This window comes from Cebidichthys violaceus, unplaced genomic scaffold (assembly GCF_023349555.1).
Source record: "Cebidichthys violaceus isolate CVI_PGR_0920_01 unplaced genomic scaffold, fCebVio1.0.p SCAF_16, whole genome shotgun sequence".
NCBI classification, from domain to species: domain Eukaryota; kingdom Metazoa; phylum Chordata; class Actinopteri; order Perciformes; family Stichaeidae; genus Cebidichthys; species Cebidichthys violaceus.
The window spans coordinates 9576141-10058640 of record NW_027176329.1 but is presented as its reverse complement, the minus strand read 5'-3'; the positions used below and the strand labels follow the sequence as shown (position 1 = coordinate 10058640).

The 482500-nt window shown below is 39.9% G+C and overlaps 28 protein-coding genes and 1 long non-coding RNA gene across 51 annotated transcripts; 20 read left to right on the top strand and 9 right to left on the bottom strand.

Moving 5' to 3' along the window:
• Positions 1 to 1595: 1595 nt before the first annotated feature.
• LOC137872399 (oocyte zinc finger protein XlCOF22-like) lies at positions 1596 to 4847 on the top strand. 2 transcript variants are annotated; one of them, XM_068710608.1, is made up of 5 exons: positions 1596 to 1659; positions 2161 to 2295; positions 2452 to 2567; positions 3426 to 3569; positions 3654 to 4847. In XM_068710608.1, exons 2-5 carry the CDS (start codon positions 2196 to 2198, stop codon positions 4326 to 4328), a joined length of 1035 nt encoding a protein of 344 aa, XP_068566709.1. In that variant the 5' UTR covers positions 1596 to 1659; positions 2161 to 2195; the 3' UTR covers positions 4329 to 4847. The 2 variants fall into 2 exon arrangements, with proteins under 2 accessions (XP_068566709.1, XP_068566710.1); XM_068710609.1 differs by lacking the exon at positions 1596 to 1659 and adding an exon at positions 1696 to 1762.
• A 2557-nt stretch (positions 4848 to 7404) lies between these two features.
• On the top strand, positions 7405 to 35837 carry kmt2ba (lysine (K)-specific methyltransferase 2Ba). 3 transcript variants are annotated; one of them, XM_068711140.1, is made up of 36 exons: positions 7405 to 7730; positions 10327 to 11785; positions 12261 to 12421; positions 13428 to 13511; positions 14515 to 14671; positions 16709 to 16991; positions 17666 to 17727; positions 17889 to 18140; positions 18776 to 18870; positions 21509 to 22345; positions 22596 to 22709; positions 22845 to 22991; positions 23454 to 23546; positions 23653 to 23770; positions 24044 to 24157; positions 24448 to 24638; positions 24864 to 24965; positions 25196 to 25306; positions 25514 to 25590; positions 25810 to 25991; positions 26653 to 26738; positions 26953 to 27087; positions 27248 to 27406; positions 27583 to 27700; positions 27804 to 27882; positions 27959 to 28119; positions 28350 to 28511; positions 28639 to 30985; positions 31336 to 31464; positions 31884 to 31996; positions 32209 to 32334; positions 32513 to 32765; positions 32913 to 33023; positions 33173 to 33256; positions 33368 to 33497; positions 33968 to 35837. In XM_068711140.1, the coding sequence occupies exons 1-36, from the start codon at positions 7428 to 7430 to the stop codon at positions 34241 to 34243; spliced, it is 9411 nt and encodes a 3136-aa protein (XP_068567241.1). In that variant the 5' UTR covers positions 7405 to 7427; the 3' UTR covers positions 34244 to 35837. The 3 variants fall into 3 exon arrangements, with proteins under 3 accessions (XP_068567241.1, XP_068567242.1, XP_068567240.1); XM_068711141.1 differs by having other exon boundaries at positions 18761 to 18870; positions 22250 to 22345; XM_068711139.1 differs by having other exon boundaries at positions 18761 to 18870.
• Positions 35838 to 36745: 908 nt separating this feature from the next.
• Positions 36746 to 40305, top strand: LOC137872741 (trypsin-like). Its single transcript, XM_068711142.1, has 5 exons — positions 36746 to 36831; positions 37043 to 37196; positions 38267 to 38520; positions 39292 to 39428; positions 39971 to 40305. The coding sequence occupies exons 1-5, from the start codon at positions 36792 to 36794 to the stop codon at positions 40118 to 40120; spliced, it is 735 nt and encodes a 244-aa protein (XP_068567243.1). The 5' UTR covers positions 36746 to 36791; the 3' UTR covers positions 40121 to 40305.
• A 9449-nt stretch (positions 40306 to 49754) lies between these two features.
• On the top strand, positions 49755 to 62304 carry LOC137872739 (uncharacterized). 2 transcript variants are annotated; one of them, XR_011102887.1, is made up of 3 exons: positions 49755 to 50482; positions 53562 to 53609; positions 61512 to 62304. It is a non-coding gene; the product is annotated as an uncharacterized lncRNA (long non-coding RNA). The 2 variants fall into 2 exon arrangements; XR_011102886.1 differs by lacking the exon at positions 49755 to 50482 and adding an exon at positions 51711 to 51886.
• A 13591-nt stretch (positions 62305 to 75895) lies between these two features.
• On the top strand, positions 75896 to 79404 carry LOC137872738 (chromosomal protein D1-like). Its single transcript, XM_068711137.1, has 2 exons — positions 75896 to 76031; positions 77614 to 79404. Exon 2 carries the CDS (start codon positions 77655 to 77657, stop codon positions 78981 to 78983), a length of 1329 nt encoding a protein of 442 aa, XP_068567238.1. The 5' UTR covers positions 75896 to 76031; positions 77614 to 77654; the 3' UTR covers positions 78984 to 79404.
• A 4265-nt stretch (positions 79405 to 83669) lies between these two features.
• LOC137872737 (high mobility group protein hmg-12-like) lies at positions 83670 to 88427 on the top strand. Its single transcript, XM_068711136.1, has 2 exons — positions 83670 to 83793; positions 85376 to 88427. Exon 2 carries the CDS (start codon positions 85417 to 85419, stop codon positions 86701 to 86703), a length of 1287 nt encoding a protein of 428 aa, XP_068567237.1. The 5' UTR covers positions 83670 to 83793; positions 85376 to 85416; the 3' UTR covers positions 86704 to 88427.
• Positions 88428 to 89293: 866 nt separating this feature from the next.
• Positions 89294 to 96322, top strand: tmem79a (transmembrane protein 79a). The gene is made up of 5 exons (XM_068711135.1): positions 89294 to 89442; positions 91418 to 92238; positions 93881 to 94075; positions 94215 to 94437; positions 95816 to 96322. The coding sequence occupies exons 2-5, from the start codon at positions 91527 to 91529 to the stop codon at positions 96006 to 96008; spliced, it is 1323 nt and encodes a 440-aa protein (XP_068567236.1). The 5' UTR covers positions 89294 to 89442; positions 91418 to 91526; the 3' UTR covers positions 96009 to 96322.
• A 7767-nt stretch (positions 96323 to 104089) lies between these two features.
• Positions 104090 to 131019, bottom strand: LOC137872733 (myocyte-specific enhancer factor 2D-like). 6 transcript variants are annotated; one of them, XM_068711129.1, is made up of 13 exons: positions 130833 to 131019; positions 125122 to 125496; positions 123404 to 123607; positions 120034 to 120171; positions 117978 to 118194; positions 117245 to 117301; positions 115848 to 116029; positions 114748 to 114777; positions 112180 to 112309; positions 111818 to 112013; positions 110187 to 110255; positions 109150 to 109200; positions 104090 to 108559 (listed from the first exon to the last, which is right to left on the bottom strand). In XM_068711129.1, the coding sequence occupies exons 2-13, from the start codon at positions 125173 to 125175 to the stop codon at positions 108091 to 108093; spliced, it is 1797 nt and encodes a 598-aa protein (XP_068567230.1). In that variant the 5' UTR covers positions 125176 to 125496; positions 130833 to 131019; the 3' UTR covers positions 104090 to 108090. The 6 variants fall into 6 exon arrangements, with proteins under 6 accessions (XP_068567230.1, XP_068567232.1, XP_068567231.1 ...); XM_068711131.1 differs by lacking the exon at positions 109150 to 109200; XM_068711130.1 differs by lacking the exon at positions 114748 to 114777.
• Positions 131020 to 170662: 39643 nt separating this feature from the next.
• LOC137872732 (brevican core protein-like) lies at positions 170663 to 189393 on the bottom strand. Its single transcript, XM_068711128.1, has 14 exons — positions 189227 to 189393; positions 183043 to 183122; positions 182531 to 182890; positions 182083 to 182257; positions 181749 to 181876; positions 181316 to 181609; positions 180225 to 181082; positions 177580 to 179457; positions 173624 to 173731; positions 173369 to 173527; positions 173201 to 173283; positions 172405 to 172549; positions 172090 to 172272; positions 170663 to 171460 (listed from the first exon to the last, which is right to left on the bottom strand). The coding sequence occupies exons 1-14, from the start codon at positions 189244 to 189246 to the stop codon at positions 171339 to 171341; spliced, it is 4593 nt and encodes a 1530-aa protein (XP_068567229.1). The 5' UTR covers positions 189247 to 189393; the 3' UTR covers positions 170663 to 171338.
• Positions 189394 to 193864: 4471 nt separating this feature from the next.
• On the bottom strand, positions 193865 to 196767 carry mrpl24 (mitochondrial ribosomal protein L24). Its single transcript, XM_068710607.1, has 6 exons — positions 196711 to 196767; positions 196276 to 196462; positions 195626 to 195721; positions 195163 to 195266; positions 194772 to 194902; positions 193865 to 194354 (listed from the first exon to the last, which is right to left on the bottom strand). Exons 2-6 carry the CDS (start codon positions 196456 to 196458, stop codon positions 194218 to 194220), a joined length of 651 nt encoding a protein of 216 aa, XP_068566708.1. The 5' UTR covers positions 196459 to 196462; positions 196711 to 196767; the 3' UTR covers positions 193865 to 194217.
• Positions 196768 to 198401: 1634 nt separating this feature from the next.
• Positions 198402 to 204219, bottom strand: LOC137872731 (hepatoma-derived growth factor-like). The gene is made up of 6 exons (XM_068711127.1): positions 203755 to 204219; positions 202048 to 202124; positions 201462 to 201600; positions 200663 to 200821; positions 200371 to 200559; positions 198402 to 200151 (listed from the first exon to the last, which is right to left on the bottom strand). Exons 1-6 carry the CDS (start codon positions 203839 to 203841, stop codon positions 200131 to 200133), a joined length of 672 nt encoding a protein of 223 aa, XP_068567228.1. The 5' UTR covers positions 203842 to 204219; the 3' UTR covers positions 198402 to 200130.
• Positions 204220 to 205556: 1337 nt separating this feature from the next.
• Positions 205557 to 211136, top strand: prcc (proline rich mitotic checkpoint control factor). Its single transcript, XM_068711124.1, has 7 exons — positions 205557 to 206389; positions 206486 to 206536; positions 206936 to 207484; positions 207667 to 207759; positions 207900 to 208046; positions 208425 to 208490; positions 209119 to 211136. The coding sequence occupies exons 1-7, from the start codon at positions 206072 to 206074 to the stop codon at positions 209203 to 209205; spliced, it is 1311 nt and encodes a 436-aa protein (XP_068567225.1). The 5' UTR covers positions 205557 to 206071; the 3' UTR covers positions 209206 to 211136.
• A 132-nt stretch (positions 211137 to 211268) lies between these two features.
• Positions 211269 to 217178, bottom strand: mrpl9 (mitochondrial ribosomal protein L9). Its single transcript, XM_068711125.1, has 7 exons — positions 216929 to 217178; positions 216180 to 216339; positions 215958 to 216082; positions 215817 to 215870; positions 212534 to 212635; positions 212339 to 212422; positions 211269 to 211893 (listed from the first exon to the last, which is right to left on the bottom strand). The coding sequence occupies exons 1-7, from the start codon at positions 217007 to 217009 to the stop codon at positions 211387 to 211389; spliced, it is 1113 nt and encodes a 370-aa protein (XP_068567226.1). The 5' UTR covers positions 217010 to 217178; the 3' UTR covers positions 211269 to 211386.
• Positions 217179 to 217778: 600 nt separating this feature from the next.
• Positions 217779 to 219899, bottom strand: LOC137872397 (transmembrane protein 272-like). Its single transcript, XM_068710605.1, has 5 exons — positions 219780 to 219899; positions 219634 to 219696; positions 219495 to 219545; positions 219162 to 219353; positions 217779 to 218582 (listed from the first exon to the last, which is right to left on the bottom strand). Exons 2-5 carry the CDS (start codon positions 219692 to 219694, stop codon positions 218320 to 218322), a joined length of 567 nt encoding a protein of 188 aa, XP_068566706.1. The 5' UTR covers positions 219695 to 219696; positions 219780 to 219899; the 3' UTR covers positions 217779 to 218319.
• Positions 219900 to 221001: 1102 nt separating this feature from the next.
• Positions 221002 to 224811, bottom strand: si:dkey-266f7.9 (uncharacterized protein LOC100006223 homolog). Of its 2 annotated transcripts, none has more exons than XM_068711123.1 (4): positions 224639 to 224811; positions 224064 to 224147; positions 221922 to 222492; positions 221002 to 221579 (listed from the first exon to the last, which is right to left on the bottom strand). In XM_068711123.1, the coding sequence occupies exons 2-4, from the start codon at positions 224132 to 224134 to the stop codon at positions 221196 to 221198; spliced, it is 1026 nt and encodes a 341-aa protein (XP_068567224.1). In that variant the 5' UTR covers positions 224135 to 224147; positions 224639 to 224811; the 3' UTR covers positions 221002 to 221195. The 2 variants fall into 2 exon arrangements, with proteins under 2 accessions (XP_068567224.1, XP_068567223.1); XM_068711122.1 differs by having other exon boundaries at positions 224684 to 224811.
• Positions 224812 to 228349: 3538 nt separating this feature from the next.
• Positions 228350 to 230732, top strand: LOC137872725 (protein rapunzel-like). The gene is made up of 2 exons (XM_068711120.1): positions 228350 to 228436; positions 229464 to 230732. The coding sequence occupies exon 2, from the start codon at positions 229508 to 229510 to the stop codon at positions 230192 to 230194; it is 687 nt and encodes a 228-aa protein (XP_068567221.1). The 5' UTR covers positions 228350 to 228436; positions 229464 to 229507; the 3' UTR covers positions 230195 to 230732.
• An 821-nt stretch (positions 230733 to 231553) lies between these two features.
• Positions 231554 to 263531, top strand: LOC137872724 (protein rapunzel-like). Its single transcript, XM_068711119.1, has 4 exons — positions 231554 to 231723; positions 232537 to 232706; positions 232988 to 233144; positions 262271 to 263531. The coding sequence occupies exons 2-4, from the start codon at positions 232605 to 232607 to the stop codon at positions 262993 to 262995; spliced, it is 984 nt and encodes a 327-aa protein (XP_068567220.1). The 5' UTR covers positions 231554 to 231723; positions 232537 to 232604; the 3' UTR covers positions 262996 to 263531.
• An 821-nt stretch (positions 263532 to 264352) lies between these two features.
• Positions 264353 to 286106, top strand: LOC137872723 (protein rapunzel-like). Of its 3 annotated transcripts, none has more exons than XM_068711117.1 (4): positions 264353 to 264522; positions 265335 to 265504; positions 265786 to 265942; positions 273534 to 274794. In XM_068711117.1, exons 2-4 carry the CDS (start codon positions 265403 to 265405, stop codon positions 274256 to 274258), a joined length of 984 nt encoding a protein of 327 aa, XP_068567218.1. In that variant the 5' UTR covers positions 264353 to 264522; positions 265335 to 265402; the 3' UTR covers positions 274259 to 274794. The 3 variants fall into 3 exon arrangements, with proteins under 3 accessions (XP_068567218.1, XP_068567219.1, XP_068567217.1); XM_068711118.1 differs by lacking the exons at positions 264353 to 264522; positions 265335 to 265504; positions 273534 to 274794 and adding exons at positions 276598 to 276767; positions 277049 to 277205; positions 284846 to 286106 and having other exon boundaries at positions 265853 to 265942; XM_068711116.1 differs by lacking the exons at positions 264353 to 264522; positions 265335 to 265504; positions 265786 to 265942; positions 273534 to 274794 and adding exons at positions 275616 to 275785; positions 276598 to 276767; positions 277049 to 277205; positions 284846 to 286106.
• Positions 286107 to 288427: 2321 nt separating this feature from the next.
• On the top strand, positions 288428 to 305682 carry krit1 (KRIT1 ankyrin repeat containing). Of its 2 annotated transcripts, XM_068711114.1 has the most exons (18): positions 288434 to 288517; positions 298629 to 298798; positions 299611 to 299780; positions 300062 to 300218; positions 300407 to 300493; positions 300575 to 300704; positions 300791 to 301034; positions 301266 to 301381; positions 301550 to 301693; positions 301818 to 301974; positions 302391 to 302498; positions 303020 to 303176; positions 303431 to 303582; positions 303668 to 303834; positions 303957 to 304044; positions 304145 to 304351; positions 305073 to 305189; positions 305351 to 305682. In XM_068711114.1, the coding sequence occupies exons 3-18, from the start codon at positions 299679 to 299681 to the stop codon at positions 305438 to 305440; spliced, it is 2223 nt and encodes a 740-aa protein (XP_068567215.1). In that variant the 5' UTR covers positions 288434 to 288517; positions 298629 to 298798; positions 299611 to 299678; the 3' UTR covers positions 305441 to 305682. The 2 variants fall into 2 exon arrangements, with proteins under 2 accessions (XP_068567216.1, XP_068567215.1); XM_068711115.1 differs by lacking the exon at positions 298629 to 298798 and having other exon boundaries at positions 288428 to 288517.
• LOC137872726 (protein rapunzel-like) lies at positions 294986 to 297809 on the top strand. Its single transcript, XM_068711121.1, has 2 exons — positions 294986 to 295094; positions 296549 to 297809. Exon 2 carries the CDS (start codon positions 296593 to 296595, stop codon positions 297271 to 297273), a length of 681 nt encoding a protein of 226 aa, XP_068567222.1. The 5' UTR covers positions 294986 to 295094; positions 296549 to 296592; the 3' UTR covers positions 297274 to 297809.
• A 1587-nt stretch (positions 305683 to 307269) lies between the features above and the next one.
• On the top strand, positions 307270 to 312171 carry cyp51 (cytochrome P450, family 51). The gene is made up of 10 exons (XM_068711112.1): positions 307270 to 307527; positions 307617 to 307715; positions 308238 to 308414; positions 308567 to 308693; positions 308907 to 309081; positions 309324 to 309443; positions 309769 to 309961; positions 310455 to 310550; positions 310689 to 310857; positions 311110 to 312171. The coding sequence occupies exons 1-10, from the start codon at positions 307366 to 307368 to the stop codon at positions 311286 to 311288; spliced, it is 1497 nt and encodes a 498-aa protein (XP_068567213.1). The 5' UTR covers positions 307270 to 307365; the 3' UTR covers positions 311289 to 312171.
• A 193-nt stretch (positions 312172 to 312364) lies between these two features.
• Positions 312365 to 372070, bottom strand: akap9 (A kinase (PRKA) anchor protein 9). Of its 9 annotated transcripts, XM_068711110.1 has the most exons (56): positions 371801 to 372070; positions 363195 to 363467; positions 359152 to 359196; positions 358450 to 358512; positions 357205 to 357345; positions 356675 to 356830; positions 356395 to 356529; positions 356221 to 356281; positions 353411 to 356112; positions 352081 to 352155; positions 350417 to 350564; positions 350133 to 350203; positions 349901 to 350021; positions 349533 to 349630; positions 349035 to 349140; positions 348361 to 348595; positions 346628 to 346679; positions 345409 to 345744; positions 344612 to 344893; positions 342406 to 342542; positions 342024 to 342220; positions 340405 to 340637; positions 336080 to 336242; positions 333820 to 333914; positions 332173 to 332290; positions 331174 to 331212; positions 330013 to 330245; positions 328615 to 328734; positions 325444 to 325620; positions 324715 to 324819; positions 324283 to 324435; positions 323544 to 323630; positions 322093 to 323115; positions 321134 to 321274; positions 321006 to 321050; positions 320783 to 320923; positions 320410 to 320451; positions 319480 to 320283; positions 318999 to 319056; positions 318721 to 318842; positions 318404 to 318592; positions 318087 to 318254; positions 317687 to 317792; positions 317376 to 317565; positions 316928 to 317078; positions 316395 to 316739; positions 315967 to 316266; positions 315632 to 315864; positions 315241 to 315346; positions 314783 to 314983; positions 314341 to 314544; positions 313984 to 314216; positions 313674 to 313768; positions 313441 to 313582; positions 313083 to 313213; positions 312365 to 312891 (listed from the first exon to the last, which is right to left on the bottom strand). In XM_068711110.1, exons 1-56 carry the CDS (start codon positions 371846 to 371848, stop codon positions 312848 to 312850), a joined length of 12219 nt encoding a protein of 4072 aa, XP_068567211.1. In that variant the 5' UTR covers positions 371849 to 372070; the 3' UTR covers positions 312365 to 312847. The 9 variants fall into 9 exon arrangements, with proteins under 9 accessions (XP_068567211.1, XP_068567204.1, XP_068567205.1 ...); XM_068711103.1 differs by having other exon boundaries at positions 353411 to 356281; XM_068711104.1 differs by having other exon boundaries at positions 314783 to 314980; positions 353411 to 356281.
• A 3884-nt stretch (positions 372071 to 375954) lies between these two features.
• LOC137872396 (transcription termination factor 1, mitochondrial) lies at positions 375955 to 377894 on the top strand. Its single transcript, XM_068710604.1, has 2 exons — positions 375955 to 376033; positions 376587 to 377894. Exon 2 carries the CDS (start codon positions 376617 to 376619, stop codon positions 377775 to 377777), a length of 1161 nt encoding a protein of 386 aa, XP_068566705.1. The 5' UTR covers positions 375955 to 376033; positions 376587 to 376616; the 3' UTR covers positions 377778 to 377894.
• Positions 377895 to 378629: 735 nt separating this feature from the next.
• dus3l (dihydrouridine synthase 3-like (S. cerevisiae)) lies at positions 378630 to 384909 on the top strand. The gene is made up of 16 exons (XM_068711102.1): positions 378630 to 378885; positions 379123 to 379233; positions 380118 to 380388; positions 380478 to 380829; positions 381094 to 381170; positions 381279 to 381374; positions 381455 to 381496; positions 381652 to 381804; positions 381938 to 382054; positions 382296 to 382361; positions 382529 to 382639; positions 383092 to 383188; positions 383350 to 383425; positions 384088 to 384276; positions 384389 to 384517; positions 384628 to 384909. Coding segments are annotated over exons 1-16 (1962 nt in total). The 5' UTR covers positions 378630 to 378883; the 3' UTR covers positions 384701 to 384909.
• A 1619-nt stretch (positions 384910 to 386528) lies between these two features.
• On the top strand, positions 386529 to 394246 carry cndp2 (carnosine dipeptidase 2). Of its 2 annotated transcripts, none has more exons than XM_068711101.1 (12): positions 386529 to 386658; positions 387205 to 387282; positions 387510 to 387653; positions 387745 to 387907; positions 388985 to 389073; positions 391275 to 391475; positions 391653 to 391737; positions 391840 to 392000; positions 392098 to 392262; positions 393075 to 393216; positions 393468 to 393615; positions 394046 to 394246. In XM_068711101.1, exons 2-12 carry the CDS (start codon positions 387223 to 387225, stop codon positions 394110 to 394112), a joined length of 1425 nt encoding a protein of 474 aa, XP_068567202.1. In that variant the 5' UTR covers positions 386529 to 386658; positions 387205 to 387222; the 3' UTR covers positions 394113 to 394246. The 2 variants fall into 2 exon arrangements, with proteins under 2 accessions (XP_068567202.1, XP_068567201.1); XM_068711100.1 differs by having other exon boundaries at positions 386529 to 386706.
• Positions 394247 to 395718: 1472 nt separating this feature from the next.
• Positions 395719 to 408533, top strand: recql4 (RecQ helicase-like 4). Its single transcript, XM_068711098.1, has 28 exons — positions 395719 to 395960; positions 396191 to 396224; positions 396342 to 396457; positions 396547 to 396693; positions 396825 to 396979; positions 397683 to 398793; positions 398871 to 398953; positions 399029 to 399128; positions 399480 to 399645; positions 399871 to 399981; positions 400346 to 400513; positions 400622 to 400714; positions 400803 to 400939; positions 401132 to 401215; positions 401457 to 401645; positions 403250 to 403432; positions 403585 to 403789; positions 403923 to 404116; positions 404587 to 404670; positions 404943 to 405080; positions 405176 to 405301; positions 405449 to 405719; positions 405839 to 405968; positions 406159 to 406319; positions 406666 to 406843; positions 407006 to 407153; positions 407262 to 407370; positions 408250 to 408533. The coding sequence occupies exons 1-28, from the start codon at positions 395877 to 395879 to the stop codon at positions 408369 to 408371; spliced, it is 4827 nt and encodes a 1608-aa protein (XP_068567199.1). The 5' UTR covers positions 395719 to 395876; the 3' UTR covers positions 408372 to 408533.
• A 4283-nt stretch (positions 408534 to 412816) lies between these two features.
• On the bottom strand, positions 412817 to 420733 carry slc39a4 (solute carrier family 39 member 4). The gene is made up of 12 exons (XM_068710603.1): positions 420435 to 420733; positions 418637 to 419002; positions 417089 to 417290; positions 416703 to 416845; positions 416379 to 416562; positions 415894 to 416066; positions 415513 to 415710; positions 415195 to 415299; positions 414579 to 414633; positions 414312 to 414464; positions 414045 to 414232; positions 412817 to 413951 (listed from the first exon to the last, which is right to left on the bottom strand). The coding sequence occupies exons 1-12, from the start codon at positions 420633 to 420635 to the stop codon at positions 413823 to 413825; spliced, it is 2097 nt and encodes a 698-aa protein (XP_068566704.1). The 5' UTR covers positions 420636 to 420733; the 3' UTR covers positions 412817 to 413822.
• Positions 420734 to 432901: 12168 nt separating this feature from the next.
• On the top strand, positions 432902 to 435291 carry LOC137872715 (CD59 glycoprotein-like). The gene is made up of 4 exons (XM_068711097.1): positions 432902 to 432966; positions 433244 to 433329; positions 434096 to 434203; positions 434870 to 435291. The coding sequence occupies exons 2-4, from the start codon at positions 433272 to 433274 to the stop codon at positions 435028 to 435030; spliced, it is 327 nt and encodes a 108-aa protein (XP_068567198.1). The 5' UTR covers positions 432902 to 432966; positions 433244 to 433271; the 3' UTR covers positions 435031 to 435291.
• A 33034-nt stretch (positions 435292 to 468325) lies between these two features.
• LOC137872714 (transcriptional repressor scratch 1-like) lies at positions 468326 to 478813 on the top strand. Its single transcript, XM_068711096.1, has 2 exons — positions 468326 to 469419; positions 474840 to 478813. Exons 1-2 carry the CDS (start codon positions 469296 to 469298, stop codon positions 475604 to 475606), a joined length of 891 nt encoding a protein of 296 aa, XP_068567197.1. The 5' UTR covers positions 468326 to 469295; the 3' UTR covers positions 475607 to 478813.
• Positions 478814 to 482500: the final 3687 nt, after the last annotated feature.

Here is a 482500-nt window from a genome sequence, read left to right as displayed (position 1 = left end):
CAGTGCCAGGAGCCTATGAGATTATCCAGAGCTGTGACGTCTCTCCAACGTCAGTCTGGTTCAGGGTGGTGGGGAAGTTGGAGATGTGCACTCCTGGTGTCAACACAATTACAGCTGTATATGTGTTCTTCAATGAAGGGGTGATCACAGTCAACAGGAAACATGACGTCTGGGTAAGTGTCTGGATAAAGATGTGACATTAATCTTACTTTAAAAAAATGAATGTTACTATAAAGTGTTCAATCTGTGTTTACAGATAAATGGAAGAGCGTTGACTCAAACCACTTTCTCCCAGAACGGTGTGAAAGTGGTGGTCTCTGACAATACAGTGATAATTAACACTTCCAGCCTTCAGGTGTCTTTTAGTTCAACTAATGAACTCACTATTACTGGCAGTGACGAAGTAGCTGACGTGGTATGTGGGGTATGTGGAACCATCAGGCCTGCTCAACTACTCAGGCCGAGTGCTGCCTCTGCGTCACTGAACTTTGGGCAGTGGATGGCTCCGGATTTCCCCCAATGGTAAGCAACATAAATGATGCCACTGATACTAAGAAGACCTCAATAGCAATTTCCCCAGGAATTGTTCTTCTAAAACAAAATCTTACAAAAAAATCTTAGTTCTGTGGTCAGACGAAACAAAAATCGAGCTGTTTGGCCACAATGCCCAGCAATATGTTTGGAGGAGAAAAGGTGAGGCCTTTAACCCCAAGAACACCATGCCTACCGTCAAGCACGGTGGTGGTAGTATTATGCTGTGGGGCTGTTTTGCTGCCAATGGAACTGGTGCTTTACAGAGAGTAAATGGGATAATGAAGAAGGAGGATTACCTTCAAATTCTTCAAGATAACCTAAAATCATCAGCCCGAAGGTTGGGTCTTGGGCGCAGTTGGGTGTTCCAACAGGACAATGACCCCAAACACGCATCAAAAGTGATAATGGAATGGCTAAATCAGGCTAGAATTAGGGTTTTAGAATGGCCTTCCCAAAGTCCTGACTTAAATCCCATTGAGAACATGTCGACAATGCTGAAGAAACAAGTCCATGTCAGAAAGCCATCAAATTTAACTGAACTGCACCAATTCTGTCAAGAGGAGTGGTCAAAGATTCAATGAGAAGCTTGCCAGAAGCTTGTGGATGGCTACCAAAAGCGCCTAATTGAAGTGAAAATGGCCAAGGGACATGTAACCAAATATTAGCACTGCTGTATGTATATTTTTGACCCAGCAGATTTGATCACTTTTTCTGTTAACCCATAATAAAGTCATGAAAGAACCAAACTTCATGAATGTTTTTTGTGACAAAGAAGTATCTGTTCCAATCACTCTATCAGAGTTGTAGAAATAATGGGGAAACTCAAGGTGTGTGTGTGTGTGTGTGTGTGTGTGTGTGTGTGTGTCCAGTTCACACTTGTTTTGGTTTTGTAACAAAAAAAAAATCATGCGCCTCAATTCATATAGTTATCAAATGATATAAAGCATGGTGTTACCTTTTAAAACGGTGTACCCTGAGAGACAGTAATGTCGTTCATAAACCACTGCTGTGACAAAACCGCAGTTCCATAATCTCGCGATATCTCAATGGTCGGCAGCCCTTCTCATATCACGTGATGTGGGCAGAATACTCACTGCGGCTTCATTTCGGCGGACGTTTCGTACGGTAAGAAATGGATCCCTTTTTGAATTGTTTACAAAGACTTAAGTCTAAATGTATCACGATTTATCATGTGTGCAGATTTGAAGTACAAAGGCATAACACGGAAGTAAGCACGAGGCAACAGGATTTAAAATGTTCAAACACATAGGCACAATCCTCTCGCTTTCAGTTGTCGCTGTGCTAGATCATCTGTGCCCGTTTTGCTGTCAACTAACTAGCTCAGGCCTAACGACATGTGTTGTGTTTTGTCTTTATTTCATGACTAGTGTGCCCAACGTTAAAAGACAATCAGCCTCTCATCGGGGATTTATTTATTAGAGATATTTTACATTCCCAACCTCCAATATCTGAATATTTGTCCGAAACATCCCGATGCCTCTTACGCGGGTTAATTTAATGCTAGACTCACGTCTGCCACTGCAGTCATCTTGTTGTCGCTTTATTTTTGCCCGCAAACAAAACATTGAAGATGCATGAATTGTACATTGTGTTTCAACGTTGCAGCTCCATGTGGCTGATTAGAGTCTGAAAGCATCAGCATGGAAATGATGAAGATCGAGCAAGTCATTGTTGGGAATGAGAGGAGATCCACCTCGGCGGAGATCAAGTCTGAGCCCGTGGTCGCCCCTCTACAGTCCTGTAAGCTAACGTCTATTATTGCATAGTTCATGCACGATGTGATGATAATCTAATTATTTTCTCATTTGACAGCTATTGCAGTATAGCATGCAGTTGTATATTTCTATTCCCGCTGTAACTGATCATAAAACAACGTGTCATCTCCTTGTGATGCAGATCAGCATGAGAGTCTGCAATGTTTTCAGTGCTTCATCACTTTCTGTAACTCCAAAGCAAAGGAGAGACACATGAGGAAAAGTCATCGGGACCAGTATAAACAGCACCTGCAGCAGGTAGGAAAAAGCAGACTGAAAATAAAAATGCAAGGTCAGGATTCAAGTAGTGATGCAAATTCAAGCAATTCATGTGTAATACGGTTTAATGTTATTGCCGTCATTGTTATCATTATCGATTAATCTGCAACTTGTTTTGTCCATAAATTGTTTGATCTATAAAGTATGAGAGAACAGTGAGAATGCTCTTTACTATTTTCCATAAAGCAGTTTGACGTATTCAATAGCTTGTTTTGTCCAACCAACAGTCTGAAAATCCAAATACATTTTTTAGTATAGTCTCATAGAAAACATACAAACAGCAAATTGTTAATTTTCTGTTGATCAACTAATCAAATTCTTTAAGCTCAAGTGATTTCTATGAATTGCAACTGCGGTACGAAGTGGGATTCTGTATATATAATAGTTGACCGGTTTGGTATTTTTGTGGCTGATATCAATATACGAGCCGATATTTGTCATTAACATAAAACATTTTGTATAATTTCGGAATGGTTATTATAGAAGTATTACCGTGGTATATACAGTATGGGACATTTTACAAGTGAAACATTTGTCAGTACTCCCTAACACAAATCTTCTGTGTTGCAATTTCTTCTGTATTGCTGATATCGACCACTATTGGCTGGGCTGATGTATCAGTCAGGCTCAGATATAGACGCAGATTTTCTGCAAAATGTAGTCTTTTTATACAATATATCATTCCAGATGAAAGTGAACATGTAATTGAACTTCAAGAAAGATTGTATTCAGTTGATTATTGTAAATGTCTTTCATCATTCTTTCAACAATCTGTGAATAATGCCTTTAGTTAGGATTTCATATTTTTAACCAATTTTCTGCCCCTCATTCTTGCAGACTGATACAGTCTTCACTTGCTATAAGTGTGACAAGAGCTTCTCCTACTCTGAGGAGCTAAGCCAGCACCAGGCCACCCACAGCACAGAGGAGAAGCCCTTCCTTTGTGCTTACTGCCAGAAAAACTTCTTTACCTTCACTGAGGTGAGTGCGCAGCAAGCTACATGTTTTATTGTGCTTGGGAACTGATTAAATAATTGTGTATGATGAATGTTTAATGTCTTGCAGCTGAACAAACACAGACGACATGAGTGCATAGAACGACGGTGTCCCTGCAGGGACTGTGGCGCCTTGTTCCCCAGCCCTTCGCGTCTTCGCAACCATCGTATTTCAGTGCACCCCCAGCACCCCATAGTGGATGATGACATCAACACCTTCCAATGCTGCAAATGTAGTCACAGTTTCAAGACGGAAGAAGAGCTTCTGCAGCACCAGGAGAAATTTGCCAATGATATAAACTGTGGCGTTAAGCCGCAAGGCAAAAAACGTGGTCGTAAACCCAAGAACGCAGCTCAAGGAGGGATGGTTGAGAGCAAGAAGATCAAACAAGAAGATGAAGCAGGATACAATAACTCTACAACAGAGGGTTGCACCTCCAATGAGCTGCAACCCGAGCTCAAGATCCCTTGTTCCGAAGCAAAATGTGACCTCATATTCCCTTCTGTTGCAGCACTGCGGGCACACAAAAAGGAGGCACATGGGCCTCCCCCTCGCAATGCTCATACATGTACAGAGTGTGATGAGAGCTACGCTTGGCCTGAGCAGCTCAAAGCACACATGGCCAGCGATCACCACTCTGGATACACCTGCCCCATCTGTGAAAAGAGCTTTGCACAAGAGAGCACCCTGAAGATCCACCAGAACACCCATGCTGAAGGAGAGGTGGCAACAGAAAAAAGATAATATATGGGGAAAAGACTGTAACTTTATCATTCACATAAATGATTATCTGCGTGTTTTGTACCATAATCTGTCTAGTGTAGGTAGAAGATTTTTATGTGAATATTTTAGGGTGAGAGTTTTGGAAGCAAGGTTATGCAACACATGACTTATGGAGGTTGTTTCTGGAATGCCATTTTTCAATTGCTTTTAGAAAGACATCTGACGCTTGTCAATAAAACTCTGTACAGATCTATACATAATTATGATTCATGTCCACTATAAGCTCATGTCAGAAGGCCCTTGCTGTCCATATTACCTCTATTGTACCTGGAATGTTTTTTATTCCTGTAGACTAGCTAGCTAATTCTCCCTCAAATATGGGAATGTTTTGTATTTTCAGGATGTACACATAAGGGTGTCAATTACACAGAGAATGTAAGTCCTAAACATCATAGAACCCAAAAATCTGAAAAATGACCTGTGTATAGGATGCTGTAATGATGGACTTCAACAAGTTGCATTAAACAACACTTATGTTTCTGGGGTGTCTTTGGCTGTCAATTTGTGTGAATGGTTTAATGAAATATAGTAATGGTGAAGGTTGACAGTCACTTCTCCCTGCATCTCATGTAATTCCTTTGTGGAAGATTATGCTCTAAATAATAACAATACTAGACTCAATATTTATTTTTTAATGAACAAAAGTTACCCTAAATTGAAATTAATTTGTTGGCTATGACTTTGGTATAGTGTGTGAGTGATATATATATATATATATATATATATATCAAAATATATATATATATATATATATATCAAAATATATATATATATATATTGATTTTCGTTGTATTGCATGTATTAAAAAGAAAATAATGATGTACAGTGCTGTGAAAAAGTATTTGCCCCCTTCCTGGGGTCTTATTGTTTTGCATATTTGTCACACTTAAATGTTTCAGATCATCACATTTTTTTTAATATTGGACAAAGATGACTCGAGTAAATACAAAATGCAGTTTTTTTAAATGATTTCATTTATTAAGGGAGAAAAGCTATCCAAACCTACTTGGCCCTATGTGAAAAAGTAATTGCCCCCCCTTGATAAATCATGAATCAACTGTGATTTTTTGGAAAGCTGAGTTCAATTTTACTGGCCACACCCAGGCCTGATTACTGCTAGACCTGTTGAATCAAGAAGTCACTTAAATAGAACCTGTCTGACAAAGTGAAGTAGGCTGTAAGATCTCAAAAAGTAACACATCATGCCTCCATCTAAAGAAATTCAAGAACAGATGAGAGACAAAGTAATTGCCATGTATCAGTCTGGAAAGACCCCAGAAGAACATCTAAAGAACTGCAGGCCTCACTCGCCTCAGTTAAGGTCAGTGTTCATGATTCAACAATAAGAAAGAGACTGGGCAAAAATAGCCTCCATGGGAGACTTCCAAGGCGAAAGCCACTGCTGAGCAAAAAAAACACAAAGGCTCATCTCACATTTGCCAAAAAACATCTTGATGATCCCTGAGACTTTTGGGCAAATATTCTGTGGACTGACGAGACAAAAGTTGAACTTTTTGTAAGGTGTGCGTCACGTTACATCTGGCGTAAAACTGACACAGCACTTCATAAAAACAACATCATACCAATAGTCAAACATTGTGGTGGTGGTAGTGTGATGGTCTGGGGCTGCTTTGCAGCTGCAGGACCTGGACAACTTGCCATAATTTATGGAACCACGAATTCTGCTCTCTACCAGAAAATCCTGAAGGAGAATGTCCGTCCGGCCATCAGTTCATGACCTCAAACTCAAGCGCACTTGGGTTATGCAGCAGGACAATGATACGAAACACACCAGCAAGTCCACCTCTGAATGGCTCAAAAAAAGCAAAATGAAGGTTTTGGAGTGGCCTAGTCAAAGTCCAGACTTAAATCTGATTGAGATTCTGTGGCGTGAGCTTAAACAAGCTGTTTATGCTCAAAAACCAATCCAATGTGGCTGAATTAAAACAATTATGCAAAGAAGAGTGGGCCAAAATTCCTCCACAGCGATGTGAAAGACTCATTGCCAGTTATCGCAAACGCTTGATTGCAATTGTTGCCGTCAAGGGTGACAAAACCAGTTATTAGGTTTAGGGGGCAATTACTTTTTCACAAAGGGCCAAGTAGGTTTGGATAGTTTTTCTCCCTTAATAAATAAAATCATCATTTAAAAAATGCATTTTGTATTTACTCGGGTTATCTTTGTCTAATATCAAAATTTGTTTAATGATCTGAAACATTTAAGTGTGACAAATATGCAAACAATAAGAAACCAGGAAGGGGGCAAATACTTTTCCACAGCACTGTATGTGATAGCCTGTACTACCCAGTGGTGTAAAGTAACAGTATATTTACAAAGCTACTGTACTTAAGTACAATTTTGAGGTACTGCTTTATTTGAGCATTTCCATTATGTGCAGCTTTATATTGTATGTTTTACTCCACTACATTTATTGTCGTTACTAGTTACTTTGCTATTTAAGATTCACATACAAAACATACATCTGTTCATATTATTTAACATTAGCTGCTTCTTTGCTTTTACATGCAGGACTAGTAATGTAGTAGATATTGCTACTTTTACGAGTGACCTCAATACATATTACACCACTGGTACTATAATAATTCAGCAATTCATACACAAAAGTCAACGTTTAACAATTAACAATTTAACAATCTGATTAAAAAAACTAAAACTGGTCTTTACAGGCGAAGTCTCCCAGTTTGCCGAACAGGCGTCGTCCAGAGGCCTTAACAAATCCTGATCCTGCTATGGCGAAGGAAATGCCTGCCTTACTATGCCTCTGATTGGCTAGTACTCGTTGGTTGGATTGGTTAGATTTAGGCATTATGGGTGAGATTGGTTATGGTGATGGTAAGAATATCGGTGTAAGCCAATCAGATGCAGAGTAGGGCGGGTTATGTCAAATATCGCGTCATGAGGGGGAGAAGTTCGTTTTCCCATGATGCACTTGTGAATCCTTTCTATCTCGCGCCTTTGCATCGGCGCAGTCCATCTTGCCTCACATATAGTTGCTGTCACACTCTGCCAGCTCCCCGTCCGTGTTGTTGTAGTAAATAATGGCGGCATCGGGAGGCGGATTATCATCTCCCGCTACTGCTGCGGGCTTGAGCATCCAAGCGCCGGCTCGGGCTCGCTTCCCGGGTCGGCCGTGCACGGCTCGCAGCAGGTTGCGGTCGGAGAAACGTACCAAACGCGGAAGATTGGGCTCGGACGACGGGGAACTACCTGCGGAAGGGCCGAGGCCCGTAAACATCGGCCTGGCGTTGAGCGAGGACCCGTCCCTGCTGCGTCTGCTCGGTGTGGCGGAGAAGCACAGGAGGCAGAGAGATGCGGGCTTCGACTCCAGTAACAGTGAGGAGGTGAACGAGCTAACTGTACTATGTCAGCTAGATGGGTAACAATACGTCTAATGGGACACATATGTCCGTTTTTTTCTTTCAAAAGAACGACATTTAAATTAATTTGTCTGTTACTTTCTGAAAGTATTGAAGCTAACGTAGAGCTAGTTAGCGGTAACTTAGCTAGTGAACACTAACCCCCAAATAAGCATTGTAGCTAGCCGCCTGCCTGGTTAAAGTTATGTTTCAGATTGGTTAATCGGTGAATTTTTCTTCGCATTTACAATTAAGTTATTAATTGTTAATTTTCTGTTTTGAAGTTGCAAACAGAGATCAGCGTCGGTCCAGCAGAGTTATTTTTGCATGAAAAGAACATTAGCCGGAAAGTTTGGCGGTATGATAACAATCGTGAATGCGTTTTGTTGTGGAAACCAGTAGATGTCTTTGTTTATTCATCCCCTGACACGTTTTGTTGAGTTGAACTTCCCACACTGCGCTGACATACACTCGTTGATAATCTTGTCGTGGTGAAAACGTTGCTGCTGCTATCGTGGGGATCACTTTCTCCATGTTGGAGCGGTCAGCTGATTGCTCGGTGTTTTGAACGTGTGATGCGAGGGAGAGGCAAACAGAAACGTTACCTTCACGTTATAATGGAAAAGTCAAATTTGAATCATACACTGAAAGATGTTGCAGTATTATTGAGAATGTTGTACAGGTGAAGTAAACGAGGAATCAAAGCTTTCCCAACTTTTTACTTTTACTTTTATACGGTCAGTTTATTTTAAAGAGAGAGCAGGGTTCTCCCCTGATGGCCATGATGCTCTAACGAGCACATTTGTGATGCTTGCATAGGCTTTGTCACAAATGATGAGTTATTGCAAAGTGCCATTCCACCTGCTGAAATCAAGTTTTCCGTGGATGAAAGACAATCATGTCTGCAATCATCTAGCTAAGAGACAGACACAGTATGTGTCTGACACAGACACAGTATGTGTATTTTGTTTTACTACAACTGATCTTTTTTCTCTGTATCTGCTCTAAAATGCAGACAAAAACTTAAAATGGTATTGTGTTGGCCCACTTTATTTATTCTTTCCCATTTATTGTGAGAGGTTTGCTAGATCAAAGGTTAGATGCTCTGAGCACAGTCTTGCTTCCCAACTGGTAAGAGCTGGAGTAATTCATAATGAGACCTAACTACTGTATTTTATGCAAACTGATGATAGCGGACTTGAATCTACCACACTATGTTCTTATTTTCAGCATTTCTTCATAGAAGACAGAGTGTTAGATTCCCTTCCAAGGTGGTCTTATTGTAGCTCCATCCAGACGTGATGGTGATGATGATATATTACCAAATCTAATCCAATCCTATTATTTAATCTCCAGAGCAGGGGCTTTAGTCTCTGACATCAGTTGGACTTCACTGACGCAATCCCTTTAGAGTGGACTGTAACAGAGTCACATGGCTCAAAGCTTGTGGGTGCCGATCAACTGGAGTACCACACGTCACATAGTGCCACACTCAAGAGCTCTGCAGTTATTTGGGAAAGATATCAAATAGGGGGGTTTCATCTATGTAGTTGTTTTGCGCATGAAGATGGATGTGAGTAATTGGAAGTCAAGTTGCAGTATGCTTTTGATTTGCTGTAGCGTGCAATCTTTGCATCTGAGGGGATGCTGGAGGCGGACTGTGCTCCATAGGATCTATTTAAACCTTTTTATTAATTGTCTTTAAATGTATTTCTAGTACTCTGCGTTTAGGGGAGAATTGGGCTAATATGCACTTGTTTTTTTATTCCACTATGGCTTGAGTGCTACACTCTTGATTTATTTAAGAGAAAATATCGTTGCATATCTCACTCGCAGTGAGACACGTGCTGAGGTGGTGCACAGTTAGAGAATTTGGCACGTTATTTCTTGCAGTTGACTCACAAATTGAAACCACAATCTGCTTAATTTGGTGCCTCAGCACTGTTGTGATACAACTCTGGAGTAAGGGTTTAGAGCCGTGCTGAACTGTATTGCCAGAAGGGCTAATGCCTGATAAACAAGGTATGACTCAGAAGTGGATGAGAAAGTACGAAAGCATCATTCCATCAGAAATCAATTATTGTCTGACCCCAGCCCTTTCGATTTTAACTTTTTTTCATACATGTTAACCTATATAAGACAGTGTTAGAACGTGGTATAATTAACCAGAATGACCAATCATTCAGGATTCAGGGGCTCTCAAAGTCGGCTCGTATTGGACGACCACCCCACCTAAAAGAGATGGATACCTTTTTAAAAAGTAAACACAACACTATGGTTCTGTAAATATTGCAAAGCTAACAAACAAGGTTATAAATATTTTCAGTACTTTTGGCCCCAATAAATAAATAAAGATGCATATTAGGTGATATATTATTTTTTTTGTCCTTAAATATTTATTTGCAAAAAACACGTAAACTCTAGATTTATTTTTACATTTTTTATTATGTGATTGGGTAGACAATACATTACATTCAGTTGAGCAACAGTGGGTCTCTCTTGTGCAGCACACCTGTCCTGTCTTCAAAATTCTCAAATGTGTTTTTGCCAATCAAAGGTTGTACTTTGTGTTTTTCTCCAGGAGGAAGTTTTTGCTGGATTTGGGACCTCAACAGTTGGTCCTCAGAAAGCTCCTCAGGCTTCGTTACTCATCCAAGCAAAGCCTCCCCAAGCTTCAGGCCGTTCTCTGGCAGCAAACCCTCTCATTGGAAATATTATACCCAAGACCCCAAAACCATCTCTTATTGGGAAAATTGTACCACGGTTCTTTAAAGAAGACCAGGGTGTCCAAGAGAGCCCACCAAAAGACAAAGAAGTACCCAAGGTGGTAATTAAACTGCACGGCAAGCAGGTAGTTCTCACTGCAAAAGCCAAACATTCAGGCGAGCAGGCCTCAGGGGGACAGAGCAGTACAAGATCAGCTGACTTTCTCAGGAAAACAGGAAAATCAGCACACTTAGGCGGTAGGCAAAACCAAACAGCCACTACCTCAGCTGGTGGTACCAAGCAAGCTACTAAGGTCAGAGAACGAGGCGAGGTGTCGGAGGACTCAGACACAGACCAACCCCAGCCACAGAGATCTGTGGGAGGCATGAGGGGGTTTCGAATTAGGCACACCAGACGCACATCTCAAGCAGTCGCTCTATCGTTTACGTCCTTTCACAAACGGCAGAGGAAGAGAATAGCTAAGGGTGCCTCTCCAGAGGCTGGAGCTGAGGCCGGTGCCCAGAGTGGAGAGGAGGCAGCAATGCCCCTTGAGTGCAAAGCCACAGATTCCTCTGAAAGAAGAAAACACAGAAGACGCAGGTCTGTGTTTGGTCACAAGCGAAAGCAACTAAAAAATGCCCCAGAATTAAGACGTCCAAAAATGGTTCGTAATCGCATAAGGCGTGTTTTTTACACTTATGTGCCAGAGCCCATTCCAACGCTGGACGAGAACGAGCAGCAGCAGCAGCAAAGGCAGAATATCACTTCATCTGAGGGTGAGTTGAGCTTGTTTCCTAAACAAGTCCAGAAAAACTCATCCACTCCTGTAATGAGCGCACGGTCCTCACGCGTTATTAAAACTCCAAAGAGGTTCTTGGACGAGGGAATTATTTCCTTTCCAAAGGGGCCTCTGTCAACATGGTTGAAAAGTCAACAGAGAGAGGACGGAAAACCAAGTCCATCACGTCACGAGTCAAGCTATGATACCAACTTGCTGCAGTCGGACAGTGAATTAATATCCATGGCTGAGAGCCCATCTGCAGTGACAAAGTTCTCATCAAAGCCCAAGCCAGGAACGAGCCACCTAGAGATCTACAACAACCTCAAAAAACTAACCTTGAAACTGGCAGAGAAGAAGAAAGGCCACTCCAACACAGAGGGGGATCATACACATCATGGCGACGCTTTGACCTCTCATGTCAGGAAGAGACGGCGGTCAAAGATCACGATGGAGGAGATGGACTCTCCTGGTGTTGTGAGGAAACTAGCTGTGTCAGTGAACGCTGATGTGAAAGCACTCTCACATTTGCCATTGGGAGAGACAGGCAACAATAGTAAGAATTGTTTCTTCTTTTTGTGTTATTATTTATGAAGATCTTGTTTTTACAGATGCTTTAAAATGTTCTTCCTGGAATTGAAAATTAACCAAATTTCTCTTAGATTAGTGAGATGTTTTTAATATCAATGGGGCTACACAGTTGAATTCATGTTCAATTGAGAAAAAATAGTCAGCAGAGACATAAGCCTGTGGTTGATTGTTTTATTTTTGCAATTTTTACGATGTTGCTTTATTAGACAGGTCAAATTAGAAAAAAGACAAGAAAGACTTACTAGAGAATGCAACAAATCTCTAGGCTAAAGAACTCCATTAAAATGTTGAATGTCTTGGAAATTGCAAAGAGATAATCAAACAAACTGAAGTGGTTATTTCACTGTTTAGTGTATAGGTGTGTTTTCAATAGATGGTTTAGCGTTTGTTTGTACATCACAGTATTCACACATTATTCACACTGTGTAATACAAATGAAGCAGGAGGTGTGGCTGCAGACTGTCATGAGGCATTAGAAGTCAGCGGGCCCAGCCATCGAATTGGTCTCACTGGAGCTAATAAGACGATGCTCCACCTGCTGAAGAAAGCCAAAGTCCAGCTCATCAAGATTGACCAGCAGAAGCAGCTCAAGTTGTCACAGGTAAGAATCCAATCTGTGCAGAAGTTTAAAAGATTTTTTTTAAAAGAAAGATTAAATAATTGTTCCTCAGACAGGTACATATGACTACACATAAATAGTCACTATACACTCTATGACGGAAATGACATTTGCCGTTTCCAGGCTCTCAAAATGAGAATTTGTTGCCGCTCTCTGTTTTATATAATTGTGAGCTGAATATGTTTTGTTTTGGAGTGTTGATCAAACAAAACAAGTCATTTACGGATGTCTCCCGGACTCTGGGAAAATAATCCTAATCGAGGGCACCACCCGGTTTACCAACCAATATACCAGATATATGCTGGTAATTGGGGATGCACCAATCTAACTTTTTCATTGGCGATACCGATATGTGGGTTTTGGGTATCGGCTGATACCAATGTTCAATTAATAAGCTCTATGCCTCACTGTGGGGAAGTGACTATATTTTATGTGAATGGCAACATCAGGCTTGACTTAAACATTGCTTTCTCAACTTTGAAAACAAAATATAACAAATAAATACAAAGACAGAAATTAACTGAATTGTTATTTTTAGAATAATAAATCATACACCAACAACTTGGTTAAAAATCTTAAATGAACAGGAACTACAATTCTAGTGTAAAGCTTTTAAAAATGCAGACAAACTGATCTGAACTTAAACAGGGTTTCAAATTTCAATATATAATTTATTAAGTTTCGAAAACAACAAATTTAATTATATAGATTGGCCCCATTTTCACAAATACCCGATCCAGCTATTTGAGTCCTTACCGGCCCCTATCAGCATCAGTGAATCCCTGCTGGTAATGACTCACCACATCCACAGAGCAAATGAAAGGAGAATTATACACATAACATTTGTTTAGCCATCTTATTTTAGTCTGAACTTTACAAGTCAGATTGTAAGTAACATGGCTTTTTATTACAGAAGGTGCAATACCAAAATGATGTTGTAGCATCCTTTACATCAAATCTTGTTTTTCTTTCTTGTCTGGTCCAATAGTTGGGCTCCAGAGAATCACGAGTGCCAGTGAGCGGAAGGAGGAGGAGGAGAGTTGGTGTATCTCCCAAAGATATCAGTCCTCAGGTAATACTTTCAACAAAAAAAGTAATTTTTATGTTTTCTTTTCTGTGTTTGAAGCAGCATCAGTCCACTGAAGTTGTAGTCACCCGTGGTTTGGATCTTGATCATTTATTACGTGCAGAGGAGGATCCCCTCCAACACTCTGCCTGTTTTGTTTGTGTTTGTGTGCAGATGGTCATGAAAAAACAACCGTTAAACACACAATGTAAGGCTGTTGAGTCATTAGGAAAAACTCCTGCTTTTGCACATAAAGCAGTGGAAAACCTGCATCAGCTGCTGCTGTATATCCGCATACAAAGAAAAAGATTAAAGAGTGCAGCTTTCTTTGTGGCGCACCTTCAAAATAAATATATTCAATCAGCAAATACAGATGCAAAGCAGTAACAGCACCTCAGAAATATATTGATTCGTTTTTAACTTTTTGCACTTAAAAATAGACAATGTATCATATAGGGCTGGGTGATAATTACAAATGATTATTTATCACCTTTCAATGGCATCATATCGTGATGAAATCATATATTGACATATCGTGATACATAATTACGTCATATTAACTGATAATAACAAGCACATACTTTTTTTTATTGTGGTTTGTTTTTACATCACACTTTATGTTACCACTCTGTTCAATGTGATTAACAAATGTGTTTATATTTTTTTATTTATAATTTCAGTTGAAACTGTTATGTTCATTTTGCAAAATGAAATAAAATACTCAATACTTTTCATTTGTCAAGTAATGAGTTCACACATGAGTTTTCAAAAATAGGCTTTACTATGTGGTTATTTCATATAGAATTTATTTATTGATTTAAGATATTAAATAACCTATATTGTGATGGTGGATTTTGGCCATATCGCCCAGCCCTAGTATCATACTATTTGTGTAATGTTAGACTAGATCTTTAGAGGGCGCTTATATAGCTCACAAGTGATGTTGCCATCATTTGTTCAAACCAAATATTTCTGCATTTCACAGTTGTTGTTTTTTTTGTGTGTGCAGGAGCAGCTGCTTGGGGGTCCGAGGATCAAACATGTGTGTCGGGCAGCAGCAGTGGCTTTGGGGCAGCCCCGTGCCATGGTGCCAGATGATATCCCCAGACTCAGCGCCCTGCCACTACACGAGAGAGAGGGCATCACTTTTTCTCCCGCAGCAGAAGGTACAGTGCATCCACATGTGTTGTTTTTAAGCAAAATGCAGAAATGAACTTCTCTGTAGCTGTACAAGAGGAAGATGAGCACAGCAGTGCATTTTGCATTGCACTCTGTATTTACATTTTAATGGAGGTTTATTAAACAAGGTAGGTTTACATCAGTGCAATCATGGTTTATGATGACATGAAGAAAATATATTGAAGTTGTTAACTGTTATGCTGAAGGGGTTTATTCAGGATTGAACTCATTCCCTTGATCTTGTTGAAATGTCCAGAAACTGACACAGAACACAAAGGAGGGACCTCAAGCTCTCAATTTAGTAAAAGCACTCCTTGAAAAGTCTTAAAGCATTGAATTCAGTTTCCTCATGAAACAAATGATTTAGTAATTACTAAAGTTTTTTGTTGCCTGCTGTAGGCAGTAATGTTTGTTATAAAATGTTTTTGTATCCAATTGCGGGCTGTTGCACACTTCTAATCTAAAGGTAGGAATGATACGACAGTGGGTTGTGCATGCAGAAAGTGGTTCAATCCTTTTCATTCAGCACCATCTGACCTGTAGCAAACACTGTCACCGCTCATCAACTCATTATGGTCAAGTGTTGTTTTGAACAAAAACTTTTAACTTAATTCATTAAGTTTATTATTATATTGGCTTTAAGACGCATATTCAGATCCAAGTCGCATTTATTTTAATAATTATATCATTAGAATTGATTGTTATATACTACTGTGAGATGTATTAAAAAAAAAAAGGGACGTAATTTATTTAATTTAATATTTTAGGGCCGTATCATCCCTCCTGGTTTTCCATCATACTTTTATTAAGTTGCATTCTATCTGGTATTAAAAAGATCTGAAGAAATCTCTTCAATTTAAATGTAAGCTTCTGAACTCTTCAAAGACAAATTCAGAAGCTTACAGCGTATTGCAAAGTGTGCAGCATCAATTGTTGCTATGGTGCAGTTGGAGTTTGTGGGTCCCTGAAATAGTCAGGATTACCACATCATTCAGATTGATTGTAAAAAAAAAATAAAAAAAAAATAGATTAACTTGATACTGTATACAGCCATGCTCTCAGGTAGGTTATCTGTTTTTCAATCCAATTGCTCCTGAATGCTTCATCAGCATTTCTGCCAGTTTTTCTTTGGCAAAGCTGCTCTGCTAATGTATTGTAATCAAATCATTCGCCATCTTAAATATTTCAAACTGGCATAGTTAAGCTTTTGCATTAATAAAAACACAAACCAAAAAAGATTATTTTGTAAAAGAGCACAATTTTGAATAGCTTTTGGCAAACGTAACCTGCTGAGCGCAAAACATAAAAACTGCTTTGTTAGCTCAATGTAGTTGTAACCAAGATATTTGCCAGCAAAAATATCTTTTGTCACACACAGATTAGCCACCGCTGTTGGAAAGCTTTACCCAACACTGGTCGAGTGAGCATCACTCAGTATGAGGTGAGGAAGTGCCGTTTGACAAGTAGTCTCACTGCCCTGAATTATGTCTCCAAATGAACACATCTAGTGCTTTTGGGAAACACGGATCCTGACACAATGTTATTCCACCTACATTATTCATTTAAAATTATGACAGCAATGTATTTCTGTGCCAGCTGGCATTAAAATACTACCACTGGGGGATGCCAGAGGTTGTCAAAGAAATTGAGTTTCAAATCTATTTCTAGTAGTCTTCAACTCTAAAACGTCAAGTAGTGGGATTTACACCAGGCAACAATGGATTTGTCAGAGACTCCTGATGTGTTCGTCCACTCACTTAACTTTGTTCTAGAGTGACTTTTTCTTATTTCTTAACACTTCAGGCAGCCAGTAGTTACTTGTAGCTGTAGAAACCAGACAAAAGACCAGTAAATGAGTTTGTTTGCACCTTCAATCACAGCAGTTAGACCTGTAATGTATCCTGCAGACTGAATAGTAAGTGTTTGGCATCCACAGATGTCTCCCCCACATCACATGTACTTTAATTATGACTGAAATGTATATTGTGGCTCTTTTACTCATCCTCTCTGTCTCTCGCTTGCAGATGTGGCAGATGATGACGATGACGATGATGGCGTCACTGATCAGGGCAGGACTCAGTGGGTTGTCTCTCAGGAACAAATCCACCGAAGGAGGAGGAGGGGGAGGGGGAGGGGCCTCAGGTACAGAAAGAGGAAAGCCCTGAGTCAATATGCACCCGGGGGTGTCCGTGCCCGGCGCTGTGGATGCTGCAAAGGCTGTTTGATAGAGAAGGACTGTGCGAAGTGTATCAACTGCCGCGATAAGCCCAAATTCGGGGGCCCCAACACCAAACGTCAGTGTTGCATGTAAGTTATACTAATCACAAATTCTGTTTGTTGAGATTATGGAGCATACTGGTAAATAGGCATATTTACTGTGCAAAATGTCTGTGTTTTGTGGGCATTTCTCACACACCACTAGTGAGCTTTTGATGAAACTTAAGCAAATGTTTTAAAGGCAGTGGCACAGAAGACAAGAGCTGGCAGCATGAATACATCAACTATTCAAATATGAAGATCTCAAGTTGTTCTTACTTTGTTATTTAAAATAAACTTTGGGCGAGCAGACGTCTGGTCAAGTGAAGAAATGCCTCAATGCTGAACCATGTAACCTGTCACTCATATTTACATTGCGATTACCTTAAATTTAAACAATGGCCACACAAACAAGTAAAGGACGAATAATGTTGTCTGCTGTTATAAAAAAGGAAGGCAAGCATTTGGGAAAAAATATCAATCATTTTGGATTGACAAAGTTTAGAGTGCTTGTTGAGTTCTAAAATGTTTCATAAGTGCTCCTTAAAATACTGTTCTCCTAGGTTAAGCATTTTTGTACATAAAACATGAAAATACCTTTTATTTCTCTCTAGTAAAACACAAACAATCCGGTTAATGAAGGCAATCGATGTCTTTTTTACTTTTGATAAACATTATAGTGACATTTGACTGTTTCTCTCCCCCCCCCCCCCCCCCCCCCCCAGACATAGGAAGTGTGAGCGGATTGAGAAGGCGAAGGTTGATCGTGTCATCAAACCATTGAAACGTATGTCTCTAATTATTAGAGGATGCTCTCGTTTTTATCCCAGAGTGATTGTGTCTTTTTAAAACTCATGTGCTGTAATTAATTCTCTAAAACAAATTAAAAAAAAATATCCAAATATGAAGTCTGTTTACAAAATTAATCATGGGGCTCCCCTTTCTCAGTCCAGGCGAGGCGTTTTGCGGGCTCTGTGTCTGGCAGCGACGATGCGAACTGGAGGTTTGAAGGCGCAGTCGGGGGATTGTCCTCGATGTCGCCTGGAGTCAGGAAACAGTCCCTGCGTAACATCACACCACGCTCCTACAGCAGCCTGCTCAAGTCTGAATCTGAGGAGGAGGAGGAAGAAGAAGGAGAAGAAGAACATAAGGCACATAAATCACCAGTAAAGCCAACTATAGCTGCAGCTAGCAAACAAGGTAACAAAAGCTCTGTTTTTGTGACACAAACCTGTGTGTCTTTTCTTGTCACTGTATTGGTTTTGCAGATAGTGGCTTGAAGATCTATGACGTTCAGAGATTTGTTGCAGCTAGCGTATCACAAATGATCATAACTTTTATATTTCAGACATGGAACAGGTTTATAAAGGTCAGTCAACAGTAGCACCATTTTCTCTGGATTCCAGCTGTGGTTCCAGCATATTTTCTTTTCCGGCTTGAGACCTTTGATGATCTTATGCCCCCTGATAACGCCAACAGCTGGCGTTCGATAATATACTGAAAACAAGACTAGGCTACAAGACTGTTGTTATAATTGTGTTTTATAAGTATTGCATTACGTACACTGCAGGATGTAGTGTTAAAGGGTAACCAACTTACAATTTCCAAAAAACTACACATGGATACCATAGGTAAGGATCAGAAAGGAAATGTGACATAATGTAAACTTGATCAACTTAAACGGTGAAGCCTCTTCAAACTCTCCCGCTCAAGGCCCTCAAACTCTCGCAATAGCACTTCTCTAAAAAAACATTTTGAGACGTTGCATTCACACAATAGAATCAGAATGTTGTCTCAGATAAATTTTTCTCCTATTGGAGATCTTGCTCCTCAAGATGGCGGATCGCTGCCAGACAACCCTCCAGCTGAGGCGGTGAAGCCTCGCCGGCCGTTTTCCAGAGGAGCAGGGAGCAGACCCAGAGCTTACAAGGTAAAAACATCCAGCATCCTCCACTCTTCCAGTGTCTCACCTGATCAAACCTGGGTCAAATTGTACTTTTCTAAAATGTTTTTTGCGTCTTTTGGTAGTCTGTTAAATTTCCAGAAAGGTGACGTTTAAAAAAATGAGATGATAACAAAAATCATTGTTAAAATTATATATTTCTACAATTAAATTTGTCAGTTTAAATTAAGTGATTAACTTAAATCGTGATTTTGACAACCCAAATATTCCCAAGTAACACTTTGCCCAGGTCTGTGTCTCACTCTGTTTTTTTCACATTTTAATTTGATCATCTTTGTTGGAATGATCTTTCAAATTCACCTTTGCTAAACTTCTATTTCTGACTTTTAGATTTTTCCTTCATATTAAACCCCTTGCATGTGCTTGACCTCCTGTTTTTATGAATTGTAGATGTGTTCATGATAAAATGCAGTGCTGGTCTATCCAGACCTAGGATTTGAAATGTAATTTACATCTAAACTGGAAGGAAAAACTACTCATGTCATGTTAAAAGGACTAGTGTCTAGCATTTAGTGCCATGTAATGGTTGCAGATTGCAGTTTTTTTTACATATCATATTTAGCGGACATGAGATTTACATTTTCCTCTTTGGTCATACATCTACAGCACAGTGTTATGCACACACATGGTTTACAACAGGGTTTATGCCCGGGACTTTGCATCATGAGGGGGCCAAAGATTCAGAATATAGAAATAGATGACCTCAAAATGAGAACTACAGTAACCGGATGTTATCACTTAAAATACGAGAATTTCTTATAAAAGTTTAAATGGGTAACGATAAACACAAAAAAAAATTGTTTAATTTCACTTTGACAAACCTAATGATTTGAAAACCTAACTAACAATGATAGTATAAGCCTTTTGGTAATAGGTATATTTTTGATTAGGTCTCACACAGTATAACTGATCAGTAAAATCTGCCATCGCTTTCTAACACCACTAATATCAATGTTGAACGGGCTGTTAGCTAAGTTGAAACATAAATCTTGGCTGTGCCCCTTGACTCTTTGCTTCTGCTTGTTCTAGTTGGCTTGCACTTTTCAAATCACATGCCTATCCAATCAAGCAAACTTGCCAATTAGAACCCGTTTGCTTATCCACTGTCAAAGCTCTGTCTTTTTACCTTTTTTTTTTTTATATATATATATATATATGCATTACTTGAATCCCTGACATTCTTCATAAGAAATTCCCTTATATTTATGCACCGACATGTTGAAGTGTTGAATTTATCTCCATCTGTGTGTGTTGCTTGTGAATTGGTAATGATTTCTGGTTTTGTCAAGTTATCATGACATGTACCCATGCACACACAAAAAAACCAACCTGTGCATACATCTTACATTTTGAAACATCATGGCGACTGTCTGCTGCTCCTCATTGACGATTGACTCATTGGTTTGTGTTGCCACAAGCCAGTAACTCCATCTTGCTCCTCCTTTCACACAGCAACAAGGAAGCCACCGTATTTTGAAGAAGAGAATAAAAAGGAAGCAAGTACACAAAATCAACATGTGGTCTATTTAAGTGGCATTGTAACCAAAGCGACAAGGGGCTTTTCCTGGTTTCACCCCATTTATGGGCTTTTGTTTGCTGCAGATTTGTCCATGGTTGACATTTTTTTTACATTTTTATTTTTTTATTTATTGGTTTAATTGATAAGGGACAGTACATATTAATAAAAACATTCCTGTAAATGTGCCAGAGTTAGCCAAGAGGCTATTTTTCATCTGTAGTCCCACATGGTTGTGGACAGTATGCTGGTGGGTGCAAAAACAAAAATAGCGGTTATTGGTAGAGACCCAGTCTTCAGGAAATGCTTTTTTACGATACAAATGCATATATCTAATTGGAGTAAATGCATGGATGTAATCACATCTAAGAAAATGCACATATGAATATCTGCATGTGCTGGTCGAGCTATGCCCATCCAAACACACGGTATGTGCATGTGGCAACATTTTGACTAAAGGTTACGTAAGATTTTTTCATGTCTTGCTCAAATATAAAAAGCTATCTTAACACAAACAAAAAAATGCAGAGATCAATAAAGAGCCTTATATGTTAGGATTCTACCATATTCTTTTTCTAGCAGTCTTGCATACATACATGTAATGCACCATCAAACTACATATTGCACAGGGAAAATACACAAACCTTCTTGTAAAACAAACAAACGTTTCTACACTTTATCAACCTCAAACCTGCAGTTCCAGGTATAGTGATAGGGAAGTGCAAGTCTATCACTTTTGAAAATGTCTTTCACATCAAGGTGGTTGATTTCTCTCGTTATCTGCCTATTTTCATTGTTCAGCTTATACATCAGAGATGTCAGCCTTTTTGAATGACACTTAACATGACAAATTATTTGTTAGTGTTTATAGTATCTTTAAACACTTAACTTAATGTGTGTCTCTGTTGCAGCTTAAGGCATCTTCTTTACCTTTTCTTACCTCTTATTCCTGGCTAACATTGTCAAAGCTATAGCTCTCCTTTTCTGTCACTTTGGCTGCTGCCGGTCGCCGTCTCTGCATGTCACTAGTATTCGTGTCACTTTGGTACCTGTCGTGCTGGTTGGCTTAGGCAGTCCCCTCCTCCACAGGAACAGGAGAACACGGAGGAGACGGAGCCCAGAGAAACTTTACCAGAAACCAGCCCACCCAGAAGCCCAATGCCGAAGCTGCAGCAGCAGCTCCAAATACACTTACACCGCCTGCCTGATTTTATCGTGCAGTCTGCTCTGTCTTTGCCAAAACAGAGTCCCCAAAGTCTGGATCAGTGTGCTTTTCAGTCGCATCCAATACTGTCTCAGCTTTTAACGCAGCCTGCCATTTCACATTCATCCCATTCCACACCCCAGTGTCCTCCAGAACTGTCCCAGCCTGTTACGCCTCCCGATTCTCCACTTTCACTGCATACTATAACAGACTCTACACAGAAATCTCTGCTGTTACGTTTGCACCGTTTGCCCCAAGCCTGGGTGCAGTCAGCCTTGCATTTGCACAAATGTATATCATCACCATCTCAACAACATCCCCAGGCCATACTGCACTCATCTCTGACAGAGGCTTCGTCAAAGTTGTGTTTTCAGGAACAGCCGGAGTCTGAGGTGCAGGACCCAGATGTTTTGACTGAGGCGCATAGCACTAACAAAGATAAAACTGTACAAGTGCACCCTCAGACAGTCGATCCACACACAGAGTTACAGGAGGGCACGCAAGAGGAGCAGAAGGACAGACGATGCGATCAGCCTGAAGAGGAGGAGGAGGATGCCGGTTCTATAAAAGAGACAGTGCTGAAAAACTGTCTCACCACTGACAAACACTATGTCCTTCGTTCCCAGAATCCTGCAGAGTGTGCGTCAGTGACTGGGTTAACTAATGGGTTTCCCCAAAAGGGCCTGTTGCAGAACAAGTACAAGATTCGTGTAGACTTCAAGGTGAGGCTTTTCTCTTGTGTTGGGTGGCATTTATATATTTTTAAATAAACTGCATTCATCCTGGTGTTAGAAATAATGACTTGAGCAAACTGCATGTTTATTATTGTGACATGTTGTGGACCAGCAATGTAACTAGTAGTTGTTATGGGATCATTGTGAAGCTGCTTATTTTTTAGCCGTTTGAGACAAGTTAATAAGCTCATGCATCATCCGAATCTTACTTTTCTTTTTCTTTCCTTGTGTTTACCAGGAGGACTGTGCTGTCCAGAACGTATGGCTAATGGGCGGCCTCAGCGTACTCACGTCTGTCCCTACGACACCACAACCTGTCTGTCTGCTCTGCGCCAGTAAAGGACGCCATGAGGTAATTCTTTACCAGAGCTCGAGTACTGTTTCTGTTGCTAATATTTTTCACAAATCTCCAAGCCCATGTTTGCTTAGGTTTGTGTTGTGGTGCTCTGCAGGGCCAATAATAACTTTTGTTTCACACTTCCATCAGATGATATTCTGCCAGATCTGCTGTGAGCCTTTCCACAGTTTCTGCCTCTCACCAGATGAACGCCCCCAGAAGGAGAACAAGGAGAACTGGTACTGCAGACGCTGCAAATTCTGTCATGTGTGTGGCCGCCGAAGCAAGAGCACAAAGGTATGCAACCCAGCATCACTTATAGTAACATGTAAAACTAAAGAATTCTCCGAAATGTGTTAAAGGATATGTTCCCAAGTCTATCTTAATGCAATAGTCGTGTTCCCATGTATACTTTGAAACTGGGATTACTTGCTGACTTGAACAGTTGTGAACCTATCTTTTTAAATTGGGTTACATTCACAAACGCGTGTGTAATGTACATAATATAAAAGATTTAATGTAATTGCAAAGGATCAAAACTGGTAATTCATTTGTTCCATTTTATGATATAGAATTTCTTTTAGAGAAATGTATAAAATGGAAATAGTTTTTTGGACATGAACATTTAATAAAGATTATTTTTATTTATTTTTTGTAGCATGTTTGCAAATTTGAGAGAGCGATTGCATGCTGATGAGGTGCTAGTCAAATATTTACACCATTAATTAACTCATAACTGATGTACTTTTTCCTCTCTAGCCAGTGTTGCAGTGTCGGAGATGCCAAACCTCATACCACCCTTCCTGCTTGGGACCAACTTACCCTAAGCCTATGAACTGCAACATGCCCTGGGTAATTGCTTTAATTGCCATACATGTTTTTGTTATGCCACGTCCTAAGGATATCGATAGATAAATCCCAGAAAAAAATGTTTTGTGACATCCTTGTGATTGTGCAGGTGTGCATGACATGCATTCGGTGTAAAAGCTGCGGCGTAACTCCTGGAAAGACTTGGGACTTGTCCTGGAACCACGAGCAGGATCTTTGTCCTGACTGTACTTCTCTCCACAAAAAAGGTACCCCAGCCAATAAGCAGGGTGTTCAGCTCGTTCTCATTCCCAGGTCAAATACTGCTGCTTTGTCACGCCCCTCGGCGTCTGATATCAAGGCACAAGCAACCCTTTAACGAGCCAACTTTGAATATGTGTGTTTACAAACGACAACCAACAATGCTGCAAAGTACCTTTTAACCAAACAAGTCCAATGTTGTTTAGATGGATGACCTGGATTTGTATTCATAGTTAAAATGTCCGGCACTGTGACTGATATAAGATCTGTATCTACATCAGGTAATTTCTGCACAGTCTGCCACAAATGCTACGACGACAACAACCAACACACACAGATGATTCAGTGTTCAAAGTGCAGCCACTGGATTCATTACACATGTGAAGGACTTTCAGGTGAGTAACACTCTGTTTAGTCATAAATGAAATTCCAACGTGATCCAGAGTTTTCTTTCCAACCAAACACTAATTAATCCCTGGACTAACACCATCTTAAGTTTCTGTATATGGAAGAATAAGATGATTTCTAAAAAGAGAATGAATCAAATGTTGCCCAATGAAATATCCATTGTTACATGTAAAAGAATACAAGGGCGCATGATTAAATACTACACCTTGATTACTATTAATCACCTTGACTGTAATAATACTTCAGATCTCTAAAATGTGTCTGTCTGTCATTACAGATGAGCTGTTTGGGTTGCTGTCAAGCCAACCTGAGGACGTGTATTTCACCTGCTCACCCTGCAGCGAGCACCAAACTGAACACAGCGGCTTGAAGGAGGAGCTGCAGAGCAGGCTGATAGCCGGGTTGAAGGAGTTACTCACTGACCTCCTCTCTGACAACACCACACAGCACCTCCTTACGTGTAAAGTGGTAAGAGCTTACCCATGGGACTTTGACAAATACTATCTACAGATCCTTATATTTGAGAGTAATAAACAAAAAAGAAGCATACTGTTTAAAAGCGTTTACCTTCCCTTCAAGTCATCCTTATGTGTTTTGTTTCAAATTGTGAGTTTTCTGTATTGTTGTTTTTGGTCATCTCTACCAGATAGCAGGATTAGTCATCTTATTTAAACTGTTATTTTTCTGTTTCAGTGTCGGGAACCAAACGACATACAATTTGTCAGGGAACAGCAACCAGTGTGTGATCTACATGCAATGGAGAAGAAGTTTAAAGGGGGTGGTTACACCTCAATAGTGAGTATATTTGTCCTGATAATCCACTAAGAACAGCTCTTCCTGTTTTATTCCTGTATATGTACCAACGCAGATAGATAGAATACAGCTAATGTTGCCACATTCAGCTGAAAGAAATCAATACAAATGGTAATGAAATCAGTTATGTAATTCTTTTTCTGAAACCCACACTTGCAAGATGTTTGTGATTGAATCCCTGACCTTCTTTTTTTCCCTTCTTGCTTCCTCAGAAAGCTTTCCATGCTGATGTCGCCTCTGTGATGAGGAAGTGGTTGAAGGAGGAGGAGCTTCTTCCTGAGGACCAGAGACCGACCAGTCAGGCCAGGGCTCGCTATGTCAAAGTAAGCTTCCCTTCCAAATCGTCCTCGGTTTAAGTGTTTTCATGGTTATCTTTGTCTTATTTGACCTACTGGAATGTGGAGCTGAGTCATAAACAAATATTAAAAATACTTTTTTGAGTAAAATTTTGTCCAAAATGTTCACAAATAGACACCCTTATTCACCAGGATTTTAGCTTTGATCTTACTTAAATTTTGTTTTTCTTGCAGCTGATTGAGCAGGTGTTCAGTTGGTTTCCTGCAAGCTTTCTGAAAAAGTGGGACACATTCTCCCATGAATTCCCAAGGTAATTACCATGTGCAGTAAACCTAACATTATTCCCTCAATATCTACACAATAATTATTCCCTCATGTATATTTTAGCTCTTTGTCATAGAAGCTTTAGGCATGTGTTGAGTCAAATAAGAAATGAAAGGCAGTAAAAGTGTCACTCATGGCACAGTTGTCTCAAATGTCCTCTCTGACCCTGTCTGCTGTCTCATGGTCCTTATCCTTCACTCTGTAGTGGCATGCTCCCTGAGGCGGTCCTCCCACCATCTAAGGAGCACAGCTATGCACAGTGGCTGGAAAGGACATACCAGCCCAAAGACACGAGGGGCCAACAGGCGGGGAAAACTGACTTGGTGCTGTCCTCAGTCACTACACAGCAGTCTGATGTATTGCACGGCCACCCTCTGCATTCATGTGGTATGGAAACTATTGTAGCCCATTCTGTATCATTTCTGCTGACGGATGTGATCTTTGTCAGAACCTTTGGACAGCCAACTGCTGTTCATTTTGAGTAGGGAAGGATCATATCTTTACAGGTTTCACATTTGCGAATGCAAAAATTATGTGCTATTTAGTATTTATTCGGCCAGTAATACTCGTAACTTTTTCCAATGTTTTTGTGGCCTTTGATGGGCCGGCCAGCACCTTTTTAATGGGAGCTCTGCCACCATAGGTAATTCATATGTGAGTGTGAATTGGTGAATGAGAGGCAAATTGTAAAGTGTTTTTCCAGTAAGGTTGAAAGGCGCAATATAAATGCAGTCCAAGATTATGATACATTTAACATCAATTATTTCTTTATTTCAGGGAGGATGAGGGTTCTCCTAACAGTGGTGTTATATTAGAAAAATAAACATGTCAATCTAAAGATATTATTGTTCGCTTCACATTTGTGCATTTGTAACATTACTGATATTCTAAGTTATCGAATCAACCAGATTACAGGTATCTGTTATTGTAGCTCTCGAATGCCGCATGGGTACATCTCTTATTTAACGCATTTTTTCTTTCTCAGGATTAAAACGTATGCATTTGTTCCTCCTTCTTTCTTTCTTTCTTTCTTTCTTTCTTTTTTCAGGTGTGAAAAGTGATGTGAAAACAACCAAGACTGAAGATATGAGGCAGTGTGCCCTGTGTCAACAAAATGGAGACTATGCTCCAAAGGTGAGTTTGACTGTTTTTACTACAAGGGCTGCAGCTAATACATCCATGAATCTGCAGAGTATTTTCTTGATTGATCAATTGGTCTATAACACATTAGAAAGAAGTAAAAACGAATAGAAAAAAACACAACACCTACAGTCCAAGGCTGACTTCAAAACCCAAATATATTCAACCAATGTTTCAAGCTGATGTGAATGTGTTTTCCTCCTGATAGGATGCAGGACGGCTGTTGTACTTGGGACAGAATGAGTGGGCCCACATTAACTGCTGCCTGTGGTCTGCAGAGGTGTATGAAGAGAATAGTGCTCTTTTGCAAGTGCACAGCGCTGTCTCAAGAGGGCGCCACCTGGTAAGATATTACCAGGAAATACAATATAAGTTTCTTGTAGCTAGATGTTTATTTGTCAAGTGTTGAAGGATTGACACAGGTTCCGTAACTCTGTGAACTACCTGTGTGGACGGTATTGTCTATAAATAAAGTAACATTATTTGTGTCCTTCATTCTGCAGCGTTGTGATCGTTGTGGGCAGTCGGGGGCCACTGTGGGCTGCTGTCTTTCCACCTGCCAGAGTAATTTCCACTTCATGTGCGCTCGTGCCCAGAGCTGTGTGTTTCAGCTGGACAGGAAGGTGTACTGCTTCAATCACAGGGATCTTGTCAGTGCGAAGGTATAGACACTATATCTCCCCAAAACCTATCATTTGTTTGTATTATAGTTACATATTAACATTTTTACCAGAGGGGAAAGCATTACTCCATCCGTTTATCCACGCACACCTCACACCTGCTGATTTTCTCTACATTGTATTGATTTATGTTTTGTCATACTACCTTATCACACTAGATGGTGTCTGGAAGAGGGTTTGAAGTGCCTCGACGGGTATATGTGGACTTTGATGGGATCAATCTCAGAAGAAAGTTCCTCACAGGCCTTGACCCAGATTCCATAAACATGACCATAGGTAAGAATATCGTGGCTCCATACAGGTATGCAATGTTACTACTACTAGTCAGACTGCCTTTAATCTGCTGTAACGTGTTATCTTTTCTTTCTCATTTTTCCAGGCTCTCTGCAGATTCAAAAACTTGGCGTGTTGTCTGAGCTGTCTTCAAATGGGAGGATGCTGTATCCTGTTGGTTATCAGTAAGTGCTCATTGTCATTATACAACTGGTAGCCTTATCTCTTAGTATTCACATTCATCTTCCCTTCCGTTTCCAGATGTTCTCGGTTGTACTGGAGCACTGTGGACCCCCGCAGACGTTGCAAGTACACCTGTAAGGTGACAGAAGTGAGCACACCTCTCCCTGGTGAGGAACAAGATCCGAGATGGGACAAAGAAGAGAATCACACCATAGTCCACAGCCCCAACCGCAACAGAGGTCAGCAGGAACTTTCCAATTTTCTTTTTTAAATTAAAAGCCTGGCTTACTGCCGGCACTCAGAGAAAATGTTTTGGTAAAAGTACAGCCCTGACGAGAAACTTTAAAAAAAAGCTTCCTAGTCCTTAAAATAATTGAGCTAAATCATTCATTAAAACTGATCCAACTGTTCTTTTGGTTTCCATGAAATGTTCATTTTTCAACGTGACACCTTTTTGCTTCTTTGCCAGATATGGATTCCCCGGATCGTTTAAGTTCTTCATCCAGCCCTATAAAGTCCACTACTCCATCACCCAACTCTAAACAGCACAACACACCTGGTTCCAAAAGTCCTGGTTACACACAGACCAGGAGACCAGCAGGAGGTTCATCCCGACCTCTTCCATCTCCAGGTAAATAGTTTAAGAAGTTTCCTCTTCGTTTTGAATGTTAAATGTGTCGCATCTTACTGTGTTCTTAAAGTAGACCCTATAAATTAGCATTGTCTCCTCTTCTTTACAATGTTATTTGATGTTTCAGGATCAGCTCTTCCTAAATCACATCACATCCTGACATTGAGGGACCTGGAGGACACCCGTCGGCCTCGCAGGCTCTCATCAAGAAGCCGCTGCAGTTCCTCGCCAACAGACAGTGACCCATCTGTACCGATGACCCTCCGCTCTGGTGGCACCGTCCACTCCAGATGTGCCCTGTTCAGCTCCCCTCCGAGGTCATCAAACCTGGGTGCAGCCTCGCCTCCTTTGTCACGACAAAACTCAGCATCACCGGTCTGGAGCTCCCCGCCTCGATCCAACTCCAGCATTTCTGCAGGGTTGTCACCTCGAAGAGGAGCAATCACTCACTCCCCCAGAGGGAGACAAAACTTCAAAATCACCACTCCAGTTTCTGCAGAGGTTCCCCAAGACTTCCTCGCATCATCTGAGGCAGAAGATGCAGCAGTGGCCACAACCAATGGGATCTCACTAGCCCCTGATAACCTGGAAGAGGAGGTAGCTCACCTGATGGCCCAGGAGCTGCCTTACACTGTGTTTGATACTGACACAGAGGTAGCAGTGGCCTCCATGCTGAATGCTAAGCTTGAGTTTGACGAGGCTCTGCTCACGGAGAACGTGACACTTCACTGCGGAGCACAAAGCGGGAGAGGAGAGGTTGAGGGCGTAGTGCCAGATGTGGGAATGCAGGTAGATAATCGGGAGAATTCCGAAGATGAAGACTCAAGCCATTACTTAAAATTTTCACGCACAGTGGTGTGCGACGCAGCTAGCAGCTCAGAAACCTCAGGACAGCTCCCTTCAACACAGTCGATCTCACAGTTGGATGGGGCGGACGGCGGGTCAGAGAGTGATGAAAGCGAGGTGGTGGACAATGAAGCTCAGGACACAAAAGGAGAACATGGAGAGAATACGACTCACAGCAACCATAATACACCTACTAAACAGCTAACGGTCTCTCTAAAGAGGTTGGAGCCCATCTACACCATGTCAACGTCATCTGAGCCAGAGGTTCAGGAAAGTTACCCATCATCTGATGTTCTTGAAGCAGGTTACGGAAGCGATATGTCATTTCAGGAGGAAGTGGTCCTGATGAGCTCTGAAACACCAACACCTCAAAATGAGGTGTTTTTAGATTCTGCTACAGGCCATTTTGTTTCTGCTGAAGATGGCGCTGTGGTGGGCCCAAATGTCATCGAAGTTGACACTAAAGAGGACAGTCGCTCATCGACCGACTCCGTTGAAGGATTTAAAGATGATTTGAATGACCCTGACTACTCTCCAGAGCGTATTCAGAGTCCAGAGCGTAAAACCAAAAAATCTCCCACAACTCAGATGAAAGCCATCATTGTGAAGACAAAACGTCCGGTATCAAATCTCAAGCGTTTGTCACCAAAACCGTGTCTTACACAGCAGCGCAAGCTCAAATTGATGTTGCCCCCTCGACCTACACAGACTGTAAAAAATGCATCGGCTTCCCCTGCTGCTGCCACAGTTTGTCCAGTTCCACGAACAGTTACCTCCCCCATTGTGATCAATGGTTTAAACGTACCTACCCAGCCTGGTGCCTCACAGGGAAGAACCATCGCCATTCGCTTGGACAACTCTAGGACAGGAAGTCAGCAGCAAGTTGCGATTCAGAATCAAGCTGCAGCCACTAGCTCGCCCCCGGCTCCTGCCCCTCAGGTCCTTCTAGTCAACCGACAAGGTCAGATTCTTATCAAAGACCCTAGATCAAACACCTATCAGTCCCTCAGTACAAACTCCCCTGCCTACAACAAAATAAGCCAGATTGCCAAAATTCTCCACAGTGGTAATGCCCTGCAGCGCTCAGTCCCTCGTGTTTTAATAAAGCCTCATTCCAGCCTCTCCGCCACAAACGTCCCCTCTGCCGGTAACAACACGACGACATCTGAAAGAAAAGTAGTTTTTAGAGTCGTGCCTGTAAAAAGCATGGGAACTCCAGCTCCCACAACTCCTGTCAGTGTGCAGAGTGTTCCTGAAGCAGCTTTCTCCAACATTGAAGAAAGCACAGCCCAGGCTATTATTGACAGAGCCATGGCTACCCACCGCGACGAGCCAAAGACAAAACCCATCATCCTCAGTAAACCGATGCGACCAAAGGCCAAACTTCGAAGGTCGTCACAGTTTCAGGTTGCAGAGGTATCAAATCAGTTGCTAACTGCGCCCTTAGAGTCCCCTAGTGGTTTCCTCAATAAACCAAATTTCAGCACACAACCAACACCTGCTTCATCACGCCACCAAGTGAGAGTGAAGAAAGTGTCATCGGTGTCTGAGCGGCTCTCCAGAAAGAAATCCAAGATGGACTTCTTGAGAGATCCATCAAGTGAGCTGGATGAAGTTGATGAAGCCAGGTATTCAAAGATTTGATTCTTCTCTAGTTGTTTTTACTGCAATGTACAAGAGAAAATAAGACACGTTTAGGCTACAACCTATAAGCTATTATTGAGGCTGCAGCAATTGGCTATTTTCATTATTGATAAAAGTACAGATAATTGTGTGATAAATGGAACTTTTTTTTGCCGTCATCTTTAAGATTCATGGTATGTTCACTTAGCAAGTCTGTCTGTTGTCATATATTGTTGTAAGCATGTACGCTTTGACGACCCTGATGAAGTGAACAGCAACAGCACTCTTGTTTTTGTGAAAGTCTCGGAAATCAGTGTATTACGTCTTCTAAATGTTTCTTGTTTTTTTCCAACAGACCGAGTGGTGTGAGAATGAAAGCTCCATCAATGAAGGATATCCTCGATATGGACCAGGAGAAAATGTTACGTGAGCCTGAGCAGTTGAGAATTACTGCTCCACCACTACCACCTACTACACCCCCCAGGTTAGTTCAAATCAGTGGTTCCCTCATTTAAGAGCCTTCTTACTTTTCTATAAAGTAAAGAGGCAAATAATTTGCGTCGGGTAATTCCAGTTTCTGCAGAGGTTCCCCAAGATTTCCTCGCATCTTCTACCTCAGATGATTTTAAGAATTTAAAGATGAATGTTTACCCATCTCCATGTTTGACGGGTAGCATTTTAAACAATTTTAATTTTAAAAGGTGGAAATTCTGGATTAACAGCGATTTAAGTACATTTTAAAGCAACATTATGTTTAAAAAAAAATAAGTAGTATTGCTTGATGAACAAAATGTTCTCTGCGCATGCCCATACATCATTGAATTGTGTTAATTATTTCTTCCTTAAATGTGGTATAGTACTCACATTTATTTTTATATTTAATTGTTTGCTCTTTCTGCTCAGGCCTGCTCTGGTTGAGAGTCCTCCCTCACCGGCAAAAATCAACAGTCAGGGTAAAACACACATGTGGGTCAGTGCTCGCCATGGAGACCTCTCCGAATGGGGCCCTTTTTCAGGTTTGCAACTAATTTAATGTGTATTTTTTTGGATATCCATTAGTAATCACCAGCTTAACAGCTACTCTTCCCGAAAATTTAAGTAATTTAATGTAATTCAAGGTTGAAACAATCTTGAAATATTGTCTTAACACTAGCTTTTTAGTAAATGTTGTTTGTAACATTTTTTATTACATTATCTTTTTACAATTACGGCTCATTTAATTCTACAGGTTTTAGCTCAGAAGAAGATGCATCTGCACCCAAACACAGAAAGAGGACATACATGAACCAGCCCCACCTGCGTTTTGAAATCACCAGTGATGATGGCTTCAGTGTTAAAGCTAACAGCATAGAGGGTAAGAGCTGCTTGGTTACTGTCCTGTGCTCTGACTATGTAAACAATGCTGATGAATAGTCTTCCAGGCATGATGTGTTTGAGCTACATGATGTTTGAGAAGAGCAGCTAAAAGTAGAAAATTGTCAGCATGTCTGCAGCTTTGCTCTCACACCCTCCTTATGTCTCTCCTCCCTCAGTCGCCTGGCGTGCAGTGATTGACGGCGTCCTTGAAGCTCGTGCGGGCTTCCATCTGAAGCAGCTGCCTCTGGGCGGGATGAGCGGGCCGCGGGTCCTCGGTGTCGTCCACGATGCCGTCATCTTCCTGCTGGAGCAACTGCAGGGTGCCGCAAACTGCAAACGGCACCGCTTCCGCTTCCACCGCTGTGATGACATTGAGGAAGAGCTTCCCCTCAATCCAAGTGGCTGCGCTCGGACTGAAGTCTACACACGGTACAGACAATTACTTTTTTGTCATAACTGGTTTTATTATTATGATGTTATAAGAGTTAAATGTTGTGGCTTGGTTTATGTGTTTCTGTTTCTTGTCTGTGATTTAAAATACACCTCAAATTGATTTTCTTTTCTTTCTATAATCAGGAAAGCGACTTTTGATATGTTCAACTTCCTGGCATCACAGCACAGAGAGCTCCCTGTCATAGTGGGCCCCTTTGATGAGGAGGAGGATGAATTCCCACTGAAATCTTCCAGGTTTGGGGATTGTCTTTGGGGCACTTTCTTGACCCTAACCTTGAAGTTTAAACCCACTGCACTCCACAACAAACAGGAACCCTAAAGATGGTCATTTAGCAGGAGCATTTCCATATTGATGCCACCCTTTCTGTGTCTCACTCTGACAGGCGAGCCACCAGCAGTGAGCTTCCCATGGCAATGAGATTCAGACACCTGGAAAAAATCTCCAAAGAAGCAGTAGGAGTTTACAGGTCATTGCAACAAAAAACGAAAAGAAAAGCATGAGATTTTATTAATGTCCCAAATTATTTGTGTGCTGAAATGTATTTAACTGTATGTATTTAATTGTAATCCTCTCTTAGATCTGAAATTCATGGTCGCGGCCTTTTCTGCAAACGAAACATTGAGGCTGGCGAGATGGTGATCGAGTACGCCGGCACCGTGATTCGCTCTGTTCTGACTGATAAGCGGGAGAAATATTATGACGGCAAGGTAAGTAAACAAACTAAAGAAGTGGTTGTACTTAGAAGTCATCATCATAATGACAGTCATAGTTTCGGCTTCCATTATCATGCGTGTTCATTCCTGTTTAATGTAGAGCTGCAACAATTAATCGATTAGTTGTCTACTATTTAATTAATTGTGATTAGTTGCACCCTGATTTTAATGAAAAGCCACAGTAGTAATGAAATGGTGTGTAGGTTGGTAATTTGAATCTAGTGCAGAATTGCAGACACCACCACAAACAATGAATAATATTATGAGGGTAGTAATATTAAGAGGGGTAACTACAGAATGGAAATACTTTAAAATGGCTATTTTCGAAAAAATGCCGAGCACAAGTTATCAAAAACTGGATTTAATTTCATAAAAGTCTTAAGGATTATAACTTCAAGATGTTGAATGTACATGTAATGTGAAAAAATACCGACTAACTGGGTTGTTAAATCACTCTCCATCAGGGCATTGGCTGTTACATGTTCCGCATCGACGACTTCGACGTGGTGGACGCGACGATGCAAGGCAATGCAGCTCGTTTCATCAACCACTCGTGTGAGCCGAACTGCTACTCCCGCGTCATCAATGTGGACGGCCGCAAGCACATCGTCATCTTCGCCCTGAGAAAGATCTACCGGGGCGAAGAACTGACCTACGACTACAAGTTCCCCATCGAGGACGAGAACAGCAAGCTGCACTGCAACTGCGCGACGAGACGCTGCCGTCGCTTCTTAAACTAGTACAAAACACACACACGCCACGTAACGATAGCCATCTTGGTTAATGCACTTGAAATTAGGAGGCGGACTTTGATGAACTGATTATGGCGACTTTTGTGACGTGGCCTGCATCTACTGAAAATCTTCACCATGTTGGAAGCTTAATTAAAGACCGATGGAGGACAGCATGCGTTTGCTCATTTCTGTCCTCTGACCTGCTGTGAACAGCCACACAAACCAGATTAGAGCCATATGTCGAAGTTTCGGATGAATACTATTTATGTGATTTCAGACTGCAGGATTGTTGGTCTGTTGAAGTAGGAAGTGCAATTAAGGAAAACTGCACACTCTTTTTGGACTGTACTGTTTTACCATCTCATACAACACATTCTTTCAGTTTAACATTGTTGAATTTGTTGGTAACCTCTGCTGGAACTGGGGCCAAACAACAGCCAGGAGGCAATTATTACCAGCTACAGACGGTGCAAACTAAAACAACTTGATTGCAGCTATGACTGCGTTAAGGGGGATCTATTGTTATGCTGTAAATACAAGGTCACAGAGAAGGATGGGGAGAATTTATTCAGCACCTTACTTTGATACAACCGTCTCTAGCAGTAAACATATTTGACTCAAGGCACCTTGTGTACATTGTAGTGTAGCTACATTTTAACCTCAGTCTGGATACCACAAGTTTTGTGAGGGGACTCCAATATTTTAGGTGCAGGTGACAAACCCCCCTCCCCCCCCTCCCTCTCCCATTAATTCAGTTGAAATTTCCTGTTTTTATTTGTGACGGCAGAGATCCTGTGATCTAAATGCTTTTATCCTGCCATTACGGTCTGTTCTCTATTTGTTACTTTGTACTGTTTGTGAATTTTTAAGGTCTATGAGGGAGAGTTTCCTTGGTGCAGGGTTCAAACTGAATATAGTGATCTTGCTCTGCACAGTACCTTATAAATCTTTTTGTATATTTGAATAATAAATGTATATCCAACAAGCTGATGGAAATAAATGTGTTTGAGCTTTTAACTTTCTATTTGTAAGTAATGGAACGGAAGCTATTGCTGAGTTAATCTAAGATAATTTTTTTTCTCTTTTTGTTGAGGCTGTTTTGCACCCTCTTCCTCCTGTTTGTGTCTCACAGGTGTACTACCTCAAAGGAATTTGTTATGAAGCAAGAATCATTTTATTACACAACACATTAGTGAAAAACAACTTCCTCATTTCCCCCTTGTTAAATCTTTCTAATCATTTCTTCTTCTTAGTATGAGAGCAAAAGAAACATCAATACATTAAACAATGACTTGCTATTATACCTGCAATTATTCTGAAACAATAGGTGTTTGTGTTCATTTTCCCTGTGTGCAGCCACACCCAGCTGATGGATGTAGATAGGACACTGGAGGGTTGAAGGCTAAATGCTGTTGAAGTGTTTTTTTTTTTTTTTGTTTTTTCAGGATTAATAATTGACACGCAAAGCTTTGTTACTGTATTGGCTCACTATGGATCCTTGCCTGTACATAGTTGTATAAAAAATTTCTAAACCTGTTAAATATTTTTTTACCTACATTTTTTTTAATTTATGTTCAATAAAAATTTTAAATGTTCAAAATGTGCCATCCATTTGCCAATGTTTTTACTAATGAGTAAATATGAAATTAATTGAATTAAAATATCACTTGTGATTGTTAACATACAAATGTCCATACCATACATTTTAATTTTTTTAGAAATGTGTGATATTGTCCGTCCTCTTCCCTGCAACAATAATCTTGTGATGCCTGTTTGGGAAACGTGAATATACATAGTGCTCTTTCTATTGCGTTGCCCTTTTCTCAATTGTTTACTGCTACAGTTTTAGAAAAGTCTTATCAGGTTTTCTATGAATTACTGATAAACATATTGAATGTTCCTGCAGCCCACTGCTGATTTGAGACCAGCGACACCTGCAAACTGAACTGAATTCTCTCTGTGCCAGTCACATCACTGGTCTCGTCGTTAGAAAAGAGGCTGTGATGCGCCCTGGTAACCTGACCTCTCCTTCGTAAACAAGCAGAATATCAAGTTATAACCATCTGATGTGTGTAGAGGTCTGTATGGTTGTACTGTAGCAGCCTGGTGTCATTTTCAGGTAATTTAATGAAGGTAAATGCAGTGGACGGTCACGTGTAACGGCTCCAGGGCGGCTGCAGATTTATTAACATGTCCTGCTACCTTCAGATGCTGCAAGGATTTCATGAGCTGAAGGAGAAGCTTTTCATACAGTATAATTAATTTGATACCTTTTGACCAAGTAATAAGTCAAATTATTACTGTTTAAAGGAGTAATAAGTATAAGGTAACTTATTACATTTCTTGAGTAATTTGCCCAGAACTGCCATTAAGTGGCCAGGGAGATTTATCACTTGGTCTTGCCATCACTTGTAGCCTTCAGCCATATGGCTCTTTCCCAGAACATAGTTTTTTACCTTCCTGACCTTGAGAAATGTGGGAACATAAAGGGCTGGACAGGTCTATATAAAGAGTTACAGGTTGAACTTTCTCTTACATTCAGAGAAAAGTCACCATGAAGGCCCTGGTATTTCTGGCTTTGCTTGGAGCAGCGTGTAAGAGACTAATCAAATTATTAATGTCCTATTTTGTTTTGATAAACTTTAACTTTAAATGTACTCTTATGCACATGTTACAGGACTGTGTAGTTTTTTTAAACACATTTTAACTGCTGAAAACCTTTTATGTATTTTATTCTCTATTCATTGCTATGGTTAAGTATTTCTAGGTTGTATTTCATGTCATAATCCTCACATGTTGTTTCAGTTGCTGCAGCTGAGGATGATAAGATTGTCGGAGGTTATGAGTGTCCCAGAAACTCTGTTCCCTATCAGGTGTCTCTGAACGCCGGGTATCACTTTTGCGGTGGATCCCTCATCTCCAGCCAGTGGGTGGTGTCAGCTGCTCACTGCTACAAGTCGTAAGTACTGGAAGTAAAATCGTTTTTGCATTACAATCAATTTATGTACCCTGCAACATAAATGTCCTACTATCAAACCAAGGATCAATAGTAATGGTGCATCAGTACTGGGGTTTTATTGGTCTTTTGCACTCTGTAGGTACACAGCCATGCACCAAGCTGAATACACTTCAAGTAAAGGTTAAAAACTCTAGTCAGTCTTTTAAGTTTTTATTGTAAGCAAATTGGAAACAGTGAAAAAGATGAGGTACCATAAACAGCAATGTGAAAAGAGTTGGTCCAGTATCAATAAAAATAACTGCCTGAGAACATTCTGCCCATCCACTCATTGCTCGTCACCGGAGTCCTTCATAAGCTGCCTGATTGACAGCTGGGAGTACTAACAATAACCATGTTTGTTACATTCATAATGATAATTTTGGGGGAGTGGCTTTGGAGGGAAGCCTGAAGGGACGGGCTGTCATTGCTGCTAACTTGAGGTAATGAATCAAGTGAGAAGTAGGGTCATTTTCTCGTAGACTTCCATACAATCAGACTTCTTTTTTTTTTCAACCAGAGGAGTGGCCCCCTGATGGCCAGTAGAAAGAATGCAAGCTAAAGGCCCTTCAGCATTGGCTTCACTTTTCAGAACCAGAGGTAGCCGCGTGGTTTTTAAAAGGCACAGTTTCTGAAAGCGTTTTGATACTTTTCCAGTATTTATATGGCATTAAGATCTGCTTTGTGATTAAAAAAAAAGACAATATGGAACCTTTAACAAAAAGGCTCGTGACTGCTAAACTCTGAGCATAATTACATTATTGCCACTCAGATAGAAATGAGCTGCTATTGAACCGTCAGTTGAGGTTGTTATAAGAAGGGAACGTTAAACTGAATCCAACTCTAATGTGAGCAGATCTGCACACAAACATATGGTGGCTAATGTTATCTTTAACCAACCTATATATTTTCTAATGACACCAATGAGTCAGGTCATTAACTTTATGACTCTTAAAGATGATTATTTAAGTATTCAGAAATCATTTTTAACTATACAGACATTTAAACTCTCTAAACTTTCATACCTCCTCCAGTCGTATCCAGGTCCGCCTTGGCGAACACAACATCGCTGTGAATGAGGGCACGGAGCAGTGGATTGATGCCATCAAGATGATCAAGCACCCACAGTACAACAGCAACAATCTAGACAACGACATCATGCTGATCAAACTGAGCCGCCCTGCCACCCTCAACAGCAACGTCCAGACCGTATCCCTGCCCTCCCGCTGCCCCCAAGCCGACGAGAGCTGCCTGGTGTCCGGGTGGGGCAACACCTCCGCCAACGGAAGTAAGTTGAGTCTGGAAGCTAGGTGAGAAGAAAGGTTATATGCATGGTCTCAAATGATAATGTAGGATGACTTATACAGTATTAAGTCAGAGTAGCATAGAGCTTTTTTTGTTTGTCTTGAGACTTAATAATTTCGCCAGTGTGCCTGCATGACAAACTGAGGTGTTGGGTCTGACAGAAGTGGGTATTAGGAGGCAGAGGGGAGTTTTTGTTTTTTACAAGTCCCCCAACTTTATGGAAGTGCAGTACTAAATAGCTGGAGTACCCCTTTAACATAGAAAAACTGTTTTTAAAAAAATCATACATATCACACACTGTGTTAACTAAGGCCTAATATACTGTTTGTTTTGCAATAATGCACAGTGACATGCATCTGTAGGTCTCAAAATGCAGGACTCAAACAAATTAAAGCAGAAACTGAGTGTTTTTTTTATGTGGAATTATAGTGAAAAATACGATATGACATATTTACAGTGCTTCTTTTGTTCGACTAGTGGTTCCAAACCCAAATGTAATAATTTTACAATGATATGAATTAGAGGAGGGCAGCAAATCTTGACATTAATGAAATGGCAACCACCAAACGTTTGGTATTTTACTTTACTAATAAAGAAAAGAATCAGTCAAATACTTTTCTATCAACAAATCATTTCGTCAACTCATTACTACATTACTCATATTATACCACATTATCTCCATGTAATGCAGAGTACATGTAGTATTTACATAATGGTAGGTACAGTAATTGAGACTTACCTTCCCGCTCCACAGACAACTTTCCTGACAGGCTGCAGTGTCTGAGGCAGCCCATCATTGATGACAGGATCTGCAGGAACGCCTATCCCCATATCTTCACCGACAACATGCTTTGCTCAGGATTCATGCATGGAGGTTCCAGCAGCTGCCAAGTGAGTTGGACTAAACCACAGTGAACTCACAGAGAGTCAGGTGGTGCACAAGTGGGCATCTATTGCAGCAGGACAAGTACCAGTCTGTGACTCGATGTCGTGAGGACACTAGAGTGTAAGAATTGAGTTGAATTGCTCTTTCAATGCAAATGCTGCATATATCCAGTCTAAAATCCTTTAATTAAGGATATATATGTATATATCATATACATATATATATATATATATACATATATATATATATATATATATATATATATGTATATATATATATATATATATATGTATATATATATATATATATATATATATATATATATATATGTATATATATATATATATATATATATATATATATGTATATATCATATCCATATATATACCCTCTACCCAAAGGTGAAACAGGGATGAACAACTGTGACTGTTACTTTTTGATCTTGAGTTACATTGCTCACCATGACAACAGCACATACCATGGATTTACTATGACCACTTCCAGTAACATTTAAACCCCTGTTATTCTTCTTCTGCTTGTGTTGCAGGGAGACTCTGGTGGTCCTCTGGTGTGTAATGGTCAGCTGCAGGGAGTTGTGTCCTGGGGTTACGACTGCGCCATGCAGGGACACCCCAGTGTCTACGCCCGCGTGTGCCGCTACAACAGCTGGATCAGCACCACCATGCGCAACAACTAAACACACTCCCTCACCCATACATCAATGTGTGCAAGCTGACATTACAACACCATAATCAGTGTTCATCGTCAGTTTATTTGAAACACCCTTTGTATTGCTATTTCACATATATACATCTCAGGAATAACATGCTTAGGCATAATATTCTGAAGAATTGGACAAATGAATAAACATATACATCAGCATCCACTGAATTTGTTTTGTTTTTCTGCATTGAGTTTCACAGTTGCTGTCAAAAACTACATTCTCATTAACATTCTCTTGCTTTTTGTATTTTTCACTGGTTCTGTATCCATTCTGCGCTGACACAAGGTGACTGCTGTCTTGAAATTGACAATGAATAAATGAACAAAAGGTAAACCTAAAACGTTTGCAAAATATTCAGGTTTAATATGTAATTTATACTTATTGTACTATAGATACATGCATCTCTATGAAATACCTTTCGTACATGGTTACCGTGGGCACTTGAGTGATATGGGAGACAAGCAAACTTGAGTAAATAAGCAATAAGGGCATAACTGCATTTCACTTGTTTGCATGCATTCCTCAGATGGCGCTTTGTAAACTTCTCTGTTTCTTGTTTGCTGAGGCAACCTAAAACATACAAAGGAAAAGACAGAGAGAACAGATGGGGGTAGCCATGCAGCCCTATCATACAGGGAAGCATGTGCTAATAAAAAATATTTAGGGATGTCATAATAATAAATAAATATTTCACCTTTCATAAAAAAATACAACACAAAGTGCTTTACAATAAAAGAAAAGCAACAGACTAGACATAAAAACAGGGATAATATGCCAGAATTAATGGAAAATAAGATGGAAAATAAAACAGTTGATAAAATATGAAAAAGATGGAAAATAAAACCTTCTTAACAATAATAATATTTAAGTCAGTATCTCTCTCCCTCTCTCTCTGTCTCTCTCTTTCTCTCTCTCTCTCTCTCTCTCTCTCTCTCTCTCTCTATATATATATATATATATATATATATATAGCTCTGTCTCTCTCTCTCCCTCTCTCTCTCTATCTCTGTCTCTCTCTCTCTCTCTCTGTCTCTCTCTCGCTCTCTCTCTGACGCCCTCCGTAGATCTTGATCATGGAGCCCACGCCGACTCCTTGCAGGTACAGGTGAGGAGCTGTGGATGCTGGTCAGACATACAAACAGTATACGGTATTATGTTGCAATATATCCTTGTTTTATCATCTGAAAAAGCTCTTGACCAAAAGACATGAAATCAAACATGCCAACTTATTAAAAATGTGACATTTTTCTCTGTAAACTCTTATGCCTTTGAAGGGCCAATATGTCTAAGTAGATAATATACGTAACAGCAGAGAGTTGTGCTCATATACTTACATGTATATTGTCCCAGTTGTAGAAAATCTACTCATGATAAATATTACACAAGTGTTTTCTGTGTAATCATATACCACATGGATTCCTTAAATGGGATCTAGAGACCAGCAGTACTTAAGATGATTAATAAGCTAAATCATTTTATAAGTATTTACTTATTAAGTATTTCACCACTTTGATAACATCACTATGCATCTCATAATATAGAGCTATTTAATTTATTGTAAAATCATGCTTAAAAACAAAAATCATCAGATGGGGTTTCTTTGAAAAGAGATCTAAATGAGGTATTTGACACATAAAGGGTTGACAATCACTCGTATAGTGCATGAAATATCCTTTATTAATAATGACACAGAAAATGCTGAAAAACTTTTCATTTGACTTCGCTAAGGCCGTAACTAATGAAAAATATCAGCTAATCCTAATATTAGAGAATATAGAAACTACAGATTTTTAGCATTTATATTTGGTAAATTAATAATCAATTTATCTATTAATTGTTTCAACTGTGGCAGATTATGTAAGTGATTAATTCTTCACTGGAGTTTGTGAAGGCAGGCTATCTTTCCTGGAGGTAATGTCCAAGAGGCACAAACTGGGGCTTCAGTGAGGTCAGCCATTGTTCTGCCTTTTATACTTGGTGTAACAACTGACATATGAAATAGTCCTCTCAACAAGGGGCAACCTCTGGATCTGAATAGTGAAGCCAATGCGCAAGTGTCCTAAACCTGCATTCTTTGTGATGGCCAGCAGGGCTGCACACAGTACCTGGCCCTGGCAGGACTTGCTCTTCCTCACTTCTGCCCTCTCGCCCAAATATGGTCACTTCTGGTTCCAAAGAAAAAAGATGGCTACTACCAAAATGTTAATCTTCAAAAGCTTCAAAGTAGTAGTTTACTACCTATGGTTGACGTCACAGTGACTGTGTCTACTTCTAATAGAGTGCCACAGAGATGAAGTAGTTTTGTTGGCCAATCTGGAAGCTACATCGCCCTCGACAAAAAGCCAATGGGATTTTTCTATTGGCTTTTGGATAATTTCAGAAAATAAACTCTGTGGCAAACAAACGTTTATGATACTTACAAGTTTTGTACACCATGGTAACCATGGTCACATGACTTTACTTCACCAGCACTAAGCTAAAGACAAACTACTCTGCATCATGACGTTTTGTATTCTCATTTAGCCACTTGTTAGCAACCGCCTTTTTTAAGACATGTAGAATAGGCACTTAAAATGTGCCTATTCAAATCTGCTTTTAACCTGTGAAGCTAGTTATGTATGTTTTTGTGTTGCTCCTTACTGTTATTTCATCTCTTTTGTTTATATTGTAAATGCTTTTATTGTTTCTGTTTTTACCATGTAAAGTGCCTTTGAGTACCTTTTAAAGTGCTATACAAATAAAATGTATTATTATTATTATTGTACCATAATCAAACAACCTTTGCAAGCACTTCTTGTGACCGTAGTCAGTAAGTCACATGATGACATCTTACCTCTGTAAGCAGGCATACAAGGTATAAGCTACATCAAAATACCTGTGACAGTGTAAAGCCTGTCCAAACCTGTGCATAAATAATTTGCTAGCTACTTTTACAAGCATCTCGTCATTCTCTGAAGAATATATATCACTTAAAGCTACAGTTGGTAACTTTAATTCAAATAACTTATATTTTTTTGCTGATACTATCACTATTTCCTGACAGTAGTACATGTGACAGATAACCTATGAAAAAAATCAGGTTCCTTTGTCTCTTTTTAGTGCTCCTCATGGCATTTGAAGATTCCACCGTGCTTGAAGAAAAACAACCAATCAGAGCCGAGGAGTCTCTTGATTAAAGGACTGGATTGTTGAAGTTATTTTCTATGTAGTTCCTTATTTTGTTACCATCTGTGCCTCTCCAGTGTTGGTAAGTTATATATGATCATTTTGAAATAAACTACAGCAGTTTTATAAAAAATTATAATAATTATATGAATTCATTAAGTTCCCACATTGTTTCCCCCTTATTCATTAACATCACATATTGTTCCCTTGCACCTACATGTATGTATCATTACATTCTGTAATAGTAAACAATCAGTAAAGATTACAATTATTTATGATTTAATTTGAATTAAATTGGGAAGAATTATGCTGCATGTTGCGGGCCGTAATCTAAAGCTTTCCACATTTTATTTATATCAACATGTGATATTATGTGTATCAAAACTAAAAGTAATGCCTTTGAGTCAAATGAAAATCAAAAAGATATTAGATTATAATTTGCACAATATTTATTGTATATTAATTGTCATACATTGCCAGATTTTTTATTATATCAGAAATATTATATTGTTTCTAATATAAAGACATATTTAGAAAATTCATCATACATTTATTTTCATTGTGCTACTCTGAAAATAAACAGTATACATACAGTACATACAGTTTACATGGACATACTGTGTTCTATGTGACAAATTAAAAACCTTAAAGCTTTTAGAATTATTATTTTTCGTTCTCTCTCCTTCTTGACTTGTGAGCAGATGCAAAGAGCTGCTGACAGCTTCCTGTGTGTGTGAGGAACTTCCCAAACCCACCAGCACAGAAGAAGCAGACGGAGACAAACTGCGTCCTCTGTGCCGGTGGGGACGGGACGCTCCTCGTCCTCTCGGCTGGTGGGTGGATCGGGTGGTGACGGGGTGGAGGGGCAGGGAGGATGTAACTGTACTCACTGGGTCTCTGACTCACTGGGGTGCTGAGAGTGGTTCAGTGGTCTGTGGTGGGTCTGGATCTTCCTGGGATGATGGGTTGGTTGACGTCTACTCTCAGCTGTCCCAGGAGTGAGACAAAAGCACAGAGGAGTCCTGCCCTGTGAGACACAGACACAAGAGATGAATACTTTTAACTCAACTATACGACCTTTACATTGTTGTGTTGAATCTGGCCTCCGATGATGGAATCTTATTACTGATATATCTGTAGTCTGAGGGATTACTTACTTAGCCCACTAAAAGAAAGGAGAGCGCCGCTCTCCATCTGGTCCTGTAGTCCTCCGTCCTTCTCATCTGGTCCTGTGGTCCTCCATCCTTCTCATCTGCTCCTGTGGTCCTCCATCCTTCTCATCTGGTCCTGTGGTCCTCTATCCTTCTCATCTGGTCCAGAGTGAACACATCTTCTTTGTTGTCTCGGAGATCCTGGATGTGGCTTCCTGTGTTACAGCCATCGATACCTGAGTAAAAGAGACTTAGAGACTTTTTCTTAATGTTTTTTTTTTTACCATACCTCTGTCTGGTACAGCCACCTACACCTAACTATAAAAAATAGATAGAGTGAGTAAAATGAACAATCTTTGAATAACTGTTAAGTGAGACTTTGAGGCAACATGTGGTAATGTTGTTATTAAATGTTGACTTACCTTGTCTGCTAAAGTTATCTAGACTTTATAAAGAAAAATACACAACAGAATAACAACCATTCACTGTTAACTTACCTCTGGTTTCTGCATCTAGCATCAACTATTATTCAAACGGAAAATCAACAAAGAACTGAAGCAATATTTAAAAGCTCTGCTGCAGGATTCTACCTATCGCCAACCCCACCAGATGCAAGGGAAGGCTTTCTGGTGCTTTATCAGTCCTGCCAGACGCAAAGGTTTTACAATCCTGCAGCAAACAGGCTGTCGGTCTCAGTTCTGAGTTCTCAGATCTGAGTTGCTGTCTTCAGCCGAGTATCTTCTGTGTGTGGGGAAGCTGAGGCCTGAACTGGAGGGTGAAGACCATCTGTAGTCATCTGCACGGCTCTTCTTTATGGAGGGGCCGAGGCCTGAAGTGGAGGGCGCTAACTCTCTGTAGTCCTCTTCTCTGGTCCTCTGGTCAGCTAAGTGCCAAGGCCACTCACCTTCAGGGAAGACCTGATCTTCACCCACAACATTAATCTCAACCTCACCTTCCTCTTCCTCATAGATCGGGAAGACCCTGAAGAGTTCACGGAAGCCGTCTTGTGCAGGACGTTCCATGATGTAGTTCACACCAGCTGAGAGAGAAAAATTTAAACTGTAAGGATTTCTCATAGCATGAAATATTTCTGGATTACATTGAGCAATAATCAAAGATTAGATTTGAAAAAACGACAGCATATCCATAAACTAACTATGACCGACCTACACGTGTCACCAAGTCACCAACACACAAACAGTTTGTCTTATTTTAAATGTACTAGTCAAATTCCATAGTTGAACCCACAATGCACTAATAAATGTAACATTTTTATAATTTTGATACCACTGGGTAATTTTTGATAATTCTCCCTACATTACCGCAGTTCCAAAAGGTGTGCAGATGTTGCCATTTCAAGCTAACAAGCCACAGTACTGTCTAATTTGGTGGATAAGCTGAAATCACTTACACAAATATATACATTCACACACAAAAGCACATTTTTTCATCTTTCATCACAAAAGGCACACATTGCAGCATACCATTTCATCTTCTCTGCATCTGTGTCTCTCACTCTGTGTATCCATCACTGTCTAAAAACATCCAGGCCATCGTGTAGATCAAAACAAAACCAAAGTCCTATTTGTGGAGCAATTTTGGCCCTCTGTGATTGAGTTTGACACCCCTGGCATATATGCTGTATTATGCTAAAAGGTGTCATTTTGTAACTTTTTGGTTGTTGGTGTGCCGCGGGATATTTTTAATGTAAAAAACGTGTCGCGGCTCAGAATAGGTTGAAAAACACTGTCTTAAGGCAGCTGTAAAGCAATCACTGCTCGATCCAATGTTTTTACAGCTAAACAGTATAAAAAAATCTTTCTAAAAACATATGAGGCAAAGAAATAGGTAATCCAGTAACAAATCATTTTTTATAGTTGATCAGCGCTGACTAATTTTAAAGTTTTATTGGAGTCCAAGAGCTTCAAGAGCACCTTAGACACTCCTTTGCTCTGATTGGTTGTATTTTTTTGGGCAGGGTGGAATCTTGCAAATGCCATTAGGTACCCTAAAAGGAGGCAGTGAGGTACTTTTACTCAGATTGGCTTATTTTATCATTTTCATATTGCTATCTATAGACCTAAGATACTTCCATCAAGTGCAATGTTTGTATATTCCTTGTCTCTTCAATTTGTTTGTGCTTATTTAGTTCAATTCACTTTATAGTTACTATTTATGTTGGTGTATCTAGTAATTAGTACCTTTAATTTTGCTTGTACATGCTTTATTTTAAGTAGATAATCATAATGTATATATTATATACTGCAGAGACACTCAATTCCCCAATTATTCCCCAACAATCTGATTTTCTGTGGTATCTGCCCAGCGTTAAATTTGTATTTGGCTCCACAGTATATTTCTCACATCACTTATTTTTGTTGTTTGACCTATTTTTGACCCCCTGATGTTTCACAGACAGACCTAGCGTTACATCATCAGTCTATGTGATTGACAGGTGGATCAGCCAGTCACGTGGAGCAGGCTGGTTTTGAACTTTATATACTTTTAAAAGAAGACTGAGAGGGCCCTCACAAGCTCCTGCTGGTTGACCTCTTCCACAGTGACACTGGGCATCTAAAAAGCAAATTGGAGAAAAGGGTGAGCTTTAAATTACATTTTAAATTGTTACATAGTAGCCAAAATGCAATGCCGTCGGAACTCTTTGCTAATGTTCGCTGCTAGCTTGCTAAAGTAACAGTAAGTTAGCTAGCTATAACTGTCTTGTATGTGCCCCCACATACGGCTCCCATAACATCCAGTAATAGCAATTCTTACATTTCCATGTGATGGAGTTTAGTCCCAGTTTAGCCGATGGCAGCTATGCAGTGGAAAGAAGGATGCTGAGGAGGGAGGAGGGAGGAGGGAGGGAGACTGCCCTCATTCGAAAGGATGATACCGTAGCCTGAAATAACCTCGCCAGCAGCTTGAAATCCCTGCTTAACTCAGCCCTTAAACCAAAGTAACTCAAACAGCAACGGTGGTATTCTCCATGTATATGTTTAATCACACAGTATGCCTCGTGTATGTGCCATGTTGATGGTTAAACAATGTTTAAAAAATGCGCCTTTCCACTGTGACGATGCTGGGTGTGAGTTTGAGCTGTTCCCATTGAATCCCAACAGAGGGCAGTGTTGTGGCGCACATTTCACATCTCAGGCCCATTTCTCTGCTTTACTAGACTCAAACGGTTTTTCAAGAATTGTGCTGCAGTCAGCAGGCGAGGATAAACCTGCAAATACAGTCATCATCTTTGCTGCATTAGATTGCAGTTGATGTGTAAAATGTACTCATGGCTTAAAAGAACTTCAGAAGTTAATGTGAATTATGACACATTTTAAAGGTTGAGATAACGCTTTTCATGAAATGCAATTGCTTTCTTTCATCATCGATCCAGTATTTGCTTTGCTGCCAGTGGCATGCCATCTTTTTAGATTCATGCTGGCGTGCAGGCCTCCCGTTTTCCAGGGTGATAGCTGTCCTTGGAAAAAAAGGCAGTATGCAGTGACTGTTAGAAGTATTTTATTAATAAAAAAGGACCTCATTCCTGGCACAAATGTAATTAGTTATGTCTAAAGACAGCATACAGAAAATGCTTCATAACCAAGGTGAATAGGTTTTCTGCAAATTTCTCTCTTGACCTCCCATGACCTGCCTGATTTCTCCTCTGTTCTCAGCTCTTTCCCTTAATCCCTGACTAAAAAATTAGTAAGAGTAATTACGTGATCGCAATGCCTCATTCATGCCACCCTTTGTCGACCTGCAATACTATCTTCAGGCAACCTTCAGCATAACTGTAAAACACGATTTTACATGAGCTGTAATTTAAGTTGTACTTAGTGATTTAGTGTATAAAATGTAAAAATAATGGCAAAAGCCAATTACCAGATACCGGAGATCAAGGTTTTCCTATTTAATTCTCACATGTAACCAATAAAACTGCACAGTAGTCGTTCTATAGTGATGTGAAACCCAGAAAGCAAACATGACAGGAAGATATGTTTAGTCAAATAATTGATAATCAGTTGAAAAAAAAATACAATTGATTCATTGTGTAAGTTTTGTAATCTTTGGTAAAAATACCAGATATTAGCTTGTAACCACTTCTTAAATGTGAGGATTTCGTTTTGATTGTCAATTCAAAAATATGAACAGGTTGAAGGCATCACATTTTGGCTCTGGTAGCTTGAGATAAGACGCTTTCATTATTTGTGAAATTTTTTGACAAAATGATTTGTCAAGAAAATAATAGTCGGATTAATCCTTGCAAGACTAATTATATTGTATGTCTCCAAAGCATTGCTTGATTATTTTTTAGTGTTTTCTTATAAGTGTAGTTTGACACTATAAACTGCTGAAAATATAGAAAATCCCACCATTTTAATTATTGCTTTCCCAAAAAGTCATGTATTTCTTTTCTGGTATTTAGGCTAACATGATATGTGGATTACCACCAGCGTGTGAAACACTGCATCTAAAGCCAATGTGAGTTTATAAATGTGCGCGCACACACACACACACACACACACACACACACACACACACACACACACACACACACACACACACAGAGCAGCCCTGTGCTCTCTATGTCAGCCCATCTAAGCTTCTTCCCCTCCCCCTCTCAACATCTCTCTCCCCTTTTCTGTCCCCCTCGCCCTCTCCTTTTCCCTGCCGCTTGCTCTCTCCTTCCTGCTAGCACTATTTCAAGCCACTGCCTAGGAGAGAGAGAGAGAGAGAGAGAGAGGTAGAGACACACAGATGCGCAGTTAGAGGGAGAGAGAGAGAAAAAGAGAGAGGGGAGGGGAAAGCAAACAGGATTTAGAGTTCAAGTGCACGTGCAGAAAATAGGCTGAATAGAGGGGAGTCAGAGCAGAAAGGAAACCAGGAAAAGGAGCGGTAGGGGCAGGAGACAAAGCACACAGTAGCTCTTTCTCTTCTTCTTTCTTCCTCGCTATTTTCTTCTTACAGAAAGAGAAGGTATTAGCTGTGGAACAAAGGGGTGAAAAAATGAGAAAGCACAAAATTTGAATAGCGTGAGCATAAAAAAGACAAAAAATGTATTTCTATTCCTGCTCCCTCCTCTTTCCTCTCCCCACCGACACACTCCTCCTCCATCCCTCCCTCTTAGATATTTCTCCATGAACCCCCAGTCTCTCTCTCTCTCTCTCTCTCTCTCTCTCTCTCTCTCTCTCTCTGTCTTCTCGCTTTCTCTCTCCTCCCACCTCTTCACACACACACACACACACACACACACACACACACACACACACACACACACACACACACACACCCTGGAGTCCTTCCCACTCCTTCCCCTCACGCGGGCTTACTATCCACTTCCAGTGGAGACCGCAACAAGCTCGGTTTTATTCCTTCTTTTTCTTTTACTTGCCACTCTTTGCTTTGGTTATGCCCTCGTATACGGAGGCACCATCACCCCTCCTATGATTGGCGCCCCTGAAAAACGCAGGCCGTGGATTGTCCCTGCGTTAAAGCTAATGACAAACTGCTTGTCCTTTCCTGTTAACAGTTTTTTTCTATTCTTTTGCAGTCATTTTTTTTCCTCAGAGCTCGACTTCTGTTTAGAAACCTTTTAAAAAATCGTATCTGTATGAAGCAGGAGCTGAGGGTTGAAGAAAAAGAAAAGAGTGTCCGATGAATGGACAGATAAAGGGGACAGAGGCAAAGAATGAGGAGAAAATGGAGAGCATGGTCTGCGGGAGGAAGCGAGAAAGACAGAGAAACAGAGAGAGAGGTAGGAGAAAGAGTACCGGTACTGGCAAGAAAAACAGGAGGGGGAAGAGCAGAGAAGGGGGACCAGTAGGGGATAAACTTAGGAAGGAGTGACGGCTGGATAGGAATTGGCAAAATCGCGGGAAAAAAAGAGAAAAAACAAAACTCCAGAATGAGAAGAAACTGGACTTCTTGTCAAACTCAGACTAGCAGTCTGTGGTTGCGTTTGATTTTTCTTTTTTGACATGATTTTTCATCACTTCTCCGGTCACCCTCTCATTCATCTGTGAGTATACTGAATATACATGTCCTTTTACTTTCCCATACATGCATCATCTCTGCCTTTTTAATATTTTTCTTTAAACCATTCTCTCCCCCGCCTTCACTTGACTTAATTTTTCTTTCTTTTTTTCTTCACTGCTAATCCCCTCATCCTGCTAATCTATCCCATCTCGTGCTCGACCTCTTTCCCTCTGTCTTTCCCTTTTTCCTCCTTCGGCCCCTCTTTATCTTTGGTTATCACTGTTCTCTTTGCCTCTCCTTGAAGGATTACCTCTGCTCACATTTAGATGAGGGCTTTGGAAAGGGATCACTGAGTGCACCCAGTTTTAGGGGGCCCATGCATGGGAGGCTAGCACATGAAGGAGGCAGGGTGTGTGCATTTCTGTGTGTATCTATCTGTATTAGTCATGTGTATCTGTGTCTGTCTGTCTGTGTCTGTGTGTGTGTGTGTGTGTGTGTGTGTGTGTGTGTGTGTGTGTGTGTGTGTGTGTGTGTGTGTGTGATTTAGAGTTAACGAAGCCGGCAGTGGTGGACGGTCACTCCTGCTTACGCATGCGTACAATCACGTTTCATGTTTCATATTCATGAAATGATTGTGCAATGGTGTTTGTTATAAAATGCACAAAAATGAAATGTGATGTGTTAGAATGAGACGAAACAGAGAGGCAAAAATACTGTAAGTACTGCAGGATTTCTTCTTCTTCTTTCATTGCGTATTTCACTCCTCCCATGCTTCTCCCCCTTTTTCTATGCCATCTTCCATCCATTCATCCGGGTATCCCGAACCCGAATCTGTCGGTCCGACTGTAAAGACAAAACCCACGGTCCAAGATGTGGTTCGGTACCAACAAAAGATAAGGGTGGATTTGTTCCAGGGCGTAAACTAAGTAACACACCGGAGTTCTCTTCAACAAGTTTTTTTTTTCATTTCCACAACCTGCGCATTTGGGCGAGATTACTTTTGTTTGATGTGGGGAAGTTACAGGTAACGACGGCGCTTTTGGTGCAAATTACTGCATGTATGCACTCTGCTATTTAGAGGTGTCGACAGCAGTGGATTACATGAATGCTTTAGTGTACTGTCAGTATAGTGAGCCTGAACAGTAGACAGAGGCATACGATGTATCACAAGTCTGCTATCGTCCATTTGCAGTCCAACTGTTGTAACCTCCATCGAATATACCCTTTTCTCCTGCGGTATCGGCCTCAGATATCTCCTGACATCTCCTTCCTTTCCATTTTTTCATCTCCCGTATTATATCTCTGCCTGCTCTGTTTTTTATTTACATAGCTTCCTGTTATCTCTGCCCACATTTTCTCTATTACGTGTCATAGTTTTTATCTGAATCCAGGATAATCCATTGGTATCGTTCCGAGGGGAGTGTGCCGACAACGTTTTTATTTATGTGTGAGTGTGTGTTACTTTAAACACCTTTTGATTGTTTGTGCTAGTTTTTGTCTTTATTGTCTGGATTAATATCTTTTCATCTGATTGTGAATAAAGCAAGGTTAGTGAAATGATGTGAGGACATGGTCGTCAGAAAAACTTCGATTAAAAACAGCGCAGTCATTTTCAAAAATACGTACTGCAGTTATGGGTAAAAAAAGAAGCTACTTGTCTAGCTGAAGCCGTTAGATAACAGTTACTGGCTTAGTTTTCTAATAATATTCAGTGTCTAAATGTGTGCTAAATTTAATCATATGCAATGATTTGATTAATACACAATGATATGACATTTATAGGCAGACAGCATCACTGCCTTCTCTATTAAGCCATAGGGCGGAGGACGCTTTTGTTTAGTGGCGTCTGGGCTCAACCTTTCCATGACCTCCACTATAGCTCTCTAGAAAATGAAGAAAAATCTTTGATGTCAAAATTTTGGGGGAACCAATCTTCTGTGATTTTTCAGCTAAAAACACAAGAACGTTAGGAGAGATAAATCCCCCCCAGAGTCTTCGACTTGATTGTATTTGTTCTCAACTTTGACTTTTACGTTGCCAAACCTGCCTAGCACCTTTGAATCCACTCCTGAGGGGATTTAATGGTAATGTCAGTGTAGTGGGACCCCCAGGTTATGAAATATTACTCAGACAGACCTGGTGTTATGTAATCTTACATAACTGAGGCCGCAGCTCAGCAGGGTTGTGATCAGAGGCTCTGGAGGAGAAGCTATATGGGTCTGCTTATGGTATGAACTCACTGGCAGGGTCAACACACTCTGGGCCTTAAAGGGGAAGAGGCCCCGGCTGCATAAAGATACTGCAGTATTCACACATATGGACGAAAGCGCCTGACACCTAAAGGCTGAGGGAATAGAATAACCCCACCTATAGTAGGAGCGGTTTGCTGCAGGCTGTCTCATTTACAAATGTTATGTACATTTCTGTGTAGTTTGACTAAACTCCTCCTGTGTAAGCTAAATACTTATTCAAGTCCTTAATGTACCCAACATACTGATTGAAATCATCCTCTAATTTGATAATTGGTTTGCTTAAAAAGGGCTAACGTTTAAAGATAGCCTGCCCCGAACTAGCGTATATATCTGATTGCCTAATATACTTCACACATTATGTTACCATATTCACTGTACTACTGTCCAACAGCCATGACCCATGATTCTCTACCAGCTCTCTGTGAATCTCACATGTTTCTCATTCATAATTGATGCCATTCAACCGCAGCATACATTAATGGATAGAACAGACCTCAGGAATTCCCATGCAAGCTGTCATTGTGTGTAGCTGGTTTGAATTTGTGCTGCTGAATTTGTGTTTTCCCAGCTGGAAACTGGCTAGTGCTACTACAACAAGCCTAACAGGCCTTCACTCACAGTGAAATGTGAATAGTACAATGAAAGCCCTGCAACAATCGGTTGTGTTGTATAAAGGAGGATTAAAAAAGATCTTGAAATATGGTTGAATATAGGATAAGGGTAGCATGAATTTTAAGGGAAGAATGGGGCTGGATTTGGGCTAGCTAACAGACAAAAGACAAATGATCCAGAATCAGTGCATAAATACAATACCTACAATTCTCAAAGTAATTACAACGTAATTAATGTATATGTATATCTGTTTTTCAGGTTGAGCCTCTGAGAGAACTTTTTCATTGAAGACGAGATTTTTATCAGGTAAGGAAAGATTTACTTTACATTTATTTAATTCAACAAGGGTCCAGAATAAGCAACAGATCCTGTACTGTGTGTATATAAAGTCAAAACAAATGCTTTACTGACTAGAGTTTTGCTTAATGGCACTTAGCAGTCAGGAACACTTGGTCAGCCATTTTAGTCTGTGGCCCAATCGAAACGTCGATGGACCATCAGAATAATTGAATTACTCTTCCCTGAGTCATTCTGTCGTGATTAACCGCCCAGATATGTGCTAACTGTGGGCCTACGTGAAAGCAGCAAGCAGACAATCTTTCATTTTGCCGGCACGCCTATTCCAGTCAGTTTGGTGCAACACTTTTGGCTGTGACTTATCTTAGTAAGCAACAAGTGGAAGGGTCATCTGTTGGCCACATCCCGATTATCAGATGTTGCTGAAAAGTGAGAGTATGGGTATAAAGAGCGGTCTGTGGTCTAACCTAGAAGCTCGCTTTGGAGATGCCTCACATTACATTTTTGTCTTTGTGCTGATGTCACCCTGATGCCCCCGGTTCAGCAGCAGGAGAATAAGAGCTACATTCTGCCTCCGCGACACAATAGAGCCCTTCTTGCCCTGATATTTTCACAATGTGTTTTTGCAAGGCCCCATGCACACACAGACCGTTGATTCAGAGCTGGCTGAGCTGTGCGCTTTACCTGATATTTCCATTCTTGTTGAAGCAGTTTGCTTCCACAGTGAGAATTAGCTCTGTAAATAAAACCGCAGGTCATCAATTCAAATGTCCAGATTAATTCGCAGCACACATTCAGTGTCAGGTCAGTGACAGAGAAGCCATCTAAGCCACTGCAGTACAGTACGGTGGTATGGCATGGGTTAACGTCTGAGGACCGGAGGAATGTGTTTGGGTCGACAGGGAGAATTCCTCAGTCTTGCGCGACTAGGTCACTGCACTGACGAGAGTCTGCCACCTATTTTAGCATGCGCATTGTCCTCCTCTCTTCTCTCTCTCTCTCTCTCTCTCTCTCTCTCTCTCTCTCTCTCTCTCTCTCTCATCGTTTTTTCTCTGTCTGGCTTCAAACCTGTCCTCCTTTCTCCCTTTCCACTCTCTTCCTTGACATAATTTCCTCTTTTGTTCTTCCTGCCTGCTCTTTATTTGTCTCTGTCTCTCTCTTGTGACTCTTTTAGTTAATCTGCCCTTCACTCATGGCGTCTATTTTGCTGTTCTACTTTGCCGCATGTTTTTTTCCCACTCTTCGTTCTGTCTTTTATTTGTCCCCTTGCACTTTTATGTTTGTGTTTTTCGTCTTCAAATATTAATGCCTCCAGGTATTTATGCTCCAAACGTCATTATTCTGTCATTGTGGTTTATCCATCCTCCAAACCTTCAACTTCCTATCTTTTTTATTGTTTTTTGTATCACATATGTGTCTCTCCCTCTCTGTCTTTTTCTGTGGCACATTGAGTTCAGTGCTGCAGTTGCTTTCAAGGGGACATAGCGGGAGTACAGGGGAGTGAGACAAAAAAGAAGTAGACATATACATTCTTTATATGCTTGTGTATATGACACTGGCATGCTTGTTATTAATGCAGTGCTGTGCATATGGTGCCTGGTGGTGCTGGTCATGTATGATTTATAGGGTGTGTTCCCACATACAGGCCAGGGGCTTTTATACTAGCTATCTGTATTCCTGGGTGAAGGAGTTTGCAGACTCTCACCTCTTCATTGGCTGACAGCGGGGGTGACAGACAGACCCCCAGGTACAGGAGTGTTTCCGCTGCTGGCAGATGTGGCGATTTGACACAGTCTGATCCTCGCACACATGCTCCCTGAATGGAAGCACATTTCTCCCTTTTACGCCAATGTGGACTGTGCATAGCCGTATAGCCCATGCAGAGGGGTATTTGCAGCCACATCTGGAGATTCTCTTGTTCGTCTGTACTCTACATCCATACACATATGAGTTGCTTGTGGAATACCTGCCTCAAATGTTTCATGATTTATTGTTTCACTTTACTGTGAAACAAGTAAAGTTGTTTCTATTGTATACTTCTCCTATCTGAACTATTCTATCATGCTAGATCATTGACTGTTCTGTCATCCACATCTTGGAGACCATTTAGATCAAAACTAGAGGAATTTTAATTCCATAAAAGATGATAGCCAGGAAAATGATAATCTTTTAAGCAGAAATTCACTGGTTCCAGCCATTTAAATGTGACATTTTTTTAGTTTTCTTAGTCTTTTTTGGGCTTTGGGAAAAATGCGATTTTTCACTATTTCTAAACATTTTTTGGGCTAAACTGTAAATTGATTAATTGAAATGACAAATGAATCATAAATGAAAATAATTATAAGTTGCAGCCCTAATACATGAAATATCTTTAACTTACTTTACTGTGATTGACACCGTACCATAACTATTCTGTCATGGTACATTTTTAACTCTAATATCATGCTCAACTTGTCGTCTGTTTAAGGTTAAAACTGAATTGTTAAGTGAAGACTTTTGTTCCATAAAAGATATTCAATATTTCAGAAACTATTACAAAGTTATACCTTGTAATGAAATGCATGCTACACTAAAATAATTTCATTTTCAACTATGTGTGAATCTGAACTATTTTAGGTAATAAAAATCTCCAAATTGGATTTACAGAGAATTCTCAGATACAGCACTTCAAGTGCTATTTTATTCATCTCTGACACCATGTGTGTTACTCTGCGTGTGCGTTCGCTATCGACCACCTAAAGCCCTTGCAGTTTGAGACAGTGAGGGGAGGTGAGACGTGAGTAATAGCAGTGACTGATGATGTCACAGACAGCATTGCGCCGCTTCAGCTGCCCCCCGTGACCCGGCTTTAGGATGGCGGCGGCAGCAGCGCGCAAGCACCCGTGGGTAACACACGCCAAAGCACATTAGAGGCAGGGAGATGGAGAGAGGCGGAGATGGAGCACACAGAACACAGCTCAGGGGGACAGAGAGAGAGAGAGAGAGACAGACAGAGAGACAAAGGGAAACAGAAAGAGAGGAGGGGAGGCTTTCAGATTAAAGAGGAGAGACAGGAAGAAAAGCTGAGAGACGTGGTCATGTTTGCTTCTCCATGCTTTTTTTTTTTTTAGCAGACTGTCTGGTTGGTGGTGATGTTCGACATCATTGCCTCAGGTATCTCTCACTGTCTCTCTCCGTCTGTCTCTCTGTTGGTTTTACTTCCTCTATAAAAGAAAATGAGTCTTTGCATGAAAAGAAATAAAATCTTGATATACCGTAGACAACTATTTTGATTATCAATCTATGGTTTGTGTCCCTTATCAAGAAAAAAATTCAACACATCTGCTGGTTCCAGCTTATCAAATGTGTGGAATTTCAGGTTTTCGCTCTCTGATATTACAGTTATTTGAATATCTTTAGTTTTGGAGAGACAAAACAAGCCATTTGTGCAGTCAGAGAAGGAAATTAGCACCTTCAACCTGCCAAATACAAGGGTAAATGTAGGCTTGCCACCATTGCAGAAAGGTTTCCTTTGTATAATAAATCTTATTTTTAACTGTAATTCTTGAATTGACTCAGATTGCAAAAGTTAAAAATTGTAGTGTAAGTCCAACAAGGGTTAAATGAGTGACAGTGATTCTCCACATCTTCAAATCATCACGTCTGATAGATTGACTCAGAGAGTAACCGTCGCTGGCTGCAACCAGTCCCTTTGCTCCAGTGGGTCCAACAAGTGCTACAAAATATGCAATTTCTGATCATTCATATGAAGTGATGGTAACATTTATGTAGCACAGAGAAACATATTGACAGACAATATGATTTATGATCTAAAATCTGGCAAATAGAAAAATTGTTGTTTTGATGCATATTAAGTAAAGAATGCATATGTACATTATTAGTGCAGCTAAATTTCCCACCAGAATATTAGAAAAAGCAACTGTTCACAATAAAATAAAACCTAGATTGAGACCATGTAAACTATAATCTGATATATATATATATATATATCAGATTATAGTTTACATGGTGCAATATATTGCCTGTTATATTTAACGTGATTCTCTTCAAATATATTCAGTGTGCAAATTATAAAACTGCCAGTCAACAACTGTGTGATAGTATTCAGCATCCCCACCGCCATTCATGCTTCTCTTTCAAGGTCAAATAGTGAATTCTGGGGAATGCATTGCTATATGTATCTCTTCAATTAAACAATATCGCTTATAGCATGCAGAATTTTTCCTTTAGAGATACTGCACTTAAAGTTAACCGAGGCTTTCATCATTGAAATCCATCTCAAGAGCCGAGGAACCTTGTGCAGGAAGTGGAGAGTGCCCGTTAAGAAAGCACTCAGCATCCATGACATGTGTTTGTTTTCGCCACTCTCACTTCAAAGTCTCATTGAGTTCCGACTCCCAAATGGCTCTTGATTCTTTGATCTCATTGCCGAGCAGATACTCAAAGCTCAGCAATCCTGTTTGTAATTTCAAGGCGATACTCCGAAGCAAGAAAATCTAAAAAAGAAATTTCAGCATAGGTATGATCACAAATGAAATAAATCAATTTAATTGAGATAATGAATAATACATTATTAAGTAAATTTAGCAAAAAATATGAATTGGTATAAATACACACACATACTTAAAGCTGGAGTGGGGACTTTTACGAATATATATATATATATATATATATATATATATATATCAACCATAGTGAGAGACTAGATAGAGTGACGGAGCAGTAGCTATGGCTAAGGTGGAACATCCTAAATGACATAAAAGGAAAGTTTCTGGAGTGGATGCTCCAGATAAATAAGAAACTCATCATTCAGAGGAATGATTAAAGTAAAAAAAGAAAAAGAGATTGACAGCGAGGACAAACACTCCTGGGGGCGGGGGAAACGCGGCGAGCACACCTTCAGGTATTCGTCTTAAGCACGCTTAGACAGTGTTTGTGTAATTACTCTCACTGCCAGAGGGGGAGACTCTTTCTAATAAAGGTAGAAGTCCAAGAGGCTGATATCGATACTTATGTAATCCATCGCCTATGTATTGCTCAGCTCAAAATAATATTCTCAACAATAGAAATTTGATACTCGATCAAATTTCTGGGGATTTCTCGATCACAGTCTAGACCATTATAGTTGACCGGTATATCATATTTCAGCAGAGGACCTAACGTGCGCTAGACAGGAATGCAGCCTCAATCGAGCGTTTTTGACCAGGAATATTTTCCTGCATCCATTGTAGACGAAACAATTAATTGATTAATCAGTTGACTGATCTAATGCAACTATTTGCAGCTACAATAATCTACAATAATATCGTTATCATTTTTCAAGCAAAGTGTAACAAGCTTCTCAAATGTTACAATTTTCAGCCTTTCACTGTTTCATATAATTGGAAACTGAATATGTTTGGATTTTAGATTTTGGTTGAGCAAAAACAGCTGTTTGAAGACGTCAACTTTAGGTCACATTATGATAGGTTATTTTGTATTGACAAAAAAAAATTATTGATGGGAGAATATCATCAACAGATTGATCGACAATGAAGATAACTTTATGTTTATGACATTGATACATTGATTAGGATTGTTCCAAACCTTGCAGTAAAGCCCACTCCCACCTGAGTGGTCCTTACAGGTTTAAAGGGCTTTTCATTAAAAAAAATACACCAAAATGAAACAAAGAGAACAAATATGTAACTTTATTTAACCAAGAAAGAGTCTATAGAGATAAAAAAAATAAATAAGAATAATTGAAGAAAAAAGAACCAGTGATGCAGGAATGCCAGGCTTGTCTCCGGTGCATCGCTGCTCACACGTCTCTCTCTGTTTTCTCTCTACCTCGCTTAACCATCCGTTTTAACCGTCAACGACCTCAAATCACTGAGGTTTTGCTTGTAGAAATGAGTGGTCTTTCCCAAGTGTACAGTTAGTCGCTGTGCTGCTGGTAACACATCACCTCTCCAACCCTCCATCACCCCTCCCCCATCTCCTCCTCTGTGGCGCATCACCCCACTCACTCGCTTTTCAGTCTCTCCTTCTCTCTCCTTCACTCCCTGGTTTAATATTGATCTGAATTCATTTGTTTCCTATTGATCTGCCACTCCACCCTCTGCCGCATTGAACAAACACAAGGACGCACACCATGCGCACACAAGCCTCATACACGCACACGTGCAGATGCAGCACATGCGCGTCTCGAACAAGTCTCACATGTGCACACACACACATGCACACAAAGAAAAAAAGGCTCAAAACGCTCATTTACCAACCTGTTATACGAGAACTGATTTAAAGGTTAATATGCCCACAAACACACATACACTGCAGACAGACACACCCGCAACTGCACACTCTTTATCTGAGAGATGTCAGAGGGTTAAAACACGAAGGTTTAGAGAGGTCCCAGCTCCAGCATCAGACAAGCTAATGACATACAAAGGAACCTGGATTCCATATTGATCCAACACCTCAGCACGAAGATGAAAACGCAGACAGTCTAGGGCGGGCTCCGGCAGACGACACAATTACAGCTGCAGTTAATTTCTCAGCTTTTCTCAATTGTACTCCCGAGTTATTAGCACAATAGATGGCAATTGTTCACCTCGACTCATGTGTGCCGAGGTGTCATTTGTGGCAGCAATTGTGTATTTTTTGAAAGCCCTTCTTAGTCTTTAGAATAAAATCAGCAAATGAAGTCCATCAAGTTTAAGGCTGCACTATGTTCATTGATGGGCTTTGCAAACACTGCATCATAAGGAAAACAGATGAAAAAAAAAATCATTATTATTATTATTATTATTATTATTATTAGACAACAATATGACACAGAAGAATAAGATTTCAGGCTTTAGCTATAACAGAAATACTGATCGTCACTAGGGTCAATATATGGTCTGTGTTGGTCTACTCTTTTCATGGGAACTTATTGATGATAACAAAAACAAAGAATATCACCAGCTTTGTCCTTTAAGGTTCAGCGCTTAATTCATTCATCCTCTCTCTTCACTAAGATGTGACAGTTTGACCAACCTTTCTTGCGGCTCCACCAGCCACTCAAAATTTTTGAGTCGGTGGCATCAAGTTGCCATGACACCAGACTGTTTCTCCTGCCCTCTGACCTCCTTTCAGGACATGCTGTGCTCAGTCAGACTACATCTCCAGCAGCGGCTTGAGTTCAAAGGGTCGAGGGGGAAAGAGGCAAGGGGGAGAGGCGGTTTCCTCTCGATAAAATTAGATAAGATGCACCACAGGCAATACTCGCTCTACCTAAGTGCATGCAGGCAGGAACACGGAGGCCCATATATATAAGTACATGTGGGAATTAATGAGCGCACACCAACATAAAAGCCTCACATCTCTGTCTCTGTTGTCTTTCATTGTGTTGCAGTGTCATAATTATTGCATTTGTTTGGCTCACTGTTGTTTAATTTATGATGTCGAACTGTGTTTTCCAGCATTATTAATGTATTATTCATCACCGTTGACTTTAACCGTCTCGGCTGTAAATGTATTTTTGTACCACCCTCTCATTCATGCATTGTTGATGCCACAGTATTCATTCTCACCATTATCTCCCACTTTGTTAATCCATTTCATACTCCGCACACCATGTTTGATGCTTCGCCCGTCATAAATGCTTGCTTTTCTATTCATTTCTTTGTGCTGCAGAGTGCTTCATCTCTAATCAGGGATTGGTCCATTATGGTTTCATTATCTCCTAGAATTGTCTCATACTTGAGTCCAGGGTGGTTTTTGCCGGCACTACTTGTTTATGTGGGTAAAAGCCCAGATAAGGTTGTGTCTGGGTGGCTGACTTTATTTATTTACTTATCCCAACTTCATGGCTCAATGTGTTTATTGATGTTCCCCTTCCTATCCTGTGGTATGCTAATAATCTGCACGATGCTCTGCTGATTTCAGGAATGCCGTGGTCAACCGTAGAAGCTCCCCAGTGAGAGGAGAGCCATGGGAAAAACCTCAAACTAGTTCTCGGTTGTGAGGTAAATGCTTTGGCAACATCTGTTTCTTCCTTTTTATACCAACAAAGACTCTTTGAATCTGACTGAAATAGAGATGGTGAGCGTCAGCTCCAAGTATACAGAGAGACGCTAGAATTTCCATGTCTCTGAGCCTCTCTTTCTTCTCTGACAGACTGTCTCCTCCTGTCTCTTTAATTTGTACTCTCATCATAAAACACAAGTTTCTTCTTATTGACAATGCGTTTTGATGCAACATTGTAATATCTCAGCCACTATATACAGACTTGTTCCTGACTGTTAGCTATCACACACACTACAACCTGTTGAAAGAAGACCAAATCGGAGAGCCATCATGTATATAATTTAAGAAAATTGTATATGGGACTCACATAACTGTTTGCATGATTAGCAGTCACACACATATACACACTTTCCCCTCTTCTACTCATGCAGCACATACTGGCCGACACTACCCAATAGCCATTAACAACAGTGCCCTAGCAACCATTGGGCATCATGCCAAGCCGCTGAGGTTGCCTGGTACCGTGTTCCCATGGCAACGTGTTCTGCCTTTGTAAATAAGGTACAGGGAGAGTGAAATGGGGGGGTTTGGGAGGAATCGCACCACCGAATCTCACTCTGTCTTGAGAGTGCTAATGATTTATAGTTTGTGAGTCGTGGATTCTTATCCTGGCCTTACACTGGGCTGTCATCTGACTGAAGAGGAGCGTAGTAGCCACAAGGATCTATATAAATAAAGTTATTATTATTATTATTATTATTATTATCTCATCTCCAAGTCCTCGTGACACATTGTCAGATTCAGCATGTAGTCTTAGTCTCCCTTCCTAGTCTTTAGATTACTTCTTATAATATAATTGGGAAAGTAATGATCACACTCTACTGTAGACTCCCTTGAAGTTAAATCTGAATTTTGGACATGTTTTCTGACAATTTATATAAAAAGTGTATTGATCTGTTTGTCTATCCATATATTTGTTATTTTCTTATCAGCGTAGTTTACGATTATCTTGTTTCTTTTTAGAATTCTATTCATTAAGAAGCCATCGTGTTTTCCTACACAGTGTGTGCTCTTCTGTAAAATCAAGCGAACCTTCAGCGGTCCTTGGCCCAGAGTTTGAGAATCGCTGTCTGAGGCCTGCATTCCTGTTGAGCTGGCACTCGCCAGACGATTCATAGCTGCGGTTAACAGTTTATTTGCTGTCACTGGGCAGATTTCACTGCTCTGTGCCCCTACATTGTTGGGGTGGCGCCGTAGTCTCTGTGCGTCACTTCTCAAAGACAATGAGTGGTGGAGAGTCACCTGAAGTCTTTGTTTTGTCGAAACGGCAGAACCTAAACGTCTTAAAGAAAAGAGTTTTTCTTCAAAACAATATCTTGTTGCGAGGCAGATGTGTGCTTGATTTCAGTAATTATCCGTCATTATTATCTCTCCAGTTAGTCAATTTCTTTTTGTTCTTGTTTTTCATGTAAAACACCATGAGGTCTTTGCCATTTGATGGCTTTCCTCTGACAGGCCATTGTTGTTGAAAAATGTATTTGTTTAATATAAATTTTGAATATTAAAAAACAGAATGGTTAATGGGTTAATGTCTCCAATGCTCTCTAATCTTGAAATTGATTGGCTCAGAACCGTCATGCATCCAAACGTTTTACATTTAGTTAGTTGAAAACAAGAAAAGGATTTCAGTTTTTACTTCTATTTCTTTTTCAGATTAATTAGCTGTAGTATATTTTACATCCAATTCGTAAATTATAGATTGAAAAAAAAAAAAAAAATTCCAAAAATAAATGAACCGTTGTTTCTTGAATAAGGTTATTATAATTTATATGCCTTAACTGTCAGTTAAAAAAAAAAGAAATCAAAATCTTAAGCCCTCTTATCGAAGAAGCAAAGAACCTGAACATTTGTAAAGATTTTGTAGTCGACTTAATGGAAAACTTTTGGCTGCCAGTTTTCATACATACATATGCAATGGATATTTTCCTCAAATGATAGAAAAAACTATTATTTAACTTTGATTATTTTAGCAGTAACGACTCCGCTGTTCATGCTCATGTGCGTGATAATCCATATCCTGAGAGTCATTGTTAGAACTGAGAGGAACAACTCAAATTAAATTTATAAACTGAACTCCCCTCAAATTGAATTTAAGAGGTTTTACAAGCCTGATGTATGAACTGGTTGTGATTAAATAAGCCACTTAAATTTTACTTTATGAATTTATTAACAACAGGGCATTTTTGTCTGATTTTAATAAAAATACATATATTTAATTCTGCTTAGCAACAGATGTTTTTTTCAGTATTGTGTTGCAATACTAAACCTTCTAGTGGCCATCTTGGTATTTGCCAGTTAGTTTAGCACTGTCATTATGTTGTTCCTCACGGGAACGTCTCGTCAAAAACTTTGGACACTAATACAACGTTGCCATGAGTGATTACAATGGCTAAAAATAACGTGGATTATTGTATTGCAGAGGGGGCATGACCAGTTTTCTTGCAATTTTCAGGTTCATCAATATTTGGTGATTTAGGCGTACCTTGATATATACTTTGGCTCAACCTGATTAATTTGTTTTCACTCTCTCAATAGGCCAAACTGTAATCCCCACAAAGCTTCATCTGACCCTACACCAGCCCGGGTCTGGGCTTATGCACAACCCTGGCCTCCAGTGCAGGGGCTTCCCACCAGACTCACATTGGCACACAAACACACCCAGGCAGATTGGCAAAGAGCTGGTATTGGCACAACCATGCCGCATTCATGCGTGATCCGACTTCGAATGAGACGGTGAGAGAGGTTTAAAAAGGGGAGGAGCAGAATCAAGGGCATCAAAGGGGGAGACTTAGATGGTATGAACAGGGAGATTGTCTAAGAAAAAAAATACTTGTAAAGGATTTTGAGGCCTGAACTGTTCAGTGATGGAGGACAAATAAGAGGCACTAAGAGAGGCGGGAGGACGGCCAAAGAAAGAAAATGAAGGGTAGGCGGAGGGTGGGCTTTTAGCATGGCAGAGGGCAGTGGAGAGAGGCGAGGTGAATGGGTTTATGTTTGGAAGCTGGCCAATAAAAAAAAAAAATCGATGTCTCTATTAAGCATATGTTGCTGCCGTATCTTTTGAATTTCACACTTAGTTGGCTCATTTTTTATTTAATAATGGTTAAATGTTGAATCTTTAGCTCTATTACAAGTTGAGACTGCTTACAAATGGCTTTTATGTCCATAATGTAATTGAACAAGACCCAACGCAGCCATTTATCATCTTGCACACGTTTACCTGTGCTTTGCAGTACGTATTAAAATGCAGTTATGATCCTGGCAGTTAATAGAGTGAGTTCCCTTTTGAGGAGTCAGTGTTCTACCACTTTTGTGTTTTGAGTCCAGCTTTATTGGTGAGACTCCAGTCATACAAGGCTTCAAGGTTGTATTTTTGGTGCATTGACCGAGCTGAATAGGAGGCCGAGCAACTCAGCTGCACAGCAGCTATCGAGTAATCAATGAGTCATTGAGGCACACAGGAGGAGTGTCAAAACACAGCCATTGACTGCTAACAACAGCCAATTTGCTGTTTTTGCAGGAGATCACCTCGGTGAGCTGTCGAATGTGTGGGTGCGCTTCATTATTTATGGGGTATGAGAAAGATTGACTGGATTGTGCTGTTACTCCAAATTGTCAGCCAATTACTCACCCATTAGATCATCTTTGTTGTATTGGAAACTGCTCTCAAATGCACCAATTTATGCATTACCCAGAATGTACCTTATTAAACAGTGCAAATCAGCTTATAATGCTTTAATGTGTCGAGCTATCTGACACCGTTCTTGAGATTCCGATGAGACCAAAAGTAGATAAACGCACCGGCAAACATTAACAGCACACAATCTGGATAAAATACTACAGTTATCTTTATTTTCAGTTAGAAAATGTAACGTTTTAACAACAGAAATTGAGTTAGACTCATTCATTCATGCACTCACTCTTATTCAGCCAATCTATGGCTGAGAGGACGCATGGTCGTTTCTACAGGCATCATTAACTCTCCCTCTGCAGCACTGCTGAACTCTGTAGGGTGCTTTGCATCTGTGACACTGTTTTGCCCTTGTTAATATTAAGACCCGAGGGCAGTGACGTTTTGTTCACTACTGCCACTATTCTGTTAGGTAACACTTGATGATGATCCTTCCCCACAAAATCAGTTTTCCATTTTTAAGTATCATAGCTTTTCAAAGAATATTTTTTCCTTTTGCGTCACAGTCAAAACAGAAGAGAGGGAGAGAACTTGCACATAAGGTTCAGGATAACGGTCTCAGAATACGTCAAATGAAACAGGAAGAAAGTATTTCATGTTCAAACCGGAGATTGTATGGTGTAAACATAACTTAAGACAGGCAAAAGTGTTCATAGCTGCTCAAAACAACTACGCTTGATGGTGGGGCATCTGGGGATGAGGTGTGATAATTGTAGAAATGGGGATAAGGGAGCACACTTCTGGTCGGTGAATGAAATAACTTCAGAGTTCAGACCCTTCCTACGTTCACAACTCTGCACACCACATGATTGCTGGATTGTTTCAGAAAATTACAAACATTTTATGTGCAGAGTCCCCCCGAGTCCTTAGGAGAAGGTGTTTCAGACAATCCAACAATCACTTCATTTGAAGCGTAGACAAGGGAAGACCAATTTATTTTTATAGCACCTTCCAACAACAAGGCAATTCAAAGTGCCCTACATAAAAAGCCATTAAGACAAGATATAAAAGAAACACACAAGTCAATATTTTAATGATAGCATACATACAAGATAAAACAATAAAACACCACATTATGACATCATGAATATAGCTTACATTGTAGTTACAGTGCAGTGAGTGATATAACTTAATAATCCCAAATTTATTAAAAGGTAGTAGAAAACAGAAAATATATTAGAGTTAGTAATCTTCAAATTCACATTAATGTTTTTATCAGATACTTTAGCACCATCAAAAGGAATGGACTACGTTTAATATAACATATGATATCATATATTACAGTGCTGAAACTTTTAGTCGATTCATCAATCTATCAATCAATCGTTTTAGTCATTTTTCAAGCAACAATGCCTAACATTTACTGTTCCAATCCTCCAATGTGATTGTTTGCTACTTTTTTGTTTGTTTTAAATGATGGCAAACTAAATGTGTTTGGGTTTTGGAGAGTTGGTCAGACAGAACACGCAGTTTGAGGATGTCACCTTGAGCTGTGGTTTTCACTATGATGTGACAGTTTATAGGCAAAACGTTCCATTGAAAAAACTACAGACAGATTTAATGATAATGACAATGAAACGTGAGTAGCAGCTTTAATGTATCATTAAATCTTAATGTCTTGAGTTAATATACTACCATAGACAAGTGTTGCTCCTTCAGCCTGCTGAAAGTGTGATATATAATATCAGCCTTCTTCAGACACCATGACACAATTGGAATCTAACTATTGGTTCAGTAAAATGAAAACAGAAGAGGAGTATTTGACTTTAACCTCAGAATGACATCGAAGTTTGCTCAGTAGTGCTGAATCGAGTCTTTGAGGATAAGGAAGATTCCACCGGCTCCAGTTGCAGAAGTAGGTCAGGCAGACGCCTACAGTAAGCAACTGCAGGTTAAGTGCTTGTCTTTGTGTTCAGAGACAGCAACAGTCTGCCTTGGCCTGTGATGGGGGGTGGGGGTGGTCTATGTACTCAGTATACCCACAAGAGGGAGACAAGTCCACAAAATGTTTTCTAGTGCATTCAGTTAGCCAGTCTCAGCTATTATTCCTTTAAATTCCAACAGTATCTCAGTATTAATCTTTAATCTGGTAGCCACAGACCAAGATGTTTCCGTATGTTTTTTTATAACGTGGTAATCTGAAAAATAGCTTCATAAGTATATGAGATTGTGAATGAAATGAGACGTAAGGGAGCGACAGATATACATAGACAGACAGAAGTAAAAGACACAGAAGACTCTGTATGGAAGAAGAAGAAGACACTCCAACGCTGACCCTGCTCCGGTGCTCTGCAGTGTGAGGTAGTTGGTTGTATGGTTTCGCATCATAAACAGCCTGGAGATAACTGTACAACCTTCTAGCTTTCCCTGCGGTGTCACCCAGACTTCAGACGAAGGACACCGCTCTTTATGTCTCTTGGAAGTGGTAAGTTCAAAGACGGACCTGAACAAGGAACAAAATTGAGTGTTTAGGGCTGTAGTTAAATTATACAATGAGGTTCTAATTGTATTTAGGTGTAATACAGTATGTTCCCTCTTTGTTCTCTCTGTATGTGTCTCATACATTGGAAACATGTCTTTCTTTTACCTCTTTTTTCGACATGGTCTGTTTTCCTAAAGGTCTGATAGATGTCTTTTTCAGTGCTGGACAAAAGAGCTGCACTATCAGTCACTACCATAGAGACCACATCCATTATCGAATCTAAAACAATTTAACATTCCAGCCCATAATTATAATAAAAAAACAAGCAACAAAACAGTTTCTGCACTGATTTTAAATCTAATACATTTGAAATAGTAATCAGGTTTTGCTGTTGAGGTCCAGCTAATCCAGACATCAGTATACCCACCTTGCTCTGCAGTCCTCTTTGATATGTTATTTGGTGCAGTCAAACGGGGTATAGAGCCAACTATCAATAGCGGTTTGCTTCTATGCATTTTTAGCAGCCCGTGCAAAAAAAAACACCTGACACCTCTTAAGGCGACATTATGCTGGAATATGATCGAGAACGTTAAAACCAGGAAAACAAACCTATAGAGAACTCCTATTTAATTTATTTAATTGTGGGTCAGGGGCATTTTTGCTGTCTGTAAAGTAAAACATTAGGTTGCACTGTGTTTTCAACAGTTTGAAAATGTGAAATTTAAACTGCAATATGTTATAACCTTTGCTTTTTATTGAACTCTTAATGGTTTAATTACATATTGTACAAATATGAAGTATTTTATGGCAAAAAAAGTTTCTAGTTTTTGTTTATTTTTTAAAGCAGTCCTGCATTCATTCAATCGACATAAAAATCTCCAAAGTGAACTATCTGTACACGCTTGCTGCTCTCTGTAGTCATGGTAGATAATGACAGTGTGCCCAGATGTCAGTATCAGTGTGTCCTGAAGCACGAGGCTGTATGTGAACTTGCTTACCGCCTCCTTCTCCTCCCTGCAACCCCCCAACCAGCCCCCACCCCCTCCTCGCTCCCCACCACCCCCCTCTGTCCCCCAGTGTGTCTGGCTAGTGGCTCAGACACTCAGTATCCGCATTGCGTTGCTGTGCTCCAGCGAGGAGGGGAAAAAAAGAGCATATATCAGCAATCTCTGCCAAGCGCTGCTCTTTTCCGTACGCACACAAAGAGACGACTCCCCGGCATGTTCCAACTCAAGAGGAAATACATCCGTCACAATAGAGCTGCTTGCCACCCGCTATTTTATGAAATGTGACCACTTACTGCACATTTTTTATTTAATACGAACATTTCAGACATAATGTTGATTGTTTTTTTTCTTTCTATTAACAGCTCTATTTTCTTGTTATTTTATCTTTAGTTTATTGTACTATATCACTTCAAACATGCATAAAATTAAAAAATTGCATTTTCTTATTTGAAATTTTCACAACATTTTAATTTGTAATTTGGGGAGTTTTTTGTTTAAGATGCAAAAGTTCAGCTATGTGATTTCACAATTTCTAATGATTCACTTATTGTTTGCCATGTGATGGGGAGGATATTCGGGAATTAGCGCAACATCGGCAGATAGATTGATATGCAATGAATTGTGCAGATAGCATCTAATTATTATCTAATGAAATATGGAAGAGGAGCAGCAGTGTTGTGGTCAGAACGACTGGGAGGTTAATCACCTTTGGGCGTGCTGTGGCTTTGATCCTCATGCTGTGTAAAATCCACAGCCTCCGTCTGTGAGCTCCCTCCACCGCCTTCTCCCCCCTCCCCCTGTTCCCTCCCTACCTCACACACCAACAAACACACTCTCTCTCTCACACAGATGCGTAAGTGCACAGCGGTGCACAAGGACATGCACGCACACACACCTCACACACATGCACCTCCCTCCTGACACGTTGACTCTCTCTTCTCCAGATGCACGAATGTTCAAACACACACACAAACAAACAGAGTAATAGACACCCATTCAGAGACATTGGGTGAACGTAGACTGCAAGATGGGCAAGACGACGTCCTGTCACGCCTGAAAAAAAATGTAAGGGGTTAGAGTGGAAGAGAGAGAGAGAGAGAGAGAGAGAGAGAGAGAGAGAGAGAGAGAGAAGGAGGAGAGGATGAAAATGAGGGGAAGGGCTGAGACAGAGTGGGGGGAGGCGGGGACAGTGATAGAGAGTGTTCAGGCAAGAAAGGAAGAGAGAGCGATAGCTGGAGATACTGCATGCTTGCATAAGTGTGTGTGTGTGTGTGTGTGTGTGTGTGTGTGTGTGTGTGTGTGTGTGTGTGTGTGTGTGATGTATGTAGGTGACACAGATTTATGATCGAGGGGGTCATAGATGGAGGCACTGTTGGTGGTTGTTGGGGGAAGTGAGGGTGTTGGTACAGCACCAGATAATGGAATCAATGCAATTGTCTGTGTGTGTTGTACTGTGTGTGTGTGTCTGTGTGCATGTGTGTGAAGCGTACCTGCCTCATAGACATTGCCTGCTCGGACTCTAATCGCCTGGAGAATTAGTGATGTGACTTGGCAGAGGGAAGCAGGCACAAAACAGAGCCAGGCACAGCGCCTGAGAGAGGGATAGAAGAAGAGGAGAGACAAAAAGAGGAGAGCGAGAGATGGAGGGGTAGCGAGAGGGGAATAGCTTTTCTGTTCGCCGCCACGTACAGCGCTCAGTGAAAAGGAAGACTGTGAAGATGGGGCAAGATAGGTTTTATCAAGCGTTATTTTCTTTACCTCTGGATTAATTGATGCTCTTTTTTTCTGTCAAGGGAAAACGGATCAATAACTTATCGTAAGAGTGCATTGTGTTTTATGTGTGTGCGTGTACCTGTTTTACATACATGCACTTGTTGTATGCAAGTACACACGGACATGTGTACAAATGTGTGTGTGTTCATGTAAGGGACATCAGGAAAGGGCAAATGGTGAGTTGAGAATAACTTAAACGGGCCGGCTAACAAATCGAGACAAGTAATTCGACTTACCATGGCCACCCGCCATCTTTCCTTCATTTTTGTCCACCTTCATGTTCATTCTTTTTAATATTTTTTTTTTACATGAGAATATTTCTCTTCATTCTCCCTCTGGCTCCTGATTTTCATCCTCCGGTCTTTGTCTCTGGTGCTTTTGAGAGCAGCAGAGGAGCTCATGAAACTGGGACAGAGGAAAACATCTCACAGCACAGAGACAAAGAGGACACAGAGAAACGCAGTCTAATTTCTCACACTGGCAGCAAAAGGCTTCATGTTCTATGTGCCTTCGTGGAGTTGCATGTTTGTCTGCATATGTGCGCACCTGGCCACAGACAGATTTTAGTAAATTGGGATCATTCTGAATTGTTAGCAGACAAAAAAGCTGTCGTCGGCACAGACTTACATGTGACTTACAAATGGAGCGTTTCGGCTGTGTACCAGTTGTTTGGACCCCGGCTCATATCTTTCATGTGGCATTTGCAGTGTCAGGCTTGTGTGACATTTATTTTGTCTGGGGAAGAGTAAATCAGTGTTACTCCCTCAAGGCTGAACATCTTTGTCATGGGGGAGTGATTGCATAATCCTCCTGTGAGATCACAAGGCCTGTAGGAAATATAAGACGACAGTGTTGTCTGCGGCTCCAGGCACAGCTGTCTGTGGATGTTTCATGCATGTGCACAAGCAAACAGTTGCGTGCGTCTATGAACCGGATGACCACTCTGTTGGAGCCTAAAGCTCATACAGGCCGTATGATCATCACATATGCAAATCTGATTTATACATTAAATTTGAGGATTTTCCTCTGCATGCGTGTGTCTTTGTCTAGCTGTCTGCCAGCAGGGGGCATTTTATTTGAATGCCTTACCGCACAGACCTTTACTGAATTTTCGGCACTGGTTGTGTCAGGAAGACAGACAGTAAAATGGCCCTGACAATGAAACAAATGGACAAATATCGAGGATTGATATTTTTATGTTTTACAATGTACTCTAACTAAATCTTTCTTATTTCTGCAGGATGTCATCCAGTCTATTTTGTACAGATGTGTCCAGACGCTTCATTTCCCGTCGGACTGCATCGGCATCGATAAAAAACAACGGTAACCACCCAATATGAAGAATAAACTGTTTCTCATTTTAGAGTCTATTGTTGTTACACTGTGAGATGCTACGTTTCTATATGAAGTTAAATATGTATTGATATGCAGTTTTATTGTCAAAATGTAATCTAATTTAACTTAAATAAAGGATAATTCCTAATAAACGTACATGGCACATTTACATACCGACATACATCACAGAAATATATTTTTTTAATGAGAAAATTTCAGGGCTGACAGAAATATTTAAGACGCAATGGATTTTACTTGTGGACGAGGCTGATTGAACAGCTAACTGAATGACGGTGTGCTTCATTGTCCCTGAGACCCTTAACCTGTGATGATATGAAAGGTCACAGGTGAGGTCCTTGGGAACAAAGTTGCATGCAGATGCATCTGGAGGCTCCAACATTTCGTGTCATTAGACGGAGAGAAAACATATTACAAGTTGTGTACTTTTTTTAAATCATGAGACTATCTGCAGAGCAGTTTCACCTGCATGAACTCATCTGGCGAGAATTCCCAGACCTTTCCAGACATCATGGAAAGCCAAGAAGAGACTACGTGGTTCTCTGGAGGGGGCAGTTCCTTTTGGCTAGCTTTGTGAGCTGAACACTTGCATGGTTCAATAAAAAGACAGCCAAGGATCGTGACCCCGATGTATGATTCACATGGGATTTTTATAAGGTGTTCACAGACACTGAAAATTACAACATTCAAGACCTGTTAGTCACATTAAGACAGCCAAGTGTCATCACCTTGATGCTTATTCATTTGTAGACATTTTAAAAGTTCCTCACAGCAACTGAAAATATTTGTTGATGTTTAACATTTAATAAAATATGTTGGTAAGAAAAAAGTGCATTTTCATCATTTCTCATTTCCTCAATTAATCCATTAATCATTTGGTCTATAAAATGTCAGAAAATAGTGAAGTGTAAACGATTGATTGAATATCAAAATAGTTGCCGATAAATTTACTGTTGATCGACTAATTGATTAATCAACGGGTTGTTGCAGCTCTATACTTTCATGTTTGTTATGGATGAGTGATTTGTGGATGTTTATTAATGGCAAATATGAGAATAACATTAAAAAAATGAGGAAAACTTGTTGTTTTTGTTAAATACCATGTAAATCCAATAAATACTGAAAGGGTTTTTTAAAAACGTGATCAGCTGGTGTTTCGTGGTACGTAAGCAGCATAGGAGGCATTTTCCCTCACCCAGTCAGGAGTTTACTGTAAGATAAACATTTCAGATCAGTGTAGTAATGATCATGAGCATGTGATATTAGGCACCTACAGAGAACACAAATATAACTTGTCACATTTTATGACTACTTAACGAAGCACCAGTTTTCAGGTGAATAAATGAGAGTGACGTGGTCCTCTTTCAGACTCTTGCCCTGACACTCAGCCAAGGTGGCTCAGTGTTCCCTGGCTCTCAGCCCCTCCATGTGTTTGTGCATCCCAGGACAGTTGACATTGATTGTGCAGGAGACAGACTGAGACACATTAGTACCCAGCTCGCTCCTGCTGCTGAAAAACACATTAACTGGCTGCATTGGGAGCCCTGTCTGGTAACCATGGCAAAGCACACGGGGAGGGAGGAGGAGGAGGAGGGTTGAGATGGGGCAGCGGGTTCAGCGCGCAGTCTCTCAGGGGTTGTCTTTCTCAAACGCTCCTTTCCTTTCCTCTGGCCACGTCTGTCATTTTCTCTATGCCTCTGTCTCCCTCTTTTGAACTGACAGCCACTCTCTCTCTCTGGCTCTCCTCTGCTCACACACATACAAACACAATTTGCATATTTCTTTCTCTTCTCTTGCATTCTTCTTATTGACGCTGACCTCATCAATCTGCCCTTACCTCGTACTCCACCCCCTTATCCAACTATGCAACATAATCGCTCTCTCTCTAATTTGCCTTCTTTTTTCCGTCTTTTTTTCCCCCATATCCTTTCTTTCTTTGTCAATATGGTTCCCCTATGGGGAGAGGTACAGGAAAGACAAGAAGGAGCTAAAATAATGTGGAATAAACTCAGCTAACACTGATTCTGAAAGAGGACAGATGAGCTTTCCACAATCATTCTCACATTCTCTACACTATTGGTGTATATAGTAGGATAAGGATAGTGTTTTTACAGTAGTTGTAATTTTAAGTAACTAATCTATCTCCGATGTGTTACTGCTGCTGCAACACTTTTCCTATGTGGGATCAATAAAGGTTACCCCATCTTATAAATCAGTCATCATAGGGCCACGTCAATTTCCAACATGTGCTACATTGGCTGAGCATATTTTAGTGAATGTATGTATGTTTTTACTCGATGCTTGAGTACAATTTTAAGGTATTTATACGTATACTTATATCATGTGAGAAGACTTTGAAATTGAAAACCATACACTTACTTAATGTGTAGTAAGTGTTTTTGCATATAAAACTCAAAATGGAATTTTTTGACTTTTTTAACTTAAAGCTCAGCCATGTAACTCGTGCTGAGCTCAAAACAAAGTGTAACAGTAGCTCAAGTAGGGAAGAATCATAGTAAGGTGACTTTAATGTCAGTTACACAGTAAAGTTTGGCAATAATAGCCACCAGAAGCCACTGGTCATACCACACCAAGTAAGGCTGCTGCAGTAAAACCACAGAGTGTATTGAATTGTATTACTTATGAATGAAACTTAATTTGTAAGACAAAAAATGTGTAATTGCTTTTTTCAAAAGTTACAAACATTGTCTCGCTTTGAACCATATATATTAAATGTTATGTCAGCCACCATCATATTCATCAGCTTCTCTTTTACCTCTCTATGTTTATTATAGATAAGATAAACTCGATTGATAGTACACAGAGGAATTGAGTGTCACTGCACGAACACCTATTACAAATAGACTACATTTGAGTTTCCAACTAAAATGAAGCATGTAAAAACAAAAATCAAAGGTACTAATTTATTCTTTATTTAACCATTGCGATACAGTATTTATTCTGCCAGGGAGTCCTGGTTAATTATTTTGCGACCTTGTCTGAACCTGAGCGTTCGCTATACCTTAATAAATTTAGCTTGATGCTGCCATGCCCCTTCAGGTTTCCCCTGTCTAACACAGTGGCAGGATATTGCTGATCCAGATGATTGATTGAATCACGTTAGGTTAAGTTTTATCTGTAAATGACCAACCTGTTAATAGCCAACTGTTTGAAATATAGGCTGATATACTGTATAGTTCGAGACAACAGTCTGATACTGCTATACTACATGACTGAATCAGTCAACTCGCACTTGGTGGACTCTGGACTCAGGCAATGACTACACTGCAGCAGCCTCCCACTCAAGCTAACGTTAGCCATCCATCAGAAGTCACGTAACTGTCACCAGCATCATTTAGCAGTTTCAGTATTTCAGAGAGATCAGCGTTTTTTGGATGTCTTGTTGGTGCAATCAACCACACAGTATTTAAACCGGTTTGTTTGAAGTAGAAGTTTGAAGACATGTTTCAACTTCCTCTGTTTCGGCTTGCTGCGTTCCAAATCACATACTTTTTGTTAGTACTTTTAGCACATACTGCAGCTTCCCTTACAATGTAAGAACTGTTGCATGCAGTATGCATTCAACAGGGACATACCAATTTGTCATAATATTGAACCTTGAACTTTGATCCTGTTGCTCATATATCCTCTAGTATATGGGGTCAGAATACTGGTCACAATAGCTGGCTTGCATACCTGCAAAAATGTGACTGTATGCATTAGGACATCCTGGTATTTTTGGCATTCTGCATTTGACATGCTGTGTATTGGGACATACAAAATCTTTTTATGGCATGGCAAATAGTATGGTAGTATGAGTTTTGGAATAAACAGGCTGTTGCTGTCGAGGGACGCGGGATTGTTTTCGCCTAAAAGAGGCGTGGTGATGAGAGCCCGCCTGCCTGGGAGTGACAGTCTATGGTCAGCAGGGATGCGGAGGCGGAACTAAAGCTCTGCGCAGCAGTTTCCTTCAGAGCCTCCTAAGCGACACGGACAACCGGAAGTGGTCGCAAATTCAAACCGCCATCACATCAACAATAAGCGCGTACTTGGTACTTTCACTTCATCTGCTGTCTGACGAATCGGTAGTTTATGAAGAATTAAGCTAAACTCTTACAGAACATTTATTTAAGGTGATGTATGCACTATGTTTATTGCTCAATTTGATCTGTTTCGTGCCGCTATCTACTCTTTCCATCGCCGTCAATTTTGAAGCAGACTATTACCTGGAAAACAATCTGGTCCATCGTCATAGCGAGTTTCTACAACCCTAAATTTCACTAAATGCATTACGCTTCAGTTACAGTTTAGAATATTTGGGCCTTTTTAAATTTTTGCAAATGATTTGTAGATTTTGCAATCTGTAAACATGCAGCCTAAAAACACAACATTATCATGTTCATGTTATTAATAGCGTTTATTATCGGTACGTATTCCCGCCTTTGCAAGATCATACTCCAGGAAATAGACAACGCCGTGCAAAACCCATCATTTAAATAGTATAGTAAATAGTATATCTAAACATGTATTTATTGCTTTCCAAATAATAATAAAAATATGCATGTGTATGCTGTCTTCTACTGTAGAGTAACGTTCGATTGTTTATGTTGATTTAACTTTGTTAGTAGAAGAGTAATAATGTTATTTTCGTGTAAAATGGGGGACGTTTTTAAAGTCAAGATTAAATGAAAAATGTCGTTTAACCCTATACATCCCAGTAATATTGTGTATCGATTTAATAATGAATTATTTCTTTAACAAAAATATTAATTCTTCGTATTTAAAAAATATATATTTAAAGTCACAGTTTCTTCTTGTAAATTAAGAAAAAATATGACGTGTGTTTACGTAAACTAGTAACGTCCAATTTCATCCCATAGTTTATAGTGCTGCAGGGATGACGTGTTTTTGTAGGCCAACCCGGAAGTGGGCATCACACTTAAACCTTCAACAAAAAGCCAATGTGATTTTTCCTTTGGAGTTTTGGTTATTGCAGAAAATAAGTGCTGGGTCAAACAAACAGTTATGATACTACTTACACATTTTGTTTTAACACCACTTTTATGCTTTCTGAAACGTGATTGCAATCTGCAGAAGTAAAAAGCTAATGTTAGGCAATAATCATAATCAGTACGTTACACATACAAGGAATTTGACTTGGTGACCGGTGCATAACAACAAACAATGAACACAGTGCAATAATCAAGACATAATTTAAAAATATTAAAATTTACAATAAAATATAGTAAACATAACAGTACATTAAAACAAGTATATTATAAAAGTGGCAAGTGTATTTTAATATAGAAAGGATGTGCAAACTACACAGGAACTTGAAGTGCAAAAATGCTAACTCCTTTCGGGGTTTTAGGGCTCATATTTTTACATTGTTAAAGGGGTCTATATTACATTTTTGTCATAGTTCAGTGCCCCACTGGTTAGCTGACCTTTCACCGTTGTTTGCACTGTTAGCGTTGTTAGCTGTGAGCGCTCGGATCTAACCTCAACATGTTGAGAGTCGTTTAGAGGAAATCTAAATTTTTTGCTTTTTTGCATGAAAAATGGCCATATTCAATTGATTAACTATTATGCAATACTGAAGTTCTTCTGTATCACACATACACCAAATTATATAATCAATATTAAATAGTTTGATTTACGCAGGAAGTGATTATTACTAAACAATAATTGTGCTTTTCAATGTTCAATTTACAGGTGCAAACTCAACTGAAGCGGTCCAGGCTGACGGCAACAGTATGGAAGAAGAAATAAAGGTGGCTGAGACAGAACAAGGAGATACGGCGAGCAATGAGAGAGAGCCCAGTGTAGAAATGTCCAATAACAGTCCAATTAGAAGAGGAAGGGGTAGGCCACAAGGTTCAAAGAAGTTGAAAGTTTCTATTATAGATGTCAACCTAACAGAGCAGATTTCAGGTATTTCCATCGGTGGGTCCAAACAGTCCAAGAGAGGAAGGGGGCGTCCAAAACTCATGAAACACACAGTGCAGGAAGGATCAGGAGACGACCATGCTGATAATTCAACAGAGTCCAACAAACAGGTCAGTAATGAAGACAGTCCCACGACAGACCATTCTCCTAAGAAAAGAGGGCGGCCAAGAAAATCTCCCAACAAAAGCACCTCTGAGAACGCTGACGCTAAAGACTTACCGAACGGTGGCTCTGAGACACCAAAAGCGAGAAGGGGTCGTCCAAAAGGATCCATGAATCGCAAGTCAGAAAGTTTAACAAGTGGAGAGAATGAAGGCAGTTCTGTAACGCGGCAGAAACAAAGAGGCTCTCTCAATAAGAAACCCAGGCTAGAGACAGAGGTGAGCAGTGAGGAGGAAGCAGAGACGCCTCATCAAGGGAGGGGAAGGCCAAGAAAGGTCACAGGTGGCTCCCAGCCAGCTAAGAGGGGAAGGGGTCGCCCTAAAGGCTCTTTAAACAAGAAACCCCCCGCATATAAGGTGCACAGTAAGGTGGGCCAGACGAAGAGAAGCCTGCCAACACAAAAGAAGCGTGGTCGCCCGAAAAAAGAACCAGCCAAAAGGGGAAGGCCAAGGAAGCACCCTCTGCCATCACCTGAGGAGCTGAAAAAGCCCAAAGTATGGAAGCCGCTGGGAAGACCGAGGAAATACCCGCGTGTTGATCCACCAGAGGATTCTCAACCAGCCCCTCCCAGAAGCCGCGGTCGGCCTTGCAAGTCAGAGTCCAAGAAAGGCGCTCACTTGCGCAAGAGTTTGCCTGAAACTTCATCCTCACCACACGACCCCAATGTTGGTTCCCCGAGAAAAAGGGGCCGTCCCCCAAGCTCTCCAAAAAATGATGCTGTCCCAACACGGAAAAGGGGCCGTCCTAAAGGTTCAGTCAAAACAAATAAAGCCAGAAGTGAATCAAAGCTCGAAAGCACAGTCCCCAACCATTCAAAAGCAGAGAGTGATTCATCTCCTGTTGGGGTGGAACATGAAGCAGAGGTGGGAGAAGAGGAGGTGGAGCACAACAAGACGTCCATCGAGCTCGCGGACAATACAGAAGAATCGCTCATTGAACAGGATGCAGGCTTCGAAGTTAGTAACCAGGCTTGATGAACCACCAAAAAAGTTGCCGTTTTAGAATACAATCTTTTCAATGAAAACATGTTTTTAACATTTTTTCAGTCTGGTTGGATACATATTCTCTCCTGTTTTCTGACTAACATGTCCATCTTGTTGTATTGTGCTTGATTTTTTTTTTTTTTTAAGTACTTTATTTCTGTCATCTCAGTAAACCGTTTTCCTTTAGCTTTCAGACATAGTGTTTGTCAGTTTTATTGTTGCTGTAAAACGGTTGCTGGGGTTTGAGTTTGAAGGGGAAAAAAGTCCACACGCAACTCAGTATTTTTGGAAAGATTAAATGCGTTGTTGGGGTTTACGTTCCATATTTTAGGACTAACTGGTCAGCCACCATAATTTTCATCACCGTCTCATATATTTGTGTAAATAAACTGCCTCTTTGAATTGAAATAGACGTATCTGATGTTGTTTCTTGTGTCACCAAGAATACAAATGCAGGAGTGAGAAAGTGGTGTGATCAACTTTGTTTCCTGTCCCAAGTGCTTCAAATGAAATTGCCCCCAAAAAAGATTTCTTATACACATGGCAAGTTTTTAAAAAAAAAATTAAAGGAACTCATGAGAAGTTATAGACATTTTACTGAAAAGTAAAGCCCTTAAATAATTAAATAAGCGATAAAACCTAAAATGTATTTTGTCTTCAGCTTTACTTAAAATTACACAAAAAAAGTCTTTCATTAAAAGAGAACCATTAAACTGTTTCTATAGCTAATGCTGGTGTAGCTGAATGTAACTATAGTTATATTTTTGAGATTATATTTATAAATGAGGTTTGTAAGAAAAATCAACAGATCACTTTGTCTTATACTGTTATGAATACTAAGTATTCCTATGTCTAGTGCTTTTATTTTATTATCATATATTCTAGCATGTTTGAGTAGAAGTAAGAGTGTTTATCAGTATTAAGAGTTAAATCAGTGTATTTCTAGAGTGTTGTTGCGTTCATCCGTCTCTGTATTTTGTCACTCCGTAGACGCTGCATAATATTATGTCTGTCCAATAATTATTTACGCGTAAAAAATGAGTCTCTAGTGGGCTGTCTGAGCTACATCCCAGTTCTTAGTTGAGGTTGCAACACTGAAGTGAAACACTGTACTTCATTTCTAATTGAAATGAAATAATGAGTAATACATACATTGTAATTACTTTAACAGAGTGTATAAACCTTGTGATACCATTTATTTATTTTTTCAGAAGCAACTATTGTAATTTATCTGACAGGTTGTTGTTCTGAAATATATGTTGTAAAGTTTAAACGGGCCAACATTATTCACAGTTGAGGCACCACCACATTAAATTACATTTCATGTTCCTGTCCACATGCTGGTGATGAAGACAGCCCATACACCTTTTAATAATTTCACACTGAAAGCAACCCGTGCTCACAAGTAAAATGTAACATACCAGATGTTGATTAAGTGGACATTTAATTTTTTTTAACAAAACCCAAGCCCTACATGTTGCAACAATATCTGAAACAAATACTTTTATAGAGCAAATATTGTACACATCAGATGTTACTCACTATAATGTCAGAAATGTTTGGTGTAAAATTGTTAATTTTCCTCATAGCCTTTCTTCTTTCGGTGTGTGAGCATGGTACCAAATGAAGCATTTTCAACTGATTACAATTATTTCTCAGGATCAAAGAAACTGGGCAATTTAATTCTAGTCACACTTTAATGAAGATAGTTCTGTACTTGCATCATTTTTAGTTTTTTCTAATAGTCTTCCTCTTTGATGAATTTGACTAGAGTGCATGATGTTTGCAGGTATTATTTGGAGCATTGTATCAAGTTCATTATTCCTGTGGCTGAGATCATGCAGGCATGGGCCTCATTCAGATTTGCATATAAGGATTGTAAGCAGCATCTCGTGTCACAAATATTGTAGTGCTCTTGTCTTCTTTTTATGTTGGTTGATAAGGTAAGATTAACCGTATTGATTGTTGTGGTGGAAGAAAAACTATTCGATAGTACCGAGTGAGTCCAATAAACACTGAATACTGAAACAAGAAACATTGAGGAAAGAAGTTTGTCTTTAAAGTATTTATTCTCTGGCCAGAGAAGGCTTCACCGTCATACAGACTGCAGCGCATTCTGCAGAGGATGATCAAAGAGTTCAGTTTGTCTCCTGCTCTTAAGCATCTCAGCACACAGTAGGGGGGAACCTCAGGTATTTACATTAGATACAATTGATCAACAGTTTCAAGCTCCCCATTGAACCCTCCAGTCATCCCCCTCATCTTCTGAGCCTTGTCACACAAAGACATGTGTCTTTATTACCCTTGCCTATCTCTGAGAATCTTCACACCTCAACATTCTCTTGTTAAACTGCAACCCCCATTTGGTTGCTCCCTCTTATCAAAACAAAAGGCCTGAGATACCCCATATGGTCCTGTTACCACTCTCCTTACACAATCATGTCACATATATAGTTTTGTTAGTGAGTAAGGCACATAAACTAAATCACAGTAGAAATGTACTAGCACAACTAAATTTTCTATCACATTGTACACAGGGCAATTGAGCGTCACAACAGCAGAAGTACAATAACAGATGTTTAAATATCTAGTATACTATGTACATTACGAGAATACAGCTAAAATTAAGCACATACAGTAAATCAAACACACAAGGCAGCCTACAAATGACTATTTAAGCCAACATAACAGTTAACTAAAGTTTATTGAACTTAATAAAATAATCACAAGTTGAGGAAACAAGGCATTTTCAATTAAAAAAAATATGTTCAACAAAAGTAAGATATGTGGGGTCTGAAGATAGCAGTCAGTGTTAAAGAAGCAAATGTGGGTACTAATACTGAGCTACAGCATGTGTGAGGTCATGAGTTATCTTGCAGCATTCGAGTGGGGAGCTGATTTTGCATCTGTGAAATATCTTTAGACTTAATAAGAACAAGATTAGACTATGGCAGTGTCAGATACATATCAGCAGCTAAATCTGTTCCAGCAGACCTGGATGTTCTGCAAGCTCAGGCTAAAAGTATGCTGAGGAGCAGCTAAGACTTCCCCAGTGTGTGCACTCCAGTTGAAGAAGGTGAAATGTCATTGTGGATACAGCGGAAACAGCTGGTGGACAATTGCTGGGTCAATCTAAGGGGGTATGGAAATAGCAATCCATCAAAAGGGAGCTGCAGACATGTTGGGAGAAGGAGAGGACACAAAAAGGAAGTTTTGGCTGAACAGGAGAGCAAATAGCAAGAGATATGAGAGTATAGGCCTATGAAAGGGAGTTTTGTGCAACATGTCTGGGAATCTGTGTGTAGATCTTGAGTTGGTTACTTAAGATTACACACAGGAATGGGATAAACAAAATAGGGCAGGTAGAGGACAACGTTAAAAGTATATAAAAGTGTGGAGACAGTGTTCAAGGAAGGAAGTGTGTTTTTTAAGCATGACTGAACTGGAAATTTGAAAAGGAATAGATACAGAGGGAGAATAATACCTGAAGGTGGCAGCAATGCAACATAGTGCATTCCAAATGCCGTAAAACCTGCAAGAAGAGGATGACGGTATGACAAATAAGTTTGTCTCCTGCTCTTAAGCATCTCAGCACACAGTAGGGGGGAACCTCAGGTATTTACATTAGATACAATTGATCAACAGTTTCAAGCTCCCCATTGAACCCTCCAGTCATCCCCCTCATCTTCTGAGCCTTGTCACACAAAGACATGTGTCTTTATTACCCTTGCCTATCTCTGAGAATCTTCACACCTCAACATTCTCTTGTTAAACTGCAACCCCCATTTGGTTGCTCCCTCTTATCAAAACAAAAGGCCTGAGATACCCCATATGGTCCTGTTACCACTCTCCTTACACAATCATGTCACATATATAGTTTTGTTAGTGAGTAAGGCACATAAACTAAATCACAGTAGAAATGTACTAGCACAACTAAATTTTCTATCACATTGTACACAGGGCAATTGAGCGTCACAACGGCAGAAGTACAATAACATGTTTAAATATCTAGTATACTATGTACATTACAATAATATAGCTACAATTAAGCACATACAGTAAATCAAACACACAAGGCAGCCTACAAATGACTATTTAAGCCAACATAACAGTTAACTAAAGTTTATTGAACTTAATAAAATAAGCTGGGTCAACCTAAGGGGGTATGGAAATAGCAATCCATCAAAAGGGAGCTGCAGACATGTTGGGAGAAGGAGAGGACACAAAAAGGAAGTTTTGGCTGAACAGGAGAGCAAATAGCAAGAGATATGAGAGTATAGGCCTATGAAAGGGAGTTTTGTGCAACATGTCTGGGAATCTGTGTGTAGATCTTGAGTTGGTTACTTAAGATTACACACAGGAATGGGATAAACAAAATAGGGCAGGTAGAGGACAACGTTAAAAGTATATAAAAGTGTGGAGACAGTGTTCAAGGAAGGAAGTGTGTTTTTTAAGCATGACTGAACTGGAAATTTGAAAAGGAATAGATACAGAGGGAGAATAATACCTGAAGGTGGCAGCAATGCAACATAGTGCATTCCAAATGCCGTAAAACCTGCAAGAAGAGGATGACGGTATGACAAATAACAGTAGCAACAGTCATCAGGGATGTTGAGGCGGAACTAAAGTTTGCGCTGCAGTTTCCTTTGGAGCCTCCTAAATGTCACGGACGCCCGGAAGTGGTTGCAAATTTAAATAGCCACCACAGCAACAGTGAAGGCGTACTTTCACATCACACGCTGTTTGGACAATCGGCAATTCATGGAAATTAAGCTGAGCTCTTACAGATAATTTCTTTAAGGTGAGGTATGCATTTTGTTTACTGCAGTGATTTCTCTCTCTTTCTCTGATAGCTATTTCTATAGCAGTCGATTTTGAAGCTGACTATTACCTGGACAACAATCTGATAGTCAAAGCGATTGTCTGGCCCCACATTTCACTAAATTATTGCGCTTCAGTTACAATTGAGAATGTATTGAGCTTTTACGATTTGAATATTTTTATTTTGTTTTACAATTGTTTCAAGATGTAGCTGTAAATATGCTGCGTAAGAACACAAACATAGTACCATTTGCATATTGTTGGTATCCTCCTCTACTATCGGTACGCCTTCCCGCCTTTGCAAGAAAAGTCATAGTCGTGTAAAACCCGTCCTTTAATTAAAATATGATATGAAAACGAATACGTATTTTCCCCCCTAACTAATATATATAAACATTTGCGCATGTGTATGCTATCTTACTCTGCAGACTTGCAGTTTGTTCTTGTGGATCATGTTTTACCTTCAGAAAAACAGTAATAGTTGTATTTTGGAGCCATAGATATATTTTTCTTTAATAATAGTTTGTTTTTTTTAGTTTTTTTTAAAATAAAGGATGTTTTCAAGCTGTTGTGAGTAGATCAGTAACACATTTGGCAGTTATAATCCTTAGATATAGACAATATGCAGACTTATGAATAAACATATATTACGGGTGTTATTATTTTAGTTATGATGAATCATTGTTTCACAGTATGATAGTGACTCACATTTAAAAATGTATCCTTTAAAGTTACTGTGAGGAACTTTTAACTGGTTATCAAACCGTCTCAATGTAATAAGGATGCCTATGACCTACATAAGTAAACAAGACCGTCAGAGAGAAGATTGGTTATTTCTTTAGTTATTCTTTATGCGTTTCATCGGTGCCCCTGGGTCAGATTCCACTTGAAATCAGAAATCATGCAGTTTCACCAGAAACTCCTTCAGCTCTCAGGAAGAAAAGTCTCTCGTAACGACATTATTTTTAGTTTTACAAAGGACTTTTTACATTGTAAGAAGATATTCTTCCTGTTTTTAAGACATTTAAGGCTTCTTTTAAGTTTAATAGAAATGTCTCGTATTTTACATACATCTATTTTGTAATGTCACAGAACTTTCTTGTTATAACTCAAACTCAGTTCTTGAGGTATCAATTATTTTCATTTCACTTGATTGATCAGCTGATTCATTTCTTTTCTTTGTTATTTTACTAATCCTTTTGTCTATAAAACAGCAGAATGACTTGTTTAGTCTGACTAACAGCCCAAGTAAGGCCCAGAAAAGCAGCACATTCTCCCATTTTACAACCTGGAAACATCAGATGTTTGTCATTTTGCTTAAAAGCTGACCACATTAAGTTGATAATCAAAATAGTTGCCATTTTATTAGAATGGACTAATAGTTGTTGCTCTCGCTAAAACAAGAAATAGTTGTCATTGTAACGCTGCTAATCTACTAATCTATTATGCAATACTAAAGTCCTGCTTTATCACACTTACACCCAGTTGTATAATCAATAATAAATAGTTTGAAAGTGATTATTACTAAACAATAATTGTGCTTTTCAATGTTCAATTTACAGGTGCAAACTCAACTGAAGCGGTCCAGGCTGACGGCAACAGTATGGAAGAAGAAATAAAGGTGGCTGAGACAGAACAAGGAGATGCGGCGAGCAATGAGAGAGAGCCCAGTGTAGAAATGTCCAATAACAGTCCAATTAGAACAGGAAGGGGTAGGCCACAAGGTTCAAAGAAGTTGAAAGTTTCTATTATAGATGTCAACCTAACAGAGCAGATTTCAGGGCGTCCAAAACTCATGAAACACACAGTGCAGGAAGGATCAGGAGACGACCATGCTGATAATTCAACAGAGTCCAACAAACAGGTCAGTAATGAAGACAGTCCCACGACAGACCATTCTCTTAAGAAAAGAGGGCGGCCAAGAAAATCTCCCAACAAAAGCACCTCTGAGAACGCTGATGCTAAAGACTTACCGAACGGTGGCTCTGAGACACCAAAAGCGAGAAGGGGTCGTCCAAAAGGATCCATGAATCGCAAGTCAGAAAGTTTAACAAGTGGAGAGAATGAAGGCAGTTCTGTAACGCGGCAGAAACAAAGAGGCTCTCTCAATAAGAAACCCAGGCTAGAGACAGAGGTGAGCAGTGAGGAGGAAGCAGAGACGCCTCATCAAGGGAGGGGAAGGCCAAGAAAGGTCACAGGTGGCTCCCAGCCAGCTAAGAGGGGAAGGGGTCGCCCTAAAGGCTCTTTAAACAAGAAACCCCCCGCATATAAGGTGCACAGTAAGGTGGGCCAGACGAAGAGAAGCCTGCCAACACAAAAGAAGCGTGGTCGCCCGAAAAAAGAACCAGCCAAAAGGGGAAGGCCAAGGAAGCACCCTCTGCCATCACCTGAGGAGCTGAAAAAGCCCAAAGTATGGAAGCCGCTGGGAAGACCGAGGAAATACCCGCGTGTTGATCCACCAGAGGATTCTCAACCAGCCCCTCCCAGAAGCCGCGGTCGGCCTCGCAAGACACAGTCCAAGAAAGGCGCTCACTTGCGCAAGAGGTTGCCTGAAACTTCATCCTCACCACACGACCCCAATGTTGGTTCCCCGAGAAAATTGGGCCGTCCCCGAAGCTCTCCAAAAAATGATGCTGTCCCAAAACGGAAAAGGGGCCGTCCTAAAGGTTCAGTCAAAACAAATAAAGCCAGAAGTGAATCAAAGCTCGAAAGCACAGTCCCCAACCATTCAAAAGCAGAGAGTGATTCATCTCCTGTTGGGGTGGAACATGAAGCAGAGGTGGGAGAAGAGGAGGTGGAGCACAACAAGACGTCCATCGAGCTCGCGGACAATACAGAAGAATCGCTCATTGAACAGGATGCAGGCTTCGAAGTTAGTAACCAGGCTTGATGAACCACCAAAAAAGTTGCCGTTTTAGAATACAATCTTTTCAATGAGAACATGTTTTTAACATTTTGTCAGTCTGGTCGGATAAATATTCTGCAGTTCTTCTGTTTTTCTGACTAACTTGTCCATATTGTGCTTTTTTCAAATTACTTTATTACTGTCATCTGAATATTAGTATTACTAATAATATTTTATGGAACTGGCACTGATTGTTCTGGTTTACATTTAGCTTTTAGATATAGTGTTTGTCAGTTTTGTTGTAACTGTAAAACGGTTGCTGTTAAATGATTTGGAAGGGGGAAAGTCAAAACAAATAGAAACTATAGAGAGCTGAATTTGTGAAATCGCATCCGGACTAGCCTCCATTCCCCTAGCTTTTGTAACTCAATACAATCTGTCATTCTGTATTTCTTTCATTGCTCTTTCTGAAAACATTAAATGAGTTGTTAGGGTTTACTTTCCATATTTCAGTACAAACTGGCATATGAATACAGAGCGTTATGGGGCTCAATCATATCAATCAACTGATTTCCCACCACACATCTATTATGATACTGCTCTGCTATCCTGTTTTGACTTTTAGTTGGAATAATTTTACTTGACAAGGACACAGGACTAAAACCTTTATTTTTTTTGTTGATATTTTTATTATAACAATGTGAAAGGAGTCACTCGTAGCAATGAACATACAGAGAATTATCACCTGAATCTGCAGCCCCACCTCGGCTTAATTAACAGAGCTTTTTAGCCAGTGTCAACTGATTGTTTAACCCTCTAGCCGCAAACCTTACTGTTCTAGTTCATTCTCACTGCTCTCATGACGTCATTTTTGGCCACGGGAATTGGCACTTTTTAGCAAAAAACACATTTTAGTTTTAAAGTTAGCTATACCAAATTAAAAGGTGCTGATATTTCAATGTTGTGTTGTGCAACAACTTGTTTCCTCTGCCCCCAAGTGGCCAACAAAAGTCAGTATTGCAGGTTAAAGCCATGATGTTTCATGGCTTACAAGGAATTGTTAGAGGCCTCTTAAACCACACACAGTAGTGTTGAGTAGTTTGTGTTTTTTCAAATGTGAATGAGGGTTCCTTGCTTTTGGATCAAAAGACCCAGAACTTGCGCTTTATATAGGGAATCTGTGAGGAGAGTTTGAGGGCCTGTGAGATAAAATAAGTCCACATGATGTCATGATTTTCTTAATGCCATTTCAGTTTTTTTTATTTGCCTTAGTTGCCAAAAGCTTTGATTCCGTTACAGTTACACAGATCAATGAGTTGTTCGGCACAGATCAGCCTCTCAACTTTTAATTAACACACATTCCTCAACAGGACTGAAACCTCTCTAAGAAATGCCTTCTCGCCACGCACAGTACTCTTGTAGTTTCAGCTGTTGCCATCATTATTTTCTCCTAATATTAACATGTAGCTGTGAAGTCTTTTCTTTTTTTTCCTTTTCAAACTTTGACCTTCATGAGATTAAATGTACGTGATTGAATTGATTTCACAAACGTTCATTCACTTGTTCCTTTTTTGGCACCTTGTTTAAAAATCGTGTGACATGACTTCATTATTACTTAATGTATATCAACATCTGTGGGTTTGGCTAAAACAATTAAAGTTTCTAAATGCCAAATGGAGCTTTGGTGTGTCAAGTTATTCAATTCAAAATTGTGTTTTGAACAAGAAGTCAATCATTTATGATATTATGCTCTTAAACTAAAATGTTGATCCAGCCGTTTTATTTTTCACCTATTATTATATTAATGTTTATTTCCTTTCTATTCCGTCATTTACCTCCAGATACCTTGCATGACATAAAGTTGTAACCAAACACATTCTTGGGGAAATATCTGTCTGATTATTATAGTGATTGTGTATAACAGCAGCTACACCCTCACCGGTCCTGTTTGATGACTTGATTGCTGCACTATGCACCTGAGTCGAGCTGAAGCGAAGGCTTTGTATGTTTTGACAGATGAATCATTCAAACTGGAAAACTTGTACAGGTCAATGTGCGTGTAGATAACCTGCATTTTTTGTAAAATATTTTACAGGGAGCATTATTATTACTTGTTATAATGGCCAACTCAAAACAAAGGAGCGTTTCATTTTGAAACGCTTTGGGACTTTTTACTTTGCTGAAAAGAAAGTTGTTGAGTTAGATAAAATCTATAGAATTACACTATTTAATTTATCTTACTCATTAAGAAAAACAATTGAACGCCTTTATTCTTGACATATCAGTAAATTATTGAGACAAACAAACAAATGGATCTTGAGTGATTAAAACTCCCTACCAAGGAAAAGCAAGAGATGCTTATTTGAGAGCATGAATTGTTAAATAAAAAGCAAGAATTATTAAATAAAGAGCACAATCTATTAGGTCCAAGGCACAAATGAGTACAAACTATAGTACTAGAGTACATCCGGACTACATGAGTGGCATTGAGAGCACAAACAAATTTGTTTTCTTTTTAACATGAATCCTCTTGTCCTTTCTAGGTTGGGAAGAATGGACTACAACGGGCGGATCTTTGCTGTGACGTTTCTTTTCCGGTAAGTGTAAATAGAAGCAGAGTGACACCTCTTCGCTGTTTCCTCCTCCCTGTGGAGCTAGAACCTGCGTACACCTGCCAGGTAACTTCTTACTTCACCTGTGACAAACAGCTACGGTAGTGACCTCGCTGCTTTGGACAAAGCTAACTTACGGATGGTTTCCGTGATGTGACCGGAGTGAAAACAGGTAGGCTAACGTCAACCATCAACGTTCAATGTGTTTAACTGATTCAGTATCACAAGAAAAAGGTCGTCAATAACGTTGACGTTTCGAGAGTTGCCAAACAAGTTTTGGCTTTCGCCAGAAACTAAATTCCTCGCTGCGCTGCATCAGGCCTTATCAACTAAAATACAACTCAGTGTGCATACAGGAGAGAAAACAGCTTTGTAAATCTGAACTAACTCTGGAAGTTGGTGAATAAAGATCTGTTTTGAAGTGAAAATCTACAACAGTAGCCTGTTTAGAGTTATATGTAACAAGCTGACAGCTATTCTTAGCAGCAGCTCTCACCGAATAGTTTCAGCGTTTGTAAAGTAGCCTATTGTGTGGCAATAATAATGGACTGCATACAGTAAAGTCAAATATTCAAAGTAGACGCTGAGAAGGAAATGCAGTACAAAGCAGATATTTCCTGCAGGTAATTTGGTCATATTTTTAGACATGAACAAATCTCCCCTGAAACCAGACGCAACAGACTTTTAGACATGAAACTCAAAATCTCACTTTAGAGACGAGAAATGTTTCACAAATCCATTCATGTTTTATACCTTCATCTCGCAGTAACAACAACACATCAACCTCATCTTAAGGGTATTTCAGTGGCAGCCTATGTAGTCTTTCAGTCAGGCAAAGTCCAGGCGGTTTCATGTGTTTTCATAGAGCAGGAATGCAGCCATGTTTATACAGCTTGTTTTTCACTTTATGGCCGAAATGATTAATAATTGGCCAATTTGAATAATCTAGATATCACAAAGTTGGGTTGGCCACAAGACCTTGGTTTTGTGTCCAACGCTCATGTATTGTTATGTATAGTACTGTATGTACTTTGTCACTTTCTGTATTTCTTTTGTAGTGTTTTATGTCTTGAGATTTGTATTTGCCGAATGTGCAACTGCAGTCCAAAATAAATTCAACCAAATTAAAATTGACTTGATCAATAATCAATAATTCCTTTAAGTTATGTTTCAAGCAAAAAAATACCAACATTTGCTACTCAAATGTGAGGATATACCTCTTCAATTTGTCTTCTGTCATATTAAATTGAATTATGGGTCATACCAACTCACCATGACCTCCCAGTTCATGCCATGGATTTTTTGAAAATTAAAAATGATTTGTTCAGGTGACAATGTATTTATTTTTATTAATTTGATTACTGTAAAATATTCAGCATCAACTATTTACATGAAGACATAACATTAAATCCTTAAGGTTTCTTGGCAAAATAAGCAATTGTGGAAGTTTAGAATACCCAAACTTCCAAAAAATTACAAGTGAAAAAGTATTTGGAGTAGAGCTATATGATTTTGCAAGGTCTCATGGTTTTAATAAAAGTTTTCACATGATTTTTTTCCATCCCAGTTCATGGTAACTTTATATGGTTTTGAACTGGACAAAACAAGCAATTTGGAAATTTCATATAGACCAAACGATTAAGGGGTGATCAACAAAGTACTCACCAGATTAAGTGATAATGAAGCTAATCGTTAGTTGACGCCGTTAATTACTTTAATATATGGTTTTGACTTTATCAACTGTGGTGAAATAAGTTAGTGATGCCAATACTCTTCAAATAAGCTGATATATCCACAACGTTTCTAATTCACTCTCACTGGATTTGTTATTGGTGATACTTGTTTTGGTGTTTGAGAGTCGTCACTATTTAATCATTACTCAAATTAAGGTAACAAATGTAGTGTATTTATAGCAATTTTTAAGTGAAATTAGTCTTATCCTCTGAAATACACTCAAACAAGACTGACAGCTGCACAAACATGCTGTATACACCGTGTCGGCCTGTGCAGGGGCAGGACGAGCCATATAGGGCAACACACCCATGATAAACGATGAACTTTGATTTTCTTCTTTGTGTGAAACTAAAGGCGGAGCAGGACATTGTTGTTAAACATGTTTGTTACTCTTTTTCTTTTTTTCCATACAGAGAAATTAACAAAAATGACTTTAAGCAGCTGAAAGAACCTTTGCTAACAGTCAGAATCTTGACAGCGCATGAGGTATTGACTAAAAAGAGAGAAAATTAAATAAAAAAAATGTCTGGCCTAGGTGGTTTAATCACACATTTAACTGAGGACGTGGCACTTACACCTGCAGAGCCTCAAATAGAAGGAAGTAAAAAGCCAGAAGACAGTGACAGCATAGAGGAAAGATGGGAAGTTACAGACGAGGAAGAAGAAGAAAAAGTAGAGGACTCGGAGGAGGAGGAGGATGAAGAGGAAATGACCACCTCTGCTCATCTGGAGCCAAAAACTCTGCCATGGCCTGAAGACCAAGAAAAGAGGCCTCAGATGAACAACGACGATGGAGTCTGGTCAGAAAAAGGAGTTTCTGAGTCTGAAGAGAGGGATACGGAGCTCTACGGAGGAAGCCAGGACCTGTCAGAGGAGCAGAGCCAGGAAGAGAACGACAGAAAGAGCAAGTGGAGGGAAAGCATGCCTGAGGGCGAGAGGTGGAGGGACAATGAGATCGAGATGCAGCGGGACAATAAAGGGGATGGCTCACTGGCAGATGATGAAGATGAGGAAGAGGAGGAGGAGGAGGAGGAAGAAGAAAAGTCAACTTGGAATTCAGAGAAAGCTGCTCTGGGTTTCACTCCACAAGTCACAATTGTGCGTCCGTCCAGCAAAGAGCTTCCTGAGGAGAGCAGGCTGTTCATAGAGAAGGACGTCGAGAAGGAGCCGCAGGCGGAGCACGACTCAGCACTGCAGTTTCATCCAGAGTGGACAGAACAGGACGACAAGTACTGTGAGTATAAAAAAAACAAAAACGTTACTGCATCTGAGCCGTATTTATTAAGCATGACTTGAAGAGCAAACTGTGTGAGTGACGCATTTATCAAACGAGTCACTGCTAACAGTGAAGTTTTGGAGTAACATTTGAAATACATCACATAATTGATTGTATGTTTGCCCTGAGCAGCAACAGCAGAGTCATGGATTTACCTTATGTCTGCACATTGTCCCATTTTATTTTGTTTTATTCAGGGTTAATATTCTGTCATAAAATAAGGACAACGGTGTTGACGAGATCAGACAATAAAGAGGCAAATTAATTGCAAACAAAATGAGAGAGAGAGAGAGGGTCGGTCGGTCGGTCACTGGACTCAAACCAGGGACACCGCAGCTCATGATTGGCACCATAAACCTTCACAGACCACCACGTATCAGATTTCTTAATCCCCTAATCCTTTGCTACTGTTTCCTGTCTAAAAATCCTCATCCAACATCTATTTAATCAAATTAAGGCCAGATTAAGAAAGATTAGCATTAAGACAGATGCTCACAAACTACTCTGTCATTGTGATACTAAATCCTGTTTTATTCTTTTGGAGAGGAAGAGGGGACACATAATCTCATTGTCTCCAAATGTGATGAGCATAAGAGCCTGCTGTGCTGTGGATTTTAAGTCATTTACTTTTTGCAGATTATATTCTTAGAAGGTATGGTTTTAAATGAGCAACTTTCAGTTGATGAACTGGTCACATATCAGATTAGTTTTTCTAATTAGAGATGCACTGATTGTCATTTTCTTGGCCAATTACAACTTTTTTTATTTATGAGAACTATAATTGACAGCATACACAAACATTTTTGTAACTTTTCTTTAATGGAAAATTGTAATTTTTTACATATCAGGGAAATTATTATTCTATACTGTATATGTACAACTATTTATTATCTATCCAAAACTATGGACACATTAACCTATTTAAACAAACCTATTTATAATTTTATATTGATTTACAACAATGTAAAGGTGTGTATTATATTAACTCACAGTCCTGCTGTGAGCAGCATCCTCCTGCCTCCCGCACACCTACTTACTGCACCCGCCACAAAAGGAGAGGAAGAGCTGGTCACTGTGATCACTCTGAGCAGCGTGTATTGGAACAATATAATATATTCAAATACATTTCTTGCTTTTTCCATAATGGTCTGAATAAGTTGCTAAATCTAGTGAGAAAGTCGCCAAGTTGGCAACACTGTGTGTGCATGTAGCTGTGACGATAGTCGGTTTCTGTCTGTGCCACTACGTGTGTGTTGTGAACCATCGTGTGGTGCATGCATGTAAATTTAACCGGCACAGAATCGGCGATACCTGAGACTGATCATCACCAGTCATGGCCGATTGAGCTGAAAACCGGCCGATCTGGTAAGCGGCCGATCAATCGGTGCATCTCTAGTTCCAATCCAGGCAACTCAGTAAGAAAGTGAGTCACTGCCCACCGATTAAAAAAAATCTCTTTTCTCCTCAATCAAATATAATTACATGTCTTGGGTTGAGATGAGTCATGCTATGACTTCAGTCTCATCCACTGTCTTGCTGTCATTGTGCTGTCCCAATTAAGACAGAAATAAATTACTTTTAAAAGATACTTCTTCCTCAGACCTGTGTGAGCAACTGTGCGGTGACAAGCTGAAGATAGCCCTGGCGACGGCAGCCGCTGGACTCCTCTTCCCTCTCCTGGTGTGGGGAGGTTACGCCCTCCTTCCCTTTGACCCACCTCTGCTGGTGGGCGCCCCCCTCAGGGTGGTGTACACTCTACGCTGCTCCTTCTTTGCCATCATCCCAATCCTGCTCGGTAAGACCTCATGTGTTAAATTTATTGTGTATTGACACAAATACTTTACATAATCTAAACAAACACTGTAAGCCACAAACAATAAAAAAAACTTCCCACAGAATAAAACCAGGTAAAATTGACCCTTGTGTCTCTGCAGGTGTGTTGGTGCAGGGCGTGGCCCGGCTGCGCTACAGCGCCCTGAAGCCCCTCTATCAGAGTAAACTGGTGAACAGAGAAGTGGCGGTGCACTGGCACTACGTCAACGAATCACTGGCCCTCTTCCTCTTCTTCTTCCTGCAGCTCGCTGTCATGGCAACTTACATCAGCCAGGACTTGCTCAAACTGGTGCCGCTGCTCACCATCATATTTGTTTTTGGCAGGTATGTGTGCTCGCTGCAACGCGTTGTTAAATGTTTAGGATCCAAACCAGGAATGGGTGAAGGGTTGGATGATTCTGAATGTTGTTTTGGTTAATACATGTCTGCTGGATGATACTCTAGTAATGCATTTGATAGTAATGATAGATGATCCCTACTATGTTGTTTAGTCTAGTTAGTATTATCAAGCTTTTCAGTTCAAGGAATGAATGAGTGAGTTAAGTCAAGGACAAAAAAATGTCAGGCTGCACATTTACGTTCCAACTGCTAAAGAATTGTCTTTCTGTACTTAAGGTTGTTTATTCCCATCAGTGCTAGACACAACTTTACAACACATAATACACAGTGAAACCACATAACTGATCATAAAGGATTATTACAAATCCCCTGTTTTACCATATTTAAACCACTTACTGTATGAGCGAGCACTGTCTACTTCCTTTTGTAACTATGCATGCATGGCAACAGTAAGTACAAGAGATCAAAGTTTAACAGTGCTGATGGACAGTTGTACTGGTTATTTTGAATACTGTCACCTTTTACACACACACTAATATATATATATATATATATATATATATATATATATATATATATATATATATATATATATATATATATATATATAAACAACTGTATTTATTCAAGTTTCTCGCCAAAAACGCAATTTTACAGGATTACATTTGATCGTGATAATGTTGTAATTTAACTTTGCCCAATACTTATTTTTACTGTTCGGGCCTTGAATGCACCATAATGTGACTCAATACAACATCTGTTAGCTGTTAACAGATGTTGTATTAAGTCACATTATGGTGACTTAGCTTTGTTATCAGCAGGACTGTCCTAGGGATCAAATGCATGATGTGAGGGAAATGTAGAATGAGTAAAAAAAGCATCTATTAAGTTATTAATCCAGATCCTTTGAGTCATCAAGCACTTGGAACAAAAATGATGAAAGGCTGAATCCCCGGTTATACTTTCCTCAAGGAGGGTCGCACGGACTTGAGCTGAAGCGGAATGTTCATGAGGAAACGTTTTACATTCAGTGCAGGTTCTCCTCGCAGTCCACGTAGTTAGAAAATGTTGGATGTGCACGGACAGGCAAAACCGATGTGAAGGGCCTTATCTGATAGTGTGACATCGCTTTGGCTGCGTGGACCCTCGTGATCCTCGCGGATGTGGCAAACATAAATCACGCTTAAGTCGCTTAACATTCCTGCTGAAAGGGGAGTGTGGGTATGCGGGCTGATGTGGGTCAAGATCAGATGTTTTTGTCATTATTTATCCAAACCAAGCTGATTCTAAATTAAACATAAATGGTGATGTGCCTCTTGTTGGCGTTTGTAACTTATAATTTGTGTTTTTTCCTGTGCTGCAGGCTGATCTACTGGCTCTGCCTCTCTCTGGGCAGCACCATCAGGGGCCTTGGCTTCGGCTTCTCATTCTTCCCCATACTGGTCATGCTGGGCACCAACCTTTACTTTGTCTGCTCTTCAGTCGGACAAGGGGCGGTTTTTGAAGTTGAACCTCCAACTACATCTCCTCCTCCCAGTCTGCGCTGGTGGGGTTAAAGGCCGATAAGGAGTTAAGAGACAAATAACTGCAAACACCTTTTTAATGTCATGACACAACAACATTCAGACAACTTGGCTTGTTCTTTTGGTGTCCTACAAAGTTGTAATCCTTCAGATTTCAGTCTTGATTGATTTGGCATCACCTGTGATTACCATGGTAACAGCAAGGGCAGTTTAATACTGCAACAACTCTCCGTGAACAGCTACTTTTATTATTAAATTAAGAATGATACATCGTCAAAGAATCTTCCAAAAGTGACCGTCGTTTTGTACACAATATTGGTCACAATAAAAACCACTGTGATTCTCCAGTTGAATGCTTTTAATGTTGAGCAACAGTAGAAAATGTTCTGTTTGCATCAGCAGTAACGACAGTGAAAGCTTATGAAGGCATATGGGAAAGGCGAACCCCGCACTACCAATAAAAACATAAATAGTATTAAAAAATTATGATTTCATGAAAATCTCAACGATTATAACTTTTAGTCTTTTACTTTAGTTTTATTTGGTCTTTTCAAAGACATGAAGCAGGTCGTGGGATCATTTGTAACTTGAATCTCTGTGTGTGTGTGTGTGTGTGTGTGTGTGTGTGTGTGTGTGTGTATATATATATATATATATATATGTATATATATATATATATATATATATATATATATATATATGTATATGTGTATATATATATATATATATATATATATATATATATATATATATATATATATATATATATATGTGTATATATATATATATATATATATATATATATATATATATATATATATATATATATATATATATATATATATATATATATATAAAAAGAAGAAGAAATCCACCAATATTCACATGCTAGTTACAAGAGGAAGTTGAAAAAGTTGACATGAGACAAAAAAGGCATGCAAATTAAAAAGAAGGGCTATTTTTACAGCATGTTTACTAAATTTACTAATCTTCAATCTCATATCTTGAAATAGCCTCAACCTTTTTATGTTGAGTTGATAGAATCAGGTTTCAGTTTGAGCCGTCCAGTGTTCCCTGGATGTGATGCAGCAAAAGTACAATATAAAAACTGAAAACGTTCAGTTAGAAGCACTGAAGTAAGTGAGATTGATATCAAAGGTCACAGGCACTATAAGATTTTTTTATGTGAGATTTTATTATTAAATTGTTTTATGAATTTTAACACTTATTTGTCACACAATTGGTACTAATGGTAATCTTTAAACTGTACATTTTTAAGTGATACTATTAAATTCATCTGTTGGTGTATTTTTTGATAGTTTCTTTTCTTTTGAAGAAACTTTCTATCTATTTCTCTTTCATTCTATCTGTCTATTAGTGAAGTATTTAAAGCAATATTTGGGACTTTGCATGAGTTTAATAAAGCTATAACAAATATGATACTCAATATTGTGCAGCAGCTGGTGATTCAGGTCCAAATGACAGAGGGAGGAAACATGTTACTTTTCTGTCCAGCCAAGAGAGGTTAGATTTTAAAAAAAGAAAAAACTAATTGTGATTACTATTGAAGTTATAAATGTTGGTCCTTTGTGATTATGATTCACGGGGCAAGTTTCTACAAGACCAAATAGTCATTGCCCAGATTCAAAACTTGAAAAATGCAGCCAGTCCTGAACAACAACAAATGTGGGCCAATTGCACAGGTGAAGAAAAAAACTGCAGTGTAATGGTCAAAGTTCACAGAAAAAGAGAAACGGAAGAGAAATCATTCAAGTCTCTGACAGTTTACAAGGTCGGTACATTTTCCTTCACAGCTAGGATCTGTTAATACCTGCATATGACATATGACAATCCCACGCTTCTAAAAACAACACGATATACATTAGAACCTTTATAGCCTGATAGTTTTCCAAAATCATCTAGCAGTGCCATTAATCCTATAAATGATTTTTCCGGCTCCTTCAAATACATCAGAACATCATCAGTGAATAGTGCTACCTTCTGTACGATCCCTGCCACTTTAATGCCTTTGGCAGCTTCACTCTGCTTTACCTGGTAAACCCTTAGAATAAATAATAAGACAATGAGGTGAGGGAAAATTTGGCAGCACTGCCTTGTTCCTCTCTACAACACCCAAGTACCTGTTGATCTTTTTCCAAGATTAAGATCTGTCATATGTCTGAATCTTTCTTGAAAGCCAAATTTTCCTAAAACTTTATACAAGAATACCTGTTGATTCAATTAGATGGGTATTTTTGTAAAAGTTTTAGGAAAATTGTTTAGTCCCACTATCAATGACTTGGTTTTGTCCTTGGTTTTCACTTCTAGTGTGTAATGTCCTCCTTAAGTTGTCCATAGTTTGTTTTCGTTGGATAAACCCGTCTGATCTCAAGGGATAAGGTCAGGTATGAGTTTTTCTATAGTCTGCGAGCTAAAATAGTCGTAAATGATCATACAAATTGAGAATACTGAGAGGCCGATAGTTTGTATTTATTCTCCTTGGAAATAACAAAAATAATTCCTTTCTTTTTATTTGTTTATTTATTTTGCAGGGACAATGCACACCAATCAACAGTGAAACTGTAGGTGAGCCAGAGTTAGCCAGAGAGGCTAGTTTTCATTTGCTGTCCCCGGCCAGATGTTCGAAGGCTGCCTAAAAATGACAAAATTTCAAATAAAATGGAATTAAAATTCATAGATAGACAGTAATGTATAGACAAAACCAATACACATATAAGCAAAAGAAAAGTGTACGACACTAGAGCAGAGCAGAACAAACCCACCTACAATACAAGCACATATATAACACTGAGACACATAACACACATCAAAAATGGAAAATAGCAACACTGAACAAGACAAATGCACATATAGGCGAAACAAGCAGGCAGGACAAACAGTACATCAATGCTTGCACACCTGATTGGCAACAAGCCATTCCTTAAGGCTATGTTTGAATGTTTTGTATGTGTTTTGTGTGCGTATGTGGTGGCAGAGCATTCCACGAGTGAGCTGCCTTCACAGAGAATGTAGATTTGCTAAAAGAGCTTGACCTATGTGAAATGACACAATCACCTCTTGAAGCAGATCTAGTGAGTCTGCTGCTTTGATTGCTTTGTTTAATAAAATCACTAAGCGGAGGCGGGGCCATACCATGTACAATTTTAGAAACCAGACACACATCAGTGAATTTAATGAGGTTCTCCCAACTCAAGATATGGTGTTTGATGAGGATATTGCAGTGATGGTGACTTTTGTTTTTTTTTATCAAGTGTTTTTAGAGCTTGTTTATGGAGAATATGAATAGATGTTAATTTTTTGCTGCTGGCTTGTGCCCAGCTGGTTAAGCAGTAGGTCAGATGGGGGACAATCATTGCATTAAAATACAGTTTCGCAGCCTGCATGGTTAGACTGTTTCTTATATATCTGAAATTCATAAGATTAAATTCTAATCAGTTAAATGTGTTAATTAATAATGAATATGATTTTTGCCTTAAAGATTTATATGACTCTGTGAAAACCATCTGGGCCTGTGGAATTCCCTACCTTTAATTTAGAGATTGCTGAGTTAAATCTTTTGGTGGAAACTGTCATTTTGTGAACTTGTGTGTATGGGTAGTTCTAAAGAACTTCAGAAAGTGTCTATAGGTCTTATTGGAGACCTGGTACAGTTTTGACATACTATTCAATGACCATGTTTACAATATTTTTTAGGGCATTATATGCTATGACTTTTCTTATGACTTTTTTTATGGCATACTATACGATGATTTAAAAATACATTTCATAGCATACCATACATTGACTTTTTAATGCCATTTTTATGGCATACAATATTATGACATTTTTTATGGCATTTTACTGGCATACTATAGTATATTTTTTATGACATTTAATTTGAATAGATACTATGAAATTACATTTTCATGACTCTTTTATATATTACTATGACATTTTTGCCGACATTCAAGGCATACAATATTGACGTATTATTGGCATTCTATACTATGACATGTTTATGACATTCTTATGGCATACTATACTATTACATTTTTTTACATCATTATATTCTGCCTTTTTTGTTTTTATGTTTTAAGTTTTATGGCCTTACTATGACTTTTTTTTGCTTTCTAAATTATAATTTTTTTATGAAATACTATACTATGACATTTTATACTATTTTTATGGTATACAATATGACATACATTTTAATGACATTTTAATGGCACATTGTTACGACCTCTCTTATTAGCCAGATATGCATGCGGCTTTGATTTGAATTGAACTGTAGAACAGAGAGATTGTTTACTGGGATGCTGTGCACTTGAACCTTGTGTTTTCGCTTTTTGATGTTGAAAAAGGTCATACAAAATTCATAGTATAGCTTGTTATAAAAGGTTGTAATATACTGTAGCATGCTGAAAAAAAGTCAAAAAGTCATAGTATAGCATGTGTGCTGACGCCTCCCTTCCACTAGGGATCTGTGTACTGTTTGCTGTCTTTTCTGTCTTTCAGGATGATGATTGGCAGCTGATGAGCCCCACCTGATCCTGGTGTGGTTCCAGTGTCTTCCTTGGCTGACACACTGCTGTTATGTTTTGGTTGTTTCAGATATTTTCACACATCCACACGTGCTGACATTACTGATTACTGACTCTCCATGTTTGTTTAGTTTAGTTTTTGTATTCTTTAATTAAATAAATGTGTGTATTTATTATTTTTAACTTGTCTGGTTTCCCGTTCATGTTGCAGCCTTTGAGCCGGGTTGTAACACATGTATTAAAAAACTCATGAAAAAGTCATAGCATAGCATGTTGAAAAAGGTAATAAAAAAGTCATAGTATAACATGTCGAAAAAAGTCATTAAAAAGTAATAGTATAGTACATAGGAAAGCGTAAAAAAAGTCACAGTATAGCATGTTGAAACAAGGCTTAGTATAGCATGTTAAAAAAGTCATTGTATAGCATGTCAAAAAAAGTCATAGTATAGTCTGTTGAAAAAAGTCTTCGAACAGCATTTTGAAAAGTCATGAAAAAGTTATTGTATAACATGTCGAAAAAAGTCATAAGTCATAGTATAGTGTGTCGAAAAACGTGTTTGAACAGCATTTTGGAAAAAAGTAATGAAAAAGTTATTGTATAACATGTCGAAAAAAGTCATAGTATAGCATGTCGAAAAAAAAAATCCTAAAGTCATAGTATAACATGTCGAAAAAAGTCATAAGTCATAGTATAGTGTCGAAAAACGTGTTTGAACAGCATTTTGAAAAAAAGTCATGAAAAAGTCATAGTATAGAATGTCTTAAAAATTGCAGGGTTTAGAATGCCATAAATAAAAGTCATAGTATCGGATGTCATAAAATTGTATAGTTTCTCACAAAAAGTCAAGGTATACAATCCCATAAAAAGTAATGAAAAATGTCATGGTGTAGTATTTCATAAAATGTCATTAATTAACTTATTGTAAAGTATGTCATACAAATTGACACAAGAAAGTCATAGTATAATATGCCAAAATAAGTTATAGTATGTGTTATTAAAAGCTCATAAAAAATACACTGTAGAGTTTGAAATGAAGTCATAGCATAGAATTCAATAAAATGTTATAATATATAATGTCATAAATATGTCACAGTGTAGTATGCAATAAATGTCATTAAAATGTCATAAATAGGTCATAGTATAGTATGGCATATGAGTCATAATATAATATTCCATAAGGTCATAAATATGTCATAGAAAAAAGTCATAGTACAGTATATCATAAAAATGGCATAACATTGTATATACTGTATATAGTATGCCAATTAAAAAATGTCAAAGTATAGTATTTCAAAAGTCATACAATTTCATATATGGCATCCCATGAAAATGTCATACTGCCTTAAATATGGCATTAACAAATTATAGTACAGTATGCCATAAAATTAAAATATTACATCAAATGTCATATGTTGTATGCCATAAAAAAGTCATAGTATAACATGTCGAAAAAAGTCATTAAAAAGTAATAGTATAGTACATAGGAAAGCGTAAAAAAAGTCACAGTATAGCATGTTGAAACAAGGCTTAGTATAGCATGTTAAAAAAGTCATTGTATAGCATGTCAAAAAAAGTCATAGTATAGTCTGTTGAAAAAAGTCTTCGAACAGCATTTTGAAAAGTCATGAAAAAGTTAATGTATAACATGTCGAAAAAAGTCATAAGTCATAGTATAGTGTGTCGAAAAACGTGTTTGAACAGCATTTTGGAAAAAAGTAATGAAAAAGTTATTGTATAACATGTCGAAAAAAGTCATAGTATAGCATGTCAAAAAAAAAATTCCTAAAGTCATAGTATAACATGTCGAAAAAAGTCATAAGTCATAGTATAGTGTCGAAAAATGTGTTTGAACAGCATTTTGAAAAAAAGTCATGAAAAAGTCATAGTATAGAATGTCTTAAAAATTGCAGGGTTTAGAATGCCATAAATAAAAGTCATAGTATCGGATGTCATAAAATTGTATAGTTTCTCACAAAAAGTCAAGGTATACAATCCCATAAAAAGTAATGAAAAATGTCATGGTGTAGTATTTCATAAAATGTCATTAATTAACTTATTGTAAAGTATGTCATACAAATTGACACAAGAAAGTCATAGTATAATATGCCAAAATAAGTTATAGTATGTGCTATTAAAAGCTCATAAAAAATACACTGTAGAGTTTGAAATGAAGTCATAGCATAGAATTCAATAAAATGTTATAATATATGTCATAAATATGTCACAGTGTAGTATGCCATAAAATTAAAATATTACATCAAATGTCATATGTTGTATGCCATATAAAAGTCATAGTATAGTATGCCACAAAAATGTCATGAGGTCTTAAACTGTTATTGAATATAGTTTGTAATTGTTTTTTTAAAGGTATTTTAATTGCATTTTTGACATACTATACTCTGAGCTTTTTTTATTACATATATGACTTTTCTGACATTTTTATGGCAAACAATACTACACGAGATTTTTTACATGTTATACTGACATTTTTTTAAAGCATTTTCTGTTACATTTTATCCTGTTTATGACTGTTTACTTTACTATGACATTTTATGGCATACCATACTGTTATATTTTTATATTATACCATGACATTGTTTTATGAAAGACTAGTACAAATTGATAGTGAATGCTACATACAAAGTTATGCATCTGTAATATAATCAAATAATGTATTAACAATTATGTTCTATATCAATCATCACTTTCACTGTTGATTACTTCCATTAGATGTAAGAGAATAGTAAAACATTACCCATAACAATGTCTCTAAGCGTAAGGCAATGAATTGAAATGTCTCATTTTGTCCATAACACATCTAACTTAATATCATAGACATTTAAGACAAAACATAAAATCCTCAAATTTGAAAAGCTGGATCCAGAGAATTTTTACTCAAACCAAAATGACTCTGCTGTTGTATGCCTCAGCCAACCAGTCAAGGTTGAGTTTACAACCATGTCTATCCAAATGCCATTACATAATTTTATCCTATTACACATTTGTGTGAAATTGCATATACATTTTTGAGTTATGGCTAAAATTAATTCGTCCTCGACCATCGCCGATGCAAAGGCATAAAAATGACTTAAACGATTAACTAATTTTAAAATAGTTGCCAATTAACTATGGACTAATCATTTCAGGCCTGTAATATATAATGAAAACACTCTCAGGGGTAAATTTTCTTTATTTATTCGTCCATTGGTGCATTTTTACTTTTTTTTTTTGATACACTTTTCCTAGTTATCTAATATTGGTTGCAGTGTAGTGTTGCCACAATTACTTAAGTACAGGATCTGAGCACACACATTTAATTGAAAGCTAAAAACAAAGAAGACATCAGCAGATTGCTCTAGTGTTAAAATATTGTTAACTCGGTGTGTACTTTGTTACTTGCTCAAACAGTTGTTTACCTCACAGGAGGACATGAGAGATAAGCTAATTTAAGGCGTGTAGTTATCGCTGAATGTGTGAAATGAAGCTTCATTGCAACATGTTTGTAACTGTGACAATGAGCTGAGGTGAGGATGACGAGAAAAAAACCAACAAAAAAACCACAGATGCTAAACTGAAAAGGAAAAAGAAAATTTAATGCGCCTCTGAAACTACATATTTGTTCAAATTAGAAAGATTTCTGGACAATATATTTACACCAAACGTTCCTGATTGAGGACTTTAGTCTTTATGAAATATCGTAGAGGCACTTTCGGGTTTGATATAGAATAAACATTAAAATAAAACCACAAACTCCAATTCATTTCACTCAGTTTGTCTATTTAATATATAAAATACGGTAAAACATACGCAAAAAGGGTAAGGTTTCAAGGGACTTGGATACTTTGGTACAACAAACACTTTTTTTTTGTAAAAGCGGTATAGAATTTCAATAACATATCAGTGCATACTTTGTATATGAAAATATACACAAATTGTAAATCATTCTCAAAAAACAAAAATTATTTTCTTTACAACAAAAACCAAAAGCAGACTAGCTCAACACAATATATTAGCTATAAATTTCATCTTTAGTATTTCATATGCTACATTATTCTGAGTTGTTTTATAACTCATTTGTGATGCATGTCCTGTATCATTACTGTGCGTAACATAAGTTTTGTTACCTGTATCCCATGCATTTACTTTTTTTTCCCTCCAAATTTCATGAACTACTAATTTCAGTTGTTTCCCATTTTTATAAATATATTCTTTATCTTAATTAAAACTGCAGCATTTAACTGGTATTTCCTTCATTGCATTTGCTAATACCACAATAACTGATCGTGCAATTTTCAGCAAGTTGTTTAAAAAAAAAGGAAACCAGTACTATGTTTATGATAAGAGAAAATAAAAACTATCCTACACAAAATAGCAATAAAATAATAGCTCCATAATAATATAATAATAGACAATGGAAATGTCACCAGCACAAATTAATCCAAAAATAGTGAGAGTCTAAAAAACATTTTACGCAAGTAACAAGGGTGCAGGTTTTCATTTCTCATATAGATTGTCTTGTGACTAAACAGCTAGATTGGATAGAGAACCTTTTTGTACATGAACAAACCTGTGTGGTGTCACATTTCAGTCAACCATCAGCGCCCACAAACACAAAAAGTTTCCACTGAAATCGAGTTGATATAAAAATGGAAAAGACTGATCTCTGCCTGAAGGGTTGTACCACTCATCAGTTCAAAGAAATTGTTCCACATTTTGGGAAATGTACTTCGATGAGAAGTTTAATACCACTTATATCCATCTGTTAAATGGGGAGTCAGAGCCGATTAGCTTAGCATAAGCACTGGAAAGGGGGGAAACAGCGCTCCAGTGCTTGGAAATGTAAATTCACATATTTTTTTCCAACTTGTTAATCTTTGGTGAAATTTGGATGAAAATTGTTCATAATCACTGTTTAAGTGGAATGAAATAAAGGCAGCATTACAGGTGCTGGAAGGCGAGTTTTGTTACCTTCACAGCCAGGCTAGCTGTTAGCTCGTGTAACTAACCAGCTCAAGCTTCATATTTCCTGCACAAATATTATTGAGTGAGTATCAATCTTCTCATCTAACTATCTGTAAGAAAGCGACGAAACAAGTTTCCCAAAATGTAGAAAAACTCCTTTAACGGTTTAAGAGGCAAAGTTTCACCAACATGAGTTTTTTCGAAAGTGTTGGTTGTTAAATTGATGATAATATGAAGAAAATTAAAAAATAACCTGCAATTAGCAGAGTAAAGAGCTACCCAACACACTGTCAAATGAAGGATGGAAAAATTACCTGATCATGGAAAACATCAACAACACTGGCGTGAAAATGCCGCACAGCAAGGTGATGTTTTTTCCGGATACTTGCCACAAACCCAAAGTCAGTGTCAAACACTAGTGTCACACTCAGCTACTAATCACACCAAACTGCATCAATTCATGAAAGACGCCGTGTCCACTTCCCCTACACCGATATAAAAGTGTAAGATTGTTTTAGATAATTAACAGTCAACAAACAACAGCTGACACGCCAGTCTGCACTTTGAGCATTGTCTCAAGGGAAAAAAGGTCAAGCAACCAGGAGAATCTCTCTATTTTTAGGCTATAATCAGCCTTTGTACACTTATACACAAACTTGAAATGGTTCAGACTAAACAAATTCGTACTAGAAAACATACCATTAAACAACAAACACAGCACTTAATTTCTAAGTGAAAAAAGGCATAATCTGTGTAAGCTTAATGTGGAAAAGATTCTGTGAATCAAAATATGCGTCAAAGATGTGCATTTTATTTCTTAAAAACACTAAGTGAATGGCAGTGTCCTAATCATGTCATAATTAGGTGGTAATGGACAATTCTATTGTGGGTTTGATTTGGGTTTTTAAAAAAATGTGTGGTAGGAGAATATGATGACACCACAACCAAGCAGGCCTCTGTGAGTGAGACAAAAAGTGCACACACCATCAACACTAGCATAAAATAGGTTTACTGAAACAAGTCCGATCCACCAGCACTACCTAGTGTGGCGAAACTCCTGCACCGTAGCTTCGAAACATATCAAATTCACACTCATATATGCAAACAGATCCACTGAGAATCAACACATTGCTTGTTTTTAGGGATACCTAGCAAAGTCTATGCAAATATAGTCATATGTACATACACGTCGTTGAAGCTGAAAAGCTATTTTACTTTGTCGCCAACTGAAGCGGTAGAAATATAGAAAATGTCTTTTTCCTTTTACTTTTTGAAACACGGCAAAGAGCTAAGGAGAGCTAGAGAGAGCTTAAGAGGACATCAAAGCTTTTGTATAGGAGGGATTTTTATACAAAGTCAGAATTCCTACTTCTGGACAACCAACAGACCTTCAAAACAGATTTTTTTTTTTTTTTTTTTTTTTTTTCAAATACCAACAGATAAATAACAATTGGACTGAAAGAACCAAATACTTTCCCTACCGCAAAAAAATCCACCCAAGAGGCTAGAAAAAAATACTATGCATTTAACTGGATGGCATCTAGTCCTGGTAATAAGCCGAGGGGCTGGCTGGATTTCTGGTGCAACAATTTCCATCCAAGTTCCAGAGGAGATGAGGTGAGTGGACGGGAGGAGGACCCCATCTGAGGAGAGTGACGGCGAATTCAAAGCTTGAAACGCATCAAAAGTTTTAGTTCTCCTTTCTGTGACAGTGCAGGTGATAATTTGTCATTGTCCTTGTACTGTGTGGGAGAGACATTTGGCATTTTATTTGTTGTCGTAGAGGTTGATATTGGCACTCTAGCAAGCTGCTCAGCTCCACCTGAGGGCGCAGGCCTGCCTGGGTGTATGAGGTTGGGAAATGTGGCAGCGGAAAGAACCATTGATGGTTAAGTATCTTAACATAGAAGACCCTATTTGAGTCGGTTTGCTCAGTGCCAGATAGATGCTCAGTCCTCAAACTTGTCTAGATTAAGTTCTATCCAAAAGTGCAGTTTGGAAGTGACTTATGGAAGAATGGGGAGCACACAATCCAAGCTGTGTTGGATTTCAAAGAGCAGGAAGTGGTGAGTCATACAAGTCCCATGATGTGAATAAGCCACTAATCACATTGTGAACGATGCAGCAGAGCTCGAAGTAAATACATGAAGGTGAAACCATGTGAAAGATAAATGTATTCAATGGTTTTGTCAGATTGAAAAAAAAAAAAAAAAAAAAAAAAAGGTTCAACACCTAATTTCTACGAAAAGAAATTACTTTACGGGAGTTCATTCAACCATGAAGGCTTTAAAAATCTACTGTCCTTCAATTGAAAGATCTACACAGGACAAAATATCCAGCTGAGCACTAGGTCATCCTCTCCTCACTCAGAGCGTGAACCCCAAAGGATATTTATGTCTATTTTTTTTCTTTAATGTATATTTGGCAAAGCCTCATAAGTCTGGGTGACGCAGCTGAGTTTTATAATGTGGGACAGAGGCAGATGTGTGATGATAGTGTCACATGTGAGTGGGGTCGGGGCAGTGGGGGTTAAAGGATGAGTGTGTGTGTTGTGGGTGTTTAAGTGTCACCAAAACCTCACTGTGGGTGCAAAAAGGTGTGGCACGCAGCTCTATGTGACCCAGGTATCCAATCTCATGCGCTTGAGGTTTCCTCCCTCCTGCTCTGGTTCGTTCGACGTCCTGAGGAGCTCAGCCGAGGGGCTGAAGTCAGGGCGGCTGCCGGGACCGACTCTTCCTGCAGCACCAGCTGCGCTGCCGCCACCATCGCCACCGCCTCCACCCCCGCCACCAACTGCACCGGAGTCATCACGATCGCTGCCTTCAAAGGAGCTGGCATTGCTGCTGACGCTGTCTGCGGGCGAGCGGCCAGTCGGGGGCTCCAGGCACAGCAGGGAGCCAGGGTACTGTGGCGGCGCAGTCAAGATGGCTCCCCCTGAGGTCGAGGATGGCGTGGTAGAAGATGGTGGAGGGCATGGGGTGCTGCGATCCCTGCCGGGCGAGATGGGCTCCGACTTGATGCTCACACTGGAGTTTGTGTTGACGGTCAGCATGGCGCCTTGAGGTATATGGGTCACAGGCCTGAGAACAGGGTCACAGAGGACAGAGACACAGAGAGAGAGAGAGAGAGAGAGAGAGAGAGAGAGAGAGAGAGAGAGAGAGAGAGAGAGAGAGAGAGAGAGAGAGAGAGAGAGAGAGAGAGAGAATGGAAGATAAGGGACGGAACAAAGAGGAAAGGCGAGAAAACAAAACATACATATGATTAGCTTCTTGACAAAAGGCATATGACAAACTGGAAGTTCACTTGCAGCAAGACAAAAACCCACATTACAAGGCACAGCACCAACAGGGCAAAGCCACATTCGATTATTCAATAATCCAATACATTGAGCCTTCAAAGCAGAAGTAACCCTCCCACTGCTCCCAAAGGATCAACACATCAGCCCAGGAAGCATGAAAATGATTTGTGTGACAAGGTGGTTCGCAGTGAGTCAGCTATGATGTGAAGAGACTACAGATGATAAACAGAAAATAATCTCGGGTTAGAGAACATGGTGGAAACCGGAACTACGTCTTATTTCCTGTTTGACTGCAGACAGCACCAGACATGCTTAGGGGAAGTCAGCCAAAAGCACACAGACACACAGGAAAAAGGAAGTGTGATACAGTACCGGCCCAACCACTCATCTCTACCCAAGAGCAGGTTGGACGGAGAGCCAACACTGTGGGGGAAAAACAAAATGTTGGAGCCCAAACCAAAGGTAAGTGGTGGATTAGAGGTGGATTCAAAGGCATGTGGAGAAAAGTGTGAAACATTATTGCAAGCAAAGTTTCTTCAACAACAGCAATAATGTTCATCATGTCTTAGAATCAGAAAAACAAAGACCCGAATCTGCTGAATTTTTGTTCCCACACACAAAAAAATCCAGGCATGACAATCTTGTTTTCTGATCTACAAACACAGTAAATGAAGCATTTAAGAAGAATAAAGAATAAATGTGTTAATCGGGACTGTTACGCATTTTGAAGTTTACTACTACAGAGTTTGTACGGTGGTCCGTAAGAATAAATGCAAAAACAGGAAATTTAATTTTTTTGCTTTAGTAATGTACGTTTCTTGGTTCAATTAAGGATTATTTGTAGAAAGTAAAGGTATACTGATTGAATTACAAATGATTATGCTCAGATCAGCAAATACCACTGTTAGTATCATATATTCAAGGTTTCATGTCATGATGAATTACTAACTGAAATGTACTAACCTTACAACTTCTTGGATTACTTGCATCTAAACCATCATCATTAACATTACACACTTAAAATAAAGTGCTTATTTGTAAAAAGTAATTTGGTAAAATACAGCAGCTGCATTTACAAAGACGGAGTATTGCATTTTTAGGCTGTTTACTCAAGTAAAGTGGCGTTGGCTTGATCTATTTAACATCATAACTCAGCAATAGTATAGTCTGTGCGCTGGTTCCTTCCTGAAATTTCTTACTAATAATGTTTATTCTCCCAATATTTATCAACTAAATGAATAACATCTTTTGTATTTTTAAGGTTTAAAAGTTTATGTTTAAGGCCAGAGCTTTGAAGGAAACGTTTACTGTATGTTGTTTTGTTTTAGACAAAAGCAATCCATATGCAAAGTGGACTACAACAAGATCATGACATTTCACACACGCACACACTAGTAGTGGCTGTTCACCTCAGGTTGGCAGCCAGACTGGACACCTGGCTAGACAGCTCGCTGCTCTGTTTGTCCATGCCCCACATGCTGTGGACAAGAGGAGAGAACACACTTCAAGGATCTGGTGTTCACGCCACCAAAGACACAACACGAACCCTGCAGCATTCAACTCAAGCAGCTCTCCTCTCACTGCAGCTGCACCTCAATAGTTCTCCAATCTAACGCAGAGGCTTCTCAGTCGTCTTCTTTGAAACCTTATATTTAAGGAGAAAAAGTATCTGCCAATTCACATACATATCAGGACACTAACTATGGTTAATGTTTTGTCTCCACACATTACTTTGGATGTGACTGAACGTAATGTTTCACAGTCTGTAATTTCAAAAGAAATAAAACCAAGGTGGAATCACATATTTAACTTTCACAGAAAATCCAGAAGCTCTTAAACTTTACATCTTTATTAACATACCTTTAAATCTAACCTGATATTAATTTCACTTCTAAATAAGAATGAGGAGATAAAACACTAAACTATGTATTGCTGTCTAAACCCTGAAGTCCATTGTATATACTGTAAATAAAGCCTATGCACCAGATATGTATATGTTGCTGTCCTTTCGTCCAAAATGTCTCTTTTAATTGTAAAGTAAATGTAAATATACTTTAGCAGGCAACGTTTTATCAGTCAAGGAGCTTTAATTATAAAAATGGATGAAAGTAAAAAAAATGTGTGCATTTAAACATTGATTTGAGACTATATTGGCCAGCTCTAGTTTATATGTAAATAAAACAGAAAAGAATGGCTTAATTAATGGTTGATACCTCATTTACTAATGCTTTCTAGATCGGATAAAAGCCATTAATAAGTACCACTTTTGGAATGACAGACTGAAAATCATTAAGGGTTATTAGCCAATAATCAGTGGTGGTTTGAGGAAACAACAAACGGTACTTTATAGTAACATTCCTCCGTTCCATCTGCGGTGCTATCATTGGCTGCTAGGCACTTATCTACCACTCGCTGTCTGAAAATCGCTGTTGTGCATGTGAGTAGAAGTACATATATTTTATCTAAAATATTCTCAAGTAAGAGTAAAAAGTATTCTGCAAAACAACTACTCTTAGCAGTACTTTTTCCCTCTTTTTTTGTTGAAATTATTCAAGTAAATGTAACAATTTACTGCCCACAACTGCCAAAAGACGTTGAAATTCTAATAATTAAAAAAGTCTGCAGTTACAAATGTATGTAATTAATAAAGGACCTTTGAGAAGGTGAACTTGTTTCACACTACTGAAGTGCAACAACTCCAGAAAAACTGAATACCAATCAGATATTCAGATTGATGTTATGAAGAGGCTGAGATGGTGAGATGCTGGTGAGACCAATTCACTAACAAGGAATATGAATTGCTTGCATATAAAGTTCATGGTATGGATATCATGCAAGCTGACTGGTAAGGTCAGTAGTAGAGTATTTCAGTGTTCAGGGGGTTGCCATTACAGCAGCCTTCCATTATCATCATCATCATCATCATCATCGTCGTCATCATCATCATCATCCCTGACACTGATGTGACGGAAGAGCTTTCAGGAAACCAGATTTAAAAGATAGACGCAGCGCCGATGAGGAAAATAAAGAAAAGACTTACACCAAGTTGCTGAGTGATGCAAGATTAAGTTGTTGTTGCTGTTGTTGTTGTTGTTGTTGTTGTTGCTGTTGCTGCTGCTGTTGTTGCTGTTGTTGTTGCTGGGAAACAGCCTGCTGTTGCCATGTGGTTGGCAACAAGCCGCCAGGTGATGCCAGAGCGTGTAAAGCAGTGATGTCTGCACTGGTCAGCTGGTACTCTGAGAGAGAACAAAGGTTAAAAAAAAAAAAAGCCCAACATAAAGCTCACATTTTTTTTCTCTGGGACACACTTTTTTATTCTTTCAGTTTTTAAACTTGTTTTGATTTTCTATGTGGTAAAAAAAACAAAACAACGATAATTTTGCTCCTGTGTGTTCAGTTCACCTGTGTTGTACGCTGTGGTCATGGCGGAGAAGGGCAGCCCTTGTGCCAGGAGGCTCGGCGTGGCCACAGAGACAACCGGCGTGGTGAGGCTTTGGGCCACCTGGGCTCCTGCTGCCAGCCGCTGGGCGTTCTGCCAGAGGAGGACACAGACATGTTAGTCACAGCAGAAACTATTTTCACATATGAGGTCGAGCTAATAAGACTTAAGACAACGTCCGTTCTGACATGCTGGGAATGACAATGTGCATATGGCTGAATTCAAAATGATGGATTGAGTCAAGTAAATCTCAAAGTCAAGTGGATTTACTATCAGGAAGTTTGTGATGTCATGCGTCAAAAATGAGTTCCTTGTTTCGAGTGTGCCATAGACAGACATATTACATTAAAGGCAATTTATTCAACCATCAGATATGCTTACTGGGATTTTTTTAAGGATTATGTCTTAATTAGATAGCGATAGAGAGAGATGACAGGAGGAGAGAGAGACACACTAACCAGAGGTATTGGAGTTCATAGTCAATGCCCTTTTCAAATCAATAAAAGACCTAAAATTAGGTCATCAAAGTACAATTTACCTTAATGTGTCATTTGTGAAATTGTCACATTCACTTTGTATTTATTTTGACAAAATCTATCATTTCTAAATATTCTGCATGTCCAGAAAAATGTCACAAGAAATGTTGTTTCTCAACATGTATACGACTTTAGATCTAGGGCTGCCAGAAACAAAAACAATAATTACCAATTAATCTGCCCTTTTTTCCCCATTGATTACTTAATCAATTGCTTCCTCTATGAAACGTCAGTTAATAGTAAAACACCTGAGGTCCTGAAACCTAAAGTTGACTTATTCAAGCTCCTTGTTTTGTCTGACCAACAGTCTGAAACATATAGATATATTTAGTTTACTATCACAGGAGAACAACAAAACCAACAAATATTCAAATCTAAGAAGCTGGAAGCTGTGTTTTTGTTTCCCTACTATTCTTTTTTCAGATTTATTTTCTGAAGAATGAGTTGATTAATTGATTAATCATTTCAGCTCTAATACTATCATCTCTAATGTACAGACAGTACAATCTGTATTTTATATACTATTTTTCTAGATTGATATACATTTCAGATTTAATTTTAAAAGTATTATAGTAAATTCTAGAGTATGTAAAGTAATCCTGGAAAATATCTTCAATTATTGTGACATAGTTACATAGTTTGACTTTTAATTGAGTGTGCAGCTCATCTCACGTTTCTCCAGTGGATGTCACTGCAGGCCTTCCAGCATGTTGCTGGGATGCACTCTGGTTAACCATCTGTTTTATGTTTCAATCATTCATTCATTTTTAGAGAACAGGGCACAAACCTACTACTACAGTGTTTGTTCATTAAGGCAGTCATTTAGATGACAAAATATCCAGTGTTTCGCCAACACAGGTGCAACAGACATGCTAAATCTGTGAAGCTGCTCCCATAAGGTTTTATCATCATGTACCTCTGCTGAAGATACTCTGGTTAAGCTGAATTCTATCAGATAAACCCAAAACGGAGGTGCTGTGTAAGAGTGAAAAATAGGAGGTCCAGCAAACAAAAAGCCAAAGATGCAATAATTCCTATCTGAAAGTACTCTTTTGAATTGTAAGACCTTGTGAATGCAGATCATCCTGAATTTACACAGAGAGAGGGGGGGATTCAATTAACTGCCTTTGTGAAGCAGTAAGGAAGTGGGGGGGGCAGAGTGAGAGTGATGAAAATGAAGCACTATGCTCTGAAAAATGAGATTCTTGCCCATCAGCTTTGAATGGAATATTGTAAAAAGAGCTACTGACAATCAGCACCAGAAAGCAGCAGCCAGCTCTGAGTAAATTCAGCTTTAAAGTACAATGTGGTCATAAAGTATAACACCTTTTCTCAATCAGTAAGTTGTAGCCTTTCTAATGTACTTTTTAAAAATGATATCTGGTGTATATAATAATCTATTGCTCTCGATGATATTTCAGGACAAGTATCATCTGTAGGGGTACAACTAACAATTTTCACTAGTAATTAATTACGTTTTTGTTGAAGGTGCTTTGGAGCTTCATATAAAATATGTGACTGGGGGAAACATTTGAGTCCAATGCCTTTAATGTAATGCCAGTTAGTTAACATCTCTAACTGACAATTTTCGTGGAAGGTGAAAATGAGTGTCAGTGAATGGGGAACATGCTCCGCATCCGCGTCGCCAAGTGGAGAAACACCCATGCTTTATGTGGTATCACATGATGGAGTTAATGGGCCTGATTCAAGTCTGACTGGATCAGTCAAAGAGAATTCTGCTAAAGCACTGATTACCGAGGGTCTATTTTTCTAAATTATCATCGCGATCACATCATGATCCTAACAACACAACCACGAGCCCTGAATCACATGCAGTCAGGTGGGAGCCACAAGCTGAATACCATCCCAAGAAATGTCAGTGGAGCAAGACCAAAACAATGAGAAACTCTTGTACAGTATTGTAACCATGCTAATAAAGTGCAGACAGTCGATAGCAATCGACTCATGCGAGTGACTGACGTGGGGAAAAATCACCTCGTTTACCAATTCCAGCTCATCCTCTGTCTGCAAAGGGTGTTAACAGATCATATTAGTAACTAAAAGTAAATAAGGGTAAATCCAAAAAAAATAAATACATGTATAAATACTGTAGTTTGGCATACTACTTTTAGGTTACCTATGAAATAAATCAACTTATGCCAATTGTTACACTAAATGCATGGGATCTGAAATCACAGAAGGTGCCATCACTCTGGGACAGCTCAAATGAAATAGTTGACAAAACAATCTGACCAGAAGGTCCATTTAGTAGCAGTTCTGCAGCTTCTCAGATCTAAATGATCAAATTCAACATTTAAGCCAACATGAACAACTCCTTAGGCCTGCAATTTGTTATTTTTTTTTGGGCACACAACACTGACATATTTTCTTTTTAAAGTGTTGATAAGGTGACCGTTTTGGCAAACAGATGCCTATTCACACTCACTCACTCACTCACTCACTCACTCACTCACTCACTCACTCACTCACTCACTCGGCAATAGTTTAGGAAGATTGTGTGACATAATCAAAAGCTCCAGACAACTATAACAAAGGACTAGTTGTTGTTTTTTTTTAAAAAAAGCTATATGTTGACATGGGTGCATATTTAGTTAGAAAGGTTATGAGAAATCTCATCAGTATGTCAGTGGGAGTTGATCCCATCTGAGACTTTACTAACTTTGCCAGAGTAATTAATGAGATGCTGAACGTAGAGTGAAGAGCACAAATCTCTGCTCTCTGGTCTTCACTAACACAAAAATTAGCCTCTACCAGCCCATTTACCTTCTATATAACCATTATAAGTTCATATAAATTTGTCAATTCCCAATATGTTTTGAATAGTTTTTCATCTCATTCATTGGCCAATAAAAGCACATTTTCTGAGATAAAATGAAACCAATTTCTATATTCTCGTGTTCCTTAACAAATTCTCCAGGTTCCAGGTGTCTTGGTTTTCTTATTGTTTGTAAGATCCTCACTTTTTGTCATCACAAGTGACTAAGTGTGTTAACAAAAGGTATGATCATTGTGTAAGGTTCAACATGTTAACTAAAAGGACCCAGGAAGCACAAGTTCTGCTTGGTTAGGCTCACCATCTGCATGAGGCTCTTTCCGCCCTGTGAGGTGATGACTCTGAGGTCTGGCTTGCGGCTGTTGACCATCTGGGGGCTGGGAGGGGGGGGTGGAGACTTGGCCGGTGCTACTTTCCCCAGACTGTTGCCATTGGAAACGGTGAGGAGGCCTGGGGAGGCCCTGGCACTAGTGTATCCATTAGCTGCAGGGAGAAAGGGAAGCAATCAATAGGAAAATCAAACAGGTGAATTCAGACAGCGGGGTACAGAAACTGTGCACACTCAAACTTGTGTTAAAATAATCCTCTACAATCACATCACTTCATCTGGAGAAAAAAAAATCTAATCTGATAACAGCTAAAAAGATGATTTCAGAATCTTTCTGTGCTGGTGATTATTGGACATTATGTCACAACAAATGTATTCCTTCTACTAATATCTTACAAAATGTCTTCTAGAATAAAAAATATTATTTGAGAGCCAACATTTTCTATTATTTTCAATTAAATATCAGAAAAATGTAAGCATACTTAACCATTTTACTGGGCTATAAGGTGCTAAAATGTAAAAAAAAAGTGAGCTGCTGGGAATCCCATGCGTGTCTTTTGTTACTGGTGGCCTCCACTGATCCCTCCAAGGCACAATCACAGATGGTGCAGAGGAGGAGAGGAAAGGAGGAACCTTGGGAAGTGTTCATTTTGTGAACAGAAATTTTGCCTATAAGTTTTTGTTGATGTTCTTCTATTTCATGACCAAATCGCAAAACAAAGTAAATGGGAAAAAATACTGCAAAATCTCTTTCCATTATGCCCTGATGAGTGAAGACGAGGCCTTCGACATTGTTGGGTAAGGATGATAATTCTGATTTGAAAGTAAACCCTTGTTAACAGATCATTAACCAACTCAGACTAGATCAAAATGTAATATTTAAAATGGACAAATGTCTATGACCCATTACAAAATAACCAATACAACAGACAGCTTGTCTATTGGTTTTTATTCAGTCTGTTGACTATGAGACCCACAGCTGAGAATATACAACTCAGATGGACCGCAGAGATAGCGGCTCATATAGTGGGCAGCGTCGAGGAGTGCGTTTGATTCAGGGTTTCCGTGTTTCCCTTATATTCATTCTACAGCGGTGTCGTGTTTTACAGAGTATGCCTGAGCTTAGCCCGGGCACACACATGGAGCGGAGCAGAGGAGAGAAGTGAAGATAAAGTTGTTGATAACTTCAATCCATATTTGTTGGCATTTAGCCTTTAAAAAACAACGCCATCACTGCGTTTATTGTGAGATTTAGGATAAATACTCAAATACAGACCAAATACCAGAGGAACTCTTGGCGATAAAGAAAAGAAGCAATAACTTAACAATAAAACTCAAAATCTGAACAAATATAGTAGCAGATTACTCACGGACTGGACTTGGGCATCCTCCATTTGAATTATTCAGCTCGCCTCCAAGAAGAGCACCTATTGAAAAAGGATAAAAACGATGTGAACCGAAAACCAAGACAACAATTTCAAATTTTCTGATATATAGAAACTCACTGAACAAACTTTTATCATTTGATAACAAAGTATTGCAAGACAGATTACAATCAGATTGGTGATGTATGGGACTAAATGTTAATTAAAGTGTCTTGAGTCTCATCTGGATCTTATCTGAATATGACGCAAGTGTAAACGTATTAGGTGATTGGGACGCACACGTATTAACTTTAGATCTTCAATGCTTAATATTTGCTTACAGATATTAACTAATAATTGAAAGGTTATAAAAAAAATTCCAGTTGGAGGAGAGCAGCAAATGTCACACAATGCAGATTAGTCCCGTGCAGAGTAATGCGCACACCTCCCTAATCCACTAATCAGATCTTTACATATAATGATAAGGAAGTACAGACAACAATCGTTTCTAGTCTATGAAAGAGTAAAACTGATAACAATAGATGTTATCCTTGAGGAAGTAAACATGAGAACGAGCAGATAGTGAAGGAGTAGAAAAATATAAATACTACTTAAGAAGTATTCCTTATTTCTTCATGTCGTCTCTTACTAAAGGAAGAGGCTAATCGATCGTTTACGGTCTGTTTCTGCTGTTATTCATTTATTTATTTATTTATTAAGTCTAGTATTACTCGCTCACCTGCACTGGCTGGTCGCTGTGGCAACCCAGGAGACACCGTGTTTCTCTGAAGAGCCGGTTGCTGTGGCGACAGGAGGTGGGTATCCGTGAGCGATGATGATGTTACATAGGAGGTAGTTACCAGTGCGTTGCCAGGGTTACTGAACTGCAATGTGCTTTGATTAGACGCCTGGACTGTGACCGGCATCGAGAAGGTCTGGGAAGGAGCCGTCGACTGCTGCAAAGAGGGAAGAGAGAGTCTTAGTCTTCAATGTACGTCAACTACTTACCTCTCTGGTAAGATAAAATAGATTTAAGAAGCTAGTATCATCCAGGACGATCATTCGTTGGGCGCTAATTAAAAAAGGTAAGCAATGCACATTTCAGAATGCATTTCACTGGACAGTTAAGCCTAAAGGTGTTTGATCACCAAATCCCCATTACTTTATTTCTCCAATTGTAAATTCATGATTTATAGACATGAAGGACACAAGTGACACCTTATTTCATGTAAAATACGTAAAAATAAAAGTCATATTTAAGGATATTCATGTTTTCTATATTAAAAGCACATTGAAAAGGAGTTGACTTAAAAACAATCTATAGACTCAAACAAAAATAATCCCTCTCAATCATAATTTATGACATCAGCCCAGACCCTTTCCTCTGCCTATTTACTCTTTTCATTTTGCTGTGTTTCTGTGCCCCTCACTCTGCCTCTGCTTCCAGCTGTCACTCCTCAGCCTCCTCTCCCCTGAGCTCTGTTCTATCCTGGTAGCCTAATCTGTGTCGTCTGAATCGGAAGCTCATATAATTTCTCCGGTCTGGACACAAACACTATGCCCGTTAGCTAGCTAGTTGTAAGATTGCTCAACTCACAGGCTATTTCGTTGAGCCAGGAAGGAGTGGCCAAATTTGAATGTTGTGTTTACAAACCACAACGGATAAATCCCACTCATTCTGCCTTTAAGTTGAAGTTGGTTCTTGACATAAAGTGCAGCAAAGATTTAATGCCACTGGGGCAGTTTGGCTTAAGTGAGAAATACAGGTAAGTATCATCATTAACTGATCATTAACATTAACCGACAAGATTAGTGCCTTGCATGGAGGTGCTGTGGTTGAAGTGCCTAACAAGCCGCCCAGCTGCAAAAATAACCGATGCACAAAAAAACTAAATCTATAATTTATCGCCAGCTAAACAGGCAACGAAATCCCTAGTTCACCTGTCCGGGAGAGTTAGAAGCCACAATGTCACGTGCATTGTCTTGGACTCATGCAGACACTTTCACAGTAAGTCTACACCACATCAATTAATGTAGCTGCAAGGCTTTCAGCTGTGTGTCTCCCTGGCATAGTCAAGGTTTCCGTCAGTGTATTGCAAGTCCGACGACGAGTATGGAACACTAATGTTATAGCTGTGGACCTAACAGTGCAGTATGTGTACAGCGTATTTGTCGGTGAATAAATGCTACAACTCCTCAAGACCCAAGCCAAGCTCCAGTGTCTTGCTTTTCACCTGCTGATTAAAGTGAAGGCGGTTAGCCCCGATGTTAGACAACTTTGGCCCGGGCTCACGGTATTCTTATTGTATTGAAAAGCCGTTTTTGAAAAGTTTTTCTCAGCTTTTAAAATTTTTTTTTTTAAAGTTTAACTCATAACGTTAATTGATCAGAATTCTTACTGTCGGTAAACGCTTTAACAGAGAGACAATTATTAACATTGCTACCAGAAAGTCTTACAAACTATGCGGATTAAAAGAGCAAACCGCTGCGGTTGAGGCTGAAACAAAACCCTTTGATGTTGGTGGGTTTGGAATTCTTTTAAAATAAAATTCTAATTAACTGCTGAATATTTACTTCAAGAACTTTGGTCAGGTATGATAGTGGCCAAAAAGCTGTTCATGTACGACCCAGTGGGGGAAAAAAAGTGAAACAACCAGTTAGAGGAACTTCACCCCAGTAGTTGTTTCCTGTAGGCACTCAAGCCAAACAATGAATAACAACAAATGTCTGACCAACAAGGTTACAGTGAAGAAAGAAGCAGAACAACAGTAATTACAATATACTTGATTACTTACTCCATAGCGCTTGAAGAGAACATCCAGATCCTCTGTGGTCTTACGGTACTTGTCATCATTTAGGGGACTTTGGTCAATGGAGTCTTCACCATCCGGCTCTGGACTATCACAACCGTTGAAACCTTTCTTTCTCAAAGTCTATGAAAGTAAAAAGAAGTGAGTCGGATTACATCGGTCAGTTTGGCTGCTCGGAACTAGGGTTGACTCAATTAAGTTTCTTTGTCCCCAAAACCAATCTGGTATCTCCAATACCGCATCAGATCTGACACTTACAGTTGTGGTCAAAAGTTTACATACACTTGTAAAGAACATAATGTCATGGCTCTCTTGAGTTTCCCCGTTATTTCTACAACTCTGATTTTTCTCTGATAGAGTGATTGGAACAGACACTTCTTTGTCACAAAAAACATTCATGAAGTTTGGTTCTTTCATGACTTTATTATGGGTTAACAGAAAAAGTGACAAAATCTGCTGGGTCAAAAATATACATACAGCAACATGAATTAGCAATTTTGGTGACTTAGAAAGTTGTGTCAATGAAATGAGCTTCATAGCATGGCCTCTTAACTTCTTGTGAGTGATTATGAGTGACTACAGCTGGTGACTTCTCTGAGGCCATTTAAATAGGGCTCATTGGATACAAACGCCCACAAACGCTACAATGGGAAAGTCAAAGGAGCTCAGCATGGATCTGAAAAAGCAAATCATTGACTTGAACAAGTCAGGAAAGTCACTTGGAGCCATTTCAAAGCAGCTGCGGGTCCCAAGAGCAACAGTGCAAACAATTGTTTGTAAGTATAAAATGCATGGCACTGTTTTGTCACTGCCACGATCAGGAAGAAAACGCAAGCTATCACCTGCTGCTGAGAGAAAATTGGTCAGGAGGGTGAAGAGTCAACCGAGAACCACCAAAAAGCAGATCTGCCAAGAATTAGAAGCTGCTGGAACACAGGTGTCAGTGTTCACAGTCAAGCGTGTTTTGCATCTCCATGGACTGAGAGGCTGCCGTGCAAGAAGGAAGCCCTTGCTCCAAAAGCGGCACCTTAAGGCTCGACTGAAGTTTGCTGCTGATCACATGGACAAAGATAAGACCTTCTGGAGGAAAGTTCTGTGGTCAGACGAAACAAAAATCGAGCTGTTTGGCCACAATGCCCAGCAATATGTTTGGAGGAGAAAAGGTGAGGCCTTTCACCCAAAGAACACCATGCCTACCATCAAGCACGGTGGTGGTAGTATTATGCTGTGGGGCTGTTTTGCTGCCAATGGAACTGGTGCTTTACAGAGAGTAAATGGGATAATGAAGAAGGAGGATTACCTTCAAATTCTTCAAGATAACCTAAAATCATCAGCCCGAAGGTTGGGTCTTGGGCGCAGTTGGGTGTTCCAACAGGACAATGACCCCAAACACACATCAAAAGTGGTAATGGAATGGCTAAATCAGGCTAGAATTAGGGTTTTAGAATGGCCTTCCCAAAGTCCTGACTTAAATCCCATTGAGAACATGTGGACAATGCTGAAGAAACAAGTCCATGTCAGAAAGCCATCAAATTTAACTGAACTTCACCAATTCTGTCAAGAGGAGTGGTCAAAGATTCAACGAGAAGCTTGCCAGAAGCTTGTGGATGGCTACCAAAAGCGCCTAATTGAAGTGAAAATGGCCAAGGGACATGTAACCAAATATTAGCACTGCTGTATGTATATTTTTGACCCAGCAGATTTGATCACTTTTTCTGTTAACCCATAATAAAGTCATGAAAGAACCAAACTTCATGAATGTTTTTTGTGACAAAGAAGTATCTGTTGCAATCACCCTATCAGAGAAAAATCAGAGTTGTAGAAATAACGGGGAAACTCAAGAGAGCCATGACATTATGTTCTTTACAAGTGTATGTAAACTTTTGACCACAACTGTATATTTATCTAAATGTTAATTATTAGGGGTGTAACGGTTCACAAAATTCTCGGTTCGGTTCAATACGATACGGTGGTGCCACAGTTCAGCAAAAAAGCAGAAATGCCAAATCCTCGCTGGTGAGACTCTCAAGTAGTCTTTAATAATGAATGGTCGTGTTTGATACTTAAGATCTACTCTAAAATCTTCCTCTATAAACTCAAACAGACACTATACTTTATTTCCTTGAAAGTTTTATTTTCAGACTTAGTTACAGCGCTGCAGGTCTCTCTCTCACCTCATATTTACTTTTAATATTAACACTTACACACAAAGGTTTAATAGATTATGATCCATAAATGTGGTCAACACTCGTTTCCTCGGTGTCGTTGTTTCTGTTCTCACTCGTAGCTCTGCTGGTGGCTGAAGTCTCTGTCCTACTGGAGAGCAATCCATGTTTTGTTCCTTTATAGTTTATGTGTGTTAACTTGTTGTACATAGTTGTACAGAACAAAATAAACATTAATAAGAAAAGGAAAGTCCTCCGTTTTGTGTCCGTCCTCCCTAAAGCCGCTAACCGTGACTTCAGACGGCCGCTCCATAGGTCTGACACGGCGCTCACTGATCGCGCCATTAACAGCTGCTTCCTCCGCAGACATGCAGACTTTAACTGAACAACAGCTGCTAGTAAAGACAACCCGGTCAGCAACACCTGTAATCAGTTGTTCATATTGAATTAACCTGGTAGTCGATCGGTAATCAATGCTGTTGTCGTTTACGAACATCCGGGAACGGTCACGTGATAGGACCGTGGCGAATCAGGGAAGGACATCATGTTACGTCGGGTGGGTTGCCATGTTTGAGCGCAGTGGCTCCACCAATTTCAGCTATATTTTATTTTTCAAAAGCAATTTAATATTATTCAAACGCATTGTTCGGTTCGTTATGCGAACCGAACCGTGAGCCCTGTGTCGAACGGTTCAATACGAATATGTGTATCGTTACACCCCTATCAATTATATATGTATCTGACACATCACCACACCATTTGAGGGCTGAGACAAAACACAGCTAAATGGTGACTACTTGCATCCTCATATCTCTTGGTCTTGAAATATCTGAATCAATCACTTGTACAAAAGAGGGTCACAATTGTACCAGATTACGTGGAAAACACCTGTAAGTGTTATCAAGCGCATGCTGTTTGTTTGTTCCAGTTTAAAGGCTACAAGTTGGGGCACTAAGGAGCTTTATTAATCAACCAGTTAAGTTCTCTGAGTTCTACTTGATTTTCTGGCTCACAATCTTAAGAGAAAGCTGTTAACGTTGACAAATACTTATTGGCATCTTATCTCTGTTTAAGGGTAAAGTCTCCCAGTAATAATAAATGTTACAAGATTACCTAAAACTTAAGCAACGGTAACTTTTAATCTTAGCTGGCTCACTTGTTCACAAACTCTGATGATATGATGGACATACCTCAATAATATCTGCATTGGTCCGGCTCTCATGAGGCTCGTTGTACTCTGTGTATTTGAGCAAGACCTTGTCCATGTCAGTACTGGCATACTGGAACAGCTTGTTTGCATGGTTGAAGATGATCAGAGCAATCTCGCAGTCACACAATACACTCAGCTCGTAGGCTTTCTTCATCAAGCCAAACTTTCGCTTTGTGAATGTCACCTGAGAGAAAGACGCAGAAGTTGGGGATGGGGAAACAGGGCAGAAGGTGGAGAAAAACAAAATATATGTGAGTACACACACACCATTTATTAAAAGCTCAGAAATCTCACAGGTCAGAAATTCAGATATATTATTATTATTTTTAGGTCTTGATCCACACAAAGAGATTTAGACATGCAAATCAAAACCGATGACTTGAGAATAAACTTTCAGGTGTTCAGTAATGAAGAAAATATATGCAGTCACATTACTGGCAGACACATCAGGAACATATCTAACAAATAGTACTTTGGTGCTCTGTCTGTCAGAACAATCACTGAAACGCGTTGGAGTCAGTTTTCAGCATCAATAATGAAGCATCCTTTTTTTGTGGACCTGTCTCTAATTACTTTTTAGCCATACTCCATCATAGGTTTTGATATTTACATCCAGTCATATGCATCAATGCAATTCATAGTGAAAAATGTTGAGTATTCACTCTGCATACAGTTTCTGTCTACAGAGTTTAATTCAGAGCTGTGAGAAAGTGGTTCACAAAAGAAATGATTACGCTGGGAAAGAACCCTAAAAATACCAAATTAACATTTTTGTACAACTACTCATCAACTGAGAAAACAAGAAAGACGTTGGTCAGGGAGGAAACCTGAAGAAGGGTGGCAGAAAAAAACAGGAGCTGAAAGAGGCAAATTCTTGAGGACAGCTGGCTGTAGAGTTTTTGAGACCTTTCACTGTAACAATGTGTATAATTGACTGCGACAATGACGCAAGGATGAAGCCAAAACAACAATAGAGCAGCTACAGAATGAAAAAATAAACAAATCTGTGAATGACTTTTAGACAGCCGAGTTCCCCTAAAATATAAAGCTCTACCTGGCGCCTTGTACTGGTAGTGAAGGATAACAAAAACCTCAGTACCATAAGCACACAGTTTGACATCAGTAAACTGCAAACATAACTTGTTTTTTTAATCTCTGAGACTTTTCATGATTATGAAGAACGCATTTTTTTTAAAAATATATCTTAATGATAACTGCTCAAAAATGGTCTTGAATTTAAATAACATGTCACACACTACTGCCTGAGGATTCAAAGGTTTTAGAGGCACTCAAAAGTAAATTGTGATAATGTCTTGATGAAATGTAATGTACAAAGTCTCTAAAATAACAGAATTTTTAACTGATCCCTCAATTTTGTAATTCAAGAGTCCATACTATGATTCAAGCAATAAAATCAAGTATTATTAAGTATTAACAACATTTTAACTGGTATTTTACTAAACAAAAATGCTATAGGGATTACTGCTGCATTTAAAATCTGATCAGACATTTAATATTCTATACTACAGACATATAGCAGGGACCAAACGAGTATGGAGGATCAAAGCCCTAAAATACCCATACAAAAGTATAAACTGTATTAAGAATACTCATAACAATCAATTATCAAAACATTTGCTGTTCGCAGCCCTCATCCATAAAGAAGAAGAAGAAGAAAAACAGATAAAAACTGCTCACCTGCTTGTTCCTTTCATCGGTGATCCGTTGGATCTGAATCTTTTTCCTACCCATAATGCTTTGCAGTTGTGGAAACAAATGTAGTCAGTGAAGTGGAGAAGCGCCTCTCAGAGGGTGAGAGAGGAAGTGCAGCCTGCAACCTCTTACTTCGGCCCAAACACTCTCAGACACAGTCATGCATCCGAGGACACACGCACACACACATGTCTCTGCCCAGGTGTGTTCAGGCAACGCTGTCGACTCCTTTTGACGGGCGGCGAGAGTGGAGAGCGGAGATGTGCGACGTTGACGAGTGGAGGTCTTCAGTTCAGTGTTTGTTCAACAAGGAGCAAAAAGTGACAAACTTCCTTGCAGCTGCAGGACGTCGCTCCTCTCCTGCGTGACACAGAGGGACAGAAAGGTCACTCAAATATCACACAAACATCAAAACAAGACGTGAGGGGAAATAAATTGTTGTCTGCTGATGGTGATCATGTATTCACAAATCAATAAGTCATCCTATTCTTGTCATGTGAGAAACAAAATGACAATGTAATCTCCCTAAATACACGAGAACAACGGAGACAACAATACTGCCTGATTATTAAGGCAGAGGGGTCACAGACAAACATGAAGGTATCTTTCTAGCCAACACGTTGGACAATTCCAACCTTCACTATCAAGAAGCAACAATCACATCAAGTGGAACGGCACTTAAGTCGATTTTTGATTTGATCTCATGCTTTGAGACGTTCTCCTTCTGCCTTCATGGCAAGTTGTGGATAAACGCATCTAGACAGACCAAATCCATGAGAGTCCTAAAAATTAGCTTTAAAATCACAAAATACTAACAGCTTCGTAAATGTGACAAGTTTTTTGCTACTCTTTAGCTGTGTCCAAAATCACTCCCTCCATACTACCTAACAGATCATTTAATGTATCAATGGTGGCAAGGATAAAGATTTAAATAAATATGCAGTCACAACAGTTTCCCTTTGCTTAGTCGTGTGTCAACATGACATTAACATCATTATACACCGACTACGCATTTGATTGTATCTAGAATGACTAATTAGTCACTTAATCTTCATAATGAATCCAAATAACCTAAGAGTAATATATACAGCTCCTTTAAATATGTCTACAACTGTGATTTAGGTGTACAGTAGCACTGCACAGTTAATCATATAACAATAACACCTCTAGCTTCTACAGTTAATTAAACGTAGTTCGGTGTGATGCTGATGCTTTACATTTAAGGTGGCTGCTCTGGTGCATTAAATCAAGTGCTCCCTGGAGCTGAATGGAATGGTTGATTAAATCAGCAATTCATTGGTCGATCGACAGATAATTAATTGGCCACTATTTTGATAAATGATTAATCATTTCAGTCTTTTTTTAGTTAGAAATCCCAAACCTGACCTGGTTTCAGGTTACAGAGGATTTCCTCCTTTTCTGATTTGAAGACGGATGTAATTGACAAAAGAACATAATTGTCAGATTCACTGATGATGAAAATAGCAGTTAGGCCGTGGTTACATATAGTCAAATATGATTGGTCATGTTGTTGACTGATAGTTGAATTATTATTTACTTACTCACTCAGTCACTGATCTGCTCCGTTTAAGCTTAATATAGAAAACTAGTAAAAACAACAACACTATTGGCTGAAATAAATGATGCTATTGCTTAGCTGTTGTTTGAGTACTGAAATGAGGTGGAGATCGATAAACCCAGAGTGACAGACACCGTTTCAGTCTGCTTGCTTTTCATGTGCTGCGAACAGTTGTTTAAATTTAAACCCAATGTTTCCTGATTTTGCTTAGAAATAAAAGTTTAAAATAAAAAAAATAACAGGGGACTTTTAGTGTGAAGAATTTACAGGACAACGTGTTTTTCAGCAAATCAGGGAGGCTTTTTCAGCGGCTTTTCTTCAATAAAAACAAACTCTACCACTATGGTAAGTGGTAAATGGACTTGCATTTATTTATTTATTTATATATATATATATATATATATATATATATATATTTTAAAAAATCGCCTTTATAGTCTTCAACCTCTCAAAATGCTTCACACTACATTTATCCAAATCACACATTCACACACTGATGGCCGAGGCTGCCATGCAAGGGGCCACTTGCTCATCAGGATCTAAACTAATTATTCTCTCACACATATGTGTTTGAAAATTTTGCCCAAGGACTGCACTGGGATCGAACCAACATTTGCTTCCACTAGGATTGTTAAGGTTACTCCATTGTTTTTATGAAAGGATCACTTGTCTTCATGCTTGACTTTATTGTTATTGATTTCTTTCAGTTTTTTGTATATGTGTTTAACATCCTTAATCACAGGAGAGAAATAGGAACTGGTTTGATTGGGCAATCCCACTGCTGTAGTGGAAAGAAAACTTTTACATTTCCTAAAAACATGAGCTTCTCCTTCTTACGCACAGGCTCAGCCTTGTGGCAACAGTTTTACATTTTCCCTCCAGTCTTGACCTTCCACGTCTGTGCACGTCCTGTGGGATTGTTGTTAGGCCAGATGGAAAAATTGAAAACGCCAGTGGAGTGCACATGGGGCCTCCGAAAACCTAATTTCAACACTTCAGAGCATCCAGCTTGAGAATTAATCAAAAGTTGGACTAAAAGCCAGCATATCAAGTCCAACTCTAAAATGCTCAGTGTCATTTATCAGTGCCATGTAATACACGTGTTTAAATCCCCGCTTGATGATGTCCATTATTCCTCCAAAGACATTAACCTGTATGATGTGGTCTGTGCTGCACCTACGTGTAGCTTTCCATACATTAGATATGTGTATTCACAGCAGTTCTGGACATCATTATAAATCATTCATTAGCCACAACTGTAAGGCACCAACTCTAAACAATTACCACAAAATGTGGAAATATCCCACTGCGTGAGGGGAAAATGACTAACAACAGCTCTACTAACTTTACCAAGCGACAAGCTTTGATTAGCCGTGAATTGACCAGAATGGGGCTACACTGCAAGGCTTCCGTCCAGCCTCCCTCTGCCTGACTGCCCTCTGCATGGCTGCCCCCTCATTACTGTAATTGACACGTTCATCCCTCTTCTTCCCCCTTAAGGCGCTGATGGCTCAATTAGGAGCTGGCCGGAGGACTGATTGGACGCCAGCATAATGAGGTCGCCGCTTGGTTAAAACTGAGCCCTGCATCCAGTCAAACCAAGCTCGCTCTGTGACATACGAGAAGCCAAAGAAGCAGAAAAGACTGTTAACAAGTAAAGGCACTAGATAGAATAGTTTAATAGTGGAAAATGATTGACTTTTGGCTGGACCAGGTTTGCCTCATTATCTTAAGAGGGCAAGCATTTGGTTGCTCTGGTAAAAAAAATTAAATAAAAAAAATAATGGAGCCACGCACGTTATGGTTATGCAACTCTCGAATATTCTTCTGATGAAGGAGAATGCAATCAAGCTCAGGATAGGCATCTGTCAGTTTTGGAGGAGTGTAATTAGTGGCTGTGACCTTTAGCGGATTATGCACTAGCCAATGAAATGTGCCAAAGCCCTGAGATAAATGGTCGGAGCCTCAAACGTGACTTGCAGTGGGGTTTGCCTATCCACAGCTCTCAGACAGGGGTTTGGAACAGTCTTAATGGCTCAGTGACATTCCCCAAAGATGGACAGGGCTTACTTGCGCTCACATAGTCTTGAGACTTTGTACGCATGTTGGCAGAACTGGTTTCAGGTGCTAAGAGCTGCGCATTTCACTGCAAATTACGATCTAATCTCAAAGTATAATACCTATCCAATTAAATTATTTTTCACGTCTCATTTGAGTCTTAATATTTTCCCCTCATGTCTCACTATAAAATGAACACTAGCAGACAAATCAATGAAAGCACTGAGGTCTTACTGTACCTTTTCCACTTGATAAAATCAGAAGGCGATACAAGGAAAGAAAATCTTAGAGAAGTTACAACTTTCTCGACACGGCTGAAGTATTTCAACCAACATGGAGGACTGAACTTGGAAAGAAAGATGTTACCAGTGTGTTTACTGTACATTTAGTGTTTTGTGTGTTTTCTTTTCCGTTTAACCTTGGATCTATTTCAATCATTTAAAGAATATCATCTATTCAGGTCTCTCCTCCCTGACTCTCTTTAAAGAGAGTAAATACATTTTTTGTTTTTAATGAAATGTGCGTATTGCTATAACATACATCTTTGCTTAATTAAGAAATATCAATAATTGTTTGATTTGTTAGGCTTCATTGACCTGAGAGACAGATGAAGGCAACAGTTCAAGACCTGAATTCAATCTTAAGGAATTGCTGCTGCTGACTTTGATTTAATTCTGTTCATCTTGGCAACCACTCCCAGCTTTATTAGCTCAAAGTCCTACCCATAGGAACTGCACATTTCAACAGTACTGTTATTTCAAGCATTTTAATAAAATACTTCTGTTGTTGATACTGCAGAAAGGTTTTCAGGAAGCCAAAAGGCAAAAAAACTTTGAATCCTGCAGTGAGGCAAGTAGAGAAATAGGAATCTTTGGGACACAGAGAACTTGGCTTTGACTTCTAAACATAAGGATTCAGCAGCAAATCCAATAAAACGTATTACACATTACAATAAACATGCTGCTGGTAGAGAACCGATTGGTGAAATGAGCCATCTATGCTCTCAATCAGTAAGACTGTACTACCTTCATATGTTGACATGAGCCCATCTGCAGGGATGGCACACAGTGGTGTCACTCTGTCAAACTGGCCTACTTCTTGCCTAACAGCTCTGGTATCTACCCCAGGATGGCACAGAAAATCATGGCTGCTGATTTCCAGTGCACTGAATGCATACAGCCCCATGCTAAACCATAATAACGGTGCCCTAATTTGACTAAAGTTGCTCTTACGGTACATGTTAAAGAACACAGTCAGACTTACAGTAAATACAGTCATGCAAATGGCCTTTGCATGCCAACAGCATCGCTGTCTTGACATCTGGCATTATCAATATGGTGACTTTTGTACTAAATCTCATCAAGTCACTGCACACACGTTAAAAAATGTCATTGTTTCTTGAGGCTCTTTAAGAGTGAAGCTGGAAAAACGCAGCTAGAGGAGCAGCTTTGAACAATAGGTCTCTTATATGTCTGTTTTCTCCTTAATGTCGTTAAACTACTGACCATGTTATATCTGGTATGCAGAGTCCACACGAGGTTAAAGTGATTTCTAACAAAGTGGGAGCGGGACTGAAGGCTGTGTCCTACAAACATCATGACAGATGGAGTCTGAAGACTGGTAGGCCCTCTGACTGCAGACAGGTAGCGTTACCCTACAGGCTCGGATTTGACAGGTCGGAAGCTAATACCGTCAGCTAATCATGCGTCCTGATTTTCACCAAATACCCTGATTTAAGACACCACAACCGGGGTTGATTTACGGAACAAAAGGGACGAGCTACTCTAAACAGGCCATTTCACAATTTTCAAGTTACGAGTCGACCGACAGCCATTACCTTCCTGACACTCTCCATGTAACTCGGATATGCGAGCTGTAGCACGCACTACTTTAAATCACATCACAAACACTTCGTATTCAAATTAAGATTATACTTCTGTGGAATACATATCAATACAGTGACACGTATTTACTTTGCAATATTAGAATAATAAAGCTAGCGGGTCTGGTTCAGTGCGAGGAGAAAAGACGCAGGAAGGAAATGTATCACTCCACTTACCCTGAAATATTGCTGATAAAAAGCCAAAAATAGGCCTGTCGCCACGCGCTCCAGATGTCGTAATGTCTTAATTAAGAATCATTAATTAATTACGTTGAAGCGACGTCTCTATTTACATGAATCCGCGGCATTTTATTCCATTTAATGTTGAAGTAACTATACTGTCCACCCAGGCGATACAGCGCACCCAGTGTACGATCGACGTCATTGAAATTAGCCCGTGATTGACCCGTCGGAGATCCAATAGGAAGCCGAAGTGCCAGCCTCTCGTCCAATCAAAGCGCAGTGTTAAGAAAGTGGGCTGGTCTTTGCGAGAGGACATGACGGAGGTGACGGCCATGTTCTGCAATAGTGTCTGTATCCCTCCGCTTCAGTATTTACCTTTTGCATGATTTTGCATGTGGGGAAAATGTCACTGTAGCCCCACTGTGCCCTGCCTGCTTTCCATAAGAGAACCCGCTAGGCCATTTGTTTTTCACAACTGTAACCACCACAGCCCTGTAAAGCGGCGAATAACCGAGCGATGAGACCAGTTACGGTTATTAGAAAGGGAAATGTTGAGTGTTGTGAGACGTTAATCGTCTACATTGTTCATCCAGACCGTCTTTTATCTTGCCATCAGACGTTACGGCATCATGACTTACAGTACTGCTGATATGATAAACTAGTCGCTTTGTAAAATTCTGCAATTGCTGAGTAAATATGGGGACACATGAACAATCTATGAGCTATGAGGTCTAAAATATGTGAAATATGTGAAATAAATTGCAATACAATCATACACTGTACTATATAATATAGCCTACTGCAACCCACATTATACATATCCTTTTATTGACATATGTAAGTGTACTCTGTACATGTAGTAGGCCGACTGTACATATACTGTCACATAAAACCACCTCTGTATGCAGACTAATTTATAATCTGTAACATTAACCCACTAGAGGGCCCTGGGGCAAATTACCTACTCTATATGCCTCTATATCTATCTATACTCAACCAAATCCTCTTCCCAAGTTAGTTTTCAATATTTTGATTACACACTGATTTATTTAGAATATGCCCCATGTAAGTATATTCGACTGTTATTAAAAGGTATTCGAAGTGGATTTTGACACAGGGTCTCTCAAGAAGACAGGCCTTCAAGGTAAAAAAAAAAAATGCAGCATCTACCATAGGGACCTAACTATTTATTTATTTATTTATTTTGCAGGGACAATGCACACCAATCAACAGTGAAACTGTAGGTGAGCCAGAGTTAGCCAGAGAGGCTAGTTTTCATCTGCTGTCCCCGGCCAGATGTTCGAAAGCTGCCTAAAAATTACAAAATTTCAAATAAAATGGAATTAAAATTCATAGATAGACAGTAACGTAAAACCAATACACATTTCAGGCTATTATTCCCAAACACAATTTAAATTAACCAAATAACCACAAGGGGCAGCTAGGGCAGCTGCACTCTCTGTAACACAACTACATACAGTAGCCAATCCTGTAGAAAAAGCTTTTTTAATTGGCGGCCCATCCCAGAAGCAACCTCCAAGTGGCCCAGTATACATAAATCTGATATATGACAAATATGTAAAGTGCATGTGTGGAAGTAGCTAAGGAGTGAACCATCTCACTACCTTCTCTTCTCTGTTGAGAGGTCACATACCCAGCACCGATCAGGCAGGATGTACAAATCAGATAGCAGCAATTCCAATCATATTTTTCACAAATCTCCATCAGCCCTAAAATTATTCCAGGTAGCATAAAGACTGAAAACAATGGGGACAAGTGTTCTTCTCATGTCTCATTGGCTCTGCTAGAAAGCAAATGTATTTCTCAATATGTTAAACCATTTATTCAATTGGGGGTTCAGAAGCGACAAGGTACATAAACAATGTGCAGAGCGTAGGTTTAACGAGGTCAGTAGGAGGCCATTTGCAAATTAAAAAAATATGTTAACACGGTACCAGTAGGAAACTGTGTCATAGCACAGTTCATCCTATAACTGAAATCACATTGATGTGCTCTGACTCTCAAGGGAGTATAAAGAGATGCTTTAAAAAAAATGTCCACTTCTAGTAACCTGCTGCCCGCATTCGTCTCCTTCATGTGTTTCTAGGCAGATGTGTGTCCTAGTTTGAAAACAAAAGCTGTATCAGAGCCAGTACTGTGGATCATTGGGAATAGAGCTGCAGACAGAAATAAAACACATGACATCTTGGCGAAATGCCTCATAAGGGACATCTTGGATTAGAAACACTGTATCAAAGGCTGGCTTGATTTGTTGGATTCAAACCCACAAGATACAAATAGGTATGAAAATGAGTCATAGACATCAAGCTCAGGCATGGACATCATATGGACCAGGAGAACGTTGAAATAAAAAAGTAAAGCAGCAGAGGATAAGAAGAAGGTCTGCTCTTGTGAATGTGGGAAAGAAACTATGTCCTAAATGTCCCCAAGAAAAGCAGCTATATTGCAAGAATCCGGTGATGACCTGGACGTTTTAAACTTTGTAGAAGTCCTTTGAATGAAGTTCAGTGGTAAGTAGAAACTCTGTACTGTAGCATAATAGTGTCCAGAGGCAGACATTCAAAATGAAATGCAGGGTACAGAGGGCAGAGAGATCAGGCAGCAAAGGAAGGAATAGTTCAGCTGAAGAAAGAATTGGCCTCAGGCTCCTCAAAAGAACAAAGTGGGCATCTGTTAAATGTTCTACACCAGCTGTGGAAAGTTAAATAGCTAGAACTATCTGGCATGTTGGCTGTAGATCTGTTGGTAGAGCAGGTTAATTGCAAGGTTGGCGGTTTGATCCTTGAGCCATTGCTGTTGAGGTGTCCTTGAGCTAAACATTAAACACCATATTGCATAAAATGTAACTGTGAACAATGAAACTGTACACAGAAGAGGCATGCTCAATTATTAAACATTAAAGATGTTAGATACGAGATTGGTTGCCTCTCAATGGCTCTCAACATGGCGATGCCTGAGCCAGCGGCTCATGGTCAACGGTGCTAAAAGTGCTAACAGTAAAAACTAGGGGAAACGTGCTGACAGCTGACAGTGTTTACTTGACGGGGAACAGGAGGGTGGGTGTTACACTTATTGTACAGGACGGCATTATCAGCCTTAGCCACTATGAGAGCACTGCAGAGCGCGGCAGTGAGCTTGCCAGTGAGGCATACTCTCATGTACATAGAAGCATGCACAGCAGATGGTTGACAAACTGGTATTGTCAAACAGGTGGCTATATATATATATATATATATATATATATATATATATATATATATATATATATATATATCTCGTTTAATCTCTTGTTATAATTCATGCTGGAATATTAGCATACAGATGCAGCCCCCATCCATGATTAAACACAGAGTCATCCTGTTCACATGTGCACCCTGAACAGTGGGCAGCATAACAAGCAAGTTTACAGTTTGATAAATGTGTTTCCAAATGTACTTTAGAGTCACTGTGGTAATGACAAAAACAAGCCAAAGTGCTCTCCATGCAGGTCTATCCCCACTCTGCGTCCCACACTCACTGCACTCTGCCATCATGTTACTCCTTTATGATCTTGTTCTAACGTGGAGACTAGAGATACTTGTCACTCTTACTACTCATGAGGTTTTCTAGCACTGGACCTTTTTGAGATTCATATTTCTGCAATGATAAGTAGGTCAGTGTTGATTCTAAAAGATATATCTACAAGTTATATCAAATAAAATAAGATGCCAACTTACGTCACCATGAGGTTATACATTTGTAGTTTTACTTTTAGGTGGATTGCCATGACATTTTATACAATGCTCTGACATCACCACAATCAAAGCCAGGAATCCAGTTTTACATGGAAATGTTGGGCAGCATGACACAATGCAGTATACATTTAAAATGTCCTTTTTGTCCCTTTTTCAATTCTGGACTCTTGCATGCTCTCCTGTGTGAGCAATGAGGCCCCAACAATCTCAACAATCTTTTGTGATTTTCATATTTTGACTGATCATAAACATTAAGGCATACAAAGAGAGAAATCTTAATATTCAGTTGCAAGTAATTCCACAGATAAGGCAGCTGTGTTTAGTCCATAGTCAAAGACTATTTTGTAGGCAAATAACATGAGACAAAAATAAAAAAAGGTTATTGACAAGTGAACCAGTAACAAAATCATATCCCTTTTATTTTAATGGAAAGACACACAAGAAAGTCATTTTTACACCCTGATGGTATAACACTTGCTGGTAGAAGGTTAAAAAAAAAAAAACACCAAAAAATATTTATGACAAGTAATATCTGATATATATATATTTGTTTCCAATGTGTATTTCATTGACCATTTTTTTGAGTTGATGCAACAGCTGATGTGTTAAAGATAAATCAATGGCGATTAGTTACAAGACTCCTCTGTAAATGTATGAAATGCTGCTGTGAGTTTAATGCTCAAGTGTCCACTATTATTGGTGTTTGAATATAAGCAATTGAAGATTATTATCATTTAGTCCAGAGGCCTTGATTGTTCACGCTTTGGCAGCAGATAGTTCGGACACAATAATCCAGTGTTGAGATGTAATACACAAAATCTCCTCATGATGGCAGCAGGAGAACACAGAAACCTGCATTCTGCACTGATCTCATCAATCTCTTACCGCCTCGTTCAAACAACCACGAGGACAAATATCTCAATGACATTTTCTTTAATTAGTGTTTACTATGAAAAACATATTACATCTATTTATATCTAATTATACTGGAAACACTGCTAACACTACATATAGTCTGCTGTAGCAGCGGACTTAAAGCTTTAAACCGTTTTACCTGATTACTGAAGATATGAAATAACTGATTCTGCTGTTATAACCTAAAGATCAGGGCACCAAATACTTCAGAATGTACTGAACATCCAGTGAAGACCGGTCCTCAATAATAAAATCCATACAAATTAATAAATGACGTCGCAAGAAAGATTTTCCATCACGTCCGAAAGGACCTGCGCTGAATTTGAACGCTACTATCTAAAATGCAGATGAGTTACCTCATCTGAGATCGATAAGTTTGATTCTATGATGCTTTACAATTTATTTTGAAGAAGCATGCTTTTCTAATACCCTGTGATCTATTGTTTAGAAGATTTAAAAAATATATTCAATTTCATGGAATGCAGTTGCTCTAAATACAGTGTCATTCTTTTTTTCAATCAATATTTAGTTAATAAAACGTGCAGTTCATCGGCTAAAAGTAGCTCTGTGAGTCACCTCTCCTCCTACCTAAAAGTCATGATTATTGGGCAATCAAAAAATTAGATTAGCGAGATATTACAAACCAAAATATTTGAGCAACTCCTGTTTGAAAATGTGAACCTGGCTTTTATTGCCAATTTCAGCCACAAAACGGAGACTAATGAGAATGTAGCCTTTTTGATGGCGGAGCAATTCACCGTGTCAAGTGTTGGCGTTTTTCTGTTGTAACTTCATAAAATGAGGATAAATTGAAAGAGATTCAAAGTAAAATCTAAGAAAAAAAAATCACAAAAATGCATTTTTTTATTGAAAAATGTGACATTCAAAAAACATAACTTGAGAATGAGCAAACGTTTTAACTGGAATAGAAGATTACATTTTAAGGGTCGGTTGTTGAGAGTGTATGTGCTGTGAATAAACATCATTAGCAAATTCGCGAAGGGAAACATATTATTTAAAAATAAAGTCCTGAAAGGCTCTGCTAAATAATCTAAACATTCACGGTAAATGTCCATACAGAAATATGCATTTGTCATAAAACGTATGAACGGGACGTTTTTATACTGACCAAATACAATGTTTACCTAAACTATTTACCCAAGTTGAGCATGAAGTCAACCTGATGGTCTTAGAGTTGAGTAACAACAAGTCTTCTTGACTTATATTCTATTCAGAAGCTCATGTAGCCAACTGTTGTCCTTCTCGACCAGCTGGAAACAAAAAGCCTGTTGAACCTCAGCCCATAACGACTTTTAATTCCACTTCCTCTGTGTGTCCGCTTTGTTTCTGTTTAACGTTAATATCAAGTCATGTCAAGTAAATTGTATTATATTTATATTGCCCAAAATCACAAATCACAAGTTTGCCTATAATATCTATTATCGAATTAGGCTAATTTCTGTTCACTTGTTGTAATAATAAAAATAAAAATAATAGTAACACAAGTAAAATAGATCTTGTTTATGGAATATTCAAAACTTCATATACAATATTTAAATGTTTGTACATATATTACTTTTAAAAAACAAGCAGGGTCCATGATATTCTATAAAAAACAAAGTAATCAAAATTATTTTAAAAATCAAGAATCATTGTCTTATTTTAACTCTTTCATTCTTTTTGAAGGATCTATCTATCTATCTATCTATCTATCTATCTATCTATCTATCTATCTATCTATCTATCTATCTATCTATCCATCCATCCTTCCATCCATTCATCCAACCATCCATCTATCTTCGAGATATCGAAGATATCAAAGATATCGAAAGTGGCTGACTATTTTTGGTCTGTTCTGTCAGTTATCCCATCATTCTAATGCACTGCAGGATATGGTTGACAGCAGAGTGAATTGATTTTGTGCTCTACTTCCACTTTATAACATTATGCATGCATATAAGGCACAATATCTATTCAGTCAACTAAAGCCTTACAGCAATATTCCCTTTTTAAAAACCAGAAATGCCTACGTATATTGGTCACAAAAGTTTCCCAATTCACTCAGGAAATTGTTCATGGGTGCATGCTGGTAAATAATAAGAGTTTCTGCCTCTGAATAATAAGAGTTTCTGCCTCTGAAAGCATGCTTCAGAGGCAGAAACGTATAACTAATAACTATAATTATAACTATAATTAACTTATTATTTACCAGCAGTGTTTAAAGTGTGGAAGTATACTTCCACACTTTAACAAAAACATGTTACTCTCATCAGGGAATTATTTTGCTTGTAACTTTATTTAAGTGTTTTATATATTCTATGTAATTATTGTTCTGTGTGTTATATGTGGGCCCCAAGAGGACTGGCTGATAACTGCATGTCTTTCTTTTTTTTAAACTAGGATATTTTAATAAACAATAACAAATAAACAACAATACATGAGGATACACTGCATATGGCCTCATGTGAGCAGTAACAAGGAGGAGGTGCGCATGTTTAATAAGGTTTGTTTCAAACTGAAGCAGGTGACTATTCAGTCACACGTCCATAAAGCAGAAAGGACAAATCTAATTTTGCTCTTCCTTCAGGGAACGTCAGCGAAGAAGCAAAAACATCACTCTTCCCTAAATCAGGAAATCAGAGAGAAAACCACTAAGTTCATCATGTCATCAGGATGAAAAATTAAAGACTGTAATATACTCTTTTGAAGAATCAGTAACAAAACTAGAACCCTAAATTAGTTTGAGTGCCATTAAATACATATATAAAATACTTAAACTTCAGTTTGCCATATTTTACCTCCTGATTAAGTTGCAAATTCTACTGCCAGCTCTCTGGTTTCTAGCAAAGAGTGTGATCTGCATCCACTTAAACTGTCCTGCAACACATGGAAGAACATTATGTAAATATATCTGACAACAAGGAGTCCTCAGATCAGAAAGTGAAGGAGAGTTTGCTGGTGGTCCTTTTAGAGTTGACTTCATGCATTCCTCTGAGGAGCTTCGGCTGTATAATATATATCCACCAGTAAATATTTTACCAGCAAATACACTACACTTCTGCATAGCCTATATTTACTATTTTTAACATTAGGCTGGGGTAAAAGGAACCATTAAATACATTTGGCTTTTTTTAAAAAGTGGTTTAATATGCAAACCTCTAACTTCTTGCAACATTTCTGAAACAAATACGCAAATTGTGCAGCATAACTTCATTCGCATGAAGGACGACCATTTTCATGTATTATACACCACCATGTCTCATTAAGCTCCCATTCAAATTAGAGGATCTCAATTTGAATATTGGCGCGACGTGCGGGAGGAAGGGGGCCGAGACCCTGCATGCAAAGGCACAAATACACACTGAATCTTTGTGGTCAGGCAAAAACATCACATCTCATATTTACAGTTACAAGTGAGGTTGTTGTACATATTAACTATACTAATATGTTGCTCGTGCGTAAAAGCTGGTTATGTTGCGATGCACGCCGCCTGCGTGAAGCCTGCCTGGTGTCTGGGCTGGTCGTAAAACAATGGAGGGATGTCGGAGGGTGGTTTACTGCTGTCGGAGGGTCAGGGACAGACTGTGGCCCACCAGCCAAAAGACTGTCTGCTTCTCACGGCCCGTGTAACGCGTTACAATAAGTAACAAGGCAACAAGCTGTTGTTTTTTTATGACTGTGAACGAGCCAAGTAAAGTGGAAAAAAATAGTTCTCTCTCAGACACAGTTCGATAGCGAAATAAGTCGGATTCTAGTGTCGTTACAAAGGCAGCATAACTCGTTTTATCAACCACTTTGCTTTTGCTTTTATTGTGTCATAATATAAATAACTTGTTGGGCTTCATTTAAGATGAAAGAGAACTCCCCATCAATACAAACTACTGAGCTAATTATTTTACTTGACTTGAGTCACTGTATGCTTCTTCAGGCTTATTAACTTATTAACTCAGAGGTCAATATTGTAGGCTTTACTTATGATTTACACATTAAATATGATGAATTGTTATTAAACTACCCAGCAATATAAAGTATAGGCTAGTTAAAACTATCTCCATCACAACCAACAATGCTGCCTAAACATTGAGAAATAATAATTCAACATGATACTCAAATGGATCCTTTTTTAAAAGAGTAGGTCTGCTTTTATTTATAATGTATATGCACATGTCCTGCTAGCTTCCTTCGGCCTACCCACTAACCTATTTTAAAAAGTAGCCTGATCATTTTGGGGCTTTTTTGAAGTGGCTGTAGCATCAGGCAGCAGTTACTCCTTATAATCTATCACTACTGAACTATATAGGTAGAGTATATACCTAGCGAACTCAATTGTGTTGACACAACTGTGAGCTGTGGCTCCCCAGAGAGCGTGTCGGTGGAGGCTCTCTGTTGATAATGAACCTGAGTAATCTCATCACAGCCCAGTAAACGTGTCTGGATCGGGTTCCCACGCGTAGAGAAAACGGCGACACTGGACGTTAATTCTGCCAGTCGTAACATAGGCTCTCCCCGGGTTACTGCGCATATCTCAGCTCTGCCAGCCCTGAAATCTGACAGACATGGGGTATTTAATTTGTGTTATAGACAGCTAAAGCCATAGAACTTGTGAAAGAAGAGAGTACTTGCTAGATTTTTCTGACACATTTTGGACTGTCAGGTTGTAAAAAAATCCCCAATAATGTAAAAAATAAATAAATAAAATAAACAAATAAAGCTGTCAATGTATGTTGGTGAATACTTAATGAGTTGTTAATGAATGTATTTTGGTCCAAAGTTTCTACAACATTGCAGGTAAGTGGTCATATGTACCAAATAGTCATTCTTCACAAACTTATCAATGTTTTTTTGTTTTTTTACAACTGATCCTTACAGCTTTTGTTAATGTTTTATTAACAATTGATGAGGCCATTTATAAAGAGTTTATTATTATTGTTATTATGCATTACCAAAAGTTATATGTAGCCAACACTATTTGCAGCGTATGTATGAACATTCTTATGCACTGCGGAGGGAAGGAGATGCGACTTTGCGGCCTGTGTGTGAAGGCAATTCCACACATGGAGTCTAGACAGATCAACATGACTGAGTTCACTTTAGTAAATGCAAATGATGAGCACCGTCTAGGCTATGCACATAAACAAGACTGAGACCTTATACAATAACGTTTGGAAGGATTCGTCTTTCATTGATTCAAAAGATTGCTGTTGTGATTATCATGATAATTAACCAAGCCGGAGCGCCTCTCAAGTCTGTCTGTCAAGTCAGTCTCTACAAGCTTCAAGCAACATCTTTGAGATGCATGTCAATTATGGGTGACAAGCCAAATACAAAGACACGACTTTTCACATTGAACCGTCTGGAAATTAGATGTTCTCCTGCAATGTGAAGTCTGCACTTCGTTCATTATTAAATAAGTATTGGCCAATACAATCAAATTTAAAAAGGTGCTACAAGGATACAATATGACAGCAGAAATTGTAGACTTAAACATCCATTAGAAATAACCATAAAGTTGGCCCATGATGTTCGTGATACTGATACGTGAGCACAATATGATCACTTTAATGAGACCACTAACAAAAAGGCTGCGAAAATGGTGATATGATTTACTGACATGTAAACAACTCGCTACATGTGCGCATGCGGATAGGGATATTACTAGGATAGCATTATAAAGTCATGCAGATCAGCACTCACACTGTCTGAAATAGGAATTAGAGTGAGGTTTGATGGATGAATGAATGATGGTGCCACCATGCACTTCTGCATTTGTCTGTTGGGGGGCGTGAGAGACGCTGCCATAGGTCCCTATTATAATTACATCGGCCACCTTGCATAATACAACAATCTCAGAGGGTGGGAACAGTGTTACCTCACTGACTCACAAGGGGGTGGGCCTTGGACGGCGTATATGATTGAGGACAAATGAGATGTTAAACCATTTGGAATCAACGGTGGTGGAGATGTAGCCATCGGACAGCCCCAACTCCCCTGTTTGGTGAGGGGAGGACGGGGGCTGTGGATGTGGAGGACAGCCGTGTGACGATATGCGCGGAAAGAAACAAAAAGACCCGTTAGATTTAAAAAAATGGATGGAGCCGGCGGGACGTCACGATGCGCCGTCGCCACAAAGCTCAATACGTCGCTCACGAACGCGCTGATTTGGCTCCCAGTCCGGAGGGACCGCTGGTTACCAGGCGCTCATCCAAGCCAGTGCAACCCACCCTTCTGCACCTGATGAGGAAACAGTAAGACCCGTGTTTTGTATTATGAGTGGTTTTGAGGCATACGAGTGTGAGTTTACACCTGCAGGAGAGGATTTACATGGCGAGATCATGCGCGTCTTTAGGCTGCAACACATTGTATTATGTGTGTAACCCGGTTGTGAAATAAGTGAGCATCTACAGGCCGAACAGATGCTTCAAATTAATTTCTCCCAGAGATGCTTGTTCTGTTCTCAGACCAGTTTAAGATCTGTACAAACGGTGTGCAGCAGCATCATCCGAGATAAAGGCTGAACATCATCTGATGGCAGCGGCACAGACGTGTAGTTTCACTTGTGGCTGCACACAGTTTTGTTTGGCAGATACCACAGTATATGTCCAAGGCGGTTTGCTGAAATCTCAGCATGCGAGTGTGAAGCAGTTCGCTAATTTCAACAGTGACTTTAGTTACCGTACAGTCACGGGGGAGCTGCTGTCTCCCACAAGGCCTTTTGATTATTTACTAGTATTAATGTTAATATTGTACCAAGAATGAGGATATGCATTTTCCCTCTCTCTCTCCCATTTTTCTGTCCATTTAACCTACACTTTGATAAGACCTTTAGGAGATGACTCCAAGAAAATATCATACAATGAGAGTTCTTTTTGTCTTCTTCAACTTTAAGTTGCAGCATAGGTTTAGTGTCTTTGATACCAGATCAGCCAAAGGCTCTGTTGTTATTACCATTAGTTCGTGTTGCGTTTAGTTCACAGGATAGATGGTAAACACTGTCGCTACTTTTGCTATAAATCATCACATTGCAGGTTTTACTTAAGTGTCATTTTACAGATGTTGCATGGGTCTATAACACCGGCATGTGGCGGTATCAGTGTGGCCTCGGGCGGTGCAACCTTTCCCAGCACAGGGTTGTGTTTGGCCTGTTTGCTGTCAACAGCTTACGCGCTGAAAATGGCTAAGCGGGCGGGAAAGCATGTAAAAAAGCAAAAGGTGATTATTGTACATGAACTCAGCAGTGTGTGGCTTCCTGTAGCCTGAGATTACACAGCAGGCTAACGTTGCCAGCATAGGAGAGCTCTTACGTAAAGCCTACTTAATCTGTGTGAGTGGGTAGACAGACCTCCCTCTACTGCGTGTACAGGTTTTATTCTTACAATTATTAGATAACATTTCTATAGTACTTAATATATATTTGTGGGGGATGTATTGCGCCAAACTGTAGCTGAGAAGCCCCGGAGAAATACTACTATGTTGCTGGACTTTTTCTATTCTCAAAGTGATAGATCATTTGTTTGAAAATGAACAGATTTTGCACGTGCAAGGGATTTATTGTATTCTGCCTCATCACTGAACAGCCTAACTCGCTCGTGCTTGGCCCAGGCCAGATGACGCAAAGGCCAAATTAGTCGGATGCTCCCCCAAAATGAAGACATGAATCGGGGCTTTATCATGAGCAGTAAACATGACTCTGCACTTACAACAGAACAGATGAATCAAGTTAAAAATGTACGACCCAGAGTTGTTTGACCTCACGCGTTATTCTCACAGGTCAGAAGACACGCATATGTGAGCAGACCTGACACTGTGCTGTGAGACACAGGTCTATAACATGTTGTAATTTGAAAAGGGGCCGCTGTATGCAGCATCATCTCTGGAGCCTCATTCTGCTGCAGTCAGAGAAGCTGCAGGTGCAAAGCGACCCTGCTGAGCGACATCAACTGGACTAGTTTGGGGCTTTCTGTGACCTAGTAGGCAGATTTCCCACGTAGGGTGTTGTCCGGGGATTTTCTAAGAAGAGAGAGCGAGATCAATCTACTAATTTTAAGGATGCCTTTCTTAGAGATTCAACTGGACTTTCTTTTCTTATATCCTCAAGTCATTCTTTCTTTCTTTCCCCCACTAGAAAATTACACGCAAAAGCACCAGAAGTGAAGATGAGGTCTCCCTCCAACTTCCAGGTGAATATAAATGATCCCACTTTTTATTTGTCATGGATTCATGGATGTACTATCGACACTCGATCCTTCGCTGGTAGGACTGACGACTCGGCATGTGAGCTCTCAATGCACTTCAAGAAAATTAGGAAAATCCATATAGACTACAACATCTTTCTCTCTCTCTCTCTCTCTCTCTCTCTCTCTCTTACACACACACACACACACACACACACACACACACACACACACACACACGAAAAACCAAGTGACCACGCTGCAGCAGCAGCACACTGTGTGGAACTAACTGATTACTCCTGGAAATCATTTTAAAATCCTTTCGGGATCCTTTTTTTTGGAAGCGACTGTTCCGCTCAGATTTTGCATCATTTACAGAAGGCTTTTATGCCTTAAGTAGATTTGTTTTCCCACTACACTGCCTAGGTACCTTAAACAAAAACCTATAAAGAAATTTCAGTTCAGCGGTACCAGAAGTCAGTTTGGACCGAACGAATGCCTTGTTCCCTTACATGCGTTATAGTGTGCTATGTTTTTCATAGTTTCTCCACACCGCGCTTACTCTTTGGTACCTGCATGCAGAAAATGCATCGATTAAAAGAAAGAAAGAAATACAGTTTTAAGTAGTATTTCGTCTCATTTGAGCAGAGCGCAGTATTTAGGATTTGCTTTAATTCAGGGAAGTTAAAATTGCACCTCACAGATATCTGAGATATTGACACACAAATAGACAATACAAATAAATACACAGTTGCAATAATACTCTTAGTTATTACCATCATTTATTGAATTTAGAGGGACAGCGAAATACATATGGTCTGGTAAAAAACGACCATTACGTGATAAATATTTAGTAACATCTTCAGACATCAAATTCCAATCAATTCGAAAAATAATGTCTAATTTTAGCTTTTGAAAAAACTTCAAACACACACACACAAATCGACTTTTCTGTAGCCGGATAATTATATTCAACACAACTATATTTCTTCCTGTAGGGGCAACATGCTGCAGCTCGCCTCCCAGATTACCAGACTCACATTAGGTAGGAAAATAAAGACTGTTAATCAGAAATCTAACAATATGCAAAGGCTAAATGTGGAATTATTAATACAAGTATCAATAGAGGAGAATACAAATGCTGTATGGGAGTTCAAGCCATCAGTAGGAGTGATTGTGAACGTTGAAGTCGTGAGCTCGTGTTAAAATGTGTGTGTCACGGCCTGCAGACGTAAAACAGCAACGTAATCTCCACTAATGGATGTTTCCTTTTTTTCTGGCAAAAATCCAACGCTTGCTCTGTATAATTCATCCCTCTCTGAGCTCTTTCAGAAAGCAGTTGTACAAAATAAAATGCAGGCCTAAAGCATGAAATTATGTGTATAATATCGTTATCTGCGTTTTTAGAGACGCTCTGTGTGTGTTCGTAGCAGTGGCCTATTTTCGTGATGCTATATGAAAGAACACGCTCTCCATAATGGCGTGTGTGTGTGTTAATTGGGCATCACACCTCGCTGCATTAATTGAAAGCCAGCGACGCCAGTGACGTCACTCCCCTCTCACGCAAAAAGCCATTAAATAAAAAAGCGGTTTAGGGGAATATTTTACACACACACACACACACACACACACACACACACACACACACACACACACACACACAATTATGTCTTTGGCTATAGGTTTCTAAATATTTTAGCATTTAAGCATCAATTATGAATTAATTAATATATATATATATATATATATATATATATATATATATATATATATATATATATATATATACACATAAGGAGTTTAAACATTACTTTATAATGCACATTGATTTCATATAAATAAACGTATCCACAAGTCCTTCTGAGCAATAGGGCTATATATATAACTAATTCCTTTACAGCTGGTGTTTTAAACTGAACTATTTTCAAACAGTATGCACAGGGAATTCTTTTGAGGCTGTAAACTTTTTATGGTAATGATATTTGAATAATGCTCAGAATGGAAATAGAGCAGCATTTTTAAAGATATAAAAGAACATGAATGTTAAGGGTTTATCTGCCTGTACAGTTAAAATAATACGGACTGAATACCTTTATATAGTGGTAGAGTATTACCTCTACTAAAAGGAGTTCATGTGTTACATTTTCAAGGGATTTCATCTTTCATTCTGCCATACTGTAATATTTTCTTCACAGTGCTATTTGTGTAAATTATTCCACTGAGTGCTATTTCATTCCGAGCTTCTGATGCCCCTCATAAAGACCTTTATTGTTGTTGTCTTTAGTTCACTGGATAGTTGGCTATAATGTGTTGTTTTGAATTCCTATAAGAGCTCATTCACATTTCAGTCATATAAAAGACACTTAATAGCTTGGAAAATGTGTTTTCCCAGCAGTATCCCTTGCGAATCTTTAGTCATGCTTGTTTTTCATCTCATTTCACTGAGGCGTTTTTAACACCATGTAATAAATCATCTGCATTAACACTGCAGATTTATGACTATCATTGTCATTATTTCCACCTCTGGAATATGTGCAAATATGAGTAAAGTAGCTTTGTTTTGGTGAATTAGCACCTTTAAGCATTTTTCCCTGTCATTGTTTGTCCTTACAGGTGTGTTGGAGGTGGTGTGAGCGTGTGTGTGCTGCTGGCAGAAAGCTGTGTTTGCAGGCCCGAGGGGTTGTCTGTTATCTTTGGTTATCTAGCTGTATGAGTGACGTACATTTTTCATAAAGCTAGATAACCGAAAGTAACAAGAATCCCATTACATGCCTGCACGGTGGAAGAAAACTGAATGAAAAGCCCAAGAAGATCCAGGAATGGGCTCGGACAATGGACGTTGCCAAACGATGACGTGAAGGTATGATGCTGTGTTACATAAGGGGTATTTTTAGTGGGAGGGGAGGGGGATTGGGTCTCTCATAGAGGATCCAGTGTGCACTAAATAATACATTTTTGAATTGTAATTACAAAAAACTTTTAGTTCTGGTTGTTGAACAAACCACATGTCATACTGTAGTGGTGGGTTATTGTGCTGCTGTGTGACAAGATGGTAGTGTGTGAATGTTTTCTCCTGCCGGCTCTTTTCAAACCACTAGTATAGCACACTCTGTCCATCAAGAGGTCGACGGGGACGGAAACGTTTTTGACCGTACGAAACATATGCACTTAAAGTCGCACTGAAATGCAAAATGATCAATATAGCAAATACCAAATGTGTGCACCTGCTCCCATCAAAAGATATATTGCAGAAAACAACAAAACAATCTGGTATTTTTGCGTCCAAAATTTAACTTTTTTACTTTTGTCTCCTAGAAAAACAGAGAATCTTTAGTGGTGACCTTTATATAGACACTCTTCTCTCCATACATTTAATTAACTGTTTCCTATTCTGTCCAAACATCTCGCTTCAGGAGGGAAGGGATCAAATTAATAATTAATTAATTAATTAAGTACAATGCCATGAAAATCAATTGCACTGTGCCTTTAAACTAGTCATGCAGGGCTGAAGCTTTGATCTTATAAGAACATATACTGTAGCGCTCAGTTAAGGGCCAAATTCAAGCACTGCTGACTTTTACTGAAACAGCTGACGTTCATGAAGGACCAGCTTTATTTTCCAAGTTTGTTCTCAAGGTTTTAATCTGCTCGGTGTACCAGAATAAAACAAACTGTGTAGCCAGGTTAGACATTTTAGACAGTGTTTCATACTAAAAGCATTTGAACTGACAGTGTGACTGACAAAAACATTTCTGCCACCTTCTTGTCCAACCCATCTGTACAGAGGTAAACTGTGTAATTACATGCCCTCACCTTGAATCAGTTTAAAAAAAAAAATCTAAATTATTAAAAATTATTAGGGGCCTCTCTAACTGATCACAAGTCAAATCAAATTAGGTCTCCTGTGAGGACACTTTGATTTGTTATCACTGCAAGTACAAATAAGTTAAGAATCAAGCAATTATTTTGCATGAGATACAGTTATTTCAAGAAGAAGAAGAAGAAGAAGAAGAAGAAGGGAGTTTAGAAATTCAAAACACTTGGTATAATTTTGAGATACATTTTCTTTAAAAAAACAACAACATTTGATTCTAAGATCCTAGATAGTTCCACACCTTCCTGTTTGTCATTTAGGCCTCTCTTTTTCTCCTTTCCTCCCTATCGCCGTCTCCCTCTCCATCACACGCACACACAAACACACACATAGGAATCTCTTTGTCTTATTTCACTTTGTTTGGGTAAGAATTTGGCCTCAATCTGTTTCTAATTAGCCTTTATTTTGCCTTTTTAGCAATGCCAGATATTTGGCTAAAATATGCGTGTTTTCATGTTTTCATGCTTGAATCCTTTCCTTTGGGAGGGAAATCTGTTTTGTTGTTGTTGCTGTAGTCGTTGGATGAGGCATTACACATGGTTGAAACATGGAGCTGTTGCCTCATCAGCCTCTTTATACACATACAAAAAATACACAAACAACTCTAATTTCGATTTTCAGGATTTGGATTATTCATAAAAGGATGATAACGTGAATGCAGCTCTTATGTGGTTTTAGAGAGCATGTCGGACAGAAGCAGTGGTAGTGAGGTTAAAAAAAACAAAGAACACCTCCAGAGGCAATTAGCGGCCCTTTGCCATCCTTTGGAGCATCTCATCTCCAGTTGATGCTCTTCTGCAGTTTATTTTTTGCTTTTGCTGCTAAAAGAACTCAATGGGCTTTGTCTGAAACAAGTATGACATCAGTGAGGCACAACAAGTCACTGAGGAAGATGGTGTGTGTGTGTGTGTGTGTGTGTGTGTGTGTGTGTGTGTGTGTGTGTGTGTGTGTGTGTGTGTGTGTGTGTGTGTGTCATCTTATCTCCCATGTTGCACCTTTTTGTCGAGCATATCTAGAAACAAAAAATCTTTTGAAAATAATGGGCTAAAAAAATCTCTTATACCTCATAAGCTCCATCAACGCAGTGTTACATAGCACAAGGTGTATCTATCTGGAAGAGTCCCAGTGAAAATAAGGTCGTAAGAATGTTTTTATATACTGAATTGATCTTAAAACGTCCAAATCCTGCTTCCTATTCATTCATCTCTTTATACACTGCTTATGGCTGCAGCTAAGTTATATTTTTATATTTGAGATTTATTTTTCTTAAAACCTTTTTTGGTGGACAAAAAAATAAGTTATAAGATATATTTCTGTTGACCACGTGTTCACATGCGCTTTTTGACACTGTACTTTCCCTCATCCAAACATGCTTCTTCTTTCTGCTTTCCCCCCTCATTCATTTGATTTTATTCTTTTCGTTTTTTTCCCAGCTTGGATTCTCAGATGGTTGGTTCTGATTTGTATGCATTTGCATAATGAATGTCATTTGCATGCTCAGGGGCAGACCATACCATGAGAACGGCTCTGTTGGTTGTTTGTGTGTGTGTGTGTGTGTGTGTGTGTGTGTGTGTGTGTGTGTGTGTGTGTGTGTGTTCATGCATGGGCACACGTGTGTGTTCGTATGTGTGCGGCGTATATTAAGCGCATGTAAATTACACGTTTTTTCACACAAACAGACCATCACAGGGTGTTGTTTGTTCGCCCCCACGCTGTATACACACTTTGTTCTTCCTCTCTGACGTGTGTGTGTGTGTGTGTGTGTCCATGTGGAAGATTTCCTCCTCTATGTGTGGTGCATGTAGGGCACCAATCTGACGATCATGCCTCTTTCTGCCTCTCCGCCTCTCGCTCCTGTCTTGGTAACCGTTCAGCAATGTACCGACTAGAAGAATGAAAAATAAGAGACTCCCTCTTCAATCCCATAATCCTTCTCTTCTCCGACCCCTCCCTTGCCAGTTTGTCCTCCTCTCTCACACAGCAAGTCACAGTCCTGCCACCATCTTAGGTGTTAAGACTGGCACAAAATGGCAGCTGAAAAAAGCAGAACGTGGATAGCCAGCTCTGCACCTTCCCCCACTTCGTGTTGGCCCCGATCCTTTCCGCGCCATTGGTTGCCTCAAGACAGTGTTAATTACTGCCAGTGTGTTAATTGTGGAGATTGCCCCAAGAGACATGCGGGAAGAGATGAGATAGGAGGAAACCATAGAGCCAGTGGCTTTTCAGCGTCGGCAAACTGGCATTTTTAAGGGCAGCTGCGGTTCCTGCGTCACTTTCGTCGTGCCCGTTGTAAAGCTGCAGACGCTGACAATCGACCATTTTGTGGATTTCCAAGACGCTCTGAAAACTCTTTGGACTGCTGGGTTTCAAAGACATTAGATTATTCTTTTGATTGCAAAGAGTTATCATTTCTATTGGCATTATTTCTGCATGTGGAGCATTCACATATTATTTACGCTGCAGACAGCTTTGTTTGATGATGTGGAAGAAAAAAACACCTACATGCTCTCCAACATCCACAAGGAGCCGTAATTAGCAACATGGCAGTCTTCATAAATCTCCGCTCGTTATCACACAGTTTTCTCACATGTGCACAAGACTTCATATTTGGCTTGTAGAAGAATATTTTTGACATGTGGCTTATTTGACATAGCAGCATTAACTGTCACTCATTTCTGAACCGGAGGAACATCAAAACTTTGAGATTTTATTTGAATTTTAATCATGTTAAAGAAACTTATCAGTACCTTTCCTTTTCCCCTTCCTTTCCCCATTTTGTAGTTGTTGAATGAAACCATATGTATCCAACAGGTCAAATTTTCTGGCCTTTTTTTCAGCTTCATGATTATGCCCTTTTGATGTTGGTATATAATGGGTTTCACAGTGATCTGTTTCAAGAGATGAGATAAATGTCTTTTGGGATTTAACTGGAAAGTACTCTAAATTAATAACCAAAATGAATATAAGTTACTTATTTTTTTGATGCTGTTGGATGAAAACCCATCATGCCAACCTCTCTGGCCCTTGTGCCTTATGAACATGCTTTTTTTGTTATGAAAGGGTTTTACAAATCTGAGAAATGTTCAAACTTTTAGAGAGGCATACAGTCCTTCAGCAGGTGTGAACACATTTAAATTATGTTAATTTGAAACTAGGGATTTTTTTAATACTACAGCGACATTTTAGCAAACCTTTAAGCAGGGAATAAGAAGTGTTGTATCATCCTACAATGTGTTTTCTTTTTACCTGACCATTGAACCTGCTCCTCTCACTACGACCAGCAGAAACGAGGGACCGACCTATCAGTTCAGAGAGGAAAAAGTGTCGTGAGTGAATGACTGAGAAAGACTGGATGGAGGAGAGGGGGGCAGACAGATGAGGAGAGGGAGGCTGCGACAGTGAGATCTCAATAGTGAGAGGCCTTCTTTGTGTTTCTGTGTGAGGTTTATCTTGGGGGGTGCAGGGGGCACTAAGAAAGGAGGGGAAGAAGAGAGAGTGGGGATCCTATCCCGGGCCCTCAGACAAGCGACACATTGTCCTCCCCAATGTGTGGCGGCACTTGTGGCGTAACGCCATTATTTAGGCCAGTGGAGGGAAAGGGGGTCTGGAGACCAGCTTAACCAAAACGCCAATTAGAGCCGGATCGTCCTGATTAATGGACGAGGGAGATTGGTAAACAATGCCTGCCATTGTTAACGTAAACCCCCCCCATACACACACACACATGCACACACATATATACAAACCCCTACCCCACGGGTTTCCTTCACACAGCAGACCCTCCATCCCTACTGCCTCTGACACACATGCACACACGCACACGCGCACGCGCACACACACACACACACAAGCAAACACACAAGCAAACACACACATAATTTGTCTGTCATGGCAGTGCTCAGAGGCCTTCCATTAGCATGCTGCTCTTGTTTTTTTGTTTCTAGCTTTGGCAGCCTCAATGTAAAAGTTTGCATTGATCCTCTCATGTAAATTGGCATATATGTACATTTTAAATGAACTAGTAAATGAACTAGTTTAAGTAGATTTTTTTAACAAAGAATTATAAAAAAGTAACGTATATAGACACAAATAGTAAATGATATGAAAAAAATGATTACAGTTGAAATTTTAAAGATATGCCCTAATGTATTTAACATGCACATAAAATTACACATTGCAGTTAAGTTCTACATGGAGCGATGAAACTGAGGCGTCTTTCATCAAAAGCAGTGCTGGGTTCATATGTTAATCACACACCATGCGATGCTTGGCTCTGCATTTCAATACGTCCTACTTTATTGTTTTTTTTAAGCATATGCGCTGAATAATTAGCCACCACATAGTCCAATCAGGGGCATGCCAATGTGGGGTTTCCATGGCGACCCCATCAGTTCTTACCTCCCACCCCCTCCACTCTTCCACCCCCACCTCCTCCTCCTGCCTGGCTGCAAACAGGACGGAGAAAATAAAGCGTGGGAAAAAACACTTTGGTGGCTCAGACAATAATAGTGAGGGTGAGGAGGAGGGGGGAGGAGAGGGGGAAAGAGAGGGAGAAGGAGAGGACGAGAGGAGGAAGAGAAGGAGGAGAGTAGGTCCGATGTTGGTGATTGGAAGAGCAGCTTGTGTCTAGACTGGCAAACACAGACACGGTCTGTTTTGGAGTTTGGTGTTTTTGGGGGTCGGGGACATATTTTATCTCATCTGTCTGAGTTGATTGTGTGTTGAGTTTGTTCCCTCTGTTATTAGTGTGCCATCTATGGGCAGTGAATGGGAGCTTACAGTAAAGGCCATTCAGAGAGCGATACAGTAAACAACAACACCAAGCTTTGTGTTAAATTATGTGTGGCTTGGCTCAGAGTCCAACAAATGTATGAGTCTGTGCACATGATCCGTAACTCAAAATCCACCATCTTTCCACATAGTTGACATTTTGAAGAGCTTCGAAATATGAACAAGAGTTATAGAAAAATGCTTTGACTTTGTCCAAAAAGGCTGATTGTTCAAGAAATCATGCATCATGCAGGACACGTGTGGTAATTACATGTGCAGATGCATCATTTTTTTGCCTTATTGAACCAAGATTGCCTCCTGAGATCAATATCTTTTATAGTCATCTTCAGTCCTATACTGTAAAAGCAGTAAAGTTGAACACTGTAGAATCAGAGCAACTGGGGAATAGGAGGGATTTGAGCCAACTGGTTCACCAACACAATATGAATAAAATACAGGATGAAAAATGTATACACATTTGTTTATTCTGCCGCTCCACATACTGTACATCTTATCAGGACATTAATGAAAAAACAGTGACTATATATTTTGCATCGCTGTGCACATTTTTGGTCTTTCTCGATGCAAAGTGTAGAACACTGTAGATAAATGTGGTTGTGCTTTGTCTTGTACCTTATTGAAGGACTGTCTTTAACGACTCCTCTGTCTCTTCGTTTAAGGTTTCTGATCAGTCTGAAGCTGGAAATCGTCGGATCTTTGACTCTTTGCTCTTTTGGACTCTGACTTTGATTCCAGTGATGTTCGTCTCACACAGGACTACATCTTTAACCGTGAATATACAGGAGGAAACACACAGATTCTGTGAGAGCAGCCGTCTCCAGCGACCAGACAGTGGACAGAGTCAAAACTGTCAGGTCTTAAAACTGGTAGTGGATGCAAAAGTGACCGCTGCTACAGCAGGATATCTTTATTTGAATGAAGACAGAAACAAACCAGACGACAGAAGATTTTGGTACAAGTGGACAAACATTTGGTCATCATGAGGCTGAAACAGAGAGTAAAGGACGGCAAAAGTGATCTGGTTGTGTGTGTGTGTGTGTGTGTGTGTGTGTGTGTGTGTGTGTGTGTGTGAGTGAGAGAGAGCTGCTCTGCACAGCTGTTCAGGAAACATCTGTACTACATTTTAATGTAGGTCAGAACTTAGATCATTCTTTCTCGAACACACACACACACACAAACTCAATCATCTGAGATTCAAACTCATTTTAAAAAGGTTAGATGATGATAAAAATAGTTGCTGTGGTGTTCTGAATTTTTGGTATCATTCATTAGTTTCACATTGTATTATCCTTTAGATGAGAATGTTATCTTAGATCTTAAATCATAGATTATTAGTATCTTAGTTATTATTAGTTATCTTTTGAATTATTTTTGTTTGTAATTATTTCAGTAAGCAATTACATGTGTCTATTCGTCTCATTTAAAACTTTTGATGTTTTAATCTAATTATTGACAATCTGTGTGACTGGATTACTTGAAACATGTAAAAATATTTTTCTTTTGCAATGACAAACATGTTTTATGGACTTGATCCATCAACTATGAATTGTATAACAATCATTTAGATGATTTGACTATTTTCTAGAAACATTTGTTTTTCACATTTCATCCTCTCATATTAGAGTGTTTTGTATATTTATATCTTAGGGATATATCTTTACAGCAAGTATTTTTATTTTCACTTTTAGTGTACACATTTAATCAATTGTGTTGTTATCCCTGCAGGAAGCGTTTTGTGCAATCAAAACTACAATATGTTTGATTTTTTTTCTCTATGCAAAAGAAATGAGTAGGAGGTTTTTAAGTTTGCACTATTTGTATAAGTATTTGCACAATAATTATATTGTTAAGTTTGCACATTAGCAGCGAAATATATGGGTTCAGTTTGTGTGAGAGAATTGTGATGTTATACCAATATGCACTATATGAGCACAGGTGCAATGTGTGTTGAAGTGTGTGTTTTTGGAGGTTTGATGAGAAACAGAGAATACAGCCTTTTTCTATTGATTTAGTCAGTAATTGCACAGTCAGGAAAAGTGGATTTATTCCACATTTCATTTGTTAAATCAGTTCCTCTGTTAATGTAATATGAATATGTGACTGAATGGGATTTTGTTTTGATCCATCGTGGAGAACTTGTGAATATGTGCAAAAGATTGTATGCATTTTGAATACTATTTAGAGGGAATAATTGATTATATTACAATGCACTATGGATGACTGTTTCAGGAGTCTTATAAGAAGGATTTGCACACGAGCTGCTGTTCATGAGCTCCATGTTTGTACTATGCAACTGTTTTACCTGCAGTTTATTTGAATCAATAAAAGTATTCATGTTTACAATGAGACAATAACTGTCTTGTGTGTATATCTTACGTTTGTGTATTAAAAAGGTACTACAAGGTCTCTTTGATGAGAATGTAAAAGATGTAGAATCAACCATGACACAATTATCATTTCACAAATTTGTTGGACCATCAGATTACGTCGAAATTTTAAAACTGCATCCAGTTTCTTCTACATTACATCATCCACATACTGTACATGTTAAATAAATAACAAAAAGAAGCCATGCACATTTTGCCAGTTAGCTATGCAAATCCATTTAAATCCATTTTAAATCATTAAGTATGGGACATTTTAAATGCCTAGTTCAATTGATTTTGTATCAGACAGGTAACAAAGAAAGTACTCAATAAGATCTCTAAGCCTTTCTGTTCCGGTTTAGTCCCTAAATCATGTAAATAGCCACACAATGAAACAATTGAGAAATAAACCGCTGATCCCACTTTGCAACAGAAGACGCACAGAAAATAAATGCTAATTGTCCTACATGATGCTTCATTTATAGATTTAAATTAGTGTTGTCCTAGAGGGAGATTTGTTTTCACAGTCATGACAACAAAGAAACAGAGATATACACATAACAAAACACATAGAAAGAACCATTAGCGAAAAAAACAAATGATAGTAAAATGAAGTTCCTTACAAACTTTACATGTGATGTAAAATATTTCCTACTGTAGCACGCTTATCTTCATGGGGTTGTGCTTGCAAACATTACCATCGAGCTGTGTGTCATTTGTTGTGTTTTTTATTACTTATTTATGAACGAGAAGGTCGGGTACACACTTCCTCTCATGGGCGTCATCCAGCACAGTTCTTTACTGTTACCGTCAGCAACATAGAAGCTCGAGGCACGTCAGGGATAGTCATAAAGACAAACGGCTCTCTTACCTTCCTACAAAGCTCTTCACAGCACGTCTGAGACTGCAGCCAGCATTATTCACTCACACGTTTGACTTCCGTTCATTTTTAACCTGCAATTAGAGTGAAGTGTGGGAAAAATCATTGTAATGTGAAAATACAAGATAACAGTGATGCATCAGCTTCACAAATTTTGTTCAAATCCAACCAGCATTGTCTGTGATGGAGAATGTAGTTAGTGATGATGCCAGTATTCAGACTTGTAAAAGATGATTTACCTTACATTACAGAGAAGTATGGGACAGGGAAATGTTAAAATACATAATCTTGGTATATCTAACGATCAATGCATGAGCTAACTGTGAGAAAGCTCCTTGCTATGAATTTAAAGATGGAGAATAACAAGTTTTAGATACTATTCAGGTTGAGTGGATCCATTTCTATTAAACTATTTAGAAAAGTGTTGGAATTTGAGCAGACTTCATTGGGTTTTATTTCCTGTTTATGAATTCAGGATCAAGACGTGGTTATAAACTACTCCCTTTAATGTACTATGACTGTACAGGCATGTAAACTGAGCAACTTATTATTACACAAAACCCTCGTTAAAAACCTCCAGAGGTAGAAAGGCTCCAGCAGTGAACAGAGAACAACATGCTCATATGAAAACTAAACACAATCACTGATCAATGTTTACACGCACTGTACACTCACACAGTCACATCTGGATGATGCGTTGAGTCCAGGACAGCGTGGCACAGCTGCTCTTAAGGAGGCGCAGGCCAGTGGATCCAGCTGCTGTCATGCTGCATGAAGCATCTGGAAACATCTGGAGGGACAAGCTCATCGTTCAGCTCACAAACACTCCGGGGCTAAAGGTCTTGAGGAAAAAGGTTTCTTTTGAGCTTTTGTTTCACACATAACACACAGAACATGAAGCATTTATGGCAAGCAAAGTGAGTGTATCGCACAACTCTCCTTCACCTCACTATAGAGACAGAAATGACAACGACAGGAGTGACTGAGGTTAGTGAAAATTGTGGAGCCCAAAAATGACAAACAAGAAGAAGTTATCTATGTGTAATATTAGGGCCACTACAAGCTTGTGTCCACTTTACATATCACAGTCTGATGACTTAGGGTGAGCACACAGTTTAATTTATTTGTAAAACCCATTTTTGTTTTGCTTTCAAACTCAGACCTGCCTTTTATTAGCAGTCTTATGTTTCGAAACACACATTTTTATATTTTTGGTTGGTTAAATAATTTGCACTTTCTCTAAATACACACTAAAACAAACAGGATTTTCAACTAGGAGACCGGTGATCGAGTTGGTGTCCCAAAGTACTGTTGAGTTACTCTGAAGTTAAGTGATGTTTGTTATGTGTCTTCCATATATGTTACGTTGTAACCGTTATACTTAGTTTATTTATTTTATGCCCAACCATGATGTTTTTCCTAAGTAGTTTTGTTGCCTAAACCTAACTGCGGCTGTTTCACGGTAACAGCGTAAAATGCATTATCATTATCATGACATACAGAATGTCCTTAAAATAGCATGGTATTTACACACCTTCCCATGGGATCATGTTGGATTATATAACTAGGAAAAACTGACTTTGCTGTAAATGCAGAAGCCTCATGCAATAATCTGTAATGTCACCTAACAATCAAAACACGTATACACTTCTGTGACTTAAAGACCACTCAATATTCATTTTCTACACACCCGTGAATGCTTACACTGAGCACAAACTTCGACTCTGCTGTTCTTGTTATTTTGTACCCGCTGTTCTACTAAACTGTTAAAAGAGCACATATGCTCACCTAACCTCCTGTACCCTGAATATTAAAAGGTAAAATCAATTAATCTGAAGATTATTGCAAGAAACTGCATCTGGAAAAATCTGATTAATAGAGACCTGGCGGACACAGTTCTAGTATCAGCAATACAAATTATGCAGCAGGTTGTCAGTTACAGGAGGCTATATACAGATAGATTTAGTCTATTTACAACTAGATAAACAACATATTAACATTTCTATTTCCCCTATAGGGTGGCAGCGTATTAAAAGAGGGTAAAATTCTGTAAATATAAGTAACACTGCAGATCTTGCAAACATGATAATTTGTTTTGTTTTAGCTTAAACATAAATCCTGACTGAATGTGGGAAGGGCCATATGACAGGTAGGCCCTCTGCTGCACTCAGCGCTGCAGACCGGCCTCCAGACAGCAGGAAAGTTACGGGAACCGTCTGATTATAATGGAATCAATAACAAAACAAAAGCTCATGTCTGGGAGGAAAATCGTGGGAAGTGCCGCCGAGGGCCTGATTAGCATTCTGTATTGCGAGTCCCAGTGGGCCGTCTCCTGGAGCCCCCCAACCCAGAAGTGAAGAATGGCTGCAAGGGAGGGGAGGGGGCAGAGATGGAAGAGAGGTTGCAGAGGGCCAGACGGGGGATGCGGAAAGTCAAGGAAGACAGCTTAACAAAGACAAGCACGGTGCTGAGGGGGGAGTACAGGGGAGGCGCAGGAGGGCTCGAGGCTGCCACCGTGAAATCAGGCAGTGTGAGGGAACTGGGTTCAAGTTCAACGGCAAATCCTCGTCTGCATGATGAGGTGATGAATACAAAATGTCCCTGAAAGAATCCTGTGGTGAAACCTACAGAGAGACTCACCGGAGATGAAACTGATCTGAGTGGTCACTTCAGATTCATCATCTCATGCCCTCGTTCCTCAACTCTCTGAAACTTTATTTGAATGCAGCAGATTCAGATTCACAGGACTGACAAACAAAATTAGGGCTGCAAGTAACTACTTTCATTATCAATTAATCCGATTATTATTTTTTCAATTAATAGATTATTCATTTAAAATGTCTGTCACAGTTTCCTAAAGCTTAAGTTACAATCTTCAAATTAATTATTTTGTTTTGAACAGCAGTCCAAAAGAAAAAGAAAAGTGGTTCACAAAGTGAGAAACTGAAACTTAAGGGAATGTTTGGTATTTTTTGCAAGAAAAAAACCCCTAAATATAAAATTGATAATCTTCTGTCGACCATCTGTACCAAATAAACAATTTATAGTTTCAGCTCTAAGCAAACGTTTATTAGATATTGTAGGCATATGTGGAGATGTAATCTGTTACAGTCATTTTATTGAGTATGTGGGAATTGGGACAGCACCTCACTTGTTTGATATGAACCGAAATACAGGCGTAACTGTAGCACTGTATATCAGTCAAGTTGTCATCAAATGTCAGATTTGCACTTTGCTCTTATAATCTCATTTAGATATGGTATATTTAAGAGTAATAACTTTTTGATTATACATTATTGTTTGATTTTGGCAAAGATCACATGATGAGAAACACAAAATACAATGTATGTATGTATGTATGTATAATGTTATTCACTGTTAAACAGAAGTCAGGTAGGTGCTTCTTTACTTCTAAATCTTTACAGATTTTGACTTTTCAACTTATTTGTGGTTTCCAAGGCATCTGAACACATTTACCCTGCATGCTGGGTAAGAAAAGACTGAAGAAATGTTTAGTTTTCTTATTCTTTTAATGATATGATACGTATGATTTAAATGATAACTTTGCCAATTTTAGGCTGCACTGTATTTTTAAACAGACATGTGAATATTGCTAGGTATTAAAATGTTATTGGTATTGCTACCAGAACTTTAATGTGATGTCGCCCTTATGTAAATATACTGCATTGCTTACAATATGAAGTAAACACAAACATCCAGTTTTCAGAAGTGAACTTGTCTGGCTATAGAAGGTGCTGCCTGACACAAAGAGAAGCAATTATTGTAAATTATCTGTTAATACTCTAAAATGAAAAACACACCAGGCAGACAGCATACTCCTGTTCCTGGTATTTATCCATTTAATGTCCTGAACATTATGTTTTTATCAAGCTTGAAAGACAAACATTTTAAAACACTCATTAAATAAAGATCCTCAGCCTGCTAAAGGTCAGAAATTAAGTTTGACATGAAGAGCTCTGACCTCAGGGCAGACGGACAATGGTCACTTCCTCTTTACTTCACCACCTCTCTATATACATACAATTGACCTTTTGAATGTGTGTGTGTGTGTGTGTGTGTGTGTGTGTTTTGCTCTGTGTGACCCTCTTCGATGGCCTTTTAAATCCACAAGTTGCTTGACCTTTGATCCCTCCGATTGTTGTTGTGTGTCCTTGCAGGCCGCTTGGATTTCTCATAAAGACATCTGCGACATCATGCTGGTTATTTTTTACAGAGACACACCTTATTGATCTAATACCATTAATCCTTGCTTAAAATGCACAGTCAGTTGTGGAGGAAGTACTCGGATCCCTTACTGAAGTTAAACAATATCATAATGTAGAAATACTCCACTACAAGAAAAAGTCAGTATTAACAGCAAAATGTACTAAGAGCATCAAAAGTAAACATACTAATTTTGCTGGAATATGTAATATAAAGGTGGAGCTGATGGGTTGTGAGATGATTCATGGGTTTAGTACTTCATGTGCATGTTGGACTTTTCTCTAAGCTTTGCTCTTTTGTGAAATATAAGATGATTGTTCTTGTTGTACCTCAATCAGCTATTTAAAGTCATGTGAGACGTTTAGAAGGGAAATGTGTCTTTGGTGAAACTGCTAACAACTCTTGAACATTTGAAATCTGACAATTTCTCCAACTAAACAGTGCTTTGTGAGGGTTCATAAACCAAAACGGTTTGAAACAAGGTTAATGAACAATGCATCAACCATTTATAAGATTATTATATGTTTTTTAGATGAAGCGTTAATCTAAAAATGCAGTGGAGTAAAAAGTACAATATTCCTCTCGGATTTTCTAGTGAAATACAAAGTAGCACAGTAGCATAAAAAGGAAATGGTACGTAAGGGGGGGGGTCAAAGCCAGATAAAGAGGTTGTTGACCTGCTGGTTTGCGGAGTTTAACCTTTTGGCCTCTTTTTTGATGAGAGGTCAGAGGTCGTGACTTAGTCAGGAGGGGACAGACAGGAGGAAGTGTGTCGTCCAGCCCCATCAAGCCATGGAAATCTATTTCTACATATGTGCACACAGACAGACACACATCCTGAACTTGATGGCTAATTCATAAAAAAATATGCAAAAATAGTGCAGACTGATCACACAGTTTTAAAAAGAATCTCTTGACTTATCCTTTTCATCACATTATCACATATTGTTTCGCTCATAAATGCGTGACAAAGATCAAGCATGGGAATGCTCAGTTGAACCTCTTTACACAAATGAACATTGTCTGGAATTTTCCTCTTCTGTCTAAAAGTCATCCACTCGCTGGTTTCCCACAAAAACAGTCTAGTGGGTGCTATTGAACATTTTGTGAATTATCCCTCACCTCTCCCACACCGTTGACAGTGGGACGGCGAGCTCGATGGGAAAACAATATCTTACAGATTGCGGTATAAAACCAATCCGTCCAGACGAAGACACAGGCACAAAACATGGCTAGAAATCAGCCATGAGTATGTCATGGCACGCTGGAGGGTCTGACTACTTAATTAGACATATAAAAAGACTGGGTCAGACGGAGCAGACAGGCAAAGAAAGGCAGGCGAGATGAGGCCCTTCAAACTGTCTGCGTCACACTGTGGGTGTGGGTGTGTCTGGATGGTGCTGTGAGAAAGTGTGTGCCCGTGTCGTTTGCATGTCTGAGTCTCGGCTGTGCAGGTCTGCGTGTAGAAATGTGTCTGTCTGGCAGATTTGTGTGAACATGTTTGAGGTATAAAAATCTTCCCCCTCCGTGGTTCAGTCAAAGAAGATTCCTGCATGCGTCACATATTACTTTCTTTATATTTTTTGAATTGGGACAAAAAGACACTGTCTGTACTCTTGCATGGCATGCAGCATAAGGGCATAAATCATGCATAAGAATTATGCATTTAAGGGAACAATTTCCTAATTCAAATGCACAAATGATCAAAAAATACTGTAGACTGTGTACAAAACCACTTAGAGGTCTAGACTCTAACGTAATTAATAGAGCAGAAAACCAGAACATTGATACTTGTTCTTTATGATATTATCTATTGCCAGACTTCCCTCTAGTCTTTGCTTAGTTTTTTGTGAATAACTGGATATTCTTACCTCTGAAAATAAATAGTAATATATTATATTTGTAATATATTACAAGGTCAAAAATCACTCTTCTCTTTAGTTAAACTGATGACAACTAGTACATATACAGTACACTGTGAAACAGAGGACGAGGGGTGCGGTAGCACACATCGTTTTGACTCTAGGGGTCACAAGTCAAAAACATTAGGAACCACGAGAACCTACATTCATTACAAAGTGGAAAACATTTTGATTCCTGAAAATGCCTCCAGTATTTCATTAAACAGCTAAAAAAGACCACATGTTGAACTAAAACGCAGGCAGACGCCAATGTTTTCCACTTCAGCTGTAGGTCTTCTGTTACAGGGAACACATGATATTATTAACCTACAATAATCCAAGAGGTTAATATACTGCGTCATTTAAATATTGACAGTATCATAATTCATGAGGTGGGTTCTGCACATACCACACAAGACGGTGCATAATTTGAATGTTGGACAATAACTGAACCAACTGTACATCCATCAGTAATACAAATATTTCAGTGGAGGGATAGAAATGTCTAATAACGTAACATATTTACCGTTTTTACCAGCAAGGTAACACAACAAGCTTGGTTCAAATTCTTCTGTTTAGTTAGTTGTCATATTTTTCTCTCATTTCAACACAGCACCCTCTGCAGGTTACCAAATATTACTCGACTGCTTTCCTGAAATAAGGGGTTTTATCTGCACTGTGTGTGCATGTATGTGCACACTCGTCTGGCCTCTAAAATGTTTAAACTATGTGAAGTATATAAGAGCATGAATAATGTGTCTCAATAAGTCATTATTGGTCAAGACAAGTCAGAACCACTTATAATAATCACTTCTTCTTACTCACTCATTGTTGCCTCTGAGCAGACAGGGCCCAGTCAATCTGAACTGGAATCTGTGGGTGAGAACCGACTGGGAACCCGCCATCGCAGCTGCAGCTATTTGTTGTCTGTGAGACATAGAGGAGAGGTCGGAGGTCAAATAAGTTCACAGGAACTGTGGGCTTTCACATGTTAATGCTTCGCTGCAGCACAAGAAACAACACAGAGGAGACACCGTTTGTGTCACAATCTCACATTTAATGGACATCTCTACTTAACTGAAGGACTTTGGGTTGCCAAATGTTTAAAATTGGGAATGTCTTTAAAAAAAACATGAAAATATGGACATGAGCAAACATGATTGAGATGAAAAGAAAATAATGATGACCAATAACGTCACCAGAAGCTTTGTCAAATGTGTTTTTGGAATACATCTTTTATATATAATTATGGAATGTGCTACTTGTTTATATATATATATATATATATATATATATATATATATATATATATATATATATATATATATGCTACTTCTACTTCACTACATTTCAGGAGGAAATGTACTTTTATACTCTCCTACATTAATCTGGCATTCAGAGCTACTAGTTATTTTACAAATTAAGGTTTTACATGTAAACTTATCGTATAAAATATCATCGTTATAGATCAAACTACCCAACAATGTGTTGTTGTTACATTTAGCTCCACCTCAACCTGCTACAACAGTAAAATGCCGCGTACAGATTAATAATTCACACAGTGACAAATTACATTAAATAGTCTACATTTTGTCGATAATTTATACTGTCAATCTTTTACTCAAGAAGAACTTCTGTTATTTTGACATCATGACAATGCAAGTGTTACTTAATTAAAGGATCTGAATACTACCTCTGCCACTGGTATACCAAAAAAAATGTCCTGTTCTTAGATGTATGTTCTTCTTATTGTACTATTTATGCTATTACAGTAGATATTTAGGGAGGCTTTCACATCAGGAACCCGGAACAGGATCAGAGTACACTTGACCAATTAATTTGATTAGTGTGAACACCCTGTTCTGTACACAGGCACGGTTCCTCAATTCTTCCATATCTCATGTTAGATGTTAAAGCCAAGTGCATTTCAGTTTAGTGACTAAAGACTGTAGAGCAGTCAAGTTATGCAGTGAGACCTCAATACTCGCACATCACAGTGTGTGCTGCTGTTAGAGAGTTTAAGATGCTGAACATGTAATCGCTGGTTCAAGTCTAGCCACGATCCGATCTCTCACTCGCCTCATCTCCTCTCAGGTCTCTACTGTCCACTATAATAAATGCTAAAAACAAAACTCTAAAAATACCACACGCATGACAAGAGAGATATGTTTTGGGGACAATGTATCATCATCATCATAACACTGACATGTGGCTGGGATGTGATATCATCACACCTTGGATGACCACTCAGTGGTCAGTGTCGAGGAGCAGCTGTAAGAGCGGGATGGCCTCAAAGAAACGTGAATCACACTAACACTCAACACAATTATCCTCCAGTAATTGTGTCCACATTTTCCCATCACACTGACTGAAAAAGAGGCTGAATATTTAAAAGGAAGTAATTCCCATGCAGAGTTGGTACAACTTCAGTTCAGAGCACCCCCAGCTGGAGCTTTGCAGCACAGCAGGCACTGAGGGTCCGACAGCATCATCGAGTTGAACTCTTCTTCAAATCACCTCCTGGGACCAAATGGCAGTATTATTTCAAACTGAAGCAGATTTGTTTTTTTGCCTTTTATTTTGTATTTTTTTTAGAAGGAATTGGTTATAATTATGATGTTTTGTTTCATATATTAAAATAATTGCTGTAGTTCACAGGTCTGAGTAGTTTAAATGTGTTTCTTTCTAATTGAATAGAGAACAGCCGACTTGTTTTTTGCTTTAATAGCAAATTAGTATCCAAGTAACAAAGGGCTTTAATAGTATTTTAAACAGTAACAACAACAGAAATTATAAGAAATTCAGCTTTATCTTTTCACCTATTAATTTTATGTTAGGCAGTATTAAGCAGTGTTTACCAACCTGCAGTCAAGTAACACTGATGGGTAACAAAATTATTTAAGAGATAAAGAAAAAAACATTTCTGTACAAAAAATTATTTAAACTTTTTGGATTTGTCTTTAATTGTTACTTTTATCCTTTTAGGCCAGTAAAACATATTATATGAATAAGAAAATCCTTATGTTACACATGGCTTACAGCCCATAAACGTATCCAAGTGTTCACTGCTTTTTGTCATGACATTAGAACATATTACCATTTAGTGATATGATCAACTGTTTGTAATATTTTGGAAAAACTACCAAGAAACTGTCAATGCGTTAAGTTTGTTTTAATGGTCCAAGTGGTTTAATGATCTTATTTGTTTTGATCATATGCTCCTGAATTATAGTTTTTGAAGAAAACTCCCACAAATAGTTTCCCATGCAGGCTGCGTCCTCCATATTGCCTCTCCGTGGGTTCAAATTATAACCCATTTGTCTCTCTGTTTTCACACGGCTGCCTGTCGATCAGTCCTCCTACCCCCCCCCAAATTGCTGCAGTGTGAAAACAGCCACTCCCCGTGCCCTGTGGGTCTAATTGGCTCGGATTAAAGAAGCCATTATATCAGTGGAGTTGATCTGAAAGCTGAGCTGCTGCGCTGCAGGCAGCTCACACTTTCTATCACGCTGAGAAACCGATACAGCTGCTCCAGCTTTCACATACACTCACTTTTTAAACACAGCACTCCTGATTGTATAAATAGTGTGTGTGTATGAAACGGATACAATGATCTGTATTTGAGAACGTAATTACAATGTGCTTCATCACAACAACATGAGGTATTTGGTGTTGTGAGTGTTGTTATGGTCCAATAAAGTGGGAAGAATGAAATGTTATGTGCTCAAGGTAAATTGGTCTGATTAATTAATTCAGTTAAACACCTTAACTGTAAGCTCAGACTCATTGTCGTTTTGTGCAAGAAGAAGAACGGGAAAAATATCAAACCTGCTCTATGTGGCTGCACACAGTCAGATCGCTCGTTTTACTCAAACCTTCCAATTATCAACCTAAATAGTTTCAGATGTCTGAAACATGATACGAAGTAATTAATCATAAACTGGTTTTTACCATTGACCGTTTACTGTAACTCTGAATAAAATGGCTGATATATAACGAGAACCATACGTCTGAGGTATAGTGTTTTGATTACAGACATTTTCATGCCCCATTCAGTGCAGATTGTAGTGACAATTATTATCAAAAGCTTTTGTTTATGTTGTGTTAATGTAAAATATATATCAGCTGATATATCATGATTAGATTTTTCCAGGTGTAAAATATCAATATCCATATTGTATCAGTTGAGCTATTATAGGATCCGAAAGACTGAACCTGAAAAACATGAATACATATAATCAACAAAATATTTGTATTAATGGTACTCAATATTTGATATTACAAATGATTCGCAGTTATTTTTGTGGAGAAGTTAGTGAACAATACTGTAGCTTCTTCTTATTTTCCCATAAAATCACTGGCAGTTAGTGAGTAGAAGGTTTACAAGTAAATATTGTGTGGTTTCTTGTATTCATTTCTCCCAAAGACATTTTGAGCAAAGCAGTTTTTCCAGTGAAATCTTCAGAATTTCTAGAACAAAAGCTCCAGAGAGAATTCTGCTGCAACTCCCGCTGTTCCTGAAGCTTTGTGGTAAAGTTCACATTTATCAATTTCATTTGAAGAAAAAAAGAAAGTCTGTTTTAACCTGCTCCATTTGAGAAAAAAAAAATATAGATAGATCTCCATTTTATTATTACATATCTAAAAAATGGCAAATTTGGAAGAAAATTGTCATGGTAGGCTATTTTTAAAGCCAAGTAGAGATCTTAATTATCATGACTTTTAACAGAGATCCTTGAATTTTTCACCGATGGTAGTCAACTTTTTCCGCACTGTGTTGAATTCCTAAAGCCGCACACAAAAAAAACACACATTTTCCTTGAGTGTATGTCTGTGTGTTGTAGTAGTAAGACCCGGAAGGAAGTCGGGACCCCAAAAACACGAAACACTCTGCGCTTGTCCAAATCACGAGCGAGGGAGAAGCCACAAAGGTTGTTTGTATCCCAGTGAGTGTTGGCGGTGGGGTGAAGGGTTGTGGGTAAAGCTCACTGTTGAGGTTCCCAGCCAACTTGGCACGCCTTTTCAACTTCTCCTTACCCTTCTGTCTTTTCATTGTGCGGACTAACAAATCTTGTGAAGTGTTGCACTGTTGTCCAATTATAACCTATATGTTCATTCAAACATCTTTTCTATTTCCTATGAAAATCTCTCTATTTCGGCCAGAGTCGTGCAAACAAACAGTTGTTTTTTTTCCAGCAGATGAGATGTCTTAGATGAAAAAGAGAATTTCACTGCCTTGTTTTAGGCGGGAAAACACATTTGATGCATCTAAATAAACATTGACAGACATTTTCAAGACAAAAATCTGAATTAACCATTCAGATCATATATCAATCTAAAATGCAAAATATTCTCTGGTACCAGCTTTATGTCATTTTAAATTGAATATATTTGGGTTTTGGACTGTTGGTTGAAAAAAAAACAGGCAACACTTTGGGCTCTACAAACTTGTAATGAACATTTGTGACTATTTCTTAATATTCTCGAGACAAAAAGATTATCAAAAAAAAGTGTCTGAGAGTAAATTGATGATAAAATATCAGTAGTTCCACTAGACTCAACTGCTTGATTAACTTATCAACTTCGCTTAAGACATTTTATAAACTAATCTATAAATCAAAGAAATCACCAATAAAATAATCTATAATGGCAAAAATCCTTAGCTGCAGCTCTAACAACACTGCTAACATAATTATTGCTCACTCCTTTTCATTCCCTACTCCTCCCTCCTCCCCCTGCAGTTCACACCAGCGGTCATTTTAGGGTGTCAAGGGCCTCGCACTTGGGGTTTTGAGAGGTGGGCCCTCAATTAGTGAGCCACGCGTCCTTTGGAAGAAAGAGGAACTCCGTGAGGAGTCCTTAACGACTGGCCTCTGTTCACTCTGCTCCGACCCCGGGACCTTGGGGTCACAGGCCACAATACACTCCCATCTGGGGCTGTGTTATCGGTTCTATGAAGAAGGGAACAGACAGCAACCCTCTGCATTCAGGCCGAGCTGCGTGATGCTATTGAAGGCCTGAGAACGGCGGTCCGGCTCCAACACCTCTGTGAACATCCGCCCAGCTTTATGAATTCAACTTCACCCTCTGATCAGGTTCAAAATGTGGATCAGTCTTTTTTAATTGAGCTGGACCCGAAGGGAGAAAGGTTGCACACATAAACTGCACACCAGGGTGCCTTGAACATCTATAATCCTGTATCTTTGGCCAATGACCAGCATTAATGTGGGTCTGATTTAGGGGAGAATGCCTTGCTCAATGGCACATTGCTGGGAAGGAAAAGTGCTTCCCATTTACCCTCATGTAAAACTGCACTCATGTTTTGGAATTCTGCATTAAAAGTGCACATTTAAAATTCAAATGGTTTCTAGCCCATCTAATGCTGATCCTAAACTTACTTTTAAGTGATTACAATAGTACACTAAAGCAGTGGTGGAAAGCAACTAAGTACATTTCCTAAAGAACTGTACTTAAACTGTACTTAACTTTAGTCATGTGTTGATTTTAATATGTATTATTAATTTGGAAATAAATTATTCTAATGTTGGCAATTCTGCATAATTAGTATGTGAAGTATATTTTGATGCTGAGACTTTTGTTACATCTACTTAGGTAAATGAATGAAGGACTTCTTCCACCACTGCACCAGGGTAAATAATGCAGTTTGCTTCAGTTGGAGCCAAAAGGGAGGCCTTCAAATCCCTTACAATGCCAAACCTCAAAAATATTCAATTACCAATCAGATAAAGCAGTGGATGTTGGACATTTTCGCTTAAAAACAATAGCCTATTGCTATTCATTGATTATACAAATGTATTGTAAAATGCATAACTGTCTGAAGTATAACACAGAGTAGGTTGTAAGTGAAACCTGAGGGATTCTTCTCATACAGCTGCAAACTATCTTATTCATTTTCTTCACTGACAAAAGACAGACCCCTAATTTTTTATGTAGTAATAAAAGGCTTGTGTCATACACAATAAAGAATAAGAGCACATTCAAGTGTACAGTGAGTGAGTGGAGATACTTTCAGATAAAGTGTGTAGAACAAAGGGTTGGCACTTCTAATAACGTGATTGCGTACATTTAATTCATAATATACATGAATAATAGTCGATTCTGAAGTATCTAAAAAACAGAGGTAACCAATATTCACCCACCATAAAATGTAACCGATGGAGTGTTTGCCATTGTGGATCTCACTGAGCAACACATCTTACCAACAGCTTTGTTTGTTCCAGCCATTCTTCTCTTAACGTGGCAGTGATACACATATTTTGTCTGGGCTCAGATGTTATATCAAACACTTCACTGTTCCCTGACATTTTGCCATCAGTTTGCTACAGTTTCAACAAATCATGGACCACTGATGCCATCTGGTGGCAGAATGACCGTGGCTGCTGCTTTCACATGCAGAACCACTACTGATTTGTAGCTGCTTTGGGAACAGATTAACATGTAACCTTTTAATTACACGCAGTGACAACAAGGCCTCAGTTAACTAGTTCTTTTTGCATTCTAACATCTTGTTTGTGTGATAAAATAAATAGTTAGAGGTGAGACAACAGCTGGCTCAGTCACCTGCTGCAGGTAGGTATAGTTGACGTTAACACAAACAACTGTGTTCAAACCTGGTTCTCTTCCTAATGTGTCCCGGATGTACACTTGATAACTTTACGAGCTACAAACACGCATTTACAAACTCAATACTTACGTTCTGTGTTTCTCGTGTTCTTCTCTCGTTCTCCCTCAATTTCATGGTCTGAATGACGAAACCGTGACGTCACATGTAGGCTCACACGTGCTCGCATTCACGTTGGTCACCTGACCTTAAATACCTTTTTGTTGTCGTTGCTCCTTGTTGCTTATACATTTATAATGCTTTAAGAAAATATTAATTAAAGGGCTACAGTTATTATTTTCTATATTAGGGTAACAATTAATCAGTTTGTATTTACTTCTACTAATTTTAGTTTCGGTATAAAAAGCTCATTGACGTTTATTTTTCGCTGTTTGGAAGCACAACATTGTTTGCAGCTTGTCTGTTTTTTATAAGTTGATTTCTTTGCTTTTGTATAGGGTGAGCAGTATTTTTTATATAATACAACATGACTAGTAGTAGTTAGTACAAATTTCATGATCTAAAAAGTATAAATAAATAAATTAATGACCGACAAGCAGTGGTGGAAGAAGTACTCTGATCGTTTACATGGTAAAAGTTGCAATAGGCCAACCACATCGAAAAAATACTTTGTTACAAGTAAAAGTCCTGCATTCAAAACATTACTCAATTACATATATATTAGTTTTAGTGGCAAATTGTAGGCCTACTTAAAGTATCCAAAGTTAAAGTATGCTCATTATGCTACATTCAAAGAGTTACATTGAGGAATTGTATTCCTTCTTCATTACTGTCTAAGCAGAATCTAGATGTTGTCAAGGTAGAGCTGATTTTAACAACTGTATACTGTTAGTTTCATCTATAGTTTCATCTATAACAATGCATAAACTGATCATATGTTTGACATATAAAATCTTAATCTGAAAAGTAATAACTAATGCTGTCGGATAAATGTAGTATTTCCAACTGAAATGTTGTAGAGTAGAAATGTAAAGTCGCATAAAATAGAAATACTCAAGTACAAGTACCTTAAATATTTAATTAAGTACAGTAGTTGAGTAAATATACTGAGGGGCAGGGGCAGGATAGTTTATATGGATTTTACTGTATTTAGGAGTTTAATCACTATCTTCTACAAGGATGTCACCAAAATCCTCATTAGGTGCCACATTACCTTTTTCTGTTAACACAGACAAGATACTACAGACTTTTCTATCCATCAGTAAAAAGAATAAAAATAAAAAATATATATCCAAAGGGGGTTTCTGCTGTTTTGTCAGTCATGAGAGTGCTGGATGTCTATGAAATGAAGCCTGCACACAGTGCCAAGGGTAAAATAAGAGAACGATTTATTCTTTGCTCTGTTCTACAAAACTTTATTACAACATAAAGCTGACGAACAAAACTGTGTCTGCTGGAAATAAAAGGTTTCTCTAAGGAGAATGCGGACAGCAGTAATCACAGGTGTGAAAATTAATACAATTATGTACAGTATTGATTACTTTATAATTGACTTTGTGCTTTGGAATCATTTGATTCTTTGAGAAAGCAGGGAAAACATCTCTAAAGAAAATGTTTCTAAAGACATATAGCACCATTTTTATAAAAAGATTCCATTACAAAACCACAACGAGAACCGTTTTACTTTAATGACGATTTGAAGATGACTGTAATTTGGAGTTTCCACATTTACTATATTTCTTCTTTCTTCTTTAACCTATTTTTCACTCTGCTAGCACTACATTAAACCACAATACAGTAGAAAATATTCTAAAGGACATCAAAAAGTAGGAATGCTTAACTCCATAAAAAGAAAAGAAAGCCTGTATGTGCACTGGGCTTCTTTGCTGAGAGGAAGCTTCAGAATGTATCAATATGAGTCTGTGGTTCATATTGTCCTGTTTAAGCGTTCATTGGTAAAAGCATTTGATTCTTGGCACCTTGTCATGTTAAAACAACAGAATTTGAGAGGGAAGACAAGGAAGGAAAGCATGACTGGCTTTTAAAACTTGATGTCCCAGTACTGTGGTGTCTCTTTAGTGGCTTCAAACACGTCTTCAATGGCAGCAGAGTTGCCGTTGGTCTGTGACATCACTTCAGGGTGTTGGGTTGGGCCTCCGGCCTCTGAAAGGTAATTCAATCAATCTATTCAGGCTGGTCAAGAATTATTTTCCATTTTTTCTTTTTGTCAACAAACTCCATTAAAAAGACTAGGGATGCAACAATACGACTTTTTAAGTCCCGATACAGATACCAGCCATGTGTTAGGCTGTCTCTCAATACTTTCAGACTTCCCACCCATCTGTGGCACTCAGTTGGACATCTTTAGAAGTGGGTCACAGATATACATTTTTATATATACAAAAAATGTCACTCAGTGCAAAGGTGTGGCTCGCTGATGCGCTTGTAACAGTTTTTGGTCAAAAGTGAAGCTCTAAGGTACACAGGAATAAGATACTTTGGATACACCACTATTATTGTTAACAGGATAAATAGTTGGTTTTGGACTTTTTTTGATAACGTGAAAAAAAAAGAATACCACCAGAACCCTTTAAATATACAAATGATTAAATGACTTGTATTAAATGTATCTTGTCAGATAACATACATAAGCCTCACAGTCACTCTGTTGCTTCAGATCTGACTTATAATACAGGAAGAACACTCTACTTTAAGTTAAAACTTAACAGAATTTCATGAAGCTTTTTCAGAAATAGATTTGTTATCAGGGTTATGATAATCTTTTATCTTACCTGGGATGCACAGGACCTGGGGCCTCTCCCACCTGCCTCCAGCCAGACACCTGATCAGAGGAGTTAATCTCTGCTGGAAACCCTGGGTGCAGTGATAACGCACAACTGCGTTGGTCTCGTATCTCTGTCGACCTTTTCCAAAGATGGAGGCGTTTCGGACCTTGGGTGGTGGACCACATGAGGCTGTTGGAAGAGTTGAGACAAGTCGGGTCCTCATTGGGGCTGATGTATGATGGTGCAACAGCCCAAAATAGCCAAAAGAGGGAGTTGAAACCATTAATGAGGAGCTCTAACGGTCTGATTTCTATTACTCACAGGTTCCTTTCTTGCAGGTATATGACAGGTGGTAGTTGCAGGGTACATCACTCCATCGTCCCTCATCGTGCCACACCATCACCACGCAGTCTTCACCAGACAGAAAATAGCTGTCAGGCTGCCCTTTGTACCAGTTCTCATACAGCTGTATACATGAAGAGGAAAAACATGGGTTGTACAATAGTAATAAGAAAAAATAATCAGAATCAGAACATGGAGATGTAAATCCACATTCTTCACACTTATTTCCTTATTTTTTATGAAGAAGTATATTATATATGTCGTACAATTTTGGAATTAATTCAATACTTTATTTTAGTAAACTGTAAGAAATCATAAAAGGGGCATTAAATAAGTCATCATTCAGCCTGGCTGTTTTCCTAAAGCCTAAAATTCTGGTGCCAAAGTGAATGTGTGATCTTAACAAGGAGTGTATCAAAATTACACACACATAATGATGGAAAAAAGGAGAATTCTAACATACAGTGTACAAATCAAAGGAGAACATTCCAATTATCTATTAAAGAAGAGACTACTCTCACCATTCAGTATTGAACTTCCTTAGAGATAGCTCAAGACATTGGGAAATATACTTATTTGTATATGTAGTTTTACTTGAGGTGTAAAATCAGTGGAATACCCCTTTAAAGTTCTTAATTTCTTTATAATATTAAACTTATTTGGACACCATTGTTTCTCTCCTGTGATGCACTGTGTGGTGTTTTGTTGCTCACACATATGAGTGGATTTATTTAGTATGCGCTCAGTCACACTCGTGGTTTCTTATATTGCTCACCATCGGGTTGCCATCAGACCAGCGGAAATCATCCTCAATGGTTTTATCATTCAAACCGGTCCACTGGTATTCTTTGTAGTTGTCTGGGGAGGAAAATAAGGCAGTTATGTTCAGTCCTCAAGACACACTTGTACAGGACAAAGCAACGTGTGAACCTACTAAACCTACTGTTGATGTAACTCTGTTCCTCAGGGGTTATGACGGACACCAGATGAGCTCCCAGCATGCGACAGTGTTGCTCTGCGACCTCCCAGCTCAGGCGCTGGCTGAAGTGTCGGTAGCAGAAACCGTGGAACTTGTCCCAGCCTGGTTCACATTGCTCCAGGTCTGAAAACATCACAGAGGACGGGAAGAAAACGCTTCTTAACTTGTTTGACTGACACGACAGAAACAATTTCCACTGCAAAGAAGCAGAGAGCTCACCGGACTGACAGAAGTCTCCTCCATATGATGGCAAACAGAGACATTGAATCTGCCCGTCCCGGTCAGTGCAGGTGCCTCCATTGAGACAGGGGTCGTTCACACAGGCAACTGGAACAAAACAGCGGACAACTTCAGGTAATTCTACTGCTGAAACTATATGAGAGCGCAGCCCAGAGTATTATTGAAGTATTTAATTATCTATTATTGTGTTTGAAGTATAAATATCGGGATAAAAAAAGGATTTGCTGCATCAAAAGATTTGAGAAATGAAGATTGAAGTTAGAGGATGCAGTAATTGCAACTGCACATGTATTCCAGTGAATTATACAAATTCATAGAGATATATTAATATGAGCAAATTTAATAATAATCGTGTCATACTAAAGGCCATCAAAAGGACATGTTGAAGCACCAGGAGCAAACTGCCAGCAGAGGACAAACATCAGTGTCACATGAGGTTAAACTCCTCAGGTCTTCTGTCTTCTTTGGTAGATCTCTGATATCTGTCTTCTTCTTCTTACACTCTTCATTAACAAAAAACACTTTCAAATAGAACTTGTGTAAGGTGGAGCCTTAATGATGCCAAATATAATTACACAACAACTTCAAGGGACAGGTCATCTAAAATTACAGTACATTTTCCTTTTTTATAAGCTGGTCTACTCTATCCACAACATTTCTGTTTGATTTCAGTTTAGGGCTACATTCACCACAGTACATTACAATTAAATTTATTTTGTTTGTTGGGTTTAAGGTGCCAAAACATTACACTAAAAAGAACTCCAAATACAAATAGACACAACTACACATGACAATCAACAGACCTTGTTGTAATCTGTTTAAGCATACCATCTGTTTTGGTCATTATATATTACAGTACGTGAAACATGTTATGGGATTTACAAGCGCAAAATAGTGATAAAGACTTTGGTGTTGTTGGGTCTTTCCAGTCATAATTTTTTGGTGTTTAACATCATTTTTTCTCGCTAACTCACCCTGTAATTCACGTAGGCTATCCCGTCAGTCTAATAACCTTTGTACATTTGTTTCACACTTGTATCTCTTCTTTTAAAAATGCTTGCGCAGGAACATTATTCACAATTTTTAAACTATGTTAAAGAATGTTAATCACAAGAAAAGCGACCTGTCATAAAGCCTTGTAGTTTAAAGTCCTGAAGAAAAGAGAGGATGGAGTTTAATTTTCTAAAACTGTAAAAGAGGGCAAAATGGAGGCATGTGTGTCTAAACTGAAATTAAACATTTTACAAGTAGACTTGGTTGATTTGCTTCCTTTGACACCCTATAAACAAGAGCTCTGTGGTGTCTGTAATTATACTGCACACTCAAATCTTTTCATTGAGTCAGTGTGTGTGTATGTGGAAGGTAATAACTGTTTTACACAAGTCAAATGAGAATCATGTGCACTCAAAGTAAAACCCTCATTCCATTTTGCTGAAAAATACACAACTGTGGTTAAGTATAAAAAAATGAAAACCTTGTGCTGTAACTCATGTTGGCATCTCTACTTTGATTTTTTGCACAGACAGAAGAACCTTGGTTGAACTGTAAGCCCTTTCTGCTGAAATGTCTGCATGATTTCTCTGTGTTAGTGGAGTTTCCTCAAACAGCACACAACAATAAATTGCCTGTAGGTAATTACGTGAGGTTAGTAATTTCAATTACTGAATGAATGATTCGTGGCTTTCCTGTCTTAAAGTGCTGAGCCTCCAGTCTTTTATCACCTCGAATAGTTCAATATTTAATTACACCTGCTCACCAAATTAAAGCTTAATGGAGGCGCCAAAGTTGAGATTAAATGTGAAAAATTAGCAAAAGCGTTTGCATGCTCCAATCAGTGCAATATTAATTTACTGCCACTGCAAGCTTTCTCTGTCTGAAAGCTTGTCTCAATAAATAAATATTTATGTGGATGCTTTTCCTGTTTTTTCATCACCATGACTAAGATCATGTTGACAGAAAAAAAGTGTTTACATAGTGATATATATACAATACTGTATGAATAGTTGCAAAACAAATTGTACCTGCAACTTTAGATTAACTGGAGCTTGTTAGTAGTCTTGAGTATAAATGTGAGATCATTCAGCAGATATATATGAATCAGTGTGACGTACAGCATCACCACCATGTCAAATACAATAAAATATTATGACCCCTGTTAAATGAAAATACATTGTTAATCACTCAAACCTATTGTATCAGCTTCTACTGTTTATTTTGTAGTTACAATTGTAACTATCTTTTAAATAAACATATCCTCTTCTGTCCTTTATGTTTGAATAGACTTAACTGTCATACCTCTAGATACCATGTCACAAATGTCAATGCAAATGTGCTAAGTGAAGCCTTTGCACTTGGAGTGTCAACTATTTCCACAAATATTGCTGACTGGAATGTGTCAAGTAGTTGATAAAACAGGATTGCTGGTAAAGAGAAATTCTGTTTTGTGATGCAGAACACTGAACGCATCTGTAAAGATGGAAGGAGCCTCATGCAGTGCCACTCTAGTTTGTTTGTGCATAATTTTAAGTTCTGTTGAGCACATGAGCTTTCCTATAATGAGATGGAAAATATAAATAAAATCCCTAGTCTTGTTGTCTGATTAAAAAATTAGACATGTAACTGCCACAAAAAATGACTGTACTGTGTCGAACGACAATTCCCTGGATGTATGCAAATGCTACGGAAGCCAATTTCTGCAGGAAAAAAACTAAAAAGATGACACTGTGCAAAATAAAATTTGATATACTCACGATAAGTCTAAATGATAAGATACTAAGGCAAAATTCTGAGTGAGTGATAGCTTTGAGTCAAAAAAGTTGACTTAGTGAAATGAAATGTACTTACCTTTACATTTGTATCATGCCTAACTTGTTCTTTTAAGATTTTCTTGGCAGACATTGGCTTCCACTCAATGCAAACATTTTACAGTTGACTAAAACTTTTGAGACTTAGAACAGATTTATCAACTGATGGTGAGACAAAAACAAACATGTATTAGTTGATTTTATCATTCTTACACCTAAATACACAATATTGTACAAATATTGGAAAATCATGATTACACAATAAAACATGACTTGAGAAACATTAATGACCCATAAAGTAGATTTAAAACAAATTTCTAAATGCTACCACTCAACAACAAATGAACAACATTTGTGCTTATCAACATAATAACACGTTGTGCTGTTTAAAATATCAGTACAAGTCTAAAAATCGGAGGAAAAAGATTTTAAACACTTGATGTCCAGTTATGAATTATATATAAAACGTTATTGCTGTTGCACTTATCAATGCAGTTGCATTCAACATTATCGCTGTTACATTCCAGAGAGAAGTCCCTTTATCAAGTTACTTCCAGATTACTGCGAAAGACCATTGCAAGTTAGCGAGAACAAAGTAATTGGAAAGAGAATAATTTGCACTTGGTGCATATAGATGTATTATTTGCAAATAAAATCTACTGATCAAGAAAATGAGAAAAGCTTTACTACCGCTATCACCAAAACCATCCCTCTTGCAGAAAACCACTGTAGAAGAAGCACTGAAACACTTATAAACATACCGGTATATTACAGTACTTCACAGAAGTCAGTCTTTGGATGAGGAAGAAAACATCATGCACAACAAGAGTGGACTGTTGACAAAAGTCAAATGGGAGCTGTCCCAGTGTGAGTATCTCGAAGGGGAGGTGGGAGTCACAAGGAGAGAAGTGAGGAGCATTTTAAGGGGAAGCGGGAGGAGTCAGAAGGGTGAGTGGGCTTTCTGAGACAACAAGTGAAACAAACGTGGGAAGTCATTTGAAAAGAGAGGGGAGGTGTTTTACAGAAAATGGAGCAAAGGCAGGTTGAGGACAGATTGGGGATTTTAGTGCATCATTGCGTTGAGTAGCAAGAGGAGGATGGTTAGGCTGATGAGAGTGGCTTTAACATTACCTGAAGCTTTCCCTGTCCCGCCTACAGCTGCCCTCTCATTGGGCAAGATAAGAAGGGTGGGCGGCTGGGTGAGACTAAACTCAACATCCACCAGACCTTGATCCACTGGTGGTATGAAGGTTGACACCTTCCGGGTCTCAGCTGTCTTGTGGAACACATTTGGTGCTGAGGTGGTAGGGCTCCAAGTGCGTCTGGACCAGTGTTTGGTGGACGTGATGGTGGTCTTTGTGGTAGCAGCAGTGGGCTTTGAACTCGAGGAGGAATCTAGAGCTGCTGTGGAGGTGATGGGTGAGTTTTTTCCGCTGTACTCTAGATCATTCAGAGACTCTTGGGGTCCTGTTGTGGTGGTCAGCAGAGCCCAGTTGGATGTTTGTGAATCGAGTGCAAAGATGTTAAAGTCCTCCTCAGAGGTCGGGGCAACGTTAGCTTCTTCTTCAAGGATTGGGGCAACATTCACTTCTTCTTCAAAAATTGGGGCAACATTCGCTTCTTCTTCAAGGGTTTGGTCAACATTAACTTTTTCTACAAGGGTTGGGGCAACACTAGCTTCTTCTCCAAGAGTTTGGGCAACATTAACTTTTTCTATAAGGGTTGGGGCAACACTAGCTTCTTCTCCAAGGGTTTGGTCAACATTAACTTTTTCTACAAGGGTTGGGGCAACACTAGCTTCTTCTCCAAGAGTTTGGGCAACATTAACTTTTTCTACAAGGGTTGGGGCAACACTAGCTTCTTCTCCAAGGGTTTGGTCAACATTAACTTTTTCTACAAGGGTTGGGGCAACACTAGCTTCTTCTCCAAGAGTTTGGGCAACATTAACTTTTTCTACAAGGGTTGGGGCAACACTAGCTTCTTCTCCAAGAGTTTGGGCAACATTAACTTTTTCTACAAGGGTTGGGGTAACGCTAGCTTCTTCTTCAAGGGCAAGGGTTGGGGCAATATAAGTTCCTTCTTCATGGGTTGGGGCAATGCCAGCTTCTCCTCCAAGACTTGGTGCAACATTATCTTTTTCTTCAAGGTTTGGGGCAATGCTATATTCTTCTTCAAGGATTGAGGAAACACTAGCTTCTTCTCCAAGAGTTGGTACAACGTTATTGTTTTGTTCAAGGGTTGGGGCAATGTTTGCTTCTTTTATAAGGACTGGAGCAACTTTAGCTTCTTCTTCAAGGGCAAGGGTTGGGGCAATATTTATTTCTTCTTCAAGGGTGGGGGCAATGTTTGCTTCTTCTTCAAGTGAAAAGAAAACTTGAGCTTTCTCTTCAAGAGTTGGGAAAACTGTCATGTCTTCTTTAAGGGTTGAGGTAACTGTAACTTCCTCTTCAATGATTTGGCTAACTTTAACATCCTCTTCATTGGTTGGAGCAAGTTTAAAGTCTTCTCCAAGGATGGCAGTAACTGTAGCAAGTTCGTGTCCACTTGCCTCTTCATACCCAGTGGTCGTAGTATCCAAATACACTCTGTAACCTGATGTTCGATACCGTGCTGTGGAGGAATCAGTTGGCAACTGAGAGTAGTTCGACCCCTCTGGAGACTCAGTGGTAGCTAAACTTACTCCAGAAACAAGATTGTCTTCAGACATTGTCGGGTGCGGCTGTTTTTCTTCGCTTTCCAGAGTGACTGTGTCTTCAATTTCTAAGCTTGTACTTCCCTCCTGTCTAGAAATGGAGGACTCCCACAACTGTGGTGCTGTGGAGAAGATATCCAAGCCCACTTTGTCAGAACGGTGTGACCCAGATGGAAGGGTCAAATCAGGGAGTGCGGTCCGAGGCTCAGTAGAAGCACTGCTAGCCGAAGTAGAAAGTGACGCATGAGTGGTGAAGCCGGAAGTAGAAGAATCTGATGTGTAGATGAAGCTGACTGCTTCCATGTCAAGGTCACGCTCTAAAAAAGAGTACAACACATTTTTAGTGTTGTAAATACATCTATTAAGGGAAAAGTGTGTTCATTTTGGGAAATACCCTGATTTTCTAACTCATATCTGTAAATATGAAGCTACAGCCAGCAACCACTTAGCTTTGCTTAGCACAAAGACTGGAAACAGGGTGAAACAGCTAGGTATGCTCTGTCAAAATAACCCTTTCAGCACCTCTAAAGCTCACTAATAAACATGTTATATCCAGGTTGCGTAATCCGTACAAAAAACGAAGAGTTAAAATATCAAGTTGAAGGGGGAGGTGTCACAAGGGATTGTATGCTGAACTACTTCTTAACCAGCAATATGATGTCTCTGCTGGTTGACTGGCAACCTCACAGTGACGACACTCCCGTAAGTCACTCCTTCCAGCCAAGAAATAGGCCGCCACATAGACCCCCTTAACACAGAAACATGCCATTCTTAAACATAATTTTTCGACTGAATAAAAAACAAGATATAATATGTTATTATAGGCTCTAGTAGCTGGATAATGTTATCTATGGACAGAGCCAGCTAGCTGTTTCCTGTCTTTATGCTAAGCTAACATTACTGTCTGCTGATTGTAGCTTCATATTTACCGTACAGTCACAAGAGTGATATTAATCTTCTCATCTAACTCTCAACAGTGTGAATAAGTTTATTTCCCAAAATGTTGAATGATTCATCCAATATGTTATATATTATAACATATTGATATTTGTTATTATATAACAAAAAATTATACTCAACATACCTTGAGAAATATCTCCAGACCCATCCAGATGGGCCCACAATGAGGTTAGCTCCATGATGGTAGATTTTGTAGTTTGTGCTGGGTGTGTAACAAGTTCTTCTTCTTTTGAGACCTGAGTTGAGAGAAACACCTGTACAGGATTTTCTACTGTTTCCTCCTCCAGCTTCACCTGAACCATGGGGTCAAGGGTCATAGAGGTTACCTCCCAGACACTCTCCTCTTGAGTGTGATTGCTGTCTGTCTCGCTGTAATTGGCTTGCAATCCGTCAAAATCCAAAATGGTCTCTTGCATTTCTTGCAAATCCCTTGGCCCCTCAGATGTATTCTCTTTGGGATGTGTATCTGGAACTCTCTGGTTATGTGTGTGAGGTTCATATGATGATTCGGGAAAGCCTGTGCTACTTTCAGGCTCAGATTGATGAAAGGTGAAGTTCAAGTTGTGTTGGGAATCTGTCTCATTGTAAACACTGGGCAGCAATGACGTGTTTTGTGGTGAATCATAGGTTTCTGTGGTGCTGAAAGTGGTGTTCATCAGTGCTGTAGGATTCTGGGAGCTCATTTCTGTTGGAGATGAAGTTTCATTCAATCCCTGGAGGAGGTCCAATGTAGGTGTTGTGTTTAGATGGGACGCTGTTGTGTCTGATACAACTGTTGAGTGCATGTCAACTAGGTTTTCATTAGAGGAGAAAAAGGGAAACGATTCGAGTACTCTTTGAGCTTTGAGCTCCACCTGTTCTACATGTTGGTTTAGTTGCAGCTCTTGAACTGTTTCCATTAGAATAACAACATCTTGTCCAATGTCCTCAGGCTCTGTGGCCACATTGTCCATGGGAGAGTCGGTGTGAGTATTTCTATTATCTGTAGAGGACAGATAAGTGATTCAAAATGTGATTCAAGAAATATACATGAATCTTTGATTCAAACATTTTGTCCAACTCCTTACACTTAAATTTACATACAAATACATTGTAAATACCTAACATTTACATGTACCTGAATGTCCATTTTTGTATGCGTATCCTATACATTTTTGACATGTAAATTTAATTCTATTTTATGCACAAGAACTTTATGAGAAACTAAATACTCACATCTGAAACAATACACGTCATGAAGGCTGGGCGGCTGTGGGAAGCCAGTTTGGTTGCTGAAGCGGTAGAGGGTTTTGACGCCTGGCTGAGGCCCTCCGCAGCGCTCTCTAGGGGTGATGATGGGGTAGCGCACACTGCCATCAGAGAGCCAGCCAGGGCTGCAACGATCCAGACCTTCACTCCATGCCAAGTACAGCTGTGCCGTTGTAGCCAACTCTGCTCCTGCCGCTCTGCAGTATGATTGTGCTTCATCAAATGACAACTGCTGTGGGATGGAGTCATGAAACACCTCCCCTATAAACAAAAAATATTTTGAATGTTTACATTTCTCACACTTTGTTTACATAAATAATGCCTGATATATTCTAGAATCAGAATTGGCCTAAAATATGAGTCTGGTTTTAGTCATAGTAATAGGTATCATTATTTATACCGTCAGTTTCCTCCACATAACAGTAAACATCAAATAGATCATCTGGATCCATTGTCCCGTAGTTTCTCACGCCTGGTTGGCCATCCATGTCTCCATAGCAACCTTCACGGGGCACTTGGATTGGGTACCTGCCAGAATGGAAACAATCTCTTAAACTTTCCAAACTTGAATTTAAATTCTAGAGGAGATCCTGTATACTTTACATATATACCGAACACAATTCAGGTTGAATTTTGGGGAAATGTGAATGAAAGGTTTAGAATGTTTTTCATTAAATGAGGAGGTGCAGCCATTACAGTAAAGCATAGGTTTGAGCTGAGAGCTGATGAGATACCTGACAGACTGATCTGCCAGCCAGCCTGCATCACACTGTTCGTAGCCATCATAATAAGCCGCCAGCAGCTGGTCAGGAGTCGTGATTTGTGCACCAATGGCCTCACAAGCCCTCTGCGCCTGATGGAAGGAAAACGCATAGCGACCCAAAGCATCCCTGTAGTGGAATACAACACCTAAACACACACAAATAAACACATATTTAAATTCAGATTATACAAAATGCTTGTATACCAACAGTATGTTACCAGTAAATGTCAATTTATGATGTAAGATTTGCCCATCAACGTATTAAAATGACTCCGATGTTTTGTAACAGGAAGATTACAATCAAAGCAGATCATAATATCTGTGTTACTACATTAAATGTTGTATCCTATATCACCTTTATATTCATATGAATCTTTCCAAACTTCAATCATGATGATCCACGTGTTTCATTTAGTTACCTTTCACCTTGAGTTGCACGAGGTCACTGGCGTCCTCCAGGCCTTGCTGCACCTCACAGCGATAGTGGCCCGAGTCACTGGAGCGCAAATCTCCCAACCACAGCGACAGATCATCGGGGGAGGAAGTGTAGTTGAGCCAGGCAGCGCGGTCTCGGTATGCCTCGTTGACCTTTACTCGTTGACCACGCGCAACCAAGATTTGCGTCTCCACACCCCCGGACACCACAGTCCACTTGACACGCGGTGCAACAGGGGAGGAAGAGGACAGAGACACCAAGCAAGGGATGGAGATGGAGCTGCCCAGTGAGGCGGAAACAGGACCTGAGTGAGGGATGTTCACCTGGAGTTGCCGGTCATCATCTGCAGGAGGGGGAAAAAAGGGATAGAGCATGAAGAACAGAGTGGCATGTGGGAATGGTGATCTTACTTTTAAATGCCCGTTGTGTTCTTTGCTTATAACTGAAAGTGAATGAATACTGACAGTTAGAGCTAATGGGAAAATGCAGACGTACCAAATGTTGATGATGTTTGTGTGGGGAAGGCCAGAGTGAGGCGGCAGACTGCAATAAGAAGTGGAAGTATTTGGACATGTCTATGGAGATAAAGAGGAAAACACAAGATGACATTATCATTAGGTAAAATTTGACAGACATAAAGATCAATAAAACATTCCTGTTGAAAACACAGCAAAAGAAAGGACACTAAAATGACAGATAATTTCTCCTTATCAGTTTCCAATTTCACGCATGTTCAATCTTTAATAGGCAGAGCGATTGCATATACTGGAAGTCATGTATTGTGTTGATTCAGCTCCACTGATCTCACCAGACTGATTTATCTTAATATTAAAGGTCACAAGCTGCACACCTTTGTGCTACCTTCACTGCAGCAGCCACTACCGTAGTTTTAGCTTTACACACGTATTGATATTCAGCTGAGTGAAGAGACAGATTCAAGGTTACTCTGTAATACTCTGACTTTGAGCCACTTATTATTTGCATTTGATATGATTATGCTTTTGTAATACTGTTTAGTTACTGTTGAATTGTAGCACTACAAATACATAACATATAAAGAAAATCTTTATGTGGATTTATGTAAAAAAGCCATAAAACGGAAGGATTTAGACCATAAGATTATCTTAGGAGAAGAACGATATAAACAAGTTCACCATAAACTCTGCCTTTGGGAGTAGATGTCATTAAATCAAGACTGAGAGTCTACAGTCATGCTAACAGATATGTGAGACTGTATGTAGGCACAGTAGTGCTTTAAGAAAAATGCTAATACTCAGAGGAACATTAATGTCTCTACACATTTTTTTATGGCAATCCATCCAATAGTTGTTGAGATATTAGATAGTCTGAACTAAAGTGGTGGAAAATAAAAATAAAGATTATATCTGTAATGACCATACTGTAAAGATATAAAACAGCATTTGAATTATACTAAGAGGTGTTTTATATTTGACCTTTTCTCACTGCTTTAAATGGAGTGGAACATTTTTATCTATTTTATTAGTATATTTGACAGGGACAATGTTCATTGATCAACATAAAAAAAGAAGAATAAATAAGCCAAAATTAGTCCACAAGTCTAATTTCCATCTGTTTGTCTCTGGACTGTTGCTAAAAAGACACCCTAAAAATAGAATAAACTGACACATCTTATGAAATAATATCAAAAACACCTCTCAGTGTAATGCAATAAAATGCAACAGAGACTCAAGCCTCCAAAATGAATATAAAGTTGAACCTCTCCCAAACATTTTCAACAAAAACTGAATATCATAACTTCATAATGGAAGGATTTGTTGAAGGACTGTTTTGTTAGACTGCATTAGTTTTAGCCAGGTTAGAAACTGACAACTGAGTTTGTATATTTTATATAGTTAGAGAAAATGATATTAACACTGTGTAAAACATTAACACATACAATGCTACCTTGTATCTCAAAGCTCCACTATGATGTATAAAAGAGCAACTTCTCTGGTTTTCAAAGGGAAGCTGGGAGCACAGGCTCCTGACCACAAGCCATTCATCACCTCCGGGAGCTAATGACACAGCGTCTCAGCGCAGCGGCATCCCGCCAGCTCTCCGTCACCAGTCTGGCCCTGTTATTAACCCAGCAGGCCTGGCAGGGCGCTCACAGTGACCTCACACAACCTCCTGAAGCTGCAAATATTCATTTGTCATTAAAAAGCAAAAAAGCCCCAAATTCAAGGGTTCCAGCTTTTCAAATGTGAATATTGTGAAGTTTTCATGGTTGTTATGATTGTAAACTAAATATATTTGCATATTGGCCTGTTTTATGGACAAAACAAGCCTTATGAAGACGTCAATGGGCTTAAGAAAATTGTAAGAGGTAGTTTTCACTATTTTATGACACAAAGTAAAAGTACAACAAAATGTATTGAGTGACTGTCAGAGATATGTCATTATATTATTGTATCATTATGCATTAACATGCAATAAGCCCGTCAATGTAGTTACTTTTGGGTGTTTTTTATTTTTATTTTATTTATTTTTTGCACAAAGAAACATTAACTTTAGAGAGAGAGAGAGAGAGAGAGAACGAGAGAGATAAAGAGAGAGAGATCGCATAGTATACATAAGGAGAAGATTCTAGTAAATTAAGAAAAAAGTAATAATACTAAGGTCAGAACCACAAAAGTGAGCAAAAAGCTAAACAAGCATTGATAAGCTTTTCTGCATCGGTATATCAAACACATCGGCAGAAACACAGCTCGCTAACTTGTGTCAGATTAAATGGCCTTCTTTGATGGCAGAATAATTGTTGTCTGTTTCCTCAGCCAGCTGGGTGGACTCCACGGGGCTGGTATCACTATTAGTATTCTTGACGACAAAAACGTCTCACAAAAAGCGAGCAGTGGGCCAGGAGGACAGCTGCACACTGTGCTTTCACTTCAGGCCGACTCCCTTACAAAAGGCCTCGGAGGAAAATTAAAGGACGGGGCACTGGCACACTTGCTTGCTTTTTCTCCCTCCTTTCTCTCGCTTCTTTTCAAGGATGGAAAAGGAAGTTTCAAACCACTAAGAATCGTTCTGGAGCAGGCTTTGTACAAAAGGCCACATTAAGACACTGCACACTGTTTCAAATAGTATCACTGCTGTGAGAGTGGGCTTGTGCATGAGCTGTGTTTGTGCATTCACACTGATGACAGAGGAGCAAATCCTGCTGCTGATTATTTTGAGACTTTTTTAGATCATAAAGTCTTTGGTCTCGTCGTCACCAGGCACTCTGCAGCTCTGCTCTTTGTAATGAGAGTAACAATGAAGACAAGTCAAGCTAAAAATCAATGCCACCCACTGCATTTACAAGTCTAGAAACTGCAGCCAATGCATTATTCACAAGCAGAACTAATCCAGTCTCCTCCTCCTGCAGAAACATACAAGTAAGCAAAAGAAGACTGACATCGGTCAAAACCACATTAGCCTCCATATCCTACCTTTAACGTTTTCAACTTTAAATTCCAATGAAATGAATAATAGTGAATAAAGAACATGAAGTCAGATGCTGAGATCCCTGTCAGTGCTGCACTGTCAACTAAAGCTTGCTCACTACATCTCATGGGTGGCCTCTGCAGTACTCTGTCTGCATCGAGGTCATCTCAGGCAAACTTCTTTTCCCCCAACAAACTGGATAATAACTCCTGATCTCAGTTTGGCCAGGTCAAAATACAGAGACAGTGAGCTCTTTGGAGCGCTGAGCTGGGACTGGATTTGGCAGTGATGAGTATGATAAAATACAGTAGGGATCTCCTAAAATGCACAGTAATCAGGTTTTAAAAGTTAGAAATCCACTCTGGTATACGTTTCTGTCTACCACATGAGTGTTGCGGCTTTATTTCTACAAACATCAACAAGACTGTGGTTACATGGTATGGAGTTCAAACTGAAGATCCATAGGAATTAAGTGCAACATAATTTACTTAAACAAAGATACAACTTTCTGATTTATGACATGATTTATAAGTTTGGTCTTAAATGTTTATTTGATGGGAAGTTAGGTAGTACTTTGGCACGTGCTCTTTCTTACATTTAAAATGTGACAGTCGGCTCTCCAACTTTATCCACTTTTATTACTTCTGATCTAAAATCAAAGGTTTTCAGAAGTGGCTAGGCTAATGTAGCACTTGGATCATTTATGTGCGACTTTGCCACTAACTAATCTGTGTCATGTCTTTTTTTAAATTCTACAAATATTTAGCAAATTAGAGCTTGTTTTATTTTATTCATGCTTATCTAAGTCCATGTATTGTATATGTAGGTCTGATTTCTGGTCGACAAACGGATGCTAAGAATTCATCTGGGACAGATTAAAAGTGTGACAGAACAAGGATTAGATGCTCATAGTTTAACTGACCTCTGTAAGACTGACACACCATAGACCAGATCCTTCAAAAGCATCTGACAACATTTGTCTAGTAACCTAGCACTAGAAACAAATCCCCCATGAATCCTCTTTACACAAAAACTCAAGTTCAGAAACAACCCAGATGTTGTGCAGTGATCTCAGCAATGAACAAAGAGTTCTCCAAAGCAAAGTAAGCTGCCCTAACAGGGTCTATTCACTCAACACCACTCCTCCGACTCTCTGCACCATCAAACGTAACACCTCCACACACATCCGATGAGCTGCTCTCACTCAAAGGGAACCTTCCCACATCCCGAACCGTGCAGACATCACCAATAAACCCACTGTCTGTCCCCCAACAAGATGACCACTTTGGAAAAGCCACCCAGTAGATGATTCACCACCCAACGTGCCTGGGAACGAGTTGAAGGATCAAACAAACACCCCATCTCAGACCTGACTCAACAAATCCGTGGACTGACCACAGCCCATGCTTGGCAAACTCATTATAAACCATGCAGGCAAAACCATACATTGAGTAGAATGGGTGGCAATATATCAACTACTAAAGTGCTTAACCAAGAACTCTTAAATTTGAAGTCCACTATTCCGACACCAGCTTTCTATGATTCAAAATCTGCTTCATTGTCCCAACAAATCCAAACGGGGCTGCTGGCTATTGTAACACTCATTAGCTGGTTGACTAATACAGCATTTAGGATGATTAACTAACTATGTATACAGAACCAAATGGCCTGATTCCAGTTTAGATTATGGAATTTCAAACTCCATATCTGCATCTTCTTTGGGGACACAACACAAAATGTATATTTAGAAACTTCTTCAACTTCAGCTTCAACACAGACTTGTAATTATTTAATACAAGTGCAGTATTATTCTGCACAGAACAGCAATTTTACTGTGTTGCCCTACCTCATATACTCAGGCTGAATTGACATTTTGTTTTCACCTTTTTTTAATCATTTATTGTGAAAAATGGAGACACTGGGACATATTGAAGATGTGGGCAGCGATTCAAAAGAATACACTTGAAAAATAATAATAATAATATAAATTCTTCCTACTACAACTCAGTTGTCATCCTGCCCAAGAACTGTTACAACTTCATCCATTCTCCCTGCAGCTGTTTGGCCACCAGCTTCAACATTATACCTGCTACCTGCAGTAGGTTTCCTTGTCCTGGCTGCTATGCAACATGTGCCACATCATCACAGCCAATTTATTTATTATCTACTGAATTTCAGAGCATTTATAAAATAGTGTGAAATCTTCTCTACAGATATTCAGTGTTAATATGAGGGATAAGGTAAGTGACAAATGTATGTTTAATCAAGTGACACTTTACTGAGCATCTGTTTTTATTATACAATGTTGTGCATCATCAATACTCAACCAGCAAATTCAAATTTGAATGGTTTAGAATTTAGCCAAAGATTTCATTGGGTGGTCAAGGGCTGCGTTTGATAACATTTTGATTAGAAATTAGAAAAGAACCATATCAGCGCTTTTGTTTGACATGCTCCACTGACTCATATGAGAGCCACTGGACCATCAAGTGAAGGAGAGAGAATCCTGAAGTCAGCTTTCTCTCTTTCACTATACCTCTACCTCTCCATTAGTGAAATCTACCTGAACCCTGAGGTGGAAACAGTGAGCAGGAGAGGCTAAATATACACTTAAGACAAAAAGCTGGCTTTGTGTGTCTCCTGCAGGGCACGGAAGCAACATTTCAGAGATTCAGCAGCATTCATGCTTAACTGGCATTGAAATAAAACAAATAAGTGCTGCAGTGGTGTTGCTTTCTATAAATGCAGAGGGCAGTAAGTTAATGCTGCCAGTTGTTCATTCAGATTCACGGACATCTCCATGCTCACCTGTGTAAAAAAATCATTACAATGCCTCACATAATCATGGGGACTGACGATGAGGAGGTGGAAGAGGCAAAAGCCCTTAAGAACCATGTCCACCACATGCTCTTGTAAAACACAGTGGGAGGTCCATGTTGTGCAAAAAAAACAAAAAGAAAAAAAAAACACAAAGCGAATTAGATGAAAGTTGTACTTAATTAAGTGCGTCAGTTCCAGAAATTTACATTTTCTGGGAAGAAAACGAACCACTGCTCATAATTTCAGGACCTCCTCTGAGGACAGCAACTACTGCGAAGCAGCTAACTGGTAAAGAGAGTAATTTTCTTAAATTACACCATCATTTAAAACGACATTAAATTCAAAAGAACTTGGACCGCATCAACTGCGTATCATTAGAAGAGCAGACCAAACACACACACACGCAACCTACCGGCTTTTTGTCAGCAGCATTTCAGCTGATGCGGTATGGGCTGACTTCTCGGCTGTTAAAAGTCTTTTCTGTCAGCTCCGCTCAGCTTGCTGCAGTGCGACTGTCCTGTTGGGAGGAACGCGGCTCTGGATGCTCTGCGCAGGTACGAGGGGAGTTGGGACTGCTGTCTGAACGAGTCCGAAGCTTGAAGAGAAGAGGAGGGAGTTGGGAGAAAGTGAACCCTGATATGAAATCCTGAACTGCCCACTTTTTCACCCAACAATCGGGATGGAGATGGCGCATGCCTGTCAAAGGGGATTGGGAGGGGTGACATCTAAAATAGCCGATGTTATAGGCTATGAAGTGAGAGATGGCCTATGTGTTATTTATTTATTTCATTTTTTGACAAATGCATTGAGCGTCATTTGGAGTCAGCGATTCTGCTGCTGCTGCTGCTGCTGCTGCTGCTGCAGGTATTTGAGGTTATTGCAGTCACCTGTTCTGGGGGAGGAGGGTGACGGAGCGGTGAGTATCACCTCCTCTAAAGCAGTTAAGTGGACTATTGGTCTCCTTAAATCACCTTGAAGAACTTTGCATGTATCGCCAGCAGTTTGCAGCATCCTGCAGAGGAAACAGTCCCTGTGTGACAGTCAGACAGCAGCAGCAGCAGCAGTCTGTCAGCTATCAACTTCAATTAGCAGGGTGTGTTTGATACCAGCGTTTCATTTTAGACCCATAAACTCAATGCAGTATGTCCAGAAATAAACATAAAGTCACAGCGATATTTATTTACCAGCACCAAATACGCTTCAATAGCATAGAAATGTATTTATTTTATATACAAACACAACATCAATTATATTTTAAGTTGTTGTTGAGTAATGGTGAATATAACAAGCCCAGTGTTAAATGCTGCTGAAGATCAATAAAGCAGGCATGCCTGGTCCCATCCATGGTCAGCTTAACCTGCATTAGGGGCCTCTTTGACCACGTCTCCATGCCACCCAATTTCTTTTCACTGTGCATCCTGTCATCTTCAAGTAAACATATTGAACACATGGAATTAACACACACAGCTTAGAGTGGTTAAAAATGGCCAAAGTTGAGTGCAGGATGAAAAACGTTGCACACCTTCTGTATCTCCTGGAGGACATTCGCAGTGTTGCACTCTTTGGTACAAGCAATGGGACGGAAGTAGTTTAAAGAATGAAAAAATTACTTGAGAGATAAATTCAAATCCTGCTGACTGTTTCAGTGATCACGCTGTTCAGACAAGCGCTTTGTTAGAAGCATATTGACACCCCTGTCAGTTGAGGTTGTCAGTTGAGTTGTACCAATACCCTCCGACAGGGTGAATGGTGCTTTGTAGAGGCCGTCCTGTGGCTCGGCAGCAGCGGTTGGTGCTTCACACCTGAGGAATCTGACACCCAGATACCAGCAGGACTGTCTGGGAAGGAAATGTAAAAGCACAGAGAGCAGACAAAGATCAGAGGCGGGCTTTATGGTCCATCTATGACCGACTGTCCCAGTGACCCAGACTGAGTCAAGTTACTAAATGTGTGATGAGATAGTTTTTGAAACGGCAGTGTTTCAGCCAGCACAAACTCCAGCGTCGGGGGTCACAGTGGACTGGTGGCCAGCGGGTTCAACCTGTGTAATGCCAGTAACAGAAAGATTGCATGTTAGACACAACGTGACTCTGGAACCCATTATTTCCAATGGCTAACGCCGTGCCACGATGGCGTTTTGCTTTCTTTTTTTTACCCTCTTGCTTAAATATCCACTTCTCAGAGGATTGTGGGTCAGAATGACCAGAAAAGCATGCTTGCTTGCATACTGCAAAGTGCGACCAAAGGCAGTAACATCCTGGTATTGGGATATACTAAATATTTTTCTAGCATACTAAATAGTATGGTAGTATGGGTATTGGAACCCATAGACTGAGAGGAAAAGTAAGAGCAGTGTTCTGCCTTCCTTTTCAGCTCCTAAACATAACATTCTGAGGTCATATACAATAATCCAGTGAGAGCGACTTAATTAGACCAAACACAGTTACAGTACACATGCATGCAAGCCGTGTCTCAGACCTGCATACAAGCTAACGTTACATTTTCCAGCAGCCTTCAAACAACCAGCCTATAATTAGACACTGTCATTATATTGTAGCTGAGCTCAGATCATCAAGTGAGTCAACAGCAACGCTCAAATTTGGTTTTAAAGTGTCTTCAGATGTTCTGGAGATGTTCGAGAGAGTTGTACTGCAAGGACATCGTAATACCTTTTATCAGGCAGGGGCGAATTTCTGAAACCATTTTTGTTTTAAGTGCAAAATCTGCACAGCAAACTTGTCACCACTTATCATATGAGGACAGAGAGAAGTAACTAAGAGCTCTTGTGTGAAAACAACTGAAGGTTCTGTGATCTGACTACCAAAGCATTTTGTCAGTGACTCTGACACGTGCAACCTACACCACCAGGTGGGATTCATTAGTTCACGTGGCTGAGAAGCAAAAATGACTCAGCTACAATACGGAGCACAGCCTGCAGTTTATTTTTATGTATTCTTAATTCTGCTTGAGTCATGCTCTGCGGTTTAATTTAACTGGGTTACCAGAATTGCTGTCAACTCACCGCAAAGCAGAAATGACAAGACAGGCACTCTCAAAACTCATTCCACCCTGTACAAGTTAAGATGGCTGTAAATCTGCGCTGTGTGTGTGTAAATGGAAAAAAATAAAGACAAATGAAGCAATACAAAGGTTCCACTTCGTTAACGTTCCACTTCCCCTTGCTGTAATCCCAGACTGAAATTCCTACAACACTCATGCAATGACAGGAAAGACGACCAGCCTTTGAATAATTTTCCTCCCATAAAAGCAAAACCTCAAAACCCTGTTTTCCGCTGACTGGCTGCTTTTATTCCCTCTTGGACGCAATGTGGCAGAGGTAAACTGGTTCAGGACGGACCAGTCTGGGAAAACTGCAGCCCTCATCCACTCACCGGCCAAACCAACGACTTGCCATGCTTTCTGCATGATGACACTGGGCTGACCAGAAAATAGGGTATGGGGAGCCACTGATACTTTGACGCAGTTATATTAGTTGTGACACATCGTTTTTTTTTGTTTCACTGCCTGGCAACAACGTTAGTTGCTTCTACAGTTGGAGATCTGACAGGCCTCGTCTTTGGGTGAATCAGTACTCGTGGTTAACCAGCGGGGGGAAACATATTTCGCCACCTCCCTCATAAATCACAGATAAACGTGCAGCTGAGGGGAGCTTAAAGAAGACTGGGCTTCTCTCCGATAGATACAGATACAACTGGATATTTATAGCTACAAAGGGCTATTTAAGTTGATTTGAACACACTTTTAAAAGGCTATAACCAGGATTATTAAAAATACTGAAGTCATGAAAAAAAAAAAAAGAACTGTAAAATGTTTGATTATTTTACATTATTTTAACTGTTCACTTATGTTTTCTGTACATTTTATCTCCCTACATGAAACGTTGTTTCAAAACCTTCTCCACACTTCCAGGATGTATTTCTTGACTTAATTTTATCACCTAAACCTAATCAATTTCTAATCAGTTTATGTCTCTACAGATACACTTAACATATTTCCAAAAGCATGTCTTTTAAAATGTTGGTGCTTCTTTGAATATTCTTAAATTAAAGCTCAGTCTGTAAAAAGTCTGGCTCTGTGGGTCAATAAAAGGCACCAAACTATGAAAGATGTACCTGTAATTCTAAGAGACTAAGAACAACTGATCTCAAAAGATGGTAATGCAAATTTGAGATTTTGTATATTAAAAAAAGTGAACAAAAACTGTACAACTGAAATTTTACTAAATGTACAGTGAGCCTGCTTTGACCTTTGCTCGTTTTTTAGTTAATATATATCATACAGAATAACTTTATTTATTTTAAATTTATGACCAAATGACTTCCTCAGCGAGATCATACTGATGCAAAAACTGTAACACGTCAGAGGAATACCATGCAGCGCCAGTGCATAAAAAGTCAAATGAGGTGAGTGAGAACTTTGTTGAAGCTACCAAGTCTGTAGACTCCTCCCAAGTCATTTCCTTCTGCACAGTTTCCCAGACACGTTGGAAAGAGAGACTCATTTGTCTCTCTTTGAGTTTTGGAGAGCAGCTTGTCTGGGCTTCTGTAAAATAATATGACTATTTTCAGCCTTTTGAATGATCCAAACAGGCTGCAACCATTACCATCATTAACCCTGCCAATACCGAGATTCGGTTAACTTTCCAATCTCTTAGACAGTACAGTGTATGAATCATTCCACAAGACTAAATGTCAAGTGATATATTCTCTCTAGTGCAGAAGCTACTGTTTTCTGTGGTCACTGCTGTTCTACTTATGATGGCTCTAATACAAGCTTTCTCAACAGCTTTCAGAAGTATCTTATCTCATTAATAATGTTTCATTCCTGCTCAGTGAATATTTTTGATATATTTGACTGTTGTGGGAAAATTTGCAAAATTGGATTTTCTCTTCCCAAATTACCACATGTTGATAAATCAGAGCCAAACCCTTAAGTTTGGAAACCTTGTGATTTAATACTATTGTTGTTTGAGAATACCAGGTTCTTCCCACGTGGAATAAACCTCCAGTATACAGCAGAATAAAAGCTATTAGTTTACGTGCAATATTTATTCACAATGACAACGATAGGAAGTTAATTCAAACTCTCATACCGCTGTTAATAGAAAACAATTGAAACTAAACAGGAAACATTAAAGTAGCAGGTCTGTTTAAACTCCTCATATGTTTACAAAGCTGTCACTTCCTTAATATGTATTTCTTCTTAGTATGTTCCTTAGCATGTTGTACCAGTATTTTACCATCCATGTGCCTTACTCATGTCATCATCATAGTCTCTTTTTAACATTTCATTCTGCTCGGCTCCCACCAAAACATGGCGACTTCAGAGTCCTTGTGAACACTGGATAGGATAATGGGGCCCGAATGTCTCTGGTTTCTCTGGTCAGTACCAGTAGGACCGTCTGGGCCTTCTGTTCTCCTGGATGCCCAGCTTCTCCATCACTTCCTCCTCTAGGGTTTTTAGAGACGGCACATAGGTCTTTTCTAGAGTGTCTTCTGGACTGGTGTCTTTGGGACCATCTGTAACAGCAGAAAGACAGGCGCATGTAAAAATACATACAACTTGAGCAGCATAGGAATAAAAAGGTACAAATTTGAGCAGGCACCTGTTCACTCTGCCTTAGAGTGCCTTCAGATGTTTGGTTTGACGACACGTCGTGCAAACTAGCTCATTTCAAAAATACTGTGAAATTTAGGGAGTACAATTAAGTTGGGAGGTTGTTCGGCATCGCTAAAGGTTTACACTTTCCATGTGTCTTTCACTTTAGAATGAAATGCGTTTCTTCCACTATAAAGCAGTCCAACTATACTCAGACACCTATTTTTAGAAGTCTGAAAATGGTGGAAACAGTTTTATGTGCTGCACATGGAATAAACTTCTTACTGAAAAGAATCCCCCTCTAATAAATACACACACACACACACACACACTCTCACCTTTCCACTGCTGTGGCACGATGCCATCTCGTCGCTCCACAACAGGTTTCGGGATGATTCGACCCGTCCTGAGAGACACTCGGACCCTCTCCCCCTCCTCTGTGAATTTCCACTGCACATCAGTGGGCTTCCTGGAAGATCAATATCAACATGTCATAATTAATCGGTTGTGAAACCAGAGATCATTTACATTTATCTAGTAAATAATGCTGGAACATTTTTAATAATCTGAAAGCAGTTTGAAGATTGACAGATTGAAGACCATCTAGAAAAAGGCTTACAGCTCATTTTGCATGCTAATCAGCAGCTCAGCTTTTGTTAAGGTCCTGAGGTAGGTGTGTACATGCATAGCCACAATCTTAATCTTGCAGTGTGGCAAGCTTTATTATACCTGTCTGAGGGGTCAATGAGTGCAATATCGCAGAGCAGGAGGGGAGCTTCACTGGCAATGTACGTCCCTCGGTAATCCCCAGTTTTTCCAATATACCTGTGATGCTGTGATAGAAAACAATAGTTCCAACTGTCAAAACCAAACAGCTGGTAGCCAAATGTCTTCTCATGGTGCACTTTGTCAGCCTGAAATTCTGCTAGACATCTGCCTCCACCTGGTGGAGTTAAATAATAAAAACACAGTGTATGACACTGATAGAACAGTAACTAACACAAAAACCTTATGATTAACTTTTTGATGAAATGAGGTGATTGACAGGACCTCTCTGTATCCAAAATTATTTAAATGCATACTGAACCAACTAACTTTTTATCGTCTTAACAGCACCGCCAATCATAATGTGATGCCCTGAAACAGCTTCTAGTTACATTCCTCTGGGAAACAGATTACAGTAGTTCCTTACTGTGTTCAGGCCCTCCAGCATAACCCAGTTTCTGTGTCTGAAGACTTGGATCACTTTTCCTTGCTTCCCTTTGTCCTTCCCTGTGAGAATCTCCACCTGAGAAACAAATGAAGAGCAGATACTTAAGTCTATGTTGTACAAACACTGTCTTACCAGTTAGTTTTGTCAATCCAAGTTTGGACAAACATGTTAAAGAGCCTGTAATTTATTGGAGTAATCTCAATGAATTATTGATGGCATTACTTTTTATTATAATTGTGTGAAATGTACTTTTTGTGCTCATTTTTCTGAACAAAATAGTTCCTTTCAAAGAGTATGTCAAAGATGTAATTTATTGTTGTGACTGGTAGCTTCCTAAAAAATAACACCACGGTAAGGTGGTGTTTGTTTATACACTGTTCATGCATTGCAACTGGTGTCCAGTCCTGTTTCAATGGGACAAAAGTTCTTAGACCTGTAGACTTCACAAAAAGAAGTCCCAAAAGTCAGAACTTAATACTTTCATCTGCACTTAACTTGACTTGATCATCTTGACACTTAAATGTAAAAGGCAAAAACATTAAAGTCTTAAGTTTTGACCTGGTAAAATCGTGCAACTGACAACAGACAATTGGCTCAAGAAGACTTGGGACTTGACTTCAGCTCCTCACCATGTCCCCTCTGAGCACAGACCAGTCCTCTGGCGCTATCGGCTCCACAAACACCTTCCTCCTCTTCTTCCCCGGAGGATTCAGCCTCTTAGCGGCCACTGTCCACGGTCTGTTAGTGCCGAAGCGGTAATCTTTGGGCACAACCACCCTGGCTGCCATCGACAGGAGAGCGGTCAGCCGCATTGTGCTGCAAGGACCAAATGAATCAAAGTTAGCACATAAGCTTAAAATGTGCCCAGTCTCCCTTCACATCACTGCTCTCCACACAAGCTATGCTAACGTTAGCTTTCGGTGATGCTAGAACTAACGTTGTGTTGCAGCGGCAACTATCTTTCAAAACACACTAAAACCTTAAATAAGACTGCTACTTATCTTGTCAAAACGTTGTTATAACAAAAAGAGATTAAAGTATGATAACATGCAGAGAGATCTTACCCTCTATTGATGTCAATGTCACATGTAGCAGCACTGACCAACACTACCGAGAGCAGGTAGCGCCTCCTAGTGGACTGGAGGGTAAGACCTGGCTGTACGCATGCGCAAATAATGTATTTGCTGTTGGACAAAATTGTATAACTTGGATGTTTGAAATAAATTGCACAGTACTGTAAGATCTCTTCAAGACGACAGTGGTTCTGGAGTTGGAGTTAGTTGAAGATATTGTAGTATTTCACAATTGTTTTGGCTCAGGTTTCACAAGTTTCACAGTACAGAAGTAAGCCAAACTGATTACTAAATGATTACGTTTAAAAACAAAACACTGTCCTGTTCCTTCCTCAGAATATCTTAAGTTTGGTGCCTTGAAAAACGTCAGAACATAAATGACAAAATTACAATCATCGTTTTGGCCGGTATGGATGTAGGACTTAATGTAACAGTCAGAATATTCAATAAATAAAGAGTGATTCTCCCTCTACATCATTTCAATTACATACTTCTTTATAATTAATAATTTGTCTCATTTCTGTTTGTATAATCTGTGATGAGTTGACAATTGCTGACTGTGTGTTAATGAAAATTGACTACTGTTTGACAGCGTCATTCAATGATGATCATTTCCTTTCAAATTTAAACTGTGTCGTGTGCAACATTATGACCACAATATGTTTAAGATGTCAATTTATTTTGAATGTAAAAGCACAGATTCATTTTATAGTAAATGTAATCTTAATGGGGTTTACAAGAGTACTACCCATGGTTAATATCTTCCTTAAATAATTCTTGATACAGAATTGCATAAAAACTAAAATGATCTATTCAAGTAAATGTTATAATTAATCATTATCTAGTATTCTCTCTTCCTTTAGTGTTTTATGATAAATAAAATGGAAATATATTATGATCAATAAAATACGGCACGCATTTGCAATTTGTGATAGCCTGTTTTGATTTAAAATGTCAAAAGTGAGTTATTACAAGAAATACTGTAGTGTTGTTGTGATGGAGCTGAGATATACAAGACAAGAGGCTACATCTTCTGAAAGCTTGCCGAAGCAGTCATTAATCTCTGGATCTACCGGAGAACTTTAAAAAAAATGTAAACTTTCAGTCCTGCACCTCTTGGACATTATAAAAAGGACAAATAAAGGATTTAAATCATTATGTCTCCACCCAAACAAGTTAGGTTAGAGTATATATACAGTATATGACATATTCAAAGCTGTCAGGACTTGTTACATCACCACCAAAACTAGTTCAGCGATCACAGCCCAAAACCCCAAACTGTGCTGCAAGGCTCTCTTGAGAGCAAATTATTTATGACAAGTGCGGAAAAAACACAAAAAAACACACACACACACACACACACACACACACACACACACACAGGTGCAATCATTAGTTTCAGACATTTATAACGGAGTGAAAAATGAGGTGTGGAATAAGTAATTAGTCTTGGTTTGTTTGAAAAGCTACAGTAGACTTCCGCCTGCTTGAAACAAGTAGTTAAACACAATATTTGGGGGCGTTTTAAATTTAAAAAAAGTAATTGCAGACAATCCTGCTATTTAAGAAGAACTCAATGGCAAAGACCTGATTGTGGTAGATGATTTCCAGAAAGAGGAAGGGGATAAGCTACAATTATCAAGAAGGATTTACTGCATATAAAAATGACAAAACCATTTCTTTTGTAATCAACATGTTTATTAAATGGACTAGCAACTACAACAGTAAACTAAGCAGCAGATTAAGATGAATGACAGCTTCTGGAAATAAATGATAAAGCTTAACCAAGAATTACACATTAGTGCCAAATATATCCCTGGAATTAACTCCAGACATGAGTGGGCCACTTTGACCATGTTATTGTGAAATCAGTGGTGTTCTTTTAGGTGGGTATAAGCCATTTTAGGCACAGCAGCCAGGGTAATTGTCACTGGGTTGAGGTGAGGTAAAGGTTGAGATTTTCCCTTTATGATTTGGTCACCTGTGGGCTCATGTTGCCAAATACAGGACGAAGAACTAAAGCGATGACAATGACATCCAAGTAACATGGTGAGCAGGCGGAGCATCACAAAAACCACTTGAACCTTAAAATTACCAAGAGTGGAAAATAACCAACACCACATTTTGAACATGTCTAAACAAATGTTGAAATAAAACACATCTTTAGAACATCACAACTTTGTTTCACAGCCAAAATAAGACCACTGAAGTAAAACAGACTCATATTCCAGTTAAGATGGTTGGAAACCAAAAGTTCAGAAAACAAAGTTTTACAGATGGTTCTCTCTGTAGTCTTCTCATTTTAAGTTCTTCCAAAAAAAAACAAAAAAAACCCCACACAATTTGTACAGATAATATATGTTGGCATTGACAATGTCAGCAATACATTTGAAAAAGAAACATATTTGGTACAACCAATTACTGAATGCGACGTGAGCTTAAAATAACTTGAAATTGAGATTTGAGTTAATGGATTAGAAAGTTTTCCAGATAATTTCTCCAGAAAAGGTGTCAACAAATAACTTTTACCCCCGACAAACGCCACAGCTCCACCTCGAGACAGAGCCGCGACACCACAACATTCAGGAATGTCTTTCTGCTTTCAACAAGCGTTAGCTGAAGAAAGTTACAGAAGGGTTTAAAAGTGTTTTAATCCTACAATAGTTATTCTCAAATGGGCTTTAAATATTCAACCTGGTGAAATGAATGACGTAAATTTGGTCACCTGCAAATTAAGCATTCACTACACCAAAAGCAACAAAACCTGCGTCGCATAAAACCATCATACAGTGAACTAGACAATGGCAGGGGAAAAACTAATTCTGAAAGTGCAACTCATCACGTATCCAATGACTGAATATATGATTTAAGATGAAGCCGATAAGCTAGGTGAAACAAATGGAAGTAATACATTTATTTTCTGAACTAAAGCTGAGAGCATGGGTGAAAATTTGTTCTTATTCCTGTACAATATCTACGTTTTAAAACCACCAGATGGGAGTATTTATCTTCTTTTAGGGTTTAAATGTTTTTTTATTTTCTATATATTTCAGTGTTTATTCCCTCGAAACTGAAAAATGTTTTTGACACCTAGCATTCAGTCTTTGTAATTATGTAATTGCACTTAGAAATAAAAAATATATACACACCAAAATCCCATTTATAAATGAGCCTTAAAGGGCTCAGTTCAATTGTTTGAAATCAGATTAGCAAACTTTTGTTTTTTGGGATATATGATATCCCAAAAATGGCAAATGAAGATACGTTTGTCTCTCAATACAAACACCTAGGTTTTTAAAACTCTTCTATTAATTAAACAGCTGAAACATGGCATCCAGCTGGTAAACATGTCGGTGCTTAAATTCCAGAGAAAAGCGTCAAAGGTTCTTGGATTTCTTCTGAGAGTTGACGTTAAGCGCTGTCGGTCACAGGCTGCAGGGAGAACAGTGGAGAGCAATTAATACATTTAGTGTCTCTGACATGGAACATAAACATACAATTTTCTCAAAGTTTTGCATGGTCTTTAGGTATCTATACTTAGATACTGTAGAATATTTACATATCACATCATCACGTTATACCAAAAACCTGCATAAACACCAGAATGGTCTTTCAAGCCCGCATTAGGTCCTGATGTTGCCTGTGTCTCACCTTATCTGCTGTTAGCTGGCCTCCTGCTGGAGCCTTTTCCTGGGCCTCTGCTTTGGACTCGCTCTGTGAGGAGGGAGCAGTTGCCTTGGGTTCAGCCACATCGTTGAGCTTTGCCTCAGCGTTAGACTTGTTGCGGTCTACTTTAGGATCACCTTCTGCCTCTGTATCCTTCGGCCGCTTGGGTGATGCCTGTCGAAAGGTTTGAAGTGTCAGAGAGACAGAAAGCTCAACTATGAACCGAATATAAAGCTCTCTACTTAAACTGTGTACAATTGACAAAGTCAAAGCTCACCTCCGTGGACTCCTCCGCTTTTCGTTTAGCTCCTCCCCTCTCGTTCTTCTCATCGATGACGAGGGCCCCTTCATCCTCATCACTGCTGCCCTCGGCATCTGCTTTCTCCAGACTTCCTGTATCCCCTGCTTCTTCTGACGCGTTGTCCTTCTTCGAGGACTACAGGCCGAGATTTAGAAGGAGTGAATTAAAAGGAAACAGTCAAAGTCTGGAGTTGGACCCACAAGAGCATACACCAAAGTCTTAATGTTGTCTTGAATTAGTAAACAGTGCCGTTCTTCAATAGGGGGTAAAGCATGGAATGTCATTTGTGCTGAAAATGATTTCACCAGGTTCTTACAGACATGAGGTGTTGCATCGCCTACAAGTTTTGAGCTTCCTGGCCAAACAAGACACTCAATGCATGATTGGTTGGGTTGCTTTGTAGAAAAGCATCTCAATATTTCTTGTCTTTGTTTGCATCTCTGTGCTTGCACTTTGAGCTCATCTCTTTCCAAACAAGGCAACAGTGAACATCCGGCAGGGTTCCTTGTTTTGGTCCTTAATAGTTTCGCCCTCATGTGTGTGTGAAGGGGCAGTGAGATACATTATGCCACAGAGTTAGACAAAATATGATCTACTGCCACATTTGTCTCTCTTTAATTACAGTTAATCATTACTTTGTAATTCACCCAGTTTCCTTTGCCTCCTTCAGCAAACAAAATTACCTAAATTTGATATTACATGGGGCACAAACACAATGTACATTACTTACAGTACAATAAAACACACTTGGCCTCTATCCTAGAAATACACACACCTCGTAGCCTTCATGTGTGACGGTGGGGTTGTTCTCAATCTCCCAGAGTCCCTCAGCGAAGCCTTTCCTCTTGTTTGCTTTGCCAAATTTCTCCTTATTTTCATCGTATGGGCACAAATCCTTGGCCCCTAGGAACGCCCTGTGGAGGTGAAATGTTACTAGTTTTCTAAATGTTCACACCCATCCATTTAAGCACATCAATTCCAAATGTGTAATTAGCAGAGATGGTGTTATGTCATACAAGTAGCTGCGGCTTTTTTAACATTTGGATAAATGACAACACATTCTACTAAATTCCTACAGTGTTAAATTGTGATAAATGATTAGCCAATTATTACTTAATAAACAGAATTGAATCTGTAAATGTATTTTGACACCTGACTGATACTGTTATTTTATTTTTTTAAAGTGCATTACATGCTACAATTTTTTTAAAGTACATTACATGCTACAATGCTACTGAACAGAAACAAAGATAAGAAACGAGTTCTAGAAGAAATAAGTTATTTTCTTCCATAACTAATGTCTTTACCATCATTAGACTCCACTAGGAATAAGACTGACAGCATTAACACACATTACTCACGTCTCATGTGTCCCAAAAAAGAACACCTGGTACTTGTTGGAGGGGGACTTCACGGCTCCTTCAGGTAACTCGTCAATCTGTGAATTACGAACACAGTTTATTGAGAAAAGAGAACGATTAAAAAAATGTAAATCAATGCAACTACTCTGGAAAATTATAATGAAGAAAAACTTAAAGACAAAAGTAGATTTAACACAGGACCACTGCAGCAATGTCAAACCCATGCCAGTCATTACTATTATGAATAATGTTACAAGTTTAAAAACTACATTTGAAATAGAAGAATGACATAATTTACACTGATGAAAGGAAAGAGCAGAAAATCCTTATGTTTGATAAGCTTGAACCATAAAATATTTGGTATTTTCTTTCCATAAATAAACTAATTGAATATTGACCTTTTTCTGTCAATAAAAATAAATTAACAGTTCAGTCAGTTGGGGTAGTATTGGTAAATGCTCCATCAAGTCTTACCAGGTACTGTAAAAATCCTCTCTAATTTTACTCTTTGTCATCTTTCTCTTGCAATGCACTGTTTGGCTCATCCACTCTGCCACTACTTATTTGTGTTTTTAAAGAGCACGGCAAAACTCAGAGGCACAGGAAGACACGGTGACCTTTTGCCAGTCAGGCCTTTTGGCAATCCCAGATAGGGCCACTGAATGTGGATAGGTGGGGCAGGACCTGTGGCCTGCTGACAAGAGGCATGGCTGATAGCACTGAGAAAAAGGAGGGAAGAGGCACAGAGCAATACTGAAACTAACTTAACTATTCACTTGTATTAAGTGGCACTATGGCAATATTTACATTTTTCTTATTTAGTTATATGTATAACTGTATTTACAAAGCTCTGAGAACTTAAAGTTCACACATTTTCTGTCATGATGAATTACAACAAACATTGGATGAAATGTTGTGCTGCTGCGTGTTCATGGACCTGGTAGACATTGCATTGTGGTCTTATACCACTGTTACTTTATGAGCCTGTAACAAATTACCGCTTTGGAAGTAAGCCTAACTTACAAGCAGACACACTGATAACTCATTTGTCGCAATAACTGTGGGCAGGCAGGCATGTTCACAAAGTATCAAAGCATATGGTTACACAAGTAGCCATGTGTCGTCTGTAATGCAACAGTTATTACGGAAAACAACTTATTTAGCTACAATGCAACTTAGCTAAGTTACACCGTGGATTCGTATTTGTGTTCTAAGATAGCACAACTTCAAGAAAACGTTTGCTACTACAGACGTTAACTTCGTGTCTGTCATGACTGTTAAACTGTAGTAGACCTTTCTGTTAACGTTGCCCAGCTGCTCTCTCCATAGCGGAGAGCCGTTGGTTAACATTAGCCCAACAGGGCCCCTGGGAGACGACAGAGGCACATGAAAAGCAGCGTTGGTGGCAGAGAGCAGCTAGCAACAACACTCATATTTAGTGAGCCGAGCAGGGTAACGAGGTGTCTGGCTGATGACTCACTCAATAGAAATGTGCAACTGTCTACGGTCGGCTAACGATAGCTGTGTGTGGATCGTAGTGTGGATGCTGGGCAACGTTAGCTAACGCGACCGAGCTAGGCTAACTCATGGTAGCTAACTACTGATAGGCCTTGCAGGTAAACAAGTGATAAGAACAGGCGGGCAGAAGGACCGACATTAATAAAAAACCTTAAGCTGGAAAAAAGACAGTAAACGTCGGGTGCTTACCCTCGCAGGCCACTGTGGATACCCCTTCATTTTAGCAAATACAAGATCTCCAGGTTTGTATTCTCGTTGCCTGTTGGACCTCGGCATGTTTCTTGCAGAAATGACTTGCAATGTCAGATAACCTTATACGAGTTAAAACACAGCAACGCAGGCTAGTAGTTGTGTTGTGGTACAATGTCCCGGGTTGGTCAACACCTGCTGCAAACAAGCCAAGCGTCGGTTTCTCATCCAAATATTAACCAGGCGCGGAAAACTGGAGCCAAGATGAGGCGGTCGACTTTTTTTTTGTCGCGGATTCTGTGGAGTGTAATCACGGCCCGGTGATAATAACACCGGTCTGGTTTGTGTTTTTAGATAACGTTACACTACGGAAACACGCGGTAACTATTTGGGTTTAACGTTATCCTACAATCCACTGGCTCGTCCCTTGAACTGTTTGGGTTTGAAATTGAAACCCGCCCGCAGACGCGCCCCCAATCTGCACAGTAGCGCCCCTAGTGCACATTTAAGGTATATTTCTCATTTTGGAAAAGCAATCAATGAAAAAACATTATTCACCTGGAAATTTGATGGACGATTGTTTGACTGAGATATAAATCCACGTAAAAGTACATTATTATTTTAAGGTTTTTACTTCAATTAACAAAATACAAACGAACAAAATCAATTTACATGGCTGGATTAATTTGCATGGAGGCCCAATGTGTGCAATCTCTGTGGATTGTGTACAGTTATTCTATGCTGGAATACAACCCAAGCATATATGTGCTGTGTGGTGATTTATTTAAACACCAAACAAGCCTACATTTATAAATGTGCAACATAAGCACAAAATTGAATGAGGTATTGAAATACAATTTGGAAACAAAGACCCTCTTTGAGATAGGGACTCACTGTCAATTAAGATGCCGTCTTTATGTCTTGGGTTGTGTCAGTTAATAACGTACTTCAGTGGGGCATATTTTTGAATCTATTTTCAATAATATTAGGACAAGACAGTTGCTGAGCCTGTCTCCCAATTAACAACACATACAGATAATTCCATTATCAAGTAAGGTTGTCATTAAAATGCATCATCCATCATGCAAAAGCCCCCTGTCACAAAACAGCTTAAATTCCAATTTTTGTCCATTTCAAATTAGACAAAAGTATGTGGTAACCAAAACATTAGACTAAACAGACACCTCAATTTAAAACCATGGACATGTATTTACTGCTTTAACAACCTTCACTCCTCTGATTTTGAGACAAGTAGCTTTTGTGGGACGTGGCTGCAGGCATCGGTGAGGTTGGCCACTGAGGTTAGGCGACATAGTCTGGCTCTCAGTCTCTGGCCCAATTAATCCTAAATGTTTGAATGGTGGACACCAGGGCTCTGTGAAGGCCTGTCTAGTTCTTCCACACTAAACAAAACCATTTCTGTACCGAGCTTGATTTGTTTTTTTGAACACTGAAGACAATAAGGAGAGATGAGGCTGTTTTGGATTTTATAATGCGGGCTATGCAAGGCAATTCAGTTGCAGACCAGGGCTGTTGCCATGTTGTTGCTGTTTTTTTAAACATGTTTTTAAAACTATTGAGGGCAAAAGCTTTCCTAACACACCCCTCGCCACACTGAGAATTATTTGCCCAGAAACCAAAAATAAGTTATTTAATTACTTGGATATGTCATGTTTTATTGAACCCATTAAACTGTTGCTTTAAATTGATGTTTATACACACTCGGTCCGTCGGGGGCGTTAATATCGTGGAGTTGTTTACCAACTGATTAAAACCGAAGAAGAAGAAGAAAGAAAGCTGCGCAGAAAGCTGCGCAGTTGCTGTTTCTTCAATCATGAACGATGGAGGCGAATGTTTTGATGGAGTCTAAGGACTAAAATAAGCTCCGCTTTTGTGGTGTAAATCACAGTTACTGCTTCAACCGATGTCATAGTATGTGCAGTAAGAGATCTGAGACGAATTTAGTTTGACCGAGCACGAAAGGGCCGGTTAGCTAACATCGTTTGCTGCTGCGGCCTAGCTAACGTTAGCTAACGTTAGCTTGCGTTGTTAAGTTGGGACAGACCTCATTTAATGAGCTCACTGCTCGGCTCTCTTTTAACCTACTGTGTTTTCTTCATACTACCGCTCCATCGGGACGTATTCCATTATCTTTGTAGTTATATTTATCGAAGATTATCGTACCTTTTTAATATAACGTTAAGTTAATTAATCGGAAAGTGTGAGTACAGCTTCTTGAGGACCAAACCCAGGGGGAGTTGATTATCCATGACCAAGAGTTCCTGCAGAATAATAGTCTTTAATATTGTCAGCAAACATGTCTTTAGTCGCCTATGGCAGCAGTGATGATAGTGACTCAGAAGAAACCTCAACTTCTGCCGCACCGGAGGGCAAAGTCAGCGCAGGAGGGCTCTTCTCACGCCTGCCTGCTCCTAAAAAGCCAGGATCGACAGGAGGAAGCGGTGGACCAAGAAAGGAGATGAAAGCTAGCCGTTCACCGGTGGACAGCACGTCAAACGACGACCCAACGTTAGAGCCACAGTCATCCAAAGGAGGCTTGTTTTCTAGTCTGCCTAAACCGAGGAAGCGAACAGAGCCCGTCAAGATCACTGTACCGCAGATCCAGAGACGGGATGTGAGCATTGAGTCGAGTTTGCTTTTACATGTTGTTGCTTCTGTGGCATGCGACCAGGCTGTAACTCATAATCTATGTATTTGTTTTTGTCTACAGTCAGACTCTGACGATGACGATGCACCAGCGAAGAAGAAACTACAGCCTCAGGTAAAAATATCTCACCGTCTGCGGTTACATTCTGTCACCTGAATTGTTCTTAACGCAGTTAGTTTGATTGATAATGGTTCAAGTAACACTCAAGCCCGTTTTTAAATCACTTACAATTGAAACAGCTCAGCTTAGAGACCCAACAGATGTCAGGAAAAAAATTCTACCTCATCTCTCTATCACAGATAATGCAGGAATAATTCAGCGGTCATATGTGACCTTCTCGTTATCACAATATGGAATTGTGCACGTGATATAAAGCTCATCTGTGACCTAAAAAAACCTGACATACATGTATTGTTTAATGCCTTTGCATAGTTTACAAGCAATATCAAACTACCAAGGATGTAGCTGGCTCTCCTTTTGCCCTGTTCCATCCATATTTCTTGCCTCTTCCAGGGTTCAGGCCTCTCCTCCCTTCTACCACAACCCAAAAACCTGACAGTGAAGGGGATGGACAGGCTCCTGATTCCTCACACGCTCACCAAGCGCCAAGAACCAAAAGGACCCAAGCCTGGAAAGCCTGCTCAGGGTCTGCTTGGTTCTAGTGCATCTCCCTCGGCTATCAAAGCCGCGGCGAAGTCAGCCGCCCTGCAGGTGGCTCGACAAATAGCCACCGATGACCAGGATAACGAGGAGGACATAACCCCACAGAACTACTTTTCTCTGGGCGAGAGCTCCCAGCCTCTCCCTGCAGTTGTCCCGAGCTTAGATCCTGAGCCAGGAGCCCTTGCAGAACCTCTTGCATTTGCACCTGCACCTGCACCTGCACCTGTACCTGCACCTGTACCTGCACCTGCACCTGCCGATGAGCTGGGTCAGTCAGATGAGCCGGGTCAGTCAGATGCCCCTCTCGACTTTGGGGGGAACCATGAGGGAGCTGGTCCATGGGGAGGTCAATATCCTCAGTATCAACAGCCCATGGCAGGCCCAGAAGCTCTCCCTGAGGTAATCATGGCTCATAAAGTACCTTATACTGTATGTACATATCAGCCAAATGGCTTTAGATTCTGGTTGAGGGAGGGCCAGAGCCCCCCAAGAAATGAGACCAGTTCTGTGACCAACTATAGACATTATAGCAATATAAACCAGAGTTTAAGTGACATCCCAAACATTTTCTCCTCTGACAGGGATACTATAATGAGACATACTACCAAGATCCTGAAACCGGATCAGCAGAGGCTGAAGAGCCTGGCAACTCTGCCATGTTTGACGATGAAGCGGTAAGACCGTTGCTGCTTCTTCCATCTGTATATTTTTGTTATATATCTATCTCTATGCTTTATAAGTCATTTTGCGGCTGCATCAAGTCAGGTTTAGCGCGTTGTTTTACTGATATGAGCTATTTCATCCTGTGCTTAAGTTCATGCGGCTGCAAGGGAAACGGAACAGGGGCAAAGAGGAGGTGAAGTTCCTGGAGATCAAAGGAGACGACCAGCTAAGTGGCAACCAGCAGTGGATGACCAAGAGCATGACTGAGGAGAAGCAGACCCGTCAGTCCTTCAGCAAGGTGACCGGACTGGATCTCTATGACTGTGGGGTCTGACAGGGTTGGGTGTACAGTTGGAAAAGTTGAAATTGGGAACATCTAAAGCCCTCCAGCCATAAAATGTTCAATGTCGTGGAAGCTAAAAAAACATTCCACGGCCCGCTCCAACGGACATAATTTTGACTTCTAACAATATAGGTCTTAAGGTTTATACCAAACTAAACCATGCAGATGGGCTGTTATGAAAATGATTTAATGCGGGTCAAACAGCATAAAAATGTCAGAACATGTCCCGATTGTTCAAAAGATTTTGAGAAACAACACATGTACTACAACACCTTTTAACTTAACGTGTCATCTACTTTTTTTTACCCCCCCCCCCCCCCCCCATTTCTGCAGAAAAATAAAGAACTGCCTACAGGACAACAGCGACGCAAGCATCAGATAACATATCTCATTCACCAGGTGAGTGCTGCCAACAGTCAGCATACTCTGAAATGCTGCATTAGAGTTCTTTTGACACCGAACAGCGCAGGCTTTAAGGGGGAGAAGGGATTCAGAGTTCACTGATGTAGCGTAACACAAACAGAATATATTGTCGCTAATGCAAGAACTTCTAGTTAGACGGACTTGCCAAAATGTGTACATTATTTTTCCGTTGGTTGTGAAGGTGAAACAGAGCAGGCTGTGAGTACCAACATACCGAGAGTCTGTGCTCCCGCTGTGACATGTCTGCACACATTCAGCTCCCGTCCTCTTTTGTACTAAACGTACATCAAGCATTGTTGACTATTGTATGCCTGTGGTTTATGCAGTAAGCTGCAAAGACGAGCCTACACAAGACATTCAAACAAGCTAAAAGATAGTTTCCAAATTACTCTTAACTTTGCTTGTAGCTTCCTGTTTAACGTTCAGAGTATTTAGCTTTACAATTATGTTGGGTGGTGTTTCAATTTGACACGCCTCAGATGGTATTCAAAGTTGTGATTAGTGCACAGGTTGGGGATTTATTCACAATGTCTGTGTACTCACTCTGGCTTTAACTCACTTGGATCTTCTTTTTTTTTTTTCACTCAACTTTCTTCTTTCACAGGCAAAGGAACGCGAGTTGGAGCTGAAGAACAGCTGGGCAGATAACAAGCTCACCCGCCGGCAGACACAGGCCAAATACGGTTTCTAAATGTCATACTGTGGACTCTTGGCATGTGGAAACCCTGCATCAGAAAGTAGAATAGAGCTTTCCACATTTCCCTACACACCTGTGGAAGACTTGTTTGGGAACACACACCCTTAATACAGATTTTTTTTTTTCCCCCTCCTGTATTTGTTTTGAATTATTATTCAGTAGTTCTTTTGGTCAACTGTTTCATAAGGTGTTACTTTTGTACGGAAAATCCAGCCACAGCCGTTAATCTTCCTTTTACAGTAAATATAGGCTCTATACCTACAAATGAAGATACAACAGTGTTTGTAAGGTAGTCAGTCAGTGGCAGAGAGGATGTAATGTGACTCCCAAGTTGCTACTATGTTTTTTCTTTGGAAATGTACGTTTCCTGTTCATGCAGTGAACATTTATGTACGACTCCCGTTTTGTGATAGAATACAAATGACTCCACAAAATGGGTTTGGTTCTCTGGCAGTCACACAAATGATAGTAAAACGTTGCCTTCCATAATGAGAAATCAACCGGAGACAGTAGAAAGCTGTGGTGCATTACATATTTTGTAAAAACGAATGAAGATGTTCACAATGACTCATTAAAGTAAGGATGTAAAATTGTCCACGTCTGCCACTGTTATTTTATCCCTAATTTGTAATTTACCTCATGTTTCTTGCATTTCAAACTCAGCCGACTTGTGAACGAGAATACCTGCATCGACATCCGTTCTGAAGTTGGTTTGCATAAATAAATTGCCAGAGAACCAAACATGCATTTCACTTCCAGCTGGTTATTTAAAACAGGACCTTCATCTCAGTTGTACCTGGCTGCATCCAGCATGCATCTTAGAGATTTAGTAGTTTTCTGCTAAATCCCTATGACAAGTCTTTTTTTACTGTGTGACTGGCAGTGAGGCAACACATTTAGCCTCTTCACGCTACCCTGAATAGCGATCACATTAACTTCCAAGTTGTTTTATTTTAGGTGGTTGAGAGGAGGCTGTAACTGTACGTCTCTGCTGCTCCAGTCACAGGAAGATTCTGCTGTTTAAATGAATCTGTGTGTGTGTGGTTAGTCCTCTGCCAGTAAGCTGTTATGGGAAACTGAACTGTTCAATGTGGTCAAACAAAAATACTGCCAATCTCTCCTGCTTTGGAGATTATTGCAGATTTCTGCTTTTTCTCTTGTATTGATGTACAGATCGTTCTTGCACAAATCTTTCCCATCCTGCAAAGAAGCCTTTTAAAATAGCCTTTCACTGAAGCAATAACATTTATTCTGGCTTTCATTGTTTCCTCCTTTAAGAAAGCAATGAGTAGTCCACCCTGCATCAATACTTTCTTTATCTAAAAGTAGATTAGAAATGTAAACTCATGAGCCAGGTTGCTCTATTTCACAGATTTTTGTAGAATATGTAAACTGTGTCTAGGCGTGGTGGCGACAGCAGCTCCATAGTTTTTCACTGTTGCTGCACCAACACAGGCACAACCTGACCTGCCTCAAAACTGACATTTGGCAGAAACACCAGCAGTCCAGGAATCTCGTTTGCTTCCATACTTCATAGTTTTGTTATATATACTGCCTAAAGAGCCTGATTCAGGGCATATTTACACACAGACAGCCCAAAGCAAGTAGCTGAATACATACCCTCACACATTATCCGAGACAGGAATATAAATTAAAGAGCTTAAACTTATGCAAGTTCCAGTTTGTTTGTTTTTCTTCCGTGACACCTATTGGACAGTGCAAAGACTGCTTGGATGAAATTACATTTCTATAAAACTAAGCACACATTCATGCTCTCCTCAGCAGGTTTCATGAAAAGACAAAGCATACTACTGATTCAGTGACATGTTTGATGCCATTGCTGGGAAAAAAATCTTTTTCTTTACCCTATACTTTTGTTATGCGTGTTGTCTAGTTAAAATTGAAAGAATAAATATTTTTCCTTTTCTGGCTCCATTCCTCTGAATGTAACCGGGTGGTTTTGGTATCGCGATGATGCAGGTATTATACGGCAAGATTACAAAAGATCAGTTTAAACTGTCATTTAGGGTTCATGTGTAATATAAAAGTAGTTCACTTATATTTAACGAATGCCATTAATAATGAAGCAGACAACTGTTTTGATTTATGTATAATGTGTATTATAAGTAAACAATCTCCATTGTAGTTCTATGCACATCTTCATTTGGAGTCCTTTTAATCTTTTTTCGAGCCGTCACTCGGTGGTGCTGTTGTGTCTTGACTCGTTTGTGTACTCGCCGCCGTTTCCTCTTCTGCAGCTCCACTGACTTGACTCACAGAGTCTTTACCTGCTTCAGCTTCCACTGCAGCATCAGAAACAGCTTTCACAGCAGCTCCCTCCTCCTCAGCTTCAGCTTTCACAGCAGCTTCCTCCTCAGCTTCAACTGCAGCAACTGCATTCACAGCAGCTCCCTCCTCCACAGCTTCAGCTTTCACAGCAGCTCCCTCCTCCTCAGCTTCAGCATTCACAGCAGCAACTGCATTCACAGCAGCAACTGCATTCACAGCAGCTCCCTCCTCCTCAGCTTCAGCATTCACAGCAGCAACTGCATTCTCAGCAGGTTCCGAGATATCTGCAGCCGCCTGCAGCATTTGTGTTTTCAACTGTCGCTGGTAACTAGCAGACGGGTCCTCATACGGCACCAGTGAAATGGGGACGCGAACTATGTCCATTCCATTAACCTGGAGGAGAAAAAATGTGAAGAATAAGCAGTCTAGTCTGTAGTAGAATAACTGCCTTAGCCTGCTTCTGTTCAGTCAGGTTTTGAATTGTTTGTGGTTCAGGGAGACATGAAGACAAGCTCATTGTGGAGAAATATTTACAAAAAGTTAAGAGTCAAGGTAATTCTCTACAGAAAATGTTGTTTTGACCTAATAACATTGGACTCCATTGCCCCACCAGCAGGACTAGCACAATGTTTTCAAACAACAAACACTGAACGTTACCGACAAATGATTGGACGTTGTTTAGTAACGTAACGATACGAGTCATAACGGCCCTGAGTTTAACGTTTTCAAACAAACAGCAGATTATGAATCATGTTGTTTAAAGCGCTGAGCTGCACTTAAATCAATCGTTTGATAATGAAATCATGTATGCGATGCACTGAAAAAGAACATTTCTTACCGTAACTTCACACCAGTAGTTGCCCAAGTCCTTGACTGACTCAAAGGGGAGACTCAATGCATGAGGTGGCATCACAACTCCAAGCTGAGGAAAAGGTTTATTTAGGTAAAAAAATAAAATAAAAAATGACTTGTATGTTCAGCAGAAGCACTTACATAATGTCAAACAGGACAAAACGAGGATGAGAAGACATACCTTCTTCTGAAACTGTCTGCAGACGACCTCCTTATTGAGCTGGAATTCATCAGAGGGCATCTTGTTTATCTTCAACTTGGAGCGTTTCAGGAGCTCCACTGTCTGTAGAGACAAAAAAAAATAAATATATATACAGTTGTGGTCAAAAGTTTACATACACTTGTAAAGAACATAATGTCATGGCTCTCTTGAGTTTCCAGTTATTTCTACAACTCTGATTTTTCTCTGATAGAGTGATTGGAACAGATACTTCTTTGTCACAAAAAACATTCATGAAGTTTGGTTCTTTCATGACTTTATTATGGGTTAACAGAAAAAGTGACAAAATCTGCTGGGTCAAAAATATACATACAGCAACATGAATTAGCAATTTTGGTGACTTAGAAAGTTGTGTCAATGAAATGAGCTTCATAGCATGGCCTCTTAACTTCTTGTGAGTGATTATGAGTGACTACAGCTGGTGACTTCTCTGAGGCCATTTAAATAGGGCTCATTGGATACAAACGCCCACAAACGCTACAATGGGAAAGTCAAAGGAGCTCAGCATGGATCTGAAAAAGCGAATCATTGACTTGAACAAGTCAGGAAAGTCACTTGGAGCCATTTCAAAGCAGCTGCAGTTCCCAAGAGCAACAGTGCAAACAATTGTTTGTAAGTATAAAGTGCATGGCACTGTTTTGTCACTGCCACGATCAGGAAGAAAACGCAAGCTATCACCTGCTGCTGAGAGAAAATTGGTCAGGAGGGTGAAGAGTCAACCGAGAACCACCAAAAAGCAGATCTGCCAAGAATTAGAAGCTGCTGGAACACAGGTGTCAGTGTCCACAGTCAAGCGTGTTTTGCATCTCCATGGACTGAGAGGCTGCCGTGCAAGAAGGAAGCCCTTGCTCCAAAAGCGGCACCTTAAGGCTCGACTGAAGTTTGCTGCTGATCACATGGACAAAGATAAGACCTTCTGGAGGAAAGTTCTGTGGTCAGACGAAACAAAAATCGAGCTGTTTGGCCACAATGCCCAGCAATATGTTTGGAGGAGAAAAGGTGAGGCCTTTAACCCCAAGAACACCATGCCTTCCGTCAAGCACGGTGGTGGTAGTATTATGCTGTGGGGCTGTTTTGCTGCCAATGGAACTGGTGCTTTACAGAGGGTAAATGGGGATAATGAAGAAGGAGGATTACCTTCAAATTCTTCAAGATAACCTAAAATCATCAGCCCGAAGGTTGGGTCTTGGACGCAGTTGGGTGTTCCAACAGGGCAATGACCCCAAACACACATCAAAAGTGGTAATGGAATGGCTAAATCAGGCTAGAATTAGGGTTTTAGAATGGCCTTCCCAAAGTCCTGATTTAAATCCCATTGAGAACATGTGGACAATGCTGAAGAAACAAGTCCATGTCAGAAAGCCATCAAATTTAACTGAACTGCACCAATTCTGTCAAGAGGAGTGGTCAAAGATTCAACGAGAAGCTTGCCAGAAGCTTGTGGATGGCTACCAAAAGCGCCTAATTGAAGTGAAAATGGCCAAGGGACATGTAACCAAATATTAGCACTGCTGTATGTATATTTTTGACCCAGCAGATTTGATCACTTTTTCTGTTAACCCATAATAAAGTCATGAAAGAACCAAACTTCATGAATGTTTTTTGTGACAAAGAAGTATCTGTTCCAATCACTCTATCAGAGAAAAATCAGAGTTGTAGAAATAACTGGAAACTCAAGAGAGCCATGACATTATGTTCTTTACAAGTGTATGTAAACTTTTGACCACAACTGTGTGTAGATAGATAGATATCTCAGGAAACTTTGTTTTGACAGTGGTTAGTCTGTTCTGTGCCTTTCATCTCTTAAATCAGGGGTATTCAATTAAAATTCCAAAAGGTCCAGATTGAGAAAATCTCCTCGTGCAAAGGTCCGGAACATTATAATATCTAACTTGCGCCATTTAGTGCCATATAGTAGCCTAGTAGTAGTAACAACGTCTCTGTGTAGTCAACAACTGTCAAATTTAAACAGACATCACACACATCAATTATATTTTAACAATTATTGTTTTCAAATTGAACTGGATGGATTATAAATAATACATAGAAATAAATAAATGTTCTTCTCTCATTTCAAGTAAAATAAAGGCTCCATCTAAAAATAAAATACACAAAATAACTTTTGAAAAACTTACATCTTATTAAAAAAAAGTGCTTGATTTTGGAAAAATGAATGAAAATTAAAGAGTGTGGCTGGAGTTAACTTTTTTTCTTCTCTTTTTGTTAACATCAATGATCTGTCAACTTTATAAACAATCTCTTAACAATTGAACAGCTTTAACACCTCCTTTTCTCTTTCTTTCCCTCTTACATCCCACTCCATCTCTTTTTCTTGTTTAGTGAGAGAAGTGAGTTGTAGCTTGTCCTGCCAGGATTTTAAATCTGGGCTGGAATGGTGTCAGGGCTAGTCTCATGCACAAATGAAGGTGCTCATTGGATATCCTGGAACGGTATTTGTTTTTAATAATGTTCATAGTGGAAAAAGCTGCCTCGGTCGAAAGATTTGTGTTTGGTCTCATAGTGGCGTTTCACATTGGCGCTTAATGGCCACGGTCTCTGAACATATGAGACAGAGTGGTTTTGTAGCACCAGCAGGAAGAATGAACAAATACAAGTTCGTCCATTCTTAATTAAAAGCTCGGTTTTCGAGGTCAACTTTTCTCTTTTTAGAACACGCCATGTTAACTTGCTTCTCCGACTTACTTCTCCCACTGCTCTCTCTCTCACTGTTCTCCGTCTCTCTCACTGCTCTCCGCCTCTGTCACTGTTCTCCGTCTCTCTCACTGCTCTCCGTCTCTCTCACTGCTCTCCGTCTCTCTCACTGCTCTCCGTCTCTCTCACTGCTCTCCGTCTCTCTCAATGCTCTCCGCCTCTCTCAATGGTGTCCGTCTCTCGCCTGTCTGCGTAATTTCATTCGACTCACGATGCATTTTGGAATAAACATTCGATTGGCTGAGTAGCGTCACGTGAGATTAAATGAAGGCATGCAATTGGTCAGTGTGTTTCCTGAACTGCTGAATGAGTGCCGTAAAGGCCAAAAAAGATGCGCAGGTTAAAACATTAGCGCCCGCCAAAATGTATGATTCTCAATTATATGTCTGGGTCCGGATAGGACAGCGTCTGGGTCCGGATCCGGACCGCGGTCCGCCAATTACCGACCCCTGTCCTAAATACTGTGACCAGCATAGAGAACCTGAGTGGTGAAGACATTCTGGAAACAATGAAATGCTTTTAGATAACTCACCAACTGTCCGGTGCGTGTTTGGATTCTTTCCTCTGGCTTCCCCTCACGCAGAAGCTGATGGTAAAATGAATCATTAATATCTAAACATTGCTATCTAATATGTGGGGGAATAAAGGACAGTATTAAAAATGAAGTACACACTCTTAACTCCTCGGCAAACATCTGTTTGTTCTCCGGCGATGGATACACTGCGAGGCTTTGGGGCAGCAGCTTATTTCTTCCGACGGACTTTTTCACAAACACAGTGTCTCCTCGCCCGCCAAGCTCTGTAAGAACAAAACCAAAGTTAGTTTAATAATGTGAAGAGTTTCATTGGTTTTAAGCAAACGACTGTGAGAGCATATTGTATTTGTAGATACTCACTGGGTACCGTCTGAGTCAGGATGAGCTCCATCTTCTCCTTGGGAGCAAGCTTGGTGTCTTCAACCAACTTGTAGATCCGGTGTCTTCGAGGGTGAAGCCTCGGCGGGCTGTCTACTTTAGATAAGGGCACCTGCCACCAGCGCTCCACCACAACCGTGTTCTGAAGAAACATGAACCACACACTTTTAAAGTCTGCTGTCACGTCTTCCAACGTTTATGTTAATTGCGTGGATTTGTGTTCTTATGGCTCTCCAGCAGAACACTGTAGTGAGGACGGTAATGAAGGTGGACCCAGTTATTTGTACTTCCCCAGTTATACTCACCACCAACTGAACTGACCAAATGTTCTTTGGTAACTGAAATGCTATAAACGGCTGCTGGTCTCCGTTTTATGTCATTTTTAATTGAATATCTTTAAGTTTTGGACTGTTGGTCTGACAAAACAAGTAAATTACAGACTAAAGCTCTGGGAACGTACGATGAATCTTGTTTACTACTAGATGACGTTTTATAGGTACAAAGATGAAATCAAACATCATTTGAATTGATCATGCAAACAACTTTTAGGTGCAGACCTAATAACATTAGACTCCATTGCCCTACCAGCAGGACTAGCACAATGTTACCGACAAATGATTGGACGCTGTTTAGTAACGTAACGATACGAGTCATAACGGCCCTGAGTTAAACGTTTTCAAACGAACAGCAGATTATGAATCATGTTGTTTAAAGCGTGCAGAGACACTGACCTGAGTAGCAGTCAGAGAGAAGCTCCTGACAGCCGGCTGGCTGAGCAGATCGTGAAGGACACGGCGGCCTGAGCTCCACATGTTCACCTGACACTGAGATGCTCCGCCTTCAATAAATCACCTCAAATAAATCAGTGAGAAGCTCAATGCAGTCTGAGCTTAGGCTCCTGCACCATAGAGTTATCCCTCAGTCAGATCACCGCAGCATGCATGTTAGCTAACGAATGCTAACGATAGCGAGTGTGGTGTCCGGTTGTGTGACGTAAAAGGACCACATCGGCTGAAATAGTAGTCCCGGCAGAAGCCTGAATTAAAAGTCATCGCCTTAGAAAATCTCAAAATCTGGATGTAAAAAGTGACTACATCAGAATATTCTGGCGTTTCAATCTTTTAAAATATCATATTTTTGTTGTTTTGTGTTTCATAAGTTTCATTAGGAAAATGTCTCTTTGATCTCTTTGATCGTTTATTTTGATCTATTTATTATGTACCATTTAATGCTGCAGCAATACTTTTTGGATTCCCAAGCAGAATTAGACAAAACGTTAAAGATGCAAATGTATCATTGCATAGGCTACAGTAAACATTCAATTCAGATAAAAGTCTTGTTTTGGCTGAAGTTCAGTGGTTTATCGTCTCACCTTCGATGTAGTGATGTAGAAGTGTACTCCACAATGTCTCAGTACACAGTGACATCACTGTTGGGTGTAGTTAAAGTTTCCCAAGTTTCAAGAGCAACACATTTTAAAATTTGATCTAAAGACAACCAAACAATCCTTGGTTTCTCAATAGTACCCAGGATTCATTAAAAACATCAGTTGTGTGGAATATAATTTTTCACACAGTTAAATCATGCAAACAACATATGAAACGTTTATTGAACATACTGCACAGTATGTTCACTTGTAGTAATACAACCTTAAGTGGGACAATCAAGGCAAGTTATTCCACTGCAGAAAACAAAACAAAAACTAACACACACACACACACACACACACACACACACACACACACACATATGAGGAGAATATAAAAACACTGTACCAATAACAATTTATTCTCTATCTAAATGTTGAATCAATATTAGCTGCCATTACATTATCTAACAACTCCTCTTTTATCGGCTCAAATGTTAACTGCTTCCTGTTGGTGTCAACAGGAAGCATGTGATGAGACAGTGCTGTTCCTAAATTTAACTACACACCAGGTTGATAATGACTAATGTTGAATTAAGCTGGACTCCTTGTGTGCGATAAAAACAACACTTGAAATGTTGCACAAATGTTACTTAAGTCTCAAGTGAAGTAAGGCAGCTTTCTTCAAGCGTTTGCAGGAAAATTGCAGAGCTAATCAATTCTTTAGACATTTGAAAACATAAACAACATTTTTTATCACACATCACCACCAGCGGGTTCATGAGAATCACTTGTGGCGCCATAGAAAGTATAGCGGTTGGGTATCAATCTGTTCCCTGAAATTAAATTCTTACAGCAGGTCAGCAGAGCGAAGCAACAACTGCAGACGAACATGAAAGTTGTAGCGACCCACACCAGGGTGGTGACAGCGAAGGCAAACTGGTAGGTTGTCTTGTGGCAGTATCGAAATGCTCCGGGTGTGTAGTCGGGAGGGTAAACAGGATAAACCCAGGTAGTGCCTATGGGAGAATGTTTCAATTCAATTTTGATTCAAAACTACACACTAAACTGACCTTAAAGGCTCTGAAAACATATTTTCTCAATCAGCTTTTTACTACAAGTGACTGGATCTAATATGAACACAAACGGTTGTAGTAATGGTTTTTAGTAGGTGCGAGAAAGAAAAAAAAAAGATGATGTCTCATACTCCCGTTCACCAATTGAGAATCAGAAATTTATGGCAATTGGTGTGATGTTTGGTCAATGTCAATCAACTGTCAAATCAAGTCACACCCAAACAGACTTCATTAACAGTTAAACACTCAAAAACTCTGTTTTGCGTCTAATTTTCAAGTCCCTGAAAACTTGTCTTTACATCTAAAATCAGGTTTTCCAGGGCTTTAAACCGAGAGTTGTAAATGTTTTTGAACAATACTGGAGTAGAACGTAGAAGAATAAAGTAGCATGAAATGGAAACTCAAATTTGTTCTTATGTACAGCACTTCAGTAAATATACTAAGTTACTTCACACCACTGCCTTAATGTAGAGTTTGGAGAAATATATCTAAACATAACATTTCTGCTACATTTTCTCCCACCTGCAATGAACCAGCCAAAAGTGAAGAGGTGCAGGACGGCCGTGCAGGACGAGCACATGATGGAGGCCATGCCGTTCCCCCAGCTGGTCCGGGAGTAGGTCAGAGACAGAGATAGGAGGTTGACTGTTCCCAGCACTATCAGGTAAATGGGGATGTTGGGCTGCACTGGGCAACGGCCCAGATGTGTAGCCCCTATGAAGCAGGTGTGCAGAACCAGAAATATGTTAAAATTAACATACGAAAAAGATTCATGAAAGATAATACTGCTTGTGGTCAAAAATCACAAAAATAATACACAAAACTATTACAGTGATCAAACAGAAGTAGACCCACCCAAACCAATGGTCGCAATCATAACCATCCACCAAATAAAATTCAGCACAACTGTGAGAGAGGAAGAGGGTCAGGGATTGTATGTAAAACATAAAATAAGGGAGACATAAATGTGACGGAGAAAAGAAAGACTTCTAACCAAGTGATGAAATTAGCACGGCACTTTGAGGCCTGACTTCGACATCTGGAGACGGGTTCATATCTGTAAAGAAAGAAAGAGTCTTGTCACAGTTATAAACAAACACCAACAGGAAGAGGAGCTGCAGCAGCAGTGTTACACTGTACCTGTCCAGCTCTGAATGGAGACACTTTAAAACCTTTTTTTCTTCTTCTTCTCTTCTCTAAATTAGCGGCGGCAGTAGACACTTCTTAACAAAGTGTCGACTTTGTTCACATCTTTTTTTGGCAGGAAGTTAAGACATGTTGTGCAAGTCAAAGCATTTCAGCAACTGTTTTGCAACACTCTCGTGTTTAACTAGGAAGAAGATATAAAAAATTATATCTGATATAAAAAAAAAACATCTGCATGCAATGTGTGTCTGAAGCCACAAACCACTCACATGGTGTCCTATTTCTATTTTCTATTTTGAAATTCATCGGTCAGTAAATCTTAATGGGATTGCATGGTTAAGGGCTCAATTAACCCAATCCAACGCAGAAAAGACGCAGTGGTGAACTTGCAGTTGCACAGAGAAAAATATGTATTATCAGTTCTCAACAGTGTGGTAGTAAATACACAGGGTGCACTTGCATCACACATTTTGTGCAGTAAAACCTGAGTGCACATGCTTTGGGTTGGTTAAAATACATATTACATGTTCTTCTTATTTTGAAAGTATACACTCAAATGATTCCTAAAAAATGTTTTTCACAGTGGTTGACAGAATGGTTAGCTAGGAACTCACAAGTGAAAGCCAAATGCAGAGATGAAGAATTATTGATCAAATCTTTAGAAAAAAATCTCAATTAAGAGTTTTTAAGAGGTGTGGTAACTGATGGCCCATTTGCTATTTGTTTTCTCACTAGCTTGTCTCCAGTCTCAAGTAAAATCTCTTCAGACAATTTATCAAAGCTCCCTCTGGAGCCATAAAAAGCTTTATACAACTGTTTTCACATATGCAGTAGCACTCCCCAAAACCTGTAAACAGACAGACACTGATGTGTGAAATCTGTAAAGTTCCCTTTCAATGTATAAAACTTGCGGAGTGGGCCGTTTAAAATACTGAGTAAAATTATTTTGAAGTTTTTAAAAGGTAACAGTAAACCATGCAAAGTCAATAAATCCAAGGTGAAATTAGCGATCTGCTTCAGTAAGAATGTGGTTTAAGTTGTGTGACAGTTGAAGTGGGTTTGTGATGCAAAGATTGACAAACCCACAACCCAGAACAGGATGTTAACGCAAACTGATGCAATATGCCTCTGCAGCAGCACGGCCACCCTGTGACAATGAAACACGACGGCTTACATCGGTCCTCAAAAAAAAAATGTCACGCTGCCATTTCTGATATATTTTTAATGCAACATTTATTTAGTTCCCAGTATTTTCGGTGAATGACACAATGAAAATGTACAATTTACGTAGATCACGTCCGTTACAGTAAAGTAGTAAAGTTACAGCTATAACTGCAGCAATTGGTGTCCATATTGATGCCTCATTGATTGCATTGACCAGTCTACTCTTCCCTCGTGCTTGACTTTGGCTCAGACATTAACATTAACATATTTGATCAACTTCTTTTTCAGTGAAGAAATTATATATTTCAAACTTGCCTTGCCAAATACTGTGTTAATGGACTTTCTGCTCTTTTCAGCCTCTTTCAGTTGGAAGTCAATGATCATTTGAATAATTGGAGAAGCAGGGAAGTCCATACATATAATTCCAAGGCGCTGGTTCAGGTCTGTCTTGGCCCTCAGGTAGTCGTACAGTTGTGGATTGACGCGCTGAGCGACGGCTCTGGGGTACGCAAACAAACCAGCTCCACTGCTGAAGGTGAGAAAGATCTGAGCCTGATTGCCTGAAGGTGCAGCCTCCAGGTGCTTATAGACGCTCTGCCATTTCTCCTTCACTTGAATAAGTGTGGGTACCTGCAGGGAACAGCAAAAACAATCATTTAGATTCTTTGTACATTTTTATGCAGTTTTCGATCCTAACCCTTTGACTGCCGTATTCGCTAACTGAGCTGTTGTTCTGTTGTTCAGTTGCTCGACAACTGATTCCCCTCAGTTTATACATGCAGGCTGGAGGATGAACTGGTTCACCTCAAACTAGAATAGTTAAAGCATACTACTCTAGGCTGTAGTTCTAGCAACAGTCTCTGCTTAATTTTTTTTTCTTTTCTCTTTTTGTTGTGGGATAGAGTTGGTTTTGATGTGTGTGAAACCTTTGTGAAAACTTAACAAAAATGTTTGAATAGTATGTTTTCATACACGCCAGTCATCTGCTATGTCCAAGGAACCATAGCGCATCCCCAGGTCTGGCCCGGAAAAGTCTTGCAGAACGATGATCTTCCCTCGGGCCTCTCCCATGGTCGGCACGAGCCGGCTGTGCCACAGCAGGTCCCAGTTGGCGTGGCGTTGGATGTAGTCAACCACAGCACCGTAGATGTCGTACGTCTCACTGTACTCCTCCTTCACGCGCATCAGCACCGTCTCACTGGGATACTCTCCGAGGAAGTCGGCCACACCCTCCAGCACGTGGCCGAAGTGCGCCCACTGATAAGACACCCCGTGATGGATGGTGAGGTTCCCCTTGACGTGGCGGACGCGGACGTCTAGGAAACGGATGCCGGCTCGGAGCTGGAAGGCTAAGCTCCAGGTCTGGCACTCGGCGTAAATGCCACCGTACAGAGCCATGGTGTTGTGGGTCCCCGGCATAGTGACCTCAGACAGCGGCTGATCATCGGGGATGCTTGCCATCCAGGAAGGGTTGAGGAACTCCGGGTTGGGTGTGTCATCATAGTCAGGTCTCTGAATGGCAGCGTGACTCCAACCAACGATGCTAAAAAATAACAGAGATTTGCCAGAAGAACAGACTTTGTAGTAAATACATTTGTCTTCTTCTCAGAGAATGTTGAAGGTTGGGAGTCTCATTGTTCATGATGAGGGTGTTTTAAAGCCCTTTGAGACTATAGCTGTCAATAATGGTGATAAAAAAGGGAATACATGTTGTCAAAGATCTCTATGGAGATGGCTCATTTAGATCATTTGAGGACCTTAAAGAAGAATTGTATTTAAATTAGAAGGGGGATTTCTGAAATTATTTACAGTTGAGGAGCAGTATAGGGTCAGTATTTGGACTGAAAAGAGAAGAGACGGATGCACAAGGGATGCAAGAAGCAAGTTTATCCATTACAAAATTTCTCAAATGGCTCAAATGGCCTTTACCAGAATCCCCACAATTATGTTTACTCAGAGACAAATCGCTTGTGCCACCAGGCCTTTACCAAAGCAGTCATTAGCTGGTATAATTGTGCCAGCTAGGCTTATTCTGCAAAACTGGAAGAGCCCACATATGCCCGTGTTCACAGAATGGCTCAAACTCATGACAAAGACAGCTGCATTTGAAAATATGATTGCCAGGGTAAAGAACATTCCAAGTAGAACTGACCAAGCATGGGGAAATCTAATGGCTTATATTACAGATTCACAATCTTAAAGGAGGTGTGGAGTACTTGTGGATGGGATTTGAATCTATATGGATATGTAGGTATATGAGCATGTATGTGTATATGGAGGTACATGTGAAAGATAATGAATAGGGTGCCGGAAGGTGGGCTCTTGTAGCTACCTTTAAGTTAAGTGATGAATGTATTTTCTTGATTTTATTTTTGTATTATTATTATTTGTATTTATTTTGTATGCTGTTTTTTATTGTTATTGTTATTTTCATTTATTTTTATATTATTTTTATTTTATTTTTTGTTTTGCTGTCTGATTTTAGTATCCGTATATGGCGTTGGTGTGTTTGGACAAATACAAATTTAAATGCAAAAATAAATAATGGTGATCAAAGTTCCTATTGTTTGTATACGTTTAAGAAATGTCTAAGTTTAAGGAGTTGCATGGCATTATATTTCGTATTTCTTGATCATTAGTAAAATAAAAATAAATAATAATTTGTAATTGAATATAATTTAATTGCAATTATGTATGCTTTTGTACAGCTTAGTTTGTGTGTTTTTATTTTAGGATATTTATATTTATTTTATATGTATCTATATTGTATTTCATATATTTTAAAGCTCATAGCCTTTGATTGTTTTGGCTTTGAAATGAACAGTGTTTTTTTCTAATTTCTCCTATTCATTGTTTGCCTTGGTCCAGACCTTTGAATCCACCCACTCCACCTAGTATGAGTGAACTGATTAGATGGAAACAGAGTGTGAAGAGTTGAAAATGATGTCTGATATCAGGAAAATTCACTGTGTGGCTATTTGTTGTTTGTAGCTGCTGCATAAAACTGCTTTTGGGATAAATAAAGTTACATCAAAACGTATGTGAATGAATACATTGGTATTTAGTTTGTTAGAATAATATGTTATCAACCGACACAAATTTCACTTTACTCACCCAACTAGCACCAACAGCTCAATTAACATCTTCTGCATTTTCACAGGAGCTCCTCTGCTGCCGCCCATCATTGATTGATCAGTTCTGAATATCAACAGAGGCAATGGCAAGAAAAATACAACTGAGGTCAGCAATTAGTTAAATGTAATGTGAATAACAAATTGGCCAAAAAGATGATATTTTAACTAGATAAATAAATTATCACTGGTCCACAGAACAATCACGAGCAATAATCCAAACATATTTACATTTATTAAGGACAGGCAGCACATTGTGGTTAAAACTTTAGGTACATCAATATTTGTTTAATATCTGTTGAGAATAAAACAACAAAGTTACCAACTCTAATTCTCTCACAGCCTAACATGCGCCTGCCAATTACTAAAAAAGAAAAACACTTTCCCTTTATTAAAAGTATGTCAGTCAATATAAACACAAACAAACGGTGGCAACAATCCGATTCTGGTCCGAGCTGAGAACGACCTCAGCTCACCCCTCCAGGCCATTTCAATGGCAGGCTTAAACCTTCCTAATCCCAAAACTGAACCAAACCGTCCACTGCCGCTGCGTCAAACCTGCTGATGTGTGGATGTGCTGCTCTCGTCCGCTCCAGTTCATACCTGAAACCAGAAGGTACCCGTCCTCCGTCCGGTCCGGGTGCCTGGGGAAAGAGAGAGGGGAGAGAGGAGTGGAGGGGGTCAGAGGCAAAATGACAGAGGCAACGTGTCGACCTGTGATGTTATTGTGGGAAATACCATAGAGGAGCAGCTGAGCTCTACGTTACAGAGCAGGGGAGGGAGGAGAGGGTTTTGTGTGCGTGTGCGGTATTCATCTGATCACGTTCCTCATTTTTTTGTGGTTCGGAAATACACAAAGAAATGTAAAAATCAACTCCTTTGAATGAATGGATGTAGTGTTGGGGTGTTACAGGTTGCTTTAAGTCCACGTTGAGGATGTTGGCCTTGCTATAACATTTCCATAGTACCTAGTCTTATTTTGAAATATTACAACTCCATGTGTACAGACTAAAAGGATTGAAAATACAAAATGTTATCTGGTCAGTAGAGAGATTTTATAAAGAAAAAAATATTATTTGAGTTACAACAGCATTCAGTGTTTGTCTATGTGCATCAACTACAGGTGAATGTTTTCCCACACTGTTTCTTATCAGTTAGTGAGAACCCCAAAATAGGCTCAACATTGATTAGATGTGTGATCATACAAATTTCAAGATAACTTGTGTAGTTTGATGTAAAAAAAGAAAGAACGAAAAGAATTTAAAGTAGTAAGGTCTACACAAATATTGTTTGCATACAACAGGCTATGTGACAGTTTTAATGAATAGAAAACTTAAATTAACAGAAGCACTCAAGACTGAGAATATCCAATACCCAACAAGGAGGATGAGTATATTGTATTTTGTAATTGTCTTGTATAAGTAAGTCTTGAAGTTCACATACAGATTAATTTATTCATAGCACCTTTAAAACAAGTTTAAAAAGAGTTTACAAAGTGCTTTGACAGACAAAGCAGCAAAAGCAAGGTAATAATAACAATAACAGAAAGCTCAGTGAGACAGTCGATACGATACAAATAAACTAAGAAATAAAAAATAAATAGTAAAATAATTGATCAAAAATCAACAAATAAAACAGAAATAACAGAAATAAAACAGAAATAAACCAGAAAAGCGACAACGTCACATAAAAGCCAGTTTGTAAAAATGTGTTTTAAGAAGTGATTTAAAAGAGATTACGGATTGTGCGAGCCTTATCTCCTCAGGCAGCTCGTTCCAAAGCCGTGGGGCTCTGATGGCAAAAGCACAGTCACCTTTAGTTTAGTTAATGTTAATGCCTTGTGACTGTGGAGGAATGAAAGGTGTTTGTCTTGATCCTGTTGTTCACCAAACCACTCACAACTGGCTTTTTCATCTTTGGAACATCAACGGGACAGTTTCACATCCAGCAGGGGCATCCTCAGTCTGTTGCTTTTCGAACAAAGAACAATAAAGTGAGAGAGGTGTGAAACAAGATCACAGTGATCAACTTGCACTTCAGTTAGACTTTGAAGAAGACACAGCTGTTGTCTAGATGTATGTCTTCTTGCTAATTGGATGGTGCAGGCTGAGCAGTGTGCTCCAGTTTCTCTTCTCTCCCAGGTTAAAATTCAGCTAGTACTAAAAGAAGTTTGTGAATTTGAAAGGTTTCTGCATTTGTATTATTTTGATGTACCTCAAATGTCCTCTACTGTCTGAGTGACACCTTTATGACAAATGTGCTTGATATTCATGTTTTTGGACGAGCATCCCACAGAGTATTTCATCCCTCAGAGGACAGACTGAGGCAGTGTGAGGTCCTGAGCTCTTGGGGTTGGGGAAAGTGCATCTGGTGTGTGTGTGTGTGTGTGTGTGTGTGTGTGTGTGGGAAAAGTCTGCAGATGTTTTCCTGTGTTGTCTCACATCACTACGGGGAAGTCAAATATTACATAACAGATGTGTCCATGACCTGTTGAATAATATTTAGTTAGCTGTCAATGATTATAGAGAAAACTGAATAGAAATTCCTGCAGTTGTTATTAAATAATCAGGCCAGGTGAATTCACGTTAAAACTGGGAACTAATCACGCCTTCTTTGACTTTTACGAGAGCAATGCAAACATCCATTTCTATCAAATATACAGTAAAGCTAATGTAAAAAGGGAAATGTGTTTCTCAGTGTGCTTAAAGCTAATGATACACTATCCACTATCCTGTTGTCAGTAACTGTATAGATATTGGCGTTTATTAATTTGACATTAATTCATTTGATTATTGTTTGTTGTTAAAGCATCTAGCCAAGTTGATATAATATGATATTTTGAGTTAAGGGTCCTTGGTGTGCAGGAAGATGATGAGGAGGCGGAGTCACGTATTGCTGTGTGCCACAATTTAATTCTTTATACTACCACCAGATGACACCAAGGAGAGACATCTTTAAAACCCGGCTTTAGTGCTCCTACAGAACAAGTAGAAAAGGCTTTAAATATTTTGTAAAGCACTCCAATACATGCAGATTATGTTTTATACAAAGTATAAATTAAGAGTTTATTGTTATTTTTATTAGCAGGACATAAATACTAAAGAACACAAAAACAATTTAATTCAAACTAAATAATTTTATTGAATAGAATTTCAATAAACTCTTATGTAAAAGGAAGAAACCTGAATTGAAAATGGATTAGTATTTTGTATCCGAAACTATGGACGGACACACACACACACACACACACACACACACACACACACACACACACACACACACACACACACACACACACACACACACACACCCTCCTCCAGAAAAAACAGCTCTTGAAACTTCTGATGAATTTCATTGTAACCCTCTCAGCCTCATTCTCTGCATACCTTTTGCGAGCTGTACTGAAGGGATATTTAATGTGCGCTTACAGTTTATTGTGCCCTTTAGTTGCACCTTATATCCTTGTTGTTTATTTGTGGTGATTACAATTATTGCTATTATAGTTACAAAGACTACGTGAAGGGGTGAATGAGAGGCGAACAGTTAAGGTAGAAAAGCATTACATAAGTGCACTCCACTCCATTTATATGTTCGGACTGCTTCAATTACACGCCAACAAGTGCTGGTGCATTTTAAAAACAAACACTGTGGAAACTGCTCCTTTTCTGTGACACTGTCTGGAAAGAAATGTTGATGTTTAACAATTTAAAATGTTATCTTTAATGGGGTGAGCACTGCAAATGAAATTCAATGTATCTCCATTTAGCTTGTATTTCTAATCCTTGGCAAATATAACGCAATCCAGCTGCTTGTCTTGATAACAACTGACATTAATGAGAAAATATATCTTTTGTAATTTGGGTGAACTGACACTTTACACCCTTGTGCCCTGTGAACGTAACTTTATAAAATGTATGTGTGGACATGAAATAATGCAATATTATTAACTTTGCTATGTTTATAAATTCAATTTTGAAATGTAATTTAAATAAAGTATTCACAGCATTATTAGTGGAACTAAAAAAGTGATTGCTTCCTGGTTATAAAGTGTGACATTGTCTAATAATAGCTGGTATCTGGTCACCTATTCTAATTTGGAAGGTGTGGGGACTGGTGAGTAAAACAACACAATGAAAAGCTTACCCTGTCATTCACTGCTTGTGGTTGGAGGTTGCAGCTAGTGCATCTAGAGGAACTCCCCTCATCCAATCAGCACAGGGCATGCATGAGTCACTTCCTTGTGTTCACTTCCTTATTTGGCAGGAAGGGATGTCCTTATTGACTCGGGAGGAAAATGGTAGAAAGGAAAGTCAGACGGCTTCAGTAGACTGAGCGATTCCGACTGTTTTATCTCTGGTGAGGAAACATCTTTCATATCGTTGCTTTCTAATCTATGACCTGAAGGATGTTTTAAACTCTGTGTGATAGCTGAGTCAGCTAGGACTGACGGATTAAATGAAAGTAAAAGATGGTTGATTCTTGTGCATGTGTGGGACTGTAAATCAGGAAATGAGAGAAACAGGCTCTAAAACAAACAAAGTACATCCCCAGTTATTAAAGTGCAAGGTGCTAAATAGCCACTGGAAGTTATCTGAATTGATAAAGATGAAACAACAAAGGTCACCACACGTAACCATTTGTTTATTTCCTGTCTTTGTGTTACTATGAAGACACACCCACTGTGGTCCCTGAGTTATTTTTCCTGCAGGACAACATTGTGAAGGATGATTAATGTCAAAACTATGAGAAAGATGCATCACAGATAGATTTGGGTCTGTTGTCTCAGAAACTAGTTGTATATTTCTATAATGCTGAAATTAAGTGTTTTTTTTAATTAACAATATGTCAAAGAATTATTTCCCAAAACACAATACTTGCTTAATTTTTAACTGAATGCCAAAAATGTAACCGGTATGTATATTTTCTGGTTCTCATTTTATGCTATTAAACTAAATAACTTTCATGCTGTTGTTTGGACATAATAAGCAACTCTAATTCATAACAGATGAATCAATAATAAAACTATTGTTTACTTTAAGCCCAAGTTTCCTCCTCATGATGAAGCTCTGTGTATCCCTGCAGACAACATGAGCCCACATGTGACCAGTTGCCAGTAACATTAGACCGTAAGAGGACACCTTCTACAATATGGCTTTTGTGCAGCAGCTGGTGACATGTGGGCTGTAGCATTAGTAACCTGAGAGTTAGCCATGAGCGTAATTTTTAGAGTATTGCAAAGACCCTCTGTGACCAATGATTTAGGTAAAGCTTTTAGATTATGGTCAGAAGATGATGCCACCATGTACAGATTCAGTCTAAAAGACATACTAGATATATGTATGATCTACTTTAAACATATTGTTTTGTGTTTTCATCTCTCCAGCCTATAAACTTACTTTGTGTCGAAGGCAGAAGAAAAGCACCATAATGGCTGATGCAGAAAAGATCAAGAAAACTGCAGTCAAGGTGCTGTGCTGTGTGGAAAAGGTGTCTTCCTTCGCCTCCTCCATTGACCCCATCTTTGGCATAGTCTCCTCCTTGGTTGGGGTGGCTCGCAAGGGCCTCGATACAGAAGAGGGCCACGCTCTAGACAAGGAGTTCCAGCCGCTCCACTCCAAACTGGAGACCATCTCTGTAAAGAACCACCAATGCCTGAGGCAGATCCGCATCGACGAGGTGAACGAGACCTATGGCAAGTACGAGGAGTACATTAAACACCAGTACACTGCCTTCAACAACATGGTGGCACAGGTGAAGAAAGATCCAGACAACGCCCAGCGCTACATGAAGGCCTTTGAGAAGATTTACGAGAGGGACAAGAGCGACCTGAGCCTGGATGTCTACTACCGTGGCGTGATGGGTACCAAGCTGCTGTTTGGAAGACCCCTGCTGAAGGTGTACCTGGACAACTGCGATGGCGACCGGGAGATCATGGAGCGCCGCTGTTCACACATCACCCACCTGTTCCACATGGGCCTCATCGCACTCATGGCCTACACAGCTGTTACGGAGGATGACGAGGACGAGGTGCGGGAGAAGTGGGCCAAGAGGGTGGCGGACATCCAGGAGAAGATGCAGGAGGTGCTCCGCCAGTGCAAAGACAAGTCGTCCTGAACACGGGCCATCAGAGAGAACAATGTCTACTCTCAGCTGTGGACCAATGAAAAAAAGACAAAATATGTTATATAATATATATATCGTAATAAAACCAAAGCCATGCTTTCATTATTATTGTGATTGCAACATATTAGTTATTGTATCGACATTGTGTATCGTTTTTTTTGTTTCAAAGAGACCACTGTATGTTTCAGTTGATTTGTGTTACTTGCCAATATATGCTGAAGTTTTGTACAATCTCTTCAATTAAAATGCACTTATTAGTCGATAAAGTTGTATATTTGTGAAGTCCATTTCATCCACACTAAAACCAACAATCTATATTTTAAAAAAACATCAGTAGCAGTAAAAGTTATGAGGCTGTGTATAGGCTATAGCTCTGAATTCAACATGGATGAATACTTTGTATCCATACAACACAAACAAACCGCCCTCTTCCATAAATAACACCTCTTAATACTTCTGTTGAATATACCAAATGTTAAACCGAGCTACATGAAACAAGATGATACAGATAATAAATTCATCAAAACTATTTGATTCCATTCCTTACCTTCAATGTTGAATATTACACGTGGTAGAAAGATGTGGTATGTGTCTAACAATATTTAAGAAAATTCAATAGGGGGTAGGACAATGCAGATTAGTTTAGCATAGCATAGTGTTTCTGAAACAGGGGAACAGCGTGGCTGGCTCTGTCCAATGGTAGCAAAATCTACCTGCCAACACATCTAAGCCTCACGAATTAAAACCTCGTATCTCATTTGTTAAATCTTTACAAAACCAAAATTAAAAGAAAAATGTAGGGTTATGTTTCGGACTATTCCTTGACAGGGAGTACTGGAGTCTCCTTAGAGTCAAGAATGTTGTCCAACATAACCCCTGTAAAAAAACAGAAAGAAAGCGAATTGTTGTTTTAACCCTTTCTTTAACTTGTTAAGTAGTATTTTTTTAAATATGCTAACAGGCAGATATTGTAACTGCAAAGCTAGCATGTTTCCCCTTTATTCAGTCTTTGTCCTGAAGTAAGCTAACCAGCTGCTAGCTGCATCTTAATATTTAACTCAGTGGTGTCAATAAAGAGGAAAAAGAGAAAACTCTCACAAATATCAGCAGCGTTAATTGAATGTCTTTTGCAATTATATACTTTATCTTTATAAAAATAAATAATTAAATAGCTATTGATTTTTAGGGCATTTAGCAAGTACATTCAGTTAATAGATACTGAAAACCTGCAATGACAACATTTAACAACAAAGCTGCCGCACTGAGTCCCCCTCGCCGCCAGAGTCCTCTGTTGTCCGACTGTAATCGCTGTCATGAAACGTAACACGACTCCTCTGTTTGTGTCTGCAGCCCTGCCCCAATTTACAGGCCCGCGACTACTGCAACACAAATATCCACTCCGGGAGTTTATCCGGAGCTGTCTGCAGGACTGTTACATTTAACAAGCTAAAACTACTCGAGAGCCCGGAAGAGCTGTGTTTGGTCTGATTGAGGGGGAAAAAAAAGTCGCGTCGCTTTCGGTAAATTTCATTTGCTCAACGAGCGGAAAAGCGGTGGTGATGATGAACGTAGCATCCCGGCTACAGCTGCTGATTCAGTCCAAAAAGTTGATCGTGTTTATTGTGGACTAGAACATGTGTCGATACTGGTTTGACACAGCAGGCCGATGTAGTCTGAAACATAGCATATGATATAACGTTACTTGATAATAACTGTTTATAGTCAACAGAGTTTGGTTTCCGGGGCGTAACCTTCCTCTGAACTCAACAAGTTGGGTTGTGAGCTGAATGTCATATACTTGTGAAATGCATTACTACAACACTTTCATAATGCATGATAAACGTTTCTATAAACCTCTATATTATGATGTCTTAACCACAGTCATGAGGCAACACAGGTGCCAGGTGTACAATGTTAAGTATCACAGTTGTTTGTGTTTTTAATCAATCCAACGATTATTGTCTCAATTAACAGATATTTTAGTTGTTAAAATGTCAAGACAGAGAAAAGCAGCAAATCCCTACATTTGAGAAGTTGAAATGAGAGAATGTTTGCTTGAAATATGTCTTAAACATCAAATCGATTATCAAGATAGTTGCTGATGAATTCTATTAAAGAAGGATGAATAAATTAATCGAATTACAATCAGCCTAAATATTGAATAAAGTGTCAAACGACATTCCCAAAGCGTCATCACATTTCTGGTATTTAGTTATTAAGTAAAGTTATTGTGGGTTTATACTTTGATGTAAACGACGTCTTATAAGCATGACGTGAGTGACTTATCTCAACACTTGTGAAAACATGTATCCCCCTGTGATCCTCTGCTTCAGGGATGCCTCTCCACAGCATTTGGCCCACGTGCAGAAGGTTTTGTCGGGACTGAGAAAGAGTCAACAGTATGGGCAACGAGGACACCCTCGAGGATGTGTTCATTGCCGTCATCCGCCCAAAGAGTCAAGTCAGCCTGAGCTCAAAGGAGTACAGAGCCAAAGCCTATGAGGTAAGTCTGACAGCAGATCGCCTGTGGCCTCAACATCTAAGGCAAACGTTATTCATATTTAATCTAGAATAAAACAAAGGGAAGAGAATTACAGAAGCTTAATGTAGTTTTTGTTAGTTTAAAACTGCTTTGTGTAGTTACTGTATAGCTGTCAACAAGCAGACTTTCTTGAACTACCAACATATTAAATAATGACATATCAACCAACAATATATCAACAATATATTTTTTCTAAACCCATTTATAACTCAGTTTCCATGTTACCTCTGGGTCTTATACAGATCCTGCTGGTTGAAGTGCCTTTGGAGGGAAAGGAGAAGAAAAGAAAGAAAGTCCTCCTGGCCACAAAGATCCAAGCAGCAGGAGACAAATCCAAATCCATATTGGATTATGTTGACGAAACAGTGAGACCAATATCCAACAACCAAGGCTTCATCGGTGAGTGTGGGACGTATGTGACATTCGCACTCATGCATATTTATAAGACGTCATTTAAACCAGTGGCATGTGACTCTTTAAAGTGAAGGAAAAGCCTACTCGTGACCCCGTGTTGTCACAGGCTGCACGTGTTTGAGTTGTCTTGTAACATTGGGAGTCACGGCTGTAAACACCATTTGGGGTTTCAGGAAAGCGTGTGGTGCATATGAAGAAATTCCCCCTCGGAAATGAAGGAAAGGAGGCCTCGCTTTTTGTTGTGTCAGTGAGACAGTCGATACGATACAAATAAACTAAGAAATAAAAAATAAATTAAAAAAATAGTAAAATAATTGATCAAAAATCAACAAATAAAACAGAAATAACACAGAAATAAAACAGAAAAGCGACGACGTCACATAAAAGCCAGTTTGTAAAAATGTGTTTTAAGAAGTGATTTAAAAGAGATTACGGATTGTGCGAGCCTTATCTCCTCAGGCAGCTCGTTCCAAAGCCGTGGGGCTCTGATGGCAAAAGCACAGTCACCTTTAGTTTAGTTAATGTTAATGCCTTGTGACTGTGGAGGAATGAAAGGTGTTTGTCTTGATCCTGTTGTTCACCAAACCACTCACAACTGGCTTTTTCATCTTTGGAACATCAACGGGACAGTTTCACATCCAGCAGGGGTATCCTCAGTCTGTTGCTTTTCGAACAAAGAACAATAAAGTGAGAGAGGTGTGAAACAAGATCACAGTGATCAACTTGCACTTCAGTTAGACTTTGAAGAAGACACAGCTGTTGTCCAGATGTATGTCTTGGTAATTGGATGGTGCAGGCTGAGCAGTGTGCTCCAGTTTCTCTTCTCTCCCAGGTTAAAATTCAGCTAGTACTAAAAGAAGTTTGTGAATTTGAAAGGTTTCTGCATTTGTATTATTTTGATGTACCTCAAATGTCCCCTACTGTCTGAGTGACACCTTTATGACAAATGTGCTTGATATTCATGTTTTTGGACGAGCATCCCACAGAGTATTTCATCCCTCAGAGGACAGACTGAGGCAGTGTGAGGTCCTGAGCTCTTGGGGTTGGGGAAAGTGCATCTGGTGTGTGTGTGTGTGGGGGGGGGGGGGGAAAGTCTGCAGATGTTTTCCTGTGTTGTCTCACATTACTACGGGGAAGTCAAATATTACATAACAGATGTGTCCATGACCTGTTGAATAATATTTAGTTAGCTGTCAATGATTATAGAGAAAACTGAATAGAAATTCCTGCAGTTGTTATTAAATAATCAGGCCAGGTGAATTCACGTTAACACTGGGAACTAATCACGCCTTCTTTGACTTTTACGAGAGCAATGCAAACATCCATTTCTATCAAATATACAGTAAAGCTAATGTAAAAAGGGAAATGTGTTTCTCAGTGTGCTTAAAGCTAATGATACACTATCCACTATCCTGTTGTCAGTAACTGTATAGATATTGGCGTTTATTAATTTGACATTAATTCAGTGTGGCTTTGTGGCACAAGGCAGTAATACTGCCTGTGCCAAAGCACACTGACTGTAATCCTGCGGGCTTATTATTCAGTGTGGCTTTGTGGCACAAGGCAGTAATACTGCCTGTGCCAAAGCACACTGACTGTAATCCTGCGGGCTTATTGTTGGAATGCTGATTCAGCATTTCAAGTATTGTTCTTCGAATCTTTATTCAACTATTTCTTCCGTACGTATTTTGGCACTTAATAACTTCCACATTTCTTAAGCTACAGAAACCATTCAACTATATAAATGTTCAGCTTTTTCAGGAGAGGGGTGCTATTTCTCATAATTTTTCTAATCTTTCAACTTTTTGAATTATTAAGCTTTTTGCAACTTATTTTTTGAATGGGATGTCTATGGAGAATATTTTTAAATCCTCTTAAACTTGTTGTTGGAATGCTGATTCAGCATTCCAAGTATTGTTCTTCGAATCTTTATTCTTCAACTATTTCTTCCGTACGTATTTTGGCACTTAATAACGTCCACATTTCTTAAGCTACAGAAACCGTTCAAATATGAAAATGTTCAGCTTTTTCAGGAGAGGGGTGCTATGTCTTTTTATGTTTCTAATCTTTCAACTTTTTTAATTATTAAGCATTTTGCAATTTTTTTTTGAATGGGATGTCTATGGAGAAACTTTTCAAATCCTCTTAAACTTGTTCAACTTTCAGATCATTCTACTTCCTCATACTTTCAGCTACAGACACCATTTCAACTTTGAAATGTTGAGAAAACCCTGATCAATGATTGTATGTTATAATCATTTTGATATCTTTTATACTTTTTGAGCTGTAGCAATTTTGCTTTTATGTGTTTTTCAGTCCTTTTCTGCTTTTATAATGGGTGTGTATTGCGCAGCTTAGAGTGCGTGATGTCATCGCTAGAGTGAAGAGAAGCCTGAGATTTCTGTGAAAAAAACATTTGTCTTTTGCGACTGACTCCTCAATTTTCACTCTACATGCATAATTTTTGGATGGAAACGTAGCTAATCTTGTCCTTGTCGTAGACATATGACTATGGAATCTCACAGATTTACACATTTGGCACAAAAGCCTTTACTTGAGAGGAAAACCAACTTTCTCCTCCATAGACCCCAATGTTAAAACGTACTTCAAAAAAGTCTTGCACGGACAACCGTACCCCATTTCTAAATCGCCATTGAAGCCACTTTTTTTTACACTACAGACACAATTTTCGCATTATCTGTTCTTCAAGTCATCCTCCCTCTCGAGTATTCATTTTGGAGCAATAGGGGCTATGGTTATGGTGTTTTTTGGGTTTTGTTTGACAGGTGTTTTCCAGTTTTTTTCTCATGAAAAGGCGGCAGGCTCACAGGTGTTCGTGCTTGAGCTAATTACTGATGTTTATAAACACAGACTCACAGACACAAGCCTCTCTCTCTATCTCTCTGTGTGTGTCTCTCTCTCTGCGTGTGTATCTCTCTCTCTGTGTGTCTCTCTCTCTCTCTGTGTGTCTCTCTATCTCTCTGTGTGTGTCTCTCTCTCTCTGCGTGTGTATCTCTTATACAGTCATTCAGGTATTAGAGACTTTTAGAGGACCCCCCCACACACTCACACACACACACACACACACACACACACCATTTTAAAGTACAAGCCCCACCGAATGAATTCCAACTGAAATGCTTTTGATGAAGCCTGTCATTTAATAACCTGTTTGTGTTTATCTAACATTATGATTCAGTCTCCTCTCCTCCTGTCTAACCCACCCAGCCCCACCCTTTCAAAATAAAAGCCCCATGGATTAACTGTATTTAAACATTAAGCTCAAAATGAGGCTTTTTTGTTGAAATAATTAATGTTCTTACTAATACTACGACAACTACTACTACTGCTGCAAATATTTCTAGTATTACTACTACTGCTACTAATACTACTTCTACTACAACTTTTTACAACTTTTGCTGTTGCAACTATTACCATTACTACTACTGCTATTATTACTACCACTACTGCTAATACGACCAGTACTACTATTACTTATACTACAACTGCTACTACTACTACTACTACTACTACTACTGCTGCTATTCATACTACTACCAGTACTAATACTACTACAGCTATTAGTATGAATGCTACTAGTATTTCTACTACTGCTATTACTGCTACTTCAAATACTGCCATTACTATTACTAATACTACTGCTTCTTCTACTACTACTACTGTTATATTAAATACAACAACCACTGCTACAGCTATTACTACGACTACTTCTACTACTTCTTTGAATTACTAATACTTCTACGACTAATAATACTTCTATTACAACTACAACTTCTACTACTACTATAAATATCTCTAATGCTACTAATACTTCTACTTCAAACAATACTTCTACTACAACTTCTACAAATATCACTACTGCTGACATTTTTTAAGCCACAGAAACCATTCGAATATCAAAATGTTCAGCTCTTTCAGGAGAGTGATATGACTTTTCATATTTATAATCTTTACATTTTTGAATTATTAAGCTTTTTGCAATTTGTTTTGAATAAGATATCTATGGAGAAAATCTTCAAATCCTGTTAAACTTCTTCAATTTTCAAAGCCTTCTTTCTCATACTTTCAGCTACAGACACCAGAGTTAGACGTTTCAACTAGAAGGGTTTTCAGCAGTGCAGTTTAAATGCTTTCGGGCTTCAACATTTTTCAGACAGGTAGTCTCTCATTTCTGTATTTTCAGCAATGTTTTTGCAATTCATTTCAGCTTTCAGCATTCCAACGCATTTTCAGCAGGAAATGCATTTTCTAGTTCAACTTTCAGATCCTTCTACTTCCTCATACTTTCAGCTACAGACAACATTTAAACTTTCAAATGTTGAGAAAACCCTGACCAATGATTGTATGTTATAATCATTTTGATATCTTTTACACTTTTTGAATAGTAGCATTTTTGCTTTCATGTGTTTTTCAGTCCTTTTCTGCTTTTATAATGGGTGTGTATTGCGCAGCTTAGAGTGCGTGATGTCATCGCTAGAGTGAAGAGAAGCCTGAGATTCCTGTGAAAAAAATATTTGTCTTTTGCGACTGACTCCTCAATTTTCATTCTACATGCATAATTTTTGGATGGAAACGTAGCTAATCTTGTCCTTGTCGTAGACATATGACTTTGGAATCCCACAGGTTTACACATTTGGCTCAAGAGCCTTTACTTGAGAGGAAAACCAACTTTCTCCTCCATAGACCCCAATGTTAAAACGTACTTCAAAAAAGTCTTGCACAGACAAACGTACCCCATTTCTAAATCGCCATTGAAGCCACTTTTTTTTACACTACAGATCCAATATTCGCATGATCTGTTCTTCAAGTCATCCTTGCACTTCAGTTTTAATATCGGAGCAATAGGGGCTATGGTTATGAGGGTTTTGTGGTTTTGTTTGACAGGTGTTTTCCTGTTTTTTTCTCATGAAAAGGCGGCAGGCTCACAGGTGTTCGTGCTTGAGCTAATTACTAATGTTTATAAACACACAGACTCTCCAACTGCTGCGTCGTCACCATGGGAACCAATGACACACACACACACACACACACACACACACATTTTCTCTCTTTCTCTGTCTGTCTGTCTCTCTCTATACACTCAGTACATACAGTTAGGTCCATAAATATTTGGACATTGACACAATTTTCATCATTTTGGCTCTGTACACCACCACAATGGATTTTGAATGAAACAATCAGGACGTGCTTTAAGTGCAGACTTTCAGCTTTAATTTGAGGGTATTTACATCCCAATCAGGTGAACGGTGTAGGAATTACAACACATTTTATATGTGGCCCCTCCTTTTTAAGGGACCAAAAGTAATTGGACAATTGGCTGCTCAGCTGTTCCATGGCCAGGTGTGTGTTATTCCCTCGTCATTTAATTGACAAGGAGCAGATAAAAGGTCTAAAGTTAATTTCAAGTGTGGTATTTGTGTTTGGAATCTTGCTGTCAACTCTCAATATGAAGTCCAAAGAGCTGTCACTATCAGTGAAGCAAGCCATCATTAGGCTGAAAAATCGAAACAAACCTATCAGAGAGATAGCAAAAACATTAGGTGTGGCCAAATCAACTGTTTGGTACATTCTTAAAAAGAAAGAACGCACTGGTGAGCTCAGCAACACCAAAAAACCTGGAAGACCACGGAAAACAACTGTGGTGGATGACAGAAGAATTATTTCCCTGGTGAAGAAAAACCCCTTCACAACAGTTGGCCAGATCAAGAACACTCTCCAGGAGGTAGGCATATCTGTGTCAAAGTCAACAATCAAGAGAAGACTTCACCAGAGTAAATACAGAGGGTTCGCCACAAGATGTAAACCATTGGTGAGCCTCAAAAACAGGAAGACCAGATTAGAGTTTGCCAAAAAACATCTAAAAGAGCCTGTACAGTTCTGGAACAACATCCTATGGACAGATGAGACAAAGATCAACTTGTACCAGAATGATGGGAAGAGAAGAGTATGGAGAAGGGAAGGAACTGCTCATGATCCAAAGCATACCACCTCATCAGTGAAGCATGGTGGAGGTAGTGTTATGGCGTGGGCATGTATGGCTGCCAATGGAACTGGTTCCCTTGTATTTATTGATGATGTGACTGCTGACAAAAGCAGTAGGATGAATTCTGAAGTGTTTCGGGCAATATTATCTGCTCATATTCAGCCAAATGCTTCAGAACTCATTGGACGGCGCTTCACAGTGCAGATGGACAATGACCCGAAGCATACTGCGAAAGCAACCAAAGAGCTTTTTAAGGCAAAGAAGTGGAATGTTCTGCAATGGCCAAGTCAATCACCTGACCTGAATCCAATTGAGCATGCATTTCACTTGCTGAAGACAAAACTGAAGGGAAAATGCCCCAAGAACAAGCAGGAACTGAAGACAGTTGCAGTAGAGGCCTGGCAGAGCATCACCAGGGATGAAATCCAGCGTCTGGTGATGTCTATGGGTTCCAGACTTCAGGCTGTCATTGACTGCAAAGGATTTGCAACCAAGTATTAAAAGTGACAATTACATTGATGATTATGTTAGTTTGTCCAATTACTTTTGGTCCCTTAAAAAGGAGGGGCCACATATAAAATGTGTTGTAATTCCTACACCGTTCACCTGATTGGGATGTAAATACCCTCAAATTAAAGCTGAAAGTCTGCACTTAAAGCACGTCCTGATTGTTTCATTCAAAATCCATTGTGGTGGTGTACAGAGCCAAAATGATGAAAATTGTGTCAATGTCCAAATATTTATGGACCTAACTGTATAACTGTCTGTCTGCCTCACTCACTCACTCAGTACATATAACTGTCTGTCTGCCTATCTCACTCACTCACTCCATATAACTGTCTGTCTGCCTGTCTCTCTCTCCCACTCACTCAGTACATATAACTGTCTGTCTGCTCTTCTCACTCAATCCAGATGACTGTCTGTCCACCTGTCTCAATCACTCACTCAGTACATATAACTGTCTGTCTGCCTGTCTCACTCACTCACTCAGTTCATATAACTGTCTGTCTGCCTGTCTCACTCACTCACTCAGTTCATATAACTGTCTGTTTACCTGTCTCACTCACTCACTCAGTTCATATAACTGTCTGCCTGTCTCTTTCTCCCAAACACTCAGTCCATCTAACTGTCGGTCAGCCTGTCTCTCTCTCCCACTCACTCAGTACATATAACTGTCTGTCTGCTCTTCTCACTCAATCCAGATGACTGTCTGTCCTCCTGTCTCCCTCACTCACTGAGTACATATAACTGTCTGTCTGCCTGTCTCACTCACTCACTCAGTACAAATAACTGTCTGTCTGCCTTTCTCACTCTCTCACACTCATTCATTCAGTCTCTATCTCTGTCTTCCTGTCATTCTGTGTTTCTCTCTCTGTCTTTCTTTCTGTCTCTCCCTCTCTCCCTCTGGCTCTCTCTCTGCTACCACTACTGCTGCTATTCATGCTATTACCAGTACCAATACTACTACAGCTATTAGTACGATTGCTACTAGTACTAATACTACTGCTATCACTTCAAATACTGCCATTACTATTACTCCTTCTTCTACTACTACTACTGTTATATTAAATACTACGACCACTACTACAGCTATTACTACGACTACTGATACTACTACTTATACTGCTTCTTCTAATTACTAATACTTCTACTACTAATAATACTTCTACTACAACTACAACTTCTACTACTACAAATATCACTACTGCTGACATTTTTTAAGCCACAGAAGCTGTTCGAATATCAAAATATTCAGCTTTTTCAGGAGAGGGGTGATATTTTTCATATTTGTAATCTTTAAACTTTTTGAATTATTAAGCTTTTTGCAATTTGTTTTAAATGGGATATCTATGGAGAAAATCTTCAAATCCTGTTAAACTTCTTCAACTTTCAAAGCCTTCTTTCTCATACTTTCAGCTACTGACACCATAGTTAGACGTTTCAACTAGAAGGGTTTTGAGCAGTGCAGTTTAAATGCTTTCGAGCTTCAACATTTTTCAGACAGGTAGTCTCTCATTTCTGTATTTTCAGCAATGTTTTTGCAATTCATTTCAGCTTTCAGCATTCCAACGCATTTTCAGTAGGAAATGCATTTTCTAGTTGTTGGAATGCTGATTCAGCATTCCAAGTATTGTTCTTCGAATCTTTATTCAACTATTTCTTCCGTACGTATTTTGGCACTTAAAAACTTCCACATTTCTTAAGCTACAGAAACCATTCAACTATATAAATGTTCAGCTTTTTCAGGAGAGGGGTGCTATTTCTCATAATTTTTCTAATCTTTCAACTTTTTGAATTATTAAGCATTTTGCAACTTATTTTTTGAATGGGATGTCTATGGAGAATATTTTTAAATCCTCTTAAACTTGTTCAACTTTCAGATCCTTCTACTTCCTCATACTTTCAGCTACAGATACCATTTAAACTTTCAAATGTTGAGAAAACCCTGACCAATGATTGTATGTTATAATCATTTTGATATCTTTTACACTTTTTGAATAGTAGCATTTTTGCTTTCATGTGTTTTTCAGTCCTTTTCTGCTTTTATAATGGGTGTGTATTGCGCAGCTTAGAGTGCGTGATGTCACCGCTAGAGTGAAGATAAGCTTGAGATTCCTGTGAAAAAAATATTTGTCTTTTGCGACTGACTCCTCAATTTTCATTCTACATGCATAATTTTTGGATGGAAACGTAGCTAATCTTGTCCTTGTCGTAGACATATGACTTTGGAATCCCACAGGTTTACACATTTGGCTCAAAAGCCTTTACTTGAGAGGAAAACCAACTTTCTCCTCCATAGACCCCAATGTTAAAACGTACTTCAAAAAAGTCTTGCACGGACAACCGTACCCCATTTCTAAATCGCATTTGAAGCCACTTTTTTTTACACTACAGATCCAATATTCGCATGATCTGTTCTTCAAGTCATCCTTGCACTTCAGTCCAAATATCGGATCAATAGGGGCTATGGTTATGGGGGTTTTGTGGTTTTGTTTGACAGGTGTTTTCCAGTTTTTTTCTCATGAAAAGGCGGCAGGCTCACAGGTGTTCGTGCTTGAGCTAATTACTGATGTTTATAAACACACAGACTCACAGACTCTCCAACTGCTGCGTCGTCACCATGGGAACCAATGACACACACACACACACACACACACACACACACACACACACACACACACTGTCTTTCTTTCTCTGTCTGTCTGTCTTTCTCTACACACTCAGTACATATAACTGTCTGTCTGCCTGTCTCACTCACTCACTCCATATAACTGTCTGTCTGCCTGTCTCTCTCTCCAAATCACTCAGTCAATGTAACTGTCTGTCTGCCTGTCTCTCTCTCCCTGACAGTCAGTCCATCTGACTGTCTGTCTGCCTGTCTCTCTCTCCAACTCACTCAGTACATAAAACTGTCTGTCTGCTCTTCTCACTCAATCCAGATGACTGTCTGTCCACCTGTCTCACTCACGCACTCAGTACATATAACTGTCTGTCTGCCTGTCTCACTCACTCAGTTCATATAACTGTCTGTCTGCCTGTCTCTCTCTCTCCCACACACTCAGTCCATCTGACTGTCTGTCTGCCTGTCTCTCTCTCCCACTCACTCAGTACATATAACTGTCTGTCTGCTCTTCTCACTCAATCCAGATGACTGTCTGTCCACCTGTCTCACTCACTCACTCACTCAGTACATATAACTGTCTGTCTGCCTGTCTCACTCACTCAGTTCATATAACTGTCTGTTTGCCTGTCTCACTCACTCACTCAGTTCATATAACTGTCTGTCTGCCTGTCTCTCTCTCCCACAGTCAGTCCATCTGACGGTCTGTCTGCCTGTCTCTCTCTCCCACTCACTCAGTACATATAACTGTTTGTCTGCTCTTCTCACTCAATCCAGATGACTGTCTGTCCACCTGTCTCACTCACTCACTACACATAACTGCCTGTCTGCCTGTCTCACTCACTCAGTTCATATAACTGTCTGTTTGCCTGTCTCACTCACTCACTCAGTTCATATAACTGTCTGTCTGCCTGTCTCTCTCTCCCACACACTCAGTCCATCTGACTGTCTTTCTGCCTGTCTCTCTCTCCAAATCACTCAGTCCATCTAACTGTCTGTCTGCCTGTCTCTCTCTCCCACACACTCAGTCCATCTAACTGTCTGTCTGCCTGTCTCTCTCTCCCACACACTCAGTCCATCTCATTCTCTGTCTGTCTGTCTGTTTGTCTGTCTCTCTCCCTCCCACACACTCAGTCCATCTAACTATCTGTCTGCCTGTCTCTCTCTCCCACTCACTCAGTACATATTACAGTCTGTCTGCTCTTCTCACTCAATCCAGATGACTGTCTGTCCTCCTGTCGCCCTCACTCACTCAGTACATATAACTGTCTGTCTGCCTTTCTCACTCTCTCACACTCATTCATTCAGTCTCTCTATCTCTGTCTTCCTGTCATTCTGTGTTTCTCTCTCTGTCTTTCTTTCTGTCTCTCCCTTTCTCCCTCTGGCTCTCTCTCTGCTACCACTACTGCTGCTATTCATGCTACTACCAGTACCAATACTACTACAGCTATTAGTACGATTGCTACGAGTACTAATACTACTGCTATCACTTCAAATACTGCCATTACTATTACTACTTCTTCTACTACTACTCATGTTATATTAAATACTACGACCACTACTACAGCTATTACTACGACTACTGATACTACTACTTATACTGCTTCTTCTAATTACTAATACTTCTACTACTAATAATACTTCTACTACAACTACAACTTCTACTACTACAAATATCACTACTGCTGACATTTTTTAAGCAACAGAAGCTGTTCGATTATCAAAATATTCAGCTTTTTCAGGAGAGGGGTGATATTTTTCATATTTGTAATCTTTAAACTTTTTGAATTATTAAGCTTTTTGCAATTTGTTTTGAATGGGATATTTATGGAGAAAATCTTCAAATCCTGTTAAACTTCATCAACTTTCAGAGCCTTCTTTCTCATACTTTCAGCTACAGACACCATAGTTAGACGTTTCAACTAGAAGGGTTTTCAGCAGTGCAGTTTAAATGCTTTCGGGCTTCAACATTTTTCAGACAGGTAGTCTCTCATTTCTGTATTTTCAACAATGTTTTTGCAATTCACTTCAGCTTTCAGCTTTCAGCATTCCAACGCATTTTCAGCAGGAAATGCATTTTCTAGTTGTTGGAATGCTGATCCAGCATTCCAAGTATTGTTCTTCGAATCTTTATTCAACTATTTCTTCCGTACGTATTTTGGCACTTAAAAACTTCCACATTTCTTAAGCTACAGAAACCATTCAACTATATAAATGTTCAGCTTTTTCAGGAGAGGGGTGCTATTTCTCATAATTTTTCTAATCTTTCAACTTTTTGAATTATTAAGCATTTTGCAACTTATTTTTTGAATGGGATGTCTATGGAGAATATTTTTAAATCCTCTTAAACTTGTTCAACTTTCAGATCCTTCTACTTCCTCATACTTTCAGCTACAGACACCATTTAAACTTTCAAATGTTGAGAAAACCCTGATCAATGATTGTATGTTATAATCATTTTGATATCTTTTACACTTTTTGAATAGTAGCATTTTTGCTTTCATGTGTTTTTCAGTCCTTTTCTGCTTTTATAATGGGTGTGTATTGCGCAGCTTAGAGTGCGTGATGTCACCGCTAGAGTGAAGAGAAGCCTGAGATTCCTGTAAAAAAAATATTTGTCTTTTGCGACTGACTCCTCAATTTTCACTCTACATGCATAATTTTTGGATGGAAACGTAGCTAATCTTGTCCTTGTCGTAGACATATGACTTTGGAATCCCACAGGTTTACACATTTGGCTCAAAAGCCTTTACTTGAGAGGAAAACCAACTTTCTCCTCCATAGACCCCAATGTTAAAACGTACTTCAAAAAAGTCTTGCACAGACAACCGTACCCCATTTCTAAATCGCCATTGATGCCACTTTTTTTTACACTACAGATCCAATATTCGCATGATCTATTCTTCAAGTCATCCTTGCGCGTCAGTCTTAATATCGGAGCAATAGGGGCTATGGTTATGGGAGTTTTGTGGTTTTGTTTGACAGGTGTTTTCCAGTTTTTTTCTCATGAAAAGGCGGCAGGCTCACAGGTGTTCGTGCTTGAGCTAATTACTAATGTTTATAAACACACAGACTCACAGACTCTCCAACTGCTGCGTCGTCACCATGGGAACCAATGACACACACACACACACACACACACACACACACACACACATACACACACACACACACACACACACACACACACACACTCTCTCTCTTTCTCTGTCTGTCTGTCTCTCTACACACTCAGTACATATAACTGTCTGTCTGCCTCACTCACTCACTCAGTACATATAACTGTCTGTCTGCCTGTCTCACTCACTCACTCACTCCATATAACTGTCTGTCTGTCTGTCTCTCTCTCCAAATCACTCAGTCAATGTAACTGTCTGTCTGCCTGTCTCTCTCTCCCACACAGTCAGTCCATCTGACTGTCTGTCTGCCTGTCTCTCTCTCCCACTCACTCAGTACATATAACTGTCTGTCTGCTCTTCTCACTCAATCCAGATGACTGTCTGTCCACCTGTCTCACTCACTCAGTACATATAACTGTCTGTCTGCCTGTCTCACTCACTCACTCAGTTCATAGAACTGTCTGTTTACCTGTCTCACTCACTCACTAAGTTCATATAACTGTCTGTCTGCCTGTCTCTTTCTCCCAAACACTCAGTCCATCTGACTGTCTGCCTGCCTGTCTCTCTCTCCAAATCACTCAGTCAATGTAACTGTCTGTCTGCCTGTCTCTCTCTTCAAATCACTCAGTCAATGTAACTGTCTGTCTGCCTGTCTCTCTCTCCCACTCACTCAGTACATATAACTGTCTGTCTGCTCTTCTCACTCAATCCTGAAGACTGTCTGTCCACCTGTCTCACTCACTCACTCACTCAGTACATATAACTGTCTGCCTGTCTCACTCAGTTCATATAACTGTCTGTTTGCCTGTCTCACTCACTCAGTTCATATAACTGTCTGTCTGCCTGTCTCTCTCTCCCACACACTCAGTCCATCTGACTGTCTGCCTGTCTCTCTCTCCCACTCACTCAGTACATATAACTGTCAGTCTGCTCTTCTCACTCAATCCAGATGACTGTCTGTCCACCTGTCTCACTCACTCACTCAGTTCATATAACTGTCTGTCTGCCTGTCTCTCTCTCCCACACACTCAGTCCATCTAACTGTCTGTCTGCCTGTCTCTCTTCCACACACTCAGTCCATCTAACTGTCTGTCTGTCTGTCTCTCTCTCCCACACACTCAGTCCATCTAAATGTCTGTCTGCCTGTCTCTCTTTCCCACACACTCAGTCCATCTAACTGTTGGTCTGCCTGTCTCTCTCTCCCACTCACTCAGTACATATAACTGTCTGTCTGCTTTTCTCACTCAATCCAGATGACTGTCTGTCCTCCTGTCTCCCTCACTCACTCAGTACATATAACTGTCTGTCTGCCTGTCTCACTCACTCACTCACTCACTCCATATAACTGTCTGTCTGCCTCTCTCTCTCTCACATAGTCAGTCCATCTGACTGTCTGTCTGCCTTTCTCTCTCTCCTACACAATCAGTCCATCTTACTGTCTGTCTGCCTGTCTCTCCCACACAGTCAGTCCATCTGACTGTCTGTCTGCCTGTCTCTCTCTCCCACACACTCAGTCCATCTGCCTGTCTGTCTGCCTGTCTCTCTCTCCAAATCACTCAGTCAATGTAACTGTCTGTCTGCCTGTCTCAGTCACTCAGTTCATATAACTCTGTCCACCTGTCTCACTCACTCACTCAGTCCATATAACTGTCTGTCTGCCTGCCTGTCTCACTCACTCAGTTCATATAACTGTCTGTCCACCTGTCTCACTCACTCACTCAGTCCATATAACTGTCTGTCTGCCTGCCTGTGTCACTCACTCAGTTCATATAACTGTCTGTCTGCCTGTCTCTCTCTCCCACTCACTCAGTACATATAACTGTCTGTCTGCTCTTCTCACTCAATCCAGATGACTGTCTGTCCTCCTGTCTCCCTCACTCACTCAGTACATATAACTGTCTATCTGCCTGTCTCACTCACTCAGTTCATATAACTGCCTGTTTGCCTGTCTCTCTCCCACACACTCAGTCCATCTGCCTTTCTGTCTACCTGTCTCTCTCTCCAAATCACTCAGTCCATCTAACTGTCTGTCTGCCTGTCTCTCTCTCCCACACACTCAGTCCATCTAACTGTCTGTCTGCCTGTCTCTCTCTCTCCCACACACTCAGTCCATCTAACTGTCTGTCTGCCTGTCTCTCTCTCCCACACACTTAGTCCATCTAACTGTCGGTCTGCCTGTCTCTCTCTCCCACTCACTCAGTACATATAACTATCTGTCTGCTCTTCTCACTCAATCCAGATGACTGTCTGTCCTCCTGTCTCCCTCACTCACTCAGTACATATAACTGTCTGTCTGCCTGTCTCACTCACTCACTCAGTACAAATAACTGTCTGTCTGCCTTTCTCACTCGCTCACACTCATTCATTCAGTCTCTCTATCTCTGTCTTCCTGTCATTCTGTGTTTCTCTCTCTGTCTTTCTTTCTGTCTCTCCCTCTCTCTCTCTGGCTCTCTCTCTGCTACCACTACTGCTGCTATTCATGTTACTACCAGTACCAATACTACTACAGCTATTAGTACGATTGCTACTAGTACTAATACTACTGTTATCACTTCAACTACTGCCATTACTATTACTACTTCTTCTACTACTACTACTGTTATATTAAATACTACGACCACTACTACAGCTATTACTACGACTACTTCTACTACTTCTTCTAATTACTAATACTTCTACAACTAATAATACTTCTACTACAACTACAACTTCTACTACTACAAATATCACTACTGCTGACATTTTTTAAGCCACAGAAGCTGTTTGAATATCAAAATATTCAGCTTTTTCAGGAGAGGGGTGATATTTTTCATAGTTGTAATCTTTAAACTTTTTGAATTATTAAGCTTTTTGCAATTTGTTTTAAATGGGATATCTATGGAGAAAATCTTCAAATCCTGTTCAACTTCTTCAACTTTCAAAGCCTTCTTCTTTCTCATACTTTCAGCTACAGACACCATAGTTAGACATTTCAACTAGAAGGGTTTTCAGCAGTGCAGCTTAAATGCTTTCGAGCTTCAACATTTTTCAGATCGGTAGTCTCTCATTTCTGTATTTTCAGCAATGTTTTTGCAATTCATTTCAGCTTTCAGCTTTCAGCATTCCAACGCATTTTCAGCAGGAAATGCATTTTCTAGTTATTCTTATTCTCCATCTTCCACATCAGAGTTTGCCGCGAAACTAGTCCCACAGCGTTGCCAACACCTGCTCAAAAAGTAATTCAACATGTGCGGCTTGATCGGGAATCGTGAGCTATGACTTTTATAAGAAATTCGTCCAGCGGTTTCCCCGAAAATCGCGATCTACGATGAAAAATCGGCCCATTGACTTGAATGGGATTTCGGCGTGAAGAAAGCAAAAAAAACACTTAACTTTGGACCCATATTGACCAGCCATACTTTAACGTAGAAACATGATTCAAAGTTTAAAACGTAGACAAATTGATGGACGTTATTTAGCCAAATGGACATTTTGCTAGCTAGCATAGTTTTCATGAAGTCACCGATTTAGTTTCAGCAAAACTTTGGGTCTGTTTCAGATTTTATAATGGGTGTGTATTGCGCAGCTCGTTAAGTGCTAGAGTGATGACATCACGGTCAGAGTGAAGCAGAGCAGGAAAATGTTCTGTGATTTTTCCAAACAAATTGCTCCCATTCCCACAATTTTTACTCTTTATACACCATTTTTGGCCAAAAAGCTTGGAAATGTTGTGCTGGTCGCAACAAAGTGTCTATGGAATCCAACGGACTTACACATTTGGCTCAAACAGCCGTGGAGCGACATCAACTCCAACCGACTTCTCCATTAGGCCCCATGTTAAATCAGAAAAGAAATTTGTCAAAGAAAGCAGACGGTACCAGTTTTGTAACTTGCGCTGGCGCTCACATTTATAACACTATGAACATAAAAAACATACCAGGGCGTTCGGCAGAGTCTTATCTCTCTCACGGTGCACTTATTTTGTTGATTGTACTCATGGTTTTGGTATAAAGTGCATTTGTTTGACAGGTGTTTTCCAGTGTTTTCTCATGAAAAGTCTGCCAAGCTCACAGGTGTTCTTAATTCAGTGACGCGAATTTTGCGCGGCGCGTTTGGGGCGACGCATTTGAGGCGACGCGTTTTGAGCGACGCGTTTGGGGCGTTTCAAGCGACGCGTTTCAAGCGACGCGTTTCAAGCGACGCGTTTCAAGCGACGCGTTTCAAGCGACGCGTTTGGGGCGTTTGGAGCGACGCGTTTGAAGCGTTTGGGGCATTTGGGGCGACGCGTTTGGGGCGTTTGGAGCGACGCATTTGGGGCGACGCGTTTGAAGCGATGCGGTTGGCGCGATGTTCCTCCTGTCATCACTGACATCCTGTTGTTGTTGAATCAGGAAGTACAAACTGTAGCCGTCTGTGTTCACCCAGAGCTCTACGCAGGGACGTGCGGTCAGGGTGTGATGATGAAATGTAAAAAACAAATAATGCTAAAATAAAATAAATATTAATATTTCTCTACTGATCTGCGCTATAAATGTAATTTCTGTATTATTCCAAACATTTTTATAATCAAAATCTCTGAATTAGCGCATTTCCTGTTCAAACAGAGAGGAGACAGTGAGGTGAGGCAGTGACCAGCTGTTCCTCACCTCAGACTGTGAATCCCTCACTAACTGGGTTGAGCGCGTACCTTTTGCTGTCTCATTCCTGCACACACTGTAATATTTGTAGACACTTTCATTATATGTCCTTTCTTTCCATATAATAGGTACTGTATTTCACGTCTGTGTAGAACATATTTAGTGTTGCTGATCTGACATTAAGGGGAGGCAAACACTACTCTCACTCAATGAAGGGTGCGCGAGAGCCCAAGGCTCGGGTTTATCGCGTCAATTAACACAGAGCAGATCGACCCAGGCAGGAAGTCAGACACCGATAAGGGATAGAGCATCCGGTAAGTTTTCAAAATAAAAGCGTCAGCTTTAACTTGGTTTAACTTTTTCAAGAGTATGAATCTAAAATGCAGAAAAGAGAGAAGCATTATCTCAATCGAACCTCAACGATACTGCCGGTAACATCAGCGTTTATGTATTATTGCGACGTCTTCGGGCAGTAGAAGCCACACTGTCAAAATTTCTTGCGAAATTTTCTAGTTATTATTGTTGGAATGCTGATTCAGCATTCCAAGTATTGTTATCCTAATCTTTATTCTTCAACTATTTCTTCCGTACGTATTTTGGCACTTAATAACTTCAGCATCTTTTCAGCTACAGAAACCGTTCAAATATGAAAATGTTCAGCTTTTTCAGGAGAGGGGTGCTATGTCTTTTTATGTTTCTAATCTTTCAACTTTTTTAATTATTAAGCATTTTGCAATTTTTTTTTTAATGGGATGTCTGTGGAGAAACTTTTCAAATCCTCTTAAACTTGTTCAACTTTCAGATCATTCTACTTCCTCATACTTTCAGCTACAGACACCATTTAAACTTTCAAATGTTGAGAAAACCCTGATCAATGATTGTATGTTATAATCATTTTGATATCTTTTATACTTTTTGAGCTGTAGCAATTTTGCTTTTATGTGTTTTTCAGTCCTTTTCTGCTTTTATAATGGGTGTGTATTGCGCAGCTTAGAGTGCGTGATGTCATCGCTAGAGTGAAGAGAAGCTTGAGATTCCTGTGAAAAAAATATTTGTCTTTTGCGACTGACTCCTCAATTTTCACTCTACATGTATAATTTTTGGATGGAAACGTAGCTAATCTTGTCCTTGTCGTAGACATATGACTATGGAATCTCACAGATTTACACATTTGGCACAAAAGCCTTTACTTGAGAGGAAAACCAACTTTCTCCTCCATAGACCCCAATGTTAAAACGTACTTCAAAAAAGTCTTACACAGACAACCGTACCCCATTTCTAAATCGCCATTGAAGCCACTTTTTTTTACACTACAGACACAATTTTCGCATGATCTGTTCTTCAAGTCATCCTCCCTCTCCAGTCTTAATATTGGAGCAATAGGGGCTATGGTTATGGGGTTTTTGGGGTTTTGTTTGACAGGTGTTTCCCAGTCTTTTCTCATGAAAAGGCAGCCAGGCTCACAGGTGTTCGTACTTGAGCTAATTACTGATGTTTATAAACACACAGACTCACAGACACAAGCCTCACTCTATCTCTCTGTGTCTCTCTCTCAGCATTCCAATGCATTTTCAGCAGGAAATGCATTTTCTAGTTCTTATTCTCCATCTTCCACATCAGAGTTTGCCACGAAACTAGTCTCACAGCGTTGCCAACACCTGCTCAAAAAGTAATTCAACACGTGCGGCTTGATCGGGAATCGTGAGCTATGACTTTTATAAGAAATTCGTCCAGCGGTTTCACCGAAAATCGCGATCTACGATGAAAAATCGGCCCATTGACTTGAATGGGATTTCGGCGTGAAGAAAGCAAAAAAAACACTTAACTTTGGACCCATATTGACCAGCCATACTTTAACGTAGAAACATGATTCAAAGTTTAAAACGTAGACAAATTGATGGACGTTATTGAGCCAAATGGACATTTTGCTAGCTAGCATAGTTTTCATGAAGTCACCGATTTAGTTTCAGCAAAACTTTGGGTCTGTTTCAGATTTTATAATGGGTGTGTATTGCGCAGCTCGTTAAGTGCTAGAGTGATGACATCACGGTCAGAGTGAAGCAGAGCAGGAAAATGTTCTGTGATTTTTCCAAACAAATTGCTCCCATTCCCACAATTTTTACTCTTTATACACCATTTTTGGCCAAAAAGCTTGGAAATGTTGTGCTGGTCGCAACAAAGTGTCTATGGAATCCAACGGACTTACACATTTGGCTCAAACAGCCGTGGAGCGACAAGAACTCCAACCGACTTCTCCATTAGACCCCATGTTAAATCAGAAAAGAAATTTGTCAAAGAAAGCAGACGGTACCAGTTTTGTAACTTGCGCTGGCGCTCACATTTATAACACTATAAACATAAAAAACATACCAGGGCGTTCGGCAGAGTCTTATCTCTCTCACGGTGCACTTATTTTGTTGATTGGACTCATGGTTTTGGTATAAAGTGCATTTGTTTGACAGGTGTTTTCCAGTGTTTTCTCATGAAAAGTCTGCCAAGCTCACAGGTGTTCTTAATTCAGCTAATTACTGATGTTTATAAACAAACAGACTCACAGACTCTCCAGGCCCTGCGTCGTCACCATGGCAACCAGTGACACGCACGCACGCGCTCTCTCTCTCTCTCTCTCTCTCTCTCTCTCTCTCTCTCTCTGTCTGTCTGTCTGTCTCTACACAGAAGGATTTACAAATAAATGTGACTCACAAATGCACGCAGAACAAATATATTTCTGCATTTGTATGTATTTGTGTGTGGATGTTTTCTATTTGTCTGTGGATTTGTGTGTATTTGTTTGTGGATCTCTTCACATTTGTTGGTGGGTTTTTTGAGACTCCCCTGCCTGGCTGGATTCACAAATACGTTTTTTTTTAACATGGACCTATCTGTAGCCAATCAGATGTCAGCCTCATTTTCAACCAATCACATGAGCGCAGCTCCCCCCTCCCCTCCCCACGAGGCTGCCAGCTGTGTTCACACCGAACGCAGGGCGAATTATTCGCGTGATGAGATTACTTACAAAGTCTTTGCACAGACGCGATGAGACTGCAGTGACGCGAATTTTGCGCTGCGCGTTTGGGGCGATGCGTTTGAGGCGGCGCGTTTGAAGCGACGCGTTTGGAGCAACGCGTTTGAGGCGTTTGAAGCGACGCGTTTGAGGCGTTTGAAGCGACGCGTTTGAAGCGACGCGTTTGAAGCGACGCGGTTGGCGCGATGTTCCTCCTGTCATCACTGACGTCCTGTTGTTGTTGTTGTTGAATCAGGAAGTACAAACTGTAGCCGTCTGTGTTCACCCAGAGCTCTACGCAGCGACATGCGGTCAGGGTGTGATGATGAAATGTAGAAAACAAATAATCCTAAAATAAAATACATATTAATATTTCTCTATTGATCTGCGCTATAAATGTAATTTCTGTATTATTCCAAACATTTTTATAATCAAAATCTCTGAATTAGCGCATGTCCTGTTCAAACAGAGAGGAGACAGTGAGGTGAGGCAGTGACCAGCTGTTCCTCACCTCAGACTGTGAATCCCTCACTAACTGGGTTGAGCGCGTGCCTTTTGCTGTCTCATTCGTGCACACACTGTAATATTTGTAGACACTTTTATTATATGTCCTTTCTTTCCATATAATAGGTACTGTATTTCACGTCTGTGTAGAACATATTTAGTGTTGCTGATCTGACATTAAAGGGAGGCAAACACTACTCTGCCTCAATGAAGGGGGTGCAAGAGCCCAAGGCTCGGGTTTATCGCGTCAATTAACACAGAGCAGATCGACCCAGGCAGGAAGTCAGACACCGATAACGGATAAAGCATCCGGTAAGTTTTCAAAATAAAAGCGTCAGCTTTAACTTGGTTTAACTTTTTCATGAGTATGAATCTAAAATGCAGAAAAGAGAGAAGCATTATCTCAATCGAACCTCAATGATACTACCGGTAACATCAGCGTGTGTGTATATATTGCAACGTCTTCGGGCAGTAGAAGCCACACTGTCAAAATTTCTTGCGAAATTTTCTAGTTCATTTGATTATTGTTTGCTGTTAAAGCATCTAGCCAAGTTGATATAATATGATATTTTGAGTTAAGGGTCCTTGGTGTGCAGGAAGATGATGAGGAGGCGGAGTCACGTATTGCTGTGTGCCACAATTTAATTCTTTATACTACCACCAGATGACACCAAGGAGAGACATCTTTAAAACCCGGCTTTAGTGCTCCTACAGAACAAGTAGAAAAGGCTTTAAACATTTTGTAAAGCACTCCAATACATGCAGATTATGTTTTATACAAAGTATAAATTAAGAGTTTATTGTTATTTTTATTAGCAGGACATAAATACTAAAGAACACAAAAACAATCTAATTCAAACTACATAATTTGATTGAATAGAATTTCAATAAACTCTTATGTAAAAGGAAGAAACCTGAATTGAAAATGGATTAGTATTTTGTATCCGAAACTATGGACGGACACACACACACACACACACACACACACACACACACACACACACACATATTTACATTTATTAAGGACAGGCAGCACATTGTGGTTAAAACTTTAGGTAGATCAATATTTGTTTAATATCTGTTGAGAATAAAACAACAAAGTTACCAACTCTAATTCTCTCACAGCCTAACATGCGCCTGCCAATTACTAAAAAAGAAAAACACTTTCCCTTCATTAAAAGTATGTCAGTCAATATAAACACAAACAAACGGTGGCAACAATCCGATTCCGGTCCGAGCTGAGAACGACCTCAGCTCACCCCTCCAGGCCATTTCAATGGCAGGCTTAAACCTTCCTAATCCCAAAACTGAACCAAACCGTCCACTGCCGCTGCGTCAAACCTGCTGATGTGTGGATGTGCTGCTCTCGTCCGCTCCAGTTCATGCCTGAAACCAGAAGGTACCCGTCCTCCGTCCTTGGTGTCACCAGATGACACCAAGGAGAGACATCTTTAAAACCCGGCTTTAGTGCTCCTACAGAACAAGTAGAAAAGGCTTTAAACATTTTGTAAAGCACTCCAATACATGCAGATTATGTTTTATACAAAGTATAAATTAAGAGTTTATTGTTACTTTTATTAGCAGGACATAAATACTAAAGAACACAAAAACAATCTAATTCAAACTAAATAATTTGATTGAATAGAATTTCAATAAACTCTTATGTAAAAGGAAGAAACCTGAATTGAAAATGGATTAGTATTTTGTATCCGAAACTATGGATGGACACACACACACACACACACACACACACACACACACACACACACACACACACACACACACACACACACACACACACCCTCCTCCAGAAAAAACAGCTCTTGAAACTTCTGATGAATTTCATTGTAACCCTCTCAGCCTCATTCTCTGCATACCTTTTATCCGAAACTATGGACGGACGGAGACACACACACACACACACACACACACACACACACACACACACACACACACACACACACCCTCCTCCAGAAAAAACAGCTCTTGAAACTTCTGATGAATTTCATTGTAACCCTCTCAGCCTCATTCTCTGCATACCTTTTGCGAGCTGTACTGAAGGGATATTTAATGTGCGTTTACAGTTTATTGTGCCCTTTAGTTGCACCTTATATCCTTGTTGTTTATTTGTGGTGATTACAATTATTGCTATTATAGTTACAAAGTCTACCTGTATAGATATTGGCGTTTATTAATTTGACATTAATTCATTTGATTATTGTTTGCTGTTAAAGCATCTAGCCAAGTTGATATAATATGATATTTTGAGTTAAGGGTCCTTGTTGTGCAGGAAGATGATGAGAAGGCCGAGTCACGTATTGCTGTGTGCCACAATTTAATTCTTTATACTACCACCAGATGACACCAAGGAGAGACATCTTTAAAACCCGGCTTTAGTGCTCCTACAGAACAAGTAGAAAAGGCTTTAAACATTTTGTAAAGCACTCCAATACATGCAGATTATGTTTTATACAAAGTATAAATTAAGAGTTTATTGTTACTTTTATTAGCAGGACATAAATACTAAAGAACACAAAAACAATCTAATTCAAACTAAATAATTTGATTGAATAGAATTTCAATAAACTCTTATGTAAAAGGAAGAAACCTGAATTGAAAATGGATTAGTATTTTGTATCCGAAACTATGGATGGACACACACACACACACACACACACACACACACACACACACACACACACACACACACACACCCTCCTCCAGAAAAAACAGCTCTTGAAACTTCTGATGAATTTCATTGTAACCCTCTCAGCCTCATTCTCTGCATACCTTTTATCCGAAACTATGGACGGACGGAGACACACACACACACACACACACACACACACACACACACACACACCCTCCTCCAGAAAAAACAGCTCTTGAAACTTCTGATGAATTTCATTGTAACCCTCTCAGCCTCATTCTCTGCATACCTTTTGCGAGCTGTACTGAAGGGATATTTAATGTGCGTTTACAGTTTATTGTGCCCTTTAGTTGCACCTTATATCCTTGTTGTTTATTTGTGGTGATTACAATTATTGCTATTATAGTTACAAAGTCTACCTGTATAGATATTGGCGTTTATTAATTTGACATTAATTCATTTGATTATTGTTTGCTGTTAAAGCATCTAGCCAAGTTGATATAATATGATATTTTGAGTTAAGGGTCCTTGGTGTGCAGGAAGATGATGAGGAGGCGGAGTCACGTATTGCTGTGTGCCACAATTTAATTCTTTATACTACCACCAGATGACACCAAGGAGAGACATCTTTAAAACCCGGCTTTAGTGCTCCTACAGAACAAGTAGAAAAGGCTTTAACCATTTTGTAAAGCACTCCAATACATGCAGATTATGTTTTATACAAAGTATAAATTAAGAGTTTATTGTTACTTTTATTAGCAGGACATAAATACTAAAGAACACAAAAACAATCTAATTCAAACTAAATAATTTGATTAAATAGAATTTCAATAAACTGTTATGTAAAAGGAAGAAACCTGAATTGAAAATGGATTAGTATTTTGTATCCGAAACTATGGACGGACACACACACACACACACACACACACACACACACACACACACACACGCACACACACGCACACACACACACCCTCCTCCAGAAAAAACAGCTCTTGAAACTTCTGATGAATTTCATTGTAACCCTCTCAGCCTCATTCTCTGCATACCTTTTGCGAGCTGTACTGAAGGGATATTTAATGTGCGCTTACAGTTTATTGTGCCCTTTAGTTGCACCTTATATCCTTGTTGTTTATTTGTGGTGATTACAATTATTGCTATTATAGTTACAAAGTCTACCTGTATAGATATTGGCGTTTATTAATTTGACATTAATTCATTTGATTATTGTTTGCTGTTAAAGCATCTAGCCAAGTTGATATAATATGATATTTTGAGTTAAGGGTCCTTGGTGTGCAGGAAGATGATGAGGAGGCGGAGTCACGTATTGCTGTGTGCCACAATTTAATTCTTTATACTACCACCAGATGACACCAAGGAGAGACATCTTTAAAACCCGGCTTTAGTGCTCCTACAGAACAAGTAGAAAAGGCTTTAAACATTTTGTAAAGCACTCCAATACATGCAGATTATGTTTTATACAAAGTATAAATTAAGAGTTTATTGTTATTTTTATTAGCAGGACATAAATACTAAAGAACACAAAAACAATCTAATTCAAACTAAATAATTTGATTGAATAGAATTTCAATAAACTCTTATGTAAAAGGAAGAAACCTGAATTGAAAATGGATTAGTATTTTGTATCCGAAACTATGGACGGACACACACACACACACACACACACACACACACACACACACACACACACACACACACACACACACACACACACACATATTTACATTTATTAAGGACAGGCAGCACATTGTGGTTAAAACTTTAGGTAGATCAATATTTGTTTAATATCTGTTGAGAATAAAACAACAAAGTTACCAACTCTAATTCTCTCACAGCCTAACATGCGCCTGCCAATTACTAAAAAAGAAAAACACTTTCCCTTCATTAAAAGTATGTCAGTCAATATAAACACAAACAAACGGTGGCAACAATCCGATTCCGGTCCGAGCTGAGAACGACCTCAGCTCACCCCTCCAGGCCATTTCAATGGCAGGCTTAAACCTTCCTAATCCCAAAACTGAACCAAACCGTCCACTGCCGCTGCGTCAAACCTGCTGATGTGTGGATGTGCTGCTCTCGTCCGCTCCAGTTCATGCCTGAAACCAGAAGGTACCCGTCCTCCGTCCTTGGTGTCACCAGATGACACCAAGGAGAGACATCTTTAAAACCCGGCTTTAGTGCTCCTACAGAACAAGTAGAAAAGGCTTTAAACATTTTGTAAAGCACTCCAATACATGCAGATTATGTTTTATACAAAGTATAAATTAAGAGTTTATTGTTACTTTTATTAGCAGGACATAAATACTAAAGAACACAAAAACAATCTAATTCAAACTAAATAATTTGATTGAATAGAATTTCAATAAACTCTTATGTAAAAGGAAGAAACCTGAATTGAAAATGGATTAGTATTTTGTATCCGAAACTATGGACGGACACACACACACACACACACACACACACACACACACACACACACACACACACACCCTCCTCCAGAAAAAACAGCTCTTGAAACTTCTGATGAATTTCATTGTAACCCTCTCAGCCTCATTCTCTGCATACCTTTTGCGAGCTGTACTGAAGGGATATTTAATGTGCGCTTATAGTTTATTGTGCCCTTTAGTTGCACCTTATATCCTTGTTGTTTATTTGTGGTGATTACAATTATTGCTATTATAGTTACAAAGTCTACCTGTATAGATATTGGCGTTTATTAATTTGACATTAATTAATTTGATTATTGTTTGCTGTTAAAGCATCTAGCCAAGTTGATATAATATGATATTTTGAGTTAAGGGTCCTTGGTGTGCAGGAAGATGATGAGGAGGCGGAGTCACGTATTGCTGTGTGCCACAATTTAATTCTTTATACTACCACCAGATGACACCAAGGAGAGACATCTTTAAAACCCGGCTTTAGTGCTCCTACAGAACAAGTAGAAAAGGCTTTAACCATTTTGTAAAGCACTCCAATACATGCAGATTATGTTTTATACAAAGTATAAATTAAGAGTTTATTGTTATTTTTATTAGCAGGACATAAATACTAAAGAACACAAAAACAATCTAATTCAAACTAAATAATTTGATTGAATAGAATTTCAATAAACTCTTATGTAAAAGGAAGAAACCTGAAATGAAAATGGATTAGTATTTTGTATCCGAAACTATGGATGGACACACACACACACACACACACACACACACACACACACACACACACACACACACACACACCCTCCTCCAGAAAAAACAGCTCTTGAAACTTCTGATGAATTTCATTGTAACCCTCTCAGCCTCATTCTCTGCATACCTTTTATCCGAAACTATGGACGGACGGAGACACACACACACACACACACACACACACACACACACACACACACACACACACACACACACACACACACCCTCCTCCAGAAAAAACAGCTCTTGAAACTTCTGATGAATTTCATTGTAACCCTCTCAGCCTCATTCTCTGCATACCTTTTATCCGAAACTATGGACGGACACACACACACACACACACACACACACACACACACACACCCTCCTCCAGAAAAAACAGCTCTTGAAACTTCTGATGAATTTCATTGTAACCCTCTCAGCCTCATTCTCTGCATACCTTTTGCGAGCTGTACTGAAGGGATATTTAATGTGCGCTTACAGTTTATTGTGTCCTTTAGTTGCACCTTATATCCTTGTTGTTTATTTGTGGTGATTACAATTATTGCTATTATAGTTACAAAGACTACGTGAAGGGGTGAATGAGAGGCGAACAGTTAAGGTAGAAAAGCATTACATAAGTGCACTCCACTCCATTTATATGTTCGGACTGCTTCAATTACACGCCAACAAGTGCTGGTGCATTTTAAAAACAAACACTGTGGAAACTGCTCCTTTTCTGTGACACTGTCTGGAAAGAAATGTTGATGTTTAACAATTTAAAATGTTATCTTTAATGGGGTGAGCACTGCAAATGAAATTCAATGTATCTCCATTTAGCTTGTATTTCTAATCCTTGGCAAATATAACGCAATCCAGCTGCTTGTCTTGATAACAACTGACATTAATGAGAAAATATATCTTCTGTAATTTGGGTGAACTGACACTTTACACCCTTGTGCCCTGTGAACGTAACTGCTAAAAGACTTTATAAAATGTATGTGTGGACATGAAATAATGCAATATTATTAACTTTGCTATGTTTATAAATTCAATTTTGAAATGTAATTTAAATAAAGTATTCACAGCATTATTAGTGGAACTAAAAAAGTGATTGCTTCCTGGTTATAAAGTGTGACATTGTCTAATAATAGCTGGTATCTGGTCACCTATTCTAATTTGGAAGGTGTGGGGACTGGTGAGTAAAACAACACAATGAAAAGCTTACCCTGTCATTCACTGCTTGTGGTTGGAGGTTGCAGCTAGTGCATCTAGAGGAACTCCCCTCATCCAATCAGCACAGGGCATGCATGAGTCACTTCCTTGTGTTCACTTCCTTATTTGGCAGGAAGGGATGTCCTTATTGACTAGGTAGGAAAATAGTGGAAAGGAAAGTCAGACGGCTTCAGTAGACTGAGCGATTCCGACTGTTTTATCTCTGGTGAGTAAACATCTTTGTTGGAGCCATAATGTGGTTTTGTTGTTTTATTTTGTCTTTGAGGGAAACATGTGGTGGGTTTACACATAGCAGTTCTGACACTGAACACAGGGTGGCGCATTGAGTTAAAAGTGCATATAGGTAAGTGCCTGGTGAGGAGAATCAGGTGTGTGGACGGGAAGCTAACAGTTTTTGACCGTATCAATGTGACGTGTCAGCAAGCATGTCAGCGTGGGTTCTCCAGGTGTTATATTATACTGTCATGCAGTATCCTGTGGTGTTCTGCTATGATGTCAATGTACAAGCTGAATAAACGGATCATACGGATCGAAAGAAAGACAGCGCACTGGACAGTGAAATGTTTGTGGCATGAACACGCGTCCGAACAAGTTCTACCGTTCGCCCCCCAGTGGCTTTAAAGATAAAATGGATATTTGTTAAAGTCATTACAATCTTTCATATCGTTGCTTTCTAATCTATGACCTGAAGGATGTTTTAAACTCTGTGTGATAGCTGAGTCAGCTAGGACTGACGGATTAAATGAAAGTAAAAGATGGTTGATTCTTGTGCATGTGTGGGACTGTAAATCAGGAAATGAGAGAAACAGGCTCTAAAACAAACAAAGTACATCCCCAGTTATTAAAGTGCAAGGTGCCAAATAGCCACTGGAAGTTATCTGAATTGATAAAGATGAAACAACAAAGGTCACCACACGTAACCATTTGTTTATTTCCTGTCTTTGTGTTACTATGAAGACACACCCACTGTGGTCCCTGAGTTATTTTTCCTGCAGGACAACATTGTGAAGGATGATTAATGTCAAAACTATGAGAAAGATGCATCACAGATAGATTTGGGTCTGTTGTCTCATAAACTAGTTGTATATTTCTATAATGCTGAAATTAAGTGTTTTTTTTATTAACAATATGTCAAAAAATGATTTCCCAAAACACAATACTTGCTTAATTTTTAACTGAATGCCAAAAATGTAACCGGTATGTATATTTTCTGGTTCTCATTTTATGCTATTAAACTAAATAACTTTCATGCTGTTGTTTGGGCATAATAAGCAACTCTAATTCATAACAGATGAATCAATAATAAAACTATTGTTTACTTTAAGCCCAAGTTTCCTCCTCATGATGAAGCTCTGTGTATCCCTGCAGACAACATGAGCCCACATGTGACCAGTTGCCAGTAACATTAGACCGTAAGAGGACACCTTCTACAATATGGCTTTTGTGCAGCAGCTGGTGACATGTGGGCTGTAGCATTAGCAACCTGAGAGTTAGCCATGAGCGTAATTTTTAGGGTATTGCAAAGACCCTCTGTGACCAATGATTTAGGTAAAGCTTTTAGATTGTGGTCAGAAGATGATGTCACCATGTACAGATTCAGTCTAAAAGACATACTAGATATATGTATGATCTACTTTAAACATATTGTTTTGTGTTTTCATCTCTCCAGCCTATAAACTTACTTTGTGTCGAAGGCAGAAGAAAAGCACCATAATGGCTGATGCACCAAACAAAACTGCAGTCAAGGTGCTGTTCTGTGTGGAAAAGGTGTCTTCTTTCGCCTCCTCCATCAACCCCATCTTTGGCATAGTCTCCTCCCTGGTTAGGGTGGCTCGCAAGGGCCTCGATGCAGAAGAGGGCCACGCTCTAGATAAGGAGTTCCAGCCGCTCCACTCCAAACTGGAGACCATCTCTGTAAAGAACCACCAATGCCTGAGGCAGATCCGCATCGACGAGGTGAACGAGACCTATGGCAATCACGAGGAGTACATTAAGCACCAGTACACTGCCTTCAACAACATGGTGGCACAGGTGAAGAAAGATCCAGACAACGCCCAGTGCTACATGGAGGCCTTTGAGAAGATTTACGAGAGGGACAAGAGCAACCTGAGCCTGGATGTCTACTACCGTGGTGTGATGGGTACCAAGCTGCTGTTTGGAAGACCCCTGCTGAAGGTGTACCTGGACAACTGCGATGGCGACCGGGAGATCATGGAGCGCCGCTGTTCACACATCACCCACCTGTTCCACATGGGCCTCATCGCCCTCATGGCCTACACAGCTGTTACGGAGGATGACGAGGCCAAGGTGCAGAAGGAGTGGGACAAGAAGGTGGCGGACATCCAGGAGAAGATGCAGGAGGTGCTCCGCCAGTGCAAAGACAAGTCGTCCTGAACACGGGCCATCAGAGAGAACAATGTCTACTCTTAGCTGTGGACCAATGAAAAAAAGACAAAATATATTATAATATATATATCGTAATAAAACCAAAGCCATGCTTTCATTATTATTGTGATTGCAACATATTAGTTATTGTATCGACATTGTGTATCGTTTTTTTTTGTTTCAAAGAGACCACTGTATGTTTCAGTTGATTTGTGTTACTTGCCAATATATGCTGAAGTTTTGTACAATCTCTTCAATTAAAATGCACTTATTAGTCGATAAAGTTGTATATTTGTGAAGTCCATTTCATCCACACTAAAACCAACAATCTATATTTAAAAAAACATCAGTAGCAGTAAAAGTTATGAGGCTGTGTATAGGCTATAGCTCTGAATTCAACATGGATGAATACTTTGTATCCATACAACACAAACAAACCGCCCTCTTCCATAAATAACACCTCTTAATACTTCTGTTGAATATACCGAATGTTAAACCGAGCTACATGAAACAAGATGATACAGATAATAAATTCATCAAAACTATTTGATTCCATTCCTTACCTTCAATGTTGAATATTACACGTGGTAGAAAGATGTGGTATGTGTCTAACAATATTTAAGAAAATTCAATAGGGGGTAGGACAATGCAGATTAGTTTAGCATAGCATAGTGTTTCTGAAACAGGGGAACAGCGTGGCTGGCTCTGTCCAATGGTAGCAAAATCTACCTGCCAACACATCTAAGCCTCACTAATTAAAACCTCGTATCTCATTTGTTAAATCTTTACAAACCAAAATTAAAAGAAAAATGTAGGGTTATGTTTCGGACTATTCCTTGACAGGGAGTACTGGAGTCTCTCCTTAGAGTCAAGAATGTTGTCCAACATAACCCCTGTAAAAAAAAAGAAAGAAAGCGAATTGTTGTTTTAACCCTTTCTTTAACTTGTTAAGTAGTATTTTTTTAAATATGCTAACAGGCAGATATTGTAACTGCAAAGCTAGCATGTTTCCCCTTTATTCAGTCTTTGTCCTGAAGTAAGCTAACCAGCTGCTAGCTGCATCTTAATATTTAACTCAGTGGTGTCAATAAAGAGGAAAAAGAGAAAACTCTCACAAATATCAGCAGCGTTAATTGAATGTCTTTTGCAATTATATACTTTATCTTTATAAAAATAAATAATTAAATAGCTATTGATTTTTAGGGCATTTAGCAAGTAGATTCAGTTAATAGATACTGAAAACCTGCAATGACAACATTTAACAACAAAGCTGCCGCACTGAGTCCCCCTCGCCGCCAGAGTCCTCTGTTGTCCGACTGTAATCGCTGTCATGAAACGTAACACGACTCCTCTGTTTGTGTCTGCAGCCCTGCCCCATTTTACAGGCCCGCGACTACTGCAACACAAATATCCACTCCGGGAGTTTATCCGGAGCTGTCTGCAGGACTGTTACATTTAACAAGCTAAAACTACTCGAGAGCCCGGAAGAGCTGTGTTTGGTCTGATTGAGGGGAAAAAAAAGTCGCGTCGCTTTCGGTAAATTTCATTTGCTCAACGAGCGGAAAAGCGGTGGTGATGATGAACGTAGCATCCCGGCTACAGCTGCTGATTCAGTCCAAAAAGTTGATCGTGTTTATTGTGGACTAGAACATGTGTCGATACTGGTTTGACACAGCAGACCGATGTAGTCTGAAACATAGCATATGATATAACGTTACTTGATAATAACTGTTTATAGTCAACAGAGTTTGGTTTCCGGGGCGTAACCTTCCTCTGAACTCAACAAGTTGGGTTGTGAGCTGAATGTCATATACTTGTGAAATGCATTACTACAACACTTTCATAATGCATGATAAACGTTTCTATAAACCTCTATATTATGATGTCTTAACCACAGTCATGAGGCAACACAGGTGCCAGGTGTACAATGTTAAGTATCACAGTTGTTTGTGTTTTTAATCAATCCAACGATTATTGTCTCAATTAACAGATATTTAGTTGTTAAAATGTCAAGACAGAGAAAAGCAGCAAATCCCTACATTTGAGAAGTTGAAATGAGAGAATGTTTGCTTGAAATATGTCTTAAACATCAAATTGATTATCAAGATAGTTGCTGATGAATTCTATTAAAGAAGGATGAATAAATGAATCGAATTACAATCAGCCTAAATATTGAATAAAGCATCAAACGACATTCCCAAAGCGTCATCACATTTCTGGTATTTAGTTATTAAGTAAAGTTATTGTGGGTTTATACTTTGATGTAAACGACGTCTTATAAGCATGACGTGAGTGACTTATCTCAACACTTGTGAAAACATGTATCCCCCTGTGATCCTCTGCTTCAGGGATGCCTCTCCACAGCATTTGGCCCACGTGCAGAAGGTTTTGTCGGGACTGAGAAAGAGTCAGCAGTATGGGCAACGAGGACACCCTCGAGGATGTGTTCGTTGCCGTCATCCGCCCAAAGAGTCAAGTCAGCCTGAGCTCAAAGGAGTACAGAGCCAAAGCCTATGAGGTAAGTCTGACAGCAGATCGCCTGTGGCCTCAACATCTAAGGCAAACGTTATTCATATTTAATCTAGAATAAAACAAAGGGAAGAGAATTACAGAAGCTTAATGTAGTTTTTGTTAGTTTAAAACTGCTTTGTGTAGTTACTGTATAGCTGTCAACAAGCAGACTTTCTTGAACTACCAACATATTAAATAATGACATATCAACCAACAATATATCAACAATATATTTTTTCTAAACCCATTTATAACTCAGTTTCCATGTTACCTCTGGGTCTTATACAGATCCTGCTGGTTGAAGTGCCTTTGGAGGGGAAGGAGAAGAAAAGAAAGAAAGTCCTCCTGGCCACAAAGATCCAAGCAGCAGGAGACAAATCCAAATCCATATTGGATTATGTTGACGAAACAGTGAGACCAATATCCAACAACCAAGGCTTCATCGGTGAGTGTGGGACGTATGTGACATTCGCACTCATGCATATTTATAAGACGTCATTTAAACCAGTGGCATGTGACTCTTTAAAGTGAAGGAAAAGCCTACTCGTGACCCCGTGTTGTCACAGGCTGCACGTGTTTGAGTTGTCTTGTAACATTGGGAGTCACGGCTGTAAACACCATTTGGGGTTTCAGGAAAGCGTGTGGTGCATATGAAGAAATTCCCCCTCGGAAATGAAGGAAAGGAGGCCTCGCTTTTTGTTGTGTCAGTGAGACAGTCGATACGATACAAATAAACTAAGAAATAAAAAATAAATTAAAAAAATAGTAAAATAATTGATCAAAAATCAACAAATAAAACAAAAATAACAGAAATAAAACAGAAATAAAACAGAAAAGCGACGACGTCACATAAAAGCCAGTTTGTAAAAATGTGTTTTAAGAAGTGATTTAAAAGAGATTACGGATTGTGCGAGCCTTATCTCCTCAGGCAGCTCGTTCCAAAGCCGTGGGGCTCTGATGGCAAAAGCACAGTCACCTTTAGTTTAGTTAATGTTAATGCCTTGTGACTGTGGAGGAATGAAAGGTGTTTGTCTTGATCCTGTTGTTCACCAAACCACTCACAACTGGCTTTTTCATCTTTGGAACATCAACGGGACAGTTTCACATCCAGCAGGGGCATCCTCAGTCTGTTGCTTTTCGAACAAAGAACAATAAAGTGAGAGAGGTGTGAAACAAGATCACAGTGATCAACTTGCACTTCAGTTAGACTTTGAAGAAGACACAGCTGTTGTCCAGATATATGTCTTGCTAATTGGATGGTGCAGGCTGAGCAGTGTGCTCCAGTTTCTCTTCTCTCCCAGGTTAAAATTCCGCTAGTACTAAAAGAAGTTTGTGAATTTGAAAGGTTTCTGCATTTGTATTATTTTGATGTACCTCAAATGTCCTCTACTGTCTGAGTGACACCTTTATGACAAATGTGCTTGATATTCATGTTTTTGGACGAGCATCCCACAGAGTATTTCATCCCTCAGAGGACAGACTGAGGCAGTGTGAGGTCCTGAGCTCTTGGGGTTGGGGAAAGTGCATCTGGTGTGTGTGTGTGTGTGGGGGGGGGGGTGAAAAGTCTGCCGATGTTTTCCTGTGTTGTCTCACATTTTTACGGGGAAGTCAAATATTACAAAACAGATGTGTCCATGACCTGTTGAATAATATTTAGTTAGCTGTCAATGATTATAGAGAAAACTGAATAGAAATTCCTGCAGTTGTTATTAAATAATCAGGCCAGGTGAATTCACGTTAAAACTGGGAACTAATCACGCCTTCTTTGACTTTTACGAGAGCAATGCAAACATCCATTTCTATCAAATATACAGTAAAGCTAATGTAAAAAGGGAAATGTGTTTCTCAGTGTGCTTAAAGCTAATGATACACTATCCACTATCCTGTTGTCAGTAACTGTATAGATATTGGCGTTTATTAATTTGACATTAATTCATTTGATTATTGTTTGCTGTTAAAGCATCTAGCCAAGTTGATATAATATGATATTTTGAGTTAAGGGTCCTTGGTGTGCAGGAAGATGATGAGGAGGCGGAGTCTCGTATTGCTGTGTGCCACAATTTAATTCTTTATACTACCACCAGATGACACCAAGGAGAGACATCTTTAAAACCCGGCTTTAGTGCTCCTACAGAACAAGTAGAAAAGGCTTTAAACATTTTGTAAAGCACTCCAATACATGCAGATTATGTTTTATACAAAGTATAAATTAAGAGTTTATTGTTATTTTTATTAGCAGGACATAAATACTAAAGAACACAAAAACAATCTAATTCAAAGTAAATAATTTGATTGAATAGAATTTCAATAAACTCTTATGTAAAAGGAAGAAACCTGAATTGAAAATAGATTAGTATTTTGTATCCGAAACTATGGACGGACACACACACACACACACACACACACACACACACACACACACACACACACATATTTACATTTATTAAGGACAGGCAGCACATTGTGGTTAAAACTTTAGGTACATCAATATTTGTTTAATATCTGTTGAGAATAAAACAACAAAGTTACCAACTCTAATTCTCTCACAGCCTAACATGCGCCTGCCAATTACTAAAAAAGAAAAACACTTTCCCTTCATTAAAAGTATGTCAGTCAATATAAACACAAACAAACGGTGGCAACAATCCGATTCCGGTCCGAGCTGAGAACGACCTCAGCTCACCCCTCCAGGCCATTTCAATGGCAGGCTTAAACCTTCCTAATCCCAAAACTGAACCAAACCGTCCACTGCCGCTGCGTCAAACCTGCTGATGTGTGGATGTGCTGCTCTCGTCCGCTCCAGTTCATACCTGAAACCAGAAGGTACCCGTCCTCCGTCCTTGGTGTCACCAGATGACACCAAGGAGAGACATCTTTAAAACCCGGCTTTAGTGCTCCTACAGAACAAGTAGAAAAGGCTTTAAACATTTTGTAAAGCACTCCAATACATGCAGATTATGTTTTATACAAAGTATAAATTAAGAGTTTATTGTTACTTTTATTAGCAGGACATAAATACTAAAGAACACAAAAACAATCTAATTCAAACTAAATAATTTGATTAAATAGAATTTCAATAAACTCTTATGTAAAAGGAAGAAACCTGAATTGAAAATGGATTAGTATTTTGTATCCGAAACTATGGACGGACACACACACACACACACACACACACACACACACACACACACACACACACACACACACACACACCCTCCTCCAGAAAAAACAGCTCTTGAAACTTCTGATGAATTTCATTGTAACCCTCTCAGCCTCATTCTCTGCATACCTTTTGCGAGCTGTACTGAAGGGATATTTAATGTGCGCTTACAGTTTATTGTGCCCTTTAGTTGCACCTTATATCCTTGTTGTTTATTTGTGGTGATTACAAGTATTGCTATTATAGTTACAAAGTCTACCTGTATAGATATTGGCGTTTATTAATTTGACATTAATTAATTTGATTATTGTTTGCTGTTAAAGCATCTAGCCAAGTTGATATAATATGATATTTTGAGTTAAGGGTCCTTGGTGTGCAGGAAGATGATGAGGAGGCGGAGTCACGTATTGCTGTGTGCCACAATTTAATTCTTTATACTACCACCAGATGACACCAAGGAGAGACATCTTTAAAACCCGGCTTTAGTGCTCCTACAGAACAAGTAGAAAAGGCTTTAACCATTTTGTAAAGCACTCCAATACATGCAGATTATGTTTTATACAAAGTATAAATTAAGAGTTTATTGTTATTTTTATTAGCAGGACATAAATACTAAAGAACACAAAAACAATCTAATTCAAACTAAATAATTTGATTGAATAGAATTTCAATAAACTCTTATGTAAAAGGAAGAAACCTGAAATGAAAATGGATTAGTATTTTGTATCCGAAACTATGGATGGACACACACACACACACACACACACACACACACACACACACACACACACACACACACACACACACACACACACACACACACCCTCCTCCAGAAAAAACAGCCCTTGAAACTTCTGATGAATTTCATTGTAACCCTCTCAGCCTCATTCTCTGCATACCTTTTATCCGAAACTATGGACGGACGGAGACACACACACACACACACACACACACACACACACACACCCTCCTCCAGAAAAAACAGCTCTTGAAACTTCTGATGAATTTCATTGTAACCCTCTCAGCCTCATTCTCTGCATACCTTTTATCCGAAACTATGGACGGACGGACACACACACACACACACACACACACACACACACACACACACACACACACACACACACACACACACCCTCCTCCAGAAAAAACAGCTCTTGAAACTTCTGATGAATTTCATTGTAACCCTCTCAGCCTCATTCTCTGCATACCTTTTATCCGAAACTATGGACGGACGGACGGACACACACACACACACACACACACACACACACACACACACACACACCCTCCTCCAGAAAAAACAGCTCTTGAAACTTCTGATGAATTTCATTGTAACCCTCTCAGCCTCATTCTCTGCATACCTTTTGCGAGCTGTACTGAAGGGATATTTAATGTGCGTTTACAGTTTATTGTGACCTTTAGTTGCACCTTATATCCTTGTTGTTTATTTGTGGTGATTACAATTATTGCTATTATAGTTACAAAGTCTACCTGTATAGATATTGGCGTTTATTAATTTGACATTAATTCATTTGATTATTGTTTGCTGTTAAAGCATCTAGCCAGGTTGATATAATATGATATTTTGAGTTAAGGGTCCTTGGTGTGCAGGAAGATGATGAGGAGGCGGAGTCACGTATTGCTGTGTGCCACAATTTAATTCTTTATACTACCACCAGATGACACCAAGGAGAGACATCTTTAAAACCCGGCTTTAGTGCTCCTACAGAACAAGTAGAAAAGGCTTTAACCATTTTGTAAAGCACTCCAATACATGCAGATTATGTTTTATACAAAGTATAAATTAAGAGTTTATTGTTATTTTTATTAGCAGGACATAAATACTAAAGAACACAAAAACAATCTAATTCAAACTAAATAATTTGATTGAATAGAATTTCAATAAACTCTTATGTAAAAGGAAGAAACCTGAAATGAAAATGGATTAGTATTTTGTATCCGAAACTATGGATGGACACACACACACACACACACACACACACACACACACACACACACACACACACACACACACACACCCTCCAGAAAAAACAGCTCTTGAAACTTCTGATGAATTTCATTGTAACCCTCTCAGCCTCATTCTCTGCATACCTTTTATCCGAAACTATGGACGGACGGAGACACACACACACACACACACACACACACACACACACACACACACACACACACACCCTCCTCCAGAAAAAACAGCTCTTGAAACTTCTGATGAATTTCATTGTAACCCTCTCAGCCTCATTCTCTGCATACCTTTTATCCGAAACTATGGACGGACACACACACACACACACACACACACACACACACACACACACACACACACACACACACCCTCCTCCAGAAAAAACAGCTCTTGAAACTTCTGATGAATTTCATTGTAACCCTCTCAGCCTCATTCTCTGCATACCTTTTGCGAGCTGTACTGAAGGGATATTTAATGTGCGCTTACAGTTTATTGTGTCCTTTAGTTGCACCTTATATCCTTGTTGTTTATTTGTGGTGATTACAATTATTGCTATTATAGTTACAAAGACTACGTGAAGGGGTGAATGAGAGGCGAACAGTTAAGGTAGAAAAGCATTACATAAGTGCACTCCACTCCATTTATATGTTCGGACTGCTTCAATTACACGCCAACAAGTGCTGGTGCATTTTAAAAACAAACACTGTGGAAACTGCTCCTTTTCTGTGACACTGTCTGGAAAGAAATGTTGATGTTTAACAATTTAAAATGTTATCTTTAATGGGGTGAGCACTGCAAATGAAATTCAATGTATCTCCATTTAGCTTGTATTTCTAATCCTTGGCAAATATAACGCAATCCAGCTGCTTGTCTTGATAACAACTGACATTAATGAGAAAATATATCTTCTGTAATTTGGGTGAACTGACACTTTACACCCTTGTGCCCTGTGAACGTAACTGCTAAAAGACTTTATAAAATGTATGTGTGGACATGAAATAATGCAATATTATTAACTTTGCTATGTTTATAAATTCAATTTTGAAATGTAATTTAAATAAAGTATTCACAGCATTATTAGTGGAACTAAAAAAGTGATTGCTTCCTGGTTATAAAGTGTGACATTGTCTAATAATAGCTGGTATCTGGTCACCTATTCTAATTTGGAAGGTGTGGGGACTGGTGAGTAAAACAACACAATGAAAAGCTTACCCTGTCATTCACTGCTTGTGGTTGGAGGTTGCAGCTAGTGCATCTAGAGGAACTCCCCTCATCCAATCAGCACAGGGCATGCATGAGTCACTTCCTTGTGTTCACTTCCTTATTTGGCAGGAAGGGATGTCCTTATTGACTAGGTAGGAAAATAGTGGAAAGGAAAGTCAGACGGCTTCAGTAGACTGAGCGATTCCGACTGTTTTATCTCTGGTGAGTAAACATCTTTGTTGGAGCCATAATGTGGTTTTGTTGTTTTATTTTGTCTTTGAGGGAAACATGTGGTGGGTTTACACATAGCAGTTCTGACACTGAACACAGGGTGGCGCATTGAGTTAAAAGTGCATATAGGTAAGTGCCTGGTGAGGAGAATCAGGTGTGTGGACGGGAAGCTAACAGTTTTTGACCGTATCAATGTGACGTGTCAGCAAGCATGTCAGCGTGGGTTCTCCAGGTGTTATATTATACTGTCATGCAGTATCCTGTGGTGTTCTGCTATGATGTCAATGTACAAGCTGAATAAACGGATCATACGGATCGAAAGAAAGACAGCGCACTGGACAGTGAAATGTTTGTGGCATGAACACGCGTCCGAACAAGTTCTACCGTTCGCCCCCCAGTGGCTTTAAAGATAAAATGGATATTTGTTAAAGTCATTACAATCTTTCATATCGTTGCTTTCTAATCTATGACCTGAAGGATGTTTTAAACTCTGTGTGATAGCTGAGTCAGCTAGGACTGACGGATTAAATGAAAGTAAAAGATGGTTGATTCTTGTGCATGTGTGGGACTGTAAATCAGGAAATGAGAGAAACAGGCTCTAAAACAAACAAAGTACATCCCCAGTTATTAAAGTGCAAGGTGCCAAATAGCCACTGGAAGTTATCTGAATTGATAAAGATGAAACAACAAAGGTCACCACACGTAACCATTTGTTTATTTCCTGTCTTTGTGTTACTATGAAGACACACCCACTGTGGTCCCTGAGTTATTTTTCCTGCAGGACAACATTGTGAAGGATGATTAATGTCAAAACTATGAGAAAGATGCATCACAGATAGATTTGGGTCTGTTGTCTCATAAACTAGTTGTATATTTCTATAATGCTGAAATTAAGTGTTTTTTTTATTAACAATATGTCAAAAAATGATTTCCCAAAACACAATACTTGCTTAATTTTTAACTGAATGCCAAAAATGTAACCGGTATGTATATTTTCTGGTTCTCATTTTATGCTATTAAACTAAATAACTTTCATGCTGTTGTTTGGGCATAATAAGCAACTCTAATTCATAACAGATGAATCAATAATAAAACTATTGTTTACTTTAAGCCCAAGTTTCCTCCTCATGATGAAGCTCTGTGTATCCCTGCAGACAACATGAGCCCACATGTGACCAGTTGCCAGTAACATTAGACCGTAAGAGGACACCTTCTACAATATGGCTTTTGTGCAGCAGCTGGTGACATGTGGGCTGTAGCATTAGCAACCTGAGAGTTAGCCATGAGCGTAATTTTTAGGGTATTGCAAAGACCCTCTGTGACCAATGATTTAGGTAAAGCTTTTAGATTGTGGTCAGAAGATGATGTCACCATGTACAGATTCAGTCTAAAAGACATACTAGATATATGTATGATCTACTTTAAACATATTGTTTTGTGTTTTCATCTCTCCAGCCTATAAACTTACTTTGTGTCGAAGGCAGAAGAAAAGCACCATAATGGCTGATGCACCAAACAAAACTGCAGTCAAGGTGCTGTTCTGTGTGGAAAAGGTGTCTTCTTTCGCCTCCTCCATCAACCCCATCTTTGGCATAGTCTCCTCCCTGGTTAGGGTGGCTCGCAAGGGCCTCGATGCAGAAGAGGGCCACGCTCTAGATAAGGAGTTCCAGCCGCTCCACTCCAAACTGGAGACCATCTCTGTAAAGAACCACCAATGCCTGAGGCAGATCCGCATCGACGAGGTGAACGAGACCTATGGCAATCACGAGGAGTACATTAAGCACCAGTACACTGCCTTCAACAACATGGTGGCACAGGTGAAGAAAGATCCAGACAACGCCCAGTGCTACATGGAGGCCTTTGAGAAGATTTACGAGAGGGACAAGAGCAACCTGAGCCTGGATGTCTACTACCGTGGTGTGATGGGTACCAAGCTGCTGTTTGGAAGACCCCTGCTGAAGGTGTACCTGGACAACTGCGATGGCGACCGGGAGATCATGGAGCGCCGCTGTTCACACATCACCCACCTGTTCCACATGGGCCTCATCGCCCTCATGGCCTACACAGCTGTTACGGAGGATGACGAGGCCAAGGTGCAGAAGGAGTGGGACAAGAAGGTGGCGGACATCCAGGAGAAGATGCAGGAGGTGCTCCGCCAGTGCAAAGACAAGTCGTCCTGAACACGGGCCATCAGAGAGAACAATGTCTACTCTTAGCTGTGGACCAATGAAAAAAAGACAAAATATATTATAATATATATATCGTAATAAAACCAAAGCCATGCTTTCATTATTATTGTGATTGCAACATATTAGTTATTGTATCGACATTGTGTATCGTTTTTTTTTGTTTCAAAGAGACCACTGTATGTTTCAGTTGATTTGTGTTACTTGCCAATATATGCTGAAGTTTTGTACAATCTCTTCAATTAAAATGCACTTATTAGTCGATAAAGTTGTATATTTGTGAAGTCCATTTCATCCACACTAAAACCAACAATCTATATTTAAAAAAACATCAGTAGCAGTAAAAGTTATGAGGCTGTGTATAGGCTATAGCTCTGAATTCAACATGGATGAATACTTTGTATCCATACAACACAAACAAACCGCCCTCTTCCATAAATAACACCTCTTAATACTTCTGTTGAATATACCGAATGTTAAACCGAGCTACATGAAACAAGATGATACAGATAATAAATTCATCAAAACTATTTGATTCCATTCCTTACCTTCAATGTTGAATATTACACGTGGTAGAAAGATGTGGTATGTGTCTAACAATATTTAAGAAAATTCAATAGGGGGTAGGACAATGCAGATTAGTTTAGCATAGCATAGTGTTTCTGAAACAGGGGAACAGCGTGGCTGGCTCTGTCCAATGGTAGCAAAATCTACCTGCCAACACATCTAAGCCTCACTAATTAAAACCTCGTATCTCATTTGTTAAATCTTTACAAACCAAAATTAAAAGAAAAATGTAGGGTTATGTTTCGGACTATTCCTTGACAGGGAGTACTGGAGTCTCTCCTTAGAGTCAAGAATGTTGTCCAACATAACCCCTGTAAAAAAAAAGAAAGAAAGCGAATTGTTGTTTTAACCCTTTCTTTAACTTGTTAAGTAGTATTTTTTTAAATATGCTAACAGGCAGATATTGTAACTGCAAAGCTAGCATGTTTCCCCTTTATTCAGTCTTTGTCCTGAAGTAAGCTAACCAGCTGCTAGCTGCATCTTAATATTTAACTCAGTGGTGTCAATAAAGAGGAAAAAGAGAAAACTCTCACAAATATCAGCAGCGTTAATTGAATGTCTTTTGCAATTATATACTTTATCTTTATAAAAATAAATAATTAAATAGCTATTGATTTTTAGGGCATTTAGCAAGTAGATTCAGTTAATAGATACTGAAAACCTGCAATGACAACATTTAACAACAAAGCTGCCGCACTGAGTCCCCCTCGCCGCCAGAGTCCTCTGTTGTCCGACTGTAATCGCTGTCATGAAACGTAACACGACTCCTCTGTTTGTGTCTGCAGCCCTGCCCCATTTTACAGGCCCGCGACTACTGCAACACAAATATCCACTCCGGGAGTTTATCCGGAGCTGTCTGCAGGACTGTTACATTTAACAAGCTAAAACTACTCGAGAGCCCGGAAGAGCTGTGTTTGGTCTGATTGAGGGGAAAAAAAAGTCGCGTCGCTTTCGGTAAATTTCATTTGCTCAACGAGCGGAAAAGCGGTGGTGATGATGAACGTAGCATCCCGGCTACAGCTGCTGATTCAGTCCAAAAAGTTGATCGTGTTTATTGTGGACTAGAACATGTGTCGATACTGGTTTGACACAGCAGACCGATGTAGTCTGAAACATAGCATATGATATAACGTTACTTGATAATAACTGTTTATAGTCAACAGAGTTTGGTTTCCGGGGCGTAACCTTCCTCTGAACTCAACAAGTTGGGTTGTGAGCTGAATGTCATATACTTGTGAAATGCATTACTACAACACTTTCATAATGCATGATAAACGTTTCTATAAACCTCTATATTATGATGTCTTAACCACAGTCATGAGGCAACACAGGTGCCAGGTGTACAATGTTAAGTATCACAGTTGTTTGTGTTTTTAATCAATCCAACGATTATTGTCTCAATTAACAGATATTTAGTTGTTAAAATGTCAAGACAGAGAAAAGCAGCAAATCCCTACATTTGAGAAGTTGAAATGAGAGAATGTTTGCTTGAAATATGTCTTAAACATCAAATTGATTATCAAGATAGTTGCTGATGAATTCTATTAAAGAAGGATGAATAAATGAATCGAATTACAATCAGCCTAAATATTGAATAAAGCATCAAACGACATTCCCAAAGCGTCATCACATTTCTGGTATTTAGTTATTAAGTAAAGTTATTGTGGGTTTATACTTTGATGTAAACGACGTCTTATAAGCATGACGTGAGTGACTTATCTCAACACTTGTGAAAACATGTATCCCCCTGTGATCCTCTGCTTCAGGGATGCCTCTCCACAGCATTTGGCCCACGTGCAGAAGGTTTTGTCGGGACTGAGAAAGAGTCAGCAGTATGGGCAACGAGGACACCCTCGAGGATGTGTTCGTTGCCGTCATCCGCCCAAAGAGTCAAGTCAGCCTGAGCTCAAAGGAGTACAGAGCCAAAGCCTATGAGGTAAGTCTGACAGCAGATCGCCTGTGGCCTCAACATCTAAGGCAAACGTTATTCATATTTAATCTAGAATAAAACAAAGGGAAGAGAATTACAGAAGCTTAATGTAGTTTTTGTTAGTTTAAAACTGCTTTGTGTAGTTACTGTATAGCTGTCAACAAGCAGACTTTCTTGAACTACCAACATATTAAATAATGACATATCAACCAACAATATATCAACAATATATTTTTTCTAAACCCATTTATAACTCAGTTTCCATGTTACCTCTGGGTCTTATACAGATCCTGCTGGTTGAAGTGCCTTTGGAGGGGAAGGAGAAGAAAAGAAAGAAAGTCCTCCTGGCCACAAAGATCCAAGCAGCAGGAGACAAATCCAAATCCATATTGGATTATGTTGACGAAACAGTGAGACCAATATCCAACAACCAAGGCTTCATCGGTGAGTGTGGGACGTATGTGACATTCGCACTCATGCATATTTATAAGACGTCATTTAAACCAGTGGCATGTGACTCTTTAAAGTGAAGGAAAAGCCTACTCGTGACCCCGTGTTGTCACAGGCTGCACGTGTTTGAGTTGTCTTGTAACATTGGGAGTCACGGCTGTAAACACCATTTGGGGTTTCAGGAAAGCGTGTGGTGCATATGAAGAAATTCCCCCTCGGAAATGAAGGAAAGGAGGCCTCGCTTTTTGTTGTGTCAGTGAGACAGTCGATACGATACAAATAAACTAAGAAATAAAAAATAAATTAAAAAAATAGTAAAATAATTGATCAAAAATCAACAAATAAAACAAAAATAACAGAAATAAAACAGAAATAAAACAGAAAAGCGACGACGTCACATAAAAGCCAGTTTGTAAAAATGTGTTTTAAGAAGTGATTTAAAAGAGATTACGGATTGTGCGAGCCTTATCTCCTCAGGCAGCTCGTTCCAAAGCCGTGGGGCTCTGATGGCAAAAGCACAGTCACCTTTAGTTTAGTTAATGTTAATGCCTTGTGACTGTGGAGGAATGAAAGGTGTTTGTCTTGATCCTGTTGTTCACCAAACCACTCACAACTGGCTTTTTCATCTTTGGAACATCAACGGGACAGTTTCACATCCAGCAGGGGCATCCTCAGTCTGTTGCTTTTCGAACAAAGAACAATAAAGTGAGAGAGGTGTGAAACAAGATCACAGTGATCAACTTGCACTTCAGTTAGACTTTGAAGAAGACACAGCTGTTGTCCAGATATATGTCTTGCTAATTGGATGGTGCAGGCTGAGCAGTGTGCTCCAGTTTCTCTTCTCTCCCAGGTTAAAATTCCGCTAGTACTAAAAGAAGTTTGTGAATTTGAAAGGTTTCTGCATTTGTATTATTTTGATGTACCTCAAATGTCCTCTACTGTCTGAGTGACACCTTTATGACAAATGTGCTTGATATTCATGTTTTTGGACGAGCATCCCACAGAGTATTTCATCCCTCAGAGGACAGACTGAGGCAGTGTGAGGTCCTGAGCTCTTGGGGTTGGGGAAAGTGCATCTGGTGTGTGTGTGTGTGTGGGGGGGGGGGTGAAAAGTCTGCCGATGTTTTCCTGTGTTGTCTCACATTTTTACGGGGAAGTCAAATATTACAAAACAGATGTGTCCATGACCTGTTGAATAATATTTAGTTAGCTGTCAATGATTATAGAGAAAACTGAATAGAAATTCCTGCAGTTGTTATTAAATAATCAGGCCAGGTGAATTCACGTTAAAACTGGGAACTAATCACGCCTTCTTTGACTTTTACGAGAGCAATGCAAACATCCATTTCTATCAAATATACAGTAAAGCTAATGTAAAAAGGGAAATGTGTTTCTCAGTGTGCTTAAAGCTAATGATACACTATCCACTATCCTGTTGTCAGTAACTGTATAGATATTGGCGTTTATTAATTTGACATTAATTCATTTGATTATTGTTTGCTGTTAAAGCATCTAGCCAAGTTGATATAATATGATATTTTGAGTTAAGGGTCCTTGGTGTGCAGGAAGATGATGAGGAGGCGGAGTCTCGTATTGCTGTGTGCCACAATTTAATTCTTTATACTACCACCAGATGACACCAAGGAGAGACATCTTTAAAACCCGGCTTTAGTGCTCCTACAGAACAAGTAGAAAAGGCTTTAAACATTTTGTAAAGCACTCCAATACATGCAGATTATGTTTTATACAAAGTATAAATTAAGAGTTTATTGTTATTTTTATTAGCAGGACATAAATACTAAAGAACACAAAAACAATCTAATTCAAAGTAAATAATTTGATTGAATAGAATTTCAATAAACTCTTATGTAAAAGGAAGAAACCTGAATTGAAAATGGATTAGTATTTTGTATCCGAAACTATGGACGGACACACACACACACACACACACACACACACACACACATATTTACATTTATTAAGGACAGGCAGCACATTGTGGTTAAAACTTTAGGTACATCAATATTTGTTTAATATCTGTTGAGAATAAAACAACAAAGTTACCAACTCTAATTCTCTCACAGCCTAACATGCGCCTGCCAATTACTAAAAAAGAAAAACACTTTCCCTTCATTAAAAGTATGTCAGTCAATATAAACACAAACAAACGGTGGCAACAATCCGATTCCGGTCCGAGCTGAGAACGACCTCAGCTCACCCCTCCAGGCCATTTCAATGGCAGGCTTAAACCTTCCTAATCCCAAAACTGAACCAAACCGTCCACTGCCGCTGCGTCAAACCTGCTGATGTGTGGATGTGCTGCTCTCGTCCGCTCCAGTTCATACCTGAAACCAGAAGGTACCCGTCCTCCGTCCTTGGTGTCACCAGATGACACCAAGGAGAGACATCTTTAAAACCCGGCTTTAGTGCTCCTACAGAACAAGTAGAAAAGGCTTTAAACATTTTGTAAAGCACTCCAATACATGCAGATTATGTTTTATACAAAGTATAAATTAAGAGTTTATTGTTACTTTTATTAGCAGGACATAAATACTAAAGAACACAAAAACAATCTAATTCAAACTAAATAATTTGATTAAATAGAATTTCAATAAACTCTTATGTAAAAGGAAGAAACCTGAATTGAAAATGGATTAGTATTTTGTATCCGAAACTATGGACGGACACACACACACACACACACACACACACACACACACACACACACACACACACACACACCCTCCTCCAGAAAAAACAGCTCTTGAAACTTCTGATGAATTTCATTGTAACCCTCTCAGCCTCATTCTCTGCATACCTTTTGCGAGCTGTACTGAAGGGATATTTAATGTGCGCTTACAGTTTATTGTGCCCTTTAGTTGCACCTTATATCCTTGTTGTTTATTTGTGGTGATTACAAGTATTGCTATTATAGTTACAAAGTCTACCTGTATAGATATTGGCGTTTATTAATTTGACATTAATTAATTTGATTATTGTTTGCTGTTAAAGCATCTAGCCAAGTTGATATAATATGATATTTTGAGTTAAGGGTCCTTGGTGTGCAGGAAGATGATGAGGAGGCGGAGTCACGTATTGCTGTGTGCCACAATTTAATTCTTTATACTACCACCAGATGACACCAAGGAGAGACATCTTTAAAACCCGGCTTTAGTGCTCCTACAGAACAAGTAGAAAAGGCTTTAACCATTTTGTAAAGCACTCCAATACATGCAGATTATGTTTTATACAAAGTATAAATTAAGAGTTTATTGTTATTTTTATTAGCAGGACATAAATACTAAAGAACACAAAAACAATCTAATTCAAACTAAATAATTTGATTGAATAGAATTTCAATAAACTCTTATGTAAAAGGAAGAAACCTGAAATGAAAATGGATTAGTATTCTGTATCCGAAACTATGGATGGACACACACACACACACACACACACACACACACACACACACACACACACACACACACACACACACACACACACACACACACACACCCTCCTCCAGAAAAAACAGCCCTTGAAACTTCTGATGAATTTCATTGTAACCCTCTCAGCCTCATTCTCTGCATACCTTTTATCCGAAACTATGGACGGACGGAGACACACACACACACACACACACACACACACCCTCCTCCAGAAAAAACAGCTCTTGAAACTTCTGATGAATTTCATTGTAACCCTCTCAGCCTCATTCTCTGCATACCTTTTATCCGAAACTATGGACGGACGGACACACACACACACACACACACACACACACACACACACACACACACACACACACACACACACACACACACACCCTCCTCCAGAAAAAACAGCTCTTGAAACTTCTGATGAATTTCATTGTAACCCTCTCAGCCTCATTCTCTGCATACCTTTTATCCGAAACTATGGACGGACGGACGGACACACACACACACACACACACACACACACACACACACACACACACACACACACACCCTCCTCCAGAAAAAACAGCTCTTGAAACTTCTGATGAATTTCATTGTAACCCTCTCAGCCTCATTCTCTGCATACCTTTTGCGAGCTGTACTGAAGGGATATTTAATGTGCGTTTACAGTTTATTGTGACCTTTAGTTGCACCTTATATCCTTGTTGTTTATTTGTGGTGATTACAATTATTGCTATTATAGTTACAAAGTCTACCTGTATAGATATTGGCGTTTATTAATTTGACATTAATTCATTTGATTATTGTTTGCTGTTAAAGCATCTAGCCAGGTTGATATAATATGATATTTTGAGTTAAGGGTCCTTGGTGTGCAGGAAGATGATGAGGAGGCGGAGTCACGTATTGCTGTGTGCCACAATTTAATTCTTTATACTACCACCAGATGACACCAAGGAGAGACATCTTTAAAACCCGGCTTTAGTGCTCCTACAGAACAAGTAGAAAAGGCTTTAACCATTTTGTAAAGCACTCCAATACATGCAGATTATGTTTTATACAAAGTATAAATTAAGAGTTTATTGTTATTTTTATTAGCAGGACATAAATACTAAAGAACACAAAAACAATCTAATTCAAACTAAATAATTTGATTGAATAGAATTTCAATAAACTCTTATGTAAAAGGAAGAAACCTGAAATGAAAATGGATTAGTATTTTGTATCCGAAACTATGGATGGACACACACACACACACACACACACACACACACACACACACACACACACACACACACACACACACACACACACACACACACACACACACACACACACACACACCCTCCTCCAGAAAAAACAGCTCTTGAAACTTCTGATGAATTTCATTGTAACCCTCTCAGCCTCATTCTCTGCATACCTTTTATCCGAAACTATGGACGGACGGAGACACACACACACACACACACACACACACACACACACACACACACACACCCTCCTCCAGAAAAAACAGCTCTTGAAACTTCTGATGAATTTCATTGTAACCCTCTCAGCCTCATTCTCTGCATACCTTTTATCCGAAACTATGGACGGACACACACACACACACACACACACACACACACACACACACACACACACACACACACACACACACACACACACACACACACCCTCCTCCAGAAAAAACAGCTCTTGAAACTTCTGATGAATTTCATTGTAACCCTCTCAGCCTCATTCTCTGCATACCTTTTGCGAGCTGTACTGAAGGGATATTTAATGTGCGCTTACAGTTTATTGTGTCCTTTAGTTGCACCTTATATCCTTGTTGTTTATTTGTGGTGATTACAATTATTGCTATTATAGTTACAAAGACTACGTGAAGGGGTGAATGAGAGGCGAACAGTTAAGGTAGAAAAGCATTACATAAGTGCACTCCACTCCATTTATATGTTCGGACTGCTTCAATTACACGCCAACAAGTGCTGGTGCATTTTAAAAACAAACACTGTGGAAACTGCTCCTTTTCTGTGACACTGTCTGGAAAGAAATGTTGATGTTTAACAATTTAAAATGTTATCTTTAATGGGGTGAGCACTGCAAATGAAATTCAATGTATCTCCATTTAGCTTGTATTTCTAATCCTTGGCAAATATAACGCAATCCAGCTGCTTGTCTTGATAACAACTGACATTAATGAGAAAATATATCTTCTGTAATTTGGGTGAACTGACACTTTACACCCTTGTGCCCTGTGAACGTAACTGCTAAAAGACTTTATAAAATGTATGTGTGGACATGAAATAATGCAATATTATTAACTTTGCTATGTTTATAAATTCAATTTTGAAATGTAATTTAAATAAAGTATTCACAGCATTATTAGTGGAACTAAAAAAGTGATTGCTTCCTGGTTATAAAGTGTGACATTGTCTAATAATAGCTGGTATCTGGTCACCTATTCTAATTTGGAAGGTGTGGGGACTGGTGAGTAAAACAACACAATGAAAAGCTTACCCTGTCATTCACTGCTTGTGGTTGGAGGTTGCAGCTAGTGCATCTAGAGGAACTCCCCTCATCCAATCAGCACAGGGCATGCATGAGTCACTTCCTTGTGTTCACTTCCTTATTTGGCAGGAAGGGATGTCCTTATTGACTAGGTAGGAAAATAGTGGAAAGGAAAGTCAGACGGCTTCAGTAGACTGAGCGATTCCGACTGTTTTATCTCTGGTGAGTAAACATCTTTGTTGGAGCCATAATGTGGTTTTGTTGTTTTATTTTGTCTTTGAGGGAAACATGTGGTGGGTTTACACATAGCAGTTCTGACACTGAACACAGGGTGGCGCATTGAGTTAAAAGTGCATATAGGTAAGTGCCTGGTGAGGAGAATCAGGTGTGTGGACGGGAAGCTAACAGTTTTTGACCGTATCAATGTGACGTGTCAGCAAGCATGTCAGCGTGGGTTCTCCAGGTGTTATATTATACTGTCATGCAGTATCCTGTGGTGTTCTGCTATGATGTCAATGTACAAGCTGAATAAACGGATCATACGGATCGAAAGAAAGACAGCGCACTGGACAGTGAAATGTTTGTGGCATGAACACGCGTCCGAACAAGTTCTACCGTTCGCCCCCCAGTGGCTTTAAAGATAAAATGGATATTTGTTAAAGTCATTACAATCTTTCATATCGTTGCTTTCTAATCTATGACCTGAAGGATGTTTTAAACTCTGTGTGATAGCTGAGTCAGCTAGGACTGACGGATTAAATGAAAGTAAAAGATGGTTGATTCTTGTGCATGTGTGGGACTGTAAATCAGGAAATGAGAGAAACAGGCTCTAAAACAAACAAAGTACATCCCCAGTTATTAAAGTGCAAGGTGCCAAATAGCCACTGGAAGTTATCTGAATTGATAAAGATGAAACAACAAAGGTCACCACACGTAACCATTTGTTTATTTCCTGTCTTTGTGTTACTATGAAGACACACCCACTGTGGTCCCTGAGTTATTTTTCCTGCAGGACAACATTGTGAAGGATGATTAATGTCAAAACTATGAGAAAGATGCATCACAGATAGATTTGGGTCTGTTGTCTCATAAACTAGTTGTATATTTCTATAATGCTGAAATTAAGTGTTTTTTTTATTAACAATATGTCAAAAAATGATTTCCCAAAACACAATACTTGCTTAATTTTTAACTGAATGCCAAAAATGTAACCGGTATGTATATTTTCTGGTTCTCATTTTATGCTATTAAACTAAATAACTTTCATGCTGTTGTTTGGGCATAATAAGCAACTCTAATTCATAACAGATGAATCAATAATAAAACTATTGTTTACTTTAAGCCCAAGTTTCCTCCTCATGATGAAGCTCTGTGTATCCCTGCAGACAACATGAGCCCACATGTGACCAGTTGCCAGTAACATTAGACCGTAAGAGGACACCTTCTACAATATGGCTTTTGTGCAGCAGCTGGTGACATGTGGGCTGTAGCATTAGCAACCTGAGAGTTAGCCATGAGCGTAATTTTTAGGGTATTGCAAAGACCCTCTGTGACCAATGATTTAGGTAAAGCTTTTAGATTGTGGTCAGAAGATGATGTCACCATGTACAGATTCAGTCTAAAAGACATACTAGATATATGTATGATCTACTTTAAACATATTGTTTTGTGTTTTCATCTCTCCAGCCTATAAACTTACTTTGTGTCGAAGGCAGAAGAAAAGCACCATAATGGCTGATGCACCAAACAAAACTGCAGTCAAGGTGCTGTTCTGTGTGGAAAAGGTGTCTTCTTTCGCCTCCTCCATCAACCCCATCTTTGGCATAGTCTCCTCCCTGGTTAGGGTGGCTCGCAAGGGCCTCGATGCAGAAGAGGGCCACGCTCTAGATAAGGAGTTCCAGCCGCTCCACTCCAAACTGGAGACCATCTCTGTAAAGAACCACCAATGCCTGAGGCAGATCCGCATCGACGAGGTGAACGAGACCTATGGCAATCACGAGGAGTACATTAAGCACCAGTACACTGCCTTCAACAACATGGTGGCACAGGTGAAGAAAGATCCAGACAACGCCCAGTGCTACATGGAGGCCTTTGAGAAGATTTACGAGAGGGACAAGAGCAACCTGAGCCTGGATGTCTACTACCGTGGTGTGATGGGTACCAAGCTGCTGTTTGGAAGACCCCTGCTGAAGGTGTACCTGGACAACTGCGATGGCGACCGGGAGATCATGGAGCGCCGCTGTTCACACATCACCCACCTGTTCCACATGGGCCTCATCGCCCTCATGGCCTACACAGCTGTTACGGAGGATGACGAGGCCAAGGTGCAGAAGGAGTGGGACAAGAAGGTGGCGGACATCCAGGAGAAGATGCAGGAGGTGCTCCGCCAGTGCAAAGACAAGTCGTCCTGAACACGGGCCATCAGAGAGAACAATGTCTACTCTTAGCTGTGGACCAATGAAAAAAAGACAAAATATATTATAATATATATATCGTAATAAAACCAAAGCCATGCTTTCATTATTATTGTGATTGCAACATATTAGTTATTGTATCGACATTGTGTATCGTTTTTTTTTGTTTCAAAGAGACCACTGTATGTTTCAGTTGATTTGTGTTACTTGCCAATATATGCTGAAGTTTTGTACAATCTCTTCAATTAAAATGCACTTATTAGTCGATAAAGTTGTATATTTGTGAAGTCCATTTCATCCACACTAAAACCAACAATCTATATTTAAAAAAACATCAGTAGCAGTAAAAGTTATGAGGCTGTGTATAGGCTATAGCTCTGAATTCAACATGGATGAATACTTTGTATCCATACAACACAAACAAACCGCCCTCTTCCATAAATAACACCTCTTAATACTTCTGTTGAATATACCGAATGTTAAACCGAGCTACATGAAACAAGATGATACAGATAATAAATTCATCAAAACTATTTGATTCCATTCCTTACCTTCAATGTTGAATATTACACGTGGTAGAAAGATGTGGTATGTGTCTAACAATATTTAAGAAAATTCAATAGGGGGTAGGACAATGCAGATTAGTTTAGCATAGCATAGTGTTTCTGAAACAGGGGAACAGCGTGGCTGGCTCTGTCCAATGGTAGCAAAATCTACCTGCCAACACATCTAAGCCTCACTAATTAAAACCTCGTATCTCATTTGTTAAATCTTTACAAACCAAAATTAAAAGAAAAATGTAGGGTTATGTTTCGGACTATTCCTTGACAGGGAGTACTGGAGTCTCTCCTTAGAGTCAAGAATGTTGTCCAACATAACCCCTGTAAAAAAAAAGAAAGAAAGCGAATTGTTGTTTTAACCCTTTCTTTAACTTGTTAAGTAGTATTTTTTTAAATATGCTAACAGGCAGATATTGTAACTGCAAAGCTAGCATGTTTCCCCTTTATTCAGTCTTTGTCCTGAAGTAAGCTAACCAGCTGCTAGCTGCATCTTAATATTTAACTCAGTGGTGTCAATAAAGAGGAAAAAGAGAAAACTCTCACAAATATCAGCAGCGTTAATTGAATGTCTTTTGCAATTATATACTTTATCTTTATAAAAATAAATAATTAAATAGCTATTGATTTTTAGGGCATTTAGCAAGTAGATTCAGTTAATAGATACTGAAAACCTGCAATGACAACATTTAACAACAAAGCTGCCGCACTGAGTCCCCCTCGCCGCCAGAGTCCTCTGTTGTCCGACTGTAATCGCTGTCATGAAACGTAACACGACTCCTCTGTTTGTGTCTGCAGCCCTGCCCCATTTTACAGGCCCGCGACTACTGCAACACAAATATCCACTCCGGGAGTTTATCCGGAGCTGTCTGCAGGACTGTTACATTTAACAAGCTAAAACTACTCGAGAGCCCGGAAGAGCTGTGTTTGGTCTGATTGAGGGGAAAAAAAAGTCGCGTCGCTTTCGGTAAATTTCATTTGCTCAACGAGCGGAAAAGCGGTGGTGATGATGAACGTAGCATCCCGGCTACAGCTGCTGATTCAGTCCAAAAAGTTGATCGTGTTTATTGTGGACTAGAACATGTGTCGATACTGGTTTGACACAGCAGACCGATGTAGTCTGAAACATAGCATATGATATAACGTTACTTGATAATAACTGTTTATAGTCAACAGAGTTTGGTTTCCGGGGCGTAACCTTCCTCTGAACTCAACAAGTTGGGTTGTGAGCTGAATGTCATATACTTGTGAAATGCATTACTACAACACTTTCATAATGCATGATAAACGTTTCTATAAACCTCTATATTATGATGTCTTAACCACAGTCATGAGGCAACACAGGTGCCAGGTGTACAATGTTAAGTATCACAGTTGTTTGTGTTTTTAATCAATCCAACGATTATTGTCTCAATTAACAGATATTTAGTTGTTAAAATGTCAAGACAGAGAAAAGCAGCAAATCCCTACATTTGAGAAGTTGAAATGAGAGAATGTTTGCTTGAAATATGTCTTAAACATCAAATTGATTATCAAGATAGTTGCTGATGAATTCTATTAAAGAAGGATGAATAAATGAATCGAATTACAATCAGCCTAAATATTGAATAAAGCATCAAACGACATTCCCAAAGCGTCATCACATTTCTGGTATTTAGTTATTAAGTAAAGTTATTGTGGGTTTATACTTTGATGTAAACGACGTCTTATAAGCATGACGTGAGTGACTTATCTCAACACTTGTGAAAACATGTATCCCCCTGTGATCCTCTGCTTCAGGGATGCCTCTCCACAGCATTTGGCCCACGTGCAGAAGGTTTTGTCGGGACTGAGAAAGAGTCAGCAGTATGGGCAACGAGGACACCCTCGAGGATGTGTTCGTTGCCGTCATCCGCCCAAAGAGTCAAGTCAGCCTGAGCTCAAAGGAGTACAGAGCCAAAGCCTATGAGGTAAGTCTGACAGCAGATCGCCTGTGGCCTCAACATCTAAGGCAAACGTTATTCATATTTAATCTAGAATAAAACAAAGGGAAGAGAATTACAGAAGCTTAATGTAGTTTTTGTTAGTTTAAAACTGCTTTGTGTAGTTACTGTATAGCTGTCAACAAGCAGACTTTCTTGAACTACCAACATATTAAATAATGACATATCAACCAACAATATATCAACAATATATTTTTTCTAAACCCATTTATAACTCAGTTTCCATGTTACCTCTGGGTCTTATACAGATCCTGCTGGTTGAAGTGCCTTTGGAGGGGAAGGAGAAGAAAAGAAAGAAAGTCCTCCTGGCCACAAAGATCCAAGCAGCAGGAGACAAATCCAAATCCATATTGGATTATGTTGACGAAACAGTGAGACCAATATCCAACAACCAAGGCTTCATCGGTGAGTGTGGGACGTATGTGACATTCGCACTCATGCATATTTATAAGACGTCATTTAAACCAGTGGCATGTGACTCTTTAAAGTGAAGGAAAAGCCTACTCGTGACCCCGTGTTGTCACAGGCTGCACGTGTTTGAGTTGTCTTGTAACATTGGGAGTCACGGCTGTAAACACCATTTGGGGTTTCAGGAAAGCGTGTGGTGCATATGAAGAAATTCCCCCTCGGAAATGAAGGAAAGGAGGCCTCGCTTTTTGTTGTGTCAGTGAGACAGTCGATACGATACAAATAAACTAAGAAATAAAAAATAAATTAAAAAAATAGTAAAATAATTGATCAAAAATCAACAAATAAAACAAAAATAACAGAAATAAAACAGAAATAAAACAGAAAAGCGACGACGTCACATAAAAGCCAGTTTGTAAAAATGTGTTTTAAGAAGTGATTTAAAAGAGATTACGGATTGTGCGAGCCTTATCTCCTCAGGCAGCTCGTTCCAAAGCCGTGGGGCTCTGATGGCAAAAGCACAGTCACCTTTAGTTTAGTTAATGTTAATGCCTTGTGACTGTGGAGGAATGAAAGGTGTTTGTCTTGATCCTGTTGTTCACCAAACCACTCACAACTGGCTTTTTCATCTTTGGAACATCAACGGGACAGTTTCACATCCAGCAGGGGCATCCTCAGTCTGTTGCTTTTCGAACAAAGAACAATAAAGTGAGAGAGGTGTGAAACAAGATCACAGTGATCAACTTGCACTTCAGTTAGACTTTGAAGAAGACACAGCTGTTGTCCAGATATATGTCTTGCTAATTGGATGGTGCAGGCTGAGCAGTGTGCTCCAGTTTCTCTTCTCTCCCAGGTTAAAATTCCGCTAGTACTAAAAGAAGTTTGTGAATTTGAAAGGTTTCTGCATTTGTATTATTTTGATGTACCTCAAATGTCCTCTACTGTCTGAGTGACACCTTTATGACAAATGTGCTTGATATTCATGTTTTTGGACGAGCATCCCACAGAGTATTTCATCCCTCAGAGGACAGACTGAGGCAGTGTGAGGTCCTGAGCTCTTGGGGTTGGGGAAAGTGCATCTGGTGTGTGTGTGTGTGTGGGGGGGGGGGTGAAAAGTCTGCCGATGTTTTCCTGTGTTGTCTCACATTTTTACGGGGAAGTCAAATATTACAAAACAGATGTGTCCATGACCTGTTGAATAATATTTAGTTAGCTGTCAATGATTATAGAGAAAACTGAATAGAAATTCCTGCAGTTGTTATTAAATAATCAGGCCAGGTGAATTCACGTTAAAACTGGGAACTAATCACGCCTTCTTTGACTTTTACGAGAGCAATGCAAACATCCATTTCTATCAAATATACAGTAAAGCTAATGTAAAAAGGGAAATGTGTTTCTCAGTGTGCTTAAAGCTAATGATACACTATCCACTATCCTGTTGTCAGTAACTGTATAGATATTGGCGTTTATTAATTTGACATTAATTCATTTGATTATTGTTTGCTGTTAAAGCATCTAGCCAAGTTGATATAATATGATATTTTGAGTTAAGGGTCCTTGGTGTGCAGGAAGATGATGAGGAGGCGGAGTCTCGTATTGCTGTGTGCCACAATTTAATTCTTTATACTACCACCAGATGACACCAAGGAGAGACATCTTTAAAACCCGGCTTTAGTGCTCCTACAGAACAAGTAGAAAAGGCTTTAAACATTTTGTAAAGCACTCCAATACATGCAGATTATGTTTTATACAAAGTATAAATTAAGAGTTTATTGTTATTTTTATTAGCAGGACATAAATACTAAAGAACACAAAAACAATCTAATTCAAAGTAAATAATTTGATTGAATAGAATTTCAATAAACTCTTATGTAAAAGGAAGAAACCTGAATTGAAAATGGATTAGTATTTTGTATCCGAAACTATGGACGGACACACACACACACACACACACACACACACACACATATTTACATTTATTAAGGACAGGCAGCACATTGTGGTTAAAACTTTAGGTACATCAATATTTGTTTAATATCTGTTGAGAATAAAACAACAAAGTTACCAACTCTAATTCTCTCACAGCCTAACATGCGCCTGCCAATTACTAAAAAAGAAAAACACTTTCCCTTCATTAAAAGTATGTCAGTCAATATAAACACAAACAAACGGTGGCAACAATCCGATTCCGGTCCGAGCTGAGAACGACCTCAGCTCACCCCTCCAGGCCATTTCAATGGCAGGCTTAAACCTTCCTAATCCCAAAACTGAACCAAACCGTCCACTGCCGCTGCGTCAAACCTGCTGATGTGTGGATGTGCTGCTCTCGTCCGCTCCAGTTCATACCTGAAACCAGAAGGTACCCGTCCTCCGTCCTTGGTGTCACCAGATGACACCAAGGAGAGACATCTTTAAAACCCGGCTTTAGTGCTCCTACAGAACAAGTAGAAAAGGCTTTAAACATTTTGTAAAGCACTCCAATACATGCAGATTATGTTTTATACAAAGTATAAATTAAGAGTTTATTGTTACTTTTATTAGCAGGACATAAATACTAAAGAACACAAAAACAATCTAATTCAAACTAAATAATTTGATTAAATAGAATTTCAATAAACTCTTATGTAAAAGGAAGAAACCTGAATTGAAAATGGATTAGTATTTTGTATCCGAAACTATGGACGGACACACACACACACACACACACACACACACACACACACACACACACACATATTTACATTTATTAAGGACAGGCAGCACATTGTGGTTAAAACTTTAGGTACATCAATATTTGTTTAATATCTGTTGAGAATAAAACAACAAAGTTACCAACTCTAATTCTCTCACAGCCTAACATGCGCCTGCCAATTACTAAAAAAGAAAAACACTTTCCCTTCATTAAAAGTATGTCAGTCAATATAAACACAAACAAACGGTGGCAACAATCCGATTCCGGTCCGAGCTGAGAACGACCTCAGCTCACCCCTCCAGGCCATTTCAATGGCAGGCTTAAACCTTCCTAATCCCAAAACTGAACCAAACCGTCCACTGCCGCTGCGTCAAACCTGCTGATGTGTGGATGTGCTGCTCTCGTCCGCTCCAGTTCATACCTGAAACCAGAAGGTACCCGTCCTCCGTCCTTGGTGTCACCAGATGACACCAAGGAGAGACATCTTTAAAACCCGGCTTTAGTGCTCCTACAGAACAAGTAGAAAAGGCTTTAAACATTTTGTAAAGCACTCCAATACATGCAGATTATGTTTTATACAAAGTATAAATTAAGAGTTTATTGTTACTTTTATTAGCAGGACATAAATACTAAAGAACACAAAAACAATCTAATTCAAACTAAATAATTTGATTAAATAGAATTTCAATAAACTCTTATGTAAAAGGAAGAAACCTGAATTGAAAATGGATTAGTATTTTGTATCCGAAACTATGGACGGACACACACACACACACACACACACACACACACACACACACACACACACACACACACACACACACACACCCTCCTCCAGAAAAAACAGCTCTTGAAACTTCTGATGAATTTCATTGTAACCCTCTCAGCCTCATTCTCTGCATACCTTTTGCGAGCTGTACTGAAGGGATATTTAATGTGCGCTTACAGTTTATTGTGCCCTTTAGTTGCACCTTATATCCTTGTTGTTTATTTGTGGTGATTACAAGTATTGCTATTATAGTTACAAAGTCTACCTGTATAGATATTGGCGTTTATTAATTTGACATTAATTAATTTGATTATTGTTTGCTGTTAAAGCATCTAGCCAAGTTGATATAATATGATATTTTGAGTTAAGGGTCCTTGGTGTGCAGGAAGATGATGAGGAGGCGGAGTCACGTATTGCTGTGTGCCACAATTTAATTCTTTATACTACCACCAGATGACACCAAGGAGAGACATCTTTAAAACCCGGCTTTAGTGCTCCTACAGAACAAGTAGAAAAGGCTTTAACCATTTTGTAAAGCACTCCAATACATGCAGATTATGTTTTATACAAAGTATAAATTAAGAGTTTATTGTTATTTTTATTAGCAGGACATAAATACTAAAGAACACAAAAACAATCTAATTCAAACTAAATAATTTGATTGAATAGAATTTCAATAAACTCTTATGTAAAAGGAAGAAACCTGAAATGAAAATGGATTAGTATTTTGTATCCGAAACTATGGATGGACACACACACACACACACACACACACACACACACACACACACACACCCTCCTCCAGAAAAAACAGCCCTTGAAACTTCTGATGAATTTCATTGTAACCCTCTCAGCCTCATTCTCTGCATACCTTTTATCCGAAACTATGGACGGACGGAGACACACACACACACACACACACACACACACCCTCCTCCAGAAAAAACAGCTCTTGAAACTTCTGATGAATTTCATTGTAACCCTCTCAGCCTCATTCTCTGCATACCTTTTATCCGAAACTATGGACGGACGGACACACACACACACACACACACACACACACACACACACACACACACACACACACACACCCTCCTCCAGAAAAAACAGCTCTTGAAACTTCTGATGAATTTCATTGTAACCCTCTCAGCCTCATTCTCTGCATACCTTTTATCCGAAACTATGGACGGACGGACGGACACACACACACACACACACACACACACACACACACACACACACACACACACACACACACACACACACACACACACACACACACACACACACACACACCCTCCTCCAGAAAAAACAGCTCTTGAAACTTCTGATGAATTTCATTGTAACCCTCTCAGCCTCATTCTCTGCATACCTTTTGCGAGCTGTACTGAAGGGATATTTAATGTGCGTTTACAGTTTATTGTGACCTTTAGTTGCACCTTATATCCTTGTTGTTTATTTGTGGTGATTACAATTATTGCTATTATAGTTACAAAGTCTACCTGTATAGATATTGGCGTTTATTAATTTGACATTAATTCATTTGATTATTGTTTGCTGTTAAAGCATCTAGCCAGGTTGATATAATATGATATTTTGAGTTAAGGGTCCTTGGTGTGCAGGAAGATGATGAGGAGGCGGAGTCACGTATTGCTGTGTGCCACAATTTAATTCTTTATACTACCACCAGATGACACCAAGGAGAGACATCTTTAAAACCCGGCTTTAGTGCTCCTACAGAACAAGTAGAAAAGGCTTTAAACATTTTGTAAAGCACTCCAATACATGCAGATTATGTTTTATACAAAGTATAAATTAAGAGTTTATTGTTATTTTTATTAGCAGGACATAAATACTAAAGAACACAAAAACAATCTAATTCAAACTAAATAATTTGATTGAATAGAATTTCAATAAACTCTTATGTAAAAGGAAGAAACCTGAATTGAAAATGGATTAGTATTTTGTATCCGAAACTATGGACGGACACACACACACACACACACACACACACACACACACACACACACACACACACACACACACACACACACACCCTCCTCCAGAAAAAACAGCTCTTGAAACTTCTGATGAATTTCATTGTAACCCTCTCAGCCTCATTCTCTGCATACCTTTTGCGAGCTGTACTGAAGGGATATTTAATGTGCGCTTACAGTTTATTGTGTCCTTTAGTTGCACCTTATATCCTTGTTGTTTATTTGTGGTGATTACAATTATTGCTATTATAGTTACAAAGACTACGTGAAGGGGTGAATGAGAGGCGAACAGTTAAGGTAGAAAAGCATTACATAAGTGCACTCCACTCCATTTATATGTTCGGACTGCTTCAATTACACGCCAACAAGTGCTGGTGCATTTTAAAAACAAACACTGTGGAAACTGCTCCTTTTCTGTGACACTGTCTGGAAAGAAATGTTGATGTTTAACAATTTAAAATGTTATCTTTAATGGGGTGAGCACTGCAAATGAAATTCAATGTATCTCCATTTAGCTTGTATTTCTAATCCTTGGCAAATATAACGCAATCCAGCTGCTTGTCTTGATAACAACTGACATTAATGAGAAAATATATCTTCTGTAATTTGGGTGAACTGACACTTTACACCCTTGTGCCCTGTGAACGTAACTGCTAAAAGACTTTATAAAATGTATGTGTGGACATGAAATAATGCAATATTATTAACTTTGCTATGTTTATAAATTCAATTTTGAAATGTAATTTAAATAAAGTATTCACAGCATTATTAGTGGAACTAAAAAAGTGATTGCTTCCTGGTTATAAAGTGTGACATTGTCTAATAATAGCTGGTATCTGGTCACCTATTCTAATTTGGAAGGTGTGGGGACTGGTGAGTAAAACAACACAATGAAAAGCTTACCCTGTCATTCACTGCTTGTGGTTGGAGGTTGCAGCTAGTGCATCTAGAGGAACTCCCCTCATCCAATCAGCACAGGGCATGCATGAGTCACTTCCTTGTGTTCACTTCCTTATTTGGCAGGAAGGGATGTCCTTATTGACTAGGTAGGAAAATAGTGGAAAGGAAAGTCAGACGGCTTCAGTAGACTGAGCGATTCCGACTGTTTTATCTCTGGTGAGTAAACATCTTTGTTGGAGCCATAATGTGGTTTTGTTGTTTTATTTTGTCTTTGAGGGAAACATGTGGTGGGTTTACACATAGCAGTTCTGACACTGAACACAGGGTGGCGCATTGAGTTAAAAGTGCATATAGGTAAGTGCCTGGTGAGGAGAATCAGGTGTGTGGACGGGAAGCTAACAGTTTTTGACCGTATCAATGTGACGTGTCAGCAAGCATGTCAGCGTGGGTTCTCCAGGTGTTATATTATACTGTCATGCAGTATCCTGTGGTGTTCTGCTATGGTGTCAATGTACAAGCTGAATAAACGGATCATACGGATCGAAAGAAAGACAGCGCACTGGACAGTGAAATGTTTGTGGCATGAACACGCGTCCGAACAAGTTCTACCGTTCGCCCCTCAGTGGCTTTAAAGATAAAATGGATATTTGTTAAAGTCATTACAATCTTTCATATCGTTGCTTTCTAATCTATGACCTGAAGGATGTTTTAAACTCTGTGTGATAGCTGAGTCAGCTAGGACTGACGGATTAAATGAAAGTAAAAGATGGTTGATTCTTGTGCATGTGTGGGACTGTAAATCAGGAAATGAGAGAAACAGGCTCTAAAACAAAGTACATCCCCAGTTATTAAAGTGCAAGGTGCCAAATAGCCACTGGAAGTTATCTGAATTGATAAAGATGAAACAACAAAGGTCACCACACGTAACCATTTGTTTATTTCCTGTCTTTGTGTTACTATGAAGACACACCCACTGTGGTCCCTGAGTTATTTTTCCTGCAGGACAACATTGTGAAGGATGATTGTCAAAACTATGAGAAAGATGCATCACAGATAGATTTGGGTCTGTTGTCTCATAAACTAGTTGTATATTTCTATAATGCTGAAATTAAGTGTTTTTTTTATTAACAATATGTCAAAAAATGATTTCCCAAAACACAATGCTTGCTTAATTTTTAACTGAATGCCAAAAATGTAACCGGTATGTATATTTTCTGGTTCTCATTTTATGCTATTAAACTAAATAACTTTCATGCTGTTGTTTGGACATAATAAGCAACTCTAATTCATAACAGATGAATCAATAATAAAACTATTGTTTACTTTAAGCCCAAGGTTCCTCCTCATGATGAAGCTCTGTGTATCCCTGCAGACAACATGAGCCCACATGTGACCAGTTAGTAACATTAGACCGTAAGAGGACACCTTCTACAATATGGCTTTTGTGCAGCAGCTGGTGACATGTGGGCTGTAGCATTAGCAACCTGAGAGTTAGCCATGAGCGTAATTTTTAGGGTATTGCAAAGACCCTCTGTGACCAATGATTTAGGTAAAGCTTTTAGATTGTGGTCAGAAGATGATGTCACCATGTACAGATTCAGTCTAAAAGACATACTAGATATATGTATGATCTACTTTAAACATATTGTTTTGTGTTTTCATCTCTCCAGCCTATAAACTTACTTTGTGTCGAAGGCAGAAGAAAAGCACCATAATGGCTGATGCACCAAACAAAACTGCAGTCAAGGTGCTGTTCTGTGTGGAAAAGGTGTCTTCCTTCGCCTCCTCCATCGACCCCATCTTTGGCATAGTCTCCTCCCTGGTTAGGGTGGCTCGCAAGGGCCTCGATACAGAAGAGGGCCACGCTCTAGATAAGGAGTTCCAGCCGCTCCACTCCAAACTGGAGACCATCTCTGTAAAGAACCACCAATGCCTGAGGCAGATCCGCATCGACGAGGTGAACGAGACCTATGGCAATCACGAGGAGTACATTAAGCACCAGTACACTGCCTTCAACAACATGGTGGCACAGGTGAAGAAAGATCCAGACAACGCCCAGTGCTACATGGAGGCCTTTGAGAAGATTTACGAGAGGGACAAGAGCAACCTGAGCCTGGATGTCTACTACCGTGGTGTGATGGGTACCAAGCTGCTGTTTGGAAGACCCCTGCTGAAGGTGTACCTGGACAACTGCGATGGCGACCGGGAGATCATGGAGCGCCGCTGTTCACACATCACCCACCTGTTCCACATGGGCCTCATCGCCCTCATGGCCTACACAGCTGTTACAGAGGATGACGAGGCCAAGGTGCAGAAGGAGTGGGACAAGAAGGTGGCGGACATCCAGGAGAAGATGCAGGAGGTGCTCCGCCAGTGCAAAGACAAGTCGTCCTGAACACGGGCCATCAGAGAGAACAATGTCTACTCTTAGCTGTGGACCAATGAAAAAAAGACAAAATATATTATAATATATATATCGTAATAAAACCAAAGCCATGCTTTCATTATTATTGTGATTGCAACATATTAGTTATTGTATCGACATTGTGTATCGTTTTTTTTTGTTTCAAAGAGACCACTGTATGTTTCAGTTGATTTGTGTTACTTGCCAATATATGCTGAAGTTTTGTACAATCTCTTCAATTAAAATGCACTTATTAGTCGATAAAGTTGTATATTTGTGAAGTCCATTTCATCCACACTAAAACCAACAATCTATATTTAAAAAAACATCAGTAGCAGTAAAAGTTATGAGGCTGTGTATAGGCTATAGCTCTGAATTCAACATGGATGAATACTTTGTATCCATACAACACAAACAAACCGCCCTCTTCCATAAATAACACCTCTTAATACTTCTGTTGAATATACCGAATGTTAAACCGAGCTACATGAAACAAGATGATACAGATAATAAATTCATCAAAACTATTTGATTCCATTCCTTACCTTCAATGTTGAATATTACACGTGGTAGAAAGATGTGGTATGTGTCTAACAATATTTAAGAAAATTCAATAGGGGGTAGGACAATGCAGATTAGTTTAGCATAGCATAGTGTTTCTGAAACAGGGGAACAGCGTGGCTGGCTCTGTCCAATGGTAGCAAAATCTACCTGCCAACACATCTAAGCCTCACTAATTAAAACCTCGTATCTCATTTGTTAAATCTTTACAAACCAAAATTAAAAGAAAAATGTAGGGTTATGTTTCGGACTATTCCTTGACAGGGAGTACTGGAGTCTCCTTAGAGTCAAGAATGTTGTCCAACATAACCCCTGTAAAAAAAAGAAAGAAAGCGAATTGTTGTTTTAACCCTTTCTTTAACTTGTTAAGTAGTATTTTTTTAAATATGCTAACAGGCAGATATTGTAACTGCAAAGCTAGCATGTTTCCCCTTTATTCAGTCTTTGTCCTGAAGTAAGCTAACCAGCTGCTAGCTGCATCTTAATATTTAACTCAGTGGTGTCAATAAAGAGGAAAAAGAGAAAACTCTCACAAATATCAGCAGCGTTAATTGAATGTCTTTTGCAATTATATACTTTATCTTTATAAAAATAAATAATTAAATAGCTATTGATTTTTAGGGCATTTAGCAAGTAGATTCAGTTAATAGATACTGAAAACCTGCAATGACAACATTTAACAACAAAGCTGCCGCACTGAGTCCCCCTCGCCGCCAGAGTCCTCTGTTGTCCGACTGTAATCGCTGTCATGAAACGTAACACGACTCCTCTGTTTGTGTCTGCAGCCCTGCCCCAATTTACAGGCCCGCGACTACTGCAACACAAATATCCACTCCGGGAGTTTATCCGGAGCTGTCTGCAGGACTGTTACATTTAACAAGCTAAAACTACTCGAGAGCCCGGAAGAGCTGTGTTTGGTCTGATTGAGGGGGAAAAAAAAGTCGCGTCACTTTCGGTAAGTTTCATTTGCTCAACGAGCGGAAAAGCGGTGGTGATGATGAACGTAGCATCCCGGCTACAGCTGCTGATTCAGTCCAAAAAGTTGATCGTGTTTATTGTAGACTAGAACATGTGTCGATACTGGTTTGACACAGCAGGCCGATGTAGTCTGAAACATAGCATATGATATAACGTTACTTGATAATAACTGTTTATAGTCAACAGAGTTTGGTTTCCGGGGCGTAACCTTCCTCTGAACTCAACAAGTTGGGTTGTGAGCTGAATGTCATATACTTGTGAAATGCATTACTACAACACTTTCATAATGCATGATAAACGTTTCTATAAACCTCTATATTATGATGTCTTAACCACAGTCATGAGGCAACACAGGTGCCAGGTGTACAATGTTAAGTATCACAGTTGTTTGTGTTTTTAATTAATCCAACGATTATTGTCTCAATTAACAGATATTTAGTTGTTAAAATGTCAAGACAGAGAAAAGCAGCAAATCCCTACATTTGAGAAGTTGAAATGAGAGAATGTTTGCTTGAAATATGTCTTAAACATCAAATTGATTATCAAGATAGTTGCTGATGAATTCTATTAAAGAAGGATGAATAAATTAATCGAATTACAATCAGCCTAAATATTGAATAAAGCGTCAAACGACATTCCCAAAGCGTCATCACATTTCTGGTATTTAGTTATTAAGTAAAGTTATTGTGGGTTTATACTTTGATGTAAACGACGTCTTATAAGCATGACGTGAGTGACTTATCTCAACACTTGTGAAAACATGTATCCCCCTGTGATCCTCTGCTTCAGGGATGCCTCTCCACAGCATTTGGCCCACGTGCAGAAGGTTTTGTCGGGACTGAGAAAGAGTCAACAGTATGGGCAACGAGGACACCCTCGAGGATGTGTTCATTGCCGTCATCCGCCCAAAGAGTCAAGTCAGCCTGAGCTCAAAGGAGTACAGAGCCAAAGCCTATGAGGTAAGTCTGACAGCAGATCGCCTGTGGCCTCAACATCTAAGGCAAACGTTATTCATATTTAATCTAGAATAAAACAAAGGGAAGAGAATTACAGAAGCTTAATGTAGTTTTTGTTAGTTTAAAACTGCTTTGTGTAGTTACTGTATAGCTGTCAACAAGCAGACTTTCTTGAACTACCAACATATTAAATAATGACATATCAACCAACAATATATCAACAATATATTTTTTCTAAACCCATTTATAACTCAGTTTCCATGTTACCTCTGGGTCTTATACAGATCCTGCTGGTTGAAGTGCCTTTGGAGGGGAAGGAGAAGAAAAGAAAGAAAGTCCTTCTGGCCACAAAGATCCAAGCAGCAGGAGACAAATCCAAATCCATATTGGATTATGTTGACGAAACAGTGAGACCAATATCCAACAACCAAGGCTTCATCGGTGAGTGTGGGACGTATGTGACATTCGCACTCATGCATATTTATAAGACGTCATTTAAACCAGTGGCATGTGACTCTTTAAAGTGAAGGAAAAGCCTACTCGTGACCCCGTGTTGTCACAGGCTGCACGTGTTTGAGTTGTCTTGTAACATTGGGAGTCACGGCTGTAAACACCATTTGGGGTTTCAGGAAAGCGTGTGGTGCATATGAAGAAATTCCCCCTCGGAAATGAAGGAAAGGAGGCCTCGCTTTTTGTTGTGCCAGTCAGTGTTAAAGGTGAGCAAAATACAAAGAGTCTGTCTCAGATATTGTAAAAGATAGTTAACATACTGTATATTAATAAATCCCTCTGAACAGACAACAGCAAGCCTGTGTACAGCGCCGGGAGCCCGAGCTTCTACTGCTTCCAGGACATCATGCGGGTGTGCAGCGAGACCAGTGCTCACTTCTGCCCCATCACCTCCAAGATGCTTCTGGCTTTAGACAAGTGAGGATGTGTTTGAAAAGACGGTGTCTTCGGATGAGGCATCTGAGGACGCCGAGCTTTAACGTTGCCTCTTCTGACCTCTGTAGGTGGTTGGCGGAGCAGCACAGCGTGCCTCATGCTGTCCCCGCTCTGTTCAGACCGGCACCCGTTGAGCGGGTGAAGACCAACGTCAGCAACCCGGCCTACTGCAGCGAGGGCAAGCTGAGTGACGAGGGTCTGCACATGGGCTACACTGCTCTGGAGATCAAGAGCAAGATGATGTCCCTGGAGAAGGCCGACATGTGCATCCTCAACCCGCTTTACGGCTCTGACCTGCAGTACACCAACCGGGTGAGTCAGCTTCTTTTAGAACCAGAAAATGGATGGGGAGTGGACATGTTTGATGTCAATTATCAAGGGAGACTGGTTGTCTGAAAGGTATATATATATATATATTTTTTTTTTTTTTTTAAAGTGCCCTTTGTATGTAATGTAGACTTGAAAATGGGATTTTCTTTGCACTGGGACCTAAATCAAACCTCCCTTTTCATTTTTCCTGCTCGTCTGGTTTTTTGTTTGCAGGTGGACAAAGTTATCATCAACCCGTACTTTGGGCTCGGTGCACCCGACTACTCCAAGATCCAGATCCCCAAGAGGGAGAAGTGGCAACACGGTCCTAACTGTGTGGCAGAAGACAAGTGAGGGGTTATTCTTTCAACCTTGTTGTTGTTGTTACTATCATCCTCTTTGGGTCTCATTTCTGTGCCACAGGCTCATGACCTTTTCCCAACTTTCCTTCTTTTTCTTTCCATCTTCAACATCATGTAGTTTAAAAAAGGAAATGATTTTAACAAAATTTTCTGCAGGGAGCGTCAGTGGGTGGACGACTTCCCCCTCCACCGCAGTGCCTGTGAAGGAGACACGGAGCTGCTGTCTAAGCTCCTGGACAGCGGTTTCTCAGTCAAGCAGCTGGACAGCGACCACTGGGCTCCCATTCACTACGCCTGCTGGTGAGTCCGACTCTCAACTCGCAGCACGGGAGAGTCCGAAGCATCCAAAAGGTCTCATCTGCTCGGATTCTCGTTTGTCTCGTTAATGACGACTTTTGGTAAAGTTGAGTTTGGTTCCACCCAGGCACGGTAAAGTGGAGGCGACCAAGCTGTTACTGGAGAAAGGTAACTGCAATCCAAACTTGCTGAACGGCCAGCTCAGCTCTCCTCTGCACTTTGCAGCCAGAGGAGGCCACGCGGAGATAGTGCAACTCCTGCTGCAGCACCCCGAGATTGACCGGGTACGAAACATGCACTACTTTCCAAAGATGTACAAAACATGTTGATTTTTAATATAGAAAGCAGTAAAGAATAAAAAATGTATCTATTGTAGAGAGAGAACAGAGAAAAGCACTGTGACTCCTCAACTACTTTTATATTTGATTTAATTGAATTGAATCTATGACTAATCTGTGACCTTTTCTCAGTGATAACATAAATATCATGATAAACAGCAGCCATCCATTGTGCATCAAGGGTGTGTTTACAGCTTTTACAACAAATTGAATATTTTATGTTTGTTACACTGGATATATTGTACACATTTGATTTATGTAGTAACTGCTATATGTTGCTGATTTAGACATAACATTTTTGTACTGTGTCACATCTCACAAGAGGATAACCAGTAAACACTAAATGACTTTTCCACCACCAGCACATAGAGGACCAGCAGAAGAGATCGCCCCTTCAGGTGTGTGAGGAGAACAAACAGAACGAATGGGAGGAGACGGTGAAGCTTCTGCAGCAAACCAGCAGCAAACCTGTGAGTCACACGTCAGACGCTTTAATTACTGTATTTGTTTTGCAAACATGCTGATCTCACGCAGCTTCCACTTTGCTTTGGCAAGTCGTGTCTTTACAGTGATGACAGACGTTGTGTATATGTGTTTATGGGTTTTTTTTACATTTTTTACATGGTTTTCTCCGTAATGAGAGCCTTTTGTGACAAGACACTTATGAAGTTTTTATTACTTTATCCAAACATACTCTCAAGTACACTACACTTCTCCATAAGTAAGTTTTTCTTTTGTAGAGGAATTGTATTTCCCTAATTGAAGTGCTTACATATATTAAACTAGACTATGTGCTTGAGGGGCATGTAAAGAACTTAAGTCTTTTATAACATATTTCTGCGGCAGTCTGCTGCTCACTAACTAGATGGCGCTAACTCCTCAAGCATAGTCCGAGTTGTGCTGCAGATTTTAATGAAACGTTTTATTTTTCAACACAGAACTAAGTTGTCTGACTTGATTTTGTTTTGTGGTGCGTTTGTGTGTTCCACAGTATGAGAAGGTGCGTATCTACCGCATGGACGGCTCGTATCGCTCCGTGGAACTGAAGCACGGCAACAACACAACGGTGCAGCAGATCATGGAAGGCATGCGTCTGTCACAGGACACCCAGCAGTACTTCACCATCTGGATCTGCTCAGAGAACCTCCGTGAGTTCACTCAGAAGACATGTGTCCTAAAACCTCTCGTTCATCCTGTGGCTGTTAAACCACAGGATCAAACACCAAGAGGACAGACATTTTATCAAACTTTTTTTTCTACCAGGAAAGTTTGATCGGATATTGTAGGATGATATTTAGTCCTCAGAGTCTAAGAAGACAAAAACTTTTTCTTAAACCTTTTTTGTGTAATTGTATGTAAAAGAAGACTGAGGTTAGCATTGGTGTGCATTGTTGTGTGTCAGACCTGCAGCTGAAGCCGTATCACAAGCCCCTGCAGCACCTGCGGATCTGGACAGAGATTGTGACGGACCTGACGGTGCTCGATCCTCAAAGGGAAACGCCTCAGCTCTTCCTCCGCAGGGACGTCCGGCTCCCTCTCGAAGTTGAGAAAAAGGTAGCTCAATTTATATTATACAAGAAGCTGCCTGATTGTGGCCTTGAAATGTGTTGGTTAGTCACTACTCACTGTTTTGTTCCAGGTGGAGGACCCTCTGGCCATCCTCATTCTGTTCGACGAGGCGCGTCACTGCCTCCTGAAGGGCTTCTTTCCTGCTCCGGACAGCAAGCTGATCACACTGGCCAGCCTTCTCCTGCAGATCATATACGGCAGCTATGAGAGCAAGAAGCACAAGCAAGGGTTCCTCAAGTAAAACACAGTTTCAACTCACATTTAAACCTAATATTGCACTGACCTCATATATGTTAACATGAAACTTTTTGCTGAGTTGTTGTGTGAACTAAAAAGGTGCTGTGGTTTGTTTTCAACAGTGAGGAAAACCTGAAATCAATTGTGCCGATATCCAAAGTGAAAAGCAAAGCATACCACTGGACCAACAGGATTCTGCATGAATACAAAGTACACCGGAAGTATTCGTTGTAGAAATTCCTTTCGTAGCCTTAGAATGATATCCCACTGCTGGCTTCATGGACGGGCTGTTTCTCTCCCTCTCTGACAGGCCCTGAGCACCAGTGAGGGGGTGAGTAAAGAGATGCACCACCTGCAGCGACTCTTCCTGCAGAACTGCTGGGACGTCCCGACCTACGGGGCGGCCTTCTTCACGGGCCAGGTCTACACCAAGGCCAGCGCCAGCAACCACAAAGTCATCCGCGTCTACGTGGGGGTCAACACAAAGGGGCTGCACCTCATGAATATGGAGACCAAGGTATCGTCACCTTTTATTCAAGGTTTTGAATTTCAACTCTACTCCCAATTTCCTCATGTTATCTGCAAATATAACTTATTAAAATTAATAAATTATAGATCTGCAATGTTGCTACACAAGCTGCTTGGAAAACAGGATTTACTGTTCTTCACTGTTCTTCACTTAATCAGTAATAACACATGCTGGGCAGCAAAACACATTTCAAACCCACAGAACATTATTTTAAATTCTAGTAATGATCCCAAAGTTTTCTGAGCACCAGATGTGTTTGGCTGAATTTTGGGGAAATGTATAGAAAATGATGCACAACACATCTAGAATATCTCCTTTTGTTTTGAAGGTTTCACGTCATTTATACATTTTTAGTAGTATTATTTTAGCATTATTATATTAGCACTTTATTTAAACATCATATAGCCTCAATGATGAGCCGAGATGAGCTGATACTCAATATACTGTATATGTTACTGTGATACTCTGTGGATATATTTCCAACTTTAAGGCTTCGTGAGGGGAAAAATAAAAGGGGGAAACTGGATAAACAAAGAGTTACAGTGTGTAAGAAAGCTGAGATGAATGACGCTACAAGGGAGAGGCTAGTTGTTTAAATTTCGCACAAACTTCTATATGGATGAGTTATTTAATATTATATACTAAAATAAAATTTTGAATTTTAGTATATAATTTTAATGTAAATGTTATTTTTTTCTTCTTCTTCCAGGTCCTTCTCATCAGTTTAGAGTACAGCACATTCATGTGGCAGCTTGGGCACGCCGACCAGTACTTCCAGATACACAGTGGGGACAATAAAATGAACTTCATTGTGCACACAAAACAGGTAACTCTCTTCCAGGACTTTTCCAAATGGCTCAAAGTTGTTTAAAGAATATTGTATACAAATAATGCAACCAGAGTGCATTTCTACAGCAGGATATTTTGATGTTGAAATTATGTTAAATCATAAACACTGCCTCACTTGTGTTCATCATTTCCTTACAGGCTGGCCTTATTGTAAAGCTCTTGATGAAGCTCAGCGGACAGATGACACCAAATGATAAAAGCGTAACGGACAAATATGCCTACGGCTGAAAAACTGTTGAAGAAACCTCAGCTGCCATAGATCCCCGTGCAGGTTCTTCCTACTGACTCTCAACTGACTGCAGTACTCCGGACGAGTCTCTCCAAGTCTCTCCACCAGCGCCTCATTTTGTATATTAGGCTTATTGATATCTTTTACAACCTCACATTGTGTATTTTGACAAGTCATATATTTTGAGTGCATGTAAATATGTTTATTTAATGTTGTTTTAATAAAGTGATGTATGAATGAGGATGTATTGGGAATTTGTGTTGATAAGTCTGAACCACATTATGTTTTATCAATATAATGAATTAATATAACATGACCCGTTGAAGCAACTAGCTGTGAATTGAGGGAAGTGAAATAATAAGGAATGATGTGGATCGTTGACGCTAAAAAGAAATCCCTAAAAAGAAAATAATTTTCAGTTGATATAGAGGATGCAACCATGACACAAACTGGTTATTAATAAGCAAGATGTGCATATATTTTGTGCATCTTATCTCACTCTAAAGCAAGGAATCTCTGTATGTCTGTCTGTCTGTGTGTCCTGCGGATATCTGGAGAACCGCTCATCCGATCCACTTCACACTTGGTGGGGGTGTATTGTGAGGATGTTGCTTTTTTTTAATTTGGAGCCAAACGCGACACATTCTCCGGTTAGCAGCAGAGGCTGAGTTTCAAGTCTCTGCAGAGAGTCCAGCATGTCGTCCGCAGCGGGCAGACAGCGGCTCTTTGCAGTTCACTTTGGCTGCTAACGTTAAATGAATGCTGGATAACATAAGTGAACTTTTCCTCACTTTCCTGAAGTAGTCGAGCACGAGGAGCGGATAGCCTACACAGGAACAGCACCACTCTACCATTGCAATGCAAATTGTGTACTTGTGTAACTTATAACTTAACTGCATTTCTCTGTCAGGTAAATGTAGTACTACAAGATTTTTTTTCACTGAAGTAGAAACACACAGTAAGTAGCAGGCTATACAGCTTAGTTATAAGCTTCTTTAAGTTATTTCAGAGTATAATGAGTTAGAATAGTAACATAATAAATAAATCATATTGTATAATACGTCTATGGCTATTTAGGACCCTTTTAGTTGGGGGGCCTCATGCCCAGGTTGCCTATCTTGCCTTATGGCAATGGTCATGTTTTTCTTCTTCTGGTGAACCAGACTGTAGGCTTGTTTCACAGGTGTTTCTGAAGGTGAGCAGCTGCGACTTCGGTGTGTGACGCAACTATGTCAAGGTGTATTACTGAGGACCCAAGGAAGCACAGAATTGAGTGGGAAGTTGTTTGTATAAGCTGTTCTCAAGAAAGCTGCAAGCAGCAACATCACAGGCCAAGCATTAGGCAGGCAAGTTTTGAACAGGGACTGCACTAGTATATAATATGTTCCATATTATACTAGTGCAGTATACTATGTAATATAATGCGTATGTTGTGTGGCTCATTAAGGCTATTGTTGATATCATGTTAAAGTAAAATGGATAGCCCATGTTATTAAATAAAAATCATAAAGCCTACTTTATTTACCATGTTCACTCAGTCCATATGCTAGATAGCTTTTTCATATTTTATTCGGTCTCTCTCTGGGACAATAAAAAACATTTTTTAACCACTCGCAGTATTATCCCAAAAATCCTTACAGTCGATGGCGCAGACAGTGTCGGTGCTGCTGGAGTGACATCATATAGCAAGACATCGGTTCAGGCACCAGCAGCCAATCACAGCGGCGGCTTCTTGACGGACACGCGGTCAGCAGCCAATAGAAAGCCTCTGTTGGTCAGGCGGGGGCGGGGCGAGTATTGACAGGTAGAGCCATAGGGAAATATTACCAACGGTCTACCAACATTAACATCAGATGCACTGGACATTTATCGGCTGTAGCGGGACTGTTGTTCAGAGAGGACGGATCCAGCGGAGGAAGTTAAAATGTCTTTCCACTTGTATGAAATGAGCAGTAAACTGCTCGGGGACACTGTTGGGAAAATGAACGACAACCTGACCTCCGTGGTGCTAGCAGCTTCTGTCATCACTCTCACTCTGGGATATATCTCTAAGTTGCTGCTCAAACAGTCCTCTGACAACGATCTGGTAAGTTAGACAAACTTGCCAAAATGGTTGTTGAAATTGCCTGCTCGTTTTCATATTGCACTCTTACTTATCATGTTTCTTTTTTGCAGAAATATCCACCATACATTCCCTCCAGCATCCCCTTCCTGGGTCATGCCATTGCATTTGGGAAAAGCCCCATTGAATTTCTTGAACATGCTTATGAAAAAGTAAGTGTTGCAGTAAGAATTACAACAAAGATTCACTGTTCCAGTTCTTCTATGATATAAAACTAAATGTATTTAGGTTCTGGACTGTTTGTCACAAAACAAACAATTTAAATATGTCAAATTATGTTTTATATACCAAATGATTCATCAATTTAGCGATAAAGTACTAAACAGGCTTATTGGTAATGAAAATAAGTTTTAGTTTCAGCCTTATGTTGCGGTTGGCACACAAAAGAAAGCTTGTCTCTATCTTATTTTACCTGGCACACGTACACACCTGCCTAAAGACAACACAGTCTACTTGTGACACCACTTGTATGGACGTGGTTTATGACCAGCAAATAGAATAAAACTAAAGTCCATTTAAATAAGTCTTAGAAGCCGTAAAAAGCTGAAATTATATGTGAAGAAAGCTAAAGCAGTAGAGGAGTTAGATTAATTGTCTTGCAACCTCTCAGATTTTTATTGTCATAACCCCTCCAGTTGTGTTTTAACCCTTGCGTCTCTGCTGTCCACGCACAGTACGGCCCTGTATTCAGCTTCACCATGGTGGGGAGTACGTTCACCTACCTGCTGGGCAGCGAAGCAGCCACGCTGATGTTCAACAGCAAGAATGAGGACCTGAATGCAGAAGACGTCTACTCCAGACTGACCACTCCAGTGTTTGGCAAAGGAGTAGCTTACGATGTGTCGAACCCTGTGAGTAAAATCACATTTATTAACAAATCCACATGGGAACAGTAAAGAGAGTCAAATCAGCAAAAGAAATAAGATCCAACCAAGTTAATAAATACCAAAAAAAAGCCTGAATATTGCAGCTATAATGCATGCTTTCTATAATGTGTTTGCAGATCTTTCTGGAACAAAAGAAGATGTTGAAGACCGGACTTAACATTGCTCATTTTAAGGAACATGTGAAAATCATCGAGGCAGAGACCATCGAGTATTTTCAGAGATGGGGAGACAGCGGGGAGAGAAGTAAGATCCTTCACAAATAACTTAATTAAAACATGAATATTACAAAATAAACAAGTGACATAATTCACTTTTAATCAGACTACTTCCAGCTTCTTTTGGTCTCTTTAACCCAACGTTTTGTGGAGTTTGTATTGCATACCCATAAAACGATTTTGAGTAATAAGAAATCCCACATTGTCTGTTCTGACTGAATTCACTTTTTGTTTGTTTCAGACCTGTTTGAGGCCTTGTCTGAGCTGATCATCCTGACAGCCAGCAGCTGCCTTCACGGGAAGGAGATCCGCAGCATGCTGAATGAGCGAGTGGCCCAGCTCTACGCCGACCTGGACGGAGGATTCAGCCACGCTGCCTGGCTCCTGCCCGGCTGGCTGCCGCTGCCCAGCTTCAGGTAGGACACATCTGTGGAAAGAAAGACATTGCCGAAAAGAAACTGGAGCGATGGCACAAGAGAAGTCCAAACATTTACTGGAACAGTCCTTCAAAGAAGAAAAACACATCCATACATAAACACGATTTTTCAGATGTACACCTGAAAAGATGTTCACCACCCAACTTGATTGGACTCTACGTATGAGAATGTATTAAATTGATTAAATAATAACACAAATGTTACTATTTGTCTATGCTTAGGAAAAGGGACAGAGCTCACATCGAGATCAAGAACATCTTCTTCAAGGTCATTCAGAAGCGCAGACAATCTGAAGAGAAAGTGGACGACATGCTGCAGACCCTCGTTGACGCCACCTACAAGTAAGATAGCGTCATTGTCTAAGGACAAACATGTCAAATGTAAACTCATGCTGCCAGATCACCCTTTTAACCTTTTCACATTTAATTGCATTATTAAATGACATCTAAACTTTTTAAGATAAAAGAAAAAATGACTTTTCTAGACATCAGAACTGGAAAAATGACATCCCAGTGTTAAGTGTCTGCCTCTAAAATGACCATCAGAGAAAATCAGTAAATAATCTGAAAAGGTGTTTATAGAAAGCTCTCTGCTAAAACATTTAAAACATGATTACGGCCCTTTAAACCCACATCAGTTCTGAAAATGACCCTATTCACTCCTCAGAGATGGACGACCCCTGAACGATAACGAGATCGCGGGGATGCTGATTGGTCTCCTCCTGGCGGGTCAGCACACGTCCTCCACCACCAGCGCCTGGATGGGTTTCTTTCTGGCCAGAGACAAAGCTCTGCAGGAGCGCTGCTACGCCGAGCAGAGGGCTGTGTGTGGAGAAGGGCTGGAGCTCGACTTCGATCAGGCAAGGCTGACTGTACAGTAGGATTATGCTGATCAGAAGTATCACAACCTAACCAACATTTCAAGAAAGTGATGGACAGTAATTAAAACAAGTAACTCCACAGTAGAAAATTGTATCATATCATTTGCAATGAAATCATAAAATAAGTCACAATGTTGAGTGACCAAACACAAGGAGGTGTTCTCCCTCCTGGTTGAAGTGATTCATAAGGAACATTGTGTGATGAGGTTTTCAGGCACCTGCAGTTACATTGATTGTAGTCATTACCACTACAATCATGAATACAGATCACATTTTGTTAAAGGAAATACAGCAAAAGTCACAGATTTGGCATCAGAACAGACTATCTGCTGCCTTCTGACAGAGACTGAGTAACAGCTACTGAGAATTACAGATACGCTTCTAATGTTTTCTACTGTTGTAAGTGTTCCTCTGGACTGTTCTTAAGAGTAACGGTCTGTTAATCCTTATATTGTCCTGGTGTCGTCCTCAGCTGAAAGATCTCAGCTTGTTGGAGCGCTGTTTGAAGGAGACCCTGCGTCTCCGCCCGCCTATCATGACCATGATGAGGATGGCTCGCTCTCCACAGGTAAGAACACACGTCTAGTTTTTTTGGGGGTATTTATTTTTAAGTACCTAACATCAGCTAAGAAGGAATAGTTTCCCCTTTTCATTTTAATGCCCCATTTCTCAGCACGCCGTATGTTTTGCTACTTCGTTCTCTCAGACTGCAGCAGGATACACCATCCCTATGGGCCACCAGGTCTGCGTCTCCCCCACCGTCAACCACCGTCTGCAGGATACCTGGGTGGAGAGGATGGAGTTCAGCCCTGACCGCTACCTCAACGACAACCCTGCTGCGGGGGAGAAGTTTGCTTATGTGCCGTTTGGAGCCGGTGAGAAATAATCTGTAACTTAGTAAATGCAGTCTCTTTTTGAGTTATTTCTCAAGAATTAACATGACAAATGGGGTCAATTGCATATCATAATCAACACAATGCTGTTAAAGTTCATGTGCTTTCGCAACTTGTACTTCAGTTTGATGTCTACAGCATGATTTTGATATTAGCTGTTGAGCACACTAGAAATAAAATCATGTTAAAGAAATGCTCCAAATCCAAACTGTACCTCTGTTGTCTGCTCTTCAGGTCGCCACCGCTGCATCGGGGAGAACTTTGCCTATGTCCAGATCAAAACCATCTGGTCCACTTTACTGCGCATGTACCACTTTGACCTGGTGGACGGATATTTCCCCACAATCAACTACACCACGATGATACATACCCCTCACAACCCCGTCATCAGATACAAGAGGAGAAAACAGTGAGAGGCAGGAGGAGCAAAGACACGAGGCAACTGTCCAACATCCCGAGTGTTTGAACTGCAGCTCTGACGTCCTGGGACTTGAATTTAGGAACATTTCGATGAACATTCTTTGCGCTGCTTGAATGCCCAACCGTTTAGTTTTCGTGCTTCTTTCAGACCTCTTTTCTCCTGAATGTCAACAATTGTTGAAACTTGTTTCCAGAGATGATTACACAGACTGTGTGACTCTGACACAAACACGTATGCTAATATTCACAATGTGAATTCTTAAAAATAAAAAATACTCAGAAACAAGGTTCTTTGAAGGGGAAACATCTGTTGAGTGAATGAAGCCCAAGCAAGTTTTATTCAGTGGATAACTGTAAAACACGGCAGTCCATATTCCAGATTTGTTTGGGTGGAAGCTTGAGTTTTTTTTAGGTTTTTTTTAGTAGTTATCCAGTGAACTTCATTATGTCCGAGTCATAAGACAGTAAAAGTGAAAATGCGGCCTTTGTTGCATTAAACACATTTAAATAAAATAAAACAATAAGCTTAACAGCACCCTCTGTAAACAGCTGTAAGCCCCTAGTTCTGAATTAAGAATCAGCTGTTGTGGGATGTTGCCACACTGTCACAGATCATTTTCCTTCAAAAAGGTCTCAAATCCTAAAATGAACTAAAACAGGATATTTGAGGACATGAACTTTGTTGCCCTCACCTTTGAATAAAGTGTTTTAAAGGTCACCTGTACTAATTAAGAACTTTCCACCTGGACCTCGTTGAGTTAACGAGCGCTGATGATGAGAGCAAGTTTAAGTGCACAAGCTGCTTTGTTGTTCATAGGACTTGAATCAAACTCTGTTAAATGTCTTTTCTCATTAAAGAAAATATTGTGCTCATGACATTTTAGTTCATTTTGTCCCTTTTGTGATTTTTGGTTATTTTGTTAATGTTTAATTCCTTCTTTCAATAAAGAAACTAGAAAAAAATCAGCTCCAACACTTGATGCCAAATTTAATGAATAACTACATTTCGGTACAGCAACCCTTATCTTTTAGTCAGTGGACATAATGAAAAATACACAACTCTTTCAAATAATGTAGTCCTCTTTATTTCAGTTTTTGACAAAATACCCAGAAAATTCAAAGCTCCTACGCTTTACAAAAATACGTTCTCTACAAATGTCCTCTGTAGTCCGTCTGGCCTAAACAAAACACAGTGTAGTGTAGAATATCCAGTAGCAGCCTCCTTAACGATAAACCCAAACATTCTCTACATAACGCTCCACCCATACAACACAAACATATAAATTAATCACACAGTCTTAAATTAGCATTTGACAAATATACATGATTGCAGTTCATCCACAACAAAGAGGCAGATTCATTTACAAACACAGCCGTTTTTTTAAGTGCTGGCGACAAAAAGCCTGAATACAAGATGTGGTACACTAGTAAAAAAATGAGTTTTGGTCCACATGGAAAGATACAGTCCACACCAGAATGATAGAAAACAGCAGAGCGCTCAGCACGAGAAAAGGCAACTGAGTTTCTTTAAGCCAATGTAACATGGCAGCGTCTATCTTCTCAAGCCAAAGTGCAATTGAGCATATGAAGAAGCACCTGCGAAGAGAATAAAAGGTAGTTAGGTAAATTTGAGAATTACTTCATAGAGTTAAAACAATGCGTTTGGTTGTGTGCGCCTGTGTGAGAAAGTGTCTTAAAATGTTTATCAGGTTAATGAGGGCATTCCTTTTAGTATTAAAACCGTTACATATGCTGATTTCTTGTCCACTAAATGCAAAACGGTCTACCTGAAGTCACACTCCCCAGCCTCCTCTGCAGCGCCTCCAGTCTGGAGATGTAGTCAGTGAGCGCTCTGTCCGGGTCGTAGCTCTGCAGGTGGGAACAGGTGAGAGCTCCGTGGTCTCCGGCCATGTGAAACCTACACAACACAGACCTTTCAGTATAAGAACTGACACAATATGTCACTATAAACATGTTATTACATTAATATAAAATGTATACATTTTTTATGTAAATTTAAAAGGAATGCAAAATGTTAGGAAAAGTAAGAAATGTGGGCAGATAACTTTTTTTTTTTTTTTTTCATTTTATATACTAATCTAGATGGACAGTAACTGTTAGTTGTATCTCCATTTTAAGTTGCACCTGTGTTGTGTGGAGGAGACAGCCGATCTGGGGGATTCCCGTCCACTTCTCCCCCTGCCGCTGGAGACTCCTCCACTTCCTCGTTCTCGGTACATGTCCACGTTGCCCGGGTGAAGATATGGTGAGTCTCTCACCTCTGAACCTGAGAGAGGAGAATACAAATGTATTGAGCATCACTCCTAAATGATACTCTCTACCATGTAGAAGTAAAAACCTGATATTGTTTTGGTTACCTAAAATCTGTCCTGCTCCGTTCTTGGTAACGCTGCAGGAGGTTGTGGAGCTCACCCCCGTCGCTTTGTGCCACCGCTTCACTAGGAAACGCATTCTGAGCAGAAGATGAGCAGGGTTTACATTTAGAAAATCAAATTTGTAGTTAAAGTGGCAATCTTGAAGATTTCCATTTAAATAAATGTCTGTTAAGTCACTATCGACGAGGAAGGCAACACAACGTGTCCCAGCCTTCATTCAACAAGCCTTGTTTAACATGAAGAGGTTTTGGAAAGCACTGCCCAAAACTAACACAGAGCTCCGGCTGCCTACCTGGAGAGGGCGATAGAGACTCGGACGGCAGAGCGGAAGCGCATGAGCGCCCGGCGTCGTTGGCTGAGGGACTCCAGGCCGGGGAGCGCCGGCCGGCCGCCCATCCTGGAGAGGAGCGACAGCGTGGCTTCCTCGCACTCCTGGAAGCCGCCCAGCAGTAACAGCAGATACTTCTTCTGGTAGATCAGAGCTTTGCGGAAGCTTTCTGACCTCAAGTACTTCCCGTACATCCTCTGGAGGCAAAGGAAATGAGTAAAATGATACGATTACAAAAAGTGTTCTTGGTGGAAGTTACTAGAAGCAACTAACTACCAGCTCCTCAGATACAAGCTGAATTATTAGCTGTTTTAAGCTGACCTTCAGTGCAGCATTGTCAGCCTCAGGCCCCGTTATCTCTCGCAGGACGTCGGTCCTGATCTCTCCTCGGAGTCGGGTCACCTGGGCCTGGGCCAGAAGTAAAGCTTTCTCCAGACGGATCTTCTCTCTTGTCCAAGCCTCCCGCTCCTGGGAAAGTATCATACCTGACGAGTCCGCCTTCGACACTCCTCTCCTGTTGCTGAACTGCAGGACGAAATTAAACAATATAATTTAGTTTTCTGCATGGAATGACAAGAGATGAACAGCTAATAATTCATATTTGTGCTTTCCACATCAGGGTACTTCTAGTATCTTATATTATCTTATCGTTTTGGCTGCCACATATCTGGTACACAATAATATTTTAGTATAGGCAATATAATATTTATGATAATATCTGTCTAGTCATCTCAATCAGTAGTATTTCCTGCCGTGTACTCACACTGTCGCCTGATCCGGGTCCAGCCTGCCGGTAGCGTCGGAGCTCTTCCTCCAAGCGCAGCGTGTGGTTCCTCAGATCGTTCTTCTCTTCGGTGAGACGGCTGACAAAACCGGTGAGCTCGGCGTTCTGCCTCAGCAGCCGCTCCGTCAGGGAGTTGGAGGAGCTGCTGGTGGAGCCTCCTGCCAGCAGGGAAACACTCTGCTGGGAAACACACAAAGCAGTCACAACCACATGTGGTCCCGTCAGATTACAGACGCTCGGAAAAACAAACAGTTGATTGGAGCTCATCAGCGAAGTGGAAATTCTTCTTTTGATCAAAATTTGTCCACCAGTATGAGAAGTGAAAAGTTCCTCTTCCATAGTCTACTTCTATATATCATCAATTTAAACATAACTCAACCACAAAATCCACAAATATTAAATAAAACATTAGTAATATATAAATATAAATTCCTGACCTCGGGGACGGAGGGTAGACCTGGGGATTGCTGCAGCATAGTGATGACCTCATTAACAGTGGACTGCACCCAAGATAACTCTTCACTGTCAACCTCTGCAGTCAGCCTACACACACACACACACACACACACACACACACACACACACACACACACACACACACACACACACACACAGTTAATTCCATAAGGCTATATTAGAGAAGTCCTGCATGTAATAGCACATTTATGGATTATGTTACAACTTATTAAATGTTAATTAATTAAGACTGTATTAATGCTGTACAGTTTTTTTTGTCCACTTGGGTGCAGCAGAACAAGCGGTTAATATCTTCACCTTAAACAGTTCTTATGGAGAAATTGTTAATGTTAATATAAAAACATTAACTACCTCCCCGTATTCTTGTTGGCCATGCCGCGGATCTTAGAGGAAATGAGGTGGAGTTTGTCCAAGATCTTGTCAACTGTGCGCCAAGGACCGTGGTGAGGTCCACCACTGTGACCTGCTGAAGAGGCCTCCAGGTGCGGTGACGTGGTGGAACTTGCTGACTGAACATTTCCGCTCTTCTGCTGGAACACCCAGTCTTTGGTGCGGTCAGTGGACTCGCTGTGCAAGACAGCCTGCTGTTTAGGAAACAACAGCACAGCTTCAATAACAATGTCTGAATAGAAGCACAATTAAATAAATACTTATATATTAAGAGCATGTGAATAGTTGATACTCACACTGTCGCCGTCGGCCTGCAGATGTCCGCTCCCCTCCCTCCCTCCTCCCTGCTCCGCTAACTGGTTCAACCTCTCCTCCAGTCTCTCCTTCTCTCCTTCTAGACTCTTCCTCCTCCCCATCTCTCTCTCCAGCTGCTCCTGGGCCTCAGACATTTGTGCTTCCAGCCTCTCCAGCTGGGCCCGAGCCTCCAGCAGCGCCTCCTGGTCCCGTCTCGACCTCTGACTCCCCAGAGTCAACTCCTCGTCTTTCCGTACCACCTGGAGCTTCTGAGCCTCCACTTGACTGAGGAGGTGCACCACCTGGAGAGGAAAGATGAGGAAGAAATCCAAGACATTTTGACAAGGATTCATAATGTAATCATCATCCATACTTTTTTATCCCCCATCTTGTGGCCATTTGGAGATAAATTCTTTAGAAAACATCCCACCTGTGCATGTTTGTCATCCAGCTCCCTCTGCAGTCTTTCCAGCAGACTCCCCTCCTCGTCGAGCCCCTTCCTATCCACCTTGTCCCTCTGCTCACTGGAGGGGCCGCCGTCTGAGGACACACCCGTCCGCAGCTCCCGCTCCCTCCCCAGCGCAGTGCTCATCTCCAGGGCCTTGGCTCGCTCCGTCTCCAGCTGGACCTGGAACTCCTGGAGGCGTCGGTGGAGGCTGAGACGCTCCTGGTCGGCCTGCTGGGAGAGCTGAGAGGAGGCCTGGCGCTCCTGTTCCAGGGTCAGGGTCAGCTGGGCCACGCGGCTCTTCTGCTCCTCCAGACTGAGGTTCAGGTCCTGAGGAGGAAAATGTAAACACACTTGTTTTTAGAATGACTTCTTCAGTCTAGCATAAGAACGGGAAGGTTGAGATGAGAAAATATGACTAGCAGATGTGCCTTGACAGCCAATTCGTGGCTGGTTAGCTTTCAATTCAGGCCAAAAATATTCCAACATACAAAAAACACCTGTCTGAAGGCTCTTACCTCCAGCTCTTCTCGTTTACTCTCCTCGTTTTTCCCAGTTCGGCACCTCTCCTTCTCCATGGCCCACTGAAGATCTCTGCTCTTCTTCCGGTCCTCAGTCAGCTGGTCGTTCAGTGCGTCCACCTCAGCAGCCTTCTGTGATACCTCTGCCCTGTTGACAGAGACATCAATGACTTTAGCTGTAATGGATACTTCAATCCTATAGAATTGTTTTTGAAGTTTGGTTCCGTCAAATTAAGCAGTTCGGATTGGAGGCAAACATTTAGTGAAGCAAAGGTTAAAGCATTGGTTCTCCAGATGATTAAAGGTGCAAGAAAGAAATGCCTGGGAACTTTGTTGCATGTATTAAGACCCTCTCTCTCTCTTCTCATATGTCCCATCTATAGCTCTACTGTAAACCCAAGAAAAATCCAGGTGTGTTGTCCACACGTCTGTGAACATGTCTAACCTGAGTGTGTCCAGCTCTTTGAGGTGTTTATGCTGAGCCTTGAGCGTCGTCTCCAGCTCCAGTTGAGTCTGGGACAGTTCACTCTTCAGCTCCTCCGCCAGCAGCCTGCCTGCCTCCGCTGCTCCATCAGCTCCTCCTCCCTGCTCCTTCACGCTACATTCACTACCCGATGATGCAACAGGTAGAGCACCTGAAGGACAACAATCAGAAAACGTCAACACCAGGACCTGCTATTTCTAGTGAGAAAATATCAAAATGCTTGAAGATCAGCAGCAGTAGAGCGGCAGTAGTTTCTTGGTAAACTGTTTCACCTTGATGAAGTTGCTCTAGTTGACTTCGGAGCTGATGAATCTCAGAGATGAGACTGGACCTGTCCGCAGTGTGGAGCGACCCAATCGCCTCTCTGTGCTGAGCGTCCTGGATCAGGATCACAAAAACTTGGTTACTGACCAGGATAAATCATAATCATAGGAGAGGAAAGTCAAGAGAAAGTTGTTTCTGCACAATAATATGCAGATTGTGTCTCCTGTTGGGTAAAAGCCAGACATTGAAATAATGTCAAACGAATCATTGAGTAGGGTTTGTTTAAAACCACTACTTATGTGTGGCGCAAACCATACAGTATGCATATCATCTGTGCCAGTACTGGATGTTAAATGAGATGTCTGAGTGTATTCTGGCCATATTATAGATTCAGTTGTTCTTTCAGACCTGTTCAGCCAGTCTGCGCTCCAGCTGATTGAGGTGGATGATGGCATCGCTGGTGTCCAGCAGGTCCAGCTGGCTGTAGAGGGCGCTCTTCAGCACGCTGCGCTCCCTCACAAACACCTGCCGCACAGCATCCAGCAGCTCCGCACGCCAGTCCACACCGCCAGACGTCTGCAGCAAGTCAGAGAGACACAGATTAAAAAAAACACACACTCACACAAACACACACACAAACAAACACAGTGAAGACGAAAAATGACAACTTGAGCTCTGACAAACGGTAACTAGTGTTTTGTGAATACTGGTGGGAGTTCTTTTACCTGTGTTTCTCTGTGTGTCTGCATCTGGGTGATGAGGCCTTTGAGAGACTCCACAGTCGCCAGTAAGGCGTCTCTTTCCTTCAGCCAGCCTGGGACGTTGAACTGGCCGCCCGGCTCGCCCTCAGTGAGTGGGAGCTCCGACAGAGAGAGCACCTGCATGCCCTCCTGGTGCACCTCACGGAGCAACGTCTAAATGCACAAACACGTTGTTGGATTTACCACCACTCTTTTCTAGTTAATTTTCATCACTGCATTCAAATTACAATCCTAATTCAGTGTAACCATGTGTCGATGTTTCTAGTAGGGGAAGGTTGTACCTTGATCCGGTCAGGCAGTGGATCATCAGTCTCTCTCCTCGCGCCCTCTGGAGTCGACCTAAACTCCTGCTGCAAGCTCGGGAAGTCTAATCCGGTCCGCTGGCTGTAGTCTGAGCTGCTGTCTGCAAGGTGGAAAACATTTTCTTGAAACAAAATTCGGAAAAAGGTTTTCGGTATTACCAATGCTAAAAGAAATGTGTGAAATGAACACTAGCAGCCACGACAAACTATTTTATGCATTGGAAATGAATCCACTGTATCAATGAGTTTTTTCTTACCACTTGTGTAGCCATCTTTGAACAGTGATGTGGGACGGTCTTGTCTTGATGAAGGGGCCTAGAAAAGATCAACCATGACTCGGATTCTTCTTTCACTGTATCACTTAAAATGATACTACAACTAAAGTACATGTCCTTAGTATGAAACACCTTCAAAACACAGAACTACTCTTCACTTCTTGAATGCAGATACAATTAATCAATTAGTCGTTTGACAGAAAATTGACACCAATTTTGATAAATATTTACTGGTTTCAGCTTCTTAAATGTGAAAATGTGCTACTTTTCTATATTGTAGATCATTTGACAGTGTGTATCTTCTAGCTTTGGACTGTTGGTTAGACAAAAAAAGCGATTTAAAGATTTGACTTATATATGCTGGGCATTTTTCTCAATTTTCTGACATTTTATAGACTAAATGATTAATAGACATTAAAATAATCATTAGTTTTAGAACACAGCTATTGTTTCCTGCCCTCACCTCTGTGGAGCGCAGCTTGTCGATGACCGCTTTGAGGGCCTTACACTCGTCCTCCAGAGCCTGCGTGTCTCTACGAAGGCTCTCGCTCTCTGAAATATGCCGAGCCTCCATGTCCAGGATTTCTGCAGCGTGAAGCTCCTGCATCTGAACAATCTTCTCCTGGAATTCTCCGATCACCTCCTCGATCTCGTCTTTGTTTGCGGACTCGCTTTCCGGGTCGAGGTCGGAGATTCGGAGAGGTTCCGTCTGCGTGAACGAGTGCGTCACCGCCACGCGTTGCTGCTCAGAGCTGCGAGATTTGTTGGAGGACTGGCTGGAAGTGGTAGAGTTCTTCCTGGAGACAGATGGTTTATCTTTGGCACTGCTTCCTTTACCAGTGGGCTGTTTGCCTCCTTTCCTTTTAGGCTGGGTGGTGGAGGAGGAGGAAGCAGAGGAGAGAGGCTGAGGAGAAGGAGAGGGAGATGGAGGACCAGAATCCGCCGTCTTCATCAAGGCTGTTCGTACCTCCTGGAGCTCCCCTTTGAGCTTAGAAATGGAGAGCTCACGGACGTGTAGTTCACTCTGTAGTTTTTCATTGTGCTGCCTGTAGCTGTTGAGCTCTTGTTTGGTGGTGTCCACATTCTTTTTTAACTCCTGGAGCTCCTCTTTGAGTTTAGAAATGGAAACTTCACGGACTTGGAGGTCCTCCTGAAGTTTCTCATTATGCTGCTGGTAGATGTTGAGCTCCTCTTTGGTGGAAGCCGCATCGTTTCTGACCTCCTGGAGAAGCTCCGTCATGTTGACTCTGCTTTCTTCAGCTTGTACCTTGAGGGCGATTGGGCAGGTGGTCAAAGACTACACATACAGGCAAGTATCATGTATCAAGTATATTACTTTTTCATACTGCACATCGTATTTCAGTGCAGAAAAGTTAAAACATTTCTGACTCACTTCAACAAGTTCTTTAAGGTGAGAGATGGTCATTTCCCGCTCCTTAAAAAAACAACAACACAGTTTTATGTAATTAAAATATGTTTAAAGAGGAACTTACACACACATACTGTATATATGATTAGTGACATAATATATGAAACAAGAGTTGACACAAAGAATAGGTCAACATTTTGGGAAACACAGTTATTCCCTTTTTGAGAATTAGAAGAGAAGCTTGAAACCCCAAAATCAAAAATATCAATTTCAAATTAAATGTAAAATGACAACATAAACATAAAGAACACCATGTTTGTGCAGAACTGAGGTTTCTACAGATGGATGTCACTGAACTCAGCACCCATGACGGGATATGATTGTTTTGGCTCTGTACCTGCAGCAGCTCCTGTAGCTTCTCCAAGCTCTCCCTGCAGCTGTTCAGCTCCTCTTTGGTGGCAGCTGCCTCACTTTGAGCCTCCATTAACTCCTGCTGAAGCTCAGACACCTTGGTCTCCTCACGGCCACCAGATGATACCTAAAGCCACATTAAGTTTAAATATCAGACAAAACATTGTTCATTAAAAATGGAAACAGTAGTTTCAAATCTTCGTTCCTACCTTTTGAAGTTGGCCCTTTAGTCTCTCTATTGCAGCTGTTTTGTCCTAGAAGAAAAGCAATGTTCGTTAGTCTCACCAAACATTAGAAATACTCTCTAATGTATGAACACTAAGAGGCTGTCACATACTTGGAGCTCCTCCTGTAGTTTACTGCAGCTCTGTTTGCAGCAGTCGAGCTGCTCTTTGGCGGCCGAGGCCTCGTTTTTGACCTCCTGCAACTCCTGAAGAAGCTCTGACTCAGCAGCCGGCTGCTCATCAGCAGAGGACGCCTGAAGAAAAGGTCACAAAGATTCAAACTTATGAGAGCTGTATTGGTCAAGGGACAACATAACTTTGCCTGAGAACTGATTACAATGACTGCATTGGGTTTTCACTAGAAAAGAAAGAAAGAAAGAAATTGATTATATTGTCATATACTAGGTAACCATTATTAAGGGTATAGACAAAAAACATGCTCCAATAAAAAAAACAATAATTGTACTCAACTATAAGTGTGCAAGTGTAAAAACAAGCTTATATTTGTCCTTTTTGATTAGATACAAGCTTTTAATCTCTTCTGCGATTCTAAGGACGCTATCATTAACACTAAAATGATTGGTTACAACAATTTTAAGTGAATTACCAAAAACTGACTTGAAATCAGTAAGAGGCCAATGTGGAACTTGAAGTAAGTGAGTAAGTGTCAACGTTGATGACAGTAGTCGGTGAGATCTAACATTTGAAAATAATCCCCTTTTGTCAGTGCATCCTGGGGTCTCTTTATATTTACCATGAATGATAAACTAACATACCTAGATTAGAACTTTAAAGGAGATCTCCTTGTGCACTTTATAGGAATAGTTTGACATATTGAGAAATACACTTATTCGCTTCCTTAACAAGATTTAGATGAGAAGATGGATACCACTGTCTGTACACTAAATGTGAAGCTGTACACTAAATGTGAAGCGGCAGACAGTTAGCTTAGCAAAGCATAAAGATTGGAAACAACTGGACGAAACACTTGGTGTTATGTGCAGGATTTTTTTCTAGACCAGGCTTTAAAACTTTGAACTACTCCTATATGACTTATTGGCCAAACTCTTACCCCCACAGCCGGTGACGTCTTCTGGTGTGTCCTGGCCTTCATCTGACTGAGCAGATCCATGAGCACAGCCAGCCTCCTCTCGTACTCCAGCACCTCCTCCTCAGAGCTGGAGAGCAGCTGCTTCTGGAGCTCCTGGTCTTTCTGCATCCCGTTGAGTCCCACCTCCAGCTCCCGAAGCCTCTGGGTCAGATGAACCACCTTCCCTGTGGGAACCTGTCTTGTTTGACCAATTCCACTGAAATCCATTTGGGGAATACCAAAGTCACCAAAGTCATAGACATTTGACTGCACATTTGGGTCAGCAGGACTCTGCTGGTCCTGGTTTTCTTTGGATCCTTGTGACCGCTGTTGCTGGAAGGCCTCCAGTGAGGCCTGGCTGACAAGAGCTTCCGCAAGTTTCTCCCTCAGATTTTCCTCCAGACTAGAGACCCTCTGTTGGAGACCAGCGGCATAGCTTTGCGTTTGCTCCACGAGGAGGAGACAGCGGCTCAACTCGCTGTCCTTCTCACTGACCTCGTCCTCGAGCTGCTGGATGCGGAGGTCCAACTCTTCCACTCTGGATGTTGCACTCTGCTCTAAAGCTTGAACTTGAGCCTGCATGACCACCAGGCCTGCAGTTTTCTCTCTGAGAGCGTCTTCAAGTTCGCCCTCTGAGCTCTCCGTTTTTTCCGTTTCAGCCAAAGCTTCCGCGCTCTCTTTCAGGCGCAGGTATGTCTCCAACAGCTTGCTGTGCTTCGTTTTCAGAGTATTCATCTCTTTGGTGGCCAGGTCCATTCTCTGCTTCATTTCATCGTATTCCTCTTTACTTGGCCCCGATTCGGCACTCTCTGCATTGGTGTCCTCGTCTTCCTCTGTGGCCTGCTTTGGCTCGATATTGGCCAGCTCCTGCTGAAGTTTGTCTATGACAGCATTCAGTTGGTCAAGCTCCTCCTCATTGTTCCTCTTCAGGCGTTCTTGTTCACTCCGCAGGCACTCCACCTGGGACTCAAAGTCTTTAATCAGTTCCGCCCTGTCGTCCATTTCCTAAAAAAGAAATATGCAGATATTCTTAAACCATAAAAATATCAGATTTGAGGAGTCCATAGCTGTCCCGCTATTCGGATAAACCTCTGAGTCCCTTATGAGCTTGAAGAAAGTCTTTGGACCCAAGATAAGGTAGTTTTCAATGGCTTTTGTATTTTAAATGTTTGAAATTGATCAAATTGTAAAAACTCTTTAGAGACTCAGAGGTTTAGTAAGCCACCTCAAATGAGCAAATGATCACCTCACAAAAGACGATGGTCCTGTGGAATTACTTACCGAGACAAAACAAGCAAAAACAACCCAACAAAAAAAAATGGAGCACACCAAAATTAAAGGGCACACAAATGAAGGAAACACACACACTGACACGGAGCTATGCGTATTCGAAATAGACTGTTACACCATTTCGTATACGTATATTGCGTTACCTTATTATCAGAGGCTGTTCCCATGTGTTGGAGCTTAGTGATCTGTTCATTAAGAAGTGCTATTTCCCTGTCCTTCTCCTCCATCACCTTCAAAAGTCAGAGATTATAATGTGGTGGCTATTAATAAACATGTCACGCGAAAGTCCACTCAGAGTCAGCCTCGTGGTGGACGACTGAAAGTACACTGATTCAGTCAAAAAAGAAATGTGCTGGCAGTGGCAGTCTTGCATTGCAAAGTAACGGACAACAATAAGAAAATGTGCAAACTGAAATTAGCAACATTAAGCAAATCGCTTTAAAAAAAATGATGTGGAAAACTGTGGTATACGAGTTAAATTAAAATGGTCCTGTTTACAACCGATAGGAGCAGTTTTCAGTTGTGTAACTACAGACCAAACCTTGTTTTGTATTGTGCAGTTAAAGTACAAATTTATCAATGTCACACATCGATCAACAGTCTTAAGTCACCAGCAACCAGTGGTTTATCTGTTGCTTTTTAGTATAGTACAGAACAAGTAGTAGAAAATACAGACTAATCCTAAAATAACTGAGAATACAAGTGTACATTTATTTAACACAATATGTGTCCAGCGTCTGTCTGATAATCATATCCACAGTTCTTAAGAAGCCAGCGTGGCTGCAGTACACAAACACACAACCAGACTCAACCACCTCTGGAATTCACAATTGTTACATAAAGATACTGTAAAAAAGTTATTGCAGTGGAATGGCTCTATACCTGGAGCATGCTATCCCTCGTTTCCAGATATTGCTGCTGGCTGCTGATCTCCTTCCTCTGGATCTCCAGCTGCATGTGAAGCTGCTGCACCTCCTCGCTCTTGTTCTCCAGCTCCTCTCTGAACTGCTCCAGCTGCTCTTCCAGGTTACGGATCTGAGGCGACAGGTAAACATGACAAGCACCTCAGATTCCCTGCTTTACTTGTTTGCTACATATTTCTACTATTTCTGTAAATAAACAGAAATGTAGATATCAAAGGATACGACAACAGTACTAATGTTTTAGCAGGACAAAGAGGCACATTTATATATACATTACATCTAGTTACAAAACACTATTGAAAACTAAAAGAGACAAACATTTCATTCCCAGATTTTCGTCAGATTGAGATATTATCCATTCAAAGGAATCTGTGCCTGATCAGCACATTACCTCCTTCTCTTTCCGCTCCAGAGCTTCTCTCTCCGTCTGTAACTGAGCCTCCAGTGTGGCATGTTTTTCCTCTGTGATGGATGCATGCTGCTTCTTTTGTTCAACCTGCAACACACACACACACACACACACACACACACACACACACACACACACACACACACACACACACACACACACACACACACACACACACACAACAAAACTATTTAACATAGCAGTTATGCACAAGAGTTGCAGAAAGGCGTGAAAGAACAAACTGTTGTGATGAACAGATTTTCAAGAATGTTAAGCTACGAATGCATTTTATCTGTATCGCATCCTTTATCGTGCAACTGAAGCTCTGTACCGTTTGTCAGCTGAGCGGCGGCACAGCAGATATATGAGCATTTCGTTCACTGCTCTTTTTGTTCTCACTCACAACAGCCCTTCACGAACACTGGGGGGCAATCTTGACAGTTGCTAGCCATCGCTCATCACCAACAACAAACTGCCGCACGGGTGAAGTAGACCCACCCACACATTGTTCTCCCTCTCCGTGCGTCCCAACCCTCCTCCTCACCTCATCTACATCCTCTCTCACACACACACACACACACACACACACACCAATTCTCCACAGCTATTGTTCAGACTGCCTTTTCTCTCTCTTGCCGTCCCTGACTCAGTCTCCTGCACATCCTTCATCTCCTGTTTCTCCCCTCCTCCCCCCTCATCCCCCCTCCTAACCTTCTCCAGGGACTCAGCGCTGGCCAGCAGGGCCTGCTCCAGCTCGCGGATGCGGCTCTCCAGCTTGTCAATCTCTTCGTCGCGCTCTCCCAACTCACGACGCAGCTGCTCTGAGCTGAGCAGCAGCTCACTGCACCAATCCGCCTTCTCCTTTAGCTGGGAGGTCAGCTGGTCCACCTGGTAGTGAGAGAGAGAGAGAGAGAGATATAGACGAAGGGAGAGGGAGAGAGGGGGGGGGCGTTTAATGAGAATCGCTCTCAGACACCACTCGCTACAGCATAGCTGGTACATGTACAGCTAGCTGGAAGGTCAGCTGATCCACCTGAGAAAGGAGGGGGGCTGAGAGTGAAGAGAGGTGCAGGGACAGAGAGATTTCATTCAGGGTGACACAAACCACAGAGTAGTACATTAGCCAGGAGGACCGCTGGCAGGTAACTGATCCATCTGTGAGACGGGAAAACATCAGCAGATCAATGAAGGGGAGGAAGAAGGGTCCACAGGAGGAAGGTTTCTTTCGGGTTATCTCAGAACTGGGGAATAAAGCTATATCTAGATGGTACCCCTGCTTGATTAAACAAGAATTTAATGTTTCATAAACGACTGGCTGACCTTTATGCATCCTGTTGTTTCAGAAATGCATCTTTAAGGATGTTATGACACTGCGTTTCAAACAAAAAGACACTGTAGCAAGGCAGATGAAATGCACCCGTTCACTAGCAGCCCTTCGTTAAATATTAATATGACGAGAGAGTAGGATGGACTCTTCATGTGAATACTTCAGCTCTGAATGGTCTATTTATATTGCTTTGAGCTTTACTTCATTTGTGGATGGATTTAGGTCAACTCAAGAGGGTTATGCATTATCTATATGCAATTTCTTGCTCGACACCCAGGAGAGACTTAGCTAGAGACATGCTTGTTCATCGTTTACCTCGAAAACATTGCTAATGTGGCAAATAAACAATGTTAAATGGTTAGTTTTTTACGAACTGCAGTTTGCTAACTTACACAAATTCATATTGATGTAAGAATGTGCTTTGAAATTTACTACGGTCATGTCAAGTATGCAAAAAGTGGTGTATAACTGAATAGAAAGGCAATCCTCTTTAGGGAGGATACTTTGACATTTGTGCGACACTAAACTTGTGTTCAAGTTCGCCCTCCCATCCTCACCACTTTTACTGTTCTGCTGTTGAGTTTTACACTGGACATTGAAAAGGGAGAAACCAGAGCAAGGAGCAGAGTGAGGAAGGGCAATGTTTTGAAGTCGCTTTCAAATGAAGACAAACACAGCAGACGGGGATCAAACTGGAGAGAGGAGGAGGAAAAGGATGAGAGCGATGGGCAGGCCATTAATTGCTACAGGGTCGGGCGGGATTACTAAAATGCACTAAATGCTCTCTGGGGGAGATTCTACGTGTAGCTAGAAGCAATACCTTAAAGGTTACTCCATCCACCTGTAATAGCCACGGGAGAGAGAAGGCATAAAGGATCAGAGGATGGACAGTTCGAGGGCAAGAGGGGGAAGAAAAAGCACTTAGTGATCAAAATGTGGCAAGAGTCTCTGGAAATTATAGCGAGAGGTCATCTTTGGGAGTTTAAAGCAGAAAAGTGTGAACGATTTATAAATGATATGCTTAAACCCAAGGAACAGAACTAACCGCTACCGTAACTACAGTGGAGCTTTAATCGAAGCTGCAATCACAAATTATATAATTCAAGTCACTATCAAATTTAGCAGGAAACAAACTGGTTAGACTGCTCGAAGGCTAACAAGCAGCAGGGGCAAAACGAGGATACTTCAGTTACAAAGACATTAAGGAAAGAACAGGAAACATTATGATACCACTGAGCATTAAAATCATCGTCCCCTAATGGAATAACTGACTTATCTTGTCAAATTATGTTTCCGATTGAGCAAGTGAAATGCTCCGAGGGCCCAGAACCTGCTGTGGCTTATTTTCTTTTTATATTATCAAAGGACAAATGAGTTGAATTTAACGGTTTACTGTGAGGACATCATGTTTATAATAAACATTAAAGAGGGCATGATGCTTTACTGGCAAATCGCAAGGACTCAGTCGATTGGTTTGAGGACATAATTAGCGCTTCAAATGTGCTGCAATACAATGACAACAGTGTCGATCAAAAGTGTATTTCTCTTTGCCCGGAGTGAACTGGAGGCTAGATTGTCAGTGGATGAAAAATGACAGCCAATGACAAAATCCTGGAGAAGCCAAAGAGTAATAACTGCACAGACAAAGCAAATTAACAACATTAAGGTTAAAACTGACAGCGGTTACTGCTGGGGTGAACGAGACTGATGCACAAAAAGAAAAGTCATATTGCAATTTGGTGAGTACTTAAAAAAGGCAGGTTAAGACTTCCATTACGGTCAAAACAGAATGCCAGAAGTTACACCGATCTGACTTCCGATAGCTGTGGGAATCAAAGATTACTAGAAAGACTAGTAACAGTATCTGTGAAAGCTTTTAAGCTGGAAACAGCAGCTGGAAATGAGGTTAATGAGAGCGGAGAGACAAAACAGTCAAGTTGTGGGCTGTAAAACCGAAACAGTGATCTGAATAACTAAAAAGACTCCATAGAGCCGGAGGGAACTGTAGAGTGAGATACATCTCTGTGGGTCCGTCACTACAAGCTACATGTTTCACATTACACATCTTCACTTGATCCATTGTTAATATCAACATATAAATCACTTGAACTTAGCCACGAGTATTCACTTATGAAATGTGATATCTGGGATTACATTACATGATATGTTATATAATTGTCATCAAGTCAAAATGTGAATCTTACAAACACATGGCCTTATGCTTGACAACATTTTGTGAGTAACAGCTGCACCAGCGCAGTGGTTAACTTTAGCTAATTCTATCACTCCCACTGTATTGTGTATTTCATGATCGTGTTAATAAAACCCACTATTACACACAAGGACAAACATTATTCCCACTCACTCTTCTGTCTGCGAAACACTCTTTTGGTGTCATTTTTGAGGCGGCGCAGGTAATTCTACCAGCTCTTATTGTTCTGCTGTGTGACCCTCAGCTCAGTGTTCATAGCCACACCGAAAGTGTGATGTTCAGAAAAAAAGCATCTCTATTAATGCCTGGTCCTCTGGCAGAGAACAGAGCACGCTCCGGTTACCTCTTTGTTTCTTTGCTCAGAGCCAGCCTGAAGCTTCTGAGGATTCTTCAGCTGCTGTTCCAGTTTCTGGATCTCCTGCTGGAAGAAATCTCTCTCGTGTTCTCGGTCCACGGCTTGTTCCTGGACACCAAAAGGAAGACAGGAATATGGAAATGTTGAATCGCATCTTCAATACAGAATTACCTGTTGAGAAACTGGTTTCTTTTCCAACAAACTGCTCAATTTATCTTAGTCATCAGAGGCTGTGAGAGCAAATGTCTATGTGCTGAATTTACCTCGTACTTGTACCTCCAAGGTAAAATGGTGTTACCTCGTACCTACCTCGTAATTTACCTCGTATTTGTCGTACTACTTATGTCTGAAATTAATTGTCAAAATAGAAACACAAATAACATCCGGTTTTATTTTATTACTGCACACTCCAGAAAATATGATCATAAGAAAGAATTGGTAAAATAATCTAATTACATTTACAAATGTGCTGGTTTCATATTTGTGTGTGCGACCAGCATCAAAAGGACAATAGAGGGAATCTGCATTCAAACCACATCTAGACAATTACGAGCCAACTCCTGGCCAAGTGGCCCAATTATGATGATGGGAACAAAGTCATTAGACCGTGAGCAAAATATGAGGTCGGGTCCCCCCCAAAAAAATCATAAAATCATCAGTTTAGCTTTTAGACAAGCTGGAACCTGAAGCTGTGATGTTAATTTATAGCAGTTATCCTTGCCCTAACTTAAAAACAGCAATTCTTTATTAACCAACATTAAAATGAATCTGACTTTGAAAATATCTTGATGTGAAACACCATGTACTACATACTAACATGCTCAGCACACAAACACACTCTGTATGTGTCTGATAATGAATTTGTTGTTTACAGATAAGATTATCGTGCATCTTAAAGGAGGAACATACATTTGATTTGTGCGTTCATTATTTTATCTCATTATTACTATTATTTTGCATATTTAGGAGTCACCTGAGCTAAATGTGACAATGTTTATGTAAGAATTCAATAAAAGACGAAAATAAAATTGTCAAAAAAAAGATTTGTCTGGTTAAATTTGCAAAAATGTAAACACCTTTCTACTTTAACAAAATGGTGTTTGAACATGACATGTCATCATGTATATTACTAATAAGGGACAATTAACTGAATGTAAAGCAGAAAAAAGTGAACTTTGCACTGGGGAATATTTTCTTAATTGGTTGAATCAAAGGGTTTGCCAATTTTCTGCCAATCAACTAATAATTTGATCTCCAATGACAACTGGTATAAGAAGTTCATTCATGATTTACAGCTGCCCAAATAGGAATGAAATATAAAAATGTTGTCACTGACATGAGAGTATATATCATTTTGAATATTGAGTCAAAGTCACTGTCACTCACGTCGAGGAACCTGCGGTTCTTATCCAGCTGTTTCTCCAGAGCTTGGACCTGCTGTCGGAGGTCTCCGCTCTCGGAGCTCTGAGCGTGCTCCAGCTCGATCACCTTGTTGACCTGCTCCTCCAGCTCTGCCTCCAGCAGCTTCACCTGCTTCAGGAGGTCGGTGTTCTCCTTCTCCGCCTGACGCTGGACCTCCACCTTCTCTTTCATCAACTTCTCCGTCTCCTCCAGGAGGTCTACATGAATACAGCGGAGGAAGGAGGACAAGTTAGGCATCGCCGCTTATCAACTGAAGGTGGCTGATTTTAGTTAATGATTCATTGAAGTTTGATTTCAGTGTCAAACAGGATGCTGAAATGGAGCTACTGAAGAGTCTGAAGTGTGAGCCATGAGATTAGATTTAATAGTTTTTTGCCATGTTGTTATAAATTGAAAACTTCTTTCTCTGAAATGTTCCAATCTTATATGCCGTGGTCACTTTTACAGCTTTGTCAGAATACACAGCTACCTTCAGACTCTTCCAACATCTCAGTCAACTTCCCAACGTAACGCCCCGTTACCGAACATGAATCCCCGTCATGATGCCTCTTTGGACTTCCGATGCCACCAGTGAACAACCCACAGCGGTTTACCCAGGATTGAACCCCCGCAGGATTAGTGCAAAGGTAACAAGATGAGAGAGTGCAGATGATAGAACAAACACGTGGACAGCCCAGACATTGCGATATCCATGCCTTATAAGCATTTACAGGCAGGAGAGGGACTTCCTGAACGGCCAATCATCTCACTCAAAGAAATGCTGCAAGCACAGCATCTGCAGATCTAAAATATACAGAACAATTTAGAGTGCAGATGATTGACAGTTAGGGAATAATGACTATGTATAAGTGTCTGAAGATGACTTTCATTTCATCATGCTAAAATGAGTGCTAACATCGACGCCAAGACATTCAAAATGACAAAAATCAATCAAAATGAAAAGCTGAAGCAAAAGGTTAGTGATTGAACTGTGAGTGAGTTTGTGAGCCCATAGCAAGCGAGCTCCAAGCCGTGTTGGTGAGTTGCTGGATTAGGGTTAAAGAGGTATACTGCCACTCAGATACAGTCGACGATTATCGAGAACATACAGTAGATATGACTGAGCCATGCTCAAAGTGGACACACCTGCTTCAGGTGCTGCAACCATTGCAGCTTCAACTAGGCCTACAGGAGAATAAGAAAGCACAGGAATGTAACATGCTCTTGTTTTTTGTCATGAACAGGAAAACTCTTAGATAAAGAAGAGCAAAGGGTGAAGACAGAGGAGGCAGCGCTTCTGTGTCATTTTCACAGCAGGAGGTTAATGCTGTAGAAAGGATGCTGTGAAAGGAAAGTTTCCGAAATAGCCCTTTTTGTTTTAAACCCTTGGATAAATACTCACCATTTTATCAGAGAACGTACTCATGGGACACCTTTTTCATAATACAGGGGTTATAATGCAAATTAGCAGATACAGTTATCAAGCCTCATGTGTATGGCACACTTCTAGGAAAATACCTGTATATGTATAACCTGTGGCACAAATACTGGAATCAAGTGTGTAAGAAATGTAGATAAACATTTTGACTATTTTACCCTGGGTCTGAATTATTTTCGCTGACAATGCAGCCAAGTTATGGCTCATAGATATGTTTGTTATCAGTTCCATTAGGCCACAGCAACACAAGAACTGCAAAATAAATCAATGTGAGGCTTGTGCACCCTTAAAAATCGGACTGTAAAAGAGGAGCTTAAACAGTGACAACAGCTGTTGTGTGACATGCAGCTGACACTGACTCTGGGTCAATATTTTTACACCAAATCAAGCTGTGCCGTGTAATTCAAAGAACAATTAATGTTTTAATTAACCATAGCACACAAACTGTCACTTGAAACTTGAGCCATGATAACAGAACAAAAAAGCTTTATAAAGAAGTGAGATTTTTTAATTCTCATTTCCTTATTTAAGATACACTATGATTTCTACAATGAAATTGTGTTCACAAAATCAAACCTATGATTAATGTTCAAACCATGTTATAATAAATAAATAAATTTCCTAAGCGTGATGACTTCCTGTGAGAGGTATAAAAAAAAATAAAAAATCGGTATATATTTCCAGTGAGGGAGGTCTGGGATACGTACAATGCTCGCGGGGCCCGGCGTCCTCCCTCATGGCGTCTTGTTGCCGGGACAGCAGCTCTCGCTCGTCCTGCATCTGAAGCCTCTCCTGCTCCAACTCGTGCAGTCGGCTACTCGTCACCTGCATGAAATGACAGTTACAGACTGGCTCAAAACTCTAATAAATATGTTGATTAAGCAATAGCTCACGACAGGTATTTTGTGATTATATCAGAGTTAAGGGATGTTGTTCGGCCCGACACGGAGCTTTTGCTTTTTATTAAACGGCCATCGTAAGTGTGGCAATATCAATCAATCAATCAAAATGTATTTATTTAGCACAATTTTAAAATACAACAAAGGTTGCCCAAAGTGAGTCATATAAACAAAGACTTGATTAATAACAGTAAGTGACATTAAAATCAAGACAAACTGACACAAATCACATAAAAGTGCCATGTTAAGATCAAAGGTGATAGGCCAGGGAAAAGAAATAGGTTTTTAAACGACTTTTAAACATTGGTAAGATGGATGACAACCTAATATGAAAGGGAAGTGAGAACAGTAGTGGACCCAAAATGGACCCCTGCGGTACCCCACAGGTCAGGGGGGCTGGTTGAGAGGAGCAGATGCCCATGTTGACAGAGAATGATCTGTCGGTCAGGTGGGACTTAAAACACTGTAGGGTAGTGCCTTGGATGCCAACAGAGTGCTCAAATTGGGAGATTAAAATGTCGTGGTCCACAGTGTCAAAAGCAGCAGAGAGATCAAGTAAAAGCAAAATAGCGGGATCTCCAGCATCAGCAATGATTAAAAAGTTGTTAAAAACTTTTAAAAGGGCAGATTCTAAAACCAGATTGAAAAACATCACGATGCCTTTTAAACTGATAAAAGATTGAAGCTGTTGAAAAACAATTTTCTCAAAGATCTTTGTCAGAAAAGGCAAGGTGGATATTGGTCTGTAATTTGATGGGTCAGAGGGTCCCAGATTAGGTTTCTTCACGAGAGAAATTACTGTTGCATGTTTGAAATAGACTGGGACTGAACCAGAAAACAGACAACTGTCTATGATTGACAGTATACATGGTCCAATTTCAACAAAAACCTGCTTAAAAAGGCCTGAGGGGATGATGTCAGAGTGGCACATTGTAGTTTTTAGTTGATCAACAATTTTAGTGAGAATATGAACTGCTGTCTACTCCTGTATGTCTTTTTCCTCAGACGTGGAGTGATACTGAAAGTGCAAATTCACTCTTACTATGTGGTTATTATATCACAGCTATTAACCAATCAGATTGCTTGATTTGAGCTACTGCTTTTATACATTTTATGGGTTTTCACTAAAGATAAGGCTGGTGATATTCTATCTTTTCCTCAATGTAAAGCTATATTTTGCGACACAGACAATTTATTTTTGGTTTTAGCCTTTTAAAAGGATTTCTTGACAATAAGAAAAATATAGACTATCAACAGACTCATCCTTTATGCGCTGAAGCCTGAATTTATACATTTGTACACATTGAGTTTCTTCTGGCAGATATTTCAACTAATTGAACCTCAAGTAACTGTGCTTGCACTTGAGTGTCTACTGTTCTGCACCAAAGGCAAAATAATAAAAATTGACCTAAGTCATAATTATTTTTCCTGATCTCTGCAGCTGGAATGCCTCACCTGCAGCTCTTGCTCGAGGCTCAGCTGGAGCTCTTCCTTCTGACGCAACTGCTCCTCCAACCCGGCTCGTTCACCCGTGTAGCCATCAATCAGACCTGAATGTGGACGAAGCAGGAGGAAGACGGTTACAAAAGGGCCCTGAAACAGAAATTTACAATGTCCCTTTCTTACCCTCTCATACTTGCAATCACTTAACAGATGAATTAAGAGGAATTACTTTGAGTCTTGAGTTTAGACCCAGTCATCCAAAAGAACAAGCACTCAACACCAGAAAACAAAATCCAAGGTTACCGACAACACAGCAAAGGAAAACATACATAGGTGAACATCGAGGCACTACAAATGCAGAGAGGAACACAAGTGAGCATGTCTGACCCATTTTGCTTGACATGAAGTACAAGACTGAGCTGTAAACACAATGAAATGCAATCATTACTGTACTGCTCTGTCACAGGTCAGCAAGCATTAAGCAGCAGGATGGTATTCAGTGAATAGTTACGGGTTATGGGGGTAACGGACTAATGAGAAACCAGTTATTCATTCACTGTAACTTTGGTGTAGAATAGGGTTAGTTCTAAAAGGTAAAATCTTCTGCCTTGCTTGTTGTTTGTAGCTCATACCGGCTCAATGAGCGCTGTGTGTCTAAAGCTAACAGAGCGGCAGAAGGTAAATGTCAGGACTAGATTATGATTTCAGACTTTAATAAACAACGCTGTGTGTAAACTTTGACTAAGGAGGGATCCCTCTATATACACAGCTATCACATGCACATGATTACTGACAAAAAAAAAAAATCATTGTTCAACAACTACAGAGAGCTCTCCTGGGGATCTTTTTATCACATTTTCTCTGCAACATTATATTGTCCAACTAAGCCTTTTCTCCTGGCTAAAACATAGCAAATGCCTTATTCAAAACCAGTTTGAAAAGGCCACACCCTGAGCTTCTACCTGTGTGGTTCATCCATACAATAGGACATGAATTTCAAAGTAGAGTAGGGAGACACAGGTTTAGCAGATTTTTAGCACTCCCTAAAAGTCAGTGAAGCATGCCACATGACCCGAAAAACACAGCTGCTCTGTAACTCCATTACATGCAATGACAGGTTGATAGTTTGGGGAGCTGCATTTATTCCCCATTAGAGCTGCAATGGTTAGTCGATTAATTGATTAGCAGATCAACTGAAAATTAATTGGCAACTATTTTGATAATTGATTGTTTCAGTAATTTTTCAAGCAAAAATATGAAATATCTGGTTTCATCTTCTAAAATAACAGAATTTGCATTGATCAAATATGAAAATAGTAATAGTTAGTTGCCGTCATATTCTATACAATGTTGTTCAGACAACTTGCCACATGGTCTCCCTCTTTGAAAGTATATACTGTCAAAACGTTTTATGACATCAAATATTTGCTATTCTTCAGCACCTCTACGGGATTACAGAAAACAAACAACTCAACAGGATACTACTAGAGATTAGTAAAAGCTATAAACTCACCATTGTTCAGTGTGTACACAAAGCCAGAAAGAAAGAAATTACTTTTGGAGTCTACATTTGCCAAATTGTGTGAGAGACACAGCCTGGTCGACCGGTGTGTGAGACAGAGCGGACGTGGTCGTAACAGTTGACCCCCCTGGACCAGCTGTCTCTGACATGGATGGGACATCAAGTTCCCCCAATAAGATTTGTCACAGAGTTTAAACTGTAGCAAAAATTGGTCCTCGTGAATAGAGTTCAACCGAGCTTCAAGATTTTACTTTACACCTCCAAACATAAGCCCTCATTATGTATTCGTCACACACGCAATCAGACATCCAAACTCAAGTCAGAGAGGCTGACGAACAGAAATCTCCATTTGTCGATTTCTCAGCATGGTCTCACACTCCTTTACTCTCCCTTTCAAACAGCTGATCCCATCACTCCCTGTAACACCTCCCTCCCCCAAACAGATGCATGGATGCTTTTTCACTTCAGTTCCTCCTTATGCTTCTGTAATCATTCAGACATACAGACACACATTGTCACGTCATCAATTCAGAGTCCATAGTGAAGCAGCGAGTACTGCATTTCTTCTACAAGGAGGCTGCAGTGAAGAAGACGGCTTTAAGAAGCTGCAAACAGTTTGATCCGAGTCTGCGCAGAACTGTCACCCACTAAGATACAACTCAGAGAAACTCTTATTTATTTTGTGCCGATCCTAATTCCTAAAACTTATGTAAGAAAACAAACAAAGCTTTGTTATCCAGAGGAACTCACCCTCAGCGCGGTGAAGTTCCAGAGCCAGCTGCTCGCGGGCCTGGGCCTCCTCCGACAACCTCTCCTGCAGCTCCTCCTGCTTCTGCAGCAGCTCGCTTATCTCCCGGTTGTGGCGGAAGGACTCCCGCATCAGCTCAGTCTGGGTCAGCCGGGCATGTTCAAGCTGAGAGGGGACGAAGAAAGAGATGGCGACGCACAAGAAGAAAAGTTAGGACTGCTTAAAATGAGCTTAGAAGAACAAACATTGGAAAGGAATTATTTATATTAGCAATTACTGATACAGAGTCAAGTTGAAATTAAAATCAAACAAAAAAAGTTTCTGAAATTTTTGTTTTCTACATATAAAAAGTTCAGTCTCATGTACTGTAATGCATAACAATGGACCACAGTTCATAGCTCTCAATGCACATTTGATTATTTTATACATAACATACATTTACTATAACAAGATATGCACCAAACCTAGAAACGATCCTTTTTAATCAAGATATTGATTCAACCTCTTCCTGTGCATTTGAGAAACACATTTTGTCTACTTAAATATATGATCTCTTGATCATCTTTTTTTTACTCAACTAGAAAAGCATGTTGTTGTCACGTTTAAGAATATACAACTAACTTTACATTTCATGGTCTTTATGCATCATGTGCAGACAGACTGCAGCATAAGTGCACAGACCAAAGTGAAACCTGTATAAAAGTCAATAACAGAATGAGGTTATGTGCAGATGGAACAGAAATACTCTGAGATAATGATATCACATTTGTCTAATGACCTTCAGGTCAGGTGACAGAAGGCAGCTTCTCTGTGTGGTACAGCTATGACATCATCATGCAATAACACGTCAGCACGCTCCCATTCATCCCACGGCTACTTTCCATGGATCATATCTACCTGAGCAAAGGTCTCATTGTATAACATTATGAGAACCAGGAAGCGGTAACGTGACCGATAGAGGTAATCATCTTTCACCTACTATTCCTAAAAGCAGCACAGAAAGAGCCGATGTGCTCCTCCGTGGAACGACATTTAAATTTCATCACATGTGCAGACCTGAACAAACTAAAACTGTGACCTTACTGTGTACGGAGGAGTGGGTAGGGAGATTCTGGAGACGACTTTAAGGAGGTGACCGTTAGCCCGGTGATTGACATGCGAGATTTTAGTGTGTATCACCACGGCATTTTGCTCATTCAAGGTGCTGCATAGCGGGAAAGGTCTGGGAAGGGGTACGCGAGATTCCACCTCGTACACATCCTGGTCCTCCCCTTCAACCCACATCCTGTTCTGCCTGCTCGAGTTCCAGTAAGAGCGGTACGAATCCATGGTGAAAGACTAAATGGATGAAGGGAGAACTTCCAACCTCAGTTTGTTATGTTGGAGCTTCTTTTCTGGAGTTATCAATGAAGGTTTCCATTTGTCATGATCCGTCAGGCTGAGCTGTGCAGCCACAAAAGAGAATAAGAGTCCAGTGGGGAATGAAGCAATGAGCAACGTTGTGGATAGCTCCAAGCAACAGTTTCTATGTGTTTGCCACACACACACACACACACACACACACACACACACACACACACACACACACACACACACACACACACACACACACACACACACACAGGAGACGAGTAAACAACAATTGGAGAGGGTGACATTCACGTCATCTCAATCACATGCTGCCTGGTGGAGGTAGAACAAGCCTCAGGTCAATATTGAGAGATAAAATCATCCGTCAACAGTGTGAATCTTTATGGTCCTTCCAAAAAAAAAAAAAAAAAAGTGTCATCCTCGACAGCAGGTGGAAGTCACATCTTGGTCCGACAGCTTTAAAGGCATTCATGAACACGACCACGGGAGGTTTGTAATCACAAAGGTGAGCATTTCTTCTCTTCAAGTCCTCTCTGATGATCTCCAACCCTGTCTCGCTGTTTCTCTCTGACCTTCTTTCTTCTGAGTGAAACCATATCATGCCGCTCGGTAAAGCTCACACCCCCACGTCTGCTCCGGTTTGCTCTCCTCTCTCTCTCTCTCTCTCTCTCTCTCTCTCTGGAGATTCATTAGCAATACTATGACGCCGTAGCAACCCCGACCTGCAGGGAAGCCTCCCAGAGGCCCCTTTTAATTGTTTAGTCCGAGCGGCAGCCTGCCGAGGGAGGAATGACAGCGCTTGGATCTCAAGTCTTCCACGCTTTCCTTTTTACTTCCTTCTAGGACGTCTCGTCATTCCCTCTCCACGCATGCTCATACTATAATATTACTCACTGTAGCCGGATCTCTCTCTCTCTCTCTCTCCTGTCAGGCGAGCTTTACTTACCCCCAGGCCGGCTACTGTCACTCTGGTACACTCACTTTGCCTCTGTCTACCCACGTGCTTTAAAAAATGTGATTCAATTCCAGACTTTCATGGCTGTTTTCACCTCTCAGGAGAGAAGGATTTTTCCTCCACTTCCTACATTGATCACACGCACACACACACAGCAGGATACTGTTCAGAAAAAGTGGGAGGGAAGCAGGTGTGGCTTCAGTAATTAGAGCCAGTGGGCCAGGTACATTTGCAAATAGATCACAGGCTCTCTCCATACACACAAATAACCCACAGACAACACACGCCCTTCACACAAAAAAGTTGTCAAACTGGATTCCCTCCCTACGTAGATGCAGAAAGAAGCCATTAAGTTGTTCCGACATGCTGCCTCTTGGTCCCAGCTACTGTCTCTTGTTTGGCATGTCAACCGTCATACTGACTGCACACAAACAATTTCCCCGTCTCACCGGCAGATAATGGGAGTAAAGTAATGAGTGAGCAAACACCTTCCACGGGCAAATCATTTACGGCATTCGTTCAACGAAGATACTTCACATTCCTGACCGGCTTGTTGAATCAATCTCCGTTCATGACGCTGCTTCTCAAGCAAGACGTGGCGATCCGGCACCGCTCACAGACGAGAGTAATGTACATCGGATCAATAGCAGCAGGGAAACCATTGATCGAACCATTAACAGGCTTTGTTGATTACACGTTTATTGTGCAATGGTGTTTACCTGGAGATGTAAAATGCTCGTAAAATCTACAGTGGGTCTTTAATGGGGCTGCAACTAACTTTTTTATTATATTATTTTTGAATATTTTCTTGACTTATTATCGTTAAAATGTAACATTTTGGAAAAGTGAAACAAAAAACAATTTTCAATATATTGTTTAAAGACAACTAGCAAATATTTATATTTTTGAAGCTGGAACATGTTTTTTTTATAATCAATTGATAATCAAAATTGTTGCAGATTAATCAATTTATTATATCATTATCAGTAGCATTTAAAAAAACAAGTTATTCAATAGCTAACATTCAACCAACAGTCACTCTGCGCTGCAGATGGATGCTGGAACAATAGTGATGCTTGGCCTGAAATTTCTTTAAAGCTATTTTTAGTTTCGGCAAGATAAAAAGCCACCTCAGCGTGAGTAATGCGTGAATATCAGCCAACGGGAAGATGTGCTGTGCAGTCAGTTACAGTGATACATGCAATGGCCCAGTTAAACACTGGACACAGTGGGGCGCACTAGACAGCCTGAGGGGGGGTGGAGTTGCTCCATGCACTACTGGACTCCGATAGGCTGATGGACCGGACAAAAGCTTCCGTGTAAATACAACTCGTATCTATAGGCAACCGCTGGGAATGAGGCGCTTCTTTTGTGTGTGTGTGTGAATTGTAGACAGGCCAACTTTTTTGCAGGCCACATTCTGCAGTCTCATCCCCATTATGCCTCCATGGACAGGCGTGGAAACATACAGAGGGGGTTAACAGTGTCCAGTGTGGGTATTTAAATATTTTGACAAAGCCTAAATGTGTCACTAGAGCTTTCTGCACAAACACAGGAGTGTTCATGAAGAATTCTTCTGAAACCATTTCACTTGACAAAAGGAATTTAATCTACTATAGTACTATATGTTATAGTTTGTATTTTGAGAAACACGCATATATGTATTCTCATCTTTGTCTCAGCAAGACAGTGATTAATTTCCCAAAATATCCAACTATTCCATTAACATTGATGCATTAAGAGATTCATCATATTTGTTATGATCAAATAAAAAGGTTTAAAAACATTTCTGTTCAGAAAACTAAGACGTCAAAAGAAGTATTGTTTAGGTACAGAAACTACAAAAACAACATGCCTTAGACTAAACACTACAACAGTTTCTTAGCGAGCAGAAAGTGCCATACGCAGTAATAAAATGAAGTAAAGTGAGCTAGCAGAGCAATGCTCTGAATATGAGAACAGTACATTGATCAAAGGCCACTTAACAGAAAAGGTTAGTACCTGGTTGGTGGTGTCTGTGATGGCCATCAACATCTTCTCCAGAGCCGTTTGGAGTCGGCTGCTGATTCCCATCAGATACTCCTCGTTCTCCAGCTGAGTGCCCGCCCCCAGCAGCAGCTTCTCCATCATCTGCTGAGACACCTCCAGCCCCTCGTCAGCCTCCGTCTCCCCAGACCACAGACTCACATCGTCCGCGGCGGTCTTGCTGACCTGGCAACTTTCTGCAGAGTGACCTGGTACGACCAGAGGAACAGAGGTCAGAAACACATCACACACAAACCTCATGCATATTACATTTTTAACAGATATAAAGTTCACTCACTACATTCTGATTAATAAGTCTATTACAACTTATTTAAGAAGCTTACAGATGTTTTTTTAACTGCTCCAACTTAAGATAAATAAACCAAGATACTGTGAGAGAATAATCAGCACAATCATCAAATGCTGCAGAAACAGTAAAAACACAGCTTCTTAAAACCATTTGAAGCTCACATGACGAAATTAAATGGTGTAAGGCTTAGTGCATGATAGCAGCAGGCAGCAAGATGGCTCAAACTTTACATTGTTTTTATGTTACAATTTCCTTTATATGACAAAATGTCATATTGTAACGACACACAAAGATAGAGCAGTGGCTCTTTTACAGCATAGAGGCAGATTAAAGTTATTATGCTGACAGCATTATGCAAGTCCCTGGTTATTACCTAATTATTTTCATTAGCAATGTAGGAATTTGACTTCACAATAATGGTCACAATGTGTAATATGTCAGCAGGTCTATGGTCAAACACAATTAGTCATATTATGCAACCCAATACAATGACATGACATATTTTAGAAGATGTTTTATACAGTAAACATCAGGATTAGCCTGGTAACGTGAGACTTTGTTGTCTTTAGCTTCCATGGAGTCACCACCTTCAGTAATGCAGAACCATTCAGACAGCAGGCAAATCTGATATCTATCTGACTCACAAGATATTATTTGCATTTGATCCCTGAATTTGTGCATTAAAATGTTACACTTTCATACATATAGTAACTGATTTACTTACACTATAGGAAAAAAAACCCCTACAAAACCCAGGCTTGACTAAACAAGAGAGGAGGATTCACTCTTTGTTCATGCAGTAGCATTTTGTAGTCATGGTGCAGCGTCGCTCCGTCACAACAGACTATATCTGCTACACAGGAAGTCAGCTTAAATTGCAGAAACAGATGCCAGCAACACTCTGGATGTGTTGAAGTCCAATTAAAAACAGATTTCAAAACTCAAAGAATTTTTTTTTTTAATCCACACTTAATAAATGCAAACTGATTCTTTAAAAAAACCATAAATCAAAAACTCAAGAATTTGGAATCCCAGCCTGACGATGGCCCCAATGCTAATGCAGCTGCAATGGTATAAAACTGTAGAGCACAGACATATTTTTTAAAGTCCAATACTGGAGTGTTGTGCAGTGAGTTTAATTACATTTCAAAAGTTTTCTATTTCTGATATCTTTTTCTTCCACATATCTCACCAACATATTTGGGTGGATGTGCTGTTGAACCTTTTGCCCAAACACAACACCAGCATTTACCCCAAACTATTACTGAGCCCTGATGTGACTTGCCTGCTACATAAGGTCTGGCGGGCTCGGCGTTAGCGCTCGGCCAGGTTGCCGTCTGTGTGGTGGACTGGGGCGCTGCGCTGGAAGCGTCACGCAGACTCTGCATGTGGAGGCCCATCGTTTCCTCAGCTGCTGCTGTCGTCTTCAGGACGTCAACCAGCACCTGACTGAGGGTCTCGTTTGCCTTACGCAGGACATTTCTGAAAGCAGCAAAAACAATTATGTTAAAAACAACCGCTGTGACTAAATGTATGAATCTTCTCTAATATATCTACAGCATTAACATTAACAGGTTATCATAAAGGACCAACTCAATACATTGTTTAAGAAATTCAGAATGCTCTCCATTATTAGAGAACCGTATGAATGTAGTTTCTGTCACTACCTTTCAATGTCCTTATCGGAGGACTCTCCATCATCCTCTGATAACAGTTTGCCTCCACCAGCCGGCTTTATTCTCTGCCCGCCTGGCTCTTCCTCTTCCTCGGCTTCTTCTTGACCGTCTCCTCTCTTCTTTAAGGCCTGCACAGGCAGGAGAGAGAACACAGACAGCAGCCCCGTCATTTGCAAAGTTGCAGTTGGTTAGAAAGACTCCTAAAAAACTCCTGACAATAAACAGCAGGCTGGCTGTATGCGCGACCATTAGTAAAAGTGCATTCAAATTAGGCACATGGGCACACAAACACACACACAACCACACACAAAGACGCACTTCTAACTCCCTTGGGGCGAGAGAAACACTACTATCTTTGTGCTGCTATGGCAACAGGTGCACCTGAGGCACAGTGACTTACAGAGGCGATGGCTCCATCTTCTGAAGGAAGGGCAGAAATGCAGCACTGCTTCTCCAGTCACTGACCTCCCAGACACTACACCCTAGTGCACACACTGCTGATGAGTCAGAGTGGTAACTGACTCCAGCCAAAGAATCACTTCTTTAGACAGACGAGAACATGTTTTATAGTTTCCTGAGTGACAGACAACATACGGCACAAATGTCTGTGAAGCTTAAACGGGTTTTTGAGAGAACGGTTCCCATTTCTGACTCCACATTGTAAGGTAATGTAGCGTTGGTTTCTATTATACTAAAATATGTTGCTCATGTTTTACCAATCAAAATGTACATACATTTACAAGCCAATATATGTCTTATGTATTTTAACAGATTTAAAGTTGCATAAACATAGTATTACAGTTTGAATTAAGTTATTAAGAATCAAATAAGTCCTTTTGGCTCTATAATATTAGCTAAGGAAAACATTTTCTTTTTCAGAATTTGTAATCTCTTCTCTTAGCTTGTTTTTTTTAAACTTGTTTTTTTAAACTTACAATGTCAGAATTTAAAATCTCGAGCTGCTTCATACATGTTATTTGGGCCAAGAGTTTTGTCCAAAGTAAGAGCTTTATGCTGGAAATGTCTCAATAAAAGATCCTTCTGGCTTTCTGTGGATCATCTCAACAATGTTCAGCTTGATGACATTCTTAACAGAAATGAGGTAATTTAGGAGAATATAGGAGAGAATAACCTAATGCATGAAAACATCCAAGTGAGTGTTTTCTGTGAAAGTACAGGCATTCTCTCATCATACCAACTCATCTGATTACTGAAGCTTAAGAACTTTCTTCTACTAAATTATCTTTACTGAATCGCTGTGTTTGAGCAACTCATCTTACAACGAACACTGAACCCGACAGCCACTGCGATCACACACTTAAAGCTTAATCATGCAATAAATGGTTAGTGAAAGCCTGGCAGGCCCTGGGATTAGCTCTTCAAAGCAGAAAAATAACCCCAAACCATCATGACGAAACCAGCGCATGCAGCGTAGATAGACGGGAAAGTTTGATCAAGAAAATCATTTTTTTTTTAATTCTTTGACAGCTGTGGATACACAAATATACTTCCTGTGATGTCATTAATCGTTTTTCAGTCTCTCATAACAGTTTTAATATTGGTAGTGGCTTTATGATTATTAAAAATAATGTTTCAATGCTAGTTGGTTTCTTACATCCAAGTTTACTGTGTATAAGAGTGAGAAAACTCAGATGTGGTAACCTTTTAAAGAGGAGAGTAAAAGTGTGTTTATGCACATTGTGTTCCTCTCTTTTGTGTTAAAAGTGTAGGTGAAAGAAATGCAGGAACTGCATTTGAAATATTAGGTAAATACAACTATAGGAGGCTAGAATATTTGTCTGGACATCCACAAAACCTCAGTGATTAAGTGCTGCTGGATAGCAAAACAATTTATAAGAATAGAAAATGATTACACCTCAAACCCAACATGATAAAACTACATTATCAATTGTAGTACTTTAAACAAATACTTTCATCGTAACCTTCAGTCAACAAATACTTTCATCGTAACCTTCAGTCAATTTAGTAAAAACGCTTCCACTGTGAGCAAGTAAAAAAAGCAGTGAAAAAGCACTTAATATTAATTTAAGCATATATAATCAATGATAGTAATCGATGCAAAACCTGCATTGCGACAAAGTGCATCTGAAACTTACTGACAGCAGTAACGAATTCTCTCAGATGAAATGAATGAAATGTGTGATGTGGTGAAAGTGAAATCAACGATGACACTGACCTGCTCAGGTCTTGATTGGGTTTTCTGCAGCTCCTCTCTTAACTTCGTGATCTCAGCGTTCCTCTCCTCCAGCTCCCTCTCCAGCCTCTCCTTCTCCGCTTCCTCCAGCCAGGCGCCCGAGGTGAGAGGAGCTCTGGGAGTCACCCGCTCCACGTTCTCCCTCTCCTCCACCGCCTCCTTATCTGACCGGGTCTGCATGGCGGCGCTCCTCTGGCAGGCACGCTTGTTGATTCGAGCCAGCTCAATCTGCTGTGCAAACTCCACAGACATCTGAACTATGGCCTGTCAGAAAACATGGACACAAGGATAACGTCTTATTATGTCTTATTGTGTCTTATTAATATTATAATTGATAATTTGAATCAAACTACACTAAGAGTGCTTATACAATGTTAACAATTTTGGGATCACATTCTACAGAATAACAATGAATGTACTGTATCTGGGGCTGCAACTAACGATTGCCATTATTGATTATTCTGCTGATTATCATCAATTGTTTTGTCTATAAAATATGTCACACAAAAGTGAACATTTCAAAAATTTTAAAAATGCCTTGTTCTGTCCGACCTGCAGTCCACAACCCAAAGATATTCAGTTAAAAAGATAACCAGCAAATACTCATATCTAAGAAGATCCAGTTGATTTTTGGTATGATTAATCAAATATGAATTCATTGACTATTTATTACAACTTCAACTGTGTCATCTCATATCTTAAGGCAATTTATCCGTTGCCAGTATTATTTATACTGTCTAGACAAGACAAAATGTAATACAAAATACATAACCACCTACCTTGGCAACCTCCTCCTGCACTCTCTCCCAGTGTTGTTTGTCTTCCAGCCCGATGTGCCCAGCGGCCCCGAGGCTCTCACTGGAGCTTCTAGCTCCCTTAACGCCGTTGAGATCCTGCCCTCTCTCTCCTCTCTCCGCAGTTTTCCTCTCCTGCTCCTTGTCCTTTGTCAGTTTCCTCAGCTCTCGGTTGTGCTGCTCTTTGAGAGCAGCTACTTCTTGGACATACTTGTGGTAGAGAGCTTTCCTCAGCGCCTGCAGCTGTGCCGTCAGGCCTGCAGACCTGACGGGCCAGCGCAACTCCACGCCTCCCTCCGACGGCTCCTCCTCACCCAGCACCTGCAGAGAGGGAGGAAAGCAGAGGACAGGAAGAAAGGGGAAAGCTATAAGTTACAGAATTAAAACTAATGTAGCGGATAACAGCAGCCGTACTGTGTTGAAATAAAAGTTCCTCGAGGCTGATCCTGAAATAAATCGATCCTTTTACTGTAGCCAAACCCCACCCGCTCCTTAACCACTATTAATACAGCGTTTTGTTGCCTCCACCCCGCAGGATGATAAAAAGATTTCTTGCATTACAGCTACAATTTCCCCAAAGACACTACCGCCCTGTCTTGTGATGAATCCCTTTCTTGTCTGTTTCACAGTCATCCCGCTTCTTCAGTACCACTCGCCTCAAGCCTAACATTTCCAATCCAAATGTCTTAAAGACATCCAAAGAAGTGCATCATGCCCAGCTTCTCTCCCGTTGTCGCTCTTCTGTCAATCCTTTCCTCTATCTTCCACTCTGATCTTAGCAACAGTCCCACGAGCTGTGGAAACTTTGAGGTTGGAGGGAAGGGAAAGACAGAGTTAGAGTGACGTGAGTGAGAGATGGCTCAAATGGAGTGCAGCTCATTCACGCAGCGCAGAGTCCTCCTTTCAGCCGCCAAGACTAGAGTACGTTGGCTCGGTTCTTGAGTAACACGCTAAAGCGGCGGGTTATGCAACGTCCAACCCTTTTAAATCGTTGATATAGGACCGCTCACGATGCTGCTTCGGAAGCGAAGCTGGAGAATTTAGGGCATGTTTGAGCCTAAAGGCTGCAACTGCCCCCCCCCCCCCCCTCCCACCCACCCTTACTGTCACAGCGTCTTAATGCTTCTACACGTTTCAGCTCGTAGTAAGATATGATGCATGCGACATAGACGATTTAGATGAGGGCAAAATGTAGCAGCCAAACCTTTAGTTCTTCTTCGTGCCCCTCCATCCCCTCACAGCTGGACTCTGGAGCACTGGACAGCCAGACAGAGAAAATGAGAAGTTAAAATGAATTGTTCGACAACATCAAATAAGTTTAACAGTTTCTCTTGCTTCTTTTTAAAACTACTTTCCAGTTATTAGTACGATTAGTAAAATGTACCTATAAGGACCATGAAGCAGCATACTGGGGCTACCGTTTCTTAAAACCTTAACCTTTAGCGCATACTATTCTTCAACAGACAACACATTAGACAACAATATGTTGAAGGAGAGTGTCCTACAAAACTAGCTCAGCCTACATGCTTTCCGGTTATAAGCATAAAAATTATTTGACCAGCCAGGATAACAAAACAATGCTAATAAGACAATATTAAAATACTAAAAACATACATTCCACTAGTATAAAGTCAATCTAAATTGTTATGTTTTTATAATTAGCTAAAATTGTCTTCAAAATTACTTATTTTGTCCTATGAACATAACATTCAGTTTACCATCATATATGGCAAAAGCAGCAAAACTTCACATCTGAGAATATGAAATCAGAGAATGTTAGAAACTATTTTGACAATCCAGTAATTGTTTTGTTTGTTTGAAAAATGCCACAGCAATTGATTCATTGTTTCAGCTCAAGTCATAACAAGTCTTTAAAATATAGAAAATAATACCTGGTCTCACTGCACAAATTAATATTACATATAGAGTATATAGATATAATGCATCTCATATAATATGTGATTATATTCAAAATGTTACTGTATGTCTGGGAATCATTTCCTTGAACATGACGGTTGGACAAAAAGGAAGTTGATTGGTGTAGAAAACCACTGTAGTAATCATTAATGTATCCAACAGTGGAGGGCAGCAGCACCTCAGGTGTCATAGAAACAGAAGGACGCTGTGAAGGAGCTCACCCACAGTCATACAGTTTGGTTTTGGAAGACTAAAATGATCATACATGTATGTGCATAAACGCAACAAAGACAAGGGCCGTCTCCAAATTGATTATAGTTGTATTTTGGAGACCTGGAGTCGTTCAGCAACCTCATAAAATTCAACATGACTGCTGCATGCTTAAAATGTCATATTCATCTTGTTTTCTACACAGCACATTGCACAGGAAGCCATCTGGAGAGGGTACTTTTTTAACAAAAGGCATGAATAACGCTTTAAACAACCTCTTAAATATTTCATTAGTTGAGGCTTTGTTGTCAAGTGAACTGGGTCAGGTAGCTTCCACATGCTACACGAGATGTGCAGACCGGCCTCTAGTCTAAGTTAGTCTGTTGTTCTTCTATCACATGTACTTTAATCAATCAAGAGGAGGGCAACGAATAACATAAGTGATGTGTGTCGGAAGCAGTGGAACAATGGGAGGCTGTATGACTCCAGTGATTTGACAACATTTGAAGTCACGTTGTCAAAATCATAGAAGTATCAATACTGAATATTTGAAACTGTTTTAATACTCATTTTCCACAGTATCGATACAAATTCAAACCAATTCTTCTACATACTACTTCAGTACTACTTTAAAAATATATTCTGTTCCGTTCATGTGCCAAATTAAAAAAATTATGTATTTAAATGTCATGCTATTTGTTTCCTGTGGTTATATTTGATTTTGCCCTAATCCTTATCTATGTAAGGTGAGCTTGCTGAAGAGTTTCATTGCCTTAGCGTGAAAACATAGAAATATATTCCATCCGTCACCTGTCGTGGGTGTGAGACCCTGCGACCTCCTGCAGGCGCTGCTGCAGCATGAAGAGCTCGGTGGCGTATCGCTCCTCACTCTCCGTGGCCTGCTGCTGGTAGTGAGCTCGGAGATGCTCCATCTCTTGTCGGTGACTCTCCTCCAGCTGGAGCTGCTTCTCCTGCTCCTCCACCTTCAGCCTCTGTCGTTCCTCGGTAAGGGAGGTAGATGGTGCGCCAGACAGCTCTTTTAGATCTAAACAGACAGAGAAGGGGAATGTGAAATTCAGTACGCACAACTGGATAGCATCTGAATATCAGAATCGATTAGATGACACTTTAATGCTCCTTCTGGGAAAAATCAGTTGCTGCGGTAAAAGATAAGAGCATTGAGTAAGAAGTGAATGAACAGAGAGCGGTAAAAGAAACAAATCACAGAAAAGATATGTTTGCACACCCATTTTGAAAGGAAAGGAAGAACAAGCTAGTATATGTTCGTAGTCTACAGATAAACATTTTACATTATATACATATGTATGATGTGCTAAGTTGACACAGAAAGAAACGATCAAAGCAGGGAGTGTTTTGTTTTCTGAAGAACACAGAGGTAAAGATGTGTTTTGACTCAGAGACCAGACATTAGTGATTGACCTGCTTGCTTTTCCTTTTCTGTTAGAGGATAGCTTCACATTTACCTTTGCTTGTAGAGGGGCTTGAGCTAGAAACTTGCACACGCAGGTCAGAGATCTCCTTCTCACTGCTGCTCTTCAGTTCATCGTATGCCACCTGCAGCTCCGTCATCTAGGAGACCAACAGATTTGTTCCTCAAACGCGCTGATAATGTGTGCCAATTCCTTACGACATGCATAATACAGCACAATACATGCAAATCTCACTGCCAATTCAACTTCATAAATACACAGACATTGTTTTGTAATATTTACTAGTAATTTGTGTGTTTCAAACTAACCTTTGTTTTAGTACAAACCTCAATTATGTATATAGCTGCTCCTTCAATGCATTGTGGGAAAATAGCATCTCAAAAATGAAGTGTTTTTATACATGTTGATGTTTGAGTATGCTATACTTAGCCATTTTTCTAGTGTGAACCAACAACATACTCAATACGTTTTAATAAATTATCATACATTACGTAACTGAGACACAGCTTATGTCTGCTAGTGTGTTCTTACCTTGTTCCCATCAGCTCTCAGCTGAGCCTGGAGCTGCGACAGTCGATGATGCTCCTGCTCAATCCTCTCCCTCACCTGATGAAGACCTCTGTAGAGCTCTAGACAAGAGAAAGCAATTTGCTTTTTAGATTAAATGGTCAGGGTTTCAAAGGAGACACTAAATTATTTTATTTGAGTATGAGACAGATTTTTTCTTTTTTCTATTTTTTTTGTTATTTGATCGCAAAAAAAGAGATCTTATCTAAAAGCACTTTGTAGGTGTAATGTTCATTTAATAATTGCCTACAGTGCATCTTACATTGGAAAATGTGTTATATCATCTGTAATGATTGTTAGACTGTAATTGAATTTCTTGAGAGACTAATTACCTCTGGCCTCCAGTATGATGGAGGTGGATTCTCTAGTGTCTGGTCTTTCTGCTGAAGGGGGCGGCCGGTCCGCTGCAGCACCACTCTCCAAAACCTCTTCACCAAACATCCTTTGAAAACACTGATCACAAAACGGAGAGAGACGAGGTTAACCAATACGGTAACCTGGCAACACACAATAATAAAATTCATTCTGAAAACCTCATTACAACTGTTTGTCCTCAGTAATCACCTGAATGATCTCACTGCATTCTTCTGACACGGCTTGTAACATGTTGTGGTATTTGAAGATTTTTGGCTCATCTGAAGAAAAAAACAAAAAAAAAGTAGAAAATTGTAATTAATTGAATAATTCAAATGTTTCACACAGACAACAAACAGGGTACAAAAACATTGCTAGATACATCGGCTATCTGTGTTGATCCATCATGAATGATAAATCAAATCCATCTCTGAGGGGAAGCTTTGCCACAAACACAGATGCACGCAAAGGCGACCGTCTACACATCTTCTCACCTTGGTCACCGTGATCCTTCCAGTTCTGCAGTTTCACCTCCAGAGTGTGGGCGCGGGCGTCCGAATCCTCCTGCAGCAGCTCGAGTTGGGCGGCGTGGATCTGAGACTGGCTGATACGTTGCGCCTCCATCTGCAGCCTGCACTCACCCTAACCATGGGAAGAAACATCATCACATTAGAGCGGCTGGAATAAACCACAGGGGAATGTCTTTTTTCCACATAGATGATGTGACTTTATATTGGAGAGTTATCTTAATATTCCTAAATATGTTTAACGAGACACTAAATGACTGATTGAAATATTTGGAATAGTTTGGAAAAGCTGTAAAAAAAAAAAAAAAAAAAGTACATATCATTTATAATTTATCATAAATTAAATTGTGCAGCATACCACATCCATTTGGTAATTAGAGGAGATATAAAAAATAATAGGATTGATGGAATTATGTTGTTTAATCATGCTGTATGAGAGTGCTGTAAGCACACGCCATCTGTGTTCAGGATGAGAGGTCGGCTATTATCACATCTGTAACACAACAAAAGGCAGTGAGGCCTCTTTCTCGGATTATGCATTAGCACAAATTTGTTAGGGTGACACAAATATATGAAATTGTGATTCATTTACCTGGGTGGGTTTTAAAGCACACTCTACATTTGAATTAGGCTGTATTTAAAAGGCTTTGTAATGATACAATCTCCACATAGTGCGGAGAGTCCTTTCAAACCTGCAGCCGCTCAGATGTCTCCGCTTAAAACATGCAGATGAGATGTTCAGTGTCTAATAAGCATACGGGAGCTGTTATGATGTGCCACACACACACACACACACACACACACACACACACACACACACACACACACACACACACACACACACACACACACACACACACACACACACGAAAAAGTTTACTCGAAGACACCTACCATGTGAATTCATTTGTAGTTTGACTATTGTATGTGACCAAAATAAAATATAATAAAATTAACGTATACAAAAATAATGTTTGCTAAGCAAATTTACCGATATTTGGTTTGAGGTTTGTTTAGATTTAATTGGCATATATTGGCACGGCAGCGTAGTTTCTAAGAAATTTCTCACTCCGACAGCTGCCTCCAGGCGCCGTCAAGGATCATCCTCGATGCGGCCGACAGTGTGGCATCACTGACCGCTTCGCTTTAGAAAGATGTTTTGAGCATCTATGTCGAACCATTCCTTCTTTATTTCTGTCACAGTACGGCTCTGCTCGGATAACTTAACTAATAACCACTGACACTGTTAAAATTGTTATGCTGTTTGTTATCTGACTGCAGGACTTTTAAGTTCTTCTTTTTTACTCTCGGGTAATATTTCTGTCGATGAAACCAGCACACAAACAGGCAACCTTGTATAGCATTTTGGGGACGTTTGACCACACAACTTATCATGAACAGGTGCCATTCATCAGGCTGAAAGGAGCCTCAATTTACAAGATTGTTGAATCCAATTTTAGTAAACCGTACACAGAAAGTAAGAGCTATTTAGGACAAGAATATGAAATTGTTCTTGCATTGTGTTTCAGCTGTAGGAGCACCTATTTATAGACCTTGACACCACAATGTATGATGTTTCAAAGCAACAGTAAAAAGCAAAAGGGCAGCATGCGAGCTTAAGTGACATTTACATGCTGAGTAGTCTCTCCCTCGGCTCCCCGACACACGACAGGCTCCGTGTGGTGGTCCGTCCCATGTCTGCTCACCTGAATAAGCAAGCAGAAGACAAATAGTGTACTTTATTCAAAAACTGTCTTACATATTACCCCAGTACAAAAGCAGCCAACTATGAAAATAATGGACAGAAAGACAAGATGCATCATGATCGATCACTTCCTGAGGGGGAGGAGAAAGCATCTGTTCAATTAAGAGCAGAAATTGATCCACTATAATTTACAACGAAAGGACTCTGAACATCATCTAGTTTGCCTTTATTTCAATTTAGTTCAACCAATGTGGAGTGCTGTTTATTACGATTTTATAACAGTTGATCTGCGTGTGTTGGACTAAACACTGAACCTCATTAAAAATAAACTGCTTTAAGGTCTGTTGTCGATTGTACAAATGTATAAGGACTGACACAAAACAGTTTGTATTATTATAGTTTCAATAAAATGTAATTGTCCCATGCCAGCATAACAGACACATTTACAACTATTTTTAAAGACTTAAAGACATTAAACATGTCACTCTGGACCATATGTAGTGTTCCAACCCAGGATGTGACAAAAACAATATGAAACACGCATGAAATGTCAGACGCTGTAGACTATCTTCTGCCTGGTATAATTGACACAGCTTGAAGTGACACACACACACACACACACACACACACACACACACACACACAAGTGACTCGGGTAAAATGGCTTCTCACCTCAAACCCTTTACTCCCTGCAAGATGGAAAGAAACTAGAATGTACACATTTCAACACAATGGCAGTGATTCAAAGCTGTCAGAAGGCTGTGGGTGACTGTTCTTAAACTCAACATCAAATTCAGTTTGAAAACAACCGGCATCAAATGAAATCAGATTATAAATATTGTAAAATGTTTCCTTTGAATGTAGAAATGAGCAGAATATTGATGTGGTCTTGACACTGTTGCATGCAGGCGGTACTGTCTGTCTGTCTGTCTGTCTGTTTTCTCTTTTTACATTATTCTTCCCACAGTAACAGAGAAGAAATGTCGCTGAATGAGAGAAAACAGTTCAGTGCTAAAATGCCTCAGTCATGCTCAGCTCCATGTAAAAGCTTCATCTGGCTATTACTTAAATCCACACATTTCTGATCAAACATCTGCAGCATTAATTGTGAATATGATATCTTTGCAGCATGCAATTTCATCTACGCTTTCTTTTGTCATGCATCCCATTAATCACTCAAACATGTCATTTAAATCAGACTTAGGAAGAGAGAAAGGCAGCGACTGGAGAGCGGTGAAGTAGATGCGTGTGCCCACCTGTTTGTTGCTGAAGTCTCCGTCTCCCTGGTATTCAGTGGAGTCCTCCTCGCCGGCCCTCTCTCGTGAACATGACATAACCGGGCTCTCCATCTGAGGCTGCATCTCCTGCTCTGCAGCACTTGTTGCTCTCTCTTCCTCCCCCACTGCCTCCTCTGCCTCCTCCCTTTGTTTTTCCTCTCTGCAGTCGGGGAGAGCGGTGCCCACTTTGCGCTCCTGCTTGGACCTCTGCCGCCTCTTGCGCCTGCTTGACCCTGAGGCGGTGGGCTTGTGCGGGGAGGAGGATCGTCCTTCAACAGGTCCCTCCCCCGAGGCGGCCGGAGACGGAGTCTGCGAAAGCCTCTGGAGCTCCGAGGTCTGCCGGATGCCGTCCCTCTCAGATTCGGCTGCCCGTAAGAGGGACTGAAGAGCCTTTATCTCCTCTTGTAAAGACTGAATCTGAAGGTGATGGCCGTCAGAAGAACAAACTGGTTCATCGGCTCGCTCTTCTTTTTTCGCTTTTCTCTGGGCGTCCTGCCCCCATGTCTGCTTTCTCGTAATCTCTCGCTTCTGTTCCGGTTCTTTCCCCAGGCTTTCACTTTGTGCGATGGCCTTCACATTCGCTTGTCTCACTCTCATCAGCTCTTCTTCCAGCTGTCCAACTTTGCCCTCTGTAAACATCAGTTGCTCCGTAACTTCGGAAAGTCTCCCGGCCAGGCGTTCCTTCTCACTCAAAGTAACATTGAGCTTCTCCATTAGCTCGGTAGTGTCTTTTTCTATCACAACCTGTTCCCATCTTTCTGTATTCACGTCCTCCATTTTGAAATCTCTGCTGCTCTCCTCCAGCTCCTGAATCTGGGACTGAAAACTGGCAATTTTCGCCTCAAACTCAAGTGTCTCCTTCAGCGTCCTCTCCTCCAACCGTGTCTTTGCTTCGATAAGACACGTGTACTCTTCCTTTAGCTCCTGATAGTTCACCTCGAAATTCTTCTCGGCGAAAGAGAAAGTAGTCCTCTGCGTTTCGATTTCCTCACGAAGCCCAACTACCTGTCGCTGCATTTGATTGTTCTCTGCTGCGAGTGTCTCAATTTTCTGAATTTTTGAGTCCAACTCTTCTTTCAAAGTGTTGTTAGATTCTATCAATGCCTCTTTTTCCAGTTCCTGCCGTTTCCATTTGCTCTCCCAACTTTGTTCTCTCTCTTTAGTCTGGTTGTCAAGCGCCTCTGTCTTTTTAAGTAACAACTTCATTTCACTTTCCATTTGCGCTCGTTCTCCTCCTCCCTTTCGCAGTTCCTCGAGCTCTACCTGAAGCTCTTGAAGCTGCTGAACGAGCGCATCTGCTTTGGAGCTGTGCAAAGCGAGCTTTAGATCTTCCTTTAGTCCAACGATTTGGTGGAAAAGCTCATCCCGCTCTGTGGCAAAGCTCGCCTTCTCTCTTCGTAACGAATGCAGTTCTTCTTCGTAACCAATGCGCAGCTCATCCGACGCCTTCTCGTGTTTGATAGCGGCTTCATTGAGGAGGTTTTCTGTGTTCAGGAAGTTCTCCCTTTGCAAATCTTCCCTAAGAACAGTTAGCTCTTCCTCGTGACTAAAGAGAAGATGAGTCCTCAGTCGGTCCAGCTCTGCTTCCTGCGACTCTGCCATGCGGTCGAGCACCGCATCTTTCTCCCTCTCCAGCATCTCCAACTTGATCTTGTAATTGGTTACTTCGGAGTCATGTTGTATTTCGGCTTCTTGTGCCGCTTCCTGAGCGGCAGCGAGCTCCCTCTTTAGATCATCGATGGTCTCTTGGAGGCGCTGCAGTTCACCTCGGTGGCTTTCCTGAGAGATGAGACTGTGGGAGACCTGCTCCACTTTTTCTTTAGCAGAACGGAGATCTCGAAGGAGCTCCTCAACCTTGGCCTGCAGGTTGAACTTCTCTTGGGCCACTTGGCTAAACTCGTGTCTGGCTTTATCGTGCGTTGCTTGGGATTGCTCTAATGTCTCTTGGAGTTCTCTAATCTTAGCATTGAGCGTGTCCACCTCAACGCGAACAGTGGAGCTTTGAGACAGTTGTTGTGCTTTTAGAAGCTCAAGCTCAGCGCGATGTTGTGCAGTCATTTGCTCCACTTTGGCTGCGTGCTGCAAATTAACCTCACATTTCATCTGGACTATTTGCTGGCCGTACATCTCATCCAGCTCTGCCCTGAGAAGTTCGAGCTTCCTCGAAGTCTCTTCCTGCATTTGTTGGACGGTGTCGCTCTCAGACAGGCTGCCCTGGTGGCAACGCTTCTGCAGGTCCTCTACGGTACCCATGAGCTGCATGATTTCATTAGAGGACATCCGCTCTTTCTGTCTGGAGGCTGAAAGTTCACCCTTACAGCTTTCTAACTCCACTCGCTCTTTCTCCAATTCCAAATTACAGCTCTCTATTTCACTTTTACAGCTTTCTAAGTCAGACTTCCTGCTCTCCAAGTCATCCATGCATCTTTCAAGCTCCGATTCCTTTGCAGCCATTCGCTGTTGGAGGTCACGCAAGCCTTTTTCAGACGACTCCAGCTCGTCCTCGAGCTGGGTAAGAGAGCAGTCGCGCTCTGAAAGGACTCTCTCTTGCTTCGCTATAATCAGGTCTTTCTCATCCGATGGGTTTATAATATTCTCATCAGTAGTCCTTCCCACGTGAGCAAGTTCCTCTCTGAGCAGGGTCAGCGACAGCTCGTGTTCTGTGATTATTGCGGTTTGCTCTGAAATCAAGAGATTTTTCTCTTTCAGTGTTTGTGCAAAAGACTGCTCCGCCATCCTCAACTCTGTCAACAACTGCTTCTGACTCAAAATAAGGTGTTGTTGTTCACCAATTAGCAGGTCCTTTTCGTTAATCCTTAGTGTGAATGAGTCTTCTGATCGTCCCTGTGACTACAAGGAAAAAGCAATTATTAGAAATGCAGGAGCAACATCGAGAGCATGCTGTGTAACAAGTTCCATTTAACAGAGCATGTCTAAAAGGATCGCACTAGGCAACTTCTTACCATTTCCATCTCACTGAGCTTGAGCTGGAGCTCTTCCAGCTGCGGTTGGTACTGATGGAGCTGCTGCCTGGCCTGCAGAAGATCAGCTGCTGTGCTGCTGTGGCTGGTGTTCCTCAGCGTCTCACCCGCCTGCAGCTGGGAGTGTTCAATACACATATTTATTTCTTATTGAATACATGGATAGCAAAAAGTGGAATAAAATGATAGTGTAGTGACCTGTGAGGGTAGGTAGTGTATGGTAGAATAGCTAATACAACTGAAGTTTAGACTTAGTTCCCACCTGCTGGAACTGAATGTGTAGTTTTTGGCTTTGCTCTGTAAGTTCCAGGAATTCTTTCATGATTTCATCTTTCTCTTCACGAGCCTGCTGAAGATTAGCCGTCAGCTGGGTGATGATGCCATCTCGCTGCTTCAGCGCAGCCTCAAAGTCCTGCAGCTAGAAAAGTCAAATGCAATTATTTAAGTAAAATCCCCTTTTACAGTGAGATAGAGCAAAAATATGTGGAGATTTTCCAAGGACAATTTCAAAACAGCAGTAAAACACACATGCTTGTAAGGCTGAATAGGTGTTAAAAAGAGGCAATGAATGTGCTGATTGTTTAGGCTACACAGCTTTCTGATAAAGGAATAAACAAGTTCTTGCCCTTGAAGTGAGTGTTTTACAGCACGTCATTTACAGCCACAGGTATTCAGAATAGTTTATACAATCTCCACCCTGGGTCTTTTCTATAAGCACCGATAGAAGTTTAGCCTTAATGTAGAGAAGAAAAAGAAACAGTGTGCCCTATAATAAAGTAATAAAACATTTACCTGCTGTACTCCCTCTGTGCCAAACACAGCCCTGATTTCTTCAAGCTCTCGACTCAGCTCCTCCACTGCCTGGGTCTTGGCGGCTAGAGCATCCTCCATCGAACCGCCCTTTGTCACCTGTTGCAAGGACTCCACCTCCTCCTGAACGGGAAAAATATAACTTTTTTTAAAAAAGGGTTTCGGTAAAGCAACCAAGATGAAGTTTTTAAGAATGAGCTTAGCAATTAGTCACCACCATAGAGCGACAGCAGTTAGTTGCAAGAGCCAGGAGCCAGGAGAAGGAATGTGTAGTAAATATGTGAATGTTATCAACTATTGTCTTCCAAACAAAAGGATTGCTAAAAACCAGCTTTAAAGATACAGGTCAAAACACAACAGCAGTAACCCAAAGCAGTTTAGGCAAAGTCTGTTAGTTCTATAAGGGGGAGTTAAAAAAAAAAGCCAGAAAGGTAACTAAATTCATCTAAATACCTGAAGATTAAACTTAATGCTGTCAATGATAACAACAGGTTGTGGGACAAGCAAAGTGGACAAAAGCTACTATATTACTTTTTAAAACATATTTATCCCATATTTCCCAGTTGTCATTAATTTCGTAGATTGCCGACAGATCTGATTGTTGTAGGTTCTCAAAGTAATTAAAAGGGGACACTCCAACATTTAACAAGATAATCAAGAAAACAATCATCATTTGTAGAACACGGTTAAAATATTGCTGTAATTTTATCCTTTCGATTCATTTTTAGAACCAGAAATCTGACCCGACAAGTCTTTAAATCTGCAACAAATTCCAGAAAATAAAAACGGGGTGTATTGATCAGCACCTCCTTGGTTTCCATATCCTCTGTTCAAATATCACCTCTGTGAATCTAAAGACAGAAGCTCTTTGTGTAACTGTCCTCTCTCTACTTTTCTATCGTTCACCTGAATCTCCTCCAGCTGTCACACATACTTTATAACTCAAAAATATCACAAAGCCCTGTTTTGATCCTAAACTTTTCCGCCATTTGAGCTTTCAACATTGTCCTTCATAACACGATTCTTTTTTCCTTTCCCCACTGCATAGCTTTCAAATGCTTAACATATATGTAGGTACATAGTCAAGTGAGTGCAGGATAAAACAGGCTTGGTTAGTGGGTTATAAGAAATCTTGCGAAATCTAAAGTATAAGCAAACAGAGTTACGTCCAGCAGCCAGTGGGTTTGCCAGCAGAGCCGAAAGAACTGCTTCATCAGATTACTGTACCCAGATAAAATCCTTCGAAGGCATCATTAGATTCTCTGTCATCTCATCGTGGCACCCATTTACCTGTTAATTCACAATGCTGTCAGTGAAACATTAAGATTTGGGAGTCGGGACGAAAAAGTCTACATAAATTAAAAGTCAGATTTTCTTGACAAACATTGTTAAATGTCAGTTATAGTATGGACTAAAAACACATTTCAATGATCCTCTTACTGATATAGATTCTTACTCAGACAACAGATGATCATGTGTTAACATGTAGTTACATTAGGATGGCAGAAACTCATTTTTGATGATGCTGGTTTTAAGTAGTGGCATCATTACAAGCACAATCTTTATCTGACTTATAATTTTATTTATGTAGCGTCTACAGTGATCTGCTTCCAATGGCTGTTTCAGTTCTCCACTACCATTTCCAATTAAAACAAGTCAAACAAATCTGACGAATAAGCTGTTATTATGAAAAACAAAATCCACAAAAGTATCTTCAGTCAGTAAAGGGTCCCATACGGCTCTCCATAACAGGACGTAAGCCACAGGTGTGACCATAAACAACCACACCAGCAGCCCTTCAATGTGCAAATTGCGTCAGTGTAAACCTGGCATTGTTAAAAACATTTGGAGTTATCATAAAATCAAAAGGAGAAAAAAAAAGGTTCATATCACATAGTGATATACATATTTTCAGAACGGTCATCTCACCTCTGACGAATAATCTTCAGCAGTAGTGGACATTTCACTCTCCGGCTGCAACAGAGAAGATTGAGAGAATTTGATCAATAGAGAATGTAGAAAACAGGATATATGAGCCACGTAAAATAAGTGATTTAAATCAAAACACATGACAAGTTAAGCAAGTGTGTAGATAGGACATGACAGCCAAAGCATCCCAATAAACATAATCCAAATCAAATATGTCAACTGTTAAATATGAGGGTCTTTTATTCGGTTTTTTTACATTTTGTTGTTACTTCAACATTGGACATTGGTCATAACAATTTGAAACAATGTGTGTCTTATGTCCCATAACGTCTCGCACGCACGCACGCACGCAGTCGTCTGTGTGGAAGTTCTTCAGCGCGAGTGAAGAAGACATAAAACTCGCAATTTATCACAACTGCAAGATCAAAATAAGCAGTGGAGGAACCACCATGAATCATGTGAAACAGCTAACTCAGTCAAACACTTATTAAATTGTAATTCATTCATTCAGAGTACTCGCAGTGACCGTCTGCAGACACTACGGGGTCTCTCTATAGCACAGTCCTGCTTATAGTGAAGCTAATTGCAAACGTTTTCACAGCAATATAAAATGGATATTAGGGAGGGAATCATGACCTGTTTAACTTCTTAACACGAGCTCCAAGAAGCTTTTTATAAGCTCATTAAAAGACACATAATACGAGAACGACTTCATTCTCTGCTCAGGTAGACATTACTCTAATAAATCTTGATATACTGTAGCAAATAGTTGTTTGCCGTTATATTAATGTTCTGAATGTAGTATATTGCTCTTTTAAAACTACTAATGCTAAGATTTTTTTATAGTCAAACAAATATTTAAATAAAAACGCAATAATGTGTTTCCTTATCATGATAAGGGTTATTTACATTAGAAACACACAATTTAAATGCATTTAAATTGTGTGTTTCTATGTAAATAACCACTATAGATAACAGTAAAGGTTTTCACTGACTTCTGGAATATTTTTCAGATGGTTCGGGGACAGCGGAGGCTTGCTGTCAACTGTAGTTCTTAGAAAGAAAATCGGGTGGTCAGAATAAAATAATAATAATAAAAAAATCTAAATAGGCCAAGAAAATTGCAATCTCTGCCCCACAGCTGCTTTCTCACTCCTGCGGAGTAATTACTGCCTTTATTGAAGTCTTTAACTTTTTGGGTTAATTCCTGGGTCATACATTGAAACTGTATGGGGTCCAGAACAATAGTGAAATTACAACTTTTACTTTGCTTTTCAGAGTTTGAGGTGAGGAAGTTTTGCAATCAAAGTGCACAAAGAAAGATACTGGCCAAGTAACACGTGACGTATGAAAATGATATAACAACCTTGTTGAGTTCAGGAAAGTTTGCTTGCAGCTGCTGATGTCTCAGCTGCATCGGTGAGTCAACACATTTGTATTTGCAATTACTTGTACTGTAAAACACTTGACAATGGAACAATTTTGATGCTGTTGTGTTTCCACAGCAACCATTTCCTGCTCACAAAAAGCTGCTTCACTAGAAAAACCTCTTTAGAGAATCAGGTCACATGACCCGGGCCGGTAGACATGGAGGAGAACAAACACATGAGATTAAACCATTCAACTTCAAATGGTTACGTCATTTATCCACGTAAATAATTCTCACACACTGCGCTCAGTGTGGCTCAGTCTCTTAAAATGCAGTTTCATTTGTTAGTGACACAGAACAGCGTAAACATACAGAATGTCACACAATGCTTCAGCCTTCTGTAACAGGAATGTTGCTTCCAAGGTGATTTTTTTTTATTTATTTTTTGCTGTGCAACAAAACATTCAATTAACCTTAAGGTCTGCTAAAAAAGGTGTTGTACGCCCACAGGAATTGGTGATACAGGCCGACGCATCTCAACCCGTTCAAAAGGCCATTGTCTGTTTCCATGGCAACCAGTAGTTTTGCGGGCAAGTACCACATCAAATGTACAGTGGGGTCAGAGACGAGTGGCTGCACAGCGCAGAGAAAAAGAGACCGAGAGGGCTCGGATGATGGCCCTCACATCCGTGCACCTTTTTCAAACTGTTTTAAAAGAGCTGATATAATATAATAATAATAATAATAATAATAATAATAATAGAACATTTATCACAATCATTATTGAGACTAGTGAATGGAAGTTATTGCAGGTTTGAAGCATGTTTGTTACGTAACTGCCAATTATCCTTTCAAATGGTCTTTATGAGAAAACCATGTTTTGAATTAAAGCAGGCCTGGCACAATCAAAACCTTGCAGAAGTTTGTGATTTTTTTATATTTATCACAAAACTGTGGGGCAGCAAACCAGCAGTGTTGTAATGCAGCAGTAGTTAAGCGAAAAAACAACATTACAGGATTATCTTCTATTCAAGCTCTCGTTTCGTCTCCAACAGCACAGCATCGAGTCTGCAGCCTCCTTCAAGGCAAAAGTCTCAAGATACAAGAACACTAATGCAAACTAAAAGCATGCTGCAAACTAATCTGAAACGGATATTTAAGTCTTTTTGAAAAGTCTACTCTTAGAATACAAAAGTCTAATTCGATTTTTTGACAATGTGCATTGTGAGAATCCATAATTGACTGATAATTTCCAAAAAAGGTTTTTGGTAAAAACTCTGTAATCCAGACCCAATTATAAGGAAAAAAGAGGCTTTTCTTTGAAAGAAAAGCTCCCTCAAAACCAAAGTAGTAATTAATTCTGGGAAATGTTATTCTTCACAAACATGTTGAAGTTTAGTAATTCCATGTTTTTGAATGCCATACATCTCCACCTGGTCTCTTCAATTTGATTTGCTTTTTCTTTCCTACATCACTGCTCTCAGTTGTCATGACAGCTACAGCAGGCTCATTAAGCTCCAGGAGACAAAAGAAACAAAACTCGGTCGAGAACAATGATCATTTTCAAGCAGATCTACAACGGGTACAATTACATCTCTTATGATAATGATAGAAAACTAAAGCCATAAAATGCCTGAAGTTAAAAGACTTCACTGGTGCAGGAGGAGCAGACTGACTAATTATTATAATATAGTATTAATCAAATCTGACACAACAGAGACGGAAGAAAGAAACACTTTCTGTGTAATGCTTATTCTGCTACAAAGGCTTCAAATATAACCCAGATTCAACATACAAAACAATAGCTGCAGTCATAATTTTATAAATAATTCCAAAAAACAAAGTGGCATACTATGCAACCTTGTCTTACTGTAACAAGAGGTCTTTTACAATATTGTACACCAGTGGCCATGAGGATTTTACTCTGCTAATAAGTAATTGAGATATCACTCACTTGTTTTCTCATTGGCTGGATCTTAACTGTACCAGTGGGCATGTTAAACCTAGTTCTGAATGGTGATTCTATTCTTCACATCAACTGTAACACAACAGTCAGAAATCCTTCCTGAACAGCACATTTATTTTGAAATTCCACAGGATGCAGATGAATTTTCATCAGTTTACTAATTAGAGGCAAATTTTTACCTTTATCAGTCAATCAACAGAAAATTCACTGACAACTATTTTAATAATAATCGTTTTAAGCAATTGTTTGAACAACAAAATCAAAACTTCACTGGTTTCTGCTTCTGAAATGTGAAGATTCGCTAGTTTTCTTAATCTTCTTTGATAGCAAACTGAATATTTTCTGTTTTTTGACTATGGGATGAACAAAACAAACAATGTGTCAATTTGGGCTTCAGGAAAACATGATTAGCATTATTCTAGGTATTTTCTGACATTTTACAGAAGTCCGTAAAATGTCACAAAATACAAGAAATAATGCCAATTATTAGATTAGTCACTAGACTAATAATCAGCAAATCAGTAGATAATAGATATAGATATTAACTGCAGCCCAACAATTGTAAAATGAAATGAGTTTGATTGACTTTTACTGATTGAAACAGTTCATCTTTTTTCCCCCAGAGTCTTTCCTTTGCATTAAAAATAATAAACGGACGGAGATTCTGTATGTGAATAGTGAACTACTGTAATAAGTTGTTTTGTCTACCTCTATTGTGTAGGTCTGGTCATGCTTGACAGTCTCTCCACTCCGCAGTGTCCTGGCAAAGGTAAACTCCGTGGTACGTGGGTCTGTAGTTCCTTCTGGTGATCCATCTTGTCCTCCACCTGAGACCTCCTCTCTTCCCACAGACGGATCCGGCTCGTCCTCCACCCTTCTCGGCGAATCCCCCTCAGAGTCCTCTCCCAGCTTCTTTTTCTTCTTCTTTTTCTGTTTCTTCTGGGAGTCCGCGTGAGCTTTTCTCTGGCGATACTCAGCCAACTGGACAAGGAAGAGGGGAAAAGGCAATGTTAAAGATAATAAAACACTTTCTGATTCAATGGTGGTCCTTAGAAGTTGGAAAAAAAACATTTTAAGCATCCTCTCAATTATTAGTTATTCTAGTCTACATCTCTGGTCGGAGCTTCCGTTCAGATCTTTTTTTATCTGACCCTAATGCTAAGAACCACCTGCTTTTGTCACAACTTCATTAGTCTGCCTACCAAAGAGTTTATACGTCTAACAAAGAGGAAAAAACAAAACATATGAACCCACTCTGAGTCGAACCAGTTTGGTGAAACTCAAGCGAAACATTGTGTATCCCAAAAAGGCGTCTTCCCCGCTCCAAGTGAGTCGTCCCGCCCGGTGTCCATATGACCAGACACATGCCTCTTGCTCTGCCAACTTCTAATCCTGACTAAAAGGATTGCATTTCTAAACTATGTCAACGATGTCGTCTGAACAGCGATAACACTGATCTCAGATCAGATTTTGTGGGTACAAGAACCAATCTCCACTTCATAATTTAATTTGAGTTTATTCGGGATTGGACTTCACAACAGTATCATGCTGCTTGGCCTGATTCAGTCGTTTTCATGAATTGTGCTTCTAAGGATAAACTAAACTTTAAAATACAAACTTAAAAGTCTTCTGACTGTCAAAGAAATCTTTAACTCATAGAAAATAGGGCTGCAACACCTTTTTTCGTTATTAACCTTTAATAATTGATTTGATTAATAACTGACTATTAAATGTCACAGAATAGTAAAACATCTTCAAATGTCTTTGTTTTTTTGTTTGTCAGGCTTCATTGAGCAGGACGGAGCCGCAGACAAAAGGAGGCTGACTGGTGCAGTTAAATGAATTGTTAATCAAAAGGCTTACAAACTGAGACTCCAAGAAGGAGGCGGGTAAAGGCCAAGGCAACAAAGCCAAAGGAGCTGTGCTGGTATGCGTACCAATGACTGATTGGGAAAGTGAGAACAGGTGAGCAGGAGGTCTGCTGAGAGCAGGGCTAGCGAGGGACAGGTGACACTAATTGACATCGTGAACAAAAGCAACAGGAGTAATTGACATTAATCATCACCGATGACATGAATTATACCGCCTGGTTAGTTACTACTATTGTATTTATTATGTGTGAACAACCGAGGGACAGCAAATAGACGGCAGAGTCAGCTGAGCAGGGCAGACAGCAGGGGCTGCAGGTGTCACAGCACAGGTGTTGATCGGATTGCTATAGATATACTGTGTGTGTGTGTCTATATATATATATATATATATATATATATATATATATATATATATATATATATATATATATATATATATATATATACAGACTGTTGCCAAGAATACCGTGCTAATGCCTGCTCACCTGTCCTGGAAATACCCACGTACCTGCTGACAGGACTCATAATCTTTAAATGCACATAGGAATTCATGATTATCCCAATCATGGATTCACCAGGATCAACTTAACCTATATCGTCCAATCCCTACATACACCTCTAAATATTAAGAAGGTACAGCAAAGTTTAAATGGTACAGCCAAATATCTGGCAGTAGCTAAATCTATGAAATTTAAAAGCATATATTGTGATATCACCCAGCCCATAAATGTCAGTTAAAGGTACCCTGCGGAGTTAGAAGCGCTAGCAATCTTTTCATGAGTGGGTCCTCATTTTGCTTGTTCTTGTGCCTGAGGATGCACATGCATGTACATGTGATGCCTGTAACGTTATGCACATTCCTGCCATTGGTTTTAATAAATTAAAATGATTTACAGGTGTGGCTAATATGCCAAGAAAACCAGCAACGGGCTGGCAAAGGCATGAAGAAGACCACTAGCAAGTTTAAATGTATCCTGTTTAAATTTTTCAATGAAAATCTGCCTTGCAAATTGTTTGTGAGGAATTTAATTAATTTAAAATCTTTTAATAACCTTAATGAGGCTTCCTGAAAACTCAACAGGACCCCTTTAAGTACAATCAACTATTGTTAATTGACCTTAAGTACTTTGCTCTAGGGATGCAAAACAACTATTTTCCATATTTGTTAATATGGCAAGTATTTTCTTGAATGATCAATTCATTGTTTTGACTATAAGATGTCAGAAAATAATGAAAGATCCCCTTTCAAATTCCCCAGAGCTTACGCTCATCGATTTTTGATCACCTTCTTTATTTGACCCACAGTTTACTATCATATAAATATATATCACACAGCAAATCCTGACATTTGTGAAGCTGAAGTTTGATGTTTGTTCTGGCATGAATGCCAAACAAACAATCAATTATCGAAATGTAGATCGACTAATCAATTACCAGCTGCCTCACCAACTATAGAACATGCAGCACAGACTGTATGCACCACACTCCTGTTGCAGCATATCAGCATAAAATGAAGCGCTGTTCGACAGCTTTGGTGGTGCTGCACAAAAGGTTGAAGGCCGACACGACAGAGCTGAGAGTGGGCGTCGCGGTCACCTCCCTCCGCCTACAACACACAGCTCAAAAGCAAAGGGCTTCTGATCTGTGCCTCTGCACCTCCACACACACCCCAGCCCTCATCTAAATATACCCATCTATCTGTACTTCCACAAGAGCTTTATCCATCAAATACCAGGAGTGAGATATGAATGAATGTCTTACAGGATGGAGAATCTGGTGATTATGACAACAGGCAGGCTGTGAAAACACAACAACTAAGCCATCCTTTAATTCTGACTCAGTCGGTATCAGACATTAGTAATCGTAGTGGATACGCGGTGGACCTGCCAGCAGAAATCACCCTGAGTTTTGGAGCAGTCTCGGGAAACCCAGGCTTTCGTTGAGCTGCTTATCATATCAAGCTGCCCTATTTGGCTGGGCCCAGCAGAGCATTGGCAGAACATATGGAGCACTGGAGCCTGTGTACTGTCGCTGTATCACCATCTGGGGACAGAGACTACGTAGGTGTATCACCATCTGGGGACAGAGACTACGTAGGTGTATCACCATCTGCTGTCTGAAAACATTTACACAGGCAGATTTTTTTACACAGGTTTTTTTTATTTTTTAGAATCCATGTCTACTACTAGTGGCTGATTATCAGCATCAACAACAAGTGAGTTTGATTTCTTTCAGCTGGTGGGATGAACTACATTGCAATTACAATCTGGTGTTACTGGGAGGCGTGGAGCGACAAACAATGACTGTCAGAATGAGCTCGGATGTGTGTTCATGTGTGTCCTTTTATTTGCTTTTAAACAAAAATCAGTTTCAACAACCAGGAATTTAATTACTTAACTTTTGGCCCAAAACAAACATTACTTTCTTGTTATTTAATCCATGAACTGTTTATCAGTTGACTTAATAGAATGTGTGCTATATCATGAGATATATCCATATCTCATGATTATAAATTACAATACCATTAAGAATATTTTATCCACTTTTATCTACCTATTTTGATTTTCAGGCTTTAACTAGAAGTCACTCCTGTCAATTGTCATAGCAATGTCAAAATCGGAAGAAAGAAACTATCTAAAATAGGATTCATAGAAATAAAAACATATGACTGCCTTATGTGATGCATGATGATAAGTGAGGAACACCGCTAGCGAAGCTAATGCTTCACTAGCATTTGTGAATTGATGACGAATGAAAAGTATTTTTCAGAAGATCAAAACAAAAAAAGCATACTGCACAAGTCTGTTCAAAACACTGGAAGAAGTACTACATGTGATGCTTAATATACCTATGACATATGTTGTTTACATTTGTGTCATTAAAAGAGACACGGTGCTAAAAATACTGAAGCAACACTGATATGCAGTAGTGCAGTGAAGGGGGGGGGGTCATGTGTCAATGAGACTGTCAGCAACATTGTGTTAGTCAACACCCAGCAACTACAGAATAAAAATCATGTGCTTTACACACACATTCCAGATAGCGATCAACAATAGATAATCGCCCTGAAAACACCTCTGACCCACCTGGTTCATGTCGTGGGCAGAATAGTCAGAAGCAGGAATTGTCTTTAGTTTATATATATATATATATATATATATATATATATATATATATATATATATATATATATATATATATATATATATATATATATGTGCATATATAAATCTCACAGACATACAATGACCTGTAAATGACTCCTGCTCTGAAGTCTCTTCCCACTGCTAAGGCTGCTCTGAGTCATTACGGTGGTTTATTCTGATTCTCAGCACGTGCATGTTGTCTGTTGAACAAGGAAATGCGGTTCTGTTTAATCTGCAGGTCCACAAATCACCCTCGCTTCTCTCAAGCAATACCTATTTTTCCCAGCCCTATACGTGCCTTTGCAATCAACAAACCTAAGCCATGATCAAAGTGAAGTATCCTTATAACGTCTGCTGAGAACAAGGTGCTCGTGCATCATCATCCTCCTCTTAATGACAACCGCCACAGTCTACCTCCCAACCAAAAACAAACAAACAAACAAACAGGGCAGCAAGCAAAAGGGAAATGTCTTTGAAGACGGCTGCTGTTCCAATGAGCCACAAAAGAAACACAGAGTTCAAAAGGTAAATATTCAGTAACTTCAGCTATATTGTGGATTCTGGCCCGTTGGAGAACATGGCTGTACAACATGCTGGGTTTCAATCCAGCCAATAGGATGATTCCCCTCGCAAATGTAATGTGCTGACTGGACTTTCTGAAGTTCCTATAAACCAAATCATAACATCACGGGGCCGTCGCTGTAGCTTCTTCAAAGTACAATTAATCTGATAGACAATTGTGACTTTTGAGATTGTTTGGTGCAAAACCACTTTTGCATGAACTCAGTAAAACACCGTAGTGCATGACCAAATAAATCAAACTGAAAGACTGCTAAAAACATTCTGTTCCGCTATTTTGGGCACACAGAAAACCTTTTCTCTCATATAATAAAGTGACTCACAACCAGCCTCTTTCGTGGTGTGGTGTCTCTACATTAGTTATCAGCTGTGGTGTGCAGCTGCAGCATCAGATGACTTTTGTACTTTCCTGCTTCTACAGCTTTTCTGCAAGATGCTGACTGTTAAAAAAAAAAAAAAAAAAAACTTTTGGTAAATATCAAAAGAAGGGCAAGGACTCCTCTCAGTCACCACAAAAGGCTCTAGACGTGCACAGTAAGTTAGGTTTCCTCCAGGTGGCAGCTAATTTAAACTGGACAGCTGTTAGACTTTCACATTCAATTAATCACAGGGCAATCCAATCTCAAGCCACACAGCACGACATCACATGAGCCTCAAAAGCAATAAATGTTATTTATTCAAACATATAGAGGTCATGAAGACTGGAGCGTAAAAGTAAACCCTCCAGTGCCAATAAAGCCAATTAACGAGATGAACAGGCCGCGGTGATCAAAGTGTATTCATCATATAGAGCTGTGCAGGGTGACATACATGATTAGGATTAACCATTCAGGCCTACGCTAAGCAGATCGACTTGTACCTTTGCTGCCCTCAAAACCTCCAATGAGGACGAGCTTTAGGCTATTTGAACTTCAAGAAAACCGAGGATGAACATATATTTACTCCTGTTTAGGCAATATTGTAATTTGGTTTGGAAATACTGACAGTAAGGCTGTAGCACAAACAGAATGTAACAGTCAACAAGTGCAGAATTACAAATAGCATTATGCGTCAGATATTCACTGCCCTAATGCCTCTTTTTGCAGAATGGTACCAAGCTTTGCAAGTAAACAAATCAACTTGTAAATCTATAATAACGGCAGACACTGGAAGTTACAAACATACTTTTTAATCAGTGACCAGTAGACAACATCAGAGAAGCAGAGAAACAAATAAGCATGCCGTCCTCCCTGAATGATGCGCGACTCCCTCGGGCCAAATTAAAAACGCTGCAGTGCCCCTGAGCCAATCGGTAGGATTCTGAAAGTGCTGGAACAGCAAATGAGCCGGAAGGTTATTCCCTGAAGTTTTATTAAAAAGCTGTGCAGTTCAACGTACTGTGTGTGCCGGACTAAGGGCAGGACTGATCTACAGACAAAAACATTACAAAGGAAACAACATTTGAAGTTCATTTCATTACATGGAGACAATTAAAGATGCCAACGTCTCAACCTTTACTGTTAAAATAAAACATCTCTCTTTGATGTTTCAGTTAACAAAATGTAACTGAACCGAACTACACAGGCAATTTACACAATGTCTTCCAATGTGTGCCACCATAAGGCGACTTAAGCCTTGAGCAAGCATCTGCAAAGTCTGAGTTTGCGTGGTATGGACCTGAAAGAGGTAAGAGACCGGTAGAAAGGAAGTAACAGAGAGATCACGTTTACATCCCCGCAGGTGGAATATCCGAGTCAGTGAGTTTCTCTGACCCAACACAAAATCGTTCCACCATCTTGAGCTCATCACTGCAGTGTCTTAAAAAATATCACACTCACAGCTTTATGTGCTATATAACTGGAGTACTGCGCTTGAAGAAGTTGTGCACGAGTAACTCCATTATGCTGGTAATGCACTTGTCAATGTGGTTCCATTTTGCCACAGAGAAAAGTGAAAGCAACAATACATCTGCAGCTAATGGGTTGGAACAAAGGCCCGGTAACAACCAGCCGACAAGGAACGCTTCATTGTCTGGAGTGACTCAACAGGCACTTGCTCGGGACACACGTCATTCCAAGCCGGCTACACAAAAGATGATCGACGGTTCTCCTTTCACTCACGTTAATATGAACTCAACCTGGAACAATCACAGCAGCTAATAACGCCGTTAGTCCTTTTAGTTCTTTAAACAGCTTGTTTGAATATTTCCCCATTGTTTGGAAATTTAGAGAGGCCGTTTGTCAAGTCAGCATCTTCCCATAGATTTCAGCCTGGACTCAATCCAAGCTTCCAAGATCCATTGTAACTTTGTGAGGCTATTAGATCAAATAATAAAGCCCTGGATATCCCTGCTAACCATTATAAATGTGTTATTCAGAGAAATAGCTTGTGATGTCTCTCCCCTGTGTGAGAGGGCATGATGACATAGTACTGTGTGGAAAAAAAAAAGCAAACCCTCCTGTAGTACAGAGGGGTCTTTTATAAAACAAAATGCCAAAGCCATAACCAGGGAGATGGTGGTTTTCACGGTCTCTCCCGCTGTGCTAATCTAAAAGCCAGAGCAGCAGCTCCAATTTGACACCGGGAGTGACAAAAAGAGACACCAAAACACAACCTATTAGATGTAACTCTGCAGTGTCAGGATGGAAAGAGTTTGGACCTTTTCAAGTCCACCTGAAAGAAATCATTCTTATTCTCAATATCCAACGCTTTGCAAATGTTTACAGGGAATAACAGCTGGACAAAAACTGCAATATTAGGATGGATGAACAGTTATATAGCGAGTGATTTGTGAATTATGGTGATGACTTTCTCTCTCTGTTGCACATATGCTTGATCCAATGAGCCACATGTCTTGAGGGTGTTATTATCATACCCTATGTTATCTATTGCATGCCCAAAAGTGGAGGTTGGCACATCACATCTCGTTAACATCTCATAACCAAGATGTTTGGGTTATAAGATATCATTAGAGCTGCAGCAAGGTCATGCAGTACCTCACCAGGCAAAGCCACAAAAGGAGAGTTAGCATCGCTCAGACAGAGCGGTGCACCATTCATTTAATTGCAATTTTCAACATAAAAACACAAATTTCTGTGTCAACATTTTTTAAAAATGACATGGACGTCAGCCCAGGTTTACAAGGCCAAATTAAGGACAACATGGTCCTGTTGTAGCAACTGTGTTTTACATCGGTCACTGGAGGGGTGGGGGGTTGTCCTCCTGACCCAAATGTTGCTGCTGCTGATTGATAACGCCATGAATGTAGCACAAGTGTGGCATGTGGGGGCAGTGTTTCCTGTAGCTAGCGGGGGTATAGGTCTTGTAAATCCTGTTACACCAGCCTGTCCGCCTCACCTCAGGTAGCTTTTACAAGCCTCTCGTAACGACTTCCCGCCTGACTCGTGGGGTGGTTAAGTTAGCACTATGTGCACACGTTTCAGAAAAGTAAAATGAAACACTGCTGTAACGTTAGACATGCAGCATGACAAAGGAGTCTGTGGCTAGCAGTGGCTATGCTAACATCCCCGGCGAGCCAAACCCCCCCTCCACCCCCGGCTGTCAGAGCAGGGCGCATGTTTGGTGGGACTGACAGCTGAGAGGAACATAAGAAGAAGGGGAGGGGGCCCAAAAACAGCTGACAGACCCTGCCGCGAGGAAATAAGTTGTCGACAAGATGGATTTACTACTTTACATCAATGATAGTTATGCTAACACCAAAAAAACCTGAGAATCCTACCTTTGCTTTGCCGGCCTCCAGCTTCTTTTGCCTCTCCTCGTCTTCCATCACCGCGGTCCCTGTGGCTGAAACAAGAGGGAGACTGCTTCATGCGAAATATCGGCGAGAAAAATCTAAAAACTAACGGTTTATTATGTGTCTCGTCCGGCTTCCTGCTGCCTGCCAGTCGCCTTTTATTAAGTGCAGTCTCCTTGTTGGTAGTCCGCCGCCATGTTTTCCACGTAAACATGAGACCCAACTATGATGACGTCGAGTAGGTAGCTTCACAACCACGCCCCCTGGCATTCCACCAGTGTTGCCTTCAAGTGCTGTCAGAAATGTCGTAATTACTTCAGATAAAAACGTTCACCAACCCAGTGCTACACAGTTTTAGCATTGGTAGAGGAGATAATTAGACTTTAAAAGTAGCAATACCATGGTACAAAAGTGTGTTATTACAGATAAAATAAGATAATCCTTTATTAGTCCCACAGCGGGGAAATGTATAGGATTACAGCAGCATACAGTGTAGTGCAAACAAGAGACATAGTAAAAAAAAAAAACAAGATCAAAAAAGTATTATAAATAAGTAATAAAACAGTAAAGAATATTAAGTATGTAAAAAAGTAAAAAAAAATCCACAAGGACAAGTCCTGCATTCATACACATCAGCAACAAAATGTACTTCAAGTATGTAATGTAAAAAATATATTTATTAGGAAAAATTGCAATATTCTGAGTGTTATATTTCTAACACATTTTAATAGGTTACTATTATTGATGAATAAACGTGTAAGCAGCATTTTAATGCAGTTAAGGTGGGGCTCATTTTAACCACTTTACATATTATTTAGTACTTTGATATAACAATCCAGCATCAAATGGAGGTACAGTACTATAATGAATGCTCTTAGTTACATTCCACCACTTCAGCCTAAACAGTTGTCTAAAATGTCTTAAACAAACCACATGGCTCTGTTATTTTTGTTATATTCACTTAGTTTTTTCTCATATTTTGATCTATGATGTTTGGAAGAATCTGAATTTATAGAGGCAATAAAGACATGTCAGAATCCTTTTATGTCTTGATGTGCTGTGCTTTTCTTAATAATTGTTAATGATATCATCAAGACATCTAATGGTTTTCATAATGTTGTCTGAATCCTGCTCAAAACGTCTGCTCAGTTTCTATGGTAACGGGAGGAGAGAGCTGTCCTAGTTGAGATGTTTTGTTTTTAATACTAGATATTTTCACTTCAAGGCTGTGTTCCTTTTCTTCTTCTAATAAACACTTCAGCCATCAGCTCACATTTTACAGCATGGCACTTGATTGGACTATTCTGAGCACATTTTAAACAACCGTGGCGTATACTTTGAAAAGGAAACATTTGAGCCTCCTTTAGTGGGACAGCAGGTAACACGATACAAGCATCAGCTTCTAGGACAGATAAAGGACACAATGTCCAATATCTAATTCACAGACAGACTTCAAGTGAAATGTATTATTAATAGTTTATATATCATTAGAACTGGTTAAATGGTATATTATATGGTATCTGTTCTGCAAACATGTTCAGAATTCAACTTACAGACGGATTTGTAAATTCAGTTCACTTCATTCATTCATTCTTCTACATGAATTGTTTTTTGGTGAATTGGTGATGTAGGCAGTAGATTTTAAAGATGCTGAAGTAATTGTTTTCTATTTAAAGTCTCCTTTTTTGATTATTGTATATTTTGTTTTGTCATGTATTAATGCAAAAAAAACTATAGCCTGCAAATAAATCAATAATAATACAAATAAATGTAGTGATTCCTTTATTAGGTCCAAATTCTCCACTGTAACTTCGACCCTGCAGAGGTAACAATTTGTTTTATTACCAAAGAAAGATTTTGGAGAAATATTCTCATATTAGATACTACTAGTTTAAACTTCATTCCCCTAAAACATACAAATTATATTGAGTCTAAGAAAATTTGCAGCTTGTGTAATGTATGTGTATTTGTAAAATGTAAACTCAACTCCTGGTCCTTTAAAAACATCGAAACTCACAGAGATCAAACAATGTTTGTCCTCAAACAAAGATACCATCATGCAAAAGTTTCCCCTGCTTCTTAGAAACATTTAAAACATACCAGCAGCAGCAGGAGAGGATGCTCTGTGTCTTCGGCTGACAGGAGCCGAGCAGCTTATAGTCTGGCAGATTTTGAATTCCACCCATCTTCTTTTAGACATTCTTACCAATTTGATCCCACCTGTGGACACTCGCTGTTTGTGCAACGGCGTCTACAGGAACCACAGAGCATTTGAAAGTTTCGACAGTTTCTGAATTATTGATTTACTGAAGGAGTACTGTGTCAGCAGTTACCCAAGCAACTTTACCAAGTAGGCCACAACAAATGGACCTGGACAGAAACCCATTTAATATTAAAAACACTACAGTACAGCAGACATATCTCTGAGTGGAAGGAGAGCTACTCAGTTGCCAGTTCATTAGGTACACTAATCTGAAGTTTATCCACTCCAAACAACAGCCATAGAATATAATAGAACCGTAAATGGAGTGAACTAAATAATAGAAACCCTTTTAAATACTATTGATTCACTCTCCATCTAGAACAGTTCCAACAAAAGATATGGTATAGATACAGCCCTGCAATACCCATTTGCTATTGCATTGTGTCATTTCAATGATACAAAAATGTAATGTACTTGGAGATGAGAAAAAAGTCCTTCATCAGGATAAACGTATATATATGCTCAGTAGCATTTCTGTTCCTTTTTGCTATTTGGCGTACAAGTCTTTTGAAAATGTTTTTTTTGATGGGGGTATCTTGTAAACCCATGTGGCGTGAGCCAAATGTCTAGCATGACGTGGCAGTAAAAACAAACTTGCTATTAGACTGCTTTATAATTTTAGCTAGCTGTACAGTGTGAGATATGGCCGTGGAGGCACCAATAAGCTACTATAATGTGCAAAAGATGAAAGATATATGAATTGTCTCAGTGTAAGAACAAATTCAGCCCTCTTCCTCGTGTATTTTCTTCTCTGATTGGATCAAGGCATGAACATTGTCCATAAGAGCTGCTCCCTATCACATCATTATGCAAACACAGGCTGAAGTGCTTTGGACAAGTGCGAGAAAAGTGGAAATGTGTCATGACAAATAAACCGTGTTGATGACTGAGACAAAATTAAACTGAGACCCTATCGTGAAGGAAGCTGTTTTCACTAAAACACCACGCTCACTTCAATCTAAGAGCGGTGTGGTGAAAGCTCATATGCATAATGGAGATATCACTGTGCTCTATTAAAATATTCATGAGTGGTGGGACTCATCAGTAAAGAGAGGCTATGGGTCAGTAGGGCTTTTAATGCGAAGCTGTCAGCCACAACACATGGCAAACGTGCTGTTGTACCTCATGGGCATACAAGGACGTCAGCTGTGTGTTTGGCACAAATTAAGTATTGATGCCTGAAACAAACCGTCCAATATACAATTTATCATTTTTTATAATTACACTGAAAACAGTAAGCTGTCCACGTAGCACAATACCGCTATGAACGGACTTGAAAATCTCATTGTAAATGACTGAATACATAATACTTTTTGTGCACAATGAAATTATTAAGACCTTTATATTGTTTCTGTCAATTTGGTAGTTTTAACAACTTAAATAGGAGTTAACATTCAACATGTGCAAACAAATTAATAAATGGTGAATGTTTAAGGCTGATTCCAGCAAATATTATTAAATTAAATTAAAATATAACTAAAGTATTTATTATAGCTTCACCAGAGCTACATCCTTGCAGTGTGGAGAAAGCATTACACGTTTATGCCATCAACAGCAGAGATAACATAGAAAATATAATTGAAATGTTTATTGAATTGATAGTATGAGAGGAAAATAATCATAATACAATCTAAAATCCTGCTTTCTGTCCTGAAACATTACTATTGAGTGTATCCTATGACAGGTAGAAATGCGTAAAAGTTAATTTGAAGTAATTTGCTATCTAGTGGTTGAAACCATAGATAGACTGTACATATAGGTTAGAAATGAGCATAGAGTGCTTTTAAACTCCAAAACGCTAGATGGCGGTAATGAAGCAATATACATCTGGATTATTATATTCTCGGACGACAAAATCTCGCGAGAAGACGTTCACGTTTCCGCCTTCACGGTGAGAAATGCCTAACTCCTCCACCACCAGAATGTTGGTGGCAAAAAGAAACCTAAAGTACATGGTATGTGTTTTTATTTAGTTTCTAAAAAATGGCTATAGATTGAGACATTGATAAATGTATAAATAACTGTAACGTTTCAGTTACGAGCTGACCTGGACTTTCTATTCAGTAATTTAAGGGTCTCTCAACAGTTGAATATTTAACGTTAAAGTAACGATGCGACCTACCGACAGACTTCATTCAGTCAGTCGGACTGTTTATCACTTAAATGTTAGCTTGTAAATAAGAATACGATGGTTCCTGTGTCAGGTTTAACGTTAACGTTGCCCGTTTCCCTCACAGTTAACATACATTTACGAGCTTGTATAGAATATATGCAATATATATATATATATATATATATATATATATATATATATATATATATATATATATATATATATATATGAGTGATATATCAACACTGAAGTGGTGTCAAGACCTAACATTACAATTAAGTGCAATTTTGAGGCACTTTAAAAGACTACTTTCAATTTATGCTCCTTTTTTTGTACACTTGTTGCTCTATATTTATCTGACAACTGTTTGATAAATATGTTTATTTTTCCTTTAGGTCCACTAAAACCTGCCCTCCTCATTAAAAATGGCAGCAGTAGCTGGAGTGAGGGCTCTCCTCAGCTTTCAGCGATCAGTGACGTTGCAGCGCAGCTTTGGACACATTCCGGCTCAGTCGACGTCAACCTTCCTTCCCAGGGGCCTTTGCAGCACCCCTGCAAAAAGCAGTGAGCCAAAGCCGCCGGTGACCACGGAGAATGAATCTCTGCTGGAGAATCTGAATCTCATGGGAGTTGACGTGAAGATGGCCCGCCAGCGTCAGCCTGGGGTGCTTCGTAAAGCTTTCACTAATGAGCAAGGGCTCGCGAAGTTCCTGCAAGGTAAAGGCGCCAGCCGCAGAGTAATCGCCAGCATCATATCCCGTTACCCGCGCGCCATCACTCGCTCGATCGAACACCTGGAACAGCGCTGGGAGCTGTGGAGAGACATCTTCAAGACCGATGGAGAAATTGTGAGCATCCTGGATCGCTCACCGGAGTCTTTCTTCCGGTCCAGTGATAACGGGAACTTGGAGAAGAACATAGCTTTTCTGACCTCGCTGGGACTGAACACCAAAGACCTCCATCGGCTGCTGACCACGGCGCCACGGACATTCTCCAACAGTTTAGAGCTCAACAGGCAGATGGTGGAGTTTCTGGAAGACATCTGCGCAGAACTTGGCGGGACAAATCCGGAGCAGTTTCCCAAATCTGTCATATCCAGAAACCTTTACATTCTCATCCGAAGCACGAAGAGAGTCAAGACAAACATCGATATCCTGAGAGCTTCTCTGAAGTTGAGCGATTCAGAAATGCTTGCTCTTCTTCAAGGCCCCGGGGCAGAAATACTGGACCTTTCCAATGAATATTTGAAAAAGAATTTCAACAGTCTCCAGGAGAGGATGGTTTCACTTGGCTGTCGGAAAGCTGACATAAAGAAACTAATCCTCAGCTATCCAATGGTTCTGTACATTGGGCCGGACACGCTGAGCTCTAAACTGGACTGTCTCCTGAGAGGAGGAATAACAATGAAGCAAATACTGGACAAGCCCAAAGTTTTAGACTACAGCACCGAGAACATTACAGGGCGACTCGGGGAGCTGCAGAGAGTGGGCTATGACTTCCAGAAGAATGGCATCAACATCCTGGACTCCAGCCGGAAGCGGTTTGATGCAAAGATAGAAAGACTTGGTGCCTCACCAGACGACTGAGTGAAACTGTCTGTATTATGATGTTGTATAATGGTGGATGCTGCCTTTACCTGAGCTTTGCTTCAGGGCAGTCATTTTTTCCTTCATGTAGTAATTAAAATATGATTTCTGACTTTGCGGATGTCTCTTTTGTAATGTTTCAATATATCTGGTAGGGCTACAATGACAATCTAATTATAGATGAATCTGCTGAATATTTTTCTTTAAAATAAAATTACAATTTCCTATACTCCAAGGTCACATTTCAAATTTCTTCTTTTTCCAACCAATACTCCAAAACCACAAAAATATTGTATTTACTATCACAGAAGGCAGCAAACTAAAACAATGGATCAACTATCAGTTTCTGCATACATTTCTGATCTTTAATAGCTTTGTACACAAAAATTGATTTGCATGTGACTCATTTTTTTACTTGGTCAAAGATGTATAAATGATATGTTCAAATTCATGTGAGGATGCAATCTTAAAATAAAAGTGATATCCAAAAAAGCTGACTAAATGTTTCAATTATTATTGTAGTTCTATTTTGTAATGAATTACTGAATTTAATTTTTAGTTTTTATATATATATATATATATATAAAAACAAAATTTAATTATATATATATATAATTTAATTTTTGGTTTATTTATATATATATATATATATATATATATATATATAGTATCATTTATAAACTGAAACTTGTCATGTATATTAAATGTAATCTGATTACATTTTATCCCTGGACTACCTGTAGAATTCATTAGTTACTCTGAAGGTTACGAGCTGTGTTACGCGGAACTAATGTTCGTCAGACGTCCACACAGTACACCACGGACTTTACCAAACTGCAGCTCAACTGCCTCTCCATGCAGTTGTATTGTTACTGCATGTTGGTGTGTGAGACAGAAGTGTAATCCAAGCGTACTGTAATTATTTAATATTTACTTTTTTTTTTATAAATTAGCGTCAAATACATTAGCAAGCAAGTGGTTAGTTGACTGTTTGCTTCAGCAGCCTTTAAGTTAGCGGTTAGCTTGCTAGCAGGGTTAGGTTCCAGCAAAGCATGCTACAGTAACAGTTAGCGTTAGCTGTTTATCTTGGCAACTTGGATAATAAAATGTAAGTAACTTCACTAATAAATTAATTCAATTTAAACAGACAGGCAACCGGGGAGTTAAATGGAGTGTTTTCAAATGACTGTTGATAAGTCAACTCGTATGTATGGAATATGTAGTACAGTCTTTCTGATATAACATTACTGGTATCCCACGACCAGGAAGGAGATCAGTAGCTCTTCGGTTAAGAGGTGCGTTAATTAGTTCGATTCAAAGTGATTATCTGATGTACATTTTCCAGGGAAAAGGATTTGGAGAAAGCCTGTGAAGGTGTGATGGAAAGAGCAGCAGAGGAAACGGTTGAAAAGAGGACAAGTGGAGCTGTGAAGGGCGAAGCTGCCCTCAAACCACAGTAAGTAACTAGCTACTTAATACATGGTGGAGATCACTGCACACATTCTCAGTTGTTGTCCAAAGGGTATGTTTGGTGCAAGAGTCTCCATTCAGACAGCTGATGTGACATCATCCACACAGCTGCCAAAACTCTGAACGTCACGATCCCCCTGCTCTGCATCAAGTCTTGCCCGTCAGCTCCCTCTTCACCACGACACTCCGTTATAACGCTTGTATCAAAGCTGACATCACTCCAGCCTGCCTCCCGTTCTCGTGCTCCATCTTGTCCTCATTGGTATACCTAGAGATGCCCTACACTTGGGGTAGAAACTGGTTCCAGACCTGATTAGAATAATCCACCTTTTTCCTGCAGAGTAGCATGGACTCATAGATTTCACTCTGCTCTGTCTGATGGAGCCAACAGAACTACACGGTCAGCAAAAAGGCTTAGCAGTGTAACTATAGTGAATGTCCTTGACTTCTTGCACACAGTATGTTTTTAGCTATTGCTCCAGTTTTACAAGGATTGGATGGTCCACATCAATAGCCCCTCTTGTATTTGTATCATTGGTTTCCACATCACCATGTGGAAATAGAGCAGGAGGCAAATGTCACAAAATATTCTTCTCTGTTATGACAATTAAGGTGGCCTGAACTGTCTCCGGTCTCACATCTTATTGGTACAGAAGTAAAAATAGTAACAGCTTTGCCAACATAAGACGCTGTGTTAAAATACATAGACATTACACAGTGTTACAGATTCATTTGCAGGGTGTTGATGTTGCACTTTTCCACACAATGGTCATTCCACTCGCACTTAAAGTACCCGTGTTGTATGTCAGGTTGTTACATTGTCAAACTGATGGGTCATTACATTTCTTTTTTTTCTTCTTGTATTTGCAGATTCCTGACCACCAAAGACAAATTTCATGGGTTTGTAGACTCTGAGTGGCGGGGCCCAAAGGGTGAAAAGGCCAGTGAGAGTGACAAAGTAGAGGAGACGAAGGCAACTTCTGTTGAGGAACCTGAAACAAAAAAGCTCAAACTAGACCCCGAGGAGGGGAATAAGAGCGGCAAACGAGAAGGTAAACGCATTCGGGGACAGAATAAGTCAAGGCCACACAAAAAGCCCACCGCCTATGATGAAAAACGACTGTGTCTCTCAGTCATTCAGGTATGAAACTCTAACCGACCATTCACAAAGTGCCCCTCAGTCGCTATGTCAGCTGACAGTCATTGTCGTGACTTTTCCCATCCATGCAGGACAACAGGGAATGTCCCTTTGGAGACAAATGCCACTTTCACCACAACGTAGCCGAGTACTTGGCAACTAAGCCCGCTGACATCGGGGAGAGCTGCTACCTCTATGACACATTCGGAAAGTGTGGTTATGGTTTCTGCTGCCGCTACGCCAAGGCGCACACTACACCTGACTTCAAAACCATGGTGAACGCCGAACTAATTAAGGCCAACGAGGGCCGGACGCCGGTGAAGAACAGCCTCAGTAAAGACCTGCAGATTCGCCTGAGGAAGCGCTCGGTGACATTCAAAAAGTCAGAAGAGTACCTCAAAATACTTTCGAACAACAAAGAGAAAAGAGAACAGCAAGGGAACGGTAAGACGTAATACACACGCATACATTAAATGTCCTTCAGGAATATTAATATTCTGCCAGTGCTAAGAATGAAGCCGTCGGTCGTTCTTGTTCTATGAGTGGTTTGAAATTATACCGACACAGAAGTGCTGTAATCAGCAGTGAAAAGGAACTTATTGGAGATTTCATTTTAATTAGCTCACCTCATTTTATTTGGGCAACATGCATGTCATTCTTTATCCCCTGAGTTGAGCGGTTGATAATTCAGTCTTCTGACACTCTTAGGTGATACTCGTGCAGCTGAGTTATCTGCAGATCCAACAGGAGGGGAGCAGCGTGCATCTAATGAGGCTGAAGCCCAGGTACAACTTTCTACTCTTCTACTACTACCACTACCTCTTATATAGGGGTATGTGTGTTGCTTGGCATTTTAGAAGTATTTTTTTTGTACGCGTTTTCTCTGTGACCAGCTACAGGCCATCCCAGAAAAACAGCCTCCAGTGAAGACGGTTGGGCCGCTCACTGATGTAGATGTTATCAAGTTGCGCCAGTGTGAAAAGAAACAGGTATAGGCAACCATCCCTCCTCCAAAATGATTTAAAATAACCCAAGGGACATCATGTAATCCCCTTTCTCTGTGTTCAAGGTGGACTTTCAAGACAAGCTCTACCTTGCTCCTCTAACAACTGTAAGTACAGCCAGATTGAATCATGCGCTGAGGTTTGATGTAGTTAAATGCTGACCGACAAATCAAATTTGCTGTTAAAATGTCTATACATCCTAACCCTAACCCAAATAGATAAGGTTTTGACCTGACTAAATAAATTCCATCTCTTTCCTCAGTGTGGAAATCTGCCTTTCCGTCGCGTGTGCAAGCGCTTCGGAGCTGACATCACCTGCGGGGAGATGGCCATGTGCACCAACCTGCTGCAGGGGCAGCAGTCAGAGTGGGCTCTCCTGAAACGCCACGAAAGCGAAGATGTTTTTGGCGTCCAGGTGATGTCGTCATAGATTGTTGAGACTCCTCAGAGCTGTTGAATTACTTTGTTCACGTTGTCATGAACGCGGCTTGTGGACTTTAGTGAGAGTGAAGACGGCCTCAGTTCTGAAGTCCTGATTGTGTCTCCAGGTGGAAGGCTGCTTCCCCGACACCATGACGAGGTGTGCAGAGCTCATCAACGGTAACATTGATGTCGACTTTGTGGACATCAACTCCGGATGCCCCATTGACCTCGTCTACAAGAAGGTAAACATCACAGTCGGTATAACCATGTTTTTCTACAGTGGTTGAGATCAATAAACAAAAAAAAAGATAAGCCTGCTGGTAAATATGGGAGGCCATGTGGGCTGAATTAAATGGCACTGTGATGAGTGAGAGCTTTACAGTCAGACAGACTTTTGTGTTTCATGATTGAGTGTATAAAGCAATATTAAACATTAACATGTCACTGACTAACAGATGGTGTTTGTTTACTTTCCCTTATCAGGGCGGAGGTTGCGGCTTGATGACACGCACCAGAAAGTTTGAACAGATAATCAAGGGAATGAACTATGTACGTGTCTGAATTTGATATCTTGGTGAATTTTGGCTTTTAGCAGAAAATGCCGTCATTTAATATGCATAGTATGCAAGTGTTAAAGTAGTTTTTAATAATCCATCCAGGAAAATGTTTTCCACAAAGTTTAAGGATGGATGAGAATGTTTTCTTTCCTCCTGAAGGTCCTTGACGTCCCTTTAACAGTCAAGATCCGCACTGGTGTTCAGGAGAAGTGCAACGTAGCACACAAACTCATCCCAGAGATGAAGAAGTGGGATGTCTCTATGATCACGGTACGTCTTGTGTAAAAGCAGCTTAAATAAATGTGAAACGGTGTTGCAACTGTAAAAAGAGGCATGGGTGTAAAAAGGTATTGACCCACACCATGCGGTGAAAATCATATTTAAATACAGCCGCAGCATGAGTCAAGAAATAAATGACAACTATGGAAGTCAAATTGAGTCTCATTTCCAGTAGTGTCTTTTAAGGCCATGTGGGGTGGACACCCCTCCAAAATGCATTGTTTGAGCACCAGATATGACTCTTTATTTGTCTAACTTTATGTGTTCCCATTTTGCATTTTCTTTGACTCTTGTTAAATGTGTGTCCTTGTCATTTCCAGCCCTTTATTTTTTGTCAGTCATGCATAATAGTTTGTCCTCCGTCTTTTGTCATTTTTGTATCTGCAAATTAATACGAGTCTGTTTCAAAGTGTGATGCCACTGATGCTGTAGTTTTCTTACAGTTGCATGGCCGATCCAGAGAGCAGCGCTACACTAAGTCGGCTGACTGGGACTACATCAACACCTGTTCCAAGCTGGCTAGTCCTGTCCCACTGTTTGGTATGTGCATTTTGTTTACCTAATATTTTAGCTGCATACAGTTCAATACTATCACAATAACAACCCTCTCTGAGGTGTAGAGAACTGTATATTTATCATGCACAGCCTGTGGAAGAGTCATTATTTGTTGGTGATGAGGTGAACTGTGTTTATTGTCCCAGGTAATGGAGACATACTGTCCTATGAAGATGCCATGAAAGCAAAAGAGACTGGAGTTTCTGGCATTATGATTGCAAGGTTGGTGCCACTCTAGTGAATACACACAGTACAGACAAATCAATGGAAAAACCGATCTAAATGTCACATTATTATGTGGTCTGCGTCAGCTGTTCTCAACCACTGGGCAGTGGGCCCTAGAGCGCCATCTAGTGGACAGTGAGTTACTGCGAAATGGATAGATTAAATTATAAAAATACATTTTGGTAACATGCAAAGCTAGTTAGAACTTGTGTAAAAACAAAACAAAAAGTAATTCAAACAATAGCATAATTTCAATCACCAGTAGCGTTTGAATATCACCACGCCAATAGCGAACACATCATCAGGTAGAGACAAATAGGTTTTGCTACTGTTAGCTAGCTGTTAGCTTGCTAAGTTTTGAAATTGTCAGAGTTGAGGCTGACAGCTAATTGGCTCTATAGCTGCCTTATACCCTTTTTTGTGATAGTAATGATTCTGTTGGTTTTTTTACGTGGTGTTTCTATTATTTTGCCCACGCTCCGTTTATTTGTTATAATGCATCATTATAATTTAAATTATTGTGCTTTCTTACTTTTACAGTAATTAAGAGCATAGTAACAAAGAATCCTGACCAGAGGAATTACTCCATTTAACGGAGCCCAGTTGTCTTTGTGGTGAAATTGATTTAGCATGTTTGATTTTTTTTTTGGTCTCTTCAGGGGTGCTCTCATTAAGCCCTGGATCTTCACTGAAATAAAGGAGAGCAGACACTGGGACATCTCGTCCAGTGAGCGACTGGACGTCCTCCGGGATTTCAGCAACTTCGGTCTGGAGCACTGGGGCTCCGACACTCGAGGTGTGGAGAAGACCCGCACCTTCATGCTGGAGTGGCTCTCCTTCATGTGCAGGTGGGCAACAACACGCACTGCAGTATATTTCTTCTGCTAATAACAAGAAATATTCATGACTTGCCATTTGATCCGGAATCACACTTATTGTTGTACTATCTCTGTCCCTCAGATATATTCCAGTAGGGCTGTTGGAACGGGTGCCTCAGAAGATCAACGAGAGACCTCCGTACTACCTGGGCAGGAACTACCTGGAGTCACTAATGGCCAGTCAACATGTTGGGGACTGGGTCAGGATTAGGTGAGCCGGAAACCATTTTTAAACAAGAATCACCATTCAAAATCAAGCTACACTAAGAATAACTGCTAAATGTATGTATTTACTGATTATAATATCTTACTTTTCTCCAGTGAAATGCTACTTGGACCGGTACCAACGAATTTCAACTTCTTGCCCAAACATAAAGCCAATGCCTACAAATGATTTTCTCTTTCTCTGACCGAACATCCAGGCCTTTTGATTTGTTTGTTTGTTTTTATTTGCTCCAGAGAATATGATTTAAAGAAAGAGAATCTATTGTTTTTAATGATTAAGACTTTTGAGTAGTCTTTTCATTCGACCTGTGGTGCAGTAGCACAATACATGGGGTGTTTGTGTACTTGAAATATATGCAATAAAGTCTTTTGCCACACTCGGATATTTATTTTTCTTTGATTATGCTTGTAATTATTTTAAATTAGCCATTATGGAAAATATTTAAAACTGATAGAAAAATCCAGTAATGCTCTGCGAAATACATTATGCCACATTATGTGGAATGGAGCTGTTGCCCCCGCGACCCGATCTCGGATAAGCGGGTGAAGACATGAGATGAGATGACATTATGTGGAAAAGAAAATATAAACACACAAGTTTACTCATTTTGCTTTGATATAAAATTGAGCCACAGTCGGTGGGAATAATTTAACATTCTGTTAATGAGATCATATATAAGCATCATACAGTATACATAAAACAAGACACAAATGGTACAAATATATGTATATACACATATATACGTGTGTGTATATATATTTATATATATATATATATATATATATATATATATATATATATATATACTGAGATACCAGGTTTATGAGCTACAACTGAAATGTAATTCAATATAACAGCGAAGCAATACTCCATATCTGTATGAAACATGAAATGTGTTTTTACACAGTCAAAGAAGTGTTGAGTCTACTTTTGGGGATGGAGAGTAGGTGGTTTGCATTTAATGTACTTTAATGTTTTGTCTAATTGATAAAAAACATGTCTGAACTACGTTAATACGTTTAAAATATATATATATATATTATTCACAATTCAAGACTTAAAAAACAATCCAAGTAAAAGTCAGAATTGACCTATTAAGTGTTGGAAAATGTATGTGCACATATATTTAAGCCTAATTTGTATTTTGTGCGGCGAGCTTTTAATTCACGTAATTGATGTCCACGATATAGTACAATTTTGGTCCAATCCATTTTAAAAGAGCTTCTCTGGATGGGAGCTGATTGACGGAACAAAACAAAACAAAAAAAATGTTTCTCAATAATTCCAGACAATGACTGATTATGTTCAAGACATCTTTGACAACAACCATGCTGAAAATCTGATATTTTTACTGTACCAGTTAGGATATATTTCAAAGTAAAAGTCATACATTTCTACTGACAAAATATCTAAAAACTGAATATTTGAAGTGTTATAAAAAGTGTTTCCTCAATAATTCCAAACAATGACTGATTATATGTGTTCAAGACATCTTTGACAACAACTATGCTGAAAATCAGACATTTTTACTGTACCAATTAGGATGTATTTCAAAGTAAAAGTCATACATTTCTACCGACAAAACGTCTAATAACTGAATATTTAAGGTGCTATAAAAATATGTTTCTCAATAATTCCAGACAATGACTGATTTACATGTGTTCAAGACATCGTTGACTCCACCCATACTGAAAATCAGACATTTTTACTGTACCAATTAGGATATATTTCAAAGTAAATGTCATACATTTCTACTGACAAAATACCTAAAAACTGAATATTTGAAGTGTTATAAAAAGTATTTCCTCAATCATTTTTGTAGTACTACTTCCACCGCTGTTGCACCTGAGCTGCTCTCATTTGTAAATTAACGTAGATTTGTCAGAGAGGGTTGCTCCCTCCCCTCAACTGTTTCTGGTTCTCATGGCTGATCATGACGCAGCATCTCCCGCTGACCCACAATCCTTTGCGCCGTGAAAACAACCAAACAGCATCCACTGACGTCCACTGATGTGAGGAAGTCTCTCTGCCTTCTTGTTATTTCGTGCGTGGAAGAAAACATTAACAAGTTTCAACGTTACAGCTGCGTGTCCACGTCATTAGGAAACACAGGAAGTGTCTGTCAGGTGAGAAGAGCCACGTGTGGACATCAGCTGTCCGGGAATAAACGCGAAGTGAGTTCTCATAACTGACTGAGTGGATTTAATGTGTCTCTGTGCAATTCAGAAATGAACAGAGCATTTAGCCCGTTAGCTTTTGAGTAATTATATTGAGGTTTTCATGCATATTCTTCCAAGTTAAACCTAAAAACTTGTGTCTCAACGTTAAAGTGATGTTATAAATGTCCATACATGGATCTTAAAGGGAGGGAAGTGACCCTTCTGCTGTAATGGGACCTTTTGCAACTTTCTAATACGTGCCTGCTTTTCTGTTTTTAAAACTACAAGACACATAAAGTAGCAGCTGTGACAAAAAGTTTCAAAACTGTCACCAACTCAACTTCCTGATCTGAAACTTGCTCTTCTGACTCTGCAATGCATGACAGAAGGGGGTACAAATAGTGCAGGGCTCAGCAGGTTTGCAGCAGGGCGTGGTGTCTTTTTTCTTCACCACATAAGACAGCAAAGGGCTGAAGGTTGACTCTTACTCCGCTCTGCCTTTTAAACCCTCAGCTCCTGTCGCTGGACAAGATGGCTCATCTCAAAGAACTTTTCAAGTATGTGGACGAACACCAGGATCTGTACGTGCAGGTAAGCTCATCCTGAGGGAAGTGTACGACCTCTTGCTGTTACAGTCAACGATTGCAGTCAAATAGTTTGTCTTCACTTGATCAAAGTGCTAAGACACATTCGCTCCGGCTCCACTTTATAGTTTAAATGGAGCTTTAACCAAACGTGAGCCTCAAACTTTTCAAACCTTTGCCCATGTTTTCTCAGACAGCATTCAAATGTATGTAAATCTGTCTCGGTGTCCCCAGCGTCTTGCAGACTGGGTCGCAGTCCAGAGCGTGTCTGCTTGGCCAGAGAAGCGCGGGGAGATCAAGAAGATGATGGAGATGGCCGCCAAGGACATCGAGAAGCTTGGGGGGACAGTGGAGATGGTGGACATCGGAAAACAGAAGGTGTGTTGTTGCACTGTTAATGTTTGGACTTCATCACTAGTAATCCTTGAACCTGTACTGAAATGTAGGCTGTTTTTGTTTGTGCATGCAGCTTCCCTCTGGAGAGGAGATCCCCCTGCCGCCTATCATCCTGGGACGTTTGGGGTCGGACCCGGGCAAGAAGACCGTGTGTATCTATGGCCACCTGGATGTCCAGCCGGCTAACATTGATGATGGCTGGGATACAGAGCCTTTCACTCTGGTGGAGAAAGACGGTGAGAGCAGGAGTTTTTTGTTTCTGTTTCAATATGACATTGACACAGAAACAAACAGGCTCTATTGCAAGTTATTGCAGTAGACTGGAATGTTTTGGCATGTAAGACGAGACTTGATGAGGTTGACTTCAGGGTTTGTTTCTCCCAATCTTTGGTGTAATGATTACACCACCTTCTTTTTCAGCGTGGCAATAATATAGTATCACTTTGCACTGGACCAACCTGTCCTGCAGAGAACGCCTGAGGGCAGAAACAAGGAGGACAGTGAAAGGAAAACCGAGTTTAACTGACTGTGACGGAGCTACAGAATAAAATGAAACTGGTCATTTAGTATCTGAGAAGATATCAAAAGGTCTGCACACAACTATTACATAGAACTCTTGGAGAGCAGAGAGGTGGTTTCTACTCCTCATTACTTAAATGTAACGTCTTGTTTAATTGCTCTTTGAGCTTTTATCAGTTTTGTACTTTTGATCATATCACAGTTTGCAGCATATTACCAAAGTCCAGCCCAGTAGAGTCGTGCTCTTAATCTTGTCTTATCTGCAAACCTCACAGGTCTAGTTGAGCAAGTGCAGTTGTGTTTAACAAGAATACATTCAGCTTTACTTTGGTGAAGCATTTTATTTCGTAAATGTATTGAACGATGATAGATGTTTAATCATCTAATCAATGGTGCTAATAATTCCAACACCCAAAAGGTCTCGTGTGCTTTCTGGTGAAAGTCAGCTGACAGAAAGTTCCACAGCCACTTCCTCCTGTCTCATTCCTGTCTGCTCAGCTCTGATCTTTCTTGCTTATGTCGTGTTTTACTATCTAGTTGTTTAGTTGCTAGACTTTGCCTCACACTGCTCATTGTGTGAAAGGGTTCTTTAACTTTGCTGGTACTTCTAGCAAGTAACTTGAAATAAGAGAATAAATTAATAATTTTGTTCTTATTGTGTTGCATATGTAACTATGCCTAGACAACGTAAATTCATAAGCCTTTTTTTTTTTTTTTTTTTTACAAATAAAAACGTAATAACTACAATAAAATAAAGACCCAAGACAAACTAAAACACAGTTTTCTGTTTGCAGGTAAGCTCTATGGAAGAGGCTCAACTGATGACAAGGGTCCAGTGTTGGCCTGGTTTAACTGCATTGAGGCCCACCAGAAGATCCAGCAGGTAAAGTTCCCTCCACAGTTTTCTTCTCTTACTTATGGAATCTTTCTTTACCCTTTATTTCCTCTTAATATGTTAATTGTATCCACCACAAGTGAAATAATAAACCTGATTCTGATTCAGTGGGCACACATTGATTTTAGGGACAACAAATTGTTTCCAGGGGCAGAGTTGACAAAACCACAACTACATTGTCCAGTTGACAGTAATATGTCCTGCTTCAAGAAATCAAACCAGCAAGGCCGAGATCCTCCTTGTGGCACTGGCCGCTGTCAGTAATCGCTCCTGTAAATTAAATGAAGTACAAATTGTGTGATAAGTGATATGGGACCAGACCTCTGTTACAAGACTGTGTGTGATCACAGTCCAGCCAGCCAGCATCATTGATTATGGTGATACAGATAATCCAGACAAACCTGTTTTGGTTTGGTTATGTTCTTCTTATTAATGACTTGTCAAATTGGGTGCGGTTGAACGGCGATGGGAAACAATAAATCACCAGCAGGAATGTTGCTTGGAATGTGCCGAGGTGGTTTTATGACATTTACATCATAACATTGTTTGCCATTTATTTATAGAAGTAGAATGGAATGATAATTGTAGGTTAGATCCATTTGTCACGAACATTCACAGAGACTATTTGGGACAACATGGTAACACTGCTACTCAGCTACGTTATGCTTAACCCTCCTGTTATGTTCGTTTTTTAGGTACAGCATTGATGTGCCCGGGTCAAATTGACCCGGTACATGTTTAATCATCCAAAAGTGGTCAGAAACCAAAAAATCCTAATAAATATAGTTTGCACCTCATCACCAACTCCATTACGAAATACAATCAGTATTTAGTGGAATGGAGTTATTCACCCCTCCATAGATCATAGTTCAATTAGGATACCTCACTCGTTTTCATGAAAAATACATGTTTTAAAATTTTTTGGTACTTTGGAAAAACCTAGATATAAATTGCTTTAGTCTACCATAACATCTATTTTTTTCAAAATTGTTTTTACATTTTGAAACTTTTTTTTTTTCATGGGGTGATGTAGATTAATAGAGATGAGACACCTCTGCTGTTCAGGGTCATATTGACCTGCTCACTCAAAATCAAGCCAAATGAGTCATAAGGATTTGTATTGAAAGTAAACTTCATTTATGTTTGTTTATAGGGTTAAGAAACAGAAATTTACAAAAATTAACAAGAGATGAGCACAATGAACGAGGTGTGTGTGTGTGTGTGTGTGTGTGTGTGTGTGTGTGTGTGTGTGTGTGTGTGTGTGTGTGTGTGTGTGTGTGTGTGTGTGTGTGTGTGTGTGTGTGAGTGAGTGTGTGAGTGAGTGTGTGAGTGAGTGAGTGAGTGAGTGAGTGAGTGAGTGAGTGAGTGAGTGAGTGAGTGAGTGAGTGAGTGAGTGAGTGAGAAATGGAGTGAAACATGGTGGGAGGGAGTAAGAAATACTTTGTCTCACGTTTTCAAAGAAAGAGATGGTCTAAACTTGACACTTCTGACCCCTTATAGCCTCCATTTTCACTGCCGGGTCAAATTGACCCGAACATCATCTCTGTTATAGAAACCTGCAGGGGGGGTTGCAAATGCATCATATTTCTATTTTTTTTAAACATTGATTACACTAATTAAGGCAAGCAGAAGAAGTTTCATACAGAAAAAGTACTTTAAAATATTTTTTCTAGATTTTCAAACTTTGAAACGGGTCAATTTGACCCGGAACATAACAGGAGCAATACATTTGTTTTTCTATGGGAACAATAATAATAATACAGAATCTTGTTGAATTACTGTTCAGTATTGATTTTGGTGTTGTGACCAGGAGTGATTTTACAAAATGATTCTGCATCAAGCCTAGATATTCATTATCTCTGTATTTAAGTGCTGAGCTGATTCTGTAATTGGCCGTTGATAATTTTAGAGCCGTCATCAGGAGAGGTGGTCAAAGGTCTCTGGATGAAATCGGTAGTCGCGTCTTATCCAGTCATCACTTAATGATTAAACCAAGTCAACTTTCACGAAACAGCTTGTCTGAGGAAAATATCACAGCGACATGCTGTGAGGAGCTTCAGTCAACAATCCCAGGATCTACTCTATGATCAATATCAAAGTTATTTTCTAAATAAAAAGATCTGATGGTTTTGTGCGCTCTTTCAACTCCGTTTCAAACTGTTTTTTCTCCCTTATCTCACTTCCTGCAGGAGCTTCCCATCAACATCAAATTCTGCTTCGAGGGGATGGAGGAGTCTGGATCTGAGGGCCTGGATGAACTGGTGTTTGCACGAAAAGACACCTTCTTAAAAGATGTGGACTACGTCTGCATCTCCGACAACTATTGGCTCGGCAAGACCAAACCCTGCATCACCTACGGTCTGAGAGGAATCTGCTACTTCTACATTGAGGTGAAGTCTGATTGTAGTGCTGTTTGAATTCTTAGTGTAATCACTTAAGCTACAGCAATAACCAAACCTAGCTATATAGTAATGCACATTTCCCGCATAACACAAATGTCATGCAGTTTTTTGTGAAATTGTATTCTGAAGAAGCACATTAACATGTTTTTTTTTTTATATTTAAAGGTGCATTGCGGCGACAAGGATCTGCACTCAGGGGTGTTTGGAGGCTCTGTTCATGAAGCCATGACCGACTTGATTGCACTCATGGGCAAGTGATGCTGATATTTGAGCCACACTCTCATAAAACTAGTTTGGAGTCTTTTACGTTTTTAGCCGTGTTTAAATCTTTTGCTTGCGTCTCTCTAAACAGGCACCCTCTTAGACGGGAAGGGGAAGATTTTGGTTCCTGGGATAAGCGATGACGTGGCCCCTGTGACAGATGACGAGAAAAAGCTGTATGAGAAGATCGATTTTGACTTGGATGAATACTGCAAAGACGTCGGAGTGGGACAGCTACTGCATGACACCAAGGCAAGGCATTGATTTCTGTCGTCACTCAAACAGACATTACATTACTGCATGATAAGTCATGATCATTTAAGTGTACTCTTCTTCTTTTGTCCTGTAGGAGAAAATCCTGATGCACCGCTGGAGGTATCCATCTCTGTCTCTTCACGGTATTGAGGGAGCGTTCTCTGAAGCAGGAGCTAAGACCGTGATCCCCCGCAAGGTCATCGGCAAGTTCTCCATCCGCCTCGTCCCCGACATGGACCCCAAAGTGGTGGAGAAGCAGGTAGACCCCGGAAATATCATAAAGCCCACTCTAGTGCTGGCAAATGGTAGTGGTCATGTGACCAGAACACAATAAAGGTTGGTGGTGTGGAAAAAAAAAAGATAGCCTCTGCCAGTGGAATTTAAAACTTGATGACTCGAGTCCCTCAGTGGTAGTGTCACAAAGATGACTCAGTCTCATTGTGTTTTTAGTGAATATTGCTTTTACAAGTGAAGCAGATTTATAGATGAGCCTAAGCCTGACCTACCAAAGTGGATCTGTTCTTGACAATAAATCAGTGATTAACAGTAGTTCTGCTGAAAAATAAGGTTTAAAATAATCATAACAATTGTTCAAAAAGCAAGTTTAGTAAGTGGTACGTTTGCCAAGTCGCTACCAAAGCAGCAATCAAGGGCAAGTAATGAATGAAAAGTCGGGAAGTTCATTAAAGATGGAAAGAAAGTAATGTTAATTATTTAAATACAAAACCAAAATTACTTATCACATCACATAAAATTACACCTACAGAGTAATACAAACAGAAACCAGTGATACAAACAAGCAAACACAGCCTGTTGAATGATAGATGTTGACTATTGAATTGTGATGAGGATAAATAAATTTAAAATCTGGTACATTATAGAAACATTTCAAACTGTGCCCATAATGTAATCCAACAGGAGATAAAAACACAATATAAATCCAAGTTTATGAAGGTAATATTCAAATGAGGGTTTTAAAATTGACGCTGAATCAGCATGAAAAAGAAAGGCGTTTTGTTTTGAGTCTGGACTTAGACTGTCATTCATAATTTTTTCTTTTTCTCCATCAAGGTTATCGATCATCTGCAGAAGAAGTTTGCTGAACGTGGAAGCCCCAACAAGCTCAATGTTTACATGGGCTCCGGAGCCAAGGCCTGGGTCTCTGACTTCAACCACCCACACTACATGGCAGGTCGAAAGGCCATGAAGACAGGTACAGAGATGTATATGGTTAAAGGATCAGTTCACTCAAAACACATACTCCTACTTAGCCCCACTGTTATCTACTCATGTTGATAGTTTCGGTTTCATATGATGATTTTCATATAATGTCATCTGATCTCTGATTCCTATTATTAATGGTTAAAGATAAAAACATTTTTTCAATCTCTTTTCTAATGTTGTAGAGATTTTTCCAGTCATATTGACTATTCTCTCCATGTTCTCCTCCTTGCTGTGCTAAAGTCTTTGGTGTGGAGCCTGACCTGACTCGTGAGGGTGGAAGCATCCCCGTCACCCTGACCTTCCAGGAGGCCACAGGACGTAACGTCATGCTACTGCCTGTTGGATCCTCTGATGATGGAGCTCACTCACAGAACGAGAAGTTCAACAGGTACGTCGCAGTCACTTCCTCGTTTCCTTTTCCACCTGAATCGCTGTGATTGAGAAGAGCAGGGGAATGCCCAGGAACTGAAGAGTTAGAAAAAAACCTTTTTTATAGGAGTTTAAAAGTCTGTCACTAGAATAATCACTATGGACCAATTTAGATGTGCTATTGTGGTAAAGAAATAATATTATTAAGGCCACAGGAAAGATTGTTTGTAGGCTAAGTACTGTCTGTCTGCCACATTTTGTTGTTCTGTTGAATTTAGTGACCAAGTACCAAGTTAAGTTCTTCCACCCAAAAGCTATAATTAAAGTGAGATACAACAACTTGAATTCTTCATGAATGATCTTTACGGTGGACCTTTTTGTTACAGATTTGTAATAAAAACAAGTATTCACCGGTTAGTTAAGCTCATCACTGTTTTTTCCACTTTCAGAACCAACTACATTCAGGGGATCAAGATGCTCAGTGCATACTTCCATGAGGTCTCCCAGCTGGAATGAAGTGATGTCTTATTATGAAAAATGTAAAATATGTCCATCCTCACTATCAGAGTTGAAGCCTTCTTGGTCTGATTTACCTTGCAGCAGTTTTCTACCCACTCCCCCCTGACAATAAAAGTTTTTCTTTGTTACTATTTGTTGTCCTTTTTCATTAATGCATTGATTTTAGTGTTGCTGTTGCTGTTATGCACTGCATTATTTACCTGCTTGCAATAACCCATAATGTCATTGGGTTCAGAAAATGATTTATTTTCTGTTAGTCTGTGTTTTGTATCCAGTGAAGTAGCGATTAAGCAAGTATTAAATGTGTTCAAGGCCTCACTGATAATAGGCAAAGAAAAAGACCTGTGATTACAACGCTACAGATGTTTCTGTACAGGCCAACAGTAGTTTAGAATGAATGTATGAAAACTGAACAAAACAGCATACACATTTTGGATAATTAAGTTAATGCACATGAATAATGTCGTCATACACATTGAAATGGACACTCACAGGAGTGCTGGATAGTCAGAGACTACTTATAGGTTGAAGGATCTTGACATCTCAAAGCAGTGTGGCGATCTGTTACAGCCCTCATTCCCAGACTGAGTTATGCAGAGCTATACTTTGTTTCACACTGTACAAACACAATGTAATAATAACTGCATGGTGTAAAAACTACCTATTATGATTTACTGTATTTCATTTTTCATATTTTGTCACATTGATGTGCCAGCAGTAGAAAAACATCAGGGACATTAAACTTAAACTGTAATGTATGTCAAAACCTCAAAAGTGCTGAGACTGTACAGTATGTCATTAAACAGTACATTTTAAAAAGATTTTTAGAACAATGTATTTTAAATGGACAATGGCTAAAGTTTAAGTTTTGTATAAACCTTTAATATCAATTATTTCTTTATTATAATGTTTTCATTTATCTAAATCTGCAAAGAAATTAAAGTTATCAAATAGTCAAATAAATGTAGTGGAGTAAAAAGTACAATATTCCCTCTGTGATGCACTGCTGTAGAAGTATAAAATAGCAGACAATGGAAATAGTCAAGTGAAGCACAAGCACCTCAACATTGTACTTTTCTAGAGTACAGTTCTTGAGTAAATGTACTTGCATTATATTATAAACCTGATGATATTTCATCGTAATCAAACTGGTGATTATGAGTCCCTGTCCCTTTAAGAAGAAGGCGGAGTCTAGTGGATCCTGTAGGAAGTGGTGCCTGACAGGCTCAATCCCAATCCCTCTGTGTAAACCAAACCTAAACCTAAATTCAAGAGATTCACAACTATTACACAGACTATTGTTTACAAAAAATCTCTATTGTCTTTGTGTTCGCATCCCTAATAAAGTTGTTCAACTTGATTAAGTCCGCGTAGACACAGAAACCTCTAGTTTGTGAGAATGGGGGATACAAGAAGGAACCTGGCAACACAAACCGGCGCGGGAAAAATCGTAAACAAGACACGGCAGAAGAAAGCCCTTTAATGCAGTTTTTTAATATGATAGTTACGCACTACCTCTAATTATATTTGTTTTCCTAGTTTGAGTCGCTATAACTAAATAGGAGAAGAAGAAGATAAAGTAACTCACGGTTACTATAAAAAAAGGTTTTCGCTGCTAAATTCTGAAAAACGCTTAGAAATGATGTTGCGTTTATAACGTTAGCGAGCTATCGTGTTGCTGTGACGTTAGCTTTCGCCTGACAGATACTATACTCTAATTATGTGAGTTGATCAATTAAAGTTAACGTTAAAGCTGTGACCATGGATCGATACAACGAGGTGAAGCTTCAGCTGAAAAGCTGGGAACAGGGGTTCGTTAAAGACCACCAGAGGAAACCAAACAAGGTAATTTAAACCCTAAACGTGAGCCGAGAATCAGCAGGCAGCAACATAATGTCAACCCCATAGATATAGAATGTAATAAAATGATAATATATTTTTTATGCACGTCTTATGTTTTGTTTTTATTGTTGTTGAGGTTCCGTTGTTGATCTGTTGGTCCACAGGACATGCCATTAACTGCTACAGACAGTGTTGCTGTTAGTTAGTTTATTAAAATGCTCTTTCATTTCCAGGAGGACATTGACCAAGCTCCAGAGGAGACCAGAAGTGAGTAGGATCCATACCTTGCAACACCAACAAACAGAAGTATCTCTAGTCCATCTCTAGCATAGACATAGTCTGTTTAGAGACATAAACATAACACATGGTGTATCTCAATCCCAGAGCTGTATAAAGAATACCGCAGTTTGAAACAAGCCAAAGAAAACAGCAGCAGTGATGCAGCCAGCGGACATGCTGAACAGGTCACATCCACAGCTGGGATCAACACAGTCCAGAAGGTAGTTTGGAACTGTAAAAACAAACATAGACAAGTAAGACAATTTGTTCCGTACGTCTGTGACTGTCTGCTGGTTGTTGATCTACATAGGAGGCGGACTGTTGGGGTGCTCATCTGAACCGCAGTTCACTGCCTACATCTTCTCCCAGACTGACACCCGAAGACAGAGACAGTCTTATGGCTTCTGCCCAGTACTATGGTATGAAGCTTAAAAACAACCTGGCGACGCTCAGTAAGGTGAGACACACTTTGAAAAAACACTGACCATACCACATTATGGTAAGAGAGAGAACTGTACACTTAAAAACTTCTGCCACCTCACCTGAGACCTGTAAAAATGATTTCCTTATTTTATTTTGATATTCCAGGAGAGACCTCTCTCACTGAAGAAATCTGTCGTTGCCGGTCGGGTGCCTCTAAACTCCTTGAAGGACGGACAAACTGGACAGTCCAACAGCACTGTTGCTGCTGCCGCTGTCAAGATCCCTTCCTATGGCCCCAAATCCAGCCCTTTCACACCAAGGTAATGAAATGCAAGAAGGTATTGTGATTTATATCATCCGTGCATTATTTGCTGATCAATATGTAACGGCATTTTATTAATACATCAATATTGTTTAGTATATTAAATATATTCCAGAGTCCAAGATTACCTTTACAAATATCTTGTTTTGTAGGGACAACAGTCCAAAACCAATATATATTTTAATTAGTTTAATTTAAAACTATACAAAAGAGATCTTCATATTGAGAATTCTTGGCTTTTTTTGCTTCATTAATGACTGAAAGGTTTAAACAATTATTAAGATAATTGATTGTTTTTCGATCAATTAATTGAATAGTTGTTTCAGCTCGAGTTGTATTATTTTCAACACAGACACTGATTTCTTAACCATGTGCTTGAACTGAGATACTTGTGATTTGCTTTATAGTGCTGTTGTCATTTCTTAAACAGCTGCCACTTTGATGAAACAATTGCAACCTTTTGGAATTCTGAAAATGAAGTACCCAATATTGTATTAATAATGTTTTTTAATGTTCATAATGAACTATGTTCCCTTGTATTTAATTACATGTCATGCTCTTTATTAACACTACCAATAGTTGTGCTGCTGCCATTTCAAGTTTCCAAACCTGATTTAAGACCTTTGTTTGAATAGAATGACCAGCAATGGACCTCAAATGTTTCGTGAGAGCTTTCACTGTAATTGTGTCCTTCCTTACAGACGATTCAACGCTGGCCTGGGGTCTCTGGTTTCAAAGACTCCCCAGAAAGTGGAGCCTGAAGAGCCATGTGAACCATTTGAGCCTGTCAGAGACTCTTGTGAAGAACCTGCAAGTGCTGCCAGTAGTTGTAGTAGTACTAATATTAGTATTAAGAGTAGTACTAGTAAAGTTATCAGTTCACAAAATCAAAATGTCTCTCGTCCAGCTCCCTCTCCAGCCAGACTTTCTACCTTGTTGTTGTCGTTATCTTCTCCACGTAGTGCAGTAAGTTCAAGAGGGGCCAGTGAAGCTACAGGAACTTCAGGAGACAAAAAAGAATCTGTTGAAACTTTAGGAACGCCACATAAAGGTGTTGGTGAGGCAGATGTTGGAACTTTGATTAGCTTGAGAGGAAGCCCTCAGGTTGCTGGAGGTTTCAGAGGAGGAATTGGAGGCAGGGGCATTGGAGGAAAGTCCTCTCCTGCCAGCAGACTGGGTTTTGTTGACCGGAAGTGGCTCGAGAGGTGTCAGGTGTTTGGAGAGATGGGGGCTGAGGTGAAGCCGGGAGCAGGCAACCAGGAGATAGAGCTAGAGAAAGAAGGAGAGGGAGAAAAGGGAAGAGAAACTGAAGGAAAAACACAAATAAATGAAAGAGTGGTGAAAGAAGAAATGAATGCGGAGGGGGAAAGAAGAGAGGCAATAGACTTGGGAAGAGACAATGGGTTTAAGAGCATCACAAGTGACCAAACAGTCAGCGATAGTGCACCCAAATCTTCTCTAGAACACACTGGAAAAAACAGAGGGGAAGAAAAAAGGAAAAGGAAAGGAGGTGAGGAGATGGAAAGAGAATCGACACCACTGTTAACGCCAGAAAACGACATTAAAACTAGTCACAGATCCAAAGATACAAAACCGAGAAGAAGGAAAAGGCAGAGAGAGGGAGACGTGGAGGGAGACACGACAGAGGATGGAGGAGTGAAGAAGAGGCGTAGGAATGGCAAAAAGAAAGAGGAGAGCTCTGATGTAAACCCGAGCCCAGCTCAAGGAGGAGGGAAGAAGAGGAGAGCCAAGAAAAAGGGAGATGAAGATGGAGAGGCAGAAGAAGAGAAAGAAACCACGGAACCAAAAAAGGTAAGTTAGTTAGTATTCATCTCCACATACTGTGAATGCTGTGCAAATTAGTTAAACACAGTGTTGTTCCTCTCAAGGTTCCTCAGGAGAACTTGTTAGGAGAAATAGAGGAGGAATTTGGAGCCAGGAGATTGTATCACACTCAGCCGGTCAGAGCCAGGTGAGGACAAAACCATGTCCTGCTCAGAACATCTCTGTTTGTGTTCTGTGTACAAACAATTCTTCATTTGTACAGCGGCAAGAAAGGCTTGGAGGGTAACTTTGTGAAGATCAATCTGAAGAAGAAATCTCACGTCAAAGGGTACGCCGTCAGAGGTGCAGGTCTGCGGAAACAGGTACGTTTTGTGTTTGTGCCACCGATGTGTCTCGGATGAATCCTTAATGTTTAGGAAAGTCATAAATCTAAATATTAAGAGTAAAACTGAACTTCCTGACTTCTCACTCAGTGAATGATGCTCTGAAGTGTTCAGGTTTAACTAAATTAAGCTTTATAAATCAGTTTTGTTTAATGCAAATTGAAAATAAGACTAAATATGCAAAACCTGTCTACAATATCCTTCTAAAGAATGAATGCATTTGGGTGCATTTGTGAAATCTAAAGCACCAGTTTCACTTAACTTATCAGACTCGTAATGGATCCAGAGCTCTAGAAATGTGTTGTCACAGATTGCCTGTGTGTTTTTCAGTTGTACATGCAAAAGTTCCAGCTGAAAGGCGAACGCTTTGGCGGAGGTGGAGGATTTTTTGGCAGAGGAAGGCGGGGTGGGTTCAGAGGGGGGCTCAGTCGACAGGGGGACACCTGCTACAAGTGTGGAGGGACCGGACACTGGGCCATGGACTGCAAGGGACCAGGTAATACAAAGAAAACTAACACAAGTGGACTGTGGACAGTAATTCATCTCATTAATTAATATTATTTTTTATTGTGTCTGACAATTATCAACTAAACTATACTGATAACATTATCAGACCGAGCTGAACGTATCATGCTGGTGATGGTAGATTCAGCTGTTTCTCAACAGACTGTAAATATCACCGATGGATTGTTGGTGTTGACGAACAGATCTTGTTTTGTAGCCCCTCCCCCTCCTGTCCCCGAGGACCAGCCCGCTGAGGAGGAGCCGTTTGAACTGCCCACCCTGGAAGAGGTAGCGAGGGCAACAGGCACACTGCAACCTCAGCCACTGGGTACGCCTGTTGAACTCACTGTTACAGAGCGCGCTGCTTTTCATGTGACGGTCCATGTTCTAAATGATGAAAAATGTAATAATGGAGGTTTTCAGGTTCATCTTGTTTGTTAGATAAATTACATTAAATGACAATTTTGTAGGTTTACATCAATACATTTTGCATGAAAAACGTTTTTTATCACTTTATTATCATGTAAATACAAGATATTTTTCATTTAGATGCAACTTTTACGTCTTGCACTTTAGCTACAGTAATCAATACAACTTTGCAAACCAGCTCACAATTTTGAGGGAACAAAATAATCAATTATTAGTTGCAGTGTCGCAGGGGTTTCTGAGTATGATTGTCGTGTGTGTTCCAGCGTCGTCTCCCAGTATCACAGAGGAGCCGCTGCACCAACAGAAGGAGGCGGACGGTAACCATAAAGACGAGGTGTTGCTGAACGTTATTCGTCCTGACTACGAGCGCCCTGCTCCTCCACCACCAGTGGAACCACTTTATAATCTCGGAGGTGATGGGAAAGTCCAGGGTAAACACTCTTTGTGTTGTTTATAATAAAGAACCGGATGAAAATTAGACAAACTGTACATTTGCTCAAAAGTTAACGTTTTCTTTGTGGGAACGTGTGTGTTTTTAGAAACACCTGCTGAGGTTTTCGCAGCTCTAAAAGACATCGGCTATCAGTCCTTTAGACCAGGACAAGAGGAAGCCATCATGAGGATCCTGTCAGGTATGCACAGTACTCGCAGATACAAACACACATCTGTACATCTATAATCTCTTGTGTTCATGTCTGCCTCTCTCACTTGTTCCTCCAGGTCTCTCTACCCTCGTAGTGTTGTCAACAGGGATGGGTAAATCCTTGTGCTATCAGCTCCCAGCCTACCTGTACGCTAAGAGATCAAAAAGCATCGCTTTGGTCATTTCACCTCTAGTCTCACTAATGGACGACCAGGTAGTCACCTTCTCTCACACGCACCAACAAAAAGACTTCACATAAAGTGAATCATTGAAGGGTTCTCTCTCTTTTTGAACAGTAATGCAGTTAACACATTGTGTGTGTGTGTGTGTGTGTGTGTGTGTGTGTGTGTGTGTGTGTGTGTGTGTGTGTGTGTGTGTGTGTGTGTGTGTGTGTGTGTGTGTGTAGCTGTCAGGCCTGCCAGCCAATCTGAAGGCAGCCTGTATCCACTCCAACATGACGATGAAACAGAGAGAAGCTGCCATAGAAAAGGTAACAGTCGGAGGAAACGGTACATTTGTAGGTTTTAAACTCCAACATCTTCCTGCGTGTCTCAAAAAAAATGATTCCCAATCTAGAATCAAAAGCCATGTTTACGTCTAACAAGTTTCAAAACTCTTCTCCCATTCATTTGCCTATAGATTTAAAGAGAGAAATCTCAAACTATCCTGTGTTATTATTATGCGTTGGTAGTATTTTCGGCCTAAAATGTGTCCTTCCTTTGTTTCTCCAGGTGAAGTCAGGCCAGGTGTGTGTGTTGCTCCTCTCTCCGGAGGCTCTGGTTGGTGGAGGCGGTTCGGGTTCCGGGTGTCTGCCCTCGGCTCAGGAGCTCCCCCCTGTGGCCTTCGCCTGTATAGACGAAGCTCATTGTGTCTCAGAGTGGTCTCACAACTTCAGGCCCTGCTACCTGAGACTCTGTAAGGTGGGTTTAGACTGTTTTGATTTCATTTGAGGGAAAACAACATCTGGACATGAGAAGAGAATGCACAGGTTTTTATTTTGACAAATATTTAACGTCATGATTGCACAAGTGATATTGGAACAAACCAACAATTTAAGACAACCCAAGTTAAGTGCGACTTTCCACACACCAACACTAGTTCTCTCTAAAATCTGATTTAAATGTCTTAAACCAACACTAGATATTAACAAAAATATGTTTTCATAAATCAGGATATTCTGCAGTGCCTGCATGTTTTTATTTTTCTGCGTCCATACCTGATTACATTACATTTTTTACATTACAGTCATTTAGCAGACGCTTTTATCCAAAGCGACTTACAATAAGTGCATTCTACATTGGTAATCAAAAGAACTACTAGTCACCAGAAGTCATAAGTACATTTCCTTTTCCAAACAAGCATCTAAGAGCATGAAGCAGAGCATAACTCAGAGCCAAAGTACAGGGCAGAAACAAAGAAAAACAGTTAGTGCTATAAGTAATACGAATACAATAAGTGCAACAAGCTAGTATGAAAACAATAAGCGCTAAGTGGAAGGCTCAGGGTAGCACTTCCTGTAGAGGTGGGTTTTCAGCCTGCGCCGAAAGATGGGCAGCGACTCCGCTGTCCTGACATCAGTGGGAAGTTCATTCCACCACTGTGGGGCCAGGACAGAAAACAGCCGTGACCGGGTCGATCGGCCGCCGGGACCTCTGAGCGACGGGGCAACCAATCGCCTCGAGGCAGCAGAGCGAAGTGGTCGGGCGGGGGTGTAAGGCTTGACCATGGCCTGGAGATAGGAAGGAGCTGTTCCTTTCACTGCCCTGTAGGCTAGCACCAGAGTCTTAAACTGGATGCGAGCTCTTACAGGTAGCCAGTGTAGAGAAAGGAGAAAGGAAGTTGTGTGGGAGAACTTGGGGTGATTGAACACCAGGCGAGCTGCGGCTTTCTGGACAAGCTCCAGAGGTCTGATGGCCGTCGCCGGGGCTCCGGCAAGTAGAGAGTTGCAGTAGTCCAGGCGGGAGATGACAAGAGCCTGGATGAGAACCTGCGCCATCTCGTCAGTCAGGAAGGGACGAATCCTCCTGATGTTGTAGAGCAGGAATCTGCAGGAGCGTGTAACGGATGAAATGTTTGCTGAGAATGACAGTTGGTCATCCAGGGTCACACCCAGGTTCCTCGCAGTCCGAGTTGGCGTCACCACGGTATCATCAATGGTGATGGACAGGTCCCGGTGCGGGCAACCCTTCCCCGGGAGGAACAGTAGCTCAGTTTTGTCTAGGTTGAGCTTGAGGTGGTGTGTCGTCATCCACTTCGAGATGTCAGCCAAACACGCAGCGATGCGCGTCTCCACTTGGGTGTCACCGGGGGGAAATGACAAGACCAGCTGGGTGTCATCGGCATAACAATGGTAGGAGAAGTCATGCGAGCGAATAACAGAACCCAGAGATGTTGTGATGATGACTAAAATCTTGAGCACCAGTGTTGGTTTATCAGCAGCAAGACGCATATAAACATCCTTGTATGTGCGAGCGATTGCCGCAACTGTCACTAAAAAAACTACATGATGTATGTGTGTTTGTAGGTGCTAAGGGAGCGGTTGGGAGTGCAGTGCTTGCTGGGACTCACAGCCACGGCCACGCTGTCCACTGCTCTGGACATCGCACGACATCTGGACATCACCGATCAAGACGGCATTGCGGTCCGATCTGCAGCAGTGCCTCCGAACCTGCAACTGTCTGTGTCCATGGATAGAGAAAAAGATCAGGTGTGATGAGTAGCATGCGTCAAATTAAATTATAGTGGGTCTAAATATTCTTAGACCTCTGTAAATGTGTAGTTGTCCATATCCACAGACGCCGTCTGCCCCCCATGTGTCCATCTAGAAACAATCGTAACTTCCTGTATTTATCTATGTAGGCTTTAGTGTCCCTGTTGAAGGGCGATCGTTTTGGTTGCCTGGACTCCATCATCGTCTACTGCACCAGAAGAGAGGAGACGACTCGCGTGTCGGCGCTGCTCAGGACCTGCCTGAACGGAGTGCTCGTGAAAGAAAACAAACAAACCAGCAGCAGCAGCAGTCAGACACAACACAACCCCATAGGACAGAGAAAGAAAGAGCTGGGTAAAGGAGGAATAACTCATATCTTTGATTGGAAAGCTGTCTGAATCCATCAAAAAGCATTTACTCCATCTGATTATTTCTACTTTGTCTCTTGTCTACTGTTTCCTTACTGCCCTGTGTTTCTACATTTTAGCAAGGAAGAAGATACGTAAACCGCTGAAATGGCAGGCGGAGTCGTACCACGCCGGCCTGTCGGCGTCAGAGCGCCGTCGTGTCCAGAACAACTTCATGTGCGGGGAGCTCAGACTCGTGGTGGCCACTGTGGCATTTGGGATGGGCCTCGATAAATCTGACGTCCGCGGTATCATCCACTATAACATGCCGAAGGTGGGCAGAGGTTTGATTTATGTAAAGCAAAAACACACTTTGTAATCACTTCGGACCTTTTACATGTAATCTACAACAGTGTCAGGTTTGAAAACATTTTTGTGAAGAGAAAACAAAACATAGATGAAAAATTTAAGAAATGAATTCCATTCCAAAACTCCATTTGGCAGGTGTTCCGGAGCTTTCGTTCATATCATATAACGTTCATCAGCAGATGGAGTTTGCCCAATTGTCATGCTTTGGTAGATGTTGAAATTTCCATTTAAAAAAAAAAATGTAAACACATGTTTTCTACCTGTTAAAAATGTAAATGGATACAAAAGGTACTTTGTTTGATAGATTCCATTTGATCTTAAACCCAGATCTTACAACCAAAACCTTAACTCTGTGCTAAAACTAGGGCCCACAAGTCTTTGTCTACACTACATCCGTATTCCCTTACTGGTGGTAACTGTTTTGCTGTTTTTCAGAGCTTTGAGAGTTACGTTCAGGAGATTGGGAGGGCAGGAAGAGACGGAGATCCAGCGCACTGTCACCTCTTCCTGGACCCCGAGGTGAGACTGTAGTTATCGGTCTATTTTTAATCCACTCATTCTCAGAATTTCTGGGCCGACAGTAAAACAGTATATAACATGGTACAAATGTACGTATTTATATATATATATAGTTCAATACTCTTCTGGTGTGGCTCTCTGGTGGTCTTCTTTAGTGCTGTCATTTACAGCACACAGTATATTTTGGGTATAAATGATATATGTGTGTGTGTGTGTGTGTGTGTGTGTGTGTGTGTGTCTGTGTGTGTGTGTGTGTGTGTGTGTGTCTGTAGGGTGGGGACCTCCATGAGCTCCGCCGTCATATCTATGCGGACACAGTGGACTACTACACAGTCAAGAAACTGGTCCAGAAAGTTTTCCCTCCATGCAAATGTAAACAGATACACCAGAAACAACAGGAACTGGAACAGGTAACTGTGGGTGGGTGGTTTACATACTGTTCAATAAGTAGCTTTGAGACCATGGTAGTACAACAACAACAACACTAAACTGTCTGTGTGTAAAGGACATTGAAGATTGCGAGCTGATGAAAATGATGGAAACGATGGATGCGTGTGATCAGGAGAGCAGCCTGAACCCCGACACTCAGCAGCGCATAGAACAGACAGACACACCAGTGTCTACTGCACAGGTAACTTAAAAAGACAATGCTCTTTTATGTCTTTTTATTCTTTCTTCTTCACTCTTTCATCCAATAAAAGACCATTAAAATGCAGTAAATAGAAGTTTTTGTAGTTGGACAAAATGATGAACGATTTGTCCTTGTTTTCACCGCAAGGAACCGTTGCATACCGATGCAGCGGGACAGCCCCTCCAAGACGGTAGAGATGAAGGAGAGGAAAAGGAGGAGAAGAAAGAGGAGCAGACAGCTGAACATGAAGCTGACGGTTCGATGAAGCACAGTGACGTGGAGGCAAAAGGAGCTGTTGATTGGCTAAGGGACCAGGAAGAGGAAAGCAGCGATTGGCCCAGAGAGCGAGTGTGTCACACGCATGAGCGAGCGATTCCCATCCAAGAAACTGTGGAGGCTCTGGACATCACAGAGGAAGGTAAGTGGAAACATGAATGAATAGCTCAAAAGAAAAATAGTTGTTGATAAGTAGAACAAGACCTAATTGTGGAAAATTCCCTTTCTTTTTTCCTTCCTTTGTGTGTTTGTATATTTTAGGTGTAGAAACGCTGCTCTGCTATCTGGAGCTGCATCCCCAGCGCTTTGTCGAGCTTCTCCACCCGACGCTTTCTGTGTGCAAAGTCAGCTGCTATGGTGGACCAAGACAGCTCCAGAAAATCACTAAAATGTATGAAGTTTCAGTTTTTCTGTGGGATGCTCCGATATGGGACACTGAAAAAGATGCATAGTCTGCAACATGTGTGCATGAATGTTTGTATAACAGATACATAGTTGTACGTAGACATGCTGAACAACGCTGTTATCGGATATTTCAAATGAGAAATTGCATGACAAACACTGTTCAATCTGTTCCACAGTTGCCCTCCGATTGCTGTGGTGTTGGCCAGAAGGCGGATGGCGGGTGAGCGGGTGGAGACCTTCGATCAGCTGGAGTTTGATGTTGTCGAGGTTGCGGACACTATGGGATGGCAGCTTCCTCTGGTGAAGAGAGGAGTCCGACAGCTGCAGTGGAGCAGTGGTACGTGTATGCACCAATAAAACATCCCGAAACTCTTTTACTCTCTTTTAATCTGTTAGCAATACATCTTTGTGTTAAATGTGGGTTTGGGTTTTTCAGGGTCTTTGTGTTTCTTTTGTCATTTTCTACAGAATTCAAAAACCTCAGGGAAATATCCTCACAGACACAAACGCAAAACACAGCAGGAAAAAAAAGAAGCATATTTTGAATGAACTCATGTCCCACTGTAGAGCCACCGGTCTTACTCAGACTGTCTGCCTCTAACCTCCTTTCCTGTGTGTTCTGTTTCTATATAAACTGACGGATAGAGACACTCACCAGTGAATCACAAATGTTTGTGTTTCAGTTGGCGGACGTAGCGGTGTCCACGTTGAGTTGTCCTCCTTATCTTTCTACTTCCGTTCCTTCGGCGACCTCAGCGACGAGGAGATGGACAGAGTTTGTCACTTCCTCCATAATCGAGTGCAGAACCAAGAGAGAACGCAGCTCTACCAGCTGACCGCCTGCTTCAAGGCCTTCAAAAGGTACACACCTTCACTTAAATGTATCAATAAATGCTACAATTTTCTTTATAAAATGCTGTTTTAGACTGCTAAAAGATAAATTGTTATCCTCCTTATTGGTCAGCATGCTTGTCTACATTACCTTGTGTCCGTGTGTAACTTTGTGTGCGCGTTGTGTTGCAGTGTTGCCTTCCAGAGTGCAGCATCCTGTCTCGAAGATCTGGATGAGAGTCGCAGTCTCCATCTGAAAGACCTTCTCTCCGAGTACTTCGACAAGAGGCGGGATCGAGGCCTCGCGCCGGTGGACATCGAGGAGCTCGACAAATACAAGGTCGAACACACAGAGTGGTTATCGGGAGTTAACAGCTGAATTTCTGTCTTGAATGTTCTGGATGTTGTGGTTTACTTGTGTGTGTGTGTGTGTTTGTGTTGTTTTTAGTTGTTAGACTGGGAGAATCAGATCAGAGCGGACATCAAAAGTTTTCTCTCCAACCGAAGTGATGAGAAGTTTTCTGGAAGAGCTGTTGCTAGAATCTTGCACGGCATAGGTGAGAGCACATGAAGCTCACAGTACGTCGGGTGATCACGGGTTTAACACTGCAGAGTGCATCATTTTGATTGGTTCAAACAGCGTATAAACCACAGAGCTTTGTTCTATAACAATTCTGCGCCTCAATACAAAGCTATTCAGGGAACATGAATAAAAGGACTCTTGACCTGTAGAGGGTGTTAGAGGATCAATGAATAAATTGTGAGCTCGATAGTGTTTTGATCCTTTTTACTTTTGAAATGCACCACCTTTAATGTTCTCTTTCACACAGGCAGATTTGTCATTCTTCATTCTTCATTTCTAATTTGATCTAAAACACACACACAAAGAAAAATCCCTTTTTCTCTTTCCAGACTGTTTTAACTCCTCTCTATTCATATGGTGTCTTCTCATGAGTACGGTTATCTTACACAGGTGTGCTCACATCTTCACAAACCTTTATCTCAGCTGTCCAGCAAACATGTAGCCTGTATTTTACAAGTCTGCTCTCCTCTTAATTGGTATAGCTCAAAATCACAAATTGACGTCAGATGGCTTTACAATCTGTACACATGTGACATCCTCTGTCCCGGGACCCTCACATCGGTACAGGAAAAACTCCCTCAAAAATATCCCTTTTAAAGGGGGGGAAAAAGCAACAGGTGTGAAGTTTCCCGGTGGTCTAAGTGTCCGTGCCAGCAGTTTGTATGTGTAATCAGTAAATAAATTAGAAGATCTTCTGCCCTGGACAGAATATCTTATAAATTGTACTAATATGATAACTTCTGGTATGTGTTTTACTTCTTTTCTAAATATATTAGAATGTCAATAAACTGACATAAAGTGCATCAAGTTGTCAGCTGTGGATCGACATATGTGCTTAATTTCTCTGTTTTAGGCAGTCCTTGTTATCCTGCTCAGATCTACGGCAGGGACAGACGCTACTGGAGGAAGTACATTCAGTTTGACTTCAACCAGCTCATCCGACTGGCCACGCAGGAGATCATTCGCTTCAAGTGAACGACCAAGTGCACATCACACATGTCTGCACACATGCACCATTCACTTACTCCCTCACTCGTACTCTTCGGTCTGGTTTTGATGGATTTAATAGATTTAACACTTGTTTTGTTTCTCATATTAATTTTATTGAATCATGTTGAATTATTTAATCTGTGCTGTTTTCTACAATATTAAGTGTTGATACATAAAAAAATATACATTTGTTTTTCTTTGAAAACTGTTATTAAATAAATAAATTGTTCTATTTTTCTAGCTTGGTCTTTCATTGACATTTATTTAAATACTTCAGGAATATCTCCTCAGAATAGAACAGATTTGTGTCGCAGAGATGAAAAGCTCTTATCTTGTTTTAGTGGGTTTTATTAATACATGGACTCAAACCTCCGAGAAAATAAAAGTCCTGACCCAGAAAGAACTCATACGAGGAAGTAAAAATAGAATTTCTCTTTTTATTGTACCATTCCACTGTCACAATGTCACTGTTGACTCTTAACTTCTATTGACTGGGATACAGCTCTTGTTAAACATTTTGTGTAATGATTAGTTACTTTCTGAAGTTGTTTGTGAAGTTTTTTCCTTGGTTTCTCTCATCTTTGTTAAATATTTACTCAACTTCAACGGACAGGTGAATTATAAACGGGTTTCAATTGTGTCTCGTTACTGTAAAGAGCAGCAGCAGCATATTAAACCAAAGTATTTTTACTTTCATTAAATTAATCCGGTTAAAAAGATAAAACATGCTCTTTAGAATGAGGCAAATTAAAGCTATGCTAACCAGCAGTGCCTGAGCCCTCTGTGTTTTAACAGTGGACTCTGGCTTTCACATATCTGCAGTGACTCTGACAGCATGTCATAAAATGTGGAGAAATCTGCCTAGGAAATGGAAAAACTAGGTCATGAAGTCCGCCTTTTCTGGGAATGGTCAGTGGCAATGATGTTTAACAATGCATCATCAACAGCCACTCCTCTGGAATGTTTTTCAATTTAACAAGACTGTCACTTTGGCAGCAGTAGAGTTAACTCATCAGAAAAACAAAACGCAGTTAAGAGTCTCACAGGAAGTAAACCGATGGTTCCCCTCAGGTGCTCTTTGAGAGCCCTCAGCCTGACCTGGGTATGCTCCAATGGTTGGCGGACAAAATACAATTCAACGTTTTTTAAATAGAAAGCATTTATGGTCGGAACTTTTGAATAATTGCAGAACTGTAATTCTCAGCCACAATGAAGGTTTTGACACCCTCCCTGTGGACGCCAAAGTCAAACAAATTCTCATGGTCTGTAATTGCGAGCCTTTTGTGCAGACCAGATTTTACTGCGTATGTGTTGTACCCCATTGATTTGACACCGTGGCATCTCCTCTTTTAAGCCTCCTTAAGCCAGCTCTTCTGGGAGGCTGTATTTTGAGCTAAAAACATCTTAGTTTAGTGTGTTAGCATGCTAACATTTGCACATTAGCAGTAAACACGAACTGCGGCAGAATGCCATTAGTTTTGCAGGTATTTGGACATAAACCAAAGCACTGGATTGGTTCATTCTCTGGGGATCATGAATGTCTGTATAAAATTTCACCTCACTCCGTTCCCTATTTGAGATATTTCAGTCTGAACTAAAGCCGTGGACTGACATACTGACTGTTGACAGTGATGTAAGACTTAAACTCAACCACGTCATTGACAGTGAGCTCACCTTAAACCTAGAATGTGACCAGTACAACCACAGTCATGTTATTATCTTGCTCCTTCCCTACATGCTGTTACTCAGCTGACCATGTCACTGCAGCATAAACATCTTTATGAAGTTGTAAAACTACCCATTCAGCCAAAAGATGTATTATGCAGTATGATTTATGATAAGCTCAAAGGTCCCATTTTTGAGGTAATTATTAAGTATTTTATTGGGAGAGTAAGTTACATGACTCTGGGGGCTCGTAAAAACCTCTGAAAACGTACTGTAGAAGTTAAAAATTATGGATTGCTTGTGTTGGAGAGCTGACTGCAGGGAAATCCATTTCCCTCTGTCAGCAGCCACTGTACATGCTGTAATCTGCAATTGGTGTTTTTACGGCGCATGCAAGGATCAGCACGCAACCTAAATGTGATCATTAAATGGATAACTTTGTCTGAGAGAATGTTGGCCACCGGTCATGCTGGTGGTTACACGTACACCATCATGTACATTTTGTGTCTCCGTCTTTGCGTGATGAGTTGTCAGCGGACTCTGTCCCTAATGAAGATGTTCACCTAATGTGCAAGTTGAGGAGATTAGACAAGACAGATAAAGAGACATTCTAGCTTCCACTGCTCCTCGCTTCATTCACATAAAGATTAAGAAAGTAGGTTACAGTCAGGTCGTCAGACTTAACCCTCCTGTTATGTTCGTTTCTTAGGTACAGCATCGATGTTCCCGGGTCAATTTGACCCGGTGCATGTTTAATCATCCAAAAGTGGTCAGAAACTAAAAAATCCTAATAAATATAGTTTGCACCTCATCACCAACTCCATTACTAACAATTCAATCAGTATTTAGTGGAATGGAGTTATTCACCCCTCCATAGATCATGAAAAATACATGTTCAAACAATTTTTTAGGTACTTTGGAAAAACCTAGATATAAATGGCATTAGTCTACCATAACATGTATTTATTTCTTCATTTTTTTGTACATTTTCAAACTTTCTTTTTTTCATGGGGTGATGTAGATAAATAGAGATGAGACACCTCTGCTGTTCAGGGTCATACTGACCCGCTCACTCAAAATCAAGCCAAATGAGTCATAAAGATTTCAATCAGGAGAGACAAGTGAATGATGAGTAGTTAACATTTATTGTGACTGATGATGCATTAATGAGTTACACGGAAATTCTTTGGCGCTTGAACTCGACGAGGAGATTTGTGATCGAGTTGTGATTGCCCTGAGCGGCAACAATATAAATCCCCCCGTGGAGTCCAGACACTGGTGGTGATGGTGGCTGATGAGGTTGATAGGATGATGAGTTGATGAGGCTGATGAATCTGCGAAGATTGGGCGGAGATGGGGAGGTGGAGGGTTGCGTAACAGCAGCATGAACTACTGAAGGTAGAGAGACGGTCATATTTAAAGACAGACAGCGACAAGATGATAAGCTAATGATGTCCTTGTGTCGTTGTGCTATTGGCTAGAGACCAGCTGATCTAGACAGCTGATATCATGATTGACAGCCCCAAACAACAACAACAAGGAAATAATATGTGCATGCATGAGGAGTGACGGCAGATGTATGGTAAATAAGCTATGGGCTTAGACATGCATGAGTATAGTCTTCCTGTTTGAATTTACGCTAGAGCTTCATTTGTATTGAAAGTAAACTTGATTTATGTTTATTTATAGTGTTAAGAAACAGACATTTACAAAAATGAACGAGAGATGAGCACAATGAATGATGTGTGTGTGTGTGTGTGTGTGTGTGTGTGTGTGTGTGTCTACACAGCACACAAGTGACATGTTGTCACGGTGTGCTTTGTTCAAATACATTTTGTCTTTATAATATTTTCGGCAGACAGTCTTGGCTGACGTATTGGGTGAGGATGACCACTGTATTTCACAATTTCTGACACGAATGTCTCGCTTGGAGGAACAGGTATATCAGTTCCCTCATCTGATGGTTCATAATCAGTACCATCATAATCTGAATTGACCTCAAGATGGTCTTCATCTTCAGACACATCCTCCTCTATTTCACTGTTGTGATCAAGGATGTGCTCCAGAGCCTCCAGGGCTGTCATCATTTTGTTTCTGTTGCTCATGTTGTCCTACAGTATTCTGCTGTGTTGTTTGCATCTGCAGAGTGTAATGTTGGTCGGACTCTCAAGCAACCCTCCCCTGCTAAGTGTGGGCGGAGTAAAAGGTTCCCGTCAACATCATCTCTGTTATATAAACCTGCAGGGGGTTGTTGCAAATGCATGATACATATATATATATATATATATATATATATATATATATATATATATATTTTGTTTTTTAAACATTGATTACACTAATTAAGGCAAGCAGAAGAAGTTTCATACAGAAAAAGTACTTTGACTCACAACATAACAATGCTGATCTGTGATCACACAAAAGGGTAAACCCACTGCTAAAATGATTCACAAATTGATCACACATAAATTAGTACATAATGGGTTTTGAATGAGTTTAAATTTTCCAAACTAGGCAGAATATAAAATATACTTTACACCACACCAACAAAAATAACACATTTTTAAACATTTACCTTCATAATTTGTGTGGTGGGATTTGTAGTTCTGGCAAATACTATAAACTCAAACAACTGCATAGCTTATTTTTCTAATTAATTTATCTGTGTATGTTTCTTATAAAAAAGCACAAAATATAACTGTACAAAGATGTATTACATGTAATATATGTAAATACTCTAGGAAACTCAAGGAGAAAACAATACGTGTATTCTGAATTGTAGTGTCATTTTCATATTTTATTAGTGCTGAAAAACAAAAACAACTACACAAAGAAAGAAATTGCATCTACTGCCATAAAAACTGTCTCGGGTTACCATAACCAATCTTAGCATTTGTAAAAAGGTAAATTTGTCAATATTTTTTTTAACCAAAATATTAATGATAAAAGTTTTTTTTTTTTTAAAACCCTCTAATATGTACACTGAGATTCTAGTTTAATAACTACTTCTAGCTACATCTGCTGCAGTGCACCACAGAGGTTCTGTAATACATCCTACCTTTTACCGTCAGAAGAGTTATATTTTAAGATCTACTGGTTGCATTTGATGTTGTTCCTGTATTGGAAGTTTGTCTCTAATATTTTGCCCATCACCATTGGTGTAGGCTATTGGGAAGCTGCTGTGCAAGTTTTCTGCACAAGCTGTTAGTGAACAACATTCGAAAGGTTGTCAAAAATTTTTTTTTTACGTTCGAGGGGTTTTGGAGTTTAAGGCATTTAGGTTTGTTTGTTTGTTTATTTTATTTGATATGGACATCACAGTAGCATTAGAATTGTAACATATATTTATGCACAAGGACCAGATGCACTGTGTTAAGTGTTTGTAGCGAAACGCTAATTTACAACACCTGTCCACATGGAGGCTTTTTAAAAAAAAAAAAGTTAAAATAGAAAAAAGAAAAAAAAGACAGAAAATACATCCACAAATACATACTCAGATACATACACAAAGTACAAGTGTGTTTACAGGGGTATTAGGTGTGGGAACAATGTTGTTTCTCTTTTAGCACAGAAATGTTTAAAATGTATTTGACTGGATTAGTTCTTCATCTGACAGGCTGTTTATGCCAACAAGACCAGGGCTCTCACCTTGGTCATTTATGAGGAATTCCCATAAACAGCCAGTCATGTTAATGTGAATGTTGTTCACAATCTTCATAGATTATTTCAGAAGTAAGATTAATCCATTCAACAGATCGACGTTTGTCTTTTTTAAAAGCTGATTCTGTCTTCATAAAGTGACAGCACCAACAGAATACCCCACCCAGTCAGAAGGCCGACGTTCTGCAGCAGAAACATCAGCCAGGGTTTCTTGTTGCTGATGTGGACCATGGTGGGGAGCTGGAAGGAGAAAGAAGCGAGATGGGAGTTCCTTTTGGTGCCAGTTACAGTATGTATTGTACGGTAAATGGTTCTGTCATGACAAACACTCACCATGTCAGCCAGCCCGACGTACAGGAAGAGTCCTGCAGAAATAGCAGCTATCCACTGCTTGGTGGCGAGGTCAGTGGCTACAGACAGAGCGATGTACAGGCCGATGAATGAGGTCATGGCGCTGCCAACGTTCAGAAGCAACGCCTTGCGGACAGACACACCGCTGTTGAGCAAAATGGCAAAATCACCTGGAGAGACACAAGGCGAGGTTAAGAGATCTTTAATGACCAAACCGGACGCTGCCTTGTCTTTGTGTATTTTCTTTACCCAGTTCATGTGGTAGTTCATGGCAGAGGACCGCTAGTGACGTGGCCAGACCGGACTTCCACGACAGGGAGAAAGCTGCGCCCATCGCTAAGCCGTCTGCAAAGTTGTGGACACTGTCGCCGATAGTTATCATATAAGGCAGCAGACGCTGTTCTGTGGAGGCAGACAGTTAAAGGTTGAGTAGCCACGATGATTAGCACTATAAACATATAACATAATATCACAATGTGACATGCTTGTTTTTGTATTGTAAATAACTTCACTTGCCTCTGGTGAGCTCTTTTGGCTCTGAATGGGATTTCTCATTGTCTTGATTGCAAACCTAAAATGTACATGTTACATTAAACAATCAGTAACAAGCCCTGTTATTGACATAACATTTATTAGTGACATATTATGCTGCATTCACATGGAAAGAGGCAGATGGTTTACGGCAAACCGGCTGTCATTTTAGTGGTCTAGTGCAGGATGGTAAAAGGCCGGCAGAGTATACCGGCAACGATAACGATAGACCGCATTGTCGTGGAAAGTTCAAACTTTTTGCCGTCCTTCACAACGGAATTTACACGCTGACGTTACGCAACTCCCTCACACAAGGGGAAAGTTGTTTAAGTTTGCAACAGAATAATAAGAGAAAGATGCATTTTTATAGTTACATGCATTACTAGATATAGTCTACTTGTTTGAATCGAACAATGATATGAATAAATTGTGTAAAATAGTATACACAAAATATTGTTATTTGATATATTAAATTACATCAGCATATCATCATTAGTGTTTGGTTTTGCCGTCCTGCCATTCCGTTGGAATGCAAAGCAGCAGCATTTGCATACATTTTGATTCGTGTTCCATCAAGTGTTAATGTAAGTGTGTTTCTCACCAGGTCTGCGCTTGATGCTGACTGTGACTTGTCTTTTTGTTTCCTCTCATGTTCATACATCTCTAAAACCCTCCCATGGTCACAGTGGTGAGGCTCTGATTCTTCCTTAAGAGAGAGAGACAAAAATATTGAGTAACGTTTTGACATTTCCTCGCAATATTTAGCTGCACAAATGAAGGCCAGGATCCCATTAGGTTCCCATAATTTCCAAAGCAATGTTTGAAAAGTCATAACTTTTCGATTTAAAGAAAAATCAAGAATGATATGTCCTCATTTATATTCTTATTAGCCTAATTCTGTGTATTATTTTTCTCTTACCCCGTGATGATGTTGATGATGGTGATGATTATCTTTATATGCAACCAGAGCGAAGATTGTTTCCATCAGATAAAAGTAGTAGATACCGCCAATCAGCACCAACATCTTGTAAATGTAGTCTGGAGTTTCTTCCTGGTGAGCGCCATGAGAGTGCTCAGGGCTGTCGATTTTGTCTGAGTGCACATGTAAGCCTAAAAACTGGTCACACAGACCGGAGGAAGAGGTCAAAATGAGTGTAAAAATAACCATTATTGTTGATGTCATGACAAAACGTCCTGGTGTGTTTATGAAGAATATTATATAGCTCCAATGAATTTCAGCTCCCAAGTGTATACAAATAAAAAAGCTTGTCAGGGCTTTAAAAGTGTGGAAATCACTCACCATGGGTATCAGGTGCAGTAAGGCATCTCCAGTCAGTGAACCTACAGCCAGGCTGATGCAAAACTGGATACAAAGCTGGAACACACTGGTGCAAGAGGTACAGAGCAGCACTACAATGCCAAACATGGACGTCAGTGTTATCACCATATTGGCAATAGTTGCATAGATGTATTCTACAAGAGAAAGACAGAACAGAAGAGGGGGGTGAAGGTCAGTTATGTCAAGAAGACATGGAATTTGGACATGATACCTGGACACCGTTATTCATATTTTGCAACAAAATAAAGCACAAAAATGCAAAACAAATGTAAAACCTTTATTGATTCAATCTGTCCATCCTGCCATGATAGAGGTGAACAAAACCTCATGACTTAGAAGCTTGTGGATCAGAAATATTCTCCAAAATTGCATGCTGAGGGTACTTTAAAGTGCAACCTTTGTTCTTAATTTCTTTCAAAAAGGTCTTTTAGAACGTGCACCCTTACTCTCAGTCTTGGTGAGCCCATCTGGTGTCAGTGGTTCTGTGATGTCTGCACACGCTCCGCTCAGGATTTGCTGGACGAGTGCAGGGCTGAGCCGAGCCAAGTCTGACCGACTCAGGCCAGAGGAGACCGAGCTGTTGTCCGCCAGACCGTAGATCAGGACCAGCTCCTCTGCTGAGGCGCAGAACTGGGAGAAAAGAAAAAGGTCTGTTAAGTTCACCACAACCACTATGGAATTTATCCTACTTTTCTCTGTGACGATGAATGAAAACAATGCAGTGAAAATCCTTTAGAGAAAATTAGGAAATGATGTGTTGGTATATGTACCCGATCCCAGGTGGTGTTTCCTTCATGCCTCTCGTGATGTTCATGGCTCCTCCTCTTCCTCCATCTCAAACCACTGTGATCGTGATCAGCGTGTTCGTCTTCCTGGTGTCCGAGGTTCAGACTCCTCATGAGAGCCTCCAAATCTACACAACACAAATACCTTCACTTCAGCAAAACTACTGCAGGATTCAGCTGGTTTGGATTAATAATATGACCATATGAATATGACTTTATGTAGTCAATGTGTGTGCAGGAAAACTACTGAGGAAAGTTCAATAAATCTTGCGATTTTAATGTCAAAGTGGTTAAGCCTAAGTTTACAGGGTCTGGGTTTTCTATGCATGTGTCCGTATCTCTGTTTCTCTGTGTTTCTGAAGGACATTCACCCCTGACAGTGACGTTCGTTGACCCCATATGGTCCGTGATGTAGTCCAGGAAGAAGCTCTCCTCAGGCAGAGGCCGGCTAACGAAGCAGTGACCCTGCAAGGCGTGATACAGGACGCGGCCCAAAACTGCACCCACTTCCTGTCTCTGGCCTGACGAGGATGCGTTGACCTCTGTCGTGATGTCACCGGCTGTTACACAGCTCTGGTTACCATGGTGATAAGGGAGAGGAAGGACAAAAAACAAAGGATATAACCAAAAGACTGACACAATTAGAGCTTTAAGAGATTTTTCAAGGAAAAAAGTAAAACATATTCCAGTTCCAGCTTCTTAATTGTGAGGACTTTCTGCTAGTTTTGTTTGATTCTAAATTGAATATCTTAAGTTTTGGATTGTTGGATGGACAAAACAAGCAATTCAATGACGTTTCCTTTGACTTTATACAAATTGTCTGAGACATTTTTCTATTTTACGCTGGTTTTTCGCAGATTAATCCTTCGATGCAGCCACAACCCAGTTACAATAGACTTGTCAAGAAATCACGAGCTGTCAACCTGATCAGCACTCCTCCTGAGTGCCATTTTGATTAGTAGCATTTTGTTTTGACCAGCTGTTTTGGTTTCTGATTGAAAGGTTTGCCAGATAACTGAATACAACTTTAAACTACAGAATATTAAATATTAGGTGATTCAGTTATGTATGCCTATGATGTCACTTCCAGAAAGCTTTCTCTTGTTAATCCTGATTCATGAAATACACATTCGAACCAGTGTGTGCACTGTTGTTAGGGACTCCTTATTGTTTCTTCTTCAGCTACAAATAATAACTTTGACTACGTAAAACACAAACAACACATTTAAATAGTTTACCAGAGTTAATTTTCATTTCTTTAACTTTTTTTAAAATAACTTCTGACATTAAATTTGTGTCTCACAACACAGCAGAACAAATCATTTAAAGAGGGCTTTTTTCATTATGATGATGGTGGTTGCTACAGTGATGTACAGGGCAAAGACTTGTAGGTCTACAATTGGCTGATCAATCAAGTATGATAAGATATGTAATGAGATATATACTGCCATGATCCCAGTAACCCTGTACACACAATAACCCACACCCAGAAGGATACTGTCAGAGAGCAAGGAGGGTCGTAAACTGGCTGCCTGGTTGCCAAATAGTGAATTATAGTGTCAATTTTCTATATAGCATAAAGCATTGTTGTATTATCAAATTCACGTGTTGGCAACCTTTTTTTTTACTTGTGGCCTTCTATAGCTGAACTATGTCCTCAGGCGACACAGACTCAGAGATCTGAGACAAGCAATTTAATCAAAGAGTAATGTTTCCTTCGTGAATAGTTTAACTCAAGTAAGTTCTTTGAGTAAACTTCAGTATTTGACAGGGAAAAGCAAAGATTTGAGAAGTTTTTGTGTAGCAGTAATGTTTTGTTTTCCTCTTTGCTGTCTTGTTGATAATCTTGTGAGGAGCCATAGATCAACCATAGATGAAAGAAATATTAAAAATAAGTACTTCTAGTTTGATCTACTAACAGTATGTTGTAGTCTGTCTGAGGGCTCATAGTGGTCGGGAAGCTCTTGAAGCAAGACCGTCAACTCATGAACATCTATGTGCACGTGTTCATGGTCCTGGTGCTGCTTGCGCTCTTCATGCCGGTGCTCATGGTGATCCTGATGTGTTTTTTTACGTAGGAAATGTTGGACCTCCTGTCCCCATGTCCCCTGCCTCACTGCGCTGCAGACCAGGCCAGGAGATGAGAGGTACAGGACGCATCCAGCAGCGAGAGCAGGGAACTGAGACACACTGACGGTTACACTTTTTCTGCCTCTTCCAGTTTTATCCTCTCCGTGGGTGGAGTGATCGCTGATCAGCTGGTGAAATGCATCCGTTAGCTCACACTATGCCCAGAGAAAAACACATACAGATCTATGTTAGTAAAAGAATATATTTACTAATTCAGTGATGTTCTCAGGCACAGCAGCCTAACACCACATACACAAACAACAGCTGCTACAGAAGTTTAGATTTGCTTGTTTTCTATCTGCTAGTGCTACACAACTTATTCATATCATTGTTCGATTCAAACAAGCACAAGGTTTGATTAATTTAGAAAAAGAAATATGCACATTGCATTAATGGCAACCTGTAATGTATTAACCTTGGACATCAGTTGCTTTTACTGCCTTCTATTAAAAAGAACTTCCTCAGATAACAAGAAGTAGGCCACAAAACAAATTGGGACGGCCTCAGGGTTGGCCCTATATTGTCCTTGTTGTTGGCTGTGTTTCCCGCTTTGCTTGATTGAAGGGTGGAGCTGAGATGTAACACACCTGAGCAGTCATTCCTTATGTACATTGTCGGGACTCTCCGTCCTCATGAGGACAAAATGTGTGTCCCCACAAGGCGGGTAGAACGAGCGTGCGAGCGTGTGCGGGCGCACACACGCGCGCATGCGCACACACGCGCGCACACACGCACCTTACACAGACATTGCCTACTGACTTGAGAATCACACCCTATTGTATTACTTACTTCTTTTACTTAAATAGTAAAGTTACTGTGAGGAACTTTCAACTGGTTATGAAACAGTCTACTGTTATGATTTTGTTCTTATTATAAATACTTTTATTGTTTCTGTTTTTACCATGTAAAGTGTCTTTGAGTGCCTTTTAAAGCACAATATAAATAAAATGTATTATTATTATTATTATTATTATTAAATGTAAGTTCGACAAAAAGTCCTTCAGCTCAGACTCCTGCGGGGCCTATAGAGCAGTGAGTCAGAAGCTACTCCGTCAGTCCCCGTTGGGAGCGAACACAGACACCACGCTGCCGGAAGGCCCAGGCAGTATCTATTACTGGGCATGCTGGAGGGGAGGGAGGCACAGGAGAACCAGAACCAGGACTGAAAGGCTCAGACGGTCAGACCCTGCTGCAGTAAAATTAGAGGTTTTCTGAAGGGAATCCGGTGCTCAGAAACCTGTCACCTGTCTTCATCACAGATCTGCTCGAGTAAAGGTTGTGACAAAATCAACGTACTATATAGGCTGATAACAATCAATCCTGTACCAGAAACTCTGACAGGAAAGAGAAGAATTAAGAGTTAACAGATATAGTCCTATAACTTAAAAAAAAAGTATAAAATAAAAGTATTTCTAGTAAAGAGGCCAACTAAATATGTTTAAAGATTCCCATCAAGAAATCTACTACATGTGAACATGGGCCAGCAGAGTTAATAGCTTTTGGACCCCGACCTTTGCGCTCTCTGCCAGGTAGGTGACTACAGGTGCTGTGGAATGAGGCTGCGAGTTAAGCCTAATAAAAACTTACCTTTTCACACGACACTTCACCACACTGCACACGTTTCTCCAGTGTATTAAAGACAGAGCCGAGGGATTCCCTGTTCAGATACTGCTGTCCTGGAGACACAACGCTGAGCACAGCCCTGTATGCTTCCTCCACAGCGGGAGACGCCGAAACAGAACCGAACAAACCCCGACTGGCAAGAATCAGCAGCGTGGAGAGAAACATCTTAAAGCTTTCTTTAAAAACTGCTTTTATAAGAATGGATTAATTTTAAAGAAAAAAGAAAAAACAGGCTGATAGAGGCTGATACAGTCCCAAGGTATTTCTACAGAGACATTGAGCTGTACAGAGCTCAGCTCAAAGCCGTTATCAGTTTTAAACAACTACACGTTCACTGGACCTGCATTGTGATTGGCTGACACGTGGCTCGTGCTGTGCTATACTTTTTTATTAAACCCTTTGTCACCTGTACAGCCTACAACACACCCTGTAGGCATGCATGCTGAAATGTATTATTGCACGCTACTAGGAAAGGGTTACACAAGGGCAAAGGCTTAACCATCAATGGAATCCAGTCCAATTTGATCCTGGGATTAAGTTGATCTGGTACATCCTACATTCACCAGTGTGTGGTCGATGGCTGCAACCAAGGACACTTGTGGAGGGACAGAGAATGAGTGACATCACTAGAGCATGAAAGGAACCCTCGAAATTAACACAAAAGGTCGATGAGATGTTCAATGATCTGTCAGCTGATGCTTTCAGCAATGGCCTGCGTTGCAAAATATTAAGACTCAGTCAAGTAACCCAAGCGGCAACCTCCAGTGCTGAGAAATGAAGCCAATGCGGAAGTGACAAAAACTGCAGTTCATCAAATGGCCACTTGAGGTTTGTTCCAAAAGTGAATCAATCCCCATAGTGCCCCATGTTAAAATGTCCAACTTTTCAGCATAAATAAACAAAAACTATTTCTATTCTACAGAATATTTCCCCCTTATAACTAATTTACAACTGTATGGTGTGTGTTTTTTTTATATAACTCACCCGTTTAAATTAAGGTTTAAATCTAAACTTAGTTGAGGGCGTCATCGCTTTATGCAACAGGTGAGTGCTGTCTCAGGTTGCTTACCTGCTAGAACTCTGCTTTGCTGTGTCACCCCGCCTCAGGTCCACCAACAATCCATCTCATTGAGCATAGGCTGTGTCGCCACTGCCAAGATTGAGATGGCCACCAATGGGCGATGTTACAGAGACTACGTCCATATTTTATACAGCCTATGATAGAACCAAGGTACCAATTTTGTAGGTGCCAAAAATTAACTAAATTACATTACATTACATTACATTAGATTACAGTCATTTAGCAGACGCTTTTATCCAAAGCGACTTGTAATAAGTGCATTCTACATTGGTAATCAAAAGAACTACTAGTCACCAGAAGTCATAAGTACATTTCCTTTTCCAAACAAGCATCTAAGAGCATGAAGCAGAGCATAACTCAGAGCCAAAGTATAGTGCAGAAACAAAGAAAAACAGTTAGTGCAAAAAAGTAATACAAATACAATAAGTGCAACAAGCTAGTATGAATACAATAAGTGCTAAGTGGAAGGCTCAGGGTAGCACTTCCTGAAGAGGTGGGTTTTCAGCCTGTGCCAAAAGATGGGCAGCGACTCTGCTGTCCTGACGTCAGTGGGAAGTTCATTCCACCACTGTGGGGCCAGGACAGAAAACAGCCGTGACCGGGTCGATCGGCCGCCGGGACCTCTGAGCGACGGGGCAACCAATCGCCCCGAGGCAGCAGAGCGAAGTGGTCGGACAGGGGTGTAGAGCTTGACCATGGCCTGGAGATAGGAAGGAGCTTTTCCTTTCACTGCCCTGTAGGCTAGCACCAGAGTCTTAAACTGGATGCGAGCTCTTACAGGTAGCCAGTGTAGAGAAAGGAGAAAGGAAGTTGTGTGGGAGAACTTGGGGTGATTGAACACCAGGTGAGCTGCGGCTTTCTGGACAAGCTCCAGGGGTCTGATGGCCGACGCCGGGGCTCCGGCGAGTAGAGAGTTGCAGTAGTCCAGGCGGGAGATGACAAGAGCCTGGATGAGAACCTGCGCCGTCTCGTCAGTGAGGAAGGGACGAATCCTCCTGATGTTGTAGAGCAGGAATCTGCAGGAGCGTATAACGGATGAAATGTTTGCTGAGAATGACAGTTGGTCATCCAGGGTCACACCCAGGTTCCTCGCAGTCCGAGTTGGCGTCACCACGGTATCATCAATGGTGATGGACAGGTCCCGGTGCGGGCAACCCTTCCCCGGGAAGAACAGTAGTTCAGTTTTGTCTAGGTTGAGCTTGAGGTGGTGCGTCGTCATCCACTTCGAGATGTCAGCCAAGCACGCAGCGATGCGTGTCTCCACTTGGGTGTCACCGGGGGTGAAATGACAAGACCAGCTGGGTGTCATCAGCATAACAATGGTAGGAGAAGTCATGAGTCAAGTTATTCTGAGCAAATAACAGAACCCAGAGATGTTGTGTAGAACGAGAAGAGAAGGGGGTCCCAGGACTGAACCTTGCGGAACCCCCGTAGTCAGCATGCGTGGTTCCGACTCTGTCACCGCAAGGAGGGCTGTCTCTGTCGAGTGACCCACTTTGAACCCGGACTGGTGGGGTTCCAAAAGGCTGTTCTGGTGGAGATAGGAAGACAGTTGATTAAAGACAGCACGTTCAAGTGTTTTGGATAGAAAGGGTAGAAGAGAAACCGGTCTGAAGTTCTTGACATCAGAGGGGTCGAGCGATGGTTTCTTCAGAAGGGGGTGACTCTGGCAGTCTTGAAGGCCGTGGGAAAGCATCCTGAAACAAGAGATGTGTTGATGAGGTGGGTGAGGAAAGGAAGGAGTTCAGTCGCAATAGACTGAAGAAGAGGGGAAGGGATCGGGTCAAGGGAGCACGTGGTGGGGCAGTTAGATGTAACAAGGTTGAGGACCTCGTTAGGGGAGAGAGGAGCCAGAAAGGGTAAGATGGGGCATGGAGATGGGAGGGAGAGCTGTGGGGGCAGGATTGGACAGGGAGAGAGAGGCTGAGAGAAGGAGGATCTGATATTGTTTGCCTTCTTGTCAAAGAAGTTGGCGAAATCATTAGGGAGAAGGGAGGAAGTAGGAGGAGGGGGTGGGGGGTTGGAGGAGTGAAATGAAAGTTTTAAAGAGTTTTTTAGGATTGGAAGCAGAGGTTAGGATTTTAGAGCGGAAGAACGCAGCTTTAGCAGTAGATATAGAGGAGGAAAAAGTGGAAAGAAGAGCTTGGAAGTTAAGAAGGTCCTCCGGGAGTTTGCCTTTTCTCCATTTATGCTCAGCCTCTCTTTGGCTCCGTCTATCAGTACGCACTGAGTCCAACAGCCATGGGGTAGGTGGAGTTGGCCGTGCAGGCCTGGAGGTGAAGGGACAGAGTTTGTCCAAAGAAGAAGTAAGGATGGAGAGGAGAAGATCAGTAGCAGTATCAGGGGATAGGAGAGAGAAGGATTCAGGGTCAGGGAGAGCAGAGGTAACAGAAGAGGAAAGATCAGCAGGGGAGAGGGAGCGGAGATGACTACGGGTAGAAACCATGTGGGTAGGTGGAGGAAGTGATGGGGGAGAGGATAGGGAGTAGGACATGAAATAGTGGTCAGAGAGCTAAATGCAGCTAAGTTGATGCTGAGAGGCAGCCTTTCTTGCAAAGGAAAAAATTGCACAAAACGCGTAGGCGGACGGCCGCAGGCGTATAAATCAGGCATGAGATGAAATGATGTTACGTGCTGTGCCGTGGTTTTGGAGCATGTGCCGATTAATCCAGGAAGTTTTCTGTGAAAACTGTATCGAGGTTTGTACGGTTTTAGAACTTTACTGCATTACTCACAAAACAATTGGTCTACTGGGGCAAAATACATTGGCCTTTATCACAAATTACATGGTTGGGAAGATCTTTAATAGATCTGCCTGTTTTACACACTTTGGCCAACAGGTGGTTTTGTGAGCATATGAAGCCTCAGGAAATGAACCCGATTGCGAACCAATTTGCTGGAAATGCTTCATGACGCTTCATCTCATAATCACAACTTAGATGACAAACCCTTAAAAAGTACGTAAAGTTGCATGTTCCATTGGGACATGCTACGTCCTCATAACATGGCACCGTGAACTTTGACGCTCTTGCTCAGTTATCCACTTGCATACTGTAAAATGTGACCGGAAGTAGTAGAACATCCTGGTGTTTACATATGCATTGGGACATTCTAAATATTTTTATGGCATACTAAATAGTATGGTTGTATGGGTACTGGAACATACAGAGAGTCTCCATTTACTGAATCTTTGCCAATCCTGTCAAACCCACAAGTAAATGCACAACATAGCTATAGTAAAGATGCACACTTCTACATACATCCTTAACAGAACTGGCCAACTCTTGTTGTGAAGTGAGTGCAATGGAATGGGGGAGGTAGCGTGCAACATCTAGTGGCTGAACGTTATCAATGTTGTCAATAGCACCTTTAATTTTTAACTTATGTTGGTCGATGACGTTGATGAGAAACAGAATAAACAGCATTAGTCCATCAGTCCAGTCCTACAAAATGTGGAACACTGACTCGATCACGTTTCTTTCATTAAAGAGACATAGCCAAATGTAGGTCCATTGTGTCAAGAAAAGAAATGGCAGTTATTGGTTTGTCATGTTTTTACTTCATAATGTTGTGTGTCATGGTTTCTCTGGACTTCTTTTTTATTTTGTAATCCCTGCCCCATGAGCCTATGTTTGTGGTTTTCCCTCCTTTTTTCGGTGTATCACCTGTTTTTAATTAGTTTCGTCAGCTTTGCTTTGTTCCCATTGTTTCAATCCAATCAGCTTGTCCTCATGTCTTCCCACCTGGGCCTTGTTGTTTGATTAGTTTCTTGTGTATTTATAGTCCTGTCTTTTCTCGGTTGATGATTGGTTTGTCTGCAATGTTTTCTGGCTCCATCCCTCATGCACTTGTATTACGTATCCCTGTGTATCTGATCCTGTTTGGAGTTTGGCAGTTTTCAGACTTTTTTTTTTTTGTTTCAGATGTGGATCCACTGATTTGCAATTGGACTCACCAGCCTCACCTCCTTTGCAGTTTTATTTATTAAAATCAATCACCCTTAATCATCCTCCTGCACCCTATGTGAGTTCTGCTCCTTTCCTGCCTGCTGCCTCGTGCAGCCATGACAGTTGTGTGTGCTGTACTATCGTCTGCTTCAACTTGTCCACACATGAGATGAACCTGACCTCAGCAAAATATACATTCTGTACATGTTTCATTGAATGAATGAGGTAAAGACACAATGACAAGGACAGCATCAGACCAAGATGAAAATAAAAGTATGTTACTGTATTAACCACCAGGTGGTGCAGCTGCTCTGTGTAATAATGGATCCAACATGCCGTCCTACCACCCTCAAATTGAAGAAGCTGAGTTAATTGCAGGAGAAAGTTTTGTAGTCATTCAACGGTTTGAATCAAAATGACAACACACACTGACAACACAACAGTTTTGTTCATAAAAATGCTAAACTTTGTTCTGTATTTACACATGAGTGACCCGCCAGTTCATTTTCCTGTCTCAACAAATGTCCACAGCACTTATAGTGTTGTTTTGTTTGCATTCGTTTTGTTATCTGGTGTGGTGAGAGTCAAAGATTCTAAATTTCTGTTGCTTCAAGTCTGAACTAAAACCATGTCAATGGTCGCTCGCCGTCGATCTCAAAACCACTGAAGGGAAGGATATTGAGTTGATTGGCTGCACATCACTTCACACACATGAACAGACAGCAATACACACATACACCCAAGCTACCTTATGGCATGGGACCCCGGACATCTGCCCCTGCTGCACACACACGCACACGCACACACACACACACACACACACACACACACACACACACACACACACACACACAGAGGCATGTTGACCCCTGCACTGCTAATCTTTGAGACAAAACACACACTGTCCAGTGACCTGTTTTTACACCCCCCATCGTCCTGTCACTCTCTGTTACATCGTCTGTCATGCAAACCTGTAGATGTTCCCGACACACACATTCATAAAGTCCAACACTGTACTGTATCATCCCATGACACGCACACACATATGCAGAGTTTATCAATGTACTGTACACAAACACGCATGCAAACACATCTCATCATCAGAAGAAGAAACAAATAACCACAACAAAAAACAAAAACAAACTCTTCCAAAAAACGTAGACCTATTTAATCAAAACGGAACATCCTCAAATCAACAATCATATATTACTTTGCCTAATACCATAATTAGAAGTGAACAAGATATTAAAAAGGAAATACCAAATTCTGATTCACTTACCAAAATAAATCGCTGGAAGTATATTCAGAATATTAAACTCATGTGTCTGATATAACATTCCCATATAATGAATTAAACACTTAATACACTATCCCATATCTCAAGAGGTTTGCAATATATCCTTTCAAAGTAAAGTAAAGTTTCTCTACCGCCAATTATAATAAAGACATAAAAATGCTCCTAAATTGATTGATGTTGAAGAAATCAATCTGCCTGCTTTGAAAATGAACCCCTTTCTCTAACAAAATAATAAGACAATATAACTGTTTGTGTGCCACAGAGGAATGTGTGGCTCAAAGAAAAACTTCAGTGCCAGTGTCTTTTGCACCTGCCGCCAAAAGACAGAAACGACATGAAAGCACCAGAAAAGATGAACTGTTGACTCGGATTTCAGATTTTTATTTTTTATTTTTTTTAATTTCTTTTACTTAATTGATTCTTAGAAATACTGTAAAAATATTGTTACTCTTCCAGTCACCGCTTGGTGCAGTGATGAAGCAAACATGAAGCGTCTTGGACAAAGATTTTCCTGTCACAATATACACCACAACCGCACACACGCATGCACGGACACACACACACACACACACACACACACACACACACACACACACACACACACACACACACACACACACACACACACACACACACACATAGTTTCATACACACTCGCTGCTTGCCCTCAGCCCTACTTTATTTCTGAGGCTGATGTTTCCATTACAGAAATAAAAGCATGACGGCTAATCCAGTTATATGTTCCCTGGACGACACCCACACCCACATTTACACTCGCACACACACACACACACACACACACACACACACACACACACACACACACACACACACACACACATGCACAAACCTGCTGAATAACAAGCAAGTACAAAGACATAGATGTTGAGAGTGGACAAATACAGGCTTGCATAGAGACACACAAACATGACTACACTCACTCATAAACACACACAGCCGTGTTTCCCAGACATTTGGGGATCTTACACTGCCTTACATTCATTTCCTGGAGACTAATCCTAACGGGGACCTGCAATTTGTGCCCATAAGGAGGGCGGGTTCCCACAATGTGACTGTGTAAACATATATATGTCCCCACAACATGGGTAAAACACGCCCACCTCTACACACACACAAATGCATCTGATTGAAGCAAGACCCCCTGTTGTGAAAGAAGTCAACTGCACAATCTTCCTATGGAGAAAAAGATCGAGAGAAAAATGAGGGAGAAGAAAGAAGGATCTCTCCCTGTTGTAATCTTTATCACACTTCTTTTCTCTCTTTTTAATTCACAAAGAACACCATTTAGAGTTCATGTAGTCATCCAGATTTAGAGGTAGGAGGTAGAATAGAAGTCACAGTGTGGACGGATTCAATCCCATCATGACTACATCATATATCTGTCCGGACACACTGAGCAGCAGGGCAGCCACTTTTCCCTTTTTTAGGGAAAACAAAAACATGTTGCCTCCAAACTGAGATTAATTATGGAATGTCATATGAGTATTTTTCTCAGACTATAGAAGACGTTATAGAGACTGAAGATGGAGAAAGGAGAAGATGAGAGAGAAGTAAAAACAGTGAGATTGAGAGAGTGTGTGAAAGGGAGGTATGTCCTACATGCATGGACACTCAGGTCATTCCAGATAATTATACTACCTATGGTGTTTTCTCTCTCTCCTCCATACATTTATTAATCTACTGTGTTAACCCTCACATGCCTGACCACAAGATAACAAAAACACTCACTCTCACACACATTATCCATTCACGTACTGTATATTTGAAGTTTAATTGGTATTTCGGTGCTCTGTAGCGTTCATTGATTGAGTTAATTACGTCCTTAATGAGGACACTATTTATTCCTATATCTAATTAAAGGGTAGGGACACCGCTTAATTGACAGTGTTCTGAAAGTGACCGGGCAAGTTGGAAATTGAGTTCCTGTGGTTCCTGAGTTCATCAGGGGTAAAATTGAGGCCAGAAGATACACAGAGCACACCCACACTTAGTTACTTACTTAGTGGTGAACCTACAGAGAAGCTTCAGCTCATTGTTTAGCTATCCGGTCCACAACTTTACTCTCACCGCTCTCATTATGTCCTTGTCATCTGCAGCACGCAGCTGTTTTCAGCGACAAAGCTCTAAAAAACCTGCTGTACACTACCTGCTCAGCACCAAACACAGTTAGAGACTAGCTGGTGAACATTGGAGCATGCTAAAGAGACAAGTATTTCCCACCAAAAACCGAGCTAGAGAGAGTAGACTTACATTCATCAGCTGGACAAAGGCGTGACTCCAATGAAACATGATGTTTCTCCAAGACTGGATGTATCATTAGGCAAGTGTTTGCTATTAAGTTCCACATATCAAATTAAAAAGTGATCATATGTCAATGGAGTGTTCATAACTCGTTTCTGCACACCCCAAACAATGTTTACAGGGTCAATACGTTTTCTGTGACAAGAGTTTGTACACAACCATTAGTGTTTCAATTGCTGCGGATCCATACTTTTTTTTAATCCTTTGTGTCGTTTGTGCTGCTGCAACATTTCTCCAAACATGGCAGTCCCCCATCCCCGTGGTAAAGATACTGTATACATAAAATCTATTTGTTTTAAATGAGCTCAACAGGAAGAGTTGTACCATGTGTGTTACAATCCCTGGATGAGGTGAGTAACTTTGCATGATGAAGCATGATTAGCATAATACATATAGTTTGGGAAAATCTACATGTATTCAAGATTTTTTTTATAGATGCTCTTTTCATTCAGGGTGTCTTTTGGACCCTCTGAGTGAATACTTCTATGCAGAATTGTGAATGTGCACATGGATGGTGTCTTAATTCATGGTAAGTAAGCTTTTTATAAGACTCCTCAAAAAGGCACACAAGCGCACACACACAAACACACACACACACACAGACACACACACACACACACACACACACACACACACACACACACACACACACACACACACACACACACACACACATGTTGGTCAAATGTTAATGCTTTATTAATTCATGGATTTAAATCTTACGGCGTTGAAATTTTTCATCCATACACATGGACAGAATACTGATTGAGAGTGAGAGAATATAAAGAGGTGGAGGAAGGGAAGAACAAGACCAATGGTGATGGCAGAGAGAGAGAGAGGGAATTAAAAAAAAAATCAGTACTTAAAAAAATAATAACCATGTCATGGCCTGATTGGTTTGGTTTCCGCATATTTAACTCAGTGGACTGGGAAATGAGAGAGTGACAGAGAGGAATGGAGGCAGATTGAAAGAAAAAAGTTAGACAAAAGACAGTGAATGAATGGAGTAAAAGAGAGGAACAGAAAACAAAGCTGAGGGGGATGGGAAAAAGAAAGAAAAAGAGAAACAGAAGCATAGGAAATGGAATATGGATAGTTCTATATATGTATATATATATATATCACAAATTGGCTATTTTATACTCTTGTCCATGTATGGATTAATCCAACAAGATATAATAATTTGTGTAAATAAGGCAGTGAGTAGTTGCTAGGTTTATTTTGTCACTTTTGACAAAGCCTGGCTTGCTGTTTCTAGGCTTTATGACTCAAGCTCTGTACTTAACACACACATTACATTCATGTCAAATGTCCAATTATAACTTAGCAATTGTATGACGTGACAAGCTTTGGATTTGGGAGTTTGTGCTGCACCAAACCAGCATTGCACTTCTATAACATTATCGGACTAAGGATGGATAGTCTTTGCAAAAAAGGACCAAAATTGATGCAGCGGACCCAGAGATGTCGTCTTCTTCATCCATGCATTCTTTTTCCTCGTCACCGACAGTTCATTGTGAGATTAAGCTTTGTGAATGGTGAATTACACTTGTCCTGTGGATTTGACTGCTAGTTTGCTGTAGTGTGGATATGGTCAATATTCAGGATCTCTTGACAAACTTTACATCATGCTGTTCAAGAAATTCTGACCTTTTGATAAAAGGACTGATTGCTTCAAGTTTTACTTTACAAGCTGCCTCCTCTGGAGAAAAACACAGTTGCAATCACATTATGCCACAGAGAGAAAAGGGTGTCAACAGTTTTCTTAACGTCTAAATGAATAATATAGAGTCCTATCTTGCTTGTAGTAAAGATCTATCTATCTGTCGGTTGAGGTGTGAGCACCGCAGAGGCACAAAAAAAAACTCCACTAAAAGTTGAGTCCACACCAGAAAGAAATGAAAGCTCTGGCTTGCCTCATTACACCAGCCTTTAGCCCCGGCCTCGGACAAGAAGTAATGAGCAGCAGGACAGCCAGTCATTAGCCTAAATAGCTGCAATGGCAAAGCAAAGTCATGTCGCTTTCAGATGTCGACATTTAACACTCTGTGAGAAAATGTTAAGCTTCCCCTTGGGAAAAATGATTCACGATTATACTTCAAACTTCTGTGAATTAAACATGACACTGGCCACATTCCCTAATAAAATGATTCTCTTTAATTGATTGTTATTACTCCTAGGTCGGCAAAGACACAACTTTTAAGGTTTTATTGCAATAAACTTTGTTGCAGGTTATATTGTGATCTTATCTATTATTCACAATGAAATTATCTCTCTTCCTCTATAGGCACTGAGGCTTATACTGATTCAAAAAGCTGCAGGTTCATAAAGAAAACACTTAGAGTGGAAAAACTGTAACATAAACTTTGATTTCATGCTTCTGGTGCATGTGTATGAGTGTGTGTGTCTCTGAACTCTGATTTCACGCCTCCAGGAGGCTCTGAAGCATATGATGATCTGCAGAGAAATAGGGAGGAAGAAAGAAGACTTCATACAAATTAGGATTATAAAGCCCTTAATACCCGGAGGAGGGTTTCGGTCCTGATTGAATGTTTATTGACATAAAATCTGTGTCGCTGCTGACAGCGGTGGGAGGTTGAGTCTTTTTGCAGAGGGAAAATTTCATAATAAAAAACAGCTCACCTGGCAGTTTTCATGTTAAAAGAAAGACACAGCAATGATATTTCTTCCTCTAAATTTGATGGTACTGGCTTCTATGAATACGTACATTTGGTAAAATCAAATCCTTTGTATGTTCAGGCTTAGATGCTGTTTCTCACAGGTCTGCACTGATTTGAGTTTCAGTTGTTTTAAAGGATACATTTTGCATTATTCTACACTTTTCTCATTACCAACAAAGACTAAAAGACAACAATGATTTAGTCGCTCAGCTCCAGCTGGGTACTGAAGTTTTTAGCAAACATTAGTCAAAAAATAGTAAATAGTGCATTTTTTTGGGACTGCTTTCAGATGTGGATTAATACACATTTGGTGCTCTACTACAGCAGCAGGATGGTGTTTGTGGGGTTACCAAATAAACAGATACACGTGATGCACTCCAGTTTGTTGGATCACAGTGCATTATTTTTGTAATTCTATGCAGTTTCTAGACTCTTTACCACGTCATATGCTGCCTGTTACCTCTGTTTTCTTCCTCCTGAAGCAGTCTGTTCTACATTCAGTAACACAGATTCATTTCAGCCTCTCCCTCAGCAGAAATGTGCTGACTCCCCTCCTTTTTTAATGGACAAAGATAATACACAATCTAACTTTCAAGGCCAGTCCTTAAGCAATAATAGTTTGTCCTCTGGCACCATATGACTCCAGACTTCAGGCAGAGTGAATGTGTTGTGAAATGCACCAACATGTTGCTATCATCCCATTAAACATGAATTTACAACTTATTAAAAAAATCACACTAGTAAACACTTTATGTTGCACCCTGTAAACATGCGTCCTCTTTGCTTCACTAACCTCTGACCGGTCATTACACCTCCTGTACTTTCCCGTCTCCCTCCCTCTTTCTCTCTTTCTACTTACATCTCTCCCTTCCTAGTTTCTCCCTTGTCATTACCAAATCTTGGGTTAACTATGTTAACGATTGAATCCCCTTACTATGTACATTTATTATTCTGAAAAAGACATGAAAACAATGTATTACAACTATCTGTTCATTATTTATCCATATTACGTAATTAGTGCACTGTATTGACCAACATTGTAGATGTCTAAATCAAATCCACACATAGACTCTGAACCCAAACAAATGGTCTGTTTACTTTCCCTGTTGGTGCTGTTACAAAAAGCCTCTTCTTCATGAGCTCAAAGTTGTTTTCTTCACATTCACAGGTGAGTGTGATTATGACTGCAGCACTAACAAGTTGTGGTGAACATGTTTATTTCATTGCTAACTTCAATAATCAAATACATTAATCCGTACTTCCAAATGAATGTTTTTATATAAATTATGTCATAATTTGCGTCGTATACTATTAAGGTATGTAAAGTGATAATTTATTAGTTATTGACTCCCTGCACATGTTTTTCCTTTTCTATTTTTACAAAGTTAATTTCCTGCCTTTAATCCAGTTTTGACACTATTGTGAAATTTCCTTTTTTTATTTAGATTTTCAGACGCGACAGTGCTTTCAGTCATGATGAGGAGCTCTGTGTTGTTTTGCCTGGCTGTCAGCTTTGCCATGTTTGGATTTGGTAAGAAAAAAATGGGTTGAAAAAAGAATCAGAATTGCTTTTGCTCGCTCTTTTTTTTCTGCTCCTGAAAAGCGCAGCCAAGTGGGGCTAAGTCAGAGAGATTATATGTTTCGCAAAGAGAAAACATATCAGCCTGAGGGAACGTTTTGGCACATCAGTGTGCAGCTTGCTTGTTCGGCCTCCAGTTCACACTATACAGAGTCAGTGATAACTATTCATTCATAATATTTTCTATGATGTTTCAGGACATGTAGTTTGCTTTGTGCACAGTTGTGTCGCAGCTTTTTTTCATAGCTGGTTTATTGACAAGATTGTAATGTAGAATATTTATGAAATACAACATATCAGGGGTATGTTTTGTCAAGGATAAAACAATAAAGTCCTGGATCATTTTTGTTAAGATTTTCACAGACCACCATTCTTTAACTTTAATATAGTTTCCACAAAGGGAAGTAAAATGTTCAGCCATTTTGGCTGTGTCTTCTTCTGTGTGCAATAGTTATTCAGCTTCAGGGTGGAATTTATTTAACTTTTCACTTTTTACAACATAAAATCCCACAATTCTATTAAACAAAACAAAAATATATCACAAAACTGTATACAGATCATACAAACAAACACCTCCGATATCTGACATAAATAAATACCTTATATTCGCTGTCTTTGAAAGAGTGGTATCAATCTTCTCATCTCATGAACATGCCTTTGCATGGGGGAGCACTGACTGTACTACTTGAGACTGAAGAGCTCTGTCTGGTTTCTCCAGGCCTCTCCCTGCAGTGCTACTCCTGCCCTGATGGCCTCTCCAACAACTGTGAAGTCAAACAGAAGTGTAACCAAGATGAAGACAGCTGCATCAAACTCACCAGTGGTGGTAAGCATTGTTCAGGAATTAAACACTGCAATATCCAACAATTGTTGAAGTCATCATAAAATGCCATTTTGAGAACATATAATGTCTGTCTGATGCCAATGTTGATTAAATGTTTATTATGAATCAATTCTGCAAAGCGATTTGCCTGATCCGACAACAACTGATGATTTAACACACAACACATTTTGATTATCATATTGCACATTGATCTGTTGGGTTTCAAGCACTTTTGACAAACAGTGATAACTTAATAAGACAAAAAAACATTCTTAGCACAAGGTCCATTCTCTGGAGCTTTCCACCACATCTCATGGGCTTCATCAGTGGACAGAGTTTGCTCTGTTGTAATGGAAGTCTTAATAATAATAAAGCCAGTATGTTTGCAGGAAATAAATACACTGGACCTCATTGAGTGTTCTCCCATGATTTAAAACTTTTTTGATTTATTTTATTTATTCAGTGGTATCCTCTAGACAAATTATATTTTTTTATAATAATAATTATAATTATAGAAGAAAATGCTTTTGAATATTTGTTTTATTTGGTCTTTCTTTAAACTGGCCTTGGCTGCTATTGTCCTTGAAATGCGAAGTGTTGGTATAGGTATCTGTTATAATGATTGTAATGCTCACAAAACTAATGCTGTGTCTCTCACACTCCCCTCAGAAAACACCTACACTCAATGTATAAGGTACGAAGACTGTGACTTCATGACTCTGGCCGTCAGGTATTCCCTTGCTGACTTTGAATTCAGCTGCTGTGGGTCAGAACTCTGCAATGGTCAAGAAAAAAGTGCGTTTCAGAAATTTAAGGATTTTTTTGGTTAAGAAATAAAAAAAGAAGAAAATAAATACGAAGAAATGTAGATTCTTCCATGTAGCGTGTAATTGTGGTACCACTGATGAACATTGTTCGCTAAACAATAAAGTCTTGATTAAATATATATCCATGAAAAAAAAGATCAACTGTCTTTCTAGAGGAAGTGTACCTTTAAGTTCTGATGCTGAGGTCAGCAAAGCATCAATTAAACATGTTTGACTGATCTTATGCCAGAGACACATAAATAAACTGAAGGGTCTACTGGTCCAGACATGTCTTTCTACATTTATCCACGCTGCAAACCAATTCTTGTCTATGTTGCATTATAAACGTAATATTTACTTAAAACATTACAATATAAATCATATATTTTACAAATAGTGTCATTTATCTTGATTTAAGAGCTGCACTTGATGATATTCACTATTTCTTTGTGTTACGGAACAAACTTGATTTATATGTGAGAAGAGGTTGAAGTAATGCTACCACTTTTATATCAAGGCACAATTTATAAAGAGTTTATAAGTTGTTAATATTTAGATTCAGATTTATTGACTCAAGAATATGATTGCACTGTATAGAGTTAAAGTAAGCCCCAAAACCTCTGCTAAGCCCGATTTCACTCCCAGACCCTGGAAATATTCTGAAGATCATCAGAGTCCAAGACTGTACGAGTGTCTGCTGCTGCCCTTGAACATGATTAAGATTAATTTTCCAAACAAGCTGCTGTATTCCCCTTCAGCCGATTATAGAATAATGTGACATTTCTGCAGCAGTGAGTGGGAACAATGTCTTAATATGTTGACTTTAATCAAAAAAAGGACAACATCTGTTACCTGAAACAATATGTGTGTGTGTGTGTGTGTGTGTGTGTGTGTGTGTGTGTGTGTGTGTGTGTATATATATATATATATATATATATGTGTTTATGTGTCTATCCTAAGGATGTCCTCACAAGTGACAAAATAAGACTGTGTGAGGACATTCACTATGGACAGAAAACATATTTTTAAAGTAAGAAAGTCAAGGTATTACAGGGAATCATTCCACGTGAATGTGCGTCAAAGAAAGTGATGCTATTTTATGCAAAATGTGTGTGTGTGTGTGTGTGCGTGTGTGTGTGTGTGTGTGTGTGTGTGTGTGTGTGTGTGTGGCTGCATGCTACAACCCTGTCCAGGTGGCTAGATAATTAAAAACATTTCTCACACTTGAATTTACATCGAAATCTCAATGATAACATCTGGCTGAGCACAGGAGGAAAAGACCAGGTGTGTGTATGTGTGTGTGTGTGTGTGTGTGTGTGTATGTGTGTGTGTGTGTGTGTGTGTGTGTGTGTGATAGACTGAGAAAGAGCGACTAAAATGAGCTGTGTTGGGTGGAATCTGTGATCCTTTGGTTATGTAATTAGGATATAACAAAGATTCATAAATGAAAGATGCATACAAAAAATATGCTGGCCGCCTTTTGAATTTGCATCCACTTGCACGTATACAAATCCAACAAAACAGGACACACTCATAAAAAACAATGCTCCATAGCACCACTAGTGGTCAAAAACTCCCCATGGTACCTTTAAACTGTGGTGCGTTGAGCTCTTGAGGTAATCTTGCCACCTGAAGGAAAAGGAGATCCATCTTGTGATGGGATCACACCAGCTGCAACGCCATATCGGGCCAGGGGTTGTGAAGTCCCCTTACTTCATGGCCATCTTTGAACTCAAACTTAATTTTAACCTCAACTACACACCTGCACAGTTTCATGACTGCATCTTACACGGTTGTGAGGTTACGCAGTGACAGAATTTGATCACTCTTACAAGTTGAGAACAATACCGTTGCTGTCGCAGCTGGTGATAAAATAAGCAATGTGTCAATGAACAACAGTTGCTTATAACAAGTTAGTTGGTTGTTGGTTTATCTGCTTGTCACAGGTACAAGTGTCTGTGATCAAAACCCTCTTGAAGAATATATTTCAGAGGCAATGATGGAACAGGAAAACACTGATGTCTCAGCCTGTCTGATCAGCCTGTAAGACAGACAGGGACGAAAGCTTCTTGCTTCAGAGTCGAGTGCATTTCACAGACAAGCCAGCAGCGTGACACCCAGTTAAAAAACAACAGCTGACACGCTGTTAAGCCTTTGTTCAAGCACTGAAATGTACACAGAGCCGGATTCAAAGCCTGAAGCAGCACATGAGTGTTATTGCTGAGATCCATAAACAGCAACCACAATCAGAGTATCAGCTGCTTTTTGAAAGGTAGAAGCCTGTTTTTAATTAACAGCAGATGTTTTTTTGGGGGATGTTGAAACAAGTAGATGTCTCGGTGAATAATTGAAGTTTAACATTTTTAAAAAGTGTTCTTGTTCACACTGTGTGACGCCTCAGGAGCTTTCTGTTTTCTCCACACCTCTGCCCTCTTCTTATTCTCCTACTCCTTTTGGATTTCAACATAGTTATGAAGACCTAAGACAATTTCTTTGACATAACAAAGATATTCACTGGCTTGAGAAAAATAAATGACAGTCCTCCCACTGTTGACAGTTTTTGTGATTAATGCAACCATTTAAACCTTTTTTATGGCAGCACTTCCTGCATAAAAACTCTTCTTTATCTATTTTTTTCACATACTGTCTAACACTTTGTGTGTCTTCAGTCTTGTTTAATATGTCATAATAAAGTTTTCTATTTTTGCGTTTTTTATAAATGTCATCATTCATCTAATCTATTATTTGAATTTAAAATACAGGGAAGGTTTAACAGAAAACAGGAAAAAAAGAAATGAATGCATGTTGCTAATGAGTTATGTTACATTTTACAATCAGTATTCAACATGCAACATAACAAAATGTATTGCTAGTGGGCATTCCCTTTCTTGCAAAGAGTCAGATGAGGTTACCGCTCTTGTGACGTTACAATAAATATGGAGCAGGAGCCAGGAGTTCATTAGCTTAGCTTATCATTAAAACTGGAAGAAAGTCAAAGAACTAGCTTGGTTCACTGCAGAGTTTAGAACGAGGCTATTAAGCAGAAGTCCAGACAGAATACAGGGGGCTACGTTGGTGAGGGTGTGTTGCTTCCAGTGAGACGTGAGATACGATCCAGGTAGGCTGATTTGTGTGAATGATCTGTGAGTTTGAAGGCTCATCACATCTCATCACACACTGCAGAACAATTTATTATATAGAGACATATTTATAGACCTATATTACAATCATCTATGGTGGTAATATACTAGGAATGCATGCTTGCAAGTATTTGTTCATTTAATCAGTCTCATACAACTGGTTTGTGTCTTCCTGGTAATCAAGGCAGCAACTGGTTTTATTTTCTCGCCCTGTTGCAGTTGCACTGTTGCACAGCAGACTATCGCCATGGAAACCAGACCTGTGGAGGGCTTTGTATAATTTTTTCTGTAGTTTTTAAATATAATCTCCTCTAATCCTGGACCAATTAGTTTCAGACCAGGACAGAGAGGAGGAACGTCTCCCTCTCTCTCATCTTCCCTCGATGATTTTCTTTTTTTCTTCTTCGTTTCTCCAAATCTGTCTCTCCCTCTCTGTGTCCGTCTAAATCGGTCTTCATTTCTTTTTCCATATTTTTGCTTTAGGGTAACAACTGCTGCACATAGACACGCACACATGAATACTCATACACCAGATCATCCCACATCAATTTGCTTCCTATTAATCCAATTAGCTCTGAGAAATTGTTTATTTTGCTTCATCTGTTCCGTTCTCTTGTCCCTCTTTTTATTCGTGTCCTGTTTTTAGTTTTTCCAGTCCAGTACTACTACAGCAGATTCCCTTAATTCATATTTTTATGATCAAAAATGTATTAGCCATTGAAACCAACAATATACATACATATAAATCCCTTTTAGCATTGGGTAAATGTATGCCAGAAGTACTAATACCGAATAAGAAAACACAATGACAGTACAATTTTCTTGTATTCACAACAATGAATACTAGAAAAAGAGTTTTCTGGATAATTTAACAATACTGTAAGGCAAAGCAAGTGTATTTATATAGCCCCTAAGCATAAACAGGTGTCAAGCATAGAGTTTCAAAACGTTTTGTTTTAAAAATGGTTACAGTCGGGGCGTATAATAGTTCAGGAGAGCTGATTCCAGCATTGGGCAGCATAAAAACTATAAGAAGTTTTACCACATTTGGATTTAATGCTGGGCACCACTAACTGACCAGTCCCTGCAGATCTGAGAGCAAACATATCCGTGATATCAGTGGCGATTTTAGCCTGAAATTTCTGGTGGGGCAATTTTGTATGATGTCATGTCACCATCACAAAAATAGAGGTAGCTGATTATAAGCAGTAGGCCTATACCAGTAAGATATGCTATGGGCTGCATTTTGAGTGCCAGCAGGGAGCAGAAATCCTATTTCAAATACATTTCACATGCTTCAGCGCTCAGCGTGACACAAAGATGTTGCCTATAATACAGTATTAAGGTAAAATGATTGCAACAAAGTAAAAAGATTAGACAGACACATAGCTTTATGTATAATAATACTATAATATAATATAATATAATATACATATTATTATGTGTAATAATAATTTATTACACATAATAATATGTGTAATAAATTTATTGCATAATTTATTAAGCTTGTGGCACACGTGTGGCATACAATATGAAGCGAAAGGCACAACTGAAACAAATAACAGCAACAAAACATGCTGCTAAATGAACAAAACTTTGTAAATAGACGATCCATCAGCTCCAAAAAAAAAAAAAGGTTTGACTCGCCAATGCAGATCACTTAAATAGGAAGTTGGCGCGGCGGTTCTTTGCTTGAGCAAACCTCTTGATGACTTTGCTGTTAAAATCCACCAGTCCATCCATGAACGAACGGATTTTCAATGGAAAGCATGGAGAGGGCGTTGGAGTTTTCGCGGTTTACGCAATATTTGAGTCGAGTTGCTAGATAGATTTTGTGGGGCACATCTGAAAGTGCCCCATCTCCCAATGTAAACTTTGGCCTGTGTGGTTCATGCTCATTGGTGTTTCCGTGGCAACACTCTTAAGCACAGAGCAGAGAGGGACAGCGGAGAGCAGCATTTCACAGAGTAAGCACACAGACAGAAACACACACGAATCAAGTTACTCCAAAACAGGACTATAATGCTTGTGAGTCAAGTTTATTCACACACACATTCACGCTACTTTGCATATTAAATAAAATAAAATATATTTTGCCACAAAGCACAGATGTATTGAGCTTTCTGCACAACAGCGCCATCTGGATCTGGTGGGGCAGTGCCCCACGTGCCCCCAATGTAGAAACGCCACTGCGTGATATGCAAAAGCGAAGGTCAGGTGTGCTCGTAAGTTGTTCTTTGGTTGCAAACACTAAAGTTAAAAAAAGAAGAAAGATCCAAGTCACCCCTCTGGCAAAAAAAGTTAAAAAAGCCTTTAATAATCAGATGGCTTATACATTGTGAAATACTAAACATAGTGCTGTTATACATGTTAGGCTCGAGCTGTGTTGCAACCCACACACAGCGGCACAAACAGCTTGTATTAGGTGTACAAACCTGTACAATCAGGTTGAAGCCTGCGATATATTTTGGGCCCTGACCATTGAGGATTTATGGACAATAAGTAGAATCTTATAAAACATTGGAAGTCAGTGCAGTGATCGAAGAATTGGAGGCTTGTGTTATCTCTTCTTGGTGTTTGTCAGTATTTGAGCAGCAGTATTGTGAATGAGTTGCTGAGTTGTTTTTTTTCAGTCAGTTTACTATGCTGAATGGAACAAAATACTACAGTACCCATAAGCCTCATCCATGTCCCGATTCCATGTTCCATGAACCAACAAAACCTAAATCAGTTTCAACTTAATGCACTTTCTGAAACTTTTCAGTTACTTAAACCGTGGGATATGCAAAGTGAAACTCTCTGGATGAAAAGGTTTTATACGTAATGTAAATTCAGTGCTTTTCTGGCTGCATTAATCTCACCTCACAAAGTTTAGGTTTTTTTTGTGTTTGTGTGTGTATGTCGTGTGTAATTGTTTGTGACTGTGTGTGTGTCAGCCCCAGAGGTGTAATCTTTTCCCCTTGTCCTCCCGCTGAGCTTCTCTCGCCCCCAGATCTGAGCGTCTACCCCCGACTGGGACACTGTGTATGTGTGTGTGTGTGTGTGTGTGTGTGTGTGTGTGTGTGTGTGTGTGTGTTGTGTCCTCTCAGTGTGTGCATGTTGCAGATACCCAGGAGACAAACACCCCTATGGGATCTCTGACACGCACATGCCTGAGGGCCTCCAATAGAGCAAAGAGTAAAAGACATAGAGACAGATGACTGGATCAAAAATGTGTTCTTAAAAATCCATTCAACTTGATCTGTGGGTGAGGATGAAAAAGATGCACACAGGTTGATTATTAGGGTTTTTGTTAGTACAGCAGATGTATTAGTAGTAATAGAAGAAGATGAAAGTTTCTGTGTGGAGGGACACAGAGCACAGTCAAACATGTGACCCACAACCCGCCTCACACAGAGTGTTACTTTTCAATAACCGCAAGACTCATCGTGGGTGTCCCTACATTTGCATCGGTAGGCTGGCCAGTGAGCATTATCTGTCTGGACATTTTTAAGGAACTGATTAAAATAAATTAAACTTTACCACTATCTTCCCAAGATTTAACAATTTAATTGCATTAATTCATATTTAATTTGAATTGTTTTAGATAACATTAAGGTTCATACAAATTTCAATTCAGCAACACAAACACGTTGTTTCTCCCTTTCTCTCTCTCTCTCTCTCTCTCTCTCTCTCTCTCTCTCTCTCTCTCTCTCTTTCTCCCTCCCCCTCTCTCTCTCTCTCTCCCTCTTTCTCGCTCTCTCTCTCTCTCTCTCTATATCAATCTATCTGTCTGTCTCTCATTCTGTCTCTCACACACAGACGGATTTCCATTTTGTCTTGTCGATATGTAATGACCACTCAAGCATGTGGGGCCAAAAGAGCCGAGGTCAAAGGTGAAAAGAGGCCGTGCCATCCCGCTTCAGCAGCTTGAGTGGGTGTGCTAAAATGAGTTTCCCTCACTGGGAACAACTCTTCACAAACCAAGCACACTTTGGATGAGTATGGAAGAGGAAGCACAGAGATGTGATGACACATAGAATATCATCATCACCATAAAGTGTTGCTGTAGATTAACTCCTATACGTGTTCCCTTAGAAACATCTACATCTACAGGGATCTTAATTGCAAATCACAAAGAATTGTGTATGATACATTGTTATATCTGTGTAACTGGTGAAGTATACCCTGACCCTAAACTAATTATAGTCATGTTCCAAGATTATTCATCGCTAATTAAGTTACATTTGACAGAAACTTACAAACATAATAATTTGTACACCTGTGTAATTGTTCTTGACAGAAAACAGAACTTCAGAGTTACACGATCTGTAGTAAACTCAAAAATAGCATACTGCAAAAGTAAATATTTAAGAACCTCTAAAAGTGGTGAAACTTGGTGCAAATGCTTTGTGAAGTTTCCTGTACAAGAATAAGTGGAGAAAACTGATCACATAATCACCTGTCATGCAAGCTTAGTAATAGGTTAGTATTTTTTGTTAAACCTGTATCTATTTCTACATTGGGTTTGTTAACTTACAGGCATTTATTGAATCAAGGATACAAAGTCTTTAAAACTCTGATACAAGACTAAAACAAAAGTAGCAGTGAGTCAAGGTCTTCAAAGACATCCGAGACTCTGGATTTCATGACAACAAAGGAAAATACAGAGAGGTGATGGCACACACACACACACACACACACACACACACACACACACACACACACACACAAAAACACATATGCACCACACACTCCCACCAGACTCTGGTCCCCATATGGACCCTCTCCAGAGAGAAAAAGCTATCAGGGAGGCGTGTATGTGTGTTTTACGACATGAGTGTGTGTGTGAGCAGAAGAGAGGCCAGTGCACCAGTCTGGAAATAGGGGACACATTAATCTTATTTGTCATAACCTGTCCCTTGAGACACTTGGACCCCCCTGTCCCCATACCCAACCACCCACCCACCCACACACACACACACACACACACACACACACACACACACACACACACACTGACCCCCTCCTGTGTGCTATCGGTATCTGCAACGGACAGAGAGAGTGAAGCTAATTACATGTGAGAGTTAAGACGGTGGAAACAAGACAAAGACCGCGCTGCTGCTCCTGCTGTGTGTGTGTGCGTGTGTGTGTTTGTGTGTGTGTGTATGTGCATGGCCTTTGTTTGGGTTATAATATAATTCACTTTGTGCCCTTAGCTGTTACTATATCTCAGTAACACAAATTACTCTTACTTCTCATTAGTTCATGTTGGTGTCCAAACTTTGTGCGTCCTTGTCATTGAGTGTGTGTAGGTGTGTTTGTGTGTGTGTGTGTGTGTGTGTGTGTGTGTATGTGTGTATGTGTGTGGGCAGGACAAAGGAACATTATGCAGGACTCACTTTTTTTTTCTCTCCGTTTGTCATGGTGGTGTTGGGTAAAAGACAACACGGTTATTGTTGTGAACTCTGCAACAACCTCAGAAAAAATCCTGAGGGATTGGCAATAGTACATCCATGGTCTGTTGTACGTTTTTTATTGGATTAAATCCAAAGTGACAGAAACTAAACGCCCCCTGAGTTAGCAGTTAGCAGTTGGCAGTTAACTCAAATTAGACCAGTGCAAACCCCAGCACTGATCATCTGATCCATGGATGTATAAAGAGAAGTGAATACAGCGTCTGAGGTGGTGATCGCTCATTCCTGAGTTTCAGCAGTTTGGATGAAATTTGTGTATTTGTGCCGTGCTGTGAGGTATAATTGGCTTTTCTTAACAACAGATGACTGTAAATTTAAATTGTATGGACCCAGTAGTGGAGGTGAAATGCTGCCCCCTATTGTTTTGGAGTGTTTGGCTACATTTCACACACCTGCTTACAATGCTCACAGCTTTGTTCATATACTTGCTTTCCATCCAACACATCTTTTAAGATTTGCCTACTTCAAAATGGGTTATTAACTGAATCAGTTGGGTGACAAATAACTTTCTTTACAGAGGTTCCTCAAAGAAGAAGTCCTTTAGGCAACTCCTTTGCAGGTTCTTTAACGTTAAAATCCTTAAGATTAGTCACAAGGTTCTAAGGTTGTTCTTTAGTATGGCATCAATCTGGAACAATTTTATGACGGATCAACGCAGTAACTTACAGTACTGTATGCAAGCTGTCAGTCACAACAAAAAATTATTACACATCACATGAGCCAGACATGAAAACAGTCAATAATGTGAATCAAATGTGCAAGGCCAGAAGAAACTGAGACAGCTGAAGAAACATTGACAGCTTTGGCTGAGTCAGCACAAACAAACACCGGCGACAACCAGAATTGTTTCTGTTTGCAGCATTAAAACACTTTCACACCTAGTTTGCAACCAGCAAAGGCATGTAGCTGAAACACTGCAGAGCCAGAACAAAAGGAGTTGAAAAAAAGGAATTTTTCAATACTGTGAGGCCCACAAAGAAAAATGACATTCACCTCTACTCTATTTTGGCAATGTTATACACAGATATCTCACAAGCTGGACAAATTAAACCAAAGTGGAGGAAAGGGAAGAAAATAAACTATTTTTCTTTAAATGCAGCTGTAGGAGATGTCACATTTCTGGCACCAACATTTCACTAAAAAAAAGTACATTGTCAAAATGTAAAAAAGAAGTAGTGTAAACGTCACCTCTTAACATTCTTCTTTATCACTTTATGTTTGTCTTTCTTCTTTCTTTCTATTTACCTCCTTGTCCCCCTCTGTCTCTTCATCTCCCCCATCGGTCTCCCTTTACTATTCCCCACATCCCGCTTTTGATCCCTCTCTGTCTTCCTCCTCCTTCAGGCCAAACCCCAGCCACAGATTTCTCTCTGTTTGGTTCTTTTCAATTAGACTTGCTAGTGTGTGTGTGTGTGTGTGTGTGTGTGTGTGTGTGTATGTATATGAATGTGTGTGTGTTTATGTGTGTATGTATTTGTGTGTGGCACCTGAGGAAAAGGCACCATGGTGAATTCTATTAAGAAACCGCTCATTTTCCAACACTCAAAACGCAGCAAGTGTCTGCCCACTCTCCTTCACTTCTCTTCCCTGACTCACTCCATTAGGGCAGATGAGAGCATTAGTGGTGACAGCTGATTGCATTATAGGTGATATCATCGCATGAGCACATTGGGACACATTCCATCTTTCTTTCCCCTTTAAAGGTTGTGGTTACAGAAATAATTTAGACTGAAAAGAACGGATTTATAGTTTTTTAAGTTTTAATGGTTAATTAGAGCCAATAAACAGAAGTGTTTGTGTATGTTAATTGTGCCAAACATGAGAAGGGTTCAGATAAACCTCTGCATATGATTTTATTCCATCATCTTTGTTGTTTTTTCATTTGTTGTTGATATTAAGTGTTGAAATTAAATACAAATTTTCTGTAGCAATATTTCCATCTATATGTATCTTGAGCTCTGCTAGCACCAGCTGTAAACATAGCATGCGTGTGATGCAAAACAGAAGTCTGCCAACTGAGAAGGGCGTCAATGGGGATGTGTTGTGCAGGCAACCCTAACCCAAATTATCATTTTAACCCAAAGCATAGTGTTTACCTCACTTTATAAAAGTACATTTTAACCCAAATTGTGATCTTTTAATTTTGCTATAACTCATTCATGTACAGTTACGTACTCAAATGTGAATGCCTAAAACCTTTGAAATTACTGAGCAGTAGTTCTGTCATTGCAGACTATATACAGTTGTGGTCAAAAGTTTACATACACTTGTAAAGAACATAATGTCATGGCTCTCTTGAGTTTCCCCGTTATTTCTACCACACTGATTTTTCTCTGATAGAGTGATTGGAACAGATACTTCTTTGTCACAAAAAACATTCATGAAGTTTGGTTCTTTCATGACTTTATTATGGGTTAACAGAAAAAGTGATCAAATCTGCTGGGTCAAAAATATACATACAGCAGTGCTAATATTTGGTTACATGTCCCTTGGCCATTTTCACTTCAATTAGGCGCTTTTGGTAGCCATCCACAAGCTTCTGGCAAGCTTCTCGTTGAATCTTTGACCGTTCCTCTTGACAGAATTGGTGCAGTTCAGTTAAATTTGATGGCTTTCTGACATGGACTTGTTTCTTCAGCATTGTCCACATGTTCTCAATGGGATTTAAGTCAGGACTTTGGGAAGGCCATTCTAAAACCCTAATTCTAGCCTGATTTAGCCATCCATTACCACTTTTGATGTGTATTTGGGGTCATTGCCCTGTTGGAACACCCAACTGCGTCCAAGACCCAACCTTCGGGCTGATGATTTTAGGTTATCTTGAAGAATTTGAAGGTAATCCTCCTTCTTCATTATCCCCATTTACCCTCTGTAAAGCACCAGTTCCATTGGCAGCAAAACAGCCCCACAGCATAATACTACCACCACCGTGCTTGACGGAAGGCATGGTGTTCTTGGGGTTAAAGGCCTCACCTTTTCTCCTCCAAACATATTGCTGGGCATTGTGGCCAAACAGCTCGATTTTTGTTTCGTCTGACCACAGAACTTTCCTCCAGAAGGTCTTATCTTTGTCAATGTGATCAGCAGCAAACTTCAGTCGAGCCTTAAGGTGCCGCTTTTGGAGCAAGGGCTTCCTTCTTGCACGGCATCCTCTCAGTCCATGGAGATGCAAAACACGCTTGACTGTGGACACTGACACCTGTGTTCCAGCAGCTTCTAATTCTTGGCAGATCTGCTTTTTGGTGGTTCTCGGTTGACTCTTCACCCTCCTGACCAATTTTCTCTCAGCAGCAGGTGATAGCTTGCGTTTTCTTCCTGATCGTGGCAGTGACAAAACAGTGCCATGCACTTTATACTTACAAACAATTGTTTGCACTGTTGCTCTTGGGACCTGCAGCTGCTTTGAAATGGCTCCAAGTGACTTTCCTGACTTGTTCAAGTCAATGATTTGCTTTTTCAGATCCATGCTGAGCTCCTTTGACTTTCCCATTGTAGCGTTTGTGGGCGTTTGTATCCAATGAGCCCTATTTAAATGGCCTCAGAGAAGTCACCAGCTGTAGTCACTCATAATCACTCACAAGAAGTTAAGAGGCCATGCTATGAAGCTCATTTCATTGACACAACTTTCTAAGTCACCAAAATTGCTAATTCATGTTGCTGTATGTATATTTTTGACCCAGCAGATTTTGTCACTTTTTCTGTTAACCCATAATAAAGTCATGAAAGAACCAAACTTCATGAATGTTTTTTGTGACAAAGAAGTATCTGTTCCAATCACTCTATCAGAGAAAAATCAGAGTTGTAGAAATAACTGGAAACTCAAGAGAGCCATGACATTATGTTCTTTACAAGTGTATGTAAACTTTTGACCACAACTGTATCATCATTTAGTTATAGCTTGTCCTGCAGCCCAACAATAATCTTTCTTTAGGACGTATGAAATGGTGCAAGTGGATGAAACTCATACATCGCCAGTCGGTGTTTCCTGGTGAGCCAGCCGTCATCAGCATGAGTAAGTCGGCCACACCCTGCACACCACGGGATAGGTAGAAATTCAAACTTGGAGGTGTGCATCGTCACACACACACTTATCCTTAATATACAGTTAACTTACAGTCCAGAGTGTTTTTATACACACACACATACAAAATATGCTTTTGGTGTCTTTGCTTGATCATTTGAAATGTTTGGAGCAAAGCAATCTCGATCTTAATGATGTACAGACCGAATGACACCAGAAAAAAATGTATTGCAGAAAAGATGTGGTGTGTGTGTGTGTGTGTGTGTGTGTGTAGTGTGTGTAGTGTGTAGTCTATAAGACAGCCTGGGGGTTAATTAGAGAATAGTAAACAGAACACATGTGGCAGCTTAATATCCCCTCTGCCTTACAGCTTATTTCACACCCCACCCGCTCTGTTGCTCACTCCCTGTTGTGTGTGTGTGTGTGTGTGTGTGTGTGTGTGTGTGTGTGTGTGTATGTGTATGGTCGGGGTCATGTCATAGGCGTTCCCCCACCACCTATCCCAGAGGCACTACCCCCCCTCTACACCCACACACCCACCCACACACAGCCATGGTGGTGCTGGTGCAGGTGTGTGTGTGGTGTGGAGGTAATTTAAACCAGATGAGGTAGTGTCTTTCAGCCTGTGGCCCCGTCACTTCATCAATATCCGAGAGATGGAGGGATGGTGGAATGAGGAGATGGATGGATGGGTGGAGGAGAAGAAAGGGGAAGAGCATTGTCTCACAAAAAAGGGCAACGGAAAGAGGACAAAAGATTAGAGTATCTATCCATCTATTCATCTAGAAACAATAGCTGAGGGATAGATTGGAAGGACAGACAGAAGAGATTCTGCTTTTTCTTTAGGGCAACAACATCTTGGTAAAAATTAAAAAAGAAGAACAAATTAAATTCACATTGGCTTTGCGTGTCCTTTGATTGATTATTGATGGTTTGCTGCTGCTGCTACTGCTGTCTGCAAACTGAACAAATGATAGCAGATTGTCCTTAACATTCTACTTTTTTAATGTATCTTTTATTATTAGTGAAGACGTTTCAGCCAATTCAAATGTGTACACATCCATCATATCCTCATATTGTAGAGGCTTACAGGCTAAACCTGTTGTTATTTACTGTATATGTTTATATTGTCAATATCTCCCCTGGAAAGACTACTATATACAAGCAAAATCAAACTTAAACATTTTGACTCAAATTCAATATTAACTTGCTCTATTGTGAATGAATTTACAATTTCACTCACAGTACTAAAGATTCATAAAGATTCAAAGTTTGGTTAAGTGAAAAAACTTGACAGCAAAAGCCCCTGTGAGTGTGAGTGTTTGTCGGCACTGAAGGCAATCATATTCACTCATCCATCGCACACTTACTCTTCCCTGCGTCTGTTCATTGTCAAACTACTGTCTGTTTATGATGCCTCTTATTTCCTAATTATAACCACAAATTTCATAGGAGGTCTGGTTGCCGCATTTAAGGCATTTACGCTTGACGACAGGGTGCTTTCTCCCCCGAGCGTCGTAGTCTGAACTTCGGCAGTTCTTCCATCGTGAACCAGCGACCGAGCAACAAAAGACCAATCTGTTAGACCAATAAATGAGCAGTCAGGTGTGTGTGTTTCTGTGTGTGTGTGCGTGTGTTCCCGACCAGTAAATGAACACTCTCTCTATCTCTCATCTATCAAAGGCTTGACACCAGGAGCAGCTGTGAAAGGGGGCACACACACACACACACACACACACACACACACACACACACACACACACACACACACACACACTCTCTCTCTCTCTCTCTCTACTACTTTAGCAATTTGGGATAATTAGCCTACTATACAATGTCCGCCTGTGGTCCCCAGGGGTCCTGTGGGCTGTGTTAGTGTGTGTGTGTGTGTGTGTGTGTGTGTGTGTGTGTGTGTATGTGTGTGTTTCTGTGGGTGTCTGGTAAGGATCAGCTGTGTTAAGCGTCCCGTGACATCTAAACTACTAATTCATTGCTACATTAACGGCATTGATTAACATACGGCTACAGAGACACTGACAAACACACACACACACACACACACACACACACACACACACACACACACACACACACACACACACACGCACGCACACCTACACACACATCTGGGGAAGCCCTTGTGATGCCTTCAGCTGTTTTTCTTCTTGCACCCTGTAACTGGGTTGGTCTATTAAAACACAAAAGACACGACCTGCACAAAAGGATTTTAACAACAACTTTTGGTACAAAATTATATTTCTACTTTTAGACGTAAAGTATCATTGACTCTGTTCAAAGCTGCTAAAAATACAGGTAAATAATAAATAAATAAAAGTAAAATAAAAAAGGTAAAAAGGGTAAAAAGGGTAAAAAAGACAAAAGGTAAAATAAAAATAAAATAAAACATCCAACAGGATTCTGGGATTTAACAGGAGGTTAAAGAATTGAGCAAAAGGACACGTTGTGCATCTCTGAATTACAGGAGTTATGTAAATCTACTTTTTGATACCTTTGGGGACATGACTTAAAATCTGAGGATCTATTGGAGAGGATGAGGAAACCAAGTTAGAAGATTAACATTGTCATTATTTACACTCAGACGTTTAAAGCAGTAGTTTTATATAATGTTGCAGCTGCACTGATCTCTGACATCATTTGTACACAATGGTTAAATGTATCAATTTCTTGTACACTGACTTTCATAATAGTGCATTTTACTGTAGTACACAATATATACCATATAGTGTTCTACATTGAAGTGGGGAGTACTGTAACAGTAAAAAAGCCCAAATGTGCAAGTAATCGAGCTTGTTCAAGTTTAAAATGATGATACAATATGAGATACAACAGGTTATTGTAGAGCAGTGTAGAAAGAAGTAGTCAAAACTTTTACTTAATTACACAGCACAAAAAACTGTGTAAAGATATTCTGTTACAAGTAAAAACCATTTAAAATGCATAAGTATAAGCATCAAAATACACCTAAAATAACAAAAGTAAATGTACTCATTATGTAGAACGGCCCATTTCAGAATAATATTATATCACTGGATTATTATAAGTGATGCATTCATGTGTAAATGTTACTGTTGCAGCTGTCAAAAGTGGAGCTAATCTTAATTGTTGATATACTGCTGGTATATGTCAACCCACAATAATATATCGTAATGTATCAGGTGATACATTTTTTGTATTAAAAATTGAAATCTGCAATGTAAATATATCACATATGTAAATGTGGACTAAAAAGTACAATATTTGCTTCTGAGATGCAATGGAGCAGAAGTACAAAGCGGCATAATACGGAAACACTCACGTAAATTTAAATATTGTACTTAAGTACAGTACTGAAGTAAACGTATTTAGTTGCTTACAACATGTACAGTAGAAGAGAAGTGAAGTTTAGAGGCACTCTGTCCTCAATGGAGACACTTAAGTGTCCTGAAAAGTGAAGGATCTTTTGTTTGTGTGTATTTGTGTGTCGTTGTTGTGGCTGCAGACAAGCAGCAAATCGTGATTGGAGAGCAGAAGAGAGCAAAAAACATCTGTGTGTGTGTTTCGTCTCAGAGCCGGTGACCAGGGAACTCACACACACGCACACACACACACACACACACACACACACACACACACACACACACACACACACACACACACACACACACACACACACACACACAAGATGGAAAGATAATGATGTATAACTGTCTCTCTCAGTGCTGCTATTGAGCCTCAGTGTCCTACTGTGACAAGAGCCAGGTGCTGGTGGGAGAGAGAGAAAGAGAGAGAGCGACACAGACATAGAGAAAGAGAGAAATCAATAACATCTTGATTGGAGATGATTACACTCCTCATTCCCCCTCTTCCTGTGTATATGTCTAAGTGTGCGCATGATATTTTTTGTCATCATGATCTCCTCTTGTCTGCTTCTTCATAATCTATCCAATCCCACACACACACACACACACACACACACACACACACACACACACACACACACACACACACACCACACATAAGAAGACATACAGAAGAGAATACATATTGATAAAGAAACTCTCTTTTAAAATTGAAATTGGTTAAATTCAGTTAGATATCTATTGCTTGTTGTGTTTCTCTGGAATTAATTACTAGTGTTTATAAAATATATAAACTTTCAGAGGGGCTCTTAGAGCACATATTAAAATTGGTTCAGTGATGGGTTTCCCTTGAAATCCAGACTTTTGGGAAAGAAATGGCTTGGTCTTCTTCCTATTCACAGTTGAAACCCAGATGTGAAGCCGATATAATGAAGACATAAGTACAGGTTTATATTTTTTTCACATATCTCACCCATAAAATTGACAAGACAGTTAATATTCTTTTTGTACAAAATTCCCTCATCGTCTTCCAGTTACATTTGCTGCAAAAGTTTGTCAAACTAACCGTCATCTTTTCTCAAGTTGTTTAACCGATGAATCCATTGCTGTGGAGCAAATACTTGAGACAGTCATTCTTCCTTCCCAGAATTTATTGCATCAGAAGTTTATCATGTCGCTATAAGAAGCCATCGTGAAAGAGTTTTCAAAGAGACTTGGGTGTGGCTTTTCCTGGTTTTGTCGTGCTTGCTGATGATTTGTCTGCAGCACCCTCAACCATGTTGGAATGAAGCTCCATTTACATATAAATAATAAAGTAATAAAGGATAATAAAGGAAAGTAATATGCTCCGTATTGCCAATTTTTACATTGTTTAAGAGATTTTCTTTCAAAATCTAAAAAGCAGGAAATGCTGCTGTTTGGTGGACATGTGTATTAATCAGGGTGTGACCTTTCTCTCTATCCCTCTCTGACCTTATTGCTGTGTCCACAGCCTATTGAGAGAAAGAGAAATTGAGAGAGAGAGGACCATTGTTGCTTCCATTGACCCAACCATAAAACAACTATTTGCATTTCCTTCTCATCTTCTTTCTCTTCTTTCTAACTGCCTGTTTATTACTGCAGCTCCATCTCTCTGTCTAAGCTTATCTTCTCTCTCACTCTCTCTTTAACTCTCTTGGTCCCTCTCTCTCTCAAAGACAAGCTGAGAGCAGAGAGAAAAAAGAACGACAATGATGGAGGTAAAGATGGAGCGAGGGCGGTAAACACAGATAGACTGACAGAAAAAATAAGAGATAGGAAGACATGTCTGTGATCTCTGTGTGAAGCTGATCCCCGCTTGGCCCAATTCTTTATCTCTACACCTCTCCGTCCCTTTCACCTCAGTTTGGTTATTTTTTTATTTTGTCATACATCCTGCTATATGCTGATTCATTTTTTAACTGCCAATTGTAACTTAGAGACTAAAGTTCTGTACTTAAATTTAGGTTATGACCCCTTTTGCAGTGTTTTTGCCGGATTTTCTCCAACTTCATCTGTTTTCTTTGTCATCTTTTTCATCCTCTCTGCAGGTAGTGATCCCTCTGCTGACATGTGCCTCTGCAGCCCACAATTACTGTCACGTTTGGTTTGAGATTAAAGAGAGACGGGGGAAATGATAAGCAATTAGGATGTGATGCGCATTTGATATGATATCTGTTCACCTCCAGCGGTCTTGATATTTTAATTCACTTTCTGAGCAGTGCAGTGCTTCCATTCAACAGTTTGACCCCAGGTTGCCCTGTGCAAAACTTTTGGCTCCTGTGTGGCTCCATTTAATGCCTATTTTCAAAAAAATACACTACACTGTTGCAAACGAGCAAACTTTGGAGCGGCACAGAAACATAAACAACAACAACAACTAGTTGCCTCAATTACGGTACCCACACTCACAGGGAGTGCAAGTGAGGCAAACAGAGTTGTTTTGAGCTTAAAAATTGGTAATTTCACCCTATTTCAGTGACATTTTGAAGGTGAACTACGCCTCGAACGTAGTGCTACTGGCTGGAACCCTCGTTTGAACTTTTAAGCATTCAGGTAAGAGATTGCAGAGTGATGAAATAAGATGTCAAACTAGGCTGTCAAATTCTTGTACAACTCAGATTCGAGAAGGAAGAAGGGAAGGAAGGAAGGCACAAAGAAAATCCTCTCCAACATACTACACGTGACATTATTGACAAAAGAGAGAACTTAGCAAGTTACATGTATTTTTGGAATTGTACAACTAGGTCATTCTGTCATTCCTTGACAGAAATATATGATTTACAGTACGATATCAGGAGTAGATGCCAGCAAGGGTGCTTTGCTCAAGGGCACCTCCGCAGTATAGTTACTATGTCTATCTGTTGTTGTGTGCAGAGCAGGTAGCGTATAATGGGTTTTTAGAGCTTTTTACCTAAAACATGCTCATATGAAAGTGTTGAAAGAAAACTATAGCTACACAATGAGCTGAAACTTCTTTCTCCTTCACTGTTGTTCTCTATCTGCTGTTACTGAGTGCCTTGTTTGTCAGGCAGCATCTCCCAACACTCTGCAGGGATTTCACTAACTGCTGATCAGGACCACACACAAAGAAAAAGAGAAGAGAAAGGAGGAAGAGACAGACGAGTTGTCTCGTCCCATCTTCAAAGACTTCTCACATGTTGAAGACTGACGCTTCATCCCACTGATGTGCGAGCCGTGTGAACGTGTGTGTGGTTAAATGATAGATCAGCACAAACACCTTTCTGCTTGTACCACGCCACCCTCCTCCACCTCTGTGTTTGACCTTGTTGTTGCAGAGCCTGAGGGGGGGATGGGGGAAGAGGAAGAGAGTGATTGGGGTTGACGGTCAAATCTCCTTCCGTTAACGAGCTGTCATCTGCAGACCGGAGTTCCCACACATCCAAACAGACCTCGGGTTTCATAAGCTGCTGACCTGCTATTCACGCTGACCCATAATGTGTTAATTTATAAAAAAGAAAAAACCTCTCATTTAAGATTTGAACTAAAGATCTACATCAGAATATCCAGGATAGCTTTTGCTATCGCCTCTGAACCTCTTTGTGTTAATTCACCATCCCATACACATACACGCACGCACAGACACACACACTAACACACACACACACACACACACACATACACATGCACACAGCTGTCCTTAGGGTCACAATTTTGACCTTTTGACTTTCATGGTCAGAGGTCTCGGCCAATCAAGAGTCTAAATGTGAACAGAAGGGGCAATGGACTCCCTCGACTGTTCATTACAGCCCGCTCTCTCTTACTGTGTGTGTGTGTGTGTGTGTGTGTGTGTGTATGTGTGTATGTTTGAGTCAGCAGGTCAAGAGCCTTTCCATTGGCACCATAGAGACACAGTGAATAGACTCTAATGACTGATTTTATCCTTTCACCCCCCTCTCTGTGTGTCTTTCTCTCAACGTCAAAGCCGAAATCAGAGTCAGAGTCACGAGTTGCAGGACACGATTCAGACTCTCACAGTCGACTCAATCTGACCTCTAATGCCTCAGGTTGCAAAACAGATATGATCCAGCAAAAATGCTCACAACAATCCATCTATTCTGCAATTTTATCAATATGCAAAAGCCAGTGTGAGACTAAACAAAAATTCAGAGATCTTCTGCTAGATGAAGCATGTTTCCATCAGTCTTTGCAACAAAAATCATGTAAAATGTGGTTGCTGTCAGATGGAGGCGTTTCATACAGCGGTGTCTTTCTCAGCTCCTTCCCACTCAGTGACTGCACATCGAGAGGCCAGTGCATCATCAGCTGTTTGTTACTCTAGTTACTGTTCTACCGAGTTGTCATCCTCGCCTGGTAATGATCTTCGGCTTTTATTTTCCAAGCTGAGGTCTATTAGTTCTCTATTTAAAACCCCGATGGGGGAGGAGACCTCTGTGTGTACAGCTATCAGCAGGGAGCACATCGGAGACTCTGCAGGTCTGACGGTCGCTGATAAGAGCTGCATCATGATTAACACACACACACACACACACACACACACACACACACACACACACACACACACACATATACACACTCACACACACAGAAAGAGAGAGGGCTGGTGGTAGTAGTCTATTGTTGAGGGAACAACAGACGTCTGGCTGAGCGCTGATAATCGACCATCAAACCAGATTTTACAAAGCATTTTCGAGGAAAGCGTGACAACGTGGAAGAACGTTCACATGCTGTACTTGACAAAACTATCAACTGAATAAAATCACACAGTAAAATCACACAGTAAAATCACACAGTAAATAAGGCTTACAATAAATAAAATGCCAACTAATACAAGTTGAATTAGCCATTTTTGTCAACAAATATCCTCATACCTTGTTGCTGGTATTACACTTTCAAAACAATTATTTTTGGCAGATTAATTGCAATAGATTGGTTCAACTTGTTTTAGGAAATTGACAACATTTGGGATGACTGTCACTGCAGACTCACTGTTAATGCAGGTGTTTCTGAGATATACAAATTGTCCATAAATCCCTTTGTCCCTGATGTTACCATACATGTACATGTTTTTTCTTTTGCATTCTAAAAGAAGATAACCTCGCTTCCTGTGTCTTTCACATTTTAGTTTTTTTCTGAACGGCCACTGAGTGAAACTTAAGACTTTGAAGAACATTAACCTCTTTCTTGTTTGGTCACATTAAACAGATTTCACACATATTTGTACCCAGTTAATAGGTCTGTTGATCTTAGTTGTACTGACGTTGCCTGACAATCTGACTGACTTGCCATTTTTTTCAACCTTGTCTTTTAGAAATTACATGTAGGCCAACAACAAATTTGTTTTGTTACCTATATTTTGAAGAAAATGTTTTTTCTGCCAGAATTATGTTTGGAGACAACATTTTCCTCATTCTCCCTAATCTATTGCACTAATCTTTATCCAGTGCTGTGAGAACCTGAACAAAACCATATAAATGTGAATGGTTTAGTCGCAATGAGCTGATACTGTATTGTAGTGAAAACAAATGAAATACATTGTCAGTGAACATTTTGATGGTATCAAAATTTTGGGACTTGGCAAATGTGTTAATCAACAACTCTTCATCATTATATTGATAAAAAAAACATTTTTTAGTTGCAAAGTAACACAATTTATAGGAGACAGAGTTGATTTGTTTTTGTTATTATTTTTGAATCACTGAAAGATATTGGAGATGTGGTATTCCTAAATACAAAGGGCCGAAGGACTTTGGTTGATTTTTTTGAAGACCAAAATTCAGTTAACTGGTCCACACAGCCTCCCATCAACTGAGCAGACCTGAGCTGACTTAACTTCCACTGAGCTTTATTCAACAAAGTTAAATCACTCTGGGCTGAGATACTGCAAAGAAAAAAAGCACTCAAAAGTGCTTAACCCTAAAACCATTAAAGCATGTCTTTCTAAAACGTCCCTGTCATGTATTCCTCATTTATCCTCTGATCCCCTCTTCTGTTGTCTCGACTCCTCCAGACTCTGTTCGGCGCTCTGCTGGACTACGTTTTCCTAATTTATCCCTTCCTCCTCCTCCTCCTCCTCCTTCAGTCCTGTCCCGGGCCCCTTGAGTCATGGAAATCCTTTGTTCCCCCTGCGTCCTATAACACGTGCACACACACATGAACACAGACGAGTGAGTCAGTCTATTTCAGCAGTCTCAACAAACAATGATCGTCTTTTGTTGGAGAGTTGTCTGACAAATTGGAAGAGTGAGGAGAGACGTATCTGAGTAAAAAAAAAAAACAACCCAAATATCTTTCTAAACTTCAGAAAATGTTCAGAAATATTATTTTGGATAGGTGAAAAATAATTCCAAAAAGTCCAAAAAGCCTTTTCATGGGTAAAGAAATTAAATTAAATACCCTGATAAAAAAACACATAATGATTAGAAAAAAAAGATAAAAGATTTTTTTAGTTAATAATGACATCAAAGCCTTTCATCCCTTATCATTAATCTGGTCTTTTATTGAAACACCTTCGGTGTGGTCTGTGGTATCTGGCGATTACACACATAACTTCTGCCTTTTATCTTTGTCTCAGACGAAGGGAGACCAAGATATGATCCAGGTCTCCTCCACTAGTATAACTCAATGGAATAACTGCAAGGCTCTGCAACTCTGTGACACTGGAATCAGCAGTATCACAGAGAGGAAGGGAGAGGTTCACTGGAAATGAGGAAAAAGTGATGGAGAAGGATTGGCCGATGCATGTGTTCGCGTATTTGTGCCAAACTTCTATATGATATTCTCTGCTGATCCGTTTACCGTCTTAGCTGACCAAGAAATTCCTGTGCAATAATCCGCCCGCTATAGAGAATATATAGGATTAAAATTCTATATAAATAAATTGACATTGACAACAGAATAGGATATAGGTCCATCATCTGTGAGGATGAGTCACTTTTAAAACACCATGCAGGACCCAAAAAGATTTTATGGTCTTCTGTCTATCCTGACAAATACGTCCCGTTTTAAGTTTTTGGGTTTGAATCTGCAGGACTTTAAGAAATGCTTTAATTCCTCAAAAAAACCTACTTGTGCATTTAAAGCTTGGCAAATGTTGTTTTATAAACGCAATTTTAATGAAAGGTAGCTGTCAGCACTAACCTTATAAATTGCATTTCCTGTGACTGCTTCACAATAAAAGCCACCCTGTGTTTCGACAGTTCAATGTTTTTAATATGAGCTAGCAGCAGCAGTAGGAAATATTGAGTTTGCATGAGCAGTAACTTATACACACAGCTCTGATACATCTGCAGGAGAGTGAACAGTGAGGCAGATATCAAAGAGAAAAAAAATTACACTGTAACATACATGCATTGGTTGTTGTAAATCCCTTGTGCGTAGGTCGGCAGGTATCCAATGCAGGAATGGCGGACCCTGCCACTATCCAAGAAAAACTACTATATAGAGCTATAATTATTGAATGGAAATACATTGACTGGCTATAGCAGAAAAAAATCCAATCAAAGATAGTATCCAAAACATGAAATTTTAAGGATTTAACCTTAGTTTTTGATTTTACATCCCTGTGTATCTTCACACATGACCAGAAAATGGCCGAATCTTGTTTGGCTGTTTGAATCAAATCAGCTGTCAGTCTGCTCTCAAATCATCAGGTGCAGGACTTAGATCCTATCTTTCTGTTGACGGTGCTTTGTGCTGAAAAGGGATGTGCCAAATTAGCATATGAGGAGGTATGTGAGCTGCTGATATGAACTGACCTGATTTGAGCATTTTGTCTGCGATCACAGAGCTCCCCGGAGGTTTACCGAAAGACATTTTTTTCTTTGTAAAATGGGTGGTATTTGTGTTTGCACTGTAGTAGCATTACTTTTTCATGCTTCATGTTTCTTCAATGCTTGAATACAAATTGCCTCTATTGTAACTAAACTATGTGAAACACAGGCCTGACTACATCTGGTCACTTGTTTTGATCCCAAACAACAGCAATCATACAATCTACAAACCATCAACCTTGGTTGGATTATAGCAACCTTTGAAACATCCACATCAACGAAGCTTAAAATGAGGCAGATTTTTAATTAAAAGTTTTCAACCTCCCCAATTCACTGTGGCCTTGTTACAATATACAGATTGTATTCATTTCTTACTGTCATTATAAACAAAACCTCACACATTCATTTGAGAGAGAGGATAGTAATTAGTCCAAAAATCTAGGGAGAATAACAAAAACCAAAACAGAACAAAGCCAGACGTGTGCACACAGTGTTTCATTAGGGAACGCCACGACTGCAAACATACTGTTGCTCGCACAAACATAACAACAGCTTAACAAGATAGCACAGGAGGTTTAACAAGCAGGTTACTTCCTTGCCTTTCGGGCTGATAAAAATGTTTGTTTCCATGGCAACACGGCATTGTTATTTTACAATCCAATCTTAACTGTCACCCCTTCAACTTTTTTTTCTGCATCTCCTATTTCTCTGTTCCTTCCATCACAGCATCCCCTGCTTTTTCATCCCTCAGTGTTTATCCTTTTATCTTGACCTGCATCTCTGTCTCCTTCTTTCTCTCATCTCTCCATCCTCGCCCTCTTTCACCATGTTTCTCTCTCTGCTTCACTTTTCCTCTACCCATCTCTACTTCCTTCATTATAGAGCTAAGAGGATTTGGTGGTGGTGGTGGCAGTGTGTGTGTGTGTGTGTGTGTGTGTGTGTGTGACTGTGTCCCTAGACCCAATTAACCCCCTGAATCTCTTCTCTCTGCTGAGTTGTTGCACAAAATGAGAGACAATTTAAATAACTAGCTTTAGGTGTGACGTTGCCATGTTTGCAAATGGAGGCTTAATTGTCCGAGGTCACAGGAGGAGCATCATGCGAATTGTCTTTTCCTCATATGAGGGTTAACGTGTTGACACAGATGAGACCTGAGCGAAAATAGATCTTCATGCGGCTTCAAATCAGAGGCGGATTGCTTTACAAATATCACAGTTTGATATCTCTTCATCACAAGAACATCACTGCCAATCAAAACTGGCTTTGCTTTGCTTGTTACCCCTCTAATTTTAGCTGATTTTCAATTACTCATCTTATTCCCTTTGAATTTTCAAGAGGTGACATCGACTACACTTGACTAACATTGTGAAAAGCAGTCTTTGAAGATATCTTAATTTACACAACAGCAGCGAGGATAAACGTATCGCTAGGGCTCCTGCTGAAATATTATTTAAGGGCATGTATTCAATTAGAATAACTCCTGTTGAAAACAATAAAGGAAATGGTTTATTAAATCTCGGTAGAGCAAGAAATTAGTATCAGTACAGGAATATTGGTTTAATAGAAAATTAAATTACTGTAATTTTTACATATATATTATCAGCATTAACTGTTAAAAGCTAATAGATTCAATTGAACTGTCTTTTATTTGATGTGAACTACACAGTGACAACTTTAAATGGGTTTTGACAAATATTCAAATGTAGTCACCAGTGTGTTCTTATTGAGCATCAAGTCCAGAAGAACAGTGCTGCAGTGCTTTTTTTAAGTAGTGGCAATAGTCGGTATTGCAAGTCATATGACCAAAGCTTTTTTGCATACACAATTATAACAAAAGTACTGTAGTAAAAATGATTCATGAAGTTTTCTAAGCAATGTAAACAATGAGCTAATAATTCAAAGGGCCCCATAACGGAATAAGATTAGAAAGGAATTAGAGAGATTTTATTTTGCTGTTTGAGGACTGAGCAACTTTCATTGGAATGGATGAAATCCTGTTATCTTAACACATCCACTTGTAAAATACTGGGAACCATGTGATGTTAAAGACAACTGTTAAAAACAGCCAACACCTGCCCATGTTGTAAGGATGTTGGCTGTCTGTGATCACTTTAAGCTTTTCATCTCGGTCAAAAATGCACTGCAGTGACAGATTTGCTGTCCTGGTCCTCTGGGATTTTCCTAATTGTGTCTCATTTTGTGCTCTCTAGCCTTGTGTAATGTATCCATTGTCAGTCCATCCTAAATTTAAAGAATGATTTGTTCAAAATCTGTGTTTTGAGTACTTTGATACTGTAAGCTGTCATCTAGAGGAGTGAGGACAGTAAGAGCATTTCTTATCATTTTGTGGCACAACAGGACTGTGCATGCACACACACACACACACACACACACACACACACACACACACACACACACACACACACACACACACATAATTAAAGGGGTCTTGGGGCTATTGAAGGTATCAGGTGTAAGCCAGCTGTGAACACAGGCTGGTTAATAAGCCGCCTTTGTTTGAATTAATGACTCATAAACCTGTCTATCCATCTATCCATCTATCTGTCAGTGAACATGTGTTGCCCCAGACTTGGGTTCATAAAGGTGGGTTTCAATCCCAGAAAGGAATAATAACCATCAGGACAAGTTAAAGATGATTGTTAACTAGAAAGGTGCGCTCAGTAGAGTGCAGATCTTCGCCAGGTGTCTTCAATGAACACTGCTGTGTTGTGTGATTGAATGAATTTGCTAACCCCCCACGGGCGTGACAGTGACTTGAACAATATGCGTGTAAACGTGAGTTTTATGCCCAAATAAAAAGGCACAGAATAACTGTGTCGCTCACTGCAGTGTGGCAGCTGAGCGTCGGCAATGTAGCCAGCTACATGTGTAGTTCTGTTAGCTAATAGCCGAACACACCGTCCAAAACAACCTTGGAAATACAGTCTAAGGTTTTCCTCTACTGTGTCTCTGGCAGCTGCTGGGATTCGGCAAAGCACTCATCTGTGTTATTATTAATACTAGCGGGCCCTAACGGCCGGGGGCCTGTTAAGAGTAGTGAGTGAGGAGTCAGCAGGCAGTCAATGACAGTATCAAACAGGCAATAAAAGTGTGAGTAACCGCAACCATGAGAGGTCCTTGAGCATGCAGCCATAACCGGGCACACAAAATATTATGCAGTTGCTGCAGCAGAATGCCAGATTAGCTGTGGACGGACACAGAGGTGAACAATCACCCACCCACTCACGCACGCACGCATGCACGCACGCACGCACGCACGCACGCACGCACGCACGCATGCACTCACAAGCAAGTTATCACATGATTCTCCTGGCGGAGATAATAAGCTTTGTTCTGTAAGACTTAGTATGTTGTAGGTAGAAACAGTCCAACATTTGCACAAAACTTCGGCATGCAATTCGATTTAAATGTACAATTATGATGTTTTTTACAATAATAAGCTGTTTTTACCTGTTAATGGCTTTTCTTAGTCTTCAAACTGTCAATGTGTGGCAGCTACAATATATTGTATTGGGAGAGGAATACACTAGTGATGTCGTAAGATGTTTAGATCACTGTGTAATGGCAAATTCAGTTTAGGGTAAAGAGATAAAATGACATTGCAGAAAGCTAAGCTACACAAAATCCAAGAAACATAGTTATCCTAGACAGTCCAGAGACTTTAATCATTGAAATGAGAACAGATTGTTAAAAATGGATCCTTACTGCTGTTACAAAATGTTCATACAGTTTAGAGCAATCTAATTTGCTGCTGTTCATTCTTTACTGTGACTGAGAGCTATGTTTCATCTTCCATTTAAAATTTTTAGAGAAGAACATGAAGGTGGTGTTACACAGTCACAGGGTTGTTCTTGTCGATTATTTAATTGTATGCACATATAAACACCCATCATCATCATCAGTCAGGTCTTTACTGAAACATATAACCAGGAAATGTGTTGGCCAGAATGGTTTGGATTATCTGAACTAACTAAGTCTACTGTGGACCACCATGCAGGTCATCTGAAGATTTGAACTGAGGAGCGCAGCTTTCTGTCCATGTAGCGGAGAATGAAGATGTGTCTCCAACACGTTATGTCATTCTCAAGTATTAGAAAGTTTTCAAGCAGAGCTGGGGATTCATTATGACTTCCCTGTTCCCAGTTTAATATCGCACAATCAAGGCATTTCCCAGAATTCGATTGGGTCTGTGTCTCATTGTCATAGCTAGCAAAATTGCAATATTATTGGTTCTGTTAAAACTGCTATTTCAGCATATTTTTTAAACAATATAACCAAATTAGCTGTCACAGGGTGACTTAGAGAGAATTCTGACTTTAAAAATGTTCAGGGAGTATAATTGTACAATGTCAACATGTTAAACATTTACTGCAAATGGTTCACATGTCGTATCCCTTGATTGAGGTTGTTGGGTATCAGGTGGCTCCATTTATAAGGACCTAATTACCTGTCTTACTTTTATGACATTTATACTTCCTCTGCTCGTTTGCGTGCGTGACCATCTAAAAGTCCTAAAATCAAGCTAAACAGATTCAACGTACAATGCCACTAACATCTGGTCATTTGTGACATACTTGAGTTCTGCTGTTAGAAAAGGAAACACATTGCAATGTGCACTGAGCTATGACTCTATAACCCCACAGTCCCCACATGGGTATCAGCTGTCTTATATCAACCTAATGACACACATGTGCCTAGTTAATATGGACCCAACAATGCGTCCTGCTGCTCTCTATACACCTCTCTTCTGGTATACATTTATTTCAGCAGTTATTGCAAATATTAGAGTATTTGTCCACAAAGATTTATCTTATTTCCAGTGCTGATGAAGATACACTGTCCCTTCTCTACAGTAACATCACCTCCGGTTCATAGTCCGGTTATAGTGATGATGTGTGATGATGATTCCTGCTGGACATTTTTTTATTTCCCATGTCCACAAATAGGTCAGAGGTGAGGGTCAACTACAGGAGCATTTGGTAGAGTCTTGAAAGTCTTATCCCAGACACTATCATTGATATTTAAACCTCACTCTACCTCCTCGTACCCCTCCTGCCAGAGTAGTTAGTTATCACATACCTGTCATATTAGTTCAGATCCAAATGTAGATTGTTGTCTTTCATCTCTACTGTTTCTCTGCCTCGCTTTATAAAACCAATATGTTTAATAGATCATTCTTGGGGTGCAGTAGTCATCTTGAGGGTATCAGGTGCTCTGTGTGGCCCTTTCCTAATGAGCCACATGTGACCAGTTAGGAGGACCCATCTGATCTGCCCATTTGCCTCATTACCGCCCAATACATATTAATGTCCAGGGTCACATCTTATACATACAACATACATATTCATAGCACACATGCAGAGTCATATATGTATCTTAATGGGATGGACATGACGGGTTTACTGGTGATATTCTGTTCTTTTGGTCTCTGTTTGGTTTTATTATAGCCAGCTGTCTACTGCTCTTCTATTGTATTTAGTTTCGTCACGTCCTGCACTTTTCAAATGTTAATGCACTGGACATGATGTATTCATGGCCACTATTTTACTGAGTTGTCTTCTATTGCATGAGATTACACTGAATTACATTACTTTGAATAAAGACAATTGTTCTTAAATCGTTTGGCTTGAAACCTCTTAAAATAAACTAGTGTCTTCTTGTGTGAAAAAAAGAACAATTTTAGAAAAGACAGAAATAATAAACATTTTAAAAAAGAAATCTATCCCCTTAATCATCTTGTGAGACTTCATTTTGGACACCTTGGGGGGTGTTCTCTGAAGATGCAAGTAAATTTCTCTGAAGGGTGTTATGGACAACGGTAGGTCACAGAAGAGCCGACGTGCACTCCTCCTAAATCTCAATAGAGTGTCGTACGGACATGAGGGTGAAACAAGGTGATAGGTCCAACCAGCTCCTTTGGATGCACGTTTGAAGTGGAAAAGAAAAAAGCAGGTAGACATTGTACTCACAATCTGTACAGGTGTAAAAGAAACAGCCACAAGAACGTATCTGAACTACTTTGTGTGTGTTTGCCTTCATGTTTCAGCCTTTAAACAGCGATCCGCATTACCGTTGTTAAAACTTAAAGATGATGGAATATCTTTTGTGAAAATGCCGTCCTAGAGACTTTTAGAATGTATGACAAGGAGCGTCGAGACAGTCTATTTGGTATTGGTCATTTATGGTTTAAAAAGGTACACATTTAGGTTTGAGAAACTTAACAGACCACTTCTTTTTACAAAAAATGTGTCCCCATCTGTAACAATTCCATGAAAAACCATCATCAACACCATATCAACATTAACTGACTCACTGTAGAGTATAAGTACGAGACAAGCAGATGTAAAATTAGAATGAAAATGAACGGGTCTCCGGTCATCCATAACTACCTTTATCTATCTACTGTGACAGTTATGTTACTGTGAGCTGCTTCTCTCTCTCTCTCTCTCTCTCTCTCTCTCTCTCTCTCTCTCTCTCTCTCTCTCTCTCTCTCTCTCTCTTTAAAACCCTGTTTGACCTTCCATTTGTCCTCTATAAGTGTTTTTGTCCTCTTTATTTTCCTCTGTTTTGCTCCCTCTCTTTGCTGTTCTGTCTGCCCCCCCCCCCTCCTTCTGTTTTCCATCATCCCTCCTGCTCTGTGTCTCTCTCTGTCAGTTTTTGTTTACAAACCCTTTCATCTGGATATTGCTTTATATGTAAAAACCCTTCTATTTGAATGGAGTTTTATTTAAAACCCTGTCATTTAAATAGCTCTTTAAAAGACAGAGGAATGAAAAGTCAACAAGGACCCGTCGATTGTGTTTCCTGACAGGACTCTCTCACACACACACGCACGCACGCACACACACACGCACGCACGCACGCACGCACGCACACACATATATATGCTCACACACCGCCTGGCTGTCTACATGCATGCGAGTCTATTATTATGCTAATGAGTCTCCAGTCTCCACATGTCCCCACACAATCTAACACACACACACACACACACACACACACACACACACACACACACACACACACACGCACACACACACATATAAATTTCGCTTTGCTCAGCAGTATAGCTGCACTCGCAGGCTAGCAGGAAAAATAACGAGGAGTGGACAATTTCACCATCATAGAAATAGACCATATAGAACTGGTATTTCCTGGTGTGTCATCGATCGGCACAGGAAGATAATCATTGAGAGAATCACACTCAACCCCCGCCGACAGATACCTTTTAATATCTACCTTGTTGCTCTTGTGGAAATTACACTGACGTCACTATTTTGTTAAGGTTAGGGGATCTTCGTTGGTTTCAACTATAGGATTGTGGAACGATTGTGTTCTGATTAAAAAACACTTACTGTCGATTGGAACCGTGAAAGAAGCGCCTGTCTGAAATGTTTAGTTGACTTATCCAGCCAACCTGACCTCCTCCCTTTGCAGACTTTGTGATAACGTCACCTGACTTCCTCCTCTGATCTCGTCGCCAGAGGGCTTTGTCCTTTCAGCGTAAACATTCATTTTGGGGATGAAACAACTGATGCTGTTGTTCTTCGTAGGAGGACAGTATCGCCTTTTCATGATGTGCATGTAGCGAATGGCGAGGGTTGATGGAAGCAGTGTGACTTGACTGTAGAGTTTCTGTGTGGGAAGGACAACCAAAACCATGAAGCTAAAAGCCACTAAAAGGGGTTGAAAGCTTCATTGGGGTGCAGTGTTAATGTTGATTCTCAGTGGGTTTGGTACTATAAACAATCCCTTTCAGCTTACACAGGATAAACAGGATTAACAATAGGACAGGTTGAACTAAAAATCAATAGAAATGTGATGCACTGGTCTCATTCAGGAAAACCCCTTGACTTTTTGAGCTGTTTTAGAGCCCCAGACCAAATGCTCAAACATATACTGTTAGTGCCTGTTTCTAATATTATACAGTCCATCTGAGACTAGACACGAAACCCCTTCAGTGCATCAACACATGAATAAAGCAGCAACAGTAAGTGACGACCAAGGAGACCAACAGACTGATAAAAGCAATGCACTCAACATAGACACACAAACACACAAGTCTGAAAAAAGACACACACATAGACGTACTCCCTCCTTCTCGCTCAAACATTTATCAATGAAGTATAAAAATAGGTTAACTCCAAGGACCTTACTGAATAGAACTTACATAAACGCACACGTCACTGCATTACATCACACACCATCATCCTGCTCGCCTGGATGTGTGTGATTGGGGGTAGGGCTTTGCATGAGTGTGTGAGTGTGTGCATCCCTGTCTACTGGCTGGAGAGAGACATCTGTCTGTTTGAGTGTGCAAACACCAAAACAGTGCATCATCATTCTGCACCATGCCCCTGTCCTCTGACACAGAAAATAACATTGTGTAACTCATAGTCCTAAAGCATTCTCTCCCTTTCTCTGTGAAAGACCATTCAGTAAAAACACCTTCACCTCACTTACATTAACTCAACTCATTGGCTAATGCTGAGGCTGGATTTAAGCACAGAAGATCTGATTGGCCCACGGGGGGCGCTGATTTGCATACTGGGAATTCAATTGGTCGACTGCAGTGTAAAAGCATTGACCTGTGTTCAGTGCCACAAGAAGTTGTGTTTCATGTTGATTTGATGGTTCTCGGTCCTTGAGAAAGGCTAAAATCATTAGGCGGGAGGGGGATTTTTTCAAATCGAAACCAACAGCTGTACATTTGCATTCACAGTAGTAAATATGATGTGGATAGAACATAAATCAAATAAATAATGGTTAGAGTTCCAAGTATCTTCGTACAATGGTTGTCATGATATCTTACAAAAAGTTATTTGTTATTTTTTGTGGGTTTTCTAACAAATCAGTGCCTGCGTAACTGTGTTAGTATGCATTTGACCTCTATATAGTTTTTGTTTAACTTAAAAGGATACCTCTTTTAACAAACCAAACAATCTCTTTTTTCTCACATCAGTCTAGTAAAAGATTTGCATTGGAGTCAATGTGCTTAGTTGTCTGTCTGACCCATGAACCGCATGTCCAGTCTATTCTATATAGACATTTTGAGTTACCTTGAAGTGATTAATATAAATGGCAAAAATGTAAATGTAAAATGTAAACAAAAAAAACCCTAAAATAATTAATATTGCCAATTTTGCGGATTTTTTAAAACTTTTTCGATGTAGCACCTGTTTACATCGAATATATGATTAGTCACATGCATGCTTTATTTTTTTTTTTTTTACAAAGAAACATCGTACACGCACTCACACTCACACGTAAATTTCATTGCCATAAAAATCTGCGTCAGCCTGCACTTTAAACCACTTCATTAAATCCCTCCCCGGCCATCACCGCGCGCCGCTGCTGGTCCCACAAGACAAGATGCTCTTTTTTTCTTCTTCTGATGAATAAAATTAAGCACTTCCATCTCTCTCTCTCTCTCTCTCTCTCTCTCTCTCTCTCTCTCTCTCTCTCTCTCTCTCTCTCTCTCGCCTATAAAGCCGCAACAGCTGATCTCGTGCACCAGAAAGAGCTGCAGCTCTGCACGCGCCAAGGAGAGAGGAAGAGAGAGAGAGAGCGAGAGAGAGAGACAGAGAGGTGGAGAGGAGTGTAAGAGAGTTCGCGACGGAGGGATGAGCTGTTATGGTCTTCCAATTGTAGTTTTTTTTAGCAACATTTTTAAGGAACTGTGTGACATTTTGACATTTTTCGTTACCTTTCCACTTCTTTTGAAGGCACCGGCACATCAATCGGTTTGTTCTCGAAAAAAAAAATATATATATATATTGAGTTGACTCACCTGCGTGGGAAATTCCACCGGAGTGTGTCTAGGTTCTGACTGAGCTAATTTCAAACCAGCGGAAACTTTTATTCTCTCTTCTCTCTCTGGTGCTGAACGGACAGTGGCGGTGTTGTGGCACGCGGAGAAACGAGAGAGAACGGGCTTTCGTCGAGTGGAGCTGTCCGGTGCTGAAACCACGAGACTGGCAAGGTGCACGCAAAGAACTGGTTGACTGGAGCTCTCCGCGTGCTGAAGAACAACGGTTTGAAAAACGGTCATTTTTATATTTTGAAGCAACGGAATAAAACAAATAGCAAGAGAAGAGCGACGTTTTGTCTTCGAGCAATAGTCAATACAGGAACTGATTTATTATATTTTTTTTGACCTTTTAGAACTCCTCAGGTCTTCCAGTTGCGAGGAAAACAGACAATTTCTTTACCAAGACCAAACAAATCAGTCTGTATTTGTAAGATAGGCTAAATGCAGGTATGCCAAATCATAAGGAACGGAGGAGCGCTTGGTTTGTCTGATCTTTAAAAGCCATGTCTCCTCTCCACTTTCAAGGCTGTTTGATTGGAGGGTGCGAACGCACCTATAGTAGTTGAAACTAGGGAGTAGCCCACACTTTAATTAAAATCAGGGGTTTAAGAGTTTCAACTACAGGTTTTTGTCAGGCCTGAAGTGGGTTGGAAGACAGAAGAAGAGTGCTTGTTTATTGTATAAGTATCGGAGCAACTACTGTCCCATCATGCCTCGCTCTTTCTTGGTGAAGAAAGTCAAATTGGATGATTTTTCGGCTGCAGAGTTGGAGAGCTCATATGGTCACAGTAGAAGAGAAGCACTTAGTCTACGATTCCATCATCATGACAAAGGTTAGTCACCCTCCGACACGCGCACACACACACACACACACACACACACACACACACACACACACACACACACACACACACACATGCACGCACAAACACACACACACACACACACACACACACACACACACACACACACACAGACACATTCTGATTTCTGATGACTAAGTGGTTAAACAATCTTAAAGTGAAAATGCGAAATTTCCCACTTCCCATATAAAGGTGTACAAATTTTTTTTTTTTTGAAAAGACGAAGACTGATGAGCAACAGGGAGCCAGAGAACTGAGATTTTATGTTGATATTATGTCATCAGCATACATGCAGTGGGATTTTCTGTTTATTACCATACTCAAATCAGCAGCTGTGAGTCACCCTCCATGATTTCAACAATATTGCGAAGCTGCATTGACTCTAAATGGTTCCCACGAGCTGCATAATCCTGGATACACAAAACACAATACAGAGTTGGTGAGAATGGGAAACATCGGGTCAAATATTTAATAGAAATGGTCAAGTATTGATAAAATACTTGCCCAGCATTTCTGAACAGATTTATAGGTGCTCTTAAATGTTGTTGTTTTTTATTCTGGTGCAACAGGAGCTTTGTGCACTTAAGGGTTGGGACTTCCACAAAGGTAGCAGTCTTTTTATGTGAAAGCTGCATTAATATTTAAAAGTGAACCAATAGATAAAATGACTTCTCTATATGTGCTATGTAAGAGGATTTGCTTGGTGTCATAAATCAACAGACAAAAACTGCCCATCTTTGCAGCTTTATGATGCTTTTTAGCCTCTTTTAGCTTATCTTCTTTTTTTTTACCGGCGCTTTTACTGGAATGGGTCACCGCCTTCATCACCCCTGTCTTCAGCAGCAGCAGGCAGCTGTTTTTAACAATTAAGTCTGATAAACAGCACCACATATTAGACAACAGCAATTTGGGGAAGAAACATGGACATCTAACTAAATTGCCAGATATTTTTTTTTCAGGAGTTAAAGGAGACCAAAACAGAGCCAAAAAGGAGAGTGAATGTTGGGCTTTAATTAATAATAATTTGGTGGCTAAAAAACACTCCAGACTCCAATGTGATGATTATATTGCCCTGCGTCTGCAAAATGTATAAGTAGGCAATTGTTAGGTCACAGGTTGGCCATATCACTTTTATTAGGCAATAATTTGCTTGGGTTGTATTGACGTCAGCTTGTTTCTGCCCCCTAGTGGCAAAAAAAAATGTTAATACAGCTTTTAAAGGACTACAGAGGAATAATTATGTCGGTCACACAGTACAGGGAGAAGTGCAACACAGCTAGTGCAACCTGGTTTTCACATTGTACCAAGGTCAAATGTGAGATGAAGAGATCCCAGGTGCTCTGGTGACAGGATGAACAGAGAAACATGCGGCAGCAGCAGCAGCAGCAGCAGCAGCAGCAGCAGCGGCGGGGCAACAAGCATGTTAAGACTGAAGCTGCTATCCCTTGTTATAAATATAACAAGAGTTTGACTGAAGCAACTGCAGCTTGTTGCACACACACAAATGCACACGAACACGAACACACATACGAGCACTGCTGTGTTTCTGTCAACTCGGCATATTTCCCAGGCAGCTTGCACAGCTGAGTGCACAGCATTACACACAAACACACACACACACACACACACACACACACACACACACACACACACACACACACACACACACACACACACACACAGAGGACGCAGTGAGTGACCTACAAGTGTCCAAAGCACACAAGTGTATGTCAGTTACTGCTGGTTTGGATCAAAAATTAAATTGTAGCTTGCAGCTTTTTTTCCCTCTCTCTCCCTCTTTCAGTTTCTCGTTGCCTCTCTCCATCTCTTTGCTCTCTTTCTAATTCTCTGTGTTTCAAAGACACATAAAAGAGGGATGGCTTCGGTTTGGCAGAGTATTTTAATCTTTAATAAGCATTTAGAAGAGCTATCAGCTCTAATGCTGCTAAAGTGCTTTGAAATGAATACAGAGTTGACACAGCTAGACAGAGACGGAGACAGTTGGTGAGAGACAAAGACAAACAAACAGAGACAGTACGCAGACGTTGAGACATTCAGCAATTACGGCTCACAACACTTTTTTAAAAGCAGGAAACTGGGAAACCGTCCTGTTTAATTGGCAGGGATCATAGTAAAAGCTTCTGTGAGAAACCGGCACTACAGAATGTGTTTGTATCTTAAAGTCTTGCATCCTAAACCGGGGATGGAGTATGGGTTTTTTTTGCCACCTGTCAGTCACATAGGAACAGCACAGTCTGGTGCCAGTAGCATCACTGAAGAGTAAACAAATACAGCTACAGAAGAGCTGACATGATACACACTGAATACTGAAGAGAAATAACATGGGATTGGATTGGAAGTTATTTTTTTCACCATGAGTCAAACTCAGGTCAGATTATATATTCTATTGGGCAGGTATTGAATTAGTATTAGATTGTGGTGGTGGTTCCCACATTTAATCCATTGTGCACAATGTTGGAACCCTTTTTTTTGCCAGCTTAAAGCCACATTTTCAGTTTTGCAAACAAAACATTTCCTCTAAATGCCAACCTTAAGGAGAAACTTCAACGGAATCATGGTTGGTCATTTCATCCAACACCTAATCCTAACTACAGCAGGATGTAGTAAACATGTCTTTGGCACCATGGAGACAACTCCAAGTGAATGGAAATGAAATACTTTTGTGAAAAATATGTCTAATAACAACAAAAGGCTAGGTTTAGGAAAGCTAGTTTTTATTTAGTGTCTTTACTAACTCTGACTCAATTGAAATGAGTGAAAAGAGGAGGGAGGGGAGCAAATGTAAGTGGTTTATTTGCACTTTTCAAACTTTCTTGTTCACTTTTCTACAGCAGCTTTGTCCAGTGGTGGAATGTAACTAATTATTTCCCTAAGTAATGTGTATAAGTATAATATTGATGTAGTTTTACTTTACCTGAGTATTTTATTTTATGTTGCTCTTTACTTCGACTTCACTTCATTCAGAGAAAAATCTTGAACTTGTTACTCCACTACATTTATTTGATCGCTTTAGTTTTCAACATCAGATGTTACAAAACCAAGAGGAGCTCATAAAATGTGTTGCATTGCTTTTCTATCACACTAACCAGTCTTGTATGTAGTGGCCCACCAAACATTAGCTACACATTGACAGATTACATTAAGTAATAATACAGTGTGTTTTTTTACCTTTGATAAGTACATTCTGCTGATCATACTCTTTTTACTCAAGCAACATTTTGAATAGAGTGGAGCTGTTCAGTGTCCACCAGTACAAGTCTGTTGTTCTACTGGGAAGCTGCCAATTTGATGGATTATGAGACTCTGCAACATCTCCAAGATGAGAGCTGGTCTTAGTCAGCCAACTTAATAAGGGTTAAAAATGAACACTGGTCATATTTCAAAGTTACTCATGCTCTATAAAACAAGACACACACATGCAGGCACACACACACACACACACACACACACACACACACACACACACACACACACACACACACACACACACACACACACACACTTTGTTCCAGAGTGCAATGATTGAATATTCATGATTCATGATTTTTTTTCTCTCCCCACCTCTTTCCTACTCCCCCTCTCTTGCCTCCCTCACCCTCCCTCTGTCCTCCTCTATTACTCCATCTTAATTTAATTCAAACCGTTAAATTAGCACGAGCGCTTTATACAGCATTACCAAACCACCACGACCACCACATTGGACGTGACACCACTTTCACTCTGCCACAACTCTCATCCCTGCCCCACTTCTGTCTTTCTTTGCCATCTCTCATCTCACTGTGCTTCTCTTCTCTTTCCTCTCTCCCCCCTAACTATCTATCTGTGTCCCTTGTTCTCATCATATTATCGACCGACTTCTGAGCTTTTCTCAGAACTGCATCATGAAATTATATTACCAGCAATAGTATCTCCTCTGCTGCCTGTGTCTAAATGCTCACAGAGTGCTAATTGAAGCGGAGAGTTATTGATCGGCATAGATCCACAGGAGTCATGGCTGTGGAGGTATTAGCTACCAGTCTCTCCTTGTGTCTGTTGGACTTCAGCCTGTTGAGTGTAGAAACCAATAATAGAGATAATAAAGCATCTGACATCATAACATGGCAACAAATAATTGATCAGACCGGTCAGGAGCTGTGTAAAAATATGCCGGTTGATTAGAAATGAAATACTCAAGGAGACTGAAAGGTCAATACACAGTTCTCATTGTCAGGGTGCCCTTAAGCAAAGCACTAGCAAAGTCCAGCTGCTGTAATAGAGACGATCTCTGTACAACAGTTGACGTTTTGACAGCTCAGAGGTGTGGCTGTGTGCAGCCGTAGACCTGTCAGGAAAGGTGCAGTTGTTGGTGAGACAGTATGCTCACTGAACCCTTCTCTGAAAAATAAAATAAAGATTTCCCACTGAGAGGAAAGTGTCTCCTCCTTGCTGGCAAAGACATAAAAGCACTTTACTACCACTATAAATACCTCAACTTCCCCTGCTTCTTCCCATCTTCTTCCCTGCTTTGCACCTCTTTCAAAAATGGTTGTGTTTTTAGACAAAAAGTGTGGGTGTGTCTTGAGAAAGGACTTCTCCTGTGTCCACTTTTGTCTTGTATAGATGCAAGTGTTAATAGTTGTCTTAACAAAAGTTCATCTTAAAGCATAATGCACATGTTGCTAATGTGATCCTGGGGGGGTCCAATTGAAATCTGGAAACCAGAGACAGCAGGATGTAATCAGTAATGTTATCAGGAGACAACACATGAAGCATCTCTCTGAATAATGAATGAACGTCAGTGAATGAGTTGGATTTGTGGCCTGTGTTTTTACAATTATGAAATCTTTTATTTGTATTGGTAGCGGTGGATACATTGAGGCTCTGGGCATGAAAGAAACTCACTCACAAGGTTGCAGCACTAATGTAGCCTCCCTGTAAAGATATTCAGTTTGGGTAACAGTCGGACGTACAGGTTGTGTTTTCCTGACAAGCGTTCTTGTGGCCTGAAAGATACTTAATATTCGAAAACACAAAAGTTTGACAAGATCAGAGATTTGGGCCTGGTCATACAGAGGCAACAGCATTACATTAGCACTGCCTTCTGCAGTGAAAGTGATTTTGGGACGTCATGGGATCCACAGGATGCTGAAAAAATAGCATTACTTAAAAGAGCAGCTCCAGAGCAGCTTGAGTTTTTTGTTACAGAGAGTCTCGTTAATACTGAAATATCAAAGACAAGGAAAGAAAGATTCTTGCTGAGGCGTGCCTTTTCCATTTCTGAGTTTTTGTATCACGTTTGTAGCTTCTCTGTAAAGATTTTCAACCCTGTCAGTTTCCAGTTAATCGTCATGTCACGGTCAAACGGTTAACCTCTTCCCCTCTCTCTTCAGGCTATGTCAGCGATTATCTGAGTCCATCTCCTTATGATGATGTGGTGGAAAATGACTCATCAGTCATCTCTAAAGTACCCTCCCCTGGCCATCCGTCGATCATCTATAGCCGCATTGACAACACCTATTCTGGTGATATCCACGGCGATTCGGACCAGCCGGACAGCCCGCGGTCCGAGGTTTCATCATCAGCTGAGGGATACATCAACGGGGATGCAGCTGTCAGCGAGGGATACACGGTGGACGCGTTTTTCATCATGGACGGACGATCGCGGAGGAAATCCTCAGAGAACCCCAAAGGGACCATTCAGAGGCACACCTGCAGCGAGTGCGGCAAAACCTACGCCACGTCCTCCAACCTGAGCCGGCACAAGCAGACGCACAGGAGCATAGACAGCAAGATGGCCAAGAAGTGCCCCACATGTGGGAAAGTCTACGTTTCCATGCCCGCCATGGCCATGCACCTGCTGACCCACGACCTCAAGCACAAGTGCGACGTGTGCAGCAAAGCGTTCAGCCGGCCGTGGCTGCTGCAGGGCCACATGCGCTCGCACACGGGCGAGAAGCCGTTTGGGTGCGCGCACTGTGGCAAAGCGTTTGCTGACCGGTCAAACCTGCGCGCTCACATGCAGACGCACTCGGCCTTCAAGCACTACAAGTGCAAACGGTGTGACAAGACGTTTGCGCTCAAGAGTTACCTGAACAAGCACTACGAGTCGGCGTGCTTCAAGGGAGCTTTCTCCCCTTTGAGCTCACTGGGAGAATGATGGACTCAGAGAGGTTTACTTTTTTTGTTTATTTAAATCAGATTTCACTGGCCTCACTCCCTGCTTCTCCTGCTTTCCCCAACAAGAAGAAAAGTATGCCTGCGCACTGCAAAGGAGGAGTGTTTTCTCTGCAGGATCATGAGGCAAATGACAAAAAACAGATTGAGGACATGTTCCTTTTTTGTATCAAGATCTTTCCTTTGTCTTCTCCTTCCACATCTGGAAGTGGAGTGAAAAGTTTCCGATGCTTGATATAAATTGCCACCTGCTTCGATAAGACACGTAGCCTTCTGAGGCTGTTTTGAGTATCTGTGAAGATAAATAAAGCACAGCATATCTAGCTCATCATTTTTGAAGACACCTAGATCTATTTATGTCCATATCTATCCTCGTCCCTCTTTTATTTTTTAACTCATGACAAAACAACACTGAAGCACAATTCCTCTCCCATCTCTGTCTTTCTGTGACAGGAAAATCACAGGAGTTTTACGCATGAATCACATCTTCAGTTTTCTTGCAAAGAGATTTAATGAACTTTCCTATTTAATGTTTTATAGAAAAAACAAACAAACAAACATTCATAATCTAAGGATACATCTGGTATCACTCTTTTGGTGAAGCTGACCTCGGACTGAACATATATGGAGATGAAGCTTCAAAACAAAGAAAGCACACAGCATTTGTTCTCTGCAAGTAAACAAAATACTTGTACCATTTTTCATTCACACTAGTGGCATGCTTTGCCTCCTGTATACTGTGCTGGCTACTGACACATTCACACTGAACTGTGAGGGCAATATAATGAATCCTTCCATAGGTATGGCAAATTACACAATTATAGTGGGAAATTAATCTATTTGGTGATTTTTCTTTACACTAATGTCTTAAATGAACAAAGACATACACGCTATTACATTTTCTGAGTTACTTTTGGCATTTTTGCTTAAGTTGACAGCAAACAGTGAAACGTGAAAGGGGAGTAAAGGGACAAACTGGAATTCCAACGCTGAAAAGTCCCACAGAGTCTCCAGGGTATTCCCTAACAAACTGTGTTTCCCTAAAACCTAAATCTGATGTTATTTACTTTTACTTGTCAACGTCGGACGAAGATACAGACATTAAAAATGTCCTGATTTTCCTCAAAAGGTCAAACCTTTCTCAAGCGTTGTAAGATTGTGTTTTTGTTGCCAGTGGGCCACACAATATTCAGCTTTGAAGTATTTTTTATGTTTCTATTTATTGCCTAATTTACTTATTTATTCTTATGTTTTTGTAGATGTGTTGATTTTGCACTTTACTTTGTTATATTTTGCCTTTGTTACAAATATGCCAAAGCATTTGACACTTTCTGATTACCGAATACCTTTTTACTTTTGTCTGCCACTTTAATTATAAAAACTACTGCATGCAAAAAAAATAACAATAGCCTAATAATGGAATCTATGCCAATTTTATTAATCTTTGGGATGTTTTGCCAAACCTCTTAGATAACAGGCAAATTAAGCAAATTTCTGTCTTGGGCAATATTTCATTCATATCCAATAGAGCAATAATGCATGATATTTTTGAGGAGACGTGAGTCATAACTGCTTGTAACATCTTGATTTTTTCAAGTACCACTATTCTATGTAGTTATGAGAAATGGAATTTCAGGGAGTTAGCAAACCAAGTTAGTGTTAGATATGGAGGGTTGGGTTAAGAGCTCTGTATTATGAGGGATTGTGGCACTGTTGTGATTCTTTGAGGCTTTCTCCAGTGACTTCTGTGATTGTTAAGTGTTTGAACAGATCAAACTGATGAGAGCGGAGAGTCCGTTTTCTAATCTCTGCTGATTTAGTGTGTAATATTAAAACGATTGCCTCCTAGTTATATTTCTATCTTGGCATCAATAGCTTGTTGACAATTATGTTTGTAGAAGTATTTGGAGCTGTTGGGGCTTCCGGGGATTCACACAGATGGCACAACTTCTTTTAAGTAGAGGGCTCTGGGTTGGGTCGGGACGGGTCTTTTTGTACATGGTTTATGCACTGCCTGCCTCGTATTATTATTCTAAAATATTGTAGAAAGTAGAGGGTACTTCCGTAGGCCTCTGGTGCTGAAACGTGGATGATAAACACAAACCCAAAACAAGAACAATTGAGAGTTTTGGTACTTAGTGTGCTCCTGGTTTGAATTGTTGAAAAGGTGAAACACAACTTTACACAACAGCTGTGGTGCTGAACGTGGGGCTCTTTGACCCTCAGTAGCCTTAAGCAGGTCCCTGCTTGTCCCTGGTGAGATTTTAATCAGTGATAAAGAAGCAATTTCCTCCTTTGATTTGGTCAAAACCAGTGAGCTCTCTTCTCACGTTGAACCCCATCAAAAGATCAGTATTACTCCTCGGCTCTACACGAGACATTCATTCACTAACTCCATGTGAGGAGTCTAGAGCTATCAACACTCATCCACCTGCACAGTTTTGGTTTGTTTTACTGACCATCATCTCTAGCTGTTGTGAGGTTGTTGTGGCAATTCCCACTGCAAGTATAAGGAGAGAAAGAAGAGAAGACATGTGATCAATATTTCAGCACCAGAGTGCAATAACAAACACTTAGATTCTACTATGAACTACTGTAGCCTATTATAGCCACAAGCTAGTTTACCTATTCTTATATAAAGCACTTCCTGTTACGAATTATATCTTACAACTTTTTTTTTGTTAAAAGATAGTAGCACAATGAAAGAGTTTAGATTCAGGTAGACAATGCCTTGTATGTAGATATAACAACCTCTTTCTCCTTTTTCTACTCTGATGAATCAAAGGTTAAAACAACAGCAAAGAAGCTGACATGTCCTTAAATAACATGTGAAAATATGCTTTACAATGACACATGGTATAAATGGACATATTCATTACTTGTTGTGTCATTTTTCAACATATTTGTGTGAGAGCATCTTCACCACACCTTTTGTAAGAGTGAATGAAAACTCAACTATTTTGCGGCAAGAGGCCTTGTAAATAAGCACTGATGTGACTTTGGAGTCTGATTATTTCTACAGATCTGTATAGAGTGATAGTGACGATGATGAAGATGATGATGACGAGGATGATGGTGATGATGGAGATGAATTTTTCTGGAGCTTCCTGCTTTGTTTTGAGTTCTTCCTCTGAGGTTTTTTTGGGACCTCCAGTGGCGGTTTGAAACAATGTAAAGCACAAAGACAACACTGGGCATTTTGTTTCACTTCGTAAATAAAAACTAGTTTAAAAAAGTCACAAGATGCCTTTTTTCTTCATTGAACCCTTCACAAGTAATCGCCATAGATATTTTGCAATTATTAGTGGTAATGCACATCAACATGTCTATTTGCTTTTGTTATTAATTACTAACGTTTCAGATGAACAATCTGAATTGCCAAAGATGCCAACTTCGCTGGTAACCAGAGATTTATATTTAGTTAGAGATCTTTTCTTCTTCTTCTCTAAGTCTAAGTCTAAGTGCTTTGAGCTAATTGCTAATGTCAGCGTGCTAACATGCTCACAATGACAATGCTAACATGTTGATGTTTAGCAGGTGTAATGTGTACCATGTTCACCATCTTAGTTTAGAGAGCTACTGTGGTAGCATTTAATAATTAGCAATAAACACAAAGTACAGTTGAGGCTGGTGAGAATGTTATTAGTTCGGCAGGTAATAAACCAGACCAATTAACATTTTGAGCTGACGATGACGACCCCGATGACATCATTATGACATCATCAGGGTTGTTTTCTCAGACTTGACAAAGCTCCTCCAGAGCCACAGAAGACATTTTAGTTTCTGGCTGTTTTCTCTGAGTAGTCCTCTTGAGGATGAGTAAACTGACCTTTAAAATCAATGGAGTGACCCTTTAAAGAAAGCATTTATTATTGCATAAATTCCTTTCAGAGTGATCTTAACGGCTTCTACACATGACCCGGTGAGTCCTTCAATGCAGAAAACTCGGTAGTGTTAATTTATTATTAGCCTGGGTTTACTGTAAACATGCTAAAGTGGCCACGGATAACTTATCATTATGTAGTAAATTTAGATTGCACAATGTAATGGCTATTTAATAAAGACTCCATCAGTGTTCAGAATGGTTCTCTATTAGCCTCACTTTCACTTTGCAGTTCTGTCTGCCACCATGTATGGTCTCCTGGGAAAATCAAGGCTTGATTTTCGGCACAAAAGAAGTGTCTCAACCATTGCACAACCAACGATTGCAGTGCTTTCGTTTGCTCTGGTAGCTCTTAGTTACTATCCCCAGGTAGCGGTAATGGCGGAAGGTAGAACAACAGAGTCATTTCTGTTGTAATATTACTGCGTTGTTAATAAAATTAGGGAAAAAAACGTTTTAACTGACGAAAGAAAAAAAAGACCCTGTTGACAGAGGAGGAAAAGAAGGAGAGTGATGAAAACCGAGGTAAATCAAGAGTGAACCTCGGACGGGCATTCACTCGATGGAGAGAGCTTGAGGACTTGAGAGCGTTCCAGACCGACATTCCGTGGACGTTCTTCCTCCTTAGTAAGTAACAAAACTTCACTTCTTATTGGGCGTTTTGCCTTTATCTTAGCAATGTGTTATTGGTAGTTGCTAGACTCTGAGGAAAACGGAAAGCGATCCGGTTGTCTTTGCGACAGCGGCAACAACAAAAATACTTAAAAATGTTAGTTGTCAGTTTAGCGGTAATAATGAACTACTTTGTAAAAGTTTCATTACTTAGTAAACAGTTAATTAGTGCTTGAAACATTTTTTTTATTTAGATGATTTGCCCCAGCATAAAAAAACTGCAACTGATTATCCTTTACTCTCTCTCTCTCTCTCTCTCTCTCTCTCTCTCTCTCTCTCTCTCTCTCTCTCTCTCTCTCTCTCTCTCTCTCTTGTTTCACCCTGTGGCGACTGTGCAGAGGTCAAAATCGGCAAGTGACTCTGTGTGTGTCTGTGTGATTTTAATTGCTTGTGGGTCTCATACAGGAACAGGAAGCTGATGTCAGGGCAATGTCTTTAACCTTGAGACACAATATGTGTATGTGTATATGTGAATGACAAACATTTGTTTTATTATATGAAATCATTTTTTATTTGCTGTATCATGCAGTTCAATGTTTTGGTAAAAAACGTATTTTGGTTTTAAATATGGTAATTGAAGCTTTACTAGATACTATATGTATACCTGAATGTATCAATATACAACCCTGATGTGATAATCGTGAAATGTTGCTACTGTTGATGATACAGCTGCTCTACAATTTTAATTGACCAATCAGTGATCTGTAATAATCTACTAAATAAAATGAAAGTTAAGGACAAAAACTCTACAGTAACATACAAGCTTCCACATTAAGTAAAATAACCAAAATGAAAACAAAATGCTAATTGCTTGTGAGCACAGGGCATACAGGGCATAGCAAATGTACAGTATGTACATGAGTTACAAAACAAATTACGAGTTGCTGCCACGATGTGTGCACAAATTGATTAAAGAAAACTTTCAATATAATCAAGTGTTTACATGTTTTCCTGAAGGGCAAGTGGGGTTTTAATCAATTAGACTGTATAAAAGAAAAGGAGAACAGTACAACAACAGAGACTACAGCTATTCCCAGTCACAGTGTGCCTTGATTTAATTTAATTTCTTTACACTAAACAGCTTGTTTTCACAAACAAAATTTGTCTGACAGTCAACATTTTTCAAATACAGTATGTTAAACCAATATATTCTATCTAGTTTTCCCTGTGTTTTCTGTCTCACTTGTTGTTGCTGCACATTAATGCAAGTCTCTTTTTCTCTCAGTCTATGTCGTTATCATTAACAAGACGAAGAGTCGACAGCCATAGCAGTACCAACATGCAGAAGTTTAGCAGTTAAAATGCTTAGCATGTTAACCATGTTAGTTTTGTGTGTTAGCATACATTGGAATTAAATCCTATCATCTTTATTCAGATATTTATCTCTAAATCTTAAATCCATTATACACAGTTTACCAACGTTAACCCACCCAGCTGGCGTCATCATACAACAACACTAGCTTTAGCTCCAGAGTTGATTTAGCATGACTAACCATCACAAATGCACTCACCAATGATAAGTATTAAAGAGGGTCGCACAACACAGTAACTAAGAACCCTATTGGTCACATTTAGGATCCCATCGAGTGTGATTGGCTACCATCTGCCAGTATTCACCTCTAAAGACAAATGACCCTCTATTAAAACAGGTATCTGGTACTCGATATCTTTAGTAGCAGTAGAAGAAAATCCCCTAAAGTACTAAAGATATTGATCTTCTTATATTGCCTTTGGTCCACTAATGATACTAATTATAATATTCACTGGACCTGAAAAAAAGTCTTCCTAGATATAATTGCCACTGTCGATGTGTGTGTATGCGTTTGTGTGTGTGTATGTTTCATTCAAACATCCATGAAATCCATACTAGCATTATTTCACTTTGTATTATACTCCACATCGCATTACAACCGCCTAAACCAGTATGGATCCACTGCAGTTGGGTTTAATGGAAGAGGAAATAAATTGAAGACATTAGAAATTTTGTGAACACAAAGCTGTACTGTACCTACACAGTACTTGTTGAAATCTACAGCTCAAGAGTTCACTACATCTTTCAGTTGTAACATCTTGAAAGCAGAATGGTTAGGTTGTAACAAGTTAGCCTTGAATGTGTCTGAAACAAATATCACCACAAAAATCACCTTGCTAGTGGTGTGGTTTCAGGTAGCAATGTTTATCAGTGGTCCAAATATCTCAACATATGACGGATGTCCATAACATTTTGTACAGACATTCAGCAAGTTGACAATTGTGATTTTGATTGAAATCTCCCAAATGTGAAATCAGGCACAGATACTTGTCACAAATGTCATCCTCAAG

Bases quoted from the DNA above. Each gene is read 5' to 3' on its own strand.
- dus3l (XM_068711102.1), top strand. The intron at 380,389-380,477 runs GTATGAAACTCT...CCATCCATGCAG, and splicing joins TGTGTCTCTCAGTCATTCAG to GACAACAGGGAATGTCCCTT. The intron at 382,055-382,295 runs GTAAACATCACA...TTCCCTTATCAG, and splicing joins TTGACCTCGTCTACAAGAAG to GGCGGAGGTTGCGGCTTGAT.
- LOC137872399 (XM_068710608.1), top strand. From the start codon at position 2,196: ATGGAAATGATGAAGATCGAGCAAGTCATTGTTGGGAATGAGAGGAGA. The intron at 2,568-3,425 runs GTAGGAAAAAGC...TCATTCTTGCAG, and splicing joins ATAAACAGCACCTGCAGCAG to ACTGATACAGTCTTCACTTG. The intron at 3,570-3,653 runs GTGAGTGCGCAG...AATGTCTTGCAG, and splicing joins ACTTCTTTACCTTCACTGAG to CTGAACAAACACAGACGACA.
- LOC137872723 (XM_068711118.1), top strand. From the start codon at position 276,666: ATGGGCAACGAGGACACCCTCGAGGATGTGTTCGTTGCCGTCATCCGC. The intron at 276,768-277,048 runs GTAAGTCTGACA...GGTCTTATACAG, and splicing joins ACAGAGCCAAAGCCTATGAG to ATCCTGCTGGTTGAAGTGCC. The intron at 277,206-284,845 runs GTGAGTGTGGGA...TCATCTCTCCAG, and splicing joins CAACAACCAAGGCTTCATCG to CCTATAAACTTACTTTGTGT.
- kmt2ba (XM_068711139.1), top strand. From the start codon at position 7,428: ATGGCGGCATCGGGAGGCGGATTATCATCTCCCGCTACTGCTGCGGGC. The intron at 14,672-16,708 runs GTACAGTGCATC...TCTCGCTTGCAG, and splicing joins TTTTTCTCCCGCAGCAGAAG to ATGTGGCAGATGATGACGAT. The intron at 30,986-31,335 runs GTATTCAAAGAT...TTTTTCCAACAG, and splicing joins GATGAAGTTGATGAAGCCAG to ACCGAGTGGTGTGAGAATGA.
- LOC137872726 (XM_068711121.1), top strand. From the start codon at position 296,593: ATGGCTGATGCACCAAACAAAACTGCAGTCAAGGTGCTGTTCTGTGTG.
- LOC137872731 (XM_068711127.1), bottom strand. From the start codon at position 203,841: ATGCCGAGGTCCAACAGGCAACGAGAATACAAACCTGGAGATCTTGTA. The intron at 201,601-202,047 runs GTGAGTAATGTG...TCACCTCCACAG, and splicing joins TTTTTTGGGACACATGAGAC to GGCGTTCCTAGGGGCCAAGG. The intron at 200,822-201,461 runs GTGTGTGTATTT...CTCGGCCTGTAG, and splicing joins TCACACATGAAGGCTACGAG to TCCTCGAAGAAGGACAACGC.
- LOC137872741 (XM_068711142.1), top strand. From the start codon at position 36,792: ATGAAGGCCCTGGTATTTCTGGCTTTGCTTGGAGCAGCGT. The intron at 36,832-37,042 runs GTAAGAGACTAA...ATGTTGTTTCAG, and splicing joins GGCTTTGCTTGGAGCAGCGT to TTGCTGCAGCTGAGGATGAT. The intron at 38,521-39,291 runs GTAAGTTGAGTC...CCCGCTCCACAG, and splicing joins CAACACCTCCGCCAACGGAA to ACAACTTTCCTGACAGGCTG.
- prcc (XM_068711124.1), top strand. From the start codon at position 206,072: ATGTCTTTAGTCGCCTATGGCAGCAGTGATGATAGTGACTCAGAAGAA. The intron at 206,390-206,485 runs GTGAGCATTGAG...TTTTGTCTACAG, and splicing joins CGCAGATCCAGAGACGGGAT to TCAGACTCTGACGATGACGA. The intron at 208,491-209,118 runs GTGAGTGCTGCC...CTTCTTTCACAG, and splicing joins TAACATATCTCATTCACCAG to GCAAAGGAACGCGAGTTGGA.
- LOC137872738 (XM_068711137.1), top strand. From the start codon at position 77,655: ATGGAAGAAGAAATAAAGGTGGCTGAGACAGAACAAGGAGATACGGCG.
- LOC137872724 (XM_068711119.1), top strand. From the start codon at position 232,605: ATGGGCAACGAGGACACCCTCGAGGATGTGTTCATTGCCGTCATCCGC. The intron at 232,707-232,987 runs GTAAGTCTGACA...GGTCTTATACAG, and splicing joins ACAGAGCCAAAGCCTATGAG to ATCCTGCTGGTTGAAGTGCC. The intron at 233,145-262,270 runs GTGAGTGTGGGA...TCATCTCTCCAG, and splicing joins CAACAACCAAGGCTTCATCG to CCTATAAACTTACTTTGTGT.
- akap9 (XM_068711103.1), bottom strand. From the start codon at position 371,848: ATGGAAGACGAGGAGAGGCAAAAGAAGCTGGAGGCCGGCAAAGCAAAG. The intron at 348,596-349,034 runs GTAAATGTGAAG...CTGTCTGTTTAG, and splicing joins AAGCCCCTCTACAAGCAAAG to ATCTAAAAGAGCTGTCTGGC. The intron at 317,793-318,086 runs GTCTGAAAGAAC...ATCCTGATCCAG, and splicing joins AGCGCAGACTGGCTGAACAG to GACGCTCAGCACAGAGAGGC.
- recql4 (XM_068711098.1), top strand. From the start codon at position 395,877: ATGGATCGATACAACGAGGTGAAGCTTCAGCTGAAAAGCTGGGAACAG. The intron at 404,671-404,942 runs GTGAGACTGTAG...GTGTGTCTGTAG, and splicing joins ACCTCTTCCTGGACCCCGAG to GGTGGGGACCTCCATGAGCT. The intron at 407,154-407,261 runs GTCGAACACACA...TGTTGTTTTTAG, and splicing joins AGGAGCTCGACAAATACAAG to TTGTTAGACTGGGAGAATCA.
- mrpl24 (XM_068710607.1), bottom strand. From the start codon at position 196,458: ATGCGGCTGACCGCTCTCCTGTCGATGGCAGCCAGGGTGGTTGTGCCC. The intron at 195,267-195,625 runs GTAAGGAACTAC...TTTCTATCACAG, and splicing joins TGCTGGAGGGCCTGAACACA to CATCACAGGTATATTGGAAA. The intron at 194,355-194,771 runs GTGAGAGTGTGT...CTGCTGTTACAG, and splicing joins CGTGCCACAGCAGTGGAAAG to ATGGTCCCAAAGACACCAGT.
- cyp51 (XM_068711112.1), top strand. From the start codon at position 307,366: ATGTCTTTCCACTTGTATGAAATGAGCAGTAAACTGCTCGGGGACACT. The intron at 309,082-309,323 runs GTAGGACACATC...GTCTATGCTTAG, and splicing joins CTGCCGCTGCCCAGCTTCAG to GAAAAGGGACAGAGCTCACA. The intron at 309,962-310,454 runs GCAAGGCTGACT...TGTCGTCCTCAG, and splicing joins TGGAGCTCGACTTCGATCAG to CTGAAAGATCTCAGCTTGTT.
- LOC137872732 (XM_068711128.1), bottom strand. From the start codon at position 189,246: ATGCTGCTGACAAAAAGCCG. The intron at 183,123-189,226 runs GTAGGTTGCGTG...TTATCTCCATAG, and splicing joins ATGCTGCTGACAAAAAGCCG to ACATGTCCAAATACTTCCAC. The intron at 181,877-182,082 runs GTATCTCATCAG...CCATTCTGGCAG, and splicing joins CTGGCAGATCAGTCTGTCAG to GTACCCAATCCAAGTGCCCC.
- LOC137872715 (XM_068711097.1), top strand. From the start codon at position 433,272: ATGATGAGGAGCTCTGTGTTGTTTTGCCTGGCTGTCAGCTTTGCCATG. The intron at 433,330-434,095 runs GTAAGAAAAAAA...TGGTTTCTCCAG, and splicing joins CTTTGCCATGTTTGGATTTG to GCCTCTCCCTGCAGTGCTAC. The intron at 434,204-434,869 runs GTAAGCATTGTT...CACTCCCCTCAG, and splicing joins CATCAAACTCACCAGTGGTG to AAAACACCTACACTCAATGT.
- LOC137872396 (XM_068710604.1), top strand. From the start codon at position 376,617: ATGGCAGCAGTAGCTGGAGTGAGGGCTCTCCTCAGCTTTCAGCGATCA.
- LOC137872397 (XM_068710605.1), bottom strand. From the start codon at position 219,694: ATGAACCCGTCTCCAGATGTCGAAGTCAGGCCTCAAAGTGCCGTGCTA. The intron at 219,546-219,633 runs GTTAGAAGTCTT...CCTCTCTCACAG, and splicing joins CGTGCTAATTTCATCACTTG to TTGTGCTGAATTTTATTTGG. The intron at 219,354-219,494 runs GTGGGTCTACTT...CCTGCTTCATAG, and splicing joins GATTGCGACCATTGGTTTGG to GGGCTACACATCTGGGCCGT.
- krit1 (XM_068711115.1), top strand. From the start codon at position 299,679: ATGGGCAACGAGGACACCCTCGAGGATGTGTTCATTGCCGTCATCCGC. The intron at 299,781-300,061 runs GTAAGTCTGACA...GGTCTTATACAG, and splicing joins ACAGAGCCAAAGCCTATGAG to ATCCTGCTGGTTGAAGTGCC. The intron at 303,583-303,667 runs GTAGCTCAATTT...GTTTTGTTCCAG, and splicing joins CTCTCGAAGTTGAGAAAAAG to GTGGAGGACCCTCTGGCCAT.
- LOC137872714 (XM_068711096.1), top strand. From the start codon at position 469,296: ATGCCTCGCTCTTTCTTGGTGAAGAAAGTCAAATTGGATGATTTTTCG. The intron at 469,420-474,839 runs GTTAGTCACCCT...CTCTCTCTTCAG, and splicing joins ATTCCATCATCATGACAAAG to GCTATGTCAGCGATTATCTG.
- tmem79a (XM_068711135.1), top strand. From the start codon at position 91,527: ATGTCTGGCCTAGGTGGTTTAATCACACATTTAACTGAGGACGTGGCA. The intron at 92,239-93,880 runs GTGAGTATAAAA...CTTCTTCCTCAG, and splicing joins AGAACAGGACGACAAGTACT to ACCTGTGTGAGCAACTGTGC. The intron at 94,076-94,214 runs GTAAGACCTCAT...GTGTCTCTGCAG, and splicing joins CATCATCCCAATCCTGCTCG to GTGTGTTGGTGCAGGGCGTG.
- LOC137872737 (XM_068711136.1), top strand. From the start codon at position 85,417: ATGGAAGAAGAAATAAAGGTGGCTGAGACAGAACAAGGAGATGCGGCG.
- LOC137872725 (XM_068711120.1), top strand. From the start codon at position 229,508: ATGGCTGATGCAGAAAAGATCAAGAAAACTGCAGTCAAGGTGCTGTGC.
- LOC137872733 (XM_068711129.1), bottom strand. From the start codon at position 125,175: ATGGGTAGGAAAAAGATTCAGATCCAACGGATCACCGATGAAAGGAAC. The intron at 116,030-117,244 runs GTGAGTAATCTG...TTCTCCCTGCAG, and splicing joins AGGATGCCCAAGTCCAGTCC to CTAATGGATACACTAGTGCC. The intron at 114,778-115,847 runs GTGAGCCTAACC...CACCCTTTGCAG, and splicing joins GAAAGAGCCTCATGCAGATG to ACAGAGGATGAGCTGGAATT.
- cndp2 (XM_068711101.1), top strand. From the start codon at position 387,223: ATGGCTCATCTCAAAGAACTTTTCAAGTATGTGGACGAACACCAGGAT. The intron at 387,654-387,744 runs GTGTGTTGTTGC...TTGTGCATGCAG, and splicing joins TGGACATCGGAAAACAGAAG to CTTCCCTCTGGAGAGGAGAT. The intron at 392,001-392,097 runs GCAAGGCATTGA...TTTGTCCTGTAG, and splicing joins AGCTACTGCATGACACCAAG to GAGAAAATCCTGATGCACCG.
- slc39a4 (XM_068710603.1), bottom strand. From the start codon at position 420,635: ATGTTTCTCTCCACGCTGCTGATTCTTGCCAGTCGGGGTTTGTTCGGT. The intron at 416,067-416,378 runs GTAAGGGTGCAC...TTTCTCTTGTAG, and splicing joins TGGGCTCACCAAGACTGAGA to AATACATCTATGCAACTATT. The intron at 414,634-415,194 runs GTGAGAAACACA...TGTACATTTTAG, and splicing joins CAGCATCAAGCGCAGACCTG to GTTTGCAATCAAGACAATGA.
- mrpl9 (XM_068711125.1), bottom strand. From the start codon at position 217,009: ATGTGGAGCTCAGGCCGCCGTGTCCTTCACGATCTGCTCAGCCAGCCG. The intron at 215,871-215,957 runs GTGTGTACTTCA...TTTTACCATCAG, and splicing joins TGTTTGCCGAGGAGTTAAGA to CTTCTGCGTGAGGGGAAGCC. The intron at 211,894-212,338 runs GTAAGAAATGTT...TTTCTCCTCCAG, and splicing joins ACTACTGGTGTGAAGTTACG to GTTAATGGAATGGACATAGT.
- si:dkey-266f7.9 (XM_068711123.1), bottom strand. From the start codon at position 224,134: ATGATGGGCGGCAGCAGAGGAGCTCCTGTGAAAATGCAGAAGATGTTA. The intron at 222,493-224,063 runs GTGAGTAAAGTG...GTTATTTTTTAG, and splicing joins GAGCTGTTGGTGCTAGTTGG to CATCGTTGGTTGGAGTCACG. The intron at 221,580-221,921 runs GTATGAAAACAT...TGTTCCCTGCAG, and splicing joins ACATAGCAGATGACTGGCGT to GTACCCACACTTATTCAAGT.